Below are 497,455 nucleotides of genomic sequence, written 5' to 3'. Positions count from 1 at the left end.
GGAAATGGCAATCCACTCCAGTATTCTTTTTTTGTTTGTTTGTTTAATTTATTTATTTTTGGTTGTGCTGGGTCTTCATTGCTGCTCAGGCTTTCTCTAGATGCAGTGAGCAGGGCCAATCTCTAGTGAGGGTGCAGAGGCTTCTCACTGCGGCGGCTTCTCTTGTTGTGGAGCACAGATTCTAGGCATGCACAAGCTTCATAGTTGCAGCATGTGGGCTCAGTAGTTGTGGCCCCTGGGCTTAGCTGCTCTGCAGCATGTGGAATCTTCCCGGATCAGGGATCAAACCCTTGTCTCCTGCATTAGCAGGTGGATTCTTTACCACTGAGTCACCAAAGAAGCCCCCATTCCAGGGTTCTTGACTGGGAGATCTCATGGACAGAGGAGTCGGGCAGGCCACAGTCCATGGGGATGCAAAAGAGTTGGACACAACTTAGCAACTGAACAACAACAACAGTTTTCCAGATGAGGAAATGGAGGCTCAGAGGAGTAAAAATGTGTTCACCTCTGCAGCCCCTTCATGTGTCTCCTTTCCCCATCGGTTTCTCCTGTCCCTAACAGACTGACCAGGTCCAGAGGATGCTGAGATATCACTGGAGTCAACCCCTTCCATTTTCACACCTGGCAAGCCACCTCCGAATTTCACTGTGAGGATTAAATGAGGTCATGGAAAGCAAGCAGCCAGAACAATGGCCCTCAAGCTTGAAACAAGCCTTTAGGTTGCTCTTCGCACTTTAGAGAATGTGTCCCGCATCGCTCACTGGCCCTGTTGGAGACCGTTATCTTAGTTGCCATCTTTCCTATCTGCTTGTGTCCCATCATGACTTGAGGCTAAACCACTGCTCCCTTGCCCACAGTAAGCCAACAGAAACCACTAGCCACAGGGCTTGAAATTCAAGACCAAGCAGGTGTCTAGGCCTCTCCTCTTCACCATATTAATGCCTCCCTGGAGAATCCTAGGGACGGGGGAGTCTGGCGGGCTGCCGTCTCTGGGGTCGCACAGAGTTGGACATGACTGAAGTGACTTAGCAGCAGCAGCAGAGAATAGTTTGAACCACTACCCCTCTGGTTGTGCTGAGAAACCTAATGGACTGGAAGGAAGGGCCTGGATCAAGAAGCTGTGTTTTTCCTCCAAATTCCCACGGACTGGTATACAGTAGGCACACATTAAATGCTTATTGAACAAATGGATAGGTGACTGTTGCCTGAGGAGAAGGCAATGGCACCCCACTCCAGTACTCCTGCCTGGAAAATCCCATGGATGGAGGAGCCTGGTGGGCTGCAGTTCATGGGGTGGCTGAGAGTTGGACACGACTCAGTGACTTCACTTTCACTTTTAATTTTCATGCTTTGGAGAAGGAAATGGCAACCCACTCCAATGTTCTTGCCTGGAGAATCCTGGGGACGGCAGAGCCTGGTGGGCTGCCATCTATGGGGTCGCACAGAGTCGGACACGACTGAAGCGACTTAGCAGCAGCAGCAGACTATTGCCTGATTTCTGATAGCAGCTTGTTAATATCTAAGATCAAAGTGATGCACATGCAGTTTAGAAAGTCAAAGGATTTTGTGAAGTGGCCACAAAATACAGTAGTCCTCTGTTTTCTCCTTCGTTTCCCCTCCCAGAATCAACCACCTCACCTCCTTAAGCTGATTATTTTGGTATTTAACTTCTGTATCTCCTTGTTACTAATGCTGGACATATCCATCCTAGGCATTCTCTATTAAATTCCTCCTGTAGAAGCCATTCTGTACTCCCCCAAAATAGATCTTTAGTAATTTTGATTAGGTCAGTATTCAGTGTTTACATCTTTATGGCTGGAGAAACACTGGAGCTGTAAATAATTGCAGCTGAGTCATGTTGTAAACTGTGGTTGCCTTTTCTTTCCTGGACAATGTTTCCCCCAGAAGTTAATAATTACCTTGTGTTTTCCCCTCATTTTGTTTTCTTGGTTTTCTATGTACTCTTATAAATTTGACCTCAAAGACTTCAATGAGTGTCTCAATTCCCCATAAGACATTGAGATGCACCAGGTATTCCATCCGTTCCATCACCCTGAGAAGCTTCCTGCCTGAGGGCCTCTGACCTCCACTCTGAACCGGTTGCCCTGCAGCCTGGTTCCCCTCCTCACCACCATCCTGGAGATCCCCTGTATCTCTCTGTATTTGGCTTTCCCATTTCTTGTTTCTCTTGTCTTGTTTCTCTGCTTCCTCCCCAATTTGGGTAAAATGCATCTTGCAGTAACTTACCAAGCGTGATTCAAAACACTTCTATTCTTGTACTTCTGTTGATGCTTTGGCTGGTATAACTACGTTTTTCATGCCCAGAATTTAGTCCCTTACATATCCAGAACTGAAAAGGCCTCTTAAGTACTTAGCTCTTAACGGTATTTCTAACAGCCCCTCCATTCCTGGACGTCCATTTCTAGAAATTCTTTGTGCTGCTAATTCATTATTTTCAAGTTCTTCATTGTCAGGTTTTAAAATTCAGGGTTTTTTTTTTTCTTTTTCAGTTTACTTCCCACCTTCTAAAATTTGGTTGTTTCTTCTCCAGTATTTCTCCATTTTGGAGGGTTTAATTCTAGCTTGGAGATCATTTTTCTGTAAGATTTTGAAGGTACTGTTTATTGCTCTCTAGCTCCCAATGTTGTCTTTAAGAAGTCTGAAGCCACTCTGACTACTGATTTTTTGATCTGACCTTTTTCTCCAGCTAATTCATCACTATATACTTGGTTTATGACATTGTGTACAAGTTTGAGGTGTACAGCATAATTTGATACGTGTGTGTTATGATTATCAGTAAGGCTAGTTAAACATATCCATCAACTTATTAGTCATCAGTTTGTGTGTGTGTGGTATGAACTTTTAAGATCTACTGTCTTCGTGACTTGCAAGCACACGGTACAGTATTGTTAACTGTAGTCGCCATGCTGACCATTACATCTTCAGACTCTGTTTTATAACTGGAAGTTTGTACTGCTGAACACCTTCACCCATTTCCTCCAGCTCCTATGCCCCGCCTTTGGCAACCACCAGTCTACTGTTTCTATGAGTTCTTTCTTTTTTTAATTTTAGCTTCCACATATAAGTTATATGCAGCATTTTTATTTTGTTTATTTCACTTAGCATAATGCCCTCAGGGTTCAATGATACTGTTGCAAATGATAGGATTTTCTTTTGTGTGTGTGTGCTTGTGGTTTTCTTATTTCGGCGAGGTCTTGGTTTCCTGACCAGGGATTGAACCTGGTCCCATAGCAGTGAAAGCACTGAGCCCTAACTGCTGGACTGCCAAAGAATGCCCTGTACCACATTTTCTTTATCCATTCCTCTATCGGTGAACACAGGTTTTTCTCATGTCTTGGCTATTGTGAATAATTCTTTGGTGACAAGTTGGTGCAGATATTTCTTTGAGATGATGATTTCATCTTCTTTGGATATATACCCAAGAGTGGGATGGCTGGATCATCTGGTAGTTCTATTTTTAACTTCTTGAGGAAGCTCCATACTTTTTCCATAATAGCTGTCCAAATTTACATTCCCACCAACACTGCCTCAGAGTTTCCTTTTCTCCGTATCCTGGCCAGCACTTGTTAACTCTTGACTTTTTGATGATAACTATTTTACAGGTGTGAAGTAACATCTCATCGTGGCTTTGATTTTCATTTCTCTGACTGCCTTTTCATGTACCTGTGGGTCATCTGTGTGTCTTCTTCAGTGATCTGAGTTTTTAACATCTCTGGAAGCTCATAGGATCCTTGGTGTTTTGAAAGCCCATGACAGTGGGCTGTGGCGTGGGCCATACTGCTGAGTGGTTAGTGGGCTTTTTCAATTCTGGAAACTTAGATCCTCAAATTCTAAGAGTTGAAATATTTAAATATATTTAATATATATTAATACATTAAAATATTGTATATAATATTAAATATTATATAACAAATAAATATTTTAATTCTCAGAATTTCAGGATTATATATATATATTATACACACACACGTAAATAAATATACACACACATACATATTTTGTGGATGTGGCAGTCAGCCTCCAAGATGGTCCCAATGATCCTCACCTCCTGATAATCATACCCTTGTACAGTTCTCATTGTTGGACCAGGGTCTGTCTCTGTGACCAATAGCATACAGTGAAGTGATAGTAACTCCCTGCTGAGATTGGGGTATAAAAGGCGCTATGACTTCCATTTGGCCATGTTCTTTCTTTCTCCTGGATTACTTGCTTTGAGGGAAGCCAGCTACTACGTGCAGAACCCTTATGACGAGGCCTCCTGCCAACAGCCAGTTAGCAACTGAGGCTTCTGCCAGTAGCCATGTGAGTCACTCTGGAGAAACTCCTCTAAGCCCCAGTCCAGCCTCCAATGAGACAGCAACCCTTGCTGGCACCTTGGTTGAAGCCTCTTGGAGGGCCCTGAGCCAGAACTATACCATTAAACTGCTCCCAGATCCTGTCCTTCAGAAACAAGGTAAGAGAATAAATGTTTGTTATAAGTTTTCTGTGTGGTTGGGGTGATTAAAAAAATAGTTTATATATATATTTATTGATTGCACCAGGTCTTCATTATTGCGTGGGTGTTTCTCTAGTTTTATAGAGTGGGGGCTACTCTCTTGTGGTGCATGGGCTTCTTATGGCAGTAGCTTATCTTGTTGCAGAGTACAGCCTCAATAGTTGTGGTGCACAGGTTTTGTTGCTCTGTGGCAGTGGGGTCTTTCTGAACCAGGGATCGAACCCATGTCTCCTGGACATGGCTCTACCACTGAGCCACCAGGGAAGCCCTGGGGTGACTTTTCGCTTATGCAGCGATAGATAAATTATATAATGGATGCTTTCCTCCCCTCCATTTTTTCTGTTCTTGCATTCAAGGATTCCTATTGGACAGTAGACTTCCTATGTGGGTGGGTGGGTTAGTCGCTTAGTCGTGTCCGACTCTTTGTGACCCCATGGACTGTAGCCTATCAGGCTCCTCTGTCCAAGGGATTTTCCAGGCAAGAGTACTGGAGTGGGTTGCCATTTCCTTCTCCAAGACTTTCTATAGCAGTCTTTAAATTTTCATTTATTTCCTATTTTTCTTTGTCTTTTTCCTTTCTGTTTTGGGTGATTTTCTTAACTTTATTTTCTAAACTTTCTATGGAGTTTAACTTTTGCTCTTTCATTAAAACAATTTCTTTTTTTTATTCTGTAAGTTTTCATTCTCTCTCTCTCTTTTTTAATGTGGGACCCAGTTCTGGAGTCCTTTAGTCCAGAGACCTTTAGTTTTACCTTCTCTAGAGGAGAAATCTCCAGTCTGTTTCCAGGTTGGGATCTTGGCAGTTTTTGCTACAGGAAATAGGGAGACAGATCTGGGGAACTTACAGCTTCTTAAGCTGAATTTCAGTCATTCCCACTGCCTTCACTTTTGTTTCTAGAGGCATCTTCCTTCCTGATTAGGTGCTGGTATTCCATGTTCTTCTTCTTTATCCACTGTTGTGTTTGGTTTTTTCATCTACATTCAGCTTCTACAGTCGTGTGTGTGTGTGTGTGTGTGTGTGTGTGTGTGTGTGTTTCCCTCTGCCTATTCTCTCCACTCTGATGGATGTAAAACCTAAAACAAAACAACAAAAACAAAGACACTTTCTGTATATTTAACCAACCCTTCATGCCCTTCCTGTCCCCATCTCTCTCTGGGACTTCTGTGACTCATTGAACCTCTTCCTCATCAACACCGATAAGAGGACATTGGCTTTCTCACTGTCGCTGTGGTTCTGAGGTCACAGCAAATGAATAACTGCAGTGGGAGCACTCACAAGTCATTTCTGAATAATCAGTCCATCCATACGAAGCACACCTGCTGGTTCACGCCTGAAGACACGTCAGTGGCCTTGACCTACAGACTTTGACTTTGGAGCCGTGTCAAAATTTAAGAGGAGGAATTTACATACACGCACCTTGGAGGTCCGAGTATGTGTATATAAAACAATGCCAGTGGGTTTATATGCATATATATGTACATACACACATCTCAAAAATGAGCTTTCTTGCCAAACAAAACCCACCTTTGGACTGTGGGTGAAATGAGAAGCGTGAAAAATGTTTAGCCTAAAGTGTATTTAAATATTCATGACATCTTCAAAGCAAAGCTGTTGGGAAGACTAAGCCACCCAGAACACAGCTGGGATAGTGCAATGAGGTGTCTTGAAAAATCAGAGTCCTGTGCAGGGCTAAGAAGAATATTCAGAGGTGACCTAGCCTGGTCCCCTACTGTCTGCTGTAATAAAAACTATTTTGGATATGTCATGTTCATTATTAGGAAGATAAGATTAATATTTATAACATATAATACTATTTTGCCAGTTTGAAGAAAATTATATTTTGGGTTATACAACTTATTTGGGATAGCAAATTCCATTTGTTGACTCCCTGTCTTTCCCCATGTGGTATGGTCTTAAAGATGGCAGTTATGTGGCACACTCACCAGTATTCTCCTTTATACCCTTGACAGACATTACTAATCAATCATGGCCCTCATTCTCTCTCAGTCTTCATGTGACGTTTCATGATCCTTTTCCATGCAGTGGCCACCAGCAGCGGTTTAGGGGTGGGGTGGAGTGGGGCGGCAGGCACATCCACCAGATGAAACATAAAGCCTTTTCTGGTTGAGTCTTTTTGTCACTAATCTCAGTTGAACATGCTCCTGTTCACGTTACTTTATCCAGAACTGATCTAGGCATGGTCCATACTGAACACAGTAGGATAGAATCTTGGCTTTTTGTGGCCTAAAATCACTTTAGCAATTTTGTTTTTGGTATCTCATCTCCCATGATTACTCTGGATTTTGATTTAAATTCCAAGGGTTTAAGTGTTTATGCAGTCGACTTCTTGAACTGAATAGTATGCTTTATCCTGTTACACATCTTTTTTTCTTTTTGGCTGTGCTGCACAGCATGTGGGATCCTAGTTCCCAAGGAATCATGCAGGCAGGGGATCAAACCTGTGCCCCTTGCATTAGAAGTATGGAGTCCCAACCACTGAACCACTAGGGAAGTCCACATCATCGTATTCTTATTCTGAACCAGGGGTCAGCAAACCATGGCCCACAGATCAAATTCAGCCTGTGACCTGCTTTGGTGAATTGTCTTATTGGAACACAGCCACACCCATAAATTTGCACATTGTCCATGATTGCTTTCACACTAAAAGGGCAGAGCTGCGTAGTTATGAAAAAGACTGTCTGGCCCACAAAGGTCAAAAATACTTGGCAAAAACACTCATTGGTACTCTGCTGCTGCTGCTGCTAAGTCACTTCAGTCATGTCCGACTCTGTGCGACCCCAGAGATGGCAGCCCACCAGGCTCCCCCATCCCTGGGATTCTCCAGGCAAGAACACCGGAGTGGGTTGCCATTTCCTTCTCCAATGCATGAAAGTGAAGAGTGAAAGTGAAGTCACTCAGTCGTGTCTGACTCCCAGCGACCCCGTGGACTGCAGCCTACCAGGCTCCTGCGTCCATGGGATTTTTCCAGGCAAGAGTACTGGAGTGGGGTACCATAGCCTTCTCCAGGCACTCTCTGCAGTTGTAGGCTAAAATTAGCAGTGGACATGGAGCTGACTCCTTCCGGGTGGTGGCTGGGCCCTGGAGGTGCTGGCTCCTGTCAATTACTCTTAAGATGTTTTGTACCTCAATTTTTCCATCTTTGAAATGGGGAAGAAAATACCCGTTTTTATATCTTCCAATCTTTTGTGTAAACGAGATTTCAAGTAAAAGAACCAGCCTTGAACAGACTGCAAAGTGGAAGCCTGTAAGATTCAACCCACAGGTGTTCTCTTTGGCTTACACAATGAATGGCAAATTGAATTAACTAGACTTTTTTTTTTAATTGAGAGATTTTTGAACATCTGAATAACTAGCTAACTTAATAAGACTGAGTTTGTTGTCTTACATGGACACAATGTCTGGCGTCGAGCGGAGGCATCTCTCTTTAGATAGCACACACTTTCCTGGTACCAGTTCCACCATGCCAGTTATCTCCCCAACTTGGAAGCCGTGTCAGTTACTATTTAAATGCCCCGTTTCAGTTATTTACTTTGCCCTGGTGGCTCAATGGTAAAGAATCTGCCTAACAATGCAGGAGACATGGGTTGGATCTCTGGGTTGGGAAGATCCCTTGGAGAAGGAAATGGCAACCCACTACAGTATTCTTGCCTGGGAAAACTCATGGACAGAGGAGCCTGATGGGCTGTAGTCCATAGAGTTGAAAGAGCCAGATATGACTTAGCAACTAAATAACAACAACTGACCTTGTAGACAGCTGAATCTGCAACTTCCGCATCTAAGCAGGAGAGATTTTCAGCTGGGTCTAAGGAAGAATATAATGTATAAGATCAAGTACACTTTACAACCATTTGAACTGAATTGATAGAAAAACTTCCTAATTCTTTTCATTATAATGACACTTATCTTTCAATGGGGACAGGACATTTAAAGTAACAATACATGAAAGAGGGACTTCCTGGTGGTCCAGTGGTTAAGACACTTTCCTTCCAATGCAGGGGGCATGGGTTCAGTCCTTGGTTGAGGAATTAAGATCCCACATGCCATGCCAGTGCAGCCAAAAAATAAATAAAAATAAAAAAAACAGATAGTGCAACAGAAATTGAGATAAAAGCATAAATCAATGAATCAGAAAGCAGAAAAATAAAATATTAAGAAACACATGAAAGAAAAGTTGTTTTTGGTACACACACACATAATTGTATATTGTGATGTTCATTTACACATCGAGGGCAAAATGTTACCTCTGAAAAGTTATAGGGGAACTCATAATAATAATTACGTTCAAATCCCAGCTAGGCTCATGGAGTTGCCAACTGGTACCTTGGACAGCAGCACCCCCCCCCACCCCCCCCAAACCTGCCCGCCACCAATTCTTTGGTGTGTTCTTTGGTGTGAACTCTTATTTTTTAATGGTTGTAACTCCTATAAAAGTGAAAGTGAAAGTGAAGTCGTTCAGTATCCAACTCTTATCAGGCTCCTCCGTCCATGGGATTTTCCAGGCAAGAGTGCTGGATTGGATTGCCATTTCCTTCTCCAGGGGATCTTCCTGACCCAGGAATCGAACCCGGGTCTCCTGATCTTCCTGACCCAGGAATCGAACCTGGGTCTCCCGCATTGCGGGCAGATGCTTTACCGTCTGAGCCACCAGGGAAGCCCAACTCCTATAAAGGAGAATGGCAAATAAGAGAAAGGGTAGCTACCTGAATATCTAGTCTTCACAACATTTTAATTATTTCCTTTTTGTACTTTTAGGGTGTTTATCTAACTGCTATTTTAAGGCCTAATTGGTGGCAGGCATTTATTTCTTCTTCCTGAAAGCTACAAAGCATTTGCTTTTTCCTTTCTTCACTGCTCTTTCAACAGTGTCTGATACACAGTGAACAGTCAGTAATGCTCATAGAGTGAAAACTTGCCCCTCCTCCAGTGACACTTATGTTTGCTCACCTCAGTGGCAAAAAGCAAGGTGCTAATGGGGAAGGGTTAGAAAATTTGATCTTTTCTGGAAAGTATGTTTTGTTTGGGCTTTCTGTAATAGGCTACATCCCCTTGACAACTTTGTTCACAAGGGGAGTAAGTAAAATAAGAGAATCAGATCTAGCACCCTCCCTGAGCCCCAGTATACACATACTCGTGCATACACAATGCATTTCAAAGTGAATTTTCCACAAAACACACTGCACATTGCCATCAGCACTGAAGTCATTCCGAGTCTAGATCCTTGTTCATACTCCATATTTCACAGCCCATTCTTGGCAGCAAACTGGACAGCACTTAGCTCTTTTGCAGCCAAGAAGAAATTTCCTTCCTCATTATGCTATTCCATATTAATATCATTTCTCCTTCAGGCTGTTAGCACTCCTCTCTGTACTCCTCACCCGGCAGGTCATCATGCACATCTCTTGTTCTGTTATTTAAATCTTGTGTTTAACCTTTCCTGTGTTGGTTTCTTCATCTCTGCCTGGTTATATGCAAACTGGGTATAAGGAAAGGTAGAGATTAGCACAGTTCCCTGTACCAAGACAAAGACAAGCCACGTGTGTGATTTCAAGTTTTCTAGTAGCCACATAAAGAGGAACAGATGAAATTAACATATTTCATTTAACCTATTACATCTCTCTCTCTGTCTCTTGTTTTTTTGCCTCACTGTGTGGGATCTTGGTTCGCCGACCAGGGATCAAACCTGAGCCTCTTGCAGTAAGAGCACAGAATCCTAACCACTGGACTGCCAGGGAAGTCCCAAACCCAATGTATCTAACATATCACTTCAGTATATAAAAATTATGTGTTGACTGATTAAAAATCTCTGTATTCCTGCCACATCAGCCTTTTCCCCCTGATTTTCGTGTCAGCATTAAGGACTGACTTGTGTGGTTGCACAGGTTGAACACTGCATTACTCTAGGGGGCAACACTCACCCAGGCTTCCATAGCCGGCAGTGTACCTGGCGCCCCTTAAGTTGTGCAGTGCCCAACCTGCACAACGCCTCATGTGAGGGCTGTCAGCCTCTTACTTCTTGATTATTGCTATGCTCATCCCTTTGGAGAAAGAATAAAGGATTGTTAGAGCAGGCATATTCACTTGGGCTCAGCTACAATATTCTGTCTTCTAAGGGGCACTAAACATTTCAAGCACCTGACACTGTTTCCCTGCAAGACAGCATCATGAGTAATGGGCAGAGGACCACACCTCCAGGGCCCTGCAATCACTCTGAAGGAGTCAGCTTTACTCCCACTGCTAATTTTAGTTTGCAATCTGCAGAGGGTACCGCTGAGTCTATTTTTTGCCAAGCACCCTTAATAGATGTGGCCTGGAAGTGGCTCATCCAGGCTGGGTCTGGAAGCTGGGAAAAGAGCACCATCTATGGCTCAGGGCTGCCTCCCTGGGGCTAGGCTTCCCTGCTCTCTCTTGTCCAGACCCCTCTTGCTCTACTGGGCTTCCTCACCTCAGTCACCCACAAGGTGGCTCACTGGCTGCAAGACTTAGTGAACTCTGGATTCCTAAGGTCAGTCTCTCAGTCATAGTTGATTGAGTTGATTTGTTCCTCTGTGGTAGCAACAAGCCATGCAAGTAGAATGGAACTGGCCTGATGGATAGCGTCTAGGGAAAAAAAAGACTTTCAATGCAGTTTCCAGGGAGGTACTGATGGAATTAATTGAGTACAGAATTGGAAACCAACTCAGAAGTCAAGCACTCCAAGGACTTATATGGTGGTCCAGTGGTTAAGACTCTGTGCTCCCAATGCAAGGGCCTGGGTTCCATCCCTGGTCAGGGAACTAGATGCCACACGTTGCAACTAAAAGATCTTGTATGCCACAGCTAAAGATCCTGTGTGTCACAAAAATAAATATTAAAGAAAAGAAAGGAAATTAAGCACTTCAGCCATTTCTTGTTACACAACATGTATAGGAGAATGGAGAGGTTGTGGACTCATTCAGGGTTACACAGTGGCCTAATGGTAGAGGGTTAGATTCTTTGTGGAAGAGACCTTGTTTTATTTACCTCTCCAGTGCATTGTGTCTGGTACACAGCATTCAGTAGATGTTTGTGGAATGAACTGATGCATTTTTATAATAGCCGGATTACCTACAGGCCAAAAATATATACATATCCACTCTGTATATGGAATGCATGTGTATTGATTTTGCAAACCCAGCATCCATTACCCTTCCTGCTTGTGGTGCATCCTTCCCCAGTGCTGCTGGGAGCCATGTGATCCAAGCATGGCCAATCAGATTATTCCATTTCCCTAACCACAGTGATTTGTTTGTTCAACAATCAACAAGTGGTTCAAGCCTGACCAATCACAGCTTATGCAGACACAGTTCTGAGGCTTTGTTTTGGTCATGCTCTCACCAGCAGCAGGGAGAGAGCCTGAGAATGAAGCCAACACGGAAGGAAGCAGAACTAAGAGCTGGAGAAAGCACTGCTGAGTTTTGGTGATGGCTTTTGACCACCAATATCCCTGTGTTTCGGAGAATGCAATGGCACCCCACTCCAGTACTCTTGTCTGGAAAATCCCATGGACAGAGGAGCCTGGTGGGCTGCCATCTGTGGGGTCACACAGAGTTGGACACGACTGAGTGATTTCAGTTTCACTTTTCACTTTCATGCATTGGAGAAGGAAATGGCAACCTACTCCAGTGTTCTTGCCTGGAGAATCCCAGGGACGGGGGAGCCTGGTGGGCTGCCGTCTCTGGGGTCGCACAGAGTCGGACACGGCTGCAGCGACTTAGCAGCAGCAGCAGCATCCCTGTGTTTACAAAGTCAAGGTCTGTCCCTGGATTTTTCAATTATATGAACTGGATAATCCCTTTTTAAAAAAAAATCAAGTTTTTGTTATTTGCATCTGAAACCAAACGATGGGTAAACTAGTTTAAAACACCAATGAAACAATCTACAGATTAGTACCTCCAACAGCTCCTATTGTTTGCATTTTCACCTTCCCCCTAAGCCCAGCCTTAGGGGGTAAATTTATTTATTCTTATTGCCAATGATTGCTTTAGGCATGAGTAGGTGATGCAAATGTGGTGAAGAGAGGGAAATTTCTTGCCTGAATTCTGGGATAGATTTTCCTCTTGGGTTGTTGCTGTTTTAGTTGTTAGGTCGCGTCCGACTCTTTTGTGACCCCATGGACTGTAGCCTGCCAGGCTGCTCTGTCCATGGTATTTCCCAAGCAGAATGCTGAAGTGGGTTGCCATTTCCTTCTCCAGGGGATCTTCCTGAGCCAGGGATTGAACTAACATCTCCTGCCCTTTCCTGACTTTGTACATGGCAATGTGAGGATGTGATGACTGGATCTGCAGCAATCAGCTTGAGGCCATGAGGAGATAAGTCAGAGGATGGGAACCAGAGTGTTAAGGGCGGCAAAGCAGGGAAATGGAAAAAGCCTGTGTCCTCAGTGGTATCACTAAAGTACTGGCAGACAAAAGCAACTTGATTGGAATAATGGGTGTTTTTAAAAAATTAATTAATTATTTTTGACCATGTCTTGTGGCTTGCAGAGGTTTAGTTCCTCAACCAGGGATCAAACCTGAGGCCACAGCAGTGAAAGCTCCAAGTCCCAACCACTGGACCACCAGGGAAGTCCCAGAATAACTGTTTTTTAAAATATATATTTTAAATAGAAAAGATAAGTGAAAATTTTGAATGGAATCTCACAGGAAGACCATTATGTAAAATAATTATATGAGAAGTCGCCCTAGAAGAAGTGAGGAGGGAGTACTGAAGCCTTGATCACTTGGACCCCGATATTTTCCCTTATGACAGGCCCCATGTATCCTCTGGAATCCTGAGCCTCTTGTTTGAAGACTGACCTATAGTCTAACTGTTAAACTAGAACAACATTTCTCAACCTTGGTCCTGTTGATACAGTTCTTTGTTGTGGGGGCTGTCCTGTCCATCTAGGATGTTTAACAGCATCCCAGGACTCCACCCACCAGATGCCAGTAACACCCTGTTCCCGATCATGACAGCTAACAATGTTTCTGGACATTGTCAGAGGTTCCTTAAGTGGAAAGTATTGTCCCTAGGTGAGAAATACTAAAGTAGAATTATTCACTTCTCAATTATTTTAGAACAATAAGTTTGCTGTTTTGTGAGACAGTTGAGGCATTATTATAAACATATGAACTACAGGAAAATGACACAAGAGATGAGGATGCGGAGAAATTGGAGCCCCTGTGCACTTCTGCTGGGAAAGTAAAATGGTGTGGTGGAAAACAACTTGGTGTCTCTTTAAAAAGTTGAGTATAGTATTATCATTTGATCCAGCAATGCTGTTACTAGATGTATATCCCAAAGAATTGAAAGCAGGGACTAAGCAGATATTTGTACACTAATGCTCACAATAACTAAAAGATGGGAGCAACTCAAGTGTTCACTGGAAGATGAATGGATAAGTAAAATGTGGTCTCTACGTACAAGGAATGTTATTCAGCTATAAAAGAATGAAATTCTGGTACATGCTACAATATGGGTGAACTTTTACAACATTATGCTAAGTAAGTGAAGTAAGCTAGACACAGAAGGACAAATGTTATGTGATTCCACTTATATGAAATACCTAGAATATGAAAATTCATAGAGACAGAAAATAGAGTAGAGGTGACCAGGGGCTAGGAGAGGGGAGAGTAAAGAGTTACTGCTTAATGTGTACAGAGTTTCCATTGGGGTGATGAAAATTTTAGAACTTGATACCAGTGATTATTGTATAACATTGTAAATGTAACTAATGCCTTTGAGTTGTGGCTTAAACATGGTCAAAGTAGCAAATTTTACTTTATGAACACATTTTTTACTGAAGTAAAAAAGTAAACAATAAACCCCAAATAAAAACCCAGATTCCGTCCCTGGGTCGGGAAGATCTTCTGGAGAAAGAAATGGCAACCCATTCCAGTACTCTTGCTGGAAAATCCCATGGATGGAGAAGTGTGGTAGGCTACAGTCCATGGGGTTGAAAAGAGTCGGACACGACTTCACTTTCACTTTCAAGTTAAAGTTGTGGACTTTTGCCAAGTCCTGTAGTGCTTGGTGCAATGCCTGACCGAGATGCTGTGGCGTATGATGGAACACCTGAAGGGAAGGAGTAGATGCGATCTGGGGACTCTGTTCTGACCCCACTAGCGTTAGTGGCTGTGGAGTTCTAAGACATCCCTGTTAGAGGTGCTGGTTCTATCACATACTCACCATGTAAGCTAAGGTCTTCACACAAGTCACCTCACCTAACTCAGAACAACCCCAGGTGGGTCTTCCCAGGTAGCTCAGTGGTAAAGAATCCACCTGCCAGTGCAGGAGACAAAGGTCACTCCCTGATCCCGGAAGATCCCACATGCCATGGAGCAAATAATCCCATGCACCACAGCTATTGAGCCTGTGCTCTGGAGCCCAGGCTGCAGCTGCTGAAGCCCGCCAGCCCTGGAACCTGGGCTCCGCAACAAAAGAAGCCACCACAACAAGAAGCCTGAGTATGAAGACCCAGAACAGCCAAAAATATATAAAATGAAATTATAAAGAAAACAGAAACTCTTCCCTGAAAGCTATTGGGAAGTTTGTCTTTAAAAAACATAAACAACCCCAGGAAACAACCTGGGTGCTCCTATTGACCCTTATATTAAAAAAAAAAAAATTTCTTTTTTTGTTTCTGATAATTTATTAAGTTTTGAAGTTTTTTTCTTTATTTTAATTTACAATACTGTATTGGTTTTGCCATACATTGACATGAATCCACCATGGGTGTACATGCGTTCCCAAACATGAACCCCCCACCCACCTCCCTCCCCATAACGTCTCTCTGGGTCATCACCGTGCACCAGCCCCAAGCATGCTGTATCCTGCGTCAGACATAGACTGGCGATTCGATTCTTACATGATAGTATACATGTTACAATAAAGAGACACATGTACCCCAATGTTCATCGCAGCACTGTTTATAATAGCCAGGACATGGAAACAACCTAGATGTCCATCAGCAGATGAATGGATAAGAAAGCTGTGGTACATATACACAATGGAGTATTACTCAGCTGTTAAAAAGAATACATTTGAATCAGTTCTGATGAGATGGATGAAACTGGAGCCGATTATACAGAGTGAAGTAAGCCAGAAAGAAAAACACCAATACAGTATACTAACACATATATATAGAATTTAGAAAGATGGCAATGACGACCCAGTATGCAAGACAGCAAAAAAGACACAGATGTGTATAACGGACTTTTGGACTCAGAGGGAGAGGGAGAGGGTGGGATGATTTGGGAGAATGGCATTGTTTTGGCCACACCACGCGGCTTGTGGGATCTTAGTTCCCCGACCAGGGATCAAACCCTTGCCCCCTGCATTAGAAGCACAGAGTCTTAACCACTGGAGTGCCGGGGAAGTCCCTGTCCCTTATATTTGTGATTGAACTGAGGCTCAGAGAAAGGGGTAGAGCACATATTCAACCCAAATAGTCGGGTTCCATTCAGGCCCCATGCTTTTGACCATTGGACTCTCTTTTGCTGAGCTTTGGGGCCAGAATGCTTACTGTTGGATTACAAAGACTGTTTTGAGTATTTACTTAGTTAAACAGTAATAAGGAAAAGTGAAATCATCAGTGGTTCCCAAGCGGCTGTAGTCATTCTGACTGCACAGTTTTTTTGTTTTTTTTTTTTTAAGTCTCATTCCACGGAAGATGTGTTTTTCTCTGAACAATGTCAGTTAGGTCAGAGAAGCACTTTTCCCAGGAGGGAGACTGAAGCACACGGGCATTTCCGTGGGGCAGGATGCTCCTGATTTTTGAATTTATAGTTTCCTGCTGGGGGCTTAGATGGCTATATCCAAATTTTCTTTTCTATCTTTCTACCTTTATTGGGGAGTGGATTATAGCACTTGATGATTTAATCTGTGTAATCTCTAGACAAAACGTGGCTCCACTTTGCTGCCAGGAAAATGTTAATTTATTCAGCTTTTGGATCTCGATAGGAAAATGAAATGATCGACAAAGCAGTGTGTGTGTGTGTGTGTGTGTGTGTGTGTGTGTGTGCGTGCACGCGCATACTCTTGTGCTTGCACATGTGTGCTGATATACAAATATCTGCACAAAGAGCAGCAAATATGGCTTAAAGGCAGGGGTTTTAGATGGAAAGGTCTTCAGCCTCCTTTCAAGGCAATCTCCCCTTCCCCAAAATTGTATGCATAACTGTGTGTCTATGGCATGATTATTTTTTTGGAGGGCACACAATACTGTGTTCATCAGAATCTCAAAAGGGTTTTAGGGAACATCAGTCTATAATTTGATGATGCCTGTTACCTGGCACGTCTTTTGCTTTGAAGAGCCACAATCATCTTAGGTATGAGAGGTCCTTGATATTTGAGAAGCATCTTTCTCTAGGTAAGGCGCTGAGCTATGGGAATTGTTATTATTTCGAGCTTGTTAAGCTTGAAGCTTGAGAAACTCCAGCCAGATCGAAATAAACTTTGGCAGGATGAACCTGAGCATGCCTGTCTGCGCCTCCAGCAGGCTATCCTTTCTCCTTCCAGCTCCTTCCCCTCCTTCTGTTCAGCTACTTGAGCTTCTGCCCACCTTCTGTTTTCCAGGCCTGGAACCACCACAAGGAATGGGAAGACCACACAGTTTCACTTGATTTAACATGTCTGACACATAATATAAAAAAGGTAGCTTTAAAAAGCACATCCATCCAGATCTCTAGGAAATGGTAATTCATTCCAGATGTGGAACAAGGAAATTCCCATTCTTTTCCTAGGCAGAACCAGAGACAAGCCCAGGTTTTACACATTTCACGGCAAATGGGGGGCCATCTGAATGTGAGTTTCTTTACTTTAAAAAAAAATAGAGAAGTATAATTAGGTGAGTATTCAGCACATGCCCTGCTCTGTCTCCAATCATTCATGTGCGATATCTCCATCAGTCATCACAGCGGTCGGGAGGTTGGTACTCTAACAACTGTGTTAGAGATGAGGAAATTGAGGTTTGAAGAGGTGAAGCAATTTGCCCATGGTCAAATTGACAGCAAGCATCAAGAGTCAGGCTTTGAAAGCCCTGTTTCCATGATGCTGAGCCATTTATGTGAACCTCACGTTTTCTCATTTGATCAGGAAGGACTTCTTATATGAGAAGGACCACGACCTGAAGGTTAACAAATGATATATTTCATGAATGTGTCTGTCTGTAATTCTCTTGGGATTAAGCGGTCTGTCTCAAACTTTACTGCATGTACAAATCACCTGGAAATCTTATGAATGCAGATTCTGATTCAGCAGGTGGGTGAAGCCTGGAGTGGGGCCCAAGATGCATATTACTAACAAACTTCCAAGTGAGGCTACTGCTACTGATCTATGAACGTTTTGAGTTAGTCAGGGGATAGATACAGTGTTTACAAAGGACTGGCTCATATATGATCCCAATCCTCACCCAGCCCCTGTGAGGTTACCATTATTATTTCTACCTTAGAGATGAGGACACTGAGAGTCTGATTAGAAATGGCTACCATTTTCAAGTGCCAGCTATTTCTGTAAATAAGATGTGGGCATTTATTGTACTATTCTTACAACTTTGTCTTCTATAGAAAAATTTCTGAGTCAAATGTTGAAGAAAAGAGAGAGAAAAGAGTGTATACACAGTATCAAATTCCGTGGTGAAGTCAGGTCAAAATAAAAGTCATAAGAGTTCATTGGATTTAGCAACAGGGATTTAGCGTTGAATTCATTGCCCCTACATTCTAGTAGGAAACTTATAAATGAATATATAATTTCTTCTTTTGTTTGGCTGTGCTGTTTCACTTCCTATTCCTATATTCTTGTCTATAGCACTTTTTCACCTCCAAATCCTTTTCCATTTTGTAATTGCATATTCATGTATGGGTCTCCACGTGGAATTTAAGTGACATGAATTCAAGGACCATGTCTTCTCCGGTCACTGTCATATCCCCAGCATCTAGCACATTTCTTGACCCACAGTAAGCAGTGAAGGCAAATTGTTGAGTGAATGGATTAATGAAAAGTTCAGACACTGCACAGAACGTGGCAACTTTGCATCTGGGAAAACCAAGGCTAAAACCACTGAAAGGAGAGATGATTCTTACCTATGTTTAAAGATCTGCGGAACAAATAATTTCACACTAAACATCAGTACTCCCATTGCAGTCTTTTGGCATGAAATGTGCAAACTGTGACTGGAAATTGATTCAAGCTCAGAGGTAGGCAGCTGGGGAGAACACATTTAAAAAATTATTGCTGATGTATGCTGTGACATAGCCCAGCATGGCCCCAGAGGCCAGTGTATGACCAAAACTAATGACATTGGGCTTTTGGCTTAAAAGATAAGAAAGTTCAGCTGTAAGAAGGGACTCAGAACAAATTTCATTCCTACTCATTTGTTTTAGATGTTTGGATTTTGAGTCGATTTGAACTGGTTTTCTAGGTGGAGCCATTTACAAAATCTAATATTTGGCTTTTGTTAAGGTTGTGTGCATCAGTGCAGTTTTACTCTAGCTTCTGGTTCATAGACAGTCTCTATAAGACCACTGTGGTTCTCAGTGGTTCTCAGGCAAGATCATCAGTTCTAAGAATCCTCTTGCTAGAAGGTCCTGGAGTATTATTTTGTCCAGTCTCCTGCCTGCAAAGGGTCATTTGATTTGTCCAAGGCAGATTGTTCACTTGTTTTTATTTATTTAGCAGACATTTACTGTTTACTCTCTCAAACACCATGGCTAACAAGAAGACTAAGATATATCCACTTTCAGAGTCACTCCTTGAGGACAAAGGCCACATCACGGCCTTGTTTTCTCTTTACACAGTGCCTGGTCCAGCGGTTGTAGCAGGTATGGTGGCATTTGCCACTTTTTGGTGCCCAGTGTTAGACTCTTCATCCAATCTTTGGAAATTTTCCCATTATATCAGTCTTAGGGAGAGGTAGGGCCCTCCTGGAGCTTCAGGAGCTTCAAAGATAAAGTAATTGCCTTCCCAGGGTGTTTGCAGCTCAGGTGTGAGCCTGTGATCTAGACTTGACCAATTAGATGCACGTGTATGAGGATTTTACCAGGGAGCCACACGCAGAAGCCAGGGCTGTGGAGGGTGTGTTTTGGAGATGGCACGAGCAGCAGTAGGCTTCTGGAGGCCAGTGGTGGTACCAAAGGCAGCACCATTGCCCAGGGCCAGCAGAGGCGGAGGTCTGAGCTGCGCACACCTTGGTTCACTGGCTGCTGTACTCTCGTCCTCTCTGAACTCTTCTTGTCAACTGAATTTGGCAGAGGCCTTATGCCTGCCCATTTGCCAGGCCTGGCTCTCCAACCTTCCAGGTAGTTCTGTGAGCTCCTCAAGCCCCAGAATGCTTCAAGGAGCCAGAGCTGTTTTCTGTTGCTTGCATCTGGGACACCTGATTTGTGTAAACTCTTGGTTTACTAACCCCAGAATAACAGTACCTTTCTTACTTTTCCATAATTTAATTTAGACTCTGGTGTGTTTTTTGTTTTTTTGTTTTTTGGCTGCACCACCCTGGCTTGTGGGATCCTACCTAGTTCCCTGACCAGAAATGAACCAGCTCCCTTGGCAGTGAGAATGCAGAGTCCCAACCACTGGACCACCAGGGAATTCCTTTTAATTTATATTCTGAACTCCCATTATGTTGGGTGGTAGATACTTTTTTAAACTAACATCAAAAATTAATTTTTAATGTTTTAAAAACACAGAAGAGTGAGAAACAGAGAAAAACACCATAGATAATCCCACCATTCTAATTTAACAACTGTTATTTCATGTGTATAAGTTTTTACAAATTTATGAATACACTTAACACAAACAATTCTTTACGCTTCTTAACACATTTTAAACTAATATTATTGGATCGATATTTTCCTTGTGACTTCTGGGCATTCATAATACAATTATGAATTTTATTATAAAATTTTCTTTTAGAAGTTTATATATTATTGAAAAATTAAAACCTATGAGAGTTGAAACACTAGTACTGTGAACACCTGTATAACAACTTTCTGGATTTGCTTTCTCTCTCTCTCCTCAATGTACCTGTATGTTTCCCCCACTGAATTATTTGAAAATAAGTTACAGAAGTTATGGTATTTTAAACTCTTAATAGTTCAGTGTGATTTTCCTAAGTAAAAGGACTTTCTGCTACATAATTGCAATACCATTACGACAGTTAAGAAAATTCACAGTAATTTCATAATATCTAAAATCTAGTACATATTCAAAATTCCCCAATTGTTCCCAAAACATCTCTCATAGCTAGATTCTGGGAGCCTCTTTTTTAAGTTCCTGGAGGCTTAAATATCAGTGTTGGGGGGTGGGGTAAGAGTGAGGCGTGGAGTCCTTTATGGGAGGAAGTCTGGAAGACTGCTTCACCATGCCTGGATCCTATTTCCCCTCTTGGGTCCTCTTGCCAGATTCTGCGGGCTTCTTGGGTGAACTGCTCAGAGCCCAGATTTCCAGCGTTCAGATTCCAGTCTAGTGTTTCTGTTGATAGCGCCCCCTCGTGGGGGTGAGGGACAGGTACACCTCAATGCCCAAGCTCTTTCAGCTTTCCTTCCTATGTTTTCTCATTCTGAAGGCAAGAACTCCCTGATCTGCTTCTTTGTTTTCCTTTGGCATGAGTCCCTTCAACGTTCAGTCTTTTGAAACTTAGAAGCCTTTTTAATGCTTTTCTGGTCGAGCCATGGTCTGACCCCTTCAGCAGAGAACGGCCATGGGATAGGAGGACATACTGGTGGTGTAGGAAAAGAACATCAGTTAATCTTTCTAAATATTATCCCGGCTTATTTGTTCTGTGCCGACATTAGCACATGTATTTAGCTGTTATGCCTCAGGATGGCCATGCTGGTTGTTTAAATATTAAAATACTTATGAACTAGACTGCTAATCTGGTTATCCTAAAAGATAACTTTGGCTGGCGTCTGTTTTCTTCATCTTTCTCACATGTGTATTTTTAGATATTTATGGATGCAATTAATGCAGTGGTAAATTAATGCTATAAAGTGATAAAAAGCCACTGGCCTGAGTCCCCTGTCCCCCAGGAAGTCCAGCCTCTCCCCCAGGACACTTCAGATCTCCAAGAGGCCAATAGATAAATGCCGAGAAGAGCAGGGTGCCTCCAGGAACCTCTAAATCCATTCTAATGGGTGGCGCCAAGACTCGCAGCCTGTTCTGAATATCCTCGTAGAGTAGATGTAAATCGGCTCTCATCACCCTCCTGCTTAAAAGCCTTCGTTGTCTCGGCTCCCCGTTTCACTCTGAATTGCATCCCAGCTGCCTCACAGAGCACGCAGGGCCTTATAAGGCCTGGCGCTTGCCTCGCTCACGACTGTCTCCCCACCTGCTTCCATCAGGCCTGCTGCTACCCGTGTCCTGGCTGAGCTGAACTTGTTTGTTCCTTATGAGTCCTGTGCTCTCTTTGGACTGTGGGTCTTCTCAGAGTTGTCCCCTCTGCTGGAAGCTGCCTTGCTAATTACCACCGACCTTCAGGTCTTAGGTTGAATGTCATTTCTCCTGATCTGGGCTCAAGCTTCCTGTAGCTCTTTGAACTTCTTTTATAGTAGAACTCATCATAACCATTTCCTGTGATTGCTGCTGTCTTCCCATTAGGATTCTGAGCACCAGAAGGCTAGTGTTCATACTTTTCTTGCTCATCATTTCACCCCAAGTGTCTAGCGTTGTATTAAACGTTCATTGGAAGAAGTGATGAAATTTATGCATTCATAAATGCATGTGTGTGTGTCTGTTTACTCACATACACACATGAGAGAGTCGACAGATGGGACTCAGAAAACGGGGATAATCTGGAATGTGGCTAAAAATGGAGTGTTGTCAGATCAAATGTCCACATGGAATCACTGCTGTTTGTGGGTAGGAAGAGATAGCCTGAAATCTAGTAGCCTGGTGAAAGGAAATTAGTTGAAGTGATGCAGATTGGGACAGGAGACTGTTTTGCAGATGATTAAAGATGCCTTTTCATGGCATCTTAAGATCTCTTAGAGATAAAAGTTTAGAGAAAAACCGGGGTTGCTTATATCTTTACAGTGTGGAGAAAGCAAGCATGAAGGAAATAGGAAATCTACCCTCCACATCCCTGAGTCCATCAGCAGAGCAAAGCGACTCTTGTCACTTTGGGAGGCAAGGCCCTCCCTGCAGGGGGATTATGTATCTCCATGCTGTTGACTGGCTTTGGCCAATGAAATGTGGGTGGAAGAGCTATGTGTCACTTCAGGGTGAGAGCGATGAGTGTGGTTTGCGGGTCTCCTTTTCCTTTGGCCAAAATGACGGTCAATGTTCCAGATGGAGCTTGCACATCAGACTTGCGCTGTGAGTGAGAGACCAGTCCTCTGGAGTTGTTACTGCAGTACTGCTCTCCTAGTCTGACCCTTATGTGCAGTACCACTGGATCTTTGGATTTTTTTCCCCACGTTATAAATACAGATTTTTTTGTGAAATACTTTAAAAAGTTTGTAATGAATTCAAATCATATATATATATATGTATGTACAGGTATGTGTGTATATGTGTGTGTGTGCACAGTTGTGTCTGACTTTGTGACCCTCTGGACTGTAGCCCACCAGGCTCCTCTGTCCATGGAATTTTCCAGGCAAGAATACTGGAGCCAGTTGCCATTTCCTACTCCAGGGGATCTTCCTGACCCAGGGATCAAACCCAAGTTTCCTGCGTCTCCTGTATTGGCAGGCGGATTCTTTGCCGCTGCACCACCTAGGAAGCCTGTGTATATATATGAAACATTGGGAGGGTGGGTCAAAAAACATGTGTAGGCCAGTGGTTTCCTATCTTGGAGTTAGACACAGATACATTATGATGTACAGGACAGACATGCTCCTTACTTCATGGGGAGTTTCAGGAAATAAACGCTAGATAAAAGAAACAGACATTATTTCTGAGTTATCCTTGCAATAGGTACTACAAAGCCAAAACACAGGGTGCAGTGAGAGCTCTCTGCAGGGAACTGGCCAGGTGAGGGTGGTAGCGGTGGGGTCAGGTGCAGGTGAGAATGGCCAGGCGAAAGGCCCTGACAGGGCAAGTACGGATGCTGGTCTTTGCCTGACTCAAATCTCGGAGCTGAAGGAGGTTTGAGGAGCTTGTAACTGGAGCTCTTAAGAGATAATGAGTGGTTCAAGTGGTGTGGGAGTCCTCATAGGCTTTGAAGAATAGCTTGGGCCTTAGCCTAAGGGTAATAGGGAGCCGTTGAATGATATTTAGCAAGGGAAAGTTGTGGGAATGTGACATTCATTTAATCATTTTTTATTGGTTTATTCGACACATCTCAGTGTCCACTCTGTGGAAGGTATTGTGCTTACAAGCACAGGAAATGCAAAACTACGTCCTGCCCTCAAGGAACTCATAGTTTAACTTAATAAAGTGGTTGCCACATGGACACAACTATAAGTTAAAGTAGAAGATGGTGTATGCCGCCGTTTATTCAATCACTTATTTATTCAGTAGACATTTATTAAACACTCACACGTATGCGCCAGGCACTTGTTGTATATATTGGGTATATAGTGAACAAGACATCATGGATCTTACAGTTTAGGTCACCCCAAAAGGCAAAGTTTCCTTATTTTTGAAGTGACAGAAGTATTCGCAACACAACAAAATTATTGTGATGTTCACATGAGAGAAAGTGCTTAGCATAATGTCTGAAGATAAGTACTCTGTAAAAGACAGCTTGTTATTATCACTGTTATTAACATGAAGGAAGAATTTCTAAGATCAACGTGATTTGAAGTATTGGATGCAGAAGGAGTCAAGCCTGAGGAAAATGAGTGGCTCCATAGGGGCTAGAACAATTCAAGAGTGGCAGAGGTGTGTGTGTGTGTGTGTGTGTGTGTGTGTGTGATGGGAGGATCATTATAACACACTTTTGACAAATAGAAAGATCAAGCTTATGATGGACAGATAACAAGACCCTCTGTGGGCTAGGAGAGGGAAGGAGAATATGAGGTATGGTAAAACTACTGCTGCTGCTGCTGCCGCTGCTAAGTCGCTTCAGTCATGTCCGACTCTATGCTACCCCATAGATGGCAGCCCACTAGGCTCCTCTGTCCCTGGGATTCTCCAGGCAAGAATACTGGAGTGGGTTGCCATTTCCTTTTCCAGTCCATGAAAGTGAAAAGTGAAAGTGAAGTCACTTAGTCGTGCCTGACTCTTAGTGACCCCATAGACTGCAGCCCACCAGGCTCCTTCGTCCGTGGGAGTTTCCAGGCAAGAGTACTGGAGTGGGTTGCCATTGCCTTCTCCAAAACTGATGCTACAGAGATTTATAGACAGCATCAGTTCAGTTCAGTTCAGTTGCTTAGTCCTGTCCAACTCTTTGCGACCCCATGGATTGCAGCTTGCAAGACCTCCTTGTCCATTGCTAACTCCTGGAGTTTACTCAAATTCACGTCCATTGAGTTGGTGATGCCATTCAACCATCTTATCCTCTGTCACCACCTTCTCCTCCTGCCTTCAATCTTTCCCAGCATCAGGGTCTTTTTCAGTGAGTCAGTTCTTTGCATCAGGTGGCCAAAGTATTGGAGTTTCAGCATCAGTCCTTCCAATGAATATTCAGGACTGATTTCCTTTAGGATGGACTGGTTGGATCTCCTTGCTGTCCAAGGGACTCTCAAGAGTCTTCTCCAACACTACAATTCAAAAGCATCAATTCTTTGTCACTCAGCTTTCTTTATAGTCCAACTCTCACATCTCTACATGACTACTGGAAAAACCATAGCTTTAACTAGACGGACCTTTGTTGGCAAAGTAATGTCTCTGCTTTTTAGTATGTTGTCTAGGCTGGTTATAGCTTTTCTTCCAAGGAGCAAACGTCTTTTAATTTCATGGCTGCAGTCACCATCTGCATTGATTTTGGAGCCCATAGGAAGAGCATAGGAAGTACAATAGATGACCAGTCATTTCCTGACCAATCCAGGGTGTGCGGTCATTCAGAGTGCATACCCATTGGCAGGATGGTTATAATCCTTTCCGAACTAATAAAATTAAGAAAAAGAAAGAAAAACATTACCAAGAGGTCTGTTCTTCTCTATCAGAGCTCTGCAACATGGGACTAAGGTCAGTCAGGTAGATGAGTCAGGGTGAGTCAACAGGTACTCTCTGCTTTGGAAGTGGGTGCTTCAAGTGGTGCAGCTGTTTTAGCTGATTTGAAAGGATGGAATTCATTTGACATTGAACAGATCTAAGTGTTTGGTAATAACATGGTGATAGATGTTATGTAAACATGATGTATTATAAGCAAGATTATAGATATATCATGTGCACACATATGTATATACATAATAATACTAAAAGAAATCAATCCTGAGTATTCATTGGAAGGACTGATGCTGAAACTGAAGCTCTGGTATTTTGGCCACCTGATGGGAAGAGCTGACTCATTAGAATGCTGATACTGGGAAAGACTGAAGGCAGGAGGAAAAGGGGACGACAAGGATGACATGGTTGAATGGAATCACCGACTCAATGGACATAAGTTTGAGAAAGCTCTGGGAGATGGTGAAGGGCAGGGAAGCCTGGTGTACTATAGTTCATGGGGTTGCAAAGAGACACAACTGAGTGACTGAAAAATAATAACAACCAAAACATATAGAGCAGTGCTGTCCAGGAGGCACATAATGACAACCATATATGTAATTAAAATTTTTCTAGTAGCCACATTAGAATGGTAAAAAAAAAAAAAAAAACACAACTATGTGAAAATAATTCTGTTACCCTCAAACTGAGTTTGCCTCTTGGTAAGTATAGAGTCAAAAGATACGACCAAACCAAAGATTGGGAGAAGGAAGGATTCATCATTTCTTGCAGCAAGTAAGTAGAACACTGGGGATCTTTCCTAAAGCAGTGTCTCTTGGCACAGCAAAACTGGGGATGTTTTAAGCTGAGGGCACATGTATATTCATGAAGGGGCTTGGGTGGTCCACATAGTCCAAGCTTGAGTTGATTGAAGTCACTAAAGGAGTCAGTAAAGATTGACATCATCATCCCTTAAGTTCCAGCTGATCTGGTGGTTGAGTGCTTTAGGCTAATCTTTACCACTGAAACACCACTAGGAGTCCTTTCAATTGATGTATATTATCTTTGCTGTTATTTCATCTCTTGCCTGATAACAGTTGCTTGTTTTTGTGTTCTTTTGTCCCCTTAAGATCATTAAGGGGACTTCTGTAATGGTCCAGTGGCTAAGGCTCCAAGCTCCCAGTGCTGGGGGCCCAGGTTTGATCTCTGGTTAGGGAATTAGATCACACGTGCTGCAACTAAAGATCCCGCTTGTCACAATTAAAATCTAGCACAGCCAAATAAATACTATAAATAAGTATATTAAAAAACTTAAAAAAATCACTAATTACTGAGACTTGTTTAAGTATTGTGACCAGGCTTTGATCTTTTTTTTTTTTTTTAATTTAGCCTGAAATTCCATGTGTATTTTACATTGACAGCACATGTCTATTCTGGCTAACCACATTCCGGGTGCTCAGTAGCCATATGCACCTACTGGCTACCAGTATTGGACAGAACAGACTAGAAAACAATGACTTTCAAACATTTTTGAATAGAGTAAGAAACACATACACACACACTATAAAAGTTAAGCAAAGTTTTTATGAAATAATAATCATAATGTGAATTTTGCACCCTGATATTTTCTGTTTAGTTCTATTTAGTTAAAAAAACATGCAGGGCATGACCCCAAAACAATTTAGGACCACCTATTTGTGGATGCCTGAAGTTTGAAAACCACTGATAGGAGAAGCCTGTAGAGTCACATCTTGACTGAGAGGCTGAAGGGATAGGCTCTAGTATTAATGGTGAGGGTAAAAATTACCTTAAAGTTCCCTGGGTCTTTACAGGGCAAACGGCAAGAATGAACTTATCTTGTTTCTTTTTGTGTTTTGCTTGTGCCTTCCTGTCTATGAGGCACTGAGGGCAAATTCTAATGTGTTTTAAGAGCTGCAGGATACATTTTTCTCTCTTTCTCATAATTGAATTCAAATAAGGTAAATGTGTGTGTATTGACAACACCCTGGATACAATATATGTTTTAACTGACATATCTATATGTGTGTTTAGTGGCTCAGTCATGTCTGATTCTTTTCGACCCTTTGAACGATAGCCCAACAGGCTCCTTTGTTCATGGGAGTTTTTAGGCAAGAATACTGGAGTGGGTTGCAATTTCCTTTTCCAGGGGATCTTCCTTGACCCAGGGATCGAATCCATGTCTCCTGTGTCTTGCATTGCTGGCTGATTCTTACCCACTGACCACGAGGGAAGCTCTCTCTCTATGTATATGTATATATACATATATGTGTGCATGCTAAGTTGATGCAGTCATGTCATGATTCTTTGCGACACTGCATTGTGTATCCTGTATTGGCAGGTGGATTCTTTACCACTTTGCTACATAGGAAGCTGCCAAACAGTGCTAAAAAGCCTGTGTAACTGACCAGAAGCAAAAGCTTGATAGAAGTTTTTGGATGGTAGCTGACTCCTTGCCAGTGGGAGCCATATTTGAAAACTATCTGAGGAAAATGGAAAAGATAGATGCTATGGGAACTGATCTGGGGATTCCTGACGTGGCCACACACCCTTCCCCCACACCCTAGGCCCTCTGCAAAGTGTGGAACCCGGGGCTCCCATATTGATTCCAGGTGCTTTTTCTAACCTGGTTGCAGCTGATTGGACTAGAGGTTGACACTTGGCTATAGTTTAGCCAGTCAGAGTCTTCATTTCTTGAGAATCTGCATAAGGAGAAATAGAAGGTATGGTTAAAGGCACGGGCATGCATGGGCCAGGATTGGTATCATGGTGAAACTGCACAACTCAGATTAAGACATTAAGACTTGAACCTGTGGACCAGGATGTGACCCTAGCCAAAACCCCAACTGGCACTTGAACCCAGGTTTTTTTTGTTTGACTCATTGGAAAAGACTCTGATGCTGGGAGGGATTGGGGGCAGGAGGAGAATTGGACGACAGAGGATGAGATGGCTGGATGCCATCAATGACTCGATGGTCATGAGTCTGAGTGAACTCCGGGAGTTGGTGATGGACAGGGAGTCCTGGCGTGCTGCAGTTCATGGGGTTGCAAAGAGTCGGACACGACTGAGCGACTGAACTGAACTGAACTGAACTGATGCAGCATGTGGGATCTTAGTTCCCCAAACAAGGACTGTACCTGCGCCCTCTGTAATGGAAACACAGAGTCTTAGCCACCAGACCACCAGGGAAGTCCTTGAACCTACCGTCTTTTTTAAAAAAAATTTTATTTATTTTTGGCTGCATTGGGTCTTCATTGCACTCAGGCTTTCTCTAGTTGTGGTGAGCACGGGCTACTCTTCATTGTGACGTGAGGGCTTCTCGTTGCTGTGGCTTCTCTTGTTGTAGATCATGGGCTCTAGGTAGATCATAGGCTTCAGTAGTGGCAGCACCAGCACATGGGCTCAGGAGTTGTAAAGCAGGAGCTTAGTTGCTCTGAGGCCTGTGGGACCTTCCTAGACTAGGGTTCAAACCTGTGTCCCCCACATTGGCAGGCAGATTCTTATCCACTGCACCACCAGGGAAGTGTGGAACCCACAGTCCTCTAATTGAGATCACATATCTGGTCTTAGGACTTAATGAAGCTCAAGTTCTTTGTGTCTTATTGCAGAAAAAATTCAGTGAGAGACCAAGTGATAGGTAAGAAGTAGATTTATTTAGAGAGATACACATTCCATAGACAGAATGCTGTCCATCCCAAAAGGCGAGATTGGCCTTGGAATGACTCCACAGAGTGTGGGCCATCTCAGAATGTGAGATGCCCCAAAATACAGGGTGGTTAGTTTTTATTGGTTGTATAATTTCATAGGCTAACAAGTGGGAGGATTATTCCAACTATTTTGGGAAAGGGGCAGAGATTTCTAGGAATTGGGCACCGCACACTTGGCCTTTTATGGTCAGCCTTGAATTGTCATGGAGAAGGAAATGGCAACCCTTTCTATTATTCTTGCCTGGAAAATTTCAAGAACAGAGGAGCCTGGCAGGTTATGATCCATGGGGTGACAAAGTGTCAGACACAATTGAGCACAAGATGGTGGAAGTTGAGTCTTCCACCATCTTGGACCTAACAGGTTCTAACTAGTCTTTGTCATCTCCTCAACGGCTCTGTTGCTACGGACGGTGACTGCAGCCATGAAATTAAAAGATGCTTGCTCCTTGGAAGAACAGCTATGACCAACCTAGACAGCATACTAAAAAGCAGAGACATTACTTTGCCGACAAAGATTTGTCTAGTTGAAGCTGTGGTTTTTCTAGTAGTCATGTATGGATGTGAGAGTTGGACCATAAAGAAGACTTAGTGCTGAATAATTGATGCTTTCAAACTGTGGTGTTGGAGGAGAATGTTGAGAGAGACCCTTGGACTGCAAGGAGATCAAACCAGTCAGTCCTAAAGGAAATCAGTCTTGAATAGTCATTGGAAGGACTGATGCTAAAGCTGAAGCCCTAATACTTTGGCCACCTGTTGCGAAGAGCCAAATCATTGGAAAAGACCCTGATGCCAGAAGAGACAGAAGGCAGGAGGATAAGGGGATGACTGAGGATGAGATGGTTGGATGGCATTACTGAATCAATAGACATGAGTTTGAGCAAGCTCTGGGAGATGGTGAAGGACAGGAAGCCTAGTATGCTGTGGTCCATGGGGTTGCAAAGAGGCCAACACAACTGAGCGACTGAACAACAACAACAAGGGCTCTGTCATTTTTTAAAAGATTTTGTCCTGCCTACTTCTCTCCTGTTTCAATGCAAGCTACAGCTCAGATAGGCTTAAGTTATGGGGGAACAGAAAGGTGGAATTTACAGAGAAAGCTAATTTGCAGAGTAATTTAAAGGGTAGAAAGAAACCAAGAAGACAGAGCATGGTGGGCTAACAAATTTCTGGGTCCTGTTTAGGTAGCCTGGTGGTTCTCAACGGGAAATGATTTTTGCATTCCCCTCACGGGGGGATATTTGGCAATGTTTGGGATCATTTTTGATTATTACATTATTAATTATTACTTTAATCATTATTACAGCTGAGCTAGTTGAAAGAGTGTTACGAGCATCTACTGAAGATGTTTCAGGGGAAGTGGGAGCAAGCCAATAGTCACCAGTGAGTTCCTGGGATAAGCCACTGAGAGTCCTTGGCTTCAGGCAGAAAAGAATTCAAGAGCAGCTAGCTGAAGTAAAGAGGAAGGAAGTTTATTTAGAGAGATACAATTCCATATGGCACTAGTTGTAAAGAACCTGCCTGCCAATGCAGGAAACATAATGAGACATGGGTTTGATACCTGGGTTGGCAAGGTCCCTGGAGGAGGGCATGGCAACCCACTCCAGAGTTCTTGCCTGGAGAATCTCATGGACAGAGGAGCCTGGTGGGCTACAGTCCATAGTATTGCAGAGAGTCCGACAGGACTGAAGGGATTTAGCCAGCATGCACACCACATGCTTGTATTCCATAGGCAGAATTTGGACTCTCTCAGGAGATGAGAGCGCCCCAGGGGTGTGGGAGTGGTTAGTTTTTATGAGACTTCCCTGGTGACTTAGACAGTAAAGAATTTTCCTCAATGTGAGAGATCCCTGGGTTGGGAAGAACCTCTGAAGAAGGGAATGGCTACCCACTCCAGTATTTTTGCCTGTAGAATTCCAGGACAGAGCAGCCTGGCAGGCTACAGTCCATGGGGTTGAAAAGAGACCAGCATGACTGAGTGACTACCCCCACTACTATTAATTCCATATGCTAATGACTGAAGAATATTCTGTTTTGGAGAAGGGCAGGGATCTCCAGTTATTGTGCCATTGTCCACATTTTGGTGTTTTATGGTTAGCTTTGGAACTGTCATGGTGCCTGTCACGGCTCTGGTGGGTGTGTCATTTAGTATGCTAATGTATTACAATAACCATATAATATGGCTCAAACTCTACCAGAAGTAAAATCTTCCGCCATCTTGGGTGTAGCTGGTTCTAACCGGTTTCCGAAGCTTCCTGCTTTTCTCAACGGCAGTGTCCCCTCTTCATTCTTTTAGCTGTTGTGTCTCAGGGAGAAACCAGGTACACTGTTTAAATATTCTACTATGCACAGAACAGCCCCCACAACAAAAAACAATCCACCTCAAAATGTCAATATTACTTCGTTACTGAGGCACCCTGAGGTAGCTTTATTTTTCTGTATGGGTCCTTAAAATAAATTCCACGTTTAAAAGGTTTTTTTTTTTTTTTTTTACTTTTCTTTTATTTTTTGACTGTGCCACACTCAGGCGGGATCATAGTTTCCTGACCAGGGATCGAACCCTTGCTCCCTGCAGTGGAAGACCAGAGTCTTAACCACTGGACAGCAAAGGAAGTTCCTGAATTCCACGTTTTAAATATATTTTTAAAAGTAATTTATTTGGCTGTGCTGGGTCTTTGTTGCAGCTTGAGGAATCTTTTAGTTGCAAAACGTGAACTCTTAGTTGCAGCATGTGGGATCTAGTTCCCTGACCAGAGCTCAAACCCAGGTGCCTGCACTGGGAGCACAGAGTCTTAGCCACTGGACCACCAGGGAAGTCCCTATTTTCCACCTTTTAAAAACTATCTTGAGTATATTCTCCCTCCCTCCCTCCCTCTCTCTGATGATAAATAATCAGAGCTAACATTTATTGAGTACTTACTATGTGCTAGCACCATGTTAAGCACTTTCCAGAGATTATCACATTTAATCTTCAAATCCAACCTTAAGAGGCAAGGATATTATTCACTCATTTTATAGATGGAGAAACTGAGGCTTGTAGACTTGGTTACTTTGCCCAAGCTTGTCTTGAATCCAGTTGAGATCATGAATCCAGAAAATTTGGTTTCCGATCTTAAGCTCTTAACTAATTATGTATGGAGACTTAGGCCAAAGGAAGCTATAAACAAAAAGCAATTGTAAGAACTTTAAGGGCTCAGTAGCTTTAGGAGGGGAACGTTTAATTTGTGTGTTTTTTAAAAAATTATTTATTGATAAATTTGTTTCCTGATGGCACTGGGCCTTTGATGCTGCTCTGGGGCTACTCTAGTGATGCACCGTCTTCTGATTGCCATGGCTTCTCTTGTTGCAGAGCATGGGCTCTAGGGCATGCAGGCTTCAGTAGTTGTGGCCCATGGGCTTAGTTGCCCCAAGGCATGTGGGATCTTAGTTCCCTGACCAAGGATAGGACCAGTGTCCCCTGCATTGCAAGGACAGATTCTTAACCACTGGACCACCAGGGATGCCCTTGTTTTTTATTTTTTAATTAAAAAATTTATTTTTAAGTTTTGGGTGTGGCACAGCTTGTGGGGTCTTAGTTGCTCAATCAGGAATTGAACCCAGGCCCTCAACAGTGAAAGCACAGATTCCTAATCGCTAGACTTCCAGTGAATTCCTGGGAGAATTTAATTTAAGAGCAAAAAACCACATGCCTCAAGAGCAACAGGAAATAACATCACTTTAGAATCCAATAATCAAAATAATTACCACTTTCAAGTATTTACTATATTCAGTGCTTCCTGTGCTTTGTGAATATGGGCTTAGGAGACTGACTGTATTATTATCCCTATTTTACAGATGAGGAAACCAAGGTACAGAGTTGTAAAGTAAATGTCACAGAGCTAGTAAATGACAGCTGAGATTTCATCCCAGATGTTTGGCTCAAAATCTGTGCCTTTTCCCAATCATGCTAGGCTATCTCTTAGTACAAGCAAGAAGAATCATTTATAGTGTCAAACGTAAGAGAAGAGGCATGGGGAAGGGGGGAACAATGTGAGCAAAGATTTGAAGGTATGTCAGTGCAGATTCAAACTTAGGGGATCCATAAATGCCACTGTGACTGGGATGTGAGTGAAGGATGCCTTGGATGCTTGACCTAAGCCTGAAGTGGCAAAGTGGAGCTAAAGTGGAGTCTTGTAGTCCACAGTGAAAGTTTGAGGCTTATTCTGTTGGTCCAGGAGAGCCAAAGGTTTTGGGGCAGAGGAATGAAGGTTATGGTTATATATGCTAGAAGGAGTCCCTTGGAGCAGCAGAGAGCATGCAATGGACAGTGAAGAAGGAAAAGGCAGGGAGAACTGCCTGGTCAGACTTCGGACACACCAGAGGGAATGGCATGGTGAAGCTTTGAGAAGTGTTTCAGAGGTAGAAATGTTTGGCTCAGCATATGTCTAGGTTTAGGAACAAGAAATGAAGAGATCCTAGATGGGGACTGGGTGATTGGTAAATCTGATAAAGGAATATAGCAAATAGGACAAATAAAAAATAGATATTTTTAGGACTTCCCTGGTGGTCCAGTGGTTAAGACTCTGTGCTTCCACTGCAGGGGGCACAGGTTCAACTGCTGGTTGGGGAAGATACTGCATGCTCTGTGTGTGTGTGTGTGTGTGTGTGTGTGTGTGTGTGTGTGTGTGAGTTGCTCAGTCATGTCTGACTCTTTGTGTCCTTTGGAATGTAGCCCACCAGACTCCTCTGTTCATGGGATTTTCCATGCAAGAATACTGAGTTGCCATTTCCTTCTCCAGGGGATCTTCCCCACCCAGTGGTGGAACCCAGGTCTACCGAATCTCAGGCAGACTCTTTACTGTATGAGCCACCTGAGGTGAGGTAAAAAAAAAAATAAGGAAAAAAATTTATTTTTTAAAAAAGTAAAAGCAATGCAATATGACTTTTGAACATGTAGTTGGTATAAGTCTTCAATCCCAGGCCCCAGAAGTAACCCACTTTTACCTATGATTTAAAAATGTGTGTATTTTAATCTTGGCTTATACTGTTATATAACTTTTTCCCCACAATATGTTCTGTGCATCTTTTCAAACCAGTTGATGTATATTTACAGTGGTATTATTAATGGCTACATAGTATTCCACTGTAGAGGTGTGCATAATAGCCAACTGAGTATTGATGGAAATGTGGGTTGTTTTCAGGGTTTTTTTTTTTTTTTTGTCTTTTTGTTGTTTTTGTTACCAACAAAGCGATGTATGTCTTTGTATGTCTTTGGATTTTTGTGCTAGTGAATTTATGGGATAAATTTTTTAGAGTAGAATTTCCGAGTCGAAGGTTAAACACATTAAAAAGATTGGATAATTCTTCTAAATTTCCAGACAGCCAGGTTTTTAGAAATGATTGAAGAGTTCTGGTTTGGTCAGGTTAAGACAAGGGGCCAAAGGCCAAAGCTTATTGTGGATGCCCTTCTGATCATTAGTGACACAGGCTAGGACTTGAAAAAAAGTGACACCTAGAGATTGTCAAAAGCAGAGCTGTGAGAATTGTAAGCCTTCATTATGATTTAAGATGGGCTTCCCAGGTGATGCTAGAGGTAAGGAATCCACCTGCAAATGCAGGAGACCTGATTCTATCCCTGGATCAGAAAGATACCCTAGAAACGACAGCCCACGCCAGTATTCTTGCTTGGTAAATTCTCATGGACAGAGGAGCCTGGCTAGCTGCATACAGTCCATGGGGTTGTGAAGAGTCAGGCATGACTGAGCAACTGAACATACACGATTTAAGATAATAAACTAATGATGTAAGATAATAAACTAATCTTCAAATCTAAATAAAGATATACTAGACACATTAATTTTAAAAAGGTTCTCAATGTACTGTGAAAGTGTATATACAGCACATAAAAACAATTCCACCTTAAATTTACCATAAAACTAATACATTTGCTATGATAAATATTAATTAAGCATCCAAATAATAATCTTCCTCATCTCTTTACATTTAGAAGTGACTTTGGAGCGTGGTTTAGATTCCTCAGACACCTTAAAAGCATTTATCAAATGTCAGTGCCCTTCAGCTAAAGACCACCAGTGGAATGAGCTGGGATTAGTATTCAGTGCACTGAGGGGGGAAATGCACACTAGGAGCCATGGGGCATCTCAGTAGGAAGGTATTAAAAAGGATGGGATTAGTATGGGATTTGGGCTTAGGTTGGGTGATTCAGGGAGGGTTTAAAGAACTAGGGCTTTGCTCTAGACTGGATACTGGCAGGAAGTGGAAATAATTCTATCATTGGGCATCTTAATAAATTTTATCCAAAGGGAGAAAAGATTAGATTGAGCTAATTTCGGGGAAATTGGTTAAGAAGCAGCAGCCTCTCATATTAGGGTAGGGAATTTGGGTCATTTTTGTGGTTTGGGCAGTGTTCCTGTTTGGTCTGTGTTCTGCTGTCTTGCTCCTTTGTGGTATCAGAGTAGCCTTGTCTGGTATTGATGTTCTGTGCAGTTGTTTATCTTCAGCAGGAGGACACCAACCCCTAGCCAGGATTGCCAGCAGATCAGCTCAGAGCAGCACTGGGGCCAAGCTGATCTAAGTACCAGGTTGTGGATGCCGGGGCAGTTTCTCTTCTTCTCAGAAGGAAGTTTTCACTGTCTTTGCCTGGATAAACCCTACTGATCCTTCAGATCTCAAGATCTCAGCTCAAACCTCATTTCCTAACGATAGTCTTTCCTCATCCATCCCTCCCCTCTGCCAACTGTGTCCTCAACGAAATAAATAGGTCAGGCCTTCCTGCTACACAGTTATTAACAACTTCAGCTTCTTTGTGACACTCATCACAATTGTCATTGCTTAATTGTGCCACGAGTTATCCAGTGCCTGTCTCACCAGCTCACCTGTGGATCCCTGGGAGAGCAGCGACTGTGTGTGTCTGGTTCATCTCAGTAGATGCTCATAATTAGTATTTGATGAGTGAACACTGAATGAGGCAGTGAAGCTTCTTGTGTATGCGTGGATTGTACCTCACTCATGTCTGTATTCTAAGACCTGTAATAGTGCTTGGTGCATAGTAGGTATCCAATAAATATCAGTTTTATGTGTCAACTTGACTGGGCCATGGGATGCCTAGATTGCTGGTTAAATATTATTTCCGATTGTGTCTATGGGGATGCTTCTGAAGGAGATTAGCTTTCAAATTGGAGAACTGAGTAAAGAAAATGGCCCAATGTGGTGCAGCTTCATCCAATTCATTGAGGACTTGAATACGAAGGTGGATGAAGGTTGAATTGACTCCGACTATTTGAACTGAGACATTGACCTTCTCCTGCCCTTGGTGCTCCTAGTTCTAAGGCCTTTGGACCTGAACTGGAATCTGTACCATCGGCTATCTGGCTCCAGGGCCTTTGATCTACACCACTGGCTTTCCTGGGTTTTTAGCTTGCAGATGGCAGACTTCTCAGCCTCCCATAATTGTGTGAACCAATACCCATAATAAATATCATATGATATCTATCTACCTATCTGTCTTTCTCTCTCCTTTTGGTTCTTTCTTTGTTAAAGCTATTTCTTTTTAAATTTATTTTTAATTGGAGGATAATTGTTTTACAATGTTTTAGTGGTTTCTGCCATACATCACGGAGAAGGCAATGGCACCCCACTCCAGTACTCTTGCGTGGAAACTCCCATGGATGGAGGAGCCTGGTAGGCTGCAGTCCATGGGGTCGCAAAGAGTCAGACATGACTGAGCGACTTCACTTTGACTTTTCACTTTCATGCTTTGGAGAAGGAAATGGCAACCCCCTCCAGTGTTCCTGCCTGGAGAATCCCAGGGATGGGGGGAGCCTGGTGGGCTGCCGTTGATGGGGTCACACAGAGTCGGACATGACTGAAGTGACTTAGCAGCAGCAGCAGCCATACTTCAACATGGATCAGCCATAGGCCTACACGTGTGCCCTCCCTCTTAAATCTCCTTCCCACCTCCCATCCCATCCCACCTTATAGGTTCTTTTTGTCTGGAGAAACCTGACTGACACATGCATTAACAACCCAATTCTTTTCTTTTAATTTTATTCTGTCCAAAGAAATAATTCCAATGGCTTCAGAGTTATCTCAGATAATTGAGTATTATGTTCAATGCAGATATAATTGGTGGCCCAGGTATGTAGAATGATCAGTCAAAAACCATTTTGAAAAATATTTGACTAGAATTTTCTCCTCTTTCCCTCACATACCATTTTTTAAAAAATCTATCAGAAGCTCTGTTCAGTCTCAGATCAAATAAAGGCCCTCAAGAAACCAGTGATGGCTATCAGAGCTCTGCACACTTCATTGGAAAGCCATAAACACAATTACTAGATCATTAAGGACAATAAAACAGAAGCTTTGAAGCAACATGCACAGCATTGCCTAGTTGGGCATGAATGGTGTCCTGCATTTGCCAGGGCCTCCCTGTTGGAAACCACCTAGGAAATGACGAAGGATTGGGAACTGAAGGGTCTCTGTGGCAGGTGCAAGGATTTAGGTCTGCCAAAGAAGACCTAGGTTCTACTCACAATTCTGGTGCATCTTGGGTGGTACCTTAACCAGACTCTGAGCCTCAGTGTCCCCACTGTTAAATAAGGTATTGGGGACTGATTGCATTAATGCCCTGATTTTTTACCTCTTGTGTTAGTTTGCTAAGACTACTTTAACACAGTAACACAGACCAGGTGGCTTAAACAACAGACATTTATAATCTTACATCTAGAGGCCAGAAGTCCACGATCAAGGTGTTGGCAGAGTCGGTTCCTTCTGAGGGCTGTGAGGGGCTTCCCCAGTGGTGCAGCAGGTAAAGAATACATCTGCAATGCAGGAGACACAGGAGATGTGGGTTCGGTCCCTGGGTTGGGAAGCTCCCCTGGAGGAGGAAATGGCAACCCATTACAGTATTTTTTCTTTAATTTGTTTTTGTTTATTTTTAATTGAAGCATAATTGCTTCACAATATTGTGTTCATTTCTGCCATGCATTAACATGAATATAGGCATGAACATGGGTATACATATGAACATAGGTATACATATGTCCCCTCCTTCTTGAACCTCCCTCCCACCTCATCCCACCCCTCCCTCTAGGTTGCCACAGAGCCCCGGTTTGAGTTCCCTGAGTCATACAGCAAATTCACCCCAGTATTCTTGCCTGGAAAATTCCATGGATGGAGGAGCCTGCTGGGCTGCAGTCCAAAGGGTCCAGAGAGTCGGACATGACTGAGCGACTGAGCATGTACCCACGAGGGCTGTGAGGAAGCATCTGTTCCAGGCCTCTCTTCCTGGCTTCTAGATGGCATTTTCCAGATTGCTTTCCCTGTGTGTTTGTCTGTGTTTAAATTTCTCTTTCTGTCTCTCTTTTCTGTTTTGGCTTCACTGAGTCTTCATTGTGGCATGTAGGCTTGGTTGCTCCACAGAATGTGGGAATCTTAGTTCTCTGACCAGGAATTGGACCTGTGTCCCCTGCATTGGAAGGCAGAGTCTTAACTGCTGGGCACCCAGGGAAGTCCCTAAATTTCTCTTTCTTATAGGGACATTAGCCATATGGGAGTAGGGCCTATCATAAAACATTAGCTCTGTAAAGAGCCTATCTCCAAATAACGTCACATTCTGGGAGGACTGAATAGTGCATTCTGAAGTTAGTACTTTGATAAATGAACTTTGAGGATATATAGTTCAAGTGATAACACCCTTCCTGTACCCACAACCTTTGCAGTTCCTTTATGAAAAAGTTAGAGTGTGTTTCCCATCTTTTATTTATTTATTAAAAAAAATTTTTTTAATACACTGCATGGCATATGGGATCTTAGTTCCCTGACCAGGGATCCAACCCGTGTCCCCTACATTGGAAGCATGGAGACTTAACCACTACACCACCAGGGAAGCCCTCCCCTCCCATCTTTTAAATGATCTGTGCTGGCCTTGTGATTTGCTTTGGCCAAAGGAGTGTTAGAGGCGATGCAAGCAAAAGTCTGCAAAAGTGTTTGTACTATTGCTATTCGAAAATTTCCAGGCAAGCCTGCTAGAGGAGAGGCCCATGTTTTCCCAGGCATCCCAGCAGAGGCTATCCTAAATCAACCAACATCGAATATGTCAGTGAGTCCATCCAAAATCAGCAGATCTGTGAAGATAACTTGCAGTTACCCATAGGCTCGTCAGGGAGGCAGCAAAATCGGATGAACCTTGCCTGGAATGGCTGAACCCCACATGTTTATTGCTAAATGTTCTAGGGGTGTTGTGCTTGCTTGTTACTCAGCATCACTGGGGAAATACATAACTGATACTGGGTTAGAAATATTCATTCCCTGAGTTGTGAGGACCTGTGTGAAATCACATAAATGTTAAATAAATGGTGGCCGTGGCATCACAGTTCAGTTCAGTCTCTCAGTCTTGTGTCTGACTCTTTGCGACTGCATGAACCATAGCACGCCAGGCCTCCCTGTCTATCACCAAATCCCAGAGTCCACCCAAACCCATGTCCATTGAATCAGTGATGCCATTCAACCATCTCATCCTCTGTCATCTCCTTCTCCTCCTACCCTCAATCTTTCCCAGCATCAGGTCTTTTCAAATGAGTCAGCTCTTTTCATCAGGTGGCCAAAATATTGGAGTTTCAGCTTCAAAATTAGTCCCTCCAATTAACACCCAGGACTGATCTCCTTTAGGATAGACTGGTTGGATCTCCTTGCAGTCCAAGGGACTCGCAAGAGTCTTCTCCAACACCATAGTTCAAAAGCATCAATTCTTCAGCACTCAGCTTTCTTTATAGTCCAACTCTCACATCCATACATGACCACTGGAAAAACCATAGTCTTGACTAGATGGACCTTTGTTGGCAAAGTAATGTCTCTGCTTTTTAATATGCTGTCTAGATTGGTCATAACTTTCCTTCCAAGGAGTAAGCGTCTTTTAATTTCATGGCTGCAGTCACCATCTGCAGTGATTTTGGAGCCCCCAAAAATAAAGTCTGACACTGTTTCTACTGTTTCCCCATCTATTTCCCATGAAGTGATGGGACCGGATGCCATGATCTTCATTTTCTGAATGTTGAGCTTTAAGCCAACTTTTTCACTCTTCACTTTCGCTTTCATCAAGAGACTCTTTAGTTCTTCTTCACTTTCTGTTATAAGGTTGGTGTCATCTGCATATCTGAGGTTACTGATATTTCTCCCGGCAATCTTGATTCCAGCTTGTGCTTCCTCCAGCCCAGCATTTCTCATGATGTACTCTGAATATAAGTTAAATAAGCAGGGTGACAATATACAGCCTTGACGTACTCCTTTTCCTATTTGGAAGCAGTCTGTTGTTCCATGTCCAGTTCTAACTGTGGCTTCCTGACCTGCATATCGGTTTCTCAAGAGGCAGGTCAGGTGGTCTGTATTCCCATTTCTTTCAGAGTTTTCCACAGTTTCTTGTGATCCACACAGTCAAAGGCTTTGGCATCACAGTGCTTTATAAATGCTTGAATACTGTGTAGAAGTAAAGAGTCATCAATATGCAATGACATGCTATGTAATAATAATGATAAGAGAGTTGGCACGAATAAAACTAATGAATTGGGCCCTGGTTATAATCTATGAATATAAGCCTACATTCATGCACATAAACCATTGATGATATGATACAATGTCTACATTGTGTGGATTCTTAGAGACCACCTGCGAACAAAATGATGCTCAGAGAATCAAATCGACTCACTGCAGGTCACATAGGTAGTAAGTGGCAGAGCTTCACCAGAACTGGAAATGTTTATGATTGGTCTAACACCAATGATCATTCATCTCTGGAAATCTATCTTTGTGTGAGGTTTGAAATGGAGACAAAAGGGGAGATTAGGCATCCATCCATTCATCATTTCATTCAGTTATCCACTCATTCAACAAATAATGACCAGACTTCCCTGGTGGCACAGTGGATAAGAATCAGCCTGCCAGTGCAGAGGACATGGGTTCGATCCCTGGTCCAGGAAGATCCCACATACCAAGGAACAGCTTAACTCATGTGCCACAACCACTGAGCCTGGGCTCTAAGGCCCAAGAGCTGCAACTGCTGAAGCCCATACACCCTAGAGTGTGCTCCGCAACAAGAGAAGCCACCACAATGAGAAGTCCGTGTACCGCAAGGAAGAGTAGCCCCTGGTTGCCACAACTGGAGAAAGCCCACACAAAGCAGTGAAGATGCAGCATAGCCAAAAATAAATAAGTAAAATTTAAAAAAAATCAAATAATGACCGAGGCCGTGCTTTGCTTCAGGACTGTACTAGGCATTCTGCTTCTGTCTGTTCCTTCGTCCTGTTGTCTCATTCTTCTCACCAATGCCTCCTCCTTCCTTCGTTCTCCTTTGTGAATGTTGACAAGTATGAGTTCAAAGCAAAACACTAATTACTTGTTAGGGCAAGTCTGTATAAGATTGATGCTGATGGTTTTAGTTCATTTAGACTGTTAACTGCTGTGAGCACAACTTGACACACCTCAGTTTTGTTCTGCATTTTTGAAAGACCATACGGTCTAGTGGCTGAGAGCATGCCCATAAACATAAATACTCCACTGCAGCTTCCCAGATGCCCAAATAGGATGCTGAAAATTACATGCTTCCAAAGTTCACAGTTACTTCCAACCCATGTCCACCCACTCATCTCTTCTTTTTACCACTTTTTATCATCCACCATGGGTCAGGCTCCGTGTGACTGCCCCAAAGCTATACGTGGACACCGGTTGTGCAGTAGCGCACAATTATAAGGAGCTTATCAAATGCCGACATTGTTCTATGTGCTTTACATATGTTAACTCATTAGTCTTCACAACAATCCAGTGAAGTATGTACTAATATTCCCCCTTACACAGATGAGGAAACTAAGGCACGGGGGTGTTTTTAAAAGGTCATGTGGATGCCTGAATGGTAAGTGAGAGAGCTGGGATTTGCACTCTGGCATCTGGATCCAGAGCCTGTCTTTGATTCTGCCTCTCTAACCTCTCCTGATGTTACTACTGAAGACCATATCCTTCTTTGGACCACTGTTGGGTGCTTCTGTCCTGCCACCACTCTTGAGTGTACTAAGCGGTGACACTGATGTGGTTATAAGGGAAGTGCTTTCTTTGTTCCATATCTATCTATCTATCTGCTTATATGCATAGGCATATTTGGCCACGCTGCTCAGCTTGCAAGATCTTAGTTCCCTAAGCAGGGATTGAACATAGGCCCACAGCAGTGAAAGCATGGAGTTCTAACCATTCGACCATCAGAGAAGTCTGGTAAGTGCTTTTTTTTTTCCCAGAGTAAAACCTCTAATTACATATCCTAGCATAGAATTTGAATCTGGATCCCCTCCATACATGGACTCATCTGTCAATCCCACAACCTTTCTAGTCTTACCTTTCTTCTGAAACTGACCCTCAGCAGGACATCAGTGAGTGTCCATCTTCAGACTAAAAGACAGCAGGGAGAGGAGGAGGAATGACCTCCAAAGACATCTCAGTTGAGCCCCAGTTTCCTCATCTGCAAAATGGGAATAAGTTAGTTGAATAATATAACCTGTCAGTTCAGTTCAGTTCAGTTCAGTCGCTCAGTTATGTCCAACTCTTTGCGACCCCATGGACTGCAGCATGCCAGGCTTCCCTGTCCATTGCCAACTCCCGGAGTTTACTCAAACTCATGTCCATTGAATTGGTGATGCCATCCAACCATCTCATCCTCTGTCAACCCTTTCTCCTCCTTCCTTCAATCTTTCCCAGCATCAGGGGCTTTTCAAATGAGTCAGTTCTTCACATCAGGTGGCCAAAGTATTGGAGTTTCAGCTTCAGCATCAGTCCTTCCAATGAATATTCAAGACTGATTCCCTTTAGGATAGACTGGTTGGATCTCCTTACAGTCCAAAGGACCCTCAAGAGTCTTCTCCAACACCATAGTTCAAAAGCATCAATTCTTGGGCACTAAGCTTTCTTTATAGTTCAACATTCATACATGACTACTGGAAAAACCATAGCTTTAACTAGATGGACCTTTTTTGGGAAAATAATGCCTCTGCTTTTTAATATGTTGTCTAGGTTGGTCATTACTTTTCTTCCAAGGAGCAAGCGTCTTTTAATTTCATGGCTGCAGTCAACATCTACAGTGTTTTTTGAGTCCAAGAAAATAACATGTATGCTGACTTTTACTGAGTGCTTCGTGTGTGTGAGGTTTGTGGTAAATGCTTTGCCATTTGCATGCTCTCATTTAATTCTTAAAGCAACATTATGAGTAAGGCAGACTCAGAGTAGTCCTGTAACTTGCCCAAAGTCACACAGTAGGTAGGAGGTAGTAGATAGGCAGCAGAGCCTGGATTCAGAATCAAGCTGTAGAACATCAAATATTTCACTCTAATGCAACTCCAGCAGTTCTCACTGAGATAATACTGCCTCTTAGGACTCTTTTCAGAAATTTGTGGGGACAGTTTTGGTGATGATGGTGATGGGAAGTTACAAAATCATGACATTGGGTGATTTGCTTTAGGGGGCAAGGCAAGCTAGACATTTAGCATTGTGTGGGGAAGATCTGTTATGTGTCCTGCTTAACCTTTTAGTGCCCTGCCAGACCTTCGTGTAGGTAAAAAACTCATTTATTATCGTCTGAGCTTGTCTTATATACAGAATATATTTTGTGTAGTTTTAGCAGGTTCTGATTTTTCTAGGAATGAAGCTTACAGTGTGCTTCAAGAGATGGTTTTAGTTTATTTGGCTCAAAATGTTATCTGTTCTGTGTACCATTTCCAAAAAAAATCACATCACCAATGGCAACATTGTTCAAGGTAATTGAGGGGCCAGCATCACACCCCTGAGTTAGCTTGCATTTTATCTGTTTTATATACACAGTGGCTCTTTGCTTATGTGCCACCATCAGGCTACCTATGTCTTCTAGCATTTACATATGAAATGGATTTTTGGAAATTATATACATGTATGCAGGTTATATTATCTCTGAATTTCATTGTGCAGTAATATAAAGAGCACATTACAATATGTTTGTTATAAAAGGGTGGATAGAATGGATCATTGCTCCCATTTCTTCCTTCTTTCCCATAATGGAATTGCACATCATCATATTTTGCCATGTGACTTTGTAGTACTTCTCAGTAGAGTGAGTGGAGAGTATTTATGTGCCTCATTGATTTGGGGCTTAGATATGAAATTTTCTTTGGCCAGTGATACCTGGAGAGAAATGGAAATGTGCCAGTTTGAACCTGGTCCGCAAAAGGCATCATCATGGTTTCACTCATCTTCTTGTTCTTTTGACACATGCTTTAAGAAAAATGTGCGTCCACTGCTCTGTGGAGAATGGGGAAACACTTGGAACAGATCTAAACCCCACCTGGAGTCAAGATCATGGCGTCGCAGTGAGCTCAACAGAACAACAGCCAACCACAAACTCATGAGTATAAAACTAAGGTTTTTCAAATGGCAACCCGCTCCAGTATTCTTACCTGGAAAATCCCATGGAAGGAGGAGCCTGGTTGGCTACTGTCCATGGGGTTACAAAGAGTCAGACAGACTGAGCGACTTCACTTCTCCTTGTGAGTCACTGAGATTTCAAGATTGTTATGCACCAGAAACTGACTGATACAAAGAGATATTGAGTCTGATAAGACTGATAAGCAATGTGTTCTACTGTTTTCCTGTATACAAAGCAGTTACCTTAAGTCTTGGGACACACAGAGTGAATGCTTTTCAATAGAATGGCTAAATGATATTCTTTGTTTTTTTTTTTTTTAATTTTTAAAAAGTTTATTTATCTATTTTCTTTTTGGCTGCTCTGGTCTTCATTGCTAAATGATATTCTGATACCATATTAAAGGGGATTATGGATACCCAGCTTTCAAATCCTTAGGTTTCGGGCCTCTGCAATCACTGTTGAACTCTCCAACCACCAGGGCAAGTGCTGGTGTTCTGGGAGGGTGTAAATTCACCAAGTGAGCAGGCCGGAAATAATTGATGAGTTCTCTTCTTTAAAAGGTGATCTGGTGCCATGGAAACAACAAGTGTGTTCAGCTTTGTGACTGTGGATTATAATTACCAAGTTATTAACCAGAGCATTATGTGAAAGATTGATGATTCTTGCTCAATGTAATGTGTCCTTTAAATGCTAAATAATAAGTTAAATGCAAGGAATAAATAAGTTCGATGGCTTATTTATGGGGTAATTATGGGATATTTTCAGCCCATAAACTAGGGCATCTGTAGAAACCCAACGCTGTGGAGGAGAAAGAGCCCTGAATTAGAAATAAGGAGACCTGGATTCTCTGTCACCTGCTAGCTAGTGACCTTGAATGGCTTATGTCTTTGCTCTCTGCCCCAGTTTCTTTGTTTGGAAAATTGTGTGTGGGGGGGTGTGTGCATAAAAATACCCATCTCATAGAGAGGTTGTAAGGAATCATTGTCAATGACATAATTATATACGTTTCTGAGCTCTGTGCCTGACACATAATAAGTGGTTATAAATGTTATCTATCATTATATCATCGTATTTGAAATATGAGATTCGGCCCTTCTGCTAAGAGTTTTCCTATTTTATGTTTTTAGTCAATAAGAAATTAGTACAGTTTATAATACACCGTCATTGAATTCTTCTTGAAAAACCACTCTTCTCTGCTCAAAAAATTATCAGAAAAAAAAAATTATCAGAGACTTAAGTAAATTCAGACAAGAATAAAGGAGAAAATATATATCATCCATGTATCCCACCATCTAAATATAACTACTGTTAACATTTTAATGTAGACTCCTAGTCTTTTTTTACCCATGTATAGAATTTCTTTTTTAAATCTGAAATTGGAATCATGCTGTACATGCTGATTTGCCACCTGCTTTTGAGATGTTTCCAATGTCATTAAATGTCCTCCTAAAACACACTTTTTAATGGTTGCCGAATAGTGTGTTCTTGAGGAACATAGTCTAAGTGGAAGAGTTATTCAAGGAAGCCAACTTAGCCCATTCACTTAAATTATACTTTCAGACTTTCTGAAATCTTCATCTCAAATTGGTCTTAAATGGGCTAGGACTGGGCTTTAAGATTCCTCTCCACCCCTTCCTTCCTCCCCAGCTACCCCCAGGTGCTCTGTCAAGTAGTTAATGACTGTGCTAGGCACTTATTCAGTAGGGGAGCTCTCAATCTAAAGCGTCTCCGTGGCAAGCCATTTTGTAAAAGGAAAGATTTGTCATTCAAATAATCGCCCTCTCATTTCTCTACTCAGGTAAATTTCTTTCTTTCTTTTTTTTTTTTTTTTGAGTTCTCTTTTAAAGTAAGGTCCATCTACAGGTAAGACTTCTCTACTAGTCTTCTTAAGTTACCTTCAGTTCAGTTCAGTTCAGTTGCTCATTCGTGTCTGACTCCTTGCAACCCCATAGACTGCAGTACGCCAGGCTTCCCTGTCCATCATCAACTCCCAGAGCTTGCTCAAACTCATGTCCATCAAGTGGGTGATGGCATCCAACCATCTCTTCCTCTGTAGTCCCCTTCTCTTCCTGCCTTCAGTCTTTCCCAGCATCAGGGTCTTTTCCAGTGAGTCAATTCTTTGCATCAGGTGGCCAAAGTATTGGAGTTTCAGTTTCAGCATCAATCCTTCCAATGAATATTAAGGACTGATTCCCTTTAGGATGGACTGGTTGGATCTCCTTGCAGTCTAAGGGACTCTCAAGAGTCTTCTCCAACACCACGGTTCAAAAGCATCAGTTCTTCAGTGCTCAGCTTTCTTTATAGTCCAACTCCCACATCCATACATGACTACTGGAAAAACCATAGCTTTGACTGAATGGACCTTTGTTGGTAAAGTAATGTCTTTGCTTTTAATATAATGTCTAGGTTGGTCATAGCTTTTCTTCCAAGGAGCAAGCATCTTTTAATTTCATCTTTAAATTACCTTACTTGCTGCTAACCAGCACTTTTTTCTCTGAATAACCAGAAGAAATGGTTTTTCTCTGTCCCCTGTGCCTCCCACAATCCTTTTGTGTGGTTTATTGTCACCTACTGGTAGTATTTGAGTTGATTTTCAGTGATAAATACATAAACATTAAAAAAATTAATTGTTAGGTACTTACTTTAATGGGCTTCCAAAGTGGCACAGTGGTAAAGAATCCACCTGCCAGTGCAGGAGACACAAGAGATGTGGATTCAATCCCTGGGTCAGGAAGATCCCGTGGAGTAGGAAATGGCAACTCGCTTCAGTATTCTTGCCTGGAAAATTCCATGGACAGAGGAGCCTGCAGGGCTACAGTCCATGGGGCTGCAAACAGACAGACAAAACTGAGCAACTGAGCACACTTACTATAATGTAAATTAGAAATATTGTGACATGATATGTAGTATGTATATAATGTGTGATATATGATATGTATTTATCATATATGTGATGTGTAATTATATATATGTTATATAATATATTGTGTCTATATCTCATGAATCAACCTTAAGATATCATATTATTGCTTAAGGTGCAGCAAAATTTATTTAAGCATGAAATTCATTTATATGAAAATATTGTAACATGGCAAAAAGTCAGAGATGGTATGTGAATTTTGGTATATTTGGTGATTGCCATTTTGACAACTACCATTTAGTAGTTGACATTTATTCATTTATTTGATTGCACTGAGTCTTAGTTGTGGCACCTGGAATCTTCATTGCCACATGCAGGATCTTTAGCTGCAGTATGCAAGCACTTAGTTGAGGTAAGTGGGATCTAGTTCCCTGACCAGAGATTGAACCTGGCCCTCCTGCATTGGGAGTGTGAAGTCTTAGCCACCTGACCACCAGGGAAGTCCTGAAGGAATTTAATATTGAATGTCCTCATTGGATTGGGTCTGGGTTGTATATACTGACCCTGGGCTAGGGATGAAGCCCCACCTGTGACACAGTGGATGAGAATACGTGGAGGTATTCCCCAGAGAAAACTGAGGATTCTCTGCTAGGAGGAAAGTGAATGGATGCAGGTTGGCATAAACTATAGATGTCCAACCTAGGGATGTGACTCTGAATATTAGTGTGGAAGATTCAAAGATGTGTAGAAAAGAGGAGAACTAGGTAGGAAAGGAGAGAAGTGGGTTTTGTACATTTGGAAGATGGCCACAAGAGATGATGGTGAAGCGTTGCCTGGATGATGGTTCTGGTCCTAAGCAGAAGCAAAGCTTAGGTCCCTACTTGGTCCCTTTTCCTTTAAGGCTCCTGAGGTGGTCAGATCTCAGGTGGTCAGGTTAAGTGCAAACAACAGTTCAGATTTAGGGGAGTGGGAGGAAGCTGGTATTCTGTTTCATTTCTTGAGATCTTTTTTGAAATCCCTTTAAAAGGGACATATATTGCTCTTTTCTAGTTACAGACATAAAACATATTCATAAAAAGGAAATGCAGAAGACACTTGGTAGGTACACAATAATTATGAGGTGATGAAAGGAATATGAATAAAAATCACCCATAATTTTGTAACTCAGAGGTAATATCTTTAACATTTTTCCCTGACCTTCTTCTATGCATGTGGATATGTTGGTTGTATATAATGCATATGCATACACATATAATTTAAACAAGATTTTGGACCTTACACACAATAATCTTTAAAATTAGTTTTTTCCCCTCTTTAGGAATGCATCAGACAGTTTCTATTTATTAAATGGCTTTGGAAAATATGAGTTTTAATGACTCCATAGTGTTCCAGTGTATGTATGGAGTGTGGTTATTTTAACCAGTGCCCTGTTGTTGGTAGTTTGAAAATTTCCCATATTATAAATAATGAGGCAAACATCCATATACACAAGCAGTCCTCTATTAATTTGTCTCAAGCACAGTTTTAAAATTGGTAATACATATTACCAATTTGCTTTGAGAGCTTTTCTTTAAAAAAATATTTAGAATATTCTAAAGTTAGGAAAGGGTATTAAGGTAAATAGTAAAAAAAACTTAGCCACTTTCCATTCAACTCCCTAAAGGTACTTGCTGTTGATAATCTTAATATATTCTTGTAGACCTTTTTCTGTGTGCACTCACATCAAGCATACACCAAGGTTTACTAATTTCTTTTCCAACCTTCCATATCCACTTTGTGTCTCCATGGAGTAGCCTATTCTGGAGATTCATATAAATGAAATAATACACTGTGTGGTCTTTTGCTGGCTTCTTTCTCTTGGTATAATATTTTGAGGTTCATCTATGTTATAGCCTATATCAATACTGTATATATTTTTATGACTGAATTATATTCCATTACATGCTTCTATCAAATTTGTTTATATACTTATTAATGGATACTTGGTTTGGTCCCATATTTTGGCTGTTATACATAATGCTGCTATGATTATTCATGTACAAGTGGATATACTTAAGGACTGTCGAGTCCCATTGGAAGCAAGACGTCTTTGATGTGGATGTTGGACAAGATGCTACTCTGGATCACTCAGTGTTCCAGGGTGTTCAGTTCAGTTCAGTTTAGTCGCTTAGTTGTGTATGAATCTTTGCAACCCACACCAGGCTTCCATGTCCATCACCAACTCCCAGAGCTTACTCAAACTCATGTCCATCAAGTGGGTGATGCCATCCAACCATCTCATCCTCTGTTGTCCCCTTCTCCTCTTGCCTTCAATCTTTCCCAGCATCAGGGCCTTTTCAAATGAGCCCGTTCTTTGGCATCAGGTGGCCAAAGTATTGGAGTTTCAGCTTCAGCATCAGTCCTTCCAATGAATATTCAGGACAGATTTCCTTTAGGATGGACTGGTTTGACCTCCTTGCAGTCCAAGGGACTCTCAAGAGTCTTCTCCAACACCACAGTTCAAAAGCATTAATTCTTCAGTGCTCAGCTTTCTTTATAGTCCAATTCTCACATCCATACATGACTACTGGAAAAACCATAGCTTTGACTAGACAGACTTTATTGGTAAAGTAATGTCTCTGCTTTCTACTATGCTGTCTAGGTTGGTCATAGCTTTTCTTCCAAGGAGCAAGTGTCTTTTAATTTCATGGCTGCAGTCACCATCTGCAGTGATTTTGGAGGCCAAGAAAATAAATTCTGTCACTGTTTCCACTGTTTCCCCATTTATTTGCCATAAAGTGATGGGACCAGATGCCATGATCTTAGTTTTCTGAATGTTGAATTTTAAGCCAACTCTTTCACTCTCCTCTTTCACTTTCATCAAGAGGCTCTTTAATTCCTCTTCACTTTCTGCCATTAAGGGTGGTATCATCTGCATATCTGTGATTATTGATATTTCTTCCGGCAATGTTGATTCCAGCTTGTACTTCATCCAGCCCAGCATTTCGCATGATGTACCCTGCATATAAGTTAAATAAGCAGGGTGACAATATACAGCCTTGATGTACTCCTTTCCCAATTTGCAACCTTTCTGTTGTTCCATGTCCAGTTCTAACTGTTGCTTCTTGATCTGCATACAGATTTCTCAGGAGGCAGGTTAGGTGGTCTGGTATTCCCACCTCTTTAAGAATTTTCCACAGTTTGTTGTGATACACATAGTCAAAGGCTTTGACGTAGTCAATAAATCAGAAGTAGATGTTTTTCTGGAACTCTCTTGCTTTTTCTATGATCCGGTGGATGTTGGCAATTTGATCTCTGGTTCTTCTGCCTTTTCTAAATCCAGCTTGAATATCTGGAAGTTCTCACTTCACGTACTGTTGAAGCTTGGCTTGGAAAATTTTGAGCATTACTTTGCTAGTATGTGAGATGAATGCAATTGTGCGTTCTTTGGGTGTCAGGGGCTGAATTATGTCTCCTCTCCAATATATATGTTGCAGTTCTAACCCCCAGTACCTCAGAATGTTACTGTACTTGAGATAGCGTCTTATAGAGATAATTGAGGTTAAATCACTGCAGATGGTGACTGCAGCCATGAAATTAAAAGACCCTTGCTCCTTGGAAGGAAAGTTAAGACCAACCTAGACAGCATATTAAAAAGCAGAGACATTACTTTGCCAACAAAGGTCCGTCTAGTCAAGGCTATGGTTTTTCCAGTAGTCATGTATGGATATGAGAGTTGGACTATAAACAAAGCTGAATGCAGAGGAATCGATGCTTTTGAACTGTGGTGTTGGAGAAGACTCTTGAGAGTCCCTTGGATTGCAAGGAGATCCGACCAGTCCATCCTAAAGGAGATCAGTCCTGGGTATTCATTGGAAGGACTGATGCTGAAGCTGAAACTCCAATACTTTGGCCACCTCATGAGAAGAGCTGACTCATTTGAAAAGACCCTGATGCTGGGAAAGATTGAGGGCAGGAGGAGAAGGGGACGACAGAGAATGAGATGGCTGGATGGCATCACCGACACAGTGGACATGAGTTTGAGTAAGCTCCGGGAGTTGGTGATGGACAGGGAGGCCTGGCGTGCTGCATTTCATGGGGTCGCAAAGAGTCGGACACGACTGAGCAACTGAACTGAACTGAACTGAGGTTAAATTAGGTCATTAAGGTAGACTCTCATCCAATGTAACTGATGTCTCTCCATTTTTAAGAAGAGAGTAGGACACAGATGGGCCTCCCATATAGCACAGTGGTAAAGAATCCATCTGCCAATGCAGGAGATGCAGGAAATGTGGGTTTGATTCCTGGGTCGGGAAGATTCCCTGGAGCAGGAAATGACAACCCATTCCAGTATTCTTGCCTGGAATCTTCCATGGACAGAGGAGCCTGGTGGGGGCAAAGAGTCGGGCATGACTGATGACTGAACACGCATGCACAGGACACATATAGTATCGAGAGAAGACCTTGAATTTGCACTTCCAGCCTCTAGAACTGTGAGAAAACGTTCTGTTGGTTAAGCCACCCAGTACGGGCTTCCCTAGTAGCTCAACTGGTAAAGAATCTGCCTACAGTGTAGGAAACCCGGGTTCAATTCCTGGGTTGAGAAGATCTGCTGGAGAAGGGATAGGCTACCCACTCCACTATTCTTGGGCTTGCCTGGTGGCTCAGCTGGTAAAGAATCCGCCTGCAATGCAGCAGATCTGTGTTCAGTCCCTGGGTTGGGAAGGTCCCACGGAGAAGGGAACAGCTACCCAGTCCAGTATTCTGGCATGGAGAATTCCAGACCATGTCGGAAAGAGTTGGACCTGACTGAGCAACTTTCACTTTCAATCCACCTAGTCTATGGTACTTTGTAATAGCAGCCCCAGCAAACTAATACACTGGATAATGAATAATCGACAGCCTAGGAGAAGTTGTCATAGGGACATATTGACTCCTGCTGGTCCAGGCTGTGGAATTCTTCAGTATTATTTAAAATGAGATCATCAGGTCACAAGAGGGAAATGCTTATCATGAAAGAGTGTAGTGTTTGTGGGGGAATTTCAAGGAAAGATTGGGAAGATACTATTTTGAGATGGGGCTTTCCTTTGAACCATCTTAATATATTTCACATACTTTACCCCTGAATTTGGCAGTGAATGTGTGTGTGTTTTTTCGAGACACTGGGAAAGGGGGACTTCCCTGGTGGTCCAGTGGCAAAGATTCTGAGCTCCCAATGCAGGGGACCAGGGTTCAATCCCTGGTCAGGAAACTAGATCCCACATGCTGCAACTAAGAGTTTGCATGTGGAAACTAAAAGACTCTGCATAGTGCAACTGTTAGATCCTGAAGATCAAAGACCTGCATGTGACAACTAAGACCCGGTGCAGCCAAATTAAACACACACACATTCACACATGGAAAAGGTGGTAAGAAGGGGCTGAAGAGAAGAACAGATTTCTGTTTACGTGTTGCCTTTAATAAGGGAGAATGACCCAACCAAGAATTTTTAATGACTGGATATCTGTTTGAACTTGATTGGATAGGATTCGTCTTTCAAAGCCATTCTGAGTTGGCTTTAATACTCTCTGTGAAATAGCAACAGCATTAGCAGGAGCTTCTGCAGGTCAGGCCAACTCTGTCTCCCTGACAGTAAGATCATCCTATCTGGACCCAGGTACTGCTTAACCAAGTTAGCTACAGAATAATTTAATGCCTCAGCTCTCTGGATTTGGAAATCACCTGAAGGAATGACAGCTTAAGGGCTGATTTATGCCTTATTTGTCTTGGATGTGTAAAGGGAAGAATAACTGAGCACATGAGTCTTGGGCAAAATTGGTATGGAGGGATGTTGGAGAGGATTGTTATATTCCCTGAGTATTTTGATAAACATTCTCGTTCCTTTTGGTAAAAATTTTATTCTAGGTATAAAATCCTTCATGCAAGGGCAATTAGGACATTTTGAAGATCTATCCACTCACCTGTAATCAGTCTGTCCATGTATCCATCCACCCATCCATCAGTTAAGCCAACTATCCATTCACTCACCCATCTCTTCACCCACATATTCTATTCATCTATCTACCCATCCATCCATTCATCCATTCACCTGCCTACTCACCCACTTTCTCAATATCACTTCAATCTAGTAACTTCTCTCCATCTCAGTTTTCTTCCCTGCATCCCTAAAATAGCCTTCTCACAGGTTTTCTTGCCTCCAGCCTTCTCATCTTGCCTCTTTTGTCCACATTGCAGCCTGATCCTTCAAAGAATGATCTTTCTACACTTCAGTTTCCTCATCTGTAAAAGCAAGGAAATACTGTTCACTTCTATGGATTATTATAAATGGGATTATCATTTATTCAGCCAACCATGATTTATTGAGCTCCTACTTCATGCATCAGTCTCCACTATAGGGCCTGGAGATGTAGCAGCAAACAGGGCCAACAGGTCCTGCCTTTGTGGAGCTTTTATATCAGTGAGAGAAGCAGACAGTAAGTGTACATTCCAACAGTTACATGACACAGTCTCAGGTGGTGACACACGTTTAGAAGAACAATGATATTGTCCATGAAGTGCTTAGCACCATATCTAGCACATGTGTGCTTGTGCGTGTGTGCTAAGTTGCTTTAGTTGTGCCTGACTCTTGCGACCCAGTGGACCGTAGCTCGCCAGGCTCCTCTGTCCATTGGATTCTCCAGGCAAGAACACCGGAGTGGGTTGCCATGACCTCCTCCAAGGGATGTTCCCAACCCAGGGATCAAAGCTGTGTCGCTTATGTCTCCTACATTGGCAGGCAAGTTCTTTACAACTAACACCACCCAGGAAGCCCATCTAACACTATATAGATATTGAATTAATGGTAGGCATCATATTAACACTAATTAGCATTATCATATATCAGTCTCTCTAAAAACTTTCAACAATAATTGTGGTTTCATCTCACAAAAACTCCATGAAGTCAGTGGGATTATTTTACTCATTTTAGATATTGAAACTGAGGCACAATCTTTCATTGTCTTGAAGTAAATGTCCAAATTCCTTACTCATGTACTCAAGGCCTTTCATGATTTGACCCTGCCTATCTCTCCAGCCTCATTTCTTTCTGATCTTGTGTCTCCTGCTTTGTGTCTCCTTGTGTCTCATTCTTCAAAATTCAGTTCAGTCATTACTTCCTCCAGGGCGTTTTTCTTGACTACTACCCTCCCCATCCCCTGGAACCCTCTAAGGCAGGGTTAAGTGCTTTGCCCCAGGGTTCCCACAGTTTCCCTTATTTGGTTCTCATCATATGGTACTGTAGTTGTCCACTCTGTCTGCTGCCTCTGGGACAACATGAATTCTCTTGAGAGTGGACATCTTGTCTTTTTCCTCTTAACCCCAGCATCCAGCCCAGTGTAGGCCAGTGCTGGGCATATAATAGGTACTCAACAAATGAATACCATTGCATAAGAACCTGGAATGTTAGGTCCATGAATCAAGGCAAATTGGAAGTGGTCAAACAGGAGATGGCAAGAGTGAATGTTGACATTTTAGGAATCAGTGAACTAAAATGCACTGGAATGGGCGATTTTAACTCAGATGACCATTATATCTACTACTGTGGGCAAGAATCCCTTAGAAGAAATGGAGTAGCCCACATAGTCAACAAAAAAGTCGAAAATGCAGTACCTGAGTGCAATCTCAAAAATGACAGAATGGTCTCTGTTCATTTCCAAGGCCAACTATTCAATATCACAGTAATCCAAGTCTATGCCCCAGTCACTAATGCTCAAGAAGCTGAAGTTGAATGGCTCTATGATGACCTACAAGACCTTCTAGAGTTAACACCAAAGAGAGATATCCTTTTCATCATCGGGGATTGGATTGCAAGAATAGGAAGTCAAGAGGTACCTGGAGTCACAGGCAAGTTTGGCCTTGGAGGAAAAAATGAGGCAGGGCAAAGGCTAACAGAGCTTTGCCAAGAGAATGCACTGGTCATAGCAAACACCCTTTTCCAACAACACAAGAGACGACTCTACACATGGACATCACCAGATGGTCAATACTGAAATCAGATTGATTATATTCTTTGCAGCTGAAGATGGAGAAGATCTATACAGTCATCAAAAACTAGACCAGGAGCTGACTGTGGCTCAGGTCATGAACTTCTTATTGCAAAATTCAAACTTAAATTGAAGAAAGTATAAAACACCACTAGACCATTCAGGTATGACCCAAATCAAATTCCTTATGATTATACAGTGGAAGTGACAAATAGATTCAGGGGATTGGATCTGATAGAGTGCCTGAAGAACTATGGATGGAGGTTCTTGACATTGTACACGAGGCAGTGATCAAGACCATTCCCAAGAAAAAGAAATGCAAAAAGGCAAAATGGTTGTCTGAGAAGGTCTTACAAATAGCTGAGAAAAGAAGAAGTGAAAGGCAAAGGAGAAAAGGAAAGATATACTCATCTGAATGCGGAGTTCCAAAGACTAGCAAGGAGAGATAAGACAGCTTTCTTCAGTGATCTGTGCAAAGAAATAGAGGAAAACAATGGAATGGGAAAGACTAGAGATCTCTTCAAGAAAATTAGAGCTACCAAGGGAACATTTCATGCAAAGATGGGCACCATAAAGGACAGAAATGATATGGACCTAATACAAGCAGAAGATACTAAGAAGAGGTGGCATGAATACACAGAAGGACTATACAAAAAATATCTAATGACCCCAGGTAACCACGATGTGATCACTCACCTAGAGCCAGACATCCTGGCATGTAAAGTCAAGTGGGCATTAGGAAGTATCACTACAAACAAAGCTAGTGGAGGTGATGGAATTCCAGTCGAGCTATTTCAAATCCTAAAAGATAATGCTGTGAAAGTGCTACACTCAATATGCCAGCAAATTTGGAAAGCTCAGCAGTGGCCACAGGACTGGAAAAGGTCAGGTTTCTTTTCAATCCCAAATAAAGGCAATGCCAAAGAATGTTCAAACTACTGCACAATTGCGCTCATCTCATCTGCTAGCAAAGTAATGTTCAAAATTCTCCAAGCCAGGCTTCAGCAATACATGAACTGAGAACTTCCAGATGTTCAAACTGGATTTAGAAAAGGCAGAGGAGCCAGAGATCAAATTGCCAACATCCACTAGATTACCAAAAAAGCAAGAGAGTTCCAGGAAAACATCTACTTCTTGTTTATTGACTATGCCAAAGCCTTTGACTGTGTGGATCACAACAAACTGTGGAAAATTCTTCAAGAGATGGGAGTACCACATCACCGTATCTGCCTCCTGAGAAATCTGTGTGCAGGTAAAGAAGCAACAGGTAGAATAGGACATATAACAACAAACTGGTTCCATATTGGGAAAGGAGTACATCAAGACTGTATATTGTCATTCTGCTTATTTAACTTATATGCAGAGTACATCATGCAAAATGTTGGGCTGGATGAAACACAAGCTGGAATCAAGATTGCCAGGAGAAATATCAATAACCTCAGATATGTAGATGTCACCACCCTTATGGCAGAAAGCAAAGAGGAATTAAAGGGCCTATTGATGAAAGTGAAATAGGAGAGTGAAAAAGTTGGCTTAATACTCAATATTCAAAAAGACTAAGATCATGGCATCCGGTCCCATCACTTCATGGCAAATAAATGGGGAAACAATGGAAACAGTGTCAGAGTTTATTTTTTGGGGCTCCAAAATCACTGCAGATGGTGACTGCAGCCATGAAATTAAAAGATGCTTGCTCCTTCGAGGAAAAGCTATGACCAATCTAGACAGCATATTAAAAAGCAGAGACGTTACTTTACCAACAAAGGTCCATCTAGTCAAAGCTATGGTTTTTCCAGTAGTCATGTATGGATGTGAGAGTTGGATATCCAACTCTCATAAAGAAAGAAAGCAAGCTGAGTGCCGAAGAATTGATGCTTTTGAACTGTGATGTTGGAGAAGACTCTTGAGAGTCCCTTGGAATGCAAGGAGATCCAACCAGACCACCCTAAAGGAAATCAGTCCTGAATATTCATTAGGAGGACTGATGCTGAAGTTGAAACTCCAATATTTTGGCCACCTGATGCAAAGAATGGACTCATTGGAAAAGACTCTGATGCTCAGAAAGATTGAAGGCAGGAGGAGAAGGTGATGACAGAGGATGAGATGGTTGGATGGCATCACCCACTTGATGGACATGAGTTTGGACAAGCTCCGGGAGTTGGTGATGGACTGGGAAGCCTGCCGTGCTGCAGTCCGTGGGGTCACAAAGTCAGACACGACTGAGCGACTAAACTGACTGACTGGCAACACATGAATGCCATGCCTGATGACAGTCTGTTTTAATCCTTTGTCTCTCTGAGGAGAATCTCTTACTTTGGGAGGCTGTTTAGATCCAAGAGGAGTTTCCTTGCGATTCATAATGGACAGGGCACCCCAAGAAGGGGTTCTAATTATGACCTACCATGAGCTTTGTGACCCAGAGCTGGTTACTCCACCTCTCTGTGCCTTTGCTAGGCGGCAGCAACAGATACAAAGTAGGAAGGAAAGTCATTTGCAGACATGGCCAAACCAGCAGAAAGTTTACAGCACTGACAAAAAACGTATTTGGTTAGGTCAGAACCTAATGCCTTGGCTTGACGTGTTTGCCACAGTGGGGGAAAAAAAGTCCTAGATTTTTCCGAATCTAAATTTATAAGTTAGAAATAGATTAAAGGATGAAAAAAAAAAAGGTTCTTGCTTTGGAAGGGACCCACCCACTTGGCTTTTCTAAATAACTTTTCTGTAACAATGGAGTGTGCCAAGAACAGTGAGTTTGCAACTAAATTGTCTGGTTTAAGTTCCCCTAGTGCCATTTACCAGTGTCAGATCCCGAGCAGTTTCAAACTCTCTGGTCCTCAGTGTAACCATCTGGAAAATGAGGGAATAAAAGTTCGTGGTTTGTACACTTGTTGTGAGGATTAAATTAGAAAATAATGTATGTGAAGTGCCTGGAAGCACCTGTTTCTTTGCACTTACTCTTTTGGCTGCCTCAGGTCTTAGTTGCAGTATGTGAGATCTTCCTCGTGGCCCATGGACTCTCTAGTTGTGGCACACAGGCTCATTAGTTGTGGCGTGGGGGCGTAATTGCTCCACCGCACGCGGGATCTTAGTTCCCAGACTAGGGATCCGACTTGCATCCCCTGCTTGCAAGGTGCTTTCTTAACCATTGGACCACCAGGGAATTCCCTTTTTGTACTTATTTTAATATAGTTATTAGAAACCCCCACATTACAAATGTGGCTTTTTTGGCTATTTTTCTACTGAACAGTATTGCTTAAGGCTGGCTTCTTGGAGGCTTTAGATTACATTATTTCTTCATCTCCGTCTGTAGAATTCACCACTTAGTTGGAGTGCGTGTACTGAATATGTTCACATGAGGTTTTTGTCTTCACTGTGATGTTGTTGGGAAGAAGTCAGTTTGTGTAACTCAGAATTGTCATTTGTTTAATTTTGCCTTGGTTGTGGTTTCAGGGGAGGGACCCCTTTTCCAAAGCCTCAGCCCGAGGAAAGTGGGCTGGAGCCAGTGGTGGCAACACGTTCGATGGTACCATCATTTTTTTTACTGCATAAGGGGAGCCCGGAAACCCAGATGGTGGCCCCCAGGGGGACTCCTCCAGGACAGGAGGCAAATGATTCTGGCTTCAGGAAAGAGAATCTCTTCCAGAGGAAGTCAGAGAGAGTAGATTTTGTTCCAGGAAGGAGTGTCGCCCCAGGCACTCCCAGAGAAAACCGGAGAAGCAACAGATGGGGAATGAATATTGGCCAGGATACGATGATTCTCATTCAATTAAAATATCAAATAGGGAAGTAATGGGAACAGAGCATTTAGTGGGGGGCTTCTGATAGCTTAAAGACCAGGCTGAACGAGCGGGAAGATCAAAGTCACATTATTATCTCACGTGGAAAAGAAATGGCTCTGGATTTTTTCCACTTAAAGTGTTGTTCCCCCCCCCCTCCCCCGCCCCTTCTTAGTCCTTTTTAAGAGTTGATATTGATTCAAGTCTGACAAGTGCAGTAACCATTTGTAGTTGCCATTGAGAGTAACCTTTAAAATAACTATGAAAAGTCAGATACCATTTTCCCTCCTGGATTTCTTAGTTTTTAAGTCTTGAATGTTCTGTCAGGCCTCTGGGTCTGTCTGATTTCCTGCCAAGTGGGTCAGGAATCTCCCTGGATGACTGGGATGGAAGGAGAGAGGAGGAGCCAGACAACCCAATTGTGAATGTTTACCCTGCCCCTGAGGCAATGAGGGGAGGGTCCTGGAAAGGGTGTTCAGTGACTCAGGGGGCCTTGTCTTCCTCAGGAATCTAGAAAAATGCCGACTTAAATATGTAGAGAAAAAAGGACTTATTGATAGGGCCCAACGGCATTATGAGACAGGCTTGTGGTCAGATAGCCGTGTTTCTGTAGGTGCTTCTGGTCTGTCCCGTGATTCACTCTGCTGAGTAACTTCCTCTCCCAGGATTGTAAGGCACCCCTGTGTGTTCCCCTCCCTTGATTTTAGTGTGACTTTGGCCTGTCACAGAGCTCACACCAGGCCTGACACTGAGATTTTGTGGGCTCAGAACTCACCGCTCTCTGATGATCATTTCTGTTCCTCTGGTAGGTGTTGAAGGGGAAAGTTTCGATTTTGGGCGGATGGGGGTGCATTAGAGTGTTCACACCTCCCACCAACTTAAAAATTGCATAAAGTCTGGGACTTCCCTGGCAATCCAGTGGTTAAGACTCTGTGCTTCCAGTGCAGGAGATAAGGGTTTGATCCCTGGTTGGTGAACTAAGATTACACATGATATGAGGCACAGCCAAATTGATTAAAAAAATTACATAAGTTCTAAGTCCTTTATGTGGACATAAATTTTTACTGGGAAAATTCCTGCTGAGAGCTATGCCCTACAGTGTGACCTCCAGAAACAGACATTTATCTTGATAGTCATTACTGTTTATTACTTCTCCTTCTTCCTAACCAAATATCAATATCAATTCTTCTCCTTCTTCCTAACCAAACCCTAATTCTATTTACATGTTCTCCCATCCCCAGCTTTAAGGGTAGCTCCAGATCAAGGATCAACAAGGTTTTGCAGAAAAAGGCCAGAGAGTAAATATTTTAAGCTTTAGAGGGGCATATGATCTCTGTCACAACTAGCTGTGTGACAGCTCTCTGTTATAGACAGTGTGTAAATGAATGAATGTGGCTGTGTTCCAATAAAACTTTATAACATTAGGCAGTTGGTTAAATACGGCACATGGGTTGTAGTTTGCCAACCCTGATCTAGATTAATCTAAGCTTGGGTTTCCCAGTCTCAGCACTGTTGACATTTTGGAATAGACAATTCCTTGTTGTGGGGACTGACCTGTGTACTATAGGATGTTTAACAGCATCCCTGGCCTCTACCCACTAAATGACAGTAGCATCCCATACCCCTGTGTGATGACTAAAAATGTTTCCAGACATTGCCAAATGTCCCTGGAGGCATCTCCCTGGTGACTATTACTGGTCCGAATAATCATGTGGCTCAAGTTGGTCCAAATACACTAATAATGGGAAGAGCTCATAGTCCATGATTTGGGGAGAGGTTCTGTCTCCTCTTAGATTGAAATAAGAAAGCCTTAGTGCCATAGATGGCAGAGGAGAGGGACCAGAACCTGGGTCCTTGCTGAGCAGCTGAATCAACCAGACCTGATTCTCTCCTTACCTATGGACTTCCTATTGCATGAGATGACACATTTCCTTATTGTTTTAGATGGAGTTTCTCAGGGGTGTTCAGGGGGTTAATTGACCAATGTGTATAGAAGGAGTTTGGGTTTCTCTGGTGGTGCTAGTGGTAAAGAACCTGCTTGCCAATGCAGGAGACATAAGAGACTTGGGTTTGATCCCTGGCCCGGTAAGATCCCCTGGAGGAGGCCATGGCAAGCCACTTCCGTATTCTTGCCTGGAGAATCCTCATGGATAGAGGGGCCTGGCGGACTGCAGTCAATAGGATCACAAAGAGTTGGACACAACTGAAGCAACTTGGCACGCATCCACACAGAAGGAGTTTAATATTTTAAACTCTGGTATGTCTGTATTTGTATTCAGTGGCTGGATATCAGTCATGAGGCAAACCAGCCATCAGGGGCTGTGATTGGTGCAGATTCTCTTAGCAAGGATGTGGGTTGGGGGGGCACTGATTGGTGTCTCAGAACTTTCATGTGTCCTCTTGGCTCCACATAGGCCTTTGTGAATTTATCTGACCACCTGGCCCTGCAAACGTGGTGGAGCATGACTCTTTTTCTGGATGTCCTGGGGTTGAGTCCTCTGTGAACACGTTCGGTGATATGGGTCTTTCAGAGGAGCTTGGATTGCCTGATTGGTTACAGAGAACTTTTTTAATGGTGTCTCCCTGGGAAGGAGATTTGATCAGAAAACTGTGGCAGTGCTTGGCCCAATACATGGGCATCAGGTCCTGAATTGCAAATGTCATGGCTACAAAGATAACAGAAAACCAATTTCTACTCAGTTCAAATCACAGCTTCTCTTAGGATCATGCCCCTGCTGTATTCCAGCCACCCGGTCTCTCCCCATCCCCCACTCCCCCATCACCACCCCTTCTCTCTAATTCTTGGTTGATGCTAAAGTGGGAAAATGCATTTAGAGCAAAAATCAATAAAGAGCAAACTTCTAAGATGGTTTCCACAGCAAACCAGCAAATGATGTTGGAAAGGCTATTGGAGAGGCCCTGGCTTCAGAACTTGGCTCTGAGCTCACGGGTGATTTCATTTGTTGAACCTCAGTTTACTTATCTTGTAAGAATGGATAGAATGATGTGCACCCATAGACTGAATGAAATAATGTATGTGAAAGAATTTAATGAGTCAGGAGATTTGAGGAGAGGCACTTGAACAGGCCATGGGTGCGACAAGTGGGTATTTCAGGCCTGCATTTTTCTCCCCCTCTCTCAGTGGTTCTGAAAGGAACCACCGAAAAAAAAATCCCAATTTCTTTTGGTTTGTGATGCTGTCTTCCTAAACAACACCAGAGCCAGAATTTCAAAGGCAGATGATTTACCCACCTGTGTATCCCATTATTTGGGCTGGTTGGTACTTGACATACTACAATAGACACTCAGAAAGTGTCAAAAGAATGAATATTTTAAGAGGCAATGCATTGTCAACACTGAGGATCTGGGATTGTGGTACTTGGTTTTATCGTGATTTATTTATATATAAAAGATATTTTTCTACCTTAAATCCTAATTCTTTTTGTACACTGGGTATTTTTCTGTTGTGATTGAAGTTTCCTTAGTCTGAGCCGAGATCAGTGGGTTGTGCAAAATTGAGGGGTTTGCTGGATATCGGTGAGGATGGGTGGTTCTGGGCAGTTGTCTCAGAGTCAGGCATCAGGAGCACCTCTGGTCAGTTCTCCTGGACTCATAGACAAACACAGGCAGTCCCAGGGTACTCAAGGCCCACATCAAGAAGACAAGATTGCCAAGTGGTCCTTCCAAGGACAAATCTGTCCAAATGGGGGGCAAAGACAGCTGTGTAATCTGCCACTCCCAAGTTGAAGCCCCTTAAGTCATTGATTAGCTGTGTGAACCTTGGGCAAAAGTTAACCTTCCTAAGCTTCACTGGTAAAATGATGATAATAACAGAACTTTTACCATAGACTATTTGAGAAGATTGCATGAAATATATGCTTGATACAAAATAAGCATGCAAAAATTGCTACCTTTGAGGCTTTCTTCCATCTTTCCTAAAATGCTTTGACAACTGATCATGGAATGAGGTTGTTATGGTGAAGGGATGGATTGAGAAAGATGTGGCCTTGAGGAGAATGGACCTGCCTGGATAAAACTTTGTGAAAGCTGGTCCCCTTGGACCAAGCTTGAGACATTCCATCACCTGCTCCTGAGAGTCAGCTTGGATGTTCTTCCTGCTTTGACCCTCCACTTAGCTCACTGCTAAGTTCTGTAGCTGATTTTTCCCAAAGGTATCCTGAGTGGAGCCTGTTTCCCCATCCCCCGTGCTGGAGAGCCTCAGTGGACCTGCATCGTCCGCTGTAGCAACCTCTAAACTGGTTTCTCTGCTCCTGCTCCCTGCTGCTCCCATCCCCTCAACAGCTGGAGGGGATATCTGAAAATGTAAACAGATCACCTGCTGGCTCCTTCACCCGGGCAGCAGCGGGCAGCGGCTCCCCCTGCACCTAGAATAACGTTTAGCATTTCTGGTGGGAAATGGTCTGCTCATTCCCTTAAGGCGGCTGAATTCTTTTCCCATCTCAGGTCTTCATTTAAATGTTGTCTCTGGCTGATTCCAGTTAAGTGCTTTCCATGCTCTGTGGTATTTAGAGTATTGACAACAGCTTGTATTTGTATACCTCTTTGTGTGTTTATTCATTCAGTGTCTGTCTTTTCTGCTGGATTGTAAGCCTCGGGGAGGCAGGGACAGTGTCTGGCTTGGTTGCCACTCCATCCTTGTGTCTGGCACCGTGCCTGGCCCATTGTACACTTGTGTTAGTCACTCGGTCATGTGCAACTCTTTGCAACCCCGTGAGAGGTTGCCCCATGCCAGGCTCCTCTGTCCATGGAATTCTCCAGGCAAGAGTACTGGAGTGTGTTGCCATTCCCTTCTCCGGGGGATCTTCCCAACCCAGGGATCAAACCCAGGTCTCCTGCATTGCAGGCAGATTCTTTACTGCCTGAGCTACCAGGGCCTGGTCCATAGTAGGTACTTTATTAATATCTGATACAAAGAGTGAATGTCCTCAAGTCAGTGGTTCTGTTTGTTTTTCTTCATTTTGTGTCTTCTGAGCATGGAAAGGCTCTGCGTACAGGTGCCATGATGGTCTCTACAACTGGAGTCTCCCTCTGGAGCACTGAGAGGCAGGAGAACTTAGTGGTTAAACATGTGTATTCTGGTGCCAGGCTCTCCAGGTTCAAATCTCAGCTCTGCCTCTTGTTACCTGTGTGTAATTTAGCAAACTACTTAACCTGTCTTTGACTCTGTTTCCCTCTTTGTCAAATGGAATTAATATCAGAATCTACTTATGAGGGCTAACTGACATTTGTGAAACCATTGGCATGGTGTCTGGTACATCATATGTGCTCAGTGATGGTGACTGTGGTTGTCTAATTAGTGTGAATGGAACATTTCCATTTCTGGGTGATTTTATACCTTTCTTTTTCTACTTTTTTTTTTAGGTCAAAGTACGACTCATTTGTCTTCACACTGAGCATCTACTTTGTGTTCCACTCTGGGGATACAGAAATGATCCCATAACAGAGTCTCTGTACTCACAGGGCTTACATTTCAGTGGGGAATACAGGTTTCAAAAATAATTACAGGTGGTATGAGTGAAATGAAAGAAATAGAGGGTGAGGAGAACAAATTCTAAGGGAATTGAAGCATCAGTGTGTGGAGTAGGGTCAGAGAAGTCCTACCTGAGAACATAGATCTAAGCTAAAGTCCATCCAGGAGATGGGCTGGGCAGCGGTGACGGGGGGTCAGGTGAGGGGAGAGAATACTAAGCAGAAGGAATAGGTTGTGCAAAGGTCCTGAGGCTGCAGAAGATATGGCGCATAACTAATGGTACAACTAGGTATGTAGCTGGAAAACCTGCTCATGGAAAATAATTGCTTTTTCAGGGATCTTCCCAAAGAAGACCCTGACATAGAGATTTGAATATAAGACATTTGCATTTTGAGAGGCAGTTCTGAATACGAGTTGAGAAAAGAGGGCATGGGTGGTGAGACAGGGAAGGGAAGGATCCGGATATATCATCACATCAGTTATCTCTGTGAGCAAGTGGGGAGCTTTGGGGGCTATGGTCAAACATTCCACCCAAGTTGGGGTACTTATACAACATCTCCCATCAGTGATTGTTTGAGGACTGCTCTTGGGGTTGGGCAAAATTAATTCCCTGGCACCTCCATTCTGCCATGTGTGTGAGTCAAAGTGGGTCCCAGTTGCCGGAGAAGCCATCAGGCAAATGATAGCAGGTGTTGGCCTTTGAAAGTTGGGCCAACAGGGTAAAGGCCAGGGGGCTGGCAGGCCACCAGTGCATCTGCTATGTACTCCAACCCCCTTTGAGGCCTGGAGCTGTTGGGGTCAGCCAGGATCAGCTTGTGGGGGCCCTCGTGAGCTGTTGTGAGAGGTCTCAGGCTCCACCCTTTGGGGAAGCACTGTTGATCTTAAGTTTTAAGCTAATCTTAACTTTGATCACTCTAGTCCTTGGGTGGAGAATGGACTGTTGTGGCCTGAGGAGCAGATACAGGGAGAGAGAGTGTGTGAGGCAGCCTCAGCTATCCAGGCAAGATGATGGTGGCTTAGACTAGGTAGGGTGGGGATGGAGAGCAAGTTGGAGAGAAGTGGATATGGAATAGACTAGATTTCATGAGCATCTGCATCCAGGGAAGGTGGCAGCCCTTTTCCGTAGCCTCTTCCTTATGCTAAATTAGACGCAGGTGTCTCTGAGACTTGGCAAGTGGGGCTGTCGTTCTCCTGAGCCTCCGCCCGCCACCTCTTACCTGTCATCTGCTGTGGTCTTGCTGCCCACTCTTCACAGTATTCTCCAGGCTGCTGGAGCCAGCATGAAATAAATAGCCCCTGTGTCCCACCTTGCCAGCTTCCCTTCTGCCTTGCCCGCCCTGCTGTGCCTGGTGAGTGCTGGCGACAGTTCCAGCTTCTGAAGCAGCATTATTGTCGAGGAATGTGGAAGCAGACAGGCCAGGGAGCAGGGGGCGGGACGAGCATTCCGTCTGCCATCTGTGGCTCAAGCGAGAGCTATGCTGATGGGAGCCAGGGCCTTAGTCTCTGCGTGATCCAGAGAAACGCGTCTCCACTGAGCGGGCAACAGGACTCCATCTGCAGGCCCATTTGGCGTCCTGTGGGGTCACTGTCTCTGAGAGTGGGGCTGGGAAGCCAGGCCTCTAGATGACGTGCTGTGGATAGAGGTCTCCTTTGTCCCCAAGCCCCACTCTTCAGCTGGGCCCTGCAGGGTACAAAATGCCGCTGTGCTGTGCTTGCAGCTCAAGAACATATTGCTTATTGTTAAAAATCACTCTATTAGCCATTTTAACCAAAAATCTGGAGTTCAGGTTTTAAGGTTTCTAGAATGTAGAGGGATCCTAAAGATCGTTCATTTAACGAATATTTAATTCTGGAAAATTCCTGTTTTCTTCTGGGTAAAGCCCACCTGTACCCCAACTCAGCACTCTAAGCACAGAGACACCGAGGGAGCTATTGTTTTTACTATGATGAGACTTGCCTTCGACCTTAGATAATAGCTTCAGGTATATTCTCCAGACCCAAGCTGGGCCTGTTCAAAGGCTTCCCTCAACTGAGAATAGAGAGAGAAAGGGCAGCCTGTAGTGGCTGAAATGATAACATGTAGAAGATGGCACATACCTGTTTCTCTCCCTTGAAGAAAGGGAGAGAAAACTGGTCAGCAGAGAGGAGAGAGAGAGTGGGGGAGGCAGGGCAGAAGGGATGGAGAAGGGTGAGCAAGGAAGGGTAAGTGGAACGGCGGGGGAGGAGGGAGGGAGGGGACAATAGGTACGAGCGGTGAGTAGGAGGACACAGGTGTGTTTTATACCCTTCTCCAGAATTCCCTCGTGGCTCCTCTTCCTTCCTTGAGCTCCTATTCCGTCTGTGGTAGCTCACTTAGTATAGCACACCCATTATTTGCTATATCGTCCTCATTTCCATACTGTGTTTCCTCTACTTTTTTTTTTTCCATTAATTGATTTTTATTGCGGTATAGTTGTTTTACAATGTTGTGTTAGCTTTTACTATAGAGCAAAATGAATCAGCCATACATAAACTTATCCTCCACTTCTTAAATATACCAGTTTCACTCAATTCCTTGTCCAGTCCATTGGGATGGTCAGAATGCCAGCACCCCAGCCAAAGGCCCCAGCTTGCATGGCTTCCACTTTCCCTGCAAGACCACGATGACGCCAACCTGACTGTACCAGCCAACCAAACAAACTCATAAATGCCAATTAGTTATATTGATGAGCAATGTTTATGGGTTCCTGCAGATCAATTCATAAGTATTATAAATTGCAACAGTTTCTAAATGCCCTGTGACTAATGGCTTTGGTTGTAGTGGATTTTATCACGTTGTTGAGTACCTAATCGTCCTTGGCCTCACTGAGTGTTTCTGTGACCTGCAACGAAGCGACAATGACTCAGAGCCCAGCAGTTTCAAGGTCAGAGAGCCTGTGTTTCTAGCTTCCGTCCTGAGTGACAAGGATCCTGGTATTTCGCTTTTTAGTGGTTCATTCTTTCATTTTTGGTAATGGTGAGCTGTCCTTTTCCACTGACTTAAGAAACATCTTTTATTCTGACTTTTACCTGTTGTTTCCGAGGCTCATTCATTCATCAGATTATTTATGGAGCACTTCCTATATGCCCAGTGCTATGAGAATGCCTGGAATATAGTGCTGTATTGGTCAGGATAGGCTAGGTTGTGCTGATGCAACAAGGTACTTTTGAAATCCTAGACGCTTCAAACATAAGTTTTTCTGTTTGTTTGTTTGTTTTCATTAAGCTACACATCTACTGTGGATCAACAGTGGGCACTCTTCCACTTATTCACTCAGGGGCCCAGGCTGATGAAACATTGCATCACTGTGGTAGGAGAATTGATAACTGGAGAATTACTGTGCCAGCTTTTCTGTGCTTCAGCCCAGAGGTGACATGTTTCACTTCTCTACGCAGCCCATGAGCCACATATTTGTCACATGGCCCCAATTAACTTCAAAGGAGGCTGAGAAATGTGGAGCGAGCACATGGAATATTTGGTATGTTTAATGGTCTTCAGAGAGATTGCATTGTAGCTTGTGTTGCAGGGATCAAACAAATTATTGCATAAATAATTGTTTAACAATAATTGGGATGAAGGCTACAAGAGAATTCGGGATGCTACAAGAGTGTAAACCAGGAGATCTGTTTCCTTCCAGGTGGTCGGGACAGATTCCTAGAGAAGGGTTATTTCAGCTGAAACCTGAGAGGTGAACTAAGGTTGGTGAGGTGGAGAGAGTGAGTGTGGCACCCAGCTGTGTCACAAAATGCAGATCACCCTCGGTTCTCCTCTCAAAGAAATTAAGTGTATTGCTTGAGAGGGAAGAAATATATCAGTTCAGTTCAGTCGCTCAGTCGTGTCCGACTCTTTGCGACCCCATGAATTGTAGCACGCCAGGCCTCCCTGTCCATCACCTCTCCCGGAGTTCACTCAGGCTCACATCCATCGAGTCCGTGATGCCATCCAGCCATCTCATCCTCTGTCGTCCCCTTCTCCTCCTGACCCCAATCGCTCCCAGCATCAGAGTCTTTTCCAATAAGTCAACTCTTTGCGTGAGGTGGCCACAGTACTGGAGCTTCAGCTTTAGCATCATTCCTTCCAAAGAAATCCCAGGGTGGATCTCCTTCAGAATGGACTGGTTGGAATTCCTTGCAGTCTAAGGGACTCTCAAGAGTCTTCTCCAACATCACAGTTCAAAAGCATCAATTCTTCGGCGCTCAGCTTTCTTCACAGTTCAACTCTCACATCCATACATGACCACGAGAAAAACCATAGCCTTGACTAGACGGACCTTAGTTGGCAAAGTAATGTCTCTGCTTTTGAATATACTATCTAGGTTGGTTATAACTTTTCTTCCAAGGAGTAAGCGTCTTTTAATTTCATGGCTGCAGTCACCATCTGCAGTGATTTTGGAGCCCCCAAAAATACAGTCTGACACTGTTTCTACTGTTTCCCCATCTATTTCCCATGAAGTGATTGGACCAGATGCCATGATCTTCGTTTTCTGAATGTTGAGCTTTAAGCCAACTTTTTCACTCTCTTTCACTTTCATCAAGAGGCTTTTTAGCTCCTCTTCACTTTCTGCCGTAAGTGTGGTATCATCTGCATATCTGAGGTTATTGATATTTCTCCCGGCAATCTTGATTCCAGCTTGTGTTTCTTCCAGTCCAGCATTTCTCATGATGTACTCTGAATATAAGTTAAATAAGCAGGGTGACAATATACAGCCTTGACATACTCCTTTTCGTATTTGGAACCAGTCTGTTGTTCCATGTCCAGTTCTAACTGTTGCTTCCTGACCTGCATACAGATTTCTCAAGAGGCAGGTTAGGTGGTCTGGTATTCCCATCTCTTTCAGAATTTTCCACAGTTTCTTGTGATCCACACAGTCAAAGGCTTTGGCATAGTCAATAAAGCAGAAATAGATGTTTTTCTGGAACTCTCTTGCTTTTTCCATGGTCCAGCAGATGTTGGCAATTTGATCTCTGGTTCCTCTGCCTTTTCTAAAACCAGCTTGAACGTCAGGGAGTTCACGGTTCATGTATTGCTGAAGCCTGACTTGGAGAATTTTGAGCATTACTTTACTAGCATGTGAGATGAGTGCAATTGTGTGGTAGTCTGAGCATTCTTTGGCATTGCCTTTCTTTGGGATTGGAATGAAAACTGACCTTTCCCAGTCCTGTGGCCACTGCTGAGTTTTCCAAATTTGCTTGCATATTGAGTGCAGCACTTTCACAGCATCATCTTTCAGGATTTGAAACAGCTCCACTGGAATTCCATCACCTCCACTAGCTTTGTTCGTAGTGATGCTTTCTAAGGCCCACTTGACTTCACATTCCAAGATGTCTGGCTCTAGATTAGTGATCACATCATCATGATTATCTGGGTCGTGAAGATCTTTTTTGTACAGTTCTTCTGTGTATTCTTGCCACCTCTTCTTAATATCTTCTGCTTCTGTTAGGTCCAGACCATTTCTGTCCTTTATCAAGCCCATCTTTGCATGAAATGTTCCCTTGATACCTCTAAAATTCTTGAAGTGATCTCTAGTCTTTCCCATTCTGTTGTTTTCCTCTATTTCTTTGCATTGATCGCTGAAGAAGGCTTTCTTATCTCTTCTTGCTATTCTTTGGAACTCTGCATTCAGATGCTTACATCTTTCCTTTTCTCCTTTGCTTTTCGCCTCTCTTCTTTTCACAGCCATTTGTAAGGCCTCCCCAGACAGCCATTTTGCTTTTTTGCATTTCTTTTCCATGGGGATGGTCTTGATCCCTGTCTCGTGTACAATGTCACGAACCTCATTCCATAGTTCATCAGGCACTCCATCTATCAGATCTAGGCCCTTAAATCTATTTCTCACTTCCACTGTATAATCATAAGAGATTTGATTTAGGTCATACCTGAATGGTCTAGCGGTTTTCCCTACTTTCTTCAATTTGAGTCTGAATTTGGTAATAAGGAGTTCATGATCTAAGCCACAGTCAGCTCCTGGTCTTGTTTTTGTTGACTGTATAGAGCTTCTCCATCTTTGGCTGCAAAGAATATAATCAATTTGATTTTGATGTTGACCATCTGGTGATGTCCATGTGTAGAGTCTTCTCTTGTGTTGTTGGAAAAGGGTGTTTGCTATGACCAGTGCATTTTCTTGGTAAAACTCTATTAGTCTTTGCCCTGCTTCATTCCACATTCCAAGGCCAAATTTGCCTGTTACTCCACGTGTTTCTTGACTTCCTACTTTTGCATTCCAATCCCCTATAATGAAAAGGACATTTTTTTTAGGTGTTAGTTCTAAAAGGTCGTGTAGGTCTTCATAAAACCGTTCAACTTCAGTTTCTTCAGCGTTACTGGTTGGGGCATAGACTTGGATAACTGTGATGTTGAATGGTTTGCCTTGGAGACAAACAGAGATCATTCTGTTGTTTTTGAGATTGCATACTTACTGCATTTTGGACTCTTTTGTTGACCATGATGGTTACTCCATTTCTTTGAGGGATTCCTGCCTGCAGTAGTAGATATAATGGTCATCTGAATTAAATTCACGCATTCTAGTCCATTTTAGTTCGCTGACTCCTAGAATGTTGACATTCACCCTTTCCATCTCTTGTTTGACCACTTCCAATTTGCCTTGATTCATGGACCTGACATTCCAGGTTCCTATGCAATATTGCTCTTTACAGCATCGGATCTTGCTTCTATCACCAGTCACAGCCACACTGGGTATTGTTTTTGCTTTGGCTCCATCCCTTCATTCTTTCTGGAGTTATTTCTCCACTGATCTCCAGTAGCATATTGGGCACCTAATGACTTGGGGAGTTCCTTTTTTGGTATCCTATCATTTTGCCTTTTCCTACTGTTCATGGGGTTCTCAAGGCAAGAATACTGAAGTGGCTTGCCATTCCCTTCTCCAGTGGACCACATTCTGTCAGACCTCACCACCATGACCCGCCCGTCTTAGGTTGCCCCGCAGGCATGGCTTGGTTTCATTGAGTTAGACAAGGCTGTGGTCCTAGTGTGATTAGATTGACTAGTTTTCTGTGAGTATGGTTTCAGTGTGTCTGCCCTCTGATGCCCTCTTGCAACACCTACCATCTTACTTGGGTTTTTCTTACCTTGGGCGTGGGGTATCTCTTCACGGTTGCTCCAGCAAAGCACAGCCGCTGCTCCTTACCTTGGACAAGAGGTATCTCCTTACCTCCGCCGTTCCTGACCTTCAATGTGGGATAGCTCCTCTAGGCCCAGCCAACAATGATAGATGGCATTGTTAAGTGCTTTTGGTGCGTTGGCTCACTTAATTCACTCTCACAATAGGTTTAGAAACACGCTGTCCACCGTGTCCATCTGATGAGAACTTGAACTCGTGTGTGCCTGAGGTTCATGCTGTTTACCACTGTGTGCCGCTCCATCTGTGGTGACAGCCTGGTGACTGAGTTAGTCGCTGAGTTACTTTGCTCTGAGTTCATTGACTGAGCTGATCTTCCTCTGCCTCTCTGATAAGTTACTGAATCTCCCCAGGCCTTGGTTCATCATTAAAACAAGAGCATTTGGCTAGACCAGAGCTTTTAAAAAATGTTTTAATGTAGTGGAACATTTAAAAAATAAAATCCATTTTAATAATTATACATATATACATACATATATATATGTATATAACTAATTTAAAAACAAAATCAATTTAAAAATGCAGATCAATATATGAAGGAAGTATGAGTGGACAGTAGCCTGAGGAGGATCCCCAGACCTCAGCCCCACATCTCCCCATCTCCTGGGACTCCCCTGGGGGGCCTGGCATGTGGGAAACACTCAGTAAAATCATTGGACCATCTGGGTTACTTCCAGCTCTCAAGTTGGCTGAGTGTTGCCAGTATTAGGAGTTGTTGTGGCTATTTGATTATAAGAAAGGACTCCTTAGTTGTCCTTAGTGGTAGGTAAGCATAACGAGCCACAAAGCCTGAAACCTGTGAATATGCTACATGGCAAAAGTGACTCTGCAGATGAGGTAAAGCTAAGGATCTTGAGATGGGAGGATTATACTGGAGAATCTGGGTGGGCCCAGTGTAATGTAAAGGATTCTTATGAGAGGAGATAGGGAAGTCAGAGAAGGAGATGTGAGGACAGGAGCAGAGGTGAGAGAGAGTTATGCTATGCTGCTGTCTTTGAAGATGGAGGAAGAGGCCATGAGCCAAGGAATACAGGCAGCTTCTAGAAACTCTGGAGAAAATGGATTCTTCTTTAGCGCTTTCAGAAACAGTGCAGCTCTGCATATTTTAATTTTCAGGGTATTGAATAACCTCACAGGGCTATTTGGAGAGACTGTCGGTTGTGTCAAATCGTTGAGTAAAGATGAGGAAACTGGGGCTCTGAGGTGTTACATCACCAGCTTAAGGTCACTCATATAAGCATCTTTGTGACCATTACTTTGAACTCTTTCTCAGGTACATTTCACCACCCGCTCAGTGATGACCCCCTGCAAGTTTGCTTTCACGCACCTTTCCTGCCCACATGGTCTGTCAAAGCTGAACTTTCAGAGGCCACCAAAGGTCTTGCAGAAACAGTTCTCCATTTTCTTTCTCACTTCTCAGTTTTCTTCACTCCTGCAGCCTGTTTCATCTCCTTTAAAAAATTCATCCTTTCTCTAGTTTTCACAACACTGTTCTGTTATCTCTACAACCTTTCCTTATCTTACTCTTCAAAACTCACTGGTTCCACTCTTCCAAGAGCAAGTTGTCTTCAAGATTTAAAAAAAAATTAGTTTCTCTTTGGCTGTGTTGGGTCTTTGCTGTTGCATATGGGCTTTCTTCAGTTGTGCTGCACAGCTTCTCATTGTGGTGGCCTCTCTTGTTGTGGAGCACCGGCTCTAGGCGCACGGGCCTCAGCGGTTGCAGCCCAAGGGCTCATTAGCTGTGGCTCAAGGGCTGTATAGTGTTGCTCAGTAGTTGTGGTGCGTGGGCTTAGTTGCTCTGTGGCATATGGAATCTTCCTGGACCAGGGATTGAACCTGTGTCCCCTGCATTAGCAGGCAGATTCTTATCCACTGCACCACTAGGGAAGTCCCTCTTCAAGATTTAACTGCATATTAACTTTCTTCTTGCTAGCTACAGCAGCGGTTCTCAAGCTTGGCTGTAACTTAGACTCACATGGGGAGTTTCCAGAAATGCTGGTGTCCACAGAAGGTTTTTAGGGCAGAGAAACTATCCTAAATGATAGTACAGTGATGGATACCTGTCTTTGTACATTTGTCAAAACTGTAGAATGTACAACATCAAAAATGAACCCTAATCTAAACTGTGGGCTTTGGGTGAAAATGATGTGTCAGTGTAGGTTCATCAGCTGTAATGATGAAACACTCTTGTGGAGGATGTTGAAGATGGTGGGAAAGGAGGTACGTGGAAACTCACTGTACTTTTTGCCTGATTTTGCTATGAACTTAAAACTGCTCTTAAAAATGAAGTCTATTAGTTAAAATGCAGATTTCCAGGCCCTGTGACCAGCAATTCCGACTTACTTGGCTCTGGTGATTCTAAGGTGGAACAGGGCTGAAAAATCTGGAGTAAGACTTTTCCTGAAAATCTTTCTCTCTGTCAGGCTTACTGCTCACTTTGAAGCACAGAATTCCCACATTTAACTTACCGACCCTGACCTTTTCCTTGATTCCCAAGTTTACAACTTCCACTTGTTTGAATGTGTCTGAGATCGTATCAAACTCGACACCTTATTCGTTTTCCAGACTCCTCTTCTAATTGTCCTGATTTTTGATCAGTGCACCAACCATTAGCTTGGCTATTCATTCAGGTTTTACGAACCTCAGAATCCCAACATGAAGGATTCTTTAAGTTTAAATCTCTGACCTTTACCCCAAGCTGAACCCCTATTCCCTGAACCCCTGAACCCCTGTTCATTGCCTCTGCTTGAAACTTTGTAATGGAAGCTCTACTATTACTACTACTAAGTTGCTTCAGTCGTGTCCAACTCTGTGCAACCCCATAGACGGCAGCCCATCAGGCTCCCTCATCCCTGGGATTCTCCAGGCAAGAACACTGGAGTGGGATGTCATTTCCTTCTCCAATGCATGAAAGTGAAAATTGAAAGTGAAGTCGCTCAGTTGTATCTGACTCTTAGCGACCCCATGGACTGCAGCCTACCAGGCTCCTCCGTCCGTGGGATTTTCCAGGGGATATTCCCAACCCAGGGTCAAACCTGGGTCTCCTGCATTGCAGGTGGATTCTTTACCATCTGAGCACCAGGGAAGACCCACTGTTAATGTTTAGGTATATAAAAATAAACAGAGAGATGAAAGGTTACATTGTGAATTATTTTTTATGTCATTTTTGACCTAGCATGACATCATAAATATTCTCCTATTATAAATACTCTTTCAGACCATTTAAAATAATCTTAATATTATTTCATCTATAAAAGTGGTACCAACATTAAACAGTGGTGAAATTTATAGAATAGAAAATAAACTCCCCCTGTTTTCTCTCTTGCTAGATTATCCAGAGCAGTCTAAGGGGGTTTCCCCATTTATCTTGTTGGGATAAAGAATTTGATATTTCAAGGAAAGCATTTGTTGGCATTCCTTATGCTTATTTTCTGGTTTAAAAAAATTGGATCATATAATCTTCCCAGGGCTCAGGGCATCTAGAGGTTTTAACCAGCTCTTTGGAGTTAGTCCACCCCACTCTGTCACCACCTCCTGGGAGCTAACCATGCTTGACAATTCCAACATGCTTTTTAATGGCTACAGCAATCTTTCTTTTTAAGGAAGTTCTAATAGTTGGAAAGCTCTTCTTTATGCTGTGTTGAAAACTGCTTCTCATATCTTCTACTCTTGACCCCAGGCTTTCTTTATGGAGCTAGGAAAACAAAAATAAACAAAAAAGCAAACAAAAACCCAAACAGACAAGCCCTAGTGTCTTTTTGACTTGCATCTTGACCTCCTTCTCCACCAAGGACTGACCTTTAGCTGATGTGGAGGCAGGACCTGGTTAAGAGCACAACAGTGTAGCCAGACCCCTTGGGTTCCTTGGGCAAGGATTTTAATTCTCTGTGAGCCTCAGTTTCCTCATCTGTGAAATGGCGATCATAACAGTACATACTTCATTGGTTGCTATAGGGAATTAAAGGAGTCATGAAAGTTAAGTCGCTCAGTCTTGTCCAACTCTTTGCGACCCTCTAGACTATAGCCCACCAGGCTTCTCCATCCATGGGATTCTCCAGGCAAGAAAACTGGAGTGGGTTGCCATTTCCTTCTCCAGGGGAACTTCCTGACCCAGGGATTGAACCCAAGTCTCCTACATTGCAGGCAGACGCTTTAACCTCTGAGCCACCAGTACACGCTAAAGGAGTCATGGGCCATTTAATAGACCTTTAGACCAGGCCTGGCATGTGCTGCTATCAGGTATCCATAGAATCTGGATTCTCTACAGAGAAAAGGAAGATGGCAAGATAGTCAGGCTCTGAGATTATACCTGGAAAATTCACCTGGGTGAAGGGACCCTGTTTATGTTTGTGTCTTTGAGTCAGAACTCATTTTGGCGATTAGCATTGCATGTCTGCCTGTGGCTGCAGGGCCTAGGAACTGAAATTGTGGAGATGGTGAAATGAACACAGGGGATGGACATGGGACCAGGGAAGGGAAGGAACACAGCCAGGGTGTGGAATTCTGTGGCAGTTGACAGACACAAGTGATTTCTGATCTGGCAGCTGCTGTCCCGAAACGTAGTAGCTGGGTGAACTTGGACAAACTGTTTAAGCCAATTTTTTTTTAAAGTCTGCAAAATGGGTTCATTAACGTGTGCTGGGGAGTAAGAGCTCAATTATTCAGCTTTTATTCAGTGCTCCCACCTTCATTCCCTTAATTCTCATAACAACCCCATGAGACAGAAATTCACTTCCTTATTTTACAGAGGAGGATACTGGGGCACTGAGAGGTGAGTCACATTCTCGTATCCACACGCTCAGAAGGTGGAAGGGCTGGGATTGGAACTGAGGCAGACTCTAGAGTCTGGACTGTTAACCAACTCATTATGCTGATTAAATGAATAATAATAAGCCTACCACCTCTTCTCAGTTACCTTCTGTTCTTTAATCCTCATAACAACCTTGATTAAATGACTGGCCCCTGAAAGTCACCCAGGAGGTGTGCAAGGACACACATCCTTTGGGTGGGAGCCTCCTTTGCTTTAGAGCAGGGGGCTTTGTTGCTGCCTGCTCATTAGATTCACGCACAGAACTCGTCAAAACGCACAATGCCAGTATCTGTGTGCTGTTTCTGCTTTATCATATTCATTTCTTTGCCTTTCATTTTTTATATTCTACATATTAGTGAAAACATACAGATCTGTCTTTCTCCCCCTGACTCTCTTCACTAAGCCCAATACCCTCCAGAGACATTTATGTTGTGTTGTTGCAGGTGGTAAGATTTCATTCTTTTTCTATAGCTGGGTAATATTCCAGTGTGTGTGTGTCTATGCGTGTAGCGCATATTCTTTATCCAGTCATCTGCTGATGGGCACTTGGGTTGTTTCCATGTCTTGGCCATTGTGAAAAATGCTGCTATAAAGGGTAGGGTGCATGCATCTCTTTGAATCAGATAGCAAACTCGTGGTTACAAGTGGAGATGGGATGGGGGAGGAGCAATATAGAGGGAACGGGATTAACAGGTACAAACCACTAGGCATAAAATAAATAAGGTACAATGAGGTAATATACAGCATAGGAATAGAGCCAATATTTTATAATAACTTTAAATGAAGTATAGCCCATAAAAATATTAAATCACTATGTTATACACCTGAAACAAACATAATATTATAAATCAACTATATTTCAATAAAAAAATTATGATGCCAAGCCCCCCCTCAGGAGCTTCTGATTCCATTAGTTTGGAGAATGGGGACCGTGTATGAGGAGTTTCCCAAGGCACCTGGGGTGACTCCCATCTGTAGGGCAGGATTGAGGCAGGAGTTTAGAAGGGTTTTACTCCCCTCCAGGCACTGGCTGCTCATTAAAACCATCTGGGACCTTCTAGATTCTGAGCTTGTTGGTTTAAGCATCAGCCTTACTCACTGAGGTAATTAAGGCCCATTGGACCTTACTGGATGCCAGACATGGCATTAACTCATTGAATCCTGCAGTGACCAGCTCGTCCTGGTTTGCTGGGGATTTTCCATTTGAAGAACCAACACCTCAGGTCAGATGTGGGCAAACCAGGATGATCGATCACCCTCCTTAATCCTTCCCTAAATTTTTGTTTCTTTTTTAAAATTTATTTTTAATTGGAAGATAATTGCTTTAAGATGTTGTTGGTCTCTACCATACAACAAAATGAATCAGCCATAGTATACATATATCCCCTCCCTCTTGAAGTTCCCTTGCCTCCTCCCGCAGCCCTCCCCTCTAGGTCATCACGAAGCACCGAGCGGAGCTTCCCACTAGCTGTCTGTTTTATTAATACACGTGGTAGTGCGTATATGTCAGGGCTGCCCTCTCCACCCGCTGCTGTGTCCACAAGCCTCTTCTCTCTGTCAGTATCTCCATTCATCAGTACCATTTTTCTAGATTCCATAGAAGTGTTAAAATATGATATTTGTTTTCCTTTTTCTGACTTATGTCACTCTGTGTAACATGCTCTAAACTTTTGTTCCCTGTTGACCTCATTCATTTATTTCCAACAAAACTCCAAGTAACTTTCTCCTGATGAATCCATGTTGCAGGTGATGAAACTGAGGCACAGGAAGTATTGGTCACAGTTACTAGACAGTGGTCACAAAATACCAAACCGTTATTTCAATTCCTCTCAGGGAAAGCTGTAAGATTAGTTGGAGGGATGTTTTCAGTTCCCACTTTATAGACGGGTAGAGCAAGGTTCAGAAAGGCTAATGACTTTCCTGTGGTTGGTGGTCAGTGTGTTAGGTGGAAGATCTGATCTTCTGACCCTGCGCCACCCCCAACCCCACCCCAGGTTGTTGCTGTGTGGGAGGATGAAGAATGTCCCTTTGGGAAGGTTTGAGGGTCACTGGCTCTGACACTCTTTGCATCTGTCAGCAGATCTGGGGCCTCCCAGCCTCCCTTCCTGCAGCGCTGAGAGGGTCGCTGTGGACTCCTTTCTGCCAGGGATTACAGGGTCTGTGGGTTAGAAAAGACCAAGATGACTGCAGGCAGTTGGGTGCTGTTCAATTAGAACATCTGCCCTCGGGTCCCCAAAGCCAGTTCCGTCTGAGGACACACACCTGAGCCAGGTGCTGCCAGACTCTGAGAGCAGCCTCTTGCTCTTGCTCTTACTCTCTGGGGAGAGATCTGGACACAGCTGAGAAGGCAGCTGAAATGTCATCTGAGGTGTGGAGTAACGGGAAATGCAGGCGGAGAGGCTAGTTTGTACAAAGGATTATTTTAGCATAATCTGGTGTTATTTGGGATAAATGGGGAGAGAAATGTGAGGTATGCATTCCTGACTTCTCGACTCAAGGCAGCTAGACACTTTTTTTTCCTAAAGAAAAGTTCCAGGGAGACAGCTTAGCCCACCCTGCTCTGCAGCAGCTCAGCTGCCTGTTTTGTGGGAAGGTTTGTGTATCTGAAGCATCAGTGCATTGATTCTCGTAGTACATGGTGGTTTAGTCGCCAAGTCACATCCGACTCTGCAGCTCCCTGGACTGTGGCCCACCAGGCTCCTCTGTCCATGGAATTTTCCAGGCAGGAATACTGGAGTGGGTTGCCATTTCCTCTTTCAGGGGATCTTCCCGACCCAAGGATTGAACCTGTGTCTTCTGCATCTCCTGCTTGGCAGGTGGATTCTTTACCACTGAGCCACCTGGGAAGCCCCACAGTACATGAGCTGATTCTGAAATGTTCAAGGACACGAAAATGTTCATTGTTATGTAGTTATAGTAGTATAGTTGGAAGAACAAAATATGAACTATATATACACAAAATGGAGATTCACGAGTGCAGTGACTTGCCTAGTTCAGGGCTGTAGACTCAGCACCTTGGACAGCTACTGGCACACAGTAGGTATATAACGAATGAATAAATAAATTTCTGGCACGTGGGTAGTTTTTAACCAGAAAATGGAATTTGAACTTAGGTTTACAGGATGGACAGGATTTAGTTAGGAAGAAATAAGTGAGATTAGAAGGAGGGGATGATTCAGGTGGGGGACATGGTGTAAGTAAAGGCTAAGAGGTAGGACAGATAAGGCCCACAGAATATAAGCTAATGGCGGATGAAGTTTACTATGCACCATGTCACTCTGAGAAGCTCTTTTGTGTATTAGCTAAATCCTCATAACAGCCCTTGTAATATCTCCATTGTGCAGCTGGGGAAACCAAGGCCCAGAGCAGTGAGCTCTCTTACTCAAGGACAGGCTATAACCCTGATTTGGCTATATCCAGGAGTCCTGCAAGGACATGGCCCATTTGGAGGTCCGTGACAAGTGGAGCACATGTTTCAGCCAGCACAGGGTCCGTTGCTGCCTCAGCTCAGGTGGCAAAGACCCTTGTCCTTTCTGCTCTCTGGTTGGTGGGAGCCCGCTCAGCACAATCCACTCCAGGCCTGCTCTCTTTTTAACCCAGCTGCTGTTTTCACAGGTTTCCATTTTTAGCTCCCCGGACTGGAATGCAGTGTTCAATGCACTGTAAACCTCAATGTCAGTTTGATTATACGAGAGGCATGTGTGGGCTCCTGCTCTCCCGTTTCCATGTCTAATAATAACCCTCCGGTTTCTCTTGTCCCTTTTCTTCCAAGGCCCGCAAAGCGTTTCAAGCGTTTCATATGCAATGTCCCATTTAAGCCTTCAGTTCCCCAGGGAGGCAGCTGGTGGCTATTATGTGAAAGGGCTTTGGCAACTATTCAATTCTCTTCAGATGGTAAGGGCTACAGTCATCTCTGTCTTAAATGTAGGAGTACCAAATTATGGGAGAATAAAGAGAAATGCTAAAGGGAGATGGTATTTAAAGAATTTCTACTCTGTGCATCTTATCAACACTGGGAGGGGCATCTGTGAATTGTCCTTTTTTCATGGATGAGAAAAATGGGCTCAGAGAGGCTAAGTGACTTGTTCAAGGTCACAGTTAATAATTGGTAGACTATGGATTTGACTCTGGATATATCTTCACAGTCTTTGTTTTCTCCATTGCATCACTAAATGCGCTGTTGTGGAAATAAAGGCACAGTCAGATCCTAATTCTCTTGGTTCACAGACCAAGTCTGTCCCCCGTCCCTTTCCTTAGAGCTTCATATAGAGAAGCTATTGATTGAAAGGATTATTTCTCATCAGTCAAGACCATCTCTCACCTTCTAAAAATCACTGAAAGTAGGAAACTACTTGTTTGCTCTTCCTTCCGTCCCATTCACTCACGCATGCACGCATACAACGAGCATTTACTGTTTCCTTTGCTGTAAGTTCGAAGGGGCTGAAGACACAGTCCCACTCAGTTTCTTTTCTCCAGGATCTTGATTTTTGTTAAAGCACCTGTGTGATCTGGAACAAGTGACTTCACCTCCCTGAACCCTACTGTCCTCATCTGAATGGTGGGGATAATAATGGCTCCTATTTCATAGGGATTGTGTGGAGAGCAAAAAGCATTTGAGAGTCAAGGGAAGGATCAGCCCTCAGGGCAGATATATGGGCCCTGCGAGGAATGAGGTAGAAAGTGTTTTTGGAGCAGAAGGCTGTGCTTAGGTCAGTGTTGCTGACATAATTCTGAGGAGATGATAACCTTCACTGTCGGGTGGAGCAAACTTACTCTATCCATGTCCTACGTGTTTGTTTCGGAGAGGCTGGAAAATTAAGTTGATTTAAATCAAAGAGCATTGATTGAATATTGACTTGGTAGAGAGGCTGAGCAGACCTGGATTCAAGTCCCAGCTCTGCCACATGACCGGCATGTGACTTTGGGACAGATGTTGCACTTTTCTGAACCTCAGTTTCTGCTTCTGTAGATGGGAAATAATAATATCTGCAGTGGTCTTGTGAGAATTAGAAATGATGTGTAGAAAGTACTTAGCATGGTGCCTGGTACCTCTTGGTGCTCAGTAGATGAATGTTATTACCAAGGCAGTATGGGGTACAGATTGAGACTCTGAAACCTCAGAAACTTGAAATCCATCAGTTAGGTCTTCAGGTACAGCTGGATCAAGGAGTTCGTATGAGCTCATGACCTGGTCCCATTCCGCAACTCCTCTCATCTCTGCTTTTTGACTTCACTCCCATGAGGGCCCTCGTCTCCTGATGGCAAGATAGTCCCCAGTAGCTCAAAACTCATACACTACTCACAGACCTAGTAGAATAAGATCTTTTTCCTTATAGTTACAGCAAAATCTATGGTCTTGAGCCCCACTGAACCAACCTGGGTTACGTGCCCATCCTTGAAACAATCACTGAGGTCATGAGTGAATGAAATAACCTGAATCTCCCAGTCTGGGGCATGTCTCTCCATTAAGCTGGGAGTTAAAGTCATCAGGTTTAAACAAACTATAGGAACTAAGAGTGGGAAAGGGTGATTTCTCCAAAGGAAAATCTATGTCCTTTTATTAGAAGAAGGGGAATGAGTGCTGGACAGATGTGTTCTCCCAGGAGCAGACTAGAGATGAAGATTTGTGTGTGAGTAATTTATTAAGAAATGCTTATAGGAGAAACTGGTGAGGGAGTGAGGAAATCAGGCTAAGGAAAGAGGAAGGAGGTCAGCTACGGGTGGGATCTGAGGTGAAGTCCTAGCCTTAACCTGATCCTATGGGAAGCTCTGGGTGTAAATTACACTGTGGAGTATATCCTACCTCGGGCACAGGAATTGGATGTTTGTACCCATGAACCAGCCACTGGCCATGGGCTTGCATGAGTGTGAATCCCCAGGGACTTCTGGATCTCTAAATGGGGAACACAGCAACAGTTGCTCAAGGACAGTGCTCTGAAGGTCATGTGTGTGGGGCTTTGGCAGCACAGTTTGCAGAAGCTCAGGGATGTACAGGAGTGGTAAAAGGGATGCAAGGGGATCTAGGGCCCATTATAGTGGGGGACAATAGCAGCTGTCTGGAGCAGAAGGAGGTGAAGGAGGCGTGAAGGAGACGGGGCAAGGGCAAGGGCAAACATGGGCTCCTGTTCTTATTCTGGTCAGGATTGAGGAGGAGAAACCAAGAAGCGGTCTCCCACACCTTCTGTGTTTTGCTGCCCAGACAGTAGCTATCATGGCAATGCCCTTACAGCCCTCAGCAGAGTTCTGAAACCTCACTGTGCAGAAACAAGTGGGAGGTGATTTGGCAGAGAGCACAAGCAGCAGGGATGCCAGAGGGGCTGCCTCAGGCTCCTGCTAGATGGATGAGGTTGGCATGAGGTCACTGGGTCCAGAGAGTCCCGGGTACCTGCCCATGCCAAGAATGACTCGCCAGCAGCTGGAGGTCTGGAGGTTCAGAAGTCCCTCGGGCTCATTTAGTCTCTAACTGCCTCCTCTCTACCCATCTCTCACCCTTCCAACGGCCTCTCTATTCATCAGGAGCTGCTACCCACCTTTGCTGCACCAGCTTTCATCTGTCACTATCTTCCCAAGCCATCTGGCATTGGGGCTTTCTGCACAGGGAGCTGGGAGGCAGTGAGGGAGAAGTAAGTGAATGCACAGGCTGAGTCAGTAGCTCCATCCTCAGGGTCATGGCCACTGCTCTGCTAATTATTTTGAGGGTGCTGGATTGGTTCAATCCAGGAATAATAAAATAATGAGTCATTTATTGAGCGCTTGCTGTGTGCAAGACTCTGTGCTAAGTGCCCATGAACATTATCTTCTGTTATCATATCCTAAGATTCCTGTTTTTTTTTTTTTTTAAACAAGTAACAGAAAAACCAAGGCAACACGATTTGAGGGGAAAATAACTTTTTGGCTCAGGAAATGACAAAGTTGAGGGGGAATCAGGCACAGCATGGATCTAGGAGTTTATATAATGTCAGTGGTTTCTGTCCATCTTTTCCACTGTTTTCTTCTGTGTTGGCTTCACTCTCAAGCAGCTTCTCTGTTCCTTTTCCTTCAGCGATGGCAGATTGACCTAAAAGTTACAGAGGTGCCAGTGATGAGCTCAGCAAACCCACTGGGAAGAGAGGTTCTCTTTTCCAGTGGTCCATACTGTAATCGTGTCTGGTTGGACCAGCTGAGGTCCTATGTTAGTTTCTAAACCAATCACTGTGGCCTGGTTCTGATTCATGTGCTAAGGGGTGAACTACTCTGATTGGCCAGACCTTGGTCATGTGCCCACATCTGGAGCTGGGAGTGTGTTTAACTTCATCTGAAACATAGGGACTGAGAATGGGGAAGTGATTTTCCAAAACAAAAATGTACATATTCTTACCAGAAGAGAAGGACTGAGTCCTGGACAGGAGAGATAAAAGATGAGAGGTCTACTAGGGGGTTATGTTATTACTGTCCTCTTTCATATATTTAAAGCTGAGGTTCAGACAGATGAAATAATGATCTCAACACCATATATCTCGTAAGTGACAGTCTGATTCTGGGGTCTGAGCTCTTGACTACTGTCCTTGGGTGCTGCTTTGATGAGAGAGGAGATGCCTCCATTCTTGAGATCTCTGAAGGGTTGTGGCGTTGCTTGTAGCAATAAATATTGATTCATTTATTGGGAGCAAGCCTTGGATTAGAAGTCAGGAGGCATGAATCCTAATTCTGGGTTGCCAGTTGTTGGGTATGTGTCCTTGAGCAAGAAACGTGACTCTGAACCCCAGTTTCCTCATCTATGTATGGAGCAGAATAACATGCCCTCTGTTTACCTCATAGGGTGGGTAATTGGATGTGAAATGCCTCCGCATCTGCTGTTCCTTCTGTTTGTTGTAACTTTTCTTTCATGCTAAATTAGGTGCCCCCTCCTCCATGCTATCGCAAAGGTATAAGTCCGTTTTTCCCTGAGGGCATGGGCTCCCTCCCAACTCCCTCTCTCCCTCTCTTCCTCCCTCATTCCCTCTCTCCCTTCCTTCCTTCTTTTAATAAAAATTTTTGAATACCTATTGCGTGCTAAACATTGTGCTGTGTACTGGTTCATTCATCTGATGCCTGGCCCCTAGTAGGTACTGTGCAAAATTTTGTTACCCTGAATCTTCCTGTCACCCTCCCAATTCACCAGAGAATGATCCCTCGATGATCTCATTCATTCTGCTTCTTGCTACTGTTAACCAACCAATAGGGATGTGTCCCAACCTTTGTGACACAACTGAAAAAAAAATCACAATGTGGATTTTAGGGAAAATGTACTAAAAAACATTAAAAATGAAAAGGAGAATGATAATTATCATTAAAGACTGTGCTTGGACAGGAAAGTGATCTCACTGATAGACTGGAAGTTGCTGACTTGGGCAGTTTTAGGGGGCATAGTTTCTGGGAGCCCCAGTAAAACCCATGATCCTGACTGGGTACATTCCAGGCAGTTGGACTGAGCCCTAATCAAGGCACTGGCAACATATACCCTATTGGGTTTGAGAATTTCTGTGGACTATTGAGTGGCTCCCACTTCCCTGCTTTTTAGTGGTAAGGTCTACAGCAGTCTGCTTGGCTCACTGTGGTAGGCTGGGTGTGTTGAGGGAAAATGCTCTGTCTTTTTAGTCCACAAGTCTTCAGATAAAGAGAAAGCATACTTGTTGAATTTCATGCCTGAAGCTGGACCCACTCTTAGACTTGATTTAGATGACAGCATCCCATGTGAACACATGCATGCGTGCTCAGTCATGTTGGACTCTTTGTGACCCCACGGACTGTAGGCTGCCTGGCTCCTCTATCCATGGAATTTTCCAGGCAAGAGTACTGCAGTAGGGTGCCATTTCCTACTCCAGGGGATCGTCCTGACCAAGGATTGAACCTGTGTCCTGCATTGCAGGTGGTTCTTTACCTCTGAGCCATGGGGGAATCCCAACAGGATCCTGAGCTGAGTTTAATGCTCCTAGGAGAGATCTTCAGGGGTGACTGGGAGTGGGTGGGTTTGTGCTGTATGTGTATAATTTGTGTCATGCAGGCAGACTGTAGGGGTTTTAAAACATGTCCACACATGATTTGACACCTCCTTTCAAGAGGTGCAGTCTGTTTCCTGTCCTTTCATCTGGGTGGGCCTTTGTGATCGCTGGGTAAACAGAATGCAGTGGAGGTGACACTGTGACTTCCAAGGTTAGATTAGAACAGAAAGGCAACCTCTGCTGGTTTCTCTTGGGATACTCAGTCTGGGAACTTTCTTCCCCAAGGATGGCCATCCTGCAGGTACCATGTAGAGGGACCACATCAAGAAGAAGAGGTGTTTCTGCCCTCAGTTGTCTGAGTCTTCCCAGCCCAGGTGCTTGATATGTGAGTGAAGAAACCTCTGAGGTGACCAGGCGTCAACTACAGTGAATGCAAGGGCATGAAATATTCCCAATAGAAAGCTGCCTGGATGAGCCCAGCTAACCCGCAGATCCAGGAGTAAAGTAAAGGATTGCTGCTGTTTTAAGCACTGTTTGGGGGGCTTTGTTATGCTCAATAGTAAGCAGGTCCTGCTGTCAAGAGCATTTCTTAAGGAGGACTCCATGGTTTTCATTCAAGACCCTGAACCCCATTCTGCAAGTTTTAGTGCTGGTGCTTTCTTGGTCTTACCAGAAAGTACCAAAGGAAGATCCTCAGACAATAGCCGGGACTCATGTTCCTTGCTTATATGCTTGCCATTCTGATGGAACAGGCTGCTACAATATTGAGAAGCTGCAGTTGTCTGCTCAGACTGTGAGGAAAACCAACCAAGTTCTCTCGTTCTCAGGGGATGTCCATCATTGCCGTCTGTCATATGGCACTGAGATGCCATTGATTCTAGAACCCACTCCAATTCCGTCAGTCTGACAATGCACATCTTAGAATGATGATCTCAGGCGTAAAATGGGGATAATTGTGTCTCTGTGGGGGTGGGGGAGATCCCCAGCCCAGCTCCAGGCTTATGATGGACCCTCAATGAGCATGGCTGTCAGCACAGAGGTATATTATTATATCGACTCTGCATAAGGAAGCGGATGCTGGGTAGTGAGTGAGGCATTGAAACCCCAGGAAAAGGAAGTGTGAACTGGAGCAGAAAGTAGGAGAGGCCTCAGGAAATGGCTCAGCTGATACACTGCCAGGACCTCATGAAAAGCAATGCATCAGAAATGCTTTGGTTACTCGAGTGAAAAAAGCATATTAAACTTTGCATCTGGGAGCAGGGCTGCTCTAGCCAGGGAACAATGTCAGCTTCACTGAAAAAGGCTGCAGACTTCCCTTAGCCTCAGGAAAGCTGGAAGCTGCCAAGGTGGGGCCTGTGGTGTTCTCCTGGGGCTGGTGTCTCTCCAGGATGCGATGTGTAAACATCTCAGGTGGTTCCATGTGTTGGCAGCTGTCCTTCTTGCTCTGTCTTCAAGTGAGGCCCTGTTCTCCCAGAAGGGGGCCTTGTTTATCCAGACTTCCCTCATTCCTCTGTAGGCAGCCAGGAGGGATGGAGAAGAAGGAAGTTGCAGGAAAGCAGCAACGGACTGTGATTTAGGAAATAAAAATAAAAATTTGTAGCTGCAGAATGCTTTGATCAAATGAAGATCTACTAGGAACTCTACCACAGAAAGCAGATCTTTAAAGGTGCTTCTTAATATCAATACTTTGGATAGCATTTTTGTAATATCTAGTAAAGCTAAATAAACATGGCACATTCTATGATTCAGCTGGTCCCCTTGTTCAGAGGTCCCCAACCCTTGGGCCGAGGACCCGTACTGGTCCCATGGCATGTCAGGAACTGGACTGCGCAGCAGGAGGTGAGTGGCTCTGAGGGTAGGGAGAGTGAGCTAGTGAAGCTTCGTTTGCTGCTCCTCATCACTGGAATTCCTGAACCACACCACCTACCAGTCCATGGAAAAATTGTCTTCTGGTCCCTTGTGCCCAAAAGGTTGGGGACTGTTGTCCTTGTTGGTCTATCCCTAGAATTGCTCCTCAGACTTTACTGGAGCGATGAAGAACCTGGGGATCTTACCAAAATGCAGAGCTCAATGGATCCTGAATGGGGCCTGTGGTTCTGTTACCCTGGCTGGCCCCCAGGTGCTACTGATGCTCGGGCCACACTTTGAGTAGCAAGGCCCAAGGGAACTGCTTTCTGAACTTTCTATCGGCTCTGCCAGTAAAATAACACATTTCAAATGGCAACCCAGTATACAGTCATCTATAATTGAAGCAGAAGTTTTATGAAGCAATACTTATTCTTGCCATATGATGCCCTTTATTATTTTGTCTTCTGCCAAAAAAGAAAAAAAAAAATAGCCGTGTTGACCACAAAGCCACTGAAATGATTTCATTATTCACCGGTGGGTCTCTAGCCACACTTTGAGAAACAGAACCCTGGAGAAATTCTTACACACCAGGAAGCAGGAAGGCTCACTGATGCATTGTTTGTAATAACAACAAAAAATTGTTTTTGGAAAAAGCAGAACAAAAGCAAAGATAGCAACCCTAAAGACCTATCCACATGAGAATGTATCAGTGTATTTGTGACATATGCATACAGTGGAGTGGTGAAAATAAGTGAATTTGAACCACATGAATCAACATGTATCTCAAAAACATCATTGAGTTAAAATTCAAGTTGAAGTATATGGGTTCTAGGACACCATTTTAGAGACTGTTTAGAAACAGGCGAAATAATTCTACTTGTTATTTAGGAATTCATACATATGTAGTAAAGGTATAAAAGTGCATAAGGGAATGATTAACTCCAAATCCAGGGGACTGATTTCCTGTTGGGAGAGAGTGGATTTGGGTGGAGGTGCCTTTGGGGCTTCATTAGTATATGTACAGCTTCATATCCCAAGGTGGGTGATGAGTCCGTGGTGCTCATTAACTTGGTGTCTGTCATTTTTTCTTTTAATAGGCTAGAGGCATTTTGTAATAATTAAAATTTTTAAAAGAAAGAAAAAGAAAGGAGAAAGCACTTGAGTTGAAGTTTGTAGGGATTTTTGTTAGTTTCTCAGGGCTGCTGTAATAACACATTACTAAAAACTTGGTGGCTGAGGACAACAGAAATTTACTCTTGCACAGTTGTTTAGGCCAGAAGTCTGAAATCGAGGGGCTTCCCATGTGGCTCAGTGGTAAAGAATCTGTCTGCCAGTGCAGGAGGTGCAGGTGATACGAGTTCGATCTCTGGGTTGGGAAGATCACCTGGAGGAGGAAATGGCAACCCACTCCAGTATTCTTGCCTGGAGAAATCCAATGGACAGTGGAGACTGGTGGGCTACAGTCCATAGGGTTGCAAAGAGTCAGATACAACTGAGTGAATGAGCACACACAGGTTGAAATCAAGGTGTCCTTAGGGTTTGTTCTTGGAGGCTCTGAGGGAGGATTTATCCCCTGCCTCTCTCTAGCTTCTTATGACTGCTGGTATTCCTTGCCTTTCCTTTGGTGTGGGGGTGGGGTGGGAGGCTTATCACTCCAGGCTCCATCCCTGTCTTCACATGACTTCCTCTCTGTGTCTCCAGTCTCCCTCTCCGATCTCTTACAAGGATTTCAGTCGCAGCCTAACTCCAGGATGATGTCATCTGGAGAGCATTAATTTAATTTTTTTTAAATTAAAAGACTATTTCGAAGCAAAGACTCTATTTTGAAGCAAAGACTCTATTTCCAAGTAAGTTCATAGTCACTGGTATCAGGGCTTAGTATCTGGAGCAGAGCTGGTATTCTAGAGCCCATGGTTTGAAACTATGATTCCCTACAGTCTTCCATCAATACCTCTTTAGGTCTCAATTCTTTCTTCTCTCCAATGGGTCTAACAGTTCTGGCCTTTTAGGATTTTTCTTAGGGTTCATTGAGCTGTTGTGTCTAAAGCACTTATCCTGGTCCCTGGCATAGAATAACTAGCAGTTGTTATTATTAAGGGAGGGGGAGTAAGGCATGAAACATGGGTCCCCCCTTTCCACCCTCTCTCAGACTGTGTGTGTTTAGCAGGATTTGAGTCTCACTCATTTTTGTTCATTTCATGTTTAAGCTCACGTGCAGTGAGCACTTACTATGTGCTTGGCATTGCTCTTGATTTTAAGCGTGCAGGTAAGACTAAGACGTGATTCTTGTCTTTAGAGTCTAGTATTTCCCCACTAAGCCCAGTAGGTGGTTTTATCTCCACCCCACCATTTCCCATAGTAGGCCCTCAAGGAATGCCTGCAGGATGAATGACTATGAATAAATGAATGCAGAGGAAGTGAGCCCCCTCACCAACCGCATCCATTCAACTGTGAGAACTGCCAAGACTAGTCCTGGGATAACAGATTAGCCCTGTCTTTCAATAAGGATGGTTTCATCCATCTGAAGGATGAGGATGACAGTATATTCTTTGTAAACCTGTTGGTGGCTTAGTTAACTAATATTTATAAAGTGCTTCTAAAGCCACATAAGAAAAGCAAGGTAAAAACACCTCTATTTTTGGTATTGCTCATTTACTTTCCCCCTGCAGCAGACCTTGCAAATGTGTTTCTTGAAACAGGAAGAGATAGTGTCTAGTTTTAAAATCATTAAACCCCTGTAAAGATCATCTGGACTTGCCTATAGCTCTGATGGTAAAGAATCTGCCTGCAATGCAGGAGACATGGGTTCAAGCCCTGGGTCAGGAAGATCCCCTGGAGAAAGGAATGGCAAGCCACTCCAGTATTCTTGCCTGGAGAATCTTGTGGACAGAGGAGCCTGGTGGGCTACAGTCCATGGGGTCGCAAAGTGTCAGACACGACTGAGTGACTAACACAACTACTAAAGATAATCTACTTGATTAGAGCCAAAGCCTACCCTTTCTTCTCTTTCCCAAGACTTTTTTCTTCATACTCAGGCGAGCTGCCTTGTTTTGGGAACATCTGCTATTGAAACAGTAGCTTTCTCTCTTTGTATCTGTCATTTAAGGCATGTATTTCCACCAGAGTCTTCCTGGGGCTTCATCTGGACTTATAACATAGTTAGGAGGGCCACAAGAGCATTTGCATAACTAGCTGTTGATTTGAATATAATTTGCATAACCTGTCTTGGTCTATGAAGTTGTATCTTATTTGATTTCTAAAAGCTTTGTCATTTCTGTTTATATAATCATGGAAGTGGCAAAGATCTCAGATCTCATGAGGAACTCATTCTCCCAGAATCATTGGAGTAGAAGAAAGAGACATTTAACATCTACCATGTGCTTACAAATGTGATTTTGCTAATTTAGTCCACTGGTTCTCATATTTGGCTGCACACTGTAATTGCATACAGAGCTAAACACTACTGATGCCTGATCCCCACCCTCAGAGATTATGATACAATTAGGGGTAACGAGGGTGGGGGTGGCACCCTAGTGTCAGGAGCCTTGCTGAAGCTGAATAGCTGCCTCATTGGAAAAGACCCTGATGCTGGGAAAGATTGAAGGCAAAAGGAGAAGAGGGCGGCAGAGGATGAGATGGTTAAATAGCATGACTGACTCAACGGACATGAATTTGAGCAAACTCCTGGAGATAGTGGAGGACAAGAGAGCCTAGCATGCTGTAGGTCCATGGGGTTGCAGAATCAGACACAACTTAGTGACTGAACAAAAACAAAGGAGATTCTAAGATGTAGCAAAGATTGAGAACTACTTACTTAATACCCATAAAAAACCCATGAACAACCCATTACCCCCATGTTAAAGGTGTAGAAACTGAGGCTTTGGACATCCATACTGTTATTAATGTTAATAGCTGATCATTTGGAAACTTAGTATATGCCAAATTATGCTAAGCACAGTGATATTTGTGCGTATTAAATTTTTGCAATGAGTTTTTGAGCCAAAGGTTAATATTTTCCTCTTACAGATAAACAAAGCTCAAAAAGATTACAATTTGCCCAAAGCCTTCCAAACTAGCAAGAGGTCATTCACAGGAGAGAGATGACTGTGCTTAGATTAGGATTTGACTGTGTTGGGATTTGAATTTTGCTTCTAACCTCTGCCTGATGCCTGATCCAACTTGTATGTTCCTTAAGGATCTTCTGTTTGTCTTTTCCTGTGTTCTTTTGGGCTTCTCATGATGCTGGAATCTTCACAGGCACCTGGAAAATACTGAAGGTTGTTATTGTGTCCAGTCAATAGTCATGTCTGACTCTTTGTGACCCCATGGACTGCAGCTCACCAGGCTTCCCTCTCCTTCACCATCTGGAGTTTGCTCAAACTCATGTCCATTGAGTTGGTTATGCCATCCAACCATCTCATCCTCTGTCGTCCCCTTCTCCTCCTGCCTTTAATCTTTCCCAGCATCAGGGTCTTTTCCAGTTTGTCGGCTCTTCAAATCAGGTGGCCAAAGTATTGGAGCTTCAGCTTCAGCATCTGTCCTTCCAGTGAGTATTCACAGTTGATTTCCTTTTGGACTTCCCTGGTGGCTCAGATGGTAAGCATCTGTCTACAATGCAGGAGACCCAGGTTCGATCCCTGGGTTGGAAAGATCCTCTGGAGAAGGAAATGGCAACCCACTCCAGTACTCTTGATTTCTTTTAGGCCCGACAAATCTGATCTACTGAGGGTTGGCATGAAGCAACTGGGACCAAGGAGTGGACTTTACAGCCAATAACCAAGACCTTTTTACTGATAGATCAGTTCTCCCTCCCTTCCTGTCCCTTCCCACCAATATTTATTGAGCTTTGTGCCAAAGACACAAGCCAGACAAGGGCTGTTATGTAGCATCCATCATTTGTCAGCCAATATTGGAGCTTTGAATTAACCTGCAGAAGTCAGGCTGTTCTTTTTTCTTCCTGTAAAATGAACTGAAGCTGTTGTGAAGAAATAGTTTCAGCACATCAAAGGGAAGAATGGTGACTTGTTTTTATTTATTTGGGTTCTTTTTTCTTCTTACTTGGGAAATGGCAAGAGGAAAGAAATTTTATCACATTAACTAGCCAAATATGCTACTGAAATCGTGAGTCGTTGGGTGCCATGCTGTTCAATTCAGTACTTTCTGAGCTCCTGTCATGTGCCTGGCACTGTTCTAAATGATGAGGACCCAGTAAAAAATGAGGCAAATTCCCTCTGTCTATGGTGACCTGAATGATGAGAAGAAGCAAGTCCTGTGTAGATCTGGAGAAAGAGTCTGCCCTGCAGAGGCACCAGCAAGTGAACCCTGAAATGGGAATGTGCCTGGTGGATTCATGGAACAGGAGCGGAGAACGTGGTTCCCAGTGGCTTAAGCAGAGAGAGAGGGTCAGCGAGGTGGCAGGGCCAGATCTCACAGTGTTCAGGAGCCACAATCAAGCATCAAAATGTTCATCTGAATGAGATAAAAAGCCGTTGGGTGGTTTCTTATCTTAAGCAGGAAAATGATATGATCCAACTTACATTTCAGAAGGATCACTCTGTTTGATGTGGGTAGAATAGATAGTAGGGAGCAGGAGTGGGAGCCTGGAGCTGACTTATGAAGTGTTGAAAGGATCCAGAGGAGATATGATGGTGGTTTGAACCAGAGGGTTACAATGAAGGTGGCTAGAAGTGGTTGCATTTGACATCTATTTTGAAAGTTGAGCCTACAGGACTTGTGTTGGATGAGGAAAAGAGGAATTTTGGTCTGAATGGATTAAGACACCATCTCCCGATGTGGGAAAGACTGAAGGAGAAGCAGTTCATATTCAACTACGTGTGAAAAATGTCACGTATTGTATCTTCTTTTTAGCAAATTCACAGTCACATATCAGAGGTTTTCAGATGGCCTGCAGTAAAGAGATCGGCTTCATTTTGGCTAACCCAGTATTTCTAAATGTATTTGATCAAGTACAATAATTCTAACTGCCCCTTGGAACATGTGGCAAGGTTTTTGAAACTTTCTTTGAGTAAGACTATCATTAGAGTGTAGAGTATTGTGTGTGCTTATGTGTCTGCCCAGATAGGGGAAGTGACTTATAGCTGTTTTTGCAGTGTTCTAAATTCTGGTGGATGTGCTGTGGGCTTCTTCTGTTCTTTCCACCTTCAAATACATCACCACCATCCTCCTCCATCTAGCTAGTATTCCTGCCTCCAGGCTAACTGAAGATTATCCCCACACCAAATTAGAGAGAGCTAATAGGAAAATTGGTACCACTCTCCTGCCTGGAACTTTGAATGGCTTCCCATTGCCTTCAGGATGAATACCAAATGCTTTACTATGGCTTCACCATATGCTTTGTAATGTGACTTTCTGCTACCTTCCCAGCCACCTTTGAGCTCTGTGTTCTAGTTAAACCAAACTTTTAAAATCTTCTTATGCTCTCTCACCTCTGTGCTTTTGCACACTCTCTTCCTTCTACCTGGAATACTTCCTAAACTCCTTTCTACAACCTTTGAGTATTATCTCGTATAGTATCCCTTTGTGAGCAATCTCTTGACTTCTGTTGCTTGGGCTAGGCAACTCTATTTGTACTCATGGTCCCCATAGCTTCTTTCCCCTCCAGCTTTATTGACATATAGTTGACAAATAGAAATTGTGTATATTTAGGTGTACAATTTGATGAGGTTTTCTTTTTTTTTTTTTTTCTTCTTTTGACTGTGCCTCACAACTTGTGGGATTTTAGTTTCCCCACCAGGGATTGAACCCATGTCCTCGGCAGGGAAAGTGTAGAGTCTTAACCACTGGACTGCCAGGAAATTCCCTACAACTTGATGTTCTGATGTATGGTACATGGTGAAATAATCACTACAATCAAGGTAAGGTCTAAGCAATGATATTTTTGATGTGATACCAGAAACTCAGGCAACAAAAACCAAAATAGACAAGTGAGATTGCATTCAACTAAGAAACTCCTGCACAGCAAAGGAAATAGTCAGCAGAGTGAAAGAGTGAAAGGCAACCTACAGAATGGGAGAAACTATTTGCCAACCATGTATTTCACAATATATAAGGAACTCAAACAACTCAGTAGCAAAACCCCAATAGTCCAATTAAAAAAATGGCCAAGGGACCTGAATAGATATTTATCAAAAGAAGACATACAAATGGCCAACAGGTAAATGAAATGCTGCTCAGCATCACTAATCGTCAGGGAAATGCAAATCAAAACCTCAATGAGATAACACCTCACACCTGTTAAGATGATTGTTATCATAAAGACAAGGAGAACAAATGTTGGGGAGGATGTGGATGAAAAGGAACATTTCTTTGTGTGTTGTTGGTGGGAATGTGAATTGGTACAGCCACTATGGAAAACAGTATAGAGGTTCCTCAAAAAATGAAGAATAGAACTACCTTATGATCTGGCAATTCCACTTCTGGGTATATGCTCCTAGCTTTTCATAGTGTTTATCACATTTTTTTTGGGATTTCTCTTTCCCATCAGTGGTTGAGTTTCATGAAGTCTTGGCCAATTATCTTGTTTTCCCTGATAATCCTAATGCTTAGCACAATGCCTGGCACAGAGTAGTAAATGCACAGTAAATTGCTATAGAGATAAATGAATAGATAAGTGAATGTAGCTCTCTGGATCATTAGCAAACAGTCTTCAGACAGTTTTCTATTATTCTGCTTCCTATGATCTAGGAGTGTTAAAATTGTCACAGCGCTAGAAGGAGGCTCAAAAGGTCCTTGAATCCTTCTGTCTCTAGACTGAATTCTACTCAGGATTCTTTAACAGGTGGGGAGGCTGGAAGTCATGGACAATGACCAAGACACTGATTGACTTCTACAAACCTTTGCTGGAAAATCAGAGATCCCTGGGAATCTAGGAACTAGGATACAGTTTGTGTGTGTGGAGCATACAGCTGGGAAGATAGACTCACAAATGAAGTTCCAGGAAGAAAGAGCTAAAAATGGAGATTTGGGGAGCAGTTTATGAGAACATGGAAGAGGAGAAATTAAGTTCATCTGAAGTCAAGGATTGAAGAAGCTATAGGAGAAAGAGTGGTAATTAACTTGGGCTTTTAGGGGTGACCAAGAACCTGCCAGCCAGGAATCTGAGATGGGGGCCTGGAGGGAAGGATATTTAAAGTAGAATAAAAACACAAAGATGAGGATGTTGGTGGCGTGTCTGGAGGGACATGAGTTGTATGCCCAGTGATTCAAGTGAGGTTGAGACTAAGTTTATATCAGTTAGGGTGCTTTGGCTTATGATTAAAAGAAAGCCATACCAGGAGAGGTTCAAATGTCAGGAAAAAATTATGTTGCATCATGAGAACTCTGGAGGGAGGTAGTTCCAGAATGGCTAATTCAGCAGCAAGAAAAAAAGTCAGCTTTTCCTCACGTTGCCTTTCCAGTGAATGAATATGAGGTTGTGTCTTCCTTTTTTTAAAAAAAAAATATTTTATTTCTTGGCTACACTATGTGGCATATAGGCTCTTAGTTCCCTGACTAGGAATTGAACCTGTGCACCCTGCACTGGAAGCATGGAGTCTTAACCACTGGACTGCCAGTGAAGTCTCCTTCCTCCATTGATTTATTTATTTTTTGTAATCAGTAAGGGAAATAGTTCCCAGAAGCTCCACACCCAAGCCTGTTGGCCAGGATTATATCACATGTCTAAGCCTGAGCTAAGTCCCTAGCCAGGGACATGTGCACTCTGCAATTGATGTAGGCCAGTCAAGATTTACACCTGCATCCAGGACCAGAGCAGCTCTCCTGGGGCCCATGACTGTTAAACAGATGAACAAAATCAGGGTTCTGGTAATAAGAGATGGGAGGGCAATGGGTTAGGCAGTGAATTTTGGCCACCGTGGGGACCTGGAGCACCTGGGCTCTGTCCAGGGTATCAGCTCAGCTCCAGCCCAGTGTTGCCATATGGGAGGGGCCTAGTGTTACCAGAACTTGTAATTTTATTTTGAAAAAACATTGCATGTATTTGGACAATGGATAGTGAGCCAACAGAGATCAGATCGTTCACCTGTTTATTTATTGGCCATGCTGGGTCTTCGTTGCTGAGCACGGGCTTTCTCTAGCTGTGGCAGGCGGAATGGTAGTGGTGCAGGGGGTAGGGGTTGTTCTTTGATGTGGTGCACGGGCTTCTCATTGCTGTGACTTCTCTTGTTGTGGAGCATGGGCTCTAGGTGCTCAGGCTTCAGTAGTTGTGACGCATAGGCTTAGTAGCTCCAAGGCATGTAGAATCTTCCCAGACCAAGGATCAAACCCTGTGTCCCTTGCATTGGCAGGCAGATTCTTAACCACTAGACCACCAGGGAAATCCCAAAACTTGTAATTTTAGAAAAAAACCCAGAACTGGAGATTTTTATGTGAAGTCTTGTAATTTCTAAATGTTGTAAACTAATTAAAAAAAAAAACCCAACCTACTTAGTCCAAATAAAATGTTTGTGGATCAGTCATTTGGGAAAGGGAAATTTCCCCTTCACCACCAACCCAATTTTCCTCTCCTGTCCAGAAATGAACACTGTAAGTCACATATGTATCATTCCGGACCTTTCATTTTCTGTGACCTTAGAGATACTAAGTACACATACACGGCTTTGTTTTTTGGTGTGTGTATGTGTGCACGTGTGTGTTTAACCTCCAGGGGATTTTCTTATGCATATTGCTTTATGACAAGCTGTTTTCACTTAACAAGGGGTCTCAGAGATCTTTCCATGTCAGTGCATAGAGATTCATGAATGATACATGACAGAGAGAGAAGGAGAGGGAGAGAAAGATTCTTGTCAGTTATGCCCATAAACAGTGTTCCATAGCAGTGCAAGTAACATTCCTTGGCACTCCCCTGTGAAAACTCCTTCTAGCATGAAAATTCATTTATGGGAATTCTTTTGTTTTTGGAAGGCAGAGTGGCCTTGTAATGCATCCCATCAGTGTGGCTCATATGAACTGCAATCCCCGCAATCATTTTCTTGTGTGTTTCCAATTAGGCTGAGCCACCAGGGCAGTTCTTGGGAGATCTGGAGGGCACAGGGGAACAGCAGCCAATCTGCAGCTCACGCGTGTTCTTGCTAATCTGCTTGATCATCTTGGGGACGCGGGGAGCAGTGGTGGGGCCTGCGATGGCTCCCCTTTCAGTACCTCTGACTCTCAGGCTGGGGGTGTGTCTATGTGCAGCTCTGTGACTAAGGGCCCAGTTTCCTCAGAACAGTCAGAGCACTAATAACAGGGACAGCGGGAATAGTCATGGGTTTTGTGGTGTTCCAGCACATTCTCCCCACCTTGCGTCCCCCTTTCCTTTTCAACTGCCTGTCCCAAGGACATCAGTCAAGCTGCAGCATCAGATGTGAAGACAACAGCCCTTCAGAGACTGCTTAGTGAGCTCCCACAGTTGCATAAAGCCAATTTACTGTAACAAATTCTTTTTGTTTTACATATATTTATATATAGCTACATAGAGATATAGAATATATATTTAAAATGTTATATGTAAAATGTGTTTTAAATATATAAAAATGTATGTATATATGTGTGTATGTATATTTGTATGTATCTATCCACCTATATGGGGCTTCCCTGGTGGCTCAGTGGTAAAAAATCCACCTGCAAATGCAGGAGACACAGGTTTGATCCCTGGGTCAGGAAGATCCCATGGAGAAGGAAATGGCAATCCATTCCAATGTTCTTGACTGGGAAACTCTATGGATGGGAGAGCTTGGTTGGCTACAGTCCATGGGGTCACAAAAGAGTTGGACTCAACTTAGTGACTAAACAACAGCAACAACAAATCCATCTATCTGTGTCCTAGTGGTTTTGCTTCTCTGGTTGATACAAAAGAATTTCCATCTCAATAACAGCAGCAATTGCAGCATCAGCAAGAAACATGGAATATTTTTTAACTGTCAGGACTGTGCCAAGTACTTTAGGCATACCAACTTATTTAATCCTCCCACAATAATTCTATAAGCAAGGGCTATTATTCCTCTTTTACATAGGAGGTGCACAGGCTTAATGAAGTTAAGTCAGAGATGCAGAACCTGATGCCAGCCTGCGTCTATCTGACTCTAAAGCCTGAGCTTTAAACCATCACACTGTATTGCTTCCCTTAAACAACAAGCTCTAGCAAGACTTCACATTGGGAATATGGTTTATGGATATTCTGCACGGTGAATGTTGGCATATCCTCCAACTGCAGAGGAAGAGAGGAGAGTGTGCTTTCTTTGGAAACAGGATGTTCCATCTTTGGAAACAGGATGTCATCGAGAGTCTGGTTTACAGGCAAGTGTGGCATTTTCACTGACTCATAAAACAGGCCCCCTGCCTGGCCTCCTTCTGGAAGCCACTCATGTTCTTTGAACAGAGTCCGGTACGTGTACCACTGGTTATACACAAGATGACTTTAGGCAGCACTGAACATTGCATACAGTTGAATCACATTGCTATTCTTTTTTCAAATGTCTTCCTACTGATTATGGCTGCTGCTGCTAAATCGCTTCAGTTGTGTCTGACTCTGTGTGACCCCATAGACGGAAGCCCACCAGGCTCCTCCGTCCATGGGATTTTCCAGGCAAGAGTACTGGAGTGGGTTGCCATTGTCCTCTCCACTGATTATGGCAGGGAGACAGTATCCATTTGGTACTAATACGTTTCTAACACCTCTCTAGTGTTGGCTAATCTATCTTTGAACAAGAAAAGAAACAAGGCCATTGCCTGAGAGTCTCTAACAGGCAACAGTACCTTTAGCAAATTAAGTAGCACTGGTTATGTTTTGTTTGTTTGTTTCACAGTTGTCTGGTTTTACATTTATGTTATATGCTAGAGTTCATATGTTAGAACTTTCCTAATTCAAATGATGTGAGGCAGTTTAAGAAGATATACAATAGTGCCTTGGTTTTTGGTGAAAATTGTTAAGGTTCTTAAAAAAGGACTGAATTCAATGAAGCAATGGTTGGGTCAACATGGTGAACCAACTAGTCAGTATGACTTATATTGTTCCAGTCCTATTGGTATATCAGGACCCACTTCAAAGTCATTCAAATTTTTGAATGACTTCAAAAGTCATTGTGGTGACCTCTCAAAAAAATATTTGTTGAATGAATGAATAAACCCTTCAAGAAGTCTTTTCAGTCCCTTCTAGCTCCAAAGATTCCTCCTACTTGGGAACTCATAATACTTACTAGGCCAGTACCCATTCAATAAGCATTTTTTTTTCCATAACACCTGTTGTGTGCCTGGTACCAAAAATGAAGCAGCCAACCAGATACCAAATATAGGGCAATTAAATGAGTATAGTTTGTGACAATACTGCTACAGTATTTTTCTTAAAAAGTTTTAATGACAGTATGGACTTTTTCATATGCTAGGCCCTATTTTCCATATTAATTCTAACTCAAAGCCAGGTCCAAATGACATACTGAGAACACTAGAGAAAATAGGATGAAAAAGGAAAAAAACAAAAATGATTTGGTAATACACCTAGAACTGTACTAACGCGTTAGCCGCTAGTCACATTTCATGTGCTGTTGAACCCATGAAATGTGGCCAGTCTGACCTGAATGTGCCTTACTTGTAAATTACACACTGGTTTTCAAAGATTTAGCATGAAGAAAAGACTGTGAAATACCTCATTTATAATTCTTTATATCGTAACTTGTTGGAATTACAGTTGGGATATAGTGGGGTAAATGAAATAAACTATTATTTTTTAAAGACATTTTTTGGGCTTCTCTGATAGCTCAGTTGGTAAAGAATCCACCTGCAATTTGGGAGACCCTGGTTTGATTCCTGGGTCGGGAAGATCCTCTGGAGAAGGGATAGGTTACCCATTCCCGTATTCTTTAAAAATTTTTTTTGAACCTTTTATTTTGTATTGGGGTATAGCTGATTAACAAATAATGGTGTGATAGTTTCAAGTGAACAGTGAAGGGATTCAGCCATACATATACATTGAAATGAAGTTCAACTATTTCTTCTTGATTTTTTAAGGTGGCCAGTGGAAAATTTTAAATTACAGATATGGGTAATATTCTCTTCTGTTGGGTAGTGCCAGTGGCTGGACTGTGTGGTCCAGGAGGGGAGACACCTGTCTCCTTACTTCATGCTGTGCTCCCAGCATTCACCACAGTGCCTAGTACATAAAAAGTGCTCAGTAAGTTTTCATTAAACCACGCTGGGCATGTGAGTCATGAAAAAGCTTTTAGGCTTCTTCAACAATGGGCTCAGTATCTAACTCTCATTGCTGTTTCTTGGACTTTACTAATTTTTTTTTTTTTCCTGTTAATCTTTAGGAACTCTACTTTAGAAAAACAAAAAAAGAGCTCCAGGTAAGAGCCTCAGATAATGATTTAATTTGGATCTGACAAGCCAGTTATTGCAGGTCAATTAAGTGCCACTTTATGATTTTTTTAAAAAAATAATTAGTTTTGGTTGTCCTCTGTCCTGGCTGTGTGTGGGCTTTCTTTAGTTGCGGTGAGCAGGGGCCACTCTTCCTTGTGGTGCATGGGCTTCTCATTGTGGTGGCTTCTCTTGTTGTGGAACACAGACTCTAGGCACACAGGGCTTCAGCAGTTGCAGCACAAAGGCTCGATAGTTGCAGCTCTCAGGTTCTGGAGTGGGAGCTCAGTAGTTGTGGCTCAGAGACTTTAGTTGCCCTAGGTATGTGGAATCTACTTAGATCAGGATTGACCCCCTGTCCTCTGCATTTGGATTCCTATCCACTATATAAACAGGGAAGTCCCACTGTATGATTTTAAATCTTTTTTTTTTTTTCAGATTAACCACCACTAAATGGTTTTTTTGGCAGAAAGTAAAGAAGAACTAAAGAGCCTCTTGATGAAAGTGAAAGAGGAGAGCGAAAGAGTTGGCTTAAAGCTCAACATTCAGAAAGCTAAGATCATAGCATCTGGTTCCATCACTTCATGGCAAATAGATGGGGAAACAGTGGAAACAGTGGCTGACTTTATTTTGAGGGGCCCTAAAATCACTGCAGATGGTGATTGCAGCCATGAAATTAAAAGATGCTTACTCCTTGGAAGGAAAATTATGACCAACCTAGATAGCATATTCAAAAGCAGAGACATTACTTTGCCAACAAAGGTCCATCTAGTCAAAGCTATGGTTTTTCCAGTGGTCATGTATGGATGTGAGAATTGGACTATAAAGAAAGCTGAGCATTGAAGAATTGATGCTTTTGAACTGTGGTGTTGGAGAAGACTCTTGAGAGTCCCTTGGACTACAAGGAGATCCAACCAGTCCATCCTAAAGGAGATCAGTCCTGGGTGTTCATTGGAAGAACTGATGTTGAAGCTGAAACTCCAATACTTTGGCCACCTGATGCGAAGAGCTGAGTCACTTGAAAAGACCCTGATGCTGGGAAAGATTGAGCGCAGGAGAAGAAGGGGATGACCGAGGATGAGATGGATGGATGGCATCACTGACTCAATGGACATGAGCTTGGGTAGGTTCTGGGAGTTGGTGATGGACAGGGAGGCCTGGTGTGCTGCGGTTCATGGGGTTGCAAAGAATCAGACACGACTAAGTGACTGAACTGAACTGAACTGAAATGGTTTTGTCATACATATTTTTGGTTAATATTATTTTAAAACTATTTTTCAATTATTTAAAACATCAATGGACACTTACAAAATTCTCTTAAAGGCAAGACCTATATATTTTTAAAATCCCTTTGGTCATTTGCAAACTGATTTATTATAGAAGAATAAACACATGTAATTTACTAAAGAGTAAAATAACCAAAATATCTTTAAGGGTTCTACAGACAATGAATATCAAGTGAGAGCAAGCAGACAAAATTGACTGAACAGTGGGCTCATATTTGTTGTTGGTGGTAATGTCCAACTCTTTGGGACCCCATGGGCTGCAGTGTGCCAGGCTCCTTTGTCCTCCACTATCTCCCAGAGTTTGCTCAAATTCATGTCCATTGAATTGGTGATGCTATCTAACCATCTCATCCTCTGCCTCCCCCTTCTCCTTTTGTCTTTAGTCTTTCCCAGCATCAGAGTCTTTTCCAATGAGTTGGCTCTTTGCATCAGGTGGGCAAAGTATTGGAGCTTCAGCTTCAACAACAGTCCTTCCAGTGAATATTTAGGGGTGATTTCCTTTAGGATTGACTGGTTTGATCTACTTAAAGTCCAAGGGACTCTCCAGCTCCACAATTCGAAGGCATCAGTTCTTCAGCACTCTGCCTTCTTTGGGATTCCCTGGTGGCTCAGTAGGTAAGGAATCCACCTGCAATGCAGTAGACCTGGCTTCAATCCCTGGGTTGGGAAGATCCCCTGGAGGAGGGCATGCCAACCCACGTCAGTATTCTTGCCTGGAGAATCCCCATGGACAGAGGAGCCTGGTGGGCTACAGTCCTTGGCGTTGCAAAGAGTCGGACACGATTGACACTGCACTGCCTTCTGTATGGTCCAGCTCTCACGTCCGTATATGACTACTGAAAAAGCCACAGCTTTGACTAAATAGATCTTTGTTGGCAAAATGATGTCTCTGCTTTTTAATATGCTATCTAGGTTTATAATAGCTTTCCTTCCAAGGAGCAAGTATGTTTTAATTTTATGGCTGCTGTCACTGTCTGCAGTGATTTTGGAGCCCAAGAAAATAAACTCTGTCACTGTTTCCACCTTTTGCCTTTTATTTGCCATGAAGTGCTGGGACCAGATGCCATGATCTTAGTTTTTGAATGTTGAGTTTTAAGCCAGCTTTTTCACTCTCCTCTTTCACCCTCATCAAGAAGCTCTTTAGTTCCTCTTGACTTTTTACCATTTGAGTGGTTCTGTTCAGTTCAGTTCAGTTGCTCAGTCGTGTCCGACTCTTTGCTACCCCAAGGACTGCAGCAAACCAGGCTTCCCTGTCCATCACCAATTCCTGGAGCTTGCTAAAACTCATGTCCATCGAGTTGGTGATGTCATCCAGCCATCTCATCCTCTGTCATCCCCTTCTCCTGCCTTCAATCTTTCTCAGCATCGGGGCTTTTCCCACGAGTCAGTTCTTCGCATCAGGTGGCCAAAGTATTGGAGTTTCAGCTTCAGCATTAGTCCTCCCAGTGAATATTCAGGACTGGTTTCCTTTAGGATTCATGGTTTGATCTTGCCATCCAAGGGACTCTCAAGAGTCTTCTCCAATAGCACAGTTCATATCTGCGGTTGTTGGTATTTCTCCCAGCAATCTTGATTTCAGTTTGTAATTCATCTAGCCTGGTATTTGGCATGATGTACTCTGCAGAGAAGTTAAATGACAAGATGAGAGTATACAGCCTTGTTGTACTTCTTTCCCAATTTTTAACGAGTCCGTTGTTCCATGTCCAGTTCTAACTGTTGCTTCTTGAACCACATGCAGGTCTCTTCGGAGACAAGTAAGGTGGTCTCTTACTCCTTTCTCTTTTAGAATTCTTCACAGTTTGTTGTGATCCACACCGTCAATGAAGCAGAAGTAGGTGTTTTTCTGGAATTCCCTTGCTTTCTCTATAGAATTGCCTGTTTTGGACATTTCATGTAAAGAGAGTCATACAATATATGGCCTTTTGTGCCTGGCTTCTTTCACTTAGCTCACTGCTTTCAAGGTTTATCTAAGTTGTAGTATATATTAGTATTTTACTTGTTTTTATGAATCATTCAGTTCAGTTCAGTTCAGTTGCTCAGTCGTGTCCAACTCTTGGCAACCCCGTGAAGCACAGCATGCCAGGCCTTCCTGTCCATCACCAACTCCTGGAGTTCACTCAAACTCGTGTCCATTGAGTCAGTGATGCCATCCAGCCATCTCATCCTCTGTCGTCCCCTTTTCCTCCTGCCCCCAATCCCTCCCAGCATCAGAGTCTTTTCCAGTGAGTCAACTCTTCACATGAGGTGGCCAAAGTATTGGAGTTTCAGCTTCAGCACCAGTCCTTCCAATGAACACCCAGGACTGATCTCCTTTAGAATGGACTGGTTGGGTCTCCTTGTAGTCCAAGGGACTCTCAAGAGTCTTCTCCAACACCACAGTTCAAAAGCATCAATTCTTTGGCGCTCAGCTTTCTTCACAGTCCAACCCTTAAGTCTATACATGACCACTGGAAAACTATAGCCTTGACTAGACAGACCTTTGTTGGCAAAGTAATGTCTCTGTTTTTGAATATGCTATCTAGTTTGGTCATAACTTTCCTTCCAAGGAGTAAGTGTCTTTTAATTTCATGGCTGCAGTCACCATCTGCCGTGATTTTGGACCCCCCAAAAATAAAGTCTGACACTGTTTTCACTGTTTCCCCATCTATTTGTCATGAAGTGATGGGACCAGATGCCATGATCTTAGTTTTTGAATGTTGAGCTTTAAGCCAACTTTTTCACTCTCCTCTTTCACTTTCATCAAGAGGCTTTTTAGTTCCTCTTCACTTTCTGCCATAAGGGTGGTGTCATCTGCATATCTGAGATTATTGATATTTCTCCTAGTAAGAAAAATGCAAATCAAAACCACAATGATATACCATTTCATGTTCATTAGTATGGTCATATTTCAAAAATAAGAAAGGAAAGTAACAAGTGTTGGAGAGGATGCTGAGAAACTGGAACCCTCTTACACTGCTGGCAGGGGATATAAAATGGTGCAAATATTGTAGAAAACAGTTTGGCAGTTCCTTAATATCTTATGGATGAATTTAACAATAGTTCTCAATTTTAATGAAATCTATCAATTGTTTCAATTAGTGAGTGTTCTATAGGAAATCTTTGTTTATTCTAAGTTCATCTTTCAGAAGCTTTATTTATTTATTTATTTTTGTATCCTTATGTTTAAGGTCTACCATTCCCCTTGAACTGATTTTATATATAGTGTGAAGCAAGATACTTTCTTTTTTCCATGTGGATTTCCATTGCCTGAGCCCCAGTTTTGAAAAATCTTATCTTTCTCTGCCACACTACAGTGGTCACTTGGTCATAAATTAAGTAACTATATATTAATAGCTCTGTTTCTGGACTGTATTCTTGTCTACTGATCTATTCATCTAACCTTGCACCATTACCCCACTGTCTTAATTATTGTAACTTCATCACATTTTTTAATATCTGGAAATATAAATCTTCCAAGTTAGTTCATCATCAAGATTATCTTGGATTAAAAAAAGATTATCTTGGATATTCTTGGCTCTTTTTATTTCCATATAAATTATAGAATTAGCATATCAGTTCCAACAAAAAGAAACCTCCTGGGACGTTGATTAAGGATTTGTTAAAATCTATAGCTCAACTTAAGGAGAATGGCTTCTTTAAAATGTTGAGTCTCCACTCCTCGAACATTATTTTTTCCTGTATTTATTTAAGTCTTGTATCAGTTAGGGTCTAGTGAAGCTGGACCAGTAGTTCAGGGAAATTTTGATATAAAAATTGGTCAGCTAGTAAAAAGGTGGATCATTATTCAAAAGTGCAGAAGATGACTATAAAGATTACAGCAGGAGCAACTACAGAGAGTTGTTAATACCTCTGGGGTAGAGATACAGTGAATAAGTAAAGATACTCTGAAACTTAGAAGGGTACCCTATCCTCATTGCATAGGCTGAGATTCAGAGCTCTTTGGAGAAGGTGTGGGCACCATAGAAATATGTAGTCCACTACTGATAAAGAAATAGGAAGATGTGGGCTACACCCAACCTGTAGGAGTGGCCTACTGCTGGCAAGGAGGATGTTGCCAGAGGCATGGACTAAAGAGCTGGTTTGCAAGACTTATGATATGGTGGGGTAGAAGTGGTGTAATGAGTATCCCTAACTCTCTCCCAACCTCATAGAGAAAACCCTTAGTATTTCACCATTACATGTGATGTTGGGGCTAGTTTTTTTTTGTAGTTACCCTTTGTCAAAAGTACCCAAGTTTGCCAAGATTAAATGGTTATTTGACTTTTTCAAATACTTTTCTTTATTTGCTAAGATGATTTTGTGTTCTCTTTTGACCTTTGCTCCCTTAGTGTGGAGAATTATAGTGATTTCTTTTCAAATGTGAAATCAACTTTTTACTCCTGGAATAAACCAAATTCAGTAATGATATAGCATCCTTTTTATGTATAACTGCATTTGATTTGATAATATTTTGTTTGGGAGTTTTGCATCTGTGTCTGAGAGAGTTGGAATTGTATTTTTTTCTTCTAATTTCTTTGTCAGGTTTTGGTACCTGAGTATTTGTATTAAGGTTATGTTAACCTTAAAAAATGAATTGAGAAATATTTCATTTTTTAATATTTCCCAGTAGAGGCTGTGGAAAGTCAGTATTGCCTTGTTTAAATGCTTAGAAGGACTAAATATCTGGGCCTAGATGTTTCTTTGTGGGAATGTTAATTACAGATTCAATTTCTTAATAGATATAGAGGTATATGGATATTTTATATCTTCTTACATCAGTTTTGGTAAGGTGTGTTTTTCTAACTCACTTAAATTATCAAATTGCAGTGGCATTAATTTGTTTATAATATTCTACTGATATCTTTTCAATGCCCATAGGGTCTTGCTTGGCACTTATCAATTTTATTAGCCTTTTTGAAGAAACAATTTTGGGCTTTGTGATTTTCTTTATTGTAATTTTGTTTTCTGTTTCATTGATCTTTTGCTTTTTGTTATTTTCTTCCTTCTGCTTTCTTTGAGTTTGATTCACTGTTTTTTTTCTAACTTCTTGAGATGGATGTTCATATCATTGAATTCCATCTTGTCTTATTTTCTAATATGTCTATTTAAAGTTGTCCAGTGGGTAAGACTCTATACTTCCACACTGCAGGGAGCACAGATTCAGTCTCTGGTCTGGGAACTAACATCCTGCATGCCACAAGGCATGGCCAAAAAAGAAAAAGAGAAAAAGCTAGTAGTTTTTGCCTTACCAGAGCTTTAGCTACTTACCATACTTTTTGATATGCTGTATTTTTATTATCATTCATTTAAATATATTCCTACTTTCCCTTGTGATTTTTTCTTAGTTTCCAAGCAGGTTTTAAAAGATTTTAAAGTTATCATTATTGATTTATAGCATAAATGCATTCAGTTCAGTTCAGCTGCTCAGTCGTGTCCGACTCTTTGTGACCCCATGAATTGCAGCACGCCAGGCCTCCCTGTCCATCACCATCTCCCGGAGTTCACTCAGACTCATGTCCATCGAGTCCGTGTTGCCATCCAGCCATCTCGTCCTCGGTCGTCCCCTTCGCCTCCTGCCCCCAATCCCTCCCAGCATCAGAGTCTTTTCCAATGAGTCAACTCTTCATATGAGGTGGCCAAAGGATTGGAGTTTCAGCTTTAGCATCAGTCCTTCCAAAGAACACCCAGAGCTGATCTCCTTCAGAATGGACTGGTTGAATCTCCTTGCAGTCCAAGGGACTCTCAAGAGTCTTCTCCAACACCACAGTTCAAAAGCATCAATTCTTCGGTGCTCAGCCTTCTTCACAGTCCAACTCTCACATCCATACATGACTACTGGAAAAACCATAGACTTGACTAGACGGACCTTAGTCAGCAAAGTAATGTCTCTGTTTTTGAATATGCTATCTAGGTTGATCATAACTTTTCTTCCAAGGAGTAAAACGTCTTTTAATTTCATGGCTGCAGTCACCATCTGCAGTGATTTTGGAGCCCCCCAAAATAAAGTCTGACACTGTTTCCACTGTCTCCCCATCTATTTCCCATGAAGTGATGGGACCGGATTTTATAATTAGAATATATATTCTGTTTAGTATTAATCCTTGAGATTTTAAAAAACTTATTTTGTGACCCATTTTAGATCATATATGGGTCCCATGTGCACTTGAAAAAATTTGTACATAGGATTGAGAAGATGCAAGAAAGGTTTAACAAGGACATAGAAGAAATAAGAAAGAGTCAATATATAATGGATAATGCAATAAATGAGATAAAAAACACTCTGGAAGGAACAAATAGTAGAATAACGGAGGCAGAAAATAGGTTAAGTGAGGTAGAAGATAGAATGGTAGAAATAAATGAAACAGAGGAGAAAAAAGAAAAACGAATTAAAAGAAATGAGGACAATCTCAGAGACCTCTGGGACAATGTTAAATGCCCTAACATTCAAATCATGAGAGTCCCAGAAGAAGAAGACAAAAAGAAAGACCATGAGAAAATACTTGAGGAGATAATAGTTGAAACCTTCCCTAAAATAGAGAAGGAAATACTCACCCAAGTCCAAGAAACCCAGAGAGTCCCAAACAGGATAAACCCAAGGTGAAACACCCCAAGACACATATTAATCAAATTAACAAAGATCTAATACAAAGAACAAATATTAAAAGCAGCAAGGGAAAAACAACAAATAACACACAAGGGGATTCCCATAAGGATAACAGCTGATCTTTCAATAGAAACTCTTCAGGCCAGGAGGGAATGGCAGGACATACTTAAAGCGATGAAAGGAAATAACCTACAGCCCAGATTACTGTACCCAGCAAGGATCTCATTCAAATATGAAGGAGAAATCAAAAGCTTTACAGACAAGCAAAAGCTGAGAGAATTCAGCACCACCAAACCAGCTCTCCAACAAATGCTAAAGGATCTTCTCTAGACAGGAAACACAGAAAGGGTGTGTAAACTCAAACCCAAAACAATAAAGTAAATGGCAACAGGATCATACTTATCAATAATTACCTTAAATGTAAATGAGTTGAATGACCCAACCAAAAGACAAAGACTGGTTGAATGGATACAAAAATAAGACCCCTATATATGTTGTCTACAAGAGACCCACCTCAAAACAAGGGACACATATAGACTGAAAGTGAAGGGCTGGAAAAAGATATTCCACGCAAATAGAGACCAAAAGAAAGCAGGAGTAGCAATACTTATATCAGATAAAATAGACTTTAAAACAAAGGCTGTGAAAAGAGACAAAGAGGGACACTACATAATGATCAAAGGATCAATCCAAGAAGATATAACAATTATAAATATATATGCACCCAACATAGGAGCACCGCAGTATGCAAGACAAATGCTAACAAGTATGAAAGGGGAAATTAACAATAACACAGTAATAGTGGGAGACTTTAATACCCCACTCACACCTATGGCTAGATCAACTAAATGGAAAATTAACAAGGAAACAGTAACTTTAAATGATACAATAGACCAGTTAGACCTAATTGATATCTATAGGACATTTCACCCCAAAACAATGAATTTCACGTTTTTCTCAAGTGCACACGGAACCTTCTCCAAGATAGATCACATCCTGGGCCATAAATCTAGCCTTGGTAAATTCAAAAAAATTGAAATCATTCCAAGTATCTTTTCTGACCACAATGCAGTAAGATTAGATCTCAATTACGGGGGAAAAACTATTAAAAATTCCAACATATGGAGGCTGAACAACATGCTGCTGAATAACCAACAAATCACAGAAGAACTCAAAAAAGAAATCAAAATATGCATAGAAACAAATGAAAATGAAAACACAACAACCCCAAACCTGTGGGACACTGTAAAAGCAGTGATAAGGGGAAGGTTCATAGCAATAGAGGCATACCTCAAGAAACAAGAAAAAAGTCAAACAAATAATCTAACTCTACACCTAAAGCAACTAGAAAAGGAAGAAATGAAGAACCCCAGAGTTAGTAGAAGGAAAGAAATCTTAAAAAGTAGGGCAGAAATAAACGCAAAAGAAACAAAAGAGACCATAGCAAAAATCAACAAAGCCAAAAGCTGGTTCTTTGAGAAGATAAATAAAATTGACAAACCGTTAGCCAGACTCATCAAGAAACAAAGGGAGAAAAATCAAATCAATAAAATTAGAAATGAAAATGGAGAGATCACAACAGACAACACAGAAATACAAAGGATCATAAGAGACTACTATCAGCAACTATATGCCTATAAAATGGACAACTTGGAAGATATGGACAAATTCTTAGAAAAGCATAACCTTCCAAAACTGAACCAAGAATAGAAAATCTTAACAGACCCATCACAAGCACGGAAATTGAAACTGTAATCAGAAATCTTCCAGCAAACAAAAGCCCAGGACCAGGCGGCTTCACAGCTGAATTCTACCAAAAATTTAGAGAAGAGCTAACACCTATTCTACTGAAACTCTTCCAGAAAATTGCAGACGAAGGTAAACTTCCAAACTCATTCTATGAGGCCACCATCACCCTAATACCAAAACCTGACAAAGATGCCACAAAAAAAGAAAACTACAGGCCAATGTCACTGATGAATGTAGATGCAAAAATCCTCAACAAAATTCTAGCAAACAGAATCCAACAACACATTAAAAAGATCATACATCATGACCAAGTGGGCTTTATCCCAGGGATGCAAGGATTCTTCAGTATCCAGAAATCAATCAATGTAATACACTACATTAACAAATTGAAAAATAAAAGCCATATGATTATCTCAATAGATGCAGAGAAAGCCTTTGACAAAACTCAACATCCATTTATGATAAAAACCCTCCAGAAAGCAGGAATAGAAGGAACATACCTCAACATAATAAAATCTATATATGACAAACCCATAGCAAACATTATCCTCAATGGTGAAAAATTGAAAGCATTTCCCTAAAGTCAGGAACAAGACAAGGGTGCCCACTCTCACCAGTACTATTTAACATAGTTTTGGAAGTTTTGGCCACAAAAATCAGAGCAGAAAAAGAAATAAAAGGAATCCAAATTGGAAAAGAAGAAGTAAAACTCTCACTGTTTGCAGATGACATGATCCTCTACATAGAAAACCCTAAAGACTCCACCAGAAAATTACTAGAGCTAATCAATGAATATAGTAAAGTTGCAGGATATAAAATCAATACACAGAAATCCCTTGCATTCCTATACACTAAAAATGAGAAAATAGAGAAATTAAGGAAACAATTCCATTCACCATTGCAATGAAATGAATAAAATACTTAGGCATATATTTACCTAAAGAAACATATATAGAAAACTATAAAACACTGGTGGTGTTTTAGAAATCAAAGAGGACACTAATAGATGGAGAAATATACTGTGTTTGTGGATCAGAAGAATCAATATAGTGAAAATGAGCATACTACCCAAGGCAATCTATAGATTCAATGCAATCCCTATCAAGCTACCAACGATATTTTTCACAGAGTTAAAAGAAATAATTTCACAATTTGTATGGAAATACAAAAAATCTCGAATAGCCAAAGCAATCTTGAGAAATAAGAATGGAACTGGAGGAATCAACCTGCCTGACTTTAGGCTATACTACAAAGCCACAGTCATCAAGACAGTATGGTACTGGCACAAAGACAGGAATATAGATTAACGGAACAAAATAGAAAGCCCAGAGATAAATCCATGCACCTATGGACACCTTAGGCAAGAATATACAATGGAGAAAAGACAATCTCTTTAACAAGTGGTGCTGGGAAAACTGGTCAACCACTTGTAAAAGAATGAAACTACAACACTTTCTAACACCATACACAAAAATAAACTCAAAATGGATTAAAGATCTAAACGTAAGACCAGAAACTATAAAACTCCAGAGGAGAACACAGGCAAAACACTCTCTGACATAAATCACAGCAGGATCCTCTATGACCCACCTCCCAGAATATTGGAAATAAAAGCAAAAATAAACAAATGGGACCTAATTAAAATTAAAAGCTTTTGCACAACAAAGGAAACTATAATCAAGGTGAAAAGACAACCTTCAGATGGGAGAAAATAATAGCAAATGAAGCAACTGACAAAGAATTAATCTCAAAAATATACAAGCAACTCCTGCAGCTCAATTCCAGAAAAAAAAAATGACCCAATCAAAAAGTGGGCCAAAGAACTAAACAGACATTTCTCCAAAGAAGACATACAGGTGGCTAATAAACACATGAAAAAATGCTCAACATCACTCATTATCAGAGAAATGCAAATCAAAACCACAATGAGGTACCATTTCACGCCAGTCAGAATGGCTGCAATCCAAATGTCTACAAGCAATAAATGCTGGAGAGGGTGTGGAGAAAAGGGAACCCTTTTACACTGTTGGTGGGAATGCAAACTAGTACAGCCACTATGGAGAACAGTGTGGAGATTCCTTAAAAAACTGGAAATAGAACTACCTTATGACCCAGCAATCCCACTGCTGGGCATACACACTGGGGAAACCAGAGTTGAAAGAGACATGTTCACCCCAATGTTCATCGCAGCACTGTTTACAATAGCCAGGACATGGAAGCAACCTTGATATCCATCAACAGGTGAATGGAATAAGAAAGCTGTGGTACATATACACAATAGAATATTACTCAGCCATTAAAAAGAATACATTTGAATCAGTTCTAATGGTGGATGAAACTGGAGCTGATTATACAGAGTGAAGTAAGCCAGAAAGAACACCAATACAGTATACTAATGCATATATATGGAATTTAGAAAGATGGTAACGATAACCCTGTATGTGAGACAGCAAAGAGACACAGATGTATAGAACAGTCTTTTGGACTTTGTGGGAGAGGGTGAGGATGGGATGATTTGGCAGAATGGCATTGAAACATGTATATTATCATATGTGAAATGAATCACCAGTCCAGGTTCGATGCATGATACAGGATGCTTGGGGCTGGTCCCTCTGGGATGACCCAGAGGGATGGGATGGGGAGAGAGGTGGGAGGAGGCTTCAGGATGGGGAACACATGTACACCCGTGGCAGATTCATGTCAATGTATGGCAAAACCAATACAATATTATAAAGTAATTAGCCTTCAATTAAAATAAATAAATTAAAAAATAAAGCATAGTAAAAGAAAAAATAAAGGTAAAATCAGAAATTAAAATGAAAACAAACAGAACATTAAAATATGATTAATTAAAAATATTTGTACATATACAGCTATCCTCAGTGCAGTGGATTCCAATCTATTGTTAAACATTCTTATAGCAAACAAATCAAACTTATTGTGTTGCTTAAATCTTTATACTCCTGTCACTTCTTTGTCTGCTTGTTTTATTAGCTACTGAGAGGGATTGTTAAAATATTCCACTATATTGTGGATCCATCTAGTCTTCTTTTTAGTTTTTTGATTTGAGTATTTTGAAAGTATGGTATTATGTGCATGAATATAAAATTGCTGTATCTTCCTGGTGAATTAACCTTTTGAAATCTATTTTTTATAAGACACTATACCAAACAATGAAATGATACATATTATTTTCAAAAGCATATAGAATGTTCAATCATAAAATGATATCAAGAAATAGAATGCTCAACATATAGAATGATTTGCAATTATTCAGCAAGGGTTTTTGACCACTTTGGAATTAGCTAGAAAACCTCTGACAGCTAAGAAATTCAGCACTATACTTAGTTTAAAAAAATCAGATTGTTTTCATTTATATTAAATAATTTTTTAAAATTTAATTAAAAATTTAATTGAATTATAATTGATCTTCAACACTATGTTAGTTTCTGGTGCTCAGCATAGTGGTCACAATATTTGTATGTATTACAATATAATCATCTTGAATTAATCTTTTTATTAAAAAATTTCTCTTTATTCCTCATTATTCATCTCAACTTTAGGATTACTTGACTTAATAGCTTAATATTAGTACTGATATAACCATATCACCTTTTTTTTGTTGTTGTTAACGGTTTTTTGGTTTTTTAAAAATTCTTTTCCTTTCATCTTTCTGTGTCCTTATGTTATGGAGTAGCTAATATAAGCAGCATATAACTGTTTTATTTTAATGTACTCTGACAAGCTAGGTCTATTATTGGAGTGTTTAATCCATTTGCATGTAATTAATTACTGACTTGGTTTTATAACTATAATATTACTATTTTTTCTATTTGTTTTCTTCCCCCTCCTTTCGTGCCTTAATTTGAACCAATCAACTTCTTTTTAGTGAAACCAGTATTTCTTATATTAGTTTGTTAGTTATATCTCCTTTTAGTAATTACCCTGAAAATTAAGACATATATCCTTTGTTTATTTGAGTCTAATATAAATAAGTATTTTTACAATTTCTCAGACATTCTCAGGCCTATTAAACTGTAATTTATCTTTCTTTAGCCTTTTGTTTTTAATGTTGATTCATTTAAACCTACATATATTTAAAACCCCATAGAAAATTATTGTTATTATTTTCAATATTCATTTAGATTTACTCACTAGTTTTCCTGTGACTCTTCAATCTTCTCTGTATTTCTCTCTGGGATCATTTTCCTTTTGCCTAAATAGTCCCCTTTAGTATTTAATTTAGTTGGATCTCCTGAGTTTTATTTTGTTTAAAAATACATTTGTTTTACTTTTTATTAGCTACATTATGTGGTATGCAGGATCTTAATTCCCAGACCAGGGCTAGATCCTGTGCCTCCTGCATTGGGAGCACAGAGTCTTAACCACTGGACTTCCAGGAAAGTCCTCTTTATTTCATTTTTTGTATTTGAAGAATATTTTCAGTATTATAGAATTCTAACTTGGACTTAAGTTCCTGTCTTTTTGGTTCCATCATCTCTGTTGAAAAGTCAGTTCTCATTCTATCACTTTCTTGCAGTTAATGTTTTTTCTTTTTTTCTGATGCTTTTGAAAAAAAAATTTTTTTTTAATTAAAAACATTATTGCAAACATATTGTTCATGGTAAAATAAGACAATCCTTAAAACCTTTACTATTTCATTTGTTCTCAGATGAGGAAAAATTTTATATTTTTATTATACTTTGATATGCTTAGCTGTGATTTTCTTTGTATTTTTCCTTCTTGGGGTTCTCAGAAGTTCCTGAAATTCTGTCTTAATGTTTTTACTTATTTCTGGAAAATATTTCTCCAAATATTGCTTCTTTTGCATTCTCTATTCTTTAATTCTGGGACTCCAATTTATTACATACGTTAGAGCTTTTTTTTTTTTTACTATGTCTCTTATGTTTTTTTAACTTCTTTTCTGGTTTCCCATTTCATTTTTTCTCTGGATTTGATCTGGTTATTTCCTTCTGACTTATATCCTGTTGTACCAATATTTTTTTAAAAGCTGTATCTGATCTACTGTTAAACATTCTATTAAATTCTTAATTTCAGTTTTTATATATTCAGAATTTTTATATATTCAAAATTTTATTTATTCCTAGAATTTTGATTTGGTTTTGAGTTTATAGATTTAAGTTCTCTGGTGAGATTATTTTGCCATCTATTTCCTTGACTATATTCAGCATAGTTATTTTAGGTAACTAATATCAGGATTGTGTTTGTGTGTTAGTTGTTCAGTCGTGTCCAAATCTTTGCGACGCCATGGACTATAGCCTGCCAGGCTCTTCTGATCATGAAGTTCTTCAGGCAAGGATACTGGAGTGGGTAGCCATTCTCTTCTCTAGTGGATCTTCCTGATTTAGGGATTGAACCTGGGTCTCCTGCATTGTATGTAGATTATTTACCATCTGAGTCACCAGAGAAGCCCTAATATGTGGATTATGTCTGAGGTTTGTTTTTTTTTCCTTTTGACATTCCCACCCCCTCCCCCTACTGTGGACAGAGGAGCGGGGTGAGCTACAGTCCTTGGGTTTGCACAAAGTCAGTGACTGAGTGACTGAGAATGTACCCATGCACGCACGCATAATACTCACCATGGGAGGGGAAGGCTGGGTAAAGAACCAGGCCTTGGGTTGAATGCTTTAGGGGCTTCCTCCAAGGCTAGCCTGATGGTGATCCTCATTATGTTCAGCATGGTAGGCTGGTGACAAGTGGGGATTCCAGCATCAGAGGGACAAAGCTATAGATTCTAGGTGTATGCTGCTGCTACTAAGTCACTTCAGTCATGTCCGACTCTTTGTGACCTCGTGGACTGTAACCAGCCAGGCTCCTCTGTCCGTGGAATTCTCCAGGCAAGAATACTGGAGTGAGTTGCCATTCCCTTCTCCAGGGGATCATCCCAAACCAAGGGATTAAACCTGGGTCTCCCACGTTGCAGGCAGATTCTTTAACGTCTGAGCCATCGGGTCCATACCGTCTGAGTCATCAGGTCTAGGTGTTTGGTTTTAAGCAGATACTTAATGCATTGAAGCCTTGCTTCCCTCATCTTTTAAGGGGGTTGATGAAACCTTCCTTTCAGGTCAGGAGGGCCAGATGTTATGACTCATGGAGACTGTTTTCGAAGTTCAGTCAGTTCTGTCACTCAGTTGTGTCCGACTCTTTGCAACCCCATGGACTGTAACACGCCAGGCTTCCTTGTCCATCACCAACTCCTGGAGCTTGCTCAAACTCATGTCCATCAAGTCGGTGATGCCATCCAACCATCTCATCCTCTGTCATCCTCTTCTCCTCCTGCCTTCAGTCTTTCTCAGCATCAGAGACAGGTACAAATGACCCCAGAGGGTAGGGACAGCCACACATCAAGGCAATCTATTTTCTCTTGGGCTAGGTTTTTAGTATGCCTGGTAAATTTTGGCAGGCATTGTGTAAAAAATCGTAGCGGTTCTAGATATTGTAGAGGCTCTGTCCTTTGGCAGGAAGCTACTGTAGGAATGGATTACGTCTATCGACTCAGGGACTAACTTGACGAAGGGGTGGATTATGATCTTTGTAATGCTCAGTCAGCCTCTAATTCTCTCCCCATTCCTCTGGACTCAGGGCTTCCAGATGGGAACCAGAGCTCTTTACTAGGGTATTTCCTGATTTGTGACCTTCACCTCCAATTTCATATTGGAATATTAGGAGAATGCCAAAAACTCAACTTAGCTTTTCAACTGCTCTTTGCTTGGATTCTAAGTGACTTGCCTTATGTAGCATAAATAAAAGAAAAATTGGTGCCATGGTTTTGGATCACTTCTCATTAAGTCCTTTTGGGGGGGGACAAATTTTGAACTCTTATCTCTTATAGGTTTTGACATCCCCGAATGCTAATTTTTGTGTTCCACCCTCATGAGGCCTCCTAACTCTGTGATGGCTCACCTGCTTTTTAGCAACTACCTTCTCCTCTGCTTCTGATGCTTTGTAGTCATTGGCACCCCAATGGAAAAAGTGATGTCAGACTTAAACTCACTGAACTTCCCTCCTTTCCAGGACTTTTGTACCTCCAGACATGGCTGCTCCTTGATGCTTTCAAACAGATTTTTTCAAAAAATTTATTTATTTGGCTCCACCAGGTCTTAGTTGTGGCACACAAGATATTTATTGCCACATGTGGGATCTTTAGTTGTGGCAGGTGGAATCTAGTTTCCTGACCAGGATGAAACTCAGCACCCCTGCATTTACATCATGGAGTCTTAACCACTGAACCATCAGGAAAGTCCCTCAAATAGAATTTTTGAATGTTTGTATTTTATCCAGCTTTTCTAGTAATACTTGTTGAGAATATCGTCTGCCTCAGTTACTCCATCACAGCTGCACTTGAAAGTTCCATGACTTTTTTTTTTTTTTTCCTTCTGAACACTTTCTCTTATACAACCTTTGTATTTTATTTATGCTTCTGGTCCTTTGTGGTTTCTACTTTCTGCATATTGCCTACCAGGGCTGCTGGTCTTGCAGCAGGGCTGTGTGTTCAGTGTAATTGGTGTCTTCTGTGGTTGTGTGATGTGGAGGTCCTGACGTTCACCTGGTGAGGCTCGGCATGATCTGGCTTTGTGCTTATTCTCTCAGCAACACTTTCCAGCCTCTCAGCATTGGCAAATATGCTTAGAACCCAGAATGGGCAAGGGAGATCTTCTGGGAGGCCTTTCTCAACACTTCAGCCTAGTCCTCTTAGAAAATTCTCATTGGCATGTTATATTATTGCTTCCCAGTGCTTCTCACAAGCGTACTTTCCCATTGATTTGTGGAACTGACCGAGTAATTTTTCTACTCTCTTCCAGAATGTGGTCTGAAATGTGAAAACAGTGACCTTGTTGGTCATGTTTACCACTGTATTCCTTGTGTCCACCACAGTGCCTAGCCCACATTTAACAAATCAATTTGAGCCTTATAATGATGGGTGATGAAAAGGAGGGGATAAGAACCAACATTCATTAAAAATTTATCATTTTATTTAACCTTATCATCTTATTTTAAGGTTCACCTTAACTCTTTGAGGCAGATGGTGTTTCCATTTTGGATAGGGTAGACCATGGCTTAGAGAAGTTATGTTATTTCCCCAAAGTCTTGTGGTTGATAAGTGCCCAATCTAGAATTCAGTCCTAGTCTTACCTGATTCAGAAGGAACTCCAGAATTATGAGTTGTTAAATACTTCTCATTCTTCCAAGCTTTTTATATTTTCTTCCTTTTTTATTGACTTTTTAATCTTTATCTGAAACTGCTAGAATTTCAGATACTCCTAAAAAAAAACTCCAAAAAAAAAAACATATAGAAGAGAAGTTGAAAATTTCTTTCTGTTACTTCAAAAACAAAATGAGATGCCTTTTATATTTGGATGGAAGGGTTGTGGAGGTCAATCTAGATTGTTGTGTGAACTCCTTAATTCCCAAGTGATTCAGTTGAGGATGAGCATTAAGTTCTTTAATAACTATTGGTTAAGTTCAATTAAAAAGAGGTACTTTCAGTCATAGCAGTGACTATTTAGTGAGCAGCTACTATGTGCCATGCACTACGCTGGTTACTTTACATACTTTCTCTTCAGTGATCAAAATTCTTTTGGAAAATAGGTATTATTATACCTATTGTGCAGGTTTGAAAATTGAGACTCACCAAATTAAACTGTTTTAGGAAGCTTCAGAGTCAGAATTTGAACTCCTTTATGGACTTCCATAAAGGTTGCTTTTTTCAGTATATAGCACTCAAGCCATCAAGCTTGGAACACAGAAGGAGCTTAGTAAACGTTTGCTTTTTTCAGGTCAGTGATGATACAGCGAGCTTTCCAGGAAACAACCATGAAGTCTTACAATGAAGCTTCTTTGTGTCTTGTCAAGGAATGTGAATAGCATCTCCAAACTGACCCTTTGGAAAAACTTGAAGGTTCTGAGTGACAGCAGCTTCCAAGTGGCAAGTAAGGATCACGCCAGTCTCAACTGCAGGCTGTACTCTGCTGTTTTCTCCAAATATTTTCTGTTTGCAAATGTCATTGATCTGACAGTTGATTTCCCGAGACACATTAGTTCCAAGCCGGTGCAATATGAAAGTCTCCTCCTAAGGAAATTGGCCTTGTGAGTGGCTGTCTCCTGGGAAGATCATGCTGTACTCATTGCTTTACTAATATGATGAAGAGGCTGCAAATACAATTAGTGGGCCTGGTTGGTGATTTTCCAATAATGATATTTGGGGCGTATTATTGGTTTAGCTGTAATTGAGCTGATGATGATCTGAAAACGTCTAAACCAGAGTGAAAGTCATCCGCAGCTTTGGCTCCAGTGTAGATGCTCATGAGTGAGGTGGGCTGATTACTCTTGGATGTGCTGAGCCTAGGGGCATGGGCTCCTGGATGGATGTGGCTTCTCTCAAAGTTTGCTTCTTTCACACCTTCACAAGTAAGGCGACAACTTTGTCATAATCTACCCTCTCCTGAATCCCACCCCATTTCTTATCATTTGGAGTTTACTGTATATTTTGTACCTCTCTTATTTCTCATACAAGTTTGTTCAGTGTATGTTAAAGTCATCTTTGATAGGATTGTTAATGCTAGCTGTGAGAACAGGCAAGACCTGAAATCTCAGTGATCAAATATCACAAAGGTTTGTTTTTTGCTCACATAAAGCCTCAGGTGGGTTGGCAAAGGCTGTCCTCCACCTGGTGATTCAGGGATCCAGGTTCCTTCCATCCTGTGGCATCATCACCTCTGTACCTGTCTGTTGGGAGACAGTTCTTCCTGGATTTCTTGGGTTCTTATATGGTCTGGACCTTCCCAAGGGAAGGGTGCTGACAGGTTTTGTTCAAGGCTGTTGAATATCAAACTGAAGATACAGAACCTTTCTCTTCCTGGAGACATTCCAAGAGAAGAAAGTTCCCTTCTTCCCTGGTGGTCAAGTGGTTAAGATTCTGTGCTTCCACTGCAGGGGACATGGATCAAATCCCTGGTTGGGGAACTAAGATCCCATTAGTTGTTCAGTATGAGCAAAACACACACAACACACACACACACACACACACACACACACACACACACACACACACACACACAGAAGTTTGCTTTTCTTCCTGGAGGATATTTGCTTACCATCTAGGCAGGAAACATAGAGACAGGCTCCATGTCCCAGAGACCTTTACTTACTTTCCAGGGTAAGAAGTACTCTTTCTCCACAGGGGTGAATAGGCAGGTAACCAGCAGCTTGATAGAAATTCAGCATCTCCCACGTTCAGGGTTCTTCTCCAGTGCTATAAGCCAAGTAGAGGAGGCCAAACTCTTCTCACTACATACTGCTACCTGGTGTTGTAAACATACCTTCTTTCCTTCTCCCACCCAAACCTCTTTCATAAGGGGCTGTAATGGGTCTCAAGGAAAGAAATTCTAGATTGCAATAGAGAATTACAGTGCAATTTATGGGTAAAGAAGGGGCCAGATACAGGTCAGCTAATGGTGAGGGGATGCATTTGAAAGTCTCCTCAAGGCCTTATTAAAATTAATACTCTACTACTATATGATTATCAATGTAATTTTCCAACACTGAGGGCACTGGTAGTTTGCGAATATAACACTATGGCAAATTCATTATTTAAAGGCTGTGTACAATGGCACCCCACTCCAGTACTCTTGCCTGGAAAATCCCAGGGACGGAGGAGCCTGGTGGGCTGCCGTCTCTGGGGTCGCACAGAGTCGGACACGACTGAAGCGACTTAGCAGCAGCAGCAGCAGCATGTTAAATCATAAAATGCAAAAGATTTCTTAGTAAGCCCATTCAAATCCACAAATATTTTTGAGTGCTTGGACACTTGGGATACATTGCACCTGAACAAGATACTATTACTCTCTCTCAGAAACCTGTGGTTTAGTGAAGAACTACTTGCCTTAACAGCTATGCAGTCAAATTTATTACATTAAGCTCAAAGGAATATGCATCTGTTCTTAAATCTACTCTGTCCCCTATATTATGGGGCTTCCCCGGTGGCTCAGTGGTAAAGGATTTGCCTGCCAACACAGGAGACACAGAAGACACAAGTTCAATCCTTGGGTAAGGAAGATCCTCTGGTGGAAGAAGTGGCAACCCACTCCAGTGTTCTTGCCTGGAAAATCCCATGAACAGAGGAGACTGGTGGGCTACAGTCCATGGGGTCTCAAAGAGTTGTTCACGACTGAGCAACTGAGCACACGTGGACCCATTTATCACGTGCTCATGGTTCCTACCCAATTTTTTCTGTAAATATTCTTTCCATTTTCCAGTCCTGTCTCTTGATCCTTTTCTATTTCTTTAGGATCTACAAGCTGCCCAATAATTAAGTAGGGACTCTGCTGGGCAAGACTTCTTTGGTTGGGAGTGACAGAAACCAACTCAAGCTGGCTCAAGTCAAAAAAGGGGGTGTTTAGTGAATTCTGAATGAATTGTCAATGCAAGCTTCAGGCTCAGCTGGACCCAGGGACTCAGATGATGACATCAGGACTGTATCTTTCCATCTCTGTTTTCTTCTATACTGACCTTTTCCATATGGTAACCCCAGCAGTTCCATCATATATATATTAATTTATTTGGCAACACACAATCTTGGAAATGAAGAAATTCCCCATACTTAAGTTTTTTAAAAATGTCTTTGATTGAATCAGTCACTCTGACCAAGGAGAGGGAAATATTTTGGCCAGATATGGGTCACAAGTTGTTATGGGTTGAGTTTTGTCTCACCCAGATTCATGTGTTGAAGTCCTAAACACACCCCGCCCCCCCAGTATCTCTTAAACGTGACTATATTTTGGAGGAAGGCTCTTTAAAGAGGTAATTGTGGTAAAATGAGAGCATATGGGTAAGCCTCAATCCAATATGGCTGTTGTCCTCATAAGAAGAGGAAATTAGGACTGAAACACAGAGAGGGAAGACCATGTGAAGACAGGGAGAAGACGGCCAGCTGCAAGCTAAGAAGAGAGAGACAGACCTCAGAAGAAATTAATCCTGCCAACATCTTGATCTCAGACCGCTAGCCTCTAGAACTTTGAGAAAACTTTTGTTGTTGAAGCCACCCAATCTGTGATGTCCTAGTAAACTAATATTAATACATAGTTTCAGCCCTGAAATTGAGGTGAATTTATTTAGTCCCTCTTGAACCTCCCTATTAGTAGAGAGGGGGTGGTTACTCAAAGGAAACCCAAGAGGCTATTACTACAAGGAATAATAATGGCCTAGTAGGGGAACAAATCCAGATTGTCCATCATCTGTGTCAGATTATTAATAATTATCAGATATTCATTATGTGTTAGGGCTTGAGAACACCTTATACTTAATATAAAAACCTCATTAGGTGGATACTATTATTTCCCTCACTTAACAAATGAGAAAACTGAGGCATACACAAGTTAGATGACTTATCCAAGGTCGCTCAGTGAGCAAGCAGCAGAGCCAGGATTTACATCCATACCTGTTTGGCTATAAAAAACCACAGCCTTTTACCACTATTCTCTTTTGAAAATCAATGATACTGTTAGCTTCTGATGCTCTTGCTTTTTGTCTTCTCAAGAATGAAAATGCTCTGATTTGAGGCATGAGAAGGATGTATGTTAATATGTTAATTAAGGAAAATTCACTGTTTGCAGAATTCAGAAGTCTTTTTTCAGAACTGTTTCCTATCTGAGCAAGCCTTTGATTGATTTGAGTTAATTAGCTTTGCAGAACATGAAGTAATTGCTGTTGTTCCTCAAAATTGGGGCTAGGAAGATACCCAATGACCCGTAACCACCTCAGCCCTAACCTCTAAGTCTGAGGATCAGATAACTCCAAAGGCTCAGCAAAGAAACAAGATGGAGAAATTAATCATTTCAGTTGCTTTTTTCCCTCTTGTGTGTTTACTCTGTTTTCTGTCCCATGATAAACAACACAAGCCTCATGCCTGTCTGAATCAGTGGACTAACATCTACAGTTGTGTAAGGAATCTGTCCTGAATTTTATAAATAGGATTTCCAGTTTGAACTATGTAGGCTGATATTTGAGCATTTCACTTAGGAAACAAATTTAGAAAACATCAGACTCATTTATGGTCATTGTGTTTTTTCCCAAGTGGTTCTGATATTTCTGTTGAAACCATCCAGTGACCATACATATATATATATATATATATATATATCTCCTAATCATCTTTTGCAAGATTTATTGATTGCAAGAAAGGGCAATCCATACAAGTTAGTTCACAAACAAAATTCAAGGGGTCTTTGTTGTTGAGTATTTATCATCTGAGTCCTGTAGATATGGAGTTCTTTAGAGATATAAAAGTTGTCCTTCAAATCTTACAGTAATTATATAACATTAATTGTTAAAAATTTCGGACAAGGCACTGGCAAACCACTCCAGTACTGTTGCCTGGAGAATCCCATGGGCAGAGGAGCCTGGTAGGCTGCAGTCCACGGGGTCGCTAAGAGTCAGACACGACTGAGCAACTTCACTTTCACTTTTCACTTTCATGCATTGGAAAAGGAAATGGCAACCCAGTGCAGTATTCTTGCCTGGAGAATTCCAGGGACAGTGGAGCCTGGTGGGCTGCCATCTATGGGATCACACAGAGTCGGACACGACTGAAGCAACTTAACAGCAGCAGCAGCAGTTAAAAATTTTAATGATTAACACTAGCACGAATCCTTTTCTACAACACCATCTACCTTGTGGCTCAGTCTCTCGGAAGCACCCCCTGAATTTTGAGTGCCCGTCACAAGTCCTGGGAGGGGTTGCTGTTTCTTATAACCAGTGAGTCCTGTCAAAGACAATCAGCCTCTCACTGACAGTCTGACCCTGGTACACATACAGTGTAAACCAGCTGCAAATGTTTGATTGAAAATCTTGCCCAAAGTGCAGGATTCCATGAGGTTGCTGACACATGCTTAAAGAACAGGAAAACCACAGACAGCCCTTGGGAGTCTGGTGGTCTTAGAGCAATCAATATTGATACTCAGCTGGAACCCACAGATTCAGCCATGATGGCTGTTTGCAGTGAACTGGGCTGGTCATTCGATACTGACATACTAGTTATTCAATGTTTTTAATATCCCCTCCCCCCAAAGAGTTAACAGTTGAAGGAAAAAAAAAAGACAAGGAAAGTGACACGGTGAGCACTTCAAAAGAGAAAGATTTAAATATCAAAAGATTCCAGAAGGCCTTGGGAAAAATTGGTGAAACCCTTGAATATTTTTTAAATGACCTTTTTTCTATCATCCTAAGAAAGCCAAAGTTGAAATGAAGGATTTTGTCAGAAAAATTACAGCAAAAAAACCCCTTGACTACTTAATTTACTTTTCACTCTTCATAAGAATTTATGTATCATTGAAGTGGTATCCTAAATTGTGTTAGGTTGATAAGCTTTAGTTTCATTTTTCAAGATAAAATTCCAACTCAAATATCCCCCACATTTTTTTTTTTTTTTGGCCACTCTGTGTGGCATGTGGCATTAGTTCCCTGACCAGGGATCAAACCTGTACTCCTTGCATTTGGAGTTCAGAGTTTTAACCACTGCACAATTTGCTATGAAAATTTGGGTATAGTATCAAGTCACTGTAGATATATTTTACCAAGATTGATTTTTTACCTCAAAGGTGGAAACAAAAAGCCAGGGAGGAAAGTCCCTCCTGCCTTTCCTCATGGAGTTGCTCGATCTTTCTCTTCCACTTCTTGCCATGACCACTCCGTTCCCTGCCTCTCTCTGCACATCTGTGCTTCTGCTCACCCATAGGGTACCTGTCAAGGCATCCATGCTTTATATCATATATCTATCTCCCCTTCCTATTACATGCCCTTAGCCATAGGATTGGTTAAAAGATGAGCATTTTGCTCAACTTGGACCCATATCAGTCAGAAGAAAGAGTTTTGTTTTAAGAGCTAGGGAACGGGCTTCCCCAGGGGCTCAGTAGTGAAGAATCTGCCTGCCAGTGCAGGAGACACGAGTTCGATCTCTGATCTGGGATGATCCCACATGCCGCGGGGCGACCAAACCCCTGCACCACAACTTCTGAGCCTGTGCTCTAGAGCCTGCGAACCACGACTACTGAGCCCACACGCCGCAAGTACTGAAGCCTGCATGCCCCGGAGCCTGTGCTCCTCTCTCACCACAGCTAGAGAAAAGCACTCACAGCAACGAAGACCCAACACATGCAAAAATAAATGAATAAATAACAATAAATTAAAAAAATTAAGAGTTAGGGGAGGAGAAACTAGGGGGATATGCACCTGAAGTTGTTGGCAGCCTGTCCTGTTGAGAAATGAAGCAATCTGGAGGAGATCAGGACCAAGATGTGGAGAGAAAATAGGTCCTGCTGACAATGTTTGAGTTGCTGGAGCCTCCCATTCCTGAAACTGGCATGACTCCCTCCAACTTCTGGCCACTTTTTCCTCCTTTTGCATTGGCAGGATTGTATAGGGTTTTATGTAACTTTTACCAAAAAAGCTGTAACCGACCCAACATGCTTATTTGATTATGATAGTAATAATCCCTCTCAACCATTCCAAGATACTTCCAGCCGTCATTCCATCTGATTCTTTCAGTGACCCTGGGATCGAGACAGGGCAAGAAGGATAATCATCTTGATGAAGATGGCTGCCAAGTTTAGGGGGCTACAGTGATGCTTTCTCAAGTGCTTGGAAAACACAGGGAGTGAAGATTGCCTTTCTGAGAGTTAAACCAAGAAGTCAATATATTATAGATCAAAGCAGAGCAGTACAAAGTCACCTCAAAGAGGCAGGATGGCTCCAAGACCTGCAAAACTTGTCTGTCGTGTGATTGAAGGTATTAACACGTTTAAGGCAAGGTTGCATCCATCATCATCTGCCGTGGAGGCCCAGAGGACAGAGTTGCCAATGCTGACCTTGGCAGTGCAGCCACTGCAGTTTGTCCCAGTGGACAGGGCATCTGGCTCTTTCCAAGGCTGCATTTAGGGAATTGCTTTCAGTTGCAAGTCATATAAAAGCATATTGATAACTGTGGTCAATTAAAGGTGGCTGGAACTGCCTTGCCATTCCTCCCATTAAGAAGCAGTGTTTCCTTTCTTTCCTCTTAAATTGAGCTCACCCTCTGATCTACTTCGAAAAATAGAATGGAGTGGAAGTGATGCTCTATAGTTTCCGAGTCTAGGCTGCAAAAGATCTGCAGCTTCTACTTTTGCATGCTTGAAGATTCCATTTGGTGACCCAGCTGCCTTGTTGTGAGAAACCCAAGTTATACAGAGAAAGGCTGAGCTACCAGCCAGCTGCCAGTCATGTGAGTAAGCTCCTTTGGGCATTTGACTCAGTCGAGCTTCCAGATGATTGCAACTCCAGTCAATACTGTGCGGAGAGAATAACTGTCCTGCTGAGCCCAGTGAACTCACAGAATCATGAGAGATTATAATGGTTGTTGAGCTGCTTACTTTTGAAGTGATTTGTAATTGTGCTTTGGAAAACTGAAACAACGAAGGCTTAAGTGACAAAGACATTTAATGGTGTTCTCTAATGGGAAGTCCAGATGTAGAAAGCTTCAGGTTTGGCGCATCAGGTCAACAATATTATGAATGATCCATACTCTTTTTTTTCTTTCCATTCCATAAGTCTTAGCACATTGACTTTTCATCTCCCTCATGGTTGAAAGATGGCTCTGGCTAGCATATATTTTTAAGCAAAAGGAAAGGGAAAGAGTTAGTACCAGTGAGCTCTTCTCTTGCTTCTGTACTTTTCACCAGAAAGGCAAGTATCTTCCCAGAAGCCCCTAAGATGACTTTCTATTATGTATCACTGGTGGGCCAGATATGGCAACCCTTAGTTCTAAGGAAAGTGAGTGTATGTTTATCTAATCTCTATAATGTTAAACAACCATTGGAAAGGGAGTTGGCAATTGTCTCTCAACAATGACCAAAATCTCTGCCACAAGATGGAGGCAGATATTGCTGCCAATTGACTTCTAAGAGTTATGAACACCCGACTGGTTGATAAAGGAGTACAACCGGGCTGTATATCGTCATCCTGCTTATTTAACTTACATGCTGAGTTTGCTGTAGTCCCCTGTGCTGTACAAAATATTGTATATTATTTAGTCACTAAGTTTTGTCCGACTCTTTTGCGACCCCATGAACTGTAGCCCACCAGGCTTGTCTGTCTATGGGATTTCCCAGGCAAGAATACTGGAGTGGGTTGCCATTTCCTTCTCCAGGGGATCTTCCCTACCCAGGGATTGAACCCACGTCTCCTGCATTGGCAGGCATATTCTTTACCACTCTGCCACCAGGGAAGCCCTATTATGCAAAGTGCATCATGTGAAATGCTAGGTTGGAAGAATCACAAGCTGGAATCAAGATTGCCAGGAGAAATATCAACAACCTCAGATATGCAGATGCTACCGCTCTAATGGGAGAAAGTAAAAAGGAACTAAAGGGCTTTTTGATGAGGATGAAATAGGAGAGTGGAAAAGCTGACTTGAAATTCATCATTCAAAAAACTAAGATCATGGCATCCAGTCCCATCACTTCATGGCAAATCAAAGGTGAAAAAGTGAAAACAGTGACAGAGTTTATTTTCTTGGGCTCCTAAATCACTGCAGATGATGACTGCAGCCATGAACTTAAAAGACACTTGCTCCTTGGAAGGCAGGTTATGGCAAACCTAGACAGCCTGTTAAAAAGCAGAGACATCACTTTGCCAACAAAGTACATTCAAAGCTATGGCTTTTTCATTAGTTGTGTACAGATGTGAGATTTGGACCATAAAGAAGGCTGAGTGCTAAAGAATTGATGCTTTCAAATTGTGGAGCTGGAGAAGACTCTTGAGAGTCTCTTGGAAGGAGGTCAAATCAGTCAATCCTAAAGGAAATCAGTCCTGAGTATTCACTGGAGGGATGATGTTGAAGCTGTAGTTCCAATACTTTGGCCACCTGTGCCAACTCATTGGAAAACACCCTGATGCTTGGAAAGACTGAAGACGAAAAGAGAAGGGGGTGGCAGAGGCTGAGATAGTTAGACAGCATCACTAAGTCAGTTGACATGAATTTGAGTAAACTCCAGGTGATAGTACAGGAAAGGAGAGCCTGGCATGCTGCAGTCTGTGGGGTTGCAGAGAGTCAGACATGACTTAATGACCAAACAACAGGTTATGATCCCATCTGTACTATCTTTTCCATGAAATCCTTGTTCCCAGTCATTTGAGTCAACTGCCACTAAACATTCAGTGGATACATCTGTCTTTCTTTGTCCCGATTTTATTCAGCAAGAAACCAGATTATTATTTATTTCCCCAGACTGGTCTTCTTACCAGGAGAGGAGGCACTGGTTGTGTAGACTTTCTGAACCAGTTCCTACTGTAGTCATTTCTCTTTGCACATGATCAAGTTCTCATCTGGCTTACACATCGGTGTGTAAATGAGAAGTGTGGCTAATGAGGTGATACCACACTCAGTGTGCTGAGAAGGCCAGGTTTCCATGTTCGCAATGATCTGAGTGCAATCACTCAACCTTCATTGTGTCGCAGAAATCTCCCTTGGAGACAGCTTCCAGTCCTTTCTTCTGGGGGAGGGGGTGGGGGCACAACCAGTGACTGAGAAAAGACATCAGGAATTACTAGAGATGAGACTGAACGGGGCTGAGTGGCCATTTGTCATGCTCCCGGACCTCCTGAATACACAGAGACCCTAGCAACTTCAGGCTTATAGAGATGTTTGACCTCACAACCCAGATTTTATGATTCTATCCTGATTTAAAACTGTCTTGCTAACCTTAAAATATCAGTGTGTGTAATGGCTCAGAGCACCAGCTTAGGCTTGTCTGGAGGCTCGACCACATATTGACTGTGTGACCTTGGGAAAATGTTTTCCTCTCTCTGAGTGTCAGTTTTCTCATCTGTAAAGTGGAAATGATTTTCAGGCCTCTGCCTTGCAAGGTTGCCGTGTGAACTGATAGGGTGTTGTACCCAAAGTGCTTGGCACAGTATCAGTCTGGAGCTGGTGCTCACTAGGTGAGAGCTGTTTTTATTTTCACAGACCTGGTGTCCCTACTGGAGGTCAGAAAACCTAGTCACCCACAGCCATGCTGCTTCATCCTTATAGGCCTGACCAATATATTCTAGTAATAATGCAGTGAGTGTCAGCGGTGCATGAAACACAGTGCTTGCATTGAGGGGGATAAAGAAATGTAAGACATGCTCCCTGAGCTCAGAGAAGTTATAACCTGGTTGGAGGGGCAATAGATAAAAACATGAAATGGTTAAGTAACCGTGCCCGACACATCAAGATGATGGAGAAGCCCCAGGTGCAACGGCAGCTGCTTCCATACCGCTTGTCCTGTCCCAGGGAAGTGGGAATAGCCATTGTCTTGGAGTCTGACAGACTTTCCTGGACGCTCCCCATCCTAGGCTGGGTTAGAGACACCGCCCGCCGCCTCCCACCCTGCCCTGCCCTTGGGATATCCCCTTTGATGGTACTTACTGTGCTGAAATGTAATCGTTCACTGTCCAGTCTTCTCTGTGAAGTTGGGAACAGAAGTCACTCGTTCATTGGGCACATTTTTAATGGGTGTCTGCTCTATGCCAAGCAGTGTTCTAGGCAATGAGAACAAGACAACCATTGTGTATATTCTTAAAAACATCAGCTGGGTTATGTGGAAAGATGATAAATAAGTAAATATATAGACATGTACTGAGAGACAAGGTAGTGGAGGAGTAGGTGGACGTGGAGTAAATCTCTCTCCATGGATGCATCAGCAATATACCTTCAGACACAGAAGATCTTTCAGAACACCCGCTGAGAGTGGCAAGAGCCCCTGACCACTGGAAAGGAATATACAGATCCATGCAAAACTCCGTGGGTCAAGTTTTGACTGAAGATGATAGCATCACGGATTTTCTAACCTACCAATGTTTTCTAAACTTGTCAGACAATAACAATCACTAGGATACTTGTTTTAGCTGTAGATTATCCATTCAAGTTGAACAGTTTGTGTTGAACTCTTGAGAATCTATTTTTTTAACATGAAGTCCAGGTGATTCTTATTTTTCGACACACTTAAACAACTGCATCTCTATACTATTTTAATGAATAAAAAATTGGGGGTAAAAAACAACATAGACATATACTGGGTTGGGTGGTGGTTAAGTGCTGAGAAGAGATTTCAAGCCAGATGAGGTGCGTTGTAAACAGGCAGATGCTTCACCCACATGGCCCATCAAGGAAGGACTTGCTGGTCATCTGTGAGAGGGAAGTCAGCAGACAGCCTGCACCTGTCAGCTCCTTCAGGGTTGGCCTGAGCCGCAGAGCCACCTTGCCAGGCTCACACCCTTTCCGGGACAACCTGCATCCAGGGACTATGACTGGAGGAGGTACATTTCAGGCTGACTCAGGACTTCTGAGGGGATAATACGTGCTTGCAGAGCTCTTTGTCTGTATGAACAAGGCTTTGTTGAAACTGTGTCATGGTTAATCTTTTCCCCTTTCCTCAAACCTGCTTTCCCCCCTGTATTCTGCACTCTGTCACTGTTTGCTTCAGGACAACCCAACGTGCGACAAGGGGATGGAGCCTCGGGGCATGGGAAGGGCTTGTCAGCTGGATAAGGTGGTCAGGGAAGTCCTCCCTGAGAAGGTGACATTTAAGGAGAGACCACAAAGGAGGGAGTCAGTTATGCAAAGATCTGGAGGAACAGAGTTTCAGGCAGAAGGAACAGCAAGTAGAAAAGCCCCAGGATAGGAGTACACTTGGCACATCTGAGCATCAGTGGCAAAGCAACCCAGAGTGCAAGCCCAGGGACAGAGGGTGACTGTTGGAAGGGGCAGCTGGAAGTCACTTGTGCACAGACATCTCTATCATGTAACCCTAGCGCCCGTACGCCGAATGCCCTGAATAAATGTCTGTCAACCCGACTGTACTGGTGGTCCAGCTTCTCTTCTCTCCTCACGTGACCTTGAACAAGTAGTTGCCCAGCCTGGCAGTGCCATGGTTTCCCCACATGTAATCAATCAGTGGTGAAAGTGGGACTCTCGGACTTGCCTGGTGGCACAGTGGTAAAGAATACGCCTGCCAATGCAGGAGACACTGGTTCAATCCCTGATCTGGGAAGATCCCACATGCCTTGGAGCAACTAAGCCTGTGTGCAGCTACTGAGCCTGTGCTCTAGAGCTCGAGAGCTTCAAGTGCTGAGCCCTGCACACCCTAGAGCCTGTCCTCTGCAACAAGAGAAGCCATTGCAAAGAGAAGCTATTACAACCAGAAGCCCGCACACTGCAACTAGAGAGGAGCCTCCACTTGCTGCAACTAGAGAAAAGCCATACAGCACTGAAGACCCAAGGGAGCCAAAAATAAAATAAATAAACACATAAAATTATATTTTAAAAAAAGTGGGACATTGGACCTCTGGCTTAGAGCTCTTGCTCCTGGACCATTTTCTCATCTTGCAATTCCTATTCCCTTCTCCCATCTCCCTCCAGGCATCTGGAGCATGCCTGGTCCCATCCCCATGATCCCAGCAGCTTTCCTACTGGGAAGGTGGTTTCTCTGGGCAGCTTATCTTCCAATTCCAGAACTCCTGAGCTGAGAAGCAGCCAGGCTGGGGCAGTGGGTGGGGGAGGTGGCAGAACCAGGAGGGAGAGTTAGATTACTCTCCTCTGATAATAAATAAACCCGATTAAGGCATCCCTGTACCTGTGAGGCAGGGTGCTCCTTTGGAGGGCCTTCTTGCTTTGATAAAAACTGCAATATCTGAAAATTGTCTTGGGCACCCAAGAACTCCCATTTTATGACTTGCACGTGCCTGGGATAAATTGCTTTCGCTGCCTTTTTATATATAATTCAGGTCCTTATGGATGCTGGTGGGATGCGTAACACTCTCTCGTAATGATTTATTCATCTGGGGAAGCAAGAGTGCCCCCACTGGGTTGTGCCCTGCCTGTCTGACAGCTTGAAAGGTTGGCGCTGCAGGCATGTATTGGGTTTGCCTCCAAGGAATCCGTTTTGGCCGGTGAGCTGTCCTGGAAAGCAGGTCCGGCTGGGCAAGGGCCACTCATCCATCATGAGGCTTTCTCTGAGGCAATCACTGGCTGAGCTAAACAACTTTGCAGGTTTGACTGCAGGCTCCCTCATCACCACCTTGGGGGTGTGGGGGTACTCATAAACCAATTTTACAGCTGAGGAAATGAGGTTCAGAGAAGTTATGTGACTTGCCCAAGGTCACCTGGCCAAGCAAGGAAGGGATTTTCCTATCAAATGTGCCAGCTTCATTTTGCCCATTTGGCACCTCAGCCAGGTGCTTTCTTGATGCATACAGACACACTTCCTTCTCAGCACCTGCCTGTGAGGTGCAGGTGCGGTGGTTCACTTCCCCATTTTACAGGTAGAGGTGGGGCTCAGAGAGGTGAAAGGACGGTCAGGTCATCCCTCTAGAGAGACCAGGTGACTGGGATTTTAATGTAAGTCAACATTCGTTCATTCTTGTATTCATGTATTCATTGAGTTACTGCTCCATGCCTCAAGTTTTCTCATTTGTCACCTTCCTCATTTACCTGGGGACAATATTGGTACCTAGGGCTTCCCTGGTGGCTCAGTGGTAAAGAATCTACCTGCCAATGCAGGAGACTCAGGAAATGAGGGTTCGATCCCTGGGTCAGGAAGATCCCCTGGAGAAGGAAATGGCAACCCACTCCAGTATTCTTGCCTGGGAAATTCCATGGACAGAGGAGTCTGGCAAGCCACAGTCCATGGGATTGCAAAGAGCTGGACACGACTGAGCAATTGAGCACACACACGCTATTAGTCCATACCTCATAAACTCATTGCGAGGATGAAATGAGGGGTTAGACAAAGGAGTTCACATACATAAAGTGCATTCAGCAGTGTCTAGCACACAGGAAAGTGGGTTATCAATTTTAGTTTCAATAATAATTATTTTCTCATTCAGTTATTCATGCTTTGATTCCACAAGTATTTTCCAGTAGCCTGTTCTGTGCTGGGGACTCTCCTGGGTGCATTGCACATGTTAGCTCATTTTCGTCCATACTGCTACCCTCATCTCACAGATGGGAACTCAGGGAGATGAAACAAATTGATGGTGGTCCCCTAGGTAGGAGGTGAACTCCATTTTCCAAAATAGGTCAACATTCATTCATTCATTTAATATATTTTCATTAAGAAGCTATTACGTGTGGGCAAGGTGTTTCAAATATTCCTGTTGATTAAGTGTGGGGATGAATACAAGGGTGGATAAGATCAGTTCCTGTCCTCAAGACACTTGTGATCTTTTGTATGAGATATTGACAGGCAGACAGGAAATGACTGTATTTCATAAATTCTAAGGTATATATTTTGCCATGTATTAACCTCCTCAAGGGGGGAATGCATCTGTTTCTTTGACCACACCTTGACTTGTGGGATCTTAGTTTCCTGACCAGGGGTTGAACCTGTGCCCCCTGAATTGGAAGCGTGGAGTCTTAACCACTGGACCACCAGGGAAGTTGCCAGGATGCATCTTAATGATCAAGGGTGTGAAATCACCATTGACCAGCAGCAGTCAGGATGCAGTTAGCCTTGCCTGGAGCTCTCTTTTGAGAGTTCTTGTGTTGCTAGTGCTTTTCACAGCACACAGGATCCCACAGCTTATAGGAAAACATGGACACTGGTTTAAAAAATGATTTAAAAGACCCAGACTTTGTATTGAAAACATTTTGGGACTATCTTAGCTGATGTATTATGCTTCTTTTTTAAAGAAAATATGTGCCAGAGTTATATGTGATAAAAAATTGATATATAAATGGGTCCAAAAGTGCTTTTTAAATAAATAGAAGTAAAGGGATAAGAAAGCATTGTGACTCTTGGGCATATAAAAAACATATGTCCACATAAAAACATAATTCGCAATAGACAGAAGGTAGAAATAGCCAAATGTTCACCAGCGGATGAACAGATAAACAAAATGTGGTCTATCCCTCCCGTGAAGTATTCTTCTACCAGAAGGAATAAAGTAGCAACATGAGCTATAATACGGATGAGCCTGAAAACGCTATGCTGAGTGAAAGAAGCCAGTCACATCAGTTCACATGCTATAAGATTCCGTTCAAATAAAACTTCAGAACAGGGAAACCTATGGTGGTCGAAAGTGGATTAGTGATTGCCTGTGACTGGGTTAAGGGTGAGGGACAGAGGAACAGGGAGGTGATATCTAATGGGTACAGGGATTCTTTTAGGGGTGATGAAAATGTTTTAAATATGGACTGTGGTGATCTGAAAATATATCACAACCCATGGAGTTATAACAGGTTCAATAGGTGAATTGTATGGATGTGAATTATATCTTAACAAAGCTGTCAGAGAAGAGGGAAAGCATTGGCTCAGAGTGTTTCTTAGATTAGCTCAGTTCAGTTCAGTCGCTCAGTCATGTCCAACTCTTTGTGACCCCATGGACTGCAGCACACCAGGCCTCCCTGTCCATCACCAGCTCCCAGAGTTTACTCAAACTCATGTCCCTTGAGTTGGTGATGCCATCCAACCATCTCATCCCCTGTCGTCCCCTTCTCCTCCCGCCTTCAATCTTTCCCCAGCATCAGGGTCTTTTCAAATGAGTTAGTTCTTCACATCAGGTGGCCAAAGTATTGGAGTTTCAGCTTCAGCATCAGTCCTTCCAATGCATATTCAGGATTGATTTCCTTTAGGATGAATTGGTTGGATCTCCTTGCAGTCCAAGGGACTCTAAATAGTCTCCAACACCACAGTTCAAAAGCATCAATTCTTCAGCACTCAGCTTTCTTTGTAGTTCAACTCTCACATCTATACATGACTACTGGAAAAACCATAGCTTTGACTAGATGGACCTTTGTTGGCAAAGTAATGTCTCTGCTTTTTAATATGTTGTCTAGGTTGGTCATAGGTTTCTTAGAGTTAGCACAATAATGAGGGTGGCTTTGATCTGATGAAATTTGGTGTAATGTGATGTGGTCCATGTTATTAATATGTTGGAGGTAAAACTAGGGGTGCAGAGGTACCAAGAAGTCATCCTGGTCCATGTGGGGAAGCAAGGAAGGTCTCCTGGTGGTGGTGGCGAAGATGTCAAATCTGAAGCTCTGAGTGTAAATAGGAGTGAGAGTGGAGACAGAGGGACCCAGACAGAGGAAACAGTATGTGCCAAGGCTGGGAGATGAGAATCTGTTCTTTACTTTAAGGAAATGGCCTTTTCCCAAGGTGAATGCCTTCCCCTAGGCCCTGGAGCTTGGAGTATAAAGAGGAGAATGTTGTGATTTCTGCTTTCTGGGAACCTGTGATTTGGTAGTTGGCTTCCACAAGTGGTGCACTGTGTGTTCAAGGAGAAGAAAGAGAGAGAGGTGGGGAGTCACTCTTGGTTGCAGTTTTAACCAACAGGAGGTTTGTGCAGACAGTTCTCACTCTGGTGGTGGGAGAGTCAATGACACAATTAATTAGGTGGGGAGCTTAGCTTTCCGCTCTAGCCATCCCACAACCAGGCGTTTAGCTTAAGGTAATAGTCTTACCAGTCTGACCCCTGGTTATCTATTTACTGCCACATGTGCTGATCAAGGACAGACCTGGATGTCAGATGCACATGTATTTAAGACGGCACCATGTCCTGTCCTTGGGCTGGCCTCTGGAGAGCCGCAGTCTCCTCATGTGTAAAATGGAGATGATAATTATAGAACTGACCTCATAGGGTTGAGGTGAGGAGTAAAGGTATAAAGACATGAGAAGGGCTTGGAACAGTGTGTAACAAGTGGATTCCAGCTTTGTTGATTACTACTTTATTATGGAGCTAATAAGGGCTTTCCTGGTGGCTCAGATGGTAAAGAGTCCACCTGCAATGCAGGAGACCTGGGTTCGATCCCTGGGTTGGGAAGATCCTCTGGAGAAGGAAATGGCAACCCACTCCAGTATTCTTGCCTGCAGAATCCCATGGACAGAGGAACCTGGAGGGCTACAGTCCACGGGGTTGCAAAGAGTCAGACACAACTGAGGGACTAACACACACATTACATGGAGCTAATAAAACAGATGCACTTGAGGCCTCCCAAATATCCCTGGAAGACAGTCAAAATCAGTTATTAAGTAAAGAAAGACAGCTGAGAAGGGACCCCATTTGTGTGTGTGTGTGTACATGTGTGCGTACATATGTGCACGCTCAGTTGCTTCAGTCATGTCTGACTCTTTTCAACCCTGAGGACTGTGTAGCCTGCCAGGTTCCTCTGTCCACAGGACTTGCCAGGCAACAATACTAGAGTGGGTTGCCGTTCCCTCTTCCAGGGGATCTTCCTGAGCCAGGGATTGAACCCTCGTCTCCTGCTTTGCAGGCAGATTCTTCACCACTGAACCACTTGGGAAGCCCTTGTATGTATGTATATATATATATATATATATATATATATGTGTGTGTGTGTGTGTGTGTGTGTGTGTGTGTGTATCATTATTGTATACATAATGCATTTTTTCTTCTCGATGCTTTAAAAAATTTCCTAAAGTTTTAGAGAGATATTAAAGACACATCTTACAGCAAGGATGCCAAACACCTCCCAGCCCATCTTCCACTGGGCCATGAGAGCCTTTCTGGAGGCTTCCCTGAGCAGCAGGGCCCTGGCCTGCAATCATTCTCACCTGAACACAGTGTATGCAGCTCAGGCTGAAAACAGGCAGAAGAAGTCAAGTCTGGCTGCCCAGTTTCTCCAGGTCTGATGCAGCTCTTGGGTTGACAGAGATGGAAAGTTGTTTAAAAGCGACCAGGGTTGTCTACAGCGGCTTCTTTGGATGGGATTAAGCTTTTCCTCCTCCATAGCCCAAGCCCTCCTGGCTCAGTGGGCAGAGTGAGGAGCCAGACCTCATTGTTCTGGATCTCTTGCTGGGAATTCCCAACACCCTGGGGAATCCTGTTTCTTTTGGCTGTGGGTGCCTCAGAGTCACCTCTCATTTGGGAAGCAGCCTCAGTTATGGGAGAGAGTACAGTTCACAATTCAGAGGACAGAGTCCCAGGAGGCCGATTTCACTTTCAGAATCCTAAGAGAGGGACCTGTCGAGTTCATTCCCTGCTGCCAGCCTGACCCACTCTATCATCATTTTTTCTTTTGACTATTTCTCTTGTTTTAGATCTTAAATGATCTTTAGATCCTAAGATCTCAGTGAATTTTACATACCAGTACACTGGTATAACCACCATATGGAGCAAGCTAGAGAGCATTTCTCAGAGGCCAGGTGGCTCTCTCATGCTCCCTCCCAGTTGGTATCATCCCACAGGTAACCACTCCCCAGCCCCCATCACCATAGATTAATCCTGTCCATTTTGACTCCTATTAATGGAATTAAATAGCATGTACTGTTTTTTGCCAGGCTTCTCAACGTTGTGTTGGGAGATTCTTCCATGTTTTTGTGAGTAGTGGTAGTCTCTCCCTTTTCACTGCTGTGTAGTATTCCACTGGCTGAATGTCCTGCAGTTTGTTTATACATTCTACTGTTGATGGGCCTGTGACTTGTTTCTGGCTTATGTCTGTTATGAATAATGCTGCTTGTGGACATTCCTGTATGTGGTTTTTGGTGGACATAAGCCTTCATTTCTACCATCATTTCTTGTACCAACAACTGTTATAGTCTCTCCATTAATGTTTCAGCTTCTACCCTTCCCCCTTTAATCCATATTGCTCTCAGAACAATCTTAAATAAGATGTGTGACTTAATTGCTTAAGCCTCCAAACACTTCCATTTTAAAAAAGTTTTATTTATTTATTTAAGCTATACCATTTGGACTTCCCTGGTGGCTCAGACAGTAAAGCGTCTGCCAGCAATGCGGGAGACCTGGGTTCAATGTCTGGATAGGGAAGATCCCCTGGAGAAGAAAATGGCACCCCACTCCAGTACTCTTGCCTGGAAAATCCCATGGATGGAGGAGCCTGGTAGGCTACGGTCCATGAGTTTGCAAAGAGTCAGACACAACTGAGCGACTTCAGTTTCAGTTTTTCAGTTTCATGCGGCTTGCAGGGTCTTAATTCCCTGAACAGGGATTGAACCCATGTCCCCTGTAGTGAATGTGCAGACTCCTAACCCCTGAACCACCAGGGAAATCCCCAAAGGCTTCCTCCTGCACTTAGAATACGCACTGACTACTCAGGCCCATAGAACCCTACCTGATCTGCTCCCTACCGGCCATTCCTGGTTCTTCTTGACTTACTGTTGCTCTCCCAGTGCTTCAGCCACCCCTGCCTTCTCTTCAATATGTCAAGCCTATCCCCTGCATGGACCTTGGCACTAACTGCTACCTCTTTCTGGAATTCCTTTCCTAAAACCTCTTCGGGTCCCTTCTGATCACTCATGTCTCGTCTTCAGAGAGGTTTTCCCTGACCATCAGAATGAGCCCCCATATCCACTTGTTCTTCGTAGCATCTGTTATCTACTCTTGGCTTCCCCTCTGAGAGCAGGGAACTTGTCCAATTCATGACATTCATTCCTCAGTGACTAGTTGGTACCAGGCACGCAGTCATTGCTTATAGATGTTTTTTCGATAAATGAGTGAAGACAATAGCTGTAGATACCCACATCATTTTTAAAAGGGAGGCAGTGTAGCTTAGTGTAGACAACCTTGGAGTTTGGTTATCTGCCTGAGTTTGAGGCAAGGCTCCATCTCTTATAAGCTATAGGATTATAATCATCCCATCTCCCAGGCCTCAGTTTCCCCATCTGTACAGTGGACATAATAGGTTGTTTCAGAGACCTAAGACCTACTATTGCTGTTTTTGGATCAGTTGTTTTTCAGGGCAGCTATGCTATCCCTATTTTATAAACACACAGCCAAAAATATTTGTTGAGTGTGGAAAACGAGGTCCAGAGACTGTTGAGACCACACCGGTGCCAAGTGGCACTGCTGGGACTTGAATTCAAGTCTGGCTTCACCCCAGAGCCACTCAGACTCCCCTTGGAGAGCACCTACCCTGGGAATGAATTGAGATCCTTGTGCTGGTCAGGCTGGGTGACACCCAGAGTGTTTATATATAACAGCGCTTCTCTACTGTGTCAGTAGCTCTTGAAGGTTGCAGAACGGTTCCACTTGGTTAATTCACTTGGTTCCCACAGGAGTGCTGGGAAACAGGGCGGGACTGGGAGGGATTGCATTATGTTATAAGTGGGTGATGTGGGGCTCTGGCATTCGCCTGGAGCCGCTCCTCTGTCCCCACAAGGACTGCTGCTGTCACTGCAGCCAATGCCCCCTGGCACTCTGGTGGTGCTACCAAGTGATTTAAGTATCTGCAACCTGGTGCTCCCCCGACTTTGGGCTTTTTGCATGCCATCTTGACTATTCTTGAAGTCTGTTTACTTAAAAACCAAAACTGGAAACCAAAGTAACTTGACCCAATCCCAAGCAATCATATCAAGTGAATTCATGGTTTGATATGCATTCAATAAATATTTACTGAGCACCTATATTATATTATATTATAGCAGACACTGTTTTGGGCACAGGAGTACATCAGTGCACCAAAAGAGAAAAGCTCTGATGACTAGTGAGGAGGAGACACACAATGAATGAATTAGTGCTTTTATACAGTGTCTGGAGGTGATATCTGATTTGAGATGAAATAAAGCAGATGGAGGTAAGAGAAACCAACAGTAATACAGTAACCGTGGTAGCGGTGGTCAGTCGCTGCAGTTGTGTCCAACTCTTCACAACCCCATGGACAGGGCCTGCCACGCTCCTCTGTTCATGGGGTTTTCCCAGCTCAAGAGGATCTTTCTGACCCACATCTGTGTCTCCTGCACTGCAGGTGGATTTTTTTTTTTTTCTTTACCATTGAGCCACCAGGAAAGCCCACAATAACTACATGTGTTTTTATATTTTTTTTTCCTGATGCACATAAAATCAACACATAACTGTCAGAATTAACATATCGGTTCAGGTACCACCTGGACTTGCTTTATACAACCAGGTCCATGCAAAATACATATTTTCATTTAGTAAACTTTCAAACAACCCAAAAAAGAAGGCACATCAGGTGAGATGGACTCTTTTTTTGTGCTTGCATGCTTAGTGGTCAGTCATGTCTGTCTCTTTGTGCCCTTTGGACTGTAGCCCACCGGACTCCTCTGTCTATGGGATTTTTCTGGCAAGAATACTGGAGTGGGTTGCCATTTCCTTCTCCAGGGGATCTTCCTGACCCAGGGATCAAACCTGAGTCTCCTGTGTCACCTGCATTGCAGGTGGATTCTTTACCTGCTGAGCCACTGGGGAAGCCCTTTTTTTACTGAGGAGTAAACTGAGGCTCCAAGAGGTACAGTGACCTGGCAGGCTCATACAGCCGGAAGGTGCTGGAATGGGCCTTCTGGCTCCATCTCTTGCCTCTGTAGTTTTGGATGTAAATTCTTCTTTGAGAAAGAGTTTGAACCTGCAACTCATCTAATTTCCCTGAAAGGTTAGACTGCTCATCCACACCTGAATGGATGCTCAGCCCTACCAGGTGTGGGCGGTGGCGTCTCAGCCACCTACAACAGGATGTGTTGTAATTGATCGCCCTGCTGCCTTTCCCCCCTGCCCAGGCTGAGTCACTGCCAGAGATGAACCGGCTGATATTTCAGCTGGGAGATAGCATCTCTCCCGCTACCCCTCCTTAATAAGCTTCCAGTCATTGGAGATGGTAAAAACCTTATCTTCTTCTGCAGGTATGCCTATCGGCTTCATAGCCCCTCACACAGTTGTGTTCCCAGGGGCCAGAATCCCACCTACCTGCTTAAGGTTAAAAACAAAACATCCTCCCCCGCCTCCAGCTCTCAGAAAGGTTATTTGTAACATGCTGCGTCTTTGAAGAGTGAATGCCACATTCAGTAAGTGGTCTTAATTGACATCAAAATGTATCTTCCTGATGTGAGTTATCTAGGGATGGCCTTTTTTGCTCAGTTTTCAATTGGAACATATGAAGCTAGAGAGGTCAAGTGGTTTGCCTAAGGTTGTGCAGCATAAGTGGAGAATGGCATTGAATTAAGGTAGGCAGGATAACCAGAGATCAACAGTTCTAAGAGATACTCAGGTATGAATTTTGGCTACTTTGCAAACTGTATTGCTCTTGAACAAGTTACTTACTTTTTTGTGTCTCTGTTTCATCACCCGAAAAAGAAATGACAACAGAAGCAACTACCACATAGGGTTGCTATGAAACTTAAACGAGCTCATCTATTTCAAACATATTTAGCACAGTGTTGGACACATAGCAGATAGTCAGTAAATGGTGTTGTTATTGGTGTCGTTGTTCCCGGGAGAAGAAATTCGGTTTTTACCTTTTCCCTCGGAAACTCCTAACCCTCCCAGCAGGGGAGGACATGCAGCAGGTTCAAGCTTTGTTGCTCAGAATTTGGCCTGTGCACCAGCAGGAGCATTACTGAGAGTTTGTTAGAAATGCAGAGTCCCAGGCCCTGCCTCAGATCTGCTGAATCTGCATTTTAACAATGTCCATGAGGGATTCATTTACACCTTGCAGTTTGAGAAGCACTGATCTAGGGCTTTTCTTCTCATCTTTCCCGTGCATCAGGGTCACCTGGGGAAGTTTTTAAAAATGCAAATGCTTGGGCCCCACCACTACAGATTTTGGGCCACTGGGATAGAGTCCTGGCATCATTATTTTTTAAAATTTCCCCAGTGACTTTGATGCATAGCAAGGTGTGATCCCAATTATGGTGGGGGCTGACTTGCCTTAGAGTTGCGAAGAATTAAGTTTGAGGCTAAGGCCTTTCCACTTATTAGTTTTGTGATCTTAGGCAAGTTGCTTAGCTTCTCTGATCCTCAGTTTCTTCACAGTAACCCAAGAAGAACAATCCTCCTCCCTCCCTCTCCCACTTGTGAGGATGAAATTAACACTGATTATGTACAAGAGCCTGGCAACTAGGTATTGCTAGATGTGAATGGATGCACTAACCCTCTTGTGTGCCTCGTGCTGTGCCAGGCCCAGAGATGGTATTTGGTTATTGTCATCAGTACTAATATGATTAGTGGCAGTGGTATTGTGTGCAAATATGAAGGATTAGGAGCTCATTGGGGCATGGCTTGTCTCCTGTGGTGATGCAGGGAATGCCTGTCATGGATTGAGAAGGCAGCCTCAGCAAGGTCAAGGAAATAGCAATCCTTGCTACCATTTATTAAGCACTAACTATGCATCTGTCACTGCATTAAATGCTTCATAAAAAACTTAAAAAATTAAAGTTATACATGCCTGATGCTGGGAAAGATGGAAGGTGGGAGGAGAGGGGACGACAGAGGATGAGATGGTTGGATGGCATCACCGACTCAATGGACATGAGCTTGAATAAGCTCCAGGAGTTGGTGATGGACAGGGAAGCCTGGCATGCCGCAGTCCCTGGGGTTGCAAACTGGGGTCGCAAACTGGGGTCAGACACAACTGAGCGACTGGACTGAAGTAAACTGATACATGTGCTTAATTTAGATTAGTGATTCTCAACGTGTGTGTGTGTGTGTGTGTGTGTGTGTGTGTGTGTGTGTGTGTATGCGAGTGTGTGTTGCCCCCTGGGGACATTTGGACATGCCTGGAGACATTTTTGGTTGTCACAACTGGGGGTGGGGGTGTTATCTGCTATTGGCATCTGGTGGGTAAGGGCCAGAGAGGCTGATAAGCATCCACAGAATGTCTCCCAACACAAAGCATCACCACTGACATCACCAAATGTCAGTGAAGATGAGGTAGAGAAATCCTTGTCTAGATTCAGGCAGCTCTGCAAAGCATGTTATATAAAAGAACAGCCTCTTGACCCCTTTCTTCCCTTCCCTGTCTGCCGAAGCAACCACTTTTGCCCTTTGGGTGGGTTATTTCCCTGCATGTCTCTAAGTAGCCTGCTTGTATTGTGACTTCTTGATGATTCCATTCCAGGCTTTACCCCTTGGCTTCTCTGCTGTGGAAGGTGAGGCGTTAGCATTCCTTCCTCAGCCCCCACCTGTGCCCACCTACACATGTGCCCCTCCCCCCAGATCCGCTGTAATTTCTGTTGGATCAATATTCAGTGTTTATATTACCCGGACTGTAAGTGGTGTGCGCTGCTGGTGCTGATGTAGTCAACTCATTACTTTCCCTTCCTGCAACGTCTTTTGTTCTCTCTGAAGTTAATAATTGCCTTGTTTTTCCCTTGGCTTTGTTATCTATGTACTTTCCACTAACTCAACCCTCAACTCTTTGCCAATTGTCTAAATCTCCTTTCAAGATATTCAGACCCATCAGGGAGGAAATCTATCAACTTTGCCTTTCAGAAGGCATCTCTTCGAGAACAGGTGAAGTGTTTCTGTAGGAAATGTTTTATGTAAGACTCACAACAGCCCTGTGAATTAGGCCCTGTCATCATCATCATCCTCATTTGACATTTGGGGGAAAAGTCTCTCAGAGAGGCTGATTGAGTTCCCAAGATCACACAGCAGGATGCGGAGAAGTCAGAACTCAACCACAGGACTGTGTGACCCTGAGGCTCTGGGGCCTGGGCTTCCTTATGTCTCAGGAGGTCACTCTGGGGCTTCCTTGGTGGCTCAGTGATAAAGAGTTTGCTTGCTAATGCAGGAGACGCAGGTTCAGCCCCCCATCTGGGCAAAACCCACTTGCTGCGGAGCAGTTAAGCCTGTGCACCACAACTACTGAGCCTGTGCTCTAGAACCTGGGAGCCACAGCTACTGAGCCCACGTGCCCTAGAGCTGTGTGCCACAACAAGAGAAGCCATCAAAATGAGAAGCCTGGGTACCGGAACTAGAGAGTAGCCCCTGCTCGCCACAATTAGAGAAAAGCGCATGCAACAACGAAGACCCAGCACAGCCAAAAGTCAATCAATCAATCAATAAAAATTTGTAAAAAGAAGGTCCCTCTAGGAGAAAGCCCTTCAAAATACCTCCTGAAACCGGACTATACCCTGCCCCAATGAAAGAAGACTAGCTATTCATTTCTGTGTCTGCTGTGTGGATGGCAAGGCCACTCCCAGTGCTGCTGGCTGAATGGGCAAGTGGAGACTTTTGGGAGTCGAGCTCCCAGGCAGGGCGTCAGAGGAGCTGGGGCTTGGCCTTGTAAATATCATCTATTGTCATTTTGCGGCAAGTCACTTAACCTCTAGCCTCAGCCTATTTGGCTGCCAGATGGAGCTGAGAAGACCTGCTTCAAGCAGCCTGAAGAAGCTGATGAAAGGCAGATCCTCAGGAGCCTATAAAACAACTACACGGATTGGTGCAGCGGCATGTCATTCACCATGAGGAGGGGGGGCGGGGATTTCTGCCAAGTTCTGCCCCCCTCCCTTCCCCTCCTCTTTCCTTCCTTCTTTCTTTTCTTCTAAGTGAAACATGGCATAATTAATTCAGAAAAGAAAAAAGAAATGCCTTACAGTTGAGAAAAAGATATATATATTATAGCCTAAGCTAGTTCTCATATGATAAAATATTTATATTAATGTGTCATAAAAATTGATGTACCCTTCTCTTGCCTGGTATCATTAATGGCTAGATGTGTAACATCTTATTTTCTTGTCTTCTTTGCTCTCCACCCCTCCCTCCCTCTCTTTCTCCTCCCCAGCAATGAACAGTTTCAAATGACTATGAGGAGATCACTTTTCATGAACAACAACAATAATAAAAAATAACAATGGAAGGTATTTATTTAGTGCTTACTGTATACCAGTCCTTTGCTATGCAAGTCCTTTTGCATTTTAACTCATTGAACTCTCACACAGCCCTCAGAGGTCAGTGCTATTGCTGTTCACATTTGACAAATGAGGAGACCAAGGCACGCATCAGTCGCTGGTTCAAACCTGTCCATCCTGACCCTAAGACCCTTGCTCCTGGCCGCTCCCTTCCCACTTCCCTGTGCTATGCACTCTAGACTCACAGTTTTCAGATCGAGGCCAGTGTCCCACAGCTTTCTGCTGGTGAAAGGCACCTGATATTCAAAGCCTTTTCAGTTTGCAGTAACTGGATGTACCAAGAACTTTTTAGTTTTTCCAGCTCAAATTTTGGATGACAGTGTAGGTTTTTTTAGCATGGAGTGGAGACATCTAGGGATTCCACATCCAGCAAGCTTTCAGATCTTGGCAGCCCAGGGTTGGCTGTCAGCAGTGGTGGAGACAGGAGACCCAAGGAGTACTGGGGCAGCCAGCCCCTGCTAAACCAGGTTTGTGTTTTAGGAACATGACTTTTTGGTTCCCAGACTGTCGCTCCCTGGCATCCTTCTTGTGTGCCTTGCAGCTTTAGTGTCAGCTCTTCCTAACTTGATGCAAGCTGTTTCCGGGAGCTTTTCGGAGTCAGGCTCTGATGGAGAAGAGCTTATGATGGGGCTCCCAGCCTACAGCTGCTCCACAGGCCACATACACGGACACGTATACACAGAGACACATACACAGACACAGACACAGAAACACACATTCCCAGACACAGAGATACACACTAAGACACACATACATGTAAACACACATAGAGACACACATGTATACGTAGAGACACACAGACACAGAGAAATATATTCAGAGATACACACACGAAGACACACATACACACTCGGTCACACAGCAGTGCATACAGACTCATGCAGACACACACAGAGACATATATTCACAGATACATAGAAAGGCACATGTATAAACAGACACACACACAGACTCAATCACACACCAGCGCACACAAACACACACTCCTCTGCCCATTTGTCCCATTCACTGTTTTTGTTTTTTTTTTTAAATCACAACATTGCGGCCTGTAGTATCTGGTCCCAGCCCACAACAGGTGTCCAACAAATGCCTGTTTGATGAAAATGTGCAAGAGTGATTCAGGTATTCTCTGTCTGCCCTGTCCCTGAATATTGTTTTGTTGTTCTGGCTTGCCTGGGTATATTTGGAAAAGAGATCCAGAAAGGGTTCCTGTATTCATTTTGGATGGTGCCAGGCTCCCTAGCATGACTCGAGAAGTCCTTCATGATTTGGCTCCTGCCAACTCCTTTCGCCTCATTCCCCACAACCCTCTGGTGTGTCCATCTCCACTTTCAGCAGTTTAAAAATTTTTTCAAGTCATGGAATTCTTTGGGGATCTGATGAAAGGCATGGACCCTCTTCTTCAATATATGGACATCTGCACACTCAAACAGGGTCCTGAATATAATTTCTAGGGATCCCTAAGGCCCATTCATGCATCTCCAAGGAGCGTACAGGAACCTGCTGAAGGACCTCTGCATGTAGGGCTGGGGAAACCCAGAGAGGGGAATGCCTGGCCCAGGGTCATGAATGACAGAATTGGAACCCAGACTCTGGATCTCAAGTTCAGGACGTCCTCCTTTCAAACATCCTGTGTTGATGGATGAAGGCCAGGTAATTAGTTAATACAATGAACGATTAAATGAGACACTTCTTTGCCTTCTCCATCCATCAAACCCTCAGCACTGGCAGCTCTGTCAAGTGTTCAAATACCAGTGGTTTTTGGAATTCAGCAGTCCTCCTTGTAGTTTGGTATTTTCCTGATGGTTATAAATGGCAATGATTACAGCACAGTCCTGTTGGCTCTTCCTCGGAGCATCTGCCACACAACCGAGAAAGTTCAGTCTCAAGCCTGCAAGCTGGAATCAGCAGAGTGCCCAAAATGAAGGCTGTTTGTTTCAGCTGCTGTAAAGGGCCATGTTCAGAGCTCTTGGGACCAAGAAATGTGGTCGGCGTGGTCCTCCGCATCTCATCTAATGGCTCTCTATTCCTGATTCCTTGGGCCGGAAACCAGGGCACACCCTGACATAGCCCTGTCCTCACCGTCCCTGGCTAGTCCATCACTAAGGCTTGTCTCTTTTCACATTGTATCCAGTCTATTCACTTCTGTCGTCTTTGCTGCCACCATCTTTACAAAATAGGTCACCATTATTTAGAGCATGGAGAATGGCCACAACCTCCCCTGGAGGATGACCTGCAGAGCTATTAGCTACTGAGTGCTTTTCCTTTTCAGTTTCACCATCCACTGTTTGGGCCAGCAACATGGTATGTTAGTCAGGGCAGGCAATGCTATGCTCCTGTAACAGGCAACCAGTGGGTTCAAAACCAAATTTTGTGCTCACACAGAGTCTGCTTCAATCTTGGTGATGCCCAGGGACAGCTGTACTCCGTGGCTGGTTCAACATTCCAGGCTGCTTTGATCTTATGAATCTCCTGTACCAAGGGAACATGCTTCTGTGATTGCTGCGGGAGGAAAAAGGTAAAATTGTCCAATAGCTCTGAGGTGCTTCCACCCAGAAGTGACAGGTGTTGCTCCTGACAGGTTTTTTGGCCACAGCAATTTGTAGGACCATGTCTAATTCAAAAGAGCAGAGGAGCACTTGGAAGAGGAGGAATTGGAAATACTGGTGAGCATCACTCATATCTAATCACTTCCCCCAGGGTACGGGTGGCAGAAGAGGAGCTGGTAATAAGGGTGGTGATTCATCATCTCTTTAATCCAGAAGATTGATCCAGCTCTGAGCAGAAAGATTCAGAAAATCAACATCAGCCAGACCCAGTTCTTCTCCTCTCACCTCTAATTAGAGGCCTGGTGGGAGGTGAGTTGGAAGAGGAGGAGGGAGAGGGGATGAGGGAGAGGGGCAGAGGAGAAGAAAGTGTAGGAAGTGAGGGGAGGAGGAACAGAGGGAGGGAGAGGAAAAGAGAAGAGAGACTGGAAGAAACAGGAAGAGCAATAGATGGAGAGAGGAAAGGAGGTAAGGTAGAAGAGAGAGCTTGAGAGAGAGCAAGAGGTGGAGAGCAGCAGAGAGAGAATTTTATACCAATGTATTTGTTCCACCTCCTTAAGTTGACTGCTGGGAACACCATTGTGAGTACAGAGACCCAAGGGTCAAGGGGTGCCTGTGACTTGTTGGCTCCCTGTGATCTCTGATGACCAGCAGCCTTGCTCTGCCCAATGGCAAGAAAGCTAGTGGTCGTGGTGGCTGTGAAGTGTGCCGGGAAGAAGGAAAGCTGGCCAAAAGCATGTGGGTTGTGTGTGGTCTCAGAGAGTGGAAAGGAGCCAGTGGCAAGGAAGGAGGTAAGGAGGGAGGTCCAGAGCCAGAACCAGTCCCAGGATGCAGGAACTTGTGTGGCAGAGGATGCAGTGATGAGCTGAACAGGAGAGGACTGAAGGGGGATGCAGCGTCACCTCAGTGGTCGGTGCAGGACAGTGGATAAGCTCAAGGACCAAGAAGGACAAGTTATGTCCAGCACAGAAACTGGCACCAGGCAGAGGCAGATGAAGACTAAACAAAGCAGTGCTTGCTCTCTCAAGAGCATCCGGGCTGGTGCGTGCAGGAGTTCCCAGAATGGGGACGAGAGGAGAGGACTGAGAAGGGAGTCAGAGGAGAATAAGCACTCAGATGTGTGAGTGGTAACCTGTAGGCTTGTCTGAGCCCTGAAGGGCTTAGTACATTTCCTATGTCAGGCTGGTCAGAGACCAGGCGCCAGAAGCTCAACTAGGTTCTAGAAGATAAAGTTGTTTTCTTTTTGGACACCAGAGTCTGGCTTGGCAACCTCATTTGTGCTACCCCAGTGCTACTCAAACTGTCATCTACAGACTAGCGACAGTCAGCAAAGTATTACTGGTCCACAGTGAGTAAGTAGAGAAACTGGGATTTAGTGTTTAGAAACTTTTATAACAATTTGACATTGCTGTGACATCCAAGCAAATTTTGTGTTGTATTTTACAAGAGCATTGGTTTTGTGATGGATTGTGGAGAAAATGGTTTGTCCCTGCAAATAGTCTGAAAAGTACTGTGGTAGGTTCCTGAGTGGCCTCTCTCATTCTGTGCAGAGACCCCTCCTAATCTGTTTTCCTTAGTGGTCTTCCTAGAATGCAAACAGGATCCTGACCTGCCTTCCTCTACAACCTTCCAGTGACTTTCTCATGCTGTTTTGAATAAAGGCCAACTTCTTCACAAGGGCCTGGCAGGTTCTGCATCATCTGGTCCCTGCTCATCTCCCCAGCTTCTTCCCCTCTGCTTTCTTCCCCAGACTTACTGTATCTTTACAAATACCAAGCTTCTTCTGACCTCAGGACCTTTACCTGTGCGACACCCTCTACCTGGCACTCTTTCCCCTCTGTCCTGGGGGAGTTGATCCCTATTCTGTCTTCAGATCATGGCTGTTGGGGAGGAGAAATTTCCTTTCTTTCTCCTCTTAGTTCTTTTGCCTGCAGTTAAAATGACATGAGGGAGATTGACAGGAAAAAGTCAAATTTATTACATGTGCATGGGGAATCTGGGCTTCCCAGGTGGCGCTAGTGGTAAAAAACCTGCCTGCCACTGCAGGAGATGTAAGACACACGGATTCAGTCCCTGGGTTGGGAAGATGCCCTGGAGGAGGGCATGGCTACCCAGTATTCTTACCTAGAGAATCCCCATGGACAGAGGAGCCCAGAGGGCTACAGTCCATAGGGTCACGGAGAGACACGGCTGAAGTGACTGAACACACACACACAGGGACTCCACATAATGGAGAATTCCAAAGACAATAAGGCTAGACGAGGTGTTTTATGTATTTATATATATGTATGTGTGTGTGTATACATATACATATATATATACATATATATATATATATTCTGGACTAAGGAGAAGCAGGTAGGGGTCTGAGGATTCAAGTGGAAGGAAGGTAATCCACAGGGAACTAAAAAGAGTTAATGTTTGGTAAACATTAGGGACAGTAGGCTTTGACAAATGATTCCTCCCTGTCCACTGCATCCAATAATTTACTACAGTTGTATACGGTGATAGCTTCTTCCTGAGACAGGCCTCCTGTCTTAAATTCTTTTAGTTGGTAAGGGGGTGGTTCAAAGGCTCTTCTTGAAACTTCCGGACCCTGATTGTTCTCAGTTTAAAGTAATCCGCATGCCGGAGTAACACATCTTGGGGCAGCCTGGCCTGAGCCCCATCACAACTAAAGGACCACCTCCTCAGGTCCTCCCTGGTGACCCAGTGGTTAAGACGATGCACTACCACTGCCGGGGGCACAGGTTCGATCCTGGGCTAGGATCCCACAGATTGTGTGATATGGACCAAAAAAAAAAAAAAATCACTTAATTGAGGCCCTGGCTTCTTGCCTTGATAACCTCACCCACTTACTTGAATGCACCTGTAAGTAACTTGTTCCGTGTCTGCCATCCCCCAGACCTCTAAACAGGGGGTGGAGGCCTTGCCTCTGTTGTTCACCAGTGTATCCCACATGTCTGGCTCAGCACAAGGTCCTCATTAAACATGTGTTGAATAAATGAACGAGTGAATGCAGGAGTGAATGCAACGTCCAGAGTGTGTGGGAGAGGCATTTGAGGCTGTGAATTGTGTCCTTTGGCAGCCAGGCCTTTATTTCATAAAACAGTTCCCGTGCCTCCTTCCTCTGCCCGGAACCTGGCAGCCCGTCCTGAGCTCCTGCTGATAAATCATTTTATTGGCACAGCTGGACAGGAAAGGACAGAGTGAGTAATGGGAGTTGGGCACCGTGTCGCGGACAAAGGCCCGAGTTGACATGGTAACAACAGGCAGACTGATGTGGCCTGGGCAGTGGTCTGGCCCCTGGACACATCTGAGAATAGGCCCTGGGTCATTTTTCCTCTGTGCTGGGGAGCGTGAAAAGGCCAGGGAAGTGAAGAAGGGGCCATGAGGCCCTGCTTCCTCTCTGCCTCAGGATGGACTGGAAGCAGCTTCGACCACTGGCTGAAGACTTTTAATATATAGAACATATTTGTATTTATTAATTAAAACATTATTTTCCATTTCATATTGCACCATGTTTTTAAAATTGCAAAAGTATGGAATTTAGTGCTTTTAACTAGAGTCAGTATTGGTGGCTATGTGTGTTGTGGAAGCTTAGGAACCTGGCTGCCTGGGTTCAAAACCTGGCTCCATCCCCTCTCAGTTTTAGGAACATGGATAATATTACTAAATCTCCATATACTTTTTTAAAAAATTTATCTTTAAATTTTATTTTGGCTGCACTGCGTGGCATGTGGAATCTTAGTTCCCAGATGAGGGAACAAACCTGGGACCCCTGCATAGGAAGCATGGAGTCCACCACTGGACTCCCAGGAAATTCCCATAATCTCTGTGTACTTTTGTTTCCTTCTAAGCAAACTGAGGGTGAATATGGGAGCTATTTATTAAGATTGCTATGTATGAGAGTCCCTTGAGAGGATGCATATAAGATGCATAGTAAACAATATCTGGTTGCATGAAAGTGAAAAGTGAAAGTGAAGTTGCTCAGTCATGTCTGACTCTTTGCGACCCCATGGACTTTAGCCTACCAGGCTCCTCTGTCCATGGGATTCTCCAGGCAAGAATACTGGAGTGGTTGCCATTTCCTTCTCCAGGGGATCTTCCTGACCCAGGGATAGAACCTGGGTCTCCTGCAGTGGAGGCAGATGCTTTACCGTCTGAGCCACCAGGGAAGCCCATCTGGTTACATAAGAACAATTAAACATTTCCTGGTGGCTCAGAGGTTAAAGCATCTGCCTGCAATGTGGGAGACCCAGGTTCTATCCCTGGGTCGGAAAGATCCCCTGGAGAAGGAAATGGCAACCCACTCCAGCATTCTTGCCTGGAGAATCCCATGGACGGGGGAGCCTGGTGGGCTACAGTCCATGGGGTCGCAAAGAGTCAGACACGACTGAACGACTTCACTTCAGAAGTAAATACGGAGAAAGCAATGGCACCCCACTCCAGTACTTTTGCCTGGAAAACGCCATGGACAGAGAAGCCTAGTAGGCTGCAGTCCATGGGGTCGCTAAGAGTCAGACATGACTGAGCGACTTCCCTTTTACTTTTCACTTTCATGCATTGGAGAAGGAAATGGCAACCCACCCCAGTGTTCTTGCCTGGAGAATCCCAGGGATGGGGGAGCCTGGTGGGCTGCCGTCTTTGGGGTCGCACAGAGTCGGACACAACTGAAGCGACTAAGCAGCAGCAGCAGCAGCAGCAGCAGAAGTAAATAAGCGAAATCCCTGTCCCCTCGCCCATGTTCTAGATATGAGTTCATGTATTAGAGTCTGCCCAGGCAGTTGAACCTCTGCAACATATACAGATCAGGATTGGCACGAGAGAGAGGTTTGCAAGGTGCCAAGGATGCACAGGTACCATCTGCCCTGCATCTGCCTGGACCTGAGTGAGCACATCCTGAAATTCGGGCCCTGGATGCCTCACTCACTTTACCCCAGCCAGGCCCTGACTCCGGTAATGAGCGATTTCTGCTTCTGATAGTGGCAGATGGGTTGATTTGGGCCAACCCTCCCACTAGAGAAAATATATTCACACACACATACACATATGAAAAAAAGTAAGTGAAAGTGTTAGTCGCTTAGTTGTGTCTGACTCTTTGCCACCCCATGGACTGTAGCCCATTAGGCTCCTCTGTACATGGAATTCTCCAGGCAAAAATGCTGCAGTGAGTTACCATTTCCTTCTCCAGGGGATCTTCCTGACCCAGGGATCGAAGCTGCATCTCCTGCATTGCAGGCAGATTTTTTACTGTCTGAGCCACCAGGGACAAACATATACAAACATACATACATATACGTATGTAGATACACACATGTATACATATATATGTACACACACACACACACACACACACACACTACTTCAGGACATCAGAGAGCTAACAAGTAGTGAAAATTCACCAGAATCTGGGGAGGCTGGAGACCTAGGAAGATGAGACAGTATCTGTCAGTCCCACGTGTGTGAGAGGTGAACAGGCTGAGCACCCTGTTAGGGCTGGGGGCACAGCGATCAGAACTTAGGGCTAGCTGAGGGGAAGAGACCTTTGGTGAACCCTCTTCCCTTTTGGCTGGCATCCTGATGGGCTGCACCCTAGTGGTAAAGGTGAGATGGAAGCAGACAGTTTCTTGCAGGGACTGAAGCTCAGCATTCCTGAAATCCCTGAATTTGTATGGAGGTGACCCTAGATTACTAGTTTCCACAGGGACCTAGAGGAAGTAAACTTAAGTGCTCCCTGGAGAAAAATAACATCATTCTAAGCCTCAAATTATTTCTACAAACCAGCTTACAAATGCAACGTCTGGCTTACAAATGCAATGCAATAAAATGATAATCAGGTACATGCTGCTGCTGCTGCTGCTAAGTTGCTTCAGTCATGTCCGACTCTGTGCGACCCCATAGACAGCAGTCCACCAGGCTCCCCCGTCCCTGGGAGTCTTCAGGCAAGAATACTGGAGTGGGTTGCCATTTCCTTCTCCAATGCATTAAAGTAAAAAGTGAAAGTGAAGTCACTCAGTCATGTCCGACTCTTCGCGACCCCATGGACTGCAGCCCACCAGGCTCCTCTGTTCATGGGATTTTCCAGGCAAGAGTACTGGAGTGGGGTGCCATTGCCTTCTCAATCAGGTACATGAGAAGTGAGCAAAATAAATGACCACCAGCAAAAACAATGGACAAAAGAACAGATCTCTAGAACCTCCATATATTGAGGCTATCTGACAACAACCGTTAGATAACTGTGATTACTATGTACAAGAGATAAAAGACAAAATTGAGAATATCAGTAGAAAATTAGAAATAGTAAGGAGAAGTAATAGGAAGTTCTAGAAATGAAAAAAAAAAGACTTAAGAACACAGCAATTTGGGCAGAGTTTGAAGAGACTTGGTCAATTAGAAAGTGAGTCAGAAGAATATAGTCAAAGTAAAGAATGGAGAGAAACAAGGATGGTAACTTCATAAGATTAGGAAGAGACTTGGAGCATAAATTGAGAAGGTCTGATTGGGGTTTCAGAAGGAGAAGGGAGGAAGGGACTATGGCTGAAGGAGGTATTTGCAGAGACAATGACTAAAAGTTTTCCAAATCTGATGAAAGGTATCAGCCAGACTTAAGATGCCCTACAAACCCCAAGCCCTAAATATAAGGAAACTGGGACTTCCCTGGTGGTCCAGTGGCTAAGACTCGATGTTCACAATGCAGGGGACATGGGTTTGATCCCCTGTCAGGGAACTAGATCCCACATGCAACAACTCAGAGTTTGCATGCCACAACTGAAGATCCAGCATGCTGCAATGAAGATCGAAGCTTCCGAGTGCTGCAACTAAGACCTAATGCAGCCAAATAAACAAATATATATTTAAAATAAATAAATAATGTTTAAAACAAATAAATATTTAAAACATGGATACCTCGGCACATTCTAGAAAAAAAAATAGAAAACCAAAATAAAGAGAAAAATCTTTCCTTACTTGGCCTCTGGGTAGGCAAAATAACTCCCCCACTCCACCACCTCGCCTTACAGTGGAGGCTGGGAAATACCGTCACCATGAAACATGACTCACCATGCCATGGCTGCCTTCTTTCCTGGTCTGGGAAGAGGTGCAGGATGAGTGGAGAACTGGGGGCGCTAAGACCAGGTTGTACTTCTCTTGGTGAAACTTAGAGGTAGGTGTCTGACTTCCAAATTAGTGACTTGGTTTGAAACACTGAGGTTCTTAAGATCTCTTTTGTATTAGCTTTTATTCCTAGTCACCATTTTGGAGCATTGTGTTTTTTTTTTTTTTTTTTCCTGGTTTAAACAACAGAGATTTATTCTTTCACAGTTCTATAGGCCAGAGTCAGAAGTCAAGATGTTAGCAGGGTGGCACTCCCTCCAAGGGATAATCCCTCATTGCTGCTCCCAGCTTCTGGTTGCTCCTGGGATCACTTGACTTGTAGCTGCATCCTTCTAATCTCTGCCTCTGTCTTTACATGGGCTTCTCTTCTCTTCTGTGTCTCTTTTAAGGACACTTGTCACTGGGTTTAGGGCCCACCTGGATAATCCAGGATGATCTCGTCTAGAGATGCTTCAAGATTCCTTCTAAGTTGGAGCATGTGTTCATTCATTCAGCATATATTTGCTGAAGACCTATTATGTGCCCAGCACTAAAGATAAATCTGCAAACAAAATAGACTAAAATCTTTGTCATCATGTCACTTACATTCTAATGGGATGAGACAACCATAAGCGAAAGAAATAAAATGGTCAGTACCTGAGATGATTAGAAAAGAAATGGGGAAAAATGAGCAGGAAAGGACAGGGAGTGTGGTCATTTTCTCTGACTGAGAAGGAACCTCTGAGCACAATCTGAAGAATGTGAAGGAATCAGCTGGGCAGATGTCTGGAGGAAGATCACAGATCCTACATCTTGTTCTGCTTTGAGCATATAGTTTAATTAAGTATTACAAATCAGAGATGAAATACAAGAGCTAAAAGGGAGGAGTCGTTTCTGTGACAACTGAGTCAAATGCTTTGAAAAGACTTGGTTAGGTAGGTAGAATAGGGAAAAGGAGTCCAAAATGGCGGTGGCTAAAAGGCAAGGAAGGGAAAAGCCTGTGAAAATAGAACAAAAGAAGGTCGGAGGACCAGAGTGAAGACTTCAGGTAGGACAAACAGCACTACTGGCTAAGCCCAATTTGCATAGGGCAGGCCCAGGTGGAGGAAAACATAGAAAAGGAGGAGCCAAAGCGCGTTCTCGCTCTCTTCCTCTCCCGCGTGCGTGCGCTCTTTCTCTCTCTCTCCCTCTCTCTCTCTCTCCCCCTCTCCCACGTGCTCCTCCACTCTCTTCCCTTCAAATCTTTGGGTTGGCATGCCCTCACACTTCAAGGATGGATTCTCCTGCTATCTTCTAAATAAAATAGAGCTGTAACACCGATTTGCCTAAGAGCTATAACACGGTTTGTCCAAGACCTGAGAGCTGTGACGCGCCGAGGGCTCTAATGTCCGTTGCTCCAAATCTTCATTGTGACGAGACAAATAACCGAGGAACATACACTCACGTGACAACTTGACAAGGTGAGTTGTGAAGAAATGCTGTCAAATTAGGGAACGAAAACTAAAAGATTAGCAAAAAAAAAAAAAAAAATCCTAACAATCTGAAAGAATGTGGTACTCAGGTTCCTTCATGTGTGCCTTCTTTAAAGTGCTCCACTCTAAAGAAATTGAAATTGGATATCAGAGGTAATATATTATGGTTGTGATTAATGCAAGAAAGAGACAGGGAATTCCATCAGGGTTCCCATGCTCCAAGACAAAGCCTTTTCCCTGCCTCCAAAGATTGGCGAAAAAAGTGACGTACTTTGTTTTAGGTGAAACTAAAACAGTCAGGACATGGAGGCATTATGTTTTACGATTCTTCACTGGGACTTTCTTGAGTTACCCACCAACCACTAGTTTTGATACTGGAAGCAGGCCAATTTGTTGAACATCAATGAGCAGAAAGCTGTTTTTCTGAAAATCAATGTGTCCGACTGGCCTTCCCCCTCCCCACCAAAATCCATCACATTCTTTCTCAGAGATCATTGCAGAGAGCAGGCAGGAGAGGGAGAGAAACCATGAGGAAAAGGAGGTGATGTGAAGTAGATGAACCACATTCAGGAGACCTGGCTCAGGTTCAGATCATAACTGACTGTGAGAACTTGGGCAAGTCATTCTATCTCTTAGAACTACACTCTCTTCATCTGTGACATGGGCATGGTAGCAGACCCGACCTCCTGAGTTCTTTTAAGGGTTGAATGAGGTGATGCATTTCAGGTGCTTATATACTGCCTGGCATATTGAAAGTGCTAAGGAGAGGGTGACTCTGATTTTACTATTGGTATCCACTGAAACTCAAGCGGCTGTAACTGCATTTGATGGCAGATCATCTGTTGGAGCTTCGAGTAGACAAACGGAAGTAGGCTCAAAGGGGAAAAGAGCTCTCTTCCACGGGAGCAGAATGAGCCCCAAGAGGAGACAGGGAAGCATTGCCTGTAGCAGTCTTTATAAGAGTTCCATGTAGTATTCAGCCAGCTAAACCTCATACTGAATGGAGAAAGGCCAGCCTCACACTTTGTAAGCCCTGGCTGGGATTGGGACTTGGTGAGCAGGAGACCCAGACTCCAAGGCTTTGCAGGTGGTCCCAGGAAATTGGCACGTCTCCAGATGTACCATTTTGGATTTTGAGAGATGGGCGGAGAGACCATGTTCATGATGTTGAGCTCCTAATGAACTCTTTGGGTCTGGTAATGCCCTGTGGTCTGTCTTCATCATAGGATGCCATCTTCATAGGACCCCCTCATATTTAGCATTTCTCAAATTTGGTTCTGTGGTATCCTTTGAGATGCTGTTGGATATTCTATGTTAAAAGGTTCCCATGTTGTATAAACTTGGGAAATACAGCATACCAGAGTAACAATGATACGGGCTAGTATTTTTGGAGGGCAGGTGATTTATGGGTGCCAGCAAGCATTCTAAAAGTATTTTCAAGAGTTTGTATCAATTAATCGTCTCAGTGTCCCAATGAAATAGGGACAATGGGGTTATTATAAATCCCATTTCATGCGCAAGGAAATGAAACATCAAGAAATGGTGCTTAGAGAGGTTAGTTAATTTAATGAAGGTTGCACAGCAGGTGAGTGGACAAATAAGGATTTGAACTCAGGCCTTTTGACCCCAAAGCTTCTGATCTTAATTTGAATTTAAAGGAGAGTTGTTGTTTTTTCTCTTTCTCCAAATTCTTGACTTCCTATGGGGTTGTCAGAGAAAGTATCTAATATCTCCTCTTCTAATATTTTGAGCAGAGCAGAGGACTTTGTTTTTCAAGCTCAGTAGAATCATACATATGTGAATATATATGTAAATTAAAAGCATAATCACTCTCTGTAGGTGTCTTCTGGTCCGTTTGAAAGGAAAGCACCTGTTTCTATCTCCAGAGTCAACCTGTGCCCTGTCTTAAATATTCAATCCCCAATTAACATACAAAATATTCTGAAAGTCCTGCAATTAAAAAACCTCTTTTTCTTTAACCCAGTTTCTCACCTTATTTTCCTTTCAGAATCTCTTTTTTTTGCTTCCCATTCTCTTTTAAAACATCTATTAGCATCCACAGAAAGAGTACGCCAAGAAACAAAGTTTGAATAATTTCCTTTGTAGGGGAGGCATTTGAGGCTGTGTGCATTCCCCACACTGGGGGAGAAGAACCCTTTAAGTATGCATCCTCTGCTCAGTTCAGTTCAGTCACTCAATTGTGTCTGACTCTTTGTGACCCTGTGGACTGTAGCACACCAGGCTTCCCTGTCCATCACCAACTCCCAGAGCTTACTCAAACTCATGTCCATTGAGTCAGTGATGCCATCCAACAGTCTCATCCTCTGTTATATCCCTCTCCTGCCCTCAATCTTTCCCAGCATCAGGGTCTTTTCAAATGAGTCAGCTCTTCACATCAGGTGGCCAAAGTATTGGAGTTTCCACTTCAGTATCAGTCCTTCCAATGAATATTCAGGACTGATTTCCTTTAGAATGGACTGGTTGGATCTCCTTGCATGCCAAGGGACTCTCAAGAGTCTTCTCCAACACCACAGTGCAAAAGCATCAAATCTTCGGCGCTCAGCTTTCTTTATGGTCCAACTCTCACATCCATACATGACTACTGGAAAAACCACAGCTTTGACTATATAGACCTTTGTTGGCAAAGTAATGTCTCTGCTTTTTAATATGCTGTCTAGGTTGGTCATAACCTAGATAGCATAACCTTTTCTTCCAAGGAGCAAGCGTCTTTTAATTTCATGGCTGCAGTCACCATCTGCAGTGATTTTGGAGCCCCAAAATAGCCCCTGCTGGTGGTGAATAAAGCAAGACTTTTTTCTTTACATAAAGGGTAACATAAAGTAAACCCAGACATACTCAGTAAAATGTTCTAGAAGATATTGTTCTAGGGATTAGCTACTTGGAATTTCACAACAGGGAGGGTTTTAGAGGGAAATGGCAAATCATGATTTATTGACATACCCTGAATTTTTCAGTGTGTCATAAAGGGAAACTTGACAAGAGGGAACCTCTGAAGTGTCTTAGATGACATTTGCTTGAAATTGGCTTGTGTTACGTTCATATCTCCTTTGCAGACCTAGCTCTGGATGACTATGTGAGTAATATTTTCCTTTTGAAAGCTTTTCATTCTTTATATCATTTTCTTTGTCCTTGGCAAGATTGCTTAGGGGGCTATATTCATTTCTAATCTGCAGAAAAGAAAGCATATCTCTCCCTGAGACTCCAACCACAGCAAAGCATGTAAGATAATGATAGTGTTAAGCAGTTATAAAGACTTAAAATAGCTAGCTATGTAAATATAAAAATGCAAAGCACATGAATAAAAGCTCCTTGAACATTCCAGGAGGGAAGGTAAGCCTTGGTGAACTTTTGCAAGTACCCAAAAGATACAGCCGGAATAAATGAATTATTAGAAAGCAGTGTGGTGAGAGTGAAAGTGAAACTGAAGTTGCTCAGTCGTGTCCGACTCTTTGCGACCCCATGGACTGACTGTAGCCTACCAGGCTTCTCCGTCCATGGGATTTTTCAGGCAAGAATACTGGAGTGGGTTGCCATTTCCTTCTCCACAGGATCTTCCCAACCCAGGGATTGAACCTCTCACATTGTAGGCAGACGCTTTACCATCTGAGCCACCAGGTGAGAGTACTAGCCCTAAATTAGTTTTCCTTCTTTTTCCCCTCACAGACTACATTTCCCAGCCTTACTTGCAGTACCTGCTGCCATGTGACTGAGTTGTAACCAGTGGGATGTAAACAGAAATTTGTGGTCTACTTGCTATGAAAACCTCACACCCACAATCCTTCTTGTTTTTTCCCCACCCTGACCATCTTGGAAGCCAGTTTGATTTTGAAGCTGGAGATAGAAAGGTTCTGGGTGCTTGAGTTACTGTTGGCCAGAGCTGCCCTACCATTCAGGAACACTGCCCTGAAATATTAGATAAGTGAGAAACTGCTATGTTTAGAGTTATTATACTCTCAGGGGATTGTTTACCGTGTTGGCTGGAAGTCTGGACAGGGAGTTTGCACTTGGTGTGTGTTTATAATGCTTGCAGAGAAAGAATATTATGCGCTTGAAAGACCATGAGCTGCAGAGTGAGACATACATGAGTTAAACTCTCGGCTCTGCCATTCACTGCATTCCTAATCTTGGGCAGTTGACTTAATCTCCCTTAGCTTTAGTGTTTTTCCTTTAGAAAATGGAAATAACACCCTGCAGGCTTGTTTTGGTAGTTAAAGAAGACATATTTAACAAATCTGGCACAATGACAGATATATAGTAGATGCTCACTAAATGGTAGCTATTGTTGTTGACTTTTCCAATCATTTTTTAAAAGATTCTGTTCACCTGTTTGGGTTCTGCAGGTTATGACAATGACCCCTTCCGTGTTTTTCCATTCTCAAATAAACTTAAGAAAAATGCCAGAAAACTGAGAGAGGAAACATTTGCCCCTGTCTTCTTTTTAGTGGCAGCTCAGCTGGTAAAGAATCTGCCTGCAAAGTGGGAGACCCTGGTTCGATTCCTGGCTCCAGAAGATCCCCTGGAGACAGGATAGACCACCCACCACAGTATTCTTGAGCTTCCCTGGTAGCTCAGACATAACGAATCTCCTGCAATGCGAGAGACCTGGGTTCTATCCCTGGGCTGGAAAGATCCCCTGGAGGAGGGCATGGCAACCCACTCCAGTATTCTTGCCTGGAGAATCCCTATGGGCAGAGGAGCCTCGTGGGCTACAGTCCATGGAGTCACAAACAGTCAGACGTGACTGAGCGACTAAGCACAGCACAGCATGATTAAATAATTATTTGAATAGTTTAATCTCTCTGTCCCTTTGCTCTTTGAGGGCAGGCAGTATGTCTGTTTTAGTCTCATGGGTGTGCCCAGCCTAACAGATAGAGGCATGCAAAGTAGAGGCTCCATAAATACTTCTCAAATGCGTGAATTGACGAGGATGTGAATCTCTCACTTGTAAATCTAAGCAGGGCTACACAAACTGAACAGACAGGTCCACAGAGGAGAGACACTGCAAAGCCAGTCATCTCAGATGCCTTTATCACTGGCCTTCCTGAAGTGTCACCATCAGAGGCCCTCCTTAGGTCTTAAAAGTGGTTATAAGCTGGTAGTCCACCATTAGTGTATTTGTTTATTCAATACTGTGTTTTCAAAGGTTAAGTTTATTGCTAACATTTAACCCTTAGAAGATTTCACATAAAAGTCACATTTTATGCTTCTGTTGAAAAATTAGAAGGTCTGGCAATAATGGGCTTGATTCTGGCATGGCAAGAGTTGGTTGGAGTTGAGTAACAGTACCCTCATTAAGGACAAGTGGCCTCAAGTTCATGCCATCAGGCCCCTCTTGCCCTTGTTTATATTACCAGCCTGGCCCTTCAGTTTTCCACCCCCTATTATTTTTTCCTTCATCCATTCATGTAATCATTCATTCACTTAACAGATATTTGCATGTTGGTGAAAATGAGAATCCAAGACAATATTACCCATTCTTCCTGATCTCTGGGAGTTTACAGGGTGGTTGAGTAATAAGAGATAGAAACATACAGTCAAACTTCTAAAAATATTGATTAATTGATAGATAGCATAGTGTAATTATTGTGGATTAATATCTCCTCAAGTTTATATCTACTGGTCACCTCAAAATGTGACTTTATTTAGAAATAGGGTCTTTGTAGGTATAAATAGTAATTTTCACATTCTTTATCTCAGAGATTCGTAGTATCTTTGTGAATGGGTAGGCTTAGCCTCATTTTACCAACAAGGAAACTGCTGTTCTAAGGGTTGACCCATCTGTCCAAAGTTGATATTTGGCCTCTAAATCTATTCTTTCCACTGTATGTCACTGATTAGATCTGTCTGGTTCATTGCTGTATATTCAACTGTCATGCCTGGCACAGAGTAGGTGCACAATTAATAGTCTCACCCAGTTTGAAACAAATGACCAGAAGGCAAGATCTTGACAGGATGGGGCAGAAGATGGAGAAAGTCTTCCCTGATAGAGGAGTTTGGGAATTAGACCCAGCACAATGCCTTGAATATGGTAGTGCTCAGTAACGACCTGTTAAACAGCGAATGAATAAGTCAGACTTGAGAGGTGAGCCCTCCTGGGGCACCGCAGTGTGACCTGCAAGCTTCGGGTGTTTGCTCTGGGGAGTCCCAGGAAATAACCTGCCAGACGTGTACTCTGTCTGCTTTCCAGTTGGTCCAGACCACACCCTACCTTTTCTCCTCCACTTCTCCTCAGATTAGGAAACCTGGCCAAATCAAATTGCGCTAACTTCATTTCTGCCTGGCTTTCTGCCCACTCCCTGACATCTGTGCTGTGTTAAAAATTGATCATGGTTTGCGAATGTTAAACAGCTGGGTCTGTGTGAGGCCAGGAGCTGCTGGCTAACAGGGCTGAGGTCTGTTTGAACTGCCCTCTGGGATCTGAATCCCTATGGGGGAATCTCCATGCGTTCTGGTTTGTGAAGTTCAGAGTCAGGCAGTGCTCCATTAGCTGTGATTTCCCCAGAAACGCAGAAGAGTGATGGAGGAATAGACGTGGAACTCATCTCATTATTTATTTTTGCCATGAAATGGGCCTTCCCGAGGTAGCATACATAAGGGGACCTGCTCACAGTGCTGCCTGGGTGACACTTCATATTTGTTGGGCAGGCCCTCCCCTGGTGCCAGCAGCCCCTCTGCCTGATTAATGGCATCCCTTCAGTCTGGCTGTGCCTCTCCTGTCTCCCTGGATCCCCTGCTGAACCGGCTGGCTGGCTTCTTACCATGAGGACAACTGACACAGTGACTTCACTGCCAATTTGAAGGTCACTCCCATTTTGTTACACCCACCCCCGCATAAACATACACTATGGAGACTGGTTCATTCGAAGCACCCTCAGGGAATGGGCTGCTGGCTGAAAACTCAAAGATCCCTCCAGAGAAAGCTCACACAGCAGCTTCTAAAGATGCCCATGTCCTCTGAGAGAACTGGCACTGGCTGTAAGAGCATGAGCAGGGGAAGCTTGGACTGGATTCCCAGGCAGTGGAGTGAGCAGTTCAGAACATGAAGTCACACCTGCTGGGTTTGCTCTTTTTTAAAGGCATCACCTTGGTCTCAGTGAGCCACTGGCTCCTCATCTTCAAAGTAGGGACAATAGTGTCCAGTCACAAAGTTATACTGGAAGGTAAATGAGATGAAGCACATGAGATGTACTTTGCATATAGTAACTGCTCAGTAAATATTAGCTCTATTATTATTACTCATAAAATAATACTGAAGCCATTTCCTCAAACATTAGGCCAGAGAAAGTGAAAGTGTTAGTCGCTCAGTCGTGTCCGACTCTTTGTGACCCCACGGACTGTAGCCCACCAGGCTCCTCTGTCCATGGGATTCTCCAGGCAAGAATGCTGGAGTGGGTTGCCATGCCCTTCTCCAGGGGAATCTTCCTGACCCAGGGATTGAACTCAGATCTCCCATGCTGCAGGTAGATTCTCTACTGTTTGAGCTAACTGGGAAACCTTAGACCAGGGAAGCAATTTCTAACTACAATCTGAGTGGAGGTTGAGAGTTCAAATCAGGAAAACAGAAACATTCAGTGGTCTTGATGCAAAAAGAATTAAATGCAGGGAACTTAGAGACTGGCAACAGCCAAAGCTGCTCTATTCCTAGGCCAGAGGGACAGAGAGAAGAGGTGGTATGACCAGGAGTTGGGATCATCCTTCGGAAGCTGGAACCATGGAGAGTCTTCTAACAGGAACTGGGCTTACAGGTGACCTGGTTGCTACAAGAGATGAAGCCTGAGGCAGACAAGACGGGAAAGACAGACTGACTTCTTTCCTACTGTTAGCTACCACTCTCCCACCCGTGCTTCCCCTTGGTGAAACCCAGAAGCCAGCTAGCAAAGGGTTCTGGGAAATGTAGTCAGCAGAGGTCAGACCCCTGTGACAGAGGTGAGCAGAAGGCAGAGGATGGAGCTGAGGATACATAGGTCAAAGTTTGAAGAAGTTGAATTATGGTTGTTGGATTAAATACTGAATTCAAAGTTAAATGTGAATTTCAGATAAACAATGATTTTTTTTTGTTTGTTTTTGGCTGTGCTGGGTCTTAGTTGTGGCATGTGGGATCTTTAGTTGTGCTTGTGAACTGTTAGTGGCAGCGTGTAGAATCTAGCTCTCTGACCAGGAATTGAACCCAGGCTCCCTGCACTGGGAGTATGGAGTCTTAGCCACTGGACCACCAGGGAAGTCCCCAACAATGATTTTTTAAAAGTATATCAAAGTGAAATTATTCCAAAATTATTATTCACTTTGAGACACTAAATTCACTGCTCATTTGAAATTCACATTTAACTGGGTATCTTGTGTTTTCTTTGCTACATTTAGCCACTCATGTAGACAGTTTGAACCCTTGTAGGGTCCCAATTCTCAGACCAGTTTGGGTGGGTGACACTTTAGGAAGTGGAAGGAGAGAAGAATAGAGATATCAAATAGCACTGAGGTTCACCAAGTGAATTAATGCTGTCTCTGTTTGTCTTATGAATTCATTCATTCAGTTGCCCACCTATCCATCCATCCTACATCTATTCTTCCAGTCCCTCATTCGTTCCCTAATTATTGAACACCTGCTGTGTGCTGGCACTGTGTTGAACATTGGGAGTATATTAGCAAGGAGACAGACAGCTTCTTCCCTTGGGCAGCTTACATACCAGGCAAGAATACAGATATTAAACCGTAAAGCACATGAGACATTTTAACATTTCTGGTTGTACAGAAATCTTGGACAATCAGGGAAAGCTTTCTGGAGAAAGTGTCATTCAAACGGAGATGTCGAAGGTTAGTAGGAGTTATTTAAGTGAAAAGAGAATTAAGAGTGTGTCTAAAAAGACAGAATGGCATAGACAAAGTTGGAAAGGAGCTTGATGTGTTTGGGAGACTAAGACAAGGTCCAAGTGGGTCCACGATGGAGAACAAGAAGGAAAGTAGTACAAATGAAGCTGAGAAGTTAGCAGGGGCAAGGCTGCTGTGTATGGTCTGAAGGTTGTATAGCGGACAGCTCACAGCATAATAAAGTTATAGTCTAGAACATGGGGTGTCCTAGAGTTGTTCAGGATATACCAGTCTGGACATATGTGATATTTCTAAGCCAGAAAATGCTAGAACTTACGAAGCATGATAAGGGGTTTGGATATTATTTGTTAGAGCCATGGGGTGGCACGACTACATTTACAATTTAGGAAGATTCCTTGCTTGTTTGGTGGAAGATGGATGGTAGTGGGTCTAGAAAATATAAGAATAAATCTGTAAGAATATGTCTGTATCATCAAAGTAAGCAATGATGCTGATGGTTTGAACTGGGGTGTTGGTGATGAAGGGGCGAGGTGTGAGCAGAGGTCATGGGTGAGGGAGCTGTCACTTAAATTTCTGTCTTGGGAAGATGGGTGGGTAGATGACAATGGTGTTCCTTGTGATAGTGAACACAGCTATGGTGCAGTCATTAAAAAATAAGACATAAAGCATCAAAGAATGTTTTTTAAGTTGAAATTTAGATAAATTCAGCCAAACCCACCTTATACCTAAATAAGCTTTTAAGATTTTTTAGCCCAGATAGTTTCTTCCTATACTGACCCATTCATCTCTGGTTGTTAATTTTTTCCCTGCCTTATCTTAGGGGAATATAAGTCCTATTATATGATTATTTCCTAATACTAAAGCAAGATAACGACAGGAATCTATTTATGCATTTCATTGTTTCTAAAATACAGATTAAATAATGATGTATCATCTCAGAAACTGGGATGCATTTGGAGATTGATGGCAATGTGCAACCACTGCCAGCTAGAGGACCATTTTTATGTAATTGTCAATTGTCTGAGTATTTGCACACTTGCTTCTTATTCCTGGTGGCCTAAATGGACCACTTGGCTCCATGTTTCAGTCAACAAACTGTTAGGAAACATTTGAGGAAAGACTGTGAATTCTGACTGATATCTAAAAATCTTTCACTGACATTTCTGATAAGATTAAGAAAGTTCCAGCATTCAAATTAGCTGTCATCAGCTTAGAAGAAAACCCTGAAGACAATAGTGGAACACTCACTGGAAAATAGTCATTATCGTCAATGTGGTAGTACGATGAATGGCAAAGGGAAATGAATATTTGACTGTGGGTCAAAAGTAACTTAGCAGAATTGGATTCTGTGCATGAAGGAGTTTTAGGAATACTCTGCCAATTTATTTTGCCTATATTTCTCTCCTTTATGAGTGCACAAGAATAATAAGTGATGAAAGTCTGAACAAATAAGTCTAAAACAGCTCCTTAAATAGGTATAAAATAAAAAGTATAAGTGATAAGGCTCTGGCTATAGTTTGATTGATAGTGTTTTTTCTTTCTTCAGTTCAGTTCAGTTGCTCAGTCATGTCCGACTCTTTGCGACCCCATGAATCGCAGCACGCCAGGCCTCCCTGTCCATCACCAACTCCCAGAGTTCACTCAAACTTACATCATTGAGTCGGTGATGCCATCCAGCCATCTTGTCGTCTGTCGCCCCCTTTTCCTCCTGCCCCTAATCCCTCCCAGCTTCAGAGTCTTTTTCAATGAGTCAACTCTTCACATGAAGTGGCCAAAGTACTGGAGTTTCAGCTTTAGCATCATTCCTTCCAAAGAACACCCAGGACTGATCTCCTTCAGAATGGACTGGTTGGATCTCCTTGCAGTCCAAGGGACTCTCAAGAGTCTTCTCCAACACCACAGTTCAGAAGCATCAATTCTTCAGCATTAGGCTTTCTTCACAGTCCAACTCTCACATCCATACATGACCACTGGAAAAACCATAGCCTTGACTAGATGGACCTTTGTTGGCAAAGTAATGTCTCTGCTTTTGAATATGCTATCTGGGTTGGTCATAACTTTCCTTCCAAGTAGTAAGCGACTTTTAATTTCATGGCTGCAATCACCATCTGCAGTGATTTTGGAGCCCCCAAAATAAAGTCTGACACTGTTTCCCCATCTATTTCCCATGAAGTGATTGGACCGGATATCATGATCTTCGTTTTCTGAATGTTGAGCTTTAAGCCAACCTTTTCACTCTCCTCTTTCACTTTCATCAAGAGGCTTTTCAGTTCCTCTTCACTTTCTGCCATAAGGGTGGTATCATCTGCATATCTGAGGTTATTGATATCTCTCCTGGCAATCTTGAATCCAGCTTGTGCTTCTTCCAGCCCAGTGTTTCTCATGATGTACTCTGCATAGAAGTTAAATAAGCAGGGTGACAATATACAGCCTAGATGTACTCCTTTTCCTATTTGGAACCAGTCTGTTGTTCCATGTCCAGTTCTAACTGTTGCTTCCTGACCTACATATAGGTTTCTCAAGAGGCAGGTCAGGTGGTCTGGTATTCCCATCTCTTTCAGAATTGTCCATAGTTTATTGTGATCCACACAGTCAAAGGCTTTGGCATAGTCAATAAAGCAGAAATAGATGTTTTTCTGGAACTCTCTTACTTTTTCGATGATCCAGCGGATGTTGGCAATTTGATCTCTGGTTCCTCTGCCTTTTCTAAAACCAGCTTGAACATCTGGAAATTCACAGTTCACATATTGCTGAAGCCTGGCTTGGAGAATTTTGAGCGTTACTTTACTAGTGTGTGAGATGAGTGCAGTTGTGCGGTAGTTTGAACATTCTTTGGCATTGCCTTTCTTTGGGATTGGAATGAAAACTGACCTTTTCTAGTCCTGTGGCCACTGCTGAGTTTTCCAAATTTGCTGGCATATGGAGTGCAGCACTTTCACAGCATCATCTTTCAGGATTTGAAATAGCTCAACTGGAATTCCATCACCTCCACTAGCTTTATTTGTAGTGATGCTTTCTAAGGCCCACTTGACTTCACATTCCAGGATGTTTGACTCTAGGTGAGTGATCATACCATCGTGATTATCTTGGTCGTGAAGCTCTTTTTTGTACAGTTCTTCTGTGTATTCTTGCCATCTCTTCTTAATATCTTCTGCTTCTGTTAGGTCCAGACCATTTCTGTCCTCTATTGAGCCCATCTTTGCATGAAATGTTCCTTTGGTATCTCTAATTTTCTTGAAGAGATCTCTAGTCTTTCCCATTCTATTGTTTTCCTGTATTTCTTTGCATCAATCACTGATGAAGGCTTTCTTATCTCTTCTTGCTATTCTTTGGAACTCTGCATTCAGATGGGAATATCTTTCCTTTTCTCCTTTGCTTTTCGCCTCTCTTCTTTTCACAGCTATTTGTAAGGCTTCCCCAGACAGCCATTTTGCTTTTTTGCATTTCTTCCCCATGGGGATAGTCTTGATCCTTGTCTCCTGTACAATATCACGAACCTCATTCCATAGTTCATCAGGCACTCTATCTATTAGATCTAGTCCCTTAAATATATTTCTCACTTCCACTGTATAATCATAGGGATTTGATTTAGGTCATACCTGAATGGTCTAGTGGTTTTCCCTACTTTCTTCAATTTGAGTCTGAATTTCACAATAAGGAGCTCATGATCTGAGCCACAGTCAGCTCCCGGTCTTGTTTTTGCTGAATGTATAGAGCGTCTCCATCTTTGGGTGCAAAGAATATAATCAATCTGATTTCAGTGTTGACCATTTGGTGATGTCCATGTGTAGAGTCTTCTCTTGTGTTGTTGGAAGAGGGTGTTTGCTATGGCCAGTGCGTTCTCTTGGCAAAACTCTATTAGTCTTTGCCCTGCTTCATTCTGCATTCCAAGGCCAAATTTGCCTGTTACTCCACGTGTTTCTTGACTTCCTACTTTTGCATTCCAGTCCTCTATAATGAAAAGCACATCTTTTTGGGGTGTTAGTTCTAAAAGGTCTTGTAGGTCTTCATAGAACCCTTCAACTTCAGCTTCTTCTGTGTTACTGATTGGGGCATAGACTTTGATTACCATGAAATTGAATGGTTTGCCTTGGAAACGAACAGAGATCATTCTGTCGTTTTTGAGATTGCATCTAAGTACTGCATTTTGGACTCTTTTGTTGACCATGATGGCTACTCCACTTCTTCTGAGGGATTCCTGCCCACAGGAGTAGATATAATGGTCATCTGAGTTAAATTCACCCATTCCAGTCCATTTTAGTTCTCTGATGCCTAGAATGTTGACGTTCACTCTTGCCCTCCCCTGTTTGACCACTTCCAATTTGCCTTGATTCATGGACCTGACATTCCAGGTTCCTATGCAATATTGCTCTTTACAGCATCGAACCTTGCTTCTATTACCAGTCACATCCACAACTGGGTATTGTTTTTGTTTTGGCTCCATCCCTTCATTCTTTCTAGAGTTATTTCTCCACTGATCTCCAGTAGCATATTGGGCACCTGATGACCTGGGGAGTTCCTCTTTCAGTATCCTATCATTTTGGCTTTTCATACTGTTCATGGGGTTTTCAAGGGAAGAATACTGAAGTGGTTTGCCATTCCCTTCTCCAGTGGACCACATTCTGTCAGACCTCTCCACCATAATTTGCCCATCTTGGGTGGCCCCACAGGGCATGGCTTAGTTTCATCGAGTTAGACAAGGCTGTGGTCCTAGTGTGATTAGATTGACTAGTTTTCTGTGAGTATGGTTTCAGTGTGTCTGCCCTCTGATGCCCTCTTGCAACACTTACCGTCTTACTTGGGTTTCTCTTACCTTGGACATGGGGCATCTCTTCACAGCTGCTCCAGCAAAGCACAGCCACTGCTCCTTACCTTGGATGAAGGGTATCTCCTCACTACTGCCCTTCCTGACCTTGAACGTGGAGTAGCTCCTCTAGGCTCTCCTGTGCCCCCACAGCCACCACTCCTTGGACCTGTGGTTGCTCCTCCTGGCCGCTGCCCCTGGCCATGGATGTGGGGTAGCTCCTCTCGGCCATTCCTGCACCTTCGCAGCCTGGCACTCCCGGCTTCTGCCCCTGACCTCGGACGTGGGGTAGCTCCTCTCGCCTGCACTTGTGCACCATCACAGCCACCTGCCCTTTTCTTTCTTAGGGCTACATAAAATAGTGGTGAGTCAAGGACAAATATCACAAATATAATGTTGAATGATAGAAATCATAAACAAAAGAATATATAATATATGATGCTACTTACAGAAAATTCAAAAACCCAGGCAAAACCAAGGTATAGTGTTACATGTCAAGGCAGGTATTATCTTCTGAGAGGGTAGAGGGAGCATGACGGAATGGGGCACTTCTGAAAGCCTGGCATCATTCTATTTCTTGACCTGGCTGGCAGTCACACAGATCTTTGCTTTGTGATTATTCATTGATCTATACATTTATGTTTAGTACAACTTTAAAAATAGTGTCTTTTAATTACTAGCTTTTTAGATTGATGAAAGGCAGAAATGTTTGTGTGCGTGCATATGGGGGAGTGTTTTCTTTTCCTAGTAGGTATGCTTCCCTAATAAGTAAGAGGGACCTACGTGGCTTTCGTGGTGGCTTAGACAGTAAAGAATCCGCCTGCAATGCGGGAGACCTGGGTTTGATCTCTGGGTCGGGAAGATCCCCTGGAGGAGGGCATGGCAACCCACTCCATTATTCTTGCCTGAAGTAGTTCATGGACAGAGGAGCCTGATGGGCCACAGTCCATGGGGTCGCAAAGAGTCAGACATGACAAAGCAACTAAGCACACAAACACACACACACAATCTTCCTTGAGGAGCGCTAGGGTGGATGTAGCAGGGACATGTAACGAATTTTTAGTTTACAAAACAGGCTCTTCATAATCCAAAGGGAAGGGCTTGAGAGGAGCAGGGGATAGAGTTTATACATAACAGCTTGTGTGTCATGGAATGAAAAAAGAGCCGCAGACGATGCATACGGTCCACCAGGGGTGAGCGTCTCTGTGGCTGGAGCAAAGTGGGGGCGGCAGTGGGCATTTAGGAGAGGAACGCAGCTGGCAGAAGCTGTGTGGGTCAGAGTTGAGCTAGCATGCAGACGTAGCCAAGCACTCTCTGAGGTAAGTGCTAGGATTGATATATAAAAGTCTGAAAGGAATGATAGTGTTTATTTCTAGGTATTAGTACCATATGTATTTGAAAAAATGATTTTGCTTCCTTGTATTTTCTAAATCTTCCACAATTAACAAATACTGTGTGCTTGCGTGCTCAGTTGCTTCAGTCATGTCCAATTCTTTACAGACCAAGGGACTGTAGCCCACCCAGCTCCTCAGTCCATGGGATTCTCTAGGCAAGAACACTGGACTGAGTTGCTGTTTCCTCCTCCAGGGGATCTTCCCGACCCAGGGATCAAACCCAGGTCTCCTGCATTGCAGATTCTTTACTTCTGAGTCACCGGGGAAGCTCAAACATATGTTATGCTTGTATTAAGAAAAAACTATTTTTAATTAAAAATGTTAGCTGGAATTCCATCCTATGTTAGGCTGTGATCGGTACTGGTGCCTAGTGGTACCTGTGGATGCTCTTATAGTCTGGAGAGTGTATTTGTGGCATCCTAAATCTTCCATCCTGCCTGTGCTATTCTGAACAACAGAGTCAGGGTGGGCACCCAAGGCTTCCAGTTGAGAGAGCTATTATGTAGACCGATCCTTCTGAATGGTCCACTCTTTCAGTTGCCCAAACTCCCACTTGGTGCCTTTTGTCTTCTGTAGCATAAGTACAACCATACAGAACATTGGACAGATGCGATCTGTTGGAGACAAGCATGAATTTATTTTAAAATGCTCCTTTTTCACCAGTGGCAGCAGCTTTTCTTTCAGCCACTATTCAACAGAGCACATCACCATATGGCACCCACCTCCACCCCTTTGTGAATGCCTTGAGGACACTTAGATGTATAGAAAAATAAAACATAGTCCATGCCCTTAGGGAGCCACAGTCTCCTAGGAGAAACAGATTATAAACAACAAATCAAAATCCAGTGTGATTATTATTATGATAGAAGAGTAGAAAGACATTTTTCTCCCTCCACTCCCATGTTCTTATGGCATATACCAAGCCTAGTATAACAGTAGGAGACAGATATTCTTTTAAATAATAATGCATAGACAATGAGGTAGTGGGGGGTTAATCTTGGCAATGTGACTTATCTGATTGCTGTTTTGATAATCAACCATGAGGGAGGCCAGGGTGGGTACCTCTCATCTCCTCCTCTAAGGATCTGCACCCCTTCCCTTCATCATGCCCTAACTTCTAATCTGACTGAACAAAAGGAAGATCTACATGGCTGAAAGGCTGTCCTGGAAATGAACCCAAGAAGAGGGAGTTTTGGCTTTGATAAGCTAAGAGTCCACAGGGGAGAGGAAATAGAGAATGAGGGTCCAAGTGGAAGAGGCTTCCACATTGGTGATGCCTCACAGCTCTACTTTCTTTGCACCTTAGCTAGAGGGTCATTTCCACAGTGGAGAATAGAGAGACATAAAATGAGAAACTGACAGCAATGAAATGCTGCAAGGTTTAAAGAAAGGGTGCTACAGCGTTTAGTAATTTATTCTACCACTCTTTCAACAAATATTTGATGAAGATTTGTTACCCATATGTCACTGTGCTGAGGTCTGGGGTTATATTGGTAAAGGAATGGACAGAATTCCTGTCCTCATTGCCGGGAGCCAGCATGAGGAACTTCGCCCATGGCAAAGGTCATGAGGAAGGAGGCTTGGCATACGCAAAGGCATGATCAAGCCGCAGGAAACCCCCTGTTCCTGAGCATCTACCCCCAAACCAGAGTCTGTTTTATGCTCTCACCTACACCTCTGACTTTACGGGGGCTCTCCCCCATAACCGTTTCTCTTGAGAAGGAGTAAACGTGCAGCTCTAAGGCAATAAAAATTCCTGGGCGTGACAAGAGTGTTTCAGCTTACGGACTCCTCTGAAGGTTATCTAGCCCACCTGTATAGGTTCGTCCGGCCACATGTGATTGTTTACAGCCTCCCAATCTGAGAGGCATGAGATGTTTTAGATTTACTAAAGGCAAATTCTTTTGGGGAGTTAGAAATTATTAGTATAATGGGTTGGTTAGGAATTATATTGGTGAAGGGTTTTTCATTTGTTGTGCCAATAATTGCTACTAATTCCCTGCCCTGGGTGTGACAAGGGTGTCTTAGGTCAAACCTCTCTGCTGACAGACTAGCTTGTGTGACAGGATTATCCGTACTCCTGCCACTAGCACATGATTGTTTACTACCTCTCAACCATAAACAGCACAGAGTTTTGGAGTATTTTGAAAGTCCTGATTAGCATAGGGCTTTTCTCCTTGTTGAGTCAATGATTGCCACCAGGCCTCCATATCCTTAGGCACCTGGGAATATATTAATCAATGTATTTGGAATATAGAAAAGGAAATATAGTAGTTTTTAAGGTTAGCAATACTAGACTTTTTGAGTTAATGAATTTTCTTTTGTAATAGATCACTGTACTTTGTTATAAATCACTGTGTCCTTTCTATGTAAAAATGTAATTTTATCACTATCTTAAGACTAAATAGATCTTAAGGGGAACATTGGTGAAAGGATTTTCATTTGTTGGGCTGATGTTTGCTGCTAAATCTCCATGTTCCCTGCCCTTATAATGAATATAACTAGCATATAGGAGAAATAAGTATTAACCTTTAAGCATATAGGAGAAATAAGTATTAACCTTTAAGATTAATCATGTTAACCTTGAGTTAAATAAATTCCTTTCTTGATTGTAACTCACTACACCCCCATCCTATAGGAATGCAACTTTATTTGGAGGGTGGTGCCTGGTTTAAGAAAAAACACCCTTGGAAAAAATAAGTTTTTGGTTATCAGAAAGAAAGGATCATAAACTGTCAGCAGGTCTCATGGCCAGAAGATGATGTAAAATCCCTAAGACATTTTTATGTGAAGCACCTGATTTTGATAAAGGTCAGGACTGCTGACCCCCGCGTGACTCTGTATTCATCCCTATGTGTAACAAAAGGTATATAAGCAAACCCCAAAATAAAGAAATTGGATCAGTTTCCGGAAAGACTGATTCCCCCATGTCGTTTCTCTCTTGTTCCCCGTTTTTCTGGCTGAATTCCCATCTGGAGCATGGATGCTATTCCACATAAACCAAGTTATTCAGCCTCCTTTTCTCCACTAATTTTCCTACTACACTATCCGATTTCTAATCTCTCTATATATCTGTAATTAAATATGTATTTTTCCAGGGACGCCGACGCCGTCCCCACCTTCAAATCGCCCTGGATCCACTGGGGCTGGACCCTGGCACCTCATGAAGTTTATAGTCTACTGGGAAAGAAAAGTATCCATTGTCAGAAAAAATGGCAGTGCCAGAGCTAAACTACTGTTTTCTGATTCCAGTTCCAACTCTGGCCTACAGATTCATTTCAGACCCTGTCCAGTTTCTTGCGGGCTACAGCCTGCTGTGAAAATGCTAGCTGCTTAGTCGTATCTGACTCTCTGCAACACCACAGACTGTAGCCTGCCAGGCTCCTCTGTCCATGGGATTTTCCAGGTAAGAATACTGGAGTGGGTTGCCATGCCCTTCTCCAGGGGATCTCCCCAACCCAGGGATCGAACCCAGGTCTCCCAAGTTACAGGCTGATTCTTTACTGTCTGAGCCACCAGGGCTGGGTCCTGGCTAATTCAACTGGCTCCCCTGGGGAGTATTGATTGCTTTGACATCAGGATGCATTTAGATTTTGAAACTCCACCGTCACTCCTGGAGGTCAATTAGTGTTTGGACTGGATCTCTGCAGCTTGGGAATGATTCCAGATTTCTGATTTATCATCTCTGTTTCTCTTGCTGAAGGCAGCTGTAAAAGATGAGGTCTGTACCTTAGCCGCTGTGGAGTCCTCATTAAATCCACACTTTTCCCTGTTGTTTGAACAAACCATTTTCTTTATTAGGAACTCCAATCCCTCTACACAACTCACTCCCAAGACTGGGAGTTGTAAGAGTCTTTTTTTTTTTTTTTTAAACTTGAATCATTGAGTCCTTCCTCTTAAGATGCCAAATGTCAATTTTCTCACAATACCCAGGCATGAAAAATAGTGATCCCATTGAAATAAAGGTAAACTAGACAGCAAAGATTTTCTTTGTGGTCCACTGTGAAGAAGTTGCTATATTGCTCCAGAGTGATTGTGGAACTGGAACCGGACCAAACTGGAAAGGGTTTAGGGCACTGTTTAATGTGGGTGTGGGGCGAACTTTGCTCCACATTTATTCTACCACAACTTAACCCAGTAACTACCTTGTGTCAGACATTTGTGCTAGGAACCAGCAATATATTAGTGAGCAAGTCATGTTCCCTGCACTTGCAGAGCTCGGTACAGTGAGGGAGACAGATACATCAACCAAAAAATGAGGAGGAGAGCTCCTGGTAGATTAAAGGGTTTTTTTTTTAGATTTTATTTTATTTTACTTTACAATACTGTATTGGTTTTGCCATACATCAACATGAATCTGCCATGGGTGTACACATGTTCCCGATCCTGAACCACCCTCCCACCTCCCTCCCATACCATCTCTCTGGGTCATCTCAGTGCAGCAGCCCCAAGCATCCTGTATCCTGCATCAAACCTAAGACTGGCGATTCGTTTCTTATATGATATTATACATGTTTAATAGTTGGGTTTTTTTTTTTTTTTTTGGCTACGTTCCAGGTAGGATCTTATTTCCTGACCAGGGCTTGAACCCACAACTCCTGCAGTGAAATCGCAGACTCTTAACCACTGGATCACCAGAGAAGTCTGTGTAATAGTTCATTGACTAAAGTATATTAGATTAGTAATAAAGTCATTTATTAGATTAGTAAAAGTCATTTATATCAGATTAGTAATAAAGTCATTTATGGAAGGGCAGAAAGGCAAAAAGATATGACGCTGAAAGATGAACTCCTCAGGTCAGTAAGGTGCCCAATATGCTACTGGAGAAGAGTGGAGAAATAACTCCAGAAAGAATGAAGAGACAGACCCAAAGCAAATATAACATCCAGTTGTGGATGTTACTGGTGATGGGAGTAAAGTCCGAGGCTGCAAAGAACAATATTGCATAGGGACCTGGAATGTTAGGTCCGTGAATCAAGGTAAATTGGAAGTGGTCAAACAGGAGATGGCAAGAGTGAACATCGACATTTTATGAACCAGTGAACTAAAATCTACTGGAATGGGCGTATTTAACTCAGCTGACCATTATATCTACTACTGTAAGGAAGAATCCCTTAGAAGAAATGGAATAGCCCTTATAGTCAACCAAAGAGTCTGAAATGCAGTACTTGGATGCAATCTCAAAATGACAGAATGATCTCTGTTCGTTTTCAAGGCAAACCATTCAATATCACAGTAATCCAAGTGTATCCCCAGCCAGCAATGCTGAAGAAGCTGAAGTTGAATGGTTCTATGAAGACTTAAAAGACAGTCTAAAACTACCACAATAAAAGATGTCTTTTTCATCATAGGGGACTGGAATGCAAAAATAGGAAGTCAAGAGATACCTTGAGTGACAGGCAAGTTTGGCCTTGGAGTACAAAAATGAAGCAGGGCAAAGGCTAATAGAGTTTTGCCAAGAGAATGCACTGGCCATAGCAAACACCTTCTTCCAACAACACAAGAGAAGACTACACATGGACATCACCAGATGGTCAATACTGAAATCAGATTGATTATATTCTTTGTAGCCAAAGATGGAGAAACTCTATACAGTCAGCAAAAATAAGACTGGAAGTGACTGTGTCTCAGATCATGAACTCCTTATTGCAAAATTCAGACTTAAATTGAAGAAAGTGAGGAAAGCCACTAGACCATTCAGATATGACCTAAATAAAATCCTTTATGATTATACAGTGGAAGTGAGAAATAGATTCAAGGGATTAGATCTGATAGACGAGTGCCTGAAGAACTATGGACAAAGGTTCATGACATTGAACAGGGGGCAGTGATCAAGACCATCCCCAAGAAAAAGAAATGCAAAAAGGCAATGGTTGTCTGAGGAGACCTTACAAATAAAGAAGATAAAGGCAAAGAAGAAAAGGAAAGATATTCCCATCTGAACGCACAGTTCCAAAGAATAGCAAGGAGAGATAAGAAAGCCTTCCTCAGTGATCAATGCAAAGAAACAGAGGAAAACAACAGAATGGGAAAGACTAGAGATCTCTTCAAGAAAATTAGAGATACCAAAGGAACAGTTCATGCAAAGATGGGCTCAATAGAGGACAGAAATGGTCTGGACCTTACAGAAGCAGAAGATATTAAGAAGAGATGGCAAGAATACACAGAAGAACTTACAAAAAAGATCTTAATGACCCAGGTAACCACAATGGTGTGATCACTCACCTAGAGCCAGACATCCTGGAATGCAAAGTCAAGGGGGCCTTAGGAAGTATCACTATGAACAAAACTAGTGGAGGTAATGGAATTCCAGTTGAACTATTTCAGGTCCTAAAAGATGATGCTGTGAAAGTGCTGCACTCAATATGCCAGCAAATTTGGAAAACTCAGCAGTGGTCACAGGACTGGAAAAGGTCAGTTTTCATTTCAATCCCAAAGAAAGGCAATGCCAAAGAATGTTCAAACTACTGCACAATTGCACTCATCTCACATGCTAGCAAAGCAGTACTCAAAATCCTCCAAGCCAGGCTTTAACAGTACATGAACCGTGAACTTCCAGATGTTCTAACCAGATTTAGAAAAGGCAGAGGAACCAGAGATCAATTTGCCCACATTCGCTGGATCATCAAAAAAGCAAGAGGGTTCCAGAAAAGCATCTACTTCTGGCTTATTGACTACACCAAAGCCTTTGACTGTGTGGATCACAACAAATTGTGAAAAATTCTTCAAGAGATGGGAATACCAGATCACATGACCTGCCTCCTGAGAAAGCTGTATGCAGTCAAGAAGCAACAGTTAGAACTGGACATGGAACAACAGACTGATTCCAAACTGGGAAAGGAGTGCATCAAGGTTGTATATTGTCACCCTGCTTCTTTAACTTATATGCAGAGTACATCATGCAAAATGCTGGGCTGGATAAAGCAAAGCTGATATCAAGATTGCCAGGAGAAATATCAATAACCTCAGGTATGCAGATGACACCACCCTTATGGCAGAAAGCAAAGAAGAACTTAAGAGCCTCTTGATGAAAGTGAAAGAGGAGAGTGAAAAAGTTGGCTTAAATTAAACCTTTTCATTCAGTAAACTAAGATCATGGCATCTGGTCCCATTACTTCATGGGAAATAGATGGGGAAACAGTGGAAACGGTGTCAGACTTTATATTTTTGGGCTCCAAAATCACTGCAGATGGTGACTGCAGTCATGAAATTAAAAGACACTTACTCCTTGGAAGAAATGCTATGAACAACCTAGGCAGCATATTAGAAAGCAGAGACATTTCTTTGCTGACAAAGGTCTGTCTAGTCAAGGCTATGGTTTTTCCAGTAGTCATGTATGGATGTGAGAGTTGGACTATAAAGAAGGCTGAGCACCGAAGAACTGATGCTTTTGAACTGTGGTGTTGGAGAAGACTCTTGAGAGTCCCTTGGACTGCAAGGAGATCCAACAAGTCCATTCTAAAGGAGATCAGTCCTGAATATTCATTGGAAGGACTGATGCTAAAGCTGAAACTACAATACTTTGGCCACCTGATGTGAAGAACTGACTCACTTGAAAAGACCCTGATGCTGGGAAAGATTGACTGTATGAGGAAAAGGGGACAAAAGAGGATGAGATGGTTGGATGCCATGACCAAGTCGATGGACTTGAGTTTGAGCAGGCTTTGGGAGTTGGTGATCGACAGGGAAGCCTGGTGTGCTACAGTCCTAGGGTTGCAAAGAATCAGACACAACTGAGTGACTGAACTGAACTGAATAAAGTCATTATAAGTAATATTGGTGCTGTGGCTTGTGTTACAAAATAGTTGGTGGATGCTTCTATAGCTCGTGTGTTGAATTTTTTTATTAATAGAAAGAGAATAACAGCTACTATGTTTATTTCAAATCCAGCTCAGGTAAATAAACAGTGTGAGCTTGTTATTACACTTATGGTTGCTGAAATGATGGTCTGTAGAATGATAGCAAAGATGTGCTATGCTAAGTTGCTCAGTTGTGTCCGACTCTTTGAGAAGCCATGGGCTGTAGCCCACCAAGCTCCTTTGTCCACGGGGATTCTCCAGGTGTGAGAATGAGTTGCCATGCCCTTCTCCAAAGGATAGTGAAGATAATAGGGTTCATTAGTACAGGAACATTTGGGGGATATAGGCTGGATAATTTATGTAGCTGACCTTTACTACAGAGTGTGGTGTAATGTGGTAGCACAAAGGACTTTGAATTCTTACGGCTAGGTTCAATTCCTATAATCCTAGAAGTAGAAGATTTTTTTTTTTTTTGAGGGGGGGCATGCCGTGTGGCTTGTGGAATCTTAGTTCCCTGACCAGGGATTGAATTCTGGCCCTGGCAGTGAAAACACTGAGTCCTAGCCACTGGACTGCCAGGGAATTCCCCAGAAGTAAGAGGATTTAAAGTTATTTACTCTATCAAAATAACTCTGTTGTCAGGCAAATTTCTTATGTTTCTTGTGGGGTGCCTTATATGATGATAGGTAGTGAGACATGTCGGAGAAGGCAGTGGCACCCCACCCCAGTACTCTTGCCTGGAAAACCCCATGGATGGAGGAGCCTGGTAGGCTTCAGTCCATGGGGTCACTAAGAGTCGGACACGACTGAGCAACTTCACTTTCACTTTTCATTTTCATGCATTGGAGAAGGAAATGGCAACCCATTCCAGTGTTCTTGCCTGGAGAATCTCAGGGACGGGGGAGCCTGATGGGCTGCCATCTATGGGATTGCACAGAGTTGGACACGACTGAAGCGACTCAGCAGCAGCAGCAGTGAGACATGTCGTGTACATAGGGCTAGTGTTAATGTCAGAAAGTGTTTTCATTAGATGTTTGAGTTGATCATATTGGAATCATGGATAGTATGTTTGACTTTGTAGAAAGGCAATTGTTAGGAGCGTTTTAATGATGAAAACAGCAGTATACGGTTATGGTAAATCAGTTTAGGGGTTATGAAATAATCCTAGAAATAGGATTGTTATAAAAATATTTACTACGTTGATACTGGGGCTTCCCTGGTGGCTCAGATGGTAAAGAATCTGCCGGCAATACAGGAGACCCTGGTTCAGTCCCTTGTTTGGGAAGATCCCCTGGGCAAGGAAATGGCAACACATTCCAGTGTTCTTGCCTGGAGACTCCATGGACAGAGGAGCCTGGCTGGCTGAAGTCCATAGGGTTGCAAGGAGTCAGACACGACTGAGCAACTAACACAGTATGATGATATTAGCATATTCTTTTGTTTTGTTTTTCTGGCTGTGAAGCATGTGGGATCTTAGTTCCTCAAACAGGGATCAAATCTGCTCCCCCAGCATTGGAAGTGTGAAGTCTTAACAAGTGGACTGCCAGGGAAGTCCCGATATTGGCATATTCTGTTAGGAAGAATGGGCCTCCCAGGTGGCACTAGTGATAAAGAACTTGCTTGCCAATGTAGGAGATATAAGAGACCTGGATTAGATTCCTGGGTTGAGAGGATCCCCTGGAGAAGGGCATGGCAACCCACTGCAGTATCATGCCTGGTGAATCCCATGGGCAGAGGAGACTGGCAGGCTATGGTCCATAGGGTTGCAAAGAGTTGGACACGACTGAAGCAACTTAGCACGCATGCATGCATGCTGGGAAGGATAGGATAAATCAGGCTGCTGAGTGTTCTACACTGAAGCTGAATCCAAGTTCTGATTCTCCTGTTGAATCAAATGGGGCTCAGTTGTTTTCTGCTAGAGTTGAAATAATTCATATTATGCCTCAGGGTCAGGATAGGAAAATTAGTCATATGTATCATATTAGTGTTGAAAGTGTAAATGATCTGTTTATCAATAGGACTGATGAGAATAATTGCTAGTATTACTTCATATGAGACGGTCTGTGCTATTGCTTGTGGGGCTCCAATTAGTGTGTATTTTGAGTTTGAAGTCCATCTGAATCAGAGGATACAGCTAGTATAAATAGTACATGTAGGCTTCTGTTACTCAGTGGGTACGGTATGGGAAGAGGAACTCATTGTGAGAGCTAGGGTTAAGGCCAGAATTAATGCAAAGATAAATATAGAAATTGATAGTGTTGTTGGTCATAGTGGATCTTTAATAATCTGACTGCATCAGCAAGATTATAATAATCCATAGGGGCTGACAGTGTTTGACCCTTTCTTCAGAGTTACCTATAGCCTAGAACTTTTGGTTCAATTGGACTTTCCTGGTAGCTCATATGGTAAAGAATCTGCCTGCAATGAGGGAGACCTGGGTTCAATCCCTGGGTTGAGAGGATCCCCTGGAGGAGAGTACGGCAAACCACTCCAGTATTCTTGCCTGGAGAGTCCCCATGGACAGAGGAGCCTGATGGGCTTCAGTCCATGGGGTCGCTAAGAGTGGGACACAGCTGAGCAGCTAAGCACATTTGGTCCAATTAATATGAAGAACAATACAGCCAGTAGGAGGGGTAATGAGTGAAAGAATGTGTGTGTGTGTTTTTTTAAAATAAACCTTTTATTTTGGAATACTTTTAGACTCATGGAAAAGCTACAAAAATAATGTAGAGATTTCCTATACCCTTTACAATTTCTCCTGTTGTTAACATCTTACATACCACTGTGTATTCAGCACAATGAAGACAGTAATGATGATAGATTACCATTAACTTAACTACAAAGTTCGTCTGGAGTTTACCGGTCTTTCTACTAATATCCCTTTTCTCTTCCAAGATCCAACTCAGGATAGTGCAATGTCTTTTGGCCTACCCTCTTTTAAATAGTCTTTCTGTTTTTTAGGAAATACGTGGGTCAGATAGAAGCCGCTTGAATGAATGTTAATTATGAACATTTTGTTAGGAAGAAGAACTGAACCTCTGGCAATAAAGGTTTAAATTTTACACAGTTAGTGGGTTCTACCTCCCTAACACATCTTGTTCTTAGGAAAAAGTGTGAAAGTGTTAGTTGCTCAGTCATGTCTGACTCTGTGAACCCATGAACTATAGCCTGCCAGACTTCTCTGTCCATGGACTTCTCCAGGCAAGAATACTGGAGTGGGTAACCATTTCCTTCTCCAGGGGATCTTCCTGACCCAGGGATTGAACCTGGGTCTCCCACATTTCAGGCAGATTCTTTACTTTCTGAGCCACTGGGGCTTGGGCAGGGTAAGAGTAAATTAATTGAATTTAGATGATGTTATTAATGAATTTGAAGGTGCTTTTGTAAAGTAGGTCTTATTTCCTTTGTCCTTTTGTGCTAGGAGAGATGTATAATAGATAGAAACCTATCTGGATTACTTGAATCTCAGCTCAGATCACTTAAGATCACTTAAGTTCACTATTGTTGAACTAATGAACCATTAAAAGCAGTTACATCATTGGGTTGTCCTGATTCAACATTGAGGTCCTAAACCCTATTGTCGATATGAACTCTAGAGTAGGATCCTTCTGCTATCTTTAGAGTAACTTGTTCTCTTGATCAGTATTTTGGATCAATAAGTGATTAGACATTTTGACTAGTTGGTCTAAATTTTAATCTCTCAGAAGTTATTTTATTTTCTGAGATCACCCCATCAAAAATTCTTAATCCATTAAAATCTTTGTTACCCCTCTAAGGTTTGGTTATTGTTTATTATATTTATTTTTTTGGATCAGTTCATTAAAGCTCCATACGGTCTTCTTGCCTTATTATACTGTTCCCACATCTTCACAGAAGGATCAGTTTCACTGATCAAAAGTAAGAGATAGTAAAAGCCTCATGTGACCAGTCATACAAGCCCTTACTTATAGAAGAAATGATTTTCCTGCCTTTGCATGGTCAGGATACCGTGACCATTAAACACGTCACTGGGCAGGCAATGCCTCTCACACTAGTGATGGCAGAGGTGATGATTTTGGTAAATAATTTTAAAGGCAGGGTTTGTGTTTGCCAAGTTCCTTTTACCTTTTCTAATCTTTCCTTACATGCATGCCTGTGTTAGGTTAACCATTGTTTGAACAAATAACTAAGTGTTGGATTAGGTTTAAATTTTGTTGTTAACTATTAGGGGGCTATCTGCTCTGCTATAGACTTATGCTGGGATAATTTTTTTCTTACTCAGGTTAATAGTATAGCTTCTGTTAATAGAGAGGCTTGTTTATTGTTGGTGTTAAGATGAATGTGTTTTGAGCTTGAAGGCGTTTTTTTATATGTGTGTATGTGTATATCATTTATTTTTTAGTGCACTGGGTCTTCATTGCTCCATGCCAGCTTTCTCTAGTTGCGGCCACTGTAGGCTACTCTTCACTGTGGTCCACGGGCTTCTCACTGTGGTGGCTTCTCTTGTGGAGCACAGGCTCTACGTGCAGGGGGCTTCAGCTGCTGCAGCACGTGGGCTCAGTAGTTGCGGCTCGCAGGCTCTAGAGTGAGCATGCTTCAGTAGTTGTGCTAAATGAAATGGGCTTACTTGCTCCCAGATGTGGAATGCTCCAGGACCAGGGATCGAACCCGTGTCCTCTTCTTTGGCAGGCAGATTCTTATCCACTGTGCCACCAGGCAAATCCTTGAATGCTTTCTCAATTGGTTGCTGCTTTTAAGCCAACTGTGAAATTGTTTATGCTTTCTAAGAAAAGCTGTATTTTGTGTTTAAAAAGTTGTGTCTTTTTAGAGTAATATTTAAAATTACTTTAAAAGTTATGATTTTTAAAGCAATATTTAAAGTTGAACTAACAATCTTTTCTGGACAACCGGCTTATCATCAGTCTCATCAGGCTTGTCACCTCTGCTTGTAAATCTCTTTTGCCACATAGATGAATTTGTTTCTGTAAACTGTTCATAAGTAGCTCATCTGGTTTTGGGGTATTTCACTGAAGTGCTCCCTGTTAAAGTTTTCTACTTATATCATTCTGCAAACGGTGAAAGGATAAGTAAGCCTTACTTTTTGGCAGTTTAGTGCTTCTTTCGTCATCCCTTTGTGGTACTTTCTCTATAAAGTCAAGTTTAAATTTCTATCTCCTACACTTTAGATGTTGAATGGATGCTCTAATTTTCTCATGTTAGTTGAATTGGGTGGGAAGTTTGGGCTAGTTTTAGTTCAAAGCATTCATGCGGTATAAAATCTCCTGGGTATAAACTAGGGGCTTTGTTTAAGCTACACTTTGATTTGTCCAAGCACACTTTCCAGTATGCTTACGACTTGTCTCCTCCTGTAAGTTTGGTACTTGTCAACAACTTGTGAAAAGTTATCCATATTTGTGAAGGCTGATGGTTGGTGTCTGTGTCCTTCATAGCCCGATTCCATTAAGCACACTATTTTTTAAAAAAGATCTTTTTATGTGGACCATTAAGAAAAAATCTTATATTGAATTTGTTGCAATATTGCTTCTGTTTGTTTCTTTGGCCATGGGGCATGTGGAGTCTTAGCTCCTTGACCAGGGATCGAACTTGCATCCCAGCATTGGAAGGCGAAGTCTTAACCACTGAATCAGCAGGGAAGTTCCTAACGTGCCATTCTTAATTTACTAATAAATCTGTCTTTGGTTTTTAATTTCATAGGAAACTTCTGTGTTATATTCCTGAGGCAGAAAATGTAACCCGTTTCTTCATATGCCATAGGCTACATCCTGACCTAACATTTTTATTTCTGATAATTACGCTTACTATCGTTCCTTTTAGGGTTTGCTGAAGGTGACAGTATGTAGACTGTGTTAGCAAGGGTTGGTGAGTTATTGATTACAGAACAGGCTCCCCTAAAGGGGTTTGAAGCACCATCAAGTCCTTCGAGTTTTAGGCTTTTGCTGGTAGTATTCTAGCAAATAACTTTGTTTTAATTATTTGAGTTTAGGGCTAAACATACTGAGATGGGCTTCCCCAGCGGCTCAGTGGTGAAGAATCCATCTGAGGAGCCACAGAGACGTGTTTGATCCCTGGATATGGAAGATCCCATGGAGGAGGGCATGGCTACCCACTCCAATTTTCTTGCCTGGAGAATTCCATGGACAGAGAAGTCTGGTGGGGTATAGTCCATAGGATCTCAAAGAGTCAGACACGACTAAAGCGACTTAGCACACATGCACGCATAGTGGGGTATCTAATCCCAGTTTGGATCTTAGCTGTCATGAGTCAAAATGTTAAAGTCACTTTTGTAGCTAGTTTTTAATTTAGCTAGGACTTTTTACAGCATAGCTAGGACTTTACTTTGGGGTGCTCTTTATGCCAGGTTTCTATTTAGGGTTAATTGTATGACCATAGTATTTGGCACAAAATGTACCAACCCTGATTGGTAATATAACTTAGTCAGACTTTCGTTTATGGCTTAATGTTGATGACTGCTGTTTCCTGTGGGGGGTGTGGTTAAGCAAGGTGTTGTGAGCTGCTTTTTGCTATGTTTGATGCTTGCTCCTTTTAATCTTCGATGATTTAGAGGGCATTCTCGCTGGGATAGAGATGCTTACATGTGTAATTTTACTAAAAATTAATAGGAAGGCTGTGACCAAACCCATGTATTTATGGAATAGATAACCTCATCTAGGCATTTTCAGTGTCTTGCTTTAATTATTAAGCTGTATTAACAGGTTGAGTAGGATTTTGTTAGTACAAGATTTGTGTATTTAGGTGATATATTGGTATTCAGTGTAGTAGTTTGGATTGTGTTGAAATTAGTATCTGAGTGCTTAATTTTTTCTTTTGTGTATTTTTAAGATGTATTTTAATTTTGATTTTTTTGGAAGTAAGAGGCAGATCAAGGAGGGTGTCTGTGTAAGCTGTGAAAGTGAAAATCCAACTCTTGGCGATCCCGTGGACTGTTGTAGCCCACCAGCCTCCTCTGTCCATGGGATTTCCAGGTAGGAATACTGGAGTGGGTTACCATTCCCTTCTCCAGGAGATCTTCCCTACCCAGGGATTGAACCTGAGTCTCTTGCATTCCAGGCATATCTAAATAATTCATTGGTATAGTTCAGAGACTACTTTGTAGTTATACTAGCTTTGTGTTGATTAAAAAAAAAAGGTTAATCTGTTGTTTGAGGGGTTTGGCAGGATGATGATGACATATAATAAGGGGAGTCTGATTAAACAGGCTCTTTACCCAATACGTTTGTGTGTGTATGCACGTGTGTATATGTTTGTGTAATTGCTTCATGTCCCATAACCATTGGCTGACGATGCTGGGAAATAATATTTAATTTAAGCTCATCTACAAGTTGCTGGAATGTGTCAAGGCCATTGACAGTCATAGCAGAGTCATAGTATTCCCCCAAATTAAAAAAAAATAAAAGTAAACACATGAAACCAAAACCACATGTGAGGATGGGCAGATTAGTCATTAGTCCATCAAGATTTCTTATTTAAGGGGAAAGACTGGGCAATTTTAGGTGAGATGAGGTGGCCCTGAAGTAAGAACCATACACCAAGTATATAGCTCATTCATAGAAACTCTCATGATTTACGGGCCTGGAGCAATAAGAGAAATATGTTTGTGGGCAGGTTGATGGTTTCTTACAGATTGCTGGTTAAGTTCTGGTTATTGGTTATGGTGGGCTTCCCAAGTAGCACAGTTTAAAGAATCCACCTGCCAATGCACGAGACGCAAAGAAACATGGGTTCGATCCTTGGGTTGGGAAGATCCCCTGGAGTAGGAAATGGTAACCCCTCCAGTATTCTTGCCTGGAAAATTCCATCTGCAGAGGAACCTGCATGAGCTATAGTCCATGGGATCACAAAGAGTTGGACACAGTGAGTGACTAAGCACACACGCACATTGGTTATGGAAATGATTTGACTCAATGCAGTATGTATGATTAATAAATGTATATGTTCTATGTAATATCAAGTTGTTCAGTTACTTCATAGATATTTGTAGAGACAAGGGTTGAATGTGAGTTGACCAGTATAATACATTACGTAATGTCAATAAGATAATGTACATGTTTATAACCATGGGTATATGAATATACATTTATTATGTATAATAGGTATATATTATGCTTATGTATATGGGAAGGCAACCCACTCCAGTATTCTTGCTTGGAGAATCCCACGGACAGAGGAGCCTGGTGGGCGGCAGTACATAGGGTTCCAAAGAGTCAGACATTACTGAAGCGACTTAGCACAGCTCAGCACATATGCACAAAATACATAGTAGTGTTGATTTTAATGGTGCTGTTATTAATACTCATACAGTACTTAGAGGTAGTGTAAATGCCCCATAACAAATTTTCAGGGAATAGTTAAGTAGAATTTCAATTTTGTGTTCTGATGGTAGGACTGGAGCTTCTTCCTTGAGTCTTAGGGAGATGTGTTATTTTCCTTTCCTAGTTTATAAGACCAAGGAAATAAATATACTAAAAGACTCTTCATTTGAGGAGGTTGTTTCCAATGATGCCTATTAGTGGTATACAGACTAGGAGTTGGGCCTCCCTGGTAGTTCAGCTGGTGAAGAGTCCACCTGCAATGCAGGAGGCCCAGTTTGATTCCTGGGTTGGGAAGATCCTCTGGAGAAGGGTTGGGCTACCCACTACAGTATTCTTGGACTTCCCTGGTGGCTCAGACGGTAAAGAATCTGCCTGTAATGCAGGAGACCTGGCTTCAATCCCTGGGTTGGGAAGATCCCCTGGAGGAGGGCATGGTAACCTACTCCAGGATTCTTGCCTGGAGAATCCCCAGGGGAGCCTGGCAGGCTACAGTCCATGGGGTCACAAAGAGTTGGACATGACTGAGCGACTAAGCATAGCACAGCACATAAGAGAGATGCTAGTTGCCCAGTGATAATAAATGGGTGTTCAGCAAGTTCTGATTCACGTTAGCAAACCTACTGTGCGTACTCAGAATAGACATTGGCTAAGGGATTGAGTACTGTATTTCACTGTTTTGATATATGAAGTATTGGGATAACTGGTAAAATTAAGATTGAGAAGATTAAGGCTAGTACACCTTCTAGTTTGTTGGAAATTGGTTGTGGGATTGTGTGTGGATATAAGAAGTATCCATCTGGTTTGATGTGGTAGCAGGGAGTGTTGAGGGGGGTTAGCTGGGATATAGTTGTCTGGGTCCTCTAGAAGGTCAGGTAGGAATAGTACTAGTGCTATTACTAGTACTGGTAGCATCAGAAACTGGAACAAGGCACCAAGATATCTTTGTGCAGTATGGATGAAATGGGATTTTGTTCATGTCGGATGACATTCTTGTTGATTATTAGAGTGTGTATCATGAAGGAATAACAAGTGGATGATTGCTAAAGCCACAATAATAAATGGAAGGGTAAAGTGGAAGAAGAATTGTGTAAGAGTGGCTTTGTCAACTGAGAATTCTCCCGAGATTCATTCTACCAGGCTGGTTCCAATGTAAGGAATTTGTAAAAGGAAATTTGTAATGACGGTTGCTCCTTAGAAGCATGTTTGGCCTCATGGTAACACGTAACCTATAAATGCTATAGCTATTACTGTAAATAGTAGGGATGATTCTGATGTCTCATATTTCCGGGAAAGTGTAAGATTCATAATACAGTACTTGCCCTACATGGATAAAAAAACACAGAAGCTGTATGTACATGTGAATATTGGATAGTTCATCTGTAATTGACATCTCGGCAGATATGGGTTACAAACTAAATGCCAGTTACTGTATCTGATGTACAGTGTGTTGTTAGGCATAACCCTGTTAACATTTGTAGAATTAAAGAAATACCTGGGTGGTGTTGTTCGGTCACTAAGTCATGTCCGACTCTTTGCCACCCTATGAGCTGTAACCTGCCTGGCTCCTCTGTCCATGTGATTCTCCAGGCAAGAATACTAGAGTGAGTTGCCACACCCTTCTCTAGGAGATCTTCTTGACCCAGGGATTGAACCTGAGTCCCTTATATCTTCTGCTTTGGCAGGCAGGTTCTTTACCACTAGTGCCAGCTGGGAAGCCCCACCTAGGCGTATGTTAGTAGTTTTTGGTTATATAAGAGCTGTGACCACTGAGCTTGCAGTGGTTCTTTACATTTTCAAGGACGAAGAAGTAGAGATTGTGTGTAATTTTAGTGGGATGGAAGACTGAGTGATTTATGACACTGGAGATTCTGGGTTTTCTACTGAGGAAGCTATACGAATTGCTGCATTATTGTACTTGGCTGGTGTTTGTTACTGGTTGGTCATTGTTTATTGGCATTGTGATAATTATGGAAGTAACTCATGGAAATTAAATAGAACTATTCTTAAGGCAAGTGTAATGAGGAAGGAGAGGAAATAAACTTTCAGTAGGCCCTTTTGGTCTAGGGCTAGTATAGAAATTTTTATTTGGAAAAGTAAGGTAGATTTTGGTAACACGTTTTCTAATCAAGTCAGGTCTAACAGTAGTGATGCTCATTTCTGACTCCTTGATGGATTTAGATATGGTGAGAGACTGTATGATAGCTAGAAAGTATCTGAGAAGATTAGAGAATTTGAATAGATTTGAAGGATCATTGAATTTAGATTTTTGTGTAGTAAAGTTGATTTCAAGTGCCAGAATAAATCCTGAAATAGTCACAGCAAGGGCTGTTAACTTCAAATAGTAAGGCATAGTTATTTGTGGAATTGTTGTTGGAGAGATGTTGCTGGAGATAAAGAATCCAGCAAAAACACTTCCAATTAAAAGGTGTTTGAGAGAATTAATTAGGAGTGGATTATATTCATTAATTCAAGTTAGAGTAGAGAAGTGAGGTTGTCCTAAGAGCAAAGAATTTGAGTGCTATAGACAGTCATTAGGGATGTGGCAATAGGTATAATTAGGAGGGCTCAAGCATTGGTACAGGATATGCTGACTGTTTCAATGAGCAGCTCTTTGGAACAAAAACCTCTGAGGAAAGGCATTCTTGTTAGCACGAGTCTTCCGATGATGACGGAGGTTGTGGCGAAAGATATTGCTCTAAACAGACTTCCTATTTAGATTGTGAACAATGGATCTGGAGCACATAAATAGCATTGCTTTGAAAAGTGCTTGTGTGCAGAAATGGGGGAAGGTTAGGTAGGGATGGTTAATGCCAGTGTTTACCATTTTAAGGCCTTGTTAGCTCAAGATAGAAAAAGTGACCTTTTTTTTTTTAAAATGTTTTGGGTGAGAACACAGATTGCTACAAATAGTATGATGATGGCTCCTAGGCATAATGTCATTGTTTGGATTGTTTTTATTGTTTTCTCTTAGTGGATGACAAAGGATATTAGAAAACACCTGCCTCAACTGTTGTTTGAGTGGCATGGGGTTGAGACCGGAATGTGGCCCTCTATTCCTGAGGGGAGTCATGGGTGAAGGCCAAATTGGGCAGATTTTCCCGCTACAGCTAGGAGAAACCTGACCAGGGATAAACTAATGTGATGGAAGTCTGAAAATTTGTTGTGAAGTCTCATGCATTTGAGTGATAACGATGCTGTTGATAATGGATCCCACTGGAGACCAATGAGGTTAGGTAAAACGATTTGAAGATCAGTAGTGGTTTCATCTGTTTGGTTCTGCTACTCATCCCATGTGCAAAAAGGGTACAATACCAACTAAACTGCTGGAGAAGATTGTTGGCAGTAACTAAAACTTAGTATAGTGATGAGAAATACAAGTAGATATTTGAAGAAACTGTTAATGTTAGAGTCTGAGTATGTATAGAATGTTGGGAATTCTCTGACTGACCATGTGATGAATTGTGCTGCTGGTATGAATGTCACTGAGAAGTAATGTAATTTAAAGCTAAGTGATAGTTTTAGGGTTGGATAGTAAGTACTTCCAGAGAAGGCGATGGCACCCCACTCCAGTACTCTTGCCTGGAAAATCCCATGGACAGAGGAGCCTGTTAGGCTGCAGTCCATGGGGTCTTGAAGAGTTGGACATGACTGAGCGACTTCACTTTCACTTTTTACTTTCATGCATTGGAGAAGGAAATGGCAACCCACTCCAGTGTTCTTGTCTGGAGAATCCCAGGGACGGGGGAGCCTGGTGAGCTGCTGTCTATGGGATCACACAGAGTCGGACATGACTGAAGCGACTTAGCAGAGAGAGTAAGTAATTCAATGTCAGTTTGAAATGATTATTCCGTGGCCCGAGTAAGTGAATACTGTTGTGGAAATTAAGATGGTAATAAAGACATATGAGACATAAAATGAGCATAGGTTGCTCCTGTGGACATTGGAGTTTGTTATTTTAATTGGTAGAGTTATGTAATTACTGTGACTAAATTAGAAGAGGGGAATAAACTTATTACTTTCATTTGGAGTTGCACAGTTTTTTGGTTCCTAAGACCGATGGATCACTCCTTTTCCTTTTAGAAGTTTGGTTAATTATGAAGACAGGAATTAGCAGTGCTTGTATACCTTTTTGCTAAATAAAAAGATTTGAATTTCTGTTGCTAGATTCATAATGTATTGTTTTTGTCAAACTGTATTTGACAGCACATGGAGCTGAAAATAATTTGGGGTTGAGTGATAGTGGAGGGGTAATGGGTGCAGAGTTACAAAGGCATTTTCTTGTGTGAAGGCTTCCCTGGTGGCTCAGATGGAAAAGAATTGTCTTGCAATGAGGGAGACCCAGGTTCAATCCCTGGGTTGGGAAGATCCCCTGGAGGAGGAAATGGCAACGCACTCCAGTATTCTTGCCTGGAGAATCCCGTGGACAGTCTATGGGGTTGCAGAGTCAGACATGACTGAGTACCTAACTCTTTTACTTTCACACTTTTCACTTTTCTCATGTAAATATTGTGTTATGATTAGTATACAGAGAGAGTCTATGGCAGTATTGACTGCATTAATCCCTATTAGGATGATGGTGATGTTGGAACATGAAAAAGATGACTACCAATAGTTCTCCAGTGAAGTTGATTGTTGGGGGGTAATGCTAGATTTTTAAGACTTGCTAGTAGTCATCATGTTGCCATTAGTGGAAGAGATCTGTAGGTCACAGGTTAGAATTATGGTTTGGCTCTGAATACATTTGTAATTTGAATTTTCCAGGCAGTATAATATAGAGGACGTGAGGCCATGACTGATTATCAGGGCAGTGGCCCCTAAATAACTTCAACGTGTTTGGATGAGGATAGCTGTGATGGCAAGTGCTATGTGGTAAATGAATCATGGTGAGTGATTTTAAGTCTGTTTGGTGCAAGCAGATTGAGCTAGTTATGATTATTCCTAATACGAGGAGTGGGTATGCTATGTGGTTTGTTAAGGGGTATAGGATCACTGTGATTCATAGCATACCAGGACCCCCAAGTTTGAGTACTGTGGCTGCAATAATTATAGAATAGGGGCTTTGACATGCAATTTTAGCAGTCGGAGGGGTATTTTTTTAAATTATAAAATCTGTTTTGCATCCTAGCAAAATGTTGGATCAAGAGTTAGATTTTGTTGGGTTCAGTGTTGGATCATTAAAAAGTTTCATGAACCTATATTTTGGATATATATGAGAAACTAGGAGTGGAGAAGCTGCTACTAGTGTGTAAAATAAAAAGTAAAGTCCTGCATTAAGTTGTTCTCTTTGGTTTCCTCAGTGAGTAATAACAATGTTGGGATTAGAGTTGCTTCCAATAAGATACAGAATGGAATCAATTCTGTGGCTGTGAATGTTCTAATTAGGAACATATATAGTATGATTCATTTCAGTTCAGTTCAGTCACTCATTTGTGTCCAACTCTTTGCAACTCCATGAATTGCAGCATGCCAGGCCTCCCTGTCCATCACCAACTCCCAGAGTTCACCCAAACTCACGTCCATTGAGTCGGTGATGCCATCCAGCCATCTCATCCTCTGTCGTCCCCTTCTCCTCCTGCCCCCAATCCCTCCCAGCATCATGGTCTTTTCCAATGAGTTAACTCTTCACATGAGGTGGCCAAAGTACTGGAGTTTCAGCTTTAGCATCATTCCTTCCAAAGAACACCCAGGGCTGATCTCCTTTAGAATGGACTGCTTGGATCTCCTTGCAGTCCAAGGGACTCTCAAGAGTCTTTCCCAACACCACAGTTCAAAAGCATCAATTCTTCGGTGCCCAGCTTTCTTCACAGTCCAACTCTCACATTCATACATGACTACTGAAAAAACCATAGCCTTGACTAGACAGACCTTTGTTGGCGAAGTAATGTCTCTGCTTTTCAATATGCTGTCTAAGTTGGTCATAACTTTCCTTCCAAGGAGTAAGCGACTTTTAATTTCATGGCTGCAGTCACCATCTGCAGTGATTTTGGAGACCCTAAAAAATAAAGTCTGACACTGTTTCCACTGTTTCCTCATTTATCTGCCATGAAGTGATGGGACCAGATACCATGATCTTAGTTTTCTGCATGTTGAGCTTTAAGCCAATTTTTTCACTCTCCACTTTCACTTTCATCAAGAGGCTTTTTAGTTCCTCTTCACTTTCTGCCATAAGGGTGGTGTCATCTGCATATCTGAGGTTATTGATATTTCTTCCAGCAATCTTGATTCCAGCTTGTGCTTCTTCCAGTCCAGTGTTTCTCATGATGTACTCTGCATAGAAGTTAAATAAGCAGGGTGACAATATACAGCCTTGACGTACTCCTTTTCCTATTTGGAACCAGTCTGTTGTTCCATGTCCAGTTCTAACTGTTGCTTCCTGACCTGCATATAGGTTTCTCAAGAGGCAGGTCAGGTGGTCTGGTGTTCCCATCTCTTTCAGAACTTTCCACAGTTTATGGTGATCCACACAGTCCAAGGCTTTGGCATAGTCAACAAAGCAGAAATAGATGTTTTTCTGGAATTCTCTTGCTTTTCCATGATCCAGCGGATGTTGGCAATTTGATCTCTGGCTCTTCTGTCTTTTCTAAAACCAGCTCGAACATCTGGAAGTCCCCCCGTCCCAACCTATAGCTTACTGATTAGTTTTATCAGCCTATTTCTTCTTAACCAGTTTAGTGACAACAGCCTTATGTTTTCTTTTTCCGAGTTAGCAATTCTTTTTTCTTAACATGTGTGTATTCAGCTGCACTGGATCTTAGTCGCAGCACACAGGCTCTTCATTGCCATGCACAGATTTCTCTAGTTGTGGTTTGTGAGCTCTGGAGTGCTCAGGTTCAGTAGTTGCAGCGCATGGGCTAAATTGTCCTGCGGCATGTGGGATCTTAATTCCCTGACCAGGGATGGAACTGAGTCCCCTCCATTGGAAGATGGATTCTTAACCACTGGACCACCAGGGAAGTCCCTGGTGATTCTTTCAATAGGTGACATTGATTGGCAATGAGTATTAGTGGTAAGAGTCATGTTCTTAAAATTCATAAAGGTGCTGATAGGAGTTGGAGAAGATTAATGAAAAATTAAGGCTGTTGTCATTAAATTGGTTAAGAAAAAATAGGCTGATAAAACTAATCAGTAAGCTATAGGTTGGGACGAGGGAGCCTGGTGGGCTGCTGTCTATATGGTCGCACAGAGTCAGACACGACTGAAGTGACTTAGCAGCAGCAGCATAGGTTGTGGTAGTGATTCAAATCATGTTATTTTTGATAATCATGTTAATTGTATTAATATAATAGTTGGGATAATAATTTTAACATTGGAGAAGTTTAAGAATTTGTAGGTGATCAATGCTGTAGGTATTCAATACTGTTACTAATAGGGATAATCCAAGAGCAGCTTTGAAGGCTGTGAATACTGGTAAGAGGAGCCTTCTCATAAGCTCTCTTTCTTCCTTATAGAGCCTTCCCTATCTATGAGGGGCACAGCTGGATAGCTGACTGGCTCGCTAGCTCTCCTCCTAGTAGAGATGGGAAGCCCCAAAAGCAGATTCTGAGAAGGAGTTAGCGCCAGGATGTTTATTAAAGAATGCCTTTGGAATCAACATGTATATATAAGGGAGGAGTGGGAAAGCAGGCAGTAAAGAATCTGCCTGCAATGCAGGAGCCTCAGGAGATGTGGGTTCAGCCTCTGGGTTGGGAAGATCCCCTGGAGGAGGGCATGGCTACCCACTCCAGTATTCTTGCTTGGAGAATCCCATGGACAGAGGAGCCTAGAGGGTTACAGTCCATAGGGTGGCAAAGAGAGTAAATTAGCATACATGCAATCAGGAAGCAGGGATGGCTGGGGGGAAGTGAGACACAGTGAGGCTCAGCAACAACCTGAGCCAACTCTGCAGGTAGCTCTCAAGCTAGAATGACCCTCCAAGTTGTCCTAAACTTGGGTAGGATGGCTCTGAGACTTCATAACCCTGTATCTGGCAGTCATTGGATCTAGGCTTCCCCAGCAAGGTGTGTCCTTGAGCAAGGGAGCTCTCTGTAGCTGAGGCATTTCCTAAAGGGACTGACAACTGAAGGTCATCTGCTAACAGCACTTTCAGCAGCTAGGGCAGCAAGTCCTTCAGTGAAGAGACATATGGATAGTGATTCACAGTGTCCGACACTGTAGGAGGCAGAGCAATGAAACAATGAAAGGAAATAAGCCAATAAAGAGTGTGTTATTAAGCAGGTTACCACTATGGGCAATCAGATTATCCCACCTGGGATAGCATGGGAGCTGGTGTATTTATCCATCAACTAGCATCAGTCAGTGGTTGATCACTAATCCCTGGAGCATTCATTCTTTGGCATTTCCCGGGCACAGGCTCACTGAGCCCCAGTTACCAGAGAAAGCCACTCAGCAGAGATACAGTGCAGCTCTTGGGAGTCTTGGGCTGAACTTTATAGACAATTGCATTGAAACAGGTAACAGTAGGCTTCATTCGCAATTAACATGCATCAGGAACATTTGGATTTAGCCTTGTGTGGAGAGTAGGAGGAAATTCCCAGGGCTTCATCAGAGAAGCAACCTGTAGTTTCTCCTTGGCTCTCCAAGACTATAGCACTCAGATGTAATTCTATTTCTAAAATGTTTTCTCTGCTAAGAGAAAGAATTTAGGACAGACACTGAGCATCATTTTGTGACTGAAAAGGTTGAGAGTCCCTAGAACAGGTTACCAAAAGAAATGTGAGTTTCTGTGAAGTTCCAAAACTACCCCCTCCTGGATATTTTATCCATTCAACAAATTGGGTGCCTACTGTGTGCTAGGGGCTCCTCTGGTGGCTCAATGGTTAAGAATATGCCTGTCATGCAGGAGATGTGGGCTGGGAAGATCCCACGGAGAAGGAAATGGCAACTCACTCCAGTATTCTTGCCTGGAAAATTCCATGGGCAGAGGAGCCTGGTGGGTTACAGTCCATGGGGTCTCAAAAAAGTCAGGCATGACTTAGTGACTAAATAACAACTATGTGCTAAACATTATAGAAATTTCTGGAAACACAGTGGCAAGAAAACCAAATGCTATTCCTGTTCTCCTGAAACTTAAATTCTAGTGAGGAGGTCAGACATTAAAATGATGCCCCCCGAATTTACATCTGAGAAACAAACTAATATGGAAGCATTTAACAAAAAAGACCTGACTCAGCGGATTGGCAGTAAAAGGTTGGGAAGGCTTCCCTGAATGAGGAACACTAAACTGAGATATGAAGGGTGAGTAAGTGTTAACTTGTGGGAAAAGCATTGCCTCCAGAAGGAATAGTATGTGCAAAACCTTTGAAGTTCTGAAGGAGCTTGGGTAAACAGAAGTCTGAAAAAAATGCAATAGATTTGGAATATAGAAAATAAAGGAAAAGGAGTAGCTTAAGATATATTTTATTTTCAAAGTTTATATAGTCTCCCCCCTCATTTAAAAATTAATAGTCAGGAAAATAGAAGCCAGAAAAGCAGGAGAAAAAGTAGAACATGATCACAGAAAATTCAACTGCCTAAATATGTCAGGATTTTAAGAATCATAGACCTTTTAGAGGTCCACTGGGCCAGGAAACTGAAGCTCAGAGATGGCGAGTGACCTGCTAAAGTCACACAGCTAACTAGTGGTAGGTGTCTTACCAGGAGTATTTTCTATTTGAATAGCTAATATTTAATTAAATGTATCAGAAAAAATATAACTGGTATATCAAACTTCTGATCTCATGGATGGCAATGCTTTGAATAAGGTTATGTGGGGGAAAAGTGAGGTGGATTAAAGTAAACAAAAGCTTAATAAGTAATTGTACAGTTGATACACAAATATGAAAACCCACCAGTGTGTTAAGCAAATGGTTGACAGGAGTGTGTGAACCACTCTATGCTGACTGGCATTCCTATGCCCATCGTAGTTTAGGGTAAATTACTAGGGACAAGAGATTTTCTCACTAATCTCAAAAAGTCCCTTTTGGACTTTGATTTCAAAGTAGTCAGGGCCCTTTTCAGCTTGTTTCTTTCTCTATTTTTCCTCTCCATGAAAACATCCCTTTGGTTCATCTCTCTTCAAACTATGGGGGTGGAGTTGGGGAGGAAGAAAGTAAAAGGTTACTGACTTCATGTAATCCTAAAAGTAACAACCATGAATATAACTTGGGTTATGGCAAATGAGAGATGTGTGAAGGGGGCTATCAGCACTATTCAGAGATTGGGCAGTTAATGAATGTGAACTCTGAAAGCAGATTAAGGCACTCTGGCAGATAAACCCCTTAGCAGGAAGACTGTGCTTATTAAGAAGCCCATAATTTACTTGGCTCCCTTCTCTCCAGGTTGGTTCTGTAGCAAAGCTGGCTGCCCCTCCTCATGAGCTCTTGGGACCAGCTAGAGGATGGTGTGGAAGGCAGGCGCAGGGAGAGTACTTGCTGGTCGGTAGGCACAAGTTTCTCCTGGAAAGATTTCCTTCAGCAAGCTGGTGTAGTCAGGGCTAATTTATCCATTGGCACAGTAGATGAAGTGCCTAGAGTCCACAAAAATGTTTCGATTTCTTCTAAAATCAGAAGAAAAACATGAATATAATTCAGCCTGGATTATATTTGTCTTTATGACAACACAGTCATAAAATACAATTTTAAATATATGCGTCTTTACGGTGGAAGGAACTCATGAAGATAGAAGTGCCGTAGAAGTCGTAACGTGGCCCTGGGTATGGTGGGAATCTTTGTTTTTATCTGTCCACCCTTTACTGCCTCTTCTGGTTGTGGAAACTCAGTGTTACTTTGGGGAACCACCCTTCCTATACCCACAGTCCTGTGAGATTTAGATGGGTTGTTTTGGTTTTTGTCAATTCTGGCTTCAGAAATGGCCACATGACTGAGGCTCAGCCAATCAGAGGTCCGTATCTCTTGTCCTCTCTGATTGGTTCAGGATGAGTCAGTGCCCCAAGTGGTGCCAATTAGGACCCACCAAAATCAGTTCTGAAATTTTTCATGAAATTGTGGGAAGTGAGAAATAGAATGTAAATAGGCGATGCATGCCACCATCTTTACCACTAGATGGGAAGCATTTGAGAAATAGGCGCTAAGCAGAATAGTTTGTGTTTCCATCAGTAAGAGTTTGGAGACTTTAACTTCAGAGCTGGGTCACCTCCCTATGCTGAGCTATCTCTGGAGAGCATCTGATTGGTTCATCCTCAGTCAGGTGCCCACCTCTCATCCAATTAGCTGTAGCTAAGGGGTGAGTGACAGAGTAAAGATACACAAAGATGATTGTCAAGACTCAGAACAGGGACTTCCCTGGTGGTCCAGTGGTTAAGAATCCACCTACCAATGCAGAAGATTCAGGCTGGATCCTGGGTCGGAGAACTAGGACCCTACATGTCCAGGGCAACTAAGCGGCAACTAAGACTTGATGCAGCCAAATACATAGGTTTTTTTTTTTTCAGTTAAAAAAAAAAAAAAGACCCTGCATGGGAGTCTTGGGCTGGGCAGAATATGTCACATCTAGATTATTTGCTAGGTCTTTTTCCAGTTTGGGAAGCTGTGGAGTGTTAGGTGACATGGCTTGGCTTCTGATTTTGAGTGGGAGATGTCAAGAAGCTTTGATCTAATTCAGAATTTCTCAGACTGTGTTCTGGGATACTAGTGTCGGTGGGGATATTTGAATGGATTTTGTGGTCAAGTACATTTGGGAAATGGCAGCCTAAATAGCATCACACGGATTTCTTTTCTGAAGACTTCTTGGATCTTTATTTATTTATTTTTTAAAATATGGAACGCTTCACGAATTTGCGTGTCATCCTTGCGCAGGGGCCATGCTAATCTTCTCTGTATCGTTCCAATTTTAGTATATGTGCTGCCGAAGCGAGCACTTCTTGGATCTTTAATATGTCAAGTGCATTATGAATCTCTGGGAGAGGAAGAAAGAGAAGGCCTAGTATTTCTCAAATTTGTATGACCACCAAACTAGGGATTTTAAGGAATTCCCTGCTTTGGAAGAAACCACTATTAATACATCTACATCAAGGAATACAGTTTAAGAAATGCTGGTCAAGCTAATTTACCTTGAAAGCATTATATGCTATCAAAGAAAAACATTTAAAATTCCAAAACCTTTAAAAATGTCCTTTTTCCTAAGGATGCACCCAGAATTTGACAATTCAGTTTTTCCTTCTGAGATATAAAACCTTGTACCAGCTCCATCAATATTAATAATAAAATGCAACCTTTATCTAATGCTTATTCTAAGTCCTAGGGAACTGTGCTGAGGAGTTTTAAGCTCATTTAATCCTTCTAGAAATAAGCAGGTGGATATTATGATTAGCCCCAGTTTATAGATGAGCAAAGTGAGGCACAGAAAAAGAAAGTAAATCGAATGTGATGGAAGTAAAATCTGAATCTAGGTAGTCCAACTCCAGAGTCCTGCACCCAACTCCATTCTGATGCTAAAATAATTTGCCTGTTACATTAAGCGAGTCTCTTATTGTATCTCCATTTCTTGATCTGTAAATTGAGGGGATCAGACTAGAAACTTTTAAAGCAATCTGGCTTTATCTGGAATTTCCATGATTTCATGACTCAATATCTAATCTCACCTTAAGGAAAGTGGCCCTTGATAAAATGTTTTCCTTGCTGTAAAATGAAGTGATTAAAGGCCTGGAAGAGAGGAGGTGGAAATGGGAGACTTCAGACAACTGCTTAGAAACGAGCAGCCGCCCTGATTGAAGTTCTCACCACTGCAAAATGACATGCTGGTGAGCTAAGGGAACCTGTGAAATGAGGTCTCTGGAGGAGTCTCTATTGATTGCCAGTCTGAATTTAGCTGAGATATCAGATGCCTAAACAGACATCAATGGCTGCTCCAGAAGCACCGGCTTCTTTGTGACATGTGGTGTTTGGGCTATTCTCAGCAGTTTACTGGTTTCTCATCCATCAACCCAAGGCAGGCAGACAGGCAGGCCTTGAGTCATCTCACATTCTTCTGGTTCTGCATTGCTCTCATGGGACTGGTGTCAAGTGCCAAAACTGATGCTTCCATAAAAAGCAAGACCAGGGTGGAAGAGGCATGTTAAGGAATCACTTGATGGTACTATGTGTCTCTGGAAGTCTTTATACCTTCCATTTGATGAGGTCCTTCAGATGACCTTGAGAGACAGGTATTATATATGGAGCACATATTATATTCCAGGCATGTAGATGAATTCTTTAAATACATTATTTCATTCAATTGTTTCATTGAGGTCCATATACCTAGAGTGACCTTATATTCTAGTTTATGTTGGATAGTCCTGATTCACACCTGCTATTCTGGCCTTATCGTTAATAACAGTCATTTCACCCTGAAAAGAATGCTATTTTGCACAGTAAAGTATACAGTCACCTTAGGTATGGTCAGACAGTCTGGGTTAAATTCTAATACTGTTCTTAAGAGCCATGTACTCTGTGTCTCAACTTCTTCACATAAAGTGAGGTTGATAGCAGAAGTATCTCTCACTATCTAAATTCTTTTTATACAAATTGAAGAACTAAATAGGTAAATATAGCAAAAGATATAATTCATAGGATTGTGTGTGAATACGCACAGACACACACACACACCCTCCCAAGCTCTCTCTGAGGTGGACTGTCGTATTTCAGATTAAAAAAGATGGTCATCTCCCTCCACTCAGTGGTTGATTTTTTTTCCTGGTTAATAATGTAAAAAAGAGGCCATTTCATTCCCTGGATTGTGGAAGAGGTCCTAGAGAAATTGCCCTTGCATTGACCTGAAAGGTACAGGGAGGGTGCTTTCTGGGGTCCTGAAGCACTGTCTCATTTTGTAGCCAGAAGGTTACATTTTGAGCTACTTGGGTGCATTTTGTGGTAGACAAATAGATAGTTTTTGTTCAATGAGTATCATGGCCCTGCAAATGAAAAATGAGCCGAAATATTACTAGGTCTTAACTGCTCTGTGTGACTTGGAATTGAAAAGTCATAGAAATTCTTTGAGATAGTATTGCTTTGTGCTAGAACAGAAATGATAGGAAAGAAAGAAGCCGTGGTCTAGGGAGAGTGTCTGTTCTAATAGAGCAAGGTTTTATATGAGGGCAAAGAGTACATGTTCTCTATACTCTGTGCCTTTAGTATTAACAATAAGCCATTTGGATCCATGATAGAGGAATACATAAAAGACTGGGTTGAATTAGATGATGGTCACAGGCAAAATGATGAAGTGGGAATGGTTTAATATTAGTACCTTCTTCACAACTTTCATATCATACCCACAACTTGAGTTTAAGAGCATATCCTCATGTCTTAGAAACTACTATCTGGACCTGCCTTCTATAGCTCTGTATTCTGTGAGAGAGCCTGAATATTTAGGAATACTTTCAGTTTCAAGTAAGAATCATCTGTAATCGCTTATAACAAGAAGTTAGGAGGTCCGTGGATACTGGTGTTGGTTTATTGAGTGGCTTGGGAATGTCAGGGCCAGTGTGTCTGCTCTTTCATCAGTCTTCCTTTCATGCTTGTTATCTTAAGATCATGTGATAGCTGCTTCAGTTTCAGACATCTTATAGATGTTCAGGATAGAAAGAAGACAGCCAGGGAAAAAGACAAAGGCACCAAACCAGTTGCTTTGTCTCCTCTTACCAGAAAAGAAAATGCTTTTTCAGGACTGCCTCCTCAGTAGATTTTGCTTATGTTTGTTGGCTGTACCTGGGCCACATGACCACCTTAGCTGCAAGAGAGGCTGGGAAGAGCAATCATAATCCATTTCCTGGAATTAGCACTTTACTTATCCAAATAAAATTTGATTTTGTTATCAAGAGAGAAGGGATATATTAATAGATATTGCCAAGGCAATTAGCAGTGTCTTCCACTATGTTTTTTCTTTACAATCTTATAGTATTCTGGAGAAATAGATTTCTATTATTGTTTTTAATATCTTAAGAGCCTTGAACTATGTTTATAGGTTCTTAGAATATGTTTCAATGACAGAAAGAGGCTCACAAACTTAGATAACAAACTTAGGGTTGCAAGGGGGAAGGGTGGGCGAAGTGATAGTTAGGGAGTTTGGGATGGACATGTACACACTGTTATATTCAAAATAGATAACCAAAAAGGACCTACTGTATAGTACATGGAACTCTGCTCAATGTTATGTGGCAGCCTGGATGGGAGGGGAGCTTGAGAGAGAATGGATACATGTATGACTGAGTCCCTTCACTGTTCACCTGGAACTGTCACAACATTGTTAATCAACTCTACCCCAATACAAAATAAAAAGTTTTATTTTTTAAAGAAAATGTTTAAATGAATAAGTGACTGAGTGTATTTCTTCTGAATTACAAAATAGGCCAACCAGTATCATTTTCTGTTAATATATTTTGCTTTGAGGCTAGTATTTTTATAAAAACACACCTTAATTTGAAGATGTGGGTCTAATAATGAGTATTTCAGCTAACAGCAGGTCATCGAGGGCAGATCTCATTTTCACTGGAATATGCATGATCCCTTGGTTGAGCCTGTGGTTGCTTCTCAGTTTTGAGAGGAGAGTCCTAGCCTATCAGCCCTGCAATGAGTTTTTGATAACGATAATCAATAGGTAGGAGTTTTAAACACTTGCTACCTGCTAGGTTCTCTGCTAGGACTTTAAAACTATCAATTCGTTTGACCCTTATGATGAACCTATAAGGAAGATACTATTGTCATTCCTGTTTTATAGAGATGGAAATTAAGATCCAGAGGGACTTAGCAGCCCACCTCAGTTCACACATATTGTAAGCAGAGGAGCTTGGGTTCAATCCTAGATGGCCTGGTTCCAGATCACATGTTCACATCCCTCTGACAAATAATGGCTACCCTTGATTGAGAGTCTACAAAACTGGCACCCATCATGCAACACAGATTTACATAAGCATGTTACATACATTTTCTTATTTGATTTTCACAACAACCCTATCAGATAATTACAAAAGCAAAGAAGCAAAAACACAGAGAGGTTAAGTGATTCGACCCTGGATTACAGAGTTTATGTAGGGTGAATTCTGGCTTATCTGGGCTCTAAGCTGAGGATCTTTCCTTTTGTTATTCTCTATCTCTTGAGATCTGTTCTTTTAAAACCCTTCATTTAGAGATAAGTTAAACAGACATGGGATAAAGAAATGCTCATTGAGGATGATTAGTCATTAGGAGATCTGTGAGGTAAGGGTTATTATCTTGGTTTTATGTATATTGGTTATGATACATACAAAACCGCTGTTAACTCCCACCTACAGTAACTTAAAATAGAAGCTTATTTATCTCATATAACTGGCAGAGTTTGTTGATTTGAAACTCGCTTGCATTTATGAATTCGAGGCAGGTGTTCTACTTCTTGGGATTTCTTAGCCAGCAGAAAGAAAGAAAGGAATGTGGAGGTAAAACAGCTTGCTTTTAGGTGAACAATATAGCAGTTAAATATACTAGGCAGCTTCTCTTACTTACGTTTCATTGGTCAGAATATGGTCGTGTGGCACCTAACTGCAAGGCAGGCTCGGAAATGTCTACAAAGGCGGTCACATGCTCTGGGGAAGGAAGGAGGGAATAATGGATATTGGGAGCTGATCAGCAGTCTGTGCCATAATCACATTGGGGAAATGGAGGCTCAAAAGAGTAAATACATGCCCAATGCCCCGATATATTTAGTTCCAAACCTGGAGCATGCACATTTTGAGGAGGCCCAGATGTGGGAGAAGCATCAGGATGTGGGGAAATAGCTCGGCTGGCCAGATAGTGGTACAGAGAAAACACACTAAAGCCCCGAGTGATAGAAACAGGTCACAGGGCAAGAGTCAGTCTCAGAGGTCAGTAGAGCAGATAGCTAGGTGCTCATGAGTGCGTGCATATGAGTGGATGGTGTGATTTGAAGCAATGACAACACAGGGCTTAAGGATTGCATAACTCTAGGGAATACCATTTCCAAACAGAACAGGGGAAGTGCAGCACCTGGAGTGATAAAGCACGTTAGATTTGCCAAAGAGGGCTTTCTCTCATTGCCCTGTCACAGACTGGATTCCTTGGGGAAACTGACTTGGAGATGGGAATTGGGATGCAGGACACTTATTAGGAAGAAACTTTAGGATAAATACTTACGGGAAGAAGGGAAGGATGCAGGATTGAAGAGGGGAAATTGAGCTGTAATGTAGTCTTAGCAGAAACCTCATCCAGCCTTAGGGGGAGTTCTGAACATGGGTTGATCTTCCAAACTTGTGTCCGAAATTGTCTCAACAAGAAGGCTGAGCCGGCATATCTCCTGTTCATTAGTAACTGGGTGTAGGCTGCCCAGGGAGGGGGGCATGATCTTGGATGAGGTAGTCCCCTTCAGCTGAGGCCATCCCTGCAAGGGCTAACTGCAAAGGGTCTTTAAAAAGTACTTCAGCAGTTGAGATACTGCATCTTTCATTTCTGAAGGGGGATCTTGGCAGCACCTCACAGCATCCACCACTCCCTTCAGTAAACACACTGCTTACTATTCATCTGGGATTCCCTGGTGGCTCAGATGGTAAAGAATCTGCCTGCAATGCATTAACAGCCTCAGTCCCTGGGTCAGGAAGATCCCCTAGAGAAGGGAGTGGCAACCTACTCCAGTATTCTTGCCTGGAGAATCCCATGGGCAGAGGAGCCTGGTGGGTTGCAAAGAGTCAGACACAACTGAGTGACGGACACTATTCCTCTGCCATATATTTTGTGTCTTGAAGACTTTGGGCTCTCCAAGAACTCCCTTTTTCAAATCTCAAATATCCTTGGATTGATGGGGCATCTTGAGCTTAGATTTCATTATCAGTTAATTAGCAGCTGGTTGAAATATCAATTAGCTCTTCCTGAGAGTCTCTTGCTAACATCACAGAACACTAAAGGGACGCATGATGTCAAGGCTGAATGGGACAAGTGACAGGAGATCTGCCACGAAGGAGAAGGCGATGCTAAGAGAGAGGCAAAGTCAAATTCTTCTTTTCTTCACCTTGCTCAAGGGAGTTTCTTCTTGGGGGAGGTGGGGAATGGGGCACTGGAAGATCCTGGAGTCACACTTTGCCAACCTCAGAATTCTGCCTGGGGCCAGTGCTGCCTCAGACATTCCCTTTTCCTTTGAATTTGAATTTCTAATTTTCTGTTTGCCAAGAGGGCTGCCTGTTCAGATGAATGAAAGATCACAGTTTGATCCAATGCAGATTTGATTTTTTTTTTTTCCTCCCTCCCTCAGCGTAACAGCTCACACATCCGGGGTCTGCAGCTAAAAATGGATTTTTAAAGACTTTTCTATGGCAAAGAAATCAACTGAAAGAAATTTCCATCCTTCCCCCTTCCCCTGCCCCTCACCTCTCTATTCTGCTTTTTTTTCTTTCCTCTCCAATCCCCTGCTAGGAAAGTTTTGTCTGAGGCCATCTAACACACTTTGTCAGAAAGCTGCCTTGTTAAGGATGGGGGTCCTGCTGCGTGAACTGAGGAGGTAGTGAGATTTCCCTACAGTCTTGGCAATTAACTCAGCTTGAGGAAGAGGTGGAATCAAATAATTCCATCAGGAAGATGGAATCCTAAGGCAAAGTCACCTATCAAGGACAGGGTTATTGCTAAAATATCTTAATAGCAGCCACCAAGGAAAAGTCTCTGGAAGGGGTAGCGTTAATTAGAGGGACAGGTCAGAGAGGGATGACCTTACTAAAAGATGTGTAAGAGAGGGCGCAGGCTTCACTCTGTCACTCAATTGCTGTGCTATCTTGGGTAAGTTGGTTAGCCTCTCTGAGTCTCAGTTTACTTATCTGTGAAATGGGTGACAAATCTCTACATTTTAGTGAGCTAAGGCAGTGGAGTAATTGGTAAAGAATACAGGCCAATGTAAATTAAAGGGACTTTTTAGAAAAAGAAACTGTGGTAAGAACTCTTAACACGAGAACTACTCTAAGTTTTTAAGTCTGTACTGTGGTATTGTTAACTATAGGTGCAATCGTTTGTACAGCAGATTTCTAGTACTTACTCATCGTGTGTAACTGAAACTTAATCCCTTTCAAAAAGCAATTCCTCACCCTTCCCTCCCCCAGCCACTGGCAGTCACTCTTCAACTCCCTGTTTCTATAAGTTTGACTATTTTTCAATACTTCATGTAAGTGAAAGCATGAAATAGTTCTGTGGCTTATTTCACCTAACCATTGTCCCCCAAACGCTTCCAAGTTCTTGCCAGAATTTCCTTCTTCTAAAAGGCTGAATAATACTTCATTGTATGTATATAGCACATTTTCTTTATCCATAGCAAAATCAAACAAGCAAACAATTAACAGAACCAAAACCCAAACAAAAAATCAAAAACCAAAAAAAAATTACAAAAAAACAAACCCAACCCCTAAAACAACCTGATTGAAAAGATGGGCAATGAACCTGAGTAGACATTGCTCCAAAGAAGATATACAAATGGCCAACTAGTATATTAAAAGATTCTCAAATTCACTACTCATCAGGGGAATGCAAACCAAAACCACAGTGAGACATCACCTCATACGTGTCAGGATGGCCGTTATAATAAAGACCAAAAAAATAACAAGTGTTGATGAGGATGTGCAGAAAGGGGAACTCTCGTGCACTATTGCTGGTAGTGTACAATGGTGCAGCTGCTATGGAAAAACAGTAATGATGGTTCCTCAAAAACTTAAAAACTGAACTACCAAATGATCCAGGAGTCCTAATTCTGGGGATAAAATGGGCTTAATGATAAAGTTCCTGAAACTGGAATGGAAAGTTCTCAGAATCTGAAATGGCTCTAATAACTGTTTTCTCCCTCCCTTTGTAACTCTTTGCCTCTATATTTTGGGACTGCTCTACTCTTCTTGCTATGGACTGCCTCGTCTGTAACTCATAGTTTCTGTTCATCAAAATATCAGCTTGCAGAAGACTTTGAAGGCAGTTTCACTGCTACTGTGCTTAATGAACTTTCAGCAGCCTTTCCCATGAACTGGTGCTGCCTTCTATTTCTTAGTTCAGGTTCCAGAGAGACAGAATCTGATTGGTTTAGCTCACCTTTATGCACCAGCCCTCTGGATTGGCTGCCTTTAGGTCACATGATTAAACCTAAGGCAATCAGCTGTCCCTGGAAGGGTAGACACACATCCTATCATGTAGAAGGTAATTGTCTAAGACTCCCCAGGCCCAAGGGACTAGAGCAGGGCATAGTTGCCTCCATAGGAATAGAGGTGCATATTTGTCCTTTGTTGTGAATAAATACTTAATGAAAAATCATAAATGAAATTGTCGGCTTAATTTCTCTTTCTGGTAATTTGTTGTTAGTGTATAGAAATACAACAGATTTCATGTAAACCCATGGCTGATTCATTTCAATGTATGGCAAAAACCACTACAATATTGTAAAGTAATTAGCCTCCAATTAAATAAATTAAAAAAAAGAAAAATCCTTAGGGACCAGGGCAGTGAGTAGTGTGGAAAGAATTCTGATCTTGGAATTAGGAGATGGTTACCAGTCCTGGCTCCAGCCCATTTGATCTTAATCATAAGTTCACTTTCCTAAGCCTTTATCTTTACATTTCTAGGTGAGGAGTTAAACTTGACCATAGTATCTGTGATATTCTCACTTGTGTTGCCCTTCTCCAGCCCCTATTTCTCAGAACCGCATGCTGCAAGTGACCAGATGGAGAAAATTTAGTCAAAAATAAGGAAAATGTAGCCAAACCAGCAGATTCACACAGCTAATCCAAACAATTAGGAAGCATGCGTGAAGCCAATTCAGTGTCTTATGAGGCTCTCAGGTTGGCTTTCTTTAGCTCTAACCTGATAGGATTGTTTGGAAGAACTAACTCACTTAGGTGGAATGCTTTCCTTGGAGGACAGAGGTTGGGGGGAAAGAAAGCGGTCAGTTATGGGAGATTGTGTTTTCTAAGGATGACCACAACAGTATCTCCAATCCTACATGTTTTACTAGCTATCAAGAATCTATGTCACATGCATTGCAGGTGGATTCTTTACCGCCTGAGCTATCAGGGAAGCTCCATATATACACTGCCATGTGTAAAACCGATAGCTAATGGGAAGCTGCCAGTTAACACAGGGAACTCAGCTTGGTGCTCTGTGATGACCTAGAGGAGTGGGATGGGGGTAGGACGGGAGGGAGGATCAAGAGGGAGAGGATACATGTATACTTATAGCTGATTCATGTTGTAAACCACAGAAACTAACACAACATTGGAAAGCAATTATATGCCAATTAAAAAATCTATTTCCTCTTGAACTTGGGTGGACGTTTGTGACTACCTTGAGCAATAGAATATCAGTGGAAGGTGCTGTATGACATCCCAGGCTAGTTCATAAAAATACTATGCACTTCCCTCTTGTTCTCTTAGAACATTCACTTTTGAGTCACTGACACCATGCTGTGAGGAAGCCCAGGCAGCCTGTGGAGAGGATCCAACCTCCACACTATGTAGTTTTGGCTGAGTTCCCAGCCTAAAACCAGCACCAATTTTTTGGCCATGTAAATGAGCCATTTTGAAAATGGATCTGCCAGGGACTTCCCTGGTGGTCCAGTGGCAAAGACTCTGTACTACCAATGCAGGGTCCTGGATTTAATCCCTAACCCGGAAACTAGATCCTGCATGCCACAACTAAGACCCAGAGCAGCCAAATAAATAAGCACCCAGTCTAGCTGTCTTACCTGATTCTGCTTGGAGCAGAGAAGAGTCATCTCTGCCAAGCCCTTCCCAAATTGCAGATTTGTGAGAAAATTAAATGATTGTAGCTTTTTTCAGCCATTAAGTTTTGGGGTGTTTTTTTTCGGGGGGGGGCAGCAATAGATAGGAGATATAGCATTGAATAAACATTCTCAGGAATCTTCCTTGTTTTGTGTGTAAATAGAGAGTGAGAAGAGTTAAAGACCAAATAGAGAAGAGTTAAAAATGGACAAGGAGAGTTCATGACCATTTAGTGGACATCTGCTATGTACCGGAATCTGAGCTAAGGGCTTAAAACCAATCACTTACACCCCCCTGAGAGGTGGGGGCTATTATTGTTATCATCTGACAGCTGAGGAAACTGATTCCCAAAGAGCTTAAGTCTCTCACCCAAGGTCACAAAACCAGTATGTTGTCGATCTTGCACATAAGCCCAGGTCTGCCTTTTTGACCACTGCATGATGTCAGACTAAATTCTTTCTTGACCAGAGGCCTATTCTTAACATATGTATAAGCATTCAATCAGGAAATCTTTGAGTCCTCATTGTGATTCATTATGCATTTAATAGTTACTTCTAATACATATTTAGTGCTTGCCACATGTCAGGCACTATTCTAAGCTCCTTACTTATTTCACGTAATCCTCACAATTACCTTGATTTCTCAGATGAAGGACCTGAGGCTCTGAGAGGTTAAACCACTTGCTCAAAGTCACATAGGTAGTAAATGGCAAAGCTGAGTCTGACACCAATTCCCTACCTGATAGACACTCCTGCATGTCCTAAATTTATGAGTAATGATGAGAAGTAGAAGGAACGGACAGGGGGAGTGGGGAGGAGGTTAGGAATGGACGGAAGGGGGGAAAAAACCTAAGGATTTTTCCCAGAAGAGGGAAAGAGGGAGAGACATAGCAGGTAGATTTTGTTGATGCCAGAACTGGTCACTTCCAAACAAAGATATCTTCACTGGGGGAAGGGTGTACAAACTATCAAGCCCTTGTGATGAAGACACGAAGTCTGGGCCTAGGGGATGGGGCAGTGCTGCCTGCCTCCCACAGAGCTCTTCTTCTTCCAGTTGTGTCTTAGAAATATACAGGGTGAAGCAGGGGGACGTATTGGAATGAAATACTATATAATTCATTTGTCTTCTTTACTGAGGAAATCTCCCTATAATTTATCAATGGGAAAGGTTTAAGTGAGTTTTGTAGTTCTTTTTATGTGCCCTTAATAGGCAGGTTCTACTTTGCTACTGGGGGCTTTTTCATCATTCCCTGAACCACAGGTGGGGAGCATGCTTTAGAAAAAAGAAATTTTAAGAAAAACAAGCAAGATTTTTCACAACTAAAACTTCTTTTCCCAAATGCAAAGAGAATGCAAAAATGTGACCCAGAAGGTGAATTTCTTTCTCTCTACCCAATATAGTGAGCATGAACACACACACACACATATGGTCTACACATGTGTATAGCCGCACACATAATCCTACATACATGACCACACACAAATACACATACATAGTCGTGCACACGGACAGACAGACAGACACACCACGAGGATTTGCTAAGCACTAGGTTCTTCAGGTATCTCTACTTCTAAAATTCTATCCAGGCTTTGGCCCTGAGGCTAGTCTACTCAGGGTCAAATTCTGTTTTTGCCTCTTTGTATTCTCGGTCAAGTCACTTAACCTCTCTGTACTTCAGTTTCCTCATATATAAAATGGCCATAATAATATGTCTATTTCATAGACTGGCTGTGAGGAGTAAGTGAGTTATTGCATATATGGCGCTTAAAAATGTGTCTGGTGCACGCTGGCTCTCCATAAATGTTAGTAATGATTGCTGCTTCGAGCTGGGTAATTAGTGCTATGATTGTGATCACATGTCATCATCAAAACCTCCCTTTTGTTGAACCCTGGGTTTGCCAGGTGGAACACTTGAATTATCTCCTTTAATACTCAAAATAGCTGCATGAGGTAGGCACTATTATTTTTCCCCCAGAGGAAACTGAGGTTCAGTAACTTGCCAAAGGTCACCTATCTGGTAAATGGATAAACTGGGACATGAACCTAGGTCTGTTTTGTTTCAAGCCCTAGTTTTTTGCTATATACAACATATGATCTCAACCATGGGGGTACTTAGTGCAGGAAAATTCTCCTCTGTTAGGTTATAAATGCCCGAGGGACTGTGCCTGTCTTATTCATTGCTGTTTCTCAGCACATAGCATGGGATCCAACTCCAGGAAATTGACTTCCCTTTGAAAGAAAAATGAGTTCATTCACCTTACAGCACTGCAGAAATTAAATAGGATAATGTCTGCGAAAGAGCCTGGCACATATCAGGGCCTCAATAAATGGCAACATGAGGATTTTTGTTGGATTAAAGAATAAAAGGATGACTCGGAGCCCCCAATCTTCAGGAACTGGGAGAACAGCAATGCCTTCAGTGGAACAAGGCAGGCATATTAAGTTGTTTTAAAGGAACACAACAAAGTTGGTTTGAGGTACATAGAACATGAGGTGCCAGCCACCTCCCATGTCCATGTGGAATGATCTAGCAGGTGGTTGGGAACTGAGATGAAAGGGTCATGGCAAAAGTAGTGACTCTGCTTAGAGTCGATGGGAGAGCCTTGGCTGGTATACAGCCCCTAAAATGGCCTCAGTGATATATAGTGTATATATGCCTTTGTGTAATCCCCTCCTTTTGAGTGCTGATGGGACTATGACTTGGTTCTAGTGCACAGAATTAAGAAAAAGTGGTGGGATGTCACTCTGAGATTAGGTTATAAAGAATGTGCCTTCCATCTTGGGTGTGTTTCCTTGGACCACTCTCTCTTGGGAAAGCTGACTGCTATGTTGTAATGCAGCCCCGTGGAGAAGCACATGAGTTAGCCTGGAAGTGGATTCTCTCCTGGTCATGCCTTGAGATGACTGCAGTCCTGGCTGATACCTTGATTGTGGCCTTCTGAGGGATCTTGAGCCAGAAACACCTGCTGGCCACTCCTGGATTCCTGACTGTAAGACAATAGATTTTATTGTTTTCAGCTGCTAAGTTTTGGGGTCCTTTTTGTGCAGCAGTAGATAATTAATCCATTCAGGAGTGGCTGAGACCAGGAGGGAGAAGATGTAGAGAAACGAGAAGCCCCCAGAGCCTGGGGAAATGTGCCTGTTATAGGTGTAAGTAGAGGAAGAGGAATGAATGAAATGAAGAAGAGAGAAAGAGAAGGTGAAAGAGAGAGAGAAGGCTTACCAGTGGGATGCTGGGGCCCAGAAGAAAGCAGACCACACCATTAAGAGAGGGGAGGAGGAAGTGGATCAGTCATGTTATGCACAGCAGATTTATCTGACTGAGGGATGTAGGTCCATAGAGTAAGCTAATCATTTTGCATCCTTCAGACCGATGTTCTTTAAATATTTGTTTAGTGTTAATTTGGAAGAGTGCTTGAGCATCATATGGGGCAAAGGCCTGTCCTCTATTGACCCAAACAATTAGCTCTGGCTCCCTGCTTGCTTTCTATATTCAGCAAAACATAAGCCCTGCAATTAGAGACCAACCCTCATAGGTGGGCAGTTGGAAAACATTTGTTGTTACTCAGGCATGCCTCCTGGGGAGATCTCCCAGCCCTTCCCTGAGTAACTGATCAAAGTTTGCTTGCCAACTGCACACAGTACTAATTCCTGAGAGGAGTTCTGGTAAACACAGTTTTCTTCATTTGTTATATTTCTGGTGATGTTTTGGAGTCCCATATAGACAGGAGCCCTGGGCGGCTGCCTGGCTGCTGTGCCAATTAATCATGTCTAGGAGGAGGGAATGTGGGGAGAGACCATTCGATTGGCTGTTGTCGATAACCTTGGGCAGAGCTGTTTCAGTGGGGAGGCAGGGAAGGATGCTAGATTAAGCAAAGAGTAAATGTGTCCTGAAGCTGTGGAATCAGTGAGTGTGAAGAGGTGTTTTGAGAAGCTTGATAGATTGAGGAGAGAATAGGGTGAAGGAAAATGGCCCTCATTTCTCTTTAATTTTGGGAAGATCTGAAAATGTTGCTAAACAATGGAAAAGGGTTCATTAAACAGGGAAACTTCAACTGTGTAAAAGAGTTGGGGCCACTGAGGGGTAAAGAATGTCAAGAAGAGACAGATGGGGGAAGGACAAAGAGTGGCTGGGAGGTTGAGCTTTGGAGCTGGACATACTAAGATCTGAATCCTGGCTCTACCTTTTTCTACTTGTGCATCCTTGGGCAAATTGCTTAACCTTTCTGGGCCATTGCCTAGACTTTAAAATGGGGTTAATAATGCCTGCCTCACAGAGTTGTTCTAAGAGCCAAATAAATAGAATGCTATGGAATGTTCTCTCATGCCTGACTCCTTGTGATCCCATGAACTGTAGGCTGCCACGCTCCTCTGTCCATGGAATTTTTTCAGGTAAGAATCCTGGAGTGGCTTGCCATTTCCTACCCCAGGGGTGGCTTGCCATTTCCTACCCCAGGGGATCTCCCCAACCCAGGGATTGAACTCACATTTCTTGTGTCTCCTGCATTGGCACGTGGACTCTTTACCGCTAGCGCCACCTGGGAAGTCCAGAGCTAAATAAGATAATGTTTTTAGAGTGCTTAGCAGAGTGCCTAGCATTTAGTAATAGGTAGCAAATGTTGCTAAAATAAGAAACAGAGTCAGAGGTGAAACTAGGGGGAGATCTGTGACATTTACGAATGGAGCAGAGAGTAAATGCTTAATAAGTTTTATTCCTGGGAAGTTTAAGATGTTTTCTGGCCAATGGAATCTGAGGAAAACTCTGCTGAGGGTGGAAGCTTCTGGGAAAGACTTTTCTCCTTCATAAAAAAGAGAGTCAAGAAGGTAAAGTTCTCTTTTGAATATTTTTGGATGCTATTAGGTGAGTTGTGATGCCTAGAGCTGTGGCAGCCATTTTGCTACGTGCGTGCGTGTGTGCGTGCGTGCGTGCGTGTGGGTGTGTGTGTGTGTTTTGGGGAAGGGTATCAAGCCTGAGGATGTAGAGTCACTGAACAAACTATTTTAAATTCTGTATTGTTTAAGCTATTTTTTATTTTGGTATTCTGTTAATTGTAGTAAAATATATTGTAATTGAAAAATGTCCCTGAAAGAGGAGGCTGCAGGGAACATGCTCAGGGAACTATTAATAGTTTGGCTGTGGGACAGGGTGGAAGGTGGGAAAGAGAATTCTGAGAAACACAAAAGAAATACATTCATGGAAGTGGGGAAGAGCTCAGTGTAAGTGGAATATTCCCAGATATTTAAAACATTCCTTAATGCTGAAATACAAAGTAAAAGCAGTGAAATAGTGAGTGACAAGGGCAGAGATACTTGCAAGGATCAGATCATGGAGGCTTTGAACACCATGCTGGATAGATACGTTGGTTCACTGGGAAACCACTGAATAATTTCAAGCATTAGGGACTTTCTAAGTATTAAGATGGGAGAAGATTGGTCTTTTACCACTTATGTATTTCCTATTTCTAGACGTGCTTGTATTTCTAATTCTCACTTTGGGATGAAATCCTTAATTATCCTAGATAAATAAGCTGCTTTTCCCTCTCACTCTGTCTAGGTCACAGATTCCAGGATAAATGGGGACCCTGGTTTTATGATAAGGACAGACCAGAACATGTGTTAGTCTTCAGCACTGTGATATTTCTCGTGTATTTTCATTTAGCAGCCTTGTCTCTTATTAAATCTAATTAGTTTCTCTGCTGCTAAGAGATCGAGTGAATCCTCAAGATGAAAATACATAGTTTGAGTCAGATTTAGCAAAGGACCTTGTCCAGGGTTTTCTGTCATGCCTTTCAGAGGTTTTTAGCTTTTAGATTCAAGCTTGTTACTCCTTACTCATTGCCAGTTGTCTGCAGGATAACAGACTTTTTATAAGTTGAGGGCTTTTAGAATATATGCAGTCTAGTCACTTTGCGGCTGGGGAAACAGACCCAGTGAGAGGAAATGACTTATTCAGTGTAACAGAGCAGATCTGTGGAAGTGAAGCACAGCCTTCTGACTCTCAAACTATTGCCCTCATGGCTTTAACAAGGTGAACACCAATGGTAGACTTCTGAATGCCGTCAATGCATGAAAATATTTACCAATTAACTTTCCACTTAAAAAATCAATCCCCCTACAGACACTTCTTTTCACTCTTCACTAGTCTATCCCTACCTTATAGTCAGTGGCTCAGTCAACCTCTTCCTTAATTATCAGATGTTGTAAACATCTAACAGTGTTCAAGAAATATAATGCAAATAGGTTCATCTGTACCATTTTTTCTAGATTCCTATTTGCAAAGCAGAAATAAAGACAGACGTATGGGCACCAAGGGAGAAAGAAAAGGGGTGGGATGAATTGGAAGATGGGAATTGACATATATACACTATTGATATATCTATAAAATAGATAACTAATGAAAACTGACTCTATAGGACAGGCAACTCTACTCAATGTTCTGACCAAAATGAGAAAGAAATACAGAAGGGAAGGGATATATATGTATGTTGACTCAAACCAGTAATGAATCTGCCTGCAATGCAGGAGACCCAGGTTTGATCCTTGGGTCAGGAAGATCCCTTGGAGAAGGGAATGGCTGCCCACTCTATTATTTTTGCCTGGGAAATCCCATGGACAGAGGAGCCTGGTGGGCTACAGTCCATGGGGTCAAAAAGTATCAGACGTGACTGAGGAACTATTATTTTTTTTTTTATGTTTGTATATGTATAGCTAGTTCACTTTGCTATACAGAAAGTACTACAACATTTAAAGCAACTATAATCCAATAAAAAATTTTTAAAAAGAAATATAATGCAAACCGACTAAAAAGTAGACCTGCAAATCTTGCATAAGATGTGGGATTTCATGAAGCTGATGACAGTTATACTAGTGAACTGCTCACATCTCATGCACAGCCCTTGACAACTGAACACCTGGCAGAGTTAGGCAATTAAAGAAGAGAAAATTCTAGAAGTATGACCCTACAATGGGAGCTGGCAAGGGGAGGGATGAGGAAAACAGTGGACTAAGTTACTATCAGGAAAATTGATGAATCTGATTGTAATGAACTTGTCGGAAAAGTCAAATATGAGGTGAAGCACCTCTACAATATGTTGGGGTATAATTTGGTTAGAAGAATTGTGCTCTGTATCAAACAAATCAATAATACATTCTTGATTTTGAGAATTAGAGCATGTAATTATAGAGTAACTTGTTTATAACAAGTTTTTAATTGATGTATAAATTTGTTTTCATAATTTTTAGTTTGATTTTTGAAATAAAGTTCCAATCAAAACAAAAGCCTTTCTCCACTATTTTTATCAGTTAGGATTTTTTTCAGCTGCAAGTAGCATAAACCTGACTGTAGTGATTTAAACATTTGTTTATAATAGCATGAAGTTGAGGGAAAGTGGTTTTTGGCTCAGGTGCATTGGCTCAATAATCCCATAATAATGCCTCTGTAATTCTCTTGTATTTTCCCTCAAAGTTGCAAGATGGCTATTGCTGTTCCAGCCTTCACATCTGTACTCAGTTCAAGAAGGGAATGGGGAGAAGGCTATGCTGATCTTGCCTGATTCTTTATTAAGTCAGAAAATCAAAGCCTTTCCCAGAAGCTTCATTGAAGATGTCTGCTAAAGCCATAACGTCCCTAGCTTTAAAGTCATCTGGAAATTGAGTATTTGGATCTCTAGCCTTCAAACAGTGGGAGATGGCAAGGGATACAGGTATTGTGAATGACCAGTAGGTGAAGGACAGGGAAGCCTAGCATGCTGCAGTCTTAGGGTTGCAAAGAGTTGGACAGGAGTGAGCTACTGAAAACAAAGTACCTACTACAGTATTTCAAACAGTCTTTTAAAAAATTCAGGTATTAGTTTTCTATGACAGTAAGACTCATCTGCACCTGGAACTGTACCTTCAAGGCCCAAGAAGCTCCCAGAGATCAGCGAATCTTGGGGTATCTTTAGCTGGGTCTGAACCTGGAAACTGCTTTGGGCAATGTCACCTTGAGATGATTCTGGCTTAGAAAAACACAACTACTGTGTGCAAGCAGTTTCCTTTTCCTGTGTGGTATTGCATTTGATTCTTGTGACAAGCCCTGTGAGGAACATAAAGGAGATATTGTTATAGTCACGTCACAAATGAGGAAACTGAAACTCAGCGAGATCAAGCAACTTGTCCAAGGTAACCCAGCTGGAAGGTAGCAAAGTTGAGATTTTGAATCTTGATTTGTCTGACTCCAGATATTTTGTGCTATCCGTTGTGCTATAATGCTATGTATCAGCATCTTACAAAACATGGCCCATAGAAATAGTTGAAAAGTGAAAAAAGTGAAAATGTTAGTCGCTCAGTCATGTCCAACTCTGTGAACCCATGGACTGTAGCCCACCAGGCTTCTCTGTCCATGGAATTCTCCAGGCAAGCATACTGCAGTGAGTAGGGCCATTCCCTTCTCTAGGGTATCTTCCCGACCCAGGGATAGAACCCAGATCTCCCACATTGTAGGCAGATTGTTTACTGTCTGAGCCACCAGGGAAGCTTAAAAAGGTGGAGGATAATGTGTTCAAACAAATTTGAGACCTTCTGTGAGAAAAAGAGTTGGACAAAGACTTCTCTGATGTCGCATTGTGATTCTGCAAGAGAATTAGGAGACACGTGCTTTCCACAACTCTTTGACTACAGAACGCTTAAAAAAGAAAACATGCCCTAGAACTATCCGCTCATCTGTTCATCTCTCAAGCATTGTTGAGCTATGAGTGTGTGACAGCCACTTTTCCAGCTCTTGGGAAATGTTAGTGATCAAGATAGACCTGGTCCCTACCAGTCAGCTTACATCTTCAAATACTCTTTGGGAAGAACTGTGATACTTAGGAGGGTTCACCTCTCTCCAGAGAGGAGGTATCCCAAAGGCAATAAATGATTAGATTTTAGTCCTGTTCTTGCATGCTAGCCTTGACCCAACTCAATTTGTTCCCTAAAGTCAGCCTGTTGGCTTTCCAGATATAAAAGGGAACATTCTCTTCCTTTCCTGGATTTCATGGGAGGAGAGATAGGTGAGCTAACAGAGGCAGAATATTATAGAAAGAAGATAAACATGAGGGAAGAATGGTTGACCAGATGTTTTGGTGATCCTTATGTCTCATAGGCTGGGAGACTATGAGGACAGGTGCCCCAAGACCCTCCACTCTCAATGTGGCATTTGCTGTTCTCCCTTCTCTACTCATTGCTCTAACCTCTCCCCTGTGACTTCCCTGCTTTTCTCTTGTGCTTTTGAGTTACTTGTTTTCCCTGATGACAGCTGACCTCTCTGTTTTCAATCCATTTCTAGAGTGAGAAACTGGCTATAATATATTAAACCCTTATAAATATTAATGCCTCATTACTGTCTCATTAATTCAGCCTTCTGGACTGAGAGGTCAGGATTAGGCTGATGAGTGGGTCTATCGTGTTCACCTGTTACAACCACCGCCACCATCACCCTACCGCCCCTACTCCCACCATTGCCGCAGTTGCTACCACTGGCAACTTTATAAGGTCTTCTAGCCATTGAGAAACTATCCGTTTGGGAGCCTCAGTGATTTTTTTCACTCTACTTTTTCTCTTCACCAATTACTTCCTAGGGCTCAGAAGGTGTATCCAGTAGGGTCATTAAACTTTAATGAGTTGTTGCTGAAAGGGGCATCCTGAGACCCTAAGGCAAATTCTAATCTGGGTGGCGAAACATGCCATTTCTCTCTGCCACATCTTTGTCTTATTTCTCATCGTTGTCAATATGGCCCATATAACTCATAATAATAATGGTATAGGGAACTGGTAAACTTAGAAGTTATTTCCCTCCAACTTGAGAGACATTTCTACATTTCCAGCTGCTTTTATTTCTAAAGGTGGAAACTTTGCTTGAGTGGGTTATGTAGATGCAAAGCAAATATGTACCCATTACTCCAGGGGAGGAACATAGCAGATATGTTTGGAGATAGATAAAAGCTTTTTCTCTATTCCTTGTTGAACGGACCTTGTTGACTTATGGAGCGGGGTGGATTCTAGAGATAGACATGCTAATAAGTCAAAGGGTATATCAGTCAGCATAGGTAAGATAGGCTGCAATAATGAACAACTCTAAAATATTAAAACAACAAAGGCTTATTTCCTATTCATCCTATACATTCAGCTGGGTTATGCTGATGTATTCACTCTCTGGGACCAAGGCTGATAAAAACATCCACCATTTCAATCATTGATAGTCTCTGTGGAAGAAGAAAACAGTTCTTTAGGTGTTACATTCACAATTTAGTGTTCTGGTCTAGAAGTGGTACTCAGCTCTTCTTAACAACTCATTAATCCGAACCATATATAGTAACTAGGTGGATAATAACTAGGAGACCATAAAGTTCAGTTCTACTGTGTGTCTGGAAGGTGGAGAGCCAGAAACATTGTGAATAGCATTAGTGACTCTTTCAAGGGGTATGAACATTTTTAAAGCTTTTGATACATATTGCCAAACTATCCTACAGATTGTACTGGTTAAAATTATGTTAAAATGTGTTAAAATGATATGGACTTGTTTTGATAAGTATACTGTATTCTGTTTCATGGATGTATTGTAAATCATCTCATCAGTTCCTTGACAGTGAATATTTTTATGCATATATATATTGGCCTTTTATTTCTTTAGGATAAATTCATAGAAACTGGATTGCTGAATCAAAGTATATGAACTCTAAGTTTTTTGGTGCACACCATCATGTTTTCCTCTCAAAAATGTTGTACCTTTTTATACCTGTACCTTCAAAATAGAAGAGTGCCTGTTTCATTGATTTGGAAAGAGTATTCATAACAATTGTCTTCTAAGTTCCTTGATTCCAATTTCCAAGTCCAGATACCCCTGACATTGACTGGTTAGAGGTTGATCTCAGACGTTTGGATTTGCATCAGGTGAGGAATAAAAGAGATAAGAGAGTTTGCCTGCAAGTGCCATTTACAGGCTGGGCAGGCAGTGAGTGTTCTAACTTGCTTTTGTCTTAACTTAGGGTGTCTGCTTGCTAGATTTACCTTGAAACCCAGTTTCATATCAGCCAAGCTAATGGATGAGGCTTACCAGATGATCAGAAAACCAGTGGGGTGCTTGTTTGACACATCACCTCAGAAGAGTGCTCAGTTTTCTCTATGATAGTGGCCAAGTCAGCCCAGGCTTCTGATAACAGTGTAAGTTCAGTTCAGTTCAGCCACATAGTTGTATCCGACTCTTTGCAACCCCATGGACTGCAGCATGCCAGGCTTCCCTGTCCATCACCAACTCCTGGAACTTGCTCAAACTCATGTCCATCGAGTTCGTGATGCTATCCAACCATCTCATCTTCTGCTGTCTCCTTCTCCTCCTGTCTTCAATATTTCGCAGCATCAGGGGGTTTTCCAATGAGTCAGTGCTTCATATCAGATGGCCAAAGTATTGAATCTTCAGCTTCTACATCAGTCCTTCCAATGAATATTCAGGACTGGCTTCTTTTAGGATGGGCTGGTTTGATCTCCTTGCAGTCCAAGAGACTCTCAAGAGTCTTCTCCAATACCACAGTTAAAAAGCATCAATTCTTCATTGCTCAGCTTTCTTTATGGTCCAGCTCTCACATCCATACATGACTACTGGAAAATCTATAGCTTTGACTAGATGGAACTTTGTCAGCAAAGTAATGTCTCTGTTTTTTAATATGCTATCTAGGTTGGTCATAACTTTTCTTCTAAGGAGCAAGCATATTAATTTCATGGCTGTAGTCACCATCTGCAGTGATTTTGGAGGCCAAGACAATAAAGTCTGTCACTGTTTCCACTGTTTCCCCATCTATTTGCATGAAGTGGTCAGAATGGATGTCATGATCTTAGTTTTTTGCGTGTTGAGATTTAAGTCAGCTTTTTCACTCTTCTCTTTCACTTTCATCAAGAAGCTCTTTAGTTCCTCTTCACTTTCTGTGATAAGGTTGGTGTCATCTGCATATCTGAGGTTATTTGATATTTCTCCTGGCAATCTTGATTCCAGTTTGTGCTTCATCCAGCCCAGGATTTTACATGATGTACTCTGCATTTAAGGTAAATAATCACGGTGACGGTATACAGATGTGATGTACTCCTTTCCCAATTTGGAACCAGTCGTTGTTTCATGTCCCATTCTAACTGTTGCTTCTTGGCCTGCATACAGATTTCTCAGGGGGCAGATAAGGTGGTCTGGTATTCCCATCTCTTTCAGAATTTTCCACAATTTGTTGTGATCTACACAATGAAAGGCTTTGGCATAGTCAATAAAGCAGAAATAGATGTTTTTATGGAACTCTCATGCTTTTTCTGTAATGCAGTGGATCTTGGCAACTTGATCTCTGATTCCTCTGCCTTTTCTAAATCCAGCTTGAACATCTGGAAGTTCTTGGTTCACATAGTGTTGAAGCCTTGCTTCCGAGAATTTTGAGCATTAATTTGCTAGCATGTGAGATGAGTGCAATTGTGTGGTAGTTTGAACAATCTTTGGCATTGCCTTTCTTTGGGATTGGAATGAAAACTGACCTTTTCTAGTCCTGTGGCCACTGTTGAGTTTTCCAAATTTTCTGGCATATTGAGTGCGGCACTTTAACAGCATCATTTTTAGGATTTGAAATAGCTCAGCTGGAATTCCATCAGCTCCACTAGCTTTGTTTGTAGTGATGCTTTCTAAGGCCCACTTGACTTCACATTCCAGGATGTCTGGCTCTAGATGAGTGATCACACCATCGTGATTATCTGGATCATGAAGATCTTTTTTGTACAGTTCTTCCGTGTATTCTTGCCACCTCTGTTTGTGTTAGGTCCTTTCTGTCCTTTATTGTGCCCATCTTTGCATGAAATATTCCCTTGGTATTTCTAATTTTCTTGAAGAGATCTCCAGTCTTTCCCATTCTATTGTTTTCCTCTATTTCTTTGCACTGAGCACTGAAGAAGGCTTTCTTACTTTCCTTGCTGTTCTTTGGAACTCTGCATTCAGATGCTTGTATCTTGCCTTTTCTTCTTTGCCTGTAGTGTCTCTTCTTTTCTCAACTATTTGTAAGGCATCCTCAGACAGCCATTTTGCCTTTTTGCGTTTCTTTTTCTTGGGGATGGTCTTGACCACTGCCTCCTGTACAGTGTCACATACCTCCATCCATAGTTCTTCAGGCACTCTGTTTATCAGATCTAATCTCTTAAATCTATTTGTCCCTTCCGCTGTATAATTGTAAGGGATTTGATTTAGGTCATACCTGGTCTAGTGGTTTTCCCTACTTCAGTTTAAGTCTGAATTTTGCAGTAAAGAGTTCATGATCTGAGCCACAGATTGCTCTCAGTCATGTTTTTATTGACTGTATAGATTTTCTCCCTCTTCTGCTGCAAAGAATATATTCAATCTGATTTCAGGATTGACCATCTGGTGATGTCCATGTGTAGAGTCGTCTCTTGTGTTGTTGGAAGAGAATGTTTGCTATGACCAGTGCGTTCTCTTGGCAAAGCTCTTTTAGCCTTTGCCCTGCTTCATTTTGTCCTCCAAGGCCAAACTTGCCTGTGACTCCAGATATCTCTTGACTTCATACTTTAGCATTCCAGTCCCCTAGGATGAAAAGGACATCTCTTTGATGTTAGCTCTAGACGGTCTTATAGGTCTTCACAGAACCATTCAACTTCAGCTTCTTTGGCATTAATCGTTAGGTCATAGACTTGGATCACTGTGATACTGAATGGTTTACCTTGGAAACAAACAGAGATCATCTGTCATTTTCGAGACTTCACCCAAATACTGCATTTCAGACATTTTTGTTGACTATGAGGGCTACTCCATTTCTTCTAAGGGATTCTTGCCCACAGTAGTAGATATAATGGTCATCTGAGTTAAAATCGCCCATTCCAGTCCATTTTAGTTCACTGATTCCTAAAATGTCAACATTCACTCTTGCCATCTCCTGTTTGACCACTTCCAATTTGCCTTGATTCATGGACCTAACATTCCAGGTTCCTATGCAATATTGTTCTTTACAGCATGAGACTTTACTTCCATCACCAGTCACATCTACAGCTGGATGTTGTTTTCACTTTGGCTCTGTCTCTTCATTCTTTCTGGAGTTATTTCTCCACTCTTCTCCAGTAACATATTAGGCACCTACTGACCTGGGGAGTTCATTCTTCAGTGTCATATCTTTTTGCCTTTTCATCCTGTTCATGGGGTTTTCAAGGCAAGACTACTGAAGTGGTTTGCCATTCCCTTCTCAGTGGACCACATTTTGTGAGAACTCTCCACCATGACCCATCTATTTTGGGTGGCCCTACATGGCATGGCTCATAGTTTCATTGTTAGACAAGGCTGTGGTCCATGTGATCAGTTTGGTTAGTTTTCTGTGATTATGGTTTTCATTTCTGTCTGCCCTCTGATGAATAAGAATAAGAGGCTTATGGAAGCTTCCTGATGGGAGAGACTGACTGAGGGGGAAACTGGGTTTTGTTCTGATGGGTGGGGCCATGCTCAGTAAATCTTTAATCCAATTTTCTGTTGATGGGCGGGGCTGTGTTCCCTCCCAGTTGTTTGGCCTGAGGCCTCCACCAGAGACTGCTGGACACTCACAGGCAAGTCTAACTCAGTCTCTTGTGGGGACACTGGTCCTTTCTCTTGGCTCTTGGTGTGCACAAGGTTTTGTTTGTGCCCTCCAAGAGTCTGTTTCCCCAATCCTTTGGAAGTTCTGTTATCAAATCCCACTGACCTCCAAAGTCATATTTGCTAGGGGTTCCAATCACTTTGCTGGATCGCCAGGTTGGGAAGTCTGTTGTGGGTCCTAGAACTTTCTTAACGGTGAGAGAATTTCTTTGGTATAATTGTTTTGTAGTTTTTGGGTCATCTGCCTGGCAGCTCTATGGTGGAGCTAATGGCGACCTCCTCCATTTGCTGTGTGACCCAGATCTGCTACAGCCAGAGCCCCTGTCCCCATGGCAGGCCATTGCTGACCCATGGCTTCACTGGAGACACTCAAACACTCAAAGGCAGGTCTGAGTCAGTATATGGGGGCCTCTGGGTTTGATTCTAAATGTGATTTTGTTCCTCCGACCGTCTTGTTGGGGCTTCTCCTTTGCCCTTGGATGTGGGGTATCTTTTTTTGTCAGGTTCCAACATTCTCCTGTAGATGGTTGTTCAGCAGCAAGTTGCAATTTTGGCATTCTCACAGGAGAAGATGAGCACACATCTTTTTACTCTGCCCTCTTAATCTTTATCTGTAACAGCATAGGAGGAGAGGGCAACTGGCAAATTGAATCTTTTAATGGAGTGACTGGGGAAGGACAGATGAAGGAGAGAGTGAGAAGAAGCACCTGTAGATGCATTTTCTAACAATGCAGACATAACTTTGGGGAAAGTTAAAGAGCTACATACATTGAGAAGGACAGGGTTTTGCTGCATGAGATGCTAGTATAATAAAAATACAATGCTTGGCAGGAGGGGAGGCACATAGCTCTGCCTTGAAGATTCATGAGACATTTGGGAAAAGATGGATTCTCAGATTATAATGTCATTATTCGTTTCTCTCTCATGTGTTTTCTGTTTCCTCAGTAATGATGTTTACTAAAGAGGGAAGAAGAAAAAGCACAGAAAATTTTAAGTCGAGGTGATGACAAGATATTCATTCTAAGCTTTAGTGTCGTCATTCATGTACTTGTGTGTATGCATAAATAGGCACACATATGTATACAGATGTCACTTATAACTCTCTCTAGCCCTGTATTAATTAGCATATTTTGACTGCATAGAATAACTCTAACTCAACGTGACTTAAATAATAAGGACATTTATTATCAGTAGGGAGACCATATCATTTATCATTCAAACCAGTAAACTTTTGTTCAGGACAAATGCTAAATCAGAAAATACACTGGCACAAATGTCAACTGAAACAGCTCCAGGAAAACCAGGATTTTATGGAATGAATATTTATGTCCCCCAATGTCTAATCCCCAGTGTGATGGTATTTGGAGATGGGGGTTTTGAAATGTCATTAGGTCAGGAGGGTGGTGCCCTCATGAATGGAATTTGTACCCTTACAAGAAGAGGCCAGAGAGCTAGCAAGCCCTCTTTTTCCACCATGTGAGAATACAAAGGAGTTTCTCAAGGTCTTCTGCAATCTGGAAGAGGTCTCTCACCAGAACTTGACTACTCTGATCTCTTACTTCCAGCCTCCAAAATGTAAGAATTAAATGCTTATTGTTTAAACCACTCAGTCTATGACAAGTTGTTATATCAGCCTGTGCTAAGGCAAGGATGTGTGATCACCCTATGTTATCCTACACTTAAGAGGTTAAAGTGTCTGCCTCCCATGCGGGAGACCTGGGTTCGATCCCTGGGTCGGGAAGATCCCCTGGAAAAGGAAATGGCAACCCACTCCAGTATTCTTGCCTGGAGAATCCCATGGACGGAGGAGGCTGATAGACTACAGTCCATGGGGTCGCAAAGAGTCGGACACAACTGAGCGACTTCACCTCACCTTAAGGACATCTCTAGACAGGGCATGTCTAGAGTTAACTCTGAGGATCAAAGCCTTTGAGGCTCTCAAAGTCTCAGTAGCTAGCTTTTGTCCTTATACTTTTCTTTTTGAGTTCAGAGATGTCTGCAACAGCTTGAAGCATCAAGAGAACATCATCATAAAAGACACTGACTTTATTGTTTTTAAAATCTTTAATATTTTAATGATGTTGTGTGGTTTTTCAGTATGCAGGCCTTATACATTTTTCTTAAATATATTTCTAAGTATCTTTTAAATGATATTTTAAATGAGGCACTGACTTTGTTAGAACAAGAAATTGTATTTCCCAGGGCCCCCAGCAGACTTCCTATTGCTCAGAATTGTATCACATGCTCATGCTTCAACAAATCACTGACAAAGGCAATGAAATTACCATGATTGGTTTTGACCAGTTGAGATTTACTCCTCTCTTGGGGTTAAGAGGGAACATAGCCCCAATTCAAGTACTTGGCTGTTAGGAAAATAAATAAAATTGGAATTCTCTTGGTAAAAAGGATGCAGTGAATGGTTGTTGGGTAGGCAGTCAAAAGGGCTGCCACTCACTCACTCTGGCCAGAGCTCCCATGTAGGATTATTTGAGAGACAGACAGATTTGGCTCATAGTAAAGAATCTACCTGCCAGTACTCTTGCCTGGAAAATCCCATGGATAGAAGAGCCTGGTAGGTTGCAGTCCATGGGGTGCTAAGGGTCGGACACGACTGAGTGACTTCCCTTTCACTTTTCACTTTCATGCATTGGAGAAGGAAATAGTGGCCCGCTCCAGTGTTCTTGCCTGGAGAATCTTGGGGACGGGGGAGCCTGGTGGGCTTCCGTCTATGGGGTTGCACAGAGTCAGACATGACAAGCAACTTAGCAGCAGCAGCAGCAGCCATTGCTGGAGATGCAAAAGACACAGGTACCATCTCTGGGTTGGGAAGGTCCCCTGGAGGAGGAAATGACAACCCACTCCAGTATTCTTGCTGGGGAAAATCCCCTGTGCAGAGGAGCCTGGTGGGCTACAGTCTGTGGGGTCATAAAGAGTCAGACATGGCTGAGCATGCACACAGAACCAACAAACATAGATAATCAGTGGGATGATTTCCCAGAATTCAGAGACTGAGAAGACAATGGCTGTATCCAGTCGGGGAGAGGGGCGGAAACTAGGGCTCAGAGTGGCTAGTTATTTGATGTTGATCCCAGAGACGCTAAACGTCCAAGAAAGGATTAGAATTCAGTTCTGACTCCATTGTCCTTTATCATGTGGTACTATGGTAATCGTGAGTCTGAGTGAACTCCGGGAGATGGTGATGAACAGGGAGGCCTGGTGTGCTGCGATTCATGGGGTCGCAAAGAGTCAGACACGACTGAGCGACTGAACTGAACTGAACTGACTATGCTAATCTCAAAAGTCAAACTATTTTCTTTGGTTGGGGGTGAAAAGTATAGGAAGTAAAAGACAAACATAATTTATAATTGGGTTGGGAAGATGAGATTCATTGAGTTGTGATCCACGCATGGAACTCTGTCTTTTTGCTCTCCCATGTAAGACAGGATTTTGGAATACAAGTGCCACAAACTTATATTATTAGAGAGACAACTTGAATTGACTTTAATTTTTTTAAAGAATTGAAAAAAGAAATAAAAGTGAAAGTGAAGTCACTCAGTCGTGTCTGACTCTTTGCGACCCCATGGACTATAGCCTATCAGAAAGAAATAAAAGGAAGAGACAAATCATCTTTTGAAAACTGTTGTTAGTGTTTTTTTAAACCACAATAGGGTTACTTTTACCACATTTCACTGTCAGTTTCCATGCATTTAAAGTGTATTAACCTACCTTGTTGAATACTGGTGCTCCACAAGTTACCAGTGGGTGGAATAGTGGGAAAGGAGGGGAGAGAAATGGAAAAAAACCTCAATCCTTCAGAAATACCCTACCTTGGATGATAGCATATGTATGGGGGACCCACAGTCAGCTGTCATCCCCCTTCTTCCAGGCCCTCCCTTCTCCCTATTCTTCTTCCAATTAAGCCTACTCAGGACCCATTTCTAACAAGGGGCTGTGTGTGAGTGCTTCTTGATGATTTCATTTTCAACAAGTTATAAGTCAGGAAGCAGCTGGGAGCAGAGCAACTCAGATATGAGCAGTCTTGGCTAATTAGATTTCCGGCTGCCTTATTCCTTTACCCAACACCCTACCAGTCTGCTGTCCTGTCATGCCCTCTGTTGAATTTCATTCCACTGGTTGTCTTGGTTAATTTGCAAAAATCAGGCAGAAATACACCATCTTCTACATTTATTAAAGGTTTCTCTGCTGGGGCTGATAATGTCAGAAATCAGTAGCAAATTCTTCATGCCCCAGGGGTATCTCCACAGTGAACAACCTCCTTATGGTCAGAGAGTGTGGACACTGCCAAAGAGGCATTTGTCAATGAGTAGAGCCATTTTTGGCTGATGAAATGACTGGAGGAGGGGCATGAACATCTACCTGAGGGGTTTGAAAAAAAACAAAACAAAACGCTAAACTTCTTGTAAAGTCAGTCCTGCACAGTAAAAACTTATCCCCAGTATGTTAGTAGACACTGATAAACCGTGCAAAATGCAGAGAGGAGGAGGAATCCTTAGCTTAAACTTCTCCCCTTTAAGAGGCTTAAAACCTCTGATCTAGGTATGGAGGTGGGAGAAAAGGGGTTTGACTCTCTGTCTAAAGGTGTTCTGGGCACTCCTGGCTCATTCTGTTTCTTTTTCACTGCTGGACCTCCAGAATCCCACACAATGCCAGGCTCATAGTAGATGCCCAATCTCTCAAGATTGATTTAAGTTGTTCATGCCGTCTTCTAACCATAGGATCAGCCTGATTTCAGTGAAATTTTGATTGAATGTCTACTGTATCATCAGTGTCCAGTGAGGAAGACAGAAACCACACTAGGTATTAAAAAAAAAACCAACAAACTTTAGCAGCACCCCAAGGCATGTGAGACCTTAGTTCCCTGACCAGTAATAGAACCCTCACCCCATGCATTGGAAGGCAGAGTCTTAACCTCTAGACTGCCAGGGAAGTCCCACACAAGGTATTTTAATGGGGGGAGTTTAATACAGGGAATTGGGTGGATAGATTGTAGAAATGGCAGAAGTAGGAGAAAGATAGATGTAATAGCCAAGCGAATCTGCTACTGCTCTATAGCTGGGGATCAAAGGAAAGAACATATGGTTATCAAAGCCTAGAAGCTGAGAGGAGGGGCTCTTGGATCTGAGCTTATACCTCTGATGAGGGGAGACCTCTCGTTTGTGCTAGGACCTGTGAAAGGCACACATTGCCTGACTCTGGGAGTGCTGAAAGCAACTGTAGGCTAGCATCACTTGCCAAAGCAGAGTGGCGGGTGGTGGTGGTGGTGATGGTGCTGGGGCTACAGGGTGATGGGGGTTGGATGCCAGCCATAAGAAGGAGCAAGTCCCTAAGTCCCTTCTGCCTCCTTCAGCCTTGACATCTCCCGCTATTGACAATGGATAAGGGGATCTAGCTGGCAAAGGAGAAGTGTAATTTTCAGACCTCACAGCAACAACACAAAGCAGACTAATGAAGGGCAATTTTAGAGCTGGGAGATGAGAGTTGACTAGGATTTCGTGTTAGGTCTTGGGAATCTAGAGGTGAGCAAGGTAGATGCAGTCCAGGCTCTCAGAACTTGCAGACCAGGGACATTATAAGAATAATTAAAAATGCAATTAATTATTGCTATAATGCATATTTTAAAGTACAAGTACAGGGCATGGGGAAAGCACAAAATAGGGGACATGAACTTGTTTGGGGCTAAGATTCTTCTGTTAAGAAGGAAGCACTTAAGATACAGCCTGAAGGGTGAAGAGGATGACTTAGCACAGCGAAAAGGGGAGGCAGAGAAACCATGATATGTATTGATGAAGCAAAAAAAACAAAAAAACAAAAAAAAACCCTCAGCATATTATTTTAGCAAAATAGAAGTTTGATTAAATAAAACAAATGAGCCAACCATATCCTTGCAGCATATGGGGCTGCATTTCCCATGTTCAACATGGGTCAGGCTTCCGCTCTAGTTTTATTCATAAAATTAATTCAGTACCCATAGGAGGTAGACAATCATTGTCCACAGGAAATTGAACAATAACAGAGCCCTCTTTTATTGATGAGCAATAATTTGCAGGGTTGGCAACAATGCCCACCGATTCCTCTGTTGTAAGATGAAGTGAGATAGTATAGGTTAATTGTCTAGGCCAAGGTCTGGCACAGAGCAGATTTTCAGAAAATGTGAGGTTCCTTCTCCCCTGGCAGTGACTCACATCTGGGTTCTAGTCCTAGTCTGAGCACTTCCTCATCTGCTTTGTCTCGTGTTTCATCAATTGTCATTGAAGCCTGTAATGACCACACTTGGATGTCTCTGTATTGCTAGGAATCTGGGGAGCACAGAACTGACCAAATCTTTGAGATATACCTGTGAGGTCTTCACCTTGTATTTCCTTTTTTTAATTAAAAAAAATAATTTAAGATTTTTTTTTGATGTAGATCATTTTCTTTAAAGTCTTTATTGATCCTATTATAATATTGCTTCTATTTTTTTAAATGTTTTGTATTTTTGGCTGCGCGGCAGGATCTTGGCTGTCTGACCAGGGATCAGACCTGTACCTCCTGCTTTGGAAAATGAATTCTTAACCACTGGACCACCAGGGATGTCCCTTCACTTTGTATTTCTAAGTTATATAGTTGATGGAAACTGAAAATCCTTGATCTATTCACTAACAACTGACCCTGTGCGAGGACCCTGCCCTCCAGGGGAACCAATAGTCTTTCTGGTCAACCTGAGGCTCTTAAGATCTTGAGGCAAGAGAAGGAGTCTGATCTGCTCTCTGCTGTCTCCCCAGTTTCTAAAATAGAGCCTAGCACAGAGTGAGAATGAAAGCTGCTCAGTCCTGTCCGATTCCTTGCAACCCCATGGACTGTAGCCCACCAGGCTCGTCTGTCCATGGGGATTCCCCAGGCAAGAATACTGGAGTGGGTTGCCATGCCCTTCTCCAGAGGATTTTTCAACCCATGGGTTGAAACCAGGTCTCGCACATTGCAGGCGGGTTCTTTACCGCTTGAGCCATGAGGGAAGATCAAGAATACTGGAGTGGGTAGCCTATCCCTTCACCAGGGGATCTTTCCAACCCAGGAATCGAACCAGGGTCTCCTGCATTTCAGGCAGATTCTTTACCAACTGAGCTACCAGGGAAGCCCAACACACAGTAGGGATTCACAAATATTTTTAATATAAGCAATGGGAGCCAAAGAAGGAAGAAGCAGAAAGGGGATAAGCCAGAAAACATCAGAAGAGTGGATCTCCAGAATTCCACTTCAACAGAAGCTTCCTGGCAAGGGTCCATAGCTGAGATTCCTCTGTGACGCACTTCCTCCTGCCTGGCCTGGCTCCCAGAGGACAGCTGTCTACTCAGACCAGTTTCTTCATCATTAGGCTGGGCAGAAAAACCAAGCAAGACCAAGTTTCTACTCCCAAGAGAGAGATTAGTGATCCCATAGAAACTCAGACAGACCTGGGTCCAAATTCTCCTTTCCCAACTTGTGAGTTTCATATCTCTGAAGAAGCCCTTGATTTTTCCTCAGTCTTTATTCCCCTGTACAAAGGGGAGGACTGCATATTTCTCAAGGGGACTTCTATGAGGTTGAATGTGATCATGTGACTATGGATGAGGCATGAGGCTCCCACCTTCGTTGGCTTCTTTGTTCCCTGAAATATTCAAGTTCAGCCTCCACTGTCCTAAGGGAAGGAAGAAAAAAAAAAAAAAAAGGATTCCAGTGACATCTGTAGCTTTGGAAGTCCAAAGGCTGAGGTATTTGGGAGAGTTTAGGAAGATTTCCTTTAGAAACCATTTATTTTCCAAACTCCTTTAACTCCAGACTGGAGGAAGCAAGGGGAGTTAAACCCTTGTATGCACATGGGACCCTGGACAGCACCTCTCTGGGGCAAAGTTCTGGAGAGGTTTTAGGGAGCAGGACCCCACTTTTAGTTTTGGATTCTATGAGTGTCTCATTGCCCTGGGGAGTCTAGCTCTAGTTCCCCCTCTTAATGGCCATGTGACTTTACACAGGAGAACTAAGCTCTGGACCTCAGTTTCTACATTTAGGATTGAGGGGATTAAAAACAGATCTTACCTCGTAGAGCTATTAGTGGGAGTAAATGAAGCACACCTTGTAATCCTGAGAATGGTGCCCAAGAAGGACTCAATAAGATGTTTTAGAAAAGAAAGAGGGGCTTCCCTGGTGGCCCAGTGGTTAAGAAGCTGCCTTCCAGTGCATGGAGGACTCAAGTTCGATCCCTAGTTGGGAAACTAAAATCCCACATGCCGTGGGGCAACTAAGCCCCCGAGCTGAAACTACTGAGCTTGTGTACTTTAGAGCCCATGGTCCACAAGAGAAGCCTGAGTGCTGTGACTAGAGAAAGCCCAGGCACTGAAAAAAAAAAAAAAGAGAGAGGAGAGAAGAGAAAGGAGGAAAGCAAGAATGCTCAGGGAGGTGACAGGCTTCGTGGAGATGTCCGCAGCGCCACTGTGGCACTGTAGTGTACTAGCTGGAGAGACCGCACGTGGTGGGGGGTCTAGCCAGGCATGTGAAGGACAGACTGTCTTTCCAGTGTTCCTGGAGCGCCACAGTTCCTGGCCCTTAAATGGGACTTGGAGTTCAGGAGGAGGAGAGGGAGAGGATGAGACAGCGGTTCTGCAAGGTTGACTTTGGCTGGAGTGCCAGCACCATAGTGAAGGACATGCTGACCACATGAGGCACATCCCATCCTTGAAGTCAGTCAGCATGGAGGCTGGCAGTGAGCTGGGGGGTTCATCTCAGTGGGTATCAGTAGAGAACATGAACAGATGAAAATAAAGACCCGACCAGGGACTTCCCTGGTGGTTCAGTGGCTAAGACTCTGCACTCCCAATGCAGGGGGCCTGGGTTCGATCCCTGATCTGGGAGCAAGATCCCACATGCCACAACTAGGAGTTCATCTACCGCAACTAAAAGATCCTTGCATGCTACAAGGAAGATCAAAGATCCTGCGTGCCATGACGAAGACCGAGCACAACCAAATAAATAAACATTAAGGAAAAAACAAAGAGCTGGCCGCTCCTCTCCACATGGCACACCCCTGGGGGTTGGCATCGTTTCCACTAAGAGGAAGGGAGGGAGAAAATACAAAATCTGTCTTGGTTTAAGCTGAAATCAAGGAGAAAAATAAAAATCACCAAAATGATTGCGTTTAGCTCTAAGTGACAAGATTAAATGTTCTGCTTCAGAGAGTTTTGGGGGGCTCAAGATAGAAATTAAGTTCAGTGAGAGGACATATAGGCTTCACTCCTGAGAAGGTTCTGGGGAAGTCATAGTCACTCAGTGTTCGAAGGGCTTGTAACATGGTAAGTGCTCCATAAATGGAAAATAAGCATGTAAATAATCATTGAAAAGATCTACTGCATCTGCCCGTGGCAGTGGCCAGCCTTTCCAACTGATGGAGGGATGGGAGCCAAGAATCAGCCCAGCTTCAGGTCTCTCCCTCCTTCCTCCTGACTAGTCCCCTTACTGGGCAGACATCCTCCTGACCGAGCCTGGCGAGCAGAGCACGGAAAAGGCAGTGGACTCTGAGGACATGCCACCCTATAAATACTTCCAGGGGTAAGAGAGATTAATGGTGTTATAAATGCCAGTGGCAAGCCCCGTTTGTGTTAATAGCCTTATTAGTTACATTGCTGTAAAATCCAGATCTCCACACTGTTTAATAGCTACAGTTCTGCTCAGCAGCATTAATTCAATAAATTGAGGCCCCTTGACATAAATCTTAAATCCCCTGGAACACAATTAGGAAATCCCTCCTGGGGGGTCAGAGATGGACAGATGGAGAGAGGCCAGCGAGCTTCCAGCAGGAACAGTGAATCTCATGACGCAGGCTGTCTCCAGAGGCTGTCAATGTGGGTCATTTCCCATCTGTAATCCCAGTAGGCTCGATCTTGACCTTGAATGTGGAGGGTCTGACAGGGATTGCTGGTGATTCAGGGTAGGCGAACTCAAAGCCCCCGTTAGCCTTTATGACACCTTTGTGCAAGTTAGAGAAAGCCATCCTACCCGTCTCTGTCCCCTGCCAACAGCGGATGCTGCCTCATTGTACAGGACCCGGTGGGAGACTGGCGTCTTTGTGCTGATAAGAAGTAGATCAGAGGAGCTGCAGGGTGGATTTCAACCCCTCTGGCCCCCACTTTGGCGTCCTTGGCTGGGAACCCTTGTGCACCGAAGAGCCCATACAACCAAACATGGCAGCCTGAGTGAAACTACAAAATTCAACCGCAACAGAGGAAGTAAGAGCCTGTAACTGAAAGACCTAGAGGTTAGAAAGTTAAAGACAAACAGAGTGAAATAATTTATCATTAGGCACATATATGTGAAAACACTAAAGAAAAAAATCAGTGGGATGTTGGATCCAACATTCAGGATCATGGTTGCCTTTAAGAGAAACACAGAAGACGGGATGTGTAGATGAAATTATTGCTAACATTTAGGTTCTTGGGACTTCCCTGGTAGTCTAGTGGCTAAGACTCCATCCTCCCAATGAAGCAAGGAAGATTGAAAATCCTGTTTGCTGCAACTAAGACCTGGTGCAGCCAAATAAATAATAAAAATAAAATAAATATTAGAAAAACATTTAGGTTCTTAATTTGGGCAATGAGTTCATGGTAGTCATTGTATTATTTAAAAAACAGTGAATAAAACAGTTATCATTAGCTAGTGGTTAACCTGACTCCATGTACCTGGAAAGGGGAGACAAACACAAGAAAGTAGAGACTAGGTCTGATATCCTGTTTCCTTCTCTCCCTCCCTTATTCCTAAGAATGATCCATACATACTAAGCCTTGGGCTAGGCATCTTACATCCATCATCGTATTTAGTCTTTATAAGCACTGTGTGTCCTGGGGTTGAATCCTGACTCAACTACCTAGAAGCTGTGTGATCCTGGACAGGTTATTTAATTATGTTTTGCTTCAGTTTCCTCATCTGTGAAGTATATGTGTGTATTTGCACACACTGAAAAACTCAAAACAAAACAAAATTAGAGTTTTGGTCATAAAAATAGGCAAAAAAGAATAAATGTGAATAGCAAATAGTAGCTACTTAAGGATTAAGTGAGATATTGCATTTGGACTTATGCTTAGCAGATAGTAGGTTATTCACTAAATGTTAGCTATCAGAGAATCATTATGCCCATTTTATAGATAAGGAGAGTAACGATGTTTGAAATGTTAAGTAATTTGCCCAAGACTGCACCATTGGCACTGACAGCCGTTACTTTTCTCCCTTTCTAGCCAGTCCATTTTGTTTCCTCTCTTTCTATCTCTTACACAAATTACTTGATTTTGAATGTAAGCCAAAAAATGTGCTAGGTTTTGAGGGGCAGAAATGAAAGGATAATGTGTATAATCCTTACACTTAAGGATCCTATGGTTGTGAGTTTACTCTAATTTTTTTAAAAAAGAAAGCTGTGGTACATATAAACAATGGAATATTACTCAGCCATTAAAAAGAACACTTTTGAATCAGTTCTAAAGAGGTGGATGAAACTGGAACCTATTATACAGAGTGAAGTAAGCCAGAAAGAAAAACACCAATACAGTTTACTAATGCATATATATGGAATTTAGAAAGATGGTAATGATAACCCTACATGTGAGACAGCAGAAGAGACACAGATGTATAGAACAGTCTTTTGGATTCTGTGGGAGAAAGCGAGGGTTGGATGATTTGAGAGAATAGCACTAAAACATGTATATTATCATATGTGAAACAGACCGCCAGTGCAGGGTCAATGCATGAGACAGGGTGCTCAGGGCTGGTGCACTGGGATGACCCAGAGGGATGGGATGGGGAGGGAGGTGGGAGAGGGGCTCAGGATGGGGAACACATGTACACCCATGGCTGATTCATGTCAATGTATGGCAAAAACCACCACAATATTGTAAAGTAATTAGCATCCAATTAAAGTTAAAAAAAAGATACGGGCACCCAGAAGTCCTTTCATAAAAACATCCAAATTCTCCAAAGAGCCAGTGGTTGGGTAAATTTGGGGGAGAGGAGAGGAAGAAGAGTATGGTAATGAGGTCTGGTCATTCTTGCCAAGTGGAAATTCACCCTTCCCTGGCAACCTGGAGAGATGGCTTGGTTTTATTAAGGGAAGTGGTACTTAGAGTGTCCTTATCTTGATTGATTGAGTTATTAACATATTTAATGAGCATCTACCACTTGCCAGGTCCTGGAGAGACAGTGTTGAACAAGACATAGTTTAGTTCATTTCCTCAGGGTCCTAATGTGTGTGTGGACAGGACGATTGTTGTTCAGTCACTCAGTCATGTCTGGCTCTTTGTGACCCCATGGACTATAACCAGACGGCTCCTCTGTCTATGGGATTTCCCAGGCAAGAATACTGGAGTGGGTTGCCATTTCCTTCTCCAAGGGACCTTCCTGACATGGGGATCAAACCCTTCTCTCTTGTGTCTCCTGCTTTGGCAGGCAGATACTTTGCCACTGATACACCATAGATGCCTGGATGGGAGGATAGAAGCGATTAAACAAGTAACCATAGAAAATGAAATAGATGCTGTGATAGAAGGCATCAGGAGGTGCTGCAGAAACTAAGGGGAGGGGCATTTTATCAATTATCCATTTCTATATATCAAAGCATTCCAAAATACAATAGCTTAAAGTAAATATTTTATTATTCACAATTCTATGGGTTAAGGATTTAGTAGGCTGACTTGTTTCTTTCCCACATAGTATTGGCTGGGGCATCTGGGCTTGGACAGGAGTTGAGATGACCTCAGTCACGTGTCTGACACCTTATGGGGATGACTTGACTCTCCTGGGGCTTGTTCATATGGCTGGGCTGCTTTCTTCTCATGATGTTGGTTCCCACATAGTTTAGGACCTTACTTCTCCTCCATGCGGTAGTTCTCTCTCCTGGACTTCTTTACTCAGGGGCTATGTTTCCCCTGATTGAAAACAGAAGAGGATTTGTAGTCTCTTAAGGTTTGGGATCTGACATCCCAGAATGTCACTTCTGATGCCTTCTATTGGTTAAAGCTGGTCAACCTCCAGCCTGATTCAAGGAGTGGGGGAACAGAGTCCACTCTGTGACGAGGAAGGCAGAGTAGGTGCAAACTGATGGGGAGATTGTTGATGCTATCTTTGCCAATAATCTACTACAGTAAACTCATCCATCCTTAAGGTATGGTGGTCAGGGAAAGCTTCCTGGAATAGGCAACATCTAACTGGACACCTATAGTTTGAGTAGGAATAGGCTAGAGATTATGGAATATGTAATACAGAAGAACAGTGTGTGTGGAGACTCAAAGGCAAAGGGGAACATGGAACTTTCAGAGACCTCTAGGAAGTTCAGCAACGTGAGGAGTGGGGACTGGTAACAATGGGGTTGAGGAGGCGGGCAGAGGCAATCAATAAGGGTCCTTTAGACAGTGCTTTATCTGAAGGACAATGAGGTGCAATTGGTAGAGTTTGCATCTGGGGGTAACAGGACGTGATTTAAGTTTTAAGAAGGTCCCTCTGGTTATAGGGGAATAGGGAATATTCCAGAAGTAGGTTGCAGCTAGTCAGAATAAAAGTTCTGAGATAGGTTAGAAAGTTGTGGAGCTGTCCAAGCAAGAGATGGTGGTGGTCATAGAAGAGATGGAAATGGGTGGATGGGGAAGATTTTTAGGAGGTTAGTATGGTGGGATAGGGCCAAGGCATCCATTCAGTGCCCCTGAACTTGAACTTAAAGGAGTTACTTTCTCTCTTCCACCCAGTTCCATTCATTCTCCAGCTGTGCTAAAACTTCTTCCTTTTATACCTTCCTTCCCTTTCTATGGCAACCACCCACTCGCCCACCCACCCACACCACCTCATGGCTGGGTGGTTTCAATAATCAACTAATTAGTCTCCCTGTCTTCTGAGTCTCCCCTTCCAATCCATCTTGCACACTGTCGCTAGAATGAGTATTCTAAAACATAGCTTTACATCATGTCAGCTCTCTTTGGAAAACAACAGAACCAGTCATCACAGGAGAAAATGAAAAATCTCTCATATGGCAGTTTGAATATTCCTTGGAGTGGACTTCTAAAAGGTATCCCTTGCTGTTGTCCAATAGGATCCCACCTGCCAGATATAAAAATATTTCCAGTGGTGGGGGAATTATTGGATGACAGTGGTAACAGTGACAATCATGTAATGTGGCCATATCTATCAAGATTAATTAAACTTGCCTTTCAAGTTGGTGAGGTAGACCTGGAGATGGGCTTCCCAGATCCCCGCTTCAGGGCAGGGTTTCCTGCTCTGCTGTGGGAAACGTGGTCAGCGGGTGGCTTCCAGCCTTCAGCCGCCGAGAGCAACCTCACCCAGCCAAGGCCGTGCCTTCTGGAGCAGTCAACAGCCTGGCTGAATGAGATGGCTGGAAAGGTGTGGATGTCTTGGCTCAGCCAGTCTCTGCTTGCTTGGCTGACTGCCCTGGACCTGCACTACGGTTTACACTTTTGTCTGCCCAATTCTCTTTCCTTTCCCCTCCCTTCCACATACTGGAGACAACTTTGTGTATGTGTGCTTAGTCACTCAGTCATGTCTGACTCTTTGCAACTCCATTGACTGTAGCCCACCAGGCTCCCCTGTCCCTGGGGATTTTCCAGGCAAGAATAGTGAAGTGGGTTGCCACGCCTTCCTCCAGGTGATCTTCCTAACCCAGGGATCGAACCCAGGTCTCCCACATTGCAGGCAGATTCTTTACCATCTGAGCCACCAGGGAAGCCAGGGGACAACTTTATTGAAATACTATTCACCCATTTCAAGTGGACAGTTAACTTTCAGAGGTCAAGTTTTGAGTATATTCATAACTGTGAATTTTATCACCCTGAAAAGAAACTCTGTACTCTTTGGCTTTTGTTCCTCATTTCCCCCAGAACTTCCAGCCCCAAGCAAGCACTGATACACTTTTCATCTCTAAAGACTCGCCTGTTCTGGGCATTTCAGATGAATGACGTCATCTAATACATGGTCTTTGGGGTCTGGCTCATTCTACTTAGCATGCTGTTTGCATGGTTCATCTGTGCTGCAGCATGCCTCTAGTTCATCCCTTTTATTGTCAAATACTATTCTACTGTATGGATATGACACTTCTCATCCATCCGTTCATTAGCTGATGGACATTTGAGTTGTTTCCACTTTTTTGGCTGTTATGGATAACGTGGCTATGAACATTTACGTACAAGGTTTCATGTTGACATATGTTTCTAATAAACATTTTTCAACCCGAACTCCATCTCAGCATCTGTTCCAGAGAATATAACCTGTGACATTTGGCAATCTCTGCTTTAGGAATTTATCCTCCAGGCAGACTAGTAAAATACAAAATGGCATGTACAGCATGATTTATAACACCATTGTTTGTATTGGCAAAATGTTGGAAACAATAGGTTTAAGAGATTAGCTCACCGTGATCAGTGAGGTTAAGTAACCTGGTAAGTAGCACAGTGAGCGTTGGACCCAGGATTTGAACTTGAGTCTGTTGAGTCCATAGGAAGTTATCTTTCTGCTCCCCTCCCTCCCTCCTACTGGTTCTATAGGGCTTTGTAAACACAGCCCACAAGCGGGCTGCCCTCGGTCTAGAAATAGCCCATACATGTGTTTAGTTTGGACTGTAAAAGTGTGCAGTGTTGAAAAATCACTAAGGAAGCCCAAGGGCTTCCCTGGTAGCTCAGCTGGTAAAGAATCTGCCTGTAATGTGGGAGACCCCGGTTTGATCCCTGGGTTGGGAAGATCCCCTGGAGAAGGGATAGGCTACCCACTCCAGTATTCTTGGGCTTTCCTGGTGGCTCACATGGTAAAGAATCTGCCTGTCATGTGGGAGACCTGGATTCGATCCCCGGGTTGGGAAGATCTCTTGGAGGAGGGCATGCAACCCACTCCAGTATTCTTGCCTAGAATCCCCATGGCTAGAGGAGCCTGGCAGGCTTTAGTCCCTGGTGTCGCCAAGAGTCAGATACAACTGAGCGACTAAGCTCAGCAAGGAAGCCCCAAATAACATACACTGGGTGGCTTAAACAATAGACATTTATTTTCTCAGTTCTTGAGGTGGAAAGTCCAAGATCAAGGTTCTGGCAAACTTTGGTTCCTGGTGAGGGCACTCTTCTCGGCTTGCAGAGGATTGCCTTCTTGCTGTGTCTCTTCCTGTTATATAGGGGCATTGGCCCTATTGGATTAGGATTCAATCTTTATGACTTCTTTCAACCTTTATCACTTTATTTTAGGTGCAAATACAGTTACATTGGTGATTAGGGCTTCATTATATGAATAATTCTGTCCATAATAGATGGATTGCTTTTTTCAGTTCCTATAGTAAACCAGTTAATTGTTCAATGTAATAATATGAAATGAAGTCACTCAGTCGCGTCCGACTCTTTGCGACCCCATGGATTGTAGCCCACCAGGCTCCTCAGTCCATGGGATTTTCTCACATGCTGGTAAAGTAATGCTCAACATTCTCCAAGCCAGGCTTCAGCAATATGTGAACTGTGAACTTCCAGATCTTCAAGCTGGTTTTAGAAAGGTAGAGGAACCAGAGATCAAATTGCCAACATCCGCTGGATCATGGAAAAGCAAGAGAGTTCCAGAAAAACATCTATTTCTGCTTTATTGACTATGCCAAAGCCTTTGACTGTGTGGATCACTGTAAACTGTGCAAAATTCTGAAAGAGATGGGAATACCAGACCACCTGACCTGCCTCTTGAGAAACCTATATGCAGGTCAGGAAGCAACAGTTAGAATTGGACATGGAAAAACAGATTGGTTCCAAATAGGAAAAGGAGTACATCAAGGCTATATATTGTCACCCTGCTTCTTTAACTTCTATGCAGAGTACATCATGAGAAACGCTGGGCTGGAAGAAGCACAAGCTGGAATCAAGATTTCTGGGAGAAATATCAGTAACCTCAGATATGCAGATGACACCACCCTTATGGCAGAAAGTGAAGAGGAACTAAAAAGCCTCATGATGAAAGTGAAAGAGGAGACTGAAAAAGTTGGCTAAAGCTCAACATTCAGAAAATGAAGATCATGGCATCTGGTCCCATCACTTCATGGGAAATAGTTGGGGAAACAGTGTCAGACTTTATTTTTGGGGGCTCCAAAACCACTGCAGATGGTGACTGCAGCCATGAAATTAAAAGACGCTTACTCCTTGGAAGGAAAGTTATGACCAACCTAGAGAGCATATTCAAAAGCAGAGACATTACTTTGCCAACAAAGGTCCATCTAGTCAAGGCTATGGTTTTTCCAGTAGTCATGTATGGATGTGAGAGTTGGACTGTGAAGAAAGCTGAGTGCTGAAGAATTGATGCTTTTTTTTGTTTAAGAGAACATTGCCTTTATTTCATAAGTTCCGTTTGCCCCACTCCGCTTTATATCGCTCTCTCACTTGAGATAACTACTATATTAATGCTTGTGGTTATCTTTTGAAATGTGGTGTTGGAGAAGACTCTTGAGAGTCCCATGGATTGCAAGGAGATCCAACCAGTCCATCCTAAAGGAGATCAGTGTTCTTTGGAAGGAATGATGCTAAAGCTGAAACTCCAGTACTTTGGCCACCTCATGCAAAAAGTTGACTCATTGGAAAAGACTGATGCTGGGAGGGATTGGGGGCAGGAGGAAAAGGGGACGACAGAGGATGAGATGGCTGGATGGCATCACCGACTTAATGGACATGAGTTTGAGTGAACTCTGGGAGTTGGTGATGGACAGGGAGACCTGGCGTGCTGCAATTCATGGGGTCGCAAAGAGTCAGACACGACTGAGCGACTGAACTGAACTGAACTGATAGTAAACCCATGTCTAGTTCCAGGTGAATCCTGCAGTCCAGCTAATCCCTTGCTTATGGATTCTGTAAGACACTTGATATCCTTCCTTACAACAACCCCCCTTTGTGCTTAAGCTAGCTTCAGCGGGTTCCTATTACTTGTCACCAGGGGTGACAACAAGAGCTATGAATGGCAGGTACTAATACACAGTGGTTTTGAGCCTGGATCTAGGAGTCAGTGGGCTTTCTGCCACTCAGTTATTCCCTATCCACAGGCAAGTGGCTTAGACTCCAGGAGACTCAGGTGCCTCATTTAAGATGTGGGGATGAAATAATACCTAGCAGGATGGATTATTGTAAGCACTTTAAGACACGATGTATATAAAGTCTCAGCAGAGTGCCTAGTACATAGTAAGTACTATACTTGATAGATGATAGACTTTATAATCATGATCATTGTTGTTGTTAACATTATTGTTCAGTGGACCAGCTCAGCTAGATAATTTCTAAGATTTCTCTCAGGTCTGGTGTTCTCATTCCTGGGTTTTAACCTAATCTCAAAATGAAGTTTTGAGAGATGTCTACAATGTTCCTGACATTGTATTTAACATTTTGTGCAAAGGTGTTTTCTCCCAGATAGAGGAGTCTAGAGCTTCCGTCATGTTCTTAAAAGGGTCTGTGCCACCTCTTCCCTTTGAACAGTTAGGAATCATTCCTCTAAGATATAAGGATTCCAAATATTTTAGGGTGACCCTGAAGAAGTAGAAGCTGGTCCTCCTGAGGATTAGGTTAGTGCTAAGACAGATTTCAGTTCAAAACCTTCACATAACTTCCAGAAAAGCTGAGCAATCTAAGGCTCACAATCAACTTTATCAAAGCAATTTAACATGGATGTAGCTATCTCCCAGAAGCATGCAGACCCACAGGGATATAAAAATTTGATGGGAGGAGCAAGGACTCAGGTGTCCTTGGGAAAGGTCAGCTTGATATGTGAAAGAATACTGTGATGAATGGGTTGGATATGGTCGGATATGGTCCCTGCCCTCCTGGAACTGGAACCCATTACTCCATCATAAGAGGCAGATTTTGTTTTGATAATTTAAAATGTGAAGAGCGTTACGAGGGAACAGTGCCAGTTGAGGGGGGATTTGGGGAAGCTTGTGGTCCCTTGTGCCTAGTAGATGAGACAAGTCTGGTTCTTCCCACTAGCATCCTTCAGACATCCACATTAAGCAGATCAGTCCCGATTTAATGGTGATTTGTCAGCATCAAGCCTTAGGGGCCTTTACTCAGGTCTAAATCAAATTCAGAAGCTGAAGAGCCAGATCTGAGTTTAGTGTGGATTTTACAGGTCAGTGAGGCTGAACAGCAGCTCTCCGGCTGGTGATAAATGTGTTGGGATCTCTCTCTGGCTCTGCCAAGGCCACTGTCAACTCTGCGTCTTCATTTCCTGAGAGTGTTGTGGAAAGGCTGGCAATAGTCATCAGGCTGGAACCCCATACCTCACCAGGGATATTTAGGAGGACTTTCTGGGGGCTAAGCATCTGCTTCTGGCTCAGGTGCTGGGCAACCTGGGGCATCCCCTGTGCTGGCAAGTGGCTGAGGTAAGAGGAGATGACAGTGAACTCCTAAGAGCAGAGACCACATATTACCATCCTCCTATGCCCAAGACAAGAATTGTGCCCAGCACAAATGAGTATCTGTCAAATGACCATATTAACAAAGGAAAAGCACCCTTGCATGAAAAGCAGAGACCAAATGACTAGCCATAGTGTTTTTCCCATCCTTCATTTTGTGGGAATGGTTTCTGGCATTACCCATTTAGTATTATTTCCTGTCTGCCTGTCTCAGACTCAAATGCAGTATGTGCTAATCCCTGGATAAAGACCCAGAGAAGAGATGGTGGGGTTTTGTCCAAAAAGACCTCAATGGACTTGTCAGAGACGAGAGAGAACAGAGTTCTGTGAGAGAGGGAGGCCTTGTGAGGCACGCGTGGTAGTGGAGGTTGGAGGTTTTGACGGGACAATTGGGAGTGAGAAATGTGCTGATAAGGAAAGGAGGAGAGTTGACATGTAAGGCAAACGGGTCATGATACCTCTTTAATGGTGCCCAAAATATTAAAAAGAAACAAACAAAACAGACTAACATACTTTTGGTTGCTGGGCTGAGCAACCAAATTCTACAGTGCTCCAGACTTGGCCATGTGGGAACTTGAGTTTGATTAGGGTTACATGTGGACTCTCAAATCAGTTCTGATTTCTCACTGCTGGCCTTCATTATGCTGAAATCCCCATGCAGTTGTTGGTGGTCTCAGATCTTTGGCATAACAATACCACTAGCTAACCAGTGAAAAGTGAAAGTTGCTCAGTTGTACCTGACTCTTTGCAACCCCATGGACTGTAGTCCGCCAGGTTCCAGTGTCCATGGGATTCTCCAAGCAAGAATATTGGAGTGGGTAGCCTTTCCCTTCTGCAGGGGATCTTTCCAGCCCAGGGATTGAACCCAAGTTTCCCAAATTGCAGGAAAATTCTTTACTGTCTGAGCTCCCAGCTAACCAGTAGCAAGAGCATACCAAGTCCCAGGCACTCTCTAGGCTTAATGTTCATGACCCTGTTTAAAGGTAGATATTTTTATTATGTCCATTTTACAGATGAAGAAACTGAGGAACAAGAGGATAAATAGCTTGGCCAAGGTCACAGAGATAGTTGATGGTAGAAGTGGGGTGTGCAGCAAAGTCATGTGATTCTAGAACCAGAGTCCTCAACCTCTGTTGTAAGCAGCTCTTGATTCTCACGGCACCGCAGAAGCTGAGTATTGTGTTGTGAAGTGAGAAGACAAGTTACTGTCTCTTAAGTTGAACTTTCATGTCACTCTGAGAGTCCCCTTTCTCCCAGGGCACGCACACTCGTACACATACAGCCCATTATCTGGGTTAGGCTATGTTCTACCTGTTGCCAGTCGCCTGGACCCCCTGTCTCCGTCTGCTCTGCAGACTTTGCAGTCAAGTCTTCCCTGTTTTGTCACGTTTTTATTTTTATGGTGACATTTCTCTCAGAACCTGAGCCATCCCTCCCTATAACCAGGCTCCCATTCTCTACTCCTCCTTATCCATTTCTCTTTCAGACGGTGGTTTTTTTTTTTTTCCTTTTTCTATACTGTCTGATATTTATTAGTACTTGGATCAGAGAAACCCCAAGTGCACCATAATGGAGGGGTTCTGGAATTCCAGGCTGTCCTGGGGACTATAAACTGCAAAGCTCCAGCTTGTCACGCTGAAGCAGGTCTGCCCAGGAAGTAAACCTACAGCTGAATCAGCAAAGACTATAAGAGAAGAGCTCTGTTCTAACTGGGCCTTGTCGGTGAGAGATACTGATATAGAGACTAGAAGGAAGAGTTGGTGATGTCATCCTCATCAGGAAAACTGTACAGTTCCATGATTTGGGTGATGTCAAACGCATCAGAATACAAAGCAGGAACTGAGGCCACTAGCCTCTCCAATTGAGGATCTTGCATTTGGACATCACTTGTAGGAATCTCCATGATCATAGAGTCCCCTGCCCAGGGGAAAGGGTCTAAGGGCTGAGATGAGAGGGAGTTATAGGAATCTGAAACTTCAAGGAGAAAAGAAGGAGGGCTGGTGGATGCTGTGGGCACATCCTTGGCTGGAAGGACCTGGCTTGGTGGCTTTAGTGATTGCTGCTCTTGCTGCTGCTGCTGCTTCTTCATTTTGAACCGCCGGTTCCTGAACCAAATCAGATGGTGTTTGAATGTGTATAAATCCCACACTTGGGATTCAAGTTATTTCCCACCCCCCTCAGTTTTGTGTTTCAGTTGGATATAAATAAATACTGGGGGTGGTAGTATTACTCATCTCCCCAGGTGGGAGTCTGCACATCCCAGCTCTGACCCTGCTGGGTTTCCCCATGAGATTTTAAATAAGTTATGTGTCACACTGTAAGCAGCCTACAAGTGCAGTTATTAATAATGCATGTAATTTTGTAAACAACAACGAGGATCCGTGGTAGATGTGTGGGGGAGAAATAGAGGCTCCGCAGATGGAAGCTGCGGCACACGCTTGCGTATCATACCCCGTATCGAAACCGCCTTCTTCCTTGATAGCAGAACACACTTTAAAAAATAGGCGCTGGTATACCCAATCCTAGACTATGAGTTAATGGTGAGCTGAAGCCAGTCATGACAATCTTGTTCCTAACTTTGCCAGCTTCCCTTGAAGTTAGAAGTGACATGAATGAGATCCAGGAGACCTAAATACATCTGCTGTTAGTGCTTCTGGGAACAAGTGTGTCTCCCAACAAAAAGGAAAACATGCAGCTGGCACCAGCTCTCCTCCCCTTTTCTGTTTGGAAAGTGGATGTGGTGTCTGCAGATGCAGCGGCCACCAAGCAAGGAGCACGGGGCTAAATGCAAATGTGCTAGGCGGCCCTGTATCCCTGATGACCGAGCCAACAGCAGCCACCTACTTCTGGACATCTTGTTAAGAGATAAAAATAAGCCTTTTATTATTTTTTCTTTGTATAAGCCTCTGTTCGTTAGGTTTTCCATTACTCGCAGCCAAATGCATTCTGAGTTGATACAGAAGTGATTTCTGTTCCTTTCTTGTTGTCCCCTAACCAAATGCTCATTTTAGAAAAAATATATTAAAAACAACCAAGCAAAAAAATCCATAGATAATCACTGTTGAATCCTTTGGAAACTTTTTTATGACTAAAAAATATTTGGTTAACATTCATTGAGTGTTTATGATAGGATCAGTTCTCTTTCTGCATTTTATTCCCACAACCTGTGAGGTCCATATCATTACTATTCAGAAAAAATACACACTCCCTCTAAATTTCCCTTTCCCTATTAAAGTGGGCCATTGTTACTGACTTGTTCTTACGATTCCAGGGTTTTTTCCCCTATGCAATTACATACACATTCAGAAGGTTTTGTATTTTGCATAACAATTAGATCATCCTAGGCATATAGTACTTCAACTTGCTTTTTGCTTTTAATAATTTATCTCAGATTTTTTTTTTCTATGTCAGCTCAAACAGATCTATCTCAAAATTCTCAACAGCTGTGTAGTAAGTACGGCAGCTCTCTCTAGGAGTCAGAGCTGTTCAAAGGCGTATTGGGTTGCTTAAGTGCTAATGATCTCCCAGTTTTCAAAGGAACCAAGTAGAATAAGGTAACCACTAAGGAAGGAGGTCAGCGTCAGATGGTGGGTGGGACTATGGTAGTCTTTAAGGGACATGCTTACCCTGAGATCTTATGATTCTCTGGCTTGACAGGAAGGTTCTAGCAACAATCTGGATTTAGTGGCAAGAAAAGATGGTTTTAATTTTTCTGGATAGTGTAGAATAATGGTTAAAAGCACAGCTTGTTGGGTATGGGACCTTGAATAAATCACTTCTCTGTGAGCCTCACTTAGTGCCTAAGCAAAATAGAGTATCAGTTACATCTTGTTCAGTAGTTCTTGACCTTTATATAGAATCGCCTGGAAGGCTTTTTATCTGCACCCAGTGAATGGACCAGCTGAAAAAAATCTTCTGGGATGGAGCCTGGACACCTGTAACTAGAAAAGCAGACCCTCCAAATGATCCTAGTACACAGATCCTGAGAACCATTGACCTGGCCAGGTGGTGGGCATCACCTGGAGGTCACACTTAATTTCACAGAAGACCTAAGACAAGTAGTGTCCACATAGCAGATGAGAAAAGGTCTTAGAGAAGTGACTTGGCTCAAGAGGGAAAGTCAGGATTCCCACCCAACTTTGAAGTCTTTAACTCATCATACTAATTACTGCCAACTATTGGAATTACATGGGGAACTTTCACAAATATTGACGTTCAGGTCATATCCTAGAACAATGATGGGAAACCCTGGAATGAATAATTTCTAAAGTGCTCCGGTGAGTTTAACGTGTAGTCAAGATTGACAATCTCTGGTAGAGACCATGAATGAATTCCCTGTCATAGAAGGGGTTCAGTGAATGAATATAACTATAGTGTTAGTTGCTCAGTCGTGTCTGACTCTTTGTGACCCCACGGACTGTAGCCCGCCAGGCTCCTCTGTCCATGGGATTCTCCAGGCAAGATTACTGGAGTAGATTGCCATTCCCACTGTAAGTACTGCTCATATTTTTAGAGTAAATATAGAAATTGTAGTTGATCATATGAGCTTTGGAATCAACTAGATCTGGCTGGAGTCATTCTGAGATTACTCTGAGGCTTTTTGGTTGTATGGTCTTGTGCAGGTCCTGCTCTCTGAGCCTCAGGTTCACAGTCTAGAAAGCGGGGATAAAAATATATATGCCTCATGAAAAAAAAAATATGCCTCATAGAGTAGGAAATGGCCACCCACTCCAGTATTCTGCTTGGGAAAGTCCACGGACGGAAGAGCCTGGTGGGCTGCAGTCCATGGGGCCGCGAAGAGTCGGACATGACTGAGCGACTTCACTTTCACTTTCCACTTTCATGCATTGGAGAAAGAAATGGCAACCCACTCCAGTGTTCTTGCCTGGAGAATCCCAGGGATGGCGGAGCCTGGTGGGCTGCCGTCTCTGAGGTTGCACAGAGTCGGACACGACTGAAGCGACTTAGCAGCAGCAGCAGCAGCAGTTCTCAAAATGTGTCCATAGTAATCATAAGAGAATATTTGAAATGCACTGTGGACAGGGTCAGGAAAACGGTGAGCCCTAAAATGCTTTGAGCAGTGATTACTATAGTTAATCACAGAGTACAATTAATTCCAGAGTTCAGTGGGAATTCTGGTTTTACCTTTGAAGTCAAGTCAGTTCATTTCTCCAAGCCTCAGCTTTCTCGTCTGTGACATGGACACTACTTACCTTAGATGCTTCTTGTGAAATGAAGTGATAATGTGTGTAAGACTGCACAATACATATGTTTAGTGATTGACAATTGAAATGACTACATACACCCTGGAGAGGCTCACATATCTCTCTTGGTTCCTCCATCAAATACATCATTAAAAAAAAAAATTTGAGATCACAGTCTGGCTATATTTAGCCAAAAGATGTGATTATTTGTCCTGAATAGTGTTTATAGAGGGCTTCCCTTATGGCTCAGCTGGTAAAGAATCCTCCTGCAGTGTGGGAGACCTGAATTTAATTCCTGGGTTGGGAAGATCCCCTGGAGAAGGGAAAGGTTACCCACTCCAGTATTCTGGCCTGGAGAATTACAGTCCATGGGGTTGCAAAGAGTTGGACACAACTGAGCGACTTTCTCTTCACTTCACTTCAGTGTTTATAGAAGAAGGAGAAAAAAAAGACTCTTTAGAAGAGTCTCAGGTTCACAGCAAAATTGAGTGGAAAGGTCAGAGAGTTCCCATACACACCTCCCACCCCCACCCATGGACAACCTTCCCCCTAATCAGCATGTCACACCAGAGGGATTTGCTTATCACAGTGAATGGATCGACATCACCGAACCAGAGGCCATAGTTTACTTCAGGGTTCACTGTTGGTGTTGTACATTCTGTGGTTTTGACAAATGTATGATGACATATGGGCTTCCCTGGTGGCTCAGACAGTAAAGAATCTGCCTGCAGTGCAAGAGACTGGGTTGGGAAGATCCCCTGGAGAAGGGAATGTTTACCCCCTCTAGTACCACTGCCTGGAGAATTCCATGGGCAGAGGGCGGTAGTCCATGGGGTCGCAAAGAGTCGGACGCCACTAAGCATCTCTCACACACACATACTGACATGTGTCTACCATTGTAGTATTGTATTGAATAGTTTCCTGGCCTTAAAAACCTGTGTTCTGCCCACTCATCCTTTATTCACCCAAATCCCTGACACCACTCATCTTTCCACTAAATGTTTATATGTATTTACAATTTGTTGCTGTTTTTTAAAAATCAGAAGCTTGCTTGTAAACACCTAGATGCCCGGTTTCTCTTGAAATATGGAGAGATTGGTCAATAATAGTGCTAAAACCCACAGGGAATATTTTCTAAAGCTCAGTAGTAGCATTTAGCGGAGGAGGTGATGGCACCCCACTCTAGTACTCTTGCTTGGAAAAATCCCATGGATGGAGGAGCCGGGTGGGCTGCAGTCCACGGAGTCGCCAAGAGTCAGACACGACTGAGCGACTTCACTTTCACTTTTCACTCTCATGCATTGGAGAAGGAACTGGCAACCCACTCCAGGGTTCTTGCCTGGAGAATCCCAGGGACGGGGGAGCCTGGTGGGCTGCCGTCTCTGGGGTTGCACAGAGTAGGACACGACTGAAGCGACTTAGCAGCAGTAGCATTTAGATGAATTGATCCTCAGTCACATTAAATACCCCTTTATATAAAAAGAAAAAAAAGAACATTTTATAACCCCCTTTTTACTATCCAGAAATGAAATTCACAGATAATAGAATCTATATATACACATAACTTCAAAAAATCAGTATAATGTCCTAACAGCATTATAACAGAGAATAAAGTGAGAGTAGTCTATAATAAGACAGTGTATATTTCAATATGTAAATGCTTGGATATGACTCTGCAATAAAACATAATGATATAGCCAGATAATTGCTTCTATATATAATCACTGTGACTGCTGCAACAACAGCGGCAAACTTGTACAGATGTGTTGTGTCACCTACAGAAAAAAAAATGTCATGCACAGCACTGCTGTCCCTGACCTGTTTTTCTGAAATGGCACACAACTTTTGGTAACGTTCTGAACAAAGCAAAGAATAACCTTTGCTTAATTTATCCAGTATTTACATTCCTTTAAAATTCAATGTATGCCTAAACCATGCAGAAAATATATTTTTTGTTTCTATGTACAAAGGAATTAGAGTCAGGCTCAGCTGGTTCTGATGAATTTACTTTTCATGGATATTAAGTGTCTGGACATTGGTATGAATGCATCGCACACTCCCAGACCTAGCGATGATCTAACCCCTTACCAACATTTCCAGATTTCCCTCTAGGGGGCAGCACTACCCCCCAAGGAGAACCTGTGCTTCAGGGCAAGGGGAGCTCTTGGGCCCCAGACCTTACATTTCCATTTGTCAAGTGCTTGAAGTAGGAGAGTTGCTTGTTTGTTTGCTTGCTTGCTTTTATTTTTAATGGCAGAAGCCATTTTTCTGGATGGGAAGAACTTCTCTTGTCTTCATGGAGTCAACTGAGAGAGCAAGGATTTATCATCCCAAGCAAGGAAAGCCGCAAAAATAAAAGATCTGTCAAAAAGAGCGGTTATTTACTTGACAGATGTTGGCTCATGATAGCAGCAATGGTTGTCTTGATTTTTAAATTTTTATTGAGATGTAATTGGCATACACTATCCCTGGTAGCTCAGTTGGTAAAGAACCCACCTGTGATGCAGGAGACCCGGGTTCGATCTCTGGGTGGGGAAGATCACCTGGAGAAGGAAATGGCAACTCACTCCAGTATTCTTGCCTGGAAAACCCCTTGGACAGAGAAGCCTGGCAGGCTACAGTCCATGGGGTCACCAAGAGTCAGACATGACTTAGCAACTGAACCACCACATTGTATAAGTTTAAGGTGTCCGATGTGTTGATGTGATACATTTCCTTACTGTTTTTCTCATAGCATTTCTTGCCTTCTAAAATACTAGATAATACACTTATTTATTAGGATTATTGTGTGTCTTATTCCTAGTGAGTAAGAAGGACAGGATTCTTTCACTGCTTTGTTTATGCCCCTATGTGGTGGCTCAAATGGTAAAGAATTTGCCTGCCAATGCAGGAGCCGCAGGAGAAGCAGGTTCAATCCCTGGGTCGGGAAGATCCCCCGGAGGAGGAAAGGGCAACCCACTCCAGTATTCTTGCTGGGAAATCCCATGGACAGAGAAGCCTGGCAGGCTACAGTCCATGGGGTCACAGAGTCAGACATGACTGAAGCAGCTGAACATGTGCCTAAAATGGTACCTGGCATGTGGTAGATGCTCCATAAATATTTATGGGATGACTAAGTAAATTTCATATAATTCTTACACTCATCCTGGAGAAGCTATTATTATTCCTGTTGAACAATTGAGGAAACTGAGGTTCAGACATATGAAGACATATCCCCCTAGAAAATGTCTTCTCAGTCTCCAGGGCTCAACTCAAAACCACCTCCTCCTGGAAGCCTTCGCTGTCTTGCGATTGTATTTCTATAAGCAATTCTGTAGTTCTTCCTCTGTCCCTTCATTATTGCAGCATTCCATCTCATTACATTATATTATAGGTTGCTTTCAGTCAGTGACTCAGTCCTTTCACTTATTCATTTGTCAACTTTACATTGAACAGGTAATGTTTTGTGCCATGCAATGTTCTATGACAGTGTTTCTCAAGACTGTTTTGAGGGAACTACCTGCTTCAGAATCAACAGGAGCCCTGGTTAAAACGCAGCATCCCAGGTCCACGTATAAACTTCCAGGTTAGACTGTCTGAGACCAGTGTCCTGGGGATCTGCATAATGAAGGTGAAGACTTGTTCTTGTAAAGGTGCAGAGTCAACTAAGGACACGGTCTCTCTCCTTAGGACATTCACAGTCTGGTGGACCCTCTGCCTTTCTCATTAACCCAGAACTACTCAAGGTCCATCATTCATTCAGGACCTCAGCCAGGGCCTGTCATAAAGCAGTGAATATTTGTGGGATGAATATATAAATGCACTCATTCAAAAATGTTCCCTGAGCATCTTCTGTGTTCTGGGTACCATTCTAGACGTGCAGCAGTCTAGATGCAGCAGAAAACCGATAGACAACGTCCCTGTCCTCTTGAAGCTCACATGAACGAGCAGATACACCAAGGCATCTCTGATCTGCTTTGTTGCATTAGTCTGAGCCTCTGCTCTGGCCTCAAGTCTCACTTGGCCTGACTCCCGGTGGTGTCCCTAGCTACCTCCCATAACATGCATCCCTCATTCTCTGCTCCAGCCATACGAGTTGCCTCTCAGTCCCTCTTACTCACATGCTCCCCCTGCCACAGGGCCTTTACATAGGCAATCCCTTCTACCTGAAATGACTTTCTCTCACTTTTTCTGTGGCTATGGACTATTATATACCACCTTCTCCAAGAAGCCCTCTCTGACTGCCTTCTCTGTCCCTGCTTTCTATCACAGGCCCTCTGAGCATCAACATCACTGCTTTACATTACATGCTACACATGTTACAGCCACAGTAGTACATGTGCACAGCTAATTTATGTTACTGAACTGAATTCGTGTCTGCATCCTCTGAGCTCCATGAAGTCAGAGGTTGAGTCTGTTTTGTCAGTGACTTTGTTCGCAGCACCTTCTCAGTGCCTGGCCTAGTAAATATGTGATGAATAAAGACATGAGTGATATAAACCTTGACACTTGGCTTCTTTGTACCTGCAACTCCCATGTATATATGCATGTGACAGAATTAAACCATTGGAAGAATGACAGCAAGTCTGTAAAGACAAAAGACTTTGACCTCTTCCTTCTTCCCAAAGCTGAGGACACAATGACAGGCTACCCTATGGTAACATGATAGCATGAATGGTAAAGGGTCCAGCATCGGGATGAGAAGGATAGAGATTTCAATCTGTTTTCTGTATATTTAAGAGGTGTGCGGTATCAGGCAAGCCATTTCTGCCCATGAGCCTCCATATCCTCATCTGAAAAATGGGTTGATGTACCTACTTCACAGAGTCGTTTGGAAGACTAATACATACTAATGAATATGGAACACTAACCATGTGCTCAATTTACCCTTAAAATAACTCTATGAAGAAGGTGCAATGAATAATATCACCCCCATTTTATTTATTTATTTTTAATTGAAGAATTAGTTCATTCAGTTCAGTCACTCAGTTGTGTCCAACTCTTTGCGACCCCATGGACTGCAGCACGCCAGGCTTCCTTAACCTTCACCAACTCCTGAAGCTTGCTCAAACTCATGTCCATTGAGTCAGTGATGCCATCCAACCATCTCTTCCTCTGTTATCTCCTTCTCCTCCTGCCTTCAATCTTTCCCAGAATCAGGGTCTTTTCAAATGAGTCAGCTCTTCACATCAGGTGGCCAAAGTATTGGAGTTTCAGCTTCACCATCAGTCCTTCCAATGAATATTCAGGACTGATTTCCCTTAGGATGGACTGGTTGGATCTCCTTGCAGTCCAAGGGATTCTCAAGAGTCTTCTCCAATACCACAGTTCAAAAACATCAATTCTTCAGTGCTCAGCTTTCTTTGTTTTTTAAAATTTTTTTAAATTAACTTTGTTATTGAACGATAATTGCTTTACAGAATTTTGTAGTTTTCTATCAAACCTCAACATGAATCAGCCATAGGTATACATATACCTCTCCTTTTTGAACCTCTCTCCCATCTCAGCTTTCTTTATAGTGTAAATCTCACATCCATACATGACCACTGGAAAAACCATAGCTTTGACTGGATGGACCTTTGTTGGCAAACTAATGTCTCTGCTTTTAAATATGCTGTCTAGGTTGGTCGTAGCTTTTCATTCAAGGAGCAAGGGTCTTTTAATTTCATGGCTGCAGTCACCATCTGCAGTGATTTTGGAGCCCCAGAAAATAGTCTGTCACTGTTTTCATTGTTTCCCCATCTATTTGCCATGAAGTGATGGGATCGGATGTCATGATCTTAGTTTCTGAATGTTGAGTTTTAAGCCAACTTTTTCACTCTCCTCTTTCACTTTCGTCAAAAGGCTCTTTAATTCTTCTTTGCTTTCTCATAAGGGTGGTGTCGTCTTTGTATCTGAGGTTATTGATATTTCTCTCAGCAATCTTGATTCCAGCTTGTGCTTCTTCCAGCCTAGCATTTTGCGTGATGTACTCTGCGTGTAAATTAAATAAGCAGGGTGACAATATACAGCCTTGACATACTCCTTTCCCAATTTTGAACAGTCTGTTGTTCCATGTCCAGTTCTAACTGTTGCTTCTTGACCTGCATACAGATTTCTCAGGAGGCAGATCAGGTGATCTGGTATTCCCATCTCTTTCAGAATTTTCCACAGTTTGTTGTGATCCACACAGTCAAAGGCTTTGGTGTAGTCAATAAACCAGAAGTAGATGCTTTTCTGGAACTCTCTTGCTTTTCCATGATCCAGCGGATGTTGGCAATTTGATCTCTGATTCCTCTGCCTTTTCTAAATCCAGCTTGAACGCCTGGAAGTTCATGGTTCATGTATTGTTGAAGCCTGGCTTGGAGAATTTTGAGCATTACTTGGCTAGCGTGTGAGATGAGTACAACTGTGAGGTAGTTTGAGTATTCTATGGCATTGCCTTTCTTTGGAATTGGAATGAAAGCTGACCTTTTCCAGTCCTGTGGCCACTGCTGAGTTTTCCAAATTTGCTGACATATTGAGTGCAGCACTTTCACAGCATCATCTTTTAGGATTTGAAACAGCTCAACTGGAATTTCATCACCTCCACTAGTTTTGTTCATAGTGGTGCTTCCTAAGGCCTACTTGGCTTTGCATTCCAGAATATCTGGCTATAGGTGGGTGATCACACCATTGTGATTATCTGGGTCATGATGATCTTTTTTGTACAGTTCTTCTGTGTATTCTTGCCACCTCTTCTTAATATCTTCTGCTTCTGTTAGGTCCATATTGTTTCTGTCCTTTATTGTGCCCATCTTTGCATGAAATGTTCCCTTGGTATCTCTAATTTTATTGAAGAGCTCTCTAGTCTTTTCCCATTCTATTGTTTTCCTCTATTTCATTTCATTTATCATGAAGAAGGCTTTCTTATCTCTCCTTGCTATCTCTCCGTGCTATTCTCCTTACTCTGCATTCAAATGTATATATGTTTCCTTTTCTCCTTTGCCTTTCACTTCTCTTCCTTTTTCAGCTGTTTGTAAAGACTCCTCAGATAAGCATTTTTCTTTTTTGCATTTCTTTTTCTTGGGGATGTTCTTGATCACTGCCTTCTGTACAATGTCACGAACCTCTGTCCATAGTTCTTTAGGCACTCTATCAGATCTAAACCCTTGAATCTATTTGCTGCTTCCTCTGTATAATCATAAGGGACTTGATTTAGGTCTTACCTGGATGGTCTAGTGGTTTTTCCCTAACTTTCTTTAATTTAAGTCTGAATTTAGCAATAAAGTGTTCATGATCTGAGCCTCAGTCAGCTCCCGGTCTTGTTTTTGCTGACTGTATAGAGCTTCTTCATATTTGGCTGCAAAGAATATAATCAGTCTGATTTTGGTATTGACCATCTGGTGATATCCATGTGTAGAGTCTTCTATCTTGTTGTTGGAAGAGGGTGTTTGCTGTGACCAGTATGTTCTCTTGGTAATCTTTGCCCTGCTTCATTTTGTACTCCACGGCTAAATTTGCCTATTACTCCAGGTATCTCTTGACCTCCTACTTTTGCATTCCAGTTCCCTAGGATGAAAAGGACACCTTTTTTGGGGTGTTAGTTCTAGAAGTTCCTGTAGGTCTTTATAGAACTGATCAACTTAGCTTCTTCAGCATTACTGGTTGGAGCATAGACTTGGATTACCGTGATACTGAATGGTTTGCCTCAGAAACAAACAGAGATCATTCTGTCATTTTTGAGACTGCACCCAAGTACTGCATTTCAGACTCTTTTGTTGAGTATGAGGGCTACTCCATTTCTTCTAAGGGATTCTTGCCCACAGTAGTAGATATAATGGTCATCTGAGTTAAAATCGCCGATTCCAGTCCATTTTAGTTCACTGATTCCTAAAATGTCGACATTCACTCTTGCCATCTCCTGTTTGACTGTTTCCATTTGCCTTGATTCATGGACCTGACATTCCAGGTTCCTATGCAATATTGTTCTTTACAGCATCGGACTTTACTTCCATCACCAGTCACACCCACACCTAGGCATTGTTTTTACTTTGGCTCTGTCTCTTCATTCTTTCTGGAGCTATTTCTCCACTCTTCTCCAGTAGCATATTGGGCACCAACCAACCTGGGGGGTTCATCTTTCAGTGTCATATCTTTTTGCCTTTTCATCCTGTTCATGGGATTCTCAAGGCAAGAATACTGAAGTGGTTTGCCATTCCCTTCTCCAGTGAATGGAAGTATAGTTGGTTTAAAGCATTGTGTTAGATTCATGTGTACAACAAAGTGATTCATGGATATATACGGATATGTATGTACACATGCACACCACTGTAATACATATATAGTATCTCTGTATTCTTTTTTTCAATTCTTTTCCATTATAGTTTACAAGATATTGAATATAGTTCCCTGTGCTGAAGAGCAAATCTTTATTATTTATCTGTACTATACATAATTATATGCATCTCTAGCTCAGTCGGTAAAGAATCTGTCTGCAGTGCAGGAGACCCCAGTTTGACCCCTGGGTTGGGAAGATCCCCTGGAGAAAGAAATGGCAGCCCATTCCAATATCCTTGCCTGGAAAATCCAGTGGACAGAGGAGCCTGGTGGGCTGCAGTCCATGGGGTTGCAAAGAGTAGGGCATGACTGAGCGACTAACACTTCCTTCCTTCCTTCCTTACTTAATCTCATGCTCCCAATTCAACCCTCCCCTATCCGTCCCCTTTGGCAACCATGAGTTTGTTCTCTGTGAGTCTGTTTCTGTTTTGCAAATAAGTTCATTTGTGCTATTTTTTAGATTCCACATATATGTGATATCATATATTTGTCTTTGTCTGACTTACTTTACTGAGTATGATAATCTCTAGGTACATCCATGTTGCTACAGATGGCATTATTTCATTCTTTTTCATGGCTGAATAATACTCTATTGTGTACATCTTCTTTATCCTTTCATCTCTGGATGAGCACTTAAGTTGCCTCCATATCTTGATATTGTGAATAATGCTGATGTGAACATTAGGGTACATGTATCTTTTTGAATTAGAGCTTTTGTCTCTTTTGGATATATGCCCAAGATTGCTGAATCATGTAATAGCTCTACCTTTAGTTTTCTTAATGAACTGTTTTCCATAGTGGCTTGTACCAGTTTACATTCCCACCCACAGTGTAAGAGGGTTCTCTTTTATCTTATCTCATCTTATCACCATACTGTAGTATCAGGTGACCTCGGCAATGTTTGTCCTGTTCAGCAAACTACTTAGCACAGCACCTGGTACATACAAGCACTCAGTAAGTGGGATCTTCTCTTCTGATTGTCTCCTTGGCTTGAGCTGAGGGTCAGAGAGGGATTCTCTGGCATTAATTCATGTCCTGACTCAGCCCTGGAGATAAGGTAAAGAACTAAGAAGCGAACCTCAGCCTTTGAGATGCTCGTCACGCTCCCATCAGCCTTCTCAGCCCCACGTAGAAAGGCATTTTGATGAACATCTTTATTACCAACTTGAAAAAGACCCTTTTGTGCCTTGAGATTGGTGCTCAGGGCTTGGCTCTCCTGCTGTCTTTGTCAGTGACCTGGAGCAGAGCATTTAACTCTTTCCCTTTCAGCATTTCTATGATCCTTTCCACATTTTTCATCATCTCAGCAGATATTTATTTTTAAACTATTGCATGCAGAGCACAATGCTGGGCATCACAGGGGATTCAAAAGAAATAGGAAATGCAGCCCCTGCCCTCTGGGACAGTATAGTCATACAGAGTGGGCTCTGGATTCAGATAGACTTGGTTTGACTCTTAAGTGACTTCAGGGGCTTCCCTGGTGGTGCAGTGGTAAAGAATCAGCCTGCAATGCAGGAGACTCCGGTTTACCCTTGGGCTGGGAAGATCCCCTGGAGAAGGAAATGGCAACCCACCCCAGTATTCTTGCCTGGAGAATCCCATGGGGAGAGGAGCCTGGCGGGCTACAGTCCATGGGGTCACAAAGAGTTGGACACGACTTAGCGACTAAACAACAACAACAACAAAAATGTGACTTCGGATGAGTGACTTCACTTCACAGTACCTCCGTTTCCTCAGCTGTCAAGTAAAGGTAATAATAATACCTTCTTCAAAGGCTTTTGGCATGCTAACACGTATACATACCATGTTCAACACAAAGAATGGAATGAAATAGATGTTGGCTGTTAGCAGGCTGATGAGGGTGATAACGATGGTGGTGCTGATGGGTGTAATCGTGTTAATAGTGACGGTGCTGATGATAGTGGTGATGGTAATGATGATGGTGATGATGATACTGGTGGTAATGATCACGATGGTGTAATGATGACAGTGATGATGGTGATCAGAGATGAAGATGATGTGCTAGTGATGGTGGTGATGATTGCGACCATGAAGCAGACATTGAATTAAGTCCCAACTTGTCAATACTGAATGTATAAAAAATGCTTACATGGTTCAGACAGATCTGGGTTCAGTTCTGAGCTCCGCCATGATTTTGGGCTATGTGATCTTGGGTCAAGCTCTTAACCTGTCAGAGGTTTCAAATACTGATATAATAATGCATAAAATATTGATGATTGTCCCAGCCATATATAGTTGTCTCACATCTGGATGGTAATATGAGAGAATGTCAAGAAGAGGGGCTGGTATCCAATAGATGCTCATTAGATGGTATTTTTTTTTTTTTTTGTCCTTTTTCTTTCCTTCCTCATAGAATTCCTCATTAAATCCCAGGGAGTAGCATATTCAAAGAAAAGAGTTTGGGACCTGAAGTCTATTTGCCTTTGCCTCAAAGAGAAATCTTAGAATAGTTTAAGGAAAAAATGGGGTTTGTCAAAGGCCCACAGTGCTGACTCAGGGACCCATGGGGAACAGATGCAGCCTGGCCTTCCATGAGCCAGAAAAGGTCTGGAATTAAAGCAAATTCTTGTTCTCTCTGTGTCTGTCTCTCCCAGAGTAGCCACAGACCTGGAAGAGAATGCTCTTTCTCCAAAGACTCTTTCTGTGCTTCTTTAGTCCCATGTGGAAGACGGCACGCTCCCAGCTCCTAACTCTACATGTTCTCACTTGAAACAACCAGCAGAGACTAGTTTCTTTAGTTCCATTCCAGGTTACTGGAGAAGAGTCTGATTGGTTTGGTCTGGGAGAGGTTTCCTCCACATTCTAATCACCACTGGCTGGGAAGTTTGGAGGTTGATGGGGAGTTCCAGATAGGATAAACATAACCGCTCAGGATTTAACCAGAGTGTGGAATAAGAGGTATCTTTACAGAAGAAGAACAAACATTGGACCCAGCTGCCCACTCTAGCTTGGCTAAGACATCACACACTTCCCACGATCCAGGCACCGGGCTAAGTATTTCACATAGTGTTTTCTTATTCAGTCTTGCCAATAGCTCACTGAATTAGGTCCTGCTTTGATCCTCACTCCATACTTGGGGAAGCTGAGGCTCAGATCAATGTGGCAGTGTGCCCCAAGTTGCATGGGTGGAGCCGGCAGAGCCTTCACCCAGCCTCCGCTCATGCTGCAGTCTCCCCCGGCAGCTGCTTTCAGATCGTTGTGCTCTTGCTCTCTGAATCTTAGAGGACAGGAGGCTCCATCCCTTGGTGAAGCTCTGCCTGCCTGATGATGATGGTTATAAAGTTAGAGCACCTGAGTTTTGATCACTCAGTATTAGCTATGCCGGTCATATCCTGTATTCCAGAACTGTGTTGAGAAATGCAATTTGTAGCATCCCAGGTGGAAAATTTCTGATTCTCTCTGACAGAGGATGCCAAGGAGAATTGGTTTCTATCCTGGTGGAAACATAAACATCAATTCTGAGAATGAGGGGTGGGGGGAGGGTGGGAATGAGGTCCTGGAAATTGATGGAAAGCTGGCTGTTTGGCATCTTGAAATTAACCAGGACTCTCCCAGTTGCTAGCTCCTTGAGCTCTGGCTAAGGTTTTCTGAGACACATTTTTAAGCCTCTTGTCATTTCATTTGACCCAGAAAAGAATATAGATTGCTAGGTGCTCTGGTTGTAGAATTTACGCATAGGGAGAATTGACCTGAAGGGGGCTGATGTGGATTTCACTCACTGACCACACAGTTTTATGCACAGATGATGGACATGTCCAGGACATTGACCAGGCGCTCAGTACCTGTCTGTTTTCATCCTTTCTTTCCCCTCAGAGTAAATCTCATGGTTATTTGTTGCTACTGCCAGCTAGCAGAGGGCGCTATCATTACAATTGATGTCAACTGAAGAGAGACCATTCTAGGAGGGAGGAAGCAGTACAGCATAGTGGAATGTACTGCGTGGGAAACACTCCATATATTGTTAATGTCTCCAGGTATGCATTCTACCAGATATTCAGCAGCCAGGTTTTGAACATCTTCTTGTACCTAACCCTGGTCTAGATGCTAATAAGGATGAAATAAACCAAATTATTCTCTTCCTCCAAGAGGCATAGTGAAGCAGAGCCTACCATTTATAAGATTAAGAGAGACAAGAATAATAAAAGCTGTAGAATGATAGCTATCATTTATTAAGGACTTAGCATGTGCCCAACATTGTGCTAAATGCTTTTCATGTGTTATCTCACTCAGTAGAAGAGGAAACTGAGGCTTAGAAAAAGAGGCTAAGTAAATACATTTTGAATGGCAAAATGAGGATTTAAACACAGATAAATGCAACTTCAAAGTCCATGTGTTTAACTTTTTAAAAAAATATTTATTTGGCTGTGCCAGATCTTAGTTGCAGCATGCAGAATCTTTGATCTTCCTTGTGGCATCTGAGATCTAGTTTCATGACCAGGGATTGAACCTAGGTTCCCCTGCATTGGAAGCACAGAGTCTTAGCTACTGGACATACCAGGGTATTTCCCATGTGACTGGAAGGTAGTTTAGTCAATGAAGAGCTGGGCTCTGGGGAATAATGAGAGTGACTGTTCTGTCATCTTGGTATTTCAAATACCCTGTAGGCATTTGGTATTAAGGTTAAACTAACCCACTCCAGTGTTCTTGCCTGGAGAATCCCAGGGACAGGGGAGCCTGGTGGGCTGCCATCTATGGGGTCGCACAGAATCGGACACGACTGAAGTGACTTAGCAGCAGCAGCAGCATGTGCCTCTTGGCAAGCTGATTGAGGTTGCTATGAGGTGGTCTCAGACCTGTAAGAGCATGTATGAAGCAAGGAAGTGAGGATATATACACAAACATAGTTACACACACACACACACACACACACACACACCTTTTTTAGGTCCCTCAGAGTAAGAGGAACAAGGGTGGATGCTTAAAGAGAAAGATGGCCTTATGTACTCCCCTCCCCCAATAAACATAACTCTGATGCATCCTACCCCAATATTTGCACATGAATTGAATAGTAAAAAGCCCGAATAATGCTTCACATTCATTGAGTTATTAGTTATCCACCTCTCTATTTATACCAAGTTTATTCCTCCAGATATTGAAGGTGGCTTACAAAGATGCACAAAATGTAGCAGAATAAAAGAAAAGAAAAGTAAGATAAATAAGACAATGGAGGGAAACAACCCAGAAAGATAATTTGGGTTCTGTAATGAGATTAAAGCATGAATTATAGGGCAAGTAGTGTATAAGCTTCCTGCAGCCAGTGCGAAGAAGGAAACATGTCAGTTACAGAATGCATATGATTCATACAGCAAGAAAATCTGGTGGCTCAGGAGAGATACATCCATTATTGATTCTAAGATCAGAAGACTTTTTTTTTTTCCTCCTGGAGCCTCATAGAGAAGACTGTGAATAAAGTTATGAACAATATCCTCAATAATATTCTCATGGTAAGTGTGATTTTATTCGACTGTTTCATATTATGTCCTACTAAAGTGCAATTCAGAAGAGTAAGAGGATCCTAGAGAGAGGAGGCAATATGATAAAATGGAAGTAGTCTGCTCATGGTTACTTAGGATGCTGTTAGGATCATGTTGTTAGGGACATAAAGAAGATAATCATGAGGACTGCACAGGTAGTGTGAACATCTAGGTCAGAGTAGGAAAGAAGGTTGAATTGTGCATGGCACTCCCAATCAATTAGTAGTGACTTTCTTCAGTGAGTGGGATGAGAAGCATTTGAATCTATGTCTGGTCTCAGGTGGAGGGCTTCCCTGGTGGCTCAGAAGGTAAAGCATCTGCCTGCAATGCAGGACACCTAGGTTCAATCCCTGGGTCAGGAAGATCCCCTGAAGAAGGAAGTGGTAACCCACTCCAGTACTCTTGCCTGGAAAATCCCATGAACGGAGAAGCCTGGTAGGCTACAGTCCACGCAGAGAGTCAGACACGACTGAGCGACTTCACTTTCAATTTCTGGGGTGGAAGTATACTATAACTGATTAATAATGTCTGCTGTAAGAGGCATAATTTATGCTAGGCATTTGTTATTTGTTGTTGGCATTTATGCTAGGACTGTTGTTGATGCTTGTGAAGGATCCTAGCTCTGGAGGAGGTCATAGGTCACTTTAAGCGCCACAGCTCCCTGCTTCTTGAGGGTTTTATTTCTGATACTTATGCAGATAGGTATCTCTAAATTTGATATTCTTCTTAAATTAGCCAAATATAGTGTCCCCTGAAGCACTAAAGAAGAGTCAATAAAAAATATCCATGTGTCCACACCCCATTTTGCCTTCAATCATCTGGGGCTATGAGAGAAATCTCAAGCCTCTGAACTTCATCTTTTAATAACACAGAGCTGGGAGAAGGGTAGTCCGCAGAGTCCTTTGGGAAAGGAAAGTGGCTTGAAGAGAGCTGGCTTTTTTTGAGTGTTTCTGAAGCTCTGATATCTCCAAACTGGGAGAAGTTCTTCATTTTCCAGAGTTTTCATCCCAGCCACTGGGAATTCTTGTTGTAGGAACTGCTTCTGGAAACCTTCACCATGAGGTTACCAGAACTGTGTAGTTATCACGACTAACAGGAAGGTCCCCTGCCTTTCTTAAATCATTTCCCACAAGAACAACCAGGAAAGAAAATCACGCTACTCAACTATCAAAAGCTAGCAGAAAGGAATGCAGAATCATTGGTATACATTTTTTTAATCCCTTTCTATTCCATTCCATCCCACTGTATTCTGTTAATTCTTAATAACTATTTCCTAAGCATCTACCATATGCCCAGGTGTTAATATTTCTTGAAGATACAAATATAAATATCTTGTCTAACCCCCAAGTACTCAAAGCCTAATGGGTTAGACAGACATGCATATAATTCCAGTGCAGAATGACAGGTGCCATCATAAGGGTATATTCAAAATACAAAGGGAAGAATAATGAAAAATAATAATAGTCATTTACTGAAGTTATTACCACTTCTATATGCCAGACACTGTGGAGTGATTATATGCATTAGCTTATTGAGTGTCTATAACTATCTGTGAGATAGTTACAATTCCACAGATGAAGAAATTGGCTTATGGTTCAGTTCAGTTCAGTTGTGTCCGACTCTTTGTGGCCCCATGGACTGCAGCACACCAGGCTTCCCTGTCCTTCACCAACTCTCAGAGTTTGTTCAAACTCATGTCTATCGAGTCAGTGATGCTATCCAACCATCTCATCCTCTGTCGTCCCCTTCTCCTCCTGCCTTCAATCTTTGCCAGTCTCAGGGTCTTTTGCAATGAGTCAGTTCTTCACATCAGGTGGCCAAAGTATGGTTGGAGGTGCCCAAAATACCAAGCTTAGAGCCAGGATTTGAAGACAAACTATCTTTAGATACTATGGTGGAGCAGGCATAGCATAACCACTGTAGATATTCTTGTTCACAAAGGGAAGATGTGATGCAATGCTAGAGTCACTGCTTTATAGCAATTCTGAAATCCAACTGGGCACAGATTGGCAGTTCCTTGATTCAGCCTGGAGGCCTGGGAATAAGTCTCGATGGCTCTTGACTCCAAATTCTAGACTCCTGGTTCTACCCTCTGAGTCATCCTTCTTTTTGTATACAAAGTAGTATGCATATATAGGGAGTATGCATATATAGTAGTATGCATATAATATGCATATATGAAATAGTTTTCTCATTTGCCTTCTGCTTGTAGGAATTTAATGACCTGAATATTTCTTTTCACGTCATACCTTTTTGTCCCTTTCCTTTCAAGGTCATACTTGTTTCTTCAAGTATACAGTTCTCTTAAAACTTTGTGTGTCTCCTTTGGATCTCATCTAGTTTAACCTCCTAGCCCAGGTGCAAACTACTGTGCTACACTGCAAAGTGAGCAAATTTTCCTGGAAAAGCAAAGGTATCAGGGAACCTCAGAGAAATGTGAGAACATTATTCCGTCCCTCTATGATATCCAGAGCATGCCTTGCCTACCTGACCTTCTCTGGCCCAGCTCATTTCTGTTTGCCCTACCAAACTCAGATCTACCCCTCTCCTGACACTTCACGCTCTTCTTCACTCGCAGGTAGTTGAGGGGCCCTTTTTCTGGGCTCCCAGAGATCCTGTGCTTACTTCTTTTATAATACCTATCACAGTAGTGCCTCCAATTCTTTCTGTAGAAATCCAGGGTTGAAATAAATTACTGTCACTACATGGTATCATAATTGTGAGATTACTTATCTGTATAATCGTATATGACCCATAGACTCAGTTGTGTCTTTTCATCTTTGTTCATGGCACCTGGGGAGAAAGAAAGGGCCTGGGTTTCTGTTGGCTAAACTAACAAGTTTCTGTCTATCTCTGGATACTTGGAAGGAAAGCTATGACAAACATGCTTAGATAGAACTGTGTGCGTGCTCAGTCATGTCCGACTCTTGGTGACCCCATGGACTGTAGTCCACCAGGCTCCACTGTCCACGGAATTTCCCAGGCAAGAATACTGGAGTAGGTTGCCATTTCCTTCTCCAGGGGAGCTTCCTGACCCAGGGAATCAAACCCGTCTCTCTAGCATCTCCTGCACTGGCTGGCAGATTCTTCACCATTGGCGCCACCTAGGAAGCCTAGATAAACCTAGGCAGTGTATTAAAAAGCAGAGACATCACTTTGCTTCACTTCATCTGGTATGCTGAAGTCCGTGGGGTCACAATGAGTCAGATACAACTTAGTGACTGAACAACAACATCTCTGGACATCTTGTAGTATGAGAATACACACCTGTTTGTCCTCTTGACTTGCAGGCAGACACATTCTGAGCTGAAACAGAAGTGTGCTGTTTTTCTTTCGTATATGTGATTAGTAAATGTTCAGCATAGGGGGAAAAAATCTCATAGCTGTGGAAAAACAACAAAAAAAAGAACACCTAGACAACACTGATTGCTGTTGAGAAAGAGGTCCGCCCTCACCAAGTTAGGACCTTAAACATAATTCATGGCAGAAGGAAGATTTGTGGGCCCAGGCTTAGAGATCAAGTGCAGTGGTTAAAATGGAGGACCCTGGAGTCAAAACTAATGGGGTTCAATTCCTGACTCTACCACACACACCTGGGCACATGGCTTAACTCCTCTTAGCTTCCATCTCCTCTTCTAAAATGAAGAGCCCTATAGTATGTACCTCACAGAGTTCAGTGGAATAATTATATAAGATGATATATATAAAATGCTTGGCCTGTAGTGAGGATACACTAATATTTGCTCTTATTATTAGCAGCTGACGTGTGTCTGATAATGAGATAAATGCTATAGGACAGGCCCTTGAACAGAGGCTTCTGTTGGGAGACACTGCCCACCATAACTTCTTCTTTGATGTCCATAATACCCACTAAAGGCTCAGAGAACTCCTGGAGTAGACTTGTTATCTTTTCAGATATGTAACGCATTAAAAGTTTGAAGAAACAATGTTGGTAAGATGCTCTACATCCTTCTACTCAAAGTAGCAACGACATCACTTGGAAGCCTGTTAGAAATGCAGAGTCACTGGGCCTATGCCAGACCTGCAGAATCAGTATGTACAGGTTCAAGAGATCTCCAGGGCATTCATGTGCATATTACAGCATGAGAAGCCCTAGATTAAAAACATAACTGTGAGGGATACATGAGGCTACGAGCTACAGTCTGAACCCTCAAGAGGGCTTCAGGATCTCACATTGGCAGATGGGTTCTTTACCACTAGTGCCACCTGGGAAACTCCTTACCAGAAACCAGTAAGGTGTAAAGTGAGAAAAGCAGCCTAGACTGTTTGCTGCAGATTGTGAATGTCATAGGGATATAGAGAAGGGAAAAGCAGTATGTAGCTTGCAAAAGTCTAGTAGTGCTTCCTGGAGGAGGTGAACCTAAAGCTGTAAATCACTGTGAATTTGAAGAGGAATTCAAGGAAAGATTCTTCTGGTTCAGTGTAGACTCTCAGCATTGGAGAGATTCACCCTGGCCTCAGGAGAGGTCTTCTTCCCTTTAGGGGAAGCTTCTGTTCTTCCCTCTCAACTAGTCAACTAAATTACATGCCTGCTAGCCCACCAGGCTCCTCTGTCCATGGGATTTTTCCTGGCAAGAATACTGGAGTGGGTTGCCATTTCCTCCTCCAGGGGATCTTCCCAACCCAGGGATCAAACCTACGTCTCCTGTGTCTTCTGGGTTGCAGGTGTATTCTTTACCACTGAGCCACCCAGCTAACTTAGGACCTTCCTAAACTGACCCTTCGTAGAGGCCCTTAAACCCATGTCCTGGAGCTACAAAACTCAGTGCTCCAGAGCCTCCAATTTGCTTACAGCACAAAACTCTTTTTGGTGCCTAGACATCCCTGCTTCTGGTCTGATCCTCTTTCTCCAGGTCCCTACTCTCATGGCACCAGTGTGTGCCTTTCTTAACAGCATTTAGCCTTTACTGAGCATCTGCTATGTGCTGGCACTGCTCATATATTATCTCTGATCTGCACAGTCAACCAGAAGGTCTTACTTACTCATGAGTGCAGCTCAACTTTTAAGTTTCCCAGTCCCTCTGACCAATGCGAGGAAATTGGGACAAAGTCCCTTCCTTTGGGGCATCTGTGTCTATCTCAGCAATGCTGATGTCCTTGTTCTTCTGAGCTCTTCAAGGCACTGTCCCCTTCTAACACTGTCAGGCTCAGCAGTGATGAAACTTGGGACTGACTTGTCCTGGTGCTTCTTATTATCTGTGACCTCATTGATTCTCCATTCTGGGTAAAAGAATAGTGGATTTTTAGAAACCTCCAAAAGGTCATTAATTTGCATCAGTTTTAGTAGGTACTGGGTAGTTAAAATCCCTTTAAAGGATTATTTGCAATAGCTGTTTTCATTAGCGTGCTGGATTTAGGTTTCTGTTAAATAATGCCCTGGATTGTGAGCTGGAGGAAGTTTATTGTCTTTGGGAAATGCGTTAATCAAGGGTACTGGTGCAGAGAGAGTTGGATTAAGAAGCAGGTAATCAGGGCAGTGGTCCAGTTTCAAGAGGGACTAAAAAAAAAAATCACTGCAAATAGAATAAGACAGGGGAAATTATGTTGGCCAGAACATCTCTCAAAAAGATTCCAGTGTTTGGAAGGAACATTTGGCTGAGTTGCTTTTATGAGGATCAGAGGCACGCTATCATGACAATAGAAACTCAATTGTCTTCTAGGTGAGTGGGGTCTCGTTACCTGAGGGACTTTGCTCCATGGGCTAAATAAGCTGCGGGCTAGAGCTGGGTTCCCTGAGTGATAGAGGAGAGGCTTCGAGGATGTAGGTAGGGATTTTTATAAACCTATTAGGTTTGTTCATTCATTCATGTATTTGTTGCATTAATCAGTCACTCAGTCTTATGCTCAGTAAGTATTTATCCAGCTCCTACTTTGTGTCATGCACCTTTCTAGATGCTGGGGATGAAGCAAAGGCCACACCAGACAAGACTCCCATTCCTCAGGAACATCCTAGTTGGGGTATGGGCAGATGATAAACAAATAAATGAACAGGGTAATTTCAGCTTGCACTAAGGGGTAGGCTGACCAATTGCCTTTGAGGTAGCAGTTCATAGACTAGCTATTCAGAGATGAAGATGAGTCCCTGGGCCAGTCAGGTCCTCTATCCTGGGAAACTGGACTAGTGACATAGGCAATGTTGGTCAGTTACTAGCTTCAAGGAAAAAAAGTTTCATCCCTCCCCTGCCTAGTCTTCCATTTGTTGTTTAGTTGCTAAGTCATGCCCAAAACTTTTGTGACCCATGGACTGTAGCCCCTGAGGCTTCTCTGTCCATGGGATTTTCCAGGCAAGAATACTGGAGTGGGTTGCCATTTCCTTCTCCAGGGGATCTTCCTGACTAAGGATCAAACCCACAGCTTTTGCTTAACAGGGATTCTTTACCACTGAACCACCTAGCAAGCTTCACAATTTAACTGCAGTTTATTCTATTCCAAGTATAAACCAATAAAGCTGTTAAGAGACAAAATGGTTCGACATAAAAATCTGGATCTGCCATTTCTTCGGGAAAGTCAACCAACCCTGTATCAACACAACTATCTCCTACTTTCCATGTCCTGGTAGGGTCAAACCTGCTACAGTAGCAGCAAAAACTGGAGAACAATTAAGACCATGCCCGCCTAAACACTGGCTAGGGTCACAAGACCTATCCAAGACTATAGAAAATCTCTCTTTTTGCCCCAGGCTTCCTGCCTGTTCAGTGATGGCCATAAAGTCAACAGCTCCGGGAGGTACAGGAATCCAGGAAACCTTTAGATTATTTGTTTTGACATTGACCTCGGTCACAGGAGACAAAGAGTTTTGTAAATCCTGAGAATTTCTGTATACCTTTAACGCACAGAGCCCCTGTCACATGGAATCTGTGTATGCCCTTCAGAATAGACACGTAAGCTCATTTACCACAATCTGCAACACTCTCTACTATTCGGTGTTTCTATACACAGTATTTTTACATTGTGTTGTTTTAAATCTATGTACTTTATTATTTTTTTAAGTTTTTTTTCCCTCTAAATAAGATACAGTCAAACCTGCTTTAGGATTTATAAGTAAAACAGTATTTACCAGAGTTAGTCTGCCATAGTCCATTAAAATAACATTTTCTACGCTTTTGAAAGTATCAGAGAGGGTATCACTCCATCCCACCTCCTCCCCCTGCTCTTCTCACTCTACCAATGGTGGTGAAGAGATGATCTGTCGGTGAGGGTGGGAACAGGTTTGAGAGTGGTCAGATCAGTCTCTTTCAAGAACTGGTTTCATAGTCGCCCTGCTGTTAGGAACATCTGTTTTCGGCTCCTGCTCCTGGGTAGTGAGATGACCTGTATACCCTCCCCTGTCTAGTCTTTTCTTGCTCAGTGGATGCGGGGGCAGATCAGCTAGAAAGCAGGGAAGAATCAAGGTCTAGACTGGGAGGTGGGGGAAGGAGTGGAATCCTTGCCTCTTGTCACAAGTCTATACCGTGTTTCTCAGCATAGCTTTATCACACCAGAGCTGATGTCTTCATCCCAGTTTGACTCCTATGACTATTTTTCACCTGGATCAGAACTCACAGGGGAAAGAGATGTGACTGGAAACTCAGAGACCTCCGTGGAACCAGACAGTTGTACAAAGAGAGGCAAGACAGAGGGAGCAGATGAGCCGTGTGAGCGATAGGTCTCTGGAGGGAAGATACAAAAACATTCTGCCACTCAAGGAGGGTGACAAGATAACCTATTCATTAGTGCTGTTCCTATAGCTCAAACAGTAAAGAATCTTCATGCAATGCAGGAGACCAGGGTTCATTCCCTGGGTCAGGACAATTCTCTGGAGAAGGGAATGGCAAGCCACTCCAGTATTCTTGCCTAGAGAATCCTATGGACAGAGGAGCCTGTTGGGCTATAGTTTGTGGGTTTGCAAAGAGTCGGACATGACTGAGTGACTACCACACAGCGCTGTTCAGGGAATCTGAGCCACCATCGTGTTTACCAGTTATGCTCCTGGTATGGTCTGCCTGGCTGGTGGTTCTGCAGTTTCCTAGAGATGCCTGTCTCTGTTCCTGCAGGTGCATCCTTCAAACAGACTGCCTTGCTTGTGTTAGCTTGACTGAGTTCTTGGCAACCGGAAGACCCTGACTAACGTGGAGTGAAAAGGCGTAATATACAGCTTTTCCTCCATCCTGAGAGACTCAATGTGCTTTAATCAGCAAACATTTTCAGAAGCCTTAGCATATGCCAGGTCCTTTGCTAGACCTTGAGAATAATAATACCTAATATTTATAGTGATTTCTATTTTCAGGCATTTTTCCAAGCTCAGTTTAGCTCATCTCATCCTCATAATTCCACAAGTAAAAGTATTCTCACTTACAGACAAGAAGGCTGAGGCACAGAGAATTTAAGTAACATGCTCGAGATCTCACAACTAGTGGGGACTATGTGTCAATTTGGATTCTCCCAGAAGCAGCCCCTAAGACAAGAATTTGAGTGCAAGGAGAGGAGTGAGGTGAGGGAGTGGAGGAGTGAGACGAGAAAGGGAAGGCAGCTAACTCAGAGGTACATCATCCGTCGTTAATTTCAAGTGTCAGCTTGGCTGCTAAGGCATTAATTCTGCATGTGTCTGTGAGGGTGTTTCAGGAAGAGATTAGCATTGAAATTCATAGACTGAGTGAAGATGTGCCCACCACATGGGTGGGCATCATCCTATGTATTGAGAGCTTGAATATGACAGAAAGATGGAAAAAGAGTGAATTTACTCTCTCTCTGTTTGAAGTGGGCTGTTGACTTCCCCTGTCCTTGGACATTGATGTGCCTGGTTCTCGGGCCTTTGGAATTTGATTGAATTACACCACTGGCTCTCTTGGGTCTCCAGCTTGTAGAGGGCAGATCATAATCTCATGAGCCTATCCCTATAATAAGAATCTTCATACAGATATATAGATAGATAGATATACATCTATAGTCTATATATAGATAAACTAGCTATCTGTCCATCTATCTGGCTATATACTGACTCTTTGTGACCTCATGGACTATAGCCTGTCAGGATCCTCTGTCCATGGGACTCTCCAGGCAAGAATACTATAGTGGGTTGCCATGCCCTCCTCCAGGAGATCTTCCCAACCCAGGGATCAAACCCAGGTCTCCCTCATTGTGGGTGGATTCTTTACCAGCTAAGCCACCAGGGAAGCCCAAGAATACTGGAGTGGGTAGCCTATCCTTTCTCCAGGGATCTTCCTGACCCTGGAATTGAACCAGGGTCTCCTGCATTGCAGGCCAATGCTTTACTAGTTGAGCTGCCAGGGAAGCTGTATATATAAATGTATATCTATTTGTCCTGTTGGTTTTGTTTCTCTGGAGGACCCTGACTAATCCATCAAGCCAGCTACCACTCCACTGTATGATAAGGTTCTGTACTTCCTCACAAAGCTCACTGTGGGGGAGCTAGGTAGGAACTTGACTTCCTTCTCACCAGGTAACTGTGTTCAGACTTTGATGGAGTGGGAGGGAGTGCTGAGCAGGGAGAGGTGGATTCTGCTGGGCTGGGCAGAAACTCCAGTTCAGTTCAGTCGCTCAGTTGTGTCAAACTCTGCAACCCCATGAACTGTCGCACACCAGGCTTCCCTGTCCACCACCAACTCCCAGAGCTTGCTTAAACTCATGTCCATAACTTGTGTCCATCGAGTTGGTGATGGCATCCAACCATCTCATCCTCTATCATCCCCTTCTCCTCTTGCCTTCAATCTTTCCCAGCATCAGTGTCTTTTCCAATAAGTCAGTTCTTCCCATCAGGTGATCAAAGTATTGGCGTTTCAGCTTCAGCATCAGTCCTTCCAATGAGTATTCAGGACTGATTTCCTTTAGGATTGACTGGTTTGATCTCCTTGCAGTCCAAGGGACTCTCAAGAGAGGCCCCAGAAGGCTTCACAAAGGAGAAGACGATGGGGGTGAGCCCTGAAGGATGACTAGGGCATGTGGGAAGCGGGAAAGGTATAGAGGAAAACATTCCAGCTAAGGTAGAGAGGTAAGGAGGAGCACGGTGGTGTGTGGGGAGGAGAGTGTGGCCAGTGAGATTGAAATGCAGGTTTGTGTGGAGCAGACAGAATCACAGCAGCAGCACTGAGTATCTTAAGGAAGGATGAACTCTCTGCCAGGATGGCCGATAGAAAATCTGCCTTCATCCCTCCTGGCCATCAGTAGTGGTGACCGTCCTCTGATTCCCATTTGGCAGGTGTGGGTGAGGCTCAGTGGGAGACAGATATCTGAGGTCATGAGGCTAACAAGTAGTACTGCCATTATTTGACACATAGGCTGACCTCTGAGCTCCCTTCCTTTCTCTTAGCCCCATGATGCTCTCTTGCAGGGCCTTACAGTTCATGAAAGAGATCTGAGCATGTGTTTCTCAAGCCGGGGACTGATCCAAGAGACTTTTCAAGACATGTTGGGGCCAACAAGATGTGGTGACCAAGTGAATGTTTTGAGGATAGGTGACCCCAAGGTTTATAGGTGTTTTCAGCACAGAGGGAGGAAGAGTGTGTGGGATTTAGAATTAGACTCAGCTTCAACATGTATGGTCTATACACACATTATATATATAATATTAATATATATATGTGTGTGTGTATAGTGTTAGTCGCTCAGTTGTGTCCAGCTCTTTGCGACCGCATGGACTGTACCCCACCAGGCTCCTCTGTCCCTGGGATTCTCCAGGCAAGAATGCTGGAGTGGGGAGCCATTTCCTTCTCCAGGGGAATCTTCCCTACCCAGGGACTGAACCCTGTCTTGACTCAGATTTGAGGCCCTTTTTGAAGGCTGCCAGTTCATCTTCTTGAGCAACTGATTATAGGGCTCTCACACTCTGGGGTCATGGTGCGTCTGCCCCAGTCATGCCAGAGCAAGCACTAGATGGTCCACAGGGAACCTCAGAGACCCAGACAGGCCTGCTGTGCTTGCCACACATCAGATGTCCCTACGGCAACTCCAGTTTGCTGTTGGAGTGCACCCAGGGTGCAACCCCTGGGTGGCCCTGCACGGTGGCTTTCTCTCATTTGGAGCTGTCAGTGACAAAGGCTTCTGCATTTCCTATATCTGAGCATCGATGTGCTGTGTCCTGCCATTCAAAGAGTGTTCAAGTCGTATACAGCATCCCCTGGGCCTGGATTCCTGGTTCTGCCACTTAGTCACTGAGTGAACCTGGCAAAGCTGCTTCACCAATCCAAGTCTGTGTTTTCCTCTGTGAAGCAGGATCACTAGCCATAGCCTGAGTGGGCTGAGGAGAGGAGTAAATGAGATAACCTAGAGTCTCCAGCCTGCCTTAACCGCTTTGGTTTTCGCAAAGGGCTGTTTAATTTATTTGCTTATTTTTGGCTGTGCTGGGTCTTCGCGTGGCGAGTGTGGGCCACTGTTGTCTGTGGTGCACAGGCTTCTCACTGCAGTGGCTTCTCTTGTTGCGGAGCACAAAGGCTCCAGGCTTGCTGGCTTCAGTAGCTGCAGCGCTCAGGCTTGGTAGTTACACATGGGTTTAGCTGCTCTGTGGCAGGTGGGGTTTTCCCAATCCAGGGATCGAACCCATGTTCCCTGAATTGGTAGGTGGATTCCTATCCACTGCACCATCAGGGAAGACTACAAAGAGACATTTTACCCATTAGAAAGCAAGGGGCAGAGGTGAGGGGAAGTGTGTTGGGCTGGGAGTTTGAGAGGGGATAAGGAGACTTCCTAGTGACCTGGAAATCCCCGAATGCAAATATCGTCTGTTTCATCCATTGGGAAGACCCTGGTCAAGTCCTGCTTTGTAAATCTCTGCAAATGAGGTTCTCCAGGTGGGTAGGAGGAATCTTGGGAGGCTCAGGGGAGACCCTTAGATAACCAAGTAAGTGATTTATGCTGTGCGTATGTTGCTTTTTTGGCACCTTTGCACCTATTTCCTCTCAGCCCACGGATTCCTGAATACAGCTAAGCCTGCGCGATCAACTTCAGAGATGTTTATGCTACAGGGCAGGAAGCCTGACACCTCCAAACGGCTGCTGAGGGGGAGAAAGGCAGCAGATACCAGCATGGAGCCCCTTCCATCCTCTCATCTCACTGCCTCCTTCCCCCACACAAGCTGTAGAGGGCGAGCCCCGTGAGGCCATCAAGATGAAAAACGCCAGCGTGTTCTCCACGCATGGGGGGACGGCGATGCGTCCGGGTCCGCTATCCTGCAAAACTGTTTGTCCAGGATCTTATATCTAAATTATGTTCCTCAAAATTTAATAAATGAGGTTTAATAGAATGCACTCAGGCGGCACTGATGAAATCTGTCGTGGAAAATATTACGATTTCATTGTTTTTATATAACCTCCCTGGAACCTGCTGCTTCTTATTTCTGCGTTCCCCTCACCACCAACCCCACCCCCCCCCCCCCCCCCCCCCCCACCCCCCACCAACCCTTTTCCCTCCTATTTGCAGGTTTTTAAGTTTCGAGCTTAGCTGTGGAGTCCGGCAAAGCACCCTGGAGAGTGATTCCCTTCTCTCTCTCCTCTATTACCCGTGACATGGAGGGGCTGGATGCCTTGGTCTAACCCTTGCCGGGAGTAAACCAAGTTGTAAACAGTTGTTTTTTTAAAATAGTTTCAGATGAAAAATTCCTATATTCAATTTGTCATCTGTATGTGGAAAACCACAGGAGTGCTTCTCCCCAGGGAAGGATGTCAGCTATTTCGCTGCTGTGCAATCAGACACCAAAGTCATGGAGAGCTTGTGCTAGAAGGGAGAGGGGCGGTGATCTCAGTCACAGAGAAGCGCCTGCTCCGCGCCGGTCTCCCTGTTCACAGCTTTGCGCTGTGCTGTACTGAGTCACTCAGTTGTGTCCGACTCTTTGCGACCCCATGGACTGTATAGCCTACCAGGCTCCTCTGTCCACGGGATTCTCCAGGCAAGACTACTGGAGTGGGTTGCCATGCCCTCCTCCAGGAGAATCTTCCTAACCCAGGGATTGAACCCAGGTCTCCCGCATTGCAGGTGGATTCTTTACTGTTTGAGCCACCAGGGAATCTTTACCTGACCTCTAATCTTTAAGACAACCCAATGAGGCAGGTTCCCTAATGGTCCCCAGCTTTTGAAGAAGAATCTGGCGCTCAGAGAGGTTTAGTTACTTCCTCAAGTCACACAGCACCAAGTGGTAAAAGCAGGATTTGAGCTGGAGTTTCTCCAAAATTATTCAAATTCTTTACCTTTATCAAAGCCTTATCTCCTTTACAACACGGCCTCCTGCTGTCTCATTTTGCAGATAGGGAAACTGAGGCTCGGGAAAGGGAAGCAAGGGTCATGGTCAACAGCCCAGATTCTAGAGGTCAGATTAATGCTGTTTCACCTTGAGCAAATTACTTACCCTGCCTGAGCCTCAACATTTACCTTTATGAAATGAGTTTTTGTGAGAAATTGGAGAGAATAGATGTGATGTGCTTGGTACATGCTTGTCACAAAGTACATGCTCAATCAATACTACTTTTAAAAAGCATTAATGAACTGGCTCAAGCTCAGTAAGAATTGAACACAGCTACAAGTACAAGTATCTGAGGGGCTTCCCAGGTGACTCAGTGCTAAAGAATCTGCCTGCCAATGCAGCAGATGTCGGAGATGCGCTGCAGACCTGCCATCACTAGGCTGGCAGTCAGCACCAGAGCCAGGCTCCTGCCTTCCAGTCCAGTCTTTCCACTGTGCTGAGTGACCTTGCCGATGAGGGCTTTCCATCTATGCAAATTGAAAGCCTCTGGTTTTAAACCCCAGACCTTATCTTCAAGAAATAGGCCAGTGGCTGTGACAGAGGCTGGAGGACAAAGGACAAATAATCCCTCTCTAGCTTCCTGTGTTTCATACCCAGAGCTTTTTGGTGCCTCCTTTTAATAAAAAAGAAAAAAATTATTTAAATATTTATTTATGTGGCTGCTCACAGGTCTTAGTTTTGGCATGTGGGATCTAGTTCCCCAACCAGGGATTGAACCTGGGCCCCCTTCATTGGGAGTGTGAAATCTCAGCCACTGAGCCACCAGAGAAGTCCCTGGTGCTCCCTGAATGCCTCGGATCATCCTCACTCTGGAGTCTCATGACCAGATCAGGTGCTACCTATTTCCATCCACCCATTTCCTGTGTCCTTATCTTGGGGCACTCTGCCTGCTGCTCTCTAAGGGGACACTCTTGTCACAAGGTATCCCCAATCCTGAGTTCCTGTACGCATCGATGATGTTGGATGAATCAATGAGCTCATTTGATAAGCGAACTTTGCAACTCCACGCGAGGGACTTTCTCTTGAAGGAGCATTGTTAACAGCATTTTATCCATCCAAGGTGTGATTCCACTGGGGAATATTCTGATTCAGTAACAGGTGCCTGGTGGGGGATAGTTTGGGAAGCTTCTCAGGAGTCTCAACTCTCCTGGTTGATTGTCATTTGGTCCAATTCTGGCTGGGAGCTTGGGACAGGATGTGTAGGGGCTGGCCCCAAGAAGCACCCGACCTGAAAAGGAGGAGGTTGGGGATAGGATTGGGCTAGAGATATTGCCCAAATCTCCAGGGCTATGGTGTGGGTGAGAAGCTGGGAGACTGGGGGCTTGAGGACTAGAGGTATGGACTGACAAGACTATGTGTCCCAGGATGGCAGTGCAGCTCGCTTTACATGGACCTGCCGCTAGCACACAGGAGGGTGGGTGCTTCCCACTACCCCTTCCTTCCACCCAGAACTGGCTCAGATCCTTCTAGTAGCAGTCCTGTTAGGAGGATCTGGGACATTTCGTAGAGCAGGGTGTTCAAAGAAGACAGCTTTTACTGTGTATTCCTTCGAGTAGCAGTCACCAGCAAGGGCTTTAGAATCTCTTGCCTTGTCTCAGATACAGTTTATACCGTTGATACTGTATGGCCTGGGGACAATTATCAAAATAATCTCATGTGGTTTTTGTGGGTTTTAAATGAGATAATATACAGCTTTTAGCTCTTGATGCATCCTAGATGTTTGTATTATATTTGTCAGCATTCTCTGGATAGATAGATAGATAGATAGATAAATAGATAGATAGATGTGTGTATGCTTAGTCATTCAGCTGTGTCTGACTCTTTGTGACCCCATGGACTGTAGCCTGCCAGGCTCCTCTGTCCATAGGGTTTCCCAGACAAGAATACGAGACTGTCATTTCCTTCTCCAGGGGATTTTCCAGATCCAGGGATTGAGCCCTTATCTCCTGCATTGGCAGGTGGGTTATTTACCATGGAGCCGCCTGAGAATCCAGATAGATCGATAGGATTAGCCAAAAAGTTCATTCAAGTTTCCCTGTTACATCATATGGAAAAACCAAAATGAACTTTGTGGCCAATCCAATATAAAAAATATACAAGATCTTTGGGAATCCACATGTGTCTGGATTCCTGGCTGAGCCAAAGTGGAAAGTGAGTAGATGGCAGAGACCGGCTAGATGCCCCAACAATCCCATCGCCACTTCTGAGGCACACATCAAATTTCCCAGCTCTCTTTGCAGTTATGTTGGACCCCCACTGACTGTGATTTAGCCCCTTGGCTAAAATGTGAGCATCTCTTTGATAGTTCCTCTCCCCTCACTTCTACAGTGACTGTGGAGGTCAGATATTCAAGATCACAGCAACTCCTGATGAAAGGAGCCTGGATCCCTGAGTCATCACCTGGAGGAGAGCCACCAGAAAAGCCTGTCCATCTGCATCAGACTATGAGGTCAGCGGGAAATAAACCCTAATTGTTTTAGGCCATCGAAACATGGAGCTGGTTTGTAAGAGCATGTAGCCGCATCTTTTTATATCACACGGGGTGTGTGATGCCAGAAATGGCTCTTCCCTGTATCTCTTTGAATCGACTGAGTTGCACTGGAGGATTCTGGGAACAAAATTCTGGAGTGGTGTTTGGACACAGCAGACATGCACACACAAGAGTGTCGCACCACAGGGGAGGCTCAGCAAGAAGAGACTAGACTGTGAGGTGACAGAGGGCTCTGTTCCAGTGGACCTGCTGATGAGAATAACAGTCCATGGGCTTAGGGACTTGGTCCCAGCAGGAAGATTGGGGTTGGAAGAAAAGAGGGGATCTGATAAAAACAACAAACAAACAAAAAACCTAAATGAGGCTTTGACTTTCTTCATAGCGGACTTGGCACTGGTGAGAGCAAAGGGCCATATGTGTAAAATGCAAAGTGTATGACACCGTGGCCCAGCACCAGTGCTGGGGGTTCCTCCCGTGGGGCGGGCTGAGGGGTGAATGATGCTCATCTTCGGGGAGGTCAATGCCAGTCAAGGGAGCGCTGAGTCCCACAGCTGGGGAGCAGTGCTGTGCAGGTAGGGCTGGAGGGTGGGGAAACAGCAGCTGCCTGAAATGCTGGATGTGAATGCATCATCAGCCCCAGGGACCCCCGAACTTCCAGACTGGGATAGGAGACTTGAAGGAGGCCCAGGGTTCCCCCTGCGGGAGAAGGGGCTGTGGAGCTGTAGAAACTTGGATCCATCCTCCCATGTGACCATACTGAGTATTGCTGGAGTCCCAGCGAGGCTGACGTGACTGTCCACGCAAGGCAGCATAGCATTAAATGCAAGGTTAACACAAAGAGTCCTGAGTAGAGCACTACTGGGGGGATTTACGGTGACAGAACCCCAGTGACACCGGCAGCCTGAGCCTTGCTGCCCGAGGAGACTGGGAGACGGATCGCGACTCTGAAACGCTGCAACAACACCCAGCTGCTGGGCGCCTCTTGCTCCTCTTTCTTCCTTGCTCCAGACTGTTTGCCTTTGCAGACCTAGCTGTCAACTCCGCTCCCCTGCCATCTCTCAGTAGGAAATTGCAGTGCTCATCCAACATGAATGTTCTGTCTCTCTATGATTTTTAGGTGCTTAGAATGTGAACATAAAGGGAAAATGCAATTTCAAAAAAAAAAAAATACGTGCCTGTAACTGATTTATTAATAGTCCATAATGCTGGTAATAGGCAATCTATAAGTCTGTTCTTAAGAATTTATAGGGCAAATATTCCAGCACCATATTAAAAACACCACTCATAAATGCCTGCAAGCCTCAATCTATTAACTTAGGTGGTGGGAGAATATCATTATCTGTAAGAAAACAAACAGAGATCCAAGCTTTGATTTCTTTAGATGCTCCAAAAAGCACACAGTAAGTAAGCAAATTGTATGACATGCCGTAGGCAAAAGTGTCCCATGCATAGAAATAAGAGGGTGGCTTTCATAATGTGTGTGTGTGCTTTTAGAAAGAGCCTGAGCTTGGGAGAGCACTGGAGGGGCTCAGGAAGCCTTCTTTGGTGCAGGGAGGGGACTGGAGAGAGGCAGGGGCTAGGAATCAGGCAGGCCATTAGATCCTTTTCCTTTTTGAAAAAATTCATTAATACTTAAAATAACTTTGAATATAAAACATGCTCACTATTGAATATTTGACATTGGCAAGTGTTTAAAAAAAAAGAAAAAAAATGTACCCACAATTCAAACACGGATGCCTTCCTTCTTTAAAGTTTCTTACAGAACAGTAGTTTGGTCATTTGTACGAAAAGCTGGGAGAGTGAAGGGTGGGACCTCATTGAAAATGAAGGTTTCCAGGCCCACCCAAATCTACCGGGTCAAAGTATCTGGAAGTAGGGTGCTGGCATGTGTGTTTTCAGGGAGCACTGTGGGTGATTCTGACCTTAGGCACACTGAGTCTGAGAACTTTGGTTTTCTTAAGTGCAGTTCCCAGATGACAACGCTCAAGTCGATGAACTCAAAATCACTTGGAGGACAGCTCTGTTCACAGTCACTGAAAGATGATAGCCTGAATTGTCCATCAGTGGACCAATGGACAAACAAAATGTGATCCATCCATACAACGGAATAGTATTCAGGCATAAAAAGAAATTAAATTCTGACATTTGCTACAATATAGATGAAGGTTGTCAGAATTTCATCTCATTGTGACATTTGCTACAACATAGATGAACCCTGGGCTTCCCTGGTGGCTCAGCTGGTGAGGAATCCGCCTGCAATGCGGGAGACCTGGGTTCGATCCCTGGGTTGGAAAGATTCCCTGGAGAAGGGAAAGGCTATCCACTCCAGTATTCTGGCCTAGAGAATTCCATGGACTTTCACACACACACAGATGAACCCTGAAAACATGATGCGCAGTGAAAGAAGAGACAAAGGGACTCGTATTATATGACTCCCCTTATATGAAATAACGAGAGCAGGCGAACTCATGCGGGCAGAAAGCCAGTTAGTGGTTGCCGGGGGCTGGAGGAAAGGGCTGTGGGATATGAGGGTTTCCTTTTCATGGATGAGGAGTTTCCTTTCAGGGTGATGAATGCGTTTTGAAACTAGATAGAGGTGGTGGTTGCATATCACTGTGAATGTACTAAGTGCCCCCGTGTCATACATTTGAAAATGGTTAATTTTATATTACATAAATTTTATCTCAATTAAGAACAATCACTTGAGGAAATGAAAAAAATCCAAATTTCCTAGCTGTGTCCCAGGAGATTCTGCTTTAGTATATCATGGGCAGAGCCAGGGTTCTGAATTATAGAGGGAAACCTCAGCAGCTACTTTTTTTTTTTTTTCACTACTATTTTTAGACCTTGGCTTTGAACAAGGTCTGTTTTAATTTTTAATTGGAGGATAATTGCTTTACAATGTTGTTTCCTGCCATACAACAAAGTGAACCAGCCATTATACATATATCCCCTTTATATACATATGTATACTGGCTGATATACATATATAGCAGCCCTCCCTTCAAGTCTCTGTCCCACCCACCCACTCCGACCCCTCTAGTTGTCACAGAGCACTGAGTGGAGCCCCCTGTGTGATCCAGCAATTTCACTAGCTGTCTATTTCACGTCAGATAATGTATGTGCTCCAATGCTCCCCCCTCAGTTCGTTCCACCCTCGCCCACCCCCGTTGAGCCTACAAGTCTGTTCTCTATTCTATTCCTGCACTCAGCAACTGCTTTGGCTGTAAGACCAGGTTTGGGTGCCCCTATCTGAACTGGAATAAAGATATTGAGAGGAGACAGGATTTGCCAAAAATGTGAGCCAGCTGCAGAATCACCATCTCCGTTTTAGCTCCCCCTGCCCACAACCTAGGTCTCTGTTATGGACTGAATATTTGTGTCCCTTTGCCATCCAAATTCATATGTTGAATCTGTAGTTCCCAATGTGATGGTACTTGGAAGCAGGTTTTGATGAGGTGATGAGGGTGGGGCCCCCATAGTGTGATCTGTACCTTTATAAGAGCAAGAGGCAGGAGTTCATTCTCTCTCCACCATACGAGGACACAGTGAGAAGACGGTGTCTGTAAGTCAGGAAGAGAGTCCTCACCCGGAACTGAATCTGCTGATAGCTTGATCTTAGACTTAACTGCTTTCAGAACTGTAAGTAGTGAGTATCTATCATTGGAGCCATCAGCCTATGGCATTTGTTAGAGCAGCCTGAGCTAAGACAGCCTCCTAAGGCCTGACACTCGAGTTCCTTCCATGCCCCTTGCCTGGAGTGCCCTCCTTCTTGCCTCTTAACTCAAACCTCAACTCAAGTTCCAGCCTCAGGTGGCTTCTGGAGCAGTCTCCTCCCTTCCCCAGGACTTGGGTGTTCATCATTACCCCTAGAATTTAGTGAGCTGAGTAGATCAGTCCTTGACTACTTTCAATTCTGCTTCTTCCTGCATCTGCTGCTACTGGCTGCATATGTTTTTCATCATATGTTAGTTTCCTGTTTGTCCACTTTTTAAAACTATGACTTTTACACTCTGTCTCAGGGGAGAATTCATCTGTTTCCCTCGCTCTGCTCTGAGCTTCCTTGGGGCAGGGTCATCTCGGGGCCTCCCACAGGGCCCACACATATCACAGTGATTTCTTCTCCATAAGGCTCTACATTTCCGTTAGCAGATCTCTCCCCTCCCCCTCATCTCCTGCTGTAATCACAACAGTGATAAAAACAAGAGAGTATTAGGAGTGTGGTTTATTGAGCACTTATTATGTCCCAGCGTGCGTGTGTGCTAAGTCACTTCAGTTGTGTCTGACTCTGTGACCCAATGGACTGTAGCCCTCCAGGCTCCCCTGTCCATGAGATTCTCCAGGCAAGAATACTGGAGTGGGTTGCCATGCCCTTCTCCAGGGGATCTTCCCCACCCAGGGATTGAACCCGCGTCTCTTGTGTCTCCTGCGTTGGCAGGTGAGTTCTTCACTACCTAGGGACCTCATTATGTCCCAGGCATTGTATCAGTTCTTTACATGAACCTTCTTGGATCTTTACAACAGACTTACAAAGATACCTTTACAGATAAGGAAACTGAAGCCTAGAAAGCAATTTGCTCAGTTAGAGAAAGCAAAGTGAAAAAGGAGGCAGAGCTAGAACTTGAACTCAGCTCTGTCTGACTCCCAAGTCCGGGTTTCTAACCATTAACCCCCTTGGTCCCCAAAGGGGACCCTTGGCTCCGCTTGCCTCGAAGGCTGTGGTTTCCCCATCATACATTCATTCAAACTAGTGGAGATACCGAGTAAAGTGCTAGAGACTCGGAGAGGGGTAAATAAGATGAAATTCCTGCTTGCATTTGAGACAGATTTCAGTTGTTCACTCACTAACCTGCACCCAGTCATATTTCACAGATCAATGCTTTTATGGGGTAACCTCTCCCCAGAGATGGGCTAACCTCTCCCCAGAGATGGGCTGTAATTGGAGGCTCTGCTCTACCCTGGCCTGTGCCCTTAGCAAGGCCTATCTACCCTTCTCTATGGAATTTGATTCTGAGCAGAGGGACAAGGCACTTGAAAGGATCAAGGTTCTATTTCCAGCCCAGCAGTGACCTCATGCCCAGAATCTACTTTCTGGCTCCCTGGAGCATCCTTAGTTCATTCTTAAGGCCCATTCTCCAACCTCACATTGATTTCTTGAGCTCTGACATCCTTCCAATAAACTCCCATGCTACTTAAGTTTGCCAGAGGCTGTCTCTGTCACTCACAACCAAGGCACCCTGACCTGCACAGATAAGCGTGTGCAAACCAGGAGCACAGGGCAAGGGCACCCAACTCAGCCTGAAGGGGTCAGGGAGGCTTTTTGGAAGAGATGACACCTGAACACCTGAACTTGGAGGACAAATAAGAATTAGTGAGATTGGGAAAGCGATGGGGGAAGGGTGCATAGGCAGAGGCAATGGTATGCTCATAAAGGACAGCAGTCAGTAGCTCTAATTGGGTGCTTTCTCTCTCGGCTCCACAGTAACCCCGTGAGGCTGGTGCCGTCACTGTTCCCATTCATAGTCAAGGCCCAGCGGGGTTGTGTGATTTGGTCCAGGCTACCCAGCTAGTGAATGATGGAGATGGGATTTGAACCCATTTTTTTCTAGAGATCTGATTTCATGTTAGGAGATTAATGGTCAGTCCTCAGAGAGCCAGGCAAGGGGCCATCCTGGTTAGCCGACCTCGTCTCTCCGGGGGCAGTGTTGCCATCTTGTCATGTGATTCCCATCCCTGGCAACTTCTGGATATTCTTTGGGGAGTCCTGCTCTGCACACTTGTGGGCCTAATGGTTGAGTTGTTTTTACTTTCCTCAGAAAAAGCTGCCATTCCTTTCTTTTCAGGAGTGTGGGCAATTAGAAGAGCCAGGTGGCAGGCCCTTGCTAATTGCCTTTGTGCGAAGATCTGAAGGTAGCCTCTGCTGTGGCCTGGGCAGCAGCGGGCTGCCGGCACTGGCCTCAGGGAAGAGATGAGGGGGCTGGAAAAAGCAGAGAGAGTCTGAAATGCTGCCAAGAAGGGGAAGGAGGGCTTCCCAGTGTTAGTGTGTGTGTGTGTGTGTGTGTGTGTGTGTGTGTGAGAAAGAGATGGAGGCTGGAGGTGAGGGCATGAACTAGATTTCACAGCCTGAATTAACCTGTCTTCTCCCTAGCTCTTTCCTTTCTTCTGTCCCACTCCTTCATCCAATTTATTCATTTCTTTCTCTCCTTTCTTACACAGAAGTTGTAAGTGCTTTAGGACATATTCAGTTAGAAGAACAGAAAATAAGGAGGGGAGCAAATTCACTACCCTGTCAAATTCATAGCCGACCACTGTTAACAATTTGCGATCGCCCGGTTTTATACTCTTTTGTAATCAGCCCTTTTTAAAGCTTCATTTTTAAATTAAATTTAGTTTTATTTATTTTTTATTTATTTGACTGCATCGGGTCTTGGTTGCTTCTTGCAGAATCTTCATTATGTTTGTGGGGATTTTTCATAATGGCACAAGAGCTCTCTAAGTTGTGTCATGCAGGCTCTGGATTTCGTGGACTCAGTGGTACAGTGTTCAGGCTTAGTTGGCCCATGGCACATGGGATCTTAGTTGCCAGACCAGGGATCGAACTCACTTCCCCTGCATTACTGCTGCTGCTGCTGCTAAGTCACTTCAGTCGTGTTCGACTCTGTGTGACCCCATAGACGGCAGCCCACCAGGCTCCCCCGTCCCTGGGATTCTCCAGGCAAGAACACTGGAGTGGGTTGCCATTTCCTTCTCCAATGCATGAAAGTGAAAAGTGAAAGGGAAGTTGCTCATGTCCGACTCTTCACGACCCCATGGACTGCAGCCTACCAGGCTCTTCCATCCATGGGATTTTCCAGGCAAGAGTACTGGAGTGGGGTGCCATTGCCTTCTCCGCCTGCATTACTAGGTGGAATCTTAACCACTGGACCACCAGGGAAGTCCTCCTATAATCAACTTTTAAAAACACTGAACACATAAAAGCACTGAAACCATATATTTTAAATATCTTCCTGTTGTAGGAATTTTTGTTGGCTGCATAGTATTTATTTTTGTAACTGTTTATTGAGTGTCTACTATGTGCCAGGCAGGCTTCTCACCCTGGTGGCTCAGATGGTGAAGAATCCGCCTGCAATGCAGGAGACATGGGTTTGATTCCTGCGTTGGGAAGATCCCCTGGAGGAGGGCATGGCAACCCACTCCAGTATTCTGCCTGGAGAATCCCCATGGACATAGGAGACTGGTACACTGCAGTCCATGGGGTCGCAAAGAGTCGGACACGACTGAACAACTAAGCACAGCACAGCACCTGTGCCAGGCAGTGCTCTTGAGGCTACTTCAGTAAACAAATAGGCAAAAATCTCTGCCTTTCCATTAAAAGCCACACTGCTCACCATGACCTACAAGATCTCACACAGCCTGCCCGTTGTGTTCAGCCAGTAGCTGACTTTCTTGACTCTGCCTGACAGCAGCTAGCGGAAGAATGAGATTACCTGTTTGGAATGGCCAGGAAGCCAGGGGTCAGGGCCCTTTGAATCTTCCTGTTTCCTTTTTTTTGTTGTTCAGTTGCTCAGTTATGTCTGTCTCTTTTCAACCCAATGGACTGCAGCATGCTAGGCTTCCCTGTCCTTCGCTCTCTCCCAGAGTTTGCTCAAACTCCTGTCCATTGAGTCAATGATACCATCCAACCATCTCATCCCCTGCCACCTTCTTCTTCTGCCCTCAATCTTTCCCAGCATCAGGGTCTTTTCCAATGTGTTGGCTCTTCATTTCCTTTCTACTCTAGCTCACATCTGACTCGAAACTAGGGATACAACACAGGGATTGCCAAATTGGACATGGTTCTTGTCCTGGGGGAGCTCACAGACATCTGGATGGCTCGAAACTTTTCCTGTTACAAATGTGCTACAGTGAACACAAGAGGATCACATTGGTGGACTGTGGGAAGAGATGCTGCCGTTGGTTTGGGGAGACCTGGGAAGATGGACGGCAGGTCATTCTGGGCTCAGGGAACAGCAGCGTATATTCCAAGAGTAAAGGAAGCTGGGCTCTGCTGCTTATTCGGCTCTTAACCCTGAAGTCCTGGGAGGGTCTTGGGCCAAGTGTTATGCAGTGCCTTTCTGATAGAACTCCCTCTGTAAAATGGAAATGGTGATATGAGGTATTCTTATCTCCAAGAGGGATTTTCTCCAGTTTTCTCCTCTGGATGACTGCTTGCCATTTGTAAGAATTTCATGACTTACCCCATCATATAGTTTGTATAGGTTTCCATTTATTGATCCCCTCCTATGCTCCAGGCATGGTCCAAGACACTTTACATAATCTATCTCATTCAGTCCCATGAGGTAGGAATGCTTAAATGGCTTCCTTTAAAGATATGGAATCCAAACCTCACAGAGTTTGAACGACTCACCCAAGGTCACACAGCCAAGAAGGGGCAAAGTGAAAATACCTACACAGGTCTGCCGAGTACAGAGCAGGTGTGCTTTCTATTTTACTAGATGTGCTAAAATAACCAATTCCTTTTACTGGGCTATTCTCAGGATGAAGCACAAAACTCTTCAGAAAGAGCTTAGCATTGCAAAACCAAGCATCCTGGAATGAAACGGTGAAAAACACATTTCAAAAGAACATAACAAGGTTTGTAAAAAATGTGTCTCCTTTCATTGTTTTTCTTTTTTCCTCATTATGAAAGCAATTCATGTTCACTGTGGAAATTTGGAAAATATAGCAAAGTATAAAAAAGAAAATAAAAATCACCCTAATCTTATTATAGAAAGAAAATTGCTGTTAACATTTGTTTTATATCCTCCCAGCATTTTTCATATGCCTAAATGTACATATATATTTTTTTAACTTAATTGGGATCGTCCTGCCAAATTGCTTTCTAGAAAGGTTGAACTAATTTACAATTCCACTAGCAGAGTTTGAGAGTGCTTCCTTTACCCAGGCCAGCATAGAGGTTTTCTTTTTGTCTTTGCTAATTTAATAGATTTAAAGCCAGTGGCTTGTTTCTATTTGCATTTCTTTGATTATTGAAATGGCTGAGTTAAAAAAAATCATAAGCTTATTAGACATGTGTATTTAATCTACTGAGAATATTTTTCATGTCTTTTGTTCATTTTCTTTTGTTAGAGTTTTATGTTTTTTATATATTTCTTATTGATTTTCAGGGGCTCTTTATATATGACAGAACTTTAAAATGGGTCTAGGGGTGACTCAAGGGATGTATACTTTCCCATTGGTCTTCCATATCTATTTCAGTTTCTTTTTAAGAAGTTATCTGTTTGGCGTACTAATTTGTTCAATAGTTTTGGGAGGAGCAAAAAAGATTTTTTAAAAATTGTGGTCAAGAACTTCCCTAGCAGTTTAGTGGTTAAGACTCCACATTTCCAGGCTGATCTCTGGTCAGGGAACTAAGATCTCATAACCCGTGTGGTGTGCCCCCCTGCCCAAAACACTGTGGTCAAATATATCATTATTTTCCTTATGGTGGAGTTTAAAAATATGAATTTAAGACTTTACCCTGTCTCTGTATATTATTCGCTAGCCCTAGTTTTTCTAGCTTAGTGGTCCTCAAGTATAACTGCAAATTAATATGGTGATGGTGGCGATTGAGTTGCAAAGTCATGTCCAACTCGAGCCTGGGTTAAAAAAAAATTCCCAATGCCTAGGCCACACCCCAAATGAATTAAATCAGAATCTCAGTGGAGGATAATAGTGAAAGGGTAAGGAGATGGGGTTGAACTTGGTCATCAATATTTTAAAATCTCCTTTGATGAGTTCAGTGGGCGACCACAGCTAAGGACCACTTCTTTAGCTCTTGTCTTCCCTCAGTGGGAAGGGTCATGGTTGTCACCAGTACAAATGAGCAAAACTGCAGTCTAATCACTGTACTTGTCTACTGTACACACACTACCAAAATGGACCACTTTCTTTTGGGAGCAGAAAATAGGGTATGGTGAAGCCAAGCAGATCTCAGGCGATGCGATGGGGCCTGTGTGCTCTGGGAGGAGGTGGATGTACTGTTTATAAAGGCAGAGGAGAGGGACTTTCACCTAAGTCGTTTAGAGAAAAAAAAAGGAAATGCAGAGGGAAGAACAAACAGTGCAGAAACCTGGTTTTATTATTTCCATTTTACTTATGAAGAAACTGAGGACCAGAGAGGTTAAGCCAGTTGTCCATGGTCACTCAGCAATTTGACAGCTTAGTCACATGTTCCAATTTTTGAGGAATGGGGAGGAACATTCATTAGGTATTGTGCCATCCATGCCCCTTTGGGAGAGGTACTTAAAGAGAGTCCTTCCTTCCAGAGTCTTGCCTGTGTTCAGAACAACTGAGAATGCTTGGTGAGCTGAATCCCTTTCTCATTCATCACCTATGGTAAGGAAGTTCACAAAAATAGCTAAAACCAAATATGCCATTTTTGGTTGTTTTTGTCTAGGATTGCCCAAGCCAGCATTCATTTTCTGGTGACACAAGTAGTTGGAAGCTGGTTATAGACTCTCATTTTTAAAGGATGTGCGTCTATGTTGGCAGAGACCAGGGTGGCCTTCCTGATGTCTCGCAGAATCCCAAGCATGATGTCTTGTCAGTTGGAGGCTGAACTGGAGTGTGTGTGGATGCCTGGGCTGTAATAAGATTTTATTCAATATTCACAACAGCTCTAAGAAGCAGGTACCAGCTTTATCCCCATTTTACAGATAAGAAAACTGAGGCACACAGTTTAAGCCGCCATAGCTCAAGGTCACACATGCTGATGAATGGTGGAGTGCAAATGCTGACAAAGGAGGGAATAACCTGCCTGCCTCCCCCCTAGTCCAGCTAGCCTCTACCCCTCAATTGCATATCTATTACCACCTCCCTCCCCTTCTCATCAGCTTCCTCTTCCACTCTCCATCTGGGAGATCTGCCTCTCAAAACCTTTTCCTCATCAGAGGGTGACAGTGTTTCCTCTCTAGAGTGACTCTTGGCATGTAATTACTAATCAGATGTAGGCAATCAAGCCACATTTCCATCCCCCCATTTTCCTCCCCTCCTCCCCTCAAGGGACACCTTTCTAGGGGGAAGGTGACTCCTTCAGGAATTCAGAGTAACATCAACTACAGAGGTGGGGAGTGGGGAGAGGATGAAGAAAGGCATCAAACCTATTTGCAAATTGCAAATGACAAGGCATCTTCAGTGCTGGTTTGCTCTCTGCTATTTTAAGGGACCTCATTTAGCATAATATTTGCATCGTTTGTGCCTTACCCAATAATTAGGAGTAGAGACAAATTCTTCTTTTTCCCAGACTAAGGGCACTGAGGTGGAGAATAAAGGAAGCTCTGGAGACAACGCTCAGGCAGTAAAGCCTTTAAAAGTTATTCCCTCCAGCCCTTACTGTCTTGCTAAAATTCCCTGAACACCAGTCATTCTGAACTGGGGTCACTGCTCATTGTTTGGCTTCAGGGAACCTGTGAGAGCCTATGACCCCTCTGAAATGCTAAGCAAAAATCTGTGTTTGTGGAATTGTTTGCAGTTTTATGCTCCCCTGGGGAGAAGGTCATAGCTCTTTTTACTTTCAGAAGTCTGCAACTTTTAAATTAAGCCAGTCTATGTCTGACGCAGGATGCAGCATGCTTGGGGCTGGTGCATGGGGATGACCCAGAAAGATGTTATGGGGAGGGAGGTGGGAGGGGGGTTCATGTTTGGGAATGCATGTAAGAATTAAAGATTTTAAAATTTAAAAAATAAAAAACTAAAAAAAAAAAAAAAAAAAGAATGACTCTCAGTGGGCTTCTGCTTTGCTTCTTCAATATCCATGCACCCTTCTTCAAGTCCCAGCATCTTGATTTTCCTTTGGGAAACTAACTGTCCTCCAGCCCCATTTCATTTTAGGACTGTCCAGTAGAACTTTTTGTGATGATGGAAATGTTCCATGCAGTCTTGTTCTTCACCAAAGAGGGCTCAGGAGCTACCTGCATTGGCTACAGCGATCATGAGGGTCCTAGGTGGTTTACATCTTAGCCTGGTTTCTCCCTAAGCCTGATAAACTCTTCCTCCCCTTTGATTTACTTGTCTTTATGGTGGCTACTGCAGTAATGAGTCAGTGGCAGAGTATATTTAAATGCAAAATACTGTTACCCTTCATTAAAAGGCCTGTCACCACTGGCCTTCATCAGAGAGAGTGATTATGCTATAAAAAGCCCCTTGACACATGGCTCAGGATTGACCAGCTTCATTCCAGGGTTCCTGCTTCCCTCCCCAGGAGAACCATCTACTGAGTCAGCTGCTTATGCTGACACAGGCAAGGCAAAAGCTGTGTGGAGCCAAACTTGTAGTTGGGGAGGATGCCAAGGGCTTGGGACTATGCTGCCTCATCTTCACCAGCCTGCCAGGTATCTCAGTACAGTCTTGTTGCCTTCCAGAGGAGATTCATTTCCTACTTTTCTCACCATTGGGTCTTCAAGTCTGACTTAAAATCCTTGTTCTCCTTCAACAATATCCTTTTAGAAAACATGGCTTCCTTTAAATTGTCCGCCATTCAACTTTTAGAGGTCTAATTGGTGCCCAGGTTTGGATTTGGCAGTAGTTAAGAGCATAGGGTTTGGAGCTGGGCATAATGATGGTTATGCTTCCATCACTTATTCACTGTGTGACCCTGAACAAGTTACTTAACCCCTCTTAGCCTCAGTCTTCTGGGAAATAAAGAAATGGGAATAAAGACTAGGACAGACTATTGGTTCTCTAGCCAATAGCACATGTCATTTTTTTGGTCTTGTTTACCTCCCATTATAGCAGTTGATCAAGGCAAGTACTTTTCCAGCCATTCTTGCAGCCAGAGGTGACCATGTGAACTGAGTTTAGGCCAGTGAGTTAAAAGGGAAGATGGCTTAGTGGATTCTGGGAGTAACTTTTCTTCAGTAAAAAAGAGAGCAGTACATACTTGGGGATAAATCTCTCTTTCCCTCTCCTCCTTTCTGCTTTGAGTGTTGTTGTGTGGGGTTGTAATGTCTGGAATATGATGTCTGGAACCATGGTAGCCATCCTGTGATCATGAGGCAACGTATCTGTAAATGAAAAACCAACACTCTAAGAATGACAGAAGAATATAAGAACTAAGATATTTAATGATATCACTGAGATGCTGAACCAACAGTGGGACATCTACTTTCCTTGTTAAGAATGTCCTTATGGCTTAAGTTTTCCTGCTTCTGGCAGCTGAAAGCATTTATAAATGACACATCAAGCCCAGACTCACAGGTTGTTGTGAGGAATAAGCAAGATAATAAATATAGCGTTCCCTGCATAATCCCAAGAACACGTGTGCCTGCTCAGTCACTCAGTCATCTCTGACTTGTTGTGACTGCCAGGCTCCTCTGTCTGTGGGATTCTCCCAGCAAGAATACTAGAGTGGGTTGTCATTTCCTCTTCCAGGGGATCTTCCGGACCCAGGGATTGAACCTGCATTCCTGAGTCTCCTGCGTCTCCTGTATTGGCAGGTGGATTCTTTACCATTGCGCCACCTGGGAGGCAAGAACATGATGAGCACACACTAAAACAGTGGCTCCTACTGGTAGAAATAATTGTACTCAGAGATTCACAGATGAGATTTGAGGAATCATGGGGAAATTTGTGATATATAAAATCTGGTCCTCTTCCGCTGTTCCTTCCTATTTGGACAGATATTGGAGTCCTAAAATGTTAGCACCAGAAGGGACTCTTTGGTCTTAAATTTAGTTTAACCCTTTCCATTTTAAAGACAAGGAAACTGGTCCATCCCCAGTTCACATAACATGTTAGTGGCAGATGGTGACAAAACCAGAACTAGGGCTTGATGTTTTTGGAACTTAGGAGCTAAATTTCTTTCATTCACACTCAGTTGTCCCCATTCCCACTCCAACAAGCTCAAGGGCTATTGTGGATGGGGTGGGTATAAAATGAGATGTCACATAGGAATCTAGAAAAATTTGGAAAGCACTCCACATGAATAGAGGCATGATTCTTAGTAAAGGTGGTTCAGCACTTTGCTCATTTGTCAAATCAAACAGGCAGGAGATATCCAGGGAGTGGGTGGGGTCTTAGCCAGAGGCTCTGTGCCCAGCTAGGTGGTCCACCTGTATGCATCAGTTCATTGATCCATTCACTGATTGATTCATTTATTCAAGAAATATTTACTGAGAGCCTGATATGAGCCAAAAACAGGGTAGATGTTTAATACTTGTGGGAATGAGTTGAAGCCAAACTTCTACCTGTATCCCTAGGAAGAAGCCCTATTTGTTGAGTTAAATTGTCACCTGTGAGGACTAATTTAGGACCCACTTGTCACAGTGGATTCTCTTCTGTTTGGATCCTTAGATGTGCCAGCAAACCTGATGACATTCCCTAATGCTAGGATTGCTTTTGAGGGTATAGGTCTTGAGAAGATCTTAGTTACTTAGGAACTTAATTTAGGGAACATTGATATTGATTTAGTAGCCTCTTCCTGCAGTGAAAGACACTCCGGGTTGGGGCTTGAGACTTGGAAGTTTCAATAAGGGAAGCTGGAGAAAAGGATGTGAGAATGGAGACAGATGGCTTTAGAGCAGATAGCAGTGGGTGGAGTGTGGACAGAGGTATAGGAACCTAGGCTTTCAGGCCAGAGATGCTTGGTTTCAAATCACAGGCTCCTCATTCCTAGCTGTGTGAACTTTGGTAAGTCAGTCACCTTCTCTGTGCCTCAGGTGTCTATAAAATGGAAATATTACTTGTTGTAGAGATTGAGATGATATATTTAGAACTATTTGCACAGTGGCTGGCACATAGTATCTATCCCAAGGCAAGGGTTTGAGTTCAGGTAGTTTATTTGGGAAATGAACACAAGAATTATTGCTAAGGTAGTAGGAAAATGATATAGGGAAGGGGAGAAAAAGTCAACAAAGGATTGTTATTGAGCAAATTAGCACTGTGGACCACAGGAATTCAGTCTCACTGGGAACTTCTGGAAGGTGTTGTAGAACACACCTCAGTTATCCCATGAAGAGGTGAGGAAGCTGGGGTGTTTATCTTTCAGCTCCCAGCTATCATCAGTAAACTGCTGCCATTGGTCGTTAACCCAGAGAACTCCCAGAACATCCTGAGTGGGTAGGGCAGAGGCCCTCAGGTGGAGACTTGCCGTCAAACACTCTCAGCATATGTTAGAACAATGAATGCCAAAGGGATGAAGACAGGTTGATCTGAGCTCAGAGTCATTGTTCAACCACTTATGATTAGCCATATTTTTCTTAAGCAAATCATCCAATCTCTTGGCCATTCATAGAGTAGTCCACGGAAGCAGGGCATCCCCTGAGAGCTGTCAGAAGTGCAGATTTTCAGGTCTCTTTCCGAATGTATTAGTTATCTATTGTGCATAACAAATAACTCTGAAACTTAACAGCTTTGACAATGAATATTTACTGTCTTTGCTAGAATTGCTTGCTTTCATTGACATGCATAGGTACCATTGCTTTGTAGTTATGAAGAAAGGAGATTTGGGGCCAGGGAGGGCTGGAGGTGTGGGGCAGAGGAGAGGGAAATAAGAGTAGCCAAGTGTCTGTCCCTCCCCTTATCTACAGCCACACCACACCTAGCTCCTGGCCTAATATTGATCTCCAGTGAAGTTAGGGGGCTCCCCTGGTGGCTCAGTGGTAAAGAATCTGCCTGCAATGCAGGAGCCGCAGGAGCCACGGGTTCGACCCCTGGGTCGGGAAGCTCCCCTGGAGAAGGGTATGGCAACCCACTCCAGTATTCTTGCCTGAAGAATCCCATGGACAGAGGAAATTAGCAGGCTAGGGTCCATAGGGTTGCAAAGAGTCAGACATGATTGAAGTGACTTAGCATTCACATCCACACAAAATTAGCGGTTAAGGTGAACAGTCAGAGCTGTCAGGTGCAAGAAATATGTGATTCTGGACCCAAGCAGGGCTTCTTAGGGAAAGAAATAGGAGCCTGCTTTAAGGAAAATTCATCTCTACAACTCTGCCTGAGCTCCTCAGTGGGGCCCTGGCCTCTAGAGGATATAGCCAGGGGGCAGAAGCCACAGACAGAGCTTTGAGCAACACTGAGACCCTGTTTTCTGTTCTCTGTCCCTCTTCAGGACCTATGTCAGCACATGAGGGCTCCAAATTGTAACTGCTCACTAAGCTTATAGCACAATTTTAGGCCCTTTAGATATATTATGTCATTTAATTTCCCCGACAACTTCATGAGGTGGGTTTCTATTGCTATCCCCTTATTATATATGAGAAAATCAAAGGTCAGAGTGGTTAAGTAACTTTCCCACGATTACACAGTCTGGGAATGGCAGAGCAAGGATGTTAACATGACCTCAGGTGTACTTGTAAGATGCAGGACTGATACAGTTGGGTTGCACACCTGTAGACTTGACGATTATATTTCAAGCACTTACACATCAAGCACTTCATGATTACACTTCAGGGAATGTTATTTTATGATGGTTTTCATGTTTTTGCCACAGTTGTCTTTGTTCCTTCTAGCCATCTTGAGTAATGTTAATTTTAAAATTCCTATTGATTTTTTATCCATTTATTCAGTGAATGTTTGTTGAATGCTTAGTAGTGCCAGGCACTATCTAATAGGCTGGGGAAGTAGCAGGAAATGAAATAGACAAAAATCTATCTTTGTGGTGTTCATGTGCTAGTCGTCCAATAATGCACAAATGGGTTATCTAGTATAATAGAAGGTGGTGTCTTCTATAGGAAAAATATAAATCAGGGTAAGGGTGATTGGTAGTTGATAGCATATGTTGCAGTCTTAAACAAGGTAGTCAAGAGATGAGGGAATGAGCCCAACTGCTACCTGGGAGAAGGTCATAACAGTCAAGAGGGAGTAGCCAGTTTAAAGCCGGGTATTCTAGGAGCAATGAGATCGATATGGCTGGAAGCAAGTAGAAGAGAGGAGTAGGAGATGTACTCATAGAGGCTGCATGTGTGTGCCCAGTCATGTCTGACCCTTTGCAGCCCCACAGACTGTAGCCTTCCAGGCTCCTCTGTTCATGGGATTTTCCTGGTGAGAACACTGGAGTGGGTTGCCATTTCCTTCTCCAAAGGACCTTCCTGACCCAGGGATCAATGTCTTCTGAGTCTCCTGCATTGCAGGCAGATCCTTTACCACTGAACCACCTGGGAGTCCAATCATAGAAGTAGCTGTGGCCAAACAGAGTCTTTGAGACTTTGCCTGTTACTTTGAGTGACCTGGAGGACCATTGGTGGATTTTGAAAAGAGGAATGGCATGAGTCAACTTGTTTCAAAAGGAGCACAACAGTATGGCGATGTTGTTACATTGAGAATGGGCTATAGAAGGGTAATTGTGAAATCCAGGAGACCAGTGAAGAGGCTACTGCAATAATCCAGGTAAGACATGAAGTGGGGCATGGACCAGGTGGAGGTGGTGAGGAGTAGCGAGATTCTGGATACAGAGACTGAGTTTTTCACAAACATGAGGTTCAGGATTTATCTACTCTATCTTCCATTGCTGTCCATGTCTTGGGAGCTTGCATAACTGGGATCCTTTAATTCTGAATTTAACTACCAGAGCCCTAGCCTCCATGGGGCTACACATATCAGACATGTCGGCACCAGAAGTTATTGCTGGCACCATCTTTTGTCTCTTCAGCAGGGAGATCAGTGGAAGCTTTTATCTTAATTAGGTTACACTAGGTACCATCATCCATCTGCCTTCCCTGATTAACTTGGTTGAGAATACGAGGGTGATGGTGGAAGGGAAGACAGCCTCAAGCTGATAAATATGAATCAGAACGGACTGGTGGGAGTCTCTGAGGACTCATCAGAAAGAAAGAGCAAGAGGAATAGGATTTGTCAAAGATGTTTTTTGTGGAGAAAAGAGTACAGAAGGCTGTCTTGAAGTGGGGAACTGATTTAGGAATCGCCCCAGTGGGCTAAGCCTGCCTTAATGGGAGAACTCCACCAGTATCCCTCAGACTTGGGACATTGTTTGTGTCACCAGCCTGGTCAGAATATTGACAGCTTATGGTGAAAGGTGCCAGATTTGTGATCTCTGAAGACAAATATTTAACTTTGGGACCAGGGGTCAGGCTTGATCCCTCAAGAGCTTTTGTGTCACAGAGTTTCATTGAAGTGCAAAGGGACAGAGAAAGTTTCTAACATAGACGTCAGAAGGGGGTTGGAGAATGCCCCCTTTGTTAGTTTTAGCAAGCTGTTTTATGTCTGTTAGGAAGCAATTAATCAGATAAGAGAGACACCTCAAGGCTGACAAAGTTTCACCAGGCCCCTCTCCCACAATATGCATTTTCGAGATAGGATGGTATGAGGTGTGTCATCCCCCAGCCATAAAACAATTGATATGAACACTGGCTTGTTGAGCTATTATCAGCCCAAAGTTTGAGAAAAGAAAATAAGTTAGTCTTCAGTTCAGTATAGTTCAGTCGCTCAGTCATGTCCGACTCTTTGTGACCCCATGGACTGCAGCATGCCAGGCCTCCCTGTCCATCATCAACTCCCAGAGTTTACTCAAATTCATGTCCATTGAGTTGTTGATGCCATCCAACCATCTCATTCTCTGTCATCCCCTTAATTTTAGGTGGAACCATTTTGAAGAAAGGCAAATTCCAAAGCAAATAACATTGCATTAACAAAGCTTAAGAAAAACATTTCCATAAGAAAAACACATTGGTTAGCTCAAGGTCTGAGAAAAGTTAAGTTCTGGTGGAACCTGGTGTCATCATGGAAACACAGAATTTTAAGAGACACTTGCAGCCTATTTCCTCTGTTTGGAGACCCTGGCCTTCCTGCCTGTTCCCCTCTCAATATCAGTACCCTGGAAACTCTACTGATGTCTGCAGTAGGAGTGGCTTCTGTAGGCTGCCACAGCATGATATGACTGGTATCTTATCCACGATGTACACTAGATTCGTCAATGTAGTGTTAGAAAGGAGGAAGGGGCGGGGAGGGAGAATTTAGGCCCTATTCTCAGTTCAGTTCAGTTCAGTTCAGTCGCTCAGTCATGTCCAACTCTTCGTGACCTCATGAATCGCAGCACGCCAGGCCTCCCTGTCCATCACCATCTCCTGGAGTTCACTCAGATTCACGTCCATCGAGTCCATGATGCCATCTAGCCATCTCATCCTCGGTCGTCCCCTTCTCCTCCTGCCCCCAATCCCTCCCAGCATCAGAGTCTTTTCCAATGAGTCAACTGTTCGCATGAGGTGGCCAAAGTACCAGAGCTTCAGCTTTAGCATCATTCCTTCCAAAGAAATCCCAGGGTTGATCTCCTTTAGAATGGACTGGTTGGATCTCCTTGCAGTCCAAGGGACTCTCAAGAGTCTTCTCCAACACCATGGTTCAAAAGCATCAATTCTTCGGCGCTCAGCCTTCTTCACAGTCCAACTCTCACATCCATACATGACCACAGGAAAAACCATAGCCTTGACTAGACAGACCTTAGTCGGCAAAGTAATGTCTCTGCTTTTGAATATACTATCTAGGTTGATCATAACTTTTCTTCCAAGGAGTAAGCGTCTTTTAATTTCATGGCTGCAATCACCATCCGCAGTGATTTTGGAGCCCACGCCCAAGGTAAGAGAAACCCAAGTAAGATGGTAGGTGTTGCCAGAGGGCATCAGAGGGCAGACACACTGAAACCATACTCACAGAAAACTAGTCAATCTAATCACACTAGGACCACAGCCTTGTCTAACTCAATGAAACCAAGCCATGCCTGTGGGGCAACCCAAGATGGGTGGGTCATGGTGGAGAGCTCTGACAGAATGTGGTCCACTGGAGAAGGGAATGGCAAGCCACTTCAGTATTCTTGCCTTGAGAACCCCATGAACAGTAAAAGGCAAAATGATAGGATACCAAAGAGGAACTCCCCAGGTCATTAGGTGCCCAGTATGCTACTGGAGATCAGTGGAGAAATAACCCGAGAAAGAATGAAGGGATGGAGCCAAAGCAAAAACAATACCCAGTTGTGGATGTGACTGGTGATAGAAGCAAGATCCGATGCTATAAAGAGCAATATTGCATAGGAACCTGGAATGCCAGGTCCATGAATTAAGGCAAATTGGAAGTGGTCAAACAAGAGATGGCAAGGATGAACGTCGACATTCTAGGAATCAGCGAACTAAAATGGACTGGAATGGGTGAATTTAATTCAGATGACCATTATATCTACTACAGCAGGTAGGAGTCCCTCAGAAGAAATGGAGTAGCCATCATGGTCAACAAAAGAGTCCAAAATGCAGTACTGGGATGCAGTCTCAAAAATGGCAGAATGATCTCTGTTCGTCTCCAAGGCAAACCATTCAATATCACAGTTATCCAAGTCTATGCCCCAACCAGTAATGCTGAAGAAACTGAGGTTGAACGCTTTTATGAAGACCTACAAGATCTTTTAGAACTAACACCCCCAAAAGATGTCCTTTTCATTATAGGAGACTGGAATGCAAAAGTAGGAAGTCAAGAAACACCTGAAGTAACAGGCAAATTTGGCCTTGGAATGCGGAATGAAGCAGGGCAAAGACTAATAGCATTTCGCCAAGAAAATGCACTGGTCATAGCAAACATCCTCTTCCAACAACACAAGAGAAGACTCTACACATGGACATCACCAGATGGTCAACACCGAAATCAGATTGATTATATTCTTTGCAGCCAAAGATGGAGAAGCTCTATATAGTCAACAAAAACAAGACCAGGAGCTGACTGTGGCTTAGATCATGAACTCCTTATTGCCAAATTCAGACTCAAATTGAAGAAAGTAGCGAAAACATCTAGACCATTCAGGCCCTATCCTAGATCTACCAAATTGCGATCTGCTAGGCAGCCAAGGAGAAAACTCCCTGAAGCAAGAACAGTGGATCTCTGTCCAAGGTGCTGAAACCCCCAAGCACTCTTCCTCTGTTGCTCCTCCTTGTCCCCTCTATTCAAAATTTTAAAAATTTGGATCAATCACCTATCACATCCCAGGTCCTGTTATAGACCCGCAGAATTCAACAATAAATAAAACCAACAAAAATCTCTGCCCTTTTGGAACTTTTGTTCTAGTGGATGGAGTCAGACAAGAAGTTTAAAAAATAAAAGCAAATTATATATTAGAAAGGTAAAAGTATTTGGGGAAAAAAATAAAGCAGAGTAATGAAATATGCTGGGCAGAATTTTCATTGCAGCTGTAAATGGGGTGGTCAGCTAAGGCTTTATGGAAATGATGACATTTGAGTAAACATTTGAAAGAGATGGGGGAGTGAGCTATTCAGATTTGCCTATAGTTTCACACTAATCAAGTGGTATTGCTCACATTTCCCATCAAATACCTGTTCTTTGGCATCAGCACTTATGCTTATGATATTCTGTTTTCCTGAAATTTTCTTCCCTCACTAGCGTGTTCAAATCCTGCCGTTTAAAAAAAAGACCCTATATAAATATCACCCTCCTTAGGAAGCCTACCAGGGTAGTCCTTTAGTAGGAAGTGATCTATCTTCCCTACTAACCTTCACAACTTCTAGAACTATAGAACTCCTTGGTTCTTTTTTTTTAATATTATTATTGTGTTATTTTGATTGTTTAGGTCATTAGCTTGGCTATTCCACTAGTCTGGGAGTTCCCCAAGGATAGAAAATGTGCACCCATGATTAAGGTTATAGTGTCTGGAATCAGAGAGACCTGCATTCAAATGCTGCGTTCAAATTCTTCTACCTGCTATCTGTGAGGCTTTGGACAACTGAGGTTTTGAACAAGTTACTTTACCTCTGAACTTTAGTTAGTTTCCTTATCTGTTAACATGGAGGTAATAATATAAACCTGAGTAGGGGGGCAGTGCTGTGATAATTAACCATTAGTGAATGTGAGACATTTAGCAAGGTGCCTGAAATATAGTTAACATCCAGGTAACATTTAGCGTTATAATTACTTCTCCTCAATTCCTATATGCCTATCTCAGGTACTGGCATATTGTTTTTACGCCATAAAATTTGCAAATGAATGAATCTCTTTACCAGTCTTCCTCAAAGAATGGTCTATCCACTACCTGTACAAGAGTCAAACAGGGGAACTTAGTAAAAACTGAAGATTTCCTGAGCTCTCTAGCTCTCCTGAGCTCAGAGGGCAGGAGTGCAGGAATATTGTTTTTTAAACAATGTCAATGAGCACACTAAAATTTGAGAGTCACTGATTATAGTACTAGTAGTTATGGCATAGAGATTTTTTGGATTATCTATTTTATGGATTAAATTAATATATGAAATGTAAGTAAAATAAAATGTATATATAGCTTAGAAGAGTGCCTGGCACGCAGTGTATCTCAGCTGTTATTTTCTGTTTGTAAGCAACCTCTGTGAATAATCAGTTACATGAATTTGGCTGGGGGCTCCTGATCTTGCTTCAGAGATTTCCTTGCCTCACAGCCTTGCTCTGTGTGTACAGCTGTTCTAAAGACATGAACCTCAGACAGAGAGAGAATGAACCCACAATGAGCCTCAAGCATTTGCCCTGCTGCTGCTACTGCTGGTAGAAAAATAGTGTCATCTCTGCTCTTTAAAGAATTCCTCCAGCAGATGTGTGCACAGCTGTTCCACCTCCTTCCTACAGGCAGAGAGCAGGCAGATAGTGCCAAGGGTTCAGGAAACCATGCTATCACCAGCTCATGCAAATAAGCCCCATACTGGCTCTCCCCCCTTCTCATTAGTCTCTCCTTCTTATTTATTTGTCTCCAAGGAGGCCGTGGGTGGGAGACAATCTCTTAGTTCTAGCTGCTTCTAGAGGAGGAACTTGAGGGAAAGAAGCCACTAGAGGGGAGAACTGCCAGGAAGGGAGGAGGAGATGGAGAGGAAGAAGTCTGGATGGCTGACGGTTTGCAGCATGGTGTGGTTGAGTTTAATTCCAGCAACATTGTCTTGCTGTGTGACCATGGGTAAGTCACTTCCCCTCTCAGATTCATATCCCAAGCCAAACAGTATGCTATAGCAGAGTGATCATAAGCTTCAGGGCCCAATCTATGTAAGTTGAAACCCAGGATCCACCCGTGCCAGTTGTGTGACTTTGGGCAAATCTCTACTTCTCTGCATCCTTAGTTTTCTCTAAAGAAAGATAGGATAGGGAATATTTGTCCTGTGTTCCCAGCAGGTTTACTGTAAGGATGAAATGACCCCCAGTGAATGTCAAAACACATCCCAAGATATGAAATGCTGCAGATGTATGCGGTATCATTCATTCCATCCATGGAAACTTGACTCTCTCATCCCCCAAGTCCAGGGCACTGTTGTGTAGGACCAGAAAACTTAAGACAAGTCACAAGGAGAAGGATTGCCTTGCTCTGAGTGCTGCCTGCAGACTGTGGTTCACTATTCTTGCTAGCAGCTCCAGGCATTGGCATAGGGAAAGAGTGTGCCTTTCATCCATCATGTCAATGCTCTCTTTCCAGAACATTTGGCTGCGAGGCAGTTCAGTGCAATGGTTAAGCACCAGAGGCATAAGAAGTATCTGGTTTCAAATCTTAGGTCTGTTGCTTACCAGATGTGTGACTTTGGGCAAATCACTTAAACTCTCTGTGCCCCAGCTTCCTAGTATTGTTGAGAGTTTAAAAAGACAGAGTGTCTATAAAATATTTTTCCCAGTGCCTGGTGTATAATAGGTGCTCAATGGACAAATGCCACCTACCTCTTTTTCCATTTATTAATTTTTTTGATCTAAGGGATGGACTGTCTTCTTAGCTTTGCCAAGCGATCCTTCAGCCACTGAGGCGGAGAGTACATCAGCTAGAAGTGTGAGGTGTGTTGGAAAAACTTGGGATCACTATGGCTGGGGCTTTGAGAGCTGCTGGGGCTGTGTGACTTTAGATGTGTCCCTTCCTTTCTCTCAGTTTTAAGTTTCTCATCAATAAAGTGAGGAAATTGGCCTTTAACTGTCTGCCTCACAGGATAATTGTGAGGCTCAGCTAAGTGAAGTTACGAAAAAATATCTTGTCAGTTTAAAAGTGCCATGTAGCTATTGTGCATAGGAGCTGGGTGCCATCTCATTGTCAAAGGCTGTCTCCTCTTTACCATTCTGAGTTTCACTAGGAGCAAGGCAGACTAGGCCAGGTGGAACCTGGCTTGTCCAAACTTGCCTCCTTCAGAAATGGAGAACTCCCCTCGCCACTGAGTTCCATCTTCTTTCAAGGGCATCAACAGGATCTCGCCAAATGCTGACAGTTCCATTAACCCCTCCCACTGGCAACTTACTGAATGGCAGAGCCAAGAAGTTTCAGCTCCTTGAGAATATATTACAATCTGGCCTCCTCTCCTAACACATGCATCCCAACAGTCAGGATTCCATGAGGAAATAGAAAGCTGGGAGTTTGAGGAACAGTTGATGAAAAGACTGTTCACAGAGGATTGGACAAAGTTAGGGGCATTGATGAGAGAAGTTGAGACACCCAGACACTAGTAATAATTGGGGGGCAGATACCACCCTTGCCTTGAATATAAAAGAGAGGAGTAAGGTTATCAGAATCTGGTGAGAGGAGGGGCCAGGGCCAGGAGGCCAGAGGAACTAGGGTCATGGAGGGACTTGGCCACAGTTAGTACCACGGGGCTGACTTAGGGACTGGGAGAGGGATGGGAGAAATACCTCCAGCTCTCGCTTGCAGCTTTCCAACCTCTACCACTGCCTCTCATTAACTAAACTCACAGGGAAGATAGAGGGCAGGGAGCCTATGGATGCCATTCTTACAGGTGGGCCTCCCGAGGCAGAGAGCAGAGCAGAGAATGGCAGGGACTGCACCTGGATAGGGGAGTGTCGCCAGCCCTCTCCCACATGCCCTCCTGGGCCCCTAGACTCCTAGTGAAAGGTGTTGTCTCCACTTTTCTGGAGCCATTTTCAGAGAGCACTGTCTCCCTCAAAAACTCTCTCCTGGGGACTAGGATCCCTACTGAGAGAGCTGAACAGGGAAGGAAAAGGAAAGTTCTGAGATAGGCCAGGCTGTCAAAAGCAAAATATAGGGAGAGCTGAAGCCTGAATGCTTCCCTCACAGGCTGGGCAGTGAGATCCGTCAGTGAACATAGGTCAGTGAGCACAGGAGTCCAGTTCTTCCCAGTGCTGCCCTGCTTTCTTCTTTCCATGCAGCTTGCGTGCGTGCTCAGTCGTGTCCGACTGCGACCCCATGGACTGTAGCCCACCAGGCTCCTCTGTCCATGGAATTCTCCAGGCAAGAATACTGAGTGGGTTGCCATTTTCTTCCCCAGGGGATCTTCCCAACCCAGGGATTGAACCTGATTCTCTCATGTCTCCTGCATTGACAGGCAGGTTCTTTACCAGTAGCGCCACCTGGGAAGCTCATTTGCGCAGCTTGAGGGGCATCTAATAATTTTCTTGGCTCCAGCATTGTGGTTCAGAGCATGGCTTTGGAGTCTGGCTCTCCCACTCCTGGCTGTTTAGACTTGGACATGTTGTTAACTTCTCTGAGCTTCAGTCCCTTCATCCATAAAATAGGAATAAATCTACTTCATAGAGTTGTTATGAGGGTTGAATGAGAGGCTGAAATCAAGGGATCTGGCCACCCAGGAGCCTGTCAGAATATGACAGCTAGAATATTGTACCATTACCGGCGTATGAGCTTTTCTGGTGGGGCTTCCGTGCCTGAGGTGCAGCCTCCTCTCAGCCCCCACCTCAGCATCCCTCCCTCTGTCAGATGCTCACTGTTGGCCCTGTGCCCCTGGGAAGGGCTGCTGTCTGGCTCAGCCTACAGATCGTGGGCAAGAGAGGCTGGGGGAATGCAAATGTGGCCTTATCTGAGTGTGTGCAGCTGCTCCCTTCCTTGAGTCCATCGCCAGAAATAAGGGCAGGCTCTGGGCTCCCTGGGATCCCCCAGGCTTCTTCCGGCCATGCTGTCTATAACACCAGCAACAATAATGATATCCAGCAATAACTCAAGCTTTTCTATTTGTAAAGCATTTTGATTTTTATCCTCTCGTATCTTCACAATGACCCTGGATTATTATGACCCGCCAACTTTTTACAGAGGAGGAAAACCAAAGCTCAGAGGATCAAGAGACTTGCCCAAAGTCACATGGCTAATTAATGGTGGAGTGAGGATTAGAACCCATGCAGTTTCACCCCAGAATTTAAGGTTCATTGTATTAGTGAGGGTGCTCCTGGCTGCAAGTAATGGAAAACTTTGACTCAATGTACTTAAATAAGAAAGACTTTTATAATATCCCTATCAGGGGTTTGGAGGACATTTTGCTCTGTGGTTGGTTAATTAGTATTTCAATAATGTCATGTAACCTGGATTCTTTCCACCTCCAAACTCATGAGAATTGTCTTCAGTCTGGCTCGTCTCAAAGTCACAAAATGGCTGCTGTGGTTCCAGGTGTCACATTCAGATATAACATCTGGGAAGATGAGTGGCCTCTCCTAATTGTGTGTCTCAATTTATTTGTATTGAAGTGTGGTTGATTTACAATACTATGTTAGTTTCAGGTGTGCAGCATAATGATTAGGGTTTTTTGCAGATTATATTCCATTATATGTTGTTATAAGATACCAGGTATAATTCCTTGTGAAAAGTGAAAGTGTTAATCACTCAGTTGTATCTGATTCTTTGCAACCCCATGGACTATAGCCTACCAGGCTCAGGCTCCTCTGTCCTTGGAATTCTCTAGGCAAGAATACTGGAGTGGGTAGCCGTTTCCTTTTCTAGGGGATCTTCCTGACCCAGAGATTGAATCCAGGTCTCCTGAATTGCAGGCAGATTCTTTACCATCTGAGCCACCAGGGAAAGTCCATTAATTCCCTGTTAATATACAGTAAATCTTTCTTTTTTTAAAAAAATCCTGGGCTTCATGTTTAAAACTGGGATCTAAATCCAGGAGAATCTCCTCATCTGAAGTCCTTAATTTAACCAGGTCCACACAGTACCTTTTGCCATGCAAGGTAACATATTTACAGATTCTAGGTGTTAGGGCCTGGATTCATTTGTGCATGTGTGTGCTCAGTTGCTTCAGTCCTGTCCAAGTCTTTGTGACCCTATGGACCGTAGCCCACCAGGCTCCTCTGTCCATGGAGGACAAGAATATTCTCCAGGCAAGAATACTGGTGTGTGTTGCCATGCCCTCCTCCAGGGATCTTCCCAACCCAGGGATCGAACCCACATCTCTAATGTCTCCTGCATTGGCAGGCGGGTTCTTTACCACTAGCGCCACCTCGGAAGCTAAAGATTTGTGTGTGTGTGTGTGTGTGTGTGTGTGTGTGTGTGTGTGTGTGTGTGGTGAGGTGGAGGGGGGGTTTCAGTATTCTGCTAAAACAATACTGTATGATTCCGTTTATGTAAAGTTGAAAACTAGCTGAACTATTCTAATCCAGATAGTGGTTGGCCTTGAGACAAGTGGCTCCTCTGATCCAGGTGCTGATCTTATCTGGGAGCTGTTGCACAGCTGTGATCACTGTGAAAATTCATCAACTTCTGCACTTAGGATATATACATTTTTCTGAATACACATTCAGTTCAGTTCAGTCGCTCAGTCATGTCCAAGTGTCCAACTCTTTGCGACCCCATGAACTGCAGCACGCCAGGCCTCCCTGTCCATCACCAACTCCTGGAGTTCACTCAAACTCATGTCCATTGAGTCAGTGATGCCATCCAGCCATCTCATCCTCTGTCATCCCCTTCTCCTCCTGCCTCCAATCCCTCCCAGCATATTTTCCAATGAGTCAACTCTTCGCATGAGGTGGCCAAAGTACTGGAGTTTCAACTTTAGCATCATTCCTTCCAGAGAACACCCAGGGCTGATCTCCTTTAGGATGGACTAGTTGGATCTCCTTGCAGTCCAAGGGACTCTCAAGAGTCTTCTCCAACACCACAGTTCAAAAGCATCAATTCTTTGGTGCTCAGCTTTCTTTGACTTCAACAAATTAATTTACTTAAAAAAAATCCCAGAATCCAAATTGTACCAATCTCGTCAGGAGTTTGAGGGTGTTAAACATGGTATGTCATATTAAACGTTTCTTCTTAATGACAAGGAATGGAGGGCATTACCAATTTCACAGGTTTTGCTTTTTTTTTTTTTCCTTCAGAGTTGATTTTGGTGTGTATTTGAAAATGATCCATGTACAAAAAAAATAAATAGGATATATTTTCATAATCCAGAGCTTTACATGAATTCCATCCTTAAAGAAACTTTAAGGGAAAAGAAAAAATTCCCTTTTCATTAAAAGTATTTGTGTTTTTATGAGAACAAGACAGAAGTGCTGAGAAGCAGCTGAATGAATATAGATTTAAAAAATGTTACATAGTAAAAGAGAAGGGACGGGGAAAAAATGTCTTTTCCTCCCATGTGCTATACAGTAGGTTCTCATTAGTTACCTATTTTATGCATAGTCGTGTGTATATGTCAATTCCAACCTCCCAATTCATTGCCCCCTTTCCCCCTTGGTGTTCATACATTTGTTCTCTATGTCTGTGTCTCTATTTTTGTTTTAATAAATGGTTCATCTGTACTATTTTTTCTAGATTCCACATATATATTAATATATGTTATTTTCTTTTCTCTTTCTTACTTCCATCTGTATGATAGTCTCTAGGTTCACTCACATCTCTGCAGCTGGCATGGTTTTGTTTCTTTTTATGCCTAAGTAATACTCCATTATATATATATATACACACACCTATATATATATATATATATATATAATAGGTATATATACCTATTACCTAATAGGTAATATAATATATATAGGTGTATATACCTATATACATATATATGTGTGTGTGTGTGTGTGTGTGTGTGTGTGTGTATAAGGGAATATTACTTAGCCATAAAAAGAAACAAAACCATGCCAGCTGCAGAGATGTGAGTGAACCTAGAGACTATCAATCTTCTTTATCCATTCCTCCATCAGTGGGCATTTAGGTTGCTTCCATGTCCTAGCTATTATAAATAGTGCTGCAATTAACACTGAAGTGCATGTATCTTTTGGAATTAGGGTTTTCTCCAGATATATGGCCCAGGGTTGGGGTTCCTGGGTCATATGGTAGTATAATCCATTTGTAGGACATATATAAAGTTAAAATACATTCCAATATACAGCAGGTGCAGACAAATATTGTTTGATTCCACTTATTCACCATACCTAGAATAGTCAAATTAATAGAGTCACGTCATACATTGGTAGATGCCAGGGACTGGGGATGGAGTGGGGGTGTGGGGAGGGGGAATGAGGACTTAGTGTTTAATACAGACAGAGTTTCAGTTTAGGAAAGTGAAAAATTGGAGATGGATAATAGTGAGAGTTGACAACAATGTGAATGTACTTAGTGCCCCTGAACTGTACAATTAAATATGGTTAAAATAGTATGTTTCGTATTATGTGACTTTTACCACAATAAAAAAAAGTTTAAAAAGGGTACTAAACATTTTTTTTAATGTCACACAAATACATGTGACAGAGGAAAAATCCAGATCCTCCAGGTAGTTAAAGGGAATTCATAAATGTTGACATGCAGTGAGGAATTGGAGCCAGTTACCACGTGCTTGTTAAGTGATAAGTACTTTACAAATCAACCTTCTTTGCCAGTTTTAATCTTCAAAACCAGCTTTCAAGGGAGATATTAGTCAGCTATCATCATGAAATAGCTGTGTTACAAACTACCCCAAAACTCAGTGCCTTATTAAAACTTGTTTTCATTCCAGGGGCTGGAAACCTCTTCTATAAAGAGCCAGATGTTTTGTATTTTTGGCCTCATTGATCGTACACTGTCCACTGCAGCTATTCAACTCTTTGTAGGGCGAAAGCAGCATAGACAACACACAAAGTAATGGGCATGATTGTGTTCTAATAAAACTTTATTTACGAAAGCTGGTATAGGTTGAATTTGGCCCTTGGGCTATATAGTTTTCTAACCTCTAGCCTAGTCTCAGACTTCCAGGTCTGTGGGTCAACCATAGTGTGCCCGATCCAGACTGGGCTCAGCTGGGTAGTTCTGCATCAGACTGAGAACAGATGGGCTCCAATCTTGGGTCCCACAGACTTCGTATCTGCTCTGTATTCATTCTGGGGTCAGGCTGAAGGGGCTTGTTCTACTTCTGGCAGCTCACTAGAGAATAGGGACTATCCAAGGCTCACAAGCATATTTAAATGCTCCCTGTGACAAATCTGCTAACACCCCACTAGTCAAAGCAAGCTGTGTGACCAAGTTCACCCTCGGTGGGTGGAGAAGTAAACTGAGTTCACAGTGAGAGGAAGTTAGGACAAAGGGTATGGAGCTATGGTTTTAATGCAAGGCGGGTGTGAAGAATCTCAAACAATGACCTGCAGTGTGTATGAAGGCCATGTGTGAGACTGTGTGTGCAGAGCAGTATCTGTGTAAGAGGGTGTTTTGTGTGTGAGAGGTCCTCAGGGAATGGATCTATGACCATGTTTGTAAGAAGTTACTGGTGGGCATTTAGAAGGTGTGATATGAGACACTGTATATATGTGAACACTTGTGGGTGAATGGATCAGGTGTGCATCTCAGTGTGTGTCGGGGTCAGGGGGGTATATGTGTTGGCAGGTGTGTATGTATCAGGATGCACTTGGGTGGATATGCCTGGCTATGAAAATGTCTCTGTGGGCATGTGTGTGGGTGTAGTATGTGTGTGGGGTATATGTATTGGGGCGTGTGTGTGTGTGTGTGTGTGTGTGTGTGTGTGTGTGTGATGAGTACACGCAGAAGCACCAGCACACTCTGTTGGCTGGGGGGAGAGTGAATGCACAGACTGGGAGCAGGAGTCAGCACCCGCTCCCTGGCACAGTCTCAAAACCTCTCCACTCTCACAATGGGAGTTCTTTGAGGCTAAGATTAATTTTCTTATTTAGCATTTATGTGGCACTTTAGATCTGCAGAGTGCTTTACAATTGTTTTTATTAGTTGTGCTTGCATGTTATATATAGAAGCAACCTCAGCTGCACCCAGAGCCTCTCTCCAGAGTGGTGAACCGAGCAAGACAAACTCTGCCCTCTCCGTTGGCCCATTTCCGGGAACAAGTTAGGTTCTTTTGTGTACAGACCAATGTTCAGGTGGATTGGTGGTGGTGGTGATGCTGCGAGGAGGGGGCGCTCCTGTGGACCTACCCCCAGGCTTTCCCTCATCTACTCAAGCTAATCACCAGCTCACTTGCCTGGCTCAGCTCATTACTTGCCTAGACTAGCAGATGAGAGGCTATTTGCAAGACTGGCTTAAAACTCCTTCATCTTTTATGTTAATACATTTGTTCTTTGTACTAGCCATTGAGGCTTAATTCCTTGCCTTATGGCTACTAACCTGTCTTGGGTGAGTTTTCTCCCACAAAAGCAGACCCCGAGACAAGGACTTACGTGCAAAGAATTTATTAGGGAGGTGATCTCAGGAAGCATGAGTGAGGGAGTAGAAGAGTGAAATGAAGAAGGGAGAAAAACCAAGAGGTGGAGTGTTATTGAGGGGATGACTGCCATAGGCAGCTGGAGCCTCGTTCTACTGAGAAACCACGGCTTAGAATCACCCCTAGAGAACTGAGGCATTGGGCTATTGAGTCACCCACTCCCACAGTGGGTCAGGTCAGGGCTGCCACCTTAGCTCCCTGGGTTTTAACTCCCCTACACATCTGGGTTGAGGCCAAGCAAGCTCCCTTGTTGCTGGCTGAAGTCCTCAGGTTGAGAGGTCAGACAGACACAGGTGTTAGAGGTGGAAAGCTTGTGCATGGGGGAATTGTTGGCTGGAGCTGCAGGTGAATTCAGGTGGGCCAAGGGCATATGCGGGAGCAACAGTGTCTGCTACACTCCCCTGGACTCCAGTAAAACCTTTATTTCAAGGTCACGGATTCCATTAGCAAGTTCTTGGCTCACTGTCCCTGTGGTCTGCAGCAGTGGACTCTCCTGTGACTCTGCACTGTCCTGGTTTCTCTAACTACTCCTTCTCTATTTCTCTCATTTCTTCCTCCCAAATGAGGGGGGTACTTCTTAAATAACTTTGTTTTTCTTGCCCATACGCAAGTTCACCAACATCCGATAAGATGTGCCATATAGGAAGCGATAGCCCACACCTCTCTCTCCAAGTCTTAGCCCTGTGTTTACAGCTGCCTCGTTGAAACATTTATTTGAATATCACTTCAGCAACTCAAACTCAGCATTTCCAAATCTAACTCATCATCTTTGATGATCTGCTCAAATCAGCTGCATCCTTGCTTGTCAAGTTCTGTCTATGGCCAGCGGCATTAGCATCATCTGAGAGTTTATGGGTGCAGAATCTGAGGTCCTACCACGGACCAACTGAGCAGGACCAGGGTGTGTATTTTTAACCAGTCCCAGGTGGTTTGTGTGCACATTAATGTTTGATAAGCATCGGTCTACACTATTGATTCTCTGCATTTTATTCATGGTACCAGCATTTTACCAACTACCCAAGTCTTAAAACTTTGCAACTATTTAAATCCTAGGGATAAGTATCTGCTGGTGGTGCTAGTGGTAAAGAATCTGCCCACCGATGCAGGAGATGCAGGAGACATGAGCACAATCCTTGGGCTGGGAAGGTCTTCTGGAGTGGGGAAATAGCGACTCATTCTAGTATTTTTGCCTGGAAAATTTCATGGACAGAGCAGCCTGGCAGGCTACAGTCTGTAGGTGGCGAAGAGTTGGACACGACCAAGCACTCACCCTAGCCTTCTCTCAAAGCAGATTTCCATGGGACTGAGGTCTCAATTAAACAAATAATAGAATTGATATAAATGTGTGCTCATTTCAGATGAGCATCTATAACAATCCCATTACACATAATTTTACTTCAATAGATATTTATGGAGTTCTTGCTCAATGCCTGGCTCCACGCTATGTGATGATGTAACAATGAACTAGACTCAGTCCTTATCCTCAAGGAACTGACAGTTGAGAGGAAGGAGAGACAGACACCGAGCGATAAGTAGAGGATACCCTGGAAATGGAAGAGGAGCCCTAACAGAGCCCTCGTGGGCAGAGAAGTCTTTCTGGAAGTGGGACATCCAGTTAGAAGAACCTGGATGATGAATGGGCCCAGGAGTAAAATCAGGAGAAAGGGCTTTGCAGGGAGATGGCTTGTGTACACACTGGCAGAGATAAAGAGCAGAGTGCTTTGGGGGGATTCTCCCTATTTCCCAGGTTTGTGACTTGGGGGAAAATCACTTCACCCCTTCCTGCCTCATTTAATTCTAACTTTGGAATAGCAGATTCTCCCTCCTCAGAGTCATTGTGAAAGTTAAATAAAAATGAGCACATTTCAGACCTTCAGCTACTTGACTGGTATAAGTATTGATTGACAATAACTTGTCAGCAACCAGAGATTGGACCTCAGTTACGGAAGAAACAATCGTGGTATGGTGATGGTGGTGGATGGCGATCTCCCAAAAGGTACATCCATGTTGAATCCTTGGAACTGGTGACTATGAATTTATTTGGAAAAAAGGACTTTGCATGTGTAATTAAGGACCTGGAGATTAGGTCATCCTGTATTTTCCGGGTGGGCCCCAAATCCAAGCACGTGCTTCTCTATAAGAAGAAAATGGGACGCCGAAGAGGGGAGAAGGCTATTTGAAGATGGAGGCAGAGATGGAGCTGGGGAGCACCTTTTGCCACCTCACCAAAAGATGAAAGAGGCAAGGAGGAACTCACCCCTAGAGCCTTCAGAGGGAGCAAGGCCTTGCCCACACTTTGATTTTGAACCCCCTGCCATCTAAACTGAAAGAATACATTTCTGTGGTTTAAGTCACAAGGCTGTTATAGAAATCACAGGAAATAAATGCACATGGTTACTGGTTTTTAAGCATTCTTTACGTGCCAGGTGTGGAGTCCTCCTCAGTGATGCTTTGGAATGATGATATCATTTCTGTTTCATGCCTGAGGAGTACTAAGCCTCATGGAGGCAAAGCACCTCATGCTTGGTCATTCATTCACTAAGTATTGAACCACCTCTTAACTGGCGGGGGCTTTCCTGGTGGCTTGGACTGTAAAGAATCTGCCTGTAATGCAGGAGATCCAGGTTCGATTCCAGGGGTGGGAAGATCCCCTGGAGAAGGAAATGGCAACTTACTCCAGAGAATCCCATCGACAGAGGAGCCTGGCAGGTTACAGTCCATGGGATTGCAGAGTCAGATACAACTGAGAGACTAAAACTTTCTTTGCTGATTAGATACTTTAATGGGCACTGGGGTCACAGGGGTGAGCAAGTGAGATGCCTTTGCTGAAGTCCAATATAGTCCTTATAAATCTATATTGGGTTGAATAGTATCCTCATCCCCAATTCATGTTCACCCTGAAACCGCAGAATGTGATTGTATTTGAAAATAGACTCTTTGCGTATATAATCAATTTATGATGAAGACATACTGGATTAGTGTGACCTGAATCCAGTAACTGCTATCTTTATGAGAAATTTGCACAGAGATAACACAGGCCATGGGATGGCTGAGGCAGAGATTGGGATGATCAATCTACAAACCAAGGATGGCCAAGGGTTGCTGGCAGCCACCAGAAGCTGGAAGAGGAAAAGAACTATCTTCCCCTAAAGCTTTTTGAGAGATCATGGCCCTGCTGACACCTGGATTTCACATTCCTGGCCTCCAGAACTGTGAGATAATAAATGCCATCCGGTTTGTGATAATTTGTTAAATAACCCCTGGGAATTTAATGTGCCACTCAAGAAATTCACAATTGTTGCACACAGGGAAGCACGGCCCAGGGAGGTGTGGTCAGCAGTGAAGCCAGGTAGAGGTACGCAAGGGTGCCGGAGCAGGTTATGAACGTGGGGTAGGAGTTGAGTGTGCAAAGAGAAGGACGATCTGGGTTGGAGGAGACAGAACCTACAGGCTGGAGGAATGGACGGAAGGTCAGAGCCCAGAGGAGCACACAGCCAGCAGCGAGGTAGCCAGAGCCAGTCCCCTCCTCACCCTTCCGCTGGGAGACTTCTCTAGCAGGAGTTGTCAGGTCAGTCTGTCTGTAGGACCATCTACCCAGCGCTCCCCTCTCCGTACCCTACTCCCCACCGCCGCAGCGGCAGCGTAGGATATTTCAGCAGATAACCCTGAGTCAGAGCCCGCCTTGTCCTTGAGCACAGCGGGGGACGCTGGGAGGAGGCACAAAAGGCGCTTTGTGAGGCAGCGCTCAGCAGCTTCTGGGCCAGGGAGCCGGCTCGCTGTGAATGGGCTGCAGACAAAGGCATCGCCGCCGACGGAGTACCTGTAATTGGAACGTCCGCGAGCTTGCAAGGGACAAAACGGAGACGAATGGCCGCGTCTTAGGCTGCCCGTTGCTATGGTTTCCGCGGGGCTGCTGGGGAGGGCGGTTACCAGGCAACGGATGAGGGCCCTAGACAAAGAGAGATGGTGTGAGGGAGCGGTTTGGGGCAGGTGTGAGTGTGTGCGGGGCGCGGGGCGGGGAAGCGGTGAGGAGCAGAAGGAGAGAAGATGAGAGAGGGAGGCAGACGCACAAGACAGGGAGATGAGGAAGGAGAGACAGAGAAGGAGACGAGAGAGAGACGAGACAGGGCAGGGGAGGGAGAGGCAGAGATGGACAACAGAGGGACAGAGGCAGACCCATTAAAACATAGAGGAGACACAGAGACAGAGAATTATGGAGATATTCATTCACCGCTGAGCACCTGCTCTGTGTCAGGTCCTGCACACTCTGGAGACAGGCCTGTTAGCAAGACAGACCCCCTCCCTACCCCTGGAATTGGAGAAGCCAGAGACAGAAACTGTCTCTGTCTTTGATGGAGCCAGAGGGAGGTGCTGTCTTCTCTAAGTAACCAGGTCTTACTCCGGAGGCTGATGTCTCGAAGAAGCTTGTAACCTCTGGGTAGGGCCATTGCATTCTTCCTCCTGTCTCCAGGCAGTGTCCTGCGAGGCTGTGTGTAGAAAATGATTCCTGCTTGATCGACACTGGGTCTCTCCCTTGTAGCTCTCTCATTGGCTGCCTACCATGAGGCCTGAACTTCCTACCAAGGAAATCCTCTTTCTTTTTCAGTTCAGATTCTCAAGACAGAACCTGATTGGCTCACTTAAATCAAGTGTACAGTCCTGGTCCAATCAACTTTGATTAGAGGAGAAGCTCCTAGGGTGTAACCTGACCAGCTGCTTGTAGCCAAAGACTAATCTTGCCTGCTTTCAAAGGCTAGTATAGGGAGCTCATACTTATCAAAGGAGCTTGCACACTGGCAGGTGCTAGAGAAGGGCCAGTTGTTATTTAGGTTAAAGGGAGCATCTGGAAGACAAAATATCATGGTCCTGCCCCTGAGGGACATCATGGAAGAAATTGTTACTGCTAAGGGAATGAGGGAGTAAAGCAAGGTAGGGAAGTTCAGAGGACGGGTGGGCCACAATGTGTACCGTGATGGAGTGAGAAAGAGGAGAGAGATGCCATTTGTCCATTAATTCATACACTCAGCCCTGTGATCCTACAGTGTGCCAGGAACTGTGCCAGGTGATGGAGAAGACATGGCCTCTATTTTCCAAGGATGCACAGTTCAGTTCATTTGCTCAGTTGTGTCTGACTCTTTGCGACCCCACTGGACTGCAGCACGCCAGGCCTCCCTGTTCATCACCAACTCCCAAAGCTTGCTCAAACTCATGTCCTTCGAGCAGTGATGCCATCCAACCATTTCATCCTCTGTCATCCCCTTCTCCTGCCTTCAATCTTTTCCAGCATCAGGATCTCTTCCAGTGAGTTAGTTCTTTGCATCATGTGGCCAAAGTATTGGAGTTTCAGCTTCAGCATCAGTGCTTCCAATGAATATTCAGGACTGATTTCCTTTAGGATGGACTGGTTGGATCTCTTTGTCGTCCAAGGGACACTCAAGAGTCTTTTCCAGCACCACAGTTCAAAAGCATCAACTCTTCAGCACTCAGCTTTCTTTATGGTTCAACTCTCATATCCATACATGACTACTAGAAAAACCATAGCTTTAACTAGACGGACCTTTGTTGGCAAAGTAATGTCTCTGCTTTTTAATATGTTATCTAGGTTTGTCATAGCTTTTCTTCCAAAGAGCAAGCATCTTTTAATTTCATGACTGTAGTTACCATCTGCAGTGATTTTGGAGCCCAAGAAAATAAAGTCTGTCACTGTTCCCATTGTTTCTCCATCTATTTGCCATGAAGTGATGGGATGGGATGCCATGATCTTAGTTTTTTGAATGTTGAGTTTTAAGCCAGCTTTTTCACTCAAGGATGCATAGAGGGGTGCCATATAACCCACCTGTTATTATCTTCAGATAAGAGACAGAGAATGGGATCAGAAGGGGTGACTTCATTCAGCTGAACACACCAAGGAGAAATATTGAGAGGTAAACCCAGAAGGACATTTGAAAGATGAGTGTAATTTGGAGAGGTGGACAAGGGTAGTGCTAGTGAGTGGTGAACAGAGGGATTCTGGGAGAGCCATGGACGCATGAGTGCACTTGGGAAAAGTTCAGCTTGCCCAGTGATGGATGAGGGTGCTGGAAGCATGTGGAGTGGTAGTGGCGCAAAAACAATGCTGGAGATGGTTAAGGAGCTAAAATACGTGGACCCTGTCCTAAGGATATTGGGGAGCCACCGGAAGCTTTTAACAGCAGTGTCATGTCAGATTTGTCTTCTAGAAAGATCACTCTGACCTTAGTGCAGAGTAGATTGAATGGGGCAAGCACAGAGACAGGAAGAGACAGAGGGTGCTTCATAAGAGAATTGGAAGATGTTAGGCAGTGCCTCTCAAACTTAAATGCTCTCATATCCCTCCCAGGGAATATGGCTGAAAATACTGATTATAGGGCTCTGTAGACAGAGATCAATTTAGTAGGTCTGAGGTGGGGGCCATGAATCTGCATCTTTTAAATAGTACCCGAGGTAATGGGTAGAAATGGTGCCCAGACCACTCTTTAAGAAACTTTGGTCTAAGGGGCAGGAAGGTACACACACGAATCAGGAAGTATCTTAGAAACGTTGTGCCGGATACCACTTTCACCGCTTTAAAACCAAAGACCATTTAATGGCTCTCATGGATTTTCACAAGAGTGGTTATAATTGGTTCATCATTATCATTTTACATATATATCATGCTATACACTCAACCGCCAACATCTGTTGCTTGTAACCAGGGAATAAGAGACGGCAGAATGAAACCTTAATAGTTCTTCTCACCATTTATTATCTGCCTTCTTATAGCTCTGATGTGGTGGGGGTAATGGAGGGAAAGTCAAGCTTTATTGAATCCTTTCTGCAGTTTTGCAGTGCCTCTGGTTTGGAATTCTAGCTCCTCCATTTATAAACTGTGATTTTGGATGAGAGATTTCACTTTTCTGAGCTTCAGTTTCTTCATCTGTGACATAGAAGCTAATTAGATCTTCCTCTACAGCATTGAATTAAGGATTAAGTGAAACAACTGAATTAGTTGTTTCTACCATTATGAATTTGTGGATCTTGAACATATTTGATGTGTTTAACTCCTTTGCATTATTCTTAATAATGCTCAAATTGTTTCATCTTTGGCTGGTGGGAGACTATTAAAGTTGGCCCTTGGGTCCTTTGGAAATGACCCTAATATGTCAACAGCTGTCTTACCCTCTGGTATGATAATGCTTTCAAGTTCATTGTGTATGTTTTCTGCCCAAGGCCAGGAGTCAGCCATTTCTCTAAGGAGCCCTGATTTCTTTGAAAAGGAAAATGGTATTTGAGACCATAATCTGGGTGTTAGAAGGGCTCATTGCTCCTGGGTTAGCTACTATTTCCAGGGATTTAAAGAGGACAATGAGGGAATGCATATGTTTTGTGTGAGAAGCTATATCATGTTCATAAAGATATTTCTAGTTCATATTTGGGATGCATTGCTTTTATTTTGATTTGATAAGTGTATCTTTTCTAACCTGAAAATCTTAACTCCTAATGACAAGAAATTAACTACTTCTTTGCTTTTTTTAGTAATACAAATATATCATGTTTCAGAAATATATAATAACAAGCTAACAATGATTACTCAAAAATTTTTGTTTAAAAATATCACCAGGTACCAGACACTTAATCCTGAAACAAGCCACAGAGGGATATGTGATTATTATCCCCATTTTCTGACAAGAAAATTAAGGTTCATGAGTCACAAGTCAATAAGTGATGAAACCAGTAGACAAACCCCCAAGTTGCCAACTTCATCATTATCACTTCGAGTTTCATTTTTCCCCCCTTGCCTTTGGAATTAATAATGTGCCTGCTCTCCAGTTGCACAGGTCAGCTGGTTATTTAATTCTCCCAAAGATGACTTGACATTCATTATTTGGAAATGCACAGATGAACAGAGTGAGAGAGGCAAGTCATTTAGTAGCCCAGTGTTGTTACTAGAATGAAAAGCTTCTTGAGAAACATGTTGGCTCATACTTTCAAAGCGGCAGATTATTGCTTTCAGCTTTTTTAGCTGATGTGTCTGTTTACAGATGTGCCTGCCAGATTATTTTAAACGGGGCAAGCAAATAGAAGGGTCATCAGGGCCTTGTAAAAATATGTTATCAGGCACAGGGAACCTACCTAGAAGCTTTAAAGGGGTCACTGACTCCCCACCTTTGTGTGTTCATTCAAGCCATCTTTCTCAAATGGAGTATCTGCTTATGACATAGTAGTCAACTTCAGAGAGCCAGTGTTTTGGGGTTTTTTTGGAAGCCTTCCTTGCTCATCCAAGAAGGCAATACTGGTCCCATCTGTAAAGTGGGTGTACTGGGTTGAATAGTTTCCCCTTAAAATTCATGTCTGCCTGGAAACCTCAGAATGTGACCTTATTTGGCAATACGGCCACCCAAGATGGCTGTTCTCTTGCCCTCTGTACATCCCCTGAGTGACCAATGCCTACTCACAGGATTGATCTTCCCTCTTAAACATAGAGCCTAATCGGTAAATGACTGTATACTTCCCCGCAGCCCCAGCTAGTGATTGTTCTAATCATTAGGTCAGAACTTCTCCACCAAGAGGGGTGAAAGGAGTGCTCCTCTGCTAGTGCTCCTCTTACACTAGCAGAGGCAACCAATGAACCAGCCTGACATCCATCCCCTATAACTGGGAGCCTCCCCCTCCTGCCACCCCAGCGAAGACTACCATCATGTCCTGCCTGTGTCTGCCAAACGTGGTGGGGTGTTGCTCCAAGATCTTGCTTCAGATGTGTAAGCTGACATAGCAGGTGACAAAGATTCTCCCCTAGACCAAACTTGAGTCAGTCTCCTCTGCATTCCTTTCTCAGCTAAGCCCTGACATCTATGTCCAACAAACCACTGATGTTGCTGACCCTGGGCTCCTTCTTTGCTCTTGAGGCTGGGCAAGTACAGGTTTCAGGCCAGTGGAGAGCCAACCAGCAAGATGTAGTTAGTTTGATAAGGTCACACTGGGTTAGCGTGGGCCCTAAATCTATGACTGGTGTCCTTCTGAGAAGAGACACAGAAGGCCACATGAAGATGGAGATGGAGACTGGAGTGATGCTGCCACAGCCAAGGGAAGCCAGAGCCAGCAGGAGCTAGAATAGACCAGGAAGGATCCTCTCCTGGTCACTGTGAGCAACCATGTCCCTGCTGCCACCTTGATTTCAGATGTCTAGCCTCCAGAACTGTCAGAGAATAGATTCCAGTGTTTTAAACCACCCATGAGGCATTGGTTACAGCAGCCCTAGGGGACTTATACAGCACCTGACCTCACACTGGGGGAGGGAGACAATAGCTGGGAAGGAGGAAGAGAACCTGGAAGGATGACTAGGGGTCTCCTGGTGAAAGTGGTGGATGGGAGGGGACCAGAACAGGGCATTCTAGGCAGAGGGGAAGTGAGAGTGAAAGTTGCTCAGTAGTGTCTGACTCTTTGCAACCCCATGGACCACACAGTCCATGAAATTCTCCAGGCCAGAATACTGGAGTGTGTAGCTGGTCTCTTCTCCAGGGAATCTTCCCAACCCAGAGATTGAACCTAGGTCTCCCACACTGCAGGTGGCTTCTTTACCAGCTGATCCACAAGGGAAGCCCACTAGACAGATGGCGCATCAAAGTCCAGGAGAGGAGAAACAGCCTGGGGTAGGCTAGGAGCTGCAAGCAGGGTAGCCCTTCTAGAATGAGGCTGGGAAGCAGGCAGGGCCCAGATCACGCAGGTCTTGTAGGCCATTAGGGAACTTGGAGGTTTCATGTGGGGATCAGGCAGCTGTGTGAGCGGTAGGTAGGGGACAGACGTGGCGAGGACATGGACGGGTCTGGAGGATGAGCTTCCTGCTGGGCCAGCGTCTCCTCTCATTGGAATTCAGTCCAGCACCTGCATGAGATGTGGAATTTCCTTCCCAGGTGGGCCCCACCTCTGGACCACTGCCAGGCCCACCCTGCACAGAAGTGAGGGTGTGAAGGGTATTAACAAAGCCAAGCGTCTCTCCAGCTCCTGCTTGACTCGGTCAGATTTAGCCTGAAGTCCATTCAGTCAGCAGTTACCAACCTTTATTTTGTCATTTCAAAATCTTTCTGGCCAAGAAAGCTGAGTCAGGGACCTTCCTGATCTCTGCATCTGCTCTCCCAAAAGTGGGAAGTGGGGTGTGGGGCGGGCATATTTACTCCATCTCCAGGGAAACTGAGGGATCTTTCCAGCCTGTTTTCACTGGTAGTTCTGAGACCTCCAGGACACACCTGAGCTAATTTCCCTTCTGGAAGGAAGAGGGATGGAAGAACACCCAGGGAGGAGGAGGGCTGGCCCAGCCCCCATGGCCATTGGTCTAGCTTCCTGTCAATCATCTTTAGCTCCAACATTGTCCCTTCCTGAACTATCTGCCCTTCTCACTCAGCTCCTGTGTCTCCACTCCTATCCCTCCTCTTCCCCTCAGTCATACTCTGATACTGGTCACATCATGGCAGGTGACAAAGATGTTCCCCTTGACCAATCTTTAGTCAGTCTCCTCTGAACCACCTCTTTGCAAACCTTTGGACTGCAGCACACCAGCCTTCCCTGTCCTTCACAGTCTCCCGGAATTTACTCAGATTCATGCCCATTGAGTTGGTAATGCCATCCAACCATCTTATCCTCTGTTGCCCCCTTCTCCTGCCCTCAGTCTTTCCCAGCATCAGGGTCTTTTCCAGTGAGTTGGCTCTTCGCATCAGATGGCTAAAGTATTGGAACTTCAAATGTTAGCCTTAATAAGTATTGTTACTTTTATTTCTGGGAATGAAGGATGGTCGTATGAAGCCAACGCTTAGAGACCAGGAGACCCAGTCTTGCATCCCCATTGCTGCTTACTCAGTAAGCCAGGGTTAACTAACTCAACTCTCCCAAGCTCAGTTTCCTCACCTTTAAAATAGAAACACATATATCTAGCTCTTGAAGTTGCGCAGGTGAGGATAAAAGATACTGTTTATAAACTCCGTGGCACTTAGGAGATCAATAATTGGTTGGCCCCACCACTTACTGAGCCAAGGACAAATGACACTCTCTCTCACCTTAGTTTCCTCATCTAGAAAATGAGAATAGTAATAGTACCTATCTAATAAGCTTGCTGTAAGGATTAAAGGATTTATTTTAAGCAAGGCTCTCAGAATAGTATCTGACCCTGTTAAATATTATTATTCCTATTATTTGTCTTCCTTATGGGCTTCCCTGGTGGCTCAGCTGGCAAAGAATCTGCCTGCAGTGTGGGAGACCTGGGTTCAATCCCTGGGTTGGGACGATCCCCTGGAGAAGGAAGAGGCTACCCACTCCAGTATTCTGGCCTGGAGAATTCCATGGACTGTATAGCCCATGGGGTACAAAGAGTTGGACATGACTGAGCGACTTTCGCTTTCACTTTACATAGAAACTGTAAGGCCACTATATACTAAGCATTTACCTATGTGCCAGGCACTGTGCATTACAACCCTATGAATTAGGAGCTCTTATCAGTCCCGCTGATAAAACAAACTGAGGCTGAGAGAGATAAGATCTCTTGTCCAAGGACACCCTGCCTGGAAGTGGCAGACTTACCATGACTATCATCCCAAGAATGAGTAGTGATCTGGAGATACAGGAGCAACCACCAGAAGCCAACTCAAGAGCCATCCTTGCGGTTCAGTGCTCCAAATGTCCCTCACCCCCAGGAAAAACTGGGCTGTGGGTGAAGCCTAGTTGCGGTGATGGATGAGCAGAGACAGACCCTGCTGCAGTATAAACACAGAGAAATATAGGTCAGTTCCAGCAACCAACCTCCCTGATTCCTCCTTGCTTGTTTTACCCCAAAGCCAATCTTGTCAACTTGATCTTCTGCCCTGAACTTGAGCTGTCCTCGGGATGTTCCTGTGTTTCATGAATTATGCAGGCTTAACAAAATGTGCGCTCCATAGATTAAAGCCTGTTATTCTCACTGGAAGGCCTTTCTTTCCTCCGTTAGATTTCCCCTCTCTTGTTCTCTAAGCTTATTTTTTTAGCCACCCTGCAGAGTATCTTCTTTCTTCTTGCTGTTAACATTACATCTTGCGGTCCCATTGCTTTGTGATAGTCATGCTATAGATTCTTTCCCATCACTGAAAATACTTTGGGGAATCCTAACGGATGCTGGTGAGCTTCTGGGAATTTCCCTGGGCAAGTTTAGTGGATTGGAACTCAGCATGGCTAGCGGTGTTAACAGAGGTCCAATCAGTAATGTAGTGGTAAATTGGTTCTTCAGTAAAAAAGAAAAGCCTTGATTTGTAGCATTTACCAATTTTCATGGTATAACTACTCCCACCATGGTGGATTTCAAGATTCCAATGTGACATCACTGAGCGTGAACTTGGGAAGGGATGCCCACAGTCTGCTCTTACAAGCTGGTTCAAGATCCTCCAACAAACAACCATGTTCACTTCCCATGAGTAATGGAGGAAGTTATTATTTTGGTCTGGTTTGGGTCCTCAGCATGCCACTTACAAGCTGTGTGAACCTGGGCAATTCATCTCTTGGAGCCCCAGTTTCCTCACCTGCAAATAGGCCTGCTAATAGGATTTTTATTTGGGATTGTGGTCAGGATTAAGGGAATTGAAGAATGTGAACTATCTAGCACCGGGGTTTCCCTGGTGGTCCAGTGGCTAAAACTCCACACTCTCAATGCAGGGGGCCCGGGTTTGATCCTTAGTCAAAGAACTAGATTTCACATGCTGCAACTAAGAGATTCCACGCGCCACAATGAAGTCGAAGATTCACGTGTGCTGCAACTAAGACCTGGCACAGCAAAATAAAATATTTTTTAAAATGTCTTGCACCTAGTCTGACAGACAGAGTTCAGTAAATGGTAGTCGGGAAGAGCCTGTGTCAGTCAAGGTAGACCAAGTGTTGCTATAAGAACAGATAACCCCAAATCTCAGCATCTTATAACAAAATTTTATTTCTCAGGCATGTAGTCTGACAAAGGCATACTGGCAGGGAGGTCTATACTTGCCATAGCTTTTCAGGAAAGCAAGTTAATGAAGGCTTCATGTTGATATGTTCTCATGATTCCCTCAGCAGGAAGAAGAGGAATAGGATCAAATACACTCTCTTTTAAACCATTTGACCAAAGTGTCACTCATAACTTCCACTCATATTTTATTAGCTAAAGGAAGCAGGTGGATTTACTGAAATTCAACAGAGTGGGGCATAGTAATCCTACTATGTGCCTGGAAAGACAAACCCAAATTTTTAGTAAACACCCTTAAAGATTAGCATCATCTCTCGGATATAATTTTCTCTGTTTTTAAGGTTTTTTTTCATTCAGTTCAGTTGAATCATTCAGTCATGTCTGACTCTTTGAGACCCCATGGACTGCAGCATGCCAGGCTTCCCTGTCCATTACCAACTCCCAGAGCTTGCTCAAACTCATGTCCATCAAGTCAGTGATACCATCCAACCATCTCATTCTCTGTTGTCCCCTTCTCCTCCTGTCCTCAATCTTTCCCAGAATCAGGGTCTTTTCCAATGAGTCAGTTCTTTTGCATCAGGTGGCCAAAGTATTGGAGTTTCAGCATCGGTCCTCCCAATGTATCTTCAGGACTGATTTCCTTTAGGATTGTCTGGTTGGATCTCCTTGCTGTCCTAGGGACTCTCAAGAGTCTTCTCTAACATCACAGTTCAAAAGCATCAATTCTTCAGCACTCAGCTTTCTTTATGGTTCAACTCTCACATCCATACATGACTACTGGAAAAACCATAGCTTTGACTAGATGGACCTTTGCTGGCAAAGTAATGTCTCTGCTTTTTAATATGCTGTCTAGGTTGGTCATAGCGTTTCTTCCAAAGAGCAAGCATCTTTTAATTTCATGGCTGCAGTCACCATCTGCAGTGATTTTGGAGCCCCCAAGAATAAAGTCTGACTGTTGCCACTGTTTCCCCATCTATTTGCCATGAAGTGATGGGACCAGATGCCATGATCCTAGTTTTCTGAATGTTGAGTTTTAAGCCAACTTTTTCACTCTGCTTTTTCACTTTCATCAAGAGGCTCTTTAGTTCTTCTTTGCTTTCTGCCATAAGGGTGGTGTCATCTGCATATCTGAGGTTATTGATATCTCTTCCAGCAATCTTGATTCCAGCCTGTGCTTCATCCAGCCCGGTGTTTCATATGATGTACTCTGAATACAAGTTAAATAAGCAGGGTGACAGTATACAGACTTGATGTACTCCTTTCCAGATTTAGAACCAGTGTGTTGTTCCATGTCCAGTTCTAACTGTTGCTTTTTTTCCCATTAAGTAGCTAAAACTGAGCAGGAAGAGTGAGTGGGAAGCCCAACTCACATAATTTACCAGCTGGGGAACCTTGGGCAAATTACTAAACCTCTATGGGCTAAGTTTTCTCACCTGTAAAGTGGGGAAATACATCCTTCATCTCCCAGAGCTGTAGTGAGGATTACCTGGGTCAACAGACATAGTCATTGTAAGTGCTGTGTTAGGTATGAGTGCTTGCCTGCTAAATTGCTTCAGTTGTGTCCAACTCTGCAGCCCCATGGACTGTAGCCCGCCAGGCTCCTCTGTCCATGGGATTCTGCAGGCAAGAATACTGGAGTGGGTTGCCATTTCCTCCTCCAGGGGATCTTCCCAACTCAAAGACTGAATCTATGTCTCCTGTGGTTCCTTTATTTCAGGCAAATTCTTTACTGCTTGAGCCACCAGGGAAGCCCGTGTTAGGTATAAACCATCATTATTATTAACATGTGACAATCCTATGAGGTTGGCACCTCCCTTACCTCTTTTGCAGATGAGGAAACTGAGGCTCTAAAGAGCAATTTCCCTTCTCCAGGGTCACACAGATGGGAGGTAACAATATCAGGACTGGAGTTTACACTTGTCTGATCCCAATAGCTCCACTTCGGAGGGGCTGTGCTGTGCTTAGTCCCTCAGTCATGTCTGACTTTTTGCAACCTCATGGACTGTAGCCCACCAGGCTCCTCTGTCCATGGGGATTCTCCAGGCAAGAATACTGGAGTGGGTTGCTGCGCCCTCCTCCAGACAATCTTCCCAACCCAGGGATCGAATCCAGGTCTCCCTCACTGGAGGGAGATTCTTTACCACTTGAGCCATCAGGGAAGCCCATGTTAGGTATAAACCATCATTATTATTAAACTGTGACAATCCTATGAGTTTGCTACCTCCATTACCTCTTTCTGCAGGTGAGGAATCTAAGGTCTAAAGAGTAAGCTTGAGAGCCACCAGGGAAGCCCAAGAATACTGGAATGGGTAGCCTATCCATTCTCCAGGGGATCTTTCCAACCCAGAAATTGAACTGGGGTATCCTGCATCGCAGGTGGATTCTTTACCTGCTGAGCTGCCAGAGAAACCTTACTTTTGAGGGGCTTGGCCCTTTATTGAGAGGGAGCCTCCACCCCTTCCATTACCTGTTATATCTGAACCCAGAGGGATGTTGGCTGGGTCTGGGACTCCTTCAGTAGACCAGGGATTGTGGTAACTAAACAAAGCAAAAAGTACATACCATTTACAATGCAAGCACATGCAAGGGGTCCTGCTTTGCTTAGAGTAAACGTCTCAATTAACACAAAAGACCTTCTTTTGTTCCATAGCTGCAGGCAAGTTTGCCTTTTGAATCAATTAAATTGTTGACAGTCTGAACAGAAGTCTCATATAAATCAACATTCAAGGTGCCTTTTGGTGCAGAGTGTGTGTGCTCCAAATGGGGCTGTGTGAGTGGAGAACTGACTAGAGTCAGGTTCAAATATTTTGACACAATCCTTGGTAAGAAATACGTTTCGCATCACAACTAGTACAGGGCCTTGTGTAAATACATGTGCAAGCACACACACATGCTCTCATGCACACAAGCGCACATGTAACTGTTGTACTAGGATATTTTCCGTTCCATTCCATTAAAAAATGCTGGTTTCCACGTACCACATTAATCTCATGGCGCCATGAATGGGCTGCAGCCCTCAGCCTATTTGAAAACCATCGGACTCCACTGTGGTTGGGCTTCCCTGATGGCTCAGTTGTAAAGAATATACCTGCCAGTGTGGAAGACTCAAGAAACACAGGTTCGATCCCTGGGTCAGAGAGATCCCCTGGAAGAGGAAATGGCAACCTACTCCAGTATAGCCTGGCAGGCTACCGTCCATGGGGTCGCCAAGAGTCAGACCTGACTGAGCACACAGCACAGAATGTAGCTGCCCGGCTCATGTATTGGGACACTTGGATGTGCTGGGAAGGTGCCTTTGATACGTTGCATGCGGTTCTAGAAAGTTAATAAACAGATATCCTACATACCGCATGGTTTTTTATCCATTTTTGAGTCTAAACATGCAGTCACTGCCAAATAAAGGTGTAGAACATTTGCAGTTCCCTAGGGGGCCTGTTCAGGCCTCTTTCCAGCGAGCCCTCCACTCTCAGAGATGATCAACTCTTCCGACTTCTAACACAACAGATTCATTTTGCCTGCTTTAGAACTTCATATAAGATGAAATTGTGCTGTATGCGTTCTGTTGTATCATCTCTTGCTTGTCATTGTCACCGAGAATCATCCATTTAGTTACATGAAGCAGCGGTTTATTCTTTTTCATTGCTGTCTACTGTTCCACAGTATGAATGCACCACAGTTTATGTATCTGTTCTTTTATTAATAGACATCTGGGTTGTTTCCAGTTTGGGGCTATTATAAATAAGACAGGTACAAGCCTTTGTGTGAACATAGGTTTTCATTTCTCCTGGGTGAATTACTAGGAATGTTTCTTTGGGAAACAAAGGTAGATGCAAATTTAATTTTATAAGACACTTCCAGATCTTTTTAAAAAATTGTTGTACACCCTATATCCTGATTGGGAATGTTTGAAACTTTTGGTTGTTTTGCATTCTAGCCAATATTTTATGTTGGTTAGATTTTTAAGAAACCATTTTGATGGGCATTTGGTGGTTTTTTTCAATCTGATTTTAATTTGCATTTTCCTGATGACTCATGACATTGGATACATTTTCATGCACTAATGGGTTATTTGTATATCTTCCTTTGTGGCGTATCTGTTCAAGATTTTTGACTATTTAAAAAATCATATTATTTTTCTTTTTACTATTGAGTTATAGGAGCTTCTTTTATATTCTGGATACAAGGACTTTATCAGATACATGTATTGTAACCATTTTCTTTCACTTTGTGACTTCGCTAATAATTTCCTTAATGGTGTCTTTTGAATAAACAGAAGCTTGAAATTTTTATGACATTCAATTTATGAATTTTAAAAAGGTATGCTTAATACTTTCTTTGTTTTAAGGAATGTTTGCTTTTTTACAACATATTCTCCCATGTGCCCTTCCTTGAAACTTAACACATTTAGATCTATGACTTATCTTAAAATTAATTTTTTTTGTATGGTATGATATAGGAATTGAGAATCACTTTTTCTCATAAGAGTATCTAGTGATTCCAGCACCATTTGTCAAAAAGATTCCTTCTCCATAGAATTGCTTTGGTGCTTTGGTAGAGAAGCAATTGACTATACCGTGTGAGTCTATATCTAGAATACTTTTTTTCCGTTGCAGTGACACCTTTTTCTTTTTTATGTCACTCTATCGCTTTGTGTTTATTACTGTTATTTTATAATAAGCAGGAAACATTAAGTTTTTCTTCAGATTGTCCTGGCTTTTCCTAGATTTCCCAAAACTCATATGTTGAGATCTTGACGCAAATTACTTCAGAATGTGAGTTTATATGGAGATAGGAGCATTATAGATGTTATCAAGTTAAAATGAGATACATAGGTGGGCCCTAATCCAATGTGGCTTGTGTCCTTTGAAAGGGGGAAATTCAGACACACACATGTACATGGGGAGGACACCCTGTGAAAATGAAGGCAGAGATCAGGGCGATGCTCCTACAAACTGAAAACTATCAGAGATTACCAGCATACCGCCAAAAGCTAGGAGCAACGCGTGGAACGGTTTCTCTCCCAGCCCTCAGAAAAAGCCAGTCCTGTCAACACCTCTGTCTTGGACTTCTAGCCTCCAGAACTGTAAGATAATAAATTTTTGTTGTTCATGCCACCCGGTATGTGGTACTTAATACATGCCTTTTCATGGAATTTTAGAATCAGCTTGTCAATCTCTTCAGTCTGAGATTTTGATTGGTTTTGCAGTCAGTTTGGGGAGAATGCGCATGTTAACAACATTATGTCTTCTGACCCATGAACATGGTATATCATTGCATTTACTCAGATCATCTTAATTTTCCTTAATATTCTTCAGTTTTCAGTAACACACAGTAAAAATTTTATTTCTAATTATTATATCTTTGTTGGTGGTTTTGTAAATTGTATTTATTTTTAATTTGTTCTATTTACTTATTTTTATTAATATTGTTGGCTGCACTGGGTCTTCATGGCTACTTGCAGGCTTTCTCTAATTGTGGAGAGTGGGGGCTACTCTTCTATGTGGTATGAGGGCTTGTCACTGCCGTGACTTCTCTTGTTGTGGAGCACAGGCTCTAGGGCACACTGGCTCAGTAGTTGGGCCACAGGCTTAGTAGCCCCATGGCATGTGGGATCTTCCCAGACCAGACCTTATCAAACCCGTGTCCCCTGCATTGCAAGGCAGCTTCTTAACCACTGGACCACCAGGGAAGCCCCTCCATTATATTTCTAATATTATTTTCCAATTATTTGTTATCAACAGAAATGAAATTTATTTTTATTATGTATTGAGTTGTATCTCGTGACTTTACTGAATTCACTTATTGTAGTAAATTTGGGGGTGCAAATTTCACAGGATCTTCTGCATGCAAAATCAGGTTGTCTGTCATGACTGCAACTTGTTTAATATAATTTGCAGTAGAGTGTAGGAATGACTCTTTCTGGGACCTAGGTCAGACATCTAATCTCTCTGAACTTTGGAGGTCCTCACCTATAGAGGACTGGTGAGGAGATTTCTTTCAGATCTAAGATGATAAAGGACCTGGCACTGCCATTTGCTTGTTTGTGATACTGGACAAAATACTAGATCTCTGTGAACCTCAATTTCTTCATCTGTAAAATGGGTATGATCACCATAAATTATCCATGTTACAAAATTATAGGGAATCAATGGAACAAAGCATGTGACATGGTTATCAGGACACTTAAAAGATTGCAAGTACTTATTCATTTACATATTGTAGTATAATATATATATTTGGTTTCATCCCTTGTTCCTGGTACACAGCTTCTGAAACCCTTGAAATTTCCTGAGTGACAGCAGTTCAGTTCTCTTCAGTTCAGTCGCTCAGTCATGTCTAACTATTTGTGACCCCATGAACTGCAGCACACCAGGCTTCCCTGTCCATCACCAGCTGCTGGAGCTTGCTCAATCTCATGTCCATTGAGTCGGTGATGCCATCCAACCATCTCATCCTCTGTCGTCCCCTTCTCCTCCCACCTTCAATCTTTCCCAGCATCAGGGTCTTTTCCAGTGAGTCAGCTCTTCGCATCAGGTGGCCAAAGTACTAGAGTTTCAGCTTCATCATCAGTCCTTTCAATGAATATTCTGGACTAATTTCCTTTAGGACTGACTGGTTGGATCTCCTTGCAGTCCAAGAGACACTCAAGAGTACTTGGACTTTCTCAAGGTACCGAGTGACAGCAGTACCTTTTGTTGTTCATAACTTTCTGTCCTTTTCTAGATGATGATCATGAGGTAACTCAGGGTGGGACCCCTAGATAGCTTCAGGATGGGAGCTGCCCCATCAGAAAACCAAAGTATTTCAGAATGTGACTTTATTTGGAGACAGGGTCTTTATAGAGGTTATCAAGTTAAAATGAGATCTATAGGTAGGCCCTAATCCAGTATGACTTGTGTCCTTTGAAAAGGGGAAACACACCTACCTGCCAGGAGGGCTCCCTAACTCCATAGGCACAGAACCTCCTGTGTTCCTTCTGGACCTTGCCCTCTTTACCTCCTCACCTGGCTGTTCATCTGCAGCCTTTATTGTGAACTGTAATAGCAAGCTTTGCACTTGCCTGAATTTATGAATTGTTGTAACAAATTCTCAAACCTGAGGAGGTTATCTTGGGAACCCTAGAGTTTGTAGTTGGCTGGACAGAAGTGTGGGTACCTGGGCACCCCATTTGTGGCTGATGTCTGAGGTAGAGGCAATCTTATGGGACTGAGCCCTTTACTGGTGGAGTCCATACTGACTCTGGTGGTATCAGAGAGTCAGAGAATTGGTTATTGGTGTTGGAAAAAGGCAGCATACCATTAATAATGATGCTGTTGATAATACTAGTGATGGCATTCTAGGGCTTGTATATTCTCTGCCTCATCTGATCCCTGCAAGTGCCTGTGAAGTAGGCAGAGCTGAGGTTATTAACGTCACTGTATTGGTGAGTAATAAGAGGCTTGGGGAGGTTAAGTGACATGTCTAGGGCCATTCAGTGTGTAGAAAGCAAGGCTTTTGGTTTTCTGAACTTGAGTCTTGTGCTTCCACAAATGAGGACAGGTTGGACCAGGGAAGGCCATACCCAGCAGCTCTGAGGAGTGTGTGTACGTGTCTGTGTGTGGCTCCCTCAAAGCCACCGGCCTAGGACAAGGTTCTCAAATTGAAGTGTGCCTTAGAATTCCCAGAAGAACATGTAGAAACACAGTTGCCTGGGCCCCACACTCATCAGTCTGATTTATAGCCCAGGAAGGGCTTGAGGATTCTAAACAAACATCCATGTGATTCTGGTACAGGCTCCTCTTCTACCCGAAACCTTGCTTTAAGCAGTGGTTCTCAGTCCAAGCTGTACAGGAGAGTCACCTGGGGAGTCTTGGAAACTTGTGTCTTCTGAGCCCTCCCCAGGACTCTGGAATCGGGATCCCTGGTGAGCAGTTTATATTCCAGATAAAGCTGGCCCAGGGATTGACCTGAACATCTCCTCTGTCTGCTCCTTCTTTCTGTCGCTGTGTAGAACTCTCATTTTACATCTCTGTGATTTAGTTTGCGTTAATTCCCTGTGTTTCTGTCTCTGTCTTTCTGTGTCCTTCTCTAGTCTTTTTGTGTCTCCCTGACGACCCCCCCTCTCAACTCGGACTCTCTGTTCCCTGTGTCATTCCTCTGGGGGAATGTCTCTGAGTCTCGGCCTCTCCTCTGTCTCTCCCTTTCCCTGGCCTGTGGCTGGGTGTGTCTCTGTCTCTGATTTTTTTCTGTCTAGCTCTCACTCTGACTCTAGGTCTACTGTTTCTCTTGTCCTGCCCACTGCGCAGCTCTCTGTTCATCTGAGTCTGTGCACACGAGAGAGAGAAAGAGAGAAAGAGAGAGAGAGAGAGAGAACAGAGACTTCATTATTCTCTATCTCCAATCCTTTTCTTCTCTCTGGTAAACCCCCTCTACCCCCTCACCCTCCCTTCTAGCCATTCAGCTGTGGCAGCTTTTCTGTGAAACACAAAAAGACTCTCCTGCAGAGAAGCCTGAAATACTCCTGGTCAGACCCCAGACCCCTGCAGACCTCGGAATGTTCAGCTCTAATTGGAAGCCCCTTCTGGGCCCGTCCCACTCTCCTGCAGGACTTATCTGGGGCCCTCAGCCTCCTCTGCTGCCAGAGATAAGTGCCCCTTGGGGCAGGGTTGCCTTGGGCATGACCCTCAAGAAGACCAGATAAGAAGTGTGGCCCGTCTGATCCTGGAGACTGTCCCTGCTTCCCCTCAGACTGACACTGACTTTCCCATCACTGACCCAAAGTGTCCTGGAGTGAGGTTGGGGCTTTATAGCAGGTCCAAAAAGCCCTTAGGGTGATTAGACTAGCTTCCTTTTTTGTGTGCTAGTGTTGTTAATTCATTATTAATTATGTAATTGATTTACCTGTGTGTGTATATATAATTGATTTACCTAATATTTATCAAACATCACTGTGTATTGTATTTTGTGCTGAGAATATAGCAGTGAAGATAATAATTTAATATTGTAAATCACAGCACTCACAATAAATTTGTGTCATGGATTGAGCACCTGCTATGTTCTAGGAGCTTAATTTATGTAAGGAACTTAATACCAAAATTCCTTGCAGAGAGAGAACTAACCCTTTTTAGTGGAAAATACTTTACCGGTTGTAATCATTATAGCTGTTTATTCATTATAGCTATTAATACACTGGACACTTAATTTTTATGTATTCAGGGGTGATATTAAAGATATTTAACAAATGAGCAATTGCCCAATGAATACATTTGCCCCACTTCTCACTTTTACAATTATTTGCATAAACATCCAATCTTCTGCCATTCATTCATTCATGTAACGATTCATTTATTCTTTTTTTAGTGTGTTGTTAAGAGCCCAATGGCTATTAGGCATTGTGTGAGGAACTAGGGATGCAGCAATTAGCAGGACATCATAATGACCTCAGAGGAGGGAGCTCGAGAAAGATAATGACCGAATTCATGGAATGTGACAAAGGAGAAGTTTGGGAGTGTAGACTCAAAGTCTAACCAGGCTGGAGGAATTAGGGAGGGCTTTCTGGAGTAAAGTATATTAACAGTGAAACGTAAGCAATGAACAGGGGCTGGCTAGATGAGGTCTCTTTCTTGCCAATTTTGTATGTTCCACTGGGTAAAGCATAGTGCCCTGAGTATAGTGGGGCTTTAGCAAATCCATGATGAATAAATCATGATGATTCTGAAAGCAAACAGTACTATTAGTATGTCTTTTCTCATTGCTTTCACCTAGCATCTGGCCAGGAATCAAAGGTAAATTTCTCCACTCCAAATTCATGGTGATGTCAGAGCTTGCTTGCTTCCTTTCTGGCCATGCTGGGTTTTTGCTGCTGCATGGGCTTTCTCTAGTCTTAGCAAGCATAGGCTACTCTCTAGTTGCAGGCACAGGCTTCTCGCTGTAGTGACTTCTCTTGTTGAGGAGCATGGGCTCTAGGGAGCACGGGCGTCAGTAGTTGGGGCACTTGGGCTCAGTGGTTGTGACTCCCGGGCTCTAGAGCACAAACAGGCTTGGTAGTTGTGCATGGGCTTAGTTGCCCACCAGCGTGTGATGTACGGATCCTGCATCGGCCCACAGAGTCTTTACCACTGAGCCAACAGGGAAGCCCAGTGTCAGAGCTTTTACCTTTCTTTCCCTGTGCGCCCCAGACTGAGAAGACAGAGTCCAGGAAAGTAGACTGAGGGGACAAAAGTTGACAAGGGAGAACATTGTTAGGTCCTCGGTTTCAAACTCATGCCTGAAGGGATCAGATTGAACTGTGTTTCTAGAGCTTCTGTCTTTTAGGAGAAACCATAAATCTGGATTTTCATGTGAGCCCTTCTAATTTTTATGTTGGAACCTAATTTACAATTTTTTTTTTAAGAAAAAGGTCATTGTGTACAACAAATCAAATATCTATGTGCTGCTGTCTTTGTCCTTTTGGGCGGGTGTAACCAAAATCCTGCAGACTGGGTGGTTTAAGCAACAAACATTTATTCCTCACTGTTGTAGAGGGTGGAAAATCCAAGATCAAGGCGCTGACCAATTTGGTGTAATTGAGACCCACTTCTTGGTTTATAGACAGCTGACTTCTCACTACGTCTTCACATGGTGGAAGAGGTGAGGGAGCTCTCTGGGGTCTCATTTGTAAGGGCATGGATCCCATTCATGAGGACTCCCACCCTTATAACCTAATCTTTGTGACCCCATGGACTGTAGCCTGCCAGGCTCCTCTGTCCATGGAATTGTCCAAGCAAAAATACTGTAGCGCCATTTCCTTCTCCAGTGTATAACCTAATCACATCCCCTAAAATCTCACCTCTCAATACCATTACCTTGGGGGTAGGAATTTCAACATATGAATTTTGGGATAATATAAATATTCAGTCTATAACAGCTGCAATTCCTGATTTAGAGTTTATTTCCTAAAAATGGAAAGGAAATAAGAGAGACTTAAATTCACTGTGCAGCCGCATTGTTCTGAACATTGTACTGCATGTTCTGTGGATCTTTTTTGTATGAATTTTCATTGCATGAATGTCTCTATTGCCTTATTTAATCTTTGCAACATCCTCCTGGGGCTGCTATTATCATCTCTGTTGAGGAAGAATACCAGCTTAAGTCTACAGGGACCCAATATTAACCACAAGGAGGCTTAATATTTACACAAAAGTAGAAGTGAGCTAAGAAGAGGATAAGGCCTTTAAATTAGAAAACTGATTCTATGAGATCCTCCAGGTGCTAAGAGTCTTGAGTTGCCAGATGTTTGTATTTTTTTTTTTTTTTGATCAGATGTCTTCACGAATTGCTTTAATATTACTGTGTTTTCCTGAAATTTTATTTTCTTTCTTTCTCTTTTCGGCCACACTGTGGGGCATGTGTGATCTTAGTTCCCCATCCAGGGATCAAACCTGCACCCCCTGCAGTGGAAGCTTGGAGTCTCAACCACTGACTGCGAGGGAAATCCTCTTTCCCGCAACTTTCTTGCTTAGACAGTTTCAATATACTGCTATAGGAGTCTGGCTCCCCCATTATGTAACATGTGTGAAACCCACAAAGTCATTCACTGTTAGTTGATGTCATGTCTGTTGGATTCAGTATCCACTCAGCTAAGTAACACAGCTACACCCCTAGTTTCTGACTTCCTGATGCCTCTGAAATAGTTCAGTTCTTTTATTTGATTGCCTTTAGGAGTTGCATTTTAGAAATGCTTTCTTTTACCTGGAATTCTGTATTTTTGCCACGGAAGTGAGCATCCTGTTTTTGTTGTTCAGTTGCTAAGTTGTGTCAGATTATTTGCGACCGCATGGATTGCAGCATGCCAGGTTTTCCTTTCCTTCACTATATCCTGGAGTTTGTTCAAACTCATGTCCATTGAGTCAGTGATGCCATCCAACCATCTCATCCTCTGTCGCCCCCTTATCCTCCTGTTCTCAATCTTTCTCAGCATCAGGGTCTCTTCCAGTGAGTTGGCTCTTCACATCAGGTGACTAAACTACTAGAGCCTCAGCTTCAGCATGAATCCTTCCAATGAATATTCAGGGTCAATTTCCTTTAGGATTGACAGGTTTGATTTTGCGGTCCAAGGGACACTCAAGAGTCTTATCCAGCACCGCAATTCAATAGCATCAGTTCTTCAGTGCTCAGACTTTATGGGCCAACTCTCACCTCCAAAAATAACTACTGGAAAAACCATAGCTTTGATCCTGTGGTGTAGAGTATTAAGAGCTCCCGGACCAGTGAGAATTTCGCTGGATGAACTCCAAGTACCCTCTGAGTATCTCCAAGTGGGATTTAGCAAGGTCATGGATCTTTAGAACAATTTTGTGGAGATGCTGTGTGTTCTAAGGTGTGAACCCCTTGAACAATCGGATAAAGGGCTTAACTATCTCAGAGTTGCTGAGAGGTCAGGGACAGGATGGAGTAGCCAGCTGGCTTAGCAGAGTGGATCTTAAATTCAAATGTGCATTAAGCCATCAGGTTGCTTCTCAGAATGCAGATTCTTTGCCCCCACCCCTTGTTTTAATTCACTAAGAGTATCTGTTATGGCAGAAAATTAAGTTCTTTAGAGGCCAAAAAACAACATGGCTTAGGGAACAAAGAATATATTTTTATCACACACATATTGCAATTCAAGGTGAATGTTGCTTATTGGTGTATATCTTCAAGAGATATGGCAGATTAAGGATGGACACAAATTATTTGATCCTGTTCTCATGGAGAAATGAGGTTGATGTGCCCTCCTTTTGAATCTGGGCAGGCCCTATGACGGCTCTGTGACCAACAGAATGTTGTGGAAGTAACACTGTGCCAGTTTAGGGTGGCTTGCTGTACAGCTGTTGATAACCAAACCCCACAAGTCAGAGCGGTCCAGAGATCCTTCCATCATGATGCTCTTCTGCCTTCTACAAACTTGTCATCTGTTCAGCCAGGACTGAGTTCCTGCCATGTCCAGCTTCCAGTCAATGGAAGAAGATGGAGAAGCTGTGTCTATATCTTACTCATCTTGGCTTGGAACTGGTACCCGTGACTTCTACTTACATTCCATTGGTGCAAACTTGTCACATGACTGCATCTAACTGCAAAAATTATGAGGAAATACAGTCTTCTAGCTATGCAGCCATATTCTTGGCCACTAAAAAAGGGAAGAATGGATTCTGTTGGTAGTCTAGCATTCTGGACTGGGGCACAGAGATCTTCATTTTTGTGAGCCCTGCCCCTAGGTGACTTTGATGTAGGTGAAGGGTATAAGTTTTGAACTCAGTGAGATCTGAATTTAAAACTAAACTCTACCATTTACCAGCTGGGTGACATCTCTGAGTTTCGGTTTCCTTGTGCATGTAAAATGCAAAAATAGTAATTCCTACCTCAGGGGTAGTTGTGAAGATTTGATAATGGCCTGCATGAAAAGTGTGAGCACAGAACATGGTGCACCGCAAGGTATAAACAGTAAAAAGAAAAAGACAGGTTTTTTTTCCCATTAACTGAATCAAGTGTTTCATTCTATCTTTTAAAACCAGCACATCAGTGCAGTCAGCCATTCTACTTAAAATGTCCATTTTACCCTCACATCAACCTTAGTCTTACCCCATTTTACAGACAAAAAAATTGAGACTCAGAGAAGTTATGTTAGTAGACCAAAACCATTCAGTGAACCCAAGGTTTTTTTTCCTGATTGGCGTTTGATTATAAATCTTATATTTTAATAAAGTAAGGAAGAAAAGTTATGACCAACCTAGATAGCATATTCAAAAGCAGAGACATTACGTTGCCGACTAAGGTCCGTCTAGCCAAGGCTATGGTTTTTCCTGTGGTTGTGTATGGATGTGAGAGTTGGACTGTGAAGAAGGCTGAGTGCCGAAGAATTGATGCTTTTGAACTGTGGTGTTGGAGAAGACTCTTGAGAGTCCCTTGGACTGCAAGGAGATCCAACCAGTCCATTCTGAAGGAGATCAACCCTGGGATTTGTTTGGAAGGAATGATGCTAAAGCTGAAACTCCAGTACTTTCGCCACATCATGCAAAGAGTTGACTCATTGGGAAAGACCCTGATGCTGGGAGGGATTGGGGGCAGGAGGAGAAGGGGACGACAGAGGATGAGATGGCTGGATGGCATTACTGACTCAATGGACGTGTCTGAGTGAACTCCGGGAGTTGGTGATGGACAGGGAGGCCTGGTGTGCTGCGATTCATGGGGTCCCAAAGAGTCAGACACGACTGAGCGACTGAACTGAGCTGAACTGAAGGAGGAACTGTTGATGGTTCGGGGGCATGGAAATAACATATCAGAACCCTGTTGTAGAAAGATAAAAAAAAGTGTTGCTGTGAGGTGTGTGGAATCATAGAAAGCTGGAGGCATGAGAACCAGTTTATGAACAAGGTGAGGGGGTTCTGAATGAGGCTAAATGAAGTGAAGACCAAGCATGTCCCTGCCTCACCCTCTGTAGTTACTCACCTAGGAGGAGACAATTACAAATAATCCCATTCTTTACTTATGCTTGCCTCTGCCAAACTGACTAGCCAACTCTTCCATTACTGTTGGATATGACTTGAAATATTTAGCCCTGGTTCTAGATCTTTAAAAATTTTTAATTTAATTAATTAACTGATTAATTTCTTTTTGGCCAGGCTAAGGCTTCTTTGCTGTGCAGGGGTTTTCTCCAGCTGTGTCACGCAGGGGCTACTCTCTAGTTGGAGCATGAGGGCTTCTCTTGTTGCAGCACATGAGCTCTAGAGTGTGCTGGTTCAGTAGTTGTGGCACATGGGCTTAGGTGGCCCAAGGCATGTGGGATCCTCCAAGACCAGGGACTGAACTCACGTCCCCTGAATTGCCAGGCAGATGCTTAACCACTGGACCACCAGGGAAGTCCTGGTTTCAGACATCATGGATGTTTTTTGTGTGGCTCAGTATACCCATTAGGAAAGTGGAAATGGCAATGCCTGCTATCACTATCTCATAGTCTATAAAGAAATGCATGGGAATGTATTTTTAAAAGTTTAAATCATCAACTTGATGTTCCGGTTTACTGTAAATTGAATAAAACAAACAAGAAGCACTCATTTAAACTTCAGTTTCATGATTGATTCTTGGAGTCTTAATTTTATAAGTTAGAAACTTCAGTTGTTAAAGGATGAAGTAGTGGAGAGAGACTGGAAGATAGATTTTTCTGGTATTGTGGTTTCCATGGTCACCAACTGGCAGGCATCAACCACAGGCTGAAATACAGATAAATAAGAAAATGATTGCAAAGTGCTTTACACAGTGCCTGGCACATAGTAAACAATCACTATACATGACATCAGAGTCTCTGCCTCTATAAAAGCAGCCTAGACAGAAGTTTCCTGAGAAAAGCACATGGGGAGTTCCTTCCTCCTTCGGGATGCTCCAGCCTGAACATTCTGAGATTTTGAAAGGTTCAGACATTACTTTGCCAACAAATGTCCATCTAGTCAAGGCTATGCTTTTTCCAGTAGTCATGTATGGATGTGAGAGTTGGACTGTGAAGAAAGCTGAGTGCCGAAGAATTGATGCTTTTGAACTGTGGTGTTGGAGAAGACTCTTGAGAATCCCTCTGACTGCAAGGAGATTCAACCAATCAATCCTAAAGGAAATCAATCCTGAATATTCTTTGGAGGGACTGATGCCAAAGCTGAAACTCCAGTACTTTGGCCACCTCATGTGAAGAGTTGACTCATTGGAAAAGACCCTGATGCTGGGAGGGATTGGGGGCAGGAGGAGAAGGGGACGACAGAGGATGAGATGGCTGGATGGCATCACCGACTCGATGGACATGAGTTTGAGTGAACTCCGGGAGTTGATGATGGACAGGGAGGCCTGGTATGCTGCATTCATGAGGTCGCAAAGAGTTGGACATGACTGAGCGACTGAACTGAGCTGAAATGAAGGCAGTGAAACTTTAAGCTAAGCAATGGGACTTGTAAGGAATTTGATTTGTGGATTCCTTCTTATTCTGAATCAACTGTATGGTGGGGATTCACCCTCCCCGGTTCCTTTGTCTTGTTTAGGACATCTTTGTGTATTTCAAGTTCAAGACATGCTCCTGTATTGTCTTTTAGAAACTTTATCTTTTTTCCCCCTTTCACATTCAGATTTACAATCCACCTGGAATTGATTTTTATGTATAGTATGAATTAGAGATCAAGATTCAGATTTTTCTATACGGATGGCCAATTGACCCAGCACCATTTATTGAAAAAGCCATAGTTTCTGCGTTGCTCTCCTGTGGCATCTCTTTTATAAATTAGGTGTCCTTACATGTGTGGATTTGTTTCTCAGCTCTCAGTGCTGTTTCACTGGTCTATTTATCTTTCTTGTATCAAAGCATGCTCCCTTATTTTCTCTGGCTTTATAATAACTCCTGATCTCCAGTAGTGAAAATCATCTGACTTTGTTCTTCTTTGTGATAATTTTGGCTCTTTGATTTTCCACATATATTTTAGAATTGCCTTGTAAATTTCCACCAAAACAAAAACTTGCTGGAATTTTTATTAGGATTACTGTCTCTAGATCAATTTGATGAGAAATGATGTTTTCATAATATTGATTCTTTTTTCACAACTCTATGAGGTAGGTTCTATTGTTATCCCCATTGATAGATGCATCCCTCTTTGGCACCAGAAGCACAAAAATGTAAATTAATCTCTTGGCCTGTAAGGAGGAAGGATGCCCCACCCAGAGGTGTATTATATCTCTGACATTGTTTAGAATTACTGACTCATGGTAAAAATATAAAGTTGGATGATTGTAGTCAGTCTTATATTGCTTTTAAATTCTCTTTTAACCATGCACACTCTTATTCTTTGTGGGCAGATCACTCTTAACTGCCCTTGGCCTGCCTCTGACTTAGTCCCACCAATTTGATTCACCTATGCAAAACTCCAGTTTGAAGATGAGCAATGCTGGTACACAGATATGAGTGGACTCCATGTTTGAATAGTCATGGTGGCAGACCCACCCAACTTTTTAGGAGCAGCATTGGCAGGGGGTGGTGTTTTAAACTCAGAGTCACTAATATTAACTGAAGTGTGTGTAATGAGTAACGGTAGCAGTTGTCTATGCTGATAAAGTAGAGATTGGGTTTCATTTCTGGCCATATCATCCCTGATCATGATCCTTTCATCTTCTTTGAAGATGGCAGAAACTTCTCTCTTTTTGAAATGTGTTTATTTTATTTTTGGCTGTGCTAGGTCTTCACTGCTGCTCGTGGGCTTTCTCTAGTTGCAGTGAACAGGCGCTGCTCTTTGTTGTGGTGCACAGACGTCTCATTGCCATGGCTTCTCTTGTTGCCGAGCACAAGCTCTAGGCACATGGGCTCAGTAGTTGTGGTGCACGGGCTAGGTTCCTCTGTGGCATGTGGGATCTTCCTGGACCAGGGATTGAACCCATGTCCCCTTCATTGGCAGGTGGATTCTTAATCACTGGACCCTAGGAACTTCTTGGTATTACTGCAATTTTTTTTTTTTCTGTTCACTTGGTTGTGGTACTATGATTATTTGCAAATAATAGGTAGATAGAGTTATTTTTGTTTTTATTATTAGTTATGCCTCCTCTTCAGTTTGTAGGCTATCTTTCTGCACCACATGCTGTCCTAGACTTCCGGAACACCAAATCTTGTCCAGCCCACACATGCCAGACACCTGCTTATCTGGAGCCAAGGATTAGGCAAATATCAATTAGGACCTGTATTGTCAAGCTGTAGGGTAACAAATGGTGTTTCCTGATGGAGTGGTTGACGTGTTCAGGAGCCCTCCAACTCTCCTCCATTTGGTGAGTGTTAAATAATGTGAGGACGGAGCCAGCACAGTACTGGCTAAAAGACCAATAAATAAGGCTATGGATGTGGGAAAATGGCAAAACTTTCCCGGGAAAGGCTTCCTGGCCCAAGGTACCATTAGTAATGCCACTATTTGCAATCATAATAAAAGTAAAACTAATAGGAAAATCACGTTGAGACAATTCCACTGCCTACTGGATTTTTAATTTTCTTGAAGATGCCAGAGGCAATCTTGAGCCCATTATGTCTAAATGAGGCATATTATAAAAGGCTTGCAAAGTCCAAACTGCTTTTACAGCCATTAATTAGCCAGACTTCCAAATAGGCCCATAAGATTAAGCTTGAGTATGGTCTCTGGTCTCTAGAATGGGGTCACAGTGTGCAGAGAAGTCAGCTGTCATTGGTTCAGTCTAAACTCTGCTGCCTTTCTCTCTCATTTAGGCTCAGTTCAGATCCTCCGGGGTGGAAAAATAGGGGCGGGGCCAGAAAGGGGAGGGGCTAGTAGGGGGCGGGGCCAGCACGCAGCCATCAGTGAACAACCCTTACCGCCACCAAAGCCGTTAGCTGGACCCTTTAGTGTGAAGCCTTCAGTGCTCAGCTGTTAGCCACTAGTTACCCTTGGAGAAGGAAATGGCAACCCACTCCAGTATTCTTGCCTGGAAAATCCATAGACGTGGTGTATTACATTGATTGATTTGTGGATATTGAAGAATCCTTGCATCCCTGGGATAAAGCCCTCTTGGTCATGGTGTATGATCTTTTTAATGTGTTGTTGGATTCTGTTTGCTAGAATTTTGTTAAGGATTTTTGCATCTATGTTCATCAGTGATATTGGCCTGTAGTTTTCTTTTTTTGTGGCATCTTTGTCTGGTTTTGGTATTAGGGTGATGGTGTCCTCATAGAATGAGTTTGGAAGTTTACCTTCATCTGCAATTTTCTGGAAGAGTTTGAGTAGGATAGGTGTTAGCTCTTCTCTAAATTTTTGGTAGAATTCAGCTGTGAAGCCATCTGGTCCTGGGCTTTTGTTTGCTGGAAGATTTCTGATTACAGTTTCGATTTCCGTGCTTGTGATGGGTCTGTTAAGATTTTCTATTTCTTCCTGGTTCAGTCTTGGGAAGTTGTACTTTTCTAAGAATTTTTCCATTTCTTCCAAGTTGTCCATTTTATTGGCATATAATTGCTGATAGTAGTCTCTTATGATCCTTTGTATTTCTGTGTGGTCTGTTGTGATCTCCCCATTATCATTTCTAATTTTATTGATTTGATTTTTCTCCCGTTGTTTCTTGATGAGTCTGGCTAATGGTTTGTCAACTTTATTTATCCTTTCAAAGAACCAGCTTTTGGCTTTGTTGATTTTTGCTATGGTCTCTTTTGTTTCTTTTGCATTTATTTCTGCCCTAATTTTTAAGATTTCTTTCTTTCTACTAATCCTGGGGCTCTTCATTTCTTCCTTTTCTAGTTGCTTTAGGTGTAGAGTTCAGTTCAGTTGGTTCAGTTGCTCAGTCATGTCCGACTCTTTGTGACCCCATGAATTGCGGCATGCCAGGCCTCCCTGTCCATCACCAACTCCCAGAGTTCACTCAGACTCACATCCATCGAGTCAGTGATGCCATCCAGCCATCTCATCCTCTGTCGGCCCCTTTTCCTCCTAACCCCAATCCCTCCCAGCATCAGAGTCTTTTCCAATGAGTCAACTCTTCACATGAGGTGGCCAAAGTACTGGAGTTTCAGCTTTAGTATCATTCCTTCCAAAGAAATCCCAGGGCTGATCTCCTTCAGAATGGATTGCTTGGATCTCCTTGAAGTCCAAGGGACTCTCAAGAGTCTTCTCCAACACCACAGTTCAAAAGCATCAATTCTTCGGCACTCAGCCTTCTTCACAGTCCAATTCTCACATCCATACATGAATACTGGAAAAACCATGGCCTTGACTAGACGGACCTTAGTCAGCAAAGTAATATCTCTGCTTTTGAATACGCTATCTAGGTTGGTCATAACTTTTCTTCCAAGGAGTAAAGTGAAAGTGAAAGAAAGTGAAAGTGAAGTCACTCAGTCGTGTCGGACTCTTTGCGACCCCTCCAGACTGTAGCCCACCAGGCTTCTCTGTCCATAGGATTCTCCAGGCAAGAATACTGGAGTGGGTTGCCATTTCCTTCTCTAGGGGATCTTCCCGACCCAGGGATCGAACCCAGGTCTCCTGCATTACAGGCAACGTTTTAACTTCTGAGCCACCAGGGAAGCCCAAGGAAGCATCTTTTAATTTCATGGCTGCAATCACCATCTGTAGTGATTTTGGAGCCCCCCAAAATAAAGTCTGACACTGTTTCCACTGTTTCCCCAACTATTTCCCATGAAGTGATGGGACCAGATGCCATGATCTTTGCTTTCTGAATGTTGAGCTTTAAGCCAACTTTTTCACTCTCCTCTTTCACTTTCATCAAGAGGCTTTTTAGCTCCTCTTCACTTTCTGCCATAAGGGTGATGTCATCTGCATGTCTGAGGTTACTGATATTTCTCCCGGCAATCTTGATTCCAGCTTGTGTGTCTTCCATTCCAGCGTTTCTCATGATGTACTCTGCATATAAGTTAAATAAGCAGGGTGACAGTATATAGCCTTGACGTACTCCTTTTCCTATTTGGAACCAGTCTGTTGTTCCATGTCCAGTTCTAACTGTTGCTTCCTGACCTGCATACAGATTTCTCAAGAGGCAGGTCAGGTGGTCTGGTATTCCCATCTCTTTCAGAATTTTCCACAGTTTCTTGTGATCCACACAGTCAAAGGCTTTGGCATAGTCAATAAAGCAGAAATAGATGTTTTTCTGGAACTCTCTTGCTTTTTCGATGATCCAGTGGATGTTGGCAATTTGATCTCTGGTTCCTCTGCCTTTTCTAAAACCAGCTTGAACATCAGGAAGTTCACGGTTCACGTATTGCTGAAGCCTGGCTTGGAGAATTTTGAGCATTACTTTACTAGCATGTGCTGCTGCTGCTGCTAAGTTGCTTTGGTCATGTCTGACCCTGTGCGACCCCATAGACGGCAGCCCACCAGGCTCCGCGTCCCTGGGATTCTCCAGGCAAGGACACTGGAGTGGGTTGCCATTTCCTTCTCCAATGCATGAAAGTGGAAAGTGAAAGTGAAGTCGCTCAGTCGTGAGAAGAGTGCAATTGTGCGGTAGTTTGAGCATTCTTTGGCATTGCCTTTCTTTGGGATTGGAATGAATACTGGCCTTTTCCAGTCCTGTGGCCACTGCTGAGTTTTCCAAACTTGCTGGCATATTGAGTGCGGCACTTTCATAGCATCATCTTTCAAGATTTGAAATAGCTTAACTGGAATTCCATCACCTCCACTAGCTTTGTTCATAGCGATGCTTTCTCAGGCCTACTTGACTTCACATTCCAGGATGTCTGGCTCTAAGTGAGTGATCACACCATCGTGATTATCCGGGTCATGAAGATCTTTTTGTACAGTTCTTCTGTGTATTCTTGCCACCTCTTCTTAATATCTTCTGCTTCTGTTAGGTCCAGACCATTTCTGTCCTTTATTGAGCCCATCTTTGCATGAAGTGTTCCCTTGATATCTCTAATTTTCTTAAAGAGATCTCTAGTCTTTCCCATTCCGTTCTTTTCCTCTATTTCTTTGCATTGATCGCTGAAGAAGGCTTTCTTATCTCTTCTTGCTATTCTTTGGAACTCTGCATTCAGATGCTTATATCTTTCCTTTTCCCCTTTGCTTTTTGCCTCTCTTCTTTTTACAGCTATTTGTAAGGCCTCCCCAGACAGCCATTTTGCTTTTTTGCATTTCTTTTCCATGGGGATGGTCTTGATCCCTGTCTCCTGTACAATGTCACAAACCTCATTTCATAGTTCATCAGGCACTCTATCTATCAGATCTAGGCCCTTAAATCTATTTCTCACTTCCACTGTATAATCACAAGGGATTTGATTTAGGTCATACCTGAATGGTCTAGTGGTTTTCCCTACTTTCTTCAATTTGAGTCTGAATTTGGTAATAAGGAGTTCATGATCTGATCCACAGTCAGCTCCTGGTCTTGTTTTTGTTGACTGTATAGAGCTTCTCCATCTTTGTCTGCAAAGATGTAGAGTTAGGTTATTTATTTGACCTTTTTCTTGTTTCTTGAGGTATGCCTGTATTGCTATGAACTTTCTCCTTAGCACTGCTTTTACCGTGTCCCACAGGATTTGGGTTGTTGCGTTTTCATTTTCATTCATTTCTATGCATATTTTGATTTTTTTTAATTTCTTCTGTGATTTATTGGTTATTCAGCAGCGTGTTGTTCAGCCTCCATATGTTGGAATAATTAATAGTTTTTCTCCTGTAATTGAGATCTAATCTTACTGCATTGTGGTCAGAAAAGATGCTTGGAATGATTTCAGTTTTTTTGAATTTACCAAGGCTAGATTTATGGCCCAGGATGTGATCTATCCTGGAGAAGGTTCCGTGTGCACTTGAGAAAAACGTGAAATTCATTGTTTTGGGGTGAAATGTCCTATAGATATCAATTAGGTCTAACTGGTCTATTGCATCATTTAAAGTTTCTGTTTCCTTGTTAATTTTTTGTTTAGTTGATCTGTCCATAGGTGTGAGTGGGGTATTAAAGTCTCCCACTATTACTGTGTTATTGTTAATTTCCCCTTTCATACTTGTTAGCACTTGTCTTACATATTGTGGTGCTCCTATGTTGGGTGCATATATATTTATAATTGTTATATCTTCTTGGATTGATCCTTTGATCATTATGTAGTGTCCTTCTTTGTCTCTTTTCACAGCCTTTGTTTTAATGTCTATTTTATCTGATATGTGTATTGCTACTCCTGCTTTCTTTTGGTCTCTGTTAGCGTGGAATATCTTTTTCCAGCCCTTCACTTTCAGTCTGTGTGTGTCCCCTGTTTTGAGGTGGGTCTCTTGTAGACAACATATATAGGGGTCTTGTTTTGTATCCATTCAGCCAGTCTTTTGGTTGGGGCATTCAACCCATTTACATTTAAGGTAATTATTTATAAGTATGATCCCGTTGCCATTTACTTTATTGTTTTGGGTTCAAGTTTATACACCCTTTCTGTGTTTCCTGTCTAGAGAAGATCCTTTAGCATTTGTTGGAGAGCTGGTTTGGTGGTGCTGAATTCTCTCAGCTTTTGCTTGTCTGTAAAGCTTATGATTTCTCCTTCATATTTGAATGAGATCCTTGCTGGGTACAGTCATCTGGGCTGTAGGTTATTTCCTTTCATCACTTTAAGTATGTCCTGCCATTCCCTCCTGGCCTGAAGAGTTTCTATTGAAAGATCAGCTGTTATCCTTATGGGAATCCCCTTGTGTGTTATTTGTTGTTTTTCCCTTTCTGCTTTTAATATTTGTTCTTTGTGTTTGACCTTTGTTAATTTGATTAATATGTGTCTTGGGGTGTTTCACCTTGGGTTTATCCTGTTTGGGACTCTCTGGGTTTCTTGACTTGGGTGATTATTTCCTTCCCCATTTTAGGGAAGTTTTCAACTATTATCTCCTCAACACCAAGGAAACCAGAATTGAAAGAGACACGTTGTACCCCAATGTTCATTGCAACACTGTTTATAATAGCCAGGACATGGAAGCAACCTAGATGTCCATCAGCAGATGAATGGATAAGAAAGCTGTGGTACATATACACAATGGAGTATTAGTCAGCCATTAAAAAGAATATATTTGAATCAGTTCTAATGAGGTGGATGAAACTGGAGCCTATTATACAGAGTGAAGTAAGCCAGAAAGAAAAACACCAATACAGTATACTAACGCATATATATGGAATTTAGAAAGATGGTAATGATAACCCTGTATGCGAGACAGCAAAAGAGACACAGATGTACAGAACAGTCTTTTGGACTCTGAGAGGAAGAGGGTGGGATGATTTGAGGGAATGTCATGGGAACATGTATAATATCATATAAGAAACAAATCGCCAGTCCAGGTTCGATACAGGATGCTTGGGGCTGGTGCACTGGGATGACCTGGAGGGATGGTACAGGGAGGGAGATGGGAGGGGGGCTCAGGATGGGGAACACATGTACGCCCGTGGTGGATTCATGTTGATGTGTGGCAGAACCAATACAATATTATAAAGTAATTAGCCTCCAATTATAATAAATAAATTTAAATTAAAAAACAAAACAAACAAAAAATCGATGGACAGAGGAACCTGGTAGGCCACAGTCCATGGGGTCGCAGAAAGTCAGCCACGACTGAGCGACTTCACTTTCTTTCTTTCCTTTCAGATCCTTGGGAGAGTAAAAATGGGGGCGGGGCCAGTAGGGGGTGGGGCCAGCACGCAGCCATTAGCGAGCAACTGTTGCTGCTGCTACTGCTGCAGCTAAGTCGCTTCAGTCGTGTCCAACTCTGTGTAACCCCATAGACTGCAGCCCACCAGGCTCCCTTGTCCCTGGGATTCTCCAGGCAAGAAAACTGGAGTGGGTTGCCATTGCCTTCTCTGGAGCAACCATTATGGCAACCTAAACCGTTAGCTGGACCCTTAGCGTGAAGCCCTCAACGCTCGACTATTAGCCATTAGTTACTTTTAGTGGTCAAGCTCCCAACCAGGCAGTGATCCTCATGGCACAGAACGTGGTGAGAGGCGAATTGGGGCTGTCTCCCCCAGGACTTCTGGCCTCGGACAGCAAGTGAGCTGAGGGCCCAGGAACAGGCCAACGGCTGCATTCCACAGAGTGCTAGAACCCTTGCTGCAACTACCCACTGGCCAGGCCTAAGCTTCAAAGCAGCCGTGAATCTCTCCCTCATCCCCACTTCCTCGACCTAGTGGCAGTAGAGGTCTCCAAGGTCTCTAAGTCCGAGAGACCTATTTGGGCGGCTTGAGGAGCCTGGCTTAAAGCTCAACATTCGGAAAACTAAGATCATGGCATTCAGTCCCATCACTTCATGGGAAATAGATGGGGAAACAGTGGAAACTGTCACTTTATTTTTCTGGGCTCCAAAATCACTGCAGATGGTGACTGCAGCCATGAAATTAAAAGACTCTTACTCCTTGGAAGAAAAGTTATGACCAACCTAGACAGCATATTCAAAAGCAGAGACATTACGTTGCCAACAAAGGTCCATCTAGTCAAGGCTATGATTTTTCCAGTAGTCATGTATGGATGTGAGAGTTGGACTCTGAAGAAGGCTGAGCGCCGAAAAATTAATGCTTTTGAACTGTGGTGTTGGAGAAGATTCTTGAGAGTCCCTTGGACTGCAAGGAGATCCAACCAGTCTATTCTGAAGGAGATCAGCCCTGGGATTTCTTTGGAAGGAATGATGCTAAAGCTGAAACTCCAGTACTTTGGCCACCTCATGCAAAGAGTTGACTCATTGGAAAAGACTTTGATGCTGGGAAGGATTGGTGGCAGGAGGAGAAGGGGCTGACAGAGGATGAGATGGCTGGATGGCATCACCGACTCGATGGACGTGAATCTAAGCGAACTCTGGGAGTTGGTGATGGACAGGGAGGCCTAGCATGCTGCGATTCATGGGGTCGCAAAGAGCCGGACACGACTGAGCGACTGAACTGAACTGAACTGAGAAGCCTGAGGGCCTGCTGCAGGGTCTCCCGGTGATGGTGGCTGAGCAGGGTCTGGAGACCTGGCTCTGATAATATTGCCCCCTGAAACCTGCCTCCTCAGCTGGAGCTGGACACTGATGGGAAGACCTGGGCAGGGTAATCTACCCTGTGCAGGTACCCCTCTTTTTAGCGGGCACCTGGACCTCAGAGCCTTGGGACTGTACTAGCTCTTGTCAGAACAGAGTAAGATTTGTTTTGGTGGAGGTTTATAGGACATTATTATCTGAGGTGATCTGACTACAGAACAAAGCATCTGACATCAAGATGCTTGCAACAACTAACCACACCCCCCCCCCCCACCTTCCTATAAAAGGGCTTAGATGAAAGCTTTCTGGTATTTATTGGTTAAGGCATGAGCCCCCTGTTCTCCTTGTGTGGCCCTGCACTAAACCTTTTTCTGCTCCAAACTCTGACATTTTGGGATCATTTGGCCTCACTGTGCTTTGCACACATGGACTTTCATTCATAATAGGTCATTTCACATCTTGGTGCTGGAGTTGCTCTGCAATCATAACTACAGAACCTACTGGAGGACTATAATATGGTTCAATGTGTGGGAGGCACTTAGGAGAGTTTCTGGAACATTTGGGAGCTCTGGACAGGTATGTGTGGACATTATTATCTCGCTTAGGGCATAATCTCTTTGCTGCTGCATAGTACTCCACAGTGTGTCTGTTCCCCTATAGACGGATGTTAGATCATTTCTTGCCTTTTGGCTCTTACAAACAACTCAGTATTGAAAATCGTTGTGTATCCCTCCTTGCGCGTGTTGCATCTATCTGAATTTTCCTCTAGGAGAGTTGCCAGGAAGAGAGATGTCTGGATCCTAGAGCACATGCATTTTTTAGTTTTAATGAGTCCTGCCAAACAACCCTCCAAAGGTGATGAACCGAGGCGCACCCCATCCATGGAGTGTGATGATCTAGTTCTTACCTGGTTGAATCTGCCTTTTTGGAGAAACCCAACCTCTTTCCTGCTCATTAAGCCACATCTATTTTCAGAGCTCAGCTGACATCTCTGGCTGAGACCTTCTTCATTATTCCAGCTTTGCCTCCTTCAGCAGTCCCTTGCTGTGGTTTTCCTTCCTAACTCTTATTTAACATGGCCAAGTGCTTTTGGAATCCTGGGTAATAATGGCAGACAATGCGCGGGATAGAATGTGGAATTCGAGATGCTGAATGTAGCTTTTGTAAGGAGTCTTTGGCGTGATTTCAGCCTGAAATGGAGCACTGTGCACTCAGCCTAAATTGCCTCAATCACACCTGGCATGCTGGGTGGATAGATATGCAGACCAGCTAAACATTTTTCAGGAAGAGTACAGGCTGCTTCTGTGACTTTGGAGCCAGGACACAAGGTCACCAGGCGGGGAGGGCACTGGGCTTCAAATAGCACTTTTCTTTCTGACTGGGAGTTTTAGCCAGGGAGTCCTCTAGTGTTCTCAGAGGGGGTGACTCCTGAACAGGAGAAAAGGAAATTTTGGCCATTTAGGGCCTAAACTGACCATCATAAAATCCACTTTATTTATTGTTATGTTTTGGAGGTGCTATATTTGCAAAACAAAAGCTCAAAGGTTCTCTGAAAATCCAAATAAACACCAGAGTAGCTCCCTGGAGGCAGCGGTGGATTTGAAGCTGTTATTTTCCCATTTCCTACAGTCTGCCCCCCACCCTTGTCATGATGATAGTATTTGATCACCTGTCAGCTAGGGTCTCTAGTTTGCTCTATTTGCTTTCTCTGCCTGAAAATTTAAAAAGGTTTTGAAATAATTACCTGCAATGAGGGTTTGCATTCAAATGCTAATGAGGTGGTGAAGTGGAGGGTTGGACACTAAATGTTTACATTACAATGGAAATACAATAATCAATTTTTCTTGTAGGGCCTCCTGTTGTTCAGTCCCTCAGTCTTGTCTCTCTTTGTGACCCCATGGATTGCAGCATGCCAGTCTTCCCTGTCCTTCACTATCTCCCAGAGTTTGCTCAAACTCATGTCCATTGAGTTGATGATGCCATCCAGCCATCTCATCTTCTGCTGCCCTCTTCTCTTTTTGCCATCAATCTTTCTCAGCATCAGGGTCTTTTCCAGTGAGTCAGCTCTTTGCATTAGGGGGCCAAAGTATTGGAGCTTCATCTTCATCAACAGTCCTTTCAATGAACAGTCAGAGTTAATTTCCTTTAGGATTGACTGGTTTGATCTCCTTGCAGTCCAAGGGACACTCAAGAGTCTTATCCAGAACCACAGTTCAAAAGCATCAGTTCTTTGGCACTCGGTCTTCTTTATAGTCCAACTCTCACATCCGTACATGACTACTGGAAAAACCATAGCTTTGATTGTATGGACCTTTGTTGGCCAAGTGATGTCTCTGCTTTTTAACATACTGTCTAGGTTTGTCATAGCTTTTCTTCCAAGGGGCATGCGTCTTAATTTCATGGCTACAGTCACCATCCACAGTGCTTTTGGAGTCCAAGAAAATAAAACTTGTCACTGCTTTCACTTTTCCCCCTTCTCTTTGCCATGAAATGATAGGACAAGATGCCATGATCTTAGCTTTTTGAATACTGAGATTAAGCCAGCTTTTCATTCTCCTCTTTCATCTTCATCCAGAGGCTCTTTAGTTCCTCTTCACTTTCTGCCATTAGAGAGGTATCATCTGCATATCTGAGGTTGTTGATATTTCTCTTGGCAATCTTGATTCCAGCTTGTGAGTCATCTAGCCTGGCATTTCACATGATGTACTCTGTATGTAAGTTAATAAGCAGGGTGACAGTATACAGCCTTGATGTACTCCTTTCCAAGTTTGGAACCAGTCCATTGTTTCATAGTCTGGTTCTAACTGTTGCTCCTTGACCTATATACAGGTTTCTCAGGAGACAAGAAAGGTTGGTTTGGTATTTCCATCTCTTGAAGAATTTTCCACAATTTGTTGTGATCCACACAGTCAAAGGCTTTAGCATAGTCTATGAAGCAGAAGTAGATGTTTGAAATTCCCTTGCTTATTCTATGATTCAACGGATGTTGGCAGTTTGATTTCTGGTTCCTCTCCCTTTTCTAAATCCAGCTTGTACATCTGAAAGTTCTCAGTTCACATACCACTAACACCTAGGTTGAAGGATTTTGAGCATTACCCTGCTAGCGTGTGAAATGAGTGCAATTGTATGGTAGTTTGAACATTCTTTGGAATGAAAACTGACCTTTTCCAGTCCTGTGGGCACTGCTGAGTTTTCCAAATTTGCTGGCATATTGACTGGAGCACTTTAATAGCATCATCTTTTAGGATTTGAAATCACTCATCTCGAATTCCATCAACTGAACTAACTTAGTTCATAGTAATGCTTCCTAAAGCCCACTTGACTTCACACTCCAAGATGTCTGGCTGTAAGTGAGTGACCACACCATCATGGTTACCTGGGTCATTAAGACCTTTTTTGTATAGTTCTTCTATGTGTTCCTGCCATCTGTTATTAAACTCTTCTGCTTCTGTTAGGTCCTTGTCATTTCTGTCCTTTATTGTGCCCATCTTTGCATGAAATGATCCCTTGGTATCTCCAATTTTCTTGAAGAGATCTCTGTTCAGTTCAGTTCAGTCCTTCAGTCATGTCTGACTCTTTGCGACCCCATGGACTGCAGCATGCCAGGCCTCCATGTCCGTCACCAACTCCCAGAATTTACTCAAACTCATGTCCATTGAGTTGGTGATGCCGTCCAACCATCTCATCCTCTGTCATCCCCTTCTCCTCCCACCTTCAATCTTTCCCAGCATCAGGGTCTTTTCAGATCTTCACAGAAGGTGGCCAAAGTGTTGGAGCTTCAGCTTCAGCATCAGTCCTTCCAATGAATATTCAGGACTGATTTCCTCTAGGATGGAATGGTTGGATCTTCTTTCAGTCCAAGGGACTCTCAAGAGTCTTCTCCAACACCACAGTTCAAAAGCATCAATTCTTCAGTGCTCAGCTTTCTTTATAGTCCAACTCTCACATACATACATGACTACTGGGAAAACCATAGCTTTAACTAGATGGACCTTTGTTGGCAAAGTAATGTCTCTACTTTTTAATACGCTGTCTAAGTTGATCATAACTTTTCTTCCAAGGAGCAAGCATCTTTTAATTTCATGGCTGTAGTCACCATCTGCAGTGGTTTTGGAGCCCCCCAAAATAAAGTCTGACACTGTTTTCTCTGTTTCCTCATCTATTTGCCATGAAGTGATGGGACCGGATGCTATGATCTTAGTTTTCTGAATGTTGAGTTTTAAGCCAGCTTTATCACTCTCCTCTTTCACTTTCATCAAGAGGCTCTTTAGTTCTTCTTCACTTCCTGCCATAAGGGTGGTGTCATCTGCATATCTGAGGTGATTGATATTTCTCCTGGCAATCTTGAGTCCAGCTTGTGCTTCATCCAGCCCACCATTTTGCATGAGTTAAATAAGCAGAGTGACAATATACAGCCTTGACGTACTCCTTTCCCTATTTGGAACCAGTCTGTTTTTCTATGTCCAGTTCTAACTGTTGCTTCCTGACCTACATATAGATTTCTCAAGAGGGAGGTCAGGTGGTCTGGTATTCCCATCTCTTGAAGAATTTTCCACAGTTTATTGTGATCCACACAGTCAAAGGCTTTGGCATAGTCAATAAAGTGGAAGTAGATGTTTTTCTGGAACTCTCTTACTTTTTTGATGATCCAACAGATGTTGGCAATTTGATCTCTGGTTCCTCTGCCTTTTCCAAATCCAGCTTGAACATCTGAAATTTCATGGTTCACATACTGTTGAAGCCTGGCTTGGAGAATTTTGAGCATTACTTTGCTAGCGTGTGAGATGAATGCAATTTTGCAGTAGTTTGAGCATTCTTTTGCATTGCCTTTCTTTGGGATTGCAATGAATACTGACCTTTTCCAGTCCTGTGGCCACTGCTGAGTTGTCCAAATTTGCTGGCATATTGAATGCAGCACTTTCACAGCATCATCTTTTAAGATTTGAAATAGCTCAACTGGAATTCCATCACCTCCACTAGCTTTGTTCCTAGTGATGCTTCCTAAGGCCCACTTAACTTCACATTCCAGGATGTCTGGCTCCAGGTGAGTGAACATCCCATCATGATTACCTGTGTGGTGAAGATCTTTTTTGTATAGTTCTTCTCTGTATTCTTGCCACTTCTTCTTAATATCTTCTGCTTCTATTAAGTCCATACCATTTCTGTCCTTTATCTTTCCCATTTTTTCATGAAATGTTCCTTTGGTATCTCTAATTTTTTTGAAGAGATCTCTAGTCTTTCCCATTCTGTTGTTTTCCTCTGCTTCTTTGCATTGAGCACTGAGGAAGGCTTTCTTATCTCTCTTTGCTATTCTTTGGAACTCTGCATTCAAATGGGTATATCTTTCCTTTTCTCTTTTGCCTTTGGCCTCTCTTTTCTCAGCTATTTGTAAGGCCACCTCAGACAACCGTTTGGCCTTTTTTTCATTTCTTTTTCTTGGAGATGGTCTTGATTACTGCCTCCTGTACAGTGTCACAAACCTCCGTTCATAGTTCTTCAGGCACTCTGTCAGATCTAACCCCTTGAATCTTCTTGTCACTTCCACTGTATAATTGTAAGGGATTCGATTTAGGTCATACCTGAATGGTCTAGTGGTTTTCCCTACTTTCTTCAATTTGGCAATAAATTCATGATCCAAGCCTCAGTCAGCTCCTGGTCTTGTTTTTGTTGACTGTATAGAGTTTCTCCATCTTTGCCTCAAAGAATATAATCAATCTGATTTCAGTATTGACCATCTGGTGATGTCCTTGTGTAGAGTCTTCTCTTGTGTTGTTGGAAGAGGGTGTTTGCTATGACCAGTGCGTTCTCTTGGCAAAACTCTATTAGCCTTTGCCCTGCTTCATTTTGTACTCCAAGGCCAAATTTTCCTGTTACTCCAGGTATCTCTTGACTTCTTACTTTTGCATTCCAGTCCCCAAAATGAAAAGGACATCTTTTTGGGGTGTTAGTTCTAGAAGATCTTGTAGGTCTTCATAGAACGATTCAACTTCAGCTTCTTCAGCATTACTGGTCAGGTCATAGACTTAGATTACTATGATATTGAATGGTTTGCCTTGGAAATGAACAGAGATCATTCTATCATTTTTGAGATTGCATCCAAGTACTGCATTTTGGACTCTCTTGTTGACTATGATGGCTACTTCATTTCTTCTAAGGGATTCTTGCCCAGAGTAGTATATATCATGGTCATCGGAGTTAAGTTCACCCATTCCAGTCCATTTTAGTTCACTGATTCCTATATGTCGATGTTCACTCTTGCCATCTCCTGTTTGACCACTTTCAATTTGCCTTGATTCATGGACCTAACATTCCAGGCTGCTATGCAATATTGCACTTTACAGCATCAGACATTACTTCCATCACCAGTCATATCCACAACTGGATGTTGTTTTTGCTTTGGCTCTGACTCTTCATTCTTTTTGAAGTTATTTCTCCACTGATCTCCAGTAGCATATTGGGCACCTACTGACCTGGGCAGTTTATCTTTCAGTGTCCTATCTTTTTGCCTTTTCATACTGTTCATGAAGGGGTTCTCAAGGCACGAATACTGAAGTGGTTTGCCATTCCCTTCTCCACTGGACCACATTGTATCAGACCTCTCCACCATGACCTGTCCATCTTGGATGGCCCTACATGGCATGGCTCATAGTTTCATCGAGTTAGACAAGGTTGTGGTCCATGTGACCAGATTGGTTATAGTTTTCTTTGATTGTGGGTTTCAGCCTGTCTCCCCTCTGATGGAGATGGGTAAGAGGCTTATGGAAGCTTTCTGATGAGAGAGACTGACTGAGGGGGAAATTGGGTCTTATTCTAATGGGTAGGGCTATGCTCAGTAAATCTTTCATCCAATTTTCTGTTGATGGGTGGGGCTGTGTTCCCTCCCTGTTATTTACCTGGGGCCAAACTATGGTGGGGGGCTTCCCTGGTAGCTCAGATGGTAAAGAAACTGCCTACAATGTGGGAGACCCAGGTTTGATCCCTGGGTTGGGAAGAGCCCCTGGGGAAGGAAATGGCAACCCACTCCAGTGTTCTTGCCTGGAAAATCCCATGGACTGAGGAGCGAGGTAGGCTACAGTCCATGGAGTCGTAAAGAGTCAGGCACAACTGAGCAACTTCACTTCAAACCATGGTGGAGGTAATGAAGATAGTGGCGACCACCTTCAAATGGTCCCGCAACACACTGCTATACTCAGTGCCCCCTATCCTGCAGCAGGCCACCACCACCCCACGCCTCTGCCAGAGGCTCCTGGATGCTCACGGGCAAGTCTGGGTCAGTCTCTTGTGGGGTCGCTGCTCCTTTCTCCTGGGTCCTGGTGTGTACAAGGTTCTGTTTGATCCCTCCGAAAGTCTGTTTCCCAGTCCTGTGCAAGTTTTTGCAGCTCTGTGGTGGGGTTAATGGCGACCTCCTCCAAGAGGGCTTATGCCATACCCAAGTCTGCTGCAGCCAGAGCCCCTGCCCCTGCGGCAGTCCACTGCTGACCTGTACCTCCACAGGAGACACTCAAACACAGTTCTGTCTCGGTCTCTGTGGGGTCTCTGGGTCCTGGTGTGCACAAGGTTTGTTTGAGCCCTCTGAGCATCTCTGGCAGGTTTGGGGTTTGATTCTAAAGGTGATTTCGCCCCTCCTACCATCTTGCCGAGGCTTCTCCTTTGCCTTTGGATGTGGGGTATCACCAAAGTCGCTCCAGCACCATGCAGTCGCTGCTCCAGCACCATGTAGCTGCTGCTCCAGCACTGCGCAGCCACCACCCCAGCAGAGGCTAAAGCCTTTCTTCCGTCCACGTGGGGTGGCTTGTTTAGAGAAGAAATGTCTAGTCTTTCCCATTATATCGTTTCCCTCTATTTCTTTGCATTGTTCACGTACGAAGGCTTTCTTGTCTCTCTTTGCTCTTCTCTGGAACTCTGCATCCATTTGGGTATATCTTTCCCTTTCTCCCTTTCTTTTGCCTCTCTTCTTTGTTCAGCTATTTGTCAGGCCTCCTCAGACAGCCACTTTGCCTTTCTGTTTCTTTGGGATGGTTTTGGTCACCACCTCCTGTACAATGTTATGAACTTCTTTCCATAGTTCTTCAGGCACTTTGTCTACCAGATCTAATCCCCTGAATCTATCACCTCCACTCTGTAATCATAATGGATTTGATTTAGGTCATACCTGAATGGTCTAGTGTTTTTCCCTACTTTCTTCAATTTAAGCCTGAATTTTCTAGTAAGGAGCTCATGATGTTAGCCATGGTCAGCTCCAGGTCTTGTTTTTGCTGACTGTATGGAGCTTGTTCATCTTTAGCTGCAAAGAATATAATCAATCTGATTTTGGTATTGACCATCTATCTGGTGATGTCCATGTATAGTCATCTCGTGTTGTTGAAAGAGGGTGTTTGCTATGACCAGTGTATCCTCGTGGCAAAATTCTGTTAGCCTTTGCTCTGCTTCATTTTGTACTCCAAGGTCAAACTTGCCTGTTACTCCAGGTTATCTCTTGACGTCCTGCTTTTGCATTTCAATCCCCTGTGATGAAAAGCGCATCTATTTTTTGTATTAGTTCTAGAAGGTCTTGTAGGTCTTCATAGAACCATCACCTTCAGCTTCTTTGGCATTAGCGGTTGGGGCATAGACTTGGATTACTGTGGTGTTGAATGGTTTGCCTTGAAAATGAACTGAGATCTTTCTGTTGTTTTTGAAATTGCACCCAAGTACTGCATTTCAGTGGCTTCCTTAGTGGTTCAGACTATAAAGTATCTGCCTGCCGTGCAGAAGACCAGGTTCAATCCTAGGTTGGGAAGATCCCTGGGAGAAAGGAATGGCTCCCCACTGCATTATTCTTGCCTGGAGAATTTCATGAACAGAGAAGTCTGGTGGGCTACAGTCCATCACATTGTAAAGAGTTGGACATGAATGAGTGACTAACACTCACTTTCACTGCATTTCGGACTCTCTTGTTGACTATGAGGACCTCCTATTTGCTTTTAAAATACATTTCACAGGACTGAAAACAAAACAAAACAAAATCACCACCTTTAAACAATATTGGCTGAAGCAGCAACTTGCGGTGAGCTATAGCCCAAACCAAGTATAGAGATAATTGTTTCCAATAATGCATCAGTACACCATTGTCTTTTTTATAATAAAAGAGGAGAATTTATTTCTTAGCTAGACATGGGATTATCATCATTTAGGTACTTTTTGTAATGATGGTGATTCTTCAGCAAAATGATACTTTCTCTTCAGAGGACAAATAAAAAATAAGCTGATCTTTCAAATGAATAAAGTTGGAGTTCTGTTTTTTCATTCATTTAACAATTTCTAGATGGTTTGAGAAAATGTGGGTTAAACCCTAGTGTTTTGGAGTCTGAGAGAAGTGGATTGGAACCCAAGATCTGCCATTTACCAGCTTTACAGCTTAGGGTCTCTCTAAGCCTCTGTTTCCACATCTGAAAAATACTGCCCAGGCTGAAAGCAGGGCTACTGTTGTTGTTTAATGGATAAATTGTGTCCGACTCTTTGTGACCTCATGGGCGATAGCCCACCAGCCTCCTCTGTCCATGGAATTTCCCAGGCAAGAATACTGGAGTGGGTTGCCATTTCCTTCTTTGGGGGATCTTCCCAACCCAGGGATCAAACCCAAGTCTCCTGCATTGGCAGGCAGACTCTTTACTGCTGAGCCACTGGAGAAGCCCCAGAGGAAGAGCTGGGTTATCAGAAAATGTAAAAATAAAAAAGAAAACTCCTTTACATAATGACTCAAAACACCTTCAAATTATGGGGATACTGATATGAACAATAAGATTAACTCCTATTTATTGAGTGTTTGTTATGTGCAGGCAACATTTAAGAGCTTTATTTGTGTTAACAATGTAATTCTCCAAATAGCTTTATTCAGTTCAGTTCAGTTCAGTTGCTCAGTCGTGTCCGACTCTTTGTGACCCCATGAATCAGCACACCAGGCCTCCCTGTCCATCACCAACTCCCAGAGTTCTCTCAAACTCGTATCCATCGAGTCAGTGATGCCATCCAGCCATCTCATGCTCTGTCGTCCCCTTCTCCTGCCCGCAATACCGCCCAGCATCAGGGTCTTTCCAATGAGTCAACTCATTGGCCAAAGTATTGGAGTTTCAGCTTTAGCATCAGTCCTTCCAATGAACACTCAGGACTGATCTCCTTTAGGATGGACTGGTTGGATCTCCTTGCAGTCCAAGGGATTCTCAAGAGTCTTCTCCAATACCACAGTTCAAAAGCATCAATTCTTCAGTGCTCAGCTTTCTTCACAGTCCAACTCTCACATCCATACATGAATACTGGAAAAACCATAGCCTTGACTAGATGGACCTTAGTCAGCAAAGTAATGTCTCTGCTTTTTAATATGCTATCTAGGTTGCTCATAACTTTCCTTCCTAGGAGTAAGCATCTTTTAATTTCATGGCTGCAATCACCATCTGCAGTGATTTTGGAGCCCCCCAAAATAAAGCCTGATGCTGTTTCTACTGTTTCCCCATCTATTTGCCATGAAGTGATGGGACCAGATGCCATGATCTTAGTTTTCTGAATGTTGAGCTTTATTAGGTGGGCCTTATTATTAATTAGGTACTAACATTAAGCCAGTTTTAAAGATATTGGTTAATTTATTCAACGAGTATTTGTTGGATGTGTGCATTTCTCAATAAAATAGGATCTGTTGATTCATTCATTAAAATATTTATTGAGTATCTGCTATACCAGGCAGTGTGATAAATTCTCCAGCTGTGTTGGTAAGCAAATTAGAGTCCACATAGGGGAGACAGATCATAGTTAAATGATCTCAAAAATGGGTAAATTGTTGCAAAGTAAACAGAATGTGGAGAAAGTAACTTGCTTCTCTGGGAGGATCTAACAAAGAAGTTTGCATCAGAGTTGGGGAGGTGACCTGAGCTGAGCTCTAAAGGAGGTGTTGGAATTAAATCAAGTGAGGGAGAGAGCACATGTTTGGTGTGTCCCAGGTGGAAGGAGCAGCACTAGCAGAGGTCCTGTGATGGGAGGAACTTGACTTGTGAGAAGCTCCTCACCCCAGTCTTAACTCATTTCCATTTATATCCCTCTGATCCTGGAAAGTCGTAAGGATCAGGGCCTTCCCCTGCCCCCTGCACTTGGCTAAGTTTTTCATTGATAGCTGATGTGCTTTGTTGGGAAGAGGAAAAGTATGCTGCCGCAGGTGGGGTCATGACCGTGGCCCTCACTGTAGTTAGGGAACTGTTCTCTGGGGGCCTCGTAGGTCTTTCCATATCCCTAGAAGCTGGGAGATGAGACCCAAGTCAAAGTAGAGAAGAAATAACCATTTAAGATAAAACTGAAACATCAACATGGCAGCCCCTTGACCACCAGGGACAGGGAATGCTTTGAGGGAATTGTTGTCTCAACCTTTGCAGAACAGTTGCAGGACATGGTGTTCCATTTAACTGTCTTGACAGATGTCCTGGGATCTTATCGCACCATATCAGGCTTGGGCAGGAGCACCTCACAATTGCTATTCCTCCCATGGTTGGTGAGTGTGTGTACCCGTGCTAATGAATGAAGGTCTGCCAAGTGTTTTAAACCTCCAGAAACAAAATAGAATAGAAATGTGAGATTTTGTAATTGTGATTGTTATTGATACTCTGCTTCTCAGCAGAGCCAGAGCATATTCGTGTTAAATGCCCTGTGTGCTGCCAACAAGACTAGAGCAGGTGTTAGAATATTGCCAGCCACAAAGGCTTTTCTCAGCCATGTGTGTGTGTGTGTGTGTGTGTGTGTGTGTGTATGTGTGTGGTATACATAAAGGTGAACATTCAGCATAGAGACAAGGGAGAATTATCTGATTTGTAAAAGAGCCCAGAGATTGCCTCTGGAGTCTGCTTAATTGATAAGTCTTTTCTCACTGAGGAATAAACATGGGATTATTTTATTTTCCTCAGTAACTGCTAGGAAGCCAGTCTCTTTTACACCTCCCACCCATACCCCATCTTCTTGCTACCTGATAAGTTAGATTCCATGACTCTTCAGTCTCCATGGGATATTAAAATAGCATAGCCACTAGGCAATTTTTCAATTGACATATTTCATTTAAAGTTCCCCCTTTTGTTTCCTAGCATTGACTGGACTTAGGGGATAGCTCTGGCCTCACTCCCCTGCTCTCTACACTTTCCTCCTCCTTTTTCTGCTGTGTTGAGGCAGGATAGATTAAGAAAAATTTTGTTGTAATTGCTTTACAATGATGTGTTAATTTCTGATGTACAACATCGTGTACATATGTGTACATACATTCCCTCCTTCTTGAGCCTCCCAGCTACCACCCTCTTCCATCCACCAGTCTAGGTCATCATAGAGCACCAAACTGAGCTCCCTGTTGTGCTACACAGAAGCTTTCCACCAGCTATCTGTTTTACACGTGGTAGGAGAAGGCAATGGCAACCCACTCTGGTACTCTTGCCTGGAAAATCCTATGGACGGAGGAGGCTGGTAGGCTGCAGTCCATGGGGTCGCAAAGAGTCGGACACAACTGAGTGACTTCACTTTCACTTTTCACTTTCATGCATTGGAGAAGGAAATGGCAACCCACTCCAGCGTTCTTGCCTGGAGAATCCTAGGGACAGCGGAGCCCGGTGGGCTGCCGTCTATGGGGTCGCACAGAGTTGGACACGACTGAAGCAACTTAGCCGGAGAAGGCAATGGCACCCCACTCCAGTACTCTTGGCTGGAAAATCCCATGGATGGAGGAGCCTGGTGGGCTGCAGTCCATGGGGTCGCTGAGAGTTGGACACGACTCAGTGACTTCACTTTCACTTTTCACTTTCATGCCTTGGAGAAGGAAATGGCAACCCACTCCAATGTTCTTGCCCGGAGAATCCCAGGGACGGTGGAGCCTGGTAGGCTGCCGTCTATGGGGTCACACAGAGTTGGACACGACTGACGTGACTTAGCAGCAGCAGCAGCAGCAGAAGCAACTTACCAGTAGCAGCAGCAGTGTATATATGTCAGTACTTCTCTCTCAGCTTGCCCTCCCCTCTCCTTACCCCACTATGTCCACAAGTCTGTTGTCTATGTCCATGCCTCTATTCTATCTTGCAAATAGGCTCATCAATACCATTTTTCTAGATTCAAAACATGTGTATTAATATACGATACTTGTTTTTCTCTTTCTGACTTACTTCACTTTGTATGACAGGCTCTAGGTTCATCCACATCACTTCAGCTGACTCAGTTTTGTTCCTTTTTATGGCTGAGTAATATTCCATTGTTTCAGTTCAGTTGCTCAGTCGTGTCCGACTCTTTGCGACCCCATGAATCACAGCACGCCAGATGTCCATCACCATCTCTAGGAGTTCACTCAGACTCACATCCATCGAGTCCGTGATGCCATCGAGCCATCTCATCCTGGATCGTCCCCTTCTCCTCCTGCCTCCAATCCCTCCCAGCATCAGAGTCTTTTCCAATGAGTCAACACTTCACATGAGGTGGCCAAAGTACTGGAGCTTCAGCTTTAGCATCATTCCTTCCAAACAAATCCCAGGGCGGATCTTTTTCAGAATGGACTGGTTGGATCTCCTTGCAGTCCAAGGGACCCTCAAGAGTCTTCTCCAACACCACAGTTCAAACGCATTAATTCTTTGGCACTCAGCCTTCTTCACAGTCCAACTCTCACATCCATATATGACCACAGGAAAAACTATAGCCTTGACTAGACGGACCTTAGTCGGCAAAGTAATGTCTCTGCTTTTGAATATACTGTCTACGTTGGTCATAACTTTTCTTCCAAGGAGTAAGCGTCTTTTAATTTCATGGCTGCAATCACCATCTGCAGTGATTTTGGAGCCCCCAAAAATAAAGTCTGACACTGTCTCTACTGTTTCCCCATCTCTTTCCCATGAAGTGATGAGACCAGATGCCATGATCTTCGTTTTCTGAATGTTGAGCTTTAAGCCAACTTTTTCACTCTCCTCTTTGACTTTCATCAAGAGGGGTTTTAGCTCCTCTTCACTTTCTGCCATAAGGGTGGTGTCATCTGCATATCTGAGGTTATTGATATTTCTCCCGGCAATCTTGATTCCAGCTTGTGTGTCTTCCAGTCCAGCATTTCTCATGATGTACTCTGCATAGAAGTTAAATAAGCAGAGTGACAATATACAGCCTTGATGTACTCCTTTTCCTATTTGGAACCAGTCTGTTGTTCCATGTCCGGTTCTAACTGTTGCTTCCTGACCTGCATACAGATTTCTCAAGAGGCAGGTCAGGTGGTCTGGTATTTCCAACTCTTTCAGAATTTTCCACAGTTTATTGTGATCCACACAGTCAAAGGCTTTGGCATAGTCAATAAAGCAGAAATAGATGTTTTTCTGGAACTCTCTTGCTTTTTCCGTGATCCAGCAGATGTTGGCAATTTGATCTCTGGCTCCTCTACCTTTTCTAAAACCAGCTTGAACATCAGGGAGTTCATGGTTCACGTATTGCTGAAGCCTGGCTTGGAGAATTTTGAGCATTACTTTACTAGCATGTGAGATGAGTGCAATTGTGCGGTAGTTTGAGCATTCTTTTGCATTGCCTTTCTTTGGAATTGGAATGAAAACTGACCTTTTCCAGTCCTGTGGCCACTGCTGAGTTTTCCAAACTTGCTGGCATATTGAGTGCAGCACTTTCACAGCATCATCTTTCAGGATTTGAAACAGCTTAACTGGAATTCCATCACCTCCACTAGCTTTGTTTGTAGTGATGCTTTCTAAGGCCCACTTGACTTCACTGACAGAATGTGGTCCACTGGAGAAGGGAATGGCAGCCACTTCAGTATTCTTGCCTTGAGAACCCCATGAACAGTATGAAAAGGCAAAATGATAGGATACCAAAGAGGAACTCCCCAGGTCATTAGGTGCCCAATATGCTACTGGAGATCAGTGGAGAAATAACCCCAGAAAGAATGAAGGGATGGAGCCAAAGCAAAAACAATACCCAGTTGTGGATGTGACTGGTGATAGAAGCAAGATCCGATGCTGTAAAGAGCAATATTGCATAGGAACCTGGAATGCCAGGTCCATGAATCAAGGCAAATTGGAAGTGGTCAAACAAGAGATGGCAAGGGTGAACGTTGACATTCTAGGAATCAGCGAACTAAAATGGACTGGAATGGATGAATTTAACTCAGATGACCATTACATCTACTACTGCGGGTAGGAATCCCCCAGAAGAAATGGAGTAGCCATCATGGTCAACAAAAGAGTTCAAAATGCAGTACTTGGATGCAATCTCAAAATGACAGAATGATCTCTGTTCGTCTCCAAGGCAAACCATTCAATATCACAGTTATCCAAATCTATGCCCCAACCAGTAATGCTGAAGAAACTGAGGTTGAACGGTTTTATGAAGACCTACAAGACCTTTTAGAACTAACACCCTCAAAAGATGTCCTTTTCATTATAGGGGACTGGAATGCAAAAGTAGGAAGTCAAGAAACACCTGGAGTAACAGGCAAATTTGGCCTTGGAATGCGGAATGAAGCAGGGCAAAGACTAATAGTGTTTTGCCAAGAAAATGCACTGGTCATAGCAAACATCCTCTTCCAACAACACAAGAGAAGACTCTACACATGGACATCACCAGATGGTCAACATCAAAATCAGATTGATTATATTCTTTGCAGCCAAACATGGAGAAGCTCTATACAGTCAACAAAAACAAGACCAGGAGCTGACTGTGGATCAGATCATGAACTCCTTATTACCAAATTCAGACTCAAATTGAAGAAAGTAGGGAAAACTGCTAGACCATTCAGGTATGACCTAAATCAAATCCCTTGTGATTATACAGTGGAAGTGAGAAATAGATTTAAGGGTCTAGATCTGATAGACAGAGTGCTTGATGAACTATGGAATGAGGTTCGTGACATTGTACAGGAGACAGGGATCAAGACCATCCCCATGGAAAAGAAATGCGAAAAAGCAAAATGGCTGTCTGGGGAGGCCTTACCAATAGCTGTGAAAAGAAGAGAGGTGAAAAGCAAAGGAGAAAAGGAAAGATATAAGCATCTGAATGCAGAGTTCCAAAGAATAGCAAGAAGAGATAAGAAAGCCTTCTTCAGCGATCAATGCAAAGAAATAGAGGAAAAGAACAGAATGGGAAAGACTAGAGATCTCTTCAAGAAAATTAGAGATACCAAGGGAATATTTCATGCAAAGATGGGCTCGATAAAGGACAGAAGTGGTCTGGACCTAACAGAAGCAGAAGATATTAAGAAGAGGTGGCAAGAATACACGGAAGAACTGTACAGAAAAGATCTTCACGACCCAGATAATCATAATGATTCCATTGTTTAATAGATTTTTAGTTTTTAAGAGCAATTTTAGGTTCATAGCAAAGTTAAGTGGAGAGCACAGAGTTTCCTATACTCACTGTCCCCGCAGGCATACAGCCTCCCTCACTATCAATATCCCCCACCAGAGTAGGACATTTGTGACAATCATTGAACCCACCTTGACCGATCATAATCACGCAAACTCCATTGTTTACATTCAGATTCACTCTGTATTATATACTCCATGGATTCAGAGGAATGTGCAATGGCATGTATCCACCACTGTAGTATCATACAAAATAGTTTCAGTGCCCTAAAAATCCTCTGTGCTCCACCTTTTCATCCCTCCTCAACCCAGACCCTGGAAACCACTGATTTTTTACCATCTCCTTACTTTTACCTTTTCTAGAATACCATATAATTGGAATCATAAGGTATTTAGTCTTTTAAAACTAACTTCTTTCACTTGGTAAGATGCATTAAGGAGCAACCTTCGATCCTCCATGTCTTCTCTATGCGGGTACACCATAGTTTATTCACCTATTTATCAATTGAAAGACAACATGGTTGATTCTAGGTCTGGCAACTATGAATAAAACTGCTGCAAACATCTGCAAGCAGGTCTCTGTGTGGACATAAGTGTTAAATTCATTTTGCAAAGTATCAAGGAGCATGTTTCCTGGACCACATGGTAAGAGTATGGTTTAATTTTATAAGAAGCTGCCCAGTCATCTTCCAAAGTGGCTATCTCATTTTAATTTCCCGCCAGCAGTGTGACAGAGATCCTGTTGCTCCAATCCCTTCAGAATTTTGTTTTGTCGGTGTTTTGTACTCTTGCCATTCTAGTAGGTGTGCGTGGACTTCCCTGATGGTTCAATGGTAAAGAAGCCTCCTGCCAACGCAGGAGACATGGGTTCAATCCTTGTGCCAGGAAGATCCCCTGGAGAAGGAAATGGCAATATACTCCAGTATTCTTGCCTAGAAAGCCCATGGACAGAGGAGCCTAGTGGGCTACAGTCCATGGGGTCACAAAGCAGTCGAACATGTCTTAGTGACTAACCAACGACCACAATGATAGGTGTGTATAGGTACCTCATTGTCAGCATATTTCTTTTTGACATGTCCTTGGTGACCTAATCCTCAGTTCACTCTGATCGCTGTATCCACATGGGGGAGGCGCCACACTGGGGGATTGGGACTGTCCTCTTTCTGTTGGTCATTTCCACTGGTCTAGCTTGCTGTCCAAGGACTCTGTGTAGGGGTGGAAGCCCCAACAGACCTTTCTGGTAATGAATTCCATCTTTATGCAGTGTTCTTGTTTTGTTCCTCCTGAGGCTCAAGAGCTTCAAAATCCAGACTTACGTTAGTTCTTATTTTACTGAAGATTTGTATATCATGCAGGGAGTGTAAAAATCAGACCCCCATGCCACAGCACATATACGCTTGAGGTTACAGTTTCTTGCCGGAGACTTTTTTCCCCAGTAGGTGCCCCAGCTTGCAACCCTTTGGTCCACCTGACTTTTTCTTAACTGCAAACATTTCTGAATGTGCTGCTGACAGCTTTTTACCACAGTGCTTACCTCTCTCTGCCTGAGAGCTCATTTTGCTTAGTTCTGGTAAAACCTGAAGTGCAGAGAAACTGACACCCTCAGAGCAACCTTCAACCATTGGGGAAGGCATGGCATTTGATGCACTAATGTCCCATCCCCATCCTCTGTGGGGTGATTCTGAGGTGTGTTCACCACACTCTCAGAGGCTCCCCAGCTGGATTGGGGAGTTTCCACTTTCCCCCAGTGTTAACTTGCTTATTATGCAAAATTTATAGGTTTTTTTCGCTCTCACTTGCCCGTTGGGGTACAGCCAGACTCTGGACGTATTTGGAAAGGTATATTGCTGATGAATAAGATATGGGATGTGATGATATGAGAGGAGTTGAGGATGACTCCAAGGTTTTTGGATTTAGCAGTTAAATGGATGGAGTTGCCATTTACTGAGATGGGGAGGACTGTGGGAGGAACAGTTTGGGAGGGGGGATTGGAAGTTTGATATCAAACAGGTTAGGTCCAACATATTTCTAAGCATCCAAATGAAGACGCCAAGTAGGCAGTTCCTCATAGGACTATGGGACTCAGGTGGGGAGGCCGTGTAGCTCACAGAATAGGGAGGGAAACTGGCACATGGATAGGCAAATTGTTCCAGAGTCGAGAGAGTGCAGTGGGCTGTGGAAGCACACAGGAGGGGCCCAGATTGTTGTGTTGGGAAATGCTACTGGAGTCAGTGATTTTTAAGCTGTGACCTGAAGATCAAGGAGGACAAACCAAGTGGAAACAGAGGGAGAACGTTGTTTAGGCAAACAGAACAGTTCACACCAGGCCCTGAGGGAAGGGAGAGTATGTTACCATCTTAGAACTAAAAGTAGGTCAGAATGTGTGTGTGTATGTGCACCTGTGCTCAGTCATGTCTGACTCTTTGTGACCCCACGAACTGCAGTCTGCCAGGCTCCTCTGTACATGGGATTTCCCAGGCAAGAATACTGGGGTGGGTTGCCATTTCCTCCTCCAGGGGATCTTCCTGACCCAGGGACTGAACCCATGTCTCTTGTGTTTCTTGCATTGCAGTGGATTCCTTACTGCTTGAGCCATTGGAGAAGCAAAAGTAGGTCAGTGTCACTCAAAGAAGACAGTGGTTGTGGGGAGGATAGAAAAGAAGTATGGAGCCATCAGGTCATGCAGTGCCCTGGAGGCCACCTGAAGGAGTTTGGATGATTTCATGAGTGCACAAGGGTGTCACTGAAAAATTTTAAGCAGGGTGCTGATGTGTCCAGATTTAACAGATGCTTCTCCTCTGGAGAGACCTTCCCCTAGGAGCAATTTGAGCCAAGTCCTCTGAGCTCATCTCCCTTGGGCCACTTCGAGCCTGCCTTTTTGTCCATCCCCATCAACTCCATTTCCATTCTCATTAGGCATGTCACATCTAAGTAGGTCAGGTCAGGCAGAGAAGGTCCCTAGGGACTTTTCTTCCTATGTCCAGGCCTAGATTCAGGGTGGAGTAATATGCATAGACAGGCTGGCTTCTTGTACTCAGCTGAGGGCACCAAGGGCAAAGCAACCTGGGATGCATCCCAGGGCAACCTAAACAGAGTGGGTTTCTCTTTCTTGTGAACCATAAGTTTTTTTTTTTTTTCCTCCAAAAGCTTCAGGCTTTGGCAGGTTAAGATGGTTAAAATCTGATGCTCCAGTTTGGTGCTAATGGTGATTTTTACCCTAGGCACCTTTCTCTATCACCAGATCATGCTAAATATTGCAGCATGTGGACATTTAAAATGCATGTATATATCATTCGGGAGAAGAGCCTTAGACAGTTTTCCTGTGGCTTTTGCAAGTAGAATACATCTGGATATGGCAGATTGAGAGCAATTGACTCAGCCTCCGAAGACCTGCATTTTTATACTTGATCATTTGTAATCGACTCTGAGTGTCCTGGGGCCTGTCAGTTGTCATATCTAAAGTTTAGTTTCACACCTTTTAAATTAATGGGTTAAAGTTGACAAATGAAATGTACACATTCCTCAAAGAATACAACATGCCAAAATTAACAGAAGAAGAAATAGAAAATCTAAAAAGCCCTGCATCTGTTTAAGGAATTGAATTCATAATTTAAAACCTCTGCTTGACTTCTCTCCACCACGACTATAGGCCTATTTTATCAAATATTTAAGGATAAAATTATGCCAAGATTACACAGACTTTTTCAGAAAATAATTGTTTCCAACTCATATCATTAGGCCAGCATAACTCTCACAAGAAAAGCTGATATAAAAAATAAAATAATAGGCCAATATCCTTACCACAGACACAAACTCTCTTAAGATATTATGCAAGTGTGTGCTCAGTGGTGTCCGACTCTTTGCCACCCTATGAAAACTGTAGCCTGCTAGGCCCTTTCCTCTGTCCATGAAATTTTCCAGGCAAGAATACTAGAGTGAGTTACCATTTTCTCCTCCAGGGGTCTTCACAACCCAGGGATCAAATCCAAGTCTCCTGCATCCCCTGCATTGCAGGCAGATTCTTTACCATTGAGCCACTCGGGAAGCCCTAACAAGATGTTATTAAGCAGAATTCAGCAATACATGAAAAGGTAGAGTTGAGGTCAGAACGGTGAACACATTGCATCCCACTATCCCATAACAAACCCTGACAGATATCACTAATTGATCACTTTTTTTTTTTTTTTTCTGGCTGAATCATTCTCAGCCTCTCTCTCTCCAGGCAGTCACTATCAATCAGTTAAAGTTGGCATGTGAGAAGAAATCTATTTGACATCATTGAACAAAATGGATTTTAACAATAAAAACTTGAAATGCTGTAATTCTATCTTCCTATTAAAAATTTGAGGTCATTTTACAGGCAAGCATTTCCTGCAATGTGGGGTCATTTACTCCAGACCAGACATGGGAGAGCAGGAGTTCCTTGTTGTGCACAATTCACACAAAAGGAAGAAGCCATAAAATACTAAATTCCTGTAAAGACTGTAACCTTGTTTGTCCTCATTTCCTGCTGTAGCATCAGCCCCTAAGAACAAAGTCTGGTACATAGTATCATCCAGGACTGTTGAATGAATGAATGAAAGTAAATTCTTAGGGAAGCAGATAAACAGCTCTATCTTTGTAGTTGTTACGGATACTGCAATTTAATCAAGGATAACTAGCCACAAATGATGAAGCCAGGGACTGTGGTCCAAGCCACAGGCTGCAATGCAAGGGTTGAGCATCTAGGTTCTGATAATTCTTATATTAGTAACTTCACCCTCATCTTTCCTCTGAGTTGCAGACAACTGCCTGTCTTGATATTTTCACCTGGCCACCTTGTTAAGACTTGTTAAACTCACAGTCTACTATAGACTATAATGTCTCCCTGATCCCCTGCCCCCAAACCTGGTCCTTCTCCAGTGTTTCTGATCTTAGTGAACCTCATAACCATCCATCTGGCTTACAGGACACAAATGGAGAAGACAGCCTGAAAACCTCTGCCCTCTTGACATCTCCTTTCCTAATAATCTCACAAATATATGCACTCTTCTCTGTCTTTCTCATCACCACTCTGGTCTGAGCGTCCATCATCTCTCACCTGAAAGGTGGTAACACTCAGCTGGTCCATCTCCTTACCTTCTTCACACTATGCCATTCTCCACACTGTGGCTTGAATGATCTGTTCAAAATGCAAAGGATATTATTGACTCCCTGCTTAAAACTAGGTGACGTCTCATTGCCTGTAAGAGCAAAATCAAACGCTCTAGACTGGTCTACAAAACCCTGGTTATCCTGCCCCTGTCGTCCTCCTAGTATGCTTCATGCACCACACACCCTTTTCCTTCTGTATGTTCGTCTCACTGATCTTTTAGCTCCCCTGACACAGCAGGTTCCTTCCCATTTCTCTGCCTACAACTCTTTTCTCCTTCTCCGTATCTATTGATTCCTACACACCCCTCAGGGTTTTTGACACTTCCATGGGAAAAACTTCCCTAACCTCCCCCCTCTATCCCTTCCCTGACAATGCACAAGATGACAAATAATTATCCTGCCCCCAGATCAATAGTGCCGAGTTTAAGAAGTCCCTTCCTGTTTAAGATTTGGGGATTTATTGTTATTGCAGCTTAACAGGTCTTTTCCTCACTTACACAATGAATGATTGAAATCTGTGACACATTTTACTTCTCCTCCCTTGCAGGATCTCTGTATTTTCCTTAGAGGTAGGACCTTAAAGAAGGCAGTAAAGGAATTATAAATGAATTGAATAAATGAAGTAACTACAAGTAACTCCATGAGGAGTCAGTGCATTTTCTATGTGGAAATAAAGAAGTGGAGGAAACTACAAAGTTCACATGTAGAGTTAGTGCCATATAACTGCCAAGAGTAGTTGGTCATGGTCCATTAGTCAAATCAGGCCAGTTTGTGTAAATAAAGTTTTATTGGAACAAAGCCATGCCCATTTGCTTATGTATCATCCATGGCTGTTTTAGTACTACAAGGACAGACATAAGTAGTTGCAACAGAGACAGGATGGCCCACAAAGCCCCAAATATTTACTATCTGACATTTTACAGGACAAGTTTGCTGATTCCTTTTAAGAGCATTGGTTTGAGTCCCAGTCCAAGCTACTAGCTGTGTGACCTTGAGAAAATCATATTACCTCTCTGAGTTTTAATTTTCTCAGCAACCAAATAAAAAGAGTAACACAACTTTCCTCATATGGTTGTTTAAGGATTTGATGAGGTCAAATGCTTTGCACATTGCCTGGCACATAGAATATGATTAGTAAATCATAGCTATTATTAGCATGGAGAAGGCAATGGCACCCCACTCCAGTACTCTTGCCTGGAAAATCCCATGGATGGAGGAGCCTGGTAGGCTGCAGTCCATGGGGTCGCAAAGAGTCGGACACTACTGAGCAACTTCACTTCCACTTTTCACTTTCATGCAATGGAGAAGGCAATGGCAACCCACTCCAGTGTTCTTGCCTGGAATAACAATAATAAAATAAACCATCTTTTGTGTCTTGGGCAAGAGTAGATACTTTCCTGGGGCCTGACAGTAAGTTTTCTTCCTTTGTCACACTGGATGCTCTGGCAGTCCATAAGGAAACATGTTTATCTTGAAAGCACCTGGCAGAGACAGCATGGATGGGGCTGAGCTGGTAGAAAGACCCCATTTCTCAAACGCAGATTTCTACATGGAATTATTCAAAGGGAAACCTTATCAAGCAAGCCTTCCATCTTGGTGTCATCCATCTTCTAAAGGTAATTCAATAGTCCTTGGTAGCTGATGATTTATGGGATGGATGGCCACGGGGAGGTTGCTCTTTGTATTACAGCCTGTTTTTATCAATGACCAGCAACCCGCTGGCTGGAGCTGGAAACAACAGGCTCTTTGTTTAATCCTGTTAACCCAGGCATTGTCTGCAGCCAGCTCCGGGCCAACAGAGTGCCGCTGGCCACGTGGGCAGATGAAGAACTTGAATCATTCTGAGTTGAGAGTGCCAGTTAGTAAAGCAGAACTGTTATGTCCTACAGAAGTAAATCTCTGTCTACTACACAAAGCTGCTTTAAGTACCTCCCAAACCAGGTTCAATACCTGGGTCAGGACGATCCTCTGGAGAAGCGAATGTCAACCTACTGCTGTATTTTTGCCTGGGAAGTCCCGTGGACAGAGAAGCCTGTCAGGCTACAGCCCATGGGATTGCAAAGAGTTAGACATGATTGAGAGACTAACACTTTCACTTTCAAATCTCATCTGGTCCATGCTGTGGTCCTGGGAGAGAGACATCACCATCCTTACTTCACAGATGAGATGCTGAAGCTGGGAGATTGTTCCTCATCTTGTGCCTAGATTAAGAAGGCCAAGGCAAGATGCACGTGTCCTTAGGGCTGTCTCTGACATACTGGTCTTGGCTCTTTTCTCTTTGCTACCTTATTCTGAACATGCCAGTATAATGTTCATATGGGTAGGACCTTGTTTTCTCATTTATAATCGCATTCCCAGAACCAGGCCTAACATGTAGTAGGTGTTTAGTAAATTATGTTTTAAAGAATGAATGGTGCCCAGGTATTTGCATATGTTGTCTCCTTTTCTCATCCTCTTATGTAGCTAGTCCCTGCTTGTCTTCAAAGTCACAATTTAGATGTCATCTTGTGTCAGTTGGTGTCCAAATCAGAAAATAAAAGTCATAGGAATTAATTTGACTGAGATAATTTAATAGGGAATTAGTTAAGCACTTACTGGAAGATGGGAACATGAAAAGAGAACATTGAGGTCACAGAGACAGTAACTGCAGCAGATTAGTCACTCACTGCTGTGTGACAAATTACTCCATAATTCAGTAGTTTAAAACAACCTGGTGATCCAGTGGTTGAGAATCTGCCTGCCACTGCAGGGGACGTGGGTTTGATCCCTCTTCTGGGAAGATTCCAAATGCCACAGGGAAACTAAGCCCATGTACTGCAGTTACTGAAGCCTGCTCACTCTAGAGCCCATGCTCTGCAACAAGAGAAGCCGCTGCAATGAGAAACCCATGCACCACGACTAGAGAGTAGTCCCTACTCATTGAGACTAGAGAAAGCCTACACGTAGCAACAAAGACCAAGTGCAGAAAAAAAAAAACCTACAACCGTTTCTTGTCTCATATTTTCTGTGGGTCAGGAACCTGGGCATGGCTTAGCTGGATCTTCTCCATCCGTGTTTCCCATAACAACGTAAAGGTGGCAGCGAGGCTGGAGTCTCATCTGAAGGCTTGTCTGAGGGGGAATCTGCTTTTAAGCTTGCTCGGGTAGCTGTTGGAAGGATTCAGTTCTCTGTGGACTGTTGGACTGATGCCCTCAGTTTATCACCATCTGTTCACTGGAGGCCTCTCTCAGTTCCTCACAATGTGGGCCTCCATAAGGCAGCTCACAACATGGCAGCTGACTTCATCAGACTGAGGGAGCAAGAGAAAATATCTTTGACAGAGGCCACAGCCTTGTTATTTAATCTCTGCAATTTTGACATCCCATCATCTTTGCTGTTTTTTAGTAGAGGCAAGTCAGCAAGTCCATCCTGCACGCCAGGGGAGGGAGGGCACAAGGGCACAAATATCAGGGGGCATGGGTCATAGGGGGCCATGTCTGAGGCTGCCTCTGACAGGCAGAAAGAAGCTAATACTTAAAGGGAAGAGGCCAGGTTTCAGAATCTAGATGCTCAGAGAAGGGTCCCCATGGCGCTGAGATTACATTGGAAGGGGTGACTCTGGCCAGCTGATACTGGTGACTGATGGGGTGCAGTGAAGCTGTTTCTGAGACTGTGAGAGTAAATACCTGGGCACAGGAGCTGACTGCTGTTTCTGGAACCAACAGGCACTGCCCAGGATCAGGGGAGAACCATTGACACTGATGGGAACAGGATGCAGACTGGAAGAAACAGTCCCTTCTGCCCTTGTTAAGGGTTGAATTGTACTTCCCTCCAGCACACACACACACACTCAAATTCGTATGGTGAAGTCTTAGCCCCTAATACCTCAGAATGGGAACTCACTTGGGAATAGGGTTATTGCAGATGTAATTACTTAAGGTGATACCAGGGTGGATTGTGTGCATACTCAGTCGCCCGGTCATGTCCGACTCTTTTGCAACCCTGTGGACTGTAGCCCACCAGCTTTCTTTGTCCATGGGATTTTCCAGGCAAGAATACTAGAGTAGATTGTGCTCCTCCAAGGAATCTGCCTAACCCAGGGACTGAACCTGCGTCTCCTTCATTGCAGGCAGATTCTTTTCCACTGAGCCGCTGGAGAAGACCCCATACTGGTATAGAGCATAATGGTCCAAAACAACTGGTATTCTTATTAAAAATTTGGACGTACACACAGTCCAGGAGAACATGAAGGCAGAGATTGGAGTGATGCTTCCAGCCAAGGGATATTAACAGTTGCTAGCAAACTGCCAAATGCTAGGGGAGAGAGAGGCAGGAACAGATTCTCTCAGCCCTCAGAAGGAACCCATCCTGCTGACACCTTGATCTTGGACTTCTAGCCTCCAGGACTGTGAGATAATAAATTTCAGTTTTCTAAGCCACCTAGTTTGTGGTGCTTTGCTATGGCACCCCTAGAAAACAAATACAACCTCCTCCAGCCTGTGGTCTCCTCTGGCTTATATCTTAAAAGGATGCAGCTTCTGGGGATTTATTTAGTTACAGCTCAGCTTCTCCGCATAGATGATGGAGGGTGGGTGATGGATGGATGGAGGGTGGGTGATAGATGGATGAAGTCGGGTCATGAGAACATAATGGGTGGCACATGCTTCTTTGGGGGGAAAGCCTTCAGTGACACCACCACAGAGACCCTGGCTCGTCTCGTCCCTTCTTGTGTGTCCTCTCAGCTCTCTGTACAATCTCCTGTCACAGCACTTACTGTTCTCTTGTCATAATTGATTATGTGTGTCTTCCCCTAGATTTTGAACTTGATGGGGGCAGGTGCTCTGTCCCCTTTTCTCTACTGTGTCACCTATGCCAATATAGACAGCTATTGTATTGTACATATGATCTAACTTAATCTTTGTAATAGTCCTGCAGTGCAGATATTTTTATCTCTGTTTTACTTACGAGGATACTTGGATGTCAACGAGATCAAATGACTTGCCCAAGGTCATACAGCTGGCAAGCTGGCAGAGCCAGGGTTGAACCTCCTTTCTCTTACCCTCTTCTACTTTCTCCCCCAGTTTTTAGAGCTGCCATGTATTAAAGATTTACAATATGCCGGGAACTATTCTATCTGCATATCTTTATCTCTATATTTATATTAGCTCCATTATCATCTAATCCTTATTTCATAGAGTAAGCAGTGCTGTTGGAGAGCTGGAAACCAAACTGAATATTCCAGTTAAATCCAATCCCTCTGTGCAGCCAGACAGCTGAAAAATCAGCCAGTGTCCCTGCACTTAGAGTGGATTAATAGATTGTTGATACATCTAATGGTTTGTTTAATTGATGGCTTCTGCCATTATTAGGGGAGAGTTTAGAGGGGGTTTTATGATTATAAGACCCACATCAATTAGCCTTGGAAACAAGAATGTAAACACAAAATGCTGTTCTGTTGCCACATAAAATAAGCACCTATACTCATAGCCAATGCTTTAAGAATTTATTCAGCAAATATTTGAGCATGTACTACGTGTATGGCAGTCCTCACAGCTGTGCAGGATATAAAAAGTATAAGATGCAATCCTGTCCCTAGGGACTTTGCAATGTAGTTAAGGAGAGGAGATATGCACATGAGATGTTAATTAACAAAACAAGGCCATCTAGAGTAAATAGCAAATTAATGGAAGGGACAATAGGAAAATGGTGCTTATGGGAATTCAGAGGAGGGAGTTATCATGATGACAGTAATGAAGAAATTTGCTGCCATTTTACTAAGCATTTACCATGGTCCAGGCAGAGTGCTGTTTGTGCAGTAGCGTTTTACTGATGAGGAGACCGAGGCTTAGAGAAGTCGAATGACTTGCAAAAAGTTGCACAGTGATGGAGTGAGAATTCGATCCTGGGTCATCTCACCCAGCAATGAGCTCTTCCTGCCATTCTGTGTTCTGAGAGTGGATTGTACTCTGTGTGTCCGCAGAAATCAGTGACTACTGGGGGCTGGGGAAGCTCATATAAGTGTTAGAGTTGATGACCTTTAAACTGGGCTTTGAAGCATGGCTAGGAGTTCAGTACTTGGGAAAAAGAGAAGACATTCCAGGTAGAAGGGAACAGCCTATGAAAAGCATGTAGGTAGTTTCTTATTTGTTTCCCTCTGCCTCTAGCTCTGCCCACCATACACCCCCTTTTTTTAGAGGTGGCCAATATAAGTCATCCTCACTCTTTTATGCTCTTTCTTTCAGGAAAGGGTTTAGAATTTCACATTATTTCCCCTTTGACTCTGCTGGCACGGAGGCCTGATTTTTTGGAAGAGAAGCCTCTGTGTTTCTAGAGTTGACCCAGATCTTGTCGATTATTTTCAGCATCTGGAAGAGATGGTGGTGGGACATCCTCTCTCCCCTCGATGCACATAACTATTAAAAATGCTATGAACATTTTGTCGAGCGAACAATTCTTGGGAGAACCAAAGTGCTTGTTGCCAATTTAAAAAAGCCATTCTGAAAGAAAACTAAAATAGATGGAAATCAATTGAATTTTCTACCCTAGGAGATCTTGAGTAATGAAACCCACATAATTGACCAGTATTTTCAGAGGGGGACGGGTACAAGAGGTGCAAAGGTAGTAGAAGGAAGGTCGAGGAGCTCCAAAGAATGTGTAGGAGAGCAAACAACTGTTTTGCAGAAAGAGAAGTGCACCTCCCACCCTCCGGGTTCCTTCTGAGAGGCCAAGGGAAACGTGTTAGGGATGCCACACATGACCACCTCTCAGAGCTTTAGTTTTCCCATCTGTGAAATGGGTGTCATGACACTGAAACTTTGTGGTCCTCAAAGATAAGGTACATGAAGCTCTTCCTAGGCTGTCTGGAGTATAGTAGGAGCTCAGAACTGTTAGTTATGATTAACAACAGTATTGCATTAGAGGGTAAAGTACAAACTTGATGTCTTAGGTTGGGTTCCCTGGGGTTCTCATTGCATGTAATAGATTGAGCTCTCAGAAGCAGGGAGAGTTGGGGAGGCAGGAAAGTGCAGAATAAGGAAGTAAACAAGGATGTGGTCTCAGCTGGAGACTAGCCCACAAAGCAACCCCACAGGGAACTCTGGAGCATGAACTGTGCTGCAGGACTGATCCACCTTGAGACAAGGGGTTGAGCCTTTTCTAATTCCAGGTCAGTTAGTCATCGGATACAGGATGTCTTTAAGGGGGGATGTGCCCAAAGTGGCTTTCTGGATGGAGTGACTCCTGTTTGAAAGCAGTTCTCCCCCAAGACAGATGTGAGCATCATAGCCAGTACCTACCCATCTGAGGGATGGGTGCATTGAGCTAGTAAAGTGTGTCAGAATTGGATGCACCAGTGAAGTTCATTTCAATGGCCTGGATGAAGGATGCAGAATGGAAACTAAACAAAGTAAGTGCATCAAGCCTATTTTTATGTAGCATGAGAATGAATCTCTTGACAAAAAGATGCAGGGAAGACCCACCCTGGTGTAACTCAAGATATTTCCAGCTGATTCCTAATAGAGAGCTTGCCAACTTTCAGAATCCCAACTTCCTCCAAGAGTCTGTCTTACTATTCTACTATTTAAGGAGGGAATGCTTGCTCTTCTCATCTTGTGAGTGTTGAGAGTAAACTGACCAGATGACGGTACTTTTAGGGCAGAAATTATGTCTTGTCTCTCTTTGTATCCGTGTGACGGCAAGTATGGTGTCCTGTATACAGTTGGTACTCAGCAAGTGTAGCTAAATGAAGAGCATCTCCCCCAAACATTTTCAGGGATCTCAAGCTTCTGACTTTTGGGAGGTGATTAAAGAAAGTACCTTCAGCTATGAATGCTTCTCACTCTTGCATCTAAAGTCCCCACCCTTTCTGACATTAAACAGAAAAAAAATGGATTGCCACACTAACAACTAATATTTTAACATAATTGGCTTGAGAAACCATTTGTTGACCAAATGCATCTATGAACTGAGTAATGCTTTTGAATAAATAGATCTACAGAGATTTGAAAGTAATTGTAAATACTAGGGATGCTGCTGCTGCTAAGTCGCTTTAGTCGTGTCCGACTCTGTGCAACCCCATAGACGGCAGCCCACCAGACTCCCCCGTCCCTGGGATTCTCCAGGCAAGAACACTGGAGTGGGTTGCCATTTCCTTCTCCAATGCATGCAAATGAAGAGGGAAAGTGAAGTCACTCAGTCCTGTCTGACTGGTAGCGACCACATGGACTGCAGCCTACCAGGCTCCTCCTTCCATGGGATTTTCCAGGCAAGAGTACTGGAGTGGGGTGCCATCGCCTTCTCCACTGGTTAAACTAGGTCTTTGCTATTCCATCTTTGCAGTATGACTCATTGTGGGATTCTGTTCCCCCCGCTGTACCTTTGATCTGGCTGTGTCCTCCACTTGGAATGCCCTTTCAAATCTTCCTCAAGCTCTAGGTTTACAAAGCCCATCTATCTTTAAAGTCTCAGCCCAAATATCAACTCTTTTGAAGTCTTTCTTGATTTCACCCAAATGAGAGGATTTCTCACCCTCCTTGCTGAGTTGCCATAGAACTTTATCGGTATTGCTTTCATATATAGCTGTGAGTGCCCGATTTAGAGATTTCATGAACTACTAACATTTGAAAAGGGATGGGGAGGGATGTCTGACATAGATTTGGCAACTTTTGACTTTGCCAAAAAGACCTTGAAACATCAAGTCTTATTACCACCATTATTTCATAAAAGAAATTTAAACACAAAAAGAGAAAAAGGGGAGGAAGGACTTTGTTTCAAAATGAGGAATCATTTTAACAGTGAAATAAATCTAGTTCTATGAAAAATTCACACAAGGATGGGTCTTATTTTTCTCCTGTTTCTGAGTCCTAGTAAAGAATTCATCACAGATAAGCCCTTGGTCTAGAAAGGGAACTTTGGAAGCTACGTCTTCTAATTTTCCATGTCTTCCCCCATCACCACTTCTCATAGGTGGGGAATGTGTCTAGTTTAGCACCGTCTCCCTAATAAAGCATGGCTCATGGTGACAGATCCAAGGCTATTTGATTGAACATCATGAAAAGCAGAGACTCCACTCTTTCTCCAGAATACTTTTAGTTCCAGATTCCTTGGCCTCTGTGCCACTGATAGTTAAAGAAGGTCCTTTCAGTAGAATTACCCTTTTCTGGAAGACAAGGGTAATGTAGAGCCCCTTGGATTTTTGCCTACTAACTCAACACCAAAGGTACTCATGTAGCCTTCAAGGAAGACATTGTCCATCCAGTGTAGGAAGAAGAGGGTACTATGTTCTTGATTTGTAATAACATGGTAGGGTAGCTCAGTCATTAAAGAATCTGGCTGCAATGCAGGAGAACTGGGTTCAGCTGCTGTGTTGGGAAGATCCCCTGGAGAAGGAAATGGCAACCCACTCCAGTATTCTTGCCTGGAAAATCCCATGGACAGAGGAGCCTGGTGGGCTATAGTCCGTGGAGTCATAAGAGTTGGATACAATTTAGCGACTAAACCACCACCACAGTAGGAGCTCAATTAATATGTGACAAATCTCTACAGATCCTGAAATCTATGAGGTTGACTCTGTTTTGGTTCTGGGGGCTTTCTCTGTTGAACATGAGCCCTGCCATTCTTGGCTTTATATTCCAAAGTACAAGTGTTCCTTCAAGCAATAGCAAGACACAATGGAGACCAAAGGCAGCCAGACTCTGCGTCCCTTCCAGTCACAGAACAAAGGAAGGTTTTATGGCTCACCCTAGGCTGCTTTGGAGAAGGCAATGGCAACCCACTCCAGTACTCTTGCCTGGAAAATCCTATGGATAGAGGAGCCTGGTGGGCTGCAGTCCATGGGGTCGCGAAGAGTCAGACACAACTGAGCGACTTCACTTTCCCTTTTCACTTTCATACATTGGAGAAGGAAATGGCAACCCACTCCAGTATTCTTGCCTGGAGAATCCCAGGGACAGCAGAACCTGGTGGGCTGCCATCTATGGGGTCGCACAGAGTCGGACACAACTGAAGTGACTTAGCAGTAGCAGCAGCAGGCTGCTTTGGATCGCTGTTCTTTTTAGAGCCTTTGAGAGAACTGGGCCAAAGACAAGCAGCATCTTCCTGGGTCAAGGCACAAGCCACAGACACCCCAGGAATCTGGGGGGCAGAGCTGTCCCAAGGAGGCTGAATGCCTAGTGCACAAACTCTCTGTCTGTGGAATAATGAATTCTCGTTTGATCATCTGCTGTGCAAATCACTGACGATGGGAAGTTAATCATGCATAGGAGATGAATCCTTTCTCTGAGTTAATGAGCACAGTGCTCAGAGCAGCATCTGTTTACCCCTCTACCCTCAAATCTCTGGCAGTTTGCACAATTAATTGTATCCATTGAGTTCTCTTTGTTTCAAAGCATTAGGAGAAACAGCCCCAGTTCTCCCCAAAACACATATACCACTGGGTGGTGGGCAAAGAAGCTCTACTCAGCTCCTTTACCCACTTAAAAATGATGTTCTAAGAATCAAAAGGTATATACAAGTGTGTGTGTGTGTGTGTGTGTGTGTGTGTGTGTGTGTGTGTATAGAAAGAGAGGGGAGAAAGAGAGGGAGAGATAAAGCAGTGGGAAGAGAAAGAAGGGAGGAGGGAGAGAAAAGAAGAAAAAGGAAGAGAATGTGGAAGAAATAATAATTTTGGCTCCTGTATTATGTATCAGACAGTGTACCAGATGCTTCCCTTATGGAATCATGTTTCCTTTAGATAATACAATTACAGACAGAGGTATGATTGTCCTCATTTTATAGAGGAGAACACTGAGGTTCAGAGAGGTCAAGTCACTTGCCCAAGTCACCCAGCTAGGAAGTGGCTGGGGAAGGATTTGAGCTCATGCTTTTCTGACTCTAAAGCTTAAGCCTTAGCTGACCTGCTACATTTTCAGTGGAAACCTCACTCACCTTCAAGTTCTCATCCTAAGGCCCCTCCCCTGATGCCTCTTGGACAACCAGCAGGTAGAGGCTCTGAAGCTAAGCTGCCTGTGCCCATCTCAGCAGGACTGCTTGGTAGCATCTGCATCTTTCACTTGTCTAAGCTTCAGTGTCCTCCCTTATCAACTGGGAACAGTCACAGTGCCTTCATGGTTTTGTGATGATGAAATGAGATGCTATATATGAGAAGGCACAGAGCTCTATATCAGTCATATTCTTATTATTATCCCTTATGGAACACTTACTATGTGCCAGGCACTTTCCTAAACATGTTATATACAGTATGCATCTCTAAGTCACACAGTCACCCCAGAAAGTAGATATTGATTAACCAATAATCAGCTTATCATTTAGCAAATATTTACTGAGCATCTACTATGTGCAGGCACATCTTGGTGCTCGGGCTGAAGTCTAAAAGGAAGGTGGACAAGTAGTACTTATAGAATTAAATATAAGGGTTCTAAGAGGGAGTGCATGGTGCTCTAAGGACCCATAGTGAGGGGAGGAAGACCTGATCTATTTTTGGAGAAGGGGGAGGTATTCAGTGATGTCTTTTTGAAGAAAGTGACATTTCAGCTGAGCTCAGAAGGTTGACTAGAAGGAAATCAAGTCAAGGAAAATTACGAGGGTAAAACACTCAGAGCAGTGAATGAGACTGTGCTATTCTTATTTAACCAGGATCTTTTATATTTTAATCCAAAGTGAAAGTGAAGTCGCTCAGTTGTGTCTGACTCTTCGCAACCCCATGGACTGCAGCCTACCAGGCTCCTCTGTCCACGAGATTTTCCAGGCAAGAGTACTGGAGTGGGTTGCCATTGCCTTCTTCATTTTATCCAAAGGAATGAGCAAATATGGGCTACTTTCAGGTTCGTGGCAGACTACTGGTGCTGAAGGGAGGGGGAAGTTTGACGTTGGAGTATATCCTGTTCAGATTGCCTGGAATATTTCCGTGCAAATGACTATTGATGTCCTCAGTTAATTTTACTCAATAAATATTCTGTTCTCACCAGACCCTAGAAAGTCAAATCTGGAAGGAAACCTTGATGTCATCTGGGGCTCAGAATTTGCAAAAATGTTACACTTAGGGTGATAGCTGTTATTGACTGGTGGTGTCTGCTTATAGTTCTCTGTTGGGAAGAGACCTCATCAGTGACAAATAGCAGTGAATAGATTAGTGATGTCTGCGTCAGGCATAGAACTAGGGATTGATGGCAGATTTGTGAGTAGGCGTCAAAACAGCTATGCACAGTTGGCATTGGAACTCCTCTTAGAAAACTGTCTTTGTCTTGGAATGTATTTTTATAGGCTCTTAAAGTTATTGAAGATGGGCCCAGAGGAACAGAAGCTGTAAGAACACAGCAAAAACAGAGAGGACTAAATTGCTCTGGATAATTAATAAGAATTCAAGGTCATGGAAGAGTAGAGAAGAGAGAGGATGACAGGAGCTTATAGGGGAAGAGAGGCCACACACACTGGGTAACTGAACCTCGGAGAGAGGGGTAAATAACATAGGAACTTCATGATGGCAGTGGCCAAGGATTTTAAAGAGCAGGATATCTCGTTTCCTATTTTAAGTAGTTTGTTGACCCAAAGTGACAGTACAAGTCTCTCTTACATATGGAACCTTGTGTTGGTTGTGTTGGTGGCATTTAGGGGTAATGAAGGAATAGGTGGAGTATCCATTGCGAGAAGCTGGAATAAGGGAAGATGAGAGAACACATGGGATGCTGAACTGATGATCCATAAACTGAACCAAACTCAGCAAAATGGAGAACTCGGAGATGGAGAAATACACCCTCCACCCCACCCTCAAATATCCCAGATCACTTGGGAAGGACACCGGGTCTGTTGCTGCATATGGGAAAGGGTTTGGGCTAGTTTCTCTTGGATTTCAAAGAATGAGATAGCTCAAGCTGATGTATGTGAGATATAAAGCTATCTGTTTCCCTGTTCTGGTTTATCCTTCTAATTTTACATATGGGGAAACTGAGGCCCCTGTAGGGAGAAGAATCCTAATGGAGTTCTCATTTGATGGCTGCCCAATGAGCCTGTCTCTCTGAGACTGTGGTGGGAGACAGAAGGGTAATGAACCAGCCGCCTCTGTCTTCTGTCATCCTTGGTTTGCAGCACTCAGCTCAGTCTTCACAAAATATTACAGACTCTCAGACCCACTTCTATTTTTAAAGGGAAAATCATCACAACTTAAATGAAGGCTGTTTAGTCATACGAAGGTGTGTGTGTGTATGTGTTGGTGTGTTTGGGCAGCTTATGGATGTAGTTGGAAATCTGGATCTGACCTGAAGGGGAAAAGAAAGGAAAAGGTTTTACTTGATTCTGTCTCCTGCTTTGAGCTTCCACTGTATCCCCTCCTCCCTGGAGTGGTCCTTTCAGAAGAATACCCTGAAACTCAGGTCTTGTCCATAAACAGTGGGTGGTGGTCACTTAGCTAATAGTAACCTACAGAGGACAAAAACCAGGCTTTCCTGGTGGCTCAGACAGTAGAGGGTCTGCCTGCAATGTGGGAGACCCAGGTTCAATATCTGGGTTGAGAAGATCCCCTGGAGGAGGAAATGGCAACCTACTCCTGTATTCTTGCCTGGGAAATCCCATGGACAGAGGAACCTGATGGACTATAGTAGTCCATGGGATTGAAAAGAGTCAGACAGGACTGAGCGACTTAACAGGGAAGATAAAAGGGCTACCCAGTGAACTCTACTGGCCTCCCTCCAGTGCCTACCATTTTCACTGCCCTTCCATTTCACACCTTTGGATGAAGCATGGATATGCATACATCTTTGCTAAGTGGGTGCAAGCTCCACAGGAGCCACCAATACTCGGAAGAACTCACTAGTGATAACCCCTCAAAATGTACTATCCAAATATTTCTGTGGAGACATTGCCATTTGACTCTCATCATACTTCTGTATCAAGGATAACAGATGATGACCCCATTTTTCAGAGGAGTAAACTAAGTCCCAAGAAATTGTGACTTAACAATGTAAGGAGCAGAGGTGAGAATCCAGGTCTCAGTACAATGACTCTCAGAGTCTTAAATAGTTGTTTTACCTCTAAACAGGAGTACACTGAAATTTTTTAAAAATCATATTTTGATTTTACATTTTCATTGTAGAAAAATTAGAAAATGGAGAAAAGCCATAGAAGAAACTAAACTTTAACCATAATCCCACAATGCATACATGATCTCATTCTCAGTTTGGAGTATATGCTCTTTGTTTTCTTTTCTATAAGGATTATGGCTTTTTAAGAAAAATGGAGTGAGGATATGTAGAATTTTGTGATGTGGATGCTTCATTATTTATTTAAAAAGCTCTGAGGTAACAAGCATTTATCAAGCTTATTTGCTGAAAAGCAAGATGCCAGGAGAATGAAGGACATGATAAGGGACAAGGCATGGTTCTTATAATCCAGATTAACATGCTGAGCAAGGTAGGGGTAGATGGTTCTCCCATTTATTCAACAACAAGGTTGAAATACTACTATGTTCCAGGCTCTGTACATGGCATGATGGATACAGCTGATATCAATATGGAAAAGGTCTCATGAAGCTCATATTGATGGGTGGAGACAGATAATCAGCAAATACATGTGGGAGTAGGTGTGTGTGTGTCTATAAATGTAATGAGATGGTGAAAGTGGAATGAGGACAAGGCAGAGGCAGCAGAAAGGAACCATATTAAATACCCTCTGAGAAGGTGACATTTAAGCAAAGACAGCAAATGAACCATGTGAGTATCTGAGTGAAGACTAGGCCAGCAGGAAGTCCAAAGGATCATGGAGCTGGGGACAGAAAGACTCCAGAGACAGGGAGCAGGGAGAGTGTCGGCAAATGCAATTGAAGTCTAAGGAACCAGGTTGTGTAGACCCTCAAAAGCCGCAGTGGGGTGTCTGGATGGTGGATGGCAAGTTTCAAGAGTGTTTTCAGCAGATGAGTGATGTCAGTTGATGCCTATTTTGAAAGGCTCAATTTGGCCTCTGTGTGGAGAATGGCTGTAGTGGAAGGCAAGAAGAGAAGCTAGAGGCCAGTTTGCAGGGTGTTGTAATGATCCGGGAGAGAGGTGGTGGTGGCCTGCACCACGGTGGCAGCAGAGAGGTTGTGGTCGTGCTTTAGTCGCCAAGTCCTATGTGACTTTTGCGACCCTGTGGACTGTAGCCTGCCAGGCTTCTCTGTTTATGGGGTTTCCAAGGCAAGAGCACTGGAGTGGGCTGCCATTTCCTTCTCCAGGGGATCTTCCCAACCCAGGGATTGAACCTGGGTCTCCCATGCTGCAGGTGGATTCTTTACCAACTGAGCCACCAGGGAGGCCCATAGAGAGGTTGTAAGACAGGTCAGATTTGGTATGCATCTTGAAGGTGCAGTTATAGGAACTTGCTGAAGACTTTGCTCTTGGAGTGAAGGGGGAGTAGTCATGGATGACTGAGCAACTGGGCAAAGCGAGGTGGGAAGGAACATGGAGGAGAGTGGAGGGGAGTCAGAGGTTTGGTTTGAGATGTATTAAGTTAAAGATCCCTATTAGAGTCCCTAGTGGAGATCCTAATCACACAGAGGGATGTGCAAAGGTCAGGGGATGAGTTGAGGTGGAAGATATAATTTACAAAATCATCAGTGGAAGGATACTCTTGAAATCCATGGGATGATGGAGAAATGGCTATTGAAGGAGGGTCAGGGGAAGGGTAGCTTGAGTTCCAATAGAGTTAGGGGAAATGGGAAATGAAGATTACCATCTCCTGCTTCATGACTGTGCCGAAGACTGGATCTATGCTCTTGATGGTGGCAGGATGGATCTTGATGAGAAAATGGTTCCAAATTTTTGTGTAGATAAAAGTGGAAGTGGGGAGCCTGGAGCCTTGAAAAGAAGTTTCTAAGACCTCAGGGAACAAGACAGAAAGGGAGGAAGGAAATTGAGATAAGAAGGAGATGTGGTGGGGAAGGGGAGTGGGAGAGGAAAGGAGACAGGGGCCAAAATGAGCCCAGAGAATGGGAAACCTATTCTCTGCAAGTCAGCCACATCTGTAGGTTAGTGCCTCAGAGTGAGGGAGCTTGTCACGCCAGCTGGCACAGAGGCTGACCTTATCCTTCCACATCTTATGACAGAGACATGCTCCCCTCCTCCACCTCTGTCCCTGCCTCCATTGTCCATTAGTCGGTAAAGGCTTCATACATCCTGTAAATACAGACGTCTCATCTTGGATAGCTCACTTGCTAAGATAGTACCCCTTATTTATATCTGTGACATTAAAAAATGCTTCTGAGGACTCAATGCAAGTTTGTAGGTAAATGCCAAGCTCTAGGAACTCCCAGCTTGGTTCATCTCTCCCTCCTCCTTCTTCCCTCCCCATCTTCTCTGTCTGCCTCCTCCCTCCCTGCATTCTTGCATCTATCCATCTACCATCAATTTCTCAATTCATTTAGAGAGGCAATAACTCTTATAAAGCCCTTGCTTTTTGGCAGGAGTTGGTCTAGGTGTCAAGGACATAAAGAAAATAAGAAGCAGTTACTCTCTAAAGGAAGTGGGATACACACGAATTGCTCTGATCTGCTCTAGACAGGTAGTGACATCTTAATCTGTAATCCCCTGAGTCAGTCCACGAACTAGCTGCATTGTAATTGCTCAAGGCCCTTTTAAAAATACATATGCTTGAACCCACCTCAGAATTGAAATCTTCTAGGAAATGTATTTTGAAAAAGTCCCCAGGTGATTCCGATTCACAGCCAGACTTAGGAATTCAGTTGACTGAGGTTCGAATGGGCTCTGAACCTTGGTTGCCTCAGATGGAAAATGGGAATAATTTTTAAATAACCTCACTTTGCAGTATTGTTAGGATTAAATGAGATCTTGACAGAGGAAACTATCAGCACAGGAATGTTTCCAAGTGGGCCTTCTGGGTTTATCTGTGGCGTCTAAGGCCTTCTTGATACTCAAATGACCAGCGGCATTAGCACTACCTGGTTAAAAAGGCAGATTCCCACTCCTACCCCCACCCTAGATACCATGGGTCAGAATCTCCCAGGTGATTCACGTGCACATTAAAGCTGGCTGGAGAAAGGGGACAAGAATAGCCCGACCTATCTCCTCGGTGGTCACACCTGGGAGCAGATCGTCTCTATTAAAAAGCACTAATGAAACGTAAAAATGATTCCCTCGGTGTAATTGTATGATGCTGCTCCAGAGTTCTTGCTGGGCTGCTCTGTTTTGGATGATTTAAGTGACCGTTACACTGCACAGCAATCTGTCTTGGAAAAGCAGGGGCAATAGAAAGGCTGAAGGGGGAGGGCACCAACTGAAGTAACTTCTCCTTGATGTGGGCCACCCCAATAGTCCTCCCCTCTCTACTTCTCCCCAAGACAGACGGCTCCCCTGTAGATGCTGTGAGGGCTACAGCGTGTAGAACTAAGCCAGCTTTCTCCCTAGAATTGAAGCTGGTTTCAGGGGTGTCCCTGTATATTGAATTTGAATGTGCATAAGAATCATCTAGGGATCATGCGAAAATGTAGATTCTGATTCAGCAGATCCGGGGTGGGCCTGAGAGCATACACTTCTAGCAAGCTCCCAGATGACGCTGATGCTTCAGGTCCAAGGACTACACAAGGAAGACACCAGTACTACTCGGTGGTTCTCAAAGAATACCAGTATTTCCCCCTACCCAAGATGAATTAAATGAGATTCCTGGAGGTAGAACCTAGGCATCAGTCTTTTTCAAAAGCTCCATAGCTTGTAGTCAAGGTTGAAAACTATTGATTTAGGAAGTACTCTCCCCCACGTCACCTTTCTTTCTTTCTGTCTGTTTTTCTTTCTCCCTTTCTCTCTTTCTTCCCTCCCTCGTTTCCCATCTTCCTTCCTTCTTTCCCTCTCCCCCAACCATTTTTTAGAGATATTATCTTGGATCCAGAACAGACACTTGAATTGAGAAAGAGTTGCCTGCTCCATTTAAGAGAAGGGTCATGGAGAGGCTATTGGTAGGAATGGTACCTTCTTTAAATAGAATCCTCTTGTTGGAAAAAGTCTTTCCAGGAGTTTAGCTTGAAATATACCTGCTACAGTTGCCTCACTGTGTCGTTTTTCTTTTCCCATTCGTGGGAGTTGCAGCTCTCCTGTTTCTGATTCTAAAAGGAGTAGTCAGTGTAGACATTTCTCGGCATCATTCACCTTCATCTCATTTATTTTCAAATCTTGCTGAGCTTGTGTAGTGAGAGTTTAAGGAGGGACGGAGAATGCATCTTTAAAAGTTTAAAAGATTTAAAAGAATGCATCTTTAAAATCCTATCCTTTCAGCAAACCCATAAATAAAGAGGCAGAGTTATTCTCCCTTACCATCATTTCCCTAAAAGTCAAAGAATAGAGTCTCTTTGGTTCTGATTGGGCTATAACTCTATCATTTGGTCAATAAATAAGACCAGCATAGTGTGGACACCTGATTGACCAGTCCTGGGCCGTCCCCAGTCTTCAGGCCAGGTATGGAGTCAGCCCCACAAGAAGGAGGCCTTGGGATGGGGCAGACAAAACAGGAGTCCGCTGCAGCATCCTAAACGCTTGTCACCCAGAGTCCTAGGGCACGCTGACTTTCTGCAGCCCTGCATCACCATTCCCCCACAGGACTCCAGAGACGTTTCTTGAGAGTTTATTGTGCAGTATGCTCTTGATAAGTTTTCTCTCTGGAGAACACAGCAGAGAGACTGATTTCTGGGAGCTGTGGAATTGAAAAGGTGGCAGGAGGGAAGCAGGGCACACACTGATGGGCTTTCTCCTCCTGCTCTGTGACCCCCACACTCAGTTTTAAAAGGGAGTTTTGTCCACCTTCTGGGAGAGGAATGGAGGATGAAGTTGGAGAGTCCGATTCCTTGTTGGCTTTCCCCTCAAGATTCTAGAATGGAATAGACCCTTCAGTACTGCAGACTGGGATCTTATCCACAGGCAGTACGTGAGTAAAATCGTTGAGGGATAGGAGAATGCCCTGTGATGTTTTTGAAAGATTGTAAATTCACATCATATCATTTTCTGCTTAAAATACTCCACCAGCTTCCCACTAACTCTTAGGATCAAATCGAGGCTCCTAAAACATGCTAACTGGCCCTTGTCTCCAATCTCACTACCTGATATTTTGTGTCGCTCTTTCAGTTCAGTTCAGTGGCTCAGTCATGTCTGACTCTTTGCGACCCCATGAATCACAGCACACCAGGCCTCCCTGTCCATCACCAACTCCCGGAGTTCACTCAGATTCACGTCCATCGAGTCAGTGATGCCATCCAGCCATCTCATCCTCTGTCGGCCCCTTCTCCTCCTGCCCCCAATACCTCCCAGCATCAAAGTCTTTTCCAATGAGTCAACTGTTCGCATGAGGTGGCCAAAGTACTAGAGTTTCACCTTTAGCATCATTCCTTCCAAAGAAATCCCAGGGCTGATCTCCTTCAGAATGGACTGGTTGGATCTCCTTGCAGTCCAAGGGACTCTCAAGAGTCTTCTCCAACACCACAGTTCAAAAGCATCAATTCTTCGGTGCTCAGCCTTCTTCACAGTCCAACTCTCACATCCATACATGAATACTGGAAAAACCATAGCCTTGACTAGACGGACCTTAGTGGGCAAAGTAATGTCTCTGCTTTTGAATATACTATCTAGGTTGGTCATAACTTTTCTTCCAAGGAGTAAGCGTCTTTTAATTTCATGGCTACAGTCACCATCTGCAGTGATTTTGGAGCCCCCAAAAAATAAAGTCTGACACTGTTTCCACTGTTTCCCCATCTATTTCCCATGAAGTGATGGGACCGGATGCCATGATCTTTGTTTTCTGAATGTTGAGCTTTAAGCCAACTTTTTCCACTCTCCTCTTTCACTTTCATCAAGAGGCTTTTTAGTTCCTCTTCACTTTCTGCCATGAGGGTGGTGTCATCTGCATATCTGAGGTGATTGATATTTCTCCCGGCAATCTTGATTCCAGCTTTTATTTCTTCCAGTCCAGCGTTTCTCATGATGTACTCTGCATAGAAGTTAAATAAGCAGGGTGACAGTATACAGCCTTGACGTACTCCGTTTTCTGCATACAGATTTCTCAAGAGGCAGGTCAGGTGGTCTGGTATTCCCATCTCTCTCAGAATTTTCCACAGTTTATTGTGATCCACACAGTCAAAGGCTTTGGCATAGTCAAGAAAGCAGAAATAGATGCTTTTCGGGAACTCTCTTGCTTTTTCCATGAGCCAGAGGATGTTGGCAATTTGCCTCTGGTTCCTCTACCTTTTCTAAAACCAGCTTGAACATCTGGAAGGTCATGGTTCACTTATTGCTGAAGCCTGGCTTGCAGAATTTTGAGCATTACTTTACTAGCATGTGAGATGAGTGCAACTGTGCGGTAGTTTGAGCATTCTTTGGCATTGCCTTTCTTTGGGATTGGAATGAAAACTGACCTTTTCCAGTCCTGTGGCCACTGCTGAGTTTTCCAAATTTGCTGGCATATTGAATGCAGTACTTTCACAGCATCATCTTTCAGGATTTGAAATAGCTCCACTGGAATTCCATCACCTCCACTAGCTTTGTTCGTAGTGATGCTTTCTAAGGCCCACTTGACTTCACATTCCAGGATGTCTGGCTCTAGATTAGTGATCACACCATCATGATTATCCGGATCATGAAGATCTTTTTTGTACAGTTCTTCCGTGTATTCTTGCCACCTCTTCTTAGTATCTTCTGCTTCTGTTAGGTCCATACCATTTCTGTCCTTTATTGAGCCCATCTTTGCATGAAGTGTTCCCTTGGTATCTCTAATTTTCTTAAAGAGATCTCTAGTCTTTCCCATTCTGTTGTTTTCCTCTGTTTCTTTGCATTGATCGCTGAAGAAGGCTTTCTTATCTCTTCTTGCTATTCTTTGGAACTCTGCATTCAGATGCTTATATCTTTCCTTTTCTCCTTTGCTTTTCGCCTCTCTTCTTTTCACAGCTATTTGTAAGGCCTCCCCAGACAACCATTTTGCTTTTTTGCATTTCTTTTCCATGGGGATGGTCTTGATCCCTGTCTCATGTACAATGTCATGAACATCATTCCATAGTTCATCAGGCACTCTATCTATCAGATCTAGGCCCTTAAATCTATTTCTCACTTCCACTGTATAATCATAAGGGATTTGATTTAGGTCATACCTGAATGGTCTAGCAGTTTTCCCTACTTTCTTCAATTTGAGTCTGAATTTGGTAATAAGGAGTTCATGATCTGAGCCACAGTCAGCTCCTGGTCTTGTTTTTGTTGACTGTATAGAACTTCTCCACATTTGGCTGCAAAGAATATAATCAATCTGATTTTGATGTTGACCATCTGGTGATGTCCATGTGTAGAGTCTTGTGTTGTTGGAAGAGGGTGTTTGCTATGACCAGTGCATTTTCTTGGCAAAACTGTATTAGTCTTTGCCCTGCTTCATTCCGCATTCCAAGGCCAAATTTGCCTGTTACTCGAGGTGTTTCTTGACTTCCTACTTTTGCATTCCAGTCGTCTATAATGAAAAGACATCTTTTTTAGGTGTTAGTTCTAAAAGGTCTTGTAGGTCTTCATAGAACCATTCAACTTCAGCTTCTTCAGTGTTACTGTTTGGGGCATAGACTTGGATTGCCGTGATATTGAATGGTTTGCCTTGGAGACGAACAGAGATCATTCTGTTGTTTTTGAGTTTGCATCCAAGTACTGCATTTCAGACTCTTTTGTTGACCATGATGGCTACTCCATTTCTTCTGAGGGATTCCTGCCCGCAGTAGTAGATGTAATGGTCATCTGAGTTAAATTCACCCATTCCAGTCCATTTTAGTTCCCTGATTCCTAGAATGTTGACGTTCACTCTTGCCATCTCCTGTTTGACCACTTCCAATTTGCCTTGATTCATGGACCTGACATTCCAGGTTCCTATGCAATATTGCTGTTTACAGCATCGGACCTTGCTTCTATCACAAGTCACATCAACAGCTGGGTATTGTTTTTGCTTTGGCTCCATCCCTTCATTCTTTCTGGAGTTATTTCTCCACTGATCTCCAGTAGCATATTGGGCACCTAATGACCTGGGGAGTTCCTCTTTGGTATCCTATCATTTTGTCTTTTCCTACTGTTCATGGGGTTCTCAAGGCAAGAATACTGAAGTGGCTTGCAATTCCCTTCTCCAGTGGACCACATTCTGTCAGACCTCTCCACCATGACCCGCCCGTCTTGGGTTGCCCCACAGGCATGGCTTGGTTTCATTGAGTTAGACAAGGCTGTGGTCCTAGTGTGATTAGATTGACTAGTTTTCTGTGAGTATGGTTTCAGTGTGTCTGCCCTCTGATGCCCTCTTGCAACACCTACCATCTTACTTGGGTTTCTCTTACCTTGGGCGTGGGGTATCTTCACGGTTGCTCCAGCAAAGCACAGCCTCTGCTGCTTACCTTGGATGAAGGGTATCTCCTCACTGCCGCCCTTCCTGACCTTCAATGTGGGATAGCTCCTCTAGGCTCTCCTGATCTAAATGCTATGGTCACACTGGGACCTTTCTGCCTCCAGCCTCCAGGTCTTCATATTTGCTATTCCCTTTCTTTTCCTTGCACCTGAATTCTCACTCCTGCCTCATTTTCTCCCTTGTTTACACCTGATCTTTTAGGTCTTGCTTAAAATGTTCACCTACCCCCAATCTGAATTAGGCTGACAACAAAAGCCCTCTGATCATCTCCTTTATAGAACATATGCTATGTGTTTTTGAACTGTTTATGTTCCTTCCATCTAAGCTTCCCTCATAGCTCAGTTGGTAAAGAATCTGCCTGCACTGCGGGAGACCCCAGTTCGATTCCTGGGTCAGGAAGATCCCCTGGAGAAGGGATAGGTACCCACTCCAGTATTCTTGGACTTCCCTTGTGGCTCAGCTGGTAAAGAATCCACCCGCAATGTGGAAGATTGAACCTGGGTTCAATCCCCAGGTTGGGAAGATCCCCTGGAGAAGGAAAAGGTTACCCACTCCAGTATTCTGACCTGGAGAGTTCCATGGACTGTATGTTCCATGGGCTCACAAAGAATTGGGCATGACTGAGCAACTTCCTTCCGTATATACCATTTGACTTGACTTCATGCAGATGGGGACCCTCTCTGGTTTTGTTCATCCATGTGGCCCTTGGGCTTCGTTTGAACCTGGTGCATGGTAGGTGCTCAGTAAATTATTGTTGAGTGAATGGATTCATTCACTGATATTCCTCATGTCTCCCAAACCAGGATACATATAAAAGTCAAGTGGGGAATCTTGACAAAATTGCAGGTTTTCTGGACCCTCCTTTGGATCATCAAGTTCAAAATATCTGGTTGGATCATGTGCAAACCACTAGGGAATTTGGAAATGTTTTGCCAGGATTGCCAATGGACAGAACTCCCAGAATCTGGTGTTTTATTTTGGTTTTCAATGAATCACAGTGGACAAGAATAGACCCGATCAAACATTATTATAAATTGTACTGTGTGAGGATAGAGAGGATGGCACATTCCTGAGAATACAAGTCATGGTTTCCATCAGCACATAAGCAGAACACTAGCCAAACTGACACAGTTCGATTTGAATTAATAATGCTAAACCACTTGGAATGTTTACTTTTCTTTTCTATCTTGATGACAACTGGGCAGTCCCAACACAGTCAGATGAACTAGGAAATCCATTCATGTTCTTTTGCTAGTTTTGTCCCATTTGTGACACATTCCCCCACCTCCGCACCCGCTTGCTAAGTTCATAGTCTAAAATAGTCACTCCTCCATGTCAGCTACAGTATGTCCAACCTTTCATTCTCACCCTCTGATAAAGTGGATTCAAGGAACTCAAACATACATTCACATCCTGCTCTGCACGTGGGTAATTGAAAGTCCGCTGGCTTCATATTCTGATGGTAGTGTGAATTACCTCATTCTTGACATGCTTCTCAGCAACTCACTCTTGGAAAAATACCAAAGCATCCTTTGTCTCAGTTACTGGACTGCTAGCTCCTTGAGGTCAGTCACTATCTTCTGTTTCTCAGCTGTTATGCTCATTAGAACTTAGCACGCATTCACCAGTGCTTCCACCAACATTTACAATGGTTTGTTATTATTAATAGCAATGAAATCTATTACTGTTAAAAGCATGCTTTGTTGCATTTTTATAGAACTTTGAAATTTACTAATGCATTCCCTCATTATTTCATGTAATTCTAACATGTCACTTTTGGCAAGTGACTGATAATTAACATCACCTTGGGAGGATTTCAAACATAAAGAGTCTAAATGTTTAGCCCTCTCCCAGGTCATTTTTTATGATTATCCAGACCAGAGAACCATGAGTGTGGTCGCTGTGTATGTGACCTTGGAAGTCAGTCCAGCCTAGGGTGGAACCCTGGCCTCTGTGGGACCCTGCACTCATCCCTGCAGATCCCCAGAACCTATAGTTGCCCCATTCATAAATAAAATGGGACTGGTGAGACCAATACCAATAAAATCAAATAAGAGTAGGTGAGTTTGATGTGTGTTCAGTTGGCAGCAGTTACTACACTGATTTCCTTTTCCTTGTGGAAGTATAATAACTTAGGGCATATATTGAGGTTCAAGCCTTGTCTCTTGTACTTATGACCTAAGTGCCACTAAGTCTCAGTTTCCTCATCTGTAAGATGGGGATAATGGTGGAAATGTCTATCTCATGGGACTGTTTTCAGGATTAAACTAGTTAATAGTGGAAAGTAGCACATAGTGTATACCCTAACAGTGTTAGATGTGGCAATCTTTACATCCATTTTATAGAGGAGAATACTCGTAGTTGTTAAGAGGAGAAATAAGCCTTCAAATCCTTCAAAATAAGGCTTAAACTCTTGGCTCTTTGTGGAGCTAAACATGCCAGCCCTCCCTGGGACTTAAAATCATGTCCATGTCAGTGAGTGCTCATCTCTTTTTTTTTTTTGCTTTCAGGAGGCAATGCATCAACTCATCACTCATACCCATTTCCAGCTCTCCTTCCCTCCTGCAGCCCTTCCCTGTTCTCTCTGCTCAGAGCTGGGCCCCACTGCCAGTTTTTCAGAAATGTCATCTCACTTGGGCACTAGACTCCAAGGCCCTAATACAGAGTGATTTGGGATTCCCGACTCGTCTCCATCTGTCTGCTGGAGTCTGGGCAGACACCAGAACAGACTCATCTAATTAGTGGCCTTGCCTTTTCTAGGGCTTGGGGCCACTGGTGCGTGGCTTCCACATTTCCAGGGCAAGGCAAGAGACCTCCTCAGATAGGCCAGCAGTGAAGTCTTCCCTGCAGAGGCCTGAGAGGACAGGGCTTTTCCAGCTTCTGGAGCAAGGAATTGGGAGCCTGAGCAGTGGGAACTTAGAACTGGAGCATACACGGGTGTGGCTGTTGAGAAGGACATCACCACTCTGAGCCTCTCTGTCATTATCTATAAAATGGAAAGATAATTCTACCTACCTCATAGACTTGTCAGGATTGTGTATTTACAGAGATTGATCTCAAGATCACCTGACCTCTACCTCACTCCTCGCTCCTCCTACTTTTTCTCCCATTTCTCCAAACTCTTTAATGGTTTGGCTAGAGAGAATAAGACAGTAGTGACTAAGAACAGGCACACTGAAGTTACCTGCTCAGGTATTAATCCTGGCCCTGTCTTTTTCTGCTGTGCTACCCCAAGCAGGTCACTCTCTAAGCCCAGTTTCCTTATCTGTAAACTGGAGGAGAAAATCCTGGACCTGCCTTGTATGTTTGCTGGGTATGTGATTCTAAGTAGGGTCAAGTATGTTGGCTTATGGTAAGTGCCCAATAAATCGCCAACATCATGATCATGAAATAAGAATGAGGACAGATTCCTAGTCTACCCCAATATTATCCTTTAAATTTTTTATTTTTATTTATTTTGGCTGTCCTGGGAAGCTTGTGGGATCCTAGTCCCCTGGCCAGGGATTGAACCCCTGCCCTTGGCAGCAAAAACTCAGAGTCCCAACCACTAGACCACCAGGAAATCCTCTCCTCTTTTTCATATTCATGAGAGAGCAGTTTTCTCTCCCAGGAACCTCATTGCCTATGTGCCTTGATAATTCCAGGACTCACCTCCTGGAGACCTTTCTCTGCAAAGCTTTCCCTGTCCTTCCCATGCTTTTCCTTCCACTCTCGGGCTTCCTCCATCAGAGCTCTTTGCCTGTGACATTATTTGCACAGAGTCTGCTCCTTTGTTGGACTTAGGATTCCTTAGGGCAGGGCTCCTGGGTTGGTATTTGTATTTCCAGCACCTTGGACAGCACATCACACCTTTTTGAAACTGTTGAGACAATGAATGAGGGCATTGAAAATCTTAAAGCAGTGCTTCTCCAAACTTTTCGGACCATCGCCAGTAGTACGAAATGCATTTTATGCTACAGTCTGGTGATGTGCACACACAGTGCGAAACAAGTTTGTTTCCTGTTTCACTATACACAATGCACTCTGATGATTTCTCCTGTTTTCTCGTCTCTCCTTATCAATTTAATTTCTTAACATTCTCTCTTTGGGCTAAAGAGTTCATTTCAGAGCTAATTGTTCTAGGTTGAGAAGCAGTGTCTTACCATGCTAAGAGCATGGACCATTTGAAACAGAGAGATCAGGGTTTAGATTCCAAATCCACAGTTTAGTGATTGTGTACCCTGGGGGTATCATCTTACCTCTCTAAGCCTCATTTTTTTTTCACCTGTAAAATGGACCTCACACCTACTTCTTTAGTTTCTGTGAGATTTTAATAAGATGATAGAGGGGCAGTGTTAATCACAGGGTCTAGCATCTCGTAAGTGCTTAGCAAATTGTGCTTATTATTGGAACCAGTCTTAGACACTTTGTATGACTTTTCCTTTTTTTCTTCCCAATAATCCCAAATGTCCTTATTCTATTGATCTTTTTCCTTGGTCTTTTGATTTTTTACCTCACCAAGGCTTATTCACTGACAATGATCTCCCCACTTTCAGAGGCATAAGACTGAGCCGTAATTTCAGTATTGTAGCCTGACTCCAAAGCATGCTAAGGAGGTAATTTGATGAAAGACAGTAGAAGCCCCATCACTTTGACACAGAGGTGAAGTGGTATGGAATCTACTGTCTCCCTCATCCCTCCTGATATTGGTGGGAATTATTCAAAGATTAATTATTGGGGCAATCTGATTCCTGGATCTGATTCCTGATTCTGGATCAAGACCATCCCCATGGAAAAGAAATTCAAAAAGGCAAAATGGCTGTCTGAGGAGGCCTTACAAATAGCTGTGAAAAGAAGAGAAGCAAAAAGCAAAGGAGAAAAGGAAAGATATAAGCATCTGAATGCAGAATTCCAAAGAATAGCAAGGAGAGATAAGAAAGCCTTCCTCAGCGATCAGTGCAAAGAAATAGAGGAAAACAACAAAATGGGAAAGACTAGAGATCTCTTCAAGAAAATTAGAGATACCAAGGGAACACTTCATGCAAAGATGGGCTCAATAAAGGACAGAAATAGTATGGACCTAACAGAAGCAGAAGATATTAAGAAGAGGTGGCAAGAATATACAGAAGAACTATACAAAAAAAGAGCTTCATCACCTAGATAATCATGATGGTGTGATCACTCACCTACAGCCAGACATGGTGGAATGTGAAGTCAAGTGGGCCTTAGGAAGCATCACTATGAACAAAGCTAGTGGAGGTGATGGAATTCCAGTGGAGCTATTTCAAATCCTGAAAGATGATGCTGTGAAAGTGCTGCACTCAATATGCCAGCAAGTTTGGAAAACTCAGCAGTGGCCACAGGACTGGAAAAGGTCAGTTTTCATTCCAATCCCAAAGAAAGGCAATGCCAAAGAATGCTCAAACTACCGCATAATTGCACTCATCTCACACGCTAGTAAAGTAATGCTCAAAATTCTGCAAGCCAGGCTTCAGCAATAAGTGAACCATGAACTTCCAGATGTTCAAGCTGGTTTTAGAAAAGGCAGAGGAGCCAGAGATCAAATTGCCAACATCCGCTGGATCATCGGAAAAGCAAGAGAGTTCCAGAAAAACATCTATTTCTGCTTTATTGACTATGCCAAAGCCTTTGACTGTGTGGATCACAATAAACTGTGGAAAATTCTGAAAGAGTTGGAAATACCAGACCACCTGACCTGCCTCTTGAGAAACCTATATGCAGGTCAGGAAGCAACAGTTAGAACTGGACATGGAACAACAGACTGGTTCCAAATAGGAAACGGAGTACGTCAAGGCTGTATATTGTCACCCTGCTTATTTAACTTCTATGCAGAATACATCATGAGAAACGCTGGGCTGGAAGAAGCACAAGCTGGAATCAAGATTGGCAGGAGAAAAATCAATCACCTCAGATATGCATATGACACCACCCTTATGGCAGAAAGTGAAGCAGAACTAAAATTATGTGAACTTTATGTGAGGAGTTGACTCACTGGAAAAGTCCCTGACACTGGGAGGGATTGGGGGCAGGAGGAGAAGGGGCCGACAGAGGATGAGATGGCTGGATGGCATCACTGACTCAATGGACATGATTTTGAGTGAACTCCAGGAGTTGGTGATAGATAGGGAGGCCTGGAGTGCTGTGATTTATGGGGTTGCAAAGAGTCAGACAAGACTGAATGACTGAACTGAACTGAACTGAACTGAATCTGATTCCTCCTCCAGTGACGTGATGGATCCTGAGAACTTCTCTCCCACTCTCTTACCACCCAGAAATTCTAATGCACAGGACCCTGGATAACCTGGATAATGGTAGAAAGGGTAATGTCTCTCTCTCTCTTTTTTTTTTTAGTTTTTATTTTTAAATTTTAAAATCTTTAATTCTTACATGCGTTCCCAAACATGAACCCCCTCCCACCTCCTCCCCATAACATCTCTGGGTCATCCCCATGCACCAGCCCCAAGCATGCTGCATCCTGCGTCAGACATAGACTGGCGATTCAATTCTTACATGATAGTATACATGTTAGAATGTCATTCTCCCAAATCATCCCACCTCTCCTCTCCTCTGAGTCCAAAAGTCCGTTATACACATCTGTGTCTCTTTCCTGTCTTGCATACAGGGTCGTCATTGCCATCTTCCTAAATTCCATATATATGTGTTAGTATACTATATTGGTGTTTTTCTTTCTGGCTTACTTCACTCTGTATAATCGGCTCCAGTTTCATCCATCTCATCAGAACTGATTCAAATGAATTCTTTTTTACAGCTGAGTAATACTCCATTGTGTATATGTACCACAGCTTTCTTATCCATTCATCTGCTGATGGACATCTAGGTTGTTTCCATGTCCTGGCTATTATAAACAGTGCTGCGATGAACATTGGGGTACATGTGTCTCTTTCAATTCTGGTTTCCTCGGTGTGTATGCCCAGAAGTGGGATTGCTGGGTCATAAGGTAGTTCTGTTTGCAATTTTTAAGGAATCTCCACACTGTTCTCCATAGTGGCTGTACTAGTTTGCATTCCCACCAACAGTGTAGGAGGGTCCCCTTGCAGATTTTGGATCGCAGCCATTCTGACTGGTGTGAAGTGGTACCTCATTGTGGTTTTGATTTGCATTTCTCTAATAATGAGTGATGTTTAGCATCTTTTCATGTGTTTGTTAGCCATCCGTATGTCTTCTTTGGAGAAATGTCTATTTAGTTCTTTGGCCCATTTTTGGATTGGGTCGTTTATTTTTCTGGAGTTGAGCTGCAGAAGTTGCTTGTATATTTTTGAGATTAGTTGTTTGTCAGTTGCTTCATTTGCTATTATTTTCTCCCATTCAGAAGGCTGTCTTTTCACCTTGCTTATATTTTCCTTTGTTGTGCAGAAGCTTTTAATTTTAATTAGATCCCATTTGTTTATTTTTGCTTTTATTTCCAGAATTCTGGGAGGTGGATCATAGAGGATCCTGCTGTGATTTATGTCTGAGAGTGTTTTGCCTATGTTCTCCTCTAGGAGTTTTATAGTTTCTGGTCTTACGTTTAGATCTTTAATCCATTTTGAGTTTACTTTTGTGTGCGGTGTTAGGAAGTGATCTAGTTTCATTCTTTTACAAGTGGTTGACCAGTTTTCCCAGCACCACTTGTTAAAGAGATTGTCTTTACTCCATTGTATATTCTTGCCTCCTTTGTCAAAGATAAGGTGTCCATATGTGTGTGGATTTATCTCTGGGCTTTCTATTTTGTTCCATTGATCTATATGTCTGTCTTTGTGCCAGTACCATACTGTCTTGATGACTGTGGCTTTGTAGTAGAGCCTGAAGTCAGGCAAGTTGATTCCTCCAGTTCCATTCTTATTTCTCAAGGTTGCTTTGGCTATTCGAGGTTTTTGTATTTCCATACAAATCTTAAAATTATTTGTTCTAGTTCTGTGAAAAATGTGGCTGATAGCTTGATAGGGATTGCATTGAATTTGTAAATTGCTTTGGGTAGTATACTCATTTTCACTATATTGATTCTTCTGATCCATGAACATGGTATATTTCTCCATCTATTAGTGTCCTCTTTGATTTCTTTCATCAGTGTTTTATAGTTTTCTATATAGGTCTTTAGTTTCTTTAGGTAGATATATTCCTAAGTATTTTATTCTTTCGTTGCAATGGTGAATGGAATTGTTTCCTTAATTTCTTTTTCTACTTTCTCATTGTTCGTGTATAGGAATGCAAGGGATTTCTGTGTGTTGATTTTATATCCTGCAACTTTACTATATTCATTGATTAGCTCTAGTAATGTCTCTTTTTTTTAACATTTATTTATTTATTTGGCTATGCCAGGTCTTAGCTGCAGCATGTGGGATCTTTGAATTTCATTGAGGCATGCCAAACTCTTTAGTTGTGGCATGTGAGACATAGTTCCCTGACCAGGAATTGAACATGCCCTGACCCTGACCCCCACGTTGGGAGTGCAGAGTCTTAGCCACTGGACCACCAGGCAAGTCCCAAGAGGATGAAGATTGCTAAATAAACCACAGTTATACCAGGAATTCAGTCACCTGTCTCTAGGGCCTTAAGATACTTGACTGTCCCTCTGAGCTGCACAATTGTCACCAAAGAATAAGTCACCAAAGCCATTCAACATCACTCCAGTTCTGCCTGGCAGTGTTATCTCCTTAGGCTTCAGATCCACTCACTCTCAAACCGATGCTTCTGGAGTGAACAGAGCAGTTGAAATAGCTAAGGCTCCCTCCCATTGTGAAGGGCAGGCCAGCACCATATCAGTGCTCACATGTGTGGTACCTCTTACCGTGATGCTTGAGTCAGGAGGACCTGGTTTTCCACAACCTTTGCCACTAACCAGTTGTGTGACCTTGATGAGTGGGTTTACTTCTCTCTCTCCCTCCATTTCCTCATTGGTAGAATGGGAATGTTAATAGTATCTTAAAATACTACCTGTTATGTAAGAAAATGAAAAAATGCAAATTAAGCATCTGACACTTTTGAGTCTCCTCAATAAATTTCACAGTTATCCTCCTCATTGTTATTGCTGCTGTTGTCTTAATTAATGATCACCACAAATCGACGCTTTAGCTTCTGAATTGAAGGCAGAATATCCTTAACATGAAGAGTGCTTGAGGTACCACATCCTTTTGACAAGAGAGAGCCCAGTTTTCTTGTGATCTTGTTACCTTCTAGCAGAAGGTGTTAGATGCATTGATATATGCTTGAATCAGGAAGAAGGAAGCAGTTCTTTCATTCTGGGTACCCGTTGGCTTCTAAATCCTGCTGAATTGGGCTGGCATAGAAATAGTGGCTCAGAAAAGAAACACATGCCCTCATTTCCTTTATTCTTCTGTGGCCTCAAACGTTTCTCTCCTGCCCCAAATGGACTGGTTCTGCTGCTATTCCGCCACCTCTCCTTGCTGTAGGAGTTTCTGAAGGTCAGATGCTTTCCTTCTTCTGCCCCAAAGTCAAGGAAAGTGTTTAGTGTCTAGCAAAGCTCTGTGTATCATGGCTCAGTCTGTGGCCCCCTAATTATGTGGGGTATCTTCCCTCCACTGCTTCCCCTAACTCAGCCACAGTTTTCTTTAACTAACTTATTTTAAAAAGCAAAACTTTAGTGAGAAATATCATATATTTTCTCTCTTAGTAATACCAAATTTCAGGAAATTCAGAAATGAGGTGGCCCTGTTACCTTCCAGAACAAGCTTATTAAAGTAGAACCAATTTAGATCTTTTAAAGGTCTAAGGGAAAAAAATCTTAAGAGTAGATTATTCATGCCAAACTTGTTAGAATTTTTAGATACAAGTGGCCAAACCTTGTTCTGTTGTTCTGTGTGTAGTTCTGTCATAAGAATAAGAACGAATCTCATTCCCTGATCTTGCTTAACAGTGAAATGACCAGGGGCAGGAAAATACAGCATGAAGAATGATAGCAATTTGAGCACCCACGTAATTACCATGCAGGGCAAGAAATAAAACCTCACCAAACTCCAGGAGCAACCTGTATTTACCCCTCTCTCCTTCCTAGAGTTAACTACTATATTGTCTTTTATTAAAATCATTCTATTGTTTTTCCTTACAGTCTTACCATTTGTGTTTGCATACCTAAACAATATAGTTTGTCTACATTCGAACTTTATATGATGGAATCATACTCCATGCATTCTCTTATTTCCTTCTTTCACTTACTATGTTTGAAAGTTCCATCCATGTTGTTGCATGTAGTACTATACTGTATAATTCATAGATGCATAATTCATTGTATGTATATACACAATGCATTTCTCTCTTCTGCATTGATGGGCAGTGTCATAATTTATTTACGTGTTAAGGTGGTTGGTGACATTTCCTCTTACAATGATATGATGAGTATCTTTACAGACATTTGCTCAGAACAAATTTCTAACTATAGGATTCTTAGATTAAAGACTCTGGCCATTTTTAAGCTTCCTCCGGGGAATGGTTATACCAATTTGCACTTTCACCAGCAAAGTACATTCCTGTCTGTGTCCGCACAGTCTTGCCAATGCTAGCTTATTTGCATTTGTTTTATTCATGCCAATTTGATAGGAATAAGATATTCTCTCAAGATCGTAGGAATTTCCATTTTGTCGAGTACAGTGAAGGTGCGCATCCTCCCTCCTTTATGTTTATTGGCTATTTGTATCTATTGTTTTGTGGATTGTCTTTTATTCCCTTTTGCCATGGAACACACTGGTATATGTGGATTTTAATAACAGTTCACACTGGAGTTCAGCACATTTAGACGCATTTCAAGCTGGAGCATTTGGGAAGCTCAGGGTAAATGGGGAAGAGGGAGGGGACTTCTTTGTGGCTCATAGATCTGTCAGGTGGGAGAGTAATTTGGAAGCTTATTGTTCAGAAACCAAAGAGGACAGTTTTGCATTCAGCCCCATGCTGGGGAGGAAACAATGCTTCCTGGACCCGAGGCCATTTGAGAACAAGGGGCGCTGCTCTAATTGAATCTGCCTTCCACTCCTTTGTGCCCAAGGAGTCTCTTTATGATTATGACTGCCTGGGCTTCAGAAGTGAGATTGGGGACGTGGAAAAGGAGAGAAAAGGTATAGCTTGGCTTGAATCTTAGGATTTGAATTACCAGCACCCCAAACTAAATTTATACTCTTGCTCTCCCTGTCTTCATCCTTTGTTCAGCAAACATTTATTGAGCTCCTACTACGTGCTAGGCAGTGTATTGGGTGTTAGATGTCATCTACTCTAACCCTGCAGTGTTTCGCATCTCAGCAATCGGAAACTCCATCTTCTCACTTGAAGTGAAGAATCTGGATGCCTTCTGTGACTCTGCCCTTTCTGTAATATGTTACAGCCTCTCCACCAACAAATTCTTTCAGCTCTACCTTCAAAATATACCCACAGTCTTGAAAACAACCCAAATGTCCATTAACAGGTAAATGGATAAACAAACTGTGGTACCTCTGTACAATGGCATCGCATTCAAGAATGAAGAACAAACTGTTGATACATGCAAAAACATGAGTGGATTTCAAAATTATTATACTGAGTGAAAGTAGCCAGATGCAACAGAGTACTATATGATGCTATTTACATAAAATTCCAGAAAATTCATACTAATTTATAGTGACAGAAAACACATCAATGGTTGGGGATAGGAGGAGGCAGAAGGTGTAACCAAGGGGCACGAGGAGAGTTTGGTGTTTATATTCATTACCTTGACTGTGGTGATGGTTTCACAAGTATAATGCATATCAGAGTTTATTGGTTGTATTTTAAGTGTTTTATTGTATTTATTCTACCTCAATTAAGCTATTGAAAGCAGAAACCCAGAATCTGTCCTCTTCTCACCATCTCCGTTGTTACCACTTCATCCCTCACCTGGTTAATTGAAATAGCGGAGTGACATGCCCTTCTGGCACCTGCCCTTGCTTTCTCACACTCTCTTCTTAACAGAGAATTCAGAATGATGCTTTTGAAAGGAAAGTGAGGTCATTTCACCCCTCTATTTAAAACCATCCAATTGCTTTGCATGTCTTCCCATCACACTGAGAACACTTACCATTGTCTGACATACTGTGTGTTTGATGAGTTAATTACCTGTCCTCCCACCACAGTGACATGAACCTCATGAGAGCAGGTCCATTTTTCTTCATTGCTGCATCTCCAGTAGTCTGGAACAATATGTGTCACACAGAAGATGATCAATAGATATTAGTGGAATGAATCAATAAACATGGTCTCAGATGCAAAGAGTTCCCAGGCTATTGAGGAAGATATATGTAAATACAGGCAAAATATAGGGCAATAAGTTCTATGATAAAGGTACCCCCAATGGAAGCACCTAAACTGTCCTAGGGGTAGAGTCAAAGATGGCTTCCTGGAGGAAGTGGCATCTAATTTGAGACCTGAAAGACGTGTAAGATGTCTTGGGGAAAAAGACATAGTTCCTGCCTTCATAGCATTCTACTGAATGAGCAAATATAGGTATATGTCACGTCATGTGGTAAGTGTTTTGTGGGGCTAAGAATGGGGGCTAAGGAGAGGGAGGTGGAGCCTAATCCAGCTTTGGGGAGAGCCTGGCAACATTGACAGAGTTTCTTCTAGGTAAGCACTTCCTGGTTAGAATGTATTCACATCCTTTCCCCTAGTCTTCATAAACCCAGATTTGGGGGACTGTTGCCTGGATACAGACAATTGCCATAGGAACCAAGGAATTGATCCAAGATCTGTGAGATAACCAATCATCACATTTCCCCATCATCTTTGCTTCCTTTTTATGTAAATTCTACTTCACTAATGTCCATATAGCCTAGAGTCTAGTCATTTTCCACCCTTTATGTGAATCAGAGTTGCTGGGGAGCTTAAACAACAAACAACATGATTTAGTTCCACCCCAGATTGATCAAATCTAAATCTCAGGGTGGGGAGAGTCACCTAAACATGAGTATTTTAAAAATTCATTGTGCAGCTAGAGACTGAGAATGACAGATGTGATTCAAGGGTCAGGAAGAGTTCTTTCCTGGAGTCTAGTCATCTATTTTGGAGAAGGAAGTGGCAACCCACTCCAGTGTTCTTGCTTGAAGAATCCTAGGGACAGAGGAGCCTGGTAGGAGGCCGTCTACGGGGTCGCACAGAGTCGGACGTGACTAAAGCGATTTAGCAGCAGTAGTAGCAGTCATCTATTTATTTCATTTTTCCCATTCTTGCCTCAGGGCCTTTGCACTTTCCTTTCCTTCACCCAGAATGTTCTTCCTTTGAATTTTTTTTCCCCCCTACATCTATTTTCTTCTCATTCTGTACATCTCATTGAAAATGTTCATTCCTCAGGGAAGCTCTCTTTGATCCTCTCCTCTCATTATCTGAAATAGTTCTTATCTACTCTCTCCAAGCTGGATCTTATCTTTCTATCACATCACCTGGCTGATTTCCTTCACAGCACTTACTGTAAGTTGAAATGATCTTATTTACTGTAGTATTCCTAACACTAAAGAAAGAAACCATTCAGTAAAGACCTAAAAGATCTGACAAGCATAAAGCACAGTGTCTACACATGGTATGGATTAGGAAATTGCTGCAATTATTATCAATGGATTAATTCGTTATTTGGTATAATATATAGGATTATTATGAAAAGGATTATCCCTGGCAGCATAGGAACTGTTATGAGACATTATCTCATTTTTTATTGATCAGTTTGGTGTTAAGTTCTTTGAAAGCAGGGACTATCTTGTGTACATCCAGAGCTTAGCACAGCACCTGGCACATAAGATGTGCTGATTTAGAAACTGTTTTATTGTGAATAATGGAATCCCCTTCAAGCTAGTATAAGCAGAAAAATTAATTTATTGGAAGGACAAGAGGGTTTCAGAGAACGCGAAGGTGGAAAGGTGAGTTGGGCTAGCAAGGAAATTGAACCAAAAAAAAGAAGAAGAAGAAGAAGAAGAAGAAAATGACCAGGAATCCAGCAACTTTCTCTTGTATTTCTCTAAGGCTACATGGTGTCTCTTTCAGTCTCTTTGCAAACTGGGTTTCTTTGCTCCATGGGCACATGGTTGTCCCCAGCCCAGGCTTTACAATGTTTTCCACTTCACACATCACACAGAGATTAGCATCTTGATTCTAAATTCTCAGGGAAGAGAAATTGTGATTGGATTTAACTCCTGCCAGGCATTTACTCTTGGGCCAATCAACTGTGCTAGGAATGGGGGTATGGGATTATGTGCCCTGCTGCTCTAAAGATTGGAAGTGTCTCTTGCAATACAGAGGTCTTGGCCCCAATTCTCCCTGAAAGCAGAGCTTGTGAGAAGGGTTTGCATGCAGATGGTTTGGTTGGGAAGAGATGTTGAGGAATGAGAGAGGGGGACTTGGAAGAGTCAAATAGAGATGGAGGGAAAGCCAGTGCAAAGTTCTTTTATTGAGCTGATGTCAGAAACTGAGGTTTGTACTCAACAGATCCTGGGTTTGAAATGTGTAGAATGCACCTCAGAAATGCTCTCCCAAGAAAGAGAGGAAAGAATTTATTCATCAGTTCCTGGTGTCCTTGGGTCAAAGGATTGCCCCAAGGGATGTTATCTTCATCTCATTTCCAGTTTTATAATTGCACCAAAATAGGTCAAAGCCCTCGAGGAGAAGGCAAGAAGTACAAGGCACAGCTAAAGCAAGGCACCATCAGAATACACCTGCGAGCAGGTGATTTGCTGCATCAATAGCTAGAGTCAAAAGAGCTAGGCCAAGAGGATGTGAGGCGGAGCAAACAAGTTGTCTAGTAAGGAGATGTGGACAGGATGTCTAAGAAGAGAGTGTAAGTGGAGGTGTAAAGAGGGCATATCTCCAGTATCTACTCAATGAACGTTTTCTGATTGAATAACTGAAGAGGAAATGATGGAAAGTTTCTTGGAGGGAGTGAGATTTTAAGATCCTTCCCCTTCAGTGTCTGAAGGATGAATCTAGGGACTGTGTAGACACTGATCATCTATTCTCAAGTATTTTTCTACTGAGGACGATCAATTTTATTGATAAGTCCATGATGTTTTAAGAAAGGTAGATAATATCCTTCATTTGGGGATGAAGAGCTGATCTGGAGATAGCGGGCACATTAGCATGGGTGCGCAGTGTCAGCATCAGGTCCAAGTTTAGATTTTCTGTCTGCTTCAACCCCCTAAAGTTATATGGCTGCAGTTAGTTTAGACTTACAAGCATATATGAAATACCAACTTCACCTCCGTGTTCATACTCTTTCCACCGTGTATAGTTCAGCACAGTGAATACAGTGGTTGTTAGGACCTAAAGCAGTTTCTAATTTTGTTTCATTACGGTGTGAATGAGACCCTTAGGACCCATCCCTACGGCCTTAGCTAAACTTACTCTTTCAAGCTATGAAGAGACAAGATAAAGATTTGAATGGAGACTCCAGTTGGCAGAGGGCCGGGCTGACTCAGCCCCGATAAACCTGCAGTCAAAAAATCAATAGAGCTTTCTCAAGAGTTGCCATTATCCAACAAGGAAAATTTTTCGAAAATAAATTGCTGCATGGCATAAAATCAGATTAAGTAGATAACAGGTTTTGCTGACTTTGGACTGTTGGGATGGCCCAGGAGGAAGAGAATTAGTGATTTAATGAGCTCAGTTCTCCTGCTCAAGCTAGTCAAGTGTTTACTCTCTGGCTGAACAAGAGAGGGAGAGCAAAGGTGAGAAAACAAATTCTAATTTCTGTTTGACCTTCACCTCTCAGCTGACCCAGCCCTGCACTGTAGGGTCAGCTCACCACTGTCTCATGGTGGGCTTGCAGAGAGGTTCACTGCCCTAGCCTTGAAGCCATGGTTCTTAACCAGGCTTCACCATGCTGTGTGACATTGGGCAAGTTATTTCACATGCCTGTGGGCCTTGATTTCCCAATCTTGAATTGGGCTTCCCAATGACTGAGGCCAAAGGAGAGTTACTCTGCAAAGGAAATTGTTATGTTGTTAGGAGACATAAGGGCAGACATTGAGTAGTAATAAACCACAAGTGTGTACGAGTTACAAATCTGATACTTTCTATCTAAATGCTAGCATTTTCAGAACCTTTAAAAATGCCCCCACTGAGGTCTCCTCATGGGAATACCAGACCACCTGACCTGCCTCTTGAGAAACCTGTGCAGGTCAGGAAGCAACGGTTAGAACTGGACATGGAGCAACAGACTGATTCCAGATAGGAAAAGGAGTACATCAAGGCTGTATATTGTCACCCTGCTTATTTAACTTATATGCAGACTACATCATGAAAAACGCCGGGCTGGAAGAAGCACAAGCTGGAATCAAGATTGCTGGGAGAAATATCAGTAACCTCAGATATGCAGATAACACCACCCTATGGCAGAAAGTGAAGAGGAACTAAAAAGCCTCTTGATAAAAGTGAAAGAGGAGAGTGAAAAAGTTGGCTTAAAGCTCAACATTCAGAAAATGAAGATCATAGCATCTGGTCCCATCACGTCATGGCAGATAGATGGGGAAACAGTGTCAGACTTTATTTTGGGGGGCTCCAAAATCACTGCAGATGGTGACTGAAGCCATGAAATTAAAAGATGTTTACTCCTTGGAAGGAAAGTTATGACCAACCTAGATAGTATATTGAAAAGCAGAGGCATTACTTTGCCAACAAAGGTCCATCTAGTCAAGGCTATGGTTTTTCCAATGGTCATGTATGAATGTGAGAGTTGGACTGTGAAGAAAGCTGAGTGCCAAAGAATTGATGCTTTTGAACTGTGGTGTTGGAGAAGACTCTTGAGAGTCCCTTGGACTGCAAGGAGATCCAACCAGTCCATTCTAAAGGAGATCAGTCCTGGGTGTTCATTGGAAGGACTGATGCTGAAGCTGAAACTCCAATACTTTGGCCACCTCATGCGAAGAGTTGACTCACTGGAAAAGACCCTGACACTGAGAGGGATCGGGGGCAGGAGAAGGGGACGACAGAGGATGAGATGGCTGGATGGCATCACCAACTTGATGGACATGAGTTTGAGTGAACTCCGGGTGTTGGTGATGGACAGGGAGGCCTGGCGTGCTGTGATTCATGGGGTCTCAAAGAGTCGGACACGACTGAGTGACTTAACTGAACTGAACTGAACTGAACTGAACTGATGTCTCCTCTTGTTAAAGTTACCATAAGGATTCCCAGAGCCAGGAGGCCCGACTGAAACCAGAGAGCTTGTACAGAAGCAAACTAAAATGTATCCCCTGTGAGTATGCATCCACCTCTCTGATCCTCTGGGCTCTGCTCCCCTGGGCTCTGCTCCCTATTTGGCATCAGAGTCAGGTGCTTCAGGTGCTTATCTAGCTCAGGCAACTTCATAGAACATCATGTCTTGCCTCTTTATAGTGCCATTACTCCCCAGATCCACCTGACTGCCCCCCTTTGCCCTGGCCCCTCCCTTCTGGTTAGCTCAGTCTTGTTAATAACAATACTTTAATTGTTGGCCAACAGAAGTCTGCCCCCACCCAGATCAACGTGGGATGCTTCATATGGACTGGAAGTCTGTTCTGAGATATGCTCCCCCTTGTTACCAGTTGATGCTCTTGTGGGTGGGTATGGTTGCTTTTCATGGAGGTTCAAAATGAAGATCATGGCATCTGGTCCCATCACTTCATGGGAAATAGATGGGGAAACAGTGGAAATAGTGTCAGACTTTATTTTTGGGGGCTCCAAAATCACTGCAGATGGTGACTGCAGCCATGAAATTAAAAGACGTTTACTTCTTGGAAGGAAGGTTATGGTGGCATCATTCCATTAATAATCCATGTGAATGGAACACTTTGAAATTGTGCCATACACAGCCCCACCAACTCTAGGCAGTGTCTCTGCCTTCAGCAGCTAAGAAGGAGGAAGCTGCTTTTCAAGTAATCGTGAGATATTTCCAAGTACAGCTGGTCCTGAGGTCAGGTCTTGCCCACTTCTGATGTTTTGTACCTTCCTCTCTGTAAAGTGTCAACTTGGCCAGGCTGAATTACACTTCCCAGAATCCTTTGGTTTTCAGTGTGTAGATCAGGTAAGGTGCTTTCATAGCTCACTCATGTCTTGGGTTCACCTAACTGGTATGGATCCACCTTCTCATGGATCCTGCTTCAGCTTCTCTGACTTCTGGGCCAGGGGTGTATTTGGCCCTATGATGAAGGGTGCCAACTAATCCTCAAGGGCACCCACATCACCAGGGTCAAAGGCAGTGAGACCCAACATGGCTCGAGTCTGTATCCTTGTGGGTGCTAGTTTGTGCTCACAGATTCCAGTTTGTCCTTGCTCTCTCTCATTCCTCATCTATCTGCCCTTTGGGACTGCTTGTCCTGAAGGTTTCAAACTTCAACATCAGACGCAAAGATGATGGCCTTACAAAGACTGTTTAATCAATCGCAACTAAGTAAGGTCACTGCCCGGGGCAAGTCCTTTAATATGCATGCACTTCCCAGTGGACCTGCCTCCTTGATTGAACCCTGGCTGAAACACCTACCAGGGAAGTTTTATTCCTAGAAGATGTGTACTTGGGGTCTTATTTTGGATTCCACCAAAGAAGAACCCTGATATATATACTTGGGGGCAAGTAGTTTATCTGGGAGCTAGTTCTAGGAAGCAGAAGTGAAGAAACAGGGAGAGTGAAATTATGAAAAGCCAGCAAAGAACTTATTATTTACAAGCTGGGGCTCAAGTCCACTAGTGCATCTGAGATGTGTACATACTTATCCACTAGCTCTGGTCACCCATTTAAGGGCTGCCCTGAGGTTAACTATCCCATGGTTTCAGAATTCACCTGCTTGAGGCTGAGTGGGTTCTTGTGGTGTTAGAGAAAGCTTTGAGACAGAGAGATTCTGGATTTGGGGCAGTTGTTTGAAATTGAATGGTGTCAGTAAGCCCAGGCTACTGAAGTCACAGTCATGGTTGAGCTTGAAAGGCTGTGACTTGGGCACCAGAAGCATCTGTTATCCCTGGCAAAGCCATCATTTGCAAGATCAAGTCCCATAGATGCCAATGGGTCAGGAGGAAACATGAAATGGCATTAAACTCATACTTGAAAATAAATAAAAGGTTTAGAGCTTTCTAATGTTCTATTATGAGATCTGTTATGAACACACACACACACACTTTTCCTGACTTTCATTTTACCATCTCTGTAATTCCTAAATTACTTTGCTTCATCCTTCTAGCAGCTCTATTCTCTGCTAAGCAAATGCTTCTCAAAGTTTCCAAGGAGCCCTCTCTAGCAACCTAAGTGAAGGCTATTAAAGGGGCCATCTATGGATTTTTTAAAGTAAAAATAATGCTTCGTGTTTAAAAAATGTAAAACTGATATAGACATGGTAGCTCAGCATGTTAGGGGCAAGACTGTGACTAGCAAGTGGTCGTTGGTTTACTATTCACAGGGAGGGGTCAGAGACTTGATAGTTTGGGCCATGCCTGTCATTTAATGCTGCATTTAATTATCAGCAGGTCAGCTGCTATTTCTTATCCCTATTTTCCCACCCTGTGACCTTCACTTTTTTTGTTTTCTACTCCAGGATCAGTGACAAGTCAAATAATCTATCTTAGTTTCAGCTTGGGACTCTGGCACCTGTCTATGTCAGGATTGTGCTTCTTTCTAGGCAGGACAGCATTCCCAGTGGGAATACTCTGGGAGGGACAGCCTCTTAGATATACAAGGTTTCCGTTTTCCAAATGGATACTGACTTGGATATCCAAATGGGTATCAGTGACTATCACTTGATACTCAGAACCTCCAACCTAGGTAAGAACATCAGGGACAACTCTTCATGGGATAGATGAGAAAGCTGAAGCCCTGAGAGAAGAAATGAATTATCCAAATCCTACTATAGCATTCATGGCCCTGCACATAGTGGGCCCTCAATAATCATTTGGTTATTGTGAGAAACAGATAAGTATCATGGTTAAGAGCACAGCCTTTGAGGTCAGACAGACTGGGGGTCACACTCAGCCCTTCACTAGATTAAGTGCTATTGGGCAGGTGACTTAACCTCCCTGAACCTTGGTGTTCTTGACTATAAAGTGGGAATAGTAAGAGCACTTGTGTGTATGTTGTTGAGAGAATCCAGTAAAATCATGAGCTGTGTAGAATGTTTGACAGAAAATAGAAATAACTGATAATGATAACGCAGAATTAGCCTGACCTGGGCACCTGGGAACTTAGATCATTCTTTATCTACCTGACCTCTAAGAATTTAGCGACCTTCCCATCCACTGGCAGGTAGATAGGGGCAAAGGGCTCCCAGTGCTATTTTTCTGCCCTGCTGATAATTGTTTCTTATACAAGCCAGTGTTTTATTGATTGATCATTGATCTCTGCATGGGACCAGGGAAATACCTGGGCCATGAAGACACAGGCAGCATTTTCCAGGACAGGGGTCCCCAGTGGGTGTCGGGGCATCATTTGCTGGCTTGAATGAGTGGCCTCTGCCCTGCTTAGGACAACTTCTCCATTAGAACCAGCTGCTTCTGTGGCCCCCTCCCTCTTGTGCCCCTTTATTGCTTCCATCAACCCTTCGCCTGCTGTCTTCGTTTGACCTTTAATAAGTGCTGCTTTTGTGCAGAGCCACTGATGAGTTATTGCCGAGTGAGCAGCTCCCCAGGGCAGGCTACCTCCCGAGCCCCTGGCCTCGCTGCAGCTTGTAAGGGAAAATTACATTTTGATCTACATTTCCCATTTCTATTCTCTGTCACCTGGCTTTGGAGACAAAAGGAAGAAAAGAATGTTTCTCTCTCTCTCTCCCCAACCCTGAATTATGTCTCTGTGCTCTTTCTTCCCTTTCCTCTTTCTGTATTCTGTACTGATGGTCAGTTGTGGAAGATAAGGTCACCAGACCAGAAGTTCTCGCCTAGGTCATCCTCCCTTGGACATTGGGGTCATCAAAGCCCAAGAGATCATACAGACTTTTTCCAACTCCCACTTTGCCATCTCTTTTAATCCTAAATTTCTTTCTTCCATTCTTCAAAAAAATTTTTTTTCTGTAGTCCCCTTCTCAGGCAAGACCACCTGAAAATCAGCAGATGGATTTTGAGATGAATAAACAAGCCCTTCTTCCACAGGCCTTGTGGTGCCCCTAGTGGTTGGTTCTCACCACATCCTCTACCTCTTCTTTCTTTTTCCCTTTTGAAAATTCAGATAAAAGTCACATAGCACAAAATTCACCATTTAAAACCATTTCAAAATGTACAATTCAGTGGTTTTTAAGAGTATTCACAATGTTTTGCAATCATCATCACTATCCAATTCCAAAACACTCTCATCACCTCAAAAGGAAACATCATACCCGTTAAGCAGTCTATTCCCCATTCCCTCCGCCCCTCAGCCTCTGGCAACCACTGATCTACTTGCTGTCCCTAATGGATTTGCCTATTCTGGACGTTTCTTATACATGGTATCATATAATATGTGGCCTTTCACAAGTGGTTTCTTTCCTTTTGCATAATGTTTTTGAGGTTGATTCGTATTTAGCATGCATCAGTGGTTCATTCTTTTTATGGCTAAATAATATTCCATTGTGTTGAAATGCCATGTTTTGTTCATTCATTCAGGTTGCTTCCACTTTGGGGCAATTATGAATAATGCTTCTGTGGGCATTTATGTCTAAATGTTTCTTTGAACATATGTTTTTGATTCTCTTAGCTAGAAATGAAATTGCTGGGTTTTATGGCAGTTCTGTGTTGAACTTTTTGAGGGACAGCCAAATCATTTTCACAATGACCAATGAATCTATTGATGGTGAGTCAGTTAGTATGGTGAAGGGCCTAGAACTGTGTCATCTGGGGGAAAGAGAACATTATTTAGGGAGAAGGGAAATTCTCCGTGTGAACCCATGTGGTTAAGTCAGACTGAGAGATGAGGGTGGGAATAGGAAATGAGGTCAGAGAGCGGACCTCAAATATATGGAAGGTAAAGACTCTGTGCTGCTTTTCAAGAAAGAAAGAAAGAAAGAAACAAACAAACAAAAACGTGAATGCTAACTACTTCTTATCCTCCTGGTCTCAAATGTTACTTTTTCCAGGATGTCTTCTCTGAACCTCCTCCTCGCCACCTCCAAGACTGAACAAGGTCATCACACTCTCATGTCTCATCTCCAGTTCTTCAAAAACTTTTGTGAAGGCAGGTCCAGGTCCAACTCATTCTCTGATGTTTCTTCAGTACCAAGAACAGCTCCAGGCTCACAATAGGTGCCTAATGTACCTTTGCCTGATGAAAGAAGAAACAAATGAGTCAGGAGGTGGAAGTTTAAAAAGAAACAGTTGTGGATTCCATTAAAACAGTATGTAATATTGAACCACGTGTAACATGGGCTGCTGTGAAACAAGCTGCTTCAAAACTGCTGGCTACACAGATCCTACTCTTTTGCCTTCAGGTCCCATGAATTTCTGTGACATCAGTGCTTCCTCAAACCTGTGGCTTTATCCCGCATTCCTTTTCCTTCTCTCTGCACTTTCCTCTACCAGGAGGTATCCAAATGGTCCTCTAAAGAGGAGAATATAATGGAGTAGAATTGATTTTCTATCTGCTATGAAAACAAAATACAAGTCAGAATATTTAGGAGGTAGCCAGAAGCATAGATTTTTGGCTCCTCTCGAACTCTCAAGTGTTTATTTCCGTAATAACACTTACTATATATTGAGCACTTATTGAGCACAAGATACTGTATTGTAAACTCAACATGTAAATCACCCATCCTCAAAACAGCTCTGCTAGGTGGGAATTATCTCCAAACATGAGAGCTCCCAGTGTTTTTTTTCCCCAACCATCTTGAAAATCAAAGCTAATATCCAGCTTCTAAAGGAGCTGATCTATCCAGCTTGGTAGAGGTGTCTACAGTAGAATCAGTCAAGTGACCCTAGACAGTGGAGCTGAGTATCTTGTCACACCATTCAGAGTGACTTGGATGATTCTTATAAACAGCTCAAGATACTGGATGTGACATCTGTGTTTGACTTAGCCCTGCAAAGATATAACACTCAGAAAGCTCCAACAAGCAAAGTTAAGGCTTTAATTGTATTATCCTATTTTTTTAACAGTCTCAAATAAAGGGAAGTGACATTCAGAAATACCTCCTAAATCATTCGAGAGAGATTCAATTATGTTTGCTGTTATTAGTGTTAACTGTACTTTGAGGAATGCTAATTTTCAAAAAATTGGTTACTTGAATATGATTTTTTTTAAAAAGTCTCTCCCTAATTGAGCAAGCAGTAGTTTCCTCCAACTTTCACTGGTGGAAGAATTCAAGCCCTGAAGCTTAAGGCTTTCTCTAGGCAATTAGGTTACATTCTATAATGTCACAAGAGAAAGTGTGAGAATCCTGATAAATATCTTTTACATGAAATAAAGCAAAGGTGGCATCTAAATAAGAAAATCATCAAAGACAGGTTATGCATATTAAAGTATTGATAATGGGTCATGTATAATTAATCTTCATGCATCATTCTTGGCTCCCTGAATGTTTGGGCCGATCTGTGCAAACTGCCAGGTAACTAGTCAGAGTGGTGGGCTTGAGGGTTGTTCTTAAGGAAATCCAGTCTCACTGAAGTCACGGGTGAGGCCAGGGGCTTTATTCAGGGTCCCTTTGATTGGAGTTAACAGAAACCCATTCCAGTGAGTTCAAGTGCAATTGAAGCTTTGCTGTGAGATTCAGGTATCTCATGGGAATCCAGGGAAAGCAGAACAGGGGGCCTCAGGAAGGGCAGGGAGAATTCCTGGAACCAACAGGATGCTGGATGCAAAGAGATTCCTCCAATTGCTTGCCATGCGACCCCAGGTGAGCTACTTTACTTCTCTGTGTCTCAGTCTAAACAGGGAGACGATACTGTATGGGCTTCTGTGTCAAGTATAATACGAAACGGGATACTGACTATGCTGTATTTAACACATTCTATCTGTTCAATAAGTGTTAGCTGTTATTATTGTTATTGTTATATTTTTCTACATTATTTTTGTGCAGCTGCTCCATCTTCCTTTTGCTTCCTCATGGCTTCCACCTTTACAGAAGCCCCTGAGTCAACATGCCTTTCTAAGTTCTAGTGTCTGTGACTTCCTGTCCTCTTAAATCAAGTTGCTGAGAGGGGAAATCTGTTTGACTCGTTACATCCAAATCACAGCCCCTGCCAGCCCGTGGCTGGGATCCCTCTGAGTCAGAGACCCTCCCTGGTCCCATGTCAGGTGATGGGGTCCACTCAGTGGAACTATGGGTGAGGAGCCGCCCACTAGGGGCCACAGGTGAGGAGCAGATGACGGGCACTTGTCTAGAAGCAGGGGTGAGGTCACTTCTAGCTGGGAAGGAAGAGAAGCCCTGTAACGGACCGTGTGGACAGGAGTGTTTGGGGGGACAGTGGCTACCAGTGTAGCTGATGCAGGCATCAGGGGTGAACCATCACGGTGGTTACAACTTAATTAGAAATGGAACAGAAAAAAATGTGTGTGTGTCCGTTCTGAGAGAAGGTAAGAGAGAATCTGATGAATCCGAGTGAAGCATACCTGAGTGTCCAGTAAACGATTCTTTTAATTTTACTATAGGTTGGAAATTGTTCAAAATTTTTAAAAATGGAGGAAAATATGGCTAATGTGTTTACCAAATAAAGCAAATATTTTCATAATAAATGCAAGTAAATATACAAACATACAAATGAGTAATCAGCAAGCAAGCTCAGGACTCAGCAAATTCCAGGTTTGCTTACCTACTCTGTGAGTGGCTTTTTTTCCCCTCTCTGAGCCTCCATTTCTACATCTGATAAACGGGCTCATAATACTGCCTCCTGACCTATTGAGGGGTTTCATTAATTGATAGATATGCAAAGCAGGGCAGATAGTCAGCTGATAGGCATTGGGATAGCTGTGCTGGTTATTTGCAGAGAGCATCTCCTCTGACTGGTTGGATTGTCCCACTTAATAAATATGTCTTAATATTGTTCTCACTAACTGGGACATAGTTGGAGCCAATTTCACGAGCACTGGTTCTAGTCTCACTATCACTATCCTGATTGTCTTCATCTTTATTCTTGAGCCCATCAGTCTCCCCACCTTGGTGGCAGGGGAAGAATGAGACTCCAGGAATAACTGCTAGATTTGGGATAGAGGCAGGTGACCAAAGCTTTGGGTATTTTCGGCACCTCAGGGATACTGTGCCATTCCAGTGTGAGGTAGATGAAGAGATTTCATTAGTGTTTCATGCTGGGCGAAGTGTTGGGCCAGAAGGCATTAGCTCTATTTGCAAACTAAATAACTGGTAGAAGCTGGGAGAGAGACAGAGGCTGCAGGGAGCTGGGAGGATGAATGCTGATTCTTGGGCCTGTGTCCCTGGGCTGGAAGGAGGGGGTGTTGGGGAGAGGGGTGGGTGGAGAGGGGCATGTTTCGGGCTAGGCCCCGGATATAGTTGGGCTGGGTTCAGAGGTATGTTTAAAAGGGCTCGTGCTGTTATAATCTCATGTTTCTACTCTCTCCATTGTTGCCTCAGCATCCTTCAAAATAAGCTTGATAAATACTAGTTTAAACCGTAAATAAACAGATAGATGGATATATGGGGGTGGATGGATTCAGTTGATAGATGAATCTGTAAAATGTGAAACAGCAGGAAAGAAAATAATTGAAAAATGAGCTGATAGGTAGATTATTTTTTCCAGCTTTATTGAAATATGATTAGCATGTACCGTTGTAAAAGTTTAAGGTGTACAGTTGGTGATTTGATACACCTATATACTGCAAAATGAGTACCACAACAAGGTTAGTTAACACATCCTTCACCTCACACAATTATCATTTTTTTCAGTGTTTGTGGTGGTGGTATGAATGGTTGAGATGTACTCTCCTAGCAGCTTTAAAGTCTACAATGTGTGTGGTCAGTTGCTCAGTTGTGTCCAACTGTTTGTGACCTCATGGACTATACCCCGCCAGGCTCCTCTGTCCATGAAATTTTCCAGGAAAGAATACTGGAGTGAGTTGTCATTTCCTACTTCAGGGGATACGGTCTAGTTAACTGTAGCCGCCATGCTATATATCAGATGCCCTAGGAACTTATTCATCTTCTGTTTGTACCCTTTGCACCGTTTGACCAGCGTCTCCTCGTTTCCCCCACTCCAAAGCTCCTGGCAGCATCCTGTCTGCTCCTTGACTCTGAGTTCAGCTTGTTTAGATCTCATGCATAAGTGAGATCATATAGCATGTGTCTTTCTGTGTCTGACTTGTTTCTTTCAGCATAATGCCTTCAGGATCTCTCTGTGTTGTTACGAATGGTAGGATCTCCTTTTGTGGGGGCTGCATAATAGTCCAGCATGTGTATATATTACATTTTCTTTATCCATTCATCTGTTGACGGACACTTAGGTTGCTTCCATGTTTTGGCTATTGAGAATAATGCTGCATTCAACATGGGAATGCAGATATCTCTTCACAATAATAATTTCATTTCTTTCAGATATACAGGAGTAGAATTACTGGATCGTGTGGTAGGCCTACTTTTAGTTTTTTGAGGAACTTCCACGCTGTTTTCCATAATGGTTGTACCAGTTTATTTGCCCATCAGCAGGGCCCACTTCACATCTTCACCAGCATTTGCTACCGCTTGCCTTTTTTTTTTTTTTTAATAATAGCCATTATAACAAGTGTTAAGTGATATCTTATTGTGGTTTTAATTTGCATTTCCCTAATTATTAGTGACATTGAACATCTCGTGTACTTATTGGCCATGTTTATGCAGATCCTCTGTTCACTTTTAAATAGGATAATGATGATTTTGCTGTTGAGTTTATGAGTTCCTTATATATTTTGGATATTAACAGATATATAGTTTGCAATTATTTTCTCCCATTCTGTAGGTTGACACTTATGCTGTCTAGAAGCTTTTTAGTTTGACGTAGTTCTACTTATTGATTTTTGCTTTTGTTGCTGTACTTTTAGTATCATATCCAAAAAATCCTTGCCAACACCAATGTCTAAAGGGTTTTTTCCTGTGTTTTCTTCCAAAAGTTTTATGCTTTCAATTTTTTTTAAGTCTTTAATCCATTTCAAGTTAATTTTTGTGGCCTGTGCAAGACAGTGGTCCAATTTCATTCTTTAGTGTGTGAATACCCAGTTTTCCCAGCACCATTTATTAAAGAGACTGTCCTTTCCCCATCTGAATGTTCTTAGTTCCCATGTCGCATATGAATTGGCTGTATTTGTGTGGGTTTATTTCTGGGGTCTTTATTCTGTTCCATCTGTTTATGTGTTTGTATGCCAATACCATGCTGTTTTGATTAGTATAGCTTTTTCTAAAATTACTATAGCTTTTAAATTATAGTTTGAAATCAGGAAGTGTGAAGCTTTGTTCTTTCTCAAGATTGCTTTGGTTATCTGGGATCTTTTGCAGTGCCATATGAATTTTATGATTTTTTTTTCTATTTCTGTGAAAAAAAAAAATCACATTGGAATTGATAGGAACTGAACAGAACCAACAGATGGCTTTGGGTAGTATGGTCAATTTAACAATATTAAGTCTGTGGATGAATATATTCAAATGAACAAATGAATGAAACAGTGGGGGAATGATTTAATGCAGGGGTCCCAAACCTCCGGGATCTAATGCCCGATGGTCTGAGGTAGAGCTGAGATAATAATAATAGAAATAAAGTGAAAAATAAACGTAATCTGCTTGAATCATCTCCACCCCCAGTCTGTGGGAAAATTGTCTTCCATGAAACCAGTCCCTGGTGCCAAAAAGATGGGGGACCACTGATTTAATGAATTAATTGATGAATAATAAGAAGCAGTAAGTTTCTCTCCGTTTCTTAAGGACTTCTCAAGTACCAGACATTCTGCTATGCAATTTACATACATTTAAATCTCGTTTATTTCTCAGAACAATCTTGTAAAGTAGATACCATAGTTATTCCCATTTTCTATATGAGAAATTGAGGCCTACAGGGGCCAAATAACTTGCCCAAGATCACAGAGCCAGGAAGTAATATAGTCAGCATGTCAATGAGTGCTTTAATCTCTGCCTTTAATCACAAGGGCCCAGGAATGTGTGAATTTATTTTACTCCATAGACAGATGTCTGCCCCAGTACCCTAATTCAGCTTAGAGATTCATTCATCCATTCTGAGAATATATAATGAGCACCCACTATGATGCAGGCCGTGTTCTAGGCACCAGGAATATAATTAAGGAACAAGCAGCTACTGCTTCTTCATAGCTTATACTTTAGTAGGGAAGAGTGATAATGAGCAAATGCGTGTGTACTGTCATACAGAAGCAAATTTTATGAAGAAGAACCAAACATATACAGATTTATAGAGTGATGGAGAGGTAGTAGTACAGAGGGGAGCTATTCTGTAGATAGGGTAGTCAGGGAAGACCTTTCAGAGCATATGTAAAGACCTGCATCATGTATAGTGAGCTATGTAAAGATCTAAGGGACAGTGTTCCAAGCAAAGGGCAGATCAAACGCAAAGGTCCTGTGGTAGGAATGAACATTCAAAGAATTCCCTGGCAGTCCAGTGGTTAAGACTCTGTGCTTTCACTGGTGAGGCCCCAGGTTCTGCCCCAGTAGGTGAACTAAGATCCCACAGCCATGTGGCACTGCAAAAAAAAAATTTTTTTTTAAATGAGCACTGCAAGTGTGAAGACTAGTGAGGAGGCCAGAGCATTCAGATTGGTGTGAACAGAGGGGAGAGTGATAGGAGCTGGCATCAGAGAGGGAGATAGGTGCCAGATCTTTATCCTTGACCTTGTAGGATAAGGTCCTCCAAGTATAAGGGATATGGGTTTTGTTTTAAGGAAGAAAGTATGTCTGAATTCGATTTTAAAATATCACTCTGGTTGCTGTAGGTTGTTCCATCACTCTTAACTGCAATCCAGTGAAACAATTTGGTCAGCTGGTATAAGAATGAAAAACAATTGTTTGTTGTTCTTTGAATGATTTCAGTGGTCATGCCCCTCCTCCTCCCTCCCTTCCCCCTTGGAGATTCATGTGTCGTTGGTTCTGCCACCTGTTGGCACCAGGACATTTGCTGGAACCACTGCTGCTTCTTATGCTCTCTTTTCTCCTGGGGACTCTTGGTATGGCTATTCATTCCAAAGTCCCATTCAGCAGAAAAGAGAAATGACAGCAATGTATTTGTACAACAGTAAGGCACTGGTTAAGCAAATCCATTTATGATAATTCTTTTGACCATTAAAAATGATGCTTGGGAGAAGTAATTGCTGATGCTATACCAGTAGTAACAATAGCTACTCAAATATCTATCATGCAATAGACTTGGTGTTAATAACTTACATGTTTTACTCCATTTAATCTCCTCAACACAGAGAGATCAATTTCACTTTTGTCCCCAGTTTATAGATGAGGAAATTAAGGTTTAAACATCTTGCCAAAAGAACTAAATAGTACATGGTTCAGCAAGAGTAAAATGCAGGTCTATCTGATTACAAAGTCCATGTTTTTAACTGATGCCATCTGCCTCCCATTGGAATATAATTGTGCTGCATTGCTAAGTAAGAAAACTGATTATTAAATAATAAGTGCAGCCTCCAGCCCATCTTTTTCAGTACCAAAAGGGCATGCAACAAAATATTAAAAGTTGTTATCTCTGGGTGGTTAATTATGGGAGATTTTTGCATGTGATCATGATTTTTGTAATTAGAGTTAAACAAAAGCAATAAAAGGTCTCCATGTGTTTTTCTCCCCTGCTCAGTCCCTCTCTCCCTCCCCTGTGGTCTCCAGACTGGCTCTGGGTTTCTCTATGAGTATAAAGCTAGCATGGCCTCTTCCCCTTGGCCTTCCAGCTTTGCAATTTCAGCACAATTGTCTAGATTGCTTCAATTTTTGCTAGCATTCTAGATGCTGAGTTAGTTGCAAATTTTTCACTTCCAAAAACAAAAGTGTTGTTACTTAGCTAGAGGCTTAAATAATAAATCTGCAAATGATCCAGCTCCCTAACGTTTTTGAAATCTAGGGTGTGGACTGGGGAATGACCACAGCTCCTGGTGATAAGAAGATCACTTAATTTTCTCACTGAGAGGGTGGGCCTGGGCTGTCAATAGGGAGACCCAAAATCACCCACGTGTTCTTGAACATCATCTCAGGGGAAGAAGATCTGCATGTGTCCTGTGTTTGGAGGTAATTTCAGTGGGAGAAAACTCTCCAGGTCTGCTATTCATGCATGCATGCATTTGTGCATAAACACAATCTTTATTGAGCACTGACTTCCTCCAGCACTGTGCTGACTGCTGGGAATTCAGCATTCAGGAGGAAAGACCCGTCTCCGCTTTGGTGAAGTCCACAAAGTGGCGTATATGGGACCCACAAACACTGAACACATCTTCAGATTTTCAAATGTGAGAGAAGGTGGAAGTGCAGGATGCCATGAAGAAATTAAGAGGGGAGCTAGCTGAGTCTGAGAACTCGGGAAAGATAACCCCGGGAAGTAATGTTTAAGCTGGAAATGGAAGGGTGTCTAGAACTAACCAGGTAAAGAAAAAGGAAGAAGAAAATGTGTGTCACAATGAGAGGGTACATGTAGAAAGACCTGGAAATGGGGGGAAGCAGGGTACTACTGTCCAATTGAAAGAGTATGTTGCACAGATTTACACAAGACAGAAAGAGGCATGGGATGGGCTGGAGGAGAAACCTCAGCCAGAACCAGAGGGGCTAATAAACCACATCACAAAGTTTCCAAGTTATCCTAGAGATGATGAGAAGAAAGCTATTGAAATATTTAATTAGAAAAGAAAGTTTTATTTTTAAATGACATCACCAAGCAAAGACAGAGCTGAGAATAAAGTTGTTTCTTGGAATACAGGATGCTTTTGTGCCAACACATTATTCTTTAGTTAAAACAAATATTTAGGCAATGTTTACCATATAACAGGCAGAGCCCTGAATGCTGGGGAAATGGAGGAGAACAAAGGTCTCTAACTTTAGGGAGCTTGTAGTCTAGTAGGAAGAGAAAGGCAATAAACGAAAGAACAAATAAGTAGATAACATAATACTGAGTATCACTAAGATTCATGGAGAAAAAAGGCAAAGGAAAGTAAAGGAAAGCTTAAGGCCATGCTGTTCACTTGGGTGGTTAGAGAATCCTGGGAAGCTGATACTTGAGCAGAGAACTGGAGGAAGCAAGACCTCTGATTCACCAGACCTTCTCAGACAGTCTCCCTTCCATGGACTTTTCAGATGGCCAGGTGGGGTTGAGAGTCAAATGAGGCTTTTAACAATAAGGAAGGTTGGTTCCCTTGGTCCGTTGGACCCACGACCTTGGACATTTGACCTTGGGTGTTTTAACTTTCCACGTCTGCTGCTGCTGCTAAGTCGCATCAGTCGTGCCCGACTCTGTGCGGCCCCATAGATGGCAGCCAACCAGGCTCCTCTGTCCATGGGATTCTCTAGCCAAGAATGCTGCTGCTGCTGCTGCTGCTGCTAAGTCGCTTCAGTCATGTCCAACTCTGTGCAACCCCATAGATGGCAGCCCACCAGGCTCCCCCATCCCTGGGATCCTCCAGGCAAGAACACTGGAGTGGGTTGCCATTTCCTTCTCCAATGCATGAAAGTGAAAAATGAAAGTGAAGTCACTCAGTCGTGTCTGACTCCTAGCAACCCCCTGGATTGCAGCCTAACAGGCTCCTCTGTCCGTGGGATTTGCCAGGCAAGAGTACTGGAGTGGGTTGCCATTGCCTTCTCCAGGCAAGAATACTAGCTGACCACAAATGAAACACCCAATCACACCATGCACATTCAGTGCTGATCTGAACCCCCAGAATTATTTAACGGCTGCTTTGTCTCCTCATCACAAGTTACTGTACTGGATGTATGTACTTACTGACCTTTCCATTTAAAAACAGAGATGAACCTGATCGAAAGCAGGGCAGAACCTAACACTGCAGCCCAGGCACGTCACAGCAATGTATGGCTGAGATGGAGATCTCCTGGTGATACAGCAGGCGTCTATTAGGGAGCCGAGTCCAGGGCTTCTTCACTCATTACTCAGAGCCTCCTGATAAAGTCTGCCACAGCCAGAGCTATCTTCTTTCAAAAGATATAAAGTAGTATCATTGTCTTTATTGATCTCTACTACCATTATTATCAGAACATGCTCTTTAAAGTCACTTCCTATAGCTCCTCTTCCCATACCTTTCCTGGTAGCTCTGGGTTCAGAGAGGCAGTGGTTAGTAGCAGGTTAAGGCTGGAGCTTTGATGTCTGATATTCTGTATTGAATCACAGCTCTTTTACCTACAAGCTGGGTGACCTTGAATAAGTCATTTCACCTCGCTGAACCTCAGTATTCCTGGGCATACATTGACAATAATCATGCCTACTTCTTTGGATAGTTGAGAAGATTAATAAAATAATAAGCCTGGTACTCTTTGGGCTTTCCAGGTGGCACTAGCGATAAAGAACCTGCCTGCCAGTGCAAGAGACGTAAAAGAGACACAGGTTCGATCCCTAGGCCAGAAGATCCCCTGGATTAGGAAATGGCAACCCACTCCAGTGTTCTTGCCTGGAGACTCCCATGGACAGAGGAGTCTGGCAGGCTACAGTCCATAGGGTCACACAGAGTCAGACACAATTGAAGCAACTTAGCATGCACTCTTTGGAACTGATTCCCCAAGATGTAGCTCATAAGAAAGATTTAAGGAGGCTGTTATAATTTAGATTCATGAGCCTCATTAACAGATATTCTGAACCAGAGACCAGGATGGTCATTCCTGGGTGGTTTTGTATAAATGGTTCCTTAGGATATGCTTGGAGTAAATTGCCCTATATTTGTATTTTGGTGAAATTTTTCTAGTATTTCCACAGCATGAATTATGCAGTGCCCAGGCATCCTGGATTCTGCCTTTCCTCTAAGACCCGTTTTAGCTGTCTTTTCTTCCATAGTCCCTTCCCAATTTCTCGAGGCTTGACAACATTTCTCTTTCTGCTAGCTGCTCACACATTTTTTTTCTCTCCTTCACTATGGCATCTTCTATTAATAGACTAATATTACAAACTAAATGTTATCTTCTAGAACCATGAGATAAATAGATATAAACTATGCACTGCTGCCACTGCTGCTGCTGCTAAGTCGCTTCAGTCATGTCCGATTCTGTGCGACCCCATAGACGACAGCCCACCAGGCTCCCCCATCCCTGGGATTCTCCAGGCAAGAACACTGGGTTGGGTTGCCACTTCCTTCTCTAATGCATGAAAGTGAAAAGTGAAAGTGAAGTCACTCAGTCGTGTCCGACTCCTAGTGACCCCATGGACTGCAGCCCATCAGGCTCCTCCGTCCATGGGATTCTCCAGGCAAGAGCACTGGAGTGGGTGCCAGTGCCTTCTCCGAAACTGTGCACTAGATACACTAGATATAAGCTATGCACTGTATATTACTTTCATGGTAATGCAGATAAGCTGTTATATCAGTATAGAGATAGGCAGTATATTTATGGGCTTCCCTGGTAGCTCAGATGGTATAGAATCTGCCTGCTATGCAGGATACCTGGCTTTGATCTCTGGGTCAGGAAGATCCCCTGGAGAAGGAAATGGCAACTCACTCCAATATTCTCGCCTGGAGAATCCCACGAACAGAGGTGCCTTGCGGGCTACAGTCCATAGGGTAACAAAGAGCTGGACACGACTGAAATGACAGCACGCATGCACTCTGTGCCAGGAGTTGTGCCAGTCTCCAGGGTTACAACAGTGAGAAGGACTGGCAAGACTTTTAGACACGGAGCCGAGAATCTATTTGTCTCTCCCTCTCTAGACTAAAACCTCCTTGCCTTCCAGCTCCCACAGTAATCCAGTCACCACTGAATAGAATGACATCAAGGTTTTTGAAGCCCATAGATGAAAGCAGAGGCCACCCTCATCACATCTGTGTGATCCAACTTGTGCCCGTGGCTGATGGTCAGACACTGTCTTCTTGAAATTAAGTCTGTCTGTGAATTTTCATCTTTTAGCAGCCAAGCCATTATCTATTCCCCTGGGTTTGTGCGGTTGTCACATTTGCAGCAGCTGGTCTAACACCATTGGGGTTTTGCCATATTTTCATCTCTTCTAGCTAATTTCCTTGGGATTTGATTGCTTTTTTGAAAATTCCAAAGGAGGAAGAATTATAGATGCCACAGTGATTTCACAATATGTAGACTTCTGTTCATCCATTCATCCATTTAACAAGAATTTATATTTCACGCCTACCTATGCTATAGACACGGTATTGGCTTAAGCCTCGCCCCTACAGGTGCTCAGGTGGAATTGGTATTTTACTGGCAAATACCCTCCACCTCTGGCTCTAGGAGCTTTTCCTCTCTTTAGTAGGCAGCGGATGTGTGAGCGTTGTTGATCCAGTGGTTTCTGTCCTGGGGATGCTGCATTGACCAGCTCTGATGCAGAGCCATCAAACACATTAAAGCTCCATTATCTTCAGTGCGACAGGATGTGTTATGCAAGACCAAAACATTGATGTGCCAAAACAGAAAGAAAGGAATATAGATTTTTTACATTTGCAATGAAACTCCCATCAATCATACCACCAAGACTCAGAGCAACTGAACTAATATCTGAGCTGTAAGATGGCACTGTCTCTGACTTTGCTGTCAATCGGAAATGTTTGTGCATGGCAATTCACCATTTGAAACAAACACTGAAAGACTAGGGAGTAGGAATATAAACAAGGACACAGAAACATCCTGTCAATGTGCCCAAAGTGTACTAATTACATTGAAGGCTGTCTGAGGTGCCAGATATACATTGGGTCCATATCCATTCTTCCTCCTGTTTGGAATGTTTCCCAGCCAGTTAACACTCTCCAAGAATGAAAGAGGCATAGTATCACTGATGATGTCATCAACAATGTGATCATTATCATTGTCACTAAAGCAAAGACTCATGTGGGTCTACCATGTGCCTCAAAGACTGTATGTATATAGTCTCTCTAATTCCTCACTACCACTCTATAGCAGAGGTACTACTTACCATCTCCATGTTGTGGATAAACTGAGACACAAAGAGGATAAGTAACTATCGTAAGTAAGTGACAGGGTTGGGATTGGAGCTCAGCTCTTGGAGACCTAAGGTAGGTGAACTGTCAGTTGTATCATTTGCTCTCCAGAAAAATCACAAACTGATAGATTCAAGGGTCATTTGCTTTAAGTCAGTTGAATTGGTGAGACCAAAGCTGGTAATTGGTTGATCTAGGGACCTCAGCCTGAACCAAACTGATGGTCAGATCCTCTCTTGATGTTTAGCTCTATGGCTGCTGAAGGAATACTGAACTGACTCACAGGTTAGCACTCCTGTAAGTTCTGAGAACCAGGCAACATTTCCATGAACAAAACAGTCTGTGTCCTCGAGAAGCTCATAATCTGGCAGTGAGGAGAGGGGATGGGAACAGACCCTGGGAGGGGTTCTGTCTGTGTCCTCCACAAGATCTTTGAGGACTAAAGAAGGAGTCCGAAACCTATTCTTGGAAGGATTAGTAACAGTTCTAATTTTGGGGTAATCTTACTCAGAGAATAGGTTATCCAACCTCTCTTCCTGCCAGTAGTGCGTTTGTTAATTGCTTCTCTTTATAAAGCAGTTGGGGAAAGGCTTAGAACTCCAAGGAACAGAAATCCATCAGTTCAGGTGTTTTTGTTTTTTGTTTTTTTAAATGAACTCCTTTATTTTCTAGTCAAGGTACCATTAAGAAATAATCGGATATTACCTCCTTGGTTTCTTAACTCCCTGCTCCCTAGTCTCTCTCCTTAAATGATTTCAAGGGACTAACTGAAATGAAAGCCCCTCTAGCTCCCTTCTCTTGCCTTGGTCTTGGGATAATATGACAGAACAAAATTTGTCTAGGTCAAAGTCCTTGACTACAACCTGGTCACTACTGTACTATTTCCCTAAAGGGATGATTGGCAGTAATGACACCTAATTGCAATTTCTTATTTATATTTGGCATGGAGATCAGTCTCCATATACCATGAGAGAAATAACCAGCAAGCACACAAGAAAGTTTTATGATCTAAAGCAAGATGAATTTAAAGACTCATAATTTTGTTTCTTCCCTTGTTGTAACTCCTAGAAATTATCTCATGGGCATGAAACAGCCCAAGCCTTATGGTGCTATGAGCCCCAAGTGACAACTTGTCCAGCTCGGTATCTTCAAGGGAAGGAAGCAATGGCACATAGGAAATGCCCAGGGGTTCTTCATCAGCTGAAACAGGACTGTCCAAACGTCTCCTACCACAGATTGTAGGAGAATAAGACATCAAAGCAGAGACCTGAAAGATGAGTAGGAGTTCTCTAGGAAGAGAGAAGGGATGTGAATGTCCCGTATCTAGATAATGTATCTGTAAAAACAGAGAGAAAGAGGAGTTAACCAAGTGTTTCCTAATGTGTGTCAATGACTAGAAGGTAAAATCCAAGAAGGAGGGTTAAGGAAGTGGGATTAGTCAGGGTAGGCTGCTGCTGCTCATGCTGCTAAGTCACTTTAGCCCTGTCCGACTCTGTGCAACCCCATAGACGGCAGCCCGCTAGGCTCCTCTGTCCCTGGGGTTCTCCAGGCAAGAACACTGAAGTGGGTTGCCATTTCCTTCTCCAGTGCATGAAAGTGAAAAGTGAAAGTGAAGTCACTCAGTCATGCCTGACTCTTAGCAACCCCATGAATTGCAGCCTACCAGGCTCCTCCATCCATGGGATTTTCCAGGCAAGAGTACTGGAGTGGGTTGCCATTGCCTTCTCTGGGAAAAATGGCTTTGTAATAAAAATTATGATAATGTTAAGAATTGCAGAGTGGAGATGGGTTTGAAGAGGAATGGTTTCTGCTTTAGGGAAATACTTTGAAGAACTTTTTCCTGTGTGTTCGAATTCCCGTTTTGTGGTCAGTTGATGATGGATACCTCATGTCAAAGAGAGTCCTATTTCAGATATTCTGGTTATTGCAATACATCCTAATATTTCCACATGTTGCAATTTTACCTACAACAAGAAGTCTTATACCTTGTCAATGCCATTTCTGTTTTCCTCCTCTTCAGCATTTAAAGTCATGCATTTACATGTGTTTCTTTTGGGTCCAATAACTTTCTAGGCACTCCCTCCTTTGTGTTTGTCCTCTGGGAGAGACATTTCCTGAGAAAAGTCTTTGGGTTGGAGTAGATGTGTAAGGGGTACCATTAAGAGCATATATGCCATTAAGAGAATGTATGAATCCTGCTCTCAAACCAGCACTTATGTACTCAAATGCTGGAGCATGTGGGTCACTTCCTTCATTGAGCTTAGATAAGCACAGATAGCCTTTCCTCTGGGCCTCACCCAAGTTCCCCCTTAAGTTCCAAAGTGGTGGTGGGGGGCGGGGATGCTACTGCCCGAGAGGGAGGAGATAGTACATGGTCTCCAATATCATTGAAAGGAGAGAGGTTGAAAAAGAGAGACTTTGAGAGTCACTCTGGCAGGTTTGCTCCAGTGAAACCATTGCCCCAGCCACATGTCCTTGGCTTGGTCAATCCAGATCAATCACATTAACCTTCCCCCACCTTTGGTGATCAGATGAGGGAAAGGAAATCTCTATGAGTATGGTGACTATGACTAAACAAATATACCTCTAGTTTGGTTCTTTCTCCAATTAATTAATATTTCTTACCAACCAAGAATATTACATTCATCATATTCTTGGTGAGGAGAAAGAACCAGTGCAGTAAGTTGTGTCTGGGGAGTAATGAGAGAAGCCCTGTTCCTCGCTCTGGTGTGTTTGGTAGAGCATGGGCTTATCTCTCCACTGGTCCTTGAATGACAGAACATTTTGGCATCTTCAAGAGGAAATTCCTGTGGACTGAGCCCTTCGGGAGGGATTTACACATTAATCAAGGGTTTTTACCAGATTCTACAGAGGTGAAGAAAGCCAACAATACCACCAATTTCAATTTCAGGGCATAATAGATTAAAGTTATTTCTAGAAGGAGATGGGCAGTTATATGTTATAAGGAGGTGATCATGGAAAGTCACACACATGTGGACTGTATATCACTTAATTTCACTGCATAACAAACCACCTCAAAGATCCATGCTTCAAACAATAAACATTTATTATTGTTTACTGGTCTGTAGGTCAGCTGGGCAGCTCTACTGATTTAGAAGGAGATGGGCTGATCTCAGCTGGGTTTACTCATGAACCTGTGATCAGATTGTGGTTGGTTGGAGGCTTGTTCGTCTAGGATGGCCTCACTCATGTATCTAGAAGTTAGCTGGTTGCTAGGTGGGGTGATAGGTAGTGAATGAGCCTGGTGTCTTTCATAATCCTGTAGAGTAACCCGAACTTGTTACAATAAAGAGAGTGAAAGTGTTTAATATCTCTTGAGCCCTAACCTTGGAACCAGACACACTCATTTCTGTTGCGTTCAATTAAACAAAGCAAATCACAAGACCAGCCCACATCAAGGATGGGGGAGACGCTCTGCCTCTTGATAGGAGGAGCTGCAGAGTCACATTGCACAAAGCATGGATACAGGAAGAGGTGAAGAATTTAGATGATTTTGCAACTTATCTACCACTGAACAAAAGGTTTTGAATGATGTAAAAGCTGTGACTGCTGCTACTGCTAAGTCACTTCAGTCATGTCCGACTCTGTGTGACCCCATATACGGCAGCCTACCAGGCTTCCCCATCCCTGGGATTCTCCAGGCAAGAACGTGCCTTTAATAAACTATGTAGCTAACCTCATGGTCAGCTGACCTCAGATCTATCACATTTCCAAAGGTTACAAGAGATTTTTTTTTTCACCCCTGGGACTGCAGACTTCAAGATACGAGCACCTTCTCCCTCCTCATCCTGTCCTATCTCCCCAGTGCTATGATGATGCCCATGCCCTGCCCCGGGCACCTTTAATCCTTGTATAGCCATGTTTGATGGAGTCAATGTGATGAAGTCAACCAGATGGAAGGAGGATGCTGAGATGTGCATGAGGCAGCGGAGGAACAAACCCAGACTCTCACTCCACTCCGACTCTGCCAGCTGCTCGACCCGCTTCCAGATGGATGAATCAGAGCCTTTCCAGAGAGTTCAGCTCGGGCTTGCCATTGCTACGCAGGCGTTTAATATGAGAAAATTTTAATCACGTTTGTTTTCCCATGTTTCGTCCTAACGACAAATCATTTTTAATGGGAGACTAGGGGGTGGGGAAAAAAAAGATGTAGCAAATCTTGGCTGACAGTTTTATCACCAGTCTCAGATCTCTGGTCCCAGGGCTGAATTTGCCACCAACTGCAAATCATCCTGAGTGAGTGAGACGTACAGGAAATGGGAAGAGGGACCAATGTAAGGTTCTCCAGGAGGGCCTCATGTTGCTCCCTGCCTCCCAGTTGCCCACCAGCCCCCAGTAAGAATTTGCAGACATCTGCTGCATTCCAGGTGTTTTCATGTTTGCTCTCCCCTTTCGACATACATGGAAACTGACACTTGAGGCCCCTGGTGACTTGTTAAGAGTTCACCTAGCTACTGAGTGATGGGGCAGGGGCTTAAATCCAGGTATGTCTTACTCAAGAGACTGTGTTCTCCACTGTGGCACCATGCTGCCTCTCTTTATCAATCACAAAACATTTAACATTTCTTGATAGTTATAATTTCTAAGATTTGAGAGATCCAAAATTGATTTCTCTTTCAGAAGTCTCTTTTCCTAAAGTATGCTTTCATACACAGACTAATCTCACCATGGATAAATATGTCATGCAGTGTTCCATGTGTGATCCTGGAAGAGCCAAGGCTGACAACGCATCCAAGTCTCCTCTGTGGTAACATACACACATGGTCCCTGATCTTCCATGTATCAGGCAGAGCACTCTGAGCCCTTGCTCTGACCGAGACCGCTCTTAGATCACCTGAAGCATGTTGGTCTTTGTGGTAGAAACACCATTGGTTTTAGGACTTCAAAGGAGACCTGATTTTACAAGATGGAATCTTGGTGATGGATCTTGTAACCTTTTATTTTATTTTTAAAAAGTAGGCTTATGTTTTTAATTACACAAGTAATACATGACCACATCTGGAGTATTTCAAGAAGTTATGAGATATGATATATCATTTTATGCAAAAGTACTTTGGTATATTTCCATCAGATGAGGACTTTTGAAGAAACATATTCACCATCATATGGCTTATTGCATCTTTAGTTTATTCATCTATGAAACAGCATGGAAAAACAAACAAACAAACCCAGAATGTTCATTAAAGGGTAATATATGAGAAATTTCAAAGATTTAAGTGAAGAGCCAGGAAATATGACTGTGAAAATCGAACTGTAGAAGAAGGCAGGTGGTCAACAGCAGAAGGCAGGTGGTCAACAGCAGCGAATGTTACTGAAAGGTCAAGTAGAATGAAGGCTGAAAAGTGACCACTGAATCTAGCACTGAAAGGTCCTCAGGGCTCTCGAGAGTGTTTCACTGGAACTGTTTGAATGGGAAACTAAATGGTGAAGGAAGCAAGGTGTGAGGAAGTAGAGTGTATGGCTTGTGTTTTCTAGAAGTTTGAACAGAAGCTTAGGGGAAGCTTCTACTCTTGGGGGTAAGCCAGGATTTGAATGAAGGTGCTCTTAGAAGAAGCATGCCTTTCTTGTTGTGAGGGAAGATCTAGTTGAGAAGTGAATTAGAACATATAAGACAGAAGGGAAAATTGTTGCAACAAGGTCTCAATGAAGTGGGAAGAGTTGGTGTCAATAGCATAAGGATAGGAGTTGACTTTAGAGAGAAGGAAGAGTTCTTCAGTCTTCATAAACATGTATTTATTGAGCTTGGTCCATGTACCACTATCCAAGGTCCTGGAGGATATAATGAGAAGCAAAGCCTGGCCATCTTTTCAATGTTTTCACAGTCTACCTGTTGCTTTAAGCCAACTAAGCAGGCTGTTATTGTATGCTGATACACAGTCTCTAACTCAGGTCTTTAGAGAGGATCAGAGAAGACTTCTGAAAGAAAGGCTCTGAGCTGAGACTTGAGGGGCCTACGGAAAGAGTGTTCTTGCAGAAGGAACAATGTGTGTGAAGATCTGGAGGTCAAAGCAAAGGTGGTTTACCTTTTACCCTCAGGAGGAACAGATATAAGTAAGGATGGGTAAAGACGTAAGTAAGTTTGAAGCAGAAGCCAGAGCTGCTAAAGTGCAGGTTGAGTGGCCTGTTTTCTTGGAGAACAGGAGGCTGGAGGAATTAATGGAGGCAATAGAGATATTTTGAGTAAGGATTGTGAGACTGGAGATGAGATGAGTCAATTTATTGTGTATTTGGAGGGAAGGCATTGACTCCCATCTTGTAGAAAATGTGTCTACTTCTCACTTTCACTGCCATCAGTGAGTCCAAATTATCCTCACCTTCCCCCTGGACCACAGAAATAGCCTGCACATCATTCCCTGCATATCCATTCCTTCTTCCTCCATTACTTTCTTTACGCAGCATCCTCTTAAGTAGACCACATAGCTGCCCTGCTTAAAACCCTCTGACAGCCTCCCCTTGCTCTTAGGGGGAAAAAAGATCTAAGCCCTTTGCCACATCCTACTAAGTCCTGTGTGGTTTCTCTCTACAGTCTCCAAACTCATCCTGAGCCTCTTCCTCTCTAGTCCACCCACTCTGCCTTCTTCCAACACTTCCTCAGATTTGCTATGCTTCCTCTTGCCCCCAGCCTTTGCATATAAAGTGTCCTGTGGCTGGGTCACTCTTGTGTCTGTACCATCTCCCAAACTCTGTCCCTACCCACACCTCCAGTTAACGTCACACAACTTACCTTTTGGACTTTAGCTCAATCTTTACCATCTCCAGGAAGCTCTCCCTAATCTTACAGAATAGGTCACATCTCCTTCTTTATTTTATTTTTTTCACATCTCCTTCTTGACAGCATTATAAACCTGTTTATTGTGGTCACTTCGTACAGGAGCAGTTTTACATTTAATCACCTAATTATTTGACTGACATCCCTCGCAACCATTACTATAAGCTCCCTGAGAGCAGAAATGGTATCTGTTTTTCCCCTTCACAGTTACGACCCCACAACCCAGCATAGGGTCAGACACACAGTAGGCACTCAATGAATACTTTACAAATGAAGACATGAATACATGAATATTAATTAGCAGTCCTTGAGAAACCATTGTATCCTTAGCAAATCCTCATTGAGCTGTTGCTTGAATCCAGTTTGATCCGAGCATGAGCAACCTTTTCCTCCCAAACATGTCCATATGATGATTTTCATCTCTTTGTACAAATAAATCAACTCCCGCGGCCCATGCACATATGTTGTGTGTGCAACCCCACCCTCGTAAACACATCGTTTAGACAAGAGACAGCAGACACGCTCTCATCAAATCCATGCCTGCAACCAGGAGGTGAAGCAGCCCTCGTTGCTTTAGCACACATGTTTATTGATGATGCAGATTAAACTTTAATCATATTGCACCGTTTCAATTTCCAATTGAAATTGAAAGTCTAAGCCACGTATGGGTTTTTATTACCTTCCACTTACACTGCTGATGGAAGCGATCGGAGGGGAGCCATCTTCTCGGGCCTCAGGTGGGGCGGCTGGGCCATAAATCAAATTAATGCTGCAATGTAGTGGAGGTGGTAATGCACAATGTGAGATGAGAAGGGTTAGGAGCAGTTTAGTGAGTGTGGGCTCATCATCAGGGTGGGATGGTGTGTGAGGTATAGGGGCTCCAAAGTGGAGAGAGGGGCTTCTGCCTCCAGTTTTCTGCCTGGCATATGCCAATGGCTGGCATCTTTATAAAGAAAGGAAAATGCTATTCGATCATGCTTTCAAAAACAACTATGACAGCAAGTTCCTCCTGAAAAAGAGTATGGCTTTTCCATGTGAGTGTTTTACCTTGTGAATCCCTAAAGACAGCAGACACTGCTAAAAGGGATGACAATTCGTGTTTATCTCACATTAGACTGAAAGACATTTTTGCAAATGTATTTAGTATTATTGAAATAACACCTGTTGCTAAAAATGTGGATATCAGTATTCACACAAATGCAAAACATCAATATCTGTGATTTTTGGCTGAGCTTTTATTCTCTGCTAAAAATAACCATCTGTTTGGGTAGAGGGAAGTTGTCTTAGGTATCATGCTAGTACTGGACCATGAAATAGAAGTTAATCAAGCCTTCACACCCCAGTGGGAGAATAATTATAGCAACAAGTCACATTTATTGAGTGCTTACTGTATGCAAGTCTCTGTGCTGAGCATTTGCCTAGTTTGCATAGCAACCATATGAGGTGTGCCATTAATACTGCATAGATATGAAGCACTTGTTCAGTGCATGGCACAGAGGAAGCACCCAATTATATTAGCACTTTATTATTGTTGTTCCATTGTACACTTGAAGAAATGAAGATCTGGAGAGATGGAATGACTTGGCCAAGGTCACAGAGCTAGGAAGTGGCCCAACTGTGATTTCGCATCCAGATGTCTGACTTTAGTGCCTGAACCTTTAACCACTACTCACTGCTGCCTTCTCATCCAGAAGCCTCCCTCAAAAGAATAGATCTGTAAATAACCCCACCTGTGTTTGGGGTGGGGTGGGGTGCAAGGTTGAGTCTATAACTGGGAAATTCAATATGGGTGAATCAGTTGAAGAATTCCAAGGTTCATGAAAAATTGGAGAGTTGGATGGATCAGTGACCTAATTATTCTTTCTAAGGTGTCTGCTTCATGGTAGCTTTTGGGATGCAAGAATGAAAAAAACAAAGCCATGTCCTCAGATATCTTAATCTATAGGGCAATCCACTGTTTCATGTGGGATTTGCCCAGTGTCTCAGCCGCTCCACTAGTTTGTTCAAATCCCTTTCCCAGTATGAGAACTTACACAAGGATGAGGACACAGCCTGGCTAATGGCCATAAGCGCTTTCCTTATATGGCTTCATTTTTGCTCAGCTCCAGCAAAATCATAGTTGGGGAGGCTGCCTGAGTTCCATCTTGCACACTTTTCAAGACCCTGGCTTTTTTCCTTCACCTAAGACAAATGCTCAGCATCTCAGCACTGGAAAATCTCTATGCCACTGGCAGGTAGAGGGAAGAAAGGAAGAGGGAAAATCTAAGCTAAACCATCTAAAACTCCAGCAGGATAGCTGAAGATAATAGCACCATTGGCCTTGCATTATAAGATCATGGTTCCGACTGTGTTCTGGGTGCTTTACTGGTTGTACCAGGTGTAACATCACAGCTCTTCCAGGAAGGTGGGACAATCTCCATTTTATGGAAGAAGAAGCAGGCTCAGAGAGACTAAGACACTTGCCCTGAATCATTGGGCACCAATACACATGTCCCATCCCAAAGTGCATGCTCTTTCAACTAATGCAACATCGCCTCCCATTTTTATTATTAATTTTAATCTCTTACCTTTTGGAATAAGTTATATCTGCAAATGTTACAAAATCCAAAGGTGCATCAGTGTATAGTGGAAAATTTCCTTCCCTACCTCTCTCCTGGTCCCAGTCTGACAGTGAACATCCGTCAGAGAGGAAGAGGTGCGAGGTCTGCGGAGTGTCCTCCAGGAGTTTCCAGGTCAACTGTGAAGCCAGAAAAAGCACCACAGAGGCAAATTTACTGGGCAAGGCAGATCAGAATGAAAAGTGTCTTCCAAGCTGGATACAAATGCTTTGAGAGAACAGCCAGTATATTTCCAGATATTGGGGAGAGACCATCATGGATATCTGCATGGATGAGGTAGTGTTTGACCTGTCACTGAAGTATGAGGAGTGTTTACAAGACTAGAGAGGAATATTTGAAAGAAAAATGTCATTGTTCATGCATTTTCTGCCCCAGGGTCTTCCCAGAGGCTGGTCCCCAGTTCCTGGAGCACATTTCCTTCCCCTTCAACCTGACCAATTTACTTTCTTCTAGTCCCAGTTGGAATGTCCTGTCCTTAAGGAAACATACTTAGACAACCCTATTATCTGGATTTTATGAGCTTTCTTGGCACCTGGTATGCCTTTATTTGTAGCACTTTCAATTATTTGAGTAATTCTCTGACTGATGTCTGTTCTTCTCTAGACTATAAGACCCACATTATCAGGGACTGTGTCTGCCTGTAGATACTGCTGTCCCTCTAAGCACACGGTTGAGACTCGGTTAATAAAACCTGAGTTGGAGCCTCACCCTGGTGCTCACTAGCTGAATGACACTGGGCAATTGACTTGAATTTTCACTGTTGCACTTTATGAAAATAATAGCAAACACTTTTATAACACCTTCTATATATGCCAGGCCTCAATCTAAATGCTTATGCATGTAGTAACTCACCTAATATACATAACAACCTTAGGAGACAGGCACTACTATCTCCATTTTACTCATGAGGATGCTGAGACCCCGATAAGGAAGGCAGCCTTCTAAGATAGTCTCCAATGATCCCCTGCTCCTAGAATCCATGCCTTTGTGTTATCTCCTTCTTTTGAGAGTAGACTGGACCAGTGACTTGCTTTTAATCAGTGGGATATGGCAAAGATGATAGGATGTCACTTCCCTGATTAGGTTACAGAAGCTGGTGACTTACATTTGCTAGAAGACCATTTTATTTGCCTTTTCAACTTGCAGGCTGTGATGAAGCGAGCTTCCATGTAGGAACTGAGGCCAACAGACCAACAACACTCAAGGAATTGAATCCTGATAGGTTTGAATGAATGTGGTAGCAGATACTCCCCTTGACTAAAGCCCTGGCTGACACCTTGACTATCCTCTTGTGAGAGACCCTGAATAAGAGGACCCAGCTAGGCCATGCCCCAAACTGTGAGATCTTAAATGAGGGGTGTTTTAAGCTACTAGATTGTGGGGTTGTTACACAGCAATCAATGACTAATACATCCAGGAAGCTTAATTTGCCCAAGTTTACACATCTAGTGCACAGAGGACTTGGGTTTAAACTCAAGGAGTCAGATTGTGGAGTTGCTCTGAGCACCACACTCTACTGCCTTATCGGAATGCAGAGACACTTCTTATACCTACTTGAAAGTTTTCATACAAATTAAAGGATACCATGAATGGAAAATGCTTAGCAGAGCACATGACACCTAGTAATGGCTTAATAAATGTCAGCTCTAGTGATTATTACCTTTCTTGTTACTTGACACCTTCAAGACATGAGCACGGAAAAGAATCAGTCCCATAAACATGAAGGCTGAAAAGATGCTCACAGTTGTCTTCAACAGAGTAGCTTTTTGCCTTCATTAAGAACTACCCCGAGGAAAGTCTTTAATAAAACATTCACGAGCCACCACTGCTGGGGAGGCTGAAATGGCAGCCCCCAGGTGGCCTCCAACCACAGGCAGATGCGCTTGCTAATTTTTCCTCTTCCTCTGCAATGTCTCTACTGAAACCCTAGAGAGCAAGGGGGAAACGTTTGTCTGAAACTAAGCAGACATTGTAGTTGGACAGGAATGGATTTGAGAATTCTAAACAACACTCCCAGGATATTGTTTTCCTCAAGTGAGGGTATCGTGAACAGAACAGATCTGGGCTTTTAATTTTTTTTTAATTTTTATTTTTACTTTATTTTACTTTACAATACTGTATTGGTTTTGCCATACATTGACATGAATCCACCACGAGTGTACATGCGTTCCCAAACATGAACCCCTCTCCCACCTCCCACCCCATATCATCTCTCTGGATCATCCCCGTGCACCAGCCCCAAGCATCCTGTATCCTGCATCAAACATAGACTGGCGATTCATTTCTTACATGATAGTATACATGTTTCAATGCCATTCTCCCAAGTCATCCCACCCTCTCCCTCTCCCTCAGAGTCCAAAAGTCCACTCTGCACATCTGTGTCTCTTTTGCTGTCTCACATACAGGGTCATCATTACCATCTTTCTAAATTCCACATATATGTGTTAGTATACTGTATTGGTGTTTTTCTTTCTGGCTTACTTCACTCTGTATAATCGGCTCCAGTTTCATCCATCTCATTAGAACTGATTCAAATTTATTCTTTTTAATGGCTGAGTAATACTCCATTGTGTATATGTACCACAGCTTTCTTATCCATTCATCTGCTGATGGACATCTAGGTTGTTTCCATGTCCTGGCTATTATAAACAGTGCTGCGATGAACATTGGGGTACATGTGTCTCTTTCTATTCTGGTTTCCTCGGTGTGTATGCCCAGCAGTGGGATTGCTGGGTCATAAGGCAGTTCTATTTGCAATTTTTTAAGGAATCTCCACACTGTTCTCCATAGTGGTTGTACTAGTTTGCATTCCCACCAACAGTGTAAGAGGGTTCCCTTTTCTCCACACCCTCTCCAGCATTTATTGCTTGTAGACTTTTGGATAGCAGCCATTCTGACTGGTGTGAAGTGGTACCTCATTGTGGTCTTGATTTGCATTTCTCTAGATCTGGGCTTTTTAAAGCTGCTTCCCTCCCCATTTTTTTTAGGGAGTCACAGGGAAGAAGATATTTCTGGAGGCTGTATCCTGGCAAACAGCCACCATCATTCATTCATTTAACCCTTCCCAGTGGACAGGATGAAGAATTGCATGGGTTTGTGTAGAGGATGAAGATACCTTGTGTTGATATCCATGACTTGGGCATGCGTACATGTTCAGCCGCTCAGTCATGTCCAGCTCTTTGTGACTCTATGGACTGTAGTCTATCAGGCTCGTCTGCCCATGGGATTCTCCAGGCAAGAATACTGAAGTGCCATTTCCTCCTCCAGGGGATCTTCCTGACCCAGGGATCGAACCCGAATCTCCTGCGTCTCCTGCAGTGGCAGGTGGGTTCTTTACTACTGAGCTACCTGGGAAGCACTATGAGTTGGGCACCATGTTGGAAAAGCTTTGTCTTTTCCACCTATGTGTCTCCTTACTCCTCATCCAGAACACTTCATTTATGACACTTCTGGTCAGCAAATATGTGGAGGTTTTTCCCCATTAGCAAAAAGTTATCCTCCATGACTGAGAATTTCATGGAAGGCATTCAGCTGAGTGCCTCGCAGTTTAACTCCATTTTGACAACTGTCAGCCCAGGGATAGTGTCAGATCCAACAGGGTAAGGGCTCAGTCCCACAAGGCTTTCCCACCCCCGCCTCCCACCATAGGTGTCCATCGAAAGTAGTATTCCCCCAGGTTACCCACAAATTCTAACTTGGCCGTATATCAGAAGTTCAGTTTATTTGCTAGAGCATCTCACAGAACTCAGGGAAACACTTCTACTTACCAGCTTATTAAAGGATAAAGGATATAAATGAACAGACAGATGGAGAGATTCATAGGGTGAGTCTGGGAGCATCCCAAGCACAGGAAATCCTGTCACTGTGAAGTTGGCGTGCATCACCCTCCTAGCATGTGAATATGTTCACTAATCTGGAAGCTCCCTGAACCCCATCATTTTGAGATTTTTATGGAGGCTTTATCAGGTAGACATGACCAATCATTGACCTCATTTTCAACCCTTCTCCCTTCTCAAGAGAATGGAGTTCTGGGTGCCAAAAATTCTTGGCTCCTAATCACAGCTTGGTCTTTCCATTGGCGAGCCCTCATCCAGAAACCATACAGAGTCACCTCATTAGAGGAAAATACACTCCTACCACCCAAGAGATTACAGGCATTTCAGGAACCTGTGTCAAAAACTGGAGTCAGATACCAAATATTAGAACCAGAGATGTTCCTAGTGCTCTTATCACTTAGGAAATTTCAAGAGTTTCAGGAGCTTTGTGCCAGGAACCCCGGGGGCAGAGACCAATACATATACTTCTGTTATCTCACAGAGACCCAGAGGAATGGGGGAGGTCATGGGTCTGACTCCAGAGGTCTGTCTTTCATCCGTCTAATCATGGTGGACTCTAATGATAGAAAAGTTATAACATTATTCACAACAAAGCCTAACATTCAAACAGAATCAGGATGCATCCTTCTCAAGGGCAGAAAAATATGAAATATATTCTGACTCCCTCTCTATCTGCCCTACCAAGAATCGGCATAAAGCAGACTTGTCTGTGTTTACACAATGGTCTTAGTATTTCTTGGTTAATTTTTGAGTGTATCTATCATCTCTGAATCTTACATTTTTGCCTTACCTGATAGAGGCTGAGTTTTCTTCTTGGTGTGTATATATGCCCTAAATAATTTATGATTCCTGATATACAACTACTGGCCTTTAGGAAAACACAAACACATTTTCTATCTTATGAAGATCCAAGAAATTCAGAACGTTTGAAGACACCAGTGGCTGGTCTGTTACTGGCATACCTTGAAATGTCAAAACTTATATCCAAAGAAGCCAATGCCTGAATTCTTCCTTTATTTGTTATTGCTTCTACTTTTTCAGTGTAGAGTGTGGGTTGTTATGGTGATGGGCAGCTGGGATATTGAGAGACTCTTGGAGAAAATATATTATCTATGTGAAATGATCCATTTCTAAGGATGCGGATGGTGTATAATCTCCTCTTATGGCCCAATCAGTCAGCCACCATAATGCTGAGAAAGTGCCTAAACGTTACTTAACTCCCATAGATTTGCCATCTTTAAAGCTCTTGGGACTCTCATGGGTAACAGCCATGAGAGGGGAAGCCTCCTTTAAGCACACAGGCATTTAGTAGGAGTTGGCAAACTATGGTCCCCAGGTCAAACCCAGCCTGCTGCTTTGTTGTAAATAAAGCTTTATTGGCACACAACCATGCCCCTTTATTTACATAGTATCTAAAGTTGTTTTTGTGCTACAACAGCAGAATTAAGTAGTCATGACAGATACTGAAAATGATCTGCATAACCTAAAATATTTACTGTCTGGCTCCTTAAGTAAAAGTTTGCCAACCCCTGACATGGTTGTGGCTATGGGAGAAGCAGGGTCCTTTTGTAACAGAAGTCTAGAAAGATGATGAATTCAGGAGATGTGCACTCAATCTCATCTTGATGACTATCTGGATGAACTTGAATACACCCATGCCCCTATCTTGGTCTGTCTCCTCATTTGTAAAATGCAGACACCGCTGTCCACAAGCTGGCATCTTCCTCCAGGGCGAGAGCCATGTTTCTCTGGCCATTCTTCTTTCCTGTATTTACTCCTAGAAGAACACTGGTGATATGTGTTGCAGGAATTGAACAAATGTTTGCTGAATGAATGTGTCAGACGTTATTATCTCACAGAGTTGTCATAAGGCTCAAATGGGATAATAGTGCACACAGTGAGAAATAGAATATGCTCCAGGCACCAGAGGCTATTTTAGACAGATCCATCTCTGGTTTGGAAGCTTGGGCCAGAGAAAATTGGCATTGGTTCAGGTAGTCTTCTCCTCGGACTTTGTGCCCTGGTTTTCCTTTGTTTCATTTGGGTTCTTTTGGTTGTGAAAAACAAGACTCCTTCCAGTTGCCTCCAAAACAGCAGTGTATTATTAAGGCGACTGTGAACTGTAATTCAATCTGGAAAGCTGTCAGGACCCACGACTGCTTTAGGCACTAGTGTCTCTGTTCTCTCTCTCTCGTCCTGCCTCTTGTTCTCTCCAGTTATTTGTTCAGTTCTCCTTCCTCTCTTTTGGCTAATTTCCTCTCACTCTTCATCCTTTCTGCTCAGGTAGAATTTTGGTTTATTAGTGGCATGTCTTTCGTATCTCAAGGTGCCTTTTCATCCTCAGCCCCTATGACATCTCAGTTCCCAGCTTTACAATTTTCAACATCTCAGAGCCATCTGATTGGTCAAATGCATCTTTTCGTCCCAGGTCGCACAGGTCATAAGTCATTGGCTATGTTTTGGACCCATCATTCCTAGGTCACATAGCCCACATGTGTCCCAGTTCACTGACAGGAGGAGGAGGCTCTTTCCTGCTGAAACAATGAGGCCCATGGGGTAGATGATTTTCCTTGAATGAGTTATTTTATTATTATTATTATTTTAGCCATGCCATGGGGCATAGAGTATCTTAGTTCTCTGACCAGGGATTGAACTCGTACCCCCTGCAGTTGAAACATGGTGTCCTAACTACTGGACTGCCAGGGAATTCCCACTCCTCTCTTCCTTTATAGTCTCTGTCTAATATTGGGTGCAGTAAAGTTATTTAATATTACCTTTGTGACATGTGACTAGTGGCAGTCAAAGGTGGACGAACAACTTCACAAACCTCCAGTTTGTTTACAAACATAGAGACCATTGGAAAAACATGATTTTTTTTCAGATGTACTGTTCCCACAATGTCCTTGAGGTTTTCCCCTCAAGCAGCCTGTGAGGTTGGACCATTACATAGAGATAAGGTGGGGACCTCATTGCTGGGCACTCAAATCCTCTGGGAAATGAGACAGAGAAGCTAGGCTAAAGGTGGGCTTACATCAAGAAGACCTTTTGAGTCCTCCTAATCATGCAGACTGGAGTAGGAAATGGCAACCCACTCCAGTATTCTTGCCTGGGTAATTCCATGGACAGAATAACCTGGTGGGCTACAGTCCATACAGTTGAAAAGAGTCAGATACAGCTGAGCAACTGAGCACAGCCTCAGTCATGAAAAATACCCACCTCCCTGCCTGAAGCTAGACTGATGAGGACCTTTAAATTTACTTGAGGTCAAAGTCAAGCAAAATAGGCAAAAATTGGTTTCATTTGGCAGACCTCTCCTGTTGGCTTCTTACCACCCCTAGGACTTGTCCTTTTCATGATGATGGCTTTCTCTTGCCTCACCTCTTGCTTTCCAGTCCCAAAGTATCAGATAGAGATCTCAAGTAATAAAATGTTAAAACAGACACAGGCTAATTTTAGCAGAAAATGAATTTATTAGAAGGATATTGGATCATAGAATCAATGAGAAGGCTGGAAGATCCAGCTCAGAAAAGGAAAGGGATACTCTGACTTCTGAGTGGTATGAAGTGGACAGCATTCTTAAAAAGATGTCCCTCTGGAAGAGGTGATGGCAAACACTTTTACTCTTTAAGATCCTATACTCAAGATTCAAAGTCACAGCAGGAAAGGTCTGATCTGCCACACTTGAATCATACATCCTTGGGTGGGAAATAAAATGCCTTAACTGTTGCCATCATTAAGACTGTACACATTGAGTGAGAGGAAATCTCCCACAGGAAATTGAGGAGCTATTATTTATGCTGGAGGGAATGGATCCTGGGCTCCCAAAAGCAGACAAATGTTCTTTGCTACAAAGCAGAGACTATGACAGTAAGGATCTCAAAAAAAACCAAAAAACAAAAAGCAGAGGCAAGGAAGACTCTATGGGCAGAAGGCTACCCCATTCAGATCACTTCTTATCAGAATCAGATCACATTTTGTCATCGAGAGAATTGAGTAGTGTTCTTTGCTCTGAAGACAGTTTCTGTTCACTGAAGCCAGACCAGCATGTAATTGGAGCAGATAGGCATCTACAAGCTGTGATTTGATGAGTTCTTGGAAGCCTCCTCTCCCAACACTATCCCCCTAGCCTCTGGCTACTTCTTAATGCCAGGAAACACCCCATGTATAAGCCATCTCTTTGGATTCAGCATCACTCTTCCAGTCTCCCTACTGAAATGGCAAATGTCCCTGTAAAGGCCAGCATCTTGGGTCTTAACATCTGAGATTGAACAAATTTTTCATTCATTTACATTCAATCAATTCAAGACCACAAACACTGAGCGCCTATGTGTGGCGTGCCAGATGCTATGCTGTATGCCAGCTGTAAAAGTAAACAAGACAGAAGCAGTGCTTAACATGGATGGAACGGATCAGTAGGAAGGACAGATACATTAATATGCAATGATATTAATATTAAAGTGATGAGAGCTTTGAGATCAGTGCGCCTCTCAGGGAAGAGGGAAGAATAGGCACAGAGCAAAGCAGGTAAGGGAAGAAAAGGTAAGTTCTGGGATTCCTTTAGAGGGTGGAGCGCATTCTTCCATGCTCCATCTTCTGCTGAGCCCTCTCCAGGTCACCTGGGCTGTCTTTACCTTCTCCTTCTATCAGAGCTGAGCATAAGTGTCCCCAGCTGAAAGCCTCATACCTGAGACTTGCAGTTAGCATGTCTGGCAGATCCATATATTTGAAGACAAGCAAGAAAACCCTTGGTCTTTCCAGAAACTGCCAATGAGCATGGGGTGGGATGACCAGCTGCTTTACCAAGCTGTTTGCTCTACATTTTGCAATAGGACACTCGTTTAGTCTGTTTTTTTCCTCCCAGATCATTAGTTCTCATTACTTTGGCATCTAAACATTTTTGTATGAATATCAAACAACTGAATTTTGGAGGGATAGCTTCAAAGGGTGAGTCTGTCGAGGTTATGATATATGAATTTAGATATTTTCTTGCCTGGGTGGATAGGTGTAGATGTGCATGTTTTAAGGGATCTGTTTTCCCCTTTTTGTGTCCCTCCAAGGATGAGGCTAATATGGTTCTAATAACAAAATTAGTTCACCACTTACTAACTGTTAATTTAATTTTTAATTGTCCATTAAATCAGGTGCTGGGCTGTTTATATTTTAATTTTAATGTCAGGGAGTTAAATTGGTTTCCAAACGAAGGTTAACAAGGGAAAGCTATTCCCGACTCTGGAAATGAGTGGAATCACGTGCAATCGCACATATGCTGCTGTTGTTTGGAGTGTGGACAAAGCATGAAGAATGAGGATAATCGTAAGCAGTTATTGAGTCTTGCTGTGTGCTGGTCTCTGCGCTACATGGGGTAGATGCATTGTCTCATTGATTCCTTACAGAAATGCTATGATGTAGCATCTGTTCTTATCACCATTTTACCTACAGGAGAACTGAGGCTCAGAGAGGGAAGGATGTGAGCCCATGGCTCACAGCTTGACTAAGCCAGGAATCAGACTGATGCCTCTCTATCTATCTCCAATTCCAGTGCTCTGAATTAAAGTGTTACACCACCTTGTTTGAAGATTGGCTCTGAGGAAATAATGGGAATAGACATGAGAGTGGGAAGACAGTAGTATAATGAGAAGAGTCAGGCCTTAGAGGGACAGTAATTGATTCCTTCAAAATTAAGAGGAAGAATTCCTAGGCAAGGTGATCTAACAGGTCCCCTTGGGCTGCTGCAGCCTCAGATTCCATGACATTTCACCTGCAGCTGAGTGCTGTTAGTAGCTGAGGTTCTCGTGGACAGAGAAGAAGCTGTGGGCATCCCTGATGCCCAAAAGAGAGAAGTCAGAGTGATGTCTGCATTTAGGTCCTTTCTCTGGTTCTGTGCAGAAAAAAAAAAAAAAAAACAGCAGAATAGGCATTCTCATGGCTTAACTGTTGGGCAAACAGTAAGGGTGTGTGTGGGTGTTGATATTCAGCAGTAAATCTGGAAAACCCAGGGACAAATATTGCAGAAGGGCAAGTGAGAAGAGACAAAATCACAGCAGTTTCTGAAGTTTTCTTTTGAGAGAATCTCTAACATCCTTAGAAGGAGCAACAGATTAAGCTCTCATAGGCTAACCCCTAACTGGGGATGAAATGATAGACAACTGACAACTAGATAGCTCCTCCCCTCTTCCTCTCTTCCTTGCTCACTCTCTCCCTCCCTCCCTTACTACCTGCTTCAGCCCTCCCTCCTTTTCCCCTAGCTCTCTTCATCCCTCTCTCCCTCTCATCCTCCCTTTCCTCTTATAAGTACTTAATAGGAATTCTCTGATTCTGGCACTGCATTAGGTGCTATGGAAACAGTGGTACAAAGAGTGGCTCTGTCCCTACCTGTTGCCAGTTCACAGCCTAGAAGTTTCCAGGGACATGAGCTATGAGAAATGTGTCTTGTATTCAACCTGCACTTTGGGAGGTGGAGCCCTCTCATTCTGAGTGGAGTCAAACGGAAAGAGAAACCATTCCGTTGCTGGAGACATTCAGTCAGCTTCAGTTTTTGCCAAGGTCTGCTTCTCCTGTGACACCTTAGAAGCATTACTGCATAGAGGTAAAGAGTTTGGACTCCAGAGATGACTTCTAGGGTCCAAATCCTGCCTTCTCCATTTCGAGCTTTTTAGACCTTGGAAGATACTTATTCTTTCTATGCCTCAGTTTCTTCATCTGGAAAATAGGGACAATATGAGTTCATATCTCAGAGAATTACTACCAGCATTAAATCAGAACATTGACATAGTGCTTAGGATAATGTCTCACACATACATAGCAGATGCTGGATAATGTTTATTAAATAGATGAGGCTTCTTTTGCATTTCCCTGCATAGCTTATGGACTAAAATCCATGCCCAGACTTCGCTAATTTCCTCTTGTGCTTTCTTGTACATGACCCAGGGGCTCTGATAGAAACGTAGTGGGACATCCAAACTGACTTCAGCCATTCTCTCCTGCATTCTCATGAGCAGCTTCCAGGCACAGCTGGCTTTTACTCTCTATCAGGAGTGACCAAGGACATTTGTTTTGTACAATTCTTGGAAATGTTGCTGGACAGTCAGGTTGCCTGGGTGACATGCACCATTTCCTTGTATGCTTGATACCCACAGCCCAGATTTTAGTTCTTGGGAATTCAGTGTTTATGCTCTAAACCATTCCCCTAGGGAACAGATCTTACATGTATAGGCTGTACATGCTCAGGAAAATTAACCTTGTAGCAAGACTGCCTGGGTTCCCAGATGTCCCTCTAAGAACAGCAGGGAAGGTCCCAAAGCATGATCAGATTAAATAAAGCTAATGGTCTGATCTTGTCCCCCCAGAGCTCTTCCATACCCATCCAAGGGCTTCTGAAAAACAATTGAGTTCTAAAAGGAAACAAGAGGAACAGTCAATGGGGCTTGGTGTGGTCTGGCTAAATTCCCACTGTGATTAAATTTCATATTTTACACTGGGCTGGGATGATTTCCAGAGACCAGTCTATGAAAACAACTAGACTGAGCCAACTCTGTTTTCCTAAATAACTGTGAAATTCAGAGCCCTTTTCTGACTTGGCAGGGGCTCAGAAAGGAAAGGGCTCTTGTTGGTGAAAAAAATACCAGCTTGGAGTCCAACACCACTCAGTTTCCCAGATTACTGCAGGAGATGTGCAGAAAGAGATATTGTCCTTAATCAGAATGACATGGTAGAAAGAACATGGTTTGGGGGTGGTGAGACACCCTCAGTTTGAATCCTGGATCCGTTACTTATTAGATGAGTGCCTTTGGGAAAGTCACTAATCTCTTTAATCCTTAGGTTCTTCATCTGTAAAATGGATGTGCTAGTCAGCTTATGCTGACTAGTTAGTTATGATGTTAGTTAGTTATGCTGTAGTAACAACTAGTCACCCAAATCTTGGTTACTTACAGCAACAGAGGTTAATTCACCACTCATATTATACTTTGGCTGTGGTCATCCCTCAGCTATAGTTTTGTGGCCCAGGGATAACGAATGAGGTAGGGTTGTGCATTGTCTCTAAAGCTTTTGGCTAAACATCCCTGATATTCACTTCTGCTCACATTCCGTTTACCATGGGGGCAGAGATGTTATACCCCTCTCACAGAGAGGCGGTGGGAATCATATGACAGTAAGCAGGATCATTTGACCCTCTCACAGGCAGGGGGGCAAATAATTTGGAGCCCACCACAAAGAAATCATAATATTCCCTTCTTCATAGGAGAGGCATGGAGCCCAAATAGAATCATACACATGAGTTTATAGCATACTATTAAATTGTGTACATGCTAATTATTACTGTTTAATGCCAAGTTCTCTATTTGTCTCATAGAGGTTGAATGGAGATATATTTTATACATATCTCTGTTTGGAAATCTGCTGCTGTTGCTGTTTAGTCGCATCAGTTGTTTCCGACACTGTGCGACACTATGGACTGCAACTTGCCAGGCGCCTCTGTCCATGGGATTCTCTAGGCAAGAATACTAGAGTGGGTTGTCATGCCCTCCTCCAGGGGATCTTCCCAACCCAGGGATCAAACCCAGGTCTCATGCATTGCAGGCAGATTCTTTACCGCTGAGCCACCAGGGAAGCCCATTTAAAAACCGATTTGTCTTCAAATATATTCCCCATGTGCTTTGAGGGCTAGGCTGCTGATTTCAGTATCAGTTTATCAAGCCCCTTTTATGGAATTCTAGAATCCAAACAGGTTAGTTTTGCTTACAGATGAATGCCCAGCCCAATATTTTAGAAACTCCTGATAAAGAATTGTGACATTGCCTGGCTTTGTGTCACTAAGAATGACAGACTTTCCTGAATGGAACTGGGCTTTGTCAGTTGGGATATGACCTCTCATTGTCAGCTACTCATTGATTGACTCTGTTCTTGCTCCTGGAAAAGACATTTACAGAATCACATCAGAGAAGGGCAAAAAACAAAACAACAACAACAAAAAAAACCACTCCAGGGACAATTGATTTAGGATGCTGGAGACCCAGAAACTTGAAAAGGGGGTTGAGGAAGAACCCTGAAAACACCAGAAAAAAAATTCATTTAGATTTATAGAAGGTTTCATCAGTTAATTAATTTATTCAATCAGTTATTTTAAGTGCCTCCTATATGCTAGGCAGTTTGTGTTCAAATACTTTGTTCATTAGTTTTTTATTCACTATTTGACAAATATGTACTGGGCATTTACTATTCACCACACTCTGTCTAAGGCATTGAAACTTTATCAATGAGTAGAACACTCAGAATTCTTTGTGATGAAGGAGTTCATCTTTTGGGGGTGAGGGACAACTCAGGAGACACACAGTAAATAAAATAAATAAGCAAGTAAAACACACGGTATAATGGTACAAAATTAAGAAAATAAGAAAGAAGGATGGGGAGTGTTGAAAAGGGCACTGTCATTTTAAAAACAGGGTAGCAGGAAAGTTCTGATTGAGAGAGTGGCATTTGAGAGAAGTCCTGAATGAGGTGAGGAAACGAGACTTGCGGGAAAACAGTCATGCAGAGGGAATAACACTTGTCTTTTGTGGGGCAGGAGCACACCTGGTGGACAGGAGGGACTGGGGAGGCCATGGGGCTGGAGCGCAGGACATGGGAGGAGGATGGCGGAAGATGACATTAGAAAGGAACAGGGGCGAAATCACGGAGGGCTCATAGGCCATTGTAGGAACTGCAATCTTCTAAGTGGATGAAAAGTCCAGTTTAAGGTTTTGAGCAGAGGAACAACCAGACCTGAATGACAATTTAAGGTACATTTTGGCTGCTGTCCTGATGATGATTGCTTTTTTTTCCCGCTGCTTCCTGACCAGAAGGTGGCTAGGATGGAATTAAGGGAGAGCTGGGAGGAGGTGAATGCAACAATATAGAGGGGCTTCCCTGGTGGTTTAGTGGTAAAGAATCTGCCTGCTAGCGCAGTGGACATTGTTCAAACCCTGATCCAGGAAGATCCCACGTGCCATGGAGCAGCTAAGCCCATGACCCTCAACTACTGCGCCTGCGCCCTAGAGCCCAGGAGCCACGACTTCTGCGCCTGCGCTCTAGAGCCCAGGAGCCGCGACTACTGAGTCTTGTGCTGCAGCTGCTGAAGCCAGTGCGCTTAGAGCCCAGCTCCACAACAAGAGAGGCCTACACACCACAACTCGAGAGCATCCCCTGCTCACCACAACCAGAGAAAAGCCCACGCAGCAACAAAGACCAAGCACAGCCAAGAATAAAATAAATTTACATGAGTGAGAAGTGGTGGGGTTCAGGCAGGGTAATATGTGGTGGTGACAAGAAGTGGTTGGATTTGGAATACATACATAGATTTTAAAGGTAGGACTAACAAGATTTGCATATGAATTGGATGTGAGGTAGGAGAGAAAGAAGACTGAAAAAGGCCCTAGCTCTCATGGGGTAACAGACACCTGAGCAGAATGAGTGTGAAGATAGGGGTACATGTGAGTCCTCTTGGGGTATCTACTGTAGAAGTAATGAAGATACCTTAGCTGAGTTTTAAAGGGCGAGTGGGATTTTCCCAAGAGAAGAGGCTCTAAAAATGGTATATGCAGAGAAATGGAAAAATTCAGTGTTGGGAGGGCAAATTATGAGATGTATTGAGAGATGAGACTGGAACGTGGTCAAAGCCAAACTTTGAAAGGTCTTGCAGCCTAACTTGAGGAATGGGACCCCCCCTTTTTTTTCCAGGTGGTACACCCTGGTTTTAGCAACAAGTGACATGGTCACATTTGGGCTCCCAAAGGGTCCTCCCTTTGCAGGGAAGGGTCTTCCCTGTGCAGTGTGAAGAGTAAATTGGAAGTGGAGACAAAATTGGAGGCAGGTGTATAATTTAGGTGGGTCTCGTAAGGAGAAGGGGGTGAGACTTGACTCAAAGAGGTGGAATTGGGTTGTTAGATTTAGACATCCAATCCTCTAAGGCAGGGAAGCATGCATGCTCAGTCGCTTTAGTTGTGTCTGACTTTGTGATCCCATGGACTGACTGTAGCCCGCTGGGCTCCTCTGTCTGGGGAATTCTCCAGGCAAGAGCACTGGAGTGCATTGACATTTTTTCCTCCAGAGAATCTCCCCAACCAAGGGATTAAACCCTTGTCTCCAGTGTCTGTGCACTGCAGGCAGATTCTTTACCACTGAGCCATCAAACTTTTGACACCAAGAACCAGTTTCATGGAAGACAATTTTTTCACAGGTTGGCAGGGGATATTTGGGGGATAATTCAAGCATATTACTTTTATTGTGCATTTTATGCACATCAGCTCCATCTCAGATCATCAGTCATTAGATCCCAGAGGTTGGGGACCCCTGCTCTATGGGCAGCAGGACGTCATGAAACAATGCCCTAAAGACTACATACTGTCTGTACCACTTACATATAATATTGTTGTTGTTCAATCTCTGAGTTGTGTCCAACTCCTTTGGACTGTAGTTTGCCAGGCTCCTCTATCCGTGGGATTTACCAGGCAAGAAAACCAGAATGGGTTGCTATTCCCTTCTCCAGGGGATCTTCCCAAGCTAGGGATCGAACGTACATCTCCTACACTGGCAGGCAGTGTTTGTTTGTTTGTTTGTTTGTTTTTACCACTGAGCCATCAGAGAAGCCCTCCATATATTATAGACTTCCCTTTTTCAGAACCTGCAGGGAGGTTTTGCAATGTTCGGGTGAAATGTTGGAGAAAGTGACCATTTTGAAGGACAAAGGCCAATTTAAGCTACAAAACATGTAGCATGGAAGGAGACTGGGGAGTCGCAGATTCATATTTTCAGCTGCTGCTGCTGTTGCTGCTAAGTCGCTTCAGTCGTGTCTGACTCTGTGCGACCCCGTAGACAGCAGCCCACAAGGCTCCCCCGTCTCTGGGATTCTCAAGGCAAGAACACTGGAGTGGGTTGCCATTTCCTTCTCCAATGCATGAAAGTGAAGAGTGAAAGTGAAGTCCCTAATCAGCTACTTAACCACAATAGGAATAAAGAACAACTTTGTTCAAATATAGCTTTTTAGAGAGCAAGGCAAGATGCTGATAAGCTGTCTGGGTCACATGACTACCCGAGGCCAATCATAGTGATCAAGAAAATATAAAAGATGATTGGCCCAGGCTGGTTCAGATGATATAACCTCTGTGGACCTGAAGAAAATAGAGAAATAGGAGTGAGGAAGCTTTCTAGGTAGACACAAAGCAGTGTTCATAGTCCATTATTTTATGAAGAAAGCTTTCTGGAGGGACATTGGGGAGGGAGGGGTGACTTGGGAGTCAGGAGTTCAATCTGACTCCAGTGTTCTCAATTCTCTTACCTAACCACATAGTCTGCATTAGAATCACACAGTTATCATCACTTCCAAATTAAGCTGTGATCTCTCAAAGAGCAGAACCTTTCTCAGGTAGTTCTCTATGCCAAGATAACTGGCCCTTCTCAAACTTGAGCTCTTCCCAAACCTAACACAGTGTCTCTTCCTCTATGAAGTGCTTCTGTCATCACTAAGGCAGATTAACCCTGTCTCTTCTCTGTGTTCCAATGGCAATTGATTTATATCACAGTTATCATACCTAGAATGTTGCCTTGTACTTAGCTGCCTATGGTCTGCCTCAGATCTTTACTTCTCAGACTGTGTACTTCTGGAAGATATTGAGGTATCTCATTTATCTTTGTACTCCAGTTCCATAGCCACATAATAGATACTCAAAAAGTCATAGCTCAAATGGTGATATGTTTGTACAAAATCAGCATTTCTTAAAGAACACTAACCCAGTAAGATGAAGTGCTAAAGATTCAGAGTTCAGAGGGGATACATGGTTTTTTGGCCATCATTGGAACTCTTCTTTTGGGTTAACACCTCTCTCCCCCCTCCATGGTTAGTTTATGTTCACCTACCCAATCAGACTACTTCATACTCCTGGCCACAGAGATTGAATCAGACATGGGTCCATGATGCAAGATAGAAAAACTGGGGGGGAATATTTTCTTTGTCTGTCTCACATATTGTAAGCTTGAGACTTCCATGGAGCAATATTGCTAACAAACACAAAAACCTGATAATGAAGCCAAACAGGGAGAGATGTTCGAATAGATGAGGAGAGAATAAAAGAGGAAGAAGAAGGGAGAGAAGAGGGATGAAGCGGGGAGAGAGATTAGATGGTATGATTTGAACCCCTGGTTCCTTTTAACCTAAGGTATATACAATCCTAGGAGCTGGAATTATATGAATCAATACATTCTCTTTTTGCGTAACCTAAATTCAGCTGAGCTTCTGCCAATTTCAATTGAAAATGTCAAGATTAATACAATATTATATCTGCTTCTTCAGTTCAGTTCATTTCAGTCGCTCAGTCGTCTCCGACTTTTTGTGACCCCATGAATCACAGCACGCCAGGCCTCCCTGTCCATCACCAACTCCCGGAGTTCACTCAAACTCATGTCCATCAAGTCAGTAATGCCATCCAGCCATCTCATCCTCTGTCGTCCCCTTCTCCTCCTGCCCCCAATCCCTCCCAGCATCGGGGTCTTTTCCAATGAGTCAGCTCTTCTCATGAGGTGGCCAATTGGAGTTTCAGCTTTAGCATCAGTCCTTCCAATGAACACCCAGGACTGATCTCCTTTAGAATGGACTGGTTGGACCTCCTTGCAGTCCAAGGGACTCTCAAGAGTCTTCTCTAACACCACAGTTCAAAAGCAGCAATTCTTTGGCGCTCAGCTTTCTTCATAGTCCAACTCTCACATCCATACATGACCACTGGAAAAACCATAGCCTTGACTAGACGGACCTTAGTCGGCAAAGTAATGTCTCTGCTTTTTAGAGAGGCACAAGTTCTATTGGGATATAAAAGTTTCTGACAAGTCCTGGAAGAAAAAAATCTATTTCACTTTGTTTAACTGAGTGTCTCTAACCAAGTGTTTCACTTCATTTGACCAAGTATATCCCAAACTAGTTTGGTCACCAGTTCCTTTTTTCCCAGTAATTAATATTGTTAGGTCTACTCTTTCTACACTGTGTGGAATATGGGGCTGAAATATGTGCTATCTTAGGCTAAGAGAACATATGTTTGATAGTGCAAAGTGAGGTTAACTGATGTGTATATAAATTGGGTCCATGGCTTAGGTCAGCTTAGTGGGTAGAGAGCTAATAAACTGAGTTAGGAGGAGCCTCTAGTCCCAGAAACCTTTACCACACTTGAGTTTATAATATTAGCAGTGGGGTAAAATAACTTATTACCTCTAACACATAATATCTGTCAAGTGCTTACTATGTACCAGGCACAGTGAAGAAGCTCAGAGAAGTTGAATGACTTGCCCAAGGTCATAAAGCCAGGAGGTGGAGGACACAATATTTGAACCCAGGTCTGGCTGACATTGAAACTCATGCTCTTTGCTATTAAACATTCATCCTTAAAAACTTGAAAGTAAATCACCTAGCTAGATGCGTTTGTTATCTTTCCTAATGATTACTTACATGCCACCATCTATGTTTCCAGTAAGGAATGCGGTCAAATTACCTCCCCACATTTAAAATTTTTTTAAGTATTTATTTATTTGGCTACATTGGGTCTTAGTTGCATCATGCCTGCTCTCTGGCAGTGGCCCATGGGCTCCAGGGTATGAGGGCTCAGTAGTTGTGGTGCGACATGTGGGATCTTAGTTCCCTGACCAGGGTTCGAACCAGTGTCCCCTGAATTGCAAGGTGTATTCTTCGCCAATGGACCACCAGGGAAGTTCCACCTTCCTCACATTTTAACCAAGTATACTTTACACCACGCCCTGGCTGAAGCAGCCCATGTGGATTATAAATATGGGTTATTATTATTATATTGTCATTTGTCTCAGTGCTCTTTTAATGGGCCAGTGTTTGCTGTACTATAGAGGTGCAGAAGGAAATGGCAACCCACTCCAGTGTTCTGGCCTGGAGAATCCTAGGGATGGGGGAGCCTGGTGGACTGCCGTCTATGGGGTCGCACAGAGTCGAACACAACTGAAGTGACTTAGCAGCAGCAGCAGCAGAGGTGCAGAGCTAAATAGAAATTTTGGGGAAAAAAAACACACACAACACCAAATCCAGCTGGAAAAAAAACAATCAAAACTATCTGAACACTGCTCGTTGGAGGGTGAGATGGTGGTGTGTGACACAGGACCTGCTAGAGTTAATTTCTGGTCTATCAGTAGATGCTGACTCAGTAACAACGCTGCATGTCTTTCCAGGCCCTGAAGCAGGACCTTCTTGCAGTGTAAGAATCCCCCTGAGACTCTGACGAGTGGCCATCAGAACCTAGCTTGGTTATTTCCTGGGATGGGAAGTTCAATCCCTGATACATTACCGGTCACAGAGAGGAGTCAGTCAGGTGCGTGTAGTCAATCAGAAGGAAGACCTGGTCAGTATTAGGGAAGGACATTTACAGGGAAGGACTGGATGGGAAGTCCAGGACTTTGAGCCTTGGCCCTGTCACCTACAAATTCAGTGACTTTCTTAGATATCACCAACTCTTTCTGGGCTTTAGTTTTCTTCTCTGCAAATGGGAAAGCAGAACTTACATATGCCCGCTGACAAGGTACTTGTGAGGGTATAAAAATACCATTATGTAAAAATGCTTTTTAAATTCTTATATGCCCATAAAACATAAGATGGTCATACTAGATTGTTGTTACTGTTTATTTTGGGAAGGGAAGGGAGGAGTGGAAAGTGTTAAAAATAATATATGTATTTTTTAAGTTAATGATAAAAACGTGTTGTATTATATAATGCAGAGTTATGTATAACATACATGTATATACATAAAATATACGAGAGAATGTTTTCAATGTATTAACAGTTTTAGGTGACTTTTATATTTTGCCATTTACTTTTTCTGGGCTTCCCAGGTGGCTCAGACGGTAAAGCGTCTGCGTGCAATGCAGGAGACCCGGGTTCTATTCCTGGGTCAGGAAGATCCCCTGGAGAAGGAAATGGCAATCCACTCCAGCACTCTTGCCTGGAAAATCTGATGGACGGAGGAGCCTGATAGGCTATAGTCCATGAGGTTGCAAAGAGTCGGATTCTATGTAGTTCAAATTTTTATGATGCACATGGGCTATTTATACAGTCAAGAAAAATAGTTCTTTCTATTGAGAATTGTAGCAGACACAGAAATACATAGCTCAGGTACCCCTTCAAGAAAGGGCTCACTGCCCAGCTATAGGGAGTGTGGTCAGTGGACAGCCTGCCAAGGTCACACCCTTTGAGTCTGGCCCCTGCTACTGCTGCTGCTAAGTTGCTTCAGTCGTGTCTGGCTCTGTGCGACCACAGAGATGGCAGTCCACCAGGCTCCCCCATCCCTGGGATTCTCCAGGCAAGAACACCAGGGTGGGTTGCCATTTCCTTCTCCAATGCATGAAAGTGAAAAGTGAAAGTGAAGTTGCTCAGTCGTGTCTGACTCTTCGCTGCCCCATGGACTGCAGCTTACCAGGCTCCTCTGCCCATTGGATTTTCCAGGCGAGAGTACTGGAGTGGGGTGCCGTTGCCTTCTCCGGAGTCTGGCCCCATCCAATGGCTAAACATGAGAGGGATAAGAGGACCTAGCCATTTCCACCCAGAATAGTGCTTTAGAAAAAAAAAAAGAAAGCGGCATTGAAATGTATACATTACCATACGTAAAACAGATAGTAAGAAATTGCTGTATAACATGGGAGCTCAGCCTGGTGCTCTGAGATGACCTAGAAGAGTAGGATGGGATGAGGGGTAAAAGGGAGGCTAGAGAAAGAGGGGGCATAGGTATACTTATGGCTGATTCACATTGTTGTATGACAGAAACCAACACAACATTGTAAAGCAATTGTCTTCCAATTAAAAATTTTAAGTGTCTTATTGAGGTACAGTTGATATACAAAAAATTACATTTATTTGATGTACACAATTTGATGAGTTTGGACAGATGCATACACCCTTGAAACCATCACCACAGCCAAGGTGACAGACATATCCATCACCTCCAAAAGCTTCCTTTTTCTTAAATTGAAGAGTATTTGACATATAATGTTTCAAGTATACAACATAATGATTCTGTATATGTATATATTGTGAAATGATCACCACAATAAGTCTATTAACAACTTTTTAATTGCACAATATTTAAAAATTGTTGACTCTAGGTATATCTACAACATATCTCTAGAATATATTAATTTAGCATAACAAACTTCATACCAGTGAAACAACAACATTCCATTCCCCTCACTCCCTGCTTCACTGAACCCTGGTCCATTATACTAAGTGAAGTTAAGCCAGACACAGAAAGCCTAATTCCACTTATGTGAGAAGAGTCAAACTCACAGAAGCAGAGACTAGAGCAGGGTAGATGCTTCTAATGGGCACTCTTGCTCCATGGCCTGTATTGGGTGAGTAGGGACTGCCCTGGGGTGGGCTGCAGTCTGACAGCTGCCTCTGTTCAATCCTGCTCCTTTCCTTTTTCCTTCAAGGGTGTTACTCTCCAGTAAACATTTTGCATTTGTTTTGTCTTAGCATCTGCTTTTTAGAGAACTTAGCCGACACAGGGATGAAAAACGGAGGGATGTTAATAGATAGTACCGACTGTCACGCAGAGACCCATGTTCTCACTTATTCTTCACTTCTTTCTCTACAGTCTTTGTCAAGTCATAAACAAGCCATATCTAGGTCTCCATCACCCTCACTAAAATTTGAGAAGTTTGGATTGAATGATATTCAAGAACATTTTTAATTTTAGAGATTTTGTGGGATATGATATAATCCTAAGACAAGGCTGCTTTTGGCTAATTTGTGAAATTTGCCCTTGACTCACTTTCCTAAATACCTTCTTAGCCCAAACCTGACTTCTCAGAATCTGGACACCCTATGGGGTCTCCCCAAGCTCCTTATCTTGAATTCCCTCACCAGCACTTCAACGCTGTCCTATGGGCAGGCATTTTTTTCTTTATCTGTCTTCGCCTCCTAGTCAAAGCCTACAGCTCCCTTATCCCATGTACACAAGTGCTATGAAGTACAGAAAACAGAAGACACTGGCAAACTAAATAGTGCTGAATTGCTTGTGTCTCTTAGTGGAGAACTGAAGGAATCTCTCAGAGGTTGTCAGGCATGTTCCTCTGTCTCTAAACTCCCCCAGATGCAGTTGTCTCATCTTTGTTAATTCCTGGTAACCGCCTTCCCCCACTTTACCTGAATAACTCCTGCAACAGTTTTGTCATAGTGGTTTTACTATAGTGCTTTTACATCAGACAGAATTTGGTTTGAGTCTTGAGATCCACTGCATATGAGTTGTTTAACCTTACTGAAACCCTCTGAGCCTCATCTTCTTCATCTGTTCTAGAGGGATAATGATACCCGCCTCATAGGGTTATTGTAACCATTAAATATAGTAACAAGGCAATGTGTTTAGCTTAGGGTCTAATACATGTTGAGCATTTTTGGAAAACTGTGTTCTTATCATTATGTATAAGAATACATAGGAAAATATATTTATAATAACTGGATTATAAATATTACTTACAATGAATTATAAACATTTCTATGTGGTAGACATGTTAATGCACTCCCCAAATCTTTCTTCAGGGAAGGACCTGTTATCCAGCTGCTGAGGGTGTTGTTGGTAGTTGTTTTTCGCCTGCCAGCCCTTCAGCCCTGCAGGCTCAGCTGCAGAGAATTACCTTGTCCAAAGACATACTTCCCAAGGCAACCCACAGCAAGTTAGTAATCCATGTGGAAGTACAACTATCTGACCATTTTAACCCAAGTTGAGACACCTCTGAAGGACCATTCTTACTTCACAGAGTAAGGGACTGGCTATGGGATTAGCCATAGCTGGGGGATGTCCCACCCAATCCTTTTGTGGTTCCCTCCCTTCCTCAGTTTCCCTTGCTTGAACTGCCTATCCCTGTAGCCTATTATATCACATCAAATTGTCTCCAGCGCACTAGTTTTTCCTTCCCAACCCTTGGTCCCATCTGCCAGATTTTAGTTATGTTTTAGGAGACACAACTGTTGGAGAAAGAAGAAGAGTGTCTGGGTGTGTGTGTGTGTGTGTGTGTGTGTGTGTGTGTGTGTGTGTGTGTGTTGGGAGTGCCAGTGTTTGGAACTCAGTAGTAGAGAAATTGAGTTGTAGAAAGGTCATGGAAAGGATGACTCATGGGGCCTCCACTGGAGATGTTGAAAGCAGCTAGCTATAAGGAGAATGAGGAGGGGACTTCAGGGTAGGTGAACTCAAGTCTTATTCCTCTTCTTCCACTTCCTGGATCTGTGATTTTGGGTGACTCACTTTCATCTCTGTGCCTAGTTTCTTCCCCAATAAAATTATTAGATTGTGATAGATCAACCAGTGGTTTCCCAATTTAGCTGATGATTGGGATCATGTGGAAAGCTGCTTAAAAACAGCTTTCTGGGCTCCAGTCCCCAGAGGAAGGTTTAGGGTATTGAGTGATGCCTGGGAATATGAATGTTAACAAATTTATCCAGGAGCAAGAAACACTGGACTAGATTATTTCTAGGAAGTATTAATAAATATCTTGTCCTTCTTGGAATAGTGGAAGCCTCTCTGCACAACCTCCTTACTACTGTGGTTTTGGTGGAGGTTCCAATTGCAAGATTTCATCCAAGACCCAAACATGTCCAATCAGAGGACCACACTCCTCTGTGGTCACTGAGAAGGGCCTATAAATGTCATGTGACCTAGTCAAGCCAATCAGAGCTCTTCCCTGAGACTTTCTACTTGGAGCTGGAAAAAATATAGCCTATTGTCTATGGTCATGGAACTCAAAGGCCCTTCCAGAGCTCCCAGGTGCCATATGTACTGCCAAATGGAGAAGGTCCACTTGCTGCAAGAGAGTGTGACATTGAGTAGGAAAAAAGCTGAAATGAGATAGGCAGAGTCAGACAATCCCGGTGGCCTCCAGTTTCTCAAGCCTCAGAACTACCCTAATTACCTCAGTTTATTCCTGGAGCTACCCCCTCTTCTGTGGACCAATAAAAAGCTAATTTTGCTTAAGCCAGCTGAAGCTGGGTCTGTCACCTTCAACAAAAAGAATCCTGTGGTAAACTCAGGATTTAAATCAAGGTCTGTTTCCAAAGTGTATACTTCTAACCACTGTTCAATCTTGTTTTCTTCAGTGAAGGCCAACAGAGCATGTTTTATCAATGCCCCTCTGCTCCCCACTCATCTACCTACTCCAACAGTTTTTAAAACCTTAACCCTCCTGCTGGGATCTCACTATGTTCTTCTCCTCTTTTCTGCTCTTATGATACTTTTCACACAACTCAATTGCTAATGATCATTTATTGCCATGGACCATAATTTCTCATATCTATATTAAACCTCTGTAACTTTTTTGGTCCTATCTCCTCAATTAAATTATAAGCTCCTGGAAAGCAGAGACATAAGTTATATTTTTAAACACAGATTCTTCACCTTTATGGTCATGGGGATGATCAAGAAGCAATTTCAGTTCTGTTAATTTGTAAGTGAAGGAACTGGGATTCAAATCTAAGAAGGATGCCTCCGGAACCCACACTATTAGATACTGTGAGATGATTCAGGGACTCCAAGGAGAGAATACCCAGAGGAACCTACCTGTTCATCTGGGATGAGCTGGAGGAAGTCAGTTCCCCGCAAAAGCAGCCACATCTGCCCAGCAGCAGGCAAGATCCTCGAAGGAGACAGAAGCCTCGTTTATAAATCTGGCAGACATGTTATAGATGAAAGTCATTAATGTTGATTTCCTGGCCTCACTTCCTAAGAACACAGACAGTGATGGGAGCTACCCTCCCAAGATCCAGAGCTCCACCCCCTCCAGTGATGTGAGACTCACAGCTCTCCAGAACCATTGCCTGGAGAAAACCATTCTGCCTGACCCTCTGTCCCAGCTGCATAAGCCCTTGCCCTAGCTGCTGCACCTTATACTAAGAGGGCCAGAAACAAAGACCCACAGGAAACCAGAGACCTAGTCCCTGCCCTCGGAGAGTCTAGAATTTATTTGAGGACCCAGCTCATGTCTGTACATGAAAACCAGTGTGGAATATTTATGAGGCTGCCTAGTATTCCATGTAAACAAACAGTGCGTGCTGAATACTGTTGGAGACAGCGTGTCCTGGAGCAGAAGGGGAGCTTGCAAATGGTCTAGTCCCAAATTGTGCCTTGTGAGCTGAATTAGCTTGTAGATGTGTGTAACTCAGAGTGTTTTGTTTAATTTTTATTTTCTGTGCATCAACTTTTATTTTTTTAATATAAATGTATTTATTTTAATTGGAGGTTAATTACTTTACAATATTGACTTGGGATGAATTCACATAAAGTACAGTTTCAGGCTTCAGAAGCAGGTGATCTGGAAGCCCTAGGCTTATATTCCTGCATGGCAACATCTGGATAGAGCAAGGAGAACATCCTCTCAAGAAAGGATGTATGCTCTTCAATTTGCCAAAGTCCTTGCCAGACCCTATTGCCTCCCCTGCCTGAGGCCTAGTGTCATTTGCTGTGTAATGATCAATGTGTGCTCCTGTTTTTCTTATAGTAGAACAAGCAATGTCTTATCTACCAGCTTTTTGCACTTAAATAAACCACTTTGTGCATTAAGCTTCTGAACATGTGATCCTTGGTTTCTTCCAAACCTACTTTTCATGAAATTAAGGCTTATAGAGAGGAAGAGACTGAAACCTGGCATGGTAGAACAATCTCTGGGCTCAGTCTGAGTCAAGAGGACTAGAAGCTTGGGTCTGAAACCCATCACTAGCGCCTGATGTCTATATGTTCCTGAGACGTTTACCTCAGGCCTCCAAGACTCAGTTGACACATCCATGAAATGGACACAAGCATAACCATCCTACTTATTGTAAGGATTAAAAGAGGTATTCTCATAAGTACGTTGTAAACTTTATTAAGTACAGGAAACCATAATACCGTGTCTACTTATTCAGTGCCCTGAGTATTCCAGTCTTCATAATTTGTATTTAATTTGGGTCTCTGCCACTGACTTACTTAAATCTTTGCAATGCTGCAAAGAATCTTCAGCCTTTTAGGCTTTTGTTTGCCCAGTCTTCCTTCTTTTTAGCTTTTATAACAAAAAGGTTATATTCTTGATGCCACACCATCTGTGCTTTAATTAATTTATTGATGCCTCTCAAGTGCATGTTTTTACAGACACAACCCTTCAAAATCCTTGAATCAGAGCAAAGAGCAAATAATTTCTTTTTATGGCCAAAAATAACAATAATGAGTTATATTTTCTGAGCTGCTATTGTGGGCCAAGCACTGTGCAGGGAAGATCCTTTACATGCAGTTAATATTCACAGTGTCCCTGTGAGGTGAGTGTACTAGGTATCTATTGCTATATAACAAATTGCCCTGAAACTTAGCATCTTAAAACATAAATAAACATTTACTACCTCACACATAGTTTCTTTTTTATTTATTATTTTTTGATCCTCATGCATAGTTTCTGTTGGTCAGGAATGTGGGAATGATTTAGCCAAGATGTTTTAGTTCAGAGTGTCTCTTTCAGTTGCAGCCTCATCTGAAGGTTTGATTGGAGCTGGAGGATCATTTTCCAAGGTGATTCACTCACAAGCTAGTGAGTTGGTACTGGCTGCTGGCAGGAAGCCTCAGTTCATTGCTGCCTGTTTGAGCATCCTCCTGACATGATGGCTGGCTTCCTTTAGACTGACTGATCCAAGAGGGAGCAAACCTCCAAGGCAGAGGCTGCAGTATGTTTTATGGCAGACTCAAGAGTCACACTCCATCATTTTAGCGGTATCTTATTGGTTGTGTATGTCAGCCCTTTTCATTTTCAGTAGGGACTACATAAGAACTTGAATGTCAGGAACAAGAATCAGCATCTGAGTAGTGCAGTGAGAATTCCAATCATTCCCATATTAAAAAGAGCAACTATGGCTTGGAATGATTGCATTTTTTTTCTTTTTTAAAAAATTTATTTTAATTGTAGGCTAATTACAGTATTGTAGTGGTTGTATCACACATTGACATGAATCAGCCATGGGTGTACATGTGTTCCCCATCCTGAACCCTCCCACCTCCCTCCCACCTCCCTCCCCATCCCATCCCTCTGGGTCATCCCAGTGCACCAGTCCTGAGCACCCTGTCTCATGCATCAAACCTGGACTGGTGATCTCTTTCACATTTGATAATATACATGTTTCAGTGCTATTCTGTCAAATCATCCCATCCTCACCTTCTCCCACAGAGTCCAAAAGACTGTTCTATATATCTGTGTCTCTTTTGCTGTCTTGCATGTAGGGTTATCGTTACCATTTTTCTAAATTCCATATATATGCGTTAGTATACTGTATTGGTGTTTTTCTTTCTGGCTTATTTCACTCTGTATAATAGGCTCCAGTTTCATCAACCTCATTAGAACTGATTCAAATGTGTTCTTTTTAATGGCTGAGTAAGGCTTTGACTGTGTGGATCACAATAACCTGTGGAAAATTCTGAAAGAGATGGGAATACCAGACCACCTGACCTGCCTCTTGAGAAACCTATATGCAGGTCAGGAAGCAATAGTTAGAACTGGACATGGAACAACGGACTGGTTCCAAATAGGAAAAGGAGTACGTCAAGGCTGTATATTGTCACCCTGCTTATTTAACTTCTATATGCAGAGTACATCATGAGAAATGCTGGGCTGGAAGAAGCACAAGCTGGAATCAAGACTGGCAGGAGAAATATCAATAACCTCAGATATGCAGATGACACCACCCCTATGGCAGAAAGTGAAGAGGAACTAAAAGCCTCTTGATGAAAGTGAAAGAGGAGAGTGAAAAAGTTGGCTTAAAGCTCAACATTCAGAAAACAAAGATCATGGCATAAGCCTCTTGATGAAAGTGAAAGAGGAGAGTGAAAAAGTTGGATTAAAGCTCAACATTCAGAAAACGAAGATCATGGCATCTGGTCCCATCACTTCATGGGAAATAGATGGGGAAACAGTAGAAACAGTGTCAGACTTTATTTTGGGGGGCTCCAAAATCACTGCAGATGGTGATGGCAGCCATGAAATTAAAAGACACTTACTCCTTGGAAGGAAAGTTATGACCAACCTAGATAGCATATTGAAAAACAGAGACATTACTTTGCCAACAAAGGTCCGTCTAGTTAAGGCTGTGGTTTTTCCAGTGGTCATGTATGGATGTGAGAGTTGGACTGTGAAGAAAGCTGAGCGCCAAAGAATTGATGCTTTTGAACTGTGGTGTTGGAGAAGACTCTTGAGAGTCCCTTGGACTGCAAGGAGGTCCAACCAGTCTATCCTAAAGGAGATCAGTCCTGGGTGTTCATTGGAAGGAATGATGCTAAAGCTGAAACTCCAATACTTTGGCCACCTCATGCGAAGAGTTAGCTCATTGGAGAAGACCTTGATGCTGGGAGGGATTGGAGGCAGGAGGAGAAGGGGATGACAGAGGATGAGATGGCTGGATGGTATCACTGACTCGATGGACATGAGTTTGAGTGAACTCTGGAAGTTGGTAATGGACAGGGAGGCCTGGCGTGCTGTGATTCATGGGGTCACAAAGAGTCGGACACGACTGAGTGACTGAACTGAACTGAATACTCCATTTTGTATATGTACCACAGCTTTCTTATCCATTCGTCTGCTGATGGACATCTAGGTTGTTTCCATGTCCTGGCTATTATAAACAGTGCTGTGATGAACATTGGGGTACATGTGTCTCTTTCAATTCTGGTTTCCTCGGTGTGTATTCCCAGCAGTTGGATTGCTGGGTCATATGGCAGTTCTATTTCCAGTTTTTTAAGGAATTTCCACAGTGTACTCCATATAGGCTGTACTAGTTTGCATTCCGACCAACAGTGTAAGAGGGTTCCCTTTTCTCCACACCCTCTCCAGCATTTGTTGTTTGTAGACTTCTGGATAGCAGTCATTCTGACCAGCATGAGGTGGTACCTCATTGTGGTTTTGATTTGCATTTCTCTGATAATGAGTGATGTTATGCATCTTTTCATGTGTTTGTTAGCCATCTGTATGTCTTCTTTGGAGAAATGTCTGTTTAATTCTTTGGCCCATTTTTTGATTAGGTCATTTATTTTTCTGGAATTGAGCTGCAGGAGTTGCTTGTATATTTTTGAGATTAATTTTTGTCAGCCGCTTCATTTGCTATTATTTTCTCCCATTCTGAAGGCTATCTTTTCACCTTGATTATAGTTTCCTTTGTCGTGCAAAAGCTTTTAATTTTAATTAGGTCCCATTTGTTTATTTTTGCTTTTATTTCCAATACTCTGGGAGATGGGTCATAGAGGATACTGCTATGATTTATGTCGGAGAGTGTTTTGCCTATTGTTTACTCTAGGAGTTTTATAGTTTCTGGTCTTACATTTAGATCTGTGTATGGTGTTAGAAAGGACTTCCCTGCTGGCTCAGATGGTAAAGCATCTGTCTACAATGTGGGAGGCCTGAGTTCGATCCCTTGGTCAGGAAGATTCCCTAGAGAAGGAAATGGCAACCCACTCCAGTGCTCTTGCCTAGAAAATCCCATGGATGGAGGAGCCTGGTGCAGGCTACTGTCCATGGGGTTGCAGAGAGTCAGATATGACTCAACGACTTCACATAGTGTTAGAAAGTGTTCTAGTTTCATTCTTTTATAAGTGGTTGACCAGTTTTCCCAGCACCACTTGTTAAACAGATTGTCCTCTCTTCATTGTATATTCTTGCCTCCTTTGTCAAAGATAAGTTGTCCATGGATGCGTGGATTTATCGCTGGGCTTTCTATTTTGTTCCATTGATCTATATGTCTGTCTTTGTGCTAGTACCATACTGTCTTGATGACTGTAGCTTTGTATTATAGCCTGAAGTCAGGCAAGTTGATTCCTCCAGTTCCATTCTTCTTTCTCAAGATTGCTTTGGCTATTCGAGGTTTTTTGTATTTCCATACAAATTGTGAAATTATTTGTTCTAGTTCTGTGAAAAATACTGTTGGTAGCTTGATAGGGATTGCATTGAATCTATAGATTGCTTTGGGAATTATACTCATTTTCACTATATTGATTCTTCCAATCCATGAACATGGTCTATTTCTCCATTTCTTTGTGTCCTCTTTGAGTTCTTTCATCAGTGTTTTATAGTTTTCTATATATAGGTCTTTTGTTTCTTTAGGTAGATATATTCCCAAGTATTTTATTCTTTTCATTGCAATGGTGAATGGAATTGTTTCCTTAATTTCTCTTTCTGTTTTCTCATTGTTAGTGTATGGGAATGCAAGAGATTTCTGTGTGCTAATTTTATATCCTGCAACTTTACTATATTCATTGATTAGCTCTAGTAATTTTCTGGTGGAATCTATAGGGCTTTCTATGTAGAGGATCATGTCATCTGCAAAAAGTGAGAGTTTTACTTCTTTTCCAATCTGGATTCCTTTAATTTCTTTTTCTGCTCTGATTGCTATGGCCAAAACTTCCAAAACTGTGTTGAATAGTAGTGGTGAGAGTGGGCACCCTTGTCTTGTTCCTGACTTTAGGGGAAATGCTTTCAATTTTTCACCATTGAGGATAATGTTTGCTGTGGGTTTGTCATATATAGCTTTTATTATGTTGAGGTATGTTCCTTCTATTCCTGCTTTCTGGAGGTTTTTATCATAAATGGATGTTGAATTTTGTCAAAGGCTTTCTCTGCATCAGTTGAGATGATAATATGGTTTTTATCTTTTAATTTGTTAATGTTGTGTATCACATTGATTGATTTGCAGATATTGAAGAATCCTTGCATCCCTGGGATAAAGCCCACTTGGTCATGATGTATGATCTTTTTAATATGTTGTGGGATTCTGTGTTTGCTAGAATTTTGTTAAGGATTTTTGCATCTATGTTCATCAGTGATATTGGCCTGTAGTTTTCTTTTTTTGTGGCGTCTTTGTCTGGTTTTGGTATTAGGGTGATGGTGGCCTCATAGAATGAGTTTGGAAGTTTACCTTCATCTGCAATTTTCTGGAAGAGTTTGAGTAGGATAGGTGTTAGCTCTTCTCTAAATTTTTGGTATAATTCAGCTGTGAAGCTGTCTGGTCCTGGGCTTTTGTTTGCTGGAAGATTTCTGATTACAGTTTCAATTTCCGTGCTTGTGATGGGTCTGTTAAGATTTCTATTTCTTCCTGGTTAAGTTTTGAAAAGTTATACTTTTCTAAGAATTTTCCATTTCTTCCAAGTTGTCCATTTTATTGACATATGGTTGCTGCTAGTACTCTTGCCTGGAAAATCCCATGGACAGAGGAGCCTGGTAGGCTGTGGCCCATGGGGTCACGAAGAGTCGGACACGACTGAGCAACTTCCCTTTCACTTTTCGCTTTCAGGCATTGGAGAAGGAAATGGCAACCCACTCCAGTGTTCTTGCCTGGAGAATCCCAGGGATGGGGAAGCCTGGTGGGCTGCCATCTATGGGGTCACACAGAGTCGGACATGACTGAAGTGACTTAGCAGAGCAGAGAGAGAGTAGTCTCTTATGATCCTTTGTGTTTCTGTATTGTCTGTTGTGATTTCTCCATTTTCATTTCTAATTTTGTTGATTTTATTCTTCTCCCTTTGTTTTTTGATGAGTCTGGCTAACGGTTTGTCAATTGCATAAGTTTTCTACGATCACATGAATAGTATTGGCAGAGCTGGGATTCAAACTGGGATTTGTCTGTTTGTAAATATGCACATACACACTCTGAGCCACTCAGCCATACCACAACCCAAATAGCTTTAAAACTACAAAGCACTCTGTAAATACATTCTATCAGTTGATAGAATATTCCAGGAATGGGTATAATTTTACTGATGACAAAGAGATCATTCACCCATTCATTCATTCATTTATTCACAAATATCCATGGAATGCTTCTTTAGTGCTGAAATCTTAGATAGATGACTCAGCCAAAAATCACACAGTTAATAAATGGTAGAGCAGGACACAAACCCAAGTCTGTATGACTCCTAGTACAGTTATCTCTCCACCACCTTAAGATTTTTTTGAATTTATTTTGTATGTCTTCAGAACCTCTCAGTGAGGCCCAGAGAAATTAAGTGATTTCTCACAGTCTAAGAGAACAGACTAGAGAAACAGCATATTTCTCCCTCTAAATGGCTCTGAGCCCTGGAGCAGATAAGCATTCCAACCTACAAGAAAAATTCAGCTGGAATCATGATTTGTGCCTCACAGAATCTGTAACTATGGGCATCAGGTATTAGCCCCCAACATGTTCCAGACACTAATCAAAAATATTGTTGTATATGGCCAAGAAGCACATGAAAAGACACTCAACATTACTAATTGTTACATAAGTCAAAACCACAAGAAGATATCACCTCACATCCACTAGGATCAGTTCAGTTCAGTTGCTAAGTTGTGTCTGACTCTTTGTGATCCCATGAATCACAGCACACCAGGCCTCCCTGTCCATCACCAACTCCCAGAGTTCACTCAAACTCATGTCCATCGAGTCAGTGATCCCATCCAGCCATCTCATCCTGTGTCGTCCCCTTCTCTTCCTGCCCCCAATCCCTCCCAGCATCAGGGTCTTTTCCAATGAGTCAACTCTTCACATGAGGTGGCCAAAGTAGGATAACTACTCTCAAAAAAACCCCAAATAACAAAATGTTGATGAGGATATGGAGAAAGTGGAACCCTTGTGTACTGTTGATGGGAATGGAAAATTGTGCAACTACTAAGGAAATCAGGTGGAGTTCCTCCAAAAATTAAAAATAGAGGAACTATATGATTAATCAGTTCCATTTCTAGGTATATACCCCAAAGAATTGAAAGCAAGGGCTTAAAGAGGTATTTGTACAACCATGTTCATAGCAGTATATTCACAATAGCTAAAATGGAGAAGAAACCCAAAGGTGTATCAGTGGATGAATGGATAAACAAATGTGTTGTGTTGTATACATACAAGGAATATAATTCAGCCTTAAAGAGGAAGAAAATTCTGACACATGCTTCCACCTGGACAAACCTTGAGGACATCATTCTAAGTGAAATAAGCCTGTCACAAAAGGAAAAACGCTGTATGATTCTACATATATGAGGTGCCAAGAGTAGCCACATTCACAGAGACAGAAATTAAAATGATGGTTGCTGGAGGAGGGGGATGGGGAGTTAGTATTTAATGAGTATAGAATTTCAGTTTTGCAAGATGAAAAGAATTCTGGAGATGGATGGTGGTGATAGTTGTACAACAATATGAATACACTTAATACCCCTAAACTGTACACTTAAAATAGTTACAATGGAAAACTTTATGTTATGTATATTTTATCACAGTTTAAAAATACATCATTGTGTTATTTAATTACATTGTGGAGACAAGCCCCTATGACAGCCCACCTTATGAAAGAAGAAATAGAGGCTCCAAGAAGCTAAGTCACTTGCTCAGAATCACATAGCTGGGAGGAGCAGAGCTGGGAGATTTAAGCCCAAATTCTTTCTATGAAAATATACAACTTGCTCCTGGATTTGCTCCCAAAGGGAGCCCTGGTAACCATTTCACCATTGCTGGGGCAGCAATTTGTCAGTCAGTGAAGGCCTTGGGGAGACAATTGGATTTTGTGGTCTGAGATCAAGCTGAGGAAAGGAAGGGCTAGGGCTCTGGCTGCTTGATCAGGGACAGCTGAAATAAGAGCAGCACGTCTACTGTGAGGTAGTTCCCTTGAAAACATCCCAGAAGGGGCCTTGGCTGCACAGCTGGGATAATTGGGCAGCTTGGGAACACCAAGAAAGATATTTACAGGTCCAACTGCTGTAGTCTAATATTTTTCTGCAGCAACTGGGCCAAATACCTGCAGCTTTAAAAAAAAAAAAAAAAAAAAGGTCCCAACATACTGGGACTTATTTTTGTTTAACTTGCAGGTGGGAGGATGTGGTGAGTGGTAGTATCTTTGTCGCTCCAGGAAAGTGGGTGGGAGATGATAGGGGAGGGGGAGGCTGTCCTCTTTTCTTTCACTTGTCTTCCAAGCTTTGTGCTTGTGCTTTCCACCTGCAGTCCCTTGCTGGGGAAAGTGACAACTTAATTCAGAACTAGTGAAAAGGAGGCTACACTTGGCTTAATGAGAAGTGACCGAGAGCATGCTGGATTAACCAGAGAAGATTGTAAAGTCTGTGTAAATATCAACTGCTGGACTACTGGGGGTGGAAAGGCACTTGGGCCAGTCTGGGAGCTGCAGCAGCTTCCCAAGGTGTGGAACTTACCAGAGTGCTGTCTGAGACAGACAAGTTGGTTATGAAAAGAATTTCCAGGACTTTCTGAGCCTAGCAGAAGCTTCTTACTGGTTATGATTCTGACACCAAGTGTCGGTACCACTCAGTCACACTGCATCCCAAGAGTGGGTTCTTCCTTATCCACCAAGCAATTCCCCAACACCAGTTAGATGTCCTGTGCATGAGTGGAAGTGTTACTCAGTCAGTCATATCCAGCTCTTTGCGACCCCATGGACTGTAGCCTGCCAGCGTCCTCTGTCCATGGAATTCTCCAGGCAAGAATACTGGAGTGAGTAGCCATTTTCTTCTTCAGGGCATCTTCCTGAACCAGGGATTGAACCCGGGTCTCCCACATTTCAGGCAGATTCTTTACCATCTGAGCCACCTGGGAAGCCTCAGATGTCCTATAGTTCAACTCAATTTTGACACCCTCTACACTGACATCTGATTCCCCAGGTGAAGGGTTTAGCGTCACAAGATTGCCCCCACCTCCACTTCAGACACCAATGGCAAGTCCAGACTGTTACCTATATTTCTGACCTCCTGGCTATAGATGGGAGCTTTCAACAATCCACTCCTTGATTAATTTGCTAGAGTGGCTCACAAATCTCAGAAAAACATTTTATGTACTAGATCACCAGTTTACTGTAAAAAGGATATAATTCAGGAAAGCCAGATGGAAGAGATGTGCAGGGCAAATTACATCAGAAGTAGCTGGATGCTCAGCCTATCTCCCTGAGCATCCTCTCCCAGCACCTCCACCTGTTCACCAACCAGAAGCACTCAGAGCCTGTCCTCCAGGTTTTTATGAAGGCGTCATTACTCAGGCATGATTGATTAAATTATTGGCCTTTGGTCATCGAACTCAATTTGCAGCCCCTTTCCCCCACACCCCCAGAGGTTGAGATGGGGTAGGTCTGAAAGTTCCAGCCTTCTAATCACATGGTTGGTCCTCCTGGCCACCAGCCTCCATTCTTAGGTTACCTAGGAGTTTTCCAAAGATCACCTCATTGACATAACAAAACTCCTTCATCACCCTCATCACTTAGGAAATTCCAAGGGTTTTAGGAGCTCTGTGCCAGGAATGGGGACGAAGGCCAAATACATATTTCTTATTATAAACCACAGTATCACACTGGTTTACAGGGGTGGGGGCCCTCATCGTGGAAGACAAGAAGAAAATTTTATTTATGGAAAACTTACCAGAATTTCCTGATGCAACTGAGCCAGGGCTCATGCTGAGTTTCTCCACATGTAGAAAGCTGAGAGCTTTGGAGCTGTACATGTCCACCTTTGGACTCTGCTTCTGTTCCCTGATAGCTCCTTGAACTTGTGTTTGCCTCTTGACCTCTCTGAGCCTAATGTTCCTCATGTGTGAAAGGGGTTAATGATACCTGTCTGATAGGTTTCTTGGGGGAACTAGAGAGGATTAGATCTATGCCTGGCACACAGTCAGCACCCAGTTTGTTAATGTCATTAATGTCATCTCTGGGAGTCCTTATGCTAATATTTATGAGCTATAATCAATCACCAGTGCAGAGAAAAGCACATAAAGTGGGTTATTTTCAGTATTGTTCATTTCTTTTCTACAACAGGGCCAGCAAACTTTTTCTGTAGAGGGCCATGTGGTAAATATTTTTGACCTTACAGGCTGGGTGGTCTCTGTAGCAGCTACTTAACTCAGAAGCAGCCATGGGCATTATGTAAACAAATCAGAATGGCTGGTGGACCAATAAAACTTTATTTACAAAATTAGGCAGCAGACTGTATTTGGTAAGCACTTTACTGACTTTTCTTTATGGCCTGGTCACTTCATTTACAAAATGAAGAAATGTTCTAGCTAGTGGTGAATGTACCTGATCTTTCCATTGGAATGTAAGCTCCTTGAAGTGTGGATGCATTAGGAATTGCTCTTGTGTGTTCTCAATTTCCTCAAAATAAGGAACTCAGTAAATGCTTCCTCATTGGACAACCATGGGGAACTTATCATCGAATGAAAAACAGGAGAATGGTTAAGAGCACAGGGTTCAAAGTCACAAATGCCTGAGTTCAAATTCCAGTGTTTTTGGTCAAGTGAAATCACTCCTCTGAATCTCAATTTTTAAACTGTAAAAATGGAGATAAACCAAGTGCTTATTTCATTAGGTTGTTGGAGGGATTTAAGATGATGGATGTAAAATTCTTAGTGAAATGCCCGACAGGTAGAAAATATTTAATAAATGTTGGTGGAAGGGGCAGATCCCTTAACCAGAACCAAGATATCCCAGACACTCAATAGTATTTGCAAGATGCCATTCATGAAGCCCAAGGGAAAATCTCTCTCTCTGGGCCCCAGTTTCCTCATCTGTAAAACAGCAATAAGAAGTGTTAAAGGGGTGTCATGAAATACTAGTGAAACTGTGGTGAGAACACTCGGTAAATCATGCAGTTTCTCTGACAATGGAGCTACTTTTACAAGTATCATTCTCAGTATTTCCCTCTTCCTCCTCCTCATCTCCTTAGGAAGCCCCCAGTCCTCTGTTCATGGGCTTTCTCAGGCAAGAATACTGGTAGTAGTAGCGATAGTGTTAGTCGCTCAGTTGTGTCCGACTCTGTGTTCCCATAGACTGTAGTCCGCCAGGCTCCTCTGTCCATGGGATTCTCCAGGCAAGAGTACTGGAGTGGGTTGCCATTCCCTTCTCCAGAGGATCTTCCTGACCTAGGGGTCGAACTCAGGTCTCCTGCATTGTAAGCAGATTCTTTACAATTTGAGCTACAGGGAAGACCTTAAGAATACTGAAGGGGATTACTATTTCCTTCTCCTGTAGATCTTCCCCACCCAGGGATCGAACCCAAGACTCCAGCAGCTCCTGCATCTGCAGGCGGATTCTTTACCCCTGAGTCACCTGGGAACCCCTAGTCCTCAGCTCTCCCTCCCCTAATAGTTTTAGATAAGGGTTTATCAACCTTGGCACTACTGACATTTGGACCTGGATAGTTCTTTGTGGTGGGAGCTGCCTTGCGCATTGGACAGTGTGTTGCAACATCCCTGGCCCCTCCCAACTATATGCTAGTAGCGCCCCCTCTCTTCCTCCACCAGAAAGAAAGAAAGCGCTAAGTTGTAGCCTGCCAGGCTCCTCTGTCCATGGGATTCTCCACCAGTGATTCCCCAACAATGGTGATGGGATTCTCCTCCTCCACCAGTGGTGGATTCTCCACCAGTGTGACAACCAAAACCATTTGCGCATGCTCAGTCACACATTTGTGTCCAACTCTTTGTGACCCCATGGAGTATAGTCCACCAGGCTTCTCTGTTCATGGATTTCCCAGGCAAGAATAGTGGAGTGGGTTGCCATTTCCTACTCCAGGGAATCTTCCCAACCCAGGGATTGAACCCACAACTCCTACATCTCCTTCATTGGCAGGCAGATACTTTACCACTGTGCCACCTGGGAAGCTCAAAAATGTTTAGACTTTGATAAATGTCAAAATTGCCCCCCAGTTAAAACCGCTACATTAGAATAAGGCTGATGGATATAGCAAAGCAAAATTTTAGAGAAAGAGGAAGCCTTTGGAGATCTCTGGGGCACTCTGTGCTGCAGAAGACACACAGGGCAATGATTACCCTCTCTGCAGAGACACCAATATAGTAAAGTGTGACTTGGGCAAATGACTTAATCTCTGTGATCCTCAATTTCTTCCTAAGTTGGGGTAAAAATCCCTACACCCCTGAGGTTGTGCCTGAGAACTCAATGGAATAATATAAACAAATTGCTAAGCACAGAGTAAGTACCAAATAAATCATAACTACTCTTTCTACTGTGTTTTTTGTTGCAGTTGTAACTGATATATTAAAATTCCCTTTGGTCTCTGGAATTTGGAGTTTCTTATCATCACTCATAACACAGTCTGCAAACTTGAACGAATGAGCTGGATTTGACCTTTAGGCATGTTTTATTTGGCCTGTGATGTGATTTTTAAACGTTTGAATCCATACCTTACATTTCTTTTTTTTTTTTAGTAAGTCAACTATATTTTTAAATTTTTTTTTAACTTTATTTTACTTTACAATACTGTATTGGTTTTGCCGTACATCAACATGAATCCACCACAGGTGTACACATATTCCCAATCCTGAACGCCCCTCCCACATCCCTCCCCATACCATCTCTCTGGGTCATCCCAGTGCACCAGCCCCAAGCATCCTGTATCCTGCATAGAACCTAGACTGGTGATTCATTTCTTATATGATATTATATTAAAAGGAGAGGCAATAAGCCATAGCTTACATTTCTAAGTCAGGAGATATCACCTAAAGTTCCAGATCTGGGGCTTTTCCTGAAAACATGGGTAATTGGTCTGCACTGAAACTGCAGACCCGCCTGGAGTCTCCACAAGGTGGCTGGAGATGGTGGCTGCCCTCTCCTTTAGACGGGGTTTAGTCTCCTTCTCCCCTAAAACCTCACCAAGCTCATTTCAACTTCCCTTGATGGAGTTTTTCCTCTTGGTGCCTAATAAGTATTTGAGTTTGCAAACTCTGTACCTAGAATTCTTTTTTAAAACCTTAGAGCTGATGATTCTTACCCACGTGTTTCAGTTCCTTACCTAAAGCTGAGCCTCCTTTCCATCCTGAGAGGGTGGCGGTCACTTAAAACTGGGCCTACCTAATCTCATTGTCCCTTTGACTGTCTCACTCTCGACAAGAAGCCAGGCAGGACCATCGCCAAACTGTCATTTCCATTGGGGTGTTGCGCAGTCCTGAGGCTCTGGAATCCCATCCTGTCATCTCTTCCCATCTTCCCGACCCACATCCTCCCCCAGTCCTGTCTTCCCCAGCAAAACCAGAACTGGCAGCTTCTCAACAACCATTTATCAGAAGTGAGGAAATAACAGCTTTTAACCATGGTTCTTATGCTTGAAGACTGTGATCAAATTCCAAACCATTTCCAGAAGTACCCCTTGGGGCCCAGGGGGGGATGTGGTTTCCATGATAACAAGTCCTTGCTGGCTCCCATCTCCAGTTCCTCAAAGGGAAGCGGATCATACCTTCCAATGGTGCTAGAGGAAATTTAACTACAAAACCCTGCTAGGAATGACATGTACAGAGACAACTGCACTGCTTCACTGGGGACCTGTAATCCAACATGTCATTGGTAACTGCAGCTCTCAGGGAGAGCCGTGTGGTGCCGTTCCCTCCACCTCCCTCCTCCAGCTTGCCTCAGCCAGTGTGCAAACTGGAGCGTCAGGGGAACCATGGGTGGGAAGAAAGACGCAAGTTCTTTCCAGACAGGCTTATAGCCTCTCCCTCAGACTATCGGGTTTTAAGTGCTTTCCTGGGAGTGATAAAACACTGAAAAGACAAAAGAGAAACCAGAAAATTAAACTAGGAAAGGCTGGGGTTGTAAGGAAGATGCTTCATGAGTATAAAATGATAAAATATGCAAATTACTTAGAGTTCTTGGGTATTGAGAAAGCACTCCATATTAGTGATAATATTTATCATCATCTGATTGGCTCTGCTTCGGAGGCTGCAATGATAACCATATCAAACATCTATGGAGTACTTATTCTGATTTATGTCCCTGATCTTATTTAATTCTCACAGCAATCATACCTGGGTATTGGTATTGCCTTTTAGAGATAAACTGAGGCCCAGGCCAGTTAAATAGACTGCTCCAGGTCACACAACCTGTTAATGGTAGGTGGTAGTTTAGTCACCAAGTCATATCTGACTCTTGTGACCCCTGGACTATAGCCCACCAGGCTCCTCTGTCCATGGGATTTTCCAGGCAGGAATACTGGAGTAGGTTGCCCTTTCCTTCTCTAGGGGATCTTCCCAACCTAGGGATCAAACCCAGGTGTCCTGCATTGCAGGCAGATTCTTCACTGACAGAGCCACCTGAGACGCCACATTAGTGGTAGTCTGCCTGATTCCACAGTCTGTGATCATATCAGTCACACAACACTGCCCCACCTTATTTGAGAATGAGTGGAGAACAGTGTTTGGTCTAGAGGGAGGAGTAGAGGAATTTGTGAACGTCTAAAAGCAATGGATATATCCACCTTTTATTTTATTTTATGCCCACTCTCTACTGCAGAACCAGAAATGCAGTAGGTGCTCAACAAATATTTGTTTAATTAATGACAGAGCAATGATGAATTCAAATGGATGTGCCTCTGTAGGTGGGCTTTCAGGCAAGGGAACAAAATTTTATAATTGTCTGTTTGATTTTCCTTCTCTCTCTCTGAATTGTGAACACTTGCTTCTGTGATGGTGTCTCTCTTAGGTGGCCAAAACTACCATAACAGTGTACCTTAGACTGGGCAGCTCAAACAACAGGAAATTATTTTCTCACCGTTCTGGGGGCTGGAAGTCTGGGACCAAGGTCAGAACGGTTTTGGTTTTTTCTGAGTCCTCTCTCCTTGGCTTGCAGATGGCCACCTTCTCCCCATGTGTCCACATGATGATCTCTCTGCATTCACATGTCCACTGTCTCTCTTGGTCTGTGTCTTGACTTCGTCCTTTTATAAGGACACCAGCACACTGGATTAGGGCCAACCTAATGACCCTGTTTTAACCTAATTATCTCTTTGAAGGCCCTATTTCTAAGTACAGTCACATTCTGAGGTTAGAGCTTCAACATAGAAATTTGAAAGAAGATACACTTCATTCCATAGCAGTATCTGTCTTATTTTTGTATCCTTAGAACTTCACAGGGGGTCTAGCACTCAGTTTCCTAAGTGGGTTAGATAAATTAAGAAAGGAAATAATTTTATGGTGTTGTAGGTCAATTATGCCTAATTTTTTTTAAATGAAAGAAAAAAGGAAAGAATAGAATATGTAAGGATAAATGGTGGAATGGATAGATGGGTGGGTATATGGATGGATGGATGGATAGATGGATGATGGGTAGATAAATTGGTGGATGGATGAGTGGGTATCTGGGTCTTGTGTGTGATGTTTCACTGAGATGGACAGCCTCCTGCCAACATCTGACCACTAGACTGGGGACTCATGTTTGTACAATATTGTCTTACATTTTGCTTATATATTCTGTTTATTGCTCAACTCTGATCCATGAGGACAGATGGTTTTCTCTGTCTTGCTTACTGGAGCAAAGCTGGCACCTAGCAGGTATTCAGTAAGAATCTGGTGAATGAATAAGTGAGTGAATTAATCTTCTCCTGTGACCTCCATCTGGATATTTCAAGACCCAGCAAAAGGCTGCTCTTTTTCTGAGAAGCCTTCCCTGACCACTCAAATTTGTAGCAATCTTGCTACTCAGAGGTGGGAGTGGGTTGGGCTAGCCTCACCAGCTGCTAACCGTGTTTCTTCAGCATTAATATGCCTTGATTCATTGAGTCATATAAGTAGAACAGCTTCTATATCTACAAAATTCAGATTCCCTAGCACCACACCCAAGTAGAATGAATCCACAGGTCTGGTGCAAGGCATTGGAATCAGCATTTTGATATGCTTCTCCCAGCATATTTTGAATTACATAGTCCAGGCCTTGAGAAACTGCAAAGTTAAATACTGGGAACCTGAGATCTTAACTCCTTGAGAATTTAGCCAAATCTTCTGCATTTCTCTATTTTTCTGCAAATAGGTAGCTTTCCCTGCATTCATCTTAGAAGGATATACTTTTCCTCTGATAGACATGCATGAACTATCTTTTCTGATTACGTATGCTGGATGGTGGGGAGGGACTTGAGCCACAATAGGTTTTATGAATCCCAGACCCCTTGGTATTTCTGTTACAAGGTCCCAAATGCCTCTAAGAAGTAGCCAGGAGAACTAGTTCTCAGGACAAAGGTTGCAGATCCAAGGGCAAAGGTCCTAAGGGCCAACTGATTTATTCCCTTGGTTTATTACCTTCTTTCTTAACCTCTCAACTCTCACCCTGTGCCCATGAGCTTACAACGTGGGTGGTTGTGGTATTATGTTGGAAGGAAGCTAAAGCTGTTGGGAATTAGTGAGTATTTCACTAGGGAAAGAATTTTTTTTCTTGCTTGTTTGTTGGTCTTGTGTTTGGGAACTGACTAGAAGCTCTTATTTCCCTCTGACTCTTCCTTCATCCCCTCTTTCTCCTCTTCTTCTCTCTCTATTTTTTCTTATGTCTCCTCTTCCTCCATCTTCTCATCATCTCTCTTCTTCATCCAACACCTACCATATAGTTTTCAGAGCATGTTTGCGAGTCTGGCTCTATATCAAGAGATTTACAACTACGCTTCTCTAGGATCCTTATGACACTCTGGGGCAAGAACAGACCCAAATGCCTACTTGGGATGTTTAGACCCTAGGGAGTGGTGGGAACCATGGCAAACTTATCCTTTGTAAAGGAGGCTGCTGCTATTCATCTCCTTCTGAATGGCCAGGTGGGGTCTTCTGACTTCTTCAAGAAAGGCTATAAATGCAAATATTTATGTGAAATCTCTTGGTTTTTCAATGCAAGAAACTAATTTATTTTTTTTAATTGTATAAGTAAAACAAACCAAGAGGTTTAATTTTGCCCATGGACCACCAATCTGTGACCTCTACCATCCACTAGAGGGTGGCTCCCATGGGCCTAGAGCATCATGACACGCATCCACTGACCCCAGATTCTGGGAGTCATATAGACCATTGTCTTCTTGTGTGTTATCCCAGGATTCACAAAGAACTATGGCTACAAAGAAGGAAGGTTCAGGTAAACCAAAAAATAATATTTTGTAGAGCTGCACCCTTGGGTGTAGTAATGGTTAGTCACATGTGGTTATTTATATGTAAATTAATTAAATAAAATGTAAAATTCAATTCTTTAGTCACACTAGCCACATTTCATGTGGTAGTTGTTTGCATAACTTCTATATCAGCAGCAGCACAGATATAGACCATTTCCATCCTCACGGAACCTTCTTCTGGACAGTGCTATTGAGAATCTGCTTCTGGACATGACCCTTTTCTCTGTCCTCCTCTCCCCATAACACACCTCTCTGTTGCCTAACCCCCTAGGGTAATCTCAGCCAGTGAAATGAGTTTATCTGAAGGGAGAAAAGAAAATCATTTCATATGTGTTAATGGGGGAAGCTGAGTTGAGCTCACCTTTCTCTTAGTGAATATGTACATCATAGTGTCCTTTTGGAGACTTTTGCCTGCCTCTGATTAGTTCAGAAAAAACTAATTCTTGGAAGGTATTTCAGAACAGAGAGAGGAGCAGCAAGACCTCACAGGAGATGTTCTGAGGGGGTGCCAGCAGCCTACACCTGGGAACTCTATCCTGGTGCTGCGTCTCCTGCTGCTTCTGCAAGGTCATTAGAGTAAGTTAGTCCAAGTTAGCCTAGCTCAGTGATGGGTAAGAAAATACATGGAGGGTTTCAGATGCATAAAGGAGGAAAGAGATCTCAGAGGGAATGTAGGACAGCTAATAAAATAAGACAAGCTTGAAATTAATGATGATTCAAAAATGCCAGAGTTACCAAATTTCTTTTTTTTTTTAAAGATTCAGTAAGAAAGTGGAAAAGTTGGAACATTTACGCAACATGAAGAAATTGCTAGAATAGTTATCAGCCAAGATGTAATTAGAAAAGACTTGGATGAGTTGAGGAGTCTGCAGGGTTGGCAGAGGGTAAGGGATGGGTATAAAGTGGATCTGCCAAATTGCTCTATGATTCAGGACCTGGGTGGGTGGGAAGCCAGGATGTCAGGGGAGAGGAAAGCCAAAGGAAGAGCTATCTTTGCAGAAAGTTTGCTTAGGACAGCCATCTGGAATCATGACAAGGAGACTTAATGGAGGGTTGGAACAAGCAACATAAAAAGAGAGGATTGAACCTTTTCAAGGTGGTTCAAAACTAATTGCAAGAGACACGAAAGAGCCAGTCAGATGGAGATCAAAGTGTCAGCTTTATTGCCGATAAGAAGCTCTTTTGGAGGACACCGCTTGCTAATACTCTTCTAAATTGAACTTACCCCCAACCCCAACATCAGGCAAAACTGATGGTCAGAGCCTGCTCTGCTTAAGCCCAGAATGCACTTTCTCTGCAGGCAAGCAGCTCCCCTAAGAGAGACTTGCTGAGCATGTTCAGTTCCTTCTTCCAGATGCACCAATCAGGTGGGACAAGAAGCCAGGAGTGTCGCTCTACTGGAAATCCCCTGATGGGGAAACATGAGGCTAGTGACTAAGTATTCTCCCTCCCTCTTCCCCTCCAACACTTCCTTCTTTCCCTCCAACAATATCAACTGGTCTCAAGAAAATGGCACATTGGTTTTAAGGATATGAGGGAATCAGAATTGCAAAGTCATTAGAATCTGAGGAAAATGTATGGTCTCTCTCTCTGTTTCAGGTTCCTGACACTAGATTTTTACGTGGACAGATTTATTGAGGCCCTTCAATTTCATGGCGTCTCCTCACCCTCTCTGCTTCTGCTTTCTGTGGATTGTCACACTGACTTTATGAGATGGCTTCTGTTATTATCTCTCCAATTTACTGATAGGAAAACTGAGCTCAGAGGTGTTAAATGCTTTGTCTAAGTTCACTCGGCTGGTAAATGGAGGAGCCGGGATTTGAACCTAGGCCTGCGCCCTTACCTACTGCTCTCTATTACTGCCCCAGGACCGGTGGAAAGCCTGACTGGCCCAGCCTCTTTGCTTTCATACCAGACTGTGAATGGAATGTGTGGATCCATAGGCTTGGAGAGACTTGTCCTGTCCAGCGAAGCCAAAACCCTCTTCCTTTGTTGTTGTTCAGTTGCCAAGTCATGTCCGGCTCTTTGCAACCCCATGGACTGCAGCATGCCGTGCTCCCCTGTCCTTTACTGTTTCTCAGAGTTTTCTCAGATTCATGTCCATTGAATCAGTGATATTATCTCTTTGTCTGCCACCCCTTTCCCCCTTTGCCTTCAGCCTTTCCCAGCATCAGGGTCTTTTCCTTGGAACCACCTCTCAGCCATGGAGCCGTCAGTCGATGATGGAGAGAGTGGCTCTAGAGCAACACAGTGTGTGTATGTGTGCAGTCACCCAGTCATATCCGACTCTGTGTGACCCCCTGGACTGTAGCCCACCAGGCTCCTCTGTCCATGGGATTTCCCAGGCAAGAATACTGGAGTGGGTTGCCATTTCCTTCTCCAACGGATCTTCCCAACCCAGGGATTGAACCCATGTCTCTTGCATTGTCAGGCAGATTCTTTTACCACTGTGCCACCTGGAAAGCCCAACACAGATCAATGTTCAAATTCCAGTTCAGCCAGTGACTTGCTCTGGGACCTTGAGTCAGTCACTTCTACTCTCTGAGCCTCAGTTTCCTCACCTGTGAAAGGAGATTTTTCCATTTCCTGGGAATGTTATAGGAATTCATTGAGGTACTGAATATTAAAACTTAACAGTGAACATTGAATCAAATCATATTCTTTTTGTTATAGAAGAGTCAGAACAGGAAGTGCTAAACTTTTCACCATTTACCCGATTATGACAATCCTTTTCATGCCATTGTATCTTTGTCCATGGTGTTCCTTTTGCCTGGAATGCTTTCCCTCCCGTCTATGTAACTCCTGCAGTTTGATGACCTCCTACTTGTGCTTCAACATCTAGCTCAATGTTCACCTCTTTTGGAGCCTTCTGAGAGTCTCCTAAGCAGAATGACATCTCAGCTAGGTCCCTCTTCCCTTCCCTATTAGGGCTTTTAAATAAAATGGCAGCTCAATGATCTGATAACCTGTCTCTCTGCCCAACTCCCAACAAGGTTAGAGCTTCTCAAAATGAGAGAGCTATGCCTGAGTCATCAAACTGTCCCTCATTTAACAAGGATGCCATGTTAAATGCTCCACAAATGTTTGAGCAAAGGAACACTTATCATCCTAGCTATCTGATGCTGCTTAACGATTCACGCTCTTATAAACAACGTACTTATTGTCTCAATTTCCATGATTCAGAAGTCTGGCATGGATTAGCTGGGTTCTCTGACTCTGACTCCGTCACAAGGCTGCCATGAAAGTGTGGCCGTGGGCTGCAGTCATCCGTCATCAGAAGACTCAACTGGGAAGGATCCACTTCCACGTTCACTCATGCCAGTGTTGGCAGGAGTCAGTCTCTTGCAAATTGTTGAACTGAGACTTCACTTCTTCATGAGCTGTTGGCCAGAGGCTTCTTTTGATCCTTTGCCATGTGGGCCTCTCCGTAGAGCATCTCACAACATGGAACTCTTTTCATTAGAGGGAGCAAGAGAGAGGATAAGAAAGAGTGCCAGCAAGAGTGTAGTAACAAGAGAGTCTTCTGTTATCTAATCAAGGGAGTGACATACCATTACCTTCACTGTGTTTTGTTCACTAGAATCAAGTCACTAGGTACAGCCCACACTAAGGAGAGTGGGATTACACATGGCTGCAAATATCAGGAGGAAGAGAGCATAAGAAGCCACGTTAGTGCCTGCCTACCATACTTCAGGCAAAGGGGAACAGAGGGGAGCAAAAAGAATGAAATGCTGAAAGGAAAGGATGAGGAGGAGAAGGGGAAGAAGAAATAAGAATAAAGATGACAATGGAAGGGAGGGGGTCAGTCATCAAACACTGATTGGACGTCTGTCGTGTTTCCTGTAAGATAATACAAGAGACATGTGGGCTGTCGTGTGATTCCTTCCTATGGGTTTTTCAAGACGGGGAGATGAAACACCCATGTAAGGGTTGACTACGTAGTAACTCAGGGTCATCTGTGGGATGGGCTACATGGTTCATCAGACCCTAAGTATTATGAAATTGCGACGAAGGTGAACTCCTTGGGTCTGGTATGCTGGGCAAGGTGGGGCTCAAGCTGGGGCTTGCAACATCAGTAGACTTGGGATATGGAAGTAGCATGAGGAATGATATAGGAACAAGCTCAGATACAAGAAAGTGAAAGTGAAGTTGCTCAGTCATGTCTGACTCTTTGCGACCGCATGGATTGTAGCTTACCAGGCTTCTCCGTCCATGGGATTTTCCAGGCAAGAGTACTGGAGTGGGTTGCCATTTCCTTCTCCAGGGATCTTCCTGACCCAGGGATCAAACCTGGCTCTCCTGCATTGCGGGCAGATGGCTTACCCTCTGAGGCACCAGGGAAGATTCAGATATGAGGACTCATAAATAAATAAATAAAAAGGACTCAAAATACCTGCTGTGGGGGATTCTAGGAGGGCATTAGTGGGAGATGAGATTATGGAAGCAGATGGAGACCAGATCTTGAAGTTTCCTGAGAGTTTTGAGTTCCATTGGGTGAACAGGTGGGAGTCTTTGAAGGTGGCTGGTAGGAGGCTGTGTAAATGAGATTAAACACAGAAGTCTGGAATTAGAAACACTGGCTTTCCAAGGCCTCAGCTCTGTCGCTTACAGCTGTAAGAAGCTCCTGAGGCAAGTGATTTACATTCATGAGCCTCAGTTTCTTCATCTGTAACATGATAACATCTTCTTCATGAACTTGTTGTGAAGATTAAATAAAATAATGCTATAAAGTGCTAATGTAATGCCTGTCATATAGTAAGCCCATCTTGAGTAGTTAAAGAGTTGCTATTATTATTTCTGAGTTGGGGGTGGGGGACGGGTTTACCCTAAGAGATGGAGAAATTTAAAACATCCAAGTCTTCCTCTTACTGGCGAAACATTCATCTGGCCTTTTCCCTTGTCTCTTCCCGGTTGTGGACCCTGACAGATGAGCAATGGGAACCTAAAAAGTGACAGATGTGTCCAGCTAGGCCAGGACAAAGAGGGGAAGGATACAAAGGAAGGCCCAAACAATGCCTGGAATCATGGTCAATGGAGCTACAGAGGTTTAAGGAACTGTCTTTACAGAAATGTAACTCTGAGGCCAAGTCAAGGGCAAGTTCCCAGAATTTGCATGGGGACACTGGTACAGCTGTTCTCATTCAGAGGGAGAGGCCTGACTTGGATTCCAATGGCAGGAGTGTCCTTGAAGGTCAGTGGAATGGACATCCCTCCTTGTATTGTATTGTTGTTATTCTTTGAAGGAGGTTGTTGACCTGAGCATTTGTGGGAGGGACCATTGGGAAGGACTTCAGACTTGAGTGAATGAAGATCCTGATCTCTGGGGTGGTGGGGTTAACCTAAGTAAGTGAGGAAGTAGAGGAAGTTTGTTTGCTTTTTTCATCTACTGTTTTGCTCCTCCAAACTCCTTTTGGCCTTTTTATTGAGATAAAATGTACCCTCCAGGGTTGAGTCTCATGCTGTATTAATGTAATAGTTCCCCCTCTCCACTTCTTCCCATCAACGCTTACCAGTCCGGAGTTATATTCCCTCAGTAGTCCAGCTAACATTCTTTCTTCCCACTTTATTATCTCATAAAGTGTTGATACTCAGACTTTCAAATTTCAAGTACTAGTGAATTTTCAATGTTGAAACTTCCTTGTTGAGATACAGATATAGATTTATTAATATCTCAACATGGAGGTTGCTAACTCTCTGTTTTGTCAAATAAATATCTTAAACAAACTTACTCTATAAAATGACATTTTTTTTCAACCCCAAAGAAGAAAGAATAGTCTCAAGTAAGGGCAATCCATTGAATGGAACAATTTCAGCTTTTTGAGAAATGTTCCCTACACTGACTTTATTTTTTTGTGATTGTACTATGATTTGGAAACTGTGGTCAGGGGTAATTTATGCTAAGGTGTTAATGGTTTCATAACATGTTTATTTTGGAAATATCAATTGTCTCCTATGTGTCAACCCTTATGTTATATGCTAGACATGTGGAGATGAAGGAAACTTGGTATCTGATGTCAATAAAAATTCAGTTTTGATTGGGAAACATTTGTGAACAATGATGCTGATTCCAGGGCTTCCCTGATAGTTCAGTTGGTAAAGAATCTGCCTGCAATGCGGGAGACTCTGTTTCAATTCCTGGGTCGGGAAGATCCGCTAGAGAAGGAATAGGCTACCCACTACAGTATTCTTGGACTTTCCTGGTGGCTCAGCTGGTAAAGAATCTGCCTGCAATGTGGGATACCTGGGTTTGATCCCTGGGTTGGGAAGATCCCCTGGAGAAGGGAAAGGCCACCCAGTCCAGCATTCTGGCCTGGAGAATTCCATGTACTATATAGTCCGTGGAGTCGCAAAGAGTTGGAAACTACTGAGCCACTTTCGCTTTCATGCTGATTCCAATTCAGTGCCTCAGAGCATGTGGCGCTGTGCTATAGCAGTTTAGACAAAAAGGTATGTGGGCTGAAGAGCAGGATGGAGAAAATTTCGTAGGGGAAGAGGAATTCAAGAAAAGAACTGCCTGCTGGAAAGATAGAGAGCTGTGTTTCTAAGGGCTGCCATTTATCTGGGAGCTATAGGTCGCTCAGTGCTTTGATGTCACCCAATTTTAATCATAATTCTGGAAAGCAGATATTACAATTCTCATTTTACCATAAAGGAAAGTTCGTTAGGGAAAGTCACATGCTGGAGGTCACAAAGTGAGAGGCAGACATGGGGTTTGAATCTAGTCCTGCCTGACATCAAAACCCATGGGTTTAACCACCCCAAAACCTTCCTTAGAAAGCCCTCAGTGGCCCTCTGACTGTTATCCATACTCTCAATTCGGCTCATAAGGAGATGAGAAGAAAATGCAGCCTGGGGTTAGATTGTCAGTAGCTAAGGTTGCCAGATAAAATAAAAGGTGCCCAGTCAAATTTGATTTTCAGATAAATGATGAAACTCATTTAGTTTAAGTGTATCCCAAATATTACATGGGACATACTTAAAAAACATACATTGTTCATCTGAAATTCAAATTTAACTAGGTGGCCTTAATTGGTGTTCTGTATTTTTATTGACTACATCTGTCCACCTTTTCAAAAGAACATGTTTACAACTGCATTTAAACCAGAACTTACAGAGCTTAGAAGAGCTTTGAGTAAAAGTTCTTTCTTCCCGTGGAAACTCAAGTTCTTGTATTGTCAAGCTTAAATTAGGTTTCAGTGAAGCAAGATGGATTTAAGCTGGCCCCCTCTAACCCCTTAAAAAAGAAAGAGCAGTCTATTAGTTTTACTCAGTATTGTGATCTCTTATGTAGGGAATGCCATGGAGTAGAAGAGAAGTTTTGAATGTTGCAATGTCCCTAAAAGGAAGGCAGGGGGTTGGGGAGTGGGAGTCGGGGATAAGCGTCCTAGATCACCCCAATTTGGGGATTCTCCAATCCTCTGGGAGCTTCTTAGGCTCTCCCACCCCATCCCCATTTCTCTTCTATTCTGGACAGCTGAACCTCAGCTTTGCCTCTCATCTGGAGAATCCATCCCTTTGTAGGCCTCGGTGCACCTAACAGGAGGGAGCTGGGAGGGAGTACAATTTCAGAGCACTTAGCAGCCACAAGAGCCTCCCTTTCTTCTCTTTTCCCTGCTATTTGACAAACAAGAAGGTTGTTTAATCACAGAAAGCAGACTGAAGTGGAGTTTTTATCTTGAGCCATTCGCCAAAAGGATAAAATTTGGGTTGCCTTTGAAGAAACAAAAGAGAGTGGCTTCTTTCCCTTCTTCTTTCCTGTTCCATCAGCTTTTTTTTTTTTAAGTGACAGTTTGAAGGGAAAATCCTTACAGTATGGAAAAGACATAGAACGCTCCCTGTTAAAGATACATAATCAAACCTTTTAGGCTAATGAAACCTAATGCTTATCTGCATAGTTCCTCTCCTTTTTGCTTGACCATTGTTGTGCAAACCCTCTGACCCAAAGCTTCACATTTTTGCCCTCTGTATTGCTGGGGCTGCTTAGAATTTGGGATCCAAGAGTTATGTCAATCTTGAGATTGTTTAAACATTTGGGCCAGAGTATGGGGAGAAAGAAATATGGAAGCAGACACTCGGCATACATTATTTCCTGTAATCCTCCCAACAATCTCGTCAGGTAAAGTGCTGTTCTCCACACTTTACAGATTATGAAACTGAGACTCAAGGAGTTTCCAGGGTAGATGAAGTCAGGTGAAGGCTTTGTGGAGGTGTTAGAACAGAGGGGCTGAGGTTGCTAATTTGATACACTGAAAGACTTTCTTGACTCACCCAGTTGTAGTCTTTGCCTTCCAAATTACTCATCCTTACTCTAATAATGTTAAATCCCAAACTGCTATTGTAATGTGGGTATTTTTCTTCTCACCACATGGGGTGACGTAGAACAAATCAAAGTCTTCCCAACTTCCTGACAGTTTGAATGGAATAAGCCAAATAAGGAAAACAGATACCAGGATTTTCAAACTATGGGCATGAATGCCATGCTGCTGCTAGTCAGATGGAATTTGCTGAACACTTTGGAAAGTTCCTTGGATTTTCACCCATAGACTTCATCTGCTCAGTAAGTGATTAAAAACATCCATATGAAACCAACTGGGGCAGGTTTCAGCAACCTACCTGGTCCAGTTGATTCCCTAGTGCAGCTCTTTCCCACCATACCTACTGGGCTGCAAGGGGAAGGGCTTTAAATACAAAATGAAGAGTTAGGTGGGGGTTAGGGCTAGGATTGAGAGGGGAAAGAATTCACGTGGTAGTGATCCACTCTGTGAATGCACTCATTCATTCATGCAAATATGTATGTAATCACTCAGTAATGTTTATTGAGTCTCCACTATGTGCCAGGACCCATTCACAGTGTGGAGATTATAGCTATGAACACGATGGATGATACTATTCAACAAAGACTGTTTATTTTAGTAGTTGGGAGGGGAGCAGATAGTTTTGGTAATGAGTTTTATTATTATATAATCACAATGTGTGGCAGTTGTTTCAAATGAGCTGCACATGTGCATCATGGGAGGAAGCTGCTCTTCTCCAAGGAGGGAAGATTCTGAGTTGAGATCTGAAGGATGGATAAGACTTAAAATAGGTGAGATGTGGGTGGCAGCGGGAAGAGAAAGCATCCTAAACCGAGAGAACTGATGTGCAGAGATTCACGGGGAAGAAAAGAACAGAATAGTAGTTTCTTCCTCTATCCCTGAGCCCCCCACTCTTGTGTTTGTGACATTCCCTTGCCTACACAGTGAGACCCTGTCTATAGTTCCCAGGGATTCTTACCTAGCCAGGTATCTGTAATCTCTTGGACAGTCTTATTCAAGTTTTATCCCAGGATAATGCACATAGACAGGTATGCAAGAACTGTTTGGAGAACTTAATAGGTTTCATTGATCCCATAGGGCTCTGGCTTCAAAAAGTACAACTCAGGGAACTCCAACAGGGGCTCTGTATCAACCTAAAGGAATGGGATGGGGAGGGAGATAGGAGGGAGGTTGCATATGTATACCTATGGCTGATTCATGTTGGAGTTTGACAGAAAACAAAATTCTGTAAAGCAATTATCTTTCAATTAAAAAAATAAATCTTTTTAAAGAAAAAAAAAGTACCGATGCCTTATTTTGACATTCATGCCCTTCCTATAGCTCCAGCTTCTTCTCTGGCTGTATCTCCAGCCCCAGGGCCTATAAACTGAGCTATTTCTGGGAAGAGACTCTGTTCTCTTTCCATGCTATAGCCTGTGCTCTCCCCCTCTGCCTGGGACACTGTCTGCTCCTACTACCTCTCCTGGATGACTCTTATTTCTGTTTCACAACTCAGCTCAGCTGAGTTAGCTCCCTTAAAATCTTCCCATAACTCCCTTGGGCTGGGCCAAGGACCCTTTCCGAAAGCTGTCCCCGTTAGCATGCCAGTGGCTCTGAATTCTAAATTTTGTCTTTTTAATGCTTTGTCCCCCTGCTACTGGATTAAAAGCTCCTTGAAAGCAGAGGCTATGATTTTCATTAGACCCCAATGCCTAGGACCCCTATGCTCTACAAGACATTCAGTCAGTACTTCCTAAATAAATTAGTGGAGTGCCCCAGCCTTGTCCCCAAAAGTTCACTCCCTAGCCCTATAGCTTTGATTCCTGTGTAACTCAGACCTGCATGCATGAACCCAGACTCTAGCTGACTTCCAGCCATGGGACTCCAGCTCACAATTATCATTATACTCAGACCTTCCAAATTTCCATCTCTGTGAACCACAGGAGCTACTCTAAAGAGTTATTCACCTCAAGCCCCTTGCTTTTTCTAGGATGTTTGTGAATTTCCTCCAAGCACTGGATCAAGTCCCCTTACTCCACAACCCACTGAATGTCCTTATTACTTCTGAGCCAACATTTAGCAAGCATGTAATCTGGGTCATACCAGGCCCAGAGTTGGCTTTTTAAAAAACTCGCTATTCCACAGGAGGTCTGGAGACTAGTATCCATGGCATTACCTGGGAGCTGTTTAGAAATGCAGAATCTCTGGTTCTACCTTTGACCTAATGAATTGGAATCTAAATTTTAACAAGATCCCAAAGTGATTCTTGAAAAGCACTGGAACACACAGTTTTTCAATTTTGGTTGCACATTAGAATCACCCAGGGAGCTTAAAAGAATTACCAGGCACCACCTCAGACCAACTGAATCAGAATCTTTGCTTATTTTATTAAATAAAAAAAGTATGTATTTGGCCATGCTGGGTCTTTGTTGCAGCACGTGGGATCTTCCATCTTCATTGTAGCATTCAGGATCTTTTTTTATTGTTGTTTAGTTGCAGCCTAGGTAGCTGTTCCAACTGCCATCACCTGTGTGACCTCAAAGCCTCAGCTTCTACATGTGCAAAGGGTGGATCACAATAATAGCTTCATCCTTGGATTGTTATGAGGAGGGAACAGATGATTCATGCTTAATCCAAAGCAAAGGTAGATAGCAATCACTCAACAAATACTAAATTTGTGCTGTGTTTAAAATGACTATTATGACTATTCCAAGCAAACAAAGTCACAAAGAAATTGTAGAATGTCACCCCGGGAGGGCCCTTAGAGATGCCCAAGTCTGGGAGTTGCCACTGGGTTGAGAGGGAAAATGTTTATGCCTGAGGAAGGCTGGATGAGATGTAGTTAGGAATAGTGGGGTCTGTGCTGAAAAGAAAAGCACTTGCCTGTGACTTGTAATCACTGAAATGCTCTGTTTTGAAATACTCTGTGGGCTTCAAATAGAACACGTCTGTTGGCCAGAAATTCATCCTGTGGGCTGCCAGTTGGAGGCCTCTGAGAACCCAACCATATGCTTTCAGGTGGAAAAACTTAGGCCAGAATTAAGAATGAGTTGCCCAAGTTTATTTTTATTCTTTTTGGCTACACTAGGCACACAGGCTTCTCTAGTTGTTGCATGCGGGCTCAATAGCTGTGGTGCACAGGCTCAGTGGCCCCTCAGCATGTGGGATCTTAGTTCCCCTACCAGGGATCAAAGTCCCGTCCCTGCATTGGAAGGCAGATTCTTAACACTACACCACGACGGAGGTCCCGAGTTGCCCAAGTTTAATGAGGACAGGAATCCCAGTCCTTCAGGGCCTCTATGTACTGCCCAGCCTCCTATAAAGATCCCCTGAAGGAGAAGGGGCTGAGAGTCTTAAGCTTGTTGCTTAGATTCCTGAATCACAGATCTAGGCAATCTTCCTTAAAGCCTAGTTGAGAAGGATTTTTTTTTTAATGGCATTTATCATTTTTCTAAAAACAAAATTTATTTTAATTTATTTATTTTAATCATGACCCCCAGAGAAAAGTAAAAGAGAATGCTCGCTAGACATTCTGGCTGTATACTGTCAGACAATCCCTTCATTTATTTAAACAGAACCTGCTTCAGAGGGCCACCATGGGGAATAAACATAAAGATGTTCGTAAAGTTCTTGCACAGAGAGGAAAGATTAAATGCGTTGGAAGTTACTCTGGGCTTTGAGTTGGCAGGAGCTTGCTTAGAATCTGGCCAGCCTGGAAGGTAAACTAAATTTCCAGGAGGAAAATGATGCATTAACAACTGTGGTCACATTAACAACTGTGGTCACATCACAGCACTGACTATCGATTTGTTTGGTATTATTTTGGCTACGTCCAGTCCAGGGGCAAGACAATAGGGAGGGTCCTGCTGCTGAGAGCTAACCCCAAAGCACTTGGGTGCAGAAGATGCCTGGCTTCAGCTTTGACTCCAGATCTGCAGTTTACAGGGACCTATTAATAAGAACAGCCTTGGTTTTCTCTTCTTGTCCTTTTATTTTTTTCTCCGAACCAAAGGTCAGTTGCCTTTGTCTTCTGCTTCTGAGCATTCCAGGAGAGACTCCTGTACTCCTTTCAAGAGAAAAGAAGTAACAGACAAGACAAAGCGAGGCACATTCAGAAGTTGCATTCTGCCTTTAAAAGCAGAAGGTACTAGAGACTGAAATTATATTTTAAGACAAAAAGTATATAATGAGTTTCTACTGGTATCTCTAGCGCAAATAAGGGCTGCTGGTTTTTCTCATAAATCATAAATATCACATTTGTATCTCCTTTCTGATATGCCAAAAATCCAAGTTTAATGACACCAACATAATTACTCGTTTTCTCTATCCCACTATATACATGTTTCAGGATAAGCACACTTACACCATCACCTATCATATGATTACTACTGAAATCAGTTTCAGATTTGGTTTTAACATCTCACTTGGGTATATATTCAAACTACTGTGTTTTAAAGTCCACTGAAATAAAATCACATTGAAGTTTATTTACTTCTATGCTTGATTTTTAGGGATTACTTTTTAATATAACTTTATTTTTTAATTATGTAAAATATTTTACTAAAGTCAAAACTTCCACAAGTGTATTCAGACATAAGAATAAATGATGGATTAGAACACCACCATTTTTTGCAACCTCTAATAAATTAATAAATTAGGCAAAGATCTTCAGTGTCAGCTAGCATCACAAGAAAAGAAAAAATCATACATTATTAACCTTCTGGTGGAATTTCTTTTGAACTTAAATCTTATTAAACTTCTAGATCTAACCATCACTTAATAGAAAATAGAGGATGCAGAGAAACGTGTCATCTATGCCACAGGTATGCAATCAGGAAAATACAGATTATGGGAAATTCTGTTAGACAAACAACCAGGTTTCTTATAAAAAACAAAGATGTGCTCGCTTTAGCAGCATGTACTAAAATTGGAATGATACAGAGAAGATTAGCATGGCCCCTGCACAAGGACGACATGCAAATTCATGAAGTGTTCCATATTCTTCCTCTAATTAAAAATAAAACAAAATTTAAAATACAGAAGAAACAAGGAATTACATGTATGTATATGTGTGTCTGTGTGGTGGGGGAACTTACAGAGAAAAGCATGCTTAAGGAATAGCGTCAGTCAACCACAATGAATGAGCATTATTTGAAACCCAATTCAAACAAACCAACCAACACACAAACAAAAAACACTTAAAAGGCAGTTGGGGAAAAGTAGACATTGACTGGATATTTGATGATATTAAGGAATGATTGTTAATTTTGTCTCATGTGATACTGTTATGGCTACTATGCTTTAAAAAAAGACAATTCTTATCTTTTTGAGATACATCCTGCAATATTCACAACTGGCTAGAATAATACAATGTCTTGTATATACTTCAGAATAATTTAGGAGTGTGGAAAGAGGGCCAGAATAGGATTAAAAAAGCAACTATGCGTTGATAATTGTTGAACTTAGAAATGGGTACACAGGAGCTCTTTATGCTAGTCTCTTTATTTTTGAATATGTTTGAAATTTCTATAGTAAAAAGTTGGTTAAAAGTGACTCACCTCTTTACCTAAGAAATGTCCTTAAAGCAGACATTTTAGAAATGAAAACCTAGTGTCACATGTCAATAATGGAAGATAACTACAAAAATAAATTCAGTGAAAACAGAGCAGTACTATCAAATGCTAATCGCCCATGCTGCTGAATCTGAAGTCATTTTTTCACTGTTGAAATTAAGTCCTAAGAGATGTGTTCAAGACATTTTCAGAAAATCAGACTATGGAGATTTACTCCTGGAGGTAACCTAATGACCAGGAAGACAAGTGATGAAAGGAATCCTTTCTCACCGTATGTAACCATGTGCTCTGATGTTATTTAGTACTCCATCTGCCTGGGTATCACCTACAGCCTTCTGAGGGGTGGTGCCACCAGGGTTCCAAGGAATCCCACTTTGATAAATACAATATCACTGGCTTTTAAAACTGGGCAGAATAATGGCAATTCTCTCACTTCGTTGCATTAAGTATATTCCTCCATCATTAACTTCCGTTTTTTTCCTTCCATCCTCCCATCGCTGTGTTCTCTTCAGCGTCTTCTTTGTGTGTACCAGTATGTGGTCTTTCCACACACTGAACCCTCTTCCCATTCTGAAAGTCAGTTTCCAAATCAAAATTCAGACGTGATGGTTCCTTTCTTATAGAGCTGTTGACAAGGTTAAATGAGAAGCTTCTTTGTAATTGAAGTCTATAGTTGACTTACAGTATGTTAGTTCTAGTGTACAGCAGAGTGATTCAGATATTTATATCCTCTTTTTCATTCTCTTTCATTTGGTTATTACAAGGTATTGACTATAGTTCCCTGGGCTATACAGTAGGACCTTGTTATTTATCTATTTTTTATATAGTAGTTTGTATTTGCTATATCCCAAACTCCTAATGTATCCCTCCTCCTCTTTCCCCTTTGCTAACAATAAATTTGTTTTTTATATCTGTTAGTCTGTTTCTGTTTTGTAAATAAGTTCATTTATATCATATTTTAGGTTCTACGTATGAGTGATATTGTATGATACTTGTCTTTCTCTTTCTGATTTACTTTCATTTAGTGTGAGAATATCTCAGTCCATCCATGTTGCTGAAAATGGCATTATTTCATCCTTTTTATGGCTGAACAGTATTCCAGTGTGTGTGTGTGTGTGTGTGTTGTGTGTGTGTATACACAATGGATATATATATATATATATGCACCACATCTTCTTTATCCATTCATCTGTCAATGAACATTAAGGCTGTAGTAAATAGTGCTGCTCTGAACTTGGGATGCCTGTAACTTTTCAAATTAGAGTCTTTTCCTGATCTATGCCCAGGAGTAATATTGCTAGATCATATAACAGCTCTGCTTTTAATTTTTTGAGGACCCCCCATGATGCTTTCCATAGTGGCAGTACCAGTTTAGATTCCTACCAAGAATGCGGGAGGATTCCCTTTTCTCCACACCCTCTCCAGCATTTATTGTTTGTAGACTTTTTGATGATGATCATTTGCCTGTTGGCTCAGTGGTAAAGAACCCACCTGCCAATGCAGGAGACATAGGTTCAGTCCCTGGGTCAGGAAGATCTTCTGGAGAAGGCAATGGTAATCCACCCCAGTATTCTTGCCTGGGAAATCCCATGAACAGAAGGAACCCAGTGGGCTACTCTGTGGGGGTTGCAAAAGAGTCAGATATGAATTAGCGACCAAACAACAGCAATAATTCTGACTGGTGTGAAGTGATGCCTCATTGTAGTTTTGATTTGCATTTGTCCAATAGTGCAGTTGAGCATCTCTTTTATGTACCTCTTGGCCATCTGGTTGTCTTCTTTGGAGAAACGTCTATCTAAGTCTCTACCCTAAATGAGATGACGTTTATGAAAGGCTTAGCACAAACGGTGACTAGAACATAAAACAGAGTAACACCTATGCAATACATGCAGTTATTCTTATCTGCTGCTGCTGCTGCTAAGTCGCTTCAGTCATGTCTGACTCCGTGCGACCCCAGAGATGGCAACCCACCAGACTCCCCCGTCCCTGGGATTCTCTAGGCAAGAACACTGGAGCAGGTTGCCATTTCCTTCTCCAATGCATGAAAGTGAAAAGTGAAAGTGAAGTCACTTAGTCGTGTCCGACTCTTAGTGACCCCATGGACCGCAGCCCACCAGGCTCCTCCGTCCATGGGATTTTCCCGGCAAGAGTACTGGAGTGGGGTGCCATTGCCTTCTCCATTATTATCTAAGACAGTCTATTGTCTCTTGGGGAACTATGCAGTTAGGAGAGGAGGATTCCTGGTTTATTCTGTTAGTCCAGGAGCATTCGGAGCAGTGTATTTCCATAGTCTAGAAGAGAAATGGATAAAAAACAGCAAATGCTGTATTCAAATTAGACATAAGATAGAGCTTCCAAGAAGTGAGGATTAGTAAGCCCAGAGTAGTAAAATCATTTTTTTCTCCCCAAAAGTCTATATGAAGAAATACAGTATCTTGTAATTTGAATAGTTTAGTATGATCCTTTTTAAGGGCACAAAGACAGATGAATTGGGCTCATTATCATATTTCCCATTATCTAAGTAATTATTTGAATCATTCACTGTTCACTGGACTTTTGGAAATGGGTATAGACTGTCAGGTACCCTGATGTCTCTTGATGATGGTGGGTAATGATTAGCCGTATTATACTCAGAAAATTTATGGACAGAGAAAGTAAGGGGTTTACCCCAATAACACAGTAGTGTCAGTTAGGCAGAGTTTGAACTGCTTTAGGAGCATAGCCATTTATCTGACCTAGTGATGCTGCCTTTTTGGATCATCAGAGAGAAGGATGTATAAGAATCTCTGTAGTTCTTGCTCTAGAGTGCCTGAGTTTGCAAATCCTAGAATCATTTCTCCCTGATCTCCCATTTTTCTAATGAGAGAGCAATACCATTCAGGTAAAGAAGCACTCTCTAGAAATGGCTAGCAAATTGATTTTAATTGGAGTCCCAACTCTAACCAATTAGTGGTGGGATTTGAACCCAGGAATGTGGCTGTGAGGCTCAAGAGTTTATCATCCAGCACTCCCAACTTAGAAAACTCAATACCATGTGCTTCTAAGTATGTGACTCCTTTGGTATCTGACGATTTTCACACTGTGCCACCATGGGGTACCTGGCATCCCAAGATTCTCCTCGCCCCCAAGCAAAACCAGAGTCTGTATTCTGTTTTTCAGTTGCTAAGTTGTGTCCAACCCTTTGCGACCCCACAAACTGCAGCATGCCAGGCTTCCCTGTCCTTCACTATCTTCCAGAGTTTGCTCAACGGGGAAGGCGATGGCACCCCACTCCAGTACTCCTGCCTGGAAAATCCCATGGACGGAGGAGCCTGGAAGGCTGCAGTCCATGGGGTCACTGAGGGTCAGACACAACTCTGTGACTTCACTTTAACTTTTCACTTTCATGCATTGGAGAAGGAAATGGCAACCCACTCCAGTGTTCTTGCCTGGAGAATCCCGGGGACAGGGGAGCCTGGTGGGCTGCCGTCTATGGGGTCACACAGAGTCGGACACAACTGAAGTGACTTAGCAGCAGCAGCAGCATGTTCATTGAGTCAGCGATGCCACTGTATTTTGTACAGACTCCCTTTGCTCATATCAAATCACCTGGGGTAAGTCACTTGACCATCCTACATCTCAGCTTCATCACCTTTAAAATGCAATAATAACAGCTTCCCCTCCCACATTACCTGGCTGCTATTCATGTTCAAAAGGGACAATATTGTACAAAATTGGAACTTTATCAATATTCTAAAGAATTAGAACAGGAACAGGCTGGGAAATGTTGATTTTTCTTGTGGGGGCTAGAATCTCATCTACCTCTCCCCTGCGAGTGATTCAATTCAGAGCCCCAATGTCATGACTAAGGATGGTCTCAAATATCTCAGACTACTTAAGGAGCCAGTTCTCAACGGCATTTCAAATGACATCAACTTCAGAGTGGGAAATAGTACCTGAGAGTGATCAGTGAGTGGGAAATCTGAGGCAGGAGGAAGGGAAGGGAACATATCTGAGCCTAGCCTTCCCTTTCCTTCATCTCCAAGCTCCCCAGCCCCTACCTCCACCTGCTGGCAGGGCAACCCAGTTTAAGAAGGCAGCAAATGCATCTCTAGTTGTTGACCAGAAGGGGTCACTGCAGAGTGAGCAGTGCTCTCAGGCACTGTCACAAGCAGGCAGGCAAATATCCAAATCCAAATCCAAATGCAGATACATTTCTGGAAGGATACTCAGTCACTATAGAGTTCGCACTGCCTTCTGCCTACCCTTTCTCTCATATTCTCCTCCTATTCTCTTTTAAAGAATTTCAGAAGTTCACAATGGTGCCTGGGTCCCTTGGGTCCCTATGGCTATCACCATCAGCAAGAAGTTCATTCCCATGTCCAAGACGCACTGGCAGGAGCTGGGAGGTCTTTAAGACTTGGCAAAGCCTCCTTCTAGGAATGTGAGGTCTGGGGAGTGGGAGTAACAACTCTGCTGAGATAAAAGGACTCCAAGGGAGAGATGGGCTAAGGGGAGGTCCTGCATGTCTTTCTTATTGAAAACCCTGGCGGTGAAGGACAGAAACTCTGCCCAGATCCTCTGCCTCTAGGTCTCATTGTGATTCTAAACTTCCACTTTCTGGGACTAGGGTTGGACTGGGAGGGGTAGAAGATGGAGAGAGAGACAGAAAAGTAACTATCCCCCTATAATCCTCTGATTTTCCCCTCAGATCCCTCCCCCAAGACCTTTCTTCTCCAAATGGGACTCCTCTCCTGAGACATGCAGTATTAAGAAAAAGTGGCTGCAGCAGAGTTCCCCAGGACTGGATGGGATGGGGCGGGGTCGGGGCACTCTTTCCTTTGGATGAGTTTGGCGGCGGGACGTGGGCTGGCTGGCTGTGAGGCACAAAGAGACATCCCTTAGAGCCGCATGCACAGATGTAAGGCTGCACCCCTCTGCGGGCGGGGCCGGCTCGGCAGATGGCGAGAGGCCGAATCGGTGACGGATTGTCCATCAAATGGCACTTTCTGGGTGGTGAGGATCTCGCTTGGCAC

The 497,455-nt window shown here is 43.0% G+C and overlaps 1 long non-coding RNA gene, 2 other non-coding genes and 1 pseudogene across 3 annotated transcripts; 2 read left to right on the top strand and 2 right to left on the bottom strand.

Moving 5' to 3' along the window:
• Positions 1 to 156,017: 156,017 nt before the first annotated feature.
• Positions 156,018 to 414,457, top strand: LOC132658064 (uncharacterized). Its single transcript, XR_009597069.1, has 4 exons — positions 156,018 to 156,335; positions 277,791 to 277,911; positions 286,491 to 286,587; positions 413,494 to 414,457. It is a non-coding gene; the product is annotated as an uncharacterized LOC132658064 (long non-coding RNA).
• LOC114108912 (U6 spliceosomal RNA) lies at positions 199,266 to 199,372 on the bottom strand. Its single transcript, XR_003585638.2, has one exon. It is a non-coding gene; the product is annotated as a U6 spliceosomal RNA (small nuclear RNA).
• LOC101106547 (arginine-fifty homeobox-like) lies at positions 244,782 to 259,901 on the bottom strand (annotated as a pseudogene).
• Positions 414,458 to 491,768: 77,311 nt separating the features above from the next.
• Positions 491,769 to 491,871, top strand: LOC114108919 (U6 spliceosomal RNA). The gene has a single exon (XR_003585645.1). It is a non-coding gene; the product is annotated as a U6 spliceosomal RNA (small nuclear RNA).
• The last annotated feature ends 5,584 nt before the right edge of the window (positions 491,872 to 497,455 follow it).

Source organism: Ovis aries, chromosome 17 (assembly GCF_016772045.2).
Source record: "Ovis aries strain OAR_USU_Benz2616 breed Rambouillet chromosome 17, ARS-UI_Ramb_v3.0, whole genome shotgun sequence".
Lineage (NCBI taxonomy): Eukaryota > Metazoa > Chordata > Mammalia > Artiodactyla > Bovidae > Ovis > Ovis aries.
Note: the sequence above shows the minus strand (reverse complement) of the source record. Positions and strands in the feature narration are given on the sequence as shown.